Below are 576,716 nucleotides of genomic sequence, written 5' to 3' on the forward strand. Positions count from 1 at the left end.
GGCTCAACAACATTAACCCAATGGGCAGTGAGGGAAACATATCGCCCCTGTCCATGCTGACTGGTCCACGCATCGGTGGTGAGGTGGACCTTGCTACTGACGGCGTTCAGTAGCGCATGTTTTATGTTTGCCTCAACATGCCTGTGCAGGGCAGGGACAGCCTGCCTGCTGAAGTAAAAGCGGCTGGGCACCTTGTACTGTGGGACTGCCAATGCCATCAAGTCACGGAAGCTGTCAGTCTCCACCAGCCTGAACGAGAGCATTTCCAGGGACAACAGTTTGGCAATGCCTGCATTCAGAGCCTGTGCTCGGGGGTGGTTGGACGAGAATGCCCGCCTTTTCTCCCATGCCTGGACTACCGATGGCTGTAGAGTAGACTGGGAGTGTGAGGATGACTGGGAAGGTGGTGCTGTGGGTGGAATTACACTAGGTCTCTGGACAACAGTGGAGGAAGAGGCAACACGAGATGAAGAGGTGGTAGCTGCCGCTGTTGGTTGGCCTACGTCTTCACTGTGTTTCTGTAACTCCACCGCGTGCCTGTTCCGCACATGTTTCCACATATTTGTGGTATTGAGGTTGCTGACACTTTTACCTCTTTTTACTTTCTGATGACACAGCTTGCATTTGACAAAACAAATGTCATCTGCAACTGTGTCAAAAAAGGACCAGGCACTGCAAGTCTTGGGAGCGCCCTTTTTGGCTTTGGAAAGAGACAGGCTCCTAACGGGTGCCAAAGTGGAGGCGACAGGCTCCGCAGTCTTCCCCCTCCCTCTCCCTCTTTGGCCCGTAAGGGGAAGCTCTTCCTCAGAGCTGCTCCCACCACCTTCCTGTTCCTCACGCCACGATGGGTCAAGGACCTCATCATCTCCACTACCCTCTGCCACCAACTGCTCCTCCTGGGTAGTCTCGGCAGCACAGTACGCATCAGAAAGCGGCACCTGAGTTTCATCATCAGATGCGTACTGCGCTGTGGTCACCGGAGGCACTGGCCCACCTGCCTCTTCAGAGTCAGAGAAATAAAGCTTTTGGGCATCAAAGCACACTGCCTCTTCTTCCATTTCTCCAATGCTGCTTGGCTGGCCCCCTGTTTCCAAGCCAAGAGATTCAGAGAACAGAAGTAGAGACGGCTCCTGTCCTGGGCTCTCTGACTGCCTGGCCAATTTGGCAGGTGGTGAAGAGACAGATGGCTGCTCTCCAGTGCTCTGTGCCTGAGAGGATGTGGCACTAACTGAAGTCGATGCCGAGGCGTTAGCTGCCATCCACCCGACAACGGCTTCAATTTGGTCTTCACGTAGCAGCGGTGCACGGCGCTCTCCGACAAAGGTGCGCATGAAGGACTGTTCCCTGCTGAAACTGAGTGACGACGAGTCACCGGCGCCCGCAGCAGGCACAGAATCACCACGTCCTCTCCCTGCTCCTCTCCCTGCTCCGCGCCCACGCCCATGACCCTTACTCCCTGCCCTCTTCATCTTGGTTGACAGATAAAGATAAGCAGAAAAGTACTAAGGCCTTAGTGTGCTTATTCCGGAAATGCTCCTCCTAACAGGTGTAAGAAACACTAATGTTGTAAATTGTGGACTAAACTTTATTATTTTTCAAATGTGGCCTACACAAGTGTTAAGTTGTGTTTGGTGAACTTAACTTTTTTTTTGGTGCAGATCGGGCTACAGAGCTAGTTTAAATCACACGGAGACCGTGTAGACAGCCGTAAACGGCGCTGCAAGGCCAAAAAACCCTCCTCTCGGTTATCCTATATAGTGTTTTTCCACTATTTAGCTGGATACGAGTGGAAAGACACTAATAGGAATTTTTTTTTTCAAATTTTAAACTGGCTGCACTATTTGAAAAAAAGGAAATTGTTTTTCAAGGTATGAGGCAGTAACGCACCTTGAGCTGAATCCAACCGGCTATGGCTGCACACAGACTACAGGGCGAGCTGCGCTCACACAGAGACCGTGCAGACAGCCGTAAACGGCGCTGCAAGGCCAACAAACCCTCCTCTAGGTTATCCTATATAGTGTTTTTCCACTATTTAGCTGGATACGAGTGGAAAGACACTAATAGGAATTTTTTTTTTCAAATTTTAAACTGGCTGCACTATTTGAAAAAAAGGAAATTGTTTTTCAAGGTATGAGGCAGTAACGCACCCTGAGCTGAATCCAACCGGCTATGGCTGCACACAGACTACAGGGCGAGCTGCGCTCACACAGAGACCGTGCAGACAGCCGTAAACGGCGCTGCAAGGCCAAAAAACCCTCCTCTAGGTTATCCTATATAGTGTTTTTCCACTATTTAGCTGGATACGAGTGGAAAGACACTAATAGGAATTTTTGTTTTTCAAATTTTAAACAGGCTGCACTATTTGAAAAAAAGTAAAATTTTTCTCTAGGTATGAGCCAGTAACGAACCCTGAGCTGAATCCAACCGGCTATGGCTGCACACAGACTACAGGGCGAGCTGGGCTCACACGGAGACCGTGCAGACAGCCGTAAACGGCGCTGCAAGGCCAAAAAACCCTCCTCTAGGTTATCCTATATAGTGTTTTTCCACTATTTAGCTGGATACGAGTGGAAAGACACTAATAGGAATTTTTTTTTTCAAATTTTAAACAGGCTGCACTATTTGAAAAAAAGTAAAATTTTTCTCAAGGTATGAGCCAGTAACGAACCCTGAGCTGAATCCAACCGGCTATGGCTGCACACAGACTACAGGGTGAGATGGGCTCACACGGAGACCGTGCAGACAGCCGTAAACGGCGCTGCAAGGCCCAAAAAAACCCCTCTAGGTTATCCTATGTAGTGTTTTTCCACAATAGAGCTGGAGACTGGTGGAAAAACACTAATAGGAAATTTGAGAAAAAATGTGCAGCAGGCTGCACTAAGAGCAAAAAAGGACAACTGTGTGAGGCAGTGTGAACCCCCCCTGAGCTGAATACAACCGGGTATATGGCTGCACACAGACTACAGAGTGAGCTGCACACACACACACACACAGAGACCTTGCAGAACGCTGTTAAAACAGCGCTGCAAGGCAAGAGCAAGGTGAACAGTGAAGAACACACAGCGTTTTGCTAAATTAGCCTTTGGAAAGGAAAATAAAGCAATTAGCTAGCTCGACTGGCCCTCAGTTAGAACACAACTTCCTGTCCCTAACTGAAATCACAGCAGAGTGAGCGCAAAATGGCGGCAGCGTTTTTTATAGTGCAGAGTGACATCATTTCAGCAGCCAATCCAAGCCTTGCCAGTACTTACATGCCCACCATGCTAAACAGGATGTGCCCACACTTCCAATCATTCCTCATTGGCTGCTGCGTTCAGTTTGAATTCTGGGAACTTCCGATTCCGGTATCCGATACGCGGGAAGTATCGGAATTAGGTATCGGAATTCCGATACCGCAAATATCGGCCGATACCCGATACTTGCGGTATCGGAATGCTCAACACTAATCTTCACTAACTGTTTGTCTGAAATCACCAGTCTCCCTCTTTTGCAGTAATCCACCATCTCTTGGCACCCGCCTGTGTGATGACAGCCTGGAACTTTGAGACAATGTTATCCCTTCCGCATTCTCCTCTGTTTCCTCCTCTTACTTTGGGACCACCACCTCCTCTAGCAGGTTGAGGATGTGAGTCATGCAAGGCATAGGTGTGAGCTTTCCTCGCAGTGGAGCCGCCTCCAGGTTCACACCATTATTGGACACGGCCTGGAAGAAGGTTTCGTTGAGACAGCCATTGCTCAAACTTGGCCTGGAAAGATATCCACAACTCTTCAGCTGTACAACTGCGATCTCCAAGGCATATCAATTTTAACACTTCCTGATAGCGATGAGCCCTGGCTGCGCAATACTGATGTGGTGGGAATTCGCTCTGGACTGTTAGAACACGTGTCTCATTAAGGCAGAGGTTAAGGGTGCAGGTGGAGGCTGTAGGGGAGATAGGGAAGGAGGCAGAAGCAGTGGAATAAGTGTTAAATATAGAGGTTTGGCCTGCAAGCCTTGGGGATTCCAAGACTTGTGGAGCAGTGCCTGCCCCCACAGCCATCAGTCACCCAGTGGCCAGTCAGCGAGATGTAATGCTCTTGGCTAGGGTTGAGCGACCTTGACCTTTTTAGAGTCGAGTCGGGTTTCGCGAAACCCGACTATCTCAAAAGTCGAGTCGAGTGGAATCGGCCGATTATCGCGAAAAGTCGGGTATCGACCGAAACACGAAACCCAATGCAAGTCAATGGGGGAGTATAGTCGGCAGTGAGTGGAGGCCAGGAAAACACCTACACTGCCCATTTTAATGGCAAAAACATCCATTCTTGTTACAGAAGCTTGTCAATCATAATTTAGCTTATAATAATTGGAAGGCATTTGAAATTGGGGGTCATTTGGCTAAAGTTGTGGGGGGTAGGGCTGGTTCAAGTAATTAGTGGGCCCAGTAAATCTGGACCACGTCACGGCAGTGGAGCAGGGAGAGGTAAGTATTTCAACTTTGCAAGTGCTGTGATCCTGAGCAAGCAGAGGGGGCCCACTCGTTGGCATTGCCACTGGCACAGGGCCCCTCAAAGTACAGCGGTGTGTTTGCATGGCGGGGGCGCCTCGCACCGGCAGCAACACTTTTGCGTACTAGGAGAGGCCCTGTGCCAGTGACGTCGCCAACTAGTATTCCTCCCCCTCCACCTGATGAAGGAACCTGCACTTTCATCTGCACCATCCTCTTTGTCCCCGTGTAAGGTAGTATGGTATGTGGGAAGAGGAACCTGACTTTCAGCAGGGTCACAATCTTGCTGTGTAGCGTGCACGGGGAATGTTGCATTATGTGTTGTGGATTCTGTTTTTGGGCTCCCTCTGGTGGTTACAGATGGTACTGGGTGACTTGTGTTCTCTGCGGTCTCTGGTGTCCACCTGTTCTATCAGGATATGGGAGTTTCCTATTTAACCTGGCTTTCTTGTCATTTCCTCGCCGGCGATCAATGTAATCAGTGTGTCTTGTTACCTCTGCTTCCCGCTTCTGTAATCTTCAGGACAAGCTAAGTTTTTGATTTTCCTGTTCCACGTTTTGCTTTATTTTTGTTTTAGTCCAGCTTGCAGTTATGTGATTCCTTGTTGCTGGTTGCTCTAGTGGTCTGATATTACTCCTCATGTTCCATGAGTTGGCACATGAGTTCAGGTAATTTCAGGATGGTTTTTTGTAGGGTTTTTCGCTGACCGCGCAGTTCACTTTTGTATCCTCTGCTATCTAGTTTTAGCGGGCCTCATTTTGCTGAATCTGTTTTCATTACTACGTATGTGCTTTCCTCTCATTTCACCGTCATTACATGTGGGGGGCTGCTATTTCTGTGGGGTGTTTCTCTGGAGGCAAGAGAGGTCTTTGTTTCTTCTAATAGGGGAAGCTAGTCCTTCGGCTGGCGCGAGACGTCTAGAATCATCGTAGGCACGTTCCCCGGCTACTGCTAGTGTTGTGAATTAGGTTCAGGATCGCGGTCAGCTCAGTTTCCATCACCCTAGAGCTTGTTCTGTTTTTTGTGTGCTTGTCCTTTTGTGATCCCCTGCCATTGGGATCATGACAGTATCGCCGGCCCAAAAGTGGTAATCGTATTGGCTGAAGTAGGAGGAAAAGTAGTCTGAGGAAGTTTTTTTTTTTTTTCCTTCCCTCAGAGTTTGCTGCCTAGCATTAATTGCAGCCTGGCTGCATCTTATCTCCTCTTAATCCTTGAATGGCTCTGACCTCAGCTGTTTATCATGGACGTCCAGAGTTTGGCTTCCAGCCTGAATAATCTTGCTGCTAAGGTTCAAAATATACAAGATTTTGTTGTACATGCTCCTATGTCTGAACCTAGAATTCCTATCCCAGAGTTTTTTTCTGGAGATAGATCTAGTTTTCTGAATTTTAGGAACAATTGCAAGTTGTTTCTTTCTTTGAAATCTCGCTCCTCTGGAGACCCTGCTCAGCAAGTCAAAATTGTAATATCTTTCCTGCGGGGTGACCCTCAGAATTGGGCATTTGCATTGGCACCAGGGGATCCTGCGTTGCTCAATGTGGATGCGTTTTTTCTGGCATTGGGTTTGCTCTATGAGGAACCTAACCTAGAGATTCAGGCTGAAAAAGCTTTATTGGCTCTCTCTCAGGGGCAAGATGAAGCAGAAATATATTGTCAGAAATTTCGGAAATGGTCGGTGCTTACTCAGTGGAATGAGTGCGCTCTGGCTGCAAAATTCAGAGATGGCCTTTCTGAGGCCATTAAAGATGTTATGGTGGGGTTCCCTGCGCCTACAGGTCTGAATGAGTCTATGACTATGGCTATTCAGATTGATCGGCGTTTACGGGAGCGCAAACCTGTGCACCATTTGGCGGTGTCTTCTGAACAGGCACCTGAGACAATGCAATGTGATAGAATTCAGTCCAGAAGTGAACGGCAAAACTATAGGCGGAAAAATGGGTTGTGTTTTTATTGTGGTGATTCAGCTCATGTTATATCAGCATGCTCTAAACGCACAAAAAAGGTTGATAAGTCTGTTGCCATTAGTACTTTACAGTCTAAGTTCATTCTGTCTGTGACTCTGATTTGTTCATTATCAGCCATTTCCGTCGATGCCTATGTGGATTCAGGCGCTGCCCTGAGTCTTATGGATTGGTCATTTGCCAACCGCTGTGGGTTTAGTCTGGAGCCTCTGGAAGTCCCTATTCCTTTGAAAGGAATTGACTCTACACCTTTGGCTATGAATAAACCTCAGTACTGGACACACGTGACCATGCGTATGACTCCCGTTCATCAGGAGGTGATTCGCTTCCTGGTACTGTATAATTTACATGATGTCTTAGTGCTTGATCTGCCATGGTTACAAACTCATAACCCAGTCTTGGACTGGAAGGCGATGTCTGTGTTAAGCTGGGGATGTCAGGGGGTTCATGATGATGCACCTCCGATTTCTATCGCTTCATCTACTCCTTCTGAGGTTCCTGTATTTTTGTCTGATTATCGGGATGTTTTTGAGGAGCCTAAGCTCAATTCGCTTCCTCCTCACAGGGATTGCGATTGTGCTATAGATTTGATTCCTGGCAGTAAATTTCCTAAAGGTCGTTTGTTCAATCTGTCAGTGCCAGAGCATACTGCTATGCGGGATTATGTTAAGGAGTCCTTGGAAAAGGGACATATCCGTCCATCTTCATCTCCTTTGGGAGCAGGTTTTTTTTTTCGTGGCCAAAAAAGATGGTTCCTTGAGGCCTTGTATAGATTACCGTCTTTTGAATAAGATTACGGTCAAATATCAGTATCCTTTGCCATTGTTGACTGATTTGTTCGCTCGCATTAAGGGGGCTAAATGGTTCACTAAGTTCGATCTTCGGGGTGCGTATAATCTTGTGCGGATTAAGCAGGGTGATGAGTGGAAAACCGCATTTAATACGCCTGAGGGCCATTTTGAGTATTTGGTGATGCCTTTTGGACTTTCTAATGCTCCTTCTGTCTTCCAGTCCTTTATGCACGATATTTTCCGTGAATATCTGGATAAATTTATGATTGTGTATTTGGATGATGTTTTGGTTTTTTCTGATGACTGGGAGTCCCATGTTCAGCAGGTCAGGAAGGTGTTTCAGGTCCTGCGGGCCAATTCTTTGTTTGTAAAAGGTTCAAAGTGTCTCTTTGGAGTCCAGAAGATTTCTTTTTTGGGGTATATTTAAGGTTCAAGCTATTTGTGACTGGACGCAGCCTACATCTCTTAAGAGTCTACAGAAGTTCTTGGGCTTTGCTAATTTTTATCGTCGTTTCATAACTGGTTTTTCTAGTGTTGTTAAGCCTTTGACGGATCTGACTAAGAAGGGTGCTGATGTTGCTGATTGGTCTCCTGTGGCTGTGGAGGCCTTTCGGGAACTTAAGCGCCGGTTTTCTTCTGCTCCTGTGTTTCGTCAGCCAGATGTTTCGCTTCCTTTTCAGGTTGAGGTTGATGCTTCTGAGATTGGAGCGGGGGCGGTTTTGTCACAGAGAAGCTCCGATTGCTCGGTGATGAAGCCATGTGCGTTCTTTTCTAGAAAGTTTTCGCCCACTGAGCGGAATTATGATGTTGGTAATCGGGAGCTTTTGGCCATGAAGTGGGCATTTGAGGAGTGGCGTCATTGGCTTGAGGGTGCTAGACATCGTGTGGTGGTCTTGACTGATCACAAAAATCTGATTTACCTTGAGTCTGCCAAGCGTCTGAATCCTAGACAGGCTCGTTGGTCACTGTTTTTCTCCCGTTTCGATTTTGTGGTTTCATACCTGCCAGGTTCAAAGAATGTGAAGGCGGATGCTCTTTCTAGGAGTTTTGTGCCTGATTCCCCTGGAAATTCTGAGCCCACTGGTATCCTTAGGGATGGGGTGATTTTGTCGGCTGTCTTCCCAGACTTGTGACGTGCTTTGCAGTAGTTTCAGGCGGATAAACCTGATCGTTGTCCGCCTGAAAGACTGTTTGTTCCGGATAATTGGACCAGTAGAGTCATCTCCGAGGTCCATTCTTCTGCGTTGGCAGGTCATCCTGGAATATTTGGTACTAGAGACTTGGTGGCCAGGTCTTTTTGGTGGCCTTCCTTGTCGAGGGATGTGCGTTCTTTTGTGCAGTCTTGTGAAGTTTGCGCTCGGGCTAAGCCTTGCTGTTCTCGGGCCAGTGGATTGTTGTCACCTTTGCCTATCCCGAAGAGGCCTTGGACGCACATTTCCATGGACTTTATTTTGGATCTCCCTGTCTCTCAAAAAATGTCCGTCATCTGGGTTGTGTGTGACCGCTTTTCTAAGATGGTTCATCTGGTCCCCTTGCCTAAGTTACCTTCCTCCTCTGAGTTGGTCCCTCTGTTTTTTCAGAACATGGTTCGTTTGCATGGGATTCCGGAGAACATTGTTTCTGACAGGGGATCCCAGTTTGTGTCTAGATTTTGGCGGACGTTCTGTGCTAAGATGGGCATTGATTTGTCCTTTTCGTCTGCATTCCATCCTCAGACGAATGGCCAGACGGAACGAACTAATCAGACCTTGGAAACTTATTTAAGGTGTTTTGTTTCTGCTGATCAAGATGACTGGGTTACCTTTTTGCCGCTTGCCGAATTTGCCCTTAATAATCGGGCTAGTTCTGCTACCTTGGTTTCTCCTTTCTTTTGTAATTCGGGGTTTCATCCTCGTTTTTCCTCTGGTCAGGTGGAGCCTTCTGATTGTCCTGGAGTGGACATGGTGGTGGATAGGTTGCATCAGATTTGGAGTCATGTGGTGGACAATTTGAAGTTGTCCCAGGAGAGGGCTCAGCAGTTTGCTAATCGCCGTCGCCGCGTGGGTCCTCGACTTTGTGTTGGGGACTTGGTGTGGTTGTCTTCTCGTTTTGTTCCTATGAAGGTCTCTTCTCCTAAGTTCAAGCCTCGGTTTATCGGTCCCTATAGGATCTTGGAAATTCTTAACCCTGTGTCGTTTCGTTTGGATCTCCCGGCATCGTTTGCTATTCATAATGTGTTCCATCGGTCGTTGTTGCGGAAGTATGAGGTACCTGTTGTTCCTTCGCTTGAGCCTCCTGCTCCGGTGCTGGTGGAGGGAGAATTGGAGTATGTTGTGGAGAAGATCTTGGATTCTCGTGTTTCCAGACGGAAACTTCAGTATTTGGTCAAGTGGAAGGGTTATGGTCAGCAGGATAATTCTTGGGTGGTTGCCTCTGATGTTCATGCTGCTGATTTGGTCCGTGCATTTCATAGGGCTCATCCTGGTCGCCCTGGTGGTTCTCGTGAGGGTTCGGTGACCCCTCCTCAAGGGGGGGTACTGTTGTGGATTCTGTTTTTAGGCTCCCTCTGGTGGTTACAGATGGTACTGGGTGACTTGTGTTCTCTGCGGTCTCTGGTGTCCACCTGTTCTATCAGGATATGGGAGTTTCCTATTTAACCTGGCTTTCTTGTCATTTCCTCGCCGGCGATCAATGTAATCAGTGTGTCTTGTTACCTCTGCTTCCCGCTTCTGTAATCTTCAGGACAAGCTAAGTTTTTGATTTTCCTGTTCCACGTTTTGCTTTATTTTTGTTTTAGTCCAGCTTGCAGTTATGTGATTCCTTGTTGCTGGTTGCTCTAGTGAGCTGATATTACTCTTCATGTTCCATGAGTTGGCACATGAGTTCAGGTAATTTCAGGATGGGTTTTTGTAGGGTTTTTCGCTGACCGCGCAGTTCACTTTTGTATCCTCTGCTATCTAGTTTTAGCGGGCCTCATTTTGCTGAATCTGTTTTCATTACTACGTATGTGCTTTCCTCTCATTTCACCGTCATTACATGTGGGGGGCTGCTATTTCTGTGGGGTGTTTCTCTGGAGGCAAGAGAGGTCTTTGTTTCTTCTAATAGGGGAAGCTAGTCCTTCGGCTGGCGCGAGACGTCTAGAATCATCGTAGGCACGTTCCCCGGCTACTGCTAGTGTTGTGAATTAGGTTCAGGATCGCGGTCAGCTCAGTTTCCATCACCCTAGAGCTTGTTCTGTTTTTTGTGTGCTTGTCCTTTTGTAATCCCCTGCCATTGGGATCATGACAGTTATGGGTCAATGTACCAGCAGACTCATCTATCACTGGCTGGGCAATGGGCAGGATGAGGAGGAAACACAGATATAGGCCCAAAGAATAAAGTGGGCTAAATGCAGTTCAAAATTGGTAACACAGGACTAACCAGGGGGCATTGCAGTGGATGACAACTGGAATGAGAGGCTGACACAGAGAGTAGGCCCAAATCAGTAAGTAGTCGAAATGCAGTTCAAAATTGGCAACAGTAGTAAACAGGCGGCACAGCTCAGTGGAGGAGAACAGCAAGGAGTGGCAGACACCGATAGTAGGCCCCAACCCAACTAGTAGGCCAAATGCAGTCTAACATTAACAACTACTTAACGAGAGCCTGAAAATGGAATTTCAGGACAGGAAACCAGGAGAACAGCAAGGAGCGGCAGACACTGTTAGTAGGCCCCAAACCAACTAGTACGCCAAATGCAGTTGTTCCATTTAACAACTATTTAACAAGAGCCTAAAGATAGAAGCTCAGGAAAGGCAACCTGGAGAACACCTTGGAGCGGAAGACACCGTCTCTACACCCCAGACGCAACTTGTAGGCCTAATGCAGTGTAGTTTGCAACAACTACTAAACGAGAGTAGGAAGATCGAAGCAATGTGGACGAAACCTGGGGAACACCTTGGAGTGGAACACACCGTCTCTCTACACCCCATACACAATTTGTTGGCCTAATGCAGTGTAGTTTGCAACAACTACTAAACGAGAGTCGGAAGACCAAAGCAATGGAGAGGAAACCTGGGGAACACCTTGGAGTGGAACACACCGTCTCTACACCCCATACCCAATTTGTAGGCCTAATGCAGTGTAGTTTGCAACAACTACTAAATGAGAGTCGGAAGACCAAAGCAATGGAGAGGAAACCTGGGGAACACCTTGGAGTGGAACACACCGTCTCTAGACCCCATACCCAATTTGTAGGCCTAATGCAGTGTAGTTTGCAACAACTACTAAACGAGAGTAGGAAGATCGAAGCAATGTGGACGAAACCTGGGGAACACCTTGGAGTGGAACACACCGTCTCTCTACACCCCATACCCAATTTGTAGGCCTAATGCAGTGTAGTTTGCAACAACTACTAAACGAGAGTCGGAAGACCAAAGCAATGGAGAGGAAACCTGGGGAACACCTTGGAGTGGAACACACCGTCTCTGCACCCCATACCCAATTTGTAGGCCTAATGCAGTGTAGTTTGCAACAACTACTAAACGAGAGTAGGAAGATCGAAGCAATGTGGACGAAACCTGGGGAACACCTTGGAGTGTAACACACCGTCTCTCTACACCCCATACCCAATTTGTAGGCCTAATGCAGTGTAGTTTGCAACAACTACTAAACGAGAGTAGGAAGATCGAAGCAATGTGGACGAAACCTGGGGAACACCTTGGAGTGTAACACACCGTCTCTCTACACCCCATACCCAATTTGTAGGCCTAATGCAGTGTAGTTTGCAACAACTACTAAACGAGAGTAGGAAGATCGAATCAATGTGGACGAAACCTGGGGAACACCTTGGAGTGGAACACACCGTCTCTCTACACCCCATACCCAATTTGTAGGCCTAATGCAGTGTAGTTTGCAACAACTACTAAACAAGAGTAGGAAGATCGAAGCAATGGAGAGGAAACCTGGGGAACACCTTGGAGAGGAACACACCGTCTCTACACCCCATACCCAATTTGTAGGCCTAATGCAGTGTAGTTTGCAACAACTACTAAACGAGAGTAGGAAGATCGAAGCAATGTGGACGAAACCTGGGGAACACCTTGGAGTGTAACACACCGTCTCTCTACACCCCATACCCAATTTGTAGGCCTAATGCAGTGTAGTTTGCAACAACTACTAAACGAGAGTAGGAAGATCGAAGCAATGGAGAGGAAACCTGGGGCACACCTTGGGGCGGCAGACACCGTTAGTAGGCCCTACCAAAGTAGGCAGCATTGCTCTGGGCAGTGGAGGACAATTTCAATAGTGGACCGCAGACAGACTTTGTACGCCTACTATTAAAAAAAGGATGCTCTATGCAATTAAAAATCGGTTCCAGGGGTCCACGGGCAGCATTGGTCTGGTCAGTGGAGGACTAGTGGAAGGAGTGACCGCAGACAGGCGTAGTAGGCCTAACATAACAAAATTAGGTTGTAGGCACTTTAAAATTGGTTCCAGGGGTACACGTGCAGCAGTGGTGTGGTCAGCGGAGGACAATTTGAATTAAGGACTGCAGACAGACTTTGTAGGCTGTCCCCTGTGGACCATGCATTCAACACATTAACCCAGTGCGCCGTAATGGACACGCAACTTTTTGTGGACATGCCTACTGGTCCATGCGTCTCTTGTCAGGTGCACCTTTCTACTGTTTGATTGCCTGATCGCTATGACAATGCAGACTTTTTCATGCCGGTGGAGGGCTGGGATGGCTTTTCTCGCAAAAGAAATGTTGAGTGTGTAGCTTGAATCGTGGTACATCGTAGTTCATCTGGGCTTTCTAAATATAAAACAAAGAAAAAAAGGAGGCTCCATGCACTTTCAGCTGGGTTCCAGGGGTACACGGCCAGCATTGGTCTGGTCAGTGGAGGCCTAGTGGAAGGAGGGACCGCAGACAGGCTTCGAAGGCCTAACATAATAAATTAGGGCTGTGGGCACTTTAACATTGGTTCCAGGGGTACACGGGCAGCAGTAGACTGGTCAGTGGAGGCCTAGTGGAAGGAGGGACCGCAGACAGGCTTCGAAGGCCAAACATAATAAATTAGGGCTGTGGGCACTTTAACATTGGTTCCAGGGGTACACGGGCAGCAGTAGACTGGTCAGTGGAGGCCTAGTGGAAGGAGGGACCGCAGACAGGCTTCGAAGGCCTAACATATTAAATTAGGGCTGTGGGCACTTTAACATTGGTTCCAGGGATACACGGGCAGCAGTAGACTGGTCAGTGGAGGCCTAGTGGAAGGAGGGACCGCAGACAGGCTTCGAAGTCCTAACATAATAAATTAGGGCTGTGGGCACTTTATCATTGGTTCCAGGGGTACACGGGCAGCAGTAGACTGGTCAGTGGAGGCCTAGTGGAAGGAGGGACCGCAGACAGGCTTCGAAGGTCTAACATAATAAATTGGGGCTGTAGGCACTTTAACATTGGTTCCAGGGGTACACGGGCAGAAGTAGACTGGTCAGTGGAGGCCTAGAGGAAGGAGGGACCGCAGACAGGCTTCGAAGGCCTAACATAATAAATTAGGGCTGTGGGCACTTTAACATTGGTTCCAGGGATACACAGGCAGCAGTAGACTAGTCAGTAGAGGCCTAGTGGAAGGAGGGACCGCAGACAGGCTTCGAAGGCCTAACATAAAAAAAATTGGGCTGTAGGCACTTTAGAATAGGTTCCAGGGGTACACGGGCAGCAGTTGTCTGGTCAGTGGAGGAGTAGTAGAAAGAAGGGACCGCAGACAGGCTTCGAAGGCCTAACATAAAAAAATTGGGCTGTAGGCACTTTTAAATAGGTTCCAGGGGTACACGGTCAGCAGTGGTCTGGTCAGTGGAGGAGTAGTAGAAAGACGGACCGCAGACAGGCTTCGAAGGCCTAACATAATAAAATTGGGCTGTAGGCACTTTATAATTGGTTCCAGGGGTACACGGGCAGCATTGGTCTGGTCAGTGGAGGAGTAGTAGAAAGAAGGGACCGCAGACAGGCTTCGAAGGCCTAACATAAAAAAAATTGGGCTGTAGGCACTTTAAAATAGGTTCCAGGGGTACACAGGCAGCAGTGGTCTGGTCAGTGGAGGAGTAGTAGAAAGAAGGGGCCGCAGACAGGCTTCGAAGGCCTAACATAATAAAATTGGGCAGTAGGCACTTTATAATTGGTTCCCGGGGTACACGGGCAGCAGTAGACAGGTCAGTGGAGGCCAAGTGGAAGGAGGGACCGCAGACAGGCTTCGAAGGCCTAACATAAAAAAAATTGGGCTGTAGGCACTTTAAAATAGGTTCCAGGGGTACACAGGCAGCAGTGGTCTGGTCAGTGGAGGAGTAGTAGAAAGAAGGGGCCGCAGACAGGCTTCGAAGGCCTAACATAATAAAATTGGGCAGTAGGCACTTTATAATTGGTTCCAGGGGTAGACGGGCAGCATTGGTCCGGTCAGTGGAGGAGTAGTAGAAAGAAGGGATCGCAGACAGGCTTCGAAGGCCTAACATAATAAAATTGGGCTGTAGGCACTTTATAATTGGTTCCAGGGGTACACGGGCAGCATTGGTCTGGTCAGTGGAGGAGTAGTAGAAAGAAGGGACCGCAGACAGGCTTCGAAGGCCTAACATAATAAAATTGGGCTGTAGGCACTTTATAATTGGTTCCAGGGGTACACGGGCAGCATTGGTCTGGTCAGTGGAGGAGTAGTAGAAAGAAGGGATCGCAGACAGGCTTCGAAGGCCTAACATAATAAAATTGGGCTGTAGGCACTTTATAATTGGTTCCAGGGGTACACGGGCAGCATTGGTCTGGTCAGTGGAGGAGTAGTAGAAAGAAGGGACCGCAGACAGGCTTCGAAGGCCTAACATAAAAAAATTGGGCTGTAGGCACTTTATAATTGGTTCCAGGGGTACACGGGCAGCATTGGTCTGATCAGTGGAGGAGCAGTAGAAAGAACGGACCGCAGACAGGCTTCGAAGGCCTAACATAAAAAAATTGGGCTGTAGGCACTTTTAAATAGGTTCCAGGGGTACACGGGCAGCAGTGGTCTGGTCGGTGGAGGAGTAGTAGAAAGAACGGACCGCAGACAGGCTTCGAAGGCCTAACAAAATAAAATTGGGCTGTAGGCACTTTGTAATTGGTTCCAGGGGTACACGGGCAGCATTGGTCTGGTCAATGGAGGAGTAGTAGAAAGAAGGGACCGCAGACAGGCTTCCAAGGCCTAACATAATAAAATTGGGCTGTAGGCACACTATAATTGGTTCCAGGGGTACACGGGCAGCAGTAGACAGGTCAGTGGAGGCCTAGTGGAAGGAGGGACCGCAGACAGGCTTCGAAGGCCTAACATAAAAAAATTGGGCTGTAGGCACTTTAAAATAGGTTTCAGGGGTACACGGGCAGCAGTGGTCTGGTCAGTGGAGGAGTAGTAGAAAGAAGGGACCGCAGACAGGCTTCGAAGGCCTAACATAAAAAAATTGGGCTGTAGGCACTTTTAAACAGGTTCCAGGGGTACACGGGCAGCAGTGGTCTGGTCAATGGAGGAGTAGTAGAAAGAACGGAACGCAGACAGGCTTCGAAGGCCTAACATATTAAAATTGGGCTGTAGGCACTTTATAATTGGTTCCAGGGGTACACGGGCAGCATTGGTCTGGTCAGTGGAGGAGTAGTAGAAAGAAGGGATCGCAGACAGGCTTCGAAGGCCTAACATAATAAAATTGGGCTGTAGGCACTTTATAATTGGTTCCAGGGGTACACGGGCAGCATTGGTCTGGTCAGTGGAGGAGTAGTAGAAAGAAGGGACCGCAGACAGGCTTCGAAGGCCTAACATAAAAAAATTGGGCTGTAGGCACTATATAATTGGTTCCAGGGGTACACGGGCAGCATTGGTCTGATCAGTGGAGGAGTAGTAGAAAGAACGGACCGCAGACAGGCTGCGAAGGCCTAACATTAAAAAATTGGGCTGTAGGCACTTTTAAATAGGTTCCAGGGGTACACGGGCAGCAGTGGTCTGGTCGGTGGAGGAGTAGTAGAAAGAACGGACCGCAGACAGGCTTCGAAGGCCTAACAAAATAAAATTGGGCTGTTGGCACTTTGTAATTGGTTCCAGGGGTACACGGGCAGCATTGGTCTGGTCAATGGAGGAGTAGTAGAAAGAAGGGACCGCAGACAGGCTTCCAAGGCCTAACATAATAAAATTGGGCTGTAGGCACACTATAATTGGTTCCAGGGGTACACGGGCAGCAGTAGACAGGTCAGTGGAGGCCTAGTGGAAGGAGGGACCGCAGACAGGCTTCGAAGGCCTAACATAAAAAAATTGGGCTGTAGGCACTTTAAAATAGGTTTCAGGGGTACACAGGCAGCAGTGGTCTGGTCAGTGGAGGAGTAGTAGAAAGAAGGGACCGCAGACAGGCTTCGAAGGCCTAACATAAAAAAATTGGGCTGTAGGCACTTTTTAATAGGTTCCAGGGGTACACGGGCAGCAGTGGTCTGGTCAATGGAGGAGTAGTAGAAAGAACGGAACGCAGACAGGCTTTGAAGGCCTAACATAATAAAATTGGGCTGTAGGCACTTTATAATTGGTTCCAGGGGTACACGGGCAGCATTGGTCTGGTCAGTGGAGGAGTAGTAGAAAGAAGGGATCGCAGACAGGCTTCGAAGGCCTAACATAATAAAATTGGGCTGTAGGCACTTTATAATTGGTTCCAGGGGTACACGGGCAGCATTGGTCTGGTCAGTGGAGGAGTAGTAGAAAGTAGGGACCGCAGACAGGCTTCGAAGGCCTAACATAAAAAAATTGGGCTGTAGGCACTATATAATTGGTTCCAGGGGTACACGGGCAGCATTGGTCTGATCAGTGGAGGAGTAGTAGAAAGAACGGACCGCAGACAGGCTTCGAAGGCCTAACATTAAAAAATTGGGCTGTAGGCACTTTTAAATAGGTTCCAGGGGTACACGGTCAGCAGTGGTCTGGTCAGTGGAGGAGTAGTAGAAAGACGGACCGCAGACAGGCTTCGAAGGCCTAACATAATAAAATTGGGCTGTAGGCACTTTATAATTGGTTCCAGGGGTACACGGGCAGCATTGGTCTGGTCAGTGGAGGAGTAGTAGAAAGAAGGGACCGCAGACAGGCTTCGAAGGCCTAACATAAAAAAAATTGGGCTGTAGGCACTTTAAAATAGGTTCCAGGGGTACACAGGCAGCAGTGGTCTGGTCAGTGGAGGAGTAGTAGAAAGAAGGGGCCGCAGACAGGCTTCGAAGGCCTAACATAATAAAATTGGGCAGTAGGCACTTTATAATTGGTTCCCGGGGTACACGGGCAGCAGTAGACAGGTCAGTGGAGGCCTAGTGGAAGGAGGGACCGCAGACAGGCTTCGAAGGCCTAACATAAAAAAAATTGGGCTGTAGGCACTTTAAAATAGGTTCCAGGGGTACACAGGCAGCAGTGGTCTGGTCAGTGGAGGAGTAGTAGAAAGAAGGGGCCGCAGACAGGCTTCGAAGGCCTAACATAATAAAATTGGGCAGTAGGCACTTTATAATTGGTTCCAGGGGTAGACGGGCAGCATTGGTCCGGTCAGTGGAGGAGTAGTAGAAAGAAGGGATCGCAGACAGGCTTCGAAGGCCTAACATAATAAAATTGGGCTGTAGGCACTTTATAATTGGTTCCAGGGGTACACGGGCAGCATTGGTCTGGTCAGTGGAGGAGTAGTAGAAAGAAGGGACCGCAGACAGGCTTCAAAGGCCTAACATAATAAAATTGGGCTGTAGGCACTTTATAATTGGTTCCAGGGGTACACGGGCAGCATTGGTCTGGTCAGTGGAGGAGTAGTAGAAAGAAGGGATCGCAGACAGGCTTCGAAGGCCTAACATAATAAAATTGGGCTGTAGGCACTTTATAATTGGTTCCAGGGGTACACGGGCAGCATTGGTCTGGTCAGTGGAGGAGTAGTAGAAAGAAGGGACCGCAGACAGGCTTCGAAGGCCTAACATAAAAAAATTGGGCTGTAGGCACTTTATAATTGGTTCCAGGGGTACACGGGCAGCATTGGTCTGATCAGTGGAGGAGTAGTAGAAAGAACGGACCGCAGACAGGCTTCGAAGGCCTAACATAAAAAAATTGGGCTGTAGGCACTTTTAAATAGGTTCCAGGGGTACACGGGCAGCAGTGGTCTGGTCGGTGGAGGAGTAGTAGAAAGAACGGACCGCAGACAGGCTTCGAAGGCCTAACAAAATAAAATTGGGCTGTAGGCACTTTGTAATTGGTTCCAGGGGTACACGGGCAGCATTGGTCTGGTCAATGGAGGAGTAGTAGAAAGAAGGGACCGCAGACAGGCTTCCAAGGCCTAACATAATAAAATTGGGCTGTAGGCACACTATAATTGGTTCCAGGGGTACACGGGCAGCAGTAGACAGGTCAGTGGAGGCCTAGTGGAAGGAGGGACCGCAGACAGGCTTCGAAGGCCTAACATAAAAAAATTGGGCTGTAGGCACTTTAAAATAGGTTTCAGGGGTACACGGGCAGCAGTGGTCTGGTCAGTGGAGGAGTAGTAGAAAGAAGGGACCGCAGACAGGCTTCGAAGGCCTAACATAAAAAAATTTGGCTGTAGGCACTTTTAAACAGGTTCCAGGGGTACACGGGCAGCAGTGGTCTGGTCAATGGAGGAGTAGTAGAAAGAACGGAACGCAGACAGGCTTCGAAGGCCTAACATATTAAAATTGGGCTGTAGGCACTTTATAATTGGTTCCAGGGGTACACGGGCAGCATTGGTCTGGTCAGTGGAGGAGTAGTAGAAAGAAGGGATCGCAGACAGGCTTCGAAGGCCTAACATAATAAAATTGGGCTGTAGGCACTTTATAATTGGTTCCAGGGGTACACGGGCAGCATTGGTCTGGTCAGTGGAGGAGTAGTAGAAAGAAGGGACCGCAGACAGGCTTCGAAGGCCTAACATAAAAAAATTGGGCTGTAGGCACTATATAATTGGTTCCAGGGGTACACGGGCAGCATTGGTCTGATCAGTGGAGGAGTAGTAGAAAGAACGGACCGCAGACAGGCTGCGAAGGCCTAACATTAAAAAATTGGGCTGTAGGCACTTTTAAATAGGTTCCAGGGGTACACGGGCAGCAGTGGTCTGGTCGGTGGAGGAGTAGTAGAAAGAACGGACCGCAGACAGGCTTCGAAGGCCTAACAAAATAAAATTGGGCTGTTGGCACTTTGTAATTGGTTCCAGGGGTACACGGGCAGCATTGGTCTGGTCAATGGAGGAGTAGTAGAAAGAAGGGACCGCAGACAGGCTTCCAAGGCCTAACATAATAAAATTGGGCTGTAGGCACACTATAATTGGTTCCAGGGGTACACGGGCAGCAGTAGACAGGTCAGTGGAGGCCTAGTGGAAGGAGGGACCGCAGACAGGCTTCGAAGGCCTAACATAAAAAAATTGGGCTGTAGGCACTTTAAAATAGGTTTCAGGGGTACACAGGCAGCAGTGGTCTGGTCAGTGGAGGAGTAGTAGAAAGAAGGGACCGCAGACAGGCTTCGAAGGCCTAACATAAAAAAATTGGGCTGTAGGCACTTTTAAATAGGTTCCAGGGGTACACGGGCAGCAGTGGTCTGGTCAATGGAGGAGTAGTAGAAAGAACGGAACGCAGACAGGCTTTGAAGGCCTAACATAATAAAATTGGGCTGTAGGCACTTTATAATTGGTTCCAGGGGTACACGGGCAGCATTGGTCTGGTCAGTGGAGGAGTAGTAGAAAGAAGGGATCGCAGACAGGCTTCGAAGGCCTAACATAATAAAATTGGGCTGTAGGCACTTTATAATTGGTTCCAGGGGTACACGGGCAGCATTGGTCTGGTCAGTGGAGGAGTAGTAGAAAGTAGGGACCGCAGACAGGCTTCGAAGGCCTAACATAAAAAAATTGGGCTGTAGGCACTATATAATTGGTTCCAGGGGTACACGGGCAGCATTGGTCTGATCAGTGGAGGAGTAGTAGAAAGAACGGACCGCAGACAGGCTTCGAAGGCCTAACATTAAAAAATTGGGCTGTAGGCACTTTTAAATAGGTTACAGGGGTACACGGTCAGCAGTGGTCTGGTCAGTGGAGGAGTAGTAGAAAGACGGACCGCAGACAGGCTTCGAAGGCCTAACATAATAAAATTGGGCTGTAGGCACTTTATAATTGGTTCCAGGGGTACACGGGCAGCATTGGTCTGGTCAGTGGAGGAGTAGTAGAAAGAAGGGACCGCAGACAGGCTTCGAAGGCCTAACATAAAAAAAATTGGGCTGTAGGCACTTTAAAATAGGTTCCAGGGGTACACAGGCAGCAGTGGTCTGGTCAGTGGAGGAGTAGTAGAAAGAAGGGGCCGCAGACAGGCTTCGAAGGCCTAACATAATAAAATTGGGCAGTAGGCACTTTATAATTGGTTCCCGGGGTACACGGGCAGCAGTAGACAGGTCAGTGGAGGCCTAGTGGAAGGAGGGACCGCAGACAGGCTTCGAAGGCCTAACATAAAAAAAATTGGGCTGTAGGCACTTTAAAATAGGTTCCAGGGGTACACAGGCAGCAGTGGTCTGGTCAGTGGAGGAGTAGTAGAAAGAAGGGGCCGCAGACAGGCTTCGAAGGCCTAACATAATAAAATTGGGCAGTAGGCACTTTATAATTGGTTCCAGGGGTAGACGGGCAGCATTGGTCCGGTCAGTGGAGGAGTAGTAGAAAGAAGGGATCGCAGACAGGCTTCGAAGGCCTAACATAATAAAATTGGGCTGTAGGCACTTTATAATTGGTTCCAGGGGTACACGGGCAGCATTGGTCTGGTCAGTGGAGGAGTAGTAGAAAGAAGGGACCGCAGACAGGCTTCGAAGGCCTAACATAATAAAATTGGGCTGTAGGCACTTTATAATTGGTTCCAGGGGTACACGGGCAGCATTGGTCTGGTCAGTGGAGGAGTAGTAGAAAGAAGGGATCGCAGACAGGCTTCGAAGGCCTAACATAATAAAATTGGGCTGTAGGCACTTTATAATTGGTTCCAGGGGTACACGGGCAGCATTGGTCTGGTCAGTGGAGGAGTAGTAGAAAGAAGGGACCGCAGACAGGCTTCGAAGGCCTAACATAAAAAAATTGGGCTGTAGGCACTTTATAATTGGTTCCAGGGGTACACGGGCAGCATTGGTCTGATCAGTGGAGGAGCAGTAGAAAGAACGGACCGCAGACAGGCTTCGAAGGCCTAAAATAAAAAAATTGGGCTGTAGGCACTTTTAAATAGGTTCCAGGGGTACACGGGCAGCAGTGGTCTGGTCGGTGGAGGAGTAGTAGAAAGAACGGACCGCAGACAGGCTTCGAAGGCCTAACAAAATAAAATTGGGCTGTAGGCACTTTGTAATTGGTTCCAGGGGTACACGGGCAGCATTGGTCTGGTCAATGGAGGAGTAGTAGAAAGAAGGGACCGCAGACAGGCTTCCAAGGCCTAACATAATAAAATTGGGCTGTAGGCACACTATAATTGGTTCCAGGGGTACACGGGCAGCAGTAGACAGGTCAGTGGAGGCCTAGTGGAAGGAGGGACCGCAGACAGGCTTCGAAGGCCTAACATAAAAAAATTGGGCTGTAGGCACTTTAAAATAGGTTTCAGGGGTACACGGGCAGCAGTGGTCTGGTCAGTGGAGGAGTAGTAGAAAGAAGGGACCGCAGACAGGCTTCGAAGGCCTAACATAAAAAAATTGGGCTGTAGGCACTTTTAAACAGGTTCCAGGGGTACACGGGCAGCAGTGGTCTGGTCAATGGAGGAGTAGTAGAAAGAACGGAACGCAGACAGGCTTCGAAGGCCTAACATATTAAAATTGGGCTGTAGGCACTTTATAATTGGTTCCAGGGGTACACGGGCAGCATTGGTCTGGTCAGTGGAGGAGTAGTAGAAAGAAGGGATCGCAGACAGGCTTCGAAGGCCTAACATAATAAAATTGGGCTGTAGGCACTTTATAATTGGTTCCAGGGGTACACGGGCAGCATTGGTCTGGTCAGTGGAGGAGTAGTAGAAAGAAGGGACCGCAGACAGGCTTCGAAGGCCTAACATAAAAAAATTGGGCTGTAGGCACTATATAATTGGTTCCAGGGGTACACGGGCAGCATTGGTCTGATCAGTGGAGGAGTAGTAGAAAGAACGGACCGCAGACAGGCTGCGAAGGCCTAACATTAAAAAATTGGGCTGTAGGCACTTTTAAATAGGTTCCAGGGGTACACGGGCAGCAGTGGTCTGGTCGGTGGAGGAGTAGTAGAAAGAACGGACCGCAGACAGGCTTCGAAGGCCTAACAAAATAAAATTGGGCTGTTGGCACTTTGTAATTGGTTCCAGGGGTACACGGGCAGCATTGGTCTGGTCAATGGAGGAGTAGTAGAAAGAAGGGACCGCAGACAGGCTTCCAAGGCCTAACATAATAAAATTGGGCTGTAGGCACACTATAATTGGTTCCAGGGGTACACGGGCAGCAGTAGACAGGTCAGTGGAGGCCTAGTGGAAGGAGGGACCGCAGACAGGCTTCGAAGGCCTAACATAAAAAAATTGGGCTGTAGGCACTTTAAAATAGGTTTCAGGGGTACACAGGCAGCAGTGGTCTGGTCAGTGGAGGAGTAGTAGAAAGAAGGGACCGCAGACAGGCTTCGAAGGCCTAACATAAAAAAATTGGGCTGTAGGCACTTTTAAATAGGTTCCAGGGGTACACGGGCAGCAGTGGTCTGGTCAATGGAGGAGTAGTAGAAAGAACGGAACGCAGACAGGCTTTGAAGGCCTAACATAATAAAATTGGGCTGTAGGCACTTTATAATTGGTTCCAGGGGTACACGGGCAGCATTGGTCTGGTCAGTGGAGGAGTAGTAGAAAGAAGGGATCGCAGACAGGCTTCGAAGGCCTAACATAATAAAATTGGGCTGTAGGCACTTTATAATTGGTTCCAGGGGTACACGGGCAGCATTGGTCTGGTCAGTGGAGGAGTAGTAGAAAGTAGGGACCGCAGACAGGCTTCGAAGGCCTAACATAAAAAAATTGGGCTGTAGGCACTATATAATTGGTTCCAGGGGTACACGGGCAGCATTGGTCTGATCAGTGGAGGAGTAGTAGAAAGAACGGACCGCAGACAGGCTTCGAAGGCCTAACATTAAAAAATTGGGCTGTAGGCACTTTTAAATAGGTTCCAGGGGTACACGGGCAGCAGTGGTCTGGTCGGTGGAGGAGTAGTAGAAAGAACGGACCGCAGACAGGCTTCGAAGGCCTAACAAAATAAAAATGGGCTGTATGCACTTTGTAATTGGTTCCAGGGGTACACGGGCAGCATTGGTCTGGTCAATGGAGGAGTAGTAGAAAGAAGGGACCGCAGACAGGCTTCCAAGGCCTAACATAATAAAATTGGGCTGTAGGCACATTATAATTGGTTCCAGGGGTACACGGGCAGCAGTAGACAGGTCAGTGGAGGCCTAGTGGAAGGAGGGACCGCAGACAGGCTTCGAAGGCCTAACATAAAAAAATTGGGCTGTAGGCACTTTAAAATAGGTTTCAGGGGTACACGGGCAGCAGTGGTCTGGTCAGTGGAGTAGTAGTAGAAAGAAGGGACCGCAGACAGGCTTCGAAGGCCTAACATAAAAAAATTGGGCTGTAGGCACTTTTAAATAGGTTCCAGGGGTACACGGGCAGCAGTGGTCTGGTCAATGGAGGAGTAGTAGAAAGAACGGAACGCAGACAGGCTTCGAAGGCCTAACATATTAAAATTGGGCTGTAGGCACTTTATAATTGGTTCCAGGGGTACACGGGCAGCATTGGTCTGGTCAGTGGAGGAGTAGTAGAAAGAAGGGACCGCAGACAGGCTTAGAAGGCCTAACATAAAAAAAAATTGGGCTGTAGGCACTTTATAATTGGTTCTAGGGGTACACGGGCAGCAGTAGACAGGTCAGTGGAGACCTAGTGGAAGGAGGGACCGCAGACAGGCTTCGAAGGCCTAACATAAAAAAATTGGGCTGTAGGCACTTTAAAATAGGTTCCAGGGGTGCACGGGCAGCATTGGTGTTGTCAGCGTTACCACGGCCCCGTGTGGGGAGTTTGGCCATTTAGGGAGGTGTAAACATGTCGTATGCTGGACAATCAGCTGCTGCAAATTACGAGATTGGTAAAGTCATTCAGAGTAGTCCACAGGCAATACCTTTTCATAGGATAGCTAGGTGTCGGCCGGGCAAGGTGGGGCAAAAGAATTCGAAATCCAGTTGTGGTTCATTTTAATGAAGGTTAGATCATCAACATTTTGGGTGGCCAGACGAGTCCTTTTTTCGGTTAATATTGAACCTGCAGCACTGAATACTCTTTCTGATAGGACACTAGCTGCCGGGCAAGCAAGCTCCTGCAATGCATATTCTGCCAATTCTGGCCAGGTGTCTAATTTGGATGCCCAGTAATCAAATGGGAATGACGGTTTAGGTAGAACATCGATAAGTGATGAAAAATAGTTAGTAACCATACTGGACAAATGTTGTCTCCTGTCACTTTGAATTGATGCAGCAGTACCTGTCCTGTCTGCAGTCATAGCAAAATCACTCCACAACCTGGTCAGAAAACCCCTCTGTCCAATGCCACTTCGGATTTCTGCACCTCTATAACACTTCTGTTCTGCTGCCCCCTGCTGCTCGTGTGAGAACGATTACGGGCGCTGTGTGCTGGGAATGCCTGAAGCAAACGGTCAACAAGAGTTGATTGTTTGGTTGCTAATATTAGTTCCAAGTTCTCATGTGGCATAATATTTTGCAATTTGCCTTTATAGCGAGGACCAAGGAGGCAGGCCAACCAGTAATCGTCATCGTTCATCATTTTAGTAATGCGTGTGTCCCTTTTGAGGATACGTAAGGCATAATCCGCCATGTGGGCCAAACTTCCAGTTGTCAAATCAGCGGTTGTGCTTGGTTGAGGGGTAGTTTCAGGCAAATCTACGTCACTTGTGTCCCTCAAAAAACCAGAACCCGGCCTTGCCACGCCACCAATTTCCAGTGGCCCCGGAAAAGCTTCCTCATTAAAAATATACTTATCCCCATCATCCTCCTCGTCCTCCTCCTCTTCGCCCGCTACCTCATCCTGTACACTGCCCTGACCAGACAATGGCTGACTGTCATCAAGGCTTTCCTCTTCCTCTGCTGCAGACGCCTGATTTTTTATGTGCGTCAAACTTTGCATCAGCAGACGCATTAGGGGGATGCTCATGCTTATTATGGCGTTGTCTGCACTAACCAGCCGTGTGCATTCCTCAAAACATTGAAGGACTTGACACATGTCTTGTATCTTCGACCACTGCACACCTGACAACTCCATGTCTGCCATCCTACTGCCTGCCCGTGTATGTGTATCCTCCCACAAAAACATTACAGCCCGCCTCTGTTCGCACAGTCTCTGAAGCATGTGCAGTGTTGAGTTCCACCTTGTTTCAACGTCTATGATTAGGTGATGCTGGGGAAGGTTCAAAGACCGCTGATAGGTCTGCATACGGCTGGAGTGTACGGGCGAACGGCGGATATGTGAGCAAAGTCCGCGCACTTTGAGGAGCAGGTCGGATAACCCCAGATAAGTTTTCAGGAAGCACCACCAGGTTTAAGGTGTGAGCCAGGCAAGGAATGTGTTTCAGATGGGAAAGGGAGATGGCAGCCATGAAATTCCTTCCGTTATCACTCACTACCTTGCCTGCCTCAAGATCTACTGTGCCCAGCCACGACTGCGTTTCTTTCTGCAAGAACTCAGACAGAATTTCCGCGGTGTGTCTGTTGTCGCCCAAACACTTCATAGCCAATACAGCCTGCTGACGCTTGCCAGTAGCTGCCCCATAATGGGACAACTGGTGTGCAACAGTGGCAGCTGCGGATGGAGTGATTGGGCGATTGCGATCTGTGGACAAGCTCTCGCTTCTGCAGGAGGACGAGGAGGAGGGGGTGCGAACGCCTACAGCCAACTGTTTCCTAGACCGTGGGCTAGGCAGAACTGTCCCGAAATTGCTGTCCCCTGTGGACCCTGCATCCACCACATTCACCCAGTGTGCCGTGATGGACACGTAACGTCCCTGGCCATGCCTACTGGTCCAGGCATCTGTTTTCAGGTGCACCTTTGTACTCACAGATTGCCTGAGTGCATGGACGATGCGCTCTTTAACATGCTGGTGGAGGGCTGGGATGGCTTTTCCCAAAAAGAAGTGTCGACTGGGTAGCTCTTAGCGTGGTACAGCGTAGTCCATCAGGGCTTTGAAAGCTTCACTTTCAACTAACCGGTAGGGCATCATCTCTAACAAGATTAACCAGGGATTCAAGCTTCAGGAGGCTAATTTGCATATTCCAGGTGCCTTCTGGGAGAAGCGAAGTCTCCCTAAGCTAGAAGATCGTTGGGTACAGCCGGGACCAGCTGCTTCGAAAGCATCACCAAACCAGGGATTCAAGCTTCAGGAGGCTAATTTGCATATTCCAGGTGCCTTCTGGGAGAAGCGAAGTCTCCCTAAGCTAGAAGATCGTTGGGTACAGCCGGGACCAGCTGCTTCGAAAGCATCACCAAACCAGGGATTCAAGCTTCAGGAGGCTAATTTGCATATTACAGGTGCCTTCTGGGAGAAGCGAAGTCTCCCTAAGCTAGAAGATCGTTGGGTACAGCCGGGACCAGCTGCTTCGAAAGCATCACCAAACCAGGGATTCAAGCTTCAGGAGGCTAATTTGCATATTCCAGGTGCCTTCTGGGAGAAGCGAAGTCTCCCTAAGCTAGAAGATCGTTGGGTACAGCCGGGACCAGCTGCTTCGAAAGCATCACCAAACCGCGCGCCTTACGGCGCGCAAATTTTTGCCTGTAGGACATTATTGCAAGAGAGCTTGGCTGAGTAGATTACACAAGAAGGAAAACACACAGCAAGTCAGCAGGATCTAGGAGCAACATGGCAGATGTAACAACCTACATGGTGAGCTGCAGCATGTGCTACATGTTCACAGATCGACCAGAAGAAGAATCCAATTTCACCTGTCAGAAGTGTAGACTAGTGGCCCTTTTAGAAGAAAAGGTGCGGGGTCTGGAAGAAAGAATAGCAACTTTGAAACTCATCAAAGAGAATGAAGACTTTCTAGACAGAACAGAAGCATCTCTACTGGTCACAGAAGGTGCAAAAAGTGTCAGAGAACCTCCAAAAGCAGATGAGTGGAAGCATGTGACCAAAAGAAGCAAGAAGACCATGGAGAAATCACCAACCACACAACTGAAGAACCGATATCAAATCTTTGTAGAGGATGAAGATGGCACACCTAAGAATGAAGCAATACCAGCAAGCAAAAAAGAAAAGGGCACACAGCAACAAGTGACAGCAAAAAGTACAGCCAAGAAGCAACGAAGAGTGGTGGTGGTGGGAGACTCACTACTGAGAGGCACAGAAGCAGCCATCTGCAGACCGGACATAACTGCAAGAGAAGTATGCTGCCTTCCAGGTGCGATGATCAAGGATGTGACCGATAGGATACCAAAGCTCTTCAGCTCCAAGGACGTCCACCCATTTCTTCTGATACATGTTGGCACCAATGACACGGCAAGGAAGGACCTACCGACAATCTGCAAGGACTTTGAAGAGTTGGGGAAGAAAGTAAAGGAACTGGATGCACATGTAGTTTTTTCTTCTATCCTTCCAGTAGACGGGCATGGCACCAGGAGATGGAACAGGATCCTTGATGCAAACAACTGGCTAAGATGATGGTGCAGACAACAAGGATTTGGATTCCTGGACCACGGTGTGAATTACTGGTATGATGGACTCCTCGCCAGAGACGGACTACACCTCAACAAACCTGGGAAACACACATTCGCCAGAAGACTCGCTACACTCATCAGGAGGGCGTTAAACTAGAAGAAGAGGGGACGGGAAGAAAAACATTAGACTCGAACAAAGACGACCCAGGAAAACATACTCAGAAGGGAGGTAAGAACATTTCTAAAACAATTCACAGTGAGGAGATTGGAACAAAACAAAATCCTCTAAACTGCATGCTCGCAAACGCCAGAAGCCTGACAAACAAGATGGAAGAACTAGAAGCAGAAATATCTACAGGTAACTTTGACATAGTGGGAATAACCGAGACATGGTTAGATGAAAGCTATGACTGGGCAGTTAACTTACAGGGTTACAGTCTGTTTAAAAAGGATCATAAAAATCGGAGAGGAGGAGGGGTTTGTCTCTATGTAAAGTCTTGTCTAAAGTCCACTTTAAGGGAGGATATTAGCGAAGGGAATGAGGATGTCGAGTCCATATGGGTTGAAATTCATGGAGGGAAAAATGGTAACAAAATTCTCATTGGGGTCTGTTACAAACCCCCAAATATAACAGAAACCATGGAAAGTCTACTTCTAAAGCAGATAGATGAAGCTGCAACCCATAATGAGGTCCTGGTTATGGGGGACTTTAACTACCCGGATATTAACTGGGAAACAGAAACCTGTGAAACCCATAAAGGCAACAGGTTTCTGCTAATAACCAAGAAAAATTATCTTTCACAATTGGTGCAGAATCCAACCAGAGGAGCAGCACTTTTAGACCTAATACTATCTAATAGACCTGACAGAATAACAAATCTGCAGGTGGTTGGGCATTTAGGAAATAGCGACCACAATATTGTGCAGTTTCACCTGTCTTTCACTAGGGGGACTTGTCAGGGAGTCACAAAAACATTGAACTTTAGGAAGGCAAAGTTTGAACAGCTTAGAGATGCCCTTAATCTGGTAGACTGGGACAATATCCTCAGAAATGAGAATACAGATAATAAATGGGAAATGTTTAAGAACATCCTAAATAGGCAGTGTAAGCGGTTTATACCTTGTGGGAATAAAAGGACTAGAAATAGGAAAAACCCAATGTGGCTAAACAAAGAAGTAAGACAGGCAATTAACAGTAAAAAGAAAGCATTTGCACTACTAAAGCAGGATGGCACCATTGAAGCTCTAAAAGACTATAGGGAGAAAAATACTTTATCTAAAAAACTAATTAAAGCTGCCAAAAAGGAAACAGAGAAGCACATTGCTAAGGAGAGTAAAACTAATCCCAAACTGTTCTTCAACTATATCAATAGTAAAAGAATAAAAACTGAAAATGTAGGCCCCTTAAAAAATAGTGAGGAAAGAATGGTTGTAGATGACGAGGAAAAAGCTAACATATTAAACACCTTCTTCTCCACGGTATTCACGGTGGAAAATGAAATGCTAGGTGAAATCCCAAGAAACAATGAAAACCCTATATTAAGGGTCACCAATCTAACCCAAGAAGAGGTGCGAAACCGGCTAAATAAGATTAAAATAGATAAATCTCCGGGTCCGGATGGCATACACCCACGAGTACTAAGAGAACTAAGTAATGTAATAGATAAACCATTATTTCTTATTTTTAGTGACTCTATAGCGACAGGGTCTGTTCCGCAGGACTGGCGCATAGCAAATGTGGTGCCAATATTCAAAAAGGGCTCTAAAAGTGAACCTGGAAATTATAGGCCAGTAAGTCTAACCTCTATTGTTGGTAAAATATTTGAAGGGTTTCTGAGGGATGTTATTCTGGATTATCTCAATGAGAATAACTGTTTAACTCCATATCAGCATGGGTTTATGAGAAATCGCTCCTGTCAAACCAATCTAATCAGTTTTTATGAAGAGGTAAGCTATAGACTGGACCACGGTGAGTCATTGGACGTGGTATATCTCGATTTTTCCAAAGCGTTTGATACCGTGCCGCACAAGAGGTTGGTACACAAAATGAGAATGCTTGGTCTGGGGGAAAATGTGTGTAAATGGGTTAGTAACTGGCTTAGTGATAGAAATCAGAGGGTGGTTATAAATGGTATAGTCTCTAACTGGGTCGCTGTGACCAGTGGGGTACCGCAGGGGTCAGTATTGGGACCTGTTCTCTTCAACATATTCATTAATGATCTGGTAGAAGGGTTTATGAGAAATCGCTCCTGTCAAACCAATCTAATCAGTTTTTATGAAGAGGTAAGCTATAGACTGGACCACGGTGAGTCATTGGACGTGGTATATCTCGATTTTTCCAAAGCGTTTGATACCGTGCCGCACAAGAGGTTGGTACACAAAACCAGGGATTCAAGCTTCAGGAGGCTAATTTGCATATTCCAGGTGCCTTCTGGGAGAAGCGAAGTCTCCCTAAGCTAGAAGATTGTTGGGTACAGCCGGGACCAGCTGCTTCGAAAGCATCACCAAACCAGGGATTCAAGCTTCAGGAGGCTAATTTGCATATTCCAGGTGCCTTCTGGGAGAAGCGAAGTCTCCCTAAGCTAGAAGATCGTTGGGTACAGCCGGGACCAGCTGCTTCGAAAGCATCACCAAACCAGGGATTCAAGCTTCAGGAGGCTAATTTGCATATTCCAGGTGCCTTCTGGGAGAAGCGAAGTCTCCCTAAGCTAGAAGATCGTTGGGTACAGCCGGGACCAGCTGCTTCGAAAGCATCACCAAACCAGGGATTCAAGCTTCAGGAGGCTAATTTGCATATTCCAGGTGCCTTCTGGGAGAAGCGAAGTCTCCCTAAGCTAGAAGATCGTTGGATACAGCCGGGACCAGCTGCTTCGAAAGCATCACCAAACCAGGGATTCAAGCTTCAGGAGGCTAATTTGCATATTCCAGGTGCCTTCTGGGAGAAGCGAAGTCTCCCTAAGCTAGAAGATTGTTGGGTACAGCCGGGACCAGCTGCTTCGAAAGCATCACCAAACCAGGGATTCAAGCTTCAGGAGGCTAATTTGCATATTCCAGGTGCCTTCTGGGAGAAGCGAAGTCTCCCTAAGCTAGAAGATCGTTGGGTACAGCCGGGACCAGCTGCTTCGAAAGCATCACCAAACCAGGGATTCAAGCTTCAGGAGGCTAATTTGCATATTCCAGGTGCCTTCTGGGAGAAGCGAAGTCTCCCTAAGCTAGAAGATCGTTGGGTACAGCCGGGACCAGCTGCTTCGAAAGCATCACCAAACCAGGGATTCAAGCTTCAGGAGGCTAATTTGCATATTCCAGGTGCCTTCTGGGAGAAGCGAAGTCTCCCTAAGCTAGAAGATCGTTGGATACAGCCGGGACCAGCTGCTTCGAAAGCATCACCAAACCAGGGATTCAAGCTTCAGGAGGCTAATTTGCATATTCCAGGTGCCTTCTGGGAGAAGCGAAGTCTCCCTAAGCTAGAAGATCGTTGGGTACAGCCGGGACCAGCTGCTTCGAAAGCATCACCAAACCGCGCGCCTTACGGCGCGCAAATTTTTGCCTGTAGGACATTATTGCAAGAGAGCTTGGCTGAGTAGATTACACAAGAAGGAAAACACACAGCAAGTCAGCAGGATCTAGGAGCAACATGGCAGATGTGACAACCTACATGGTGAGCTGCAGCATGTGCTACATGTTCACAGATCGACCAGAAGAAGAATCCAATTTCACCTGTCAGAAGTGTAGACTAGTGGCCCTTTTAGAAGAAAAGGTGCGGGGTCTGGAAGAAAGAATAGCAACTTTGAAACTCATCAAAGAGAATGAAGACTTTCTAGACAGAACAGAAGCATCTCTACTGGTCACAGAAGGTGCAAAAAGTGTCAGAGAACCTCCAAAAGCAGATGAGTGGAAGCATGTGACCAAAAGAAGCAAGAAGACCATGGAGAAATCACCAACCACACAACTGAAGAACCGATATCAAATCTTTGTAGAGGATGAAGATGGCACACCTAAGAATGAAGCAGTAAGTCTAACCTCTATTGTTGGTAAAATATTTGAAGGGTTTCTGAGGGATGTTATTCTGGATTATCTCAATGAGAATAACTGTTTAACTCCATATCAGCATGGGTTTATGAGAAATCGCTCCTGTCAAACCAATCTAATCAGTTTTTATGAAGAGGTAAGCTATAGACTGGACCACGGTGAGTCATTGGACGTGGTATATCTCGATTTTTCCAAAGCGTTTGATACCGTGCCGCACAAGAGGTTGGTACACAAAATGAGAATGCTTGGTCTGGGGGAAAATGTGTGTAAATGGGTTAGTAACTGGCTTAGTGATAGAAATCAGAGGGTGGTTATAAATGGTATAGTCTCTAACTGGGTCGCTGTGACCAGTGGGGTACCGCAGGGGTCAGTATTGGGACCTGTTCTCTTCAACATATTCATTAATGATCTGGTAGAAGGTTTACACAGTAAAATATCGATATTTGCAGATGATACAAAACTATGTAAAGCAGTTAATACAAGAGAAGATAGTATTCTGCTACAGATGGATCTGGATAAGTTGGAAACTTGGGCTGAAAGGTGGCAGATGAGGTTTAACAATGATAAATGTAAGGTTATACACATGGGAAGAGGGAATCAATATCACCATTACACACTGAACGGGAAACCACTGGGTAAATCTGACAGGGAGAAGGACTTGGGGATCCTAGTTAATGATAAACTTACCTGGAGCAGCCAGTGCCAGGCAGCAGCTGCCAAGGCAAACAGGATCATGGGGTGCATTAAAAGAGGTCTGGATACACATGATGAGAGCATTATACTGCCTCTGTACAAATCCCTAGTTAGACCGCACATGGAGTACTGTGTCCAGTTTTGGGCACCGGTGCTCAAGAAGGATATAATGGAACTAGAGAGAGTACAAAGGAGGGCAACAAAATTAATAAAGGGGATGGGAGAACTACAATACCCAGATAGATTAGCGAAATTAGGATTATTTAGTCTAGAAAAAAGACGACTGAGGGGCGATCTAATAACCATGTATAAGTATATAAGGGGACAATACAAATATCTCGCTGAGGATCTGTTTATACCAAGGAAGGTGACGGGCACAAGGGGGCATTCTTTGCGTCTGGAGGAGAGAAGGTTTTTCCACCAACATAGAAGAGGATTCTTTACTGTTAGGGCAGTGAGAATCTGGAATTGCTTGCCTGAGGAGGTGGTGATGGCGAACTCAGTCGAGGGGTTCAAGAGAGGCCTGGATGTCTTCCTGGAGCAGAACAATATTGTATCATACAATTATTAGGTTCTGTAGAAGGACGTAGATCTGGGTACTTATTATGATGGAATATAGGCTGAACTGGATGGACAAATGTCTTTTTTCGGCCTTACTAACTATGTTACTATGTTACTATGTTACACAAAATGAGAATGCTTGGTCTGGGGGAAAATGTGTGTAAATGGGTTAGTAACTGGCTTAGTGATAGAAAGCAGAGAGTGGTTATAAATGGTATAGTCTCTAACTGGGTCGCTGTGACCAGTGGGGTACCGCAGGGGTCAGTATTGGGACCTGTTCTCTTCAACATATTCATTAATGATCTGGTAGAAGGTTTACACAGTAAAATATCGATATTTGCAGATGATACAAAACTATGTAAAGCAGTTAATACAAGAGAAGATAGTATTCTGCTACAGATGGATCTGGATAAGTTGGAAACTTGGGCTGAAAGGTGGCAGATGAGGTTTAACAATGATAAATGTAAGGTTATACACATGGGAAGAGGGAATCAATATCACCATTACACACTGAACGGGAAACCACTGGGTAAATCTGACAGGGAGAAGGACTTGGGGATCCTAGTTAATGATAAACTTACCTGGAGCAGCCAGTGCCAGGCAGCAGCTGCCAAGGCAAACAGGATCATGGGGTGCATTAAAAGAGGTCTGGATACACATGATGAGAGCATTATACTGCCTCTGTACAAATCCCTAGTTAGACCGCACATGGAGTACTGTGTCCAGTCTTGGGCACCGGTGCTCAGGAAGGATATAATGGAACTAGAGAGAGTACAAAGGAGGGCAATAAAATTAATAAAGGGGATGGGAGAACTACAATACCCAGATAGATTAGCGAAATTAGGATTATTTAGTCTAGAAAAAAGACGACTGAGGGGCGATCTAATAACCATGTATAAGTATATAAGGGGACAATACAAATATCTCGCTGAGGATCTGTTTATACCAAGGAAGGTGGGGGGCATTCTTTGCGTCTGGAGGAGAGAAGGTTTTTCCACCAACATAGAAGAGGATTCTTTACTGTTAGGGCAGTGAGAATCTGGAATTGCTTGCCTGAGGAGGTGGTGATGGCGAACTCAGTCGAGGGGTTCAAGAGAGGCCTGGATGTCTTCCTGGAGCAGAACAATATTGTATCATACAATTATTAGGTTCTGTAGAAGGACGTAGATCTGGGTATTTATTATAATGGAATATAGGCTGAACTGGATGGACAAATGTCTTTTTTCGGCCTTACTAACTATGTTACTATGTTACTATGTTATTAGTCTAGCTATGTGGGCGTTCAAACCCTGTGTACGCGGATGCGAGGATAAGTACTTCCTTTTTCTAACCAGAGTCTCATGTAGGGTGAGCTGGACTGGAGAGCTGGAGATCGTGGAACTAGCGGGTGTGCCGGTGCACATGGCAGACTGAGAGATGGTTGGAGACGGTATTGTTTCCGCCTGTGCCCTAGATGCAGTGTTTCCTACTACAAAACTGGTGATTCCCTGACCCTGACTGCTTTCGCCTAGCAAAGAAACCTGCACAGATACTGCAGGTGGTGCAGAAAATGGTGGCCTTACAGTGACGGCAGGGATGTAGCGTTGGTGAGTAGCTTCATTGGCCGAGGGTGCTACAACCTTAAGGGACGTTTGGTAGTTAGTCCAGGCTTGCAAATGCATGGTGGTTAAATGTCTATGCATGCAACTTGTATTCAGACTTTTCAGATTCTGACCTCTGCTTAAGGTAGTTGAACATTTTTGACAGATGACTTTGTGCGGATCAATTGGATGTTGTTTAAAAAAATGCCAGACTGCACTCTTTCAAGCCTCGGATCCCTTTTCAGGCATTGCAGACTGAGCTTTAACCGGATGGACACGCTGTCCTCCAACAGTTTTTGGCTTTGCCACGCGTTTTGTCCCATCTACAGGCCCGGCAGATGGAACGTGTTGCGATGTTGATGCCTGCTGCGGCCCCTCCTCCTCCGCTTCAGAACTACTGCCGCCTGCACCCTGTTCCCCCAATGGCTGCCAATCGGGGTCAACAACTGGGTCATCTATAACCTCCTCTTCTAGCTCGTGCGCAACTTCGTCTGTGTCACCGTGTAAGTCGGTGGTAGAGCGTTCGTGACGGGGCAACATAGTCTCATCAGGGTCTGATTCTGGATCAGTACCCTGCGAGGGCAATGTTGTGGTCTGAGTCAAAGGACCAGCATAGTAGTCTGGCTGTGGCTGTGCATCAGTGCACTCCATGTCAGATTCAACTTGTAATGTGCATGGCCTGTTAACTGCTTCACTTTCTAAGCCAGGGACGGTATGTGTAAAGAGCTCCATGGAGTAACCCGTTGTGTCGCCTGCTGCATCCTTCTCTGTTGTTGTTTTTGCTGAAGAGGACAAGGAAGCGACCTGTCCCTGACCGTGAACATCCACTAACGACGCGCTGCTTTTACATTTACCAGTTTCAAAAGAGTAGGCAAAAGAGCTAGAGGCTGAGTCAGCAAGGTAAGCCAAAACTTGATCTTGCTGCTCCGGCTTTAAAAGCGGTTTTCCTACTCCCAGAAAAGGGAGCGTTCGAGGCCTTCTGTAGCCAGACGACGAACCTGGCTCCACAGCTCCAGACTTAGGTGCAATAGTTTTTTTTCCCCGACCACCTGGTGCTCCACTACCACTACCATCATTACCAGATGACAATGAACGCCCACGGCCACGACCTCTTCCACCACACTTCCTCATTGTTTTAAAAACGTAACCAAAGTAACGGTATTTGTTGCTGTCAAACAACTTACACGGTGAGCTATAACTTCAGTATGATTTAGATATCCCTTTACAGGTGGGTGAGACCACAAGGAAAATCAGGCACAATGTTACTCACTCTGTTTTCGGTGGCACCAAATGAGAGAGATGCCACACACGCAGGACTGTCACTCAAGCAGAAATGTCAATATTGATATCCCACTTTTTTTTTTGATTTGTTCAGGGAGAATTTAGAAACCAAATAAAAAAAAATAGGCTTTCTATGGCCCACTATTTGAGAGAGAGAGATGGCACACCCAGGAGTCAGGAGTGGCACACAAGCAGAAAGGGCAATATTAATCTCCCACTGATTTTTTTTTTTATTTTTTCAGGGAAAATTTAGAAACACAATTAAAAAAAAAATAGGCTTTCTATGGCCCAGTGCCCACTATTTGAGAGAGAGAGATGGCACACCCAGGAGTCAAGACTGGCACACAAGCAGAAAGGGCAATATTAATCTCCCACTGATTTTTTTTTTATTTTTTCAGGGAGAATTTAGAAACACAATTAAAAAAAAGGCTTTCTATGGCCCAGTGCCCACTATTTGAGAGAGAGAGATGGCAGACCCAGGAGTCAAGACTGGCACACAAGCAGAAAGGGCAATATTAATCTCCCACTGATTTTTTTTTATTTTTTCAGGGAGAATTTAGAAACACAATAAAAAAAAAAAATAGGCTTTCTATGGCCCAGTGCCCACTATTTGAAAGAGAGAGATGGCACACCCAGGAGTCAGGAGTGGCACACAAGCAGAAAGGGCAATATTAATCTCCCACTGATTTCTTTTTGATTTTTTCAGGGAGAATTTAGAAACACAATAAAAAAAAAATAGGCTTTCTATGGCCCACTAGTTGAGAGAGAGAGATGGCACACCCAGGAGTCAGGAGTGGCACACAAGCAGAAAGGGCAATATTAATCTCCCACTGATTTTTTTTAATTTTTATGGGAGTATTTAGAAACCCAATAAAAAAAATTAATAGGCTTTCTATGGCCCACTATTTGAGAGAGAGATGGCACACTCAGGACTGGCACAGAAGCCCAAAGGCCAATATTAATCTCCCACTGTTTTTTTTATCAGGGAGAATTTATAAACCCCACAAAAAAAACAGAAAAATGAAAAGGCTTTCTATGGCCCACTATGTGAGAGAGATGGCACACACAGGGATGGCACTCTAGCAGAAATGCCAATCTTAATCTCCCACAAAAAAAAAAAAAAAACAGGGACTGTCCTACAATTACTATCTCCCTGCAGTAATCTCAGCCAGGTATGGCAGGCAGCAATAAGGAGTGGACTGATGCACAAATGAAATAAAAAGTGTGGACAAACAAACAAGATAACATCCAAGAAAGCAAATATGAAGCAACATAGCCATAAAAATAGTCAAATTTTATTAGAACATATATCAAAATACAGAACAACAAGTTTATAAAAACTGGGGTAGAAAATATGCAAAAGAAATAACCACCGTAAGGAAAAATATAAGGCGAATGCCAAATATACAGAAATAATTAATGAAAAAATAATTCATGAAAAAAGTCACCAAATATGATAATCTGCGCGTACTAGACTACTATCAAACATGGCAAAGGCCTATGTCGCGCAAAAGTGAAAAAAGAAGAAGAAAAACCGGCATGCTAATTAGTCCTATCAGACAGTATTCACCTGGAGCATATGCAGTGCAATTTAGAAAAATGGAAATCCTCTATAGTAAACCAAAATTGGTTAAAAAATACGCTACAAGAAAGTATATCAAAGTATATGATAGGAAAAACACTCCTAGGAAGACTGGAGCCATCCTCAAAAGAAATCTCCAAAAAATGCTTTCTCCTGCATAGAAGTCAGTGCCCGCAGCAAAAAAAAAAAAAAAAAAAAAAAAAAAAAACATGGTATTGAACCTATGTCTATGATGTAACCAGATGGCTTAAAAAGTGCATGCAACTGAGCAAAAACCTCTAGGAATGATAGGATAGAGACCCATCTAAGCTCCAACTCATATATGCTAAATGTGCAATGATACAACAAATGGGGAATTAGCAGCCATAATAATTACCTAACGGTGGTAGCAGCAACCCGACGCGCGTTTCGCGTGTAGCTTCGTCCAGGGATGCATGCACTCATCCCTGGACGAAGCTACACGCGAAACGCGCGTCGGGTTGCTGCTACCACCGTTAGGTAATTATTATGGCTGCTAATTCCCCATTTGTTGTATCATTGCACATTTAGCATATATGAGTTGGAGCTTAGATGGGTCTCTATCCTATCATTCCTAGAGGTTTTTGCTCAGTTGCATGCACTTTTTAAGCCATCTGGTTACATCATAGACATAGGTTCAATACCATGTTTTTTTTTTTTTTGTTTTTTTTTGCTGCGGGCACTGACTTCTATGCAGGAGAAAGCATTTTTTGGAGATTTCTTTTGAGGATGGCTCCAGTCTTCCTAGGAGTGTTTTTCCTATCATATACTTTGATATACTTTCTTGTAGCGTATTTTTTAACCAATTTTGGTTTACTATAGAGGATTTCCATTTTTCTAAATTGCACTGCATATGCTCCAGGTGAATACTGTCTGATAGGACTAATTAGCATGCCGGTTTTTCTTCTTCTTTTTTCACTTTTGCGCGACATAGGCCTTTGCCATGTTTGATAGTAGTCTAGTACGCGCAGATTATCATATTTGGTGACTTTTTTCATGAATTATTTTTTCATTAATTATTTCTGTATATTTGGCATTCGCCTTATATTTTTCCTTACGGTGGTTATTTCTTTTGCATATTTTCTACCCCAGTTTTTATAAACTTGTTGTTCTGTATTTTGATATATGTTCTAATAAAATTTGACTATTTTTATGGCTATGTTGCTTCATATTTGCTTTCTTGGATGTTGACTATACTATTTTGGAGCATTGCCACTTAACTAGGCAGGCACTTTTCCCTGTTTGAAACAAACAAGATAGCTGTGCAGAAAGGAAGGAACAGGATTTGTGCTTTGAAAAAAGCAGTTGGTTTGCACAGCGGCGTACACACAGCAATGCAGCTATCAGGGAGCCTTCTAGGGCAGCCCAATGAGCTACAGCGCTGAGGAAAAAAAAATGTAGCTTCCACTGTCCCTGCAAACAAAAGGTGGTGTTGGACAGTGGAAATCGCTACAGCACAAGCGGTTTGGTGTTTAATGGACCCTGCCTAACGCTATCCCTGCTTCTGATGAAGCGGCAGCAACCTCTCCCTAGGCTCAGATCAGCAGCAGTAAGATGGCGGTCGGCGGGAACGCCCCTTTATAGCCCCTGTGACGCCGCAGACAGCAAGCCAATCACTGCAATGCCCTTTTCTAAGATGGTGGGGACCAGGACCTATGTCATCACGCTGCCCACACTCTGCGTCCACCTTCATTGGCTGAGAAATGGCGCTTTTCGCGTCATTGAAACGCGACTTTGGCGCGAAAGTCGCGTACCGCATGGCCGACCCCACACAAGGGTCGGATCGGGTTTCATGAAAGCCGACTTTGCCAAAAGTCTGCGACTTTTAAAAATGAACGATCCGTTTCGCTCAACCCTACTCTTGGCCATTCTTACTCATCCAAGTGTCTATGGTGAAATGAACCATAGCAGACTTAGATTGCGTCAAAGAATGGGTGATGGTCTCTGAGACATGCTGGTGTAGCGCAGACACAGCTTTCTTAAAAAGTAATGTCGACAGGGCAACTGGTACTTGGGGACTGCGACAGCCATCAGCTTTCGAAACCGTCTGTATTCACCAGGTAGAAAGGCAGCATTTCCGTGGCCAACAGATTGGAAATTGTGAATTCAAACATCTTAGCTTTGCCATGCATAGGAGGAAACAATATTTTGTGACTACAACTGTGCTACCTTAGGCTGTCTGCAGTGCCGAGAGAGGGCAAAGTATGGTGAACCGGACAAACTGCCGGACAGTGAGGGAGGTGCAGGTGGAAATGTTATGGTGGATTTAGAAAATTTTGGTGTGCTCTTTCTCTGAGATCAGTCAAAAACAGGAGGCATGTCTGCTTCCATTTCAGCCAATGGCCAGCTCTCAGTCAGCATGACTGGAGCAGGTAAGGAACCCGAGGTTCTGCTGTTGGATACCTGTGTCTTATTAGTTGACATGGTAGCAGAGGAGGAGGAAGAAGCAGCAGATGCGATTGAGGAGGTTGCTGATGGCTGTTGAGGTCCGCTGGTCTGCATTTCAGTGCAGTGCGATTCTCAGAGTAACGCATGTTGATTGCGAATGTGAAGGTTTAGACGTGTAGTAATCAAATTATTGCACTTTTAACCTCTTTACCTTTTTACCTTTTTAGTTTTTTTTGCAAAGTTGGCAGATTACGTGAGGTAGCTAATCCTTTTTGGTGTCAAAAAAGGCCCAGGCTATTCAACACTTGCCACCCCTGCGAGCTGCAGACCTGCGGACGATGCTGGTCACAGCCAAAGTTATGGCAGAGGATGCATTGCTCGTAGTGGCTGCATCACTACTTGTCTGCGACGTATGGCGCAACGTAGGCTCCTTGTCTTCCTCCTCAGATTACCTACTCAACTATGGGCCTCTATGTTCACGCCAACTGGTATCTACCACCTCATCATCATTATCCTGTTATCACATTCCTCGCCCTTGGTGTCGCCCTCCTCCTTTTTCTTCCCTGACAGCACAGTACAGTCCACATGAGCCTCAGATGTCTGAGTCTCATTACAAACACCTCCCGTCCTGGGGGTTAACGTCTTGTGACGAGGGACAGGATGCTGCTCATACCCTACTTGATCGTGCCCCGGATGCAAGCTTAAAATTTTTTTGGCATCAGTGCAGATTTCCTACTCTTGACTCTGTGAAGCTTTTGAGTACACTTCTCATGGCTATGGCATAGAATGTGGGAACTGTCTTCAGAATCATGCATCTGTAGTTTCGTATGGTCAGTTGTATGGTTGGAGAGTTGGGACACGGGGGGAAGCAAGAGTAATTTGGCTGCCACCTCTGTGGACAGTACTAAACATGATGCTGAGGTGGAGGAAGAGAAGGGAGGCCACTTGAAGCTGCGTTTGTCATCCACTCAAGCACATGCTCTTTCTGAGCCTCATTAACAAGGTGTACCACTGTGTGTCTGCCAAAGAAAGTTAGTGGAGTAACCCATCCAGTAAGAAATTGACAGTTGTCTTTGCATAGGACCTGATGTTATTAGTTCACTAGTGATCTCACAAACATTACCACCTACCCCAAATGCACCTTGAACACCAAGCCTAATCGCCCTTCCACTAGAGCCTTGCTTTTTCCCAGTCATGTTGCTCGGATAGTGTGGTACGAGCACAGTATTAGCAACAAGAAACTAGATGTTAAACTCTGAACCGGCTCTGCAAACAGCTGAGTTTCAGCAGCAGTAAATGACTGTCACGCTGTAATACTGTGAGTTCATCCAGAGTGGCATACATTCCACCAGATGGCAACAGAGAGGTGAGTGGGCTGAATGTCCGGCTAAGTGGCAGACCAGTAGCAACACAGTGAAACAACCACTAAGGGACAGAGGAGTAGACAGAGAGCCAGGTAGACACCAGAGGTCAACGAAGCACAAAGGGGACAAAGCAAAACACAAAGTCAGAAGTGAGCCAAGGTCAGTAACCGGTCAGTAACACATAACAGAACAGAAAGTCAAATACCGGGAAATCCCAACTCATGGCGATGAGAGGCAGGGGTGGGTAGGGAGAGGGTTAGCAGACATGGGAAGGGTCAAGTGAAGGCAGCAGGAGAGATCAAGAACTCACCAGAGCCAGCAACTCACGCCGAAGGCAAGAAATATAACTGGCACTGCACACGTGTAAACAACACCGAGATATAGCAGACCAGAAACAGGAGCGAGGCAGGAAAAGTTAACCCCTAACATGACCAGACCGGGAAAGGAGAAACAAGGAAATCCCAGCCTTAATCATGACCATACCCTCCTCTCAAGGGGGGCCGCAGTACCCCCAAGTTCTCAGGGAAATGTGTATGAAAGGCACAAACCAACCGATTAGCATGGACTGATCGTGCCGATACCCAAGACCGATCCTCCAGACCGTAACCCCTCCAATGTACCAAACATTGAAGTGAGCTATGATCTATTCAAGAGTCTATAATCCGTCCAACCTCATACTCTGTTTGACCATCCACAGAAACCTGAGTCGGAGGAAGAGGAGACTCAGCAGAGGAAGATACATACGATTTAAGAATTGACTTATGAAACACATAGGGGATGCGAAACGACGGAGGCAAACTTAAGCAACAAGCAACTGGGATGACAACCTCAATAATCTTGTAAGGACCAATAAACTTGGGACCCAACTTAACGGAAGGAATTTTCAAATGAATATTCTTGGTAGACAACCACACTTTATCTCCTACCAGAAACTTAGGTCTTACAGATCGTCGCTTATCAGCAAAATGTTTCTGTCTGCCCTGAGCTACCCCAATGTTCTTCCGTACCTCCCTCCAAACCTTTCCCAACCATTGAACTGCTGAGTCATCACCTAGACACCCCCAATCCAGCCTGGAAAATACACTAAAATGGGGGTGGAAACCATAATTACAAAAAAACAGGGAGGTGCCAGTGGACTGATTAACCCAATTATTGAATGCAAACTCAGCCACGGGCAACGAGGAACACCAATCATCCTGCCAAGATGTGGCAAGACACCGCAAAATCTGTTCTAAAGACTGATTCGTCCTCTCTGTCTGACCGTTGGTTTCGGGATGGTAGGCAGAGCAGAAAATCAAACTAATACCCAACCTCTTGCAAAACGCCCTCCAAAACTTTAACACGAATTGCACCCCTCTGTCAGACACCACATTCAAAGGCACGCCATGCAACCATACAACATTCTCAATAAACAATTTAGACAGTGTCTCAGCATTAGGTAGTCCCGCCAAGGGAACAAAATGCGCCTGTTGCTAAACCTGTCAACCACTACCCAAACCACTGTCTTGCCATTGGAAAGAGGGAGATCGGTGTTAAAATCCATGGACAAATGAGTCCAGTGTCTATTCGGAATTGGCAATGGCAACAATTTCCCAGCCGGCCAGTTATAATGTCCCACTGTAATACTGGGAGTTCATGCAGAGTGATATACAATCTACCTGATGGCAACAGAGAGGTGAGTGGGCTGAATGTCCGGCTAAGCGGCAGACCAGTAGTAACACAGTGAAGCAACCACTAGGCGACAGAGGAGTAGACAGAGACCTAGGTAGACACCAGAGGTCAACGAAGCACAAAGGGGACATAGCAGAACACAAAGTCAAAAGTGAGCCAAGGTCAGTAAATGGTCAGTAACAGAAATAACAGCAGGGAGGGGCTGAATGAAGTCAAGGATGAGAGAAAGTCAAATACCGGAAATCTCAACTCATGGCGATGAGAAGCAGGGACAGGTCAGGAGAGGGTTAGCAGACATGGGACGGGTCAGGTGAATGCAGCAGGACAGATCAAGAACTCATCACAGCCAGCTACTCATGCCGAAGGCAAGAATTAAAAGTGGCACTGCAAACGTGTAAACAAAACCGAGATATAGCAGACCGGAAACAGGAGCGAGGCAGGGAAAGTTAGCCCCTAACATGATCAGACAGGGAAAGGAGAAACAAGGAAATCCCAGCCTGAACCATGACAATGACAAGATGAAATATGGCTGAATCGCGTTAGTCACAGAGGAAAGAATTGTTTGAGTGTGGATGAGCCGTATGACAAATAACATATGTGTCAAACAATATTAGGCCTCTATAACAGAATAGATACTACAAACAATTTGAATGTGAGATGTCCTCTATTACTGTACTACGTTAGTAACAGAAGAATTTTTTGGTTCCTGTGGTTTAGGCCTCTATAGCAGAGTAGATACTGTCATGGTTCCAGCCCTCAGTGTGTCTGGGATACAGTTACTGACAGCTCGGCCGTCCAATCTGGTACAGCAGTGTGCTGAGCTTTCAGTGTGTTGATTGACAGCTTGACTATCCAATCTCAGACTGTGAGGCGTCGGCTGTCTCCAGGTGTTCATTTTTTAAGGTAACTGCGATGACTCTTAGCTGAGCGGTGTCTCCAAGAACTCTGCCAGACGTACATTCAGCTTGTGAAGTTTGTGCTTTCCTGTGCCTTGAGTTCTGGATGATTGATCTGTTGCCTGACCTTGGACTTTGTTCTGACCATCCGTCTGTTTAACCCCTTCAGCTCTGATCCATTATCGTCCCGATACTCTGACCTCGGAACGTTACCTGACTGCTGTTTTGTCTCTTCCTTCTGTTTATGACTTACACTCCTGGCTTCTGACCTTGGACTCCTTGAGCACTATGACTCATGGCTTGGCCGTGAGAAGTGACTAGCATCTTATCACGTCTGGCTGATATGTTTTTCTTTTTCACCAGTATGGATCCTGTACACACGCTTTGTGACCAGGTGGCAAATTTTACACAGATGGCTCAGGATCTGGCGAAGAATTGCCAGAGTCTAGAGTCATTGCAATATCAGTTGCATGGTCAGATAAATAACTTGATAAAGACCCCTCATAGCCCCCTACTGCTAGCAGTGGCTGTGATAGTACCCTCTGTTGTACAGTTGGTCTCTTCTGAATCTGTGATGTCCCTCCCTGATAAACTTTTGGGAGAGAAAGACCAGTTTAGGGTATTCAGGAAGAGCTGTAAGTTATTTTTACCCTATGCCCCAGTCATAAGGGGAGGAGTTCCAGCGGGTGAGGATAATCATGTCCCTACTGTGAGGGCGTCCTCAGACCTGGGCATTTTCTTTGTCCCCACAGGTTCCAGAACAGTTTACTGTTTATGGCTTTTTGACAGTTTAGGTCTGATATATGACGAACCCGACAGAATCCAGGTTGCTGAGGCTAAGATCATGAACCTGGCACAGAGGGTTCGAACAGCTGAGGACTACTGCACTGAGTTCTGGTAGTGGTCCATGGAAGTTCTATGGAATGATTCTGCTCTCAGGTGCCAGTTCCAAAGAGGCCTTTCTATGATACTCAAGGATGCTCTGGTCCCCTATGACGTCCCTTGTTCTCTGATGGAGGACATGACTCAAGAGATATGAATGGACCGCAGAATCCATGAGAGACATGGTGAACAGCAGGCCGCATGTTATGCTTCCCTAGAGCAGGTCCATTTACCCAAGCTTAGAGTTGCCAGTCTTCGTGTTGCGGAAAGAAGATGGAGACAAAATCTTGGACTCTGTGTATACTGTGGTCTCTCTGGACATTTTCTTATTTTCTTAAGAATTGCCCAGCTCATTTTCAAGCTACCAAACCATTGGGGGAATGTCTGAGTCTGGGTGATGGCCAAGGAGGTCACCCAGACTCCAAGGTACCTTTTTCTTAGTCTGATAAAGTACTGATAAATACAATGATTTTCTTCAAGAACCAGGTGTTATCAATATAAGCTGTCAGTACTTTGATTGACAACTTCAACATCCAATCTGGTACAGGGGTGTGCTGAGCTGTCAGTGTGTTGACTATACAATCTGAGACTGTGAGGCGTTGGCTCTCTTCAGGTGTTCATTATGAAAGGAGAAAAGCTGACAGCACTCTCTATATTGTATAGAGATGCATGTTCTCAGTCCAGGGAATCCTCTTGGTGAAGCACAGCAATCAAAAAAAAGATGGGAACAGCATCTAGTCCTGGTGAAAAAGATAAAACTGCTTTATTTCGCCATGATACAACGTTTCGATCAGAGGTCCTTATCAAGTTTATCAGGTCACCCAGACTCCCAGGTACCTTTTTCTTAGTCTGATAAAGTACTGATAAATTCAATGATTTCCTTCGTGAACCAGGTGTTATCAATATTGGTTTTCATTTACTGTGGGTCTGATGCTAACTTTATTAATTTGGGACTGGTGCTGAAGTTAGGGTTAGAGACAGTTAGTTTAGGAAGACCCATTCAAGTCATCGCCCTTGACAAGCCACTGTTAGCTCATAAATTAGTCAAGGGTTCAACTGTGGATTTCACTCTCCAAATGGGAGCACTCCACTCAGAATCCATCTCCTGTTTTGTGTTGGATAATTTACTTGCTAGGTTGGTATTGGGATTTCCATGATTGCAGATTCACAATCCAGTTATTGATTGGTGACAGAAGGAGATTGTGAAATGAAGCCTCAATTGTTACAAGAAATGTCTGAAAAATGTACAAATATGCTCCGCTAGTCTAGAGGGTCTTCTCTGGTACCTGAAGGATTTTGGAGATGTCCTTTCAGAAAAAGAGGCAGAGATACTACCTCCCCATTGTTCCTATGATTGTGCTATTGAGCTAATTCTTAGCGCCAAGTTGCTGAAAGCTCAACTATTCAATTTGTCGAGAAAAACAGCAGAAAAAAGGCAGCACCGCTTACCTGCCCAGGTCTCCGAACAAATGCACCACAATATGCAGCCAGCCCATATAGCAAGATGTTGGCAACACAGGTGCAAAATACTAAATAGATAGCCACTAACTGCATACCTATTCAGAGGGGGGTGGCTGCTTAGTATACATTTGCACAATTAAGACCTGTATAGGACTCTGTTCACATAAAAAAAAAATGCATAGTGTCTGGTTCTCAGCCTATTAGTCACACTGCTACTATTTGATTAGGCGAGCTGTCCAGCACACTCCCAGAGCATCTGAGTGTAAATACCCCTGTACACAAGATGTTGGTGTCTGTCCTTGCATTGATTTCTGAGAACTAAACAAGATCATGGTTAGGCTGGGGTCACACTTGCGAGTGTGATATGAGAAACTCGGGTGAATTTCTCGCATCAATACCTGGCACTGCCGCCAGCAATCGGACCGGAGCTTGCGGCTGCACGTATTTCTATGCCGGGCAGTGCCAGCCAGGTATTGGCGTGAGGTTCTCACATCACACTCACAAGTGTGGCCCTGGCCTTAAAAATACTTACCCGCTTTCACTCATCCCCGACCTACTGTATATAATCAGCTTGTTGGGGCCAGGCTGTTTTCTAAACATGATCTTAGAGGGGCTAACAATTTGATACGCATCCAGAAGGGTGATGAGTGGAAAACAGCGTTTTTAACATCTGAGGGTCTTTTTGAAAACCGTGTCATGCCTTTTGGATTATCTAATGCACCAGCTGTGTTTCAAAATTTTATGAATGATATATTCTCTGATTGCATTGGAAGATTTGTTGTGATTTACCTCAATGACAATCTAATTTTCTCACCAGACTTGGACACTTACCAGGAACATGTCCTTGTTATGATACAGAGATTGAGGGATAACTATGTTTGGTAAATTAGAGAAATGTGTTTTTTCTGCTCAGGACATCTTAAGGCTTTGTAGCATTTTCTGGGATTTGAAAACTATTATAGAAATTTTATCAAGGGGTTTTCACAGATAGCTAAACCCCTTACTGACCTTACACATAAGAGAGTGAATCTCATGGTTTGGTTTTCGGGTGCTATCAGGACTTTTAAAAGATTAAAAGAGTGTTTTATGTCCGCACCCATTCTGATCCAACCTGATCTCCAAGAACCATTCATTATGAAGGTGGATGCTTCAGAGATCGGAATGGGGCAGTCTTATCACAGGGGCCCAAAACGCTGACTAACCTGCATCCATGTGCTTTTCTTTCTAAAAAATTTTCACCAGCGGAGAGAAATTATGATGTTACATAGTTACATAGTTACATAGTTATTAAGGTTGAAGGAAGACTATAAGTCCATCTAGTTCAACCCATAGCCTAACCTAACATGCCCTAACATGTTGATCCAGAGGAAGGCAAAAAAACCCATGTGGCAAGAGTAAGCTCCACATTGTGGAAAAAAATTCCGTCCCGACTCCACATACGGCAATTAGACTAGTTCCCTGGATCAACGCCCTAACAAGGAATCTAGTGTATATACCCTGTAACATTATACTTTTCCAGAAAGGTATCCAGTTCCCTCTTAAATTTAAGTAATGAATCACTCATTACAACATCATACGGCAGAGAGTTCCATAGTCTCACTGCTCTTACAGTAAAGAATCCGCGTCTGTTATTATGCTTAAACCTTTTTTCCTCCAAACGCAGAGGATGCCCCCTTGTCCCGGTTTCAGGTCTATGATTAAAAAGATCATCAGAAAGGTCTTTGTACTGTCCCCTCATATATTTATACATTAACATAAGATCACCCCTTAGTCTTCGTTTTGCCAAACTAAATAGCCCCAAGTGTAATAACCTATCTTGGTATTGCAGACCCCCCCAGTCCTCTAATAACCTTGGTCGCTCTTCTCTGCACCCGCTGTAGTTCAGCTATGTCTTTCTTATACACCGGAGACCAGAACTGTGCACAGTATTCTAAGTGTGGTCGAACTAGTGACTTGTATAGAGATAAAATTATGCTTTCCTCATGAGCATCTATGCCTCTTATAATGCATCCCATTTTATTTTATGTTGGGAATTGGGAGTTACTTGCTGCCATATTGGCCTTTGAGGAATGCAAACATTTTTTGGAGGGGGCAGTTCATCCAGTTACGGTAGTCAAGTATGGTAAAGACCTCTGGTAGAAACGTTGCATCATGCCGAAATAAAGCAGTTTTATCTTATTTCACCTGGACTGGACTCTGTTCCATTTTTTTAAATCCAGGTGTTCATTATTCCAGGTAACTGCCATACTTCTTAGTTGAGCTGTGTCTCCCAGAACTCTGCCAGATGTACATTCAACTTGTGAGGTTTATGCTTTCCTATGCCTTAAGTTCTGTATGCTTGATCTGTTGCCTGACCTTCATTCTTTCCATTCTCCTGTTTAACTCCTGAAGCTCTGATCCGTTGTCGTTCCGGTTCACTGACCTTGGAACATTACCTCACTACGCTTTTGTCTCTTGCTTCTCTTTAAGAGGTCTCCTCCTGGCTTCTGGCCATGGACTCCTTGACCACTCTGACTCACAGTTTGGCCGTGAGAAGTGACTAGCGTCATAGATACTGCAAAGAATTTGAAAATGAGATGTCCCCTAGTGTACGACATTAGTAACCAAAGAATTTTTGGTGGGCCTGTGGATCAGACTTCTATAACAGACTAAATACTACAAACAATTTGAAAGGGAGATGTAATTTACTGTGTGATGTTAGTAACAGAAATTTTATTTTTTAGTGTGGGTGAAGCCTGCATAACCAAGAAGATATGCTCCAAACAATTTCAAATTTGGATTTAGCCTGCTGTATCACATTTGTAAGACCCCAAAAATGTTTTTCTATGTGCTACAGCTCTGCACAGACAACAATTTTACCGTTACAATTTTACAACATTGGATATGGCAGGCCATATCATGCTTAGCAATAGAAACATTTTTTTGTTATGTGCATAAGGTGTAATGCTGCCGCAGTGCAGTATTGTGCATCCTATCCCAGGGGATGCTGGAGAGGGATGATTGGTAGCACTTACGACGTAACACTTCACTGCACAGCGCAGGCACCGCTAGGAGGCGAGAGAGAGATGTCAGACAAGCTGGGTCAGGAACAGACAGGAAATTCAGTACCAGGGTAACAGTAATACATGTGGGCAGATACACGCCAAAGAAGTCAGAGCCAGTCGGGAACGGAGATGCCAGAGATGTAAAACAGAGAAAAAGAGGACAAGCCGGGTCAGATACCAATGTCACAGCTTGGGAAGCACACAACAAGACGAGCAGGGAAGCAGGAATGGGAAGGCAGGAGAACTGAGTAAATGGGCAGAGGACAAATCAGGGTGTAACGGGTCAGTCGCTCAAGCCGGGGGCAAGAACTATAGCTGACGCTGCCTGCAGGCAGCCATGGACTGAAATAGCAAAACAGATCCTAAAACAAGGCAAAGAAGGTTAACCCCTGCATGACCAGACCGTGGAGAGAATAGCAAGAAACAAACCCTGGCCTGGATCATGACAGTACCACTCTTTCAATGGCGGGCCTCTGGACCTCCAGATTTCCCTGGATACTGAGCGTGAAAGGTCAAGGACCAACCGATCCGCATGGCCTGAACTAGCTGGCACCCATGACCGGTCCTCAGGACCGTACCTCTTCCAATGGACCAAATACTGAAGTGAACAGCAGAGCATATGAGAATCAACAACCTGTTTCATCTCATGCTTGGTCTGGCCATCCACCACAACAGGTGGCGGGTGTGAGGAAGAGTCACCTGAGGAAGACACCAAATGCTTCAACAGAGCCTTATGGAACACATTGGAAATCCGCAGCAATGGAGGCAAGTGCAATCAAAAGACAACAGGATGTCATGTCAGACGCTATTCACAGTAGGGCGTCCGACAGACAGCGGTAATTCTGCATTCGTCCACTATGCGCTCAGTGGCGCCGGCTAAATATTATCTAGGTTGTTTCGGGGTTAATTTAGCTGGTACTCGCATTGGAGACTGGGTCACGCCCTCGGCCTTTAAATAGTTCTTCTAAACTTTGGGCGTTGGCGATTATAGCTTGTTTCTTGTACCTGGTGATCTCGGTTCGGAGTGGTGGTCTTGGAGTGGAAATATCATATCTGGTGGTGTATGATCCTTTGTCATATTTCTCCTTCCTATTTGTGTTTTGTTTTGCCCTATGCACATTATAGTGTTTTCCTGAGTGTGTTTGCGGCGTGGTGCGTTTTTGGTTTTCCCTGTCTGTGCTTTCTGTAGGGGTTGGTGTGAGGAATTATCACTGGGTAGTGGGAGGAGGTTTCAGATTAGTACTGAAACAGGAGTCAGGGGCAGGCCTGGCGGCCCAGACAAGCACACCATCAGTGTAATCTCTGGGAGAGGGACAGACAGGGTTTCCCTATTCTGAGGGATATCGCAGGGGCCCGGGTTATTAGCTTCAGCCTACCTAGGCTCCCCAGGACACAGGATTAACAACCTCCAAAATTTCATAAGGACCAATAAACTTGGGACCCCACTTAGCAGAAGGAATCCTCAACCTAGCCATTAGACTTGATATCTGATATTTTAACTATATGACAGGGCACTTAGGTGGCCTGTCAGCTAAATATTAACATTAAAGAGAAACATAACTTCGAAGATAAAGTTTAAGAAAGTGAAAGAAAAAAGAGATTGGAAATAGGGATAGAAGGGGGAGATGGGGAGGGGAGGTTGGGGGGCATCATAACATTGCACCCAATACTGTTTAATATAAACCAATATTTATCAGATGACCGCTAGATCGAAAGTGAATCCAAGGGCACCAGATCTCCTTGAAGGTTATTTGTGAATGATTAACTACAGCCACCAATTCAGCCATTCTGCATAGCTGATCTATTTTCAGTAATAGTTGAGAGTATGAGGGTATATTAATTGACTTCCAATATGTAGGTATTAGAAGTTTAGCAGCAGCTAAAATATTATGGGCTAGAGTTGTGGCACGCAAGTGATCAGGTTATATCAGAAAATTTAACAGCGCTGTCTCTGATGTCAGCTTCAGTTTCCTTCTGGTAATGTCCTGAATAACCACCTCCACCAATGACCAGAAATGCCTTAAAATCGGGCATGACCACCACAGGTGTATATAAACTCTGTCTCCATTTTCACATCTCCAACATGTAGTTTGAGAGTTTGCTTTCCAAGTCCTAATCTGTGTCTGTGAAAAATACCACCTAGATATTATTTTATAGGAGTTTTCCTGAGTTTTCACACAATTTGTTGGGCCATGAGAATGTTTGTATATATGTAACACTTGTGCTTTTGTAAATGTAAATGTATAACCCAGGTCTTTTTCCCATCTTGTTATAAAGGCTCTTTTTAAACAAAGGTCTTCCGATAGAAGTGCTTGATAGATTGTAGATAGTGCTTTCAAAGACCTAGCTGATTTAGCACATAAAGCTTGAAATTACGTGAGTTTTCGAGCTGAGTCTGCATTGTAGTGTAATTGTTTCAGTGACCCTTTGAGAGTAGAATATTGCATGAAATTGAAGTTCGAGTGGTCCGGAAGTTTACGAATATCTGACAGTGAAAGACGCACCCCATCAATTATTAGCTGGTATATAGATATGTTATTCACCTGTTGCCTGGTGCTTTCCTTTTTAGTAGTAGGCTTTATTGATTGGGTTAATATATTTGAAAGTGTTAATAGTGGGGATGAAGGTGGTAAGAGAATATTGCATGTTTTTGCCCAAATCTTGATAAGTGCTTGGGTGAGTGAATTAGGGTGTAATGGGGGTGGGTGCTTCCTAGTATAGGTCAATAGAAGTGGTTTGAGGGGTAGAGGCGAAAGTCCTTTCTCCACTGCCATCCACTGTTTGCCCTGTGAGCCTCGGATTAGATCTACTGTCCGTGACAGTACTGCGACATAATAATATTTCCTAATATCAGGAGCACCCATTCCACCATTTGATTTAGGACAATGTGCGAAATGCTATATGGGGTTTTGCATTTTTCCATATATATTTGAGGAATAGAGAATTAATTTTGGCTACAAAGGAATCCGGTATATGGATGGGCAGCATTTGGAACATATAGATGAATTTGGGTAATATCAGGCTTTTCAGTAGGTTTTTCCTCCCTGTCCATGATAAATATTGATCTCTCCAAGAGCGGATGGTAGTTGTTACTTTATCAAGTAGGGGGTAGTAATTGTGTGATAACAACTCTTTGTGGTTACTTCTTATTTTAATTCCTAGATAAGTAATAAAACATTTAGGCCATGTGTAGGGAAATAGTTTTTTTAATTTAGTAAGGCTATGCTGAGGGACATTTAGATTCAAAGCCTCCGATTTAGACATGTTCACTTTAAAATTTGAGAGGTTACTATATTCATCAAGAATTTTCATCAAAACAGGAAAACTTCTGAGCGGTCTTGTCATCAGGACAAGAAAGTCATTGGCAAAAACTGCCATTTTATAATGAATTTTACCTATTTCGATGCCTTCAATCTCCCGATTTTGCTGTATGGCACTCAACAAGGGTTTCATCGCCAATACAAAAAGGAGTGGTGACAGAGGGCAGCCCTGACGTGTGCCATTCTTAATTGTGAGCCCTTAATTCTAATGCGGGCCATGGGATCTTTGTGCATCTTCATTATGGTTAATACTAATTGTTGTGGGAAGCCAAAACTGTCTAATGTTTCCTCTAAGTAGCTCCAGTCCACCCTGTAAAAGGCCTTCTCCGCATCCGTCCCAAGTAAGGCCGGGATCACACACAGTGAGATACGGCCGAGTCTCGATGGTTAAAAGCAAGCTCTGGCACGGGCACTCCAGAGCAAAGCATGCGGCCGCATAGCAATACATGGAGCTGCACGCTCCGCTCCGGAGTGCCGGTACCAGAGCTTGCTTTTAACCAGCGAGACTCGGCCGTATCTCGCTGTAGTGTGACTCCGGCCTAAGACTAGAGGAAGTTTTCTTTCCCTCATATAGTGCATGAGATGCAGTATCTTATACGCATTATCCATCCTCTCTCTTCCCCCCACAAAGCCTGTCTGATTCAAAGATATTATTGTCGGCAAGTACTCTGCTACTCTACATGCTATCATGCTAGCAAATAGTTTCAGATCGACATTTAATAATGAAATCAGTTATAGCTACTACATAGCTCTTGATCTTTGCTTTCTTTATATATTAGTGAAATCTTGGCTTCTAGCGCCTGGGCGGGAAAATGGTCTCCATTCAGCACTGAGTTGCACATGCTCAGCAAGTGTGGAAGAAATATCAATGGGAAGGACTTATAGTATAGTGTTGGTAGTCCATCTGAGCCTGGCATTTCTCCTGATGGGCTCTTTGACAGGGTAGACCAAAGCTCATCCAGTTGGAATGGTTTGGTTAAGTGATGTTGCTGAGGTACTGTTAGTTGCAAAAGTTTCAATCGGGACAGGAAGGCTTTAATAGTTTGCTTTCTTTTTGATTTGTCAGGGCTTGCTTCTTTTGGGCGTAGATTATATAATTGCTTATAATAGTTCAGAAACTCTTTCTCTATTTCTGTATAGCTTTGGGTGCTTTGTCCATTTGAAGATTTAATGGAATGTATATAAGTTCGAGCTTGGCGTCATCTCAGTCTCGATAGCATGAGTTTTGCGGCTTCGTCTCTATGTGCAAACATTCTAGTTCGCCACGAAGCATACCATTTTACCGATTTTAAATTTAGGATTTCATTCAGACGTTGACTTTTCTTAGTTAATTCAATCAACAATTGTGGCCCTACTTTCTTTTTATGTTGGGTTTCCAAGTCATATATTTCATCATATAAAACTCTCACTTCTTGCTGTCTCTGTTAAAATATGATGAGATCGAAATTAGCTCTCCCCTAATTACTGATTTATGTGCTTCCCATAGAGTTGTGTCAGGAACCTCCGCAGTATCATTCTGGTCAAAATATTGATTGAGTGTCTTAGTAATACCTGCGCAAACTTCAGATGAATTCAGAATTGTCTCATTAAGCTGCCATGTTCTATTGACAGAAAAAGGTTTAACTAATGTCATCTGGAGAATTACTATGGAATGATCTGAGTGAATATTAGGAAATATAGTAGAATATTTTGCGTTGGGTAGTAGATGTCTAGGGATAAAAATATAGTCAAGTGGGTGGTATGACTTGTGATGGTGGGAATAATAGGTAAAGTCGCAATCAGACAGATGTAGATGCCTCCATGTGTCTAATACTTGCATAGATCCAAGTTGTACTTTTATCCTAATTAAATCTTTTGTGGAGACTATACTCTTTTTTTGTGGTATCTATAAAGGGATCTAATGCCACGTTTAGATCTCTGTCTATGATGAGGGTCCCTTCCCTGAAGTCTTCTATTTTTCTAAATGTCGATAATAGCCATTTCAGATGTTTTTTATTTGGGGCATATAAACGGCAAATAGTGACTAGTTTCCCATCTAAAAGAACTTTGATGAAGATATATCTGCCAATAGGATCTGTCAATAATTTATGAGGCTGAAATGGTATTCCTCAAGCTATTGCTATTGAAGTACCCCTCGAGCCCACTTGCGTTGTAGTATCATGAAACCATGTGTCATAGTATGCATGTTCAAAGTTGGGGAGTTTATCAGGTTTAAAATTAGTTTCTTGAATCAGCAGTACATCTGCTTTTTGTCTTTTGAGCAAATCTAGTGTGTGGCGTCTAGTGACCGCTGAGTTTAGGCTATTTGCATTGATAGAAGAGAAAGTAAATACCTTATCTTGGGTAGACATGTGTATGGTAAGCAGGAAATGTGGTCATTCGTTCAGTAATCGTCCTCTGACATTCCCAGTGCCTTATGATGCAAGGGTTAAAATGAGAGGGGAGGAGAAGCAGAAAGAAGAAAAGGGAGGTGGTGAAAAGAAAGAGATTAAGATAAAAAATGGTGAAATTCATAATCAACATAATAATTGAATGAGAAAAAAAAGAAAAGAATGTTAATAAACATGTTTAAACAACTAACATGGAATTCTTGCTGGTTTCCTTTGGGGGAGAGTAGCTTCAAATTCCTTAAGCCTAGAGGATATTTGCCCAATATAATGAAATAGGTTATGGGATAAGTTGGGGTAGAATTAAGGAAAGGTATGGGATGGGAATGGGATTGGTTAGGGAGGGTGGGGGTACTGATTATTTGGGAATGGAATAAATGGAAGGGAAAGGGGATTGGGGAAAGAGGTGGGGTAAAAGATGGGAACAAGTGGGGAAGAAAAGGGGATGCAGGGCTATTAAATGCAACAACAATGCACAGTTATGAATTAGACCTCAAAATGGTCTGGACAGTGAGGCATTATTATCAATAAGACCTGAATTCAGCAGGCAATTTCTCTTTGAAATGATTAGAGTGGACCTGAGATAAGGTTGTGGGAGATTACCTACACTACATGGGTGTCCCCAATTATGCAGGTACCAGCATACTGTAAATGTACAGATACCCCAGTTTTGGCACCTGTCTTAGTCATGTTTCTCTGGTCTTATATAGTGATTTACATTATGTAGTATCTCTAGTTTCACCCAGACCTTCAAGTGGCCAGCTTTCAAGGTTGTATGAAACTGAGATATCATGGAGTCATCAGACGAGGGGCCATAAACCCCTAGAAAATAAAAGCCACAAGGATTTAGATCCAACCACCACAGGCAGAGTTTCAGTAAACCGTTTCAGTAAACCTCAATGTTTTAAAATGACAAACAGCAAACATATAGAGGCTTAGAACTGTTTGTGAAGTGAGTAAACAAACATTTCTCAAGATTGTGTCACTATGAGTAGTGTCTGTCACATCTATAAATGTTTTACAAGAAATGCAGCTATGTGATTGTCTGAATGCATTCGGTATACAGTATTTTAATCTGGATTCCAAATCGCCATTTGTATATTTGCCATTTGTACATTTTAGGCAGCCAAAGTTATCGCTCTCAAGGAGAGAAACTAATATAGTCGACAAAGAAATATTTGTAATGAACTCCTTAGCCAAATTAACAACATTGCTTTATCAAATTTATATGAAGTCTATTGTGTCCAATGTGAGCAACCAGGCAACACAAAAAGGAGCTTTTCAAGTGAGCGCTTTAAGGTACACAAATGTTATGAAGTCTTTGCCAACAAGGATGTGGTTTCACCAATGGGGTTACCTTTTTTAAAAATATACTATTGCCATCACAGCCCCCCTTGCTCAAAATTCTGTTTCCTATAAAAGTACAGAACATGTTCACCTAGGTCATCTCGTCGGAGATAAGGAAGAGACATTGCAGGAAACAGAGTTAAGAAGTAGGCCCAATGTAGGGGTGTGGGTTTCTGAGACTTGTAATGGAGGGCATGAGCTGACAAACAGTTCCCCAATGTGGGGTCCTTTCTTTACTAAATAAAACAGTGCCATCACAGCCCCCTTGCCCAAAATTCAGCGTACAGAGCACATTCACCCTGGTGATCTAGTGTCAGTTCATGGGCACATTGCAGGAGACTGAGTTCAGAAGTATATATAATAAAACCTGGCACTCAACTTTGTGTCTGGAGATATATTTTATTATCAGCAACAAAACGTTTCAGTCCCAAAAACTGGACCTTCATCAGTCACGTGATATGTAGAGTTCTTAGAAGGGATGTGCCCATATGGGCAGACACTAGTTAGTTTCAATAAATATGCAGAGTGATGGTCCGTGTACGGCTTTAAGGGCAGCCCCCGTGCAGGGATGGCGTAGTACTACGCCATCCCTGCACGGGGGCTGCCCTTAAAGCCGTACACGGACCATCACTCTGCATATTTACTGAAACTAACTAGTGTCTGCCCATATGGGCACATCCCTTCTAAGAACTCTACATATCACGTGACTGATGAAGGTCCACCGCACAATGTAATGTAATGCCCAATTCCTTAATGGGGGGGTCATATTTTTACTAAATAAAATAGTGAGATTGCAGCCCCCTTGCCTAAAATTCACCATACAGATCAGGTTCACCCTGGTGATCTAGTGGCAGGTAAAGGACACATTGCAGGAGACAAAGTTAAGAAGCAGGCCCACTGTAATGTAATGCCCAATTCCCCAATGTGGGGTCCTTTCTTTACTAAATATAGTGCCATCACAGCCCCCTTGCCCAAAATTCACCGCACAGAGCACGTTCACCCTGGTGATCTAGTGGCAGGCAAAGGACAGACATTGCAGGAGACAGAGTTAAGAAGTAGGCCCAAGGTAATGTAATGCCCAATACCCCAATGGGGGGTCATTTTTTCACTAAATAGAATAGTGTCATTACAGCCACCTTGCCTAAAAATCACCGTGCAGACCACGTTCACCCTGGTGATCTAGTGGCAGGTAAAGGACACATTTCAGGAGACAGAGTTAAGAAGTAGGCCCTATGTAATGTAATGCCCAATTGTGCAATGTGGAGTCCTTTTTTAACTTAATAAAATAGTGCCATCACAGCCCCCTCACCCAAAATTGACCGTACAGAGCACGTTCATCTTGGTGATCTAGTGGCGGGTAAAGGACACATTGCAGGAGAGAGAGTTAAGATTTAGGCCCAATGTAATATAATGCCCAATTTCCCAATGTGGGGTCCTTTTTTACTAAATAAAATAGTGCCATCACAGCCTCCTTGTCCAAAATTCACCATACAGAGCACGTTCACCTTGGTGATCTAGTATCAGTTAAAGGACGCATTGAAGGAGACAGAGATAACAAGTAGGCTCAATGTACTGTAATGCCCAATTCCCCAATGTGGGGTCATTTTTTTACTAAATAAAATAGTGCCATCACAGTCTCCTTGCCCAAAATTCACCGTATAGAGCACGTTCACCCTGGTGATCTAGTGGCATGTAAAAGACACATAGCAGGAGACAGAGTTAAGAAGTAGGCCCTATGTAATGTAATGCCCAATTCCTCAATGTGGAGTCATTTTTTAACTTAATAAAATAGTGCCATCACAGCTAATAAGTAGGCTCAATGTAATGTAGGAGACAGAGCTAAGAAGTAAATAGATACAGAAATGACAGGCTAACGGAGCGCCAGGCTGGTGGTCAAGGGAAATGTTGATTGAGAAAGGTCCGATGCAGCTCCTGCCAGGTGCCTCAGGAGAGGAATAAACAGTGAGTTGCAAAATACTCCGGTCACATGGAAGCGCACAGGACACAGATGAAAGGATTAAAAGTTTCTTTGTTTATTGAAATCCACAACGCGTTTCAACGGAACAGCTCCGTCTTCATCACCTGACCGGAGTATTTTGCAACTTAGAGTTGAGAAGTAGGCCCAATGTAATGTAATGCCCAATTCCTCAACGTGGGGTCCATTTTTTTATTAAATAAAATAGTGCCATCACAGCCCCCTTGCCCAAAATTCACGGTGCAGAGCACGTTCACCCTGGTGATCTAGTGGCATGTAAAAGACACATTGCAGGAGACAGAGATAAGAAGTAGGCCCTATGTAATGTAATGCCCAATTCCGCAATGTGGAGTCCTTTTTTATCTTAATAAAATAGTGCCATCACAGCCCCCTCACCCAAAAAAAACTGTACATAGCATGCTCACCCTGGTGATCTAGTGGCAAGTAAAGGACACATTGCAGGAGGGAGAGTTAGGAAGTAGGCCCAATGCAATGTAATGCCTAATTCCCCAATGTGGGGTCCTCTTTTTAACTAAATAAAATAGTGCCATCACAGCCCGCTTGCCCAATGATCACCAGGGTGAACGTGCTCTGTACGGTGAATTAGTGGCAGGTAAAGGACAGATTGCAGGAGACAGAGTTAATATGTAGGCCCAATATAATATAATGCCCAATTTCCCAATGTGGGGTCCTTTTTTTACTAAATAAAATAGTGCCATCACAGCTACCTTGTCCAAAATTCACCGTACAGAGCACGTTCACCTTGGTGATCTAGTGTCAGTTAAAGGACACATTGCAGGAGACAGAGTTAATAAGTAGGCTCAATGTAATGTAATACCCAATTGCCCAATGTGGGGTCATTTTTTTACTAAATAAAATAGTGCCATCACAGTCCCCTTGCCAAGATTCATTGTACAAAGCACGTTTACCCTGGTGATCTTGTGGCAGTTAAAGAACACATTGCAGGAGACAGAGTTAAGAAGTAGGCCCCATGTAATGTAATGCCTAATTCCCCAATGTGGGGTCCTTTCTTTACTAAATAAAATAGTGCCATCACAGCCTCCTTGCCCAAAATTCACCGTACAGAGCACGTTCACCCTGGTGATCTAGTGTCAGCTAAAGGACACATTGCAGGAGACAGAGTAAAGAAGTAGGCCCAATGTAATGTAATGCCCAATTCCTCAACGTTGGGTCCATTTTTTTACTAAATAAAATAGTGCCATCACAGCCCCCTTGCCCAAAATTCACGGTACAGAGTGTTATGGGTCAAGTTCCCGCCTCTGCACAGGGGGAATCTCGGGCCATCTCCGCTGCAGTCTCCCATTCTTCTCCTGCCACAGTGGAGCCTGCTCAGCAGAGACATCAGTCCCAGCGTCTTGCTCAGTCCCACTCTGTACAAAGAATTACTGCTGCTTTTCCTACTTCTGCCATTGAAGTCAGTGCTGGGCAGCGGCGAGCAGACGCTTCTAGGACTGTCCTGCTTTTCTCGTTCTGAGCATGCCCAGAGTAAGATCTCTCAGTGGAGATCGAGGGTCACATGGTCAGATACTGCAGCTAAGTCCATTGGTCCTTTCAGGAGGGTCCTGTAAGTGCTCTGGCTTTGTGGCAGCCTCTCATTGGTCCTTCTAGGAAGGTCTTGTACTTCAGCTATATAAGGCTCGCATGGCCACACTGCCATGTACTAGTATCAATCCAAATATGTGCTTTGCGCTACTATGGTTATGCATGAATGTGTTCAGGGACCCGGCTAAAATAAGACCCTAGAATACCGGCACCTCCTGTGAGGAGATTGCGTGTGTGCATAACCACTGACTGCTATCAGTTCGGCAGTAAGCTTCTGCTCCTGTGAGGCTAACAGGGTGCAGTGCTTTCCTCTCACGGCTGCTCTGTGAGGTAACAGAGCCAGTCTATACCGCCAAACAGTGCCACCATTCACTAGCAGCAGGTTCCTCCTGCACGGTGGACCCCGGGTTGCAAACGCACCATCTATTTTTACTCGGTGCGTTCCACTAGCCCTAACATAATACTAGCGCCAGGGTCTGGCTAGTAAATGGCGGACATTCAGCAATCCTTGCGGTATATCTAGCAGCTGGAGGGTAGGTTGGTGGCTCTCGAGAGCTCAACCTCAGCTGTGGATGTTACTGCAGTTGCTGTACAGGCTGCAAGCGTGGCTGCAGCAACCTTGTTCACTGCCACCCCTGTTCCGACATTATCTCGGTTCCCACTGCCAGAAAAATTTTCTGGAGATAGCAAATCTTGTAGGGGATTTGTGAGTCAGTGCTCTATTCACCTCGAGCTCCTGGCTGCACGTTTTCCCACAGAGCGGGATAAGGTGGGATTTATTGTGTCTGTTGGAAAGGGCGTTGGATGTTATGATCTGGTGGCCTTAGAGCAGCATGAGACGTACTCTGGAGAAGGTGGTCCCTGTACTGACCGCAAACCCTGAACCTAGCAGCGCAACTAAAAGTAGCCGTGGGGGGTACCTAACACTCCCTAGACCCCTCGGCACAGCCTAAGATCTAACTACCCCTAAAGACAGAAACAGAAAACCTATCTTGCCTCAGAGAAAATCCCCAAAGGATAGATAGCCCCCCACAAATATTGACTGCGAGAGGAGAGGGAAATAACATACGCAGATATGAAATCAGATTTTAGCATACGAGGCCATACTGGCTAAAAAGGAAGGATAGAACAGAGTACTATGCGGTCAGTATAAAAACACTAGAAAATATCCACCACAGAAAATACGGATCACCGCATCTGATTAAAGACATGGGGGGTATATCTGCATCTCCAGAGAAATAGCTAGGCTGCAAAAAATCCTTCACAGACCAAGCTGGACAAGACAAAAACATGAAAATGCACAGAACTATAAGGTCCACTGCAGGTGGACAGCAAAAACAAAGCCAGGACTTATCTTTGTAGAAAAGCACAGCAAACTGGAGAGACCAGCAGGGAAGTGAATCCTTCAAGAACAATGGACAACTGGCACTGACTAAAGGATCCTGCAAAGCTATATACCCCAGTCAGTTTTGCAATTAGTAGATACACATGTCCACTCCTGCAATCCAGGCACAACAGCATTACCCTCTACAACCACCGGAGGGAGCCCAAAAGCTGAATTCCCAACAGTTGGAATGGGCTACGCCGCTGTGGGAGCGTGGCGATCATGTGGCGCAGAGTGCTCCACTGTTCCTGAGCACTCTGAAACAGGTCTTTTTAGGACCTCAAGTCACCCATGATACGGCACTCCAACTGCTGGCATTAACTCAGGGTGAGTCCTTGGTCAGCCATTTTGCCGTCCACTTCTGCACTTTAGCTTCTGAGCTGGAGTGGTTGGATAAAGCCCTTATCCCCACATTTTGGAGGGGGCTGGCTGATCACGTGAAGGACGCTCTGGCAACTAGGGAGATTCCTGCCACACTGGAGGAGTTAATAACTGTCTACTCGTATTGACCTCCATATTAACGAGTGGAGGTTAGAGCGAGCCCAATGTAGACAGAGGTTTCGGCCAGCTGCTACCTTCACCAAACCTCTGGAATCTCCGGTCCTGATTCCTGAGTCACATGAAGCCATAGAAGTGTCACGAGCGGGATCTAAGTGCCGCACCGCTTGTGCACTCAAGGTCTGTCATGTTTGCCAGCAGTCTGGACATCTTGCCACCAGATGTCCACAGTGGTCGAGGAAATGTCAGAGTCTAGTGGTAGTAGGTGGAGGTACACTAGACACGGCGACGTTTGCCTCCAAATTGTCCGTTAAGGGGACAATTATTATAGGCTCATCCTCCCACTCAGTAGAGCTCTGCGTGGATTCTGGGGCGGAGGGCAATTTTATGTCTTCTGCCTTCCCCCAACATCACGCAATTCCCCTGGTTATGCTAGCTCAACCAGTAACGGTACGAGTGGTGAATGGTTTGACACTGCCCCCACAGATAACACACCAGACCATCCCTTTTACTCTGTCCATGTTGCCATCCCATCAGGTGATTATATCTCTGCTCTTCATTCCTGAGGGAATTGATGAGGTCCTGTTGGGGATACCTTGGCTACGGTACCACTCTCCTCATATCGTGTGGTCCTCAGGCAGAATTCTGGGATGGGGTGAATCTTGTGGGGGTAGGTGTCAAAGGGAGTGCCTTCAGGTTGCTACTACAGAGGTACCCGCAGATCTATCCTCCCTCCCCAGGCAATTTTGGTCTTATGCAGATGTGTTCTCCAAAAAGGCAGCGGAGACCCTTCTGCCCCATCGCCCCTATGACTGTCCTATTGATCTCTTGCCTGGTGCTGAGCCTCTCCGGGGTCGAGTCTATCCGTTATCTCTCCCGGAGACGGAGGCAATGTCTCAGTATATTCAAGAGAATCTGGCAAGAGGGTTCATCAGGAAGTCACTGTCACCTGCTGGGGCTGGGTTCTTCTTCGTGCAGAAGAAGAATGGAGAACTGCGTCCATGCATAGACTACAGAGGTCTTAACGCCATCACCGTTAAGAATAAGTATCCTTTGCCCTTGATATCTGAGCTCTTTGATAGGCTTCGGGGAGCAAGGGTATTTACTAAATTAGATCTGCGGGGTGCTTACAACCTGATTCGGATCCGTGAGGGGGACGAATGGAAGATGGCTTTTAACACCAGGGATGGGCACTATGAATATCTGGTGATGCCCTTCGGGCTCTGTAATGCTCCAGCCATTTTCCAAGACTTTGTGAACGACATCTTCCGGGATATGCTCTCCACCTCGGTCGTAGTCTATCTGGATGATATTCTCAACTACTCTTAAGTAGTGTTGAGCATTCCGATACCGCAAGTATCAGGTATCGGCCGATACTTGCGGTATCGGAATTCCGATACCGAGATCCGATACTTTTGTGATATCGGGTATCGGTATCGGATCAATAGGGATGTGTAAAATAAAGAATTAAAATAAAAAATATTGATATGCTCACCTCTCCGGCGGCCCCTGGACATCATGCTGCTAACCGGGAGGCTTCTTTGTTTAAAATGCGCGCCTTTAGGACCTGGGAATGACATCCCGGGTTCTGATTGGTCGCGTGCCGCCCATGTGACCGGCACGCGACCAATCAGAAGCCGTGACGTCATTCGCACGTCCTCAATTCCTAGAATTAGGAGTTTTTGTGAATGAGAATGACGTCGCGGCTTCTAATTGGTCGCGTGCCGGTCACATGGGCGGCACGCGACCAATCAGAACCCGGGACGTCATTCCCAGGTCCTAAAGGCGCGCATTTTAAACAAAGAAGCCTCCCGATTAGCAGCATGATGTCCAGGGGCCGCCGGAGAGGTGAGCATATCAATATTTTCTATTTTAATTCTTTATTTTACACATCCCTATGGATCCCAGGGCCTGAAGGAGAGTTTCCTCTCCTTCAGACCCTGGGAACCATGAGAATACCTTCCGATACTTGATGTCCCATTGACTTGTATTGGTATCGGATATCGGTATCGGCGATATCCGATATTTTTCGGGTATCGGCCGATACTATCCGATACCGATACTTTCAAGTATCGGACGGTATCGCTCAACACTACTCTTAAGATATTGACTCCCACCGGAGAGATGTTTGCTAAGTCTTTGACCTCCTACGGGCAAACTTCCTCTATGCCAAGTTGGAGAAGTGTATGTTTGAGCATTAGTCCTTACCTTTCCTGGGCTATATCATCTCCGCCCAGGGATTGGCTATGGATCCTGCCAAACTACAGGCTGTGATGGACTGGTAGGAACCCCATTCTTTAAAAGTGGTGCAGCGCTTTATGGGGTTCATTAATTATTATTGCCAGTTCATTCCGCACTTCTCAACTTTGGTAGCTCCCTTGGTTGCCCTCACCAAGAAGGGGGCAAATCCCAAATTGTGGTTTGAGGAGGTCTCCAAGGCCTTTAACTCCATAAAGTCTCACTTCGCTAGCGCTCCCATCCTATATTGCCCCGATGTAGATAAGCCATTTATCATGGAGGTGGATGCCTTATCCGTTGGTGCTGGAGCAGTCCTCTTCCAAAAGGATGCTCAAGGTCGGAAGCATCCTTGCTTCTCCTTCTCTAAGACCTTGTCACCAGCAGAGAGGAGATATTCCATCGGGGACAGGGAGTTGCTAGCCATGAAGCTGACTTTCTCGGAGTGGAGACATCTCTTAGGGGGAGCTCGTTTTCCCTTCCAAGTCTTCACAGATCATAAAAATTTGGTGTACCTGCAGACAGCCCAGCGGCTAAATTCTCGCCAGGCCAGATGGTCCTTGTTCTTCTCCCGGTTTCATTTCACCCTCCATTTTCTTTCTGGGGAGAAGAACATTCATGCCGACGCTCTCTCTCGCTCCGTTGTGTCATCTGTGGAGGAGGAAGAGGAGCCTCGGTTTATTGTCCCCACCGAGAGCCTGAGAACTGTGGCCGTGGTTTTGCTAGAGTCTGTGCCTCCGGGCAAGACTTTTGTACCATCCAGTTTGCGACCAGAGGTTCTCTCTTGGGCACTCTCGTCCAGGGTGAGTGGACATTTTGTTTCCAAAAGGACATCTGAGTTACTGGCGAGGACATACTAGTGGCTGCATATGGCTCGTGATGTTGCAAACTATGTTCGGGCATGTGTCTCTTGCGCCAAGAACAAGTCCCCTCGACAACGGCCAGCTGGGTTGCTTTTCCCTCTGCCGGTGGCAGACAGGCCCTGGGAGATGGTTGGGATGGACTTTGTGGTGTGCTTACCCAAGTCTCGTAGCTGCACCATTATCTGGGTGATCACCGACCATTTTTCCAAAATGGTTCATTTGGTGCCTCTTCCACGGCTACCTTCTGCACATGCTCTGGGAGCCTTGTTCATCAAGCATATCTTTCGCTTACACGGTATGCCGGACAAGATTGTCAGTGACCGGGGTCCCCAGTTTGCATCTCGATTCTGGAGGGAGCTTTGTCGTCTACTCAGTATTGAGTTAAATCTCTCCTCGGCTTATTATCCCAAGATGAATGGGTTGGTTGAGAGAGCCAATCTGACTCTGGTCACTTATTTACAACATTTTGTTTCTGCCAGGCAGGATGACTGGGCATCCTTGTTACCGTGGGCAGAGTTTCCCCTTAACAACACTGTAGCTGACTCCACCGATCAGACTCCTTTCCTCCTTAATTACGGCCAGCATCCGCGGGTTCCTGTGCCTATGCCCGTGTCCTCTGCTGACTCCTGGGTGGCAGACTGGGCAGTGGAGGCACGAGACATTTGGGACCACACTCAGGATGCCATCCGGGCCTCCAAGGAGAGGATGAGGTCCTCCGCCGATGCACATCAGCGCCCTGCCCCGACCTTTGCTCCTGGCGATTTAGTGTGGCTCTCCGCCCATAACATCAGGCTGCGTGTAAAGTCCACTAAGTTTGCACCTCGCTACTTGGGTCCCTTCAAGGTCCTCGAACAGGTTAATCCTGTGGTCTACCATTTAGACCTTCCTCCACGCCTTGGTATCACTGACACCTTTCATGTGTCCCTCTTCAAACCTGTATACATGTCCCGGTTTTCTGAGTCATCTGCCAGGACATCGGGTTAGTCTACGGACGATTTCGAGGTGAATGCTATTTTGGGGTGCAAGGTGGTATGTGGCAAAAAAATTATTTGGTGGACTGGAAGGGTTACGGTCCTGTAGATAGGTCCTGGGAGTCTCTTGAGCACATTCGGGCTCTGCAGCTCATTGCCACCTTCGAGCGTAGCGAGGCCCAAGGTGGGGGGGCCCTAGGGGGATAATGTTAGGGGTCGAGTTCCCGCATCTGAACGGGGGGAATCTCGGGCCATCTCCGCTGCGGTCTCCCATTCTTCTCCTGCCGCAGTGGAGCCTGCTCAGTGGAGGCGTCAGACCCAGCGTCTTGCTCAGTCCCACTCTGTACAAAGAGTTACTGCTGCTTTGTCTGCTTCTGCCATTGAAGCCAGTGCTGGGCAGCGGCGAGCAGACGCTTCTAGGACTAAGTCCTGCTTTTCTCGTTCTGAGCATGCCCAGAGTAAGATCTCTCAGTGGAGATCGAGGGTCACATGGTCCTTTCAGGAAGGTCCTGTAGGTGCTCTGGCTTTGTGACAGCCTCTCATTGGTCCTTCTAGGAAGGTCTTGTACTTGCTGCAGCTATATAAGGCTCGCATGGCCGCACGGCCATGCGCTAGTATCAATCCAAATATGTGCTTTGCACCAGTTTGGTTATGCATGAATGTGTTCAGGGACCCGGCTAAAATAAGCCCCTAGAATACCGGCACATCCGGTGAGGAGATTGTGTGTGTGCATAACCACTGACTGCTATCAGTTCGGCAGTAAGCTTGTGTTCCTGTGAGGTGCAGTGCTTTCCTCTCACGGCTGCTCTGTGAGGTGACAGAGCCAGTCTATACCGCCAAACAGTGCCAACATTCACTAGCAGCAGATTCCTCCTGCACGGTGGACCCCAGGCTGTGAGCGCACCATTTATAATAAACATCTATTTTTACTCGGTGTGTTCCGCTAACCCTAACACAGAGCACATTCTCCCTGGTGATCTAGTGGCATGTAAAAGACACATTGCAGGAGAGTTAAGAAGTAGGCCCTATGTAATGTAATGCCCAATTCCGCAATGTGGAGTCCTTTTTTAACTTAATAAAATAGTGCCATCACAGCCCCCTTGCCCAAAATTAACCGTACAGAGCACGTTCACCCTGATGATCTAGTGTCAGTTAAAGCACACATTGCAGGAGACAAAGTTAAGAAGTAGGGCCAATGTAATGTAATGCCTTCTTCTCCATTGTGGGGTCCTGTTTTTACTAAATAAAATAGTGTGATCATAGCAGCCTTGCCCAAAATTCACCGTACAAAGCATGTTCACCCTGGTGATCTAGTGGCAGGTAAAGGACACAATGCAGGAGACAGAGTTAAGAAGTAGGCCCAATGTAATGTAATGCCCAATTCCCCAATGTTAGGTCCTTTTTTTCTAACTAAAATAGTGCCATCACAGCCCCCTTCCCCAAAATGCACCGGCCTATAACAGTACAGAGCACTTTCACCCTGGTCATCTAGTGGTTCTGTGATGAGGAAGAGGATATGGAGGAGGCTAACAACAAACAGACCAATGTGTGGTTGTGAGGAGGTGCATGAGAAAACACCTCCCTAAAAGAGAGAATGTATTTGAGGTTATGTTCCTCTGTTTTCACTTGGTGGTGTACAGAAGTCTTTCCCAATCTAGCCCTTGTTCATTTTTATGAGAGTCAGCCTGTCAGCATTTTCAGTTGACAGGCCGATGCGCTTATCTATTATAATTCCACCAGCGACACAAAAAACCCGCTCTGACAGAACGCTAGCAGCAGGGCAGGCCATGGCCTCCAAGGCGTAGAGAGCCATTTCATGCCACGTGTCCAGCTTGGATACCCAATAATTAAAAGGCACAGAGGAATCACGGGGACGTTTGTATGATCTGCAAGGTACTCCCTCACCATCTTCCCAAACATTGCACTTCTTGTGACAGCACTCCTTGCCTCTGTGCTGTCACGATGGGAGGGTCTGAGAAAACTGTCCCAGAATGTTGCCATTGTTCCCCTGCCTGAGCTGGATTCTACTTCTGTCTCTCTCGCTTGGACTCTTTGGTTGTACAACAAGCTCTGACGTCTGCTGCCAGCGTTCTCACATGGGAATTTTATAAGTAATTCCGCTGCAAGGGCCCTCTGGTACTGCAATACTTTAGTACACCTCTCTGCCTCTGGTAGAAGAGATTGAAAGTTTACTTGTATCTTGGGTCTACATGTGTCATCAACCAGTAACGAGTGTCACCCAAAATTTTGATAACCCGAGGGTCACGTGAAATGTAGCGCAACATAAAGTCATCCATGTGTGCCAGACTGCTGACAGGAAATACTTCCGTATCCTCACCAACAGGACGACTGACCATGTTGTCCTCCTCTTCCTCATCCTCATCCTCCTCTTCCCTGTCCTCAGGTCATCCCCAATGAACAGACAGTATGACAGCTGTGTTTGCAGTACCGTATATAGCGCATGAAAGTAGCTCCTGTTCTTCCTCCTCCTCCTTCTCCTCATTGACTACCAATCCACATTGAGAAGACATGAGGCTGGGCTTAGTGTAATCCCCCTGTATGGTTCTTGGCTCCATGTCCACGTGCTCTGCCTGCAATGCATCCTCTTTAATTGTGAGAGGTTTTCAGAATGCTGAGAAGCGGGATGGTGACGCCAATTATGGCATCATCGCCGCTCACCATCTTGGTGCAGTCCTCAAAGTTTTGGAGGATGGTACATATGTCAGACATCCATGTCCACTCCTGAGGTCTTATGTATGGAGTCTGAACTGAATATTGACGGCCTTGTTGATGTTGGTAGTCAACAACTGCCCTCTTCTTCTCACAAATCCTTTCCAACATATGTAGCTTAGATGTCACACCGTAACCGGCGTTAAAGGGGCATGATGGCGTACTGGGACCCGCACCTGTCACTACCACTTTAATAAGGCTTTGGCTTTCCCTTATCTCTGGGGTACCTATGATGGTTAGGAGGCCCGAGCCGCCAGCGTATCCCTGTCTCCTGTGCAGGCCCAATAAGTGGCCCCCTCTCCCCCCAGGGAGGAGGACTGCACCAGTGTATAAACACAACAATAAACATGATATACAGACAAGGTAATTAAAAGTCTCAAACTCACCAAATGCTCACACAATCACAGAGGGTACACATAGAAGGGAAGAGAAGGAGAAAACTAGGAAGGAAAACAGGTTTAACAAGCAATGAAAACAGCAGACACCAATCTCTGTAATAAACCTCCAAGCTCCAAATATCACTCTCCTTCAACCTCCAAGCCAGGCAGCAGAATTGATCACTGACACTAGCTGTAGTCAAGGCTGGGTCTATATAGAGGAGCAGATTACAAAAATCCACTTCAGCTGAGAGACCCAGCTCACAGCATCTTAGCAAATAAGGTTAACTCCTGCACTGCTGGCACAAAGCAGCCAGGTCAAAATACAGGAGAAGAGCTTCAGTTCACTGTGTGTGAACGAGGCCCAGAGCGCTGCGGTTCTCTGGAACCTCTCTGTCGCGTTAGCCTCATGACATTAGAGTTCCAGTGCGTGGGGACATCACACACCAGCCGTTGAGCTGGGAGTTGCAAATGCTGCTGAAGCATGGCAAGGGCAGCTGAAGCTGTAGCTGACTTTCTAAAATGGGCAGACAGATGGCACATTTTCACTAGCAGATCCGGCAGCTCCGGGTAGCTTTTCAGAAAACTAGAACCACGAGGTTAAGCACATGGGCCAAGCAAGGTACGTGTGTGAGCTCACCTTGCCTCATAACCACCACCAGGTGACTGGCTGTAGGTTCAGTGGTGTCATCCAAACATCTGACTGCTCTTTCAGCATTGTCCACAACTCTTCTGCATTGTGCCGTTTGTCACCTATGCAGATTAGCATCAGCACAGCCTGTTGCCGCTTGGCTTAGGCAGTGCTGCAGTGCCTTCAGCTTCTTACTGATGTGTTGATTTCAGAGATGGAGGATGAAGAGGAGAAGGAGGTGCAGGAGCTGTAGACTGTGGTGGCAACCCTGATTGACTTAGGACCAGCAATCCTTGGCATGGAGGGGATGTGTTCCATCCCAATGTCCGACTGGGTCCCGGCTTCCACTCTGTTTACCCAGTGTGCCATCAGTGAGATGTACCATTTCTGCCTACAAGCACTTGTCCATGTGTCCGTGGTTAGGTGAACTTTTCCTGTAACAGCATTCTTGAGGGCACGGGTAATGTTGTGGGACACATGCTGGTGTAATGCCTGTATGGCACACCAAGAGAAATAGTGGCGACTGGGGACCGAGTACCCTGGGACGGTTGCCGCCAACAGGTTGCGGAAAGCTTCCTTCTCAATGAGCCTAAAAGGCAGCATTTCTAGTGCAAGCAGAAGAGAAACATTAGAATTTAGGACTGTGACCTGTGGGGCATTGGCTGGGTATTTCCGCTTGCATTCCAAAGACTGGGTTATAGACAACTGAAGGCTGTGCTTGGACAAGGACGTGGACGGGCTGTATATAATTAGATTAACAGACAGCAAAAACAGTGCAAAATGGCCTAAAATGCCCAAACTTGGAGCACGCAGATACATGAGGCCTTTTTTGGTGAATTTAAAACACCAAAAAAATTGTAGAACAAGGCTAGCACACACAACTATGCTACGTATGCCTGAAAAACTATGATTTTTAAACAGACCTCTTTCTGACAGAACAGACTGTATATTTTTTGGGGGGGGTTAATTTTTTGGAAAAAAAATAGGTATATAGTAAAAAAGCTGCTGCAGCAGACAGCTATGGAGCTTCGGGAGAGATGCAGTGGAAGCTATGTCCGCACATACAGTTCCTGCAGGCCTTGCACTGATGTGGATATGCCGTGCCCTGCCTACCTAGCGCTGCAATATCGGGACCCACGAATTAGCCCTAAAAAGGCTTGTTGGTTTCTCAGGAGTAGGGGATTTTAGAGTTGCAGACCTACCCTAACTATAAAAACCATAATTCTGACCCTATCTTGGCACCAGCTCTCCCTACTCTCGCTGAATCAGGAACAGAATGCGGCAAGCAGGGGGGCACCAGGTCTCTTATATTTGGGATAATGCTGTGCTACCAAGCCAATCACAGCACGACCACAACAATGATGGCTGCGGCGTTTCATGGCCTGGCAGACAATCTCTGCAGCGTGACTTGGTCTCTAAAGTCTGCCAAAAATGCTGGGTGGACACACCAGTTACCGCCGAAAATTCCCAGAAATGTTCGGTGCTCGCCGAGTACACCAAGCATAGTGATACTCGGGCGAGTAATGAGTAGTGGCGAGCACGTTCGCTCATCACTTACTGTGACCTCTGCCACCAGTGTTGTCAGATGGGAATATTTTTAATAATTCTTCAACTAAAGCCTTTTGGTACTGCAACGCTTTACTAGACCTTTACGCCATGGGAAGGAGAGATGGAAAGTGGACCTTGTACCATGGATCTAGAAGGGAGAGCGGCCTGTAATTAGTTTTGGCCAAAATACGTACGATTTTTGGGTGATGGGAAAGGCTGCGGAGCATAAACGTAGCCTTGTGCACCAAACTGCCAACAGCCAAGACTTATCTGTCCCCACCAACAAAACAAATGCCAAACTTCTACTCCTCATCCTCATTCTCCTCCTTGTCCTCGCTCCCCTCCTCATCTACTAGCCATTCACGCTGAAATGTAGGTGGAGTTGGTAGTACCAACTGTAATGCAGGCAACAAGCTCATTTCCCTCCTCTTCCTCATTATCACCCTATCCGTGTTGAGAAGATGAGATAAGGCTAGGCTGTGTAGCACCAACCAGTATAGTTTCTTGCTCCATCTCAACTTGGTTGGCCAGCAAAGCTTTCTCTTTAATTGTGAGCAACGAGGGTTTCAGTATGCTGAGAAGCAGGATGGCTAAGCTGATTATGGCGCCATCTTTGCTCGCCATTTTGGTCGACTCCTGAAAGTTTTGGAGAACTGCACAGACATCAGACAATTTTGATAATTTATCAGCTGTTATGTGCAGAGACTGACCAGAATACCGATGGACATGTTGCAGCTGGTATTCAGCTACTGCCCTCTTCTGCTTACAAAGCCTTGCCATCACCTGAAACATTGAGTTCCAATATATGGTGACATCGCACGCCAGTCGGTGAGCAGGAAGTTGCAATCAATGCTGCAGGACTGCCAGGGAAGCAGCAGCTGTTGGTGACTTACGGAAATGAACACACATACTCTGTACTTTCACAAGTAACTCAATCAGATCTGGGTAGGTTTTGAGAAATTGCTGAACCATGAACTTGAGCACGTGGGCCAGGCATGGTACTTTAGCAAGGTTGCCAAGCTTCAGAGCTGCCACCAGGTTACAGCCAGCACACACCAAGTATCCTCCAGCCTGTATCCTCCAGCCTCCAGCTGTATCCTCCAGCCTGTTCTCTTCATACGCTGGTTTGTATAGGTTTGCAGCGTTTGTTAACCCTTGCATGGTTCCTCATGTTGGTGTCCATGTATTTTTAGATACCCCATGAGCCATTAGGCAGGGTGTTCCTGACTTTATATGATATACATATTATTGTATTTTTTGTCTCAGGCTGTATAATGGATATTTTGTAGGGGTTTATACAATGTTTTCAGGATGATTGCAAGCAGTATAGTGTTTTTAATTGTGTTTTAACATATGTGCCAATAAAATTTGTATTTTGTTATATTATGTTGGGTGGTGTGCATTTTATAGTAGAGTCTTGTCTTTTTTGTGTTCTATTAGTTTATTCTACTATTTTGCACCCCCTATATATATACTTACTCTATGGCGGTGCACTGGTTGTTTCTGTTTAGCCTGGCTTTCAGCCCAACTAGTCAGTGCTTACCTGTCATGTGCCTGAGCATGCTAGTGGTGGTTAGGATGGAAGATTTGCTGCTGATGCAGTCTTGGCAGATGTTGCAAAAGTGCAAGAATCAGGAACAACTAACCCTTGGCCTGGCAGCTTCTGCCATGTTAGTTCACTGGGGAACAGTTGCCTGACTTGTGTCTCTGCCCCTCCCCCCCTGCATCATCCTGTCTCTTGTAGTGCTGTGGATCCCTCACCCTATGTGCTGATGTTCTCGCTCTGCATGTCACCTGCTCAAGTAAAGGTACCGTCACACTAAGCGACGCTGCAGCGATACCGACAACGATCTGGATCGCTGCAGCGTCGCTGTTTGGTCGCTGGAGAGCTGTCACACAGACAGCTCTCCAGCGACCAACGATGCCGGTAACCAGGGTAAACATCGGGTTACTAAGCGCGGGGCCGCGCTTAGTAACTCGATGTTTACCCTGGTTACCATCGTTAAAGTAAAAAAAACAACCACTACATACTTACCTTCCGTGTCTGTCCCCGGTGCTGGGCTTCTCTGCTCTGGCTGTGAGCACAGCGGCCGGAAAGCAGAGCGGTGACATCACCGCTGTGCTTTCCAGCTGCCCGGCGCTCACAGCCAGAGCAGAGAAGCAGAGCGCCGGGGACAGACAGCGGTAGGTAAGTATGTAGTGGTTGTTTTTTTTACTTTAACGATGGTAACCAGGGTAAACATCGGGTTACTAAGCGCGGCCCTGCGCTTAGTAACCCGATGTTTACCCTGGTTACCAGCGAAGACATCGCTGAATCGGTGTCACACACGCCGATTCAGCGATGCCAGCGGGAGAGCCAGCGACGAAACAAAGTTCTGGCCTTTCTTCCCCGACCAGCGATATCACAGCAGGGGCCTGATCGCTCCTGCGTGTCACACTGGACGATATCGCTAGCCAGGACGCTGCAACGTCACGGATCGCTAGCGATATCGTCTAGTGTGACGGTACCTTTAGGTCAGTTACTTCATCTTTCACCACCTCATCTTCTACTTCTGCGCCCTGGTTCTCCTCCTGACTTTCTGACTTAACATATCTTTTTGCCAATTGTTTCTCTTCATCGTCCACCTCTTGTGACACTAATTGCATTTTCCCACCGTCGCTTTCTTGTGAGCGTGGCTGCTCAAATATTTGGGCATCGCTACATGCAATCTCCTCATGTCCTTCATGAAACAGGCAGAGCAAGAGGCCAGAATCTATAAATATATACATGAACAGCTCTTCAGAGTGCCCAAATGTGGGATCACTTGTCTCCAGGCCATCAGCATGGTGGGAGGAAAGGTGATCAGGGTGAGGATTATATGGTCCAGAATCACGGCTTCTGAGAATGGACTGTGTGGACGATAGGGTGGTTCTAGCAAAGTGACTGGAAGCATTATCTGCTGTCCATTCAACCACCTTTTCACACTAGTCTAGCTTCAAAAGTGGTGTTCCGTTTTCCCCTACAAAGTGGGACAGGAAGTTAGGTCAACATGATTTGTGTGTTCGCTTTGCTCACTCAGCAGGCACAGTTTCATCTCACCCATGGCCTCGACTTCTGCGCTCACCATTAGCATCACGTCCACTTCCCCGTCCCTTACCATTATACATCCCTTATACTTTGCAGGAGTAGTATCGCAGGAAAATTTGCCCCCTCAGATAGGCTCATTACAGTACAGGAGAAATATAGCGATGCTATTGCTAACCAACAAAGTCTGGCTGTATACTTTTGACACACAACTGGAAACTCATCGCACATGACTATGTGGGGATAAATTTATGGAAGACAAAGCCAAAGGTAGATAGTAGACAAAATAAATAATGAATAAAATACAAGTCAGAAGAGCGATTTGAGGATTAGCAGTGGTGGGTTAGGTAATTTCTGGTTAAGAAGTGAGTATAAGATTTTTTATCCCTTTCTTAATCCTCTACTTCTAGCTAGCTGTTATATTGTTCAATGTGCCCAAAGTGAATGGCCAAAAATATTGGATTTTGGTGAGTCCAAACATTTTGTAAACTTTGACTGACATTTGATTTGCCTTCTCTACTCTTTATATGTAGCACTGGTTCAAATATGATTTAACATGTGGCACCTGTCCAATCCACTTTTTAGAAGTATAAATCAGAAATATATGTGTTGCTGTTTAAACTGCAAGATAAAAAGATTAGCAGAAATTCAGACTATTTCAATATTCATATTTTATCAGGGAATTGCCATTTAAAAATGTCATAATAGATGTGAGTTGTACATTTTGTATTAATAGAGACGTAAAGTTTAAATTTGATTCAGTGCTTCTGGCATAAAAAAATACTTTACATTTATAAAAGTAAATGTTTACTTCAAAAAATAATGTTTCACCATAATAAGTAGTGAATTGCAGTAAGAAGAAATATCTGGAAACATGTCGAATGGGCAAACAGATATGGAGAGTACATGCCATGTCCGGATTCAATTAGTCATCATAGTTAAGCACTGCCAGCTGTAGAAGTTACTCATATCTCTTTTTCAAGACAGTCTTACATTACAAGCACATGCCTCGTTTCCCCATTTAGATATGCTATATAGACTTTCCACTGGCAGGGAAAAAATAATTAGGATTGTCTTTGTCCACCTAGAATGTTTGTGCATGCATGTCTGTAATGTCATATGCTACAAATAAAAAGCTGGAAACAGAAATAAAGTAGAACATGGACATAAGATTTTTATATAAGCATTGGAAAATGCCACTTATCTTTCCCTCTTTCTATGCACACGGTATTGCTGCATTCACAGACCTTTTATAGCAGCACCTGACTTTTTAAGCACAGTATTCAACCCATAAAAGCACACATTCGTAAAATGAGATGCTATGGGGAATGTTATGATTCCAGTAGTATTCATAATAAAAAACCCTCCTTATGGAACTTTGTAATTTCTTAGGCACTTTGAGATAAAATAAAGGCTCAGGGTTGGTCATTAGTAGAGAGAAGTGAACCATTCAAGGTTCAGTTTGGATTCGGTGAATGGACCAATGTTCGCCGAACAGTTTGCTAAAAGCTTAATCGAACGTATCCAAACCTCATTAAATTCAATGGGAGGCAAAACCAAAGGCATAGACAACACCTTCAGGTGGGCAAATAGATTCCAAAAAAGCTCAAATGAGGGGCAGATACCGTGAAATATGGCATCAATTAACACACAGTTATAATGGCGCAGCAGTCAGGCATGGGCCATGCATGAGTATTAACCAGAATTTACAGCTTGGCATTGAAATTTCAATGAGGACCTGCTGGTTAAGAAAGTGGTGCAAGCCTTCTTAGCTGAAAGACCTGATACATCAGGAAACACCTACAATTTTATTTTTTGATTCCAGCCAAACTCAGATGGCACGAAAATTAGTTTCACACAGTACTATTGGTACAAAAATGTAAGGAAAGTAGCACAGGTAGTTGACTAATCAATGAACCCCCCCATTTACCTTTTATAATGGCACAGAACCAGTCAGCCATAGGCCATGCATGATGTATCAGGGTCTGTCCTAGAATTTAAAGCGTTTAATTGAAGTTTCAATGATGTCCTGGTTATTAAGGGAGCAGTGTAAGCCTTCTTAACTGGGAGACCTGATACCTCATGCAACAACTCCAATTTTTTGTATTCCAGCCAGACTCAGATGGCACAGAAACCAGTTTAATACTTTCCTTACATTTCTACTAATATTTGTCAGGATTTGAACCCAGCAGCTACTGTGCACCAGACGGCAGCTCTTCCCTCTGAGTTAATCAGTTTGCTGGACAGTTCCATGCTAACTCAAATACTTGTACCTACAGTACAGACCAAAAGTTTGGACACACCTACTCATTTAAAGATTGTTATGTATTTTCATGACTATGAAAATTGTACATTAACACTGAAGGCATCAAAACTATAAATTAACACATGTGGAATTATATACTTAACAAAAAAGTGTGAAACAACTGAAAATATGTCTTATATTCTAGGTCCTTCAAAGTAGCCACCTTTTGCTTTGATGACTGCTTTGCACACTCTTGGCATTCTCTTGATGAGCTTTAAGAGGTAGTCACCCGCATTGCAGCTGGAGAAGAATGGCAGACCGCAGCGGAGGTGGTTCAAGATTCCACCTGTGCAAAGGTGGGAACTCGACACCTAGCAACATATTTGCCAGCGTATTATTTCCGTGACAGCCATCAGATATCTGCGTCCTCCAAGTTTGGTCATTGTAGGCCGTTTTGACACCGTTTTTGCTTTCTGTTACTTTAATTATACTGTATATAGCACTATTTGGCATCATTTTTTTTAAAAAGGCCACATATTTGCCAGTGTGGTATTTCCGTGACAGCCCTCATATATCTGCGTGGTCCAAGTTTGGTCATTGCAGGCCAGTGTACCCCTTTTTTTTCTCTCTGATACTCTAATTATATACAGCACTATTTAGCATAAAAAAATATAAAAAGGCCACATATTTGACAGTGTGTTATCGCTGTCAGATGTCTGATGTATTTGTTGCCTGCAAAATGTGGAAATCAGGCCTACATTCAGCTTTATTTACTGTCTGTTACCCTAGTTCGCTACACTATTTTAGTTTAAAAAATTAACAAATGCAGTCCGCATATTGAACAGTGTGGTATCTCGTTAAAATACTTCTCTTTCAAGTAGTTAAGGCTAGGGTTGAGCGAATTTTACTTTTTTAGGGTCGAGTCGGGTTTTGCGAAACCCGACTATCTCAAAAGTCGAGTCGAGTGAAATCGGCAGATTACCGCGAAAAGTCGGGGATCGACCGAAACACGAAACCCAATGCAAGTCAATGGGGGAGCATAGTCGGCAGTGAGTGGAGGCCAGGAAAACACCTACAGTGCCCATTTTTATGGCAAAAACATCCATTCTTGGTACTGAAGCTTGTCAATCTTAATTTACCTTATAATAATAGTTAGGCATTGGACATTGGGGGTCATTTGGCTAAAGTTGTGGGGGGTATGGCTGGTTCAAGTATTTAGAGGGCCCAGGAAACGTGGACCATGTCACGGCAGTGGAGCAGAGAGAGGTAAGTATTTCAACTTTGCAAGTGCTGTGATCCTGAGCACGCAGGGGTGGCCCACTCGTTCGCATTGGCACTGGCAAAGGGCCCCTCAAAGTACGGCGGTGTGTTTGCACGGCAGGGGCGCCTCCCACCGGCAGCGACACTTTTGCGTACTATGAGGGGTCCTGTGCCAGTGACGTCGCCAACGAGTATCCCCACCCCCACCTAATGAAGGAACCTGCACTTTCATCTGCACCTTCCTCTTTGTCCCCGTGTAAGGTGGTATAGTATGCGGGAAGGGGAACCTCACTTTTAGCAGGGTCAGAATCTGGCTGTGTAGCGTGCAAGGGGAAATCTAGCGGTCTGGGTCAATGTACCAGCAGAGTCATCTAGCACTGGCTGGGCAATGGGCAGAATGAGGAGGAAACACAGATATAGTCCCAAATACAAAAGTAGGCTAAAAGCAGTTCAAAATTGGTAACAGGACTAAACAGGCGGCATTGCTTTGTTCAGTGGAGGACAACTGTAATGAGAGGCTGACACAGTGAGTAGGCCCAAATCAGTAAGTAGTCTAAATGCAGTTCAATTGGTAGCAGTAGTAAACAGGCGGCACTGCTTTGTTCAGTGGAGGAGAACAGCAAGGAGCGGCAGACACCGTTAGTAGGCCCCAACCAAACTAGTAGGCCAAATGCAGTGTTATATTAACAACTACTTAATGAGAGCATGAAGATCGAAGTTCAGGACAGGAAACCAGGAGAACAGCAAAGAGCGGCAGACACCGTTAGTAGGCCCCAACCAAACAAGTAGCCCCACTGCATTTGTTCCATTTAACAACTATTTAACAAGAGCCTGAAGATAGAAGCTCAGGAAAGGCAACTAGGACAACACCTTGGAGCGGCAGACACTGTTAGTAGGCCCCAACCAAACTAGTAGCCCCACTGCAGTTTTAAAATTCCGATAGGCTGAAAACCTGACAATTGCAGATCATTTTTTTAAGAGGACAGCTGTATTGAGTGGCTCAGACAGACACTGCTAGTAGGCCTTACACCACAAAGTTGGCTCAATGCAGGTTTCAAAAAGGTTCCAGGGGCACACAGGCAGCATTGTTGTGGTCAGCGGAGGACTATTGGAATGAGGGACCGCAGACAGACTTAGTAGGCCTAACATAAAAAAGGAGGCTCTATGCACTTTTAATTAGGTTTTAGGGGTACACAGGCAGCATTGGTGTGGTCAGTGTAGGACCATTGGAAGGAGGGACCGCAGACAGAATTAGTAGGCCTAAAATTAAAAAAAGTAGGCTCTCTGCACTTTTAAATATGTTCCAGGGGTACACAGGCAGCATTGGTGTGGTCAGCGGAGGACTATTGGAAGGAGGGACCGCAGACAGACTTAGTAGGCCTAACATAAAAAAAAGTAGGCTCAATGCAGTTTCAATTATCTTGCGGTGGTACACAGGCAGCATTGGTGTGGTCAGTGGAGGACTATTGGATGGAGGGACCGCAGACAGACTTAGTAGGCATAAAATAAAAAAAGTAGGCTCTGTGCACTTTTAATTAGGTTCCAGGGGTACACAGGCAGCATTGTTGTGGTCAGTGGAGGACTATTGGAAGGAGGGACCGCAGACAGACTTAGTAGGAATAACATAAAAAAAGGTGGCTCTATGCACTTTTAAATACTTTCCAGGGGTACACAGGCAGCATTGGTGTGGTCAGCAGAGGACTATTCGAAGGAGGGACCGCAGACAGACTTAGTAGGCCTAACATAAAAAAAGTAGGCTCAATGCAGTTTCAATTATCTTGCAGGGGTACACAGGCAGCATTGGTGTGGTCAGCGGAGGACTATTGGAAGGAGGGACCACAGACAGACTTAGTAGGCCTAACATTAAAAAGTAGGCTCAATGCAGTTTCAATTATCTTGCAGGGGTACACAGGCAGCATTGGTGTCGTCAGCGGAGGACAATTGGAAGGAGTGTCTGACACAGTTAGTACTCCAAAATAATACATAGATGTTAATGTCTCGCAAAAAAAGAAAACAAATTAAAAAAAGGGTGGCATACTTAGATACAGGGGTGGGCTCCTCTGATGACTTTCAGACATTGTTATTTGGCGCAAAGAATTTACTGGTGTAAATGTAGGACAGGGCCACTGAATATTTTAAGTAGCATCATACATGTCAACAAATTGGTATTGTCAGTGCCAGGCATTGAAGGATTTCACCGCATAGACTAAACAGCAGTGGAGCAGTGGCAGATAATTTTGCAAGTGGTAGAGCACAGTTTGAGCTGGGGGGGGCACTATCTCATGCCCGGCGGTACTGGCCCAAGGTCCCTCATGTTACAACGGTGTGTCTGACGTTGGGTGCGCGCCACCACCGCCAGAGACACTTCATTGTACTATGAGGGACCCGGTGCCAGTGCCGTCGACCAAAAGTGGGCACACCCACCTCTTCAGAAAAAAAAGGCACTCTCACGGGGGCTTCTGCCAAGTGGCGAGACCACGGCCACATGGGGGGAGTCAGCCCATTTAGGGAGGTGTAAACATGTCGTATGCTGGACATACAGCAGCTGCAAATGGAGAAATTGGAACACTCAGTAAGACCAGTCCAAAAGAAAGACCTTTTTAATGGAAAGCTAGGTGTCAGCCGGGAAAGGTGGGGCAAAATAATTAGAAATCCATGAGTGGTTCATTTTAATGAAGGTTAGATCATCAATATTTTGGGTAGCCAGACGAGTCCTTTTTTCGGTCAGTATTGAACCAGCAGCACTGAATACTCTTTCTGATAGCACACTAGTTGCTGGGCAAGCGAGCTCCTGCAATGCATATTCGGACAATTCAGGCCAGGTGTCTATTTTGGATGCCCAGTAATCAAATGGGAATGAAGGGGGAGGGAGAACATCGATAGGGGAGGAAAAATAGTTAGTAACCATACTGGACAAATTTTGTCTCCTGTCACTTTCATTGCGAAATCACTCCACAACCTGGTCAGAAAACCCCTCTGTCCAACGCCACTTTTGATTTGTACACCTCTAATACCACTGCCCTGTTGCCCCATGCAGCTCATGTGAGAACCATCACCGGCGCTGTGTGCTGGGAATGCTTGAATCAAACGGTGAACAAGAGTTACTTGTTTGGTTGCCAATATTTGTTCAAGGTTCTCATGTAGCATTTATGTTTTGCAGTTTCCCCTTATAGTGTGGATTCAGGAGGCAGGCCAACCAGTAATCATCATCGGTCATCATTTTTATAATGCGGGGGTCCCTTTTTAGGATACACAAGGCATAATCCGCCATGTGGGCCAATGTCCCAGTTGTCAATTCACTGCTTGGGCTGGGTTGAGGAGCACTTTCGGGCAAATCAACGTCACTTGCCTCTCTCAAAAACCCTGAACCTGGCCTTGCAATGCCACCAGTTTCTATTGCCCCCTGAGAAGCTTCCTCATCCAAAAAATACTCATCCCCATCATCCTCCTCATCCTCCTCCTCTTCGCCCACCACCTTGTCCAGTAGACTTCCCTGACCAGACAATGGCTGACTGTCATCATGTCTTCCCTCGTCCTCGGCTGCAGACGCCTTCTCCTTTATGTGCGTCAAACTTTGCATCAGCAGACGCATTAGGGGGATGCTCATGCTTATTATGGCGTTGTCTGCACTAACCAGCCGTGTGCATTCCTCAAAACACTGAAGGACTTGACAGAGGTCTTGTAGCTTCGACCACTGCACACCTGACAACTCCATGTCTGCCATCCAACTGCCTGCCCATGTATGTGTATCCTCCCACAAATACATAACAGCACGCCTCTGTTCGCACAGTCTCTGAAGCATGTGCAGTGTGGAGTTCCACCTTGTTGCAACATCGATGATTAGGCGATGCTGGGGAAGGTTCAAAGATCGCTGATGGTTCTGCATACGGCTGGAGTGTACGGGCGAACGGCGGATGTGCGAACAAAGTCTGCGCACCTTCAGGAGCAGGTCGGGTAACCCCGGATAACTTTTCAGCAAGCACTGCACCACCGGGTTTAAGGTGTGAGCCAGGCAAGGAATGTGTTTCAGTTGTGAAAGGGCTATGGCAGCCATAAAATTCCCTCCGTTATCACTCACTACCTTGCCTGCCTCAAGATGTACACTGCCCAGCCATGACTGAGTTTCATGCTGCAAGAACTCGTACAGAACTTCCGCGGTGTGTCTGTTGTCGCCCAAACACTTCATTGCCAATACAGCCTGCTGACGCTTGCCACTAGCTGTTCCATAATGGGACACCTGGTGTGCAACAGTGGCAGCTGCGGATGGAGTGCTCGTGGGACTGCAGTCTGTGGACGAGCTGTCGCTTCTCCTGGAGGATGAGGAGGAGGGGTGGTGAACACCTACAACCAACTGTTTCCTAGATCGTGGGCTAGGCAGAACTGTCCCAATATTGCTGTCCCCTGTGGACCCTGCATCCACCACATTAACCCACTGTGCCGTGATGGACACGTAACGCCCCTGGCCATGCCTACTGGTCCATGCATCTGTTGTCAGGTGCACCTTTCTATTCACAGATTGCCTGAGTGCATGGAAAATGCAGTCTTTTACATGCTGGTGGAGGGCTGGGATGGCTTTTCTCGAAAAGAAGTGTCGACTGGGTAGCTCGTAGCATGGTACAGCGTAGTCCATCAGGGCTTTGAAAGCTTTAACCGGTAGGGCATCATCTCTAACGAGATTAGTCTAGCAATGTGGGCGTTCAAACCCTGTGTACACGGACAAGAGGATGAGTACTTCCTTTTCCTAATGAGAGTCTCTTGTAGGGTGAACTGGACTGGAGAGCTGCATATGGTGGTACTAGCGGGGGTGCCGGTGGACATGGCAGACTGAGAGAGGGTTGGTGATGGTATTCTTGCTGTTGGCCTACAGACAGTGTTTCCTACCAAGAACCTGGTGATTCCCTGACTGCTTTGGCCTTGCGACAAAACCTCCACATTTGCTGCAGGTGGTGTGGTAAACGTTGGGCTTACAGTGAGGGAAGGGATGTAGCGTTGCTGACCAGCTTCGTTGTGAGAGGGTGCAACAACGTTAAGGGACGTTTGGTAGTTAGTCCAGGCTTGCAAGTGCATGGTGTTTAAATGTCTACGCATGCAACTTGTATTTAGATTTTTAACATTCTGACCTCTGCTGAAGGTCCTTGAGCATTTCTTACAGATGAACTTGCACTGATCATTTGGATGTTGGTTAAAAAAAGGCCAGACTCTGTTAGGGTTGGCGGAACGCACCAAATATATAGTTTATTAGATGGAATTGGTGCGTTCGCAACCCGGGATCCACCGTGCAGGAAAGTACCTGCTGCTAAGTAAGACGGACTATATGGCGGTATTATAAGTATACATACAAGGGTTAACTTCACCCTGCGTGAAGGAAGCGATCCTGTTGCGTCACAGGACCGCGGTACCGCACATAGAGCGCGAGCAATAAGTCAGCGAACACAACCCCAACTAGGATTGAAGTCCGATTAGACCACTGCTGGCACAACACCGCAACTGGGTGTGTAAGGAAACTATCGAAATAGTAAATAAAGGCACGAGAGTGCGTGCGGTGCCGCACAAACGGACGCCGCTAACCACCCAGGCTTGGGTAAGTTAAGCGCACGGCGCCGTACAGGCAGTCACAGCAACTAGACGCTGTTATGTGTGTTTTGTGCTGATGGCTAGTCGGGCGCTAGATAGCTACCATCATCCGCAAACAGTCAACAACACTAGGGAGGGATATTTAGGAGCTTTCATCCTTCGACATACATCCATCTACACACACACATATCTTCAAGACAATACTAGCGCATGGCCGTGCGGTCATGCGCAGTTTATATAGTTGCAGCACAGGAAGCTGCTACTGAAGTTTTTGCCCTTTCAGGACCTTCCAGAAGGACCAATGGAAAGTGCTGCAGTACCTGAGCATGTTTTGCCCTTTCAGGACCTTCCAGGAGGACCAATGGAATGTACTGCAGCACCTGAGCATGTGAGCGAACATGTGTCCCTCGACCTCCAATGGGAGACCCTGCCCTGGGCATGCTCAGTGTGAGTAAACAAGCACTTAGTCCCAGAGAGGCTCGCTCGCCGCAGATCAGTGCAGGGTACCATAGGAAAGCCAGAAAAGGCAGTAGTGACCCTATGCACCGAATCAGCCTCAGCGAGACGCTGGGAGCGACGTCTCCGCTGAGCAGAGCCCACTGCGGCCGATACCGAATGGAGACCGCAGCAGACACGGATCGAGATTCCCCCTGTGCAGCAGAGGAAACTCGACTCCTAACACACTCTTCCTACTATTGGATACCTTTTCAGGCATTGCACACTGAGCTACTTTAACCAGATGGCCACGCTGTCCTACAACTGGTTTTGGTTTTGCCACACATTTTTGGCCAGATACGGGCCTACCAGATGGAACCTGTTGTGATGTTGAGGCCTGCTACGGCTCCTCCTCCTCCCCTTCAGAGCTACTGCTGGCTGCACCCTGTTCCCCTAATGGCTGCCAATCGGGGTCAACAACTGGGTCATCTATGACCTCCTCTTCTATGTCCTGTGCACCTTCCTCTGTGTCACCTTGTAAGCCGGTGCTATAGCGTTCGTGACGGGGCTCCATAGTCTCATCTGGGTCAGATTCTGGATCAGTACACTGCGAGGGCAATGTTGTGATCTGAGTCAAAGGAACAGCATAATAATCTGGCTGTGGCTGTGCATCTGTGCACTCCATGTCCGATTCATCTTGTAATGGGCATGGCCTGTTAACAATTTCCCTTTCTAACCCAGGAACCGTATGTGTATAGAGCTCCATGGAGTAACCCGTTGTGTCGCCTGACACATCCTTCTCTTTTGTTCTGGGTGAAGAATGCAAGGAAGCGACTTGTCCCTGACCAGGAACATCCACTGACGACGCGCTGCTTTTACATTTTGTACTTTCCGAAGAGGAGGCGAAAGAGCTAGAGGCAGAGTCAGCAAGGAAAGCCAAAACATGGAAAATATTTAAGAACATCCTAAATAGGCACTGTAAGCGGTTTATACCTTGTGGGAATAAAAGGACTAGAAATAGGAAAAACCCAATGTGGCTAAACAAAGAAGTAAGACAGGCAATTAACAGTAAAAAGAAAGCATTTGCACTACTAAAGCAGGATGGCACCATTGAAGCTCTAAAAAACTATAGGGAGAAAAATACTTTATCTAAAAAACTAATTAAAGCTGCCAAAAAGGAAACAGAGAAGCACATTGCTAAGGAGAGTAAAACTAATCCCAAACTGTTCTTCAACTATATCAATAGTAAAAGAATAAAAACTGAAAATGTAGGCCCCTTAAAAAATAGTGAGGAAAGAATGGTTGTAGATGACGAGGAAAAAGCTAACATATTAAACACCTTCTTCTCCACGGTATTCACGGTGGAAAATGAAATGCTAGGTGAAATCCCAAGAAACAATGAAAACCCTATATTAAGGGTCACCAATCTAACCCAAGAAGAGGTGCGAAACCGGCTAAATAAGATTAAAATAGATAAATCTCCGGGTCCGGATGGCATACACCCACGAGTACTAAGAGAACTAAGTAATGTAATAGATAAACCATTATTTCTTATTTTTAGTGACTCTATAGCGACAGGGTCTGTTCCGCAGGACTGGCGCATAGCAAATGTGGTGCCAATATTCAAAAAGGGCTCTAAAAGTGAACCTGGAAATTATAGGCCAGTAAGTCTAACCTCTATTGTTGGTAAAATATTTGAAGGGTTTCTGAGGGATGTTATTCTGGATTATCTCAATGAGAATAACTGTTTAACTCCATATCAGCATGGGTTTATGAGAAATCGCTCCTGTCAAACCAATCTAATCAGTTTTTATGAAGAGGTAAGCTATAGGCTGGACCACGGTGAGTCATTGGACATGGTATATCTCGATTTTTCCAAAGTGTTTGATACCGTGCCACACAAGAGGTTGGTACACAAAATGAGAATGCTTGGTCTGGGGGAAAATGTGTGTAAATGGGTTAGTAACTGGCTTAGTGATAGAAAGCAGAGGGTGGTTATAAATAATATAGTCTCTAACTGGGTCGCTGTGACCAGTGGGGTACCGCAGGGGTCGGTATTGGGACCTGTTTTCTTCAACATATTCATTAATGATCTGGTAGAAGGTTTACACAGTAAAATATCGATATTTGCAGATGATACAAAACTATGTAAAGCAGTTAATACAAGAGAAGATAGTATTCTGCTACAGATGGATCTGGATAAGTTGGAAACTTGGGCTGAAAGGTGGCAGATGAGGTTTAACAATGATAAATGTAAGGTTATACACATGGGAAGAAGGAATCAATATCACCATTACACACTGAATGGGAAACCACTGGGTAAATCTGACAGGGAGAAGGACTTGGGGATCCTAGTTAATGATAAACTTACCTGGAGATTACCTGAATCTGATTATACCAAGGAAGTTGACGGGCACAAGGGGGCATTCTTTGCGTCTGGAGGAGAGAAGGTTTTTCCACCAACATAGAAGAGGATTCTTTACTGTTAGGGCAGTGAGAATCTGGAATTGCTTGCCTGAGGAGGTGGTGATGGCGAACTCAGTCGAGGGGTTCAAGAGAGGCCTGGATGTCTTCCTGGAGCAGAACAATATTGTATCATACAATTATTAGGTCTGTAGAAGGACGTAGATCTGGGGATTTATTATGATGGAATATAGGCTGAACTGGATGGACAAATGTCTTTTTTCGGCCTTACTAACTATGTTACTATGTTACTATGTTCCTGGTGCTCTGGCTTTAAAAGCGGTTTTCCTACTCCCAGAAAAGGGAGTGTTCGAGGCCTTGTGTAGCCAGACAATGACGGTGGCTGAACAACTCGAGACTTAGGAGCTATATTGCTTTTCCCACGACAACCTGATGCTCCACCACCACTATCATCATTACCAGCTGGCAATGACCGCCCACGGCCACGACCTCTTCCACCAGACTTCCTCATTCTTGGAAATATGTAACCAAACTAACAAACGGTATTTTGTACTGTAAAACCAGTTACAAGGTGGATGCAAAATTGTTGTGAATTTAAATCTTCCTTTATAGATGTGTGAGAGTGCAGGGAAAATCAGGCCCACTGTATTACAGTGCACAGTTTCAGTGGCAGACAGTGGCTGACAGATATGCCACTAACAGGACTGATGCAGATGCACACACTGGAAATAAAAATCTCCCCTTCTTTTTTTTATATGGAAGACTAGTGAATAAATCTGGCCCACTGTTTTACAGTATTTTTTCTGTGGCAGAAAATGACAGACAGATACCACAGACTGGACTGGCACAGATGCACAGATTTGCCAATATTAATCTCCCCTTCTTTTTTTTTTGATGGGAGACTAGTGAATAAATCTGGCCCACAGTTTTACAGTAGTGTTTCAGTGGCACAAAATGACAGACCGATACCACATACTGGACTGGCACAGATGCACAGATTTGCCAATATTAATCTCCCCTTCTTTTTTTTTTTTTGATGGGAGACTAGTGAATAAATCTCGCCCACTGTTTTACATTATTGTTTCTGTGGCACAAAATGACTGACAGATACAACAGACTGGACTTGCGCAGATGCACTGATTGGCAATATAAATGTCCCTTTTTAGGTGTAGGACAGTGCAGAAAAATATAGGCCCACTGTTTCACACTACACAGTTTCAGGGGCGGAAAGTGGCTTGAAGATATATATATATATATATATATATATATATAAAGGGACTCTACTACAACTACTATCTCCCTACAGTAATCTCAAAAAAGTATGGCAGGCAGCAATAAAAAGGACTGCTGCACACAAAAGTGTGGACAAACAAACAAGGTAGCTGTGCAGAAAGGAAGGAACAACAGGATTTGTGCTTTGAAAAAAGCAGTTGGTTTGCACAGCGGTGTACAAACAGCAATGCAGCTATCAGGGGGCCTTATAAGGCAGCCTAATAAGCTACAGAGCTGATGCACTGAAATCTAGCCTTCACTGTCCCTGCAAGGAAAAGGTGGTGTTGGACAGTGGAAATCGCTACAGCACAAGCGGTTTGGGGGTTTATATTCCCTGCCTAACGCTATTCCTGCTTCTGACAAAGAGGCAGCAACCTCTCCCTATGCTCAGATCAGCAGCAGTAAGATGGCGGTCGGCGTGCACGCCCCTTTATAGCCCCTGTGACGCCACAGAAAGCAAGCCAATCACTGTAATGCCCTTCTCTAAGATGGTGGGGACAGAGAACTATGTCATCACGCTGCCCACACTCTGCGTCCTCCTTCATTGGTTGAGAAATGGCGCTGAACACGTCATATGAAACGTGACTTTGACGCAAAGGTCACGTACCGCATGGCCGACCCCACGCAGGGATCGGGTCAGGTTTCATGAAACCCGACTTTACCAAAAGTCGGCGACTTATGAAAATGACCGATCCGTTTTGCTCAACCCTAGTTAAGGCTGCTTCATGACTGTGTTAAATGCTCCAACTACTACTACCAATATCATCATCATCTACTGTCTAGAGGCAGTCACTGCGCACATAGAAAGTCTGAGGAGCAGAGTGTGAAAGCTTGGGCGGTGCTGTACTCTGTCTCTGTGTTACGAAGGGGCATGCTACGCCAATAAAAGCGTTACTGCCAGAAAGCGAGGAGCCATGTTAATAATAATAATAATAATCTTTATTTTTATATAGCGTTAACATATTCCACAGTGCTTTACAGTTTTTGCACACATTATCATCACTGTCCCCGATGGCGCTCACAATATAAATTTAATGTTCACAGTGACCGCCAGAGAGCGAGGAACCATGTGCTCAATGACTGAGTACAGCGCATGTTCGCAGTAAAGAGAGAGACAGTTCATGCTCCGTCTTCAGCTTTGCAAAACAATAATTAAAGGGCACAGATGAATGACAGAGGACGTTGATACGGTCAGCAAGGTACTCCCTCAGCATTTTCCCAAACAAAGCACTCCTTGTGAGAGTCCCCCACGACTCAGGGCCAGGGCGATAGGAGGGTCTGAGAAAACTCTCCCCGAACGTTGTCAGTGTTCACTGCCTCTGCTGGATTGGAGTTGTGACTCTCTCACCTGTAATCTTTGTTTGGTTAACGAACTGCAACCTCTTCTGCCAGCGTTTTCAGATGGGAATTTTTTGTAATAATTCAGTAAGAAGGGCCCTCTGGTCCTCCTACATTGTAGCTCACCTGTCTGCCTCTGGAAAAAAAGAAATAAAGTTCTCCTTGTAGCATGGGTCTAGAAGTATCACTAATCAGTATTCCCTGTCTGTCACCCAAAATTTTGAGAATGTGAGGGTGTCGGGAAAGGCAGCAGAACATAAACTCAGCCATAGGGGCAAGAATGCCAACCATCGATACTTCCGTGTCATCACCAAGAGGACAACTGAACATGCTCTCTTCCTCCTCCTTGTCCTCAGGCCTCGACAACTTTCAACAAACCTCAGTAATATCATTATAAATACATCCTTGTAAATACATTTCCCTGTAGTTTTTATCTCCCCCACCTCATTGTAGATTGTAAGTTGTCACGAGCAGGATGGTTTTTCTTGGGTTTAATTATTGTTATCGTTGTTACTAAGTGAAGATTGTAAGCTGTTACGAGCAGGGTTGTTTTATTTCTGTTTAATTATTGTATTATTATTATCGTTGTTACTTAGGACTCTTGTGTTTGAAACTAAATTTGTTGACGCTAGATAAATAACTGTAAACATTAATATTAGAACACAGAGAAGCTGGATGAAGATGTTAATTATGGCGTCATTGCCAATCACCATCTTGGTGAATTCCTCAAAGTTTTGGAGGATGGTACATATGTCTGACATCCATGTCCACTCCTGAGATCTTATGTGTGAAGTCCGAACTGAATACCAACGGCCTTGTTGATGCTGGTAGTCAACAGCTGCCCTCTTCTGCTCAAAAAACCTTTCCAAAATATGCAGTGTAGAGTTCCAATGCATGGGGAGGACATCACACACCAGTCAGTGAGCCAGAAGCTGCAAGCGCTGCAGAAGCATGGCAAGGGCGGATGAAGCTCTAGCTGACTTTCTAAAATAGGTAGCAGAGCCTCGTACTTTTCCAAGCAGATCTAGCACATCCGGGACACTTTTCAGAAAACATTGAACAATGAGGTTAAGCACATGGGCCATGCATGGCACGTGTGTGAGCTCGCCTCGACACAGAGCAGCCACCAGGTTCCAGCCATTGTCACACACCACCATGCCTAGCTGTAGGTTCAGTGGTGTCAGCCACACATCTGCCTGCTCTTTCAGAGCTGTCCACAACTCTTCATCATTGTGTGTTTTTTCACCTAAGCATATTAGCTTCAGCAAAGCCTGTTGCCGCTTGCCTGAGGCAGTGCTGCAGTGCTTCCAGCTTGTGACTAATGTGTTACTTTCAGAGATGGAGGCCGAAGAGGATGCGAAGGAGGAGGAGGTGCAGGAGCTGTAGACTGTGGTGGCAACCCAGATTGACGTAGGGCCTGCAATACTAAGGGTTGGGAGGACGTGCACCATCCAAAAGTCAGACTGGGTCCCGGCTTCCACTATGTTAATGCAATGTGCCGTTATTGAGATGTACCATCTCTGACCACAAGCACTTGTCCACGTGTCTGTGGTTAGGTGGACTTTCCCAATAACAGCATTGTGGAGGGCACGGGTAATGTTGTGGGACACGTGCATGTGTAATGCCAAGACGGCACACCGGTACAAATAGTCCCGCATGTTCAGGGCCTTGAGGTGATCCTCGACTCTGCCCTCTCTTTCAAGATACATATCCAAGCCCTTGCCTCCTCCTGCCCATGGCAACTCAAAAACATTTCCAAGATCAGTACATTCCAAGAAACTGTACAAATGTTTGCGCATGCCCTCATGATCTCCTGCTTCCATTATTGCAACCTTCTACTCTCTGGCCTCCCCTCTAGCACTCTCGCACCACTCCAATCTATGCTAAAGTCTGATGCCCGAGTAATCCAACTGTCCCTCTGTTATTCTCCAGCCTCTCATCTCTGGCAGGCCTTTCAGTCCTTCCAATTGCTCAGAGGCTTGCAGTTCAAAACCCTAACTATGACAGACAAAGCCTTCCACAATCTGTCTCCTTACATCGGCAACATGATCTCCCAATGTCCGACAATGCTTCCTCTACGCTAACCCAGTGTGCAGTCAGTGAGATGTACCATCCCTGTTTACATGCACTTGTCCAAGTGTCCATGTTTAGGTACACTTTCCCTATAGCAGTATTGTAGAGGGCCTGGGAAATGTTGTGGGACACGTGCTTGCTTGTGTAATGTCGTGACGGCAGACAGGGAAAATTGTTGCAGCTTGGTAATGAGTACCTTGTGATGGTCACCGGCATGAGGTTGCAGAAAGCTTATGTCTCCCATGGGCCTAAAATGCAACATTTCGAGCGAAAGCAAACGAGATATGTGGGAATATAGTGCTGTGGCATTGGCTGCTTATTTCTGCTTGCGTTCCACCCACGCTGAATGGGCCTGTAAATTATGGTGGTCACTGCTACAGTGGGTACAAGGAAGCCAAGCAACCACTAAGGAGGACGCCCTCCAGCTCTTCTTGTTAGAACGATGCGTTAATGGACTTACCCACGAGACATAGGAATGGCTTTGGGACATGCGGCCAACGACTCTTGAGGAAGCCGCTCATCTGGCCAATGAACATCATGATGCCAGGAGGCCGCAGTTGTCCAGATCAAAGATGGTCATTAGGGGCCCGCCCATGGACCTGGAGGGCCCCAAACCACCAAAGATTTTAGTGGGACCAACTAGAAACCCGGCCTACCACAGTTTCCCTGGGGCGCGATGCCACGCCTGCCATCAGCTGGGCCACCTGCAGTCAATGTCCCAACCGGACTCAGCATACCCAGTGGCCAAAGGCGGGAACAGCTACCTTCAGCCGGGCTGCTGTACACTGCTACCAAGGCAAAGCTGACCCGGCATTGGGGGCTACGACTAACCAAGGGGTGGAAGAGATGGAGGAAGTGCTGCATGAAGTAGACCCAGTGCAGGCAGCCCGGGCAGATAATCGACAACAGCATCGACAGGTCGTGTGGGTTAATGGGAAACGTATGCAGGGACTAAGAGATTCTGGGGCAACTTTGACCCTTATGGAGCCTCATCTCGTCCGGAGCCAAGAGAAGACGGACCAGACAGTGGCAGTATGTATAGCAGGGGGAGCTATACATCGACTTCCCACTGCCAGGATTCACCTGAACTGGGGAGTCGGGGATGGCCTTGTTGAGGTCAGCTTGATGGAGGATTTGCCTGTAGAAGTCTTGCTGGGAAATTACTTGGGACCCATGTTGTCTGCATTCTCGGTTGCCCCTCTGGCTGAGACATATCCTGTGACCACCCGGAGACAAGGTCAAGCTGCGGAGGTGGAATCACACTCAGAGGAGGCCCAGGTAAGACATCCCAGCCCTACACGTATTCCCATAGCCAGACACATTTCTTGGGCCACCCCAAATGAATTTAAGAGGGAGTTACTTGAGGATCCTTCATTGGAGGAATATCGTGGGAAGGCACAGGAGGGGAGAGGGGTACTGGAAGGGGAACAATTTGTATGGAAGCAGGGACTCCTCTACCGGATCACAGAGCCGCACCACACAGGGACGAGCCCCACTATAAAACGACAGCTGGTAGTTCCCAAGAACTATAGGCAGGAGTTACTGCGAATTTCCCATGACATACCCTTGGCCGGGCACTTCAGGGTCAGTAGCACCAGGCTTCGTCTGACACAAAACTTCTTTTGTCCGGGGGTAACCTATGATGTTCGTCAGTATTGCCAGACCTGTGACAGTTGCCAGCGCATTGGCAAGAGGGGGGAATCGATGCAAGGCCAAATTACGTCCCCTCCCCATTGTGGAGGAACCATTTAGCCAAGTAGCGGTCGATCTGATAGGGCCGTTAGCCAAACCCAGTCCATCAGGGAAAAGGTATATATTGACAGTGGTAGATTATGCCACACGGTATCCAGAGGCAGTTGCGTTACCTAACATACTGGCAGAGATGGTGGCGGCCTCCCTGCTCCAGGTTTTCTCACGGGTTGGATTTCCCCGGGAGATTATCTCGGACCAGGGTACCCAGTTTACAGCAGAGGTGACCAACCAACTGTGGAAGCTGTGCGGTGTAAAGTCCATTAGAAGCGCCCCGTACCACCCGCAAACCAATGGGTTGTGTGAACACTTTAACGGGACATTAAAACAGCTCATTGGGACTTTTACCAGGACCTACAGGAACTGGGAGAAATTCTTGCCACACCTCCTGTTTGACTATCGGGAGGTGCCCCATGAATCCATGGGGTTCTCCCCGTTCAAGCTGGTATACGGGAAACGGGTAAGGGGACCCCTAGACTTGTACCCTATGTGTTGGAATTCAAGGACCGCCTACAGGATCTGACCCAGGCTGTATGTGAGAGCGCACCTTGGAAATAGGACAGAAGGTCCTGGTGTTAGAGCCCACTAAGCAGAACAAGTTCCAAGCTGCAGCAGGGGCTCTACCAGGTAGTGGGGAAAATAGCCGACACAACCTATAATGTCGCCGATTGTGACGACCCCAGGGTTATCCGCATGTTTCACGTGAATATGCTGAAGCGCTACCGGGAGTGCCCTGAAGAGGTAGTGGCCATCTGTGCACCTGAAGCAGAGGATTTAGCCGGACTTCCCTTGCCAGATGTCTTAGGGGAAAGGACTCGATCTAAAACATGGGACCAGGTACACTTGGGTGAAGACCTAGGCCCCGGGAGAGACAGCAGGCAGAGGAGTTGTTCAGGCAGTGACAGAGGATGTTTTCAGGGAGACCAGGGTACAATCGCCTGGCACAACACAAGGTTGAGACCCAGGATCAGTCCCTCTGTGACAAAACCCCTTCCGCGTCCCTGAGTCTGTATGAAAGGGGATGCGACAAGAGTTACAAGAGATGTTGCGTTTAGGGGTCAATGAAGAGTCAGATAGTCCCTGGGCATCCCCCGTAGTGTAAAGGTACAGTCACATTTAGCGACGCTGCAGCGATCTAGACAATGATCCCGATCGCTGCAGTGTCGCTGTGTGGTCACTGGAGAGCTGTCACACAGACAGCTCTCCAGCGATCAACTATGCAAAGTCCCCTGGTAACCAAGGTAAACATCGGGTTACTAAGCGCAGGGCCGTGCTTAGTAACCCGATGTTTACCCTGGTTACCAGCGTAAACGTAAAAAAAAAAAACAGTACATACTTACATTCCGGTGTCTGTCCCCCGGTGCTGTGCTTCTCTGCACTGACTGTGAGCTCCAGCCGGAAAGCACAGCGGTGATGTCACCACTGTGCTCTGCTTTCCGGCCGGCGCTTACACAGTGCAGAGAAGCAGAGCACCGGAGGACAGACACCGGAATGTAAGTATGTAGTGTTTTTGTTTTTTTTACATTTACGCTGGTAAACAGGGTAAACATCGGGTTACTAAGCGCGGCCCTGCGCTTAGTAACCCGATGTTTACCCTGGTTACCAGTGAAGACATCGCTGAATCGGCGTCACACACGCCAATTCAGCGATGTCTGCGGGAGTCCAGCGATGAAATAAAGTTCTGGACTTTCTGCTCCGACCAACGATGGCACAGCAGGATCCTGATCGCTGCTGCCTGTCAAACTCAACGATATCGCTAGCCAGGACGCTGCAGCGTCACGGATCGCTAGCGATATCGTTCAGTGTGACGGTACCTTTAGTGCCCAAGAACAATGGAATTACATGGTTTTGTGTAGACTATCGTAAGATCAATGAGAAAACAGTGATGGATGCATATCCCATGCTGCGTGTGGATGAGTTGTTAGACCAGCTGACAGGGGCAAAGTATTTGACCACCGTCAATCTATGCAAAGGCTACTGGCAGATTCCCCTTAGTCCTAACGTTATTCCCATGTCGGCATTTTTTACCCCGTTCGGCTTATTTCAGTTTCGAGTTATGCCATTCGGGATGAAGAATGCCCCGGCGACCTTCCAAAGGCTGGCTGACCGGCTTCTGTATGGTCTCCAGGACTATGCTTGTGCCTACCTGGACGACATCGCCATCTACAGTGCGACATGGTAAGAGCATCTAAATCACCTAGAGACAGTATTGGACAGCATCCACCAGGCCAGAGTCACCCTGAACCCAAACAAGTGCCACGTGGGCAAAGCAGAGGTTCAGTATTTAGGGCATTGGGTTGGAAGTGGGAAACAGCGACCAGAACCAGCCAAGATTGAGGCCATAGCCAAATGGCCCACCCCACGCACTAAAACCCAGGTCATGGCGTTTCTAGGGACAGCGGGGTAATACAGGAAATTTGTTCCCAATTACATCAGCGTAGCCAAGCCCCTCACTGATCTCACACATAAGAACCAACCCTGTCAGGTAACCTTGACCCCAGAGTGTGAAGAAGTCTTCCGCCAACTAAAGGACGCCCTCACCAATACCCCTGTATTGGCCGCACCCGATCCAACTAAACGTTTCCTTGTTCACACAGACGCTTCTATGTTTGGATTGGGCCGGACAGCCAAGAACACCCGGTAGCCTACCTGAGTAGCAAACTACTGCCTCATGAAGTAAGCTATGCGGCCATCGAGAAGGAGTGCCTGTCGGAGGTATAGGCACTCAAAAAGTTGCAACCATATTTGTATGGACGACAGTTTTCCCTCCTAAAGGACCATAATCCCCTAGTCTGGCTTAATCGGGTCTCCGGAAACAACGCCAGATTGCTGTGGTGGAGTTTAGCCCTACAACCTCTGGACTTCACTATTCACTACAGACCCGGCAAACAAAATGGTAATGCCGATGGACTAAGTCGACAAACGGAACTTGTACCAACCCCATAAACTTCGGTCATCCCCAAACCGATCCGATAAGGATCAGACTGTGTATGCCAATCGCGTCGCTGAAAAGGGGAGCCGTGTTACGGAACCACTCAGCACCCAGAATATGTTGTGCAGTTATATGTATGTATAATAGGTTCCATGTGAGATGCATATCCCTAATGCATCAGCCCACAGGCTGCACCCCTGGGCAGAGGGGACACAATATTTCCCTTTTGTCCCCCCCCCCACCTTTGTAATTCCCACAGTAAATATCGGCAGGCTCCGGCCACCTGTGGCTATTGTAATGTATGTCTGGCCTGCCGCTTTTCTATTGGCCTGCCTTCTATTTCTGTGTTATATATTCTGTGTCCTGTGAGTAAAGTGTTGTCAGACTGGAAATACGTGGAGAAGCAGTGATCTTTTATATGCGCCCATGTAACCAAGGAATTCCTGCCAGCGTCATTCATTCAGACTCCAGCCAAAGCAGAGTGGACCTCCGGAAACACGGGGTGGTACTGAAAGAGGTACCCCAGATTGGTAGACCCCGTTACAGCAACATATTGCATCATTTATATTGCATCATTTATATGTTTCCATTCTTCGAGAAGAACCTCTTTTTTAGAGCCTGGATGAAGAGTGATATTTCATCTTGGCTCTTCAGAATTCCCAATAGGTCTTTGATTAGGATTAGATCAGGAGACACTTGGCCACAGAAACACTCTTTCTGCCTAAATGCAACTGTGGCCTTAAATGTGTGTATTAGATAATTTTCATGTAGGTAAAGTGCACATTTACAAAGGACATGAAGTGATGGCAACATCTCTTTCAATACAGAGGAGAACATTTGTGAATTTATGATACCATCAATAAAATGTAGCTCCCCACACAAGCAGAACTCATGCTGCCCCACATAAGGACACTGCCACTATAATGTTTCATTGTAGACACCATTCATTTTTCTTTGTACATTTCACCTTTTCTTATCCCTTCAAGCATCCTATAAAAGGGCATTAAGGATAGGGAAGGAGCCCCTGATCTTAGGACACCCATTAACAGAGTCTTTAAATTTTGGCAGTAAGTGGTTAAATATATTTGAAATGTATCCGTGGATTGCTGTAATGAGCATTGTAAACTGCTCAGTTATAGTATGGACGGTTCCGTGAAACACTGGTAAAATATTTTAATTACTACTAAGCTTCGTTTTTATTTTAAAAATTGAATTGTCAGTACAGGTTTTTAATAATTTAAGCTCATTGATTAGCAGTGACAGTTCATCAACAATACATTGTGGCTTAAAAAATGAAGTTAGTGTTTAGTTCAGACAATTACAATACAGTCTGTTAAATACATTAATCAGTTTATTGAACAGAATAAAACGTGTGTCTTGTCTGAGTGAAATTGCTTTAAAAATAACTTGTCATGAGAAAAGCCAATGTTATTCCCCATTTTTTGGGAATACACATTTTCATTCAAACACAAAGCAGAACTGCACTGCATGATTTCTAGCGTGTGCTATAAAATATTTGTGAAACTGCAACTTTTTGATGCAGATTTGTGTATAAAAAATCCTATGCCTGTTATAATAATAGAATTATAAATTAGTTTTCAAGAAATTTTGAGAACGCCTTTAGTGTGCATTGACCTGCCCTAAGAATTTCATGTTGGTTTAAGTTGTCAATGTGTATTTCATGCTTTGCAATGCAAAGCATGAAATGTGTGGAAATTCTACACTTTTTTTCAGGAGATACTCTATTAATGTGAAAACTAAATAAAAATTCACACATATATTATCTCATCATTTCTTTAAGAAACATTCTACGTTTTTAAGAGGGTTGGGAGTAAGTCAGCCACCCTTTTAAAATTGCCATCTTGTGTGACAAGTGCATTGCAGAAGAGCATTGTGTGGCCTATAAGTCTCCTTACACTGGCATATCATGCATATTACTCTCCACAAGAGGAGATGCTACTCTTTGGAACCCAGTTATAGCACCTTGCATACAGCCAAATTAGATCTCATGCTTTGTAATGAGGAGGGAGAGCACCCCTAAACACATTTGCAAATTGAGATTCTGATTTGGATTTTATTCTAAGTCATATGGAAAGGCTTGTTAAAGGGTTGATATTGACTTTTATGATTGCTTCTTCCAATCGGTGGCACTAGAGTTTAAGTCTGCTTTCTCTTTGATTAAGCTATTTGCATATTTAAGTTCCTTGAGGAACACTGCATGATGTATAAAAGGCCTCTGAAATGTACTTTAAAAGAGAACATTTCTCTGTGTGGAGAGTGCAAAGCCAGAGAAAGAAGTCTTATAGGATATGCTCTTCCCCGCTAGCAATTTAGAAATGCAAATATCCCCTTAAGAAAACAAGAAGAATAAAACTCACTCGAGTGCCAACAAATGGTGGTAACAATCCTAAAAATCAATATTAATCTGTAACACGCCTTGCCATATGACTTAGTAGAAAAAGCCTAACCAGATACTCTATTTGCAGACATGTGTTTTGGGATGTTTGATAGAGATAAGCAGAAATTTGAAAATTGGATTTGCCAGTCTTGCTGAATTTTACTCAAAAATAAATTTGCAAGAATGCCAATACTAGATACACAAATCGCAATGGCGCTATACACACTGTGCTAGAAGCCAAAGCAGCAGGCAATCTGGCATATGTGGTGTGTAAAACTGCCTTGAAAACAATAAATGAATGAACGGTGAAAGAAAGATTGCCGCGCTAAGAGGCACTTACAGGTACATGTGTTATCCTGTGGGGGATGGTCAGGCTTGTGTAGTGGTTTGCTGCACAATGTCCAAATGTGTCAGATGAGGGAGCGTCCTCCCAGAGCTGCAGCACCCCGTGGAGACGCTGATGGTTACAGCGGTTGACCTCGGCCGATGGCGCCGCTGTAGGAGTAGCGTTGTGAATCGGGGGCGTGGCTAAACGGTGACATCACTTGTCCGTGAATGACGGACGTGTATGAGGGCCATCCCGATGCGTTTTAAGGGAACCATCCCTCATTCTCAAGTTATGGCTCCTACAATGCTGTTGTTCATTTACATGTGTGCACGCCCCTCCTGCTGCTCAATCTAACTACAACTAACACATTGTGCTGGACAGCTCTGAGCAAGCTTGATGTGGTTTTGCCATTCTTGCATTCCTATAATGTTCCATAGAGATGCTGGAACTGATAGATCTTATATGGACAAGCTTTTTTATTATTAAATATGTAAGTGTCTATCTATATGAATTTATGTATCATTATTGCTTCGCAATGTGCCTATCCCTTGTTATATAAACCTAATATAACTGCCAACTTAAAAAATCTAATCGTTATTGAAAATTGTGCATGAAAATATCCCCATAAAACCTACTTACTGAATTATAAAAGTTTTAAAAATTACAAAAATTACTTTATGTAAAACCAACAAAGAAACAAGGAACGCCGCACAGCTGTGAAACCTGGAGTCGGCCGTATCCCATGTGTGTTGTAGTGGACACCTGACAGCATAACCGGGGTGCTCGCATGGAAATCAAGATGAGACCAGCACTAGAACAAAGAAAAAAATGCGGCAGCACTTACCAGTCATAGAGTGGTCTAAAGGTACCTTCACACATAACGATTTCGTTAACGATATCGTTGCAACGTCACGCTTTTTGTGACGTAGCAACGATCCCGCTAATGATCTCGTTATGAGTGACAGCGACCAACGATCAGGCCCCTGCTGGGAGATCGTTGGTCGCTGGGGAATGATCAGGACCTTTTTTTGGTCGCTGATCACCCGCTGTCATCGGCGGGTGTGACGCCGATCCAGCGATGTGTTCACTTGTAACCAGGGTAAATATCGGGTTACTAAGCGCAGAGCCGCGCTTAGTAACCCGATATTTACCCTGGTTACCATTGTAAAAGTAAAAAAAAAAAAACAGTACATACTTACATTCCGATGTCTGTCACGTCCCCCGCCGTCAGCTTCCCTGCACTGACTGCCAGCGCGCCGGCCGTAAAGCAGAGCACAGCGGTGACGTCACCGCTGTGCTCTGCTTTATGGCCAGCGGCGGGAAGCTGACGGCGGGGGACGTGACAGACATCGGAATGTAAGTATGTACTGTTTTTTTTTAACTTTTACAATGGTAACCAGGGTAAATATCGGGTTATTAAGCGTGGCCCTGCGCTTAATAACTCGATGTTTACCCTGGTTACCCGGGTGCTGCAGGGGGACTTTGGCATCATTCAAGACAGTTTCAATGATGCCGAAGTCTTTCCCCTGATCGTTGGTCGCTGGAGAGAGCTGTCTGTGTGACAGCTCCCCAGCAACCACACAACGACTTACCAACGATCACGGCCAGGTCGTATCGCTGGTCATGATCGTTGGTAAGTCATTTAATGTAACGGTACCTTAAGTCCTTTATTGGAACATACAAAACATCTTCACGGCTCGTGGGGGTGTAGACGAAGAGGAGGTGTGCAGGGGTAGATGTCTAGGACTGGTGAGCGCTGCCGCATTTTTTTCTTTGTTCTAGTTACTTTATGGAAAATACAGTATATCTGATAAAAACAAACTGCATTTCAAGTTTTCCTAATTGGACTGCATTAGTAGAAATCTAATAAATATCCAACAAAAAAAACAAATAAAAACATTTTCCTCAATTACCCATCTGTTGCAAACTCATGACCGCGTATGGCCAATAAAGGATACTTTCCGTAAGGCATCCCCCAACCCCCAACTACCCTGCTCCCTCTTAAACCCTTCCATTTACTACCCAAGAAAACACACCACCACGTTAATTTCTTTTTGGATAATTTGGCCACAGCGGCCATTTTTATTAACAAACAAATACATATATAACAACATGTAAACATTGTGAATGTAAAAACCTCGAGGGGGGGGCTCTTGGAGCTAAAAAATCTGGCTCATAATAGGCAGAGAGCCTACCCAAAAATTTAACCAAAAACACGTATTTACCCTCAGCCGTAACCACCAGCTCGAGGGCACCATGTAACCCATTTCGGGCAAACCAACCACAAAGCTCCCGAGGTAAACACCCCGTCCAGAGCCTGTAACAAAAGCCAGATCAACCCTATAAGCATCATCACCAACTCCAAGAACCCCACCCCCCGCCAACGCCACACTGTAACGATTATACAAAAATGCTTTACCTTCAATGAGTCGAACAGAAAAGAATTTTTTTTTTTTACACAAAATAAGAATTAAACCATTCGCAGACCTCAACTAAGAATACATTGCCTCATAATGCCACCAAAACAGGGAGGGTGGGAGGGACTCACTTCGCCCGTCTAAGAGTAACTGATCCCCTTTTCCCGCATTTTCCCAAGCCCCCACCTCCCCTTTGCATAAAATCCCCATGCCCCAATCCTATTCTACCAATCCCGGGACCCCTTTCTTTTATTTCAAAAACATACTGTACTGCTCCCCATGGCAACGCAGTCATGTGGGGGCTTCCTTTCAGCTGCACCCCATACAGCCCCCCCTCTTGACCGCGTATGGCCAATAAAGGATATTTTCCGTAAGGCATCCCCCAACCCCCAACTACCCTGCTCCCTCTTAAACCCTTCCGTTTAATACCCAAGAAAACACACCACCACGTTAATTTCTTTTTGGATAATTTGGCCACAGCGGCCATTTTTATTAACAAACAAATACATAAATAACAACAAGTAAACATTGTAAATGTAAAAACCTCGAGAGGGGGCTCTTGGAGCTAAAAAATCTGGCTCATAATAGGCAGAGAGCCTACCCAAAAATTTAACCAAAAACACGTATTTACCCTCAGCCGTAACCACCAGCTCGAGGGCACCATGTAACCCATTTCGGGCAAACCAACCACAAGCTCCCGAGATAAACACCCCGTCCAGAGCCCGTAACAAAAGCCAGATCAACCCTATAAGCATCATCACCAACTCCAAGAACCCCACCCCCCGCCACACACGAACAGCCCTGGCCACCTCAGGCTCGTGAGTGCCCCACCATCGCCAAAGCTCTTTCTACTCCTTCCTGTAGACCAAGCGCCCATAAGTCCATACCGATCTCGTTAAGATGCACTCTATCATCCCTCCAGAAATTACCGACCCCGGCCTCTAGCTCAAAATGTCTCACGGCAATACCCCCGTTCCGGGACACAAAACTCGCCACCATCCTATTCAATTTCACCCTGGCTCTGTTAATCCCTTTATGGGAACGGGCCTCCCGCCACGTCCTCCGTGGCACAATGTCCGACCACACCGTCAGTATACCGGGAAAAGATACCCACAATCTCAACAAGTCGAAACGGATATCCCGAATCAGTTCCCTCACTGGTTTTGCCCCCAAATCGTTACCTCCCAGGTGAACCACCAAGATGTCCGGGGGGCAATCCAAACAGGCGGCGCGGGAGAATTCCGGCAAGAAGCTACGCCACAACATACCACGAAGACCCATCCAACGAATGATCACTGCCTCCCGACCGAAACCCAGTTGCCTACCATTCGCCCTAGCATCAGCCCAGAGGGCACCCCAGTAAACAAAAGAGTGTCCAACAATCCACGCCAAGGAGGGTGTACGACCTGGAAAACATAACCACAGTTAACAATACGCAAAAAAAAACACCTCCCCCCAGCCTCGCTGACTTAATGCCGCACATAAGACAGGTAACGATTAGAACTCCATCTGCCTATTTTCTTCATCACGTCTGGCCCCAGGCCCAAACCATCGGCCTCGGACGCGGCCCCAATCCTAAAAGAGTGCGAACCCAAATTTTCCGGGTTAACACCCAGTAAACCCAAGCCTTTCTTCAAAATGGCTACAAACTGGAAACGTGACAGGAAATCGCCTTCTTGGTGTTGCAACAAAGGGCCTGACCTGACTGAGGACAAATTCCAATATGCTTCCAAACAGTGTTGCGGACAAATCCCGCTACCAGCCACCCTTCCTAACACTACCTTCTTTCCCCTGCCTAGCTGATCCCTCTTTGAACGCCTTATCCAAAAAGCAATTCCCCCATCCCAAAAAACCACATCTTCCGCCAAAAGACCACCCGACCTGTCCTTGCTCGGGGAAACCAATTCTCCCAGATGCAAAGCACCAAAAAATGCTAAAGAAAAGGCCAACCGAAACAGTACAACCTCGAACTGAGATGAACAAATGACACCCAAGGCCTCACCTAACCGCTGCAACATCCCAAAAGAAATGGGCCTACGCTTATCAAAAGTCGAATTACCCTTGCGAAAACCCTTCAACGCCTGCCGTATCACAAAGTCCTTTGTAACGTCCCTCAATCCTTGCAGCTGAAAACTGAAAGCCAAACCTGCTATAAACTTGTTTAACCTAGACACTGACCAACCCCACTCCACCACCTTACCTATCAGTGCCAATAACGCCATTGTCCTATCGCTATCGGACTCAGCTGAGCCAGATTGGGCCAACCAACTTTCCCACATGGCCCATGACGCCACATAATCTGACCATGTCCTGTTTGACACTGAAGCTTGGATCAATCGGCCTCCCCTTCCGTAACCACCTGCCACAGATGCAAAGGACATGCTGCTCCTGCCGCCTCCGAATCTGGAGCCAATTCCCGGAATCGGTCCCACTGCAAACGAGACAAAGCGTCAGCTATATTGTTTTGAACTCCAGTCACGTGCACCGCCGAAATGCATGCATTCAACTCCAAGCATCTCAACACCAATTCCCTGACCAGCCTGATTACTGGGGGGGGAGGAAGAAGATAGGCTGTTAATCACGGACACCACGCTTGAGTTATCGCAATGAAAACGTACTCGCCGCTTGCCGGTCCCGAAAATTGTCGCCCCAAATAAACACCGACACCACAATTGGGAACAGCTCTAACAATGCCAAATTCTTGGTAAGCCCCTTCTTTCGCCAATCCTCAGGCCACACCCCCACACTCCATTTTCCTCCACAATAGGCCCCATAACCAACTCCACCCGCTGCGTCTGTGTAGATCTCGCAGTCAAAAGCATTCAGATCCTCCCGCTGAATAAGCGACTTGCCGTTATAGCCTTCCAAAAAACGTTGCCAAACAAGAAGGTCGTCCTTATGCTCTCTACCCAAACGGATAAAATGATGAGCCGACCGGACTCCAGCCGTCGCCCTGGACAATCTGCGGTAAAATATCCTGCCCATTGGCATAATACGGCAAGCAAAATTCAGGCGGCCCAGCAACAACTGCAACTCCTTCAAAGATGCCTTCCGTAATTTTCCGATCCTGCTCACCTCTTGCTTAAGCAACATCAACTTATCATCCGGCAACCTACACTCCATTTTTTCAGAATCAATGAGAATCCCTAAAAAACTCAAGACCTTGCAGGGGCCCTCCGTTTTATCCTGTGCCAAAGGAACACCAAACTGTCCGGCTACCCATTCCATGGTAGCAAGTAGATGACCACACACCGCAGAATCCGGTGGACCAACAAACAAAAAGTCCTCCAAGTAGTGAATAACCGAAGGAACAGCCGAAACGTCTCTAACTACCCATTCCAAAAAGGTGCTGAAAGTCTCAAACAATGCACAAGAAATCAAACATCCCATAGGCAAACACCTATCCAAGTAAAAACCACCCTCCCACCAACAACCTAACAAAGGAATGCTCTGCGGGTGCACCGCAAAAGCCTAAAAGCCGACTCGATGTCCGTTTTTGCCAACAAGGCCCCAGGCCAATACTTTCGCACCCACTGGACAGCCGCATCGAAAGAGGTGTAAACAACGGAGCACAACTCCTCCGCAATCCCATCATTAACTGAGGATCCTTTGGGATATGACAGGTGCTGAATTAGCCGGAACTTGTTCGGCTCTTTCTTGGGCAACACCCCAAGCGGGGAAACAATTACGTCAGCCATGGGAAACGAACTAAAAGGCCCCGCCATTCTTCCCAATTCAACCTCTTTTGCCAACTTAGCCGAAACAACCTCCGAATGCAACCTAGCCGATCTCAAGTTTTTTGTAGAAAAGGGGACAACATGTGTCGGGTGAGGGATCTTAAACCCTTCAAGAAAACCATCCCTAATAACCTCCGCCTTTTGACCATCCGGGTATCTATTTAGATAGGGGGCCATCTTTTGAAGCCTCACCGGAGTCACCCCCTTGACCGCCACCCACTGATGGCTTCCCCCGTGATTTCTTGAAACACTTAGCGGCCCCGTGATAGGCCCCGCTACAGTGGGAGCACACGTGTTTAAATTTACAGGTGGCACCATACTTACACTGGCCCTCGTTAAACTGCCAGCATGTCCCCATTTTTTCCTTTGCCCCTTGTGACCCATGTCCTCCACCTTGTCCTGACTGCTGACTGCTACCCCCCCCGCCCCCTTGAAAGGACTGCCCATATCGCAACGGAACCATCACCTTCAACCACAATCCAATGTCCTTTTGATCCCACCTTATCTCGGGCCTCACCGCTTTCCGCTGCCTGAACTGTTCATCGTATCGCAGCCAGGCCTGGCCCCCGTAGGTACGATGTGCTTCTCCAATAGCATCCACATAACAAAACAGGCCTGAGCAATTCTCGGGGAATTTCTCCCCTATAACACTCACTAGAATGGCAAAGGCCTGCTGCCAGTTAATGAACGTCTGAGGAATAAGGCGCCAACGCCTCTTTTCTTCCTCCTCCTTTTTGCTGTCGTCTTTCTTTCCTTTATCCAAATTAAATTTTTCTAAAGGAAGGAGAGAGAAAATCTCTACGTATTAGTCTTTCCAAATCTTTTCCTTCACCTCCTTCTTCAAATGGGCCCCCAGTGGGCCCTCAAAACACACATAGACCTCGCCTTTTTCCCTATCATCTAACTTAACGGTATCACCTTTCCCTGTTTCTGTTTGCACTGACACCCCAGCCGCAGAAGAAGGCGGCCCGCTACCAGAGCTCACAATCTCGCTCGAACCCCCTACTCCACCACCGGCAACTGACACCCAAGCCCCAGCGGGCGACGATCCCACACTATCAGCAACCGCATTACATGCGCCACCATCCAATCTACGCAAAATATGCGACATACCCGCCAAAAGCTCTCTAACACCCGGAACCTCACTACTACCCCCACCCCGCTCAACTAACCCCGAAACACCCGGCACTGGAAAAAGACTGGACATATACTCACGTGGCTGCGCAGGTGCTGTGTCCCCACCAGCCGTGCTTCCTGAATCCTGCCAGTCCCTTTCGTCGCGATGTTCGTTCCCGGAATCGTCGCTGCCACTCATCTGCCCCAGGCCCGCGCCCCTGGCCTCCATGTCACCAGGGGGGACCGAGACTGGCGAAGGCGACCGGTCCCTCGACCTCCTGCTGGATCTGGATCTAGCAGCCTCCGTGGGTCCTCTGTTTCCTGCAGCCGGACTGTCTCCTCTGTACACCGCTCCCACGGCGCGACCGCGACCCGCTCCCTGCCGCGATGCCGCCACTAGCCTGCCCGACATCCTGCTGTGCCGTCCGGTCCCCGAGCCAGTTGCACTGGACGGATGGGATCCAGGTGCACCCGCCGCAGTACTCCCCGGCTCCTGCCTCATGTATGATGCCACCGCTGCTGGGCTCCTCCCTCGCCCCGTCGCTTGTGCTGCCGCCACCGCAGGAGATGCTCCCCGGCGGGTAGAAGCTGCAGGTCCCGGTGCTGCGGCACCCCCGCGCCCTCTGCTGGGCTGCGCCGGAAGTGCGGCCCTGACATCCTGTGCAGCGCCGGTATCCTGCCGCGCCTGCACCGCTCTCCCAGCACCGCACCGCCTCGCGCCGGCAGAGCCACCTGGTGGATTCCTGTCGGAGGGGGGGCGGGCAAAGTGGATGCGCCGCGTCCCCCAGTCCCCGCAGGGTCCCGGGAGGGGCTCTGCGGCCTGCGCCTGCCGCGCGGTGTTATGTCGGGGGACAGCCTCTCGGGCGGCCTCGTCCGCCTTGTCCTGCTGCCCCGACTCCCGCTGTCCTGGCTCCCACCGTCGCCGAGCAGCCAGGTGAGCTGCTCCTCCAGCCATCCGGCCCTCCTCGATCTAGCCTCCCTGCGAAGCTGAGCGACCAAGCTGTCCATGGTAGCCATGGTGAGTAGCTGTGGCAGCAGGTCCACTCACTTCGCCCATCTAAGAGTAACTGATCCCCTTTTCCCGCATTTTCCTAAGCCCCCACCTCCCCTTTGCATCAAATCCCCGCCCCCCAATCCTATTTTACCAATCCCGGGACCCCTTTCTTTTATTTCAAAAACATACTGCACTGCTCCCCATGGCAACGCAGTCATGTGGGGGCTTTCTTTCAGCTGCGCCCCATACAGCCCCCCTCTTAAGTCCTTATAGGGCAGTTTTACACACCACATCTGCCAGATTGCCTGCTGCTTTGGCTTCAGGCACAGTGTGTATAGTGCCCTTGTGATTTGTTTATCTATTATTTGCATTTTGTTCTCTTGGTTTGTGTTTATCACAGCAGGCAGCTTCACACATGGCCACATCCTGCTTATGGAAGGATAGGGACCTTCCTTTGAAAATAATTAAAGAGTACACTGTCCAAACACAGGCTCCCAACACAGACCTCTAGAAAGGGAAGTGTCTCTTGAGATCTCTTGAGAAACTTTTATATAATGAGATGACAGACCCAAGGGCCTCAAGATTCACAGACCCCTAGCAGGGGATTTTGGGAACCCATCCATACAGCAAGAATGGGAGGACATGTTATTTAATTTTTCTAAAAGAGCGGTTCAATTCATCATTGACAAGCGTAAAATGAATCTGCAAAGTGTTGGTAATTAGATAACAAAACAACTGGAATTATTAAAGACTAGATGGTGGCCCGATTCTAACGCATCGGGTATTCTAGAATATGCATGTCCACGTAGTATATTGCACAGCCCACATAGTATATTGCCCAGCTACGTAATATATTGCCCAGCCATGTAGTATATTGCCCAGTCACGTAGTATATTGCCCAGTCATGTAGTTTATTGCCCAGTCATGTAGTATATTGCCCAGTCACATAGTATATTGCCCAGTCAAGTAGCATATTGCCCAGCGACATAGTATACAGCACAGAGCCACATAGTATACAGCACAGAGCCTCGTAGTATTTTGCCCGGCCACATAGTATATTGCCCAGCGATGTAGTATACAGCACAGAGCCACGTAGTATATTGGCCAGTCACGTAGTATATTACCCAGTCACGTAGTATATTGCCCAGCGACATAGTATATTGCCCAGTCACGTAGTATATTGCCCAGTCACGTAGTATATTGCCCAGTCACGTAGTATATTGCCCAGCGATGTAGTATACAGCACAGAGCCACGTAGTATACAGCACAGAGCCACGTAGTATATTGCCCAGCCATGTAGTATACAGCACAGAGCCATGTAGTATACAGCACAGAGCCACGTAGTATATTGCCCAGTTACGTAGTATATTGTCCAGTCACGTAGTATATAACACTGCCCACACAGTATATAACAGTGGCCACGAAATATCTAGCACAGCCCACGGAGTATATCACACAGCCCACATAGTATATAACACTGCCTATGTAGTATACAGCACAGAGCCACGCGGCATTTAACACAGCCCACGTAGTATACAGCAGTGTGGGCACCATATCCCTGTTAAAAATATAATTTAAATAATAAATAGTTATATACTCACCCGCCGGGATCGAATCCAGCGAGGCTCTGGTGCAGGCGATGAGTGCGCGGCCGCCGCCATCTTCCGTTACCAGGATGCATTGTGAAATTACCCAGATGACTTAGCGTTCTCACGAGACCGCTAAGTCTTCTGGGTAATTTCGCAATGCCTCGCTGGGAACGGAAGATGGCGGCAGGCGCGAGTGGCTCGGCGGACAACGGAGGGTGAGTATAGCAGGTTTTTTGTTTTTTTATTATTTTTAACATTACATTTTTTTACTATTGATGCCGCATAGGCAGTATCAATAGTAAAAAGTTGGGGACCCACAGGGTTAATAGCGGCGGTAACGGAGTGCGTTACCCGCGGCATAACGTGGTCCGTTACCACCAGCATTAACCCTGTGTGAGCGGTGACCGGAGGGGATTATGCGGGCACTGGGCACTGACTGCGGGGAGTAAGGAGCGGCCATTTTCTTCCAGGCTGTGCCGTCGCTGATTGGTCGTGGCTGTTTTGCCGCAACCAATCAGCGACTTGGATTTCCATGACAGACAGAGGCCGCGACCAATGAATATCCGTGACAGACAGACAGAAGGACAGAAAGATGGAAGTGACCCTTAGACAATTATATAGTAGATTTATGACCACATAGTGGAAATACAGGATTTGGCAACTAACATTATCAAGAGATTACAAGAAAAAGAAAGGGAGATAAGATCTAAGAAAATAAAAAAAAATTTAAGGGATGCACTGGCTAACTGGCGTTAATTTCGCCGTGCAACGCTGTCCGTTAGCGCTTTCCCATTAACGCAATGGGAACCAAGCCTAAGGGATGAAGTAACATTCCAGGGGCATACGGATTCCATGCAGACTCGGAATTCCTGTATTAGCACACCCATGAATCAACCATCAAGGGAAACACAATTTGTAGTAATAGATGAGTATACGGGGAAATCACCTGCAACCCCACTTAACACATCAGTAGTATTTTCAACCTATGGAAATCGGCATTCCAACAAGAAATAGGTACTCAGAATTAGCATTAGCCAGTGAGGGTCCAGGAACCTCTTATGTAAGGGATTCACCTGAATTATTCAACAGAGGACAGGCACAGAGAATGGGGAATAGCAGGTATTTCCTAAGAAATAACACATAAAGAAGCAGGAGGAAAAAATGTAACAAGTAATGTGGTGGCAAAGAATTTAAACCCAAGAAAGACCCAGCCCAATGGGGTTCCCCCTAAAAAAGGAGGGACCTCAAAAGTTCATTATAAAATGCACCAAAATTTTTTTCAGGTTAGAGGCACAAAACCAAACGTGGGAAGAGAGGAGGGAGGAAACTCACCAAAAAGAAAAACATAAAAGAGGGCATACAGACACAAAATATTTACAACCTAAGTTCCCATGTCATGACCAAAAGTGAAGAGTCCCTCCTCCAGAAAGGTTTGAAATTTGCCCCAACCACAGGGTCAAGCCCTTTCAATCTCTATATTTATATGAAAAAATTCCTTCGCAACTTAGCCCTCAAGAAATATTTTTTGAAAAAAGAATAAGCAGGATCCAATTCAAATCAACAGAATCCAAGTGAGTATTCACATACAACATTAGCTAATCCATCCACTTTCAACCCCATCAGTGAATACTCCAATGCTTTCCACACATTTGAAACTTTAGTTACCTCTGACATAAGAAAAATGAAAAAAGGAAACTCCAGATATAGCCCACATAATCTCACTAGAGAAGAAAAGAGGGCTCTAATTGAGCTTCAAGATAATGATGTCCGTAATGCTGATAAAGATGGAAGTATTGTTAACATGGACCGTAGTAAATATCATGAGGAGTCCTTGAGACTTCTGGATGATAGCATTACATACAGGAAATTAGTAGGGTTGAGCGAAACGGGTCGGCCAGATTCAGAAGTCGCCGACTTTTGGCAAAGTCGGGTTTCATGAAACCCGACCCGACCCCTGTGTGGGGTCGGCCATGAGGTCGGTGATCTTCTGATCTGGTATCGGAATTCCGATACCGAGTTCCGATATGTTTGCGATATCGGGAATCGGTATCGGAATCCATATTTAAGTGTAAAGTAAAGAATAAAAATAAAAAATATTGATATACTCACCCTCGGACGCGCCCTGGTTCTAACCGGCAGCCTGCGTTCCTAAAAATGAGCGCCTGAAGGGCCTTCGATGATGTCGCGGCTTGTGATTGGTCGCGTGAGCAGTCACATGGGGGGTCACGCGACTAATCACAAGCCGCGACGTCATCTAAGGTCCTTCAGGCGCTAATTCTTAGGAAGGAAGCGTCCGAGGGCGCGTCCGAGGGTGAGTATATTCCTAATAGGTATATACTCACCCTCGGACGCGCCCTGGTTCTAACCCGCAGCCTTCCTTCCTAAGAATCAGCGCCTAAAGGACCTTAGATGACGTCGCGGCTTGTGATTGGTCGTGTGACGCCCATGTGACCGCTCACGCGACCAATCACAAGCTGCAACGTCATCGAAGGTCCTTCAGGTGCTCATTCTTAGGAAGGAAGGCTGCCGGTGAGAACCAGGGCGCGTCCGAGGGTAAGTATATCAATATTTTTTATTTTGATTCTTTATTTTACACTTAAATATGGATCCCAGGGCCTGAAGGAGAGTTTCCTCTCCTTCAGACCCTGGGAACCATTAGAAACCCAATGCACTGCATTGGGTTTCGTGTTTCGGCCGACCCCGACCCCGACTTTTCTATAGGATCGGCCGATCGTGAAACCCGATCCTATAAAAAGAAAAGTCGCTCAACCCTAGAAATTAGGTGACAACACCCCCCGTTTTGTAAAAAAAACTCAACCTTCTAGCTGCCAAAGGGAAAGCATTGGGTATCCTAAATAAGAAAGTTTAAATTCATCCATAATAAAGCACCAAGTTTAGCTATATTTTATCACATCCCAAAAATATATAAGGACCCCAATTGTCCACTGGGGAAACCGATCGTATTGGGAATTAATTGACTTAAGGCTAGTGTTGAGTGATACCTTCCGATATTCGGATATATTGGTATCAGATTGGATCGGCCGATATCCAAAAAATATCGGATATCGCCGATACCGATACCCGGTACCAATGCAAGTCAATGGGACAAAAATATCGGAATTAAAATAAACCCATTCTTTCCTTGTAGGTTAATTCTATATGAAGGAAAACAACTAAGAATAAAGGTGGATGTATTAAGGAGGAAGAGGAGACATTAAAAGCATAGATGTTTAGTCCAATCAAATGGAATAGCAGGAATTAATTTTTTTTTTAAGATGTTTGGAGTTACGAAGATATTGACTATGTTAAGATTTTTTATATTTTGTCAGCTATTTATGTTTCACTACTTCCATGCTCTTCACCTTCTTGTTTACTTCTCCCACACTTTCTTCTTCATCATCCTGAGCAGCAGCATCTTTTTCATCAACTTCTCCTTCACCTTATTCAGCTTCTTCTTCTTCACCTTCTTTCTATTATTCTTTTTTATTACATTCTTCATATTCTTTTTATTCAACTATATTATTCTTCATATTCTATTTCTTTATCTTCTCCATATTCTTCATCATATTCTTATTTGTGACAGGCATTCCTGTAGTTGTTATCTATAAAAGTTTGAAGATTACACCTTCTGTTCTGCCTGTCACAAAAGATTTACAAAAGGATTTGTCCGCATTCAGTTTGGCCTGCAGCAGCAGGTTTTTTCCAGGGGGAACCACGAGGAGGAACAGACTCACCCCCATACACTGCTTAGTCTTCTTCTGCTTATAAATTAGATAATATCTTTTGCTCTGATTTTTAGTCTTATGCTTAATGTTCTTCTGCTTTTTGTTCAGCAGCTTCTTGTTCTTCTACTTCTTGGTCTTCAGGGTCGTCGTCTCCAGGGTCGCGTCTCCAGGGTCGTATTCTTCTTCGGGGTGGTGTTCAGGGTCATCGTCTATAGGGTCGTCATCAGGGAGATCCAGAGTGATTAGCAAAAACCATTTCCAAAAGCTTAAACTTGGAAATGTAGCAGAAGGTACAAGAAAGCTGAGGAACTGCCGAGAACCAGTTGGCGGTACTGGAACTCGGATGGCTACCCGAAGGTACAAGAGCCAATGGAACTACCGAGGACCAGCTGACGGTACTGGAACCCGGTTACTAAGCAGGAGGTACCCGTGACAGAAAGCACTACCAAGGACCACCAGATGTTGGTGGAACTCGGATACCCAGAAGGAGGCACCTAAGCCAAAGGCTCTGCCTGGAACCAGCTGACGGTACTGGAACCAGGGGGACCTATTCAAGATTGTCTTCCAAAGAACCAGCTAATGGTGCTGGAACTGATAGGCAGCAGAAGGTCCACAGAAAAAAAATTGCTAGACCACAAGCCGGCCGTAGTTACCGAAAACCCACAGTCCTACAGGGGGAGCTTGTCCTATTGGCACTACGGAACCAGCCTTGATTGCCAGATCCCGCAGCCCACATAGGAAGCACCTAAACTGCAGGCACCATAGAATTGGCTATTCCGACCGCAACCCGACAGGACAATGTATGGAAGGCAAAGTGACCTTGACACTAACCGGAAACAGCTGGCGTGCTGGAACTAGGCTGGGCAGGAGGGAGTAACCGTGCCAAAGACACTTCTGAGCAGCAACTGGCGGTGTTGAAGTCCAGGGATTACATGAGAAATAGAGTGTAGGCTGAGGCCTAATTGGAGCTAGTTTAAAATCTGTAGTGGTGTCAATGTGGAGAGAGCAGGAGAAATTGCTGCACACACAGCTGGGGATCAGCTGACGTTACTGAACCCCAAAATACTGGAGCATGTGTTGACTGTGCAGACAGCACTTCCTAGCAGCAACTGGCGGTGTTGGAGCCCAGGGATTACAGGAGAAACAGAGTGAAGGCTGAGGCCTAATTGGAGCAAGTTGAAAGGGAATCTGTAACCCCCCAGGCGTTTGTAACTAAAAAAGCCACCTTGTGCAGCACTAATGCTGCACAAGGAAAAGGTGGCTCTTTTACTTATGCTCCTTGCACACACTGAAGTTAACACATATAAAATGTGCCCTCTCACACCGTGAAATCATCCCAGAGGTGGGACTTTCCTTCTTAATGAGACGCAGAACAGCCATCATTCTTACCCCCTTGGCGCTGGGCGCCACCTCCTGGGAATTGATTGAATCTGTCCCGGAGACTGTGTGGCGTCAGCTGATCCCTAATTGCCGTGGCATGCGCTTAGGGATCAGCTGACGCTGCATAGTCTGAAGAAGGCGGAAGGAGATGAGTGAGAGGCGAAGATATGCACTGGGCATGCCCATGCAGTGTGAATAAATCAGAAGACACTGCAGTGCGGGATCTCGGGCAGCGTGGCCGCACAGGCGCAGTCAGCCTGACAACAAATGATGTCAGAAGAAGGGCAGTGCTAACTGTGCATGGCCAAGGGATAACATAATAGCGCAGGCTCCGGGACAGATTCAAACAACGCTGAGGAGGCAGCGCCTGGTGCCAAGGGGGTAAGAATGACGTCTGTGCTGCGTCTGATTAGGAAGGAAAGTCCCACCTCCGGGATGGTTTCACGGTATAAGGGGGCACATGTTATAAGTGTTTAGTTCAGCGTGTGCAAGAACATAACTAAAAGACCACCATGTCCAAATGCAGCATTAGTGCTGCACAAGGTTGCTTTTTTATTTACAAACGCCTGGGATGGACAGGTTCCCTTTAATATCTGTAGTAGTGTTAGTGTGGAAGGAGCAGGAGAAATTGCCAGATACACAGCAGGGGATCAACTGACTTTACTGAAACCCAATAACACTGGGTCATTTGTTGACTGTGCAGACGGCACTTCTGAGCAGCAACTGGCGGTGTTGGAGCCCAGGGATTACAGTTCAGGTGGTAGAAACATGAACACAACAGGAGACCTGGATACTGTTGCCAACCAATTATTTAATCAGGAAGAGGAGTGGCAAATGCCTGCGAGATCCAGGCCTTGTTCATTTTCAGAAAAGTAAGACTGTCAATGCTGTCGGAGGATAGTCGTATGCGACGGTTTGTTAGTACACCACCTGCGGCACTAGAGAGGCATTCCGATAATACACTAATAGCAGGGCAAGCCAACACCTCCAATGCATACTGGCTAAGCTCTGGCCATGTATCCAGCTTAGAGGCCCAAAACTTTAAGGGTGAAGAGCCGTGTGGGAGTACACTGAGAGGGCAAGACATGTAGTTTGTCACTATCTGACGGAAACGTTGCCTCCTGCTGACTGGAGCCGTCTGTGATGGTGTAGACATTTGTGGCGGGCACACAAAAGTTTGCCACATTTGGCCAAACTGGTCTTGCCTTGATCTGTGGCACTGCTTCTGCTCCCTCTTTTTGCAGAGCTTCCTCCACTGCCTCGATGCACTGAGCTGCTTTGTAAAGCACTAGCAGCACTGCTCTCGGTTGGACTGGAGAAGATGATGGTATGCACCATTCTGTCTTGGTACTCCCGCATTTTATGCTCCCGGTTCAACGGTGTTATGAGGCTTTGTAAGTTGTCCCAGTAGCGAGGATCTAGGAGGGTGTACACCCAATAATCAGCCGTGTTGAGAATGTGGGCGATGCGGCGGTCGTTTCTCAGGCACTGCAGCATGAAATCAACCATGTGCTGCAGACTGCCAACTGGCCAAGAAACGCTGTCCCCTGCTTGAGGCGTGATCTCTGCCTGCTCTGCATCACCCCACCCTCGATCTACACACTGACTACTTGAGAATTGTGTAACTCCCTCCTCCGGACAGATGTCTTCCTTCTCCATTGACTCCTCATCCTCCTCACAATGTGTCCACTGCCTAGGCCTTTGTGAGGAACCACGTTGCGCAGACTGTCCAGAAGCAGAAGGCATTTGTGTCTTCTCATCCTCCACCTCCTCACTTAGTGCTTGCAGTGTTCTTTCAAGCAGGCAGATAAGGGGGATAGTCATCCGCGTGGAATCATCGAAGGCATGCAAAACCTGGCAGATGTCCTGCATAGTGGCCCACTCAGTGGTTGTGAAGTCTAAACGGCGCGCAGTGCGACTTTTTGCATCAGCAGCTGATAGTCCATTACTGCTGACTGCTGCTCACACAACCGCTCTAACATATGTAACGTTGAATTCAACCTGGTGGGTAGGTCAAATATGATGTGATGCTCCGGAAGGCCGAATTGGCGCTGCAGAGCTGCAATACGCGATCTTGCCATGCTGGAACGCCACAAGTGCGCACACTCTAGGTGGACCTTATGCAGCAGTGCATCAAGATCCGGATAGTCCCTCAAAAAACTCTGCACAACCAAGTTGAGCACATGTGCCAAACATGGGATGTGAGTGAGGTTGCCTAGGCCAAGAGCTGCCACCAGATTTCGGCCATTGTCACACACTACCATGCCTGGCTGGAGATTCGCTGGCACAAACCACACGTTGCTCTCGTGCTTGATGGCATTCCCAAGTTCCTGCGCTGTGTGGCTTTGATTCCCCAAAGAAATTAATTTCAATACAGCCTGTTGACGCTTGACCATGACTGTGCTCATATCGGTCATAACAGGTAAGCATTCACAGGTCCATGTGGAGGTGGACTGTGACGGCTCCTGCAGCGCTGATTCAGAGGAACTGGAGTATTAGGAGGAGTCAATGTGTACAGACTGGATTCCTGCAATCCTTGGAGTTGGCAGAACACGTACAGCGCCACTCGCAAGATCTGTACCCGGCTCCACAACATTGACCCAATGGGCAGTGAGGGAAAGGTATCGTCCCTGTCCATGGTGACTGGTCCAAGCATCGGTGGTGAGCTGGACCTTGCTACTGACGGCGTTTAGTAGCACATGTTTAATGTTTCCCTCCACATGCTTTTGCAGGGCAGGGACGGCTTGCCTGCTGAAATAAAAGTGGCTAGGTATGTTGTATTGTGGGACTGCCAATGCCATGAAGTTACAGAAGGTGTCTGTCTCCACCAGCCTGAATGACAGCATTTCAAGGGACAGTAGTTTTGCAATGCCAGCATTCAGAGCCTGTGCTCGGGGGTGGTTTGCTGAGAATGGCCGCCTTTTCTCCCATGCCTGTGCTACCAATGGCTGTAGACTGGGCAGGGAGTGTGAGGATGACAGGGAACGTGGTGCTATGGGTGGAATTACACTGGATCTCTGGACAACAGTGCCAGAGGTTCTTCCATGGCGTTCCTGTGAGGAAGCCAAACCAGCTGTGTGTGATCTGGAGGAAGATGCTACAACACGAGCTGAAGAGGTGGTAGGTGCCGCTGTAGGTTGGCCTAAGTCTTCAGTGTGTTTTTGTAACTCCAACACATGCTTGGTCTTCACATGTTTCCACATATTTGTGGTATTAAGGTTGCTGACACTTTTCCCCCTTTTGACTTTCTGATGACACAGCTTGCATTTGACAAAGCAAATGTCATCTGCAACTGTGTCAAAAAAGGACCAGGCACTGCAAGTCTTTGGAGCTCCCGTTTTGGGTTTTGGAAGAGGCATGCTCCTCTAATGGGTGCCGAAGTGGAGGCTACAGGCAAGGCAGTCTTCCCCCTCCCTCTCCCTCCTTTTTTGGCTGTTCGGGGAATCTCTTCCTCAGAGCTGCTCCCACCGCCTTCCTGTACCTCACGCCATGATGGGTCAAGGACTTCATCATCTACACTACCCTTCCAACAACTGCTTCTCCTGGGTAGTCTTGGCAGCACAGTACGCACCAGAAAGTGGCACCTGAGTCTCATCATCAGATGCGTACTGAGGTGTGCTGACCGGAGGCACTGGCCCACCCACCTCTTCAGATTCAGAGAGACATAGCTGTTGCGCATCACTGCATACTACCTCTTCAGATTCTAGAATACTGCTTGGCTGGCCCCATCTTTCCAAGCCAAGAGATTCAGAGAACAGAAGTAGAGATGGCTCCTGTCCTGGGCTCTCTGACTGCATGGGCAATTTGGCAAGTGGTGAAGAGACAGATTGGTGCTCTTCAGTGCTCTGTGCCTGAGAGGATGTGGCACTAATTGAAGTCAATGCATTAGCTGCCATCCATCCGACAATGGCTTCAATTTGTTCGTCCCGCAGCAGTGGGGTACGGCGAGCTCCTACAAAGCTGCACATGAAGGACTGCTCCCTGCTAAAACTGGGGGATGATGAGTCCACGGTGCCCTCAGCAGGCACAGAATCCCCACGTCCTCTCCCTGCTCCACCGCCACGCCCACGACCACTTGCCTTACTCCCTGCCTTCTTCATCTTGGTAGACTGATAAAGATAGGCAGAAAAGTAGTAAGGGCTTAGTGTGCTTATTCCTTAACAGCTGCTAACAGGTGTAAGAAACACTAATTTTACAAAGTGTGGACTAGACTTTAATATGAGCTAATGTGGCCTACACAGCTGTAAAGTGAAGTGTTTGGTGAACTTTGTTAACTTTTTTTTTTCGCAGAACAGACTACAGCGTGAGATGAAGTCACACAGAGACCTTGCAGACAGCCGTGAAAGGCGCTGCAAGGCCAAAAAAAGCTCCTCTATGTACTCCTATATAGTGTTTTTCCACAATCTAGCAGGATACGGATGGAAACCTACTAATAGGATAAATCAGGACAAAATGTGCAGCAGGCAGCACTAATTGAAAAAAGGACAATAGAACAGTATGAGGCAGTGACGCATGCTGAGCTGACTACAACCGGCTGTGACTGCAGAACAGACTACAGAGTGAGCTGCACTCACACAGAGACCTTGCAGACAGCCGTAAACGGTGCTGCAAGGCAAAAACAAGTCTCTCACACAGCGGTTGCTAAATTAGCCTGGGTAAAGCACAATTAAGCAAATCACTATCTCAAACTGGCCCTCAGTCAGAACACCGCGTCCTGTCCCTAACTGAATTCACAGCAAAGTAAACCCAAAATGGTGGCGGCTACTTTTTTAGTGCATCATGACATCATTTCAGCAGCCAATCACAGCCATGCCAGTAGTTACATGCCTAACATGCAGAACAGGATGTGCCCAAACTTCTAATGATTCCTCATTGGCTGAATTAAATCAAACTGGCTGATTGCACTATGGGAACTTCCGATTCCGGTATCTGATATTGCAAAAGTATCAGAACTCAGTATCGGAATTCCAATACCGTGAATAGTGTCCGATACCCGATACTTGCAGTATAGGAATGCTCAACACTGCTTACGGCAAATCTATCAGAATATGTTGACACACATTTACAGAAATGTGTTACACCACTTTCAGCTTACCTTATGGACACCCGGGATACTATCAGGGCCTTGGAAATTATCAGTTGGACTGATAAATACATATTAGGGACTTTGGATATCAAGTCCCTCTATACAGTTATTAATCAGGATAAAGGGTGTGAATCTGTTGATTATTTTTTAAATAAATCACATATTTACAACTCCACTCAAACGGCATTCATTATAGAAAGCATGAAGTTCATTCTTCAACACAATTATTTTGTGTATTTTAAACAATTTTATTTGTAAACATGTGGAACAGCTATGGGGACGAAGTTTGCCCCAAGCTATGCAAATTTGTATGTTGGAAAGTGGGAGGAGCTGTATATCCGGATGGTCAATTACGCAAGGGTTTGGTCAGGTGGCGTTGGTATATCGACGACATTCTCTTCATTTGGGAGGGGTCCCAAGAGCTTTTGAAAGAGTTCTTGGGGGGTTTAAATAACAATGCATATGGTTTAGAATTTACTGTAACCACAGAAAAATGGATGTAAATTTCTTGGACCTAAACATTTTTGTTGAAAAAAACATCATTCACACCAAGTGCCATCATACGGAGGCAGACTGCAATAGTTACATCCACATAGATAGTTGTCATCTTCCCGCATGGCTCCTTAACATTCCAAAGAGCCAGTTTATACGCATCAGATGAAACTGCACGAGGGATGTGGATTTTGACATAGAATCCCAGGTTTTGCAAAAACAATTTGCCGAAAGAGGGTATGATCCCCCATCCCTGAAACAAGCAAGTCAGGAAGCCAAGGCCATACCAAGGACCAATTTGATCCATGGAACAAAATCAATATGCAATTCAGCCTCTTTGATACAGGAAATTGGCAAAATTCCATTAATCACCCAATATCATGAAAATCATAAGAGATTTTAAAAAATGATTAAAGAATATTGGCCTATTTTACAAAGAGATAAGGTGGTGGGAGAATTATTGCCTGGAAGACCGAGATTTGTCTACAAAAGAGCTATAAATATTGGGAATATTCTAGCACCCACTATAAAAATGGGGTTAGGTACCAATATTCCTAAAGGTAAAAACAGTAAGAATTCTATGGGGGGGAGCTTTACCTATTGTGGCAACTGTCCATGCTGTATACATATTAAATGTCCAAAACAGTTGCAAAAATCATTTTGGAACATGAACAAAACTAGAGAGTTTTATATTAAAGAAAGTATCTCTTGTCACTCTATGAGAGTCATATATTTGATCAGGTGTCCATGTGATAAACTGTATGTGGGCCATACAAAAAGACAACTCAAAGAAAGAATTAAAGAACATCTGGACAACATTTCGAAAGGATTCGCAGAACATCCCCTTTCGCGACACTTTGCTGACAAACATGGGCGGTCAATTGTAGGAATTTAATTTTGCGGAATCCAAATTGTCCCAAAAAACCAGAGAGGGGTGACTGTATTAAGAGCATGTCACGCACTGAATCTAAATGGATTTTTAAAATTGGACAGTTTAGCCCCTAAGAGGTTAAATCAAGAAATAGAACTGTATGCCCTATAAATACTTATGCGTTTGCAACAGATGGGTAATTGAGGAAAATGTTTTTTTTTTGGTTTTTTTTTTTGGATATTTATTAGATTTTTACTAATGCAGTCCAATTAGGAAAACTAGAAATGCAGTTTGTTTTTATCAGATATATTTTACATAAAGTAATTTTTGCAATTTTTAAAACTTTTATAATTCAATAAGTAGGTTTTATGGGGATATTATTTTGTGCACAATTTTCAATAAAGATTAGATTTTTTAAGTTGGCAGTTATATTAGGTTTATATAACAAGGGATAGGCACGTTGAGAAGCAATAATGATACATAAATTCATATAGATACACATTTACATATTTAATAACAAAAAAGCTTGTCCAGATAAGATCTATCAGTTCTAGCATCTCTATGGAACATTATAGGAATGCAAGAGTGGCAAAACCACAACAAGCTTTCTCAGAGCTGTCCAGCACAATGTGTCAGTTGTAGTTAGATTGAGCAGCAGGAGAGGCGTGCACATATGTAAATGAACAACAGCATTGTAGGACCATAACTTGAGAAAGAGGGACGGTTCCGTCGAAACGCGTCGGGATTGGTCCCCATACACGTCCGTCATCCAAGGACAGGTGATGTCACCATTTAGCCACGCCCCCTGTTCACCACGCTACTCCTACAGCGGCGCCATCGGCCGAGGCCAACCGCTGTAACCATCAGCGTCTCCACGGGGTGCTGCAGCTCTGGGAGGACGCTCACTCATCTGACACACTCGGACACTGTGCAGCAAACCACTACACAAGCCTGACCATCCCCCACAGGATAACACATGTACGTGTAAGTGCCTCTTAGCGCAGCAATCTTTCTTTCACCATTCAAATTTGCAAGAATAGCACACTTAAAAAGCCTGTAATTGCCTTGAAAATATGTTTCCATAAATTACTTCAACCTATCCCAGCAAAGTGGTAACCAACAGCATATTTAACCACACATTGCAGATTTTTTGGGCTATTTACATTGTATAAATGGTTTAAAACATCACTTTTTGGGTGTTTTATGCATGCATTGCTCTTTTTATTTATGGAGAAGGTGCAACTGTAAGAAGCAAAGACTAGGGTTGAGCGAAACGGGTCGGCCATTTTCAGAAGTCGCCGACTTTTTACCTAATAGGAATATACTCACCCTCGGACGCGCCCTGCTTCTTTCCGGCAGCCTTCCTTCCTAAGAATCAGCGCTTGAAGGACCTTCGGTGACGTCGCGGCTTGTGATTGGTCGCTCGAGCGGTCACATGGGCGGTCGCGCGACCAATCACAAGCCGCGACATCATCTAAGGCCCTTCACGCGCTGATTCTAAGGAAGGAAGGCTGCCGGTTAGTACCAGGGCGCGTCAGAGGGTGAGTATAGCAATATTTTTTATTTTAATTCTTTATTTTACACTTAAATATGGATCCCAGGGCCTGAAGGAGAGTTTCCTTCCAATCCTACAAGTCAGCTGGTATGTTACTCTCCACAAGGAGAAACCTTACCCCTTAGACCCCAGTCCAGAGCCTTTCACCTAGCCAAATCAGTTCTCATGCTTCGCACTGACGAGGGCCAACAGCCCGAAACACTGTGTCTGTGAATTGAGATACTGATTTGACTATTTATCCTATGTTAAATTGCAAGACTCGTTAAAGGGTTGATTGTGACGTGTAGGATCGCTACTTCCAACAGGTGGCGCTATAGAGTTCAAGTCCTCTTTTTCTCTGAAGAGGCAATTTTCATATTAAGTTTCCCAGAGGAGCATTGCATGGCGAATAAGTCTCCTTACCTTGACAAGCCAGAGCTGGTATGTCTCTCTCCACAAGGAGAAACCTTACCCCTTAGACATTAATCATAAAATAGTGAGGGAATTACAAAAGCTCTTCATCAAGTCTTTCAAAATGTATAAAAAAATTCTGATGACGAAATCGGAGTAGTGTTTTAAATGTGATAAACTTATGTCTCCTTATTACCAAGCTTTTTAAAACATCATCATTACTTTGAGAGCTGTTTCTTCAGAGTATAAAAACATGAGATTATGTTTCCCAGAGTTGATAGTACTGTATAGCAATGTAAAATGCAGAGGTCAGCTAGAAGATCTGTGACTGCCATGGCAGGGTAGTGGATGTGCTAAGAGTAGCATGACAGAGAGTTAAGAACAGGCAGGCAAGGATATGCTTGTCAGTTTTGGTCCAGCAATGGCAGCCCTGACAATAGTGCAGTCTAGCACTGTAAAACACAGTGGGCTGCCAGGAGGTGTGTGGATGGCTTGATTGTGATGTGGCAGCAGCAGAAAAAGCACAGTAGAGATTTAAGATCAGGCTGGCAAAGAGTTGCTTGGCAGTTTAGGGTCAGCAATTGCAACCCTAGAAGCAGCAGTACTATAGTATACACAGGGTGGGCCATTTATATGGATTCACCTAATTAAAATGGGAATGGTTGGTGATATAAACTTCCTGTTTGTGGCACATTAGTATATGGGAGAAGGAAAACTTTTCCAGATGGGTGGTGACCATGTCGGCCATTTTGAAGTCATCCATTTTGGATCCAACTTTATTTATTCCAATGGGAAGATATTAAAATACACTGCTCAGTCATCCATATAATATAATACTCACCTCATAGTGCTCCATATAGTATTACTAGGTGTTTCCAGCCAGCTAACGCTCGGCACGCTCATTGCTATCTAATTAACTCTGCTGGTGATTAAACTAAAGTAAATAATGACAACATTCAATAGCGCTTACGCAGGTGGTAAATTAACCTGTGGTAATGTGTGGGGATGGAGCCTCGTGTGGTAATGTGTGGGGACGGAGCCTTGTGTGGTAATGTGTGGGGACGGAGCCTCGTGTGGTAATGTGTGGGGACGGAGCCTCGTGTGGTAATGTGGGGGAACGGAGCCTCATGTGGTAATGTGTGGGGACAGAGCCTCGTGTGGTAATGTGTGATGACGGAGCTTCGTGTGGTAATGTGTGGGGACAGAGCCTCGTGTGGTAATATGTGGGGACGGAGCCTCATGTGGTAATGTGTGGGGACGGAGCCTCGTGTGGTAATGTGTGGAGACGGAGCCTCGTGTGGTAATGTGTGGGGACGGAGCCTCGTATGGTAATGTGTGGGGACGGAGCCTCGTGTGGTAATGTGGGGAGGTGGGATTATGTGGGATAATGTGGTGGGGGGCTGGATTATGTGTGGTGATGTGGTGGGGAGGTGGGATTATGTGTGGTGATGTGTTGGGGGGGTGGGATTATGTGTGGTGATGTGTTGGGGTGGGATTATGTGTGGTGATGTGTTGGGGGGCGGGATTATGTTTGGTGATGTGGTGGGTGGGCGGGATTATGTGTGGTGATGTGGTGGGTGGGCAGGATTATGTGTGGAAATGGGGTGGGGGTGAGATTATGTGTGGTGATGTGTTGGGGGGCGGGATTATGTGTGGAGATGTGTTGGGGGGCAGGATTATGTGTGGTGATGTGGTGGGGGGTGGGATTATATGTGGTAATGTGGTGGGGGGTGGTATTATGTGTGGTGATGTGGTGGGGGGCGGGATTGTGTGTGGTGATGTGGTGGGGGGCGGGATTATGTGTGGTAATGTGGTGGGGGTGGGATTATGTGTGGTAATGTGATGGGGGCGGGATTATGTGTGGTAATGTGGTGGGGGTGGGATTATGTGTGGTAATGTGGTGGGGGGTGGGATTATGTGTGGTAATGTGGTGGGGGGTGGGATTTTGTGTGGTAATGTGGTGGGGGCGGGATTTTGTGTGGTAATGTGGTGGGGGCGGGATTATGTGTGGTAATGTGGTGGTGGGCGGGATTATGTGTGGTAATGTGGTGGTGGGCGGGATTATCTGTGGTAATGTGGTGGGGGGTGGGATTATCTGTGGTGATGTGGTGGGGGTGGGATTATGTGTGGTGATGTGGTGGGGGGCAGGATTATGTGTGGTAATGTGGTGGGGGGCGGGATCATGTGTGTTAATGTGGAGGGTGGGATTATGTGTAATGATGTGGTGGGGGGTGAGATTATGTGTGGTGATGTGGTGGGGGCGGGATTATGTGTGGTGATGTGGTGGGGAGGCGGGATTATGTGTGGTAATGTGTTGAGGGTGGAATTATGTGTGGTGATGTGTTGGGGGGCGGGATTATGTGTGGTGATGTGTTGGGGGTGGGATTATGTGTGGTGATGTGTTGGGGGGCGGGATTATGTGTGGTGATGTGGTGGGTGGGCGGGATTATGTGTGGTGATGTGGTGGGTGGGCAGGATTGTGTGGTGATGTGGTGGGTGGGCAGGGTTATGTGTGGTAATGGGGTGGGGGTGAGATTATGTGTGGTGATATGTTGGGGGGTGGGATTATGTGTGGTGATGTGGTGGGGGGGCAGAATTATGTGTGGTGATGTGTTGGGGGTGGGATTATGTGTGGTGATGTGTTGGGGGGCAGGATTATGTGTGGTGATGTGGTGGGCGGGTGGGATTATGTGTGGTGATGTGGTGGGGGGCGGTATTATGTGTGGTGATGTGGTGGGCAGGCGGGATTATGTGTGGTGATGTGTTGGAGGGGCGGGATTATGTGTGGTGATGTGTTGGGGGTGGGATTATGTGTGGTGATGTGTTGGGGGGCGGGATTATGTGTGGTGATGTGGTGGGTGGGCGGGATTATGTGTGGTGATGTGGTGGGTGGGCGGGATTATGTGTGGTGATGTGGTGGGTGGGCAGGATTATGTGTGGTAATGGGGTGGGGGTGAGATTATGTGTGGTGATATGTTGGGGGGCGGGATTATGTGTGGTGATGTGGTGGGGGGCAGAATTATGTGTGGTGATGTGTTGGGGGTGGGATTATGTGTGGTGATGTGTTGGGGGGCAGGATTATGTGTGGTGATGTGGTGGACGGGTGGGATTATGTGTGGTAATGTGGTGGGTGGCGGGATTATGTGTGGTGATGTGGTGGGCAGGCGGGATTATGTGTGGTGATGTGTTGGGGGGGCGGGATTATGTGTGGTGATGTGGTGGGCGGGCGGGATTATGTGTGGTGATGTGGTGGGGGGCGGGATTGTGTATGGTGATGTGGTGGGGGGTGGGATTGTGTGGTAAAGTGGTGGGGGGGCAGGCTTATGTGTGGTGATGTTGTGGGTGGGATAGTGTGTGGTGATGTGGTGCGGATTGTTTGTGGTAATGTGGTGGGGCGGGATTGTGTGTGGTGATGTGGTGGGGGGCGGGATTGTGTGTGGTAATGTGGTGGGGGGCGGGATTATGTGTGGTGATGTGGTGGGAGTGGAGCTACTGTGCAGGGGGCGGGATTAGCGAGTAATCATGATGCTTCATATATATATACACTCCCCATAGTCCTCCATATAGTATAATACACTCCTCAGTACTAGTACTCTATATAGTATAATACACTCCTCCTTCCTCCATATAGTATAATACACTCCTCCGTTCTCCATATAGTATAATACACTCCTCCGTCCTCCATATAGTAGAATACACTCCTCAGTCCTGCATGTAGTATAATACACTCCTCAGGGTGCTCCATATAGTATAATGTACCGCCATAGTCATCCATGTAGTACAATTCACTTCCCATAGTATAATGCACCCCATAGTTCTTCATATGGTATAATGTATTCCCCATAGTCCTCGATACAGTATAATGCAGCCCACATATAATATAATGCAGCCACCCCACAGAATGTAATGTAGCCCCCTGAGTATAATGCAGCCCCACCATATAGGCTGAACTGGATGGCCAAATGTCTTTTTTCGGCCTTACTAACTATGTTACTATGTTACATACAATTTAATGTAACCCCATAGAATATAATGCAGCCCAATCATATAGTATAATGCAGCCCCTCCATAGAATTTATAGGAGCCCTCTTCATACAGTATAGTATAATGCAGCCCCCATAGAATATAAAGTAGCCCCCTCATAGAGTATAATGAAGCCCCCCCATGCAATATAATTTAGTCCCCCACAGAATATAATACAGCTTCCCATAGAATATAATGTAGCCCCCTCAGAGAGTATGATGCAATCACCCTTCATAGAATATAATAAATTTACTACATAGAATACATTTACTACATAGAATATAATGTAGCCCCCATAGAATATAATACAGCCCACCTCCTCATAGAATATAATGTAGCCCCATCAAATAGTTTGATGCAATCCTCCCCCATAGAATATAATACAGCCCCCATAGAATATAATACAGCCCCATAGAATATAATACAGCCACCCGATAGAATATAATGTAGGCCCTCATAGAATCTAATACAGCTCCCCATAGAATATCATGTAGGCCCTCATAGAATCTGATACAGCCCCCCATAGAACATAATGTAGGCCCCATAGAATCTAATACAATTCAGCCCCCCAAAGAATCTAATACAGCACCCATAGAATTAATGTAGACCCCCATAGAATCTAATACAGCCTCTCATAGAATCTAATACAACGCTCCCCATAGAATATAATGTAGCTGGCCCCACAGTCAAGTAATCACGCATTCATATATTTAAAAAACACACATTGTTCATCTCTCCTCTTGCCCTGCGCTGCTCCCTGCTCGGCTTCGGTTTCAGCAGCTGCAGTCTGCCCGGCACACAGCAGGTACACGATGATGTGATGTCATCGCGTACCTGCAGTGTCAGAGGCAGAGGGGAATGATGCGAGAGAGAATGTCAGCTGACGCTCTCTCCTTCATCATTGAATTGAACTTTACCGCTGTATATGACAGGAGGGCAGTCGGCGCTGGTGAGTGGGAGTCGGCGCTGCCTGCAGGCGACTGGCTGGGGCCCCTGGGGGATCGAGGGCCCTAGCCAGCTGCCTGGCCCTGTGTCCATCTCATACCCTGCCTGCACCAAGGATATGTCCTCCGCCATTTCCACCTAATGCTGTACTTACTCCTCTTCATTCTCCTCCTCTTCTTACTCCTAATTCTACAGCATGTGGTATGGACCATGAGGGTCCCCAACAGACACAGGGCAGTGCTGATAAGAAGAAAATTGCTGTTTTTACTCTGTCTCCTTTTACTTGCTGCTGAGTGTTTTTTTCCAGTCTAAACATTAGTGGGATTACAAGACTGATGCCTCACATTTCCCTACTAACAAATTTTGTCTTGTCTTCAAAAGGCTTCAGTAAGTGACACATCCCTCATTAGCTGATAATGTCAGATCTCAAAATTACCCACACTCCAGTTAGACAGCTACATGAACTACTCTGTCACTGTTAACAATGTTCTTGCACTATTACATTCAGTACATGGGCCATGCATGAAGCTTGAGTTACTTTGCTCGACTGTAAGGCAAATCAGAATATTCTGTGCTTTGTCCCTCCTGTAAGTTGCCTCTTGATGCAGCAACTTTACCACCATTTAGCTTTTCTTCTCCAAGCTTTTAAGCTGTAAAATTGCATGACAATGCTTTGCTTGGCATGAGTGAAAAACATTAGAACACTGTATGGAATCAGCAATGTGCTCTGTGCTTGTTGGGAATGAGGTCAAGTCAGTTGAGAAAGGTACGGTGGATGTGTAGGAAGAGAATGATAACTGCCACTTGGTGGTGGAAACAGATATAGTTCACACTCGTGGAAACCTTATCACCTTTCCTGAAGGCAGTGGTTCATTACTGCCACTGAAAACATTCACCCAGTGAGCAGTGAAACTCATGTAGTTCCCTGACTATAGTTGCTGCTCCAGGTATTTATAGTGCAGTGCACTTTGGAGCTCAAGAGCATATCCAGTTCTCCGGAATATGAAAAAACTAATTTCTGTGAGAAATAATGGCAGATTGGTATCTTCCATCAAAGCAGCAGAATCCACAAGTCAGTGACTGCACCAGCAGCAACTTGACAAGATGCAAGTTTAGTTGGCAAATCAGTGGATTTCAAACTGGTGTTATAAATATTCTAATTTACTGAGATAATGACTTTTGGGCTTTCATTGGCTGTAAGCCATAATCATCAACATTAACAGAAATAAACACTTGAAATACATCACTCTATTTGTAATGACTAGTGTTGAGCATTCCGATACCGCAAGTATCGGGTATCAGCTGATACTTGCGGTATCGGAATTCCGATACCGAGATAAGATACTTTTGTGGTATCGGGTATCAGTATCGGATACATAGAGATGTGTAAAATAAAGAATTAAAATAAAAAATATTGATATATTTACCTCTCCGGCGGCCCCTGGACTCAGCGCGGGTAACCGGCAGGCTTCGTTGTTCAAAATCAGCGCTTTTAGGACCTGAGAATCACGTCCCGGCTTCTGATTGGTCGCGGGCCGCCCATGTGACCGCCACGCGACCAATCACAAGCCGCGACGTCACCGCAAGCTATTAACGCGCTCATTTTTAAAAATGAGCGCGTTAATGGCTTTCAAAGACGTAGCGGCTTGTGATTGGCCGCTACGTCTTTGAAAGTCATTAACACGCTCATTTTTAAAAATGAGCGCGTTAATAGCTTGCGGTGACGTCGCGGCTTGTGATTGGTCGCGTGGCCGCGACCAATCACAAGCCGCTACGTCTTTGAAAGTCATTAACGCGCTCATTTTTAAAAATGAGCGCGTTAATAGCTTGCGGTGACGTCGCGGCTTGTGATTGGTCGCGTGGCGGTCACATGGGCGGCCCGCGACCAATCAGAAGCCAGGACGTGATTCTCAGGTCCTAAAAGCGCTGATTTTGAACAACGAAGCCTGCCGGTTACCCGCGCTGAGTTCAGGGGCCGCCGGAGAGGTAAATATATCAATATTTTTTATTTTAATTCTTTATTTTACACATCCCTATGGATCCCAGGGCCTGAAGGAGAGTTTCCTCTCCTTCAGACCCTGGGAACCATGAGAATACCTTCCGATACTTGATGTCCCATTGACTTGTATTGGTATCGGATATCGGTATCGGCGATATCCGATATTTTTCGGGTATCGGCCGATACTATCCGATACCGATACTTTCAAGTATCGGACGGTATCGCTCAACACTAGTAATGACTAATATATGAGTTTCACTTTTTGTATTGAAGAACTGAAATAAATTAACTTTTTGATGATATTCTAGTTTTGTGAGATTCACCTGTATATAGTGCTTGCCATCACTATCAGAGCGAACTTGGATTTTTCCGACCACAAGACCTTAGACCCATCTGTCTCTTTTGATTTGCTGTGTTCTTTGACAAACTCTAGTTGGACGTTCTGGTTCTTGCAGGGATGAAAGGTTTCTTGACTGGAACTCATGCATTCAACCCTACCGCTCTTAGCCATCACCCCACAGTTTGACAACTCACTTTGACCCCATATTCTTAATTAATTTCGTACTATAATTTTACAGCACTTTTATGGACATCGGATACTGACTTTCTTAATAATGTGATTAATTTTGGAGCAAGTTTTCTGTGGTCATCCACTTCTAGGTTTGTCAGCTGTTCCATAACCTTCTTTTTCTTTCTTTATTTTACATGACACGTGACTCTGAGAGCAGATGAATTCCACAGTTACCTCTTTTTGGCTTTTGCCTGACTTCACTCTCAGAATAATAAGCTTCCTGACATCTGGTGATAAATTTGGCTTTGGCTTTGCCATGTTTTAACCAAAAAACACACAAACAAAAAGAATAATTTTAGACAAAATTTAACTACCCATGACAAAATATGCAAAAGATTTTGCCCAGCAAATGTTAGAAACTAACACATAAAGGGATAAAACAGTATTAATCACAATTTTCATCCTTATTGCTGACAACCATTTGCTTCCTTCTGGTTTACTAAAATCACCAGGCAAAAGTCATCACAGCAACCAGACAGAAGTAATCATACTTTTTAAAAACTTACTCTCCCCTTGATTCTCAGTCACACACTTTGTGGTGATCATGAAAGTGCTAGAGCAGTTCCCTATATATCACTGGAATCTTGGATTTCTATTTACCGACTGAGATTATCATTCCCATTTTCAATGTGGCATATTAGCACTAAAGTAGTTCACTACAATCATATTAGGCCATTTTCTATACCTATGCTTTGTGCTCTGAGCATTCCTATCACTACAGAGTAAAAGCAAAAAATGGCATTCCTTGGCCGTTCTCTATGACACACCGCGATGCCACACCTGATGCCATTGGTATGCAGCTTGAGTGAAATGGTGCCAGGTATTGCTGATCCTTGCAGCTTATTAATTGAAAAAATTGAACTCAAATTCGATTCTCTGCATAAATATTTGCTAATCTCTATTGTTTGCCTCTCATCAGTGCAAAGCAGATGGTCTGATTTGGCTAGGTGAAAGATATCTTACATGGCCTCTCACCTAGCAGTGTCAGTGTATTCTATTTAATGTATACAGTAGTCTCTGTCTCCCATGTGATGTATACAACAGACCTCCCACGGCTTGAGTTTTATAGACATTATGTGAGCTGTAATGAATTTCCCACTTTGAGGAAGTCATTTAAATGTGTAACAACTCTGCTGGCATCACGGCATGGCCTCGCATCTCTCACACTATCTTACCCACTGCTCCAGGTCATGATGTGGTTTCTGTTTCATGCCAGCTCCATGTTCTGTGTCTCTGCTCTCTGCATGCTTCATGGCTGTGTGTATAGGGGGGCGACGCCTGAACTCTCTGGTTCTTATAGGAATCAGGTGCATCTGTCTAATCTGTTCCTGACCAATTACCAAGAGGCCTCCAGTATATAGTGCAGCTCCACCCTGTGGTCTTGGCCTGTGCAATGTGTTAGCTCAGTTTGTGTTTAGCTTCTGAGTTTGCCAGGCCTTGCACTGTGTTACTCCCTCTCTGGAGGCTTTTCGCCTTGCCTTGATCTTGTTGTCTGCCCTCCAGGAGGCAGAATATCCTGGTCCCTGTGTCTTTGTCCTTGTGTCTTGTTCCATTGCCTTGTCTGTACTTAGTCTTATCTCGGTCACCTTATCTGTGGCTTCCTTCCCTGCTGTGTCTTTCCTTGTGTTCTCAGTCTGCTTTTGCTCCGCACTCTGCCTGCTCTGTAGCTTTGTGGCTTTACCTCTGCTCCGCACTCCTGCGGTTCTGCTCCGTTCTGCTCTGCTGCTGCAGTAATCTCTTGCTGCGGCTCCTCTCCGCATTCCTTGTGGCTCTGCTCTGCCTAGCTCCTGCGGCTGCAGTAATCTCTTGCTGCAGCTCCTCTCCACATTCCTTGTGGCTCTGCTCTGCTTAGCTTCTGCAGCTGCAGTAATCCCTTGCTGCAGCTCCTCTCCGCATTCCTTGCGGTTCTGCTCTGATTTGCCGCTGCAGAAATCTCTTGCTGCAGCTCCTCTCCATATTCCTTGTGGTTCTGCTCTGCTTAGCTTTTATTGCTGCACTATCTCTTGCTGCTATGCCACTCCTGTCCGCAGCCTTGCAGTTCTCTTCCTATGTGAACAGGTCCCAACCTGTTCCTTCATTCTCCTTTCCTTCTGGCTTGTTTCCTTTCCTGCACCTCCTGTGTGTACAGGTCCCTACCTGTTCCTTCATACACCACACCTTCATACACCGTTCCTGCCAGTCCTGTGTTCTCTGCCGTGTTCCTGCCAGCCCTGTGTTCTCTGCCGTGTTCTTGCCAGCCCTGTGTTCTCTGCCGTGTTCCTGCCAGCCCTGTGTTCTCAGCCGTGCCAGCCTACTCGTCTAAATCTCATCCATGCTCATCTGCTAGTCCTGCCTGATGCCCGCACCAATCCTAGTGTTCCTGTCTCCCAAGTGGGATCAGCAGCCACAGCCAGACACCACCCTGGAGTAGCCCCTGGCAGCTGCCTGCTGCACAAGCCTGACCTCACCATCAGAGGCTCCAGTGAAAACCCAGGCAGCTGTCATAGTCACGCCCCTTCCAGGGTAGTCTGGCTTGTGGCACAGTGGGGCCACAAACCCCCCGAGATCACGCCCACCAGTCAGGGCGTGAGCGTGACAAAATGTTTGGCCAAATACATCAGCCTTTTTGAAGTTCATAACTATTGTATGGCCTGTGAATGATGGTATACTGTAAATATCCAAATGTCCCTTGGCAGAAAAGATTCCCAACTGTTGTCTTATATTATAGATTTTAACTGTATTACTTCAGCCATCACTGTTGTTTTTTGTTGAGAGTGATATTCCAGCTCTGGCTTGTCAAGGTAAGGAGACTGATTTGCCATGCAATGCTCCTCTGGGAAATTTAATGAATTTCCCAGAGGAGCATTGCATGGCAAATAAGCCTCCTTACCTTGACAAGCCAGAGCTGGAATATCACTCTCAACAAGGAGGAGCCTTACCCCTTAGACCTCAGTCCAGAGCCTCTCACCTAGCCAAATCAGTTCTTATGCTTCGCACTGATGAGGGCAAACAGCCCTTAACACCGTGTCTGCGAATTGAGATACTGATTTGGCTTTTATCCCAAGTCATATTGCAAGTTAAAGGGTTTTTTTGTGACTTGTAGGATCGCTACTTCCAACAAGTGGCGCTATAGAGTTCAAGTCCTCTTTTTCTTTGAAGAGGCAATTTGCATGTTGTTTTTTGAAAATTCAAAGTATAAATATGACTATGCATCTACATGGCTAATTTAATTACACACCAACCATAATATATCTACAAGTAAATTAAGTCATTACAGTGTAAATGTGGATTTATAATTCCTCTTGCAGCAGAACTTTTTGGCTTACCGTAATTAAGAGGTTTTAAGTTAATAATAATAATAATAATAATAATCTTTATTTTTATATAGCGCTAACATATTCCGCAGCGCTTTACATTTAGCACACATTATCATCACTGTCCCAGATGGGGCTCACAATCTAAATTCCCTATCAGTATGTCTTTGGAATGTGGGAGGAAACCGGAGTGCCCGGAGGAAACCCACGCAAACACGGAGAGAACATACAAACTCTTTGCAGATGTTGTCCTTGGTGGGGTTTGAACCCAGGACTCCAGCGCTGCAAGGCTGCTGTGCTAACCACTACGCCACCGTGCCGCCCACTTAGTTCCCACTTAAAATTGCTTTAAGGAGTTTTAATCAATTATTAACAACCCCATTATTAAATGAAGCAATGTGCCATATAAAAGAAAACAGCATTAACGCCCATCTTGGATTGGCGCCATTCTAGCAGTGTCAGCATTTTATTTTATTGCTCTCCCATGAAATTGTTATGTCACATGGGCGCTGGAACCTACTAGCTTTCAGTAATGGGTTGTAACACATTTTTCTAGAGCAAAATCATTTTGAGCAGGAGAAATGAGACCTCTGCAGCAGTTGATTGGCTGCAGCGTTCATATGACATAACAATGTTACTCGGTCACTATAAGACACAGCATTGGAATGGTGGTGGTGCGGGAAGTGAGTATAAGCGGTGCTGATTTTACATTGTTTCAATTATTTATTCAAGAAGTTATTTTCAATATAATGCGTGACAGCATTAGTTGTATAGTTTCATTTCCCAAGTTTTCTACAACTAAAAAGGAATAAAAAAAATAGCTTACTAGAAGAATAATGAATTTAAATGATTTACGAGTTCATAATACATGTTATCCCATTAAAATGCGAAGTACTTGTTGGTCGGAAAATATTTCACATTTTTATTTACTGCTAGACTTTACATTGCTATACACAAGAGAAAAACTGTAAAGACTCATTGCAAGTTTTTGAAGCTGAGAACTCAAAGGATTACAGCTGTGCTGCCTCACAGACAAACAACATTAAACCATCCATATACTTTTATGTCCAGCTGACTAGCTTCAAAAGTATCCACAGTAACCCAAGTAACAAGGATTTAGCATGCACCAAAAATAGGCAAGAAGTTAAGAATGGGAGAATAATGCAAAACTTAGCAGATATCCTGGGAAATATCAGCATTCCCATATGGTTCGTCAAAATACCTCTGTCACTTGCATCTGAAAGAACTGTCAGTGATAATTAGATTTGTGAAAAATTATGTGACAAAATGTGTGAGCCCAATGAAATATGAGGTCAGCTGCAGTCAGGCAGACACAATATAGACTTGATATTGTGTCAACTGATTTGGAAATTATGGCTTTCACATACACTTTATGCTGTAACATTATCAGTGTTATGTTGACTGTTAATACTCCAAATCAAAGACTAATTATTCATTATTCAGATATAACTGTTTATAACTAGAGATGAGCCTATAGTGAAATATTCGGATTCGGGGAAAATCGGCACAAATAATTTCTAATATCCGTGTATTCGTACCGAATAACGAATCCAATGCAAGCCAATGGGAAAACCGAATATTTTTCTGCTGAAAACAAACAGGACTGGGGGCCTGAGAAGAAAGCTGAAATTTATGGAAAAGAGCTAATACTAAATGAGAACAGCATGGAGAAGATACCTGCATTCCTTTCTGATTCACATATGGGAATAATGTCAGACTATTGCGCCAGTTTTATGGATTTATAAAAAGACCTACCAAACCTAATTTTTTTTTTAAAGGGAAAAATGCTAAGAAACATTTTTTCCTTCATAATTACATATATACAACACAAAATAAAAAAATAAAAAAATAATTATACCTCCCCTTTAGCAGATATTCACATGGAGCAATTTGGCTTTAGTTTTCCCTTTTACATTTGTGAGGACTCATGCCTACATTTGGGAGGTCCCTCCCTCATTCCAAATAGTTAGCAAGATAGTGGAAAACGTATTCCACATCTCTTTACATTGAGATTTCAAACATGCCCATTTAAATTTTGGGCATCGCCCGCCACCACCACCATGTCCCCCGCCATGTCATTATGCAGCCCTCGCTTCAAATTTTCAGAGGGCCAGCAGGTGCCCTGAACCCTGAGTTTTGTGAGCTCAACACTTCATTTTGGTCACTGGATCCCAATGGAGCCACTGTCTTAGCAGGTGAAGCTACTGTAAGTTGAATATAATACAGGAAATGGGGGAGCTGAATGCTTAATGTCAGTAATTTGGATTCTACCTGACACCAAAGCATTAGATTTAAATTCTGAATACAGTGAATGCAAACGAGGGCCTGTATTGTGGTCGGTCTGTCAGGCCTTAAATTTTCTGAAAGGAAACCATGTCAAGAACAAGCCTCATTTTACTTTGAAGTTACCTCCTCTAAGGAAAGACACAGGAATGCCATTGACCAATCTGCACAAGCCTACTCAGTTCTTTTGGAAACTATCCAACAAGGCAGAATGTATCTTTTGCACGGTTTTGAGCACCAATGAAGTAACTACAGGATATGTCCCAGAGTGTTGAGGTTTGTGGAGTGTATTACTCAGGTGACAGGCAGTGCTGCAGATCTCAGGAAAAGGTCTTAGCATGGCAATGACCATGTTCCAATATGTGTAAGGCTGAGGCCTGAATAGGTCTATAGAGCATACTAACCCAGTATTTTAGACGTGCTTAAAATGTACAGAAACTGGCCAATACCCTACCACCATTTTTTTGTATGGACCCAAAATTTAAAAATGTAAGGGAAGTGACAGTTTAATAAAGAGCCATGGTCTTTGTCCAGCACCAGGCAATGTAAAGTGCTAACGAATATGCATGCCCTATCTAACTAACGATTTGTGAACAGACATAGATGCTGACGAGGGACAACTGAACGCTGCTCTGGGACAATAAACTGGACATGGTTCCTGACTGTTGTGTCTATGCAACTGAAGGTTGTGGACAGGAAACCTCAGTGCCTACTTCCTGGACAGCAAAATGGGAAGGATGTAACACAGGGGAAGGGCCGGAGGTTTCACAGACACAGATTTTGTACCCAGGCATTCCACCTACTGAGGTGCTGCATATATTAGCAGAATATGGCACATGCTAACAGAGATTTTATGTGGAATTTCCTTTTATAAAAGGATGTGTGGGTAAGATTTTTGAACTAGCAGCATCTATATAGAGACTGTTTCATTACTCATATTATTATGTGTAAGGCTAAAACCTGAAGAATTGTATGGAGTATATTAATGCATTCATGTTCCAAAACGTCCAAGTGCAGAACAAAAAATAAACATCAGGCTATCAGATACACGCTTAAAGAGACCATGAGAAGGGCAACACAATAAAAAATTATAATAATAGAATATATAGAGCTTGAGAGGAGATTTGACCATTGCACAATGTACAAAGGTTTCCAAAAATTACCCCAAGGGGTCTGTATCATACACGCTGAAAAAGGGTGTGATGGGGACTTCACAATACATTTAGCAGTTATTGCAAGAGGTAGAGATAGGAGTGCAAGTTTCACCATTGTACAATGTGCAAGTCTATATCAGACTAGCTGAAAAATGCTGTGATAGTGACATCACAATACAACTGCAAAGTTTAAAAAAAGTAAAAAACATTACCCACGTGAAGTATACATACATGACCACTAAGTACTTCTTGCATAAGCAGGAGGAGGAGGAGGTGGTGATTTCCTAAGCAAAATGGGTTTGGAATGTAAAGGATGGACATTAAGACAAGTTCCAAAAAAGAAACATTTGGGCTGCATTTACATTACGTTGCTGTCATCCGTAGGGTTTACAAATTCGGAGGAGATCCAGCCTTTATTCAATTTTTGAAGTCAGCCGTGTCTGCATTTTCCTTTGACATCTGTCTGTGCCTATCCGTTATGATTGCACCAGCAAACCTAAAAACCCTCTTAGACAACACACTTGATGCAGGGCATGGCAGCACCTCCAAGGCGTACAAGGAGAGGCTGGGCCAAGTGTGCAGCTTGCACAACAAATAGTTAAAGGGAACAGAAGAATCTGGAAGGACGATGGTATGGACACTTAAGTAGTCCTTCACCATCTTGGTCAACTTCTCCCTCTGTCATGATTGCACCCACAGAGAGCCCTTGCTGATGGGATGGTTTCAAGAAAATGGCCCAGTTGGTGGACATTCCTCCCCCATGAGTTGCATGTGGTATGGGTGGCCCTCCCCTGTAATCCTTGAGGGTGAAAACAGCCGGTACCTCTGCCAGCAGCGTTGTCTGATGGTAATCTTTTTAGCAAGTCTTCCACTACAGCCCTCTGGCATGCAGGCACTGAAAATGGCGCGTCTGCCTCCGACATGAGAGAAGCAAATTTCTCCTTGTACTGTGAGTCAAGATGCACAGTCAGTATTTCATGTTGGACAAAATGTGTTTCACGCAAGAGTCTTGGGAAAGGCATCTGGACATGAACTCTGCCATGTGTGGCAGACTACAAAGAGTCAAATGGTAAGTATCCTCACCAGGAAGAACACTAACCATCCTCTCCTCCTCATGACACATAGCCGCCTCCTCCTCTTCAGGTTATCCATGCTGGAAAGGCAAGAAGCTGGCATTGGGAGTCTTCTGTAGGGCAGACCAAAAACTCCTGTTTCTCCTCCTCCTCCTCCTCTTTCTGTTCCTCATCATTACCCAATATGACCTGAGAATATTGTGTGAAGCTAGGTTGTGTGGTATCAGCCACTGTAATATCTTGCTCCGTAGCCTCCTGCTCAGCATTCAAAGCTTCCTCTTTGAGATTCTCCAGTGAACATTTTAATGAACAGAGCAGTGGGATGGTTATGCTGATAATAGCGTCATCAGCGCCCACCATCTTGGTGGAGTACTCAAAGTTTTGAAGAACCTTGCATACAGTACAGACCAAAAGTTTGGACACACCTTCTCATTTAAAGATTTTTCTGTATTTTGATGACTATGAAAAATGTACATTCACACTGAAGGCATCAAAACTATGAATTAACACATGTGGAATTATATACTTAACAAAAAAGTGTGAAACAACTGAAATTATGTCTTATATTCTAGGTTCTTCAAAGTAGCCACCTTTTGCTTTGATGACTGCTTTGCACACTCTTGGCATTCTCTTGATGAGCTTCAAGATGTAGTCACTGGGAATGGTCTTCCAACAATCTTGAAGGAGTTCCCAGAGATGCTTAGCACTTGTTGGCCCTTTTGCCTTCACTCTGCAGTCCAGCTCACCCCAAACCATCTCGATTGGGTTCAGGTCGGGAGACTTGGAGGCCAGGTCATCTGGTGTAGCACTCCATCACTCTCCTTCATGGTCAAATAGCCCTTACACAGCCTGGAGGTGTGTTTGAGGTCATGGTCCTGTTGAAAAATAAATGATGGTCCAACTAAATGCAAACCGGATGGAATAGCATGCCGCTGCAAGATGCTGTGGTAGCCATGCTGGTTCAATATGCCTTCAATTTTGAATAAATCCCCAACAGTGTCACCAGCAAAGCACCCCCACACCATCACACCTACTCCTCCATGCTTCACGGTGGGAACAGGCATGTAGAGTCCATCCGTTCACCTTTTCTGTGTCGCACAAAGACACGGTGGTTGGAACCAAAGATCTCAAATTTGGACTTATAAGACCAAAGCACAGATTTCCACTGGTCTAATGTCCATTCCTTGTGTTCTTTAGCCCAAACAAGTCTCTTCTGTCTGTCCTTAGCAGTGGTTTCCTAGCAGCTATTTCACCATGAAGGCCTGCTGCACAAAGGCTCCTCTTAACAGTTGTTGTAGAGATGTGTCTGCTACTAGAACTCTGTGTGGCATTGACCTGGTCTCTAATCTGAGCTGCTGTTAACCTGCGATTTCTGAGGCTGGTGACTCTGATAAACTTATCCAAAGAAGCAGAGGTGACTCTTGGTCTTCCTTTCCTGGGGCGGTCCTCATGTGAGAAAGTTTCTTTGTAGCGCTTGATGGTTTTTGCCAATGCACTTGGGGACACTTTCAAAGTTTTCCCAATTTTTCGGGCTGACTGACCTTCATTTCTTAAAGTAATTATGGTGGCCACTCGTTTTTCTTTACTTAGCTGCTTTTCTCTTGCCATAATACAAATTCTAACAGTCTATTCAGTAGGACTATCAGCTGTGTATCCACCAGACTTCTGCACAACACAACTGAAGGTCCCAACCCCATTTATAAGGCAAGAAATCCCACTTATTAAACCTGACGGGGCACACCTGTGAAGTGAAAACCATTCCCGCTGACTACCTCTTGAAGCTCATCAAGAGAATGCCAAGAGTGTGAAAAGCAGTCATCAAAGCAAAAGGTGGCTAATTTGAAGAACCTAGAATATAAGACATAATTTCAGTTGTCTCACACTTTTTTGTTAACTATATAATTCCACATGTGTTAATTCATAGTATTGATGCCTTCAGTGTGAATGTACAATTTTCATAGCCATGAAAATACAGAAACATCTTTAAATGAGAAGGTGTGTCCAAACTTTTGGTCTGTACTGTATGTCAGTGATGCACACCAACTCAGCAGTTGCTATGTGAGTGTTTCTCTGACGAGCATTGAGAAGCAGGAATTCAGACACTGCCCTCTGCTGCTCACTAAGTCTTGCCAACATATGATAGGTAGAATTCCAGTGTATGGGCAGATAACAAATCAGTTGGTGACAAGGCAGATTAAAGTGCTGCTGCAGCAAAACTAGATTGACCAAAGCCTGAGATGACTTTCAGAAATGTGCGCTGACACATACCTTGCCAAGTATGTCTGACATGTCAGAATATGTTTTTAAATAGTGCTGTACAACCAAGTTCAGCATGTGGGCCATGCATGGAATGTGTACCAGCTTGCTAAACTTTAAAGCCGCCACCAAGTCACACCCATTATCACACACAACCAGATCTGGTGCTACATTAAGCGAGGAGAACCACCTCTCTGTCTGTTCTTTTAATCCCTTTGAACAGCTTGAGTGCATTGTGAGCTTTATTACCTAAACAGATGAGCTTCAGCAGAGTGTGCTGCCGCTTCACAAAGGAAGTGCTGCAGACTTCCCAACTGTGGAGTGATGGGGAGGCTAGTTCCACTAAGGAGGAGAAGGAGCAGGAGAGACAGGAACTGGAATACGAGGAGACTGAAACCCTGATGGAAGTTGAGCCCTCTATTCTTGGTGTGGGTACATGTGTGATATCCTAGCCTCTGACTGTGTCCTAGGCTCCACCAGGTTAACCCAGTGTGCCATCATTGAAATGTAGCATACCTGTCGACAAGAATTTGTCCATGTGTCTGTGGTTAGTGGACCTTCCCTGTGACTGCATTAACCAGAGTACAGCTGACATTGTGTAACATGTGCTCATGTAATGCAAGGACGGCACACCAGGAAAACTGATGGCGGCTTGGAATCGAGTACCGTGGGGCTGCCACCATCAAGAGGTCATGGAAAGACTCTATTCCCACAAGTCAAAATGGCAACATTTTCAGGGCTAGCAATCTGGTAATGTGGGTGTTTAGCGTTTGAGGCTGTGGGTTGGTGGGTGGATATTTCTGCTTTCTGATAAACATCTGGGGCAGGGACAACTGAACACTGTGCTGGGACAATGAACAGGGTGTGGTTGCTAGCTATTGTGTCTGTGCAACTGAAGGTTGTGGGCAGGAAGCATCAGAAGCAGCTTCATAGACAGCAGATTGGGAAGGACGTAATCATTAGTTGTTTTGTCTGAAGGAATTTCAGACAAAACTACCATACAGGGGAACAATCCTCACTTGGCCTATTATCTAGCCGAGTGGGGGGTGGGCTCTGTGAAACATTTGACTGAGTTTCTCCCTGTGGTCAAACCACTGTGTCTTCTTGCTACAAATCCATCCCTCTCTGAACTGCTATGCTCGCTTGGCATGCCAGGTTGGATGAGTAGCCCCATCATCAACCACGTCACCTTTCAATTAATCAACCTGATCCTCCATCTGAGTTGCGATTTTAGGCTGACATGAAGGTGTCACCTTGCCATAGGGGCTCACATGTTTGGGCATTACTGTACTCCACCTCCTCATGGCCGTCTTTAATGGTGCACATTGAGAGGCCTAACAAATTACAAGGGAAAATAAACAGTTCCTCAGAGTGGCCATCATTGTTGTTATATGTCTCCTGAGACTCTTGATGGTGGGAGGAAGGCGGTACAGTTTGAGGATTCAGAGGCCCAGCCTGTTAGCTACTGAGACTGGGCCGTGTGGAAGAGTTCGTGGTGCTGCTTGTCAACACACTGGAGCTTTTGTCTGCCATCCAACCCACAACATCCTCACACTTGTCTGGGTTCGTTAGTGGTGTAGTGCACTGACCAAATCTTGATGGGAAGCTAGAACGAGAGCCAGTCAACTTCCTATCTGTCACAAAGCATGGGCGGGCATCACCACATCCATGTCCTTTAACGTCACTGTTTCTCATATGGATTGCATTATGCTTATTATTATTATTATTAATAATTTATATAGCACCATTAATTCCATGGTGCTGTACATGAGAAAGGGGTTACATACAGGGTTATAGATATCGATTACAGTAAGCAGGTTTACACTGACAGACTGGTACAGAGGGGAGAGGACCCTGTCCTTGCGGACTTACATACTTATGAAAAATAAAATCCTGGCTTTGTCCAACTGCGGGCAAAGCCGAAAAGCATTAGTCTGCATGCACCGGCGCACTATGTCCCGGAAGTATTTCGCTGTGTTCCGGGACATAGTACACCGGCGCATGCGCACTAATGCTTTTCGACTTTGCCCACAGTTGGGTAAAGCATACTGAGTGTGCGCAAGGCAAGATTGCTTTGCGCACGTGTGAACTACGGAGGAAACAGACTCATATTCAAGATAATATTGCGGCCAGCGGGAAAGTAAGGGGTGCATGAAAGGAGAGAAAGGAGAGAAAACAGAGAGAATTAGTGCTGTTGTGGAAGGTTCCTAGAAACCAAATTACCGGTAAGTCTAATTCTATTTTCTCTAGTCACCTTCCAGGACAGCATAGGAGGAGTACCAACCAATTCTACACTAGGGGGACAATAGTCTGGGGAACTTTCCTGTCAAAGACTAGATCCCTATTGAACAATGAGTCCAATCTGTAGTGTTTGGTAAAGATATGAGATGAAGACCATGTTGCGGCCCTGCAAATCTGCTCGATGGAAGTGCCCGCTTTTTCTGCCCATGAAACCGAGGTGGATCTTGTATAGTGGGCTTTGACCCCGATTGGGGGAGTCAATTTCTGGGCTAGATAGGTTTCGCGTATGGCCCTCTTGATCCAGTTGGCGATGGTACTTTTTGCCACCTTTCTCCCCTTATTCTGACCTGACAGATGGATCAATACATTTTGATCCACTGTGAAGGAGCTAGTCTGTTCAAGGTAATGTAGAATAGTTTGTTTAACATCAAGAGTATGGAACTCTCCTTCTTTTGGGTTTGCCGGATTTTGGCAGAAGGAAGGAAGAAGGATAAGGAAGGAAGGAAGAATAATATTCTGAGATCGGTGAAATTCAGATACCACGTTCGGGAGGAAGGATAGATCAAGACAGAATTATAGAGTCGTCTGTAATCAATATATAGGGTTCTCTTACTGATAAAGCTTGCAGCTCCCTCACCCATCTTGCTCTGGTTATTGCTACAAGAAAAAGAGCTTTGTATGACAGGAATTGAGGAGTACATGATGACAGGGGCTCGAACGTTGCTTGTGTGAGTCCTTTGAGAACTAAATTTAAGTCCCATAAAAGGTACAATGGGTGGCTTTATGGGCCGTTATCTGAGAGCTGATACCTTGAATCCTCTGATCCAATGGTGATTTGCCAAATCCTGGTCAAAAGCAGCACTGAGGGCGGAGACCTGAAACTTCAGAGTGCTGGGTCTGAGGCCTAATTCCAGCCCACACTGAAGGAAATCTAATATTTGCGAGATATTTGGATGAAAAGGATCTGGGCTATTAGGAGGACAGAAAGATGAAATTTTTTTCCACACCTTGCTATGAATTGCGTTAGTAACAGGCTTCCTGGATCTTTGCAAGGTAGAGATTACCGCATCTGATAGCCCTCTAGCACTCAGGACCTGGGCCTCAGTAACCAGGCTGCTAGGTTCAATTTTGGGGGGGTTTTGATGCTGAAGGGGCCCTAAAGGAGAAGATCGGCATCTATCGGCAGTAGAACTGGTCCATCTGTCTGTAGCTTGACGATGAGATTGAACCAGCTTCTTTTTGGCCATACTGGAGCCACTAGTATAGTTGGAACCTGATCCTCCCAGATTTTCCAAAGGGTCTTCACCAGTATTGGAATTGGCGGGAAATCATAGGCAAATTGGAAATTCCATGGCTGGGCAAGGGCATCCACTATTCTGCAAATGTCCCTGGGGTTCAAGGAAAAAAAGGTTTGGCCCTGTGCATTTTGGTTTGAGGCAATCAAATCGATCTCTGGTAGACCCCATCTGTCTACCAGCATGTTGAAGACTCTATTGTTCAAGCTCCACTCTCCTGGTTGAATGTCCTGGTGACTCAGGAAATCCGCATGTAGGTTGAAAGACCACTTTAAATGGACGGCTGTCAGAGAGTGAAGGTGTTTTTTGGCCCAATAGAAAATTTGGTTCGAGATGCTCCTTAGGCTGTTGAATTTTGAGCTCCCCTGATGTCTGAGGTGAGCAGCCGTAGTCGTGTTGTCCGAATAGACTTTGACGTGACTTCCTGATACTAGGCTGCTTGCGGCCAGAAGGGCTTCTTCCACTGCCTTCTGCTCCCTGAAGTTGCATGACTTGGCGCTTGTTGCCTGATTCCAGTGTCCCTGGAAAGGAGTATGGGATATCACAGCTCCCCCAGCCTCGTTTGCAGACATCGGTAGTAATCGTCACCAGGGGAGATTGTGACCAGCTCACACCCTTGCGTATATTTTTGGGGTTTAACCACCACGCTAGGGATGCTTTCACATGCCCCGGTGTGTGCACTCTTTTGTTCAAAGAGCCCGGATGCCCGTCCCAGTTTGTGAGGATGTGGGCTTGAAGGATTCTGGAATGTGCCTGTGCCCAGGACACTGACTGAATACATGCCGTCATGGAGCCTAGGACCGACACGCCCTCTTCTCTGAAGTCTGCAATTTTTCTGATTACAGCCTGGCAATGATCCTCCGGGAGAATGGATTTTTTGTTTTACAGAGTCTAACAGGACTCCCAGAAACTTCCTTGATTTGGAAGGTTGAAGCTGGGATTTTTTTAGATTTGGGAGCCACACAAGGGTTTTGAGAATGTTGAGAGTCTTTGAAACATGATCGCTGAGAGTCTAGTCCTAGGGAGCTCTGATAAGCAGAACGTCCAGGTAAGGAACAATGCAGGCTCCCTGTCTCTGGATATATAATACCGCCTCTGCCATTATCCTGGAGAATACTCATGGTACTGAAGAAATCCCGAAAGGAAGCATATTTAATTGGAAGTGTCTCACTTGCTGGTTGTACTGTTTTTTGCGCATCTGAGATACTTCCTGTGCCGGGTGTGAATCGGCACGTGAAAACACGCATCTTTTAGGTCGATGGTTGCCATAAAATAATGCGGACCTATCAGGAGAATAGCCGATTTCACTGATTCCATTTTGAATCTTTGGTATTAAATATGAAATTTGAGGCCTTTCAGATTTATTATAACTCGTGCATCCCCCGATGGTTTTTTTTACCAGGAAGATACGAGAGTAATGACCGAACCCCATTCTTCGGTGGGTATCGGGGAGATTGCAATTGATTTTAAAAGAACTCCAATGCCTGTAATCATCAAAGTATGCGCTCCCCGTGACATTGGGGAGGTTATCTTCAGACTCCGAGGGGGGAAGATATGAATTCCATCAGGAGGCCCTCCTGAATGACATTGAGGACCCACTGACAACTGGTGATGGCCTGCCATTGAAGAATTATATTTGCAGCTGCTACTGGGAAATAAGGATATTTTTCCTCTTGCCCTTAGCATAGCTCCATCTCCTGGTTTTCCCCTTAACTCTTGTTTGGGAGGTATTAGATTGAGGGGCATGAAAAAATGTTTTCTGATAGGAAAAAGGCCCTTCCAGAGCAGAAACCTATCTGTGGCCTTTTCCAGAATTTCGTCTAATGCAGGACCAAAAAGATTATCGCCCTTAAAGGAAATTGAGCATAACTTAATTTTTGAAGTCACGTCACCGCTCCACATCTTGAGCCAGAGGGCTCTTTGGGCAGAATTAGACTGGACTAAGGCTCTGGCTGCTATTCTAATCGACTCCATAGAAGTGTCAGCCACTTAAGCAGAAGCCTTTTGGAGCACGGGAAGAGAGTCTAAAAGTTCCCCTCTCGACGTACCCTGGGAGATATGCTTTTCCAGCTCATCCATCCAACAGGAGAGAGCTCTGGCAACACAGGTGGCAGCCATATTAGATTTTAACCCTGAAGTGTATGTTTCCCATGACTTTTTCATTAGACTCTCCATTTTTCTGTCCAACGGATCTCTCAGCTGAGAGGAGTCCTCAAAGGGGAGCAAAGTTTTTTTCGCTACTCTTGCCACCTGTATATCTACCTTAGGTATATCCCATGAATGAGAACCTGAATCTAAGGGAAAACGGTGCCTCATTTCAGAGGGAGTGGTTAGGCGTTTCTCTGGGAGCTCCCACTCCTGACATATTAAATCTAGAATGTTCCTATGCACTGGGAACCCCAAATATCTCTTCGATTTCAATCCTCCAAACATTTTATCCTGAACGGATTGAGGGACAGATTCCTCCTGTAACCCCATTGTGTTACGTACAGCCATTACTAACTCCTCAATATAATCAGAGGAGAAGAGATATTTTCTTGCCTCCGCAAATTTGGATGCAGAAGATTCACCCAATTTCTCCAAAGAAGAGGAATATCAGTGATCAGACTCAGAGCAAGAATCTTCAATTTGCATCTTCCTTTTTTTGGACGGAGATGGACCTGACAGTGGTGGTGGAGGAGGATTGAAGGCGGCTAGAGAGGATTGCACTTCATGCCTAACCATGGCACGGATTTCGTCAAGGAGGGAAGGCTGTTCTGCTCTGACCACTTTATCCGTGCACCCCTGACAGAGTTTTTTCTCCCATAGAGAGGGAAGCTTCAGATTGCAGATTGCGCATTTTGAAGACTTTTTGGCGTAGATTTTCTGGGCAGATTTTTCTCCCTGCAATAAGAGGGAGAACGGTGTAAAAAGGGGGCCCCTTATTACCTCTGGCCTTGGAGCCACCCCGCAACAGACTTACTGGAGCTGGGGCAGCGCTGGGCTCCGCAGATGTAGGGCAGGAAGCACCATCCATACTGACAGGGATCAGTCTTACCTGGAGGTGTCTTCAGGCAGGTTTATATAGGAAAAAAACCCTGCCCCCATTGCGGAATAAACGATTTCCCTCCTCCTCCCCGGGTCTGAGAGCAGGCCTCCACTTGGAATGGCTTGCGCTCAGCAGTGTCCAAAGGTCCGGGGCCGCAGGAGGCTGAGAATCCAGAAGTGGATGCGTTCCATGCAGTGTAACGCAGGACCGGAAGTGACGCGCGCGCAGCGATAACGTCACTTCCGGGACGCCGAACATCGCTGTGGACGCAGGAGGAAAGCTGGTGAACTCAAGGAGGCCACCGCTGGGGATCACTGGCATGCTTTACCTCCCCTGGAGGCATGGTTGGGCCAGGAAAGGTCCCATATCACAGGGAGACAGAAGCAGCATGACGTGGAGGAAGGCAGAGCCCACAACCACCACTGCCCAGCAGGAAAAACCAGGTACACTGTAGCCACACAGCAAACGAAAAACCTCTCCATGCCCCATGGGGGACAGGAAAGACACTGGCGAATAGGAGGGGCCTTTTAACCTCTTGTGCTTCCTGTCCCCATTAGGGATTGGAGACATCCTCCTATTCTGTCGTGGAAGGTGACTAGAGAAATAATAATTTTTTATAGGTTACTATACAGGAATATTATGTAGCTCCAAAAAATGGTTTTGTATATGCTGGCACAACCTAATATTATTTGCATTTAAAAAGAACTGATTTGTTTATTATGGTAGTGAAGGAAACCCTCCCTATTTCCTCCTAATCCCACAGTCTGTTTCTAATAGTAAACTATACAAAACAATGGAAAATATCATAATTGCAAGTACATGCTGCAGATCTCTGCTAACACCTAGGTGCTTGCCTTTTACTGTCCCTCCTATTAAATCTCTCCCTACACTATCTCCACCTAACTAAGAACTAATCTCCACAATCTTCTGCTCTTAAAAGAGCTTTTTAGAATGAATAAATCTCCCTATACTCTCCAATCACTCTCCCTACAGGCACACTACGCTCTACTTTGTTTCTGGTAGCAAATGTGCATGAGGCAGCTGCAGCTGATTTTTTCATGTGTTCATAGAAGTTGTACCTGCACACAACCTGCTCAGGTGAGCAGCTTCCTTTTAATTTCTTTGTACCAAAAAGGGTATCATTCAATGGGCTTGTGCACTTTTGTTCCCCTACAGTTTTTCTACCATAAAACAGATAAAGTAGCACTCACAGACCTGTGGGCAGTTGAAATAAACAAGTACCATAGTTAGTATAATGGAAAAATAAGAAAAACAATATATTTGCAAAATCAAGATTTAAATGAGATACATGTATTTATACAGACATAGTCTTAGATGTTTTCTTGGAACTTAGACCCTTGTAGGAGTAATTACATTACCGATTGCCCAAAAGAACAAAAAGATTCCCCATACTAACCAAACTATAAAACATAACTTTTAAGAGATAATACAAGACAATTGAATGCGCATGTCATTTACCAACAATGCACATTAAAAAATATTCTTAGCCCTAAGTTAACATAATGAACATATTGTTTCCAGCTGACAAGAATCTAAACTTCCAATTGGAGTTGAGCTGATCTGACAGAATTTGAATTAGCCAATTCATGCAGATTTCATCTGGAAAATCGCAAAGATGGTAGTCATGTATTGAATGTTTCTTAATAGGATCTGAGCTCTCTCCTGACCCAGGAGCATAATAGAGTTAACATTAGTGTTGAGCGATACCTTCCGATATCCAGAAGTATCGGTATCGGATTGGATCGACCGATATTCAAAAAATATCGGATATTACCGATACCCGATACCAATGCAAGTCAATGGGACAAAAAGACGTTCGGAGTTACAAAGGTATTGACTATGTTAAGATTTTTTATATTTTGTCAGATATTTATGTTTCACTACTTCCATGCTCTTCACCTTCTTTTTTACTTCTCCCCACTTTCTTCTTCATCATCCTCAGAAGCAGTATCTTTTTCATCAACTTCTCCATCACCTTATTCATCTTTTTCTTCTTCACCTTCTTCCTATTAATTTTTTTTTACATTCTTCATATTTTTTTTATTCAACTATTATTCTTCTTCATAATTAACTTCTTCATCTTCTTCATATTCTTCTTCATCATATTCTTATTTATGACAGGCCTTCCTGTAGTTGTTATCTATAATAGTTTGAAGATTACACCTTCCGTTCTGCCTGTCACAAAAGATTTACAACAGGATTTGTCCGCATTCAGTTTGGCCTGCAGCAGCAGGTTTTTTCCAGAGGCACCACGAGGAGGAACGGACTTACCCCCATACACTGCTTAGTCTTCTTCTGCTTAAAATTTAGATAATATCTTTTGCTCTGATTTTTAGTTTTATGCTTAATGTTCTTCTGCTTTTTGTTCTGCAGCTTCTTGTTCTTCTGCTTCTTGGTCTTCAGGGTCGTCGTCTCAAGGGTCGTCGTCTCCAGGGTCGTCGTCTTCTTCGGGGTGGTCTTCAGGGTCATTATTCCAGGGGTTGTCGTCTCCGGGGTCATCGTCATCTTCCGGGTGGTCTTCAGGGTCATCGTCTTTAGCGTCTTGAACTTGGAAATGTAGCAGAAGGTACAAGAAGGCTGAGGAACTGCCGAGAACCAGCTGACGATACTGTAACCCGGTTACTAAGCAGGAGGTACCCTGTTGTGAATTCTGTTGTCGAACTCCCTCCTGTGGTCGTGAATGGTACTTCGGTGAGTTCTGTCCATGGACTCCCTCTGGTGGCTGTGAGTGGAGCTGCTGCTTCTGAGGTTCCTTACACAGGTGACGTGGTTTATCCTTTGGCTGGCTGCTCTATTTAACTCCACTTAGATCGTTACTCCATGCCAGCTGTCAATGTTTCTGCATTGGTTCTGTTCGCTCTTGGATCTTTCTGGTGACCTGTCTACTCCAGCAGAAGCTAAGTTCCTGATAGTATCTAATTTGTTCATTGTTTTCTTGTCCATCTGGATATCATGATTTTGTCTTGCTAGCTGGAAGCTCTGGGATGCAGAGTGGCATCTCCGCACCGTTAGTCGGTGCGGAGGTCTTTTTTGCACACTCTGCGTGGTCTTTGTAGGTTTTTGTGCTGATCGCAAAGCTACCTTTCCTATCCTCTGTCTATTTAGTAAGTCTGGCCCCCCTTTGCTGAAACCTGTTTCATTTCTGCATTTGTGACTTTCATCTTTACTCACAGTCAATATATGTGGGTGGCTTCCATTACCTTTGGGGAATTTCTCTGAGGCAAGGTAGGCTTTATTTTCTATCTCTAGGGCTAGCTAGCTCTTAGGCTGTGACGAGGCGCCTAGGTAGAGTCAGGAGCGCTCCACGGCTATTTCTAGTGTGTGTGATATGATTAGGGATTGCGGTCAGCAGAGCTCCCACATCCCAGAGCTTGTCCTCTGTGAGTTTTACCTATCAGGTCATTCCGGGTGCTCCTAACCACCAGGTCATAACAGTACAGCTGGCCCAAAGTATTAATGCATCTCAATAGAGGGATAAGAGAAGTTCTGAGACCATTTTTTTTTCTTTGCACTGTGTTTTGTCTTTCTTTTCCCCTAAACCTTTGGGTGGTTCAGGACACAGGTGTAGATATGGACATCCTCTTGTATGGATCATCTCACTGCAAGGGTACAAAACATTCAAGATTTTGTGGTTCAGAATCCGATGTTAGAGCCTAGAATTCCTATTCCTGATTTATTTTCTGGGAATAGATCTAAGTTTCTGAATTTCAAAAATAATTGTAAACTGTTTCTAGCTTTGAAAACCCGCTCCTCTAGTGACCCTGCTCAACATGTAAAAATCATTATTTCTTTGTTGCGTGGTGACCCTCAAGACTGGGCATTTTCCCTTGCGCCAGGAGATCCTGCATTGTGTGATGTTGATGCGTTTTTTCTGGCACTTGGATTGCTTTATGATGAACCAAATTCAGTGGATCAGGCAGAGAAAATCTTGCTGGCTTTGTGTAAGGGTCTTTCTGAAGCCCTTAAGGATGTCATGGTGGGATTTCCCACGCCTGCTGGTTTGAATGAGTCTATGTCCTTGGCCATTCAGATCGATCGGCGCTTGTGTGAGTGCAAAGCTGTGCACCATTTGGCGGTGTTCTCTGAGAATAGGCCTGAGCCTATGCAGTGTGATAGGACTTTGACCAGAGCTGAACGGCAAGAACACAGACGTCGGAATGGACTGTGTTTTTACTGTGGTGAATCCACTCATGCTATCTCCAATTGTCCTAAGTGCACTAAGCGGTTCGCTAGGTCTGCCACCATTGGTACGGTACAGTCTAAATTTCTTTTGTCCGTTACTCTGATTTGCTCTCTGTCGTCCTATTCTGTTATGGCATTTGTGGATTCAGGCGCTGCCCTGAATTTGATGGACTTGGAGTTTGCCAGGCGCTGTGGTTTTTCCTTGGAGCCCTTGCAGTATCCTATTCCATTGAGGGGAATTGATGATACGCCTTTGGCCAAGAATAAACCTCAGTACTGGATGCAATTGACCATGTGCATGGCTCCTGCACATCAGGAGGATATTCGCTTTTTGGTGTTGCATAATCTGCATGATGTGGTCGTTTTGGGGTTGCCATGGCTACAGGTCCATAATCCAGTGTTGCATTGGAAATCTATGTCTGTGTCCGGCTGGAGTTGTCAATGGGTGCATGGTGATGTTCCATTGTTGTCAATTTCGCCTTCCACTCCTTCTGAAGTCTCTGAGTTTTTGTCAGATTATCGGGATGTATTTGAGGAGCCCAAATCCGGTGCCCTACCTCCTCATAGGGATTGCGATTGTGCTATTGATTTGATTCCCAGTAGTAAGTTTCCTAAGGGCCGACTGTTTAATTTATCTGTGCCAGAGCATGCTGCTATGCGGAGTTATATAAAGGAATCCTTGGAGAAGGGTCATATTCGCCCGTCGTCGTCACCATTGGGAGCAGGGTTCTTTTTTGGGGCCAAGAAGGATGGCTCTTTATGACCTTGTATTGATTACCGCCTTCTTAATAAGATCACAGTTAAATTTCAGTATCCTTTGCCGCTGCTGTCTGATTTGTTTGCTCGGATTAAGGGGGCTAGTTGGTTCACCAAGATAGATCTTCGAGGGGCGTATAATCTTGGGCGAATGAAACAGGGCGATGAATGGAAAACAGCATTTAATACGCCCGAGGGCCATTTTGAGTACCTGGTTATGCCATTCGGGCTTTCTAATGCTCCATCTGTGTTTCAGTCGTTTATGCATGACATCTTCCGAGAGTACCTGGATAGATTCATGATTGTATATTTGGATGACATTTTGGTCTTTTCGGATGATTGGGAGTCTCATGTGAAGCAGGTCAGAATGGTGTTCCAGGTCTTCGTGCGAATTCCTTGTTTGTGATGGGGTCAAAGTGTCTCTTTGGAGTTCAGAAGGTTTCATTTTTGGGTTTTATTTTTTCCCCTTCTACTATCAAGATGGACCCTGTTAAAGTGCAGGCCATTTATGATTGGACTCAGCCGACATCTGTGAAGAGTCTACAGAAGTTCCTCGGCTTTGCTAATTTTTACCGTCGCTTCATCGCTAATTTTTCTAGTGTTGCTAAACCGTTGACTGATTTGACCAAGAAAGATGCTGATGTGGTCAATTGGTCCTCTGCGGCTGTAGAGGCTTTTCAGGAGTTGAAGCGTCGTTTTTCTTCTGCCCCTGTGCTGTGCCAGCCAGATGTTTCGCTCCCGTTTCAGGTCGAGGTTGATGCTTCTGAGATTGGAGCAGGGGCTGTTTTGTCGCAAAGAAGTTCTGATGGCTCGGTGATGAAACCATGTGCCTTCTTTTCTAGAAAATTCTCGCCTGCTGAGCGCAATTATGATGTTGGCAATCGAGAGTTGTTGGCCATGAAGTGGGCATTCGAGGAGTGGCGACATTGGCTTGAAGGAGCTAAACATCGCGTGGTGGTCTTGACGGATCACAAGAATTTGACTTATCTCGAGTCCACCAAATGGTTGAATCCTAGACAGGCTCGATGGTCGCTCTTTTTCTCCCGTTTTGATTTTGTGGTTTCTTACCTTCCGGGATCTAAGAATGTGAAGACTGATGCCCTGTCAAGGAGTTTTGTGCCTGACTCTCCGGGTGTTCCAGAGCCGGCGGGTATTCTTAAAGAGGGGGTAATTTTGTCTGCCATCTCCCCTGATTTGCGGCGCGTGCTGCAGAAGTTTCAGGCTGATAGACCTGACCGTTGTCCAACGGAGAAACTATTTGTCCCTGATAGATGGACTAGTAGAGTTATCTCTGAGGTTCATTGTTCGGTGTTGGCTGGTCATCCTGGAATCTTTGGTACCAGAGATTTGGTGGCTAGATCCTTTTGGTGGCCTTCTTTGTCACGGGATGTGCGTTCTTTTGTGCAGTCCTGTGGGACTTGTGCTCGGGCTAAGCCCTGCTGTTCTCGTGCCAGTGGGTTGCCTTTGCCCTTGCCGGTCCCAAAGAGGCCCTGGATGCATATTTCCATGGATTTTATTTCTGATCTCCCTGTTTCTCAAAGGATGTCGGTCATTTGGGTGGTTTGTGATCGCTTCTCTAAGATGGTCCATTTGGTACCCTTGTCTAAATTGCCTTCCTCCTCTGATTTGGTGCCATTGTTTTTCCAGCATGTTGTTCGTTTGCATGGTATTCCGGAGAACATCGTCTCGGACAGAGGTTCCCAGTTTGTTTCAAGGTTTTGGCGGTCCTTTTGTGCTAAGATGGGCATTGATTTGTCTTTTTCTTCAGCTTTCCATCCTCAGACTAATGGCCAAACTGAACGAACTAATCAGACTTTGGAAACATATCTGAGATGCTTTGTTTCTGCTGATCAGGATGATTGGGTGTCCTTCTTGCCTTTGGCTGAGTTCGCCCTTAATAATCGGGCCAGCTCGGCTACTTTGGTTTCTCCTTTTTTCTGCAATTCTGGTTTCCATCCTCGTTTCTCTTCAGGGCAGGTTGAGCCTTCGGACTGTCCTGGTGTGGATACTGTGGTTGACAGGTTGCAGCAGATTTGGACTCATGTGGTGGACAATTTGACATTGTCCCAGGAGAAGGCTCAACGTTTCGCTAACCGCCGGCGCTGTGTTGGTCCCCGACTTCGGGTTGGGGATTTGGTTTGGTTGTCATCTCGTCATGTTCCTATGAATGTTTCCTCTCCTAAGTTTTAGCCTCGTTTCATTGGGCCATATAAGATTTCTGAAGTTCTTAATCCTGTGTCATTTCGTTTGGACCTTCCAGCTTCTTTTGCCATCCATAATGTGTTCCATATGTTGTTGTTGTGGAGATACGTGGCGCCTATGGTTCCCTCCGTTGATCCTCCTGCCCCGGTGTTGGTCGAGAGGGAGTTGGAGTATGTGGTGGAGAAGATTTTGGATTCTCGTGTTTCAAGACGGAAACTCCAGTACCTGGTCAAGTGGAAGGGTTATGGTCAGGAAGATAATTCCTGGGTTTTTGCCTCTGATGTTCATGCTGCCGATCTAGTTCGTGCCTTTCATTTGGCTCATCCTGATCGGCCTGGGGGCTCTGGTGAGGGTTCGGTGACCCCTCCTCAAGGCAAGGGGGGTACTGTTGTGAATTCTGTTGTCGAACTCCCTCCTGTGGTCGTGAATTGTACTTCGGTGAGTTCTGTCCATGGACTCCCTCTGGTGGCTGTGAGTGGAGCTGCTGCTTCTGAGGTTCCTTACACAGGTGACGTGGTTTATCCTTTGGCTGGCTGCTCTATTTAACTCCACTTAGATCGTTACTCCATGCCAGCTGTCAATGTTTCTGCATTGGTTCTGTTCGCTCTTGGATCTTTCTGGTGACCTGTCTACTCCAGCAGAAGCTAAGTTCCTGATAGTATCTAATTTGTTCATTGTTTTCTTGTCCAGCTGGATATCATGATTTTGTCTTGCTAGCTGGAAGCTCTGGGATGCAGAGTGGCATCTCCGCACCGTTAGTCGGTGCGGAGGTCTTTTTTGCACACTCTGCGTGGTCTTTGTAGGTTTTTGTGCTGATCGCAAAGCTACCTTTCCTATCCTCTGTCTATTTAGTAAGTCTGGCCTCCCTTTGCTGAAACCTGTTTCATTTCTGCGTTTGTGACTTTCATCTTTACTCACAGTCAATATATGTGGGGGGCTTCCTTTACCTTTGGGGAATTTCTCTGAGGCAAGGTAGGCTTTATTGTCTATCTCTAGGGCTAGCTAGCTCTTAGGCTGTGACGAGGCGCCTAGGTAGAGTCAGGAGCGCTCCACGGCTATTTCTAGTGTGTGTGATAGGATTAGGGATTGCGGTCAGCAGAGCTCCCACATCCCAGAGCTTATCCTGTGTGAGTTTTACCTATCAGGTCATTCCGGGTACTCCTAACCACCAGGTCATAACAGTACCCGTGCCAGAAAGCACTACCAAGACCACCAGACGTTGGTGGAATTCGGATACCCAGAAGGAGGCACCTAAGCCAAAGGCTCTGCCTGGAACCAGCTGAAGGTACTGGAACCAGGATGGGGAGCAGAAGGTACAAGAGCAAAAGACACTGCCGAGAACAGGTTCTTTATATAAAACAGTGATGGTACAAGCAGGGGAGTAAAGGAAATGAACTTGTGGATGGAGGGAAAGCCAAATGCACAACATAATAACAGGTTAACTTATTATTCTCTGTGCGCTGGGGAAGGTGTCTGGAAGATCCCTCGGTGGTGCTGCAGGCAGCTCGATATGTCTCCGATCCGGTCCCGCAGAAGGACGATGCAATGTCTCCTCGCAGTGATGAATCCTTCTGGTCCTTTGACACATGATCTCCTGATCATGGCACATGGTGAGGTAGAGATGAAGGTCGGTGGCACAGTAAAAGATGCACAAAGTTCAGTAGACAAGGCCGCTGTAGAAGCACACAGTCTAGCGGACACAGGCATGCTCCGATCCTCAGCAGGCACCACAAGAATGGGACTAAGCGGTGCCTCCATGGTGGTAAACGGAGCCAAGGTATGCACTCTATCTTGGTCGCTACCCAGTGCGGATATCTCTCTGGGCTGAGGATAGTACGTGTCAGCAGTCTTGCTAGCCAGGGATACAGGCATAGCCAGCTGGCGTGAGTCTGTCGAGTGGGAGTCAACCGTCTCACTGCTCACAAGCTCATTCCCCGCCAAATATTCCATCTTCCTGCTCACACCACTATTTAAGTCAGCCCCGCCCCCATCAGTCAGGTGTTCAGTACTGTGGCAGTCAGGAACCTCTACCCCCTGGAATATTGGTGATGGTCCCGACAGTTCCGGCCCAGACACGCAAGAGAGACCGTTGACTCGGTACACCTCTCTACACTCCCCCACTCTTTTTGCTCGCCATTCCACAGGCGAGACTCTTCAAGGAGAGCATGACTGTTTCTTTTTCTCTCATGTGGTTTGTTTCCAGACAAAATTCTCCTGGTCATAACGATTGGGGGGGTTCTTCTGGCCTTTGTTCATTGGGAACTTCTCAGATTAGGAGAAGTAGTGGAGTTCTCCTGTGGAGCGGAATCCGGCTGTTGAGAGACGGCCATGGGTGAGCCTGTACCCTCCAATTCCAATCTTTCAGAACGTAATCTTTCATCCCCTTCTACCATTGGCGTATGGTTCACCACAGGGGCCTTGGGCTCTTCATCTGTTCGAATCGGGTTTTTAGATCAGCAAAGTTGGAGCATATTCCGGTGAAGAGTTTGAGTGGGAGCATCCTCTTTTCCCTCAATCTGGACTTCATACACCAGCCCCTCAGGACTAATTCTTTTCTTCTCTTCACTTGATGCGGGTCTTTCTCTCAACAATTGTCCAGTTTATCCCGAGGACGCTTCTCCCGTACTAAGACACGGTCTTCAATTTGAAACTCCTTTGCCCTGGGAGGGGTCTTTTCTGCATGTTCCAATTCCTTTAATCTTGTCTGGACCAACGGATGCATGTAAAGATTGCAGATGAAGCCGATACTCCTGACCTCAGGAGTACACCCCTGTCCGTGGGTAGTCCTTTTCTGTGTCCAATGCCAACTCGGTGATCCCTTTTCCTTTTCAGCAAAACAGGAGAGAGTAAGGTGCATATCCTGTGGTTCGATGTATTCGATTATTATATACCCACACCAGTTCAGAAACCTAGTTTGGCCATGAGGCCTTCCGATCACTCTCTAGAGTCCTTAGCATCCGAATCAGTGTATGGTTAAGTCATTCACAGGCACCATTACCTTGAGGATGGTACAGTGTGGGGCAGGACTTGTCAATCCAGTACAGGCGATGCAATTCGTCCATTACTCTTCCCAAGAAACAAGCTACCTGATTGGAGTGAATTCTTTTTGGACACCCTTAGGGTTGAATGAAGTTCTTACAAATTGCATACGCAGCACACTCTGCAATCTGATCTTGAGTAGGAGTCACCACGGGAAATTTTGTGAAGTGATCCACCATTACCAGGCAATGTTCATAGCCCTACACAACCTATAAATTTTCTTCCAAAATTAGTGTATGCTCCCGGAACAACAAAAAAGCATTTAAACCTATAAGAATACAGTCCAAATCCTCAAGATACTCAAAATGATATTTCTGAGGACTATATACCATAAAGGAAGCAAAACGCCAAGATTTACAAATATAACACATTTTATTTAAATATCATAGTAAACGGTAACCTCATATTAATAATAAATCTGTGAGAGAAACCAGTAACAAACAAAAAAACAGAAGACAGAAAGTTGTGCCAGGCAGCAAAACGCAGGGTAAAAACCACACCACAATTGATACCTGTATATAAAAGGCCCCTATCTGGGATACCATGTGTTTAAACAGCCATGGCTAATTAAGTCATAATGGACCTAAAGGGAAGGGTTCAAACATAATGTGAAGGAACTAGGGTTTGCCAAGGCAAACAGGATCATGGGGTGCATTAAAAGAGGTCTGGATACACATGATGAGAGCATTATACTGCCTCTGTACAAATCCCTAGTTAGACCGCACATGGAGTACTGTGTCCAGTTTTGGGCACCGGTGCTCAGGAAGGATATAATGGAACTAGAGAGAGTACAAAGGAGGGCAACAAAATTAATAAAGGGGATGGGAGAACTACAATACCCAGATAGATTAGCGAAATTAGGATTATTTAGTCTAGAAAAAAGACGACTGAGGGGCGATCTAATAACCATGTATAAGTATATAAGGGGACAATACAAATATCTCGCTGAGGATCTGTTTATACCAAGGAAGGTGACTGGCACAAGGGGGCATTCTTTGCGTCTGGAGGAGAGAAGGTTTTTCCACCAACATAGAAGAGGATTCTTTACTGTTAGGGCAGTGAGAATCTGGAATTGCTTGCCTGAGGAGGTGGTGATGGCGAACTCAGTCGAGGGGTTCAAGAGAGGCCTGGATGTCTTCCTGGAGCAGAACAATATTGTATCATACAATTATTAGGTTCTGTAGAAGGACGTAGATCTGGGGATTTATTATGATGGAATATAGGCTGAACTGGATGGACAAATGTCTTTTTTCGGCCTTACTAACTATGTTACTATGTATGTTACTATGTAATATAGTCTATCGTGTTCACCAGGGTAGCTGACTGATTTGAACCACTAGCACAACAGGTGAAAGAAAAATAAACAATAGTATGTTAACCTGCTATACCTGTAGCCATGGCTGGTCTATAGAGGGTGGGTAGATCCTGCTGCCATGCTGCCAAGCGCCTCGACGCGCGTTTCGCCCGATGAGCTTCATCAGGAGGCGTGGCTAGTGCGGCAGAAGAAGTTCCCTATATAGTGCGTGCAATCAGATTTTAATGGACGGCCGGTGTGTGGCATATGGCAGGTATTATGGGGCAAGTGATGTCATAAGAGCGGCCATGTATTCTGAGTAGTTAGCCCATAAGGACCGCAAGAGTAAACTAGCTACCGAGATGTACAGAAGGACCTTCCAAATGTTGCACCAATAGCATTACTCCCAAACAGTCACATGATGTAGTCATGTGATTGGTAAGAGTGTCCATAGTGCACAGAAGGACCTTACAAATTCTGGGCCAATGGAAATGCTCAATTGCGGTCATATGTGGCCCATTTGTAAAATACATGGTAGCAGCATGTTCATTGCCCTGATGGGCCAAGAGTTCCAGAGGAGCAGAGGTTACGATGGACTGAACAGAAGCTTTCTGCTCTGGCGGCTTAGCCAGTTCACATGTCTGGAACATTCTACAGGCCTTGTCCACTTTCATCTTCAACTGGGGGTGGAAGATGAACCGTTGTAGCCATTGGAAGGATTTCTCTGAACCAAAGAGGGCTCCTTGCTCGTGTGCAGCAACAGCAATCTCAGACAACGACATTGTTGGTACGAGGACTTGCCAGGTCACAAGCCGTTCTTCCTCTGTAGTTGTTCCCATTGTCGTAAGATCCGCAACACATCCGGGGACAAAGTACCTCTTTCTGTCGAGTTGGGGAGTCTCTGAGAAGCCACACACTATCTCAACAAAGCCAGTTCGCTATCTTCTTGATGAAGGTGAACCCACTAATTTCGAGTTCGTCCCAGTATGCCATCTTGGACTGAGGAATGTATCTGTCCCTGCGTTGCCACTACCGTCCTGGTGGACCTCCGAAATCTAGGGACCTCATTATCTTCTAGATCTTTGTCTCTGTCCCGCTCGGGTATGGTACTCTTCCTCCTTGACAGGACATTGGCGTGGGTATTTTCTGCCCCCTTTTGTAGGTAATCTTATAGCGGAATTTCGCCATTCTGGCTACCCATCGCAGTTTCAATGCCCCCAGTCTCGCATTCTCCAGGTACGCAAGCGGGTTGTTATCAGTATGCACCAACACTTCAAAGCCAGACAAATATTCCGTGAATCTTTCCATCATAGCCCACACCAACACCAGCAGCTCCATCTTGAAAGAACTGTAATTGTCCAGATTGCATTTGGAATCGTGAAGGGACTGACTTGCATAATCGATCATCCTTTCTCTTCCGTCCTGTATCTGTGACAATACAGCCCCAAGTCCCAGCAGACTCCTATCAGTGTGGAGAATGAACGGTTGCGAGAAATCCATGTAAAACAGGATAGGAGTTTCGGTGTGTGCATTTTTGAGATCTAGAAAGGCCTCTTCTTGGGACTCCTTCCAGCAGATTTTCCAGTTCTCGGCACCCGAGTGTACCTTTTTACAGAGCTCCTGTAACGGCTTTGCCCGTCAAGTGAAGTTCTTCACAAACTGCCTGTAATATCCGGTCAGTCCCAGGAAAACCTGCACATCCTTCACGGTCTCTGAAGTGGGCCCATCTTGAATCACTGCGACCTTCTCTGTTGTGAATTCTGTTTCCGGGCTCCCTCCTGTGGTCATGAATAGTACTTCGGCTGGTTTTGTCCATGGACTTTCTCTGATGCCTGTGGGTGTTTCTGAGTTTCCTTCTACAGGTGACGAGGCTAATTCGTTAGTGGGCTGCTCTATTTAACTCCACTTGGATCCTTGTCCGATGCCAGCTGTCAATGTTGTAGCATTGGTCTAGTTCGCTCCTTGATCTTCCTGGTTACCTGTTTTCTCCAGCAGAAGCTAAGTTTCGCTTTGCTTTTTTCTTGTTTGTTATTTTTTCTGTCCAGCATGCTTATGTGAATTTTGCCTTGCTTGCTGGAAGCTCTGGGACGCAGAGGGGCGCCTCCGCTCCGTTAGTCGGTGCAGAAGGTATTTTTCCCTGCACTCTCTGTGTGGCTTTTTTAGGGTTTTGTGCTGACTGCAAAGTGACCTTTCCTATCTTCTGTCTGTTTAGTAAGTCGGGCCTCTCTTTGCTAAATCTATTTCATCTCTGTGTTTGTGATTTCATCTTACTCACAGTCAATATATGTGGGGGGCTGCCCCCCACAAATTTGGGGAATTTTCTCTGAGGCAAGATAGGCTTATTTTTGGCCAAAGGCATAGCATCAATTCCTCTCAATGGAATAGGATGCTGCAAGGGCTCCAAGAAAAAACCACAGCGCCTAGCATACTCCAGGTCCATCAAATTCAGGGCAGCGCCTGAATCCACAAATGCCATAACAGAGTAGGAAGACAAAGAACAAATCAGAGTAACGGACAATAGAAATTTTGACTGTACCATACCAATGGTGGCAGACCTAGCGAACCGCTTAGTGCGCTTAGGACAATCGGAGATAGCATGAGTGGAATCACCAAAAAATAAGCCTATCTTGCCTCAGAGAAAATTCCCCAAAGGAAAAGGCAGCCCCCCACATATATTGACTGTGAGTAAGATGAAATCACAAACACAGAGATGAAATAGATTTAGCAAAGAGAGGCCCGACTTACTAAACAGACAGAAGATAGGAAAGGTCACTTTGCAGTCAGCACAAAACCCTAAAAAAGCCACAAGTGCAGGGAAAATTACCTTCTGCACCGACTAACGGAGCGGAGGCGCCCCTCTGCGTCCCAGAGCTTCCAGCAAGCAAGGCAAAATTCACATAAGCATGCTGGACAGAAAAAATAACAAACAAGAAAAAAGCAAAGCGAAACTTAGCTTCTGCTGGAGAAAACAGGTAACCAGGAAGATCCAGGAGCGAACTAGACCAATGCTACAACATTGACAGCTGGCATCGGACAAGGATCCAAGTGGAGTTAAATAGAGCAGCCCACTAACGAATTAGCCTCGTCACCTGTAGAAGGAAACTCAGAAACACCCACAGGCATCAGAGAAAGTCCATGGACAGAACCAGCCGAAGTACCATTAATGACCACAGGAGGGAGCCCGAAAACAGAATTCACAACACTTCTCTCTGGTAGTTCCTACCCCTTCAACAGAAACAACATGACCCAAGTATTCACTTTGTGTACGGAACAAATGGCACTTCTGGGGCTTCACTTTTAGTCCGTGTCTCTGAAGGCGGGCCAACACTTGTTCTAGGCGTTGCAGATGTTCCTCGAATGAAGCAGCAAAGAATATAATGTCGTCCAGGTAGATGACATTGGATTCAAAGTTCAGTCCCCTAGGCACCTCTCCATGAAACGTTGAAAACTTCCGGGAGCATTGGCTAAGCCAAAAGCCATATGATTGAACTGGTACAGGACCATGGGAAGAATGAAGGCTCAATCTTGTTCAGACATGGAGAATTGCCAGTAGCCGCTGGCGAGGTCCAGTGTAGAGAAGAACCTAGCTTTCCCCATATCAAACAGGGACTCTTCAATCCGGGGTAACTGGTATGAGTCCCTCACAGTACAGGCGTTGAGTTTACGGTAATCCACACAAAAACACAAGATGCCGTCTTTCTTCCGTACTAACACAATTGGAGCAGCCCACGGACTCTGGCTCTCCCTAATCATGACTGTCTGCAACATCTGATTCAACATGCTGTTCACTTCCTTGTATAACTAAGGGGTAATTTGCCGATAAAGCTCTCTTATGGGCACGGCGCTCCCAGTTGGTGTTTCATGTGCAATGGCCATGGTGCAGCCAAAATCATCTTTGCGGAGAGTAAAAACTTCTTTATACCTTCCCAGCAGAGCCTCTACCTGTTGCACTTGAGTGAATTTGAGTTCAGCCAGCTCAGCCCATATTTGTTCTAATATGGGTCATCCCTCTTTGATGTAATGAGGTTCTGACACTGAAATGGAGTTTACTGACATAGTCTAGGAGTCTCCAGGTTGTACCTCCAGTTTTACTGTTTGGGTGGCAATATTTCTTCAGGTAGGTTCATTATTCGGGCCACCACACTTCTGGGAACAACAGTAATGTCCTGATCTCCTAAGTTAATGCCCTGCACTGGAACAGTCCCCTCCCGTACAATGGCTATTGTAGGTGCCACTAGGAGTCCCGTGGGTAGTTGTTCAGAAAAGGATGGTTCGATTTGGACCTCACCCCACTCCAAGGGGACACAAGCACGATTGGGCAGGCAGAGTACTGTTTATCCTGGTGGAAGAATGATTTTGGTGGAGGCAAGGACAATTACTTTTCCCAACACTCTTCTCTCACAGTTAGATTCCTGTACTCGTGCCACTCATGCTAATTGTTGAAAAACTCTTCTCTGTGGTGTACGTGGGCCACACTATTTTAGACTCTCATTAGAGGGGTCTATGATGAGAAGGCTTCCAAACTCTTTCAGCACATTCATTCCCAGGTGACAGCGGGTCCATAGTTCACTTCTCCCTGTGTCAGTACCATGCCTTTCTGTCTCAGGTCTTTTCCACAGACAGACACTTGCATCCATACCAACCCTGCGACCAGGATGGGTAGTTGGTTGGCAGCTATCAACTTTATCTCAGAGCCCCATTTAGGACAGTTTGCTTAGGGAAAATGTTGCCAGTAGTAAGCCTCTGTCATCATTGTAAGCCAGTGTCCACCAGGCATTGCACTGCACCTCCATCCATTTCTACCCATATCAGGGGGCTTGTTGACACTAAACTTGGGGGACTTCCACTACTCTTCCTCACCTGTTCTGGCTCCGGGTGGCATCCCCCAGCTCGGAGCCCTCTAGTTTAACGGGCGGCGAGACGTCACTCTTCCTCGGCAATTGCACTCCCGTGCAATGTGTCTGCTCTCTACGCAGTTGAAACAGGTGATGAGCCTCGGCTGGAAAAACATTCTGGAGCCACGGCGGGGCTTCAGGCCTTCCCTGCTCTCTGGAGAATTACCGGTAGCCTCCATTTTTTTCTTTATGTCAGCCAGTTTGACTTTCACACTCAGAAGTTCTCTGCTAAGTTCTTCCACACATTTGGGTTCAGCAATGGCATTTACAGACAGCCCCACACTCTAGACCTTCCCCACTGGGACTGTCACCCCCAGCTCCTATTCACGCATGCGTGCCTCACTCCCTACTTCAGGGAAAGTCATTTGGAGGTTCACCTGCACATGTTCTTGCAAGGTTTTGTTTTGTCAGCATGTCTCACAAACCAGTCACTTGGAGGTCTCGTAAAATTATGTCTGTGGGTCCTACTCCCCTGCCGTCTTTTCTAATAATCACAGTGTGTAGCTCTTGCAATGCATTCATATATTGGATTACGGTCTCCCCCTCCCTCTGCATTCTACTAAAAATACATGTTCTCTGTTCCCCTATGTCTATGGGGTCTCCGTGAGTCTCCTCCAAGATCTACAACACCTTTTTAAAGGTATCCTGGTCGGGGGGGGTCCATAATATCACTGAGTCCCTGGCTTCTCCATCCAGTGCCATAATGGCCACCTCAGCCTCCAGCGCAGGTGTCATGGGGCGCATTCTCATCATGCCTCTAAGGCATTCAGTCCAGATCCAAAGCATACTGTTGCTTCCTGTCAATTTGGGCAAATTGCTCTGCATGGCCCCCAGGGAAAGTCTAGTCCTGTGGCCACCCCCAACTGCTTGGTCTGCCGCCTGCATGCTATTGAACTGCATCCTGCCCAGTGTAGGATGCTAGAAGGTGCATAGGATGCAGTTACACACAGGAGGCAGAGCAAGAGTTAACAGGTTGTTTATATAAAAACAGTGATGGTACAAGCAGTGGGTAAAGGAAATGAACTTGTGGATGGGGTGAAAGCCAAATGCAGAAGATAATAACAGGTTAACTTATCAGTCTCTGTGTGCTGGAGCAAGGTGGCTGGAAGATCCCTCTGTGGCGCTGCAAGAGGCGCGAGATGTCTCCGATCCGGTCCCGCAGAAGGGCGATGCACTGTCTCCTCGTGGTGATGAATCCTCCGGGTCCATCGGCACGTGATCTCCTAATCCGGGCTCACATTGGGGTATAGATGAAGGTCAGTGGCACAGTGAAAAAAGCAGAAAGTTCAGTAGACAAGGCCGCAGTAGAAGCACACAGTCCAGCGGACAAAGTTGTGGTCTGGTCCTCAGCAGGCACCGCAAGAAGGGCACTAAGTGGTGCCTTCGTGGTGGTAAGCAGAGCTAAGGTATGCACTCTATCCAGGTTACTACCCAATGTGGATGTCTCTCTGGGCTAAGGATAGCACTTGTCAGCAGTATTCCTAACTGGGGATACAGGCACAGCTAGCTGGTGTGGGTCCATCGAGAGGGAGTCAACTGTTTCACTGCTCACAAGCTCATTCCCCCCAAATGTACCATCTTCCTGCTCACACCACTATTTATGTCGGACCCGCCCCCACCAGTCAGGTGTTCAGAACTGTGGCAGTCAGGAACCTCTTCCCCCTGGAATAATGGTGACAGTTCCAGCCCAGACACGCAAGAGAGACTGTTGACTCAGTACACCTCCCTGCACTAGGATAGGGTGAGCTCTTTGACCCCAAAGGAAGAGAGAATGTGTAGTAGGAGGCAGTGGTCAACTGTGTCGAAGACAGAGGACAGGTCAAGAAGGAGGAGTATAGAGAATTGTCTGCTAGCTTTGGCTGTAAGTAAGTCGTTAATAAGTTCGGTCAGGTCATTCTCAGTGGAATGGTGGGGATGGAAGCCAGATTGTAGGTTGTCGAAGAGCGAGTTAGATGCAAAGTGAGAGGAAAGTTCAGTGTGGACATGCTGCTAAAAGAGTTGGGAAGCAAATGGGAGCAAATATATGTGGCGATAGATGGACCTAGCGACATCGGGTCAAGGGATGTCTTTTTAAAAGTGTTGAACAACTGTTTGGGGTTGCAGGATAAGGAAGATACAAGGGATGTTAAATACGCCGATTTAGCAGAGGTGAGAGCTGATTTGAATGTGAGTGTTGCTTGTTAAATGTGGTGAAGTCTTCTTGCGAATACGTTTTCTTCCAATATCGCTCTGCAACTCTGGATACTTGCTGAAGCTTTTTAGTGATGTTATTGTGCCATGGCTGTCTATTGATTTGTTGCACTCTGCTATGCATGAGAGGAGCGACCAAGACGATGGCTGATGCAAGAGTGGCATTGTAGAAACTAGTAGCAGTCTCTGTGTAGTGGAGTGAAGATATGGAGGACAGTGGTAGAATAGAGTCAGAGAGTGTACGAGTGTCTAGATGTGCGGGGGTGAGCAAGAAACAGTGATGAGAACGTGAGTAGATGGGGGTCAGATAAAGTGTGAGGGAGTGTTTTGAAGTTAGATAGGGAGTAGAGATGGGTGAAGACTAAGTCTAATGTATGTCTGTGTGGGTGGCTGAGGAGGACCACTGAGTAAGTCCAAAAGATGAAGTGAGCAACAGGAGTTTGGAGGCTGCCGGCTGGTGAGTGTCAATGGGGATGTTGAAGTCATGATGATGGATGGAATGTCAGCAGAGAGAAAGTGATGGAGCCAGGTGGAGAACTGGTCAATAAAGGCAGTGGTCGGGCCTGGAGGTCAGTATACGACAGCCACTTGGAGGTTGCAGGGAGAGTACAGTAGATGCGGACAGAGTAGACTCCAAAAGAGGGAAGGATAAGGGAGGGAAGAGGTGGGATTGGGTTAAATGTACAGGTGGAGGAAAGGAGAAGGCCCACTCCCCCACCATGTTTGTTGCCAGGGCGAGGAGTGTGGGTGAAATGGAGGCTGCTGTAACAAAATGCCTCAGGGGAGGCTGTGTCAGAGGGTGTCAGCCATGGTTCGGTGAGGCCCAGGAAGGAAAAATTACGAGATGTAAAGAGGTCATGAATCACAGGGAGTTTATTGCAGACAGAGCGGGCATTCCAGAGTGATCCAGAGAGAGGGACTAATTAAAGTATCTTATTACCGTTTGATTTATAGCACAGGTACCCGATTATGCAAATAAAGACTAAGTGTCCTGTGGGTTCCTAGATGGTTATTGTGATTTTGTACCACCATTTTTTTTGTTTGTCTTTGCATGTGCACCTAAATATTTTTGAATTTTAATGATCCTTAAATCAAGTACATTATTATTCTGTATCCCGATACACTAGACCTCACCTATTCAGATTAGAAGTACCATCCTTTAATAATTAATTTTGCTTAGGAAGAGCTGTAGGTTATTTTTTTCCATGAAACCCGTCTTCAGGGGATCAGTCTTAGCAGGTGGGAATAAACATGTCACTACTGCGAGGAGGCCCTCGGTCTTGGGCATTCTCTTTGTACCCTCAAGCCTCAGAATGGTCTTTGGTTAACAGTTTATTTGATGTGTTAGGGTTAATCTATGACAAACCTGACAGAATCCAGATCATGGAGGCAAAGATTATGACTATGACATAGGGGGGCTGCACCACTGAGTTCTGGCAGTGATACACAAAAGTGCTTTGGAATGATTGAGCTCTCAGGTGCCAATTCAGCAGAGGTCTCTCAGATACTCTCAAGAATGCTCTTCCTCTCCATTTGCCACTTTATAATTTGGAGGAGGCCAAGATCCACGCTATTTGGTTGAATCGCAGAATTCATAAAAGGTATGATGAGCAACAGAAGTTGTTCGGTCATTCTCACTGAACCTGTCCACTTACCTGAGGGAGAACCAATGAAAGTGGAAGTTGGAGCTGCCAGCTCTCGGGTCGTTGAGAGGAGAGTTGTTTGCAATATCATACTCTGCTTTTACATTGGTCATGCTGGACTTCACGACATTCCCTCAAATAAGCAAGCCAGCGAGAAATGTTTAAGTCTAGGTGATTGTCGATTAGATCACCAAGACTTACAGATATCTTTTTACTTCTCTGATAAAGTTCTGTTAAATGTGGAACTATGTTTCCAGAACCTGTGGTTATCTGCTTTTGATTTCATTGACTGTGGGTCAGAAGCCAAATTCATTGATTCAGGACTGGTTCTTAAATTAGGTTTAAGAACAGTTAGATTACAGTGACCCAATCAAATTTTTGATATTGACACGATGTAAGGACTGGCGGAACGCACTGAGTTAATATAGATGTCATAATTAGGGTTGAGCGAAACGGATCGGCCAATTTCATGAGTCGCCGACTTTCGTCAAAGTCGGGTTTCATGAAACCTGACCAGATCCCAGTGTGGGATCGGCCATGCGGTACGCGATCTTTGCGCCAAAGTCGCGTTTCATATGACGTGTTCAGCGCCATTTCTCAGCCAATGATGGTGGACGCAGAGTGTGGGCAGCGTGATGACATAGGTCTCAGTCCCCACCATCTTAGAGAAGGGCATTATAGTGATTGGCTTGCTTTCTGCGGTGTCACAGGGGCTATAAAGGGGCGTGCACGCCGACCGCCTTCTTACTTCTGCCGATCTGAGCATAGAGAGAGGTTGCTGTAGCTTCGTCTGTAGCAGGGATATTGTTAGGAAGGGAAGATTTACCCCCAAACTGCTTGTGCTGTAGCGATTTCCACTGTCCAACACCACCTTTTCTTTGCAGGGACAGTGGAGGCTTGATTTCTGTGCATCAGCTCTGTAGCATATAAGGCTCCCTGATAGCTGCATCGCTGTTTGTACGCCGCTGTCCAAACCAACTGCTTTTTTTCAAAGCAAAAATCCTGTTGCTCCTTCTTTTCTGCACAGTTCTCTTGTTTCTTTGTCCACACTCTTCAGTGCAGCAGTCCTTTTTATTGCTGCCATACTTGTCCATTGATCATTGTAGGGAGATTGAAATTCTACTACAGCCCTTGTATTTTTTTGATATATCTGTCAAACACTTTCTGCCACTCAAACTGTGTAGTGTAATACAGTGGGCCTGATTTTTTCCTGCATTCTCCCACACATAAAAAAGGGAGATTTATATTGCCACTGAGTGCATCTGCGTCAGTCCTGTTTGTGGCATATCTGTCATCCACTTTCTGCCACTCAAACTGTGTAGTGTAATTCAGTGGGCCTGATTTTTTCCTGCATTCTCCCACACCTAAAAAAGGGAGATTTATATTTCCACTGAGTGCATTTGTGTCAGTCCTGTTTGTGGCATATCTGTCATCCACTTTCTGCCACTCAAACTGTGTAGTGTAATACAGTGGGCCTGATTTTTTCCTGCATTCTCCCACACCTAAAAAAGGGAGATTTATATTGCCACTGAGTGCATCTGCATCAGTCCTGTTTGTGGCATCTGTCATCCACTTTCTGCCACTCAAACTGTGCATTGTAATACAGTGGGACTAATGTTTTCCTGAATTCTCCCACACATAAAAAAGGGAGATTTATATTGCCACTGAGTGCATCTGCGTCAATCCTGTTTGTGGCATATCTGTCAGCCACTGTCTGCCACTGAATCTGTGTACTGTAATACAGTGGGCCTGATTTTCCCTGCACACTCACACACCTATAAAGAGAGATTTAAATTCACAACAAGTTTACGTACACCTTCTAACTGGTTTTACAGTACCATATAACGTTTGTTAGTTTGGTTACATTTTTCCAAGAATGAGGAAGTCTGGTGGAAGAGGTCGTGGCCGTGGGCGGTCATTGCCAGCTGGTAATGATGGTAGTAGTGGTGGAGCATCAGGTGGTTGTGGGAAAAGCAATATAGCACCTAAGTCTCGAGTTGTTGAGACAGCGTCATCGTCTGGCTACACAAGGCCTCGAACGCTCCCCTTTCTGGGAGTAGGAAAACCGCTTTTAAAGCCGGAGCAGCAGGAACAAGTTTTGGCTTTCCTTGCTGACTCTGCCTCTAGCTCTTTCACCTCCTCTTCGGAAAGTGCAAAATTTCAAAGCAGCGCATCGTCAGTGGATGCTCCCGGTCAGGAACAAGTCGCTTCCTTGTGTCCTTCACCCAGAACAACAGAGAAGGATGCTTCAGGCGACACAACAGGTTACTCCATGGAGCTCTTTACACATACCGTGCCTGGGTTAGAAAGGGAAATTGGTAACAGGCCATGCCCATTACAAGATGAATCGGACATGGAGTGCACAGATGCACAGCTACAGCTAGATTATTATGCTGTTCCATTGACTCAGATCACAACATTGCCCTCGCAGTGTACTAAGCCAGAATCTGACCCTGATGAGACTATGTTGCCCCATCCCGAAAGCTATAGCACCGGCTTACACGGTGACACAGAGGAAGGTGCACAGGACATAGAAGAGGAGGTGATAGATGACCCAGTTGTTGACTCCAATTGGCAGCCATTGGGAGAACAGGGTGCCACCGGCAGTAGCTCTGAAGCGGAGAAGGAGGAACCGCAGCAGGCATCAACATCGCAACAGCTTTCATCTGGCAGGCCCATATCTGGCCAAAAACGTGTGTCAAAACCAAAAACAGTTGTAGGACAGCGTGGCCATCCGGTTAAAGTAGCTCAGTGTTCAATGCCTGTAAAAGTATTCGATAGTAGGAAGAGTGCAGTCTGGCAATTTTTTAACCAAGATCCGAATGATCAGTGCAAAGTCATCTGTAAGAAATGCTCAAGGACCTTTAGCAGAGGTCAGAATGTGAAAAATCTAAATACAACTTGCATGCGTAGACATTTAACCACAATGCACTTGCAAGCCTGGACTAATTCCCAAACGTCCCGTAATGTTGTTGCTCCCGCTCACAATGAAGCTAGTCAGTAATGCTACATTCTTTCTCTTACTGTAAGCACACCATTTACCACACCACCGTATGTGGAGTCGGGAAGGAATTTTTTCCCCAATGTGGAGCTTACTCTTTGCCACATGGGTTTTTTTGCCTTCCCCTGGATCAACATGTTAGGGCATGTTAAGTTAGGCTATGGGTTAAACTAGATGGGCTTATAGTCTTCCTTCAACCTTAATAACTATGTAACAATGTAACTATGTAACCTGCAGCAAATGTCGACGCAAGGCCAAAGTAGTCAAGGAATCACCAGGTTCTTGGTAGGAAACATTGTATGTAGGCCAACAGCAAGAATACCATCACCAACCCTCTCTGTCTGCCATGTCCACCACTACCCCCGCTAGTTCCACCATATGCAGCTCTCCAGTCCAGCTCACCCTACAAGAGACTCTCGTTAGGAAAAAGAAGTACTCATCCTGTCATCCGCGTACACAGGGTTTGAACGTCCACATTGCTAGACTAATCTCGTTAGAGATGATGCCCTACCGGTTAGTTGAAAGCGAAGCTTTCAAAGCCCTGATGGACTACGCCGTACCACGCTACGACCTACCCAGTTGACACTTCTTTGCGAGAAAAGCCATCCTAGCCCTCCACCAGCATGTAAAAGACCGCATTGTCCATGCACTTCGGCAATCTGTCAGTAGAAAGGTGCACCTCACAACAGACCAGTAGGCATGGCCAGGGATGTTACGTGTCCATCACGGCACACTGGGTTAATGTGGTGGATGCAGGGTTCACAGGGGACAGCCAGATTGGGACAGTTCTACCAAGCCCACGGTCTAGGAAACAGCTGGCTGTAGGCGTTCGCCACCCCTCCTCCTCCTCGTCCTCCAGCAGAAGCGATAGCTTGTCAACAGACCGCAGTCGCACGACCACTCCATCCGCAGCTCCCACTGTTGCACACGAGGTGTCCCATTATAGAACAGCTAGTGGTAAGCGTCAGCAGGCTGTGATGGAAATGAAGTGTTTTGGCGACAACAGACACACCGCGGAAGTTCTGTCCGAGTTCTTGCAGCAAGAAACTCAGTCATGGCTGGGCAGTGTACATCTTGAGGCAGGCAAGGTAGTCAGTGATAACGGAAGGAATTTTATGGCTGCCATAGCCCTTTCAGGACTGAAACACATTCCTTGCCTGGCTCACACTTTGAACCTCGTGCAGTGCTTCCTGAAAAGTTATCTGGGGTTACCCGACCTGCTTCTGAAGGTGCGCAGACTTTGCTCGCACATCTGCCATTCGCCCGTACACTCCAGCCGTATGCAGAACCATCAGCGATCGTTGAAGCTTCCCCAGCACCGCCTAATAATCGACGTTGCACAAGGTGGAACTCCACACTGTACGTGCTTCAGAGGCTGTGCGAACAGAGGCGTGCTGTTATGTATTTGTGGGAGGATACACATACACGGGCAGGCAGTTGGATGGCAGACATGGAGTTGTCAGGTGTGCAGTGGTCGAAGCTACAAGACCTGTGTCAAGTCCTTCAGTATTTTGAGGAATGCACATGCCTGGTTAGTGCAGACGACGCCATCATAAGCATGAGCATCCTCCTAATGCGTCTGCTGATGCAAAGTTTGACGCACATAAAGGAGCAGGCGTCTGCAGCCGGGAACAAGGGAAGCCTTGATGACAGTCAGCCATTGTCTGCTCAGGGAAGTCTCCTGGACGAGGTGGCAGACCAAGAGGAGGAGAATGAGGAGGATGATGGGGATGAATATTTTTTGGAGGAGGCAGCTTCTCAGGTGGCAATAGAAACTGGTGGCATTGCAAGGTCAGGTACAGGGTTTTTGAGGGAGACAAGTGATGTTGATTTCCCAAAAAGTGCTCCTCAACCCAGCACAAGCAGTGAATTGACACCTGGAACATTGGTCCACATGTCAGATTATGCCTTACGTATCCTAAAAAGGGACCCCCGCATTATCAAAATGATGACCGATGACGATTACTGGTTGGCCTACCTCCTGGATCCACGCTATAAAGGGAAATTGCAAAATATCATGCCACATGAGAACCTTGAGCAAATATGGACAACCGAACAAGCAACTCTTGTAGACCGTTTGATTCAGGCATTCCCAGCACACAGCGGCGCTGATGGTTCCCACACAAGCTGCAGGGGGTACATGGCAGAGGTGTTAGAGGTGCACAAATCAGAAGTGGCGTTGAACAGAGGGGTTTTATGACCAGGTTGTGGAGTGATTTCGCTATGACCGCTGACAGGACAGGTACTGCTGCATCAATTCAAAGTGACAGGAGACAACATTTGTCCAGTATGGTTAGTAACTATTTTTCCTCCCTTATCGATGTTCTCCCCATTTCTCCCCAGATGTCATTCCCATTTGATTACTGGGCATCCAAAATAGACACCTGGCCTGAATTGGCAGAATATGCATTGCAGGAGCAAGCTTGCCCAGCAGCTAATGTGCTATCAGAAAGAGTATTCAGTGCTGCTGGTTCAATACTGACCGAAAAAAGGAGTCGTCTGGCTACCCAAAATGTTGATGATCTAACCTTCATTAAAATGAACCAATCATGGATTTCTAGTTATTTTGCCCCACCTATCACCCGGCTAACACCTAGCTTTCCAGTAAAAAGGTCTTGCTTTTGGACTGGTCTTACTGACTGTTCCAATTTCTCCATTTGCAGCTGCTGGTATGTCCAGCATATGCCATTTTTACACCTCCCTAAATGGACTGACTCCCCTCACGGGGTCGTGGTCACCACTTGGCGCAAACACCCGTGCGAGTGCCGTTTGGCTGAAGAGGTGGGTGTGCCCACTGTTGGGCGACGGCACTGGCACAGGGTCCCTCATAGTACAATGAAGTGTCTCTGGCGGTGGTGGTGCGCACCCAATGTCAGACACACCGTTGTAACATGAGGGGCCCTGTGCCAGTACCACCGGCCACAAGAGAGAGTGTCCCCCCCAGCTCAAACAGTCCTCTACCACTTGCAAAATTATATCTCACTGCTCCACCACTGTTTAGTCTATGCTGTTAAATCCTTCAATGGCACTGCCAATACTAATTTGCTGAAATGTATGATGCTACTAAAAATATTCTGGGGCCCTGTCCTACATTTACACCAGTAAATACTTTGCTCCAAATACCACTGTCTGCAAGTCAGCAGAGGAGCCCACCCCTGTACCTAGGTATGCCACCTGTTTATTTGTTAACTTTTTTTTTGGCCAGACATTAACATCAATTTATTATTTTGGACTACTAACTGTGTCAGACACACCATCCAATTGTCCTCCGCTGACCACAACAATGCTGCCTGTGTACCCCTGGAACCTATTTAAAACTGCATAGAGCCTCCTTTTTTATTTTAGGCCTAGTAAGTCTGTCTGCGGTCCCTACTTCAAATTGTCCTCCACTGACTACACCAATGCTGCCTGTGTACCCCTGGAACCTATTTAAACCTGCTTCGAGCCAACTTTTTATTTTAGGCTAGTAAGTCTGTCTGCGGTCCCTCCTTCCAATTGTCCTCCACTGACCACACCAATGCTGCCTGTGTACCCCTGGACCCTATTTAAAACTGCATAGAGCATCCTTTTTTTAGTTTAGGCCTAGTAAGTCTGTCTGCGGTCTGTTATGAAAGGTAATTCAGTACCACAATGGACATAGAGGTCAGCGCACATACAGTGACCTGGCAATAACCCAAAAAACAAGAACGAGCTCTGAGACGTGGGAACTCTGTTGACCGCAATCCCTAATCCTCTCCAACCACACTAAAGGCAGCCGTGGATTGCGCCTAACGCTCCCTATGCAACTCGGCACGGCCTGAGAAACTAGCTAGCCTGAAGATAGAAAATAAGCCTACCTTGCCTCAGAGAAATACCCCAAAGGAAAAGGCAGCCCCCACATATAATGACTGTGAGTTAAGATGAAAAGACAAACGTAGAGATTAAATAGATTTAGCAAAGTGAGGCCCAACTTTCTGAACAGAGCGAGGATAGGAAAGGTAACTTTGCGGTCAACACAAAACCCTACATAAACCACGCAAAGGGGGCAAAAAGACCCTCCGTACCGAACTAACGGCACGGAGGTACACCCTCTGCGTCCCAGAGCTTCCAGCAAGCAGTAAAAAACAAATTGACAAGCTGGACAGAAAAAAACAGCAAACAAATAGCAAAGAGAAACTTAGCTATGCAGAGCAGCAGGCCACAGGAACGATCCAGGAGGAAACAGGACCAATACTAGAACATTGACTGGAGGCCAGGATCAAAGCACTAGGTGGAGTTAAATAGAGCAGCACCTAACGACTTCACCACAACACCTGAGGAAGGAAACTCAGAAGCCACAGTACCACTTTCCTCCACCAACGGAAGCTCACAGAGAGAACCAGCCGAAGTACCACTTGTGACCACAGGAGGGAGCTCTACCACAGAATTCACAACAGTACCCCCCCTTGAGGAGGGGTCACCGAACCCTCACCAGAGCTCCCAGGACGACCAGGATGAGCCATATGAAAGGCACGAACAAGATCGGGAGCATGGACATCAGAGGCAAAGACCCAGGAATTATCTTCCTGAGCATAACCCTTCCACTTAACCAGATACTGGAGTTTCCGCCTTGAAACACGAGAATCCAAAATCTTCTCCACAATATACTCCAACTCCCCCTCCACCAAAACGGGGGCAGGAGGATCAACAGATGGAACCATAGGTGCCACGTATCTCCGCAACAATGACCTATGGAATACGTTATGTATGGAAAAAGAATCTGGAAGGGTCAGACAAAAAGACACAGGATTAAGAACCTCAGAAATCCTATACGGACCAATAAAACGAGGTTTAAACTTAGGAGAGGAAACCTTCATAGGAATATGACGAGAAGATAACCAAACCAAGTCCCCAACCCGAAGTCGGGGACCCACACAGCGTCTGCGATTAGCGAAACGTTGAGCCTTCTCCTGGGACAAAGTCAAATTGTCCACTACATGAGTCCAAATCTGCTGCAACCTGTCCACCACAGTATCAACACCAGGACAGTCCGAAGACTCAACCTGCCCTGAAGAGAAACGAGGATGGAACCCAGAGTTGCAGAAAAACGGTGAAACCAAGGTAGCCGAGCTGGCCCGATTATTAAGGGCGAACTCAGCCAAAGGCAAAAAGGACACCCAGTCATCCTGATCAGCAGAAACAAAGCATCTCAGATAGGTTTCCAAGGTCTGATTGGTTCGTTCGGTATGGCCATTAGTCTGAGGATGGAAAGCCGAGGAAAAAGACAAGTCAATGCCCATCCTACCACAAAAGGCTCGCCAAAACCTCGAAACAAACTGGGAACCTCTGTCAGAAACGATATTCTCTGGAATGCCATGTAAACGAACCACATGCTGGAAAAACAATGGCACCAAATCAGAGGAGGAATGCAATTTAGTCAAGGGTACCAAATGGACCATCTTAGAGAAGCGATCACAGACCACCCAAATGACTGACATCTTTTGAGAGACGGGAAGATCTGAAATAAAATCCATAGAGATATGTGTCCAAGGCCTCTTCGGGACCGGCAAGGGCAAAAGCAACCCACTGGCACGAGAACAGCAGGGCTTAGCCCGAGCACAAATCCCACAGGACTGCACAAAAGTACGCACATCCCGCAACAGAGATGGCCACCAAAAGGATCTAGCCACTAACTCTCTGGTACCAAAGATTCCAGGATGACCAGCCAACACCGAACAATGAACCTCAGAGATAACTTTATTCGTCCACCTATCAGGGACAAACAGTTTCTCCGCTGGGCAACGATCAGGTTTATTAGCCTGAAATTTTTGCAGCACCCGCCGCAAATCAGGGGAGATGGAAGACACAATTGCTCCCTCTTTGAGGATACCCGCCGGCTCAGATACACCCGGAGAGTCGGGCACAAAACTCCTAGACAGAGCATCCGCCTTCACATTTTTAGAGCCCGGAAGGTATGAAATCACAAAGTCAAAACGGGCAAAAAACAACGACCAACGAGCTTGTCTAGGATTCAACCGCTTGGCGGACTCGAGATAAGTCAAGTTCTTATGATCAGTCAAGACCACCACGCGATGCTTAGCTCCTTCAAGCCAATGACGCCACTCCTCGAATGCCCACTTCATGGCCAGCAACTCTCGATTGCCCACATCATAATTTCGCTCAGCAGGCGAAAACTTCCTGGAAAAGAAAGCGCATGGTTTCATCGCCGAGCAATCAGAACTTCTCTGCGACAAAACAGCCCCTGCTCCAATCTCAGAAGCATCAACCTCGACCTGGAACGGAAGCGAAACATCTGGTTGACACAACACAGGGGCAGAAGAAAAACGACGCTTCAACTCTTGAAAAGCTTCCACCGCAGCAGAAGACCAATTGACCACATCAGCACCTTTCTTGGTCAAATCGGTCAATGGTTTAGCAATACTAGAAAAATTGCAGATGAAGCGACGATAAAAATTAGCAAAGCCCAGGAACTTTTGCAGACTTTTCAGAGATGTCGGCTGAGTCCAATTATGGATGGCTTGGACCTTAACAGGGTCCATCTCGATAGTAGAAGGGGAAAAGATGAACCCCAAAAATGAAACCTTCTGAACACCAAAGAGACACTTTGATCCCTTCACAAACAAAGAATTAGCACGCAGGACCTGAAACACCGTTCTGACCTGCTTCACATGAGACTCCCAATTATCCGAGAAGATCAAAATGTCATCTAAGTACACAGTCAGGAATTTATCCAGGTACTCTCGGAAGATGTCATGCATAAAGGACTGAAACACTGATGGAGCATTGGCAAGTCCGAACGGCATTACTAGATACTCAAAATGGCCCTCGGGCGTATTAAATGCAGTTTTCCACTCATCGCCTCGCTTAATGCGCACAAGATTATACGCACCACGAAGATCTATCTTGGTGAACCAACTAGCCCCCTTAATCCGAGCAAACAAATCAGATAACAATGGCAAGGGGTACTGAAATTTAACCGTGATCTTATTTAGAAGGCGATAATCTATACAAGGTCTCAGTGAACCATCCTTCTTGGCTACAAAAAAGAACCCTGCTCCTAATGGTGACGATGACGGGCGAATATGCCCCTTCTCTAAAGACTCCTTCACATAACTCCGCATAGCGACGTGCTCAGGCACAGATAAATTAAACAGTTGACCTTTTGGGAATTTACTACCAGGAATCAAATTGATAGCACAATCACAATCCCTATGCGGAGGTAGGGTATCGGACTTGGGCTCATCAAATAAATCCCGGTAATCAGACAAGAACTCAGGAACCTCAGAAGGGGTGGATGACGAAATAGTCAGAAATGGGACATCACCATGTACCCCCTGACAACCCCAGCTGGACACAGACATGGATTTCCAATCTAATACTGGATTATGGACTTGTAGCCATGGCAACCCCAACACGACCACATCATGCAGATTATGCAACACCAGAAAGCGAATAACCTCCTGATGTGCAGGAGCCATGCACATGGTCAGCTGGGTCCAGTACTGAGGCTTATTCTTGGCCAAAGGCGTAGCATCAATTCCTCTCAATGGAATAGGACACTGCAAGGGCTCCAAGAAAAACCCACAACGCCTAGCATACTCCAAGTCCATCAAATTCAGAGCAGCGCCTGAGTCCACAAATGCCATGACAGAATACGATGACAAAGAGCAGATCAAGGTAACAGACAGAAGAAATTTTGACTGTACCGTACCAATGGTGGCAGACCTAGCGAACCGCTTAGTGCGCTTAGGACAATCAGAGATAACATGAGTGGAATCACCACAGTAGAAACACAGCCCATTCAGACGTCTGTGTTCTTGCCGTTCAACTCTGGTCAAAGTCCTGTCGCACTGCATAGGCTCAGGTTTAAGCTCAGGTAATACCGCCAAATGGTGCACAGATTTACGCTCGCGCAATCGTCGACCGATCTGAATGGCCAAAGACATCGACTCATTCAGACCAGCAGGCATAGGAAATCCCACCATGACATCCTTAAGGGCTTCAGAGAGACCTTTTCTGAAAATAGCTGCGAGCGCACCTTAATTCCACTGAGTGAGTACGGACCACTTTCTAAATTTCTGACAATATACCTCTATTTCATCCTGACCCTGACACAGAGCCAGCAAATTCTTCTCTGCCTGATCCACAGAATTAGGCTCATCGTACAGCAATCCGAGCGCCAGGAAAAATGCATCGATATTACTTAATGCAGGATCTCCTGACGCAAGAGAAAATGCCCAGTCCTGAGGGTCGCCACGCAAAAAAGAAATAACGATCCTAACTTGTTGAACTGGGTCACCAGAGGAGCGAGGTTTCAAAGCCAGAAATAGTTTACAATTATTTTTGAAACTAAGAAATTTAGTTCTATCTCCAAAAAACAAATCAGGAATAGGAATTCTCGTTTCTAACAGAATTCTGAACCACAAAGTCTTGAATACTTTGTACTCTTGCCGCGAGCTGATCCACACATGAAGACAGACCTTTAATGTCCATTGCTACACCTGTGTCCTGAACCACCCAAATGTCTAGGGGAAAAAAAAGGCAAAACACAGTGCAAAGAAAAAAAAATGGTCTCAGAACTTCTTTTTTCCCTCTATTGAGAATCATTAGTACTTTTGGTTTCCAGTACTGTTATGAAAGGTAATTCAGTACAACAATGGACATAGAGGTCAGCGCACATACAGTGACCTGGCAATAACCCAAAAAACAAGAACGAGCTCTGAGACGTGGGAACTCTGTTGACCGCAATCCCTAATCCTTTCCAACCACACTAAAGGCAGCCATGGATTGCGCCTAACGCTCCCTATGCAACTCGGCACGGCCTGAGAAACTAGCTAGCCTGAAGATAGAAAATAAGCCTACCTTGCCTCAGAGAAATACCCCAAAGGAAAAGGCAGCCCCCACATATAATGACTGTGAGTTAAGATGAAAAGACAAACGTAGAGATGAAATAGATTTAGCAAAGTGAGGCCCAACTTTCTGAACAGAGCGAGGATAGGAAAGGTAACTTTGCGGTCAACACAAAACCCTACATAAACCACGCAAAGGGGGCAAAAAGACCCTCCGTACTGAACTAACGGCACGGAGGTACACCCTCTGCGTCCCAGTGCTTCCAGCAAGCAGCAAAAAACAAATTGACAAGCTGGACAGAAAAAAACAGCAAACAAATAGCAAGGAGAAACTTAGCTATGCAGAGCAGCAGGCCACAGGAACGATCCAGGAGGAAACAGGACCAATACTAGAACATTGACTGGAGGCCAGGATCAAAGCACTAGGTGGAGTTAAATAGAGCAGCACCTAACGACTTCACCACAACACCTGAGGAAGGAAACTCAGAAGCCGCAGTACCACTTTCCTCCACCAACGGAAGCTCACAGAGAGAACCAGCCGAAGTACCACTTGTGACCACAGGAGGGAGCTCTGCCACAGAATTCACAACAGCGGTCCTTCCTTGCAATCGTGCTCCGCTGACCACACCAATGCTGCCCGTGTACCCCTGTAACCTTTTTTAAACTTCATTGAGCCAACTTTTGTGTTTAAAGCCTACTACCAGTGTCTGTCTGTGCCACTCAATACAGCTGTCCTCCTCTTTAAAAGGCTGAGCTTCCATTGTCAGGTTTTCAGCCTATCGGAATTTGAAAACTGCATTGGGGCTACAAGTTTGGTTGGGGCCTACAAACGGTGTCTGCCGCTCCTAGGTGTTCTCCTGGTTTACTTGCCTTAGCTTCAATCTTCGGGCTTTCATTGAAGTAGTTTTAATACTAAGCTGCATTTGGCCTACTAGTTTGGTTGGGGCCTACTAACGGTGTCTTCCGCTCCTAGGTGTTCTCCTGGTTTACTTGCCTTAGCTTCAATCTTCAGGCTTTCATTAAGTAGTTTTAATATTAAACTGCATTTGGCCTACTAGTTTGGTTGGGCCTTCTAACGGTGTCTGCCGCTCCTAGGTGTTCTCCTGGTTTCCTTTCCTGAGCTTCAATCTTCAGGCTTTCATTAAGTAGTTTTAATATTAAACTGCATTTGGCCTACTAGTTTGGTTGGGGCCTACTAACGGTGTCTGCCGCTCCTAGGTGTTCTCCTGGTTTCCTTTCCTGAGCTTCTATCTTCCGGCTTTCATTAAGTAGTTTTAATATTAAACTGCATTTGGCCTACTAGTTTGGTTGGGGCCTACTAACGGTGTCTGCCGCTCCTAGATTTTCTCCTGGTTTATTTGCCTTAGCTTCAATCTTCAGGCTTTCATTAAATATTTTTAATATTAAACTGCATTTGGCCTACTAGTTTGGTTGGGCCTACTAATGGTGTCTGCCGCTCCTTGCTGTTCTCCTCCACTAAACAAAGCAGTGCCGCCTGTTTACTACTGTTACCAATTTTGAACTGCATTTAGCCTACTTACTGATTTGGGCCTACTCACTGTGTCAGCCTCTCATTACAGTTACATAGTTACATAGTTATTAAGGTTGAAGGAAGACTATATGTCCATCTAGTTCAACCCATAGCCTAACCTAACATGCCCTAACATGTTGATCCAGAGGAAGGCAAAAAAAAACCATGAGGCAAAGAGTAAGCTCCACATTGGGGAAAAAAATTCCTTCCCGACTCCACATACGGCAATCAGACTAGTTCCCTGGATCAACGCCCTATCAAGGAATCTAGTGTATATACCCTGTAACATTATACTTTTCCAGAAAGGTATCCAGTCCCCTCTTAAATTTAAGTAATGAATCACTCATTACAACATCATACGGCAGAGAGTTCCATAGTCTCACTGCTCTTACAGTAAAGAATCCGCGTCTGTTATTATGCTTAAACCTTTTTTCCTCCAAACGCAGAGGATGCCCCCTTGTCCCTGTTTCAGGTCTATGATTAAAAAGATCATCAGAAAGGTCTTTGTACTGTCCCCTCATATATTTATACATTAAAATAAGATCACCCCTTAGTCTTCGTTTTTCCAAACTAAATAGCCCCAAATGTAATAACCTATCTTGGTATTGCAGACCCCCCAGTCCTCTAATAACCTTGGTCGCTCTTCTCTGCACCCGCTCCAGTTCAGCTATGTCTTTCTTAAACACCGGAGACCAGAACTGTGCACAGTATTCTAAGTGTGGTCGAACTAGTGACTTGTATAGAGGTAAAATTATATTCTCCTCATGAGCATCTATGCCTCTTTTAATGCATCCCATTATTTTATTTGCCTTTGTAGCAGCTGCCTGACACTGGCCCCTGAATATGAGTTTGTCATCCACCCATACACCCAGGTCTTTTTCATTGACGGTTTTGCCCAGAGTTTTAGAATTAAGCACATAATTATACATCTTATTACTTCTACCCAAGTGCATGACCTTACATTTATCCCCATTAAAGCTCATTTGCCATTTAACAGCCCAAGCTTCTAGTTTACATAAATCATCCTGTAATATAAAATTGTCCTCCTCTGTATTGATTACCCTGCAGAGTTAAGTGTCATCTGCAAATATTGAAATTCTACTCTGAATGCCCCCTGCAAGGTCATTAATAAATATGTTAAAAAGAAGAGGGCCCAATAATGACCCCTGTGGTACCCCACTGCTAACCGCTACCCAGTCCGAGTGTGCTCCATTAATAACCACCCTTTGTTTCCTATCCCTGAGCCAGCTCTCAACCCACTTGCACATATTTTCCCCTATCCCCATTATTCTCATTTTATGTATCAACCTTTTGTGTGGCACCGTATCAAAAGCTTTTGAAAAGTCCATATACACTACATCCACTGGGTTCCCTTGGTCCAATCCGGAACTTACCTCTTCATAGAAACTGATCAAATTAGTCTGACATGAACGGTCCCTAGTAAACCCGTGCTGATACTGGGTCATGAGGTTATTCCTCTTCAGATACTCCAGTATAGCGTCCCTTAGAATGCCCTCCAGGATTTTACCCACAGTAGAGGTTAAGCTTACTGGCCTATAATTTCCGAGTTCAGTTTTTGTTCCCTTTTTGAATATTGGCACCACATTTGCTATACGCCAGTCCTGTGGCACAGACCCTGTTATTATGGAGTCTTTAAAGATTAAAAATAATGGTCTATCAATGACTGTACTTAATTCCTGCAGTACTCGAGGGTGTATCCCATCCGGGCCCGGAGATTTGTCAATTTTAGTGATTTTTAGACGCCGCCGCACTTCCTGCTGGGTTAAGCAGGTGACATTTAATTGGGAATTTTTATCACTAGACATTTTGTCTGCCATGGGATTTTCTTGTGTAAATACTGATGAAAAAAAGTCATTTAGCATATTGGCTTTTTCCTCATCCTCATCCACCATTTCACCCAGACTATTTTTAAGGGGGCCAACACTATCATTTTTTAGTTTCTTACTATTTATGTAGTTAAAGAATATTTTAGGATTATTTTTACTCTCTCTGGCAATGAGTCTCTCTGTCTCAATCTTTGCTGCCTTGATTTGCTTTTTACAGAATTTATTTAATTTTTTGTATTTATTTAATGCCTCCTCACTACCCACTTCCTTTAATTCTCTAAATGCTTTCTTTTTGTCCCTTATTGCGCCCCTTACAGCTCTATTTAGCCATATTGGTTTCCTCCTATTTCTAGTATGTTTATTCCCATATGGTATATACTGTGCACAGGTCCTATCCAGGATGCTAATAAACGTCTCCCATTTTCTTTGTGTATTTTTGTGTCTCAGGATATCGTCCCAGTTAATTGCACCAAGATCCTCTCTCATCCGTTGGAAATTTGCCCTCCTGAAGTTTAGTGTCCTTGTAACCCCTCTACTACACATCTTTTTAAAGGATACATGAAAACTTATTATTATTATAGTTGTCCTCCACTGAACAAAGCAATGCCGCCTGGTTAGTCCTGTTACCAATTTTGAACTGCATTTAGCCCACTTTATTCTTTGGGCCCATATCTGTTTCCCCCTCATCCTGCCCATTGCCCAGCCAGTGATAGATGAGTCTGCTGATACATTGACCCATAACGCAACATTCTCCATGCACGCTACACTGCAAGATTGTGACCCTGCTGAAAGTCAGGTTCCCCTTCCCGCATACTATACCACCTTACACGGGGACAAAGAGGAAGGTGCAGATGAAAGTGCAGGTTCCTTCATCAGGTGGGGGGCATACTCGTTGGCGACGTCACTGGCACAGGGCCCCTCATAGTACGCAAAAGTGTCGCTGCCTGTGGGAGGCGCCCCCGCCGTGCAAACACACCGCCGCACTTTGAGGGGCCCTGTGCCAGTGCCAATGCGAATGAGTGGGCCCCCCCTGCTTGCTCAGGATCACAGCACTTGCAAATATGAAATACTTACCACTCCCTGCTCCACTGCCGTGACGTAGTACACGTTTCCTGGGCCCACTAAAAACTTGAACCAGCCATACCCCTCAGAACTTTAGCCAAATGACCCCAATTGCCAATGCTTAACTATTATTATAAGGTAAATTAAGATTGACAAGCTCCAGTAACAAGAATGGATGTTTTTGCCATTAAAATGGGCACTGTAGGTGTTTTCCTGGCCTCCACCCACTGCCGACTATGCTTCCCCATTGACTTGCATTGGGTTTCGTTTTTCGGTCGATCCCCGACTTTTCGCGATAATCGGCCGATTTCACTCGACTCGACTTTTGAGATAGTCGGGTTTCGCGAAACCCTACTCGATCCAAAAAAAGTAAAAGTCGCTCAACCCTAGTTATAATTGGTGCGTTCACAGCCCGGGGTCCACTGTGCAGGAGAGAACCTGCTGCTAGAAGATGACGGCACTATATGGCGGTATAAGTGAACTCAGTTACTTCACTGAGTTGCACTGAAAAGAACACGCTGTGCCCTGTTAGTGTCACAGAGGAACACAGCTAACTGCTCAGCTGATGGCAGTCAGTGGTAACGCACACAGAAAAGCACACAAACACTCCTCTCCGGTGGGACCGCAATTCTAGTGGCTATTAGCCAGCCCTGAATACATATATACAAACTCCTCACCGGAGGTGCTGGTATTCTAGGGGCTTATTTCAGCCAAACTCTATCCACATACAGGCGCGACCACAAATAGCAAGCTTATAACATGAAGTGATACTAGCGCATGGCCGTGCGGCCATGCAAAATTTTTATAGCTGCAGCAGCTTCAGGACCTTCCTAGAGGACCAATGGAAGCTGCTACAATACCAGAGCAACTTCAGGACCTTCCCAGAGGACCAATGGGAGCTGCAGCAGTACCTGAGCATGTGACCCCTGACCTCCAATGAGAGGTCTTACCTAGGGCATGCTCAGAAGGGAAAAAGCAGGACTTAGTCCCAGAGACGTCTGCTTGCCGCTGACCAGTACTGGCTACAATGGCTGAGCCTGAGAAAGCAGCAGAAACCATCCGCACAGTATCAGGCTGAGCCAGACGCTGGGACCGACGTCTCCACTGAGCAGGCTCCACTGTGGCTGGGGAATAATGTAAGATCGCAGTGGAGATGGCTCGAGACTCCCCCTGTGTAGAGGCGGGAACTCGACCCCTAACTTTACTCCAGAACTTTTACTATATGGTAATGGTGGAATTCACAATTAGAGTTCCTCGCCTGACCTTTTTTTTAATCATGGTTTTCATCATCATTTTGGTGAATCCCCTATTATCAGTTTTGGGTGTCCTGGAGTAGAAGTTGCCATACATAAATTTGGGATGTCTGGAATGAGGTTCAGAAAAATATTAGGGTGGCTCAGCTTTACCAGAAACAATAGGAAACATTCGGGAATGTCCCATATTCAAATTAGATGATAAGGTTTAGTTATTTAAAAAAAAAATAATAACTTGAAAGTGCCATCAGCAAAGTTAGATCCTAAGTATATTGACCCATTTGAGATTTTAGAGGTAGTTAATCCAGTGGCTTTTAGATTGAAGCTCCCTCAGTCTTTTTGCATCCTGGATGTATTGCATAGATCATTGCTAAAGGAGTTTGTCCCTTTGGTGTATCTCCCTCATTCACACTTCCTCTGGTTTCTGTCTATGACGATTTAGAATATGAGGTACAAAAGATTGTTGATTGTCGGAAAGTCCATAATTCCCTCCAGTGTCTTATTCATTAGAATGGATATGGAACAAAGGAGAGATTCTGGGTACCACCTCAAGCCGCGAAGGTTAATCGTCTGGTAAGATCCTTCCATCATAGGTTTCCTGGGAAGTCTGGGGGTCTGGTGGCTCCCCGACCAAGAATAGGTAGTACTGTAACTATTTCACCACTCATGGTGTTCTAGGAACGCTGTGAATGACAGCTCTGCCATCCCATAGAAGAATCTAGGGTTAGTTAAGCTGTCAGGATTGTGAGTGAGAGATTCATCGCCCAATCTGAGGTAGAGGCATTAATATTGTGATTGTGATGACTCTGAATTTGTATTCTGTTGTATTACCTACCTTCCTGATTCTCTGACCTTGAACTATTACCTTTTGTCTCTTTTTTCCTTTGTCTAATAGGAGCCATCTTGGTACTGACCCTTGGACCTCTTTACTTTACTGTTAGTAGTGACGTCACATTGAGTAGTGACTAGCATCACACATATCAAGGCCTTTGTAGGCCATCACTTCATGGTCTTAAAGCTCTGTGGCATCTATTAATGTTTTAGAAGGTTGTTCATTAGCAGCTTGCTGCATCAGCAGGTTTTTGGAAGCAGTTATTAAATATGCCACAAGCATACATATTAATTCTACTGGAGTAGGACCTTCGGGCATCCCTTTCACCTGAATGTTTCTATTGCTCTAATGTAGAGACTCTGTCAGAGTCTCGGTTAAAAAGTTTGAAAGACATTGAAGATTGGACTCATATAAATCTTCACATGTTTGTATAAATCTCTCTATATTAGTTTTAGTGGGCATATACTTTACATGTGAGTGCATTTCCTTAATTTCCACCGTCTTCAGTTGCGGAACATGTAGAAGTAGGTCTTTTATCGACCCTGCATGGGAACAGTACAGAAAGGGGCAAACACTCTTGGAAGTTAGGCATAAGGGTATGACGATCCTTCCATAACCTGCATATGAGCATCTCCATCCTAACAACCACCATTAGTGATTTCCCTTGCTAGAACTTATGACTGTCAGATATATCCATCATGGGAGGTAGGGCTCTGTTTCTGGTGGCAGTAGTGAATGTTAATAAAATTGAATATTTTTGGACTGAGAGGAAGTCCTAAATAGAAGGTTTCCAGATTCTTGAACCGCTATTTAGCAGCTAGTGCAGTCATCAGTGTAAAAATAATAGTGTTCAAAAGTTTAAGACAGTGATGGAGCTTCGTTGATACATGCCCACTCAGCACCATCACAATATTTTTATTAAGTTTAGTTACATGCTAAATTATATCCAAAGCCATACATTTTCTATTTAATGAAGGTTATTTTGGCAATCAGACTTCCAAATGGCTTCTTCCACATACTTTATTAAGATTTTTTGGTGAGATTTATTACATATGTACAATATATGTTTATTTTTTGTGATTTTTGCTTACATTATTGTATTTATCACATAAGGGACTGTATATAAATCCTGTATTGTGGCATATAAACATGCAACTTAAAACAGAAACTGTCAGTAAGATCAACCTTTTTAAGCCGTCTATATTATTTTTTATTCCTTGTTAACACAATTTTTTCTTAATATATAAATGAGCTGTTAGAGCTAACCTGTCACTAAGTTGTCCTCATGCAAAGTAGGTCCAGCACCTGTAAGCCTTCATGTACAGCATTCTAGAATGCTATATATTTGTCCTGAATTTACCCTGCAAGGCAAAAATATAGCTTTTATTATACTCACCTACAGCACAGTGAGGTCCAATTGGCGTTTCTGGTCTTGATCCTGTGCCTCCTCTTTTCTTGCAATCTCTGTCCTTTTTGATGCTTCGTATGGATGAGGAGTCCTATGTCATCCACACAGTTTCTTTCATTGTGCTCCTACTCACTTTTCTCTGCCCTGCTGAGGACAGAGCAAAGTACTGTAATGCACATGCGCAAGGATAGTCCAGAGACTGCCAGCGCATTTGCACTACAATACTTTGCTCTACACTTGGCAGATCATAGTAAAGGGGCCTGCACAAGAGCTCAATGGTGGACATTCGGTGGATGATGCATCATCTACATAAGGCAGATAAGGAGGATGGTGATCACAAGAAGAGAGGAAGTGCCGGATTAAGACCAGAGACGCTCATCAAATTGGATCACGCTGTAGGTGGGTATAATAAAAGCAAAGATATATATCTTGTTACCATGTTAGCTAGTAGATAGAAAAATATTTAGAATTGAGAGTCCTCAGTGGTTGATACCTTTTAATGGCTAACTGAAAAGATGGTAACAAATTGCAAGCTTTCGAGACTACTCAGGTCTCTTCATCAGGCAAAGACTAAAATAAATTCTGAATAATCACATATTTATGCACAACATATCACAGAACAAGAAAAAAAAAAAGATGGATGGTGACATGAAGCAGAATGGTAATTTTGCTTCATGTAACCTGTCTTATCCATGTTTTTTTTTTGTTCTGTGATATGTTGTGCATAAATATGTGATTATTCAGAATTTATTTTAGTTTGCCTGATGAAGAGACCTGAGTAGTCTCGAAAGCTTGCAATTTGTTACCATCTTTTCAGTTAGCCATTAAAAGGTATCAACCACTGAGGACTCTCAATTCTAAATATTTTTCTATAATAAAAGCTAGATTTTTTGGCTCTCCGAACGGATTAGGAACAAATATACAGCATGTTAGAATGCTGTATATGTCAGATAAAAGGCGCTGTCTGTATTATATAGAGTGGAAATCTGGTGAAAGGTTCCCTTTAAGATCTATGGTCAGACACAGATATTTTAAATGAAAGGAGGTGTTACCAGTGTGAGACATGTAATGACTGACAGTCTGCTCTCTTGATCTATAGTGGTATGTTTTTGAAAGGAAAGATTTAAACACAGAAAGACAATTAGATATATACATTATCACACAAAGTATAATATGTATTTCAAACAGCAAAGAATATACAAGCAGCATAATTTTTCTACAAACATAATGAAAAATATTTTTCATCTTAAGACTATATGCATTAATCTGCTGCTGAATTTTCCAGTAACCAAGTATTGCAATATAGAGGTAGCAATAATTGCAGTTAGCAGACCATCATTATTGTTTCAATCTAAATGAGATGTTGTTTTGAGACAATTTGTATTAATTATCATTTGATGCTCGAAACATATTACTCATCCCGCCCAGCATTTTCCACGACGATCTTGTTGCTGGAATCTTCTTAGTTTATGAGCCCAAACATCACGCCATGGAAGAGTAAGGCTATTTTTATCTAAGATTAACTTTGCAGGATCTGGAGACTCCTCATCATTTCCAATAATCAGGTAAGACTTTCCCACTTGCACCCGTAGGCAGTCACATGCCAAATCTTGATCTGGAACCCAAAGAGGTTGATCACCGCGACGAATTGGCACCCTTCTCTGCCTGTATACAGTAAGGACCGAAGCTGTGAACTGCCACCATTCCCCAGATTTTTCCATGGACAAAAACTGCGCTCGTAGAACTGTAAAAAGCAAGATGAAAAATTAATATATATGGAAAACCACCTGCTTTAAAAACAAGATTTTAAACTTAGATTTATCAATTAACAAAATGCATGGCGTTAAGGCGGCAATTTGCATTATACTAATATTAGCCAAACAAGATGTTTGGAATTCTTTAGCCAGCTGGATATTAGAGATAAGCATATTATTAGAATTTTAAATGTGACTTTGTTGAATTAAAAAAAAAAACGATTTTCAACCTGCGAAATTGAGGAAATTCGCCACAGAGTCGATCCTCGGGGATTTGATCCACTTAGATATCCTATGTTCTCAAGGCAGATCGGCTTATACCAGAGTTGTCTGGCAGTGGGAAATTTCCTTCTCCTGATTGGGAGCAAATGCTCATTCAGAAAAATGAACCTACACAAGTATAGTGATGTTGGAAGAAGCAGCTGTCATTTAAGTGAGCATTTGGTAAAAAGTTATTAAATGTGAATACTAACCTTGACGACAAAACATTTTTATGTGGAGACCATAGATATACTTGAATGCATATTAGCAATCTACATTTTTTTCCCTTTTGAAGATCCGCTAACCTCCTGTTTTCTACTTACACAAATCAAGTAACCTCCTATTTATCCATCTATTGCCCAGATTTTAGTGTTTATGTACCAGATTGCCTCTCCTGTTCTCTTTTGTCACTGCTATTACATGCGCTTTACTACTTTGTCTGTATTTTAACTTAGTAAAGTAAAAACCATGCAAAAATAAAGGAAACAGACATCTAAATGAAAGAGCTGACATTTATATGTTCAAAAATAATCAAACTTTTGGGGTCCAAGGCCAAAGGTTGTATAGTTCAATTTATCTAAACACTCGGTCATGTTGATCTAGCAGGAAATTTGATTATACTGCTCACCTCCAATTGTTTAACTTTCCTTGAGTCAACACAGGTTGAAGTAGAAAGGTTAAATACTTAAAGCCTTAAAGCTTTATGGTCTAGTCATTTTTATTAAATAGCTTTGAAAAAAAAGTATTGAACTATGTTTTTTAATGAATGCATATTTTTTTTAAGTGTGCTGTTTTGTAAACCTGATGAATCACGTAAGTACTGCTCCACAATGTCCCATTTAGCTTTAGATATTTATTACTTATTTCCACATGACTGGAAAAATAATAATAGCTGAAAATAATGTTTTGAAGTAAATGAAAATCTTTAGACTTATTAACTCATTTTTATGGTCATTTTATTAAAGAGGAAATAAACTATAATTGCTATTTTTTTTTTTTTAATAAAACACGTATTGGTTATAACACTGCAGGGGGTTTCTAAAGCACAATCATGTAGGTTAATTTCCTTGGTTTGTTCAGTAACTGGGAATTTAACCCCTTTCTGACATTAGACGTACTGTCCCGCCGAGGTGGGGTGGGCCCCTATGACCACCGACGGGATAGTACGTCATATAAGATCGGCAGCGCTCACGGGGGGAGCGCGGCCGATCGCGGCCGGTGTCAGCTGCCTGTCGCAGCTGACATACGGCACTATGTGCCAGGAGCGGTCACGGACCGCCCCTGGCACATTAACCCCCAGCACACCATGATCAAACATGATAGCGGTGTGCCAGCGGTATAGGGAAGCATCACGCAGGGAGGGGGCTCCCTGCGTGCTTCCCTGAGCCCCCCGCAGCAACGCGATGTGATCGCGTTGCTGCAAGCGTCTCCCTACCTCCCTCCCTGTAGCAGGCCTGGATCCAAAATGGCCACGGCATTCAGGTCCTGCAGGGAGGGAGGTGGCTTACCAAGTGCCTGCTTAGAGCAGGCACTGTGAAGCCTGCAGCACTGTAAGTCAGATCGGTGATCTGACAGAGTGCTATGCAAACTGTCAGATCATCGATCTGTGATGTCACCCCCGGGACAAAGTAAAAAAGTTAAAAACAATGTTTCCAAATGTATAAAAAAAAAAGGAAAAAAAATTCCTAAATAATGAAAAAAAAAAATATTATTCCCATAAATACATTTCTTTATTTAAATTTAAAAAAAACAATAAAAGTACACATATTTAGTATCGCCGCGTCCGTAACGACCCGACCTATAAAACTGGCCCACTAGTTAACCCCTTCAGTAAACACCGTAAGGAAAAAAAAAACGAGGTAAAAAAACAATGCTTTATTGTCATACCGCCGAACAAAAAGTGGAATAACACGCGATCAAAAAGATGGATATAAATAACCATGGTACCGCTGATAACATCATCTTGTCCCGCAAAAAACGAGCCGCAATACAGCATCATCAGCAAAAAAATAAAAAAGTTATAGTCCTGAGAATGAAGGGATGCAAAAATAATTATTTTTTCTATAAAATAGTTTTTATCTTGTAAATGCGCCAAAACATAAAAAATGATATAATTGAGGTATCGCTGGAATCGTACTGACCTAAAGAAAAAAACTGCTTTATCAATTTTACTAAACGTGGAACGGTATAAACGCCTCCCCCAAAAGAAATTCATGAATAGCTGGTTTTTGGTCATTCTGCCTCACAAAAATCGGAGTAAAAAGCGATCAAAAAATGACACATGCCCGAAAATGTTACCAATAAAAACGACAAATCGTCCCGCAAAAAACAAGACCTCACATGACTCTGTGGACCAAAAAATGGAAAAATTATAGCTCTCAATATGTGGTAACGCAAAAAATATTTTTTGCAATAAAAAGCGTCTTTCAGTGTGTGACGGCTGCCAATCATAAAAATCCGCTAAAAAACCCGCTATAAAAGTAAATCAAACCCCCCCTTCATCACCCCCTTAGTTAGGGAAAAATTAAAAAAATGTATTTATTTCCATTTTCCCATTAGGGTTAGGGTTAAGGTTAGGGCTAGGGTTAGGGCTAGGCTTAGGGTTAGGGTTAGGTCTAGGGTTAGGGTTACTGTTGGGATTAGGTTTAGGGGTGTGTTTGAATTAGGGTTTCAGTTATAATTTGGGGGGTTTCCACTGTTTAGGCACATCAGGGGCTCTCCAAACGCGACATGGCGTCCGATCTCAATTCCAGCCAATTCTGCGTTGAAAAAGTAAAACAGTGCTCCTTCCCTTCAGAGCTCTCCCGTGTGCCCAAACAGGGGTTTACCCCAGCATATGGGGTATCAGCGTACTCAGGACAATTAGGACAACAACTTTTGGGGTCCAATTTCTCCTGTTACCCTTGGGAAAATACAAAACTGGGGGCTAAAAAATAATTTTTGTGGGAAAAAAAATGATTTTTTATTTTCACGGCTCTGCGTTATAAACTGTAAACACTTGGGGGATCAAAGTTCTCACAACACATCTAGATAAGTTCCTTGGGGGGTCTAGTTTCCAATATTGGGTCACTTGTGGGGGGTTTCTACTGTTAAGGTACATTAGGGGCTCTGCAAATGCAATGTGACGCCTTCAGACCATTCCATGTAAGTCTGCATTCCAAATGGCGCTCCTTCCCTTCCGAGCCTTCCCATGCGCCCAAACGGTGGTTCCCCCCCACATATGGGGTATCAACGTACTAAAGACAAATTGGACAACAACTTTTGGGGTCGAATTTCTCCTGTTATCCTCGGGAAAATACTAAACTGGGGGCTAAAAAATAATTTATATGGGAAAAATTTTTGTTTTATTTTTACGACTCTGCATTATAAATTTCTGTGAAGCCCTTGGTGGGTCAAAGCGCTCACCACACATCTAGATAAGTTCCTTAGGGGGTCTACTTTCCCAAATGGTGTCACTTGTGGGGGGTTTCAATGTTTAGGCACATCAGTGGCTCTCCAAACGCAACATGGCGTCCCATCTCAATTCCTGTCAATTTTGCATTGAAAAAGTAAAACAGTGCTCCTTCCCTTCCGAGCTCTCCCGTGCTCCCAAACAGGGATTTACCCCAATATATCGGGTATCAGCGTACTCAGGACAAATTGGACAACAACTTTTGGTGTCCATTTTCTCCTGTTACCCTTGGGAAAATACAAAACTGGGGGCTAAAAAATAATTTTTGTGGGAAAAAAAAGATTTTTTATTTTCACGGCTCTGCGTTATAAACTGTAGTGAAACACTTGGGGGCTCAAAGTTCTCACAACACATCTAGATGAGTTCCTTGGGGGGAACAGTTTTTCAATATGGGGTCACTTGTGGGGGGTTTCTACTGTTTAGGTACATTAGGGGCTCTGCAAACGCAATGTGACGCCTGCAGACCATTCCATGTAAGTCTGCATTCCAAATGGTGCTCCTTCCTTTCCGAGCCCTCCCATGCGCCCAAACAGTGGTTCCCCCCCACATATGGGGTATCAGCGCACTCAGGACAAATTGGACAACAAATTTTGGGGTCCAATTTCTCCTGTTACCCTCGGAAAAATACAAAACTGAGGGCTAAAAATAATTTTTGTGGAAAAAAAATTTTGTTTTATTTTTACGGCTCTGCATTATAAACTTCTGTGAAGCTCTTGGTGGGTCAAAGCACTCACCACACATCTAGATAAGTTCCTTAGGGGGTATACTTTCCAAAATGGTGTCACTTGTGGGGGGTTTCAATGTTTAGGCACATCAGTGGCTCTCCAAACGCAACATGGCGTCCCATCTCAATTCCTGTCAATTTTGCATTGAAAAGTCAAACGGCGCTCCTTCCTGTTGTGAATTCCGCTCTTGGGCTCCCTCCGGTGGTTGTAAGTGGCACTTTTGTGAGTTCTGCTCTTGGGCTCCCTCTTGTGGTTTCAAGTGGTATGGCTGCTCCTTGGAGTTAGCTGTCATTAGCTGCCTCCACTTATCTTCTCTTCTGCTCGGTTATTTAGGTCTGGCTGTTCCTTCATCTAGTGCCACTTGTAAATGGTTTCTGGTTGGATTCACATCTCTTTGGATTTCCCTGTTTTCCTGACCAGTACAGCAAAGCTAAGTTCTTACTTGCTCTGTTCTGTTCACAGATTGTGGACTTATCCGTTCAGTGCTTTCTATGTTTGTCCAGCTTATCAGTATGAATTAATTCTGTCTTGCTGGAAGCTCTGGGGAGCAGATTTACCCTCCACACCTTTAGTCAGGTGTGGAGATTTTTAGTAAACTCTGCGTGGATTTTTGTAGTGTTTTATACTGACCGCACAGTATTTCATTCTGTCCTATCTATCCAGCTAGACTGGCCTCCTGTGCTCATCCTGGTTTCATTCTGTGTATGTCTTTTCCCTCTCCACTCACAGTCATTATTTGTGGGGGGGCTAATCTATCCTTTGGGGATTTTTCTCTGAGGCAAGATAGTTTTCCTGCTTCTTCCTTTAGGGGTAGTTAGCTCTTAGGCTGTGACGAGATGCATAGGCAGTGTTAGGAGCATTCCACGGCTGCTTCTAGTGTTGTGTTGAGCTTAGGGACTGCGGTCAGTACAGTTTCCACGTCCTTCAGAGCTCGTTCCATGTTGCTCCTAGACCACCGCATCATAACAGTACAAGTGGCCCAAAAATGAATTAAATGCAGCTCAAAAGAAGGAAAAGAAAGTTCTGAACCATTTTTTTTCTGTGCTCTAGTTTGTCTCTTTTTTTTCCTCTTGATATCTGGGTGGTTCAGGATATATGCTCTGGCATGGATGTTCAGGGTTTGTTTTCTCGTGTGGATCAACTTGCTGCAAGAGTACAGAATATCCAAGATTATGTTGTTCAGACTCCGGCTTTAGAGCCTAGAATTCCTTCTCCTGATTTGTTTTTTGGGGACAGATCCAAGTTTTTGAATTTTAAAATAACTGCAAAATATTTTTTGCTTTGAAACCCCGTTCTTCTGGTGATCCCATTCAGCAAGTAAAAATCATCATATCCTTGCTGCGTGTTGATCCTCAAGACTGGGCTTTTTCTCTTGAAACAGGGGATCTGGCATTATTGAATGTAGACGCATTTTTTCAAGCGCTCGGATTATGATATGACGAACCTAATTCCGTGGATCATGCAGAAAAAACCCTGTTGACCTTGTGTCAAGGTCAGGAAGCGGCAGAATTATACTGCCAGAAATTTAGAAAATGGTCTGTGCTCACTAAATGGAATGAAGAGGCTCTGGCTGCTATTTTCAGAAAAGGTCTTTCTGAAGCCCTTAAAGATGTTATGGTGGGCTTTCCTACGCCTGCCGGTTTGAGCGAATCTATGTCTCTAGCCATTCAGATTGATCGGCGTCTGCGCGAGCACAAAGCTGTGCACCATATGGCAGTGTCCTCTGAGCAAAGTCCTGAACCTATGCAATGTGATAGGATTTTGACTAGAACAGAACGGCAGGAATTCAGATGTCAGAATAGGCTGTGTTTTTACTGTGGTGATTCGGCTCATGTTATCTCTGATTGCCCTAAGCGTACTAAGAGAGTCGCTAGGTCTGTTACCATTAGTACTATACAGCCTAAATTTCTCTTATCTGTGACCCTGATTTGCTCATTGTTGTCCTTTTCTGTCATGGCATTTGTGGATTCAGGCGCTGCCCTGAAGTTAATGGACTTAGAATTTGCCAGGCGCTGTGGTTTTTCCTTGCAGCCTTTGCAGAGCCCTATTCCTTTGAGGGGTATTGATGCTACACCCTTGGCCAAGGATAAACCTCAGTACTGGACGCAGATGACTATGTACATGGCTCCAGCACATCAGGAAGATTGCCGTTTTCTGGTGTTGCATAACCTGCATGATGTTGTTGTACTGGGTTTTCCATGGTTACAGGAACATAATCCGGTGCTGGATTGGAAAACTATGTCTGTGACTAGTTGGGGTTGTCAAGGGGTACATAGTGACGTTCCTTTGATGTCAATTTCCTCTTCCCCCTCTTCTGAGGTCCCTGAGTTTTTGTTGGATTTCCAGGATGTATTTGATGAGCCCAAGTCCAGTTCCCTTCCACCGCACCGGGACTGTGATTGTGCTATTAACTTGATAACTTGATTCCTGGTTGCAAGTTCCCTAAGGGCCGACTTTTCAATCTGTCTGTACCAGAGCATGCCGCCATGCGGAGTTATGTTAAGGAGTCTTTGGAGAAGGGGCATATTCGGCCCTCTTCGTCACCATTGGGAGCGGGTTTCTTTTTTGTTGCTAAGAAGGATGGCTCCTTGAGACCCTGTATTGATTATCGTGTTCTTAATAAGATCACGGTCAAATTCCAATACCCCTTGCCTTTGCTTACTGATTTGTTTGCTCAGATTAAGGGGGCTAGTTGGTTTACTAAGATTAACCTCCGAGGGGCATATAATCTTGTTCGTATAAAACAGGGTGACGAATGGAAAACTGCATTTAATACGCCCGAAGGCCATTTTGAATACCTTGTGATGCCATTTGGGCTCTCTAATGCTCCATCTGTGTTCCAGTCTTTCATGCATGATATTTTCCGCAATTATCTTGATAAATTCATGGTCGTAAATTTGGATGATATTTTGATTTTTTCCAATGATTGGGAGTCTCATGTGAAGCAGGTCAGGATGGTGTTCCAGATCCTTTGTGATAATGCTTTGTTTGTGAAGGGGTCTAAGTGCCTATTCGGAGTTTAGAAGGTCTCTTTTTTGGGTTTTATTTTTTCTCCCTCGTCTATAGAAATGGATCCTGTTAAGGTCCAAGCTATTCATGACTGGATTCAACCCACATCTGTGAAGGGCCTTCAAAAATTTTTGGGCTTTGCTAATTTCTATCGCCGTTTCATTACCGGCATTTCCAGTGTGGTTAAGCCCCTTACTGATTTGACGATGAAAGGCGCGGATGTGACGAATTGGTCCTCTGCAGCTGTTGAGGCCTTTCAGGAGCTTAAACGCCGATTTACTTCTGCCCCTGTGTTGCGTCAGCCGGATGTTTCTCTTCCTTTTCAGGTTGAGGTCGACGCTTCTGAGATTGGGGCAGGGGCCGTTTTGTCTCAGAGGGAGTCTGATGGTTCTTTGATGAAACCGTGTGCTTTTTTTTCCAGAAAGTTTTCGCCTGCGGAACGCAATTATGATGTCGGCAATCGGGAGTTGTTGGTTATGAAGTGGGCGTTTGAGGAATGGCGACATTGGCTTGAGGGAGCTAAGCACCGCGTTGTGGTCCTGACTGATCATAAGAATCTGATTTACCTCGAGTCGGCCACGCGGCTTAATCCTAGACAGGCTCGATGGTCCCTGTTTTTCTCCCGTTTTGATTTTGTGGTCTCGTATCTTCCGGGATCTAAGAATGTTAAGGCTGATGCCCTCTCTAGGAGTTTTTCGCCTAATTCTCCTGGAGTCCTTGAGCCGGTTGGCGTTCTTAAGCAAGGGGTGATTCTTTCTGCCATCTCTCCTGATTTGCAGCGGGTGCTTCAGGAATTTCAGGCTGATAGGCCTGACCGCTGTCCTGTGGGGAAGCTGTTTGTTCCTGATAGATGGACAAGTAAGGTAATTTCTGAGGTTCATTGTTCAGTGTTGGCTGGTCATCCTGGGATTTTTGGTACCAGAGATTTGGTTGCTAGGTCCTTTTGGTGGCCGTCCTTGTCGCGCGATGTCCGTGCTTTTGTGCAATCCTGTGGGACTTGCGCCCGAGCCAAGCCTTGCTGTTCCCGCGCTAGTGGGTTGCTTTTGCCTTTGCCGGTCCCTGAGAGGCCCTGGACGCATATTTCCATGGATTTTATTTCGGATCTTCCTGTTTCCCAGAAGATGTCTGTTATCTGGGTTGTTTGTGACCAGTTCTCTAAAATGGTCCATCTGGTACCTTTGCCTAAGTTGCCTTCCTCCTCAGATCTGGTTCCATTGTTTTTTCAGCATGTGGTTCGTTTGCATGGCATTCCGGAGAATATTGTGTCTGACAGAGGTTCTCAGTTTGTCTCTAGATTTTGGCGGTCCTTTTGTGCCAGGATGGGCATTGATTTGTCTTTTTCTTCGGCGTTTCATCCTCAGACTAATGGCCAAACTGCGTGAACTAATCAGACCTTGGAGACCTATTTGAGATGCTTTGTGTCTGCTGATCAGGATGATTGGGTGTCTTTCTTGCCTTTGGCCGAGTTTGCCCTTAATAATCGGGCTAGTTCGGCTACTTTGGTTTCTCCTTTCTTTTGTAATTTTGGTTTTCATCCTTGCTTTTCTTCTGGGCAGGTTGAGCTTTCTGATTGTCCTGGTGTTGATTCTGTGGTCGACAGGCTGCAGCAGATTTGGACTCATGTGGTGGACAGTTTGACGTTGAAAGGGCTCAATGTTTTGCTAACCGCCGTCGGTGTGTTGGTCCCCGGCTTCGTGTGGGGGATTTGGTTTGGTTGTCTTCTCGTCATGTTCCTATGAAGGTTTCGTCCCCTAAGTTTAAGCCTCGGTTTATTGGTCCTTATAAAATTTCTGAAATTATTAATCCGGTGTCGTTTCGTTTGGCTCTTCCAGCCTCTTTTGCCATTCATAATGTTTTCCATAGATCTTTGTTGCGGAGATATGTGGTGCCCGTTGTTCCCTCGGTTGACCCTCCTGCCCCGGTGTTGGTTGAGGGAGAGTTGGAATATGAGGTTGAGAAGATTTTGGATTCTCGTTTTTCGAGGCGGAGGCTTCAGTATCTTGTCAAGTGGAGGGGTTATTGCCAGGAGGATAATTCTTGGGTTGTTGCCTCCGATGTCCATGCCGCCGATTTGGTTCGTGCTTTTCATTTGGCTCATCCTGATCAGCCTGGGGGCTCTGGTGAGGGTTCGGTGACCCCTCCTCAAGGGGGGGTACTGTTGTGAATTCCGCTCTCGGGCTCCCTCTGGTGGTTGTAAGTGGCACTTTTGTGAGTTCTGCTCTTGGGCTCCCTCTTGTGGTTTCAAGTGGTATGGCTGCTCCTTGGAGTTAGCTGTCATCAGCTGCCTCCACTTATCTTCTCTTCTGCTCGGCTATTTAGGTCTGGCTGTTCCTTCATCTAGTGCCACTTGTAAATGGTTTCTGGTTGGATTCACATCTCTTTGGATTTCCCTGTTTTCCTGACCAGTTCAGCAAAGCTAAGTTCTTTCTTGCTCTGTTCTGTTCTGTTCACAGATTGTGGACTTATCCGTTCAGTGCTTTCTATGTTTGTCCAGCTTATCAGTATGAATTAATTCTGTCTTGCTGGAAGCTCTGGGGAGCAGATTTACCCTCCACACCTTTAGTCAGGTGTGGAGATTTTTAGTAAACTCTGCGTGGATTTTTGTAGTGTTTTATACTAACCGCACAGTATTCCATCCTGTCCTATCTATCAAGCTAGACTGGCCTCCTGTGCTCATCCTGGTTTCATTCTGTGTATGTCTTTTCCCTCTCCACTCACAGTCATTATTTGTGGGGGGCTAATCTATCCTTTGGGGATTTTTCTCTGAGGCAAGATAGTTTTCCTGCTTCTTCCTTTAGGGGTAGTTAGCTCTTAGGCTGTGACGAGATGCATAGGGAGTGTTAGGAGCATTCCACGGCTGCTTCTAGTGTTGTGTTGAGCTTAGGGACTGCGGTTAGTACAGTTTCCACGTCCTTCAGAGCTCGCTCCATGTTGCTCCTAGACCACCGCATCATAACACCTTCCCTTCCGAGCTTTCCCATGTGCCCAAACAGTGGTTTACCCCCACATATGGGATATCAACGTACTCAAGACAAATTGTACAACAACTTTTTGTGGTCCAATTTCTTCTCTTACCCTTGGGAAAATAAAAAATTGGGGGCGAAAAGATAATTTTTGTGAAAAAATATGATTTTTTATTTTTACGGTTCTGCATTATAAACTTCTGTGAAGCACTTGGTGGATCAAAGTGCTCAACACACCTCTAGATAAGTTCCTTAGGCGGTCTACTTTTCAAAATGGTGTCACTTGTGGGGGGTTTCAATGTTTAGGCACATCAGTGGCTCTCCAAATGCAACATGGCGTCCCATCTCAATTCCTGTCAATTTTGCATTGAAAAGTTAAACGGCGCTCCTTCCCTTCCGAGCTCTGCCATGCACCCAAACAGTGGTTTACCCCCACATATGGGGTATCAGCATACTCAGGACAAATTGTGCAACAACTTTTGGAGTCCAATTTCTTCTCTTACTCTTGGGAAAATAAAAAATTGGGGGCGAAAAGATAATTTTTTTGAAAAAATATGATTTTTTCTTTCTACGGTTCTGCATTATAAACTTCTGTAAAGCACTTGGTGGGTCAAAGTGCTCACCACACCTCTAGATAAGTTCCTTAGGGGGTCTACTTTCCAAAATGATGTCACTTGTGGGGGTTTCAATGTTTAGGCACATCAGGGGCTCTCCAAACGCAACATGGTGTCCCATCTCAATTCCAGTCAATTTTGCATTGAAAAGTCAAATGGTGCTCCTTTGCTTCCGAGCTCTGTCATGCGCCCAAACAGTGGTTAACCCCCACATATGGGGTATCGGTGTACTCACGACAAATTGTACAACAACTTTTGGGGTCCATTTTCTCCTGTTACCCTTGGTAAAATAAAACAAATTGGAGCTGAAGTAAAATTTTTGTGAAAAAAAGTTAAATGTTCATTTTTATTTAAACATTCCAAAAATTCCTGTGAAGCACAAGAAGGGTTAATAAACTTCTTGAATATGGTTTTGAGCACCTTGAGGGGGGCAGTTTTTAGAATAGTGTCACACTTGGGTATTTTCTATCATATAGATTCCTCAAAATGACTTCAAATGAGATGTGGTCCCTAAAAAAAAATGGTGTTGTAAAAATGAGAAATTGCTGGTAAACTGTTAACCCTTATAACTCCCTAACTAAAAAAAATTTTGGTTCCAAAATTGTGCTGATATAAAGTAGACATGTGTGAAATGTTACTTACTAAGTATTTTGTGTGACATATCTCTTTGATTTAATTGCATAAAAATTAAAGAAACGCAGGTAATATCAAAGATATTTTACCACTATCATGAAGTACAATATGTCATCATGAGAAAACAATGTCAGAATCACTGGGATCCGTTGAAGCGTTCCAGAATTATAACCTCATAAAGGGACAGTGGTCAGAATTGTAAAAATTGTAAAAATTGGCCCGGTCATTAACGTGCAAACCACCCTTGGGGGTAAAGGGGTTAAGCATTTTTGTTTATACTAGTCTACTATATAATTGTCTATGGGTCACTTCCGTCTGTCTGTCTGTCCTTCTGTCTGTCACGGATATTCATTGGTCGCGGCCTCTGTCTGTCATGGAAATTCAAGTCGCAGATTGGTCGCGGCAAAACAGCCATGACAAATCAGCGACGGGCACAGTCCGGAAGAAAATGGCAGCTCCTTCCTCCCCGCAGTCAGTGCCCGGCGCCCGCATACTCCCCTCCGGTCAGCACTCACACAGGGTTAATGGCAGCGTTGACCGCGGTGTAACGCACTCGGTTAGCGCTGCTATTAACCCTGTGTGACCAGCTTTTTACTATTCATGCTGCCTTTTTATTTTTTTTTATTATTTTTAACATTAGATATTGTTACCCTCTCCAGGCTATTAATATCTGCCCTCAGTCACTGGCTTTACCATTCTGGCGGAGAAAATTGTGCGGGAGCCCACGCCAATTTTTTTTCCGCGAATTAACCCTTTAATTTAATAGCTAGAGCGCCCAAATTTTGCACATACACACTACTAACATTAGTAGTGTGGAATATGCAAAGAAAAAGGGATATGAGATGGTTTACTGTATGTAAACCATGTCTCATATCATGTCGGGTTTGAGAAGGAGATAGGAAAAGACGGCAATTGAATTACCGGCTTTTAAGCTATCTAGCGCTGTATGAAATATTAATATATATATATATATATATATGTGTGTCTCACTGACATATATATATATATATACACCATGTTCCAAATTATTATGCAAATTACATTTTTCTCAGATTTTCTTAAATGGTCGATGCAAATGACAGTCAATCTAATAAAAGTCATCACCTGTTAGAGTATACAATGAATTTTATTGAAGAAGCCTCCCAATGATAACAGTATAATCTCAAAAATTAGTAAAAGCTCAAAATGTACTGTTCAAAATTATTAGGCACAGTAGAATTTCTAAACATTTGATATGTTTTAAATAACTGAAAATGCTCATTTGTGGAATTTGCAGCATTAGGAGGTCACATTCACTGAAGAAAAAAGCTATTTAACTCCAAAACATCCTAACAGGCAAAGTTACATGTTAACATACAGTAGGAACCCTTCTTTGATATCACCTTCACAATTCTTGCATCCATTGATCTTGTGAGTTTTTGGAGAGTTTCTGCTTGTATTTCTTTGCATGACGTCAGAATAGCCTCCCAGAGCTGCTGCTTTGATTTGAGCTGCCTTCCACCCTCATATATCTTTTGCTTGATGATAATCCAAAAGTTCTCTATAGGGTTGAAGTCGGGGAATGATGGTGGCAACACCATAAGTTTATCTCCTATTATGCCCATAGCAGCCAATGACTCAGAGGTATCCTGTGCAACATGAGATGGTGCATTGTCATGCATGAAGATGATTTTGCTCCTGAAGGCACGTTTCTGCTTTTTATACCATGGAAGAAAGTTGTTAGTCAAAAACTATATATACTTTGCAGAGGTCATTTTCACACCATCGGGAACCTTAAAGGCCCTACCAGCTGTTCGCCCATGATTCCGGCCCAAAACATGACTCCTCCACCTCCTTGCTGACGTTGCAGCCTTGTTGGGACTTGATGGCCATCCACTAACCATCCACTGCTTCATCCATTTGGACCATCCAGGGTTTCTCGACACTCATCATTAAACAAAACTGTTTACTGTGGTGGGAGACTCACTACTGAGAGGCACAGAAGCAGCCATCTGCAGACCGGACATAACCGCAAGAGAAGTATGCTGCCTTCCAGGTGCGATGATCAAGGATGTGACCGATAGGATACCAAAGCTCTTCAGCTCCAAGGACGTCCACCCATTTCTTCTGATACATGTTGGCACCAATGACACGGCAAGGAAGGACGTACCGACAATCTGCAAGGACTTTGAAGAGTTGGGAAAGAAAGTAAAGGAACTGGATGCACAGGTAGTTTTTTCTTCTATCCTTCAAGTAGACGGGCATGGCACCAGGAGGTGGAACAGGATCCTTGATGCGAACAACCGGCTAAGACGATGGTGCAGACAACAAGGATTTGGATTCCTGGACCACGGTGTGAATTACTTGTACGATGGACTCCTCGCCAGAGACGGACTACACTTCAACAAACCTGGGAAAAACACATTCGCCAGAAGACTCGCTACACTCATCAGGAGGGCGTTCAACTAGAAAAAGAGGGGACGGGAAGAAAAACATTAGACTCGAACAAAGAAGACCCAGGAAAGCATACTCAGAAGGGAGGTAAGAACATTTCTAAAACAATCCACAGCAAGGAGATTGGAACAAAACAAAATCCTCTAAACTGCATGCTCGCAAACGCCAGAAGCCTGACAAACAAGATGGAAAAACTAGAAGCAGAAATATCTACAGGTAACTTTGACATAGTGGGAATAACCGAGACATGGTTAGATGAAAGCTATGACTGGGCAGTTAGCTTACAGGGTTACAGTCTGTTTAGAAACGATCGTAAAAATCGGAGAGGAGGAGCGGTTTGTCTCTATGTAAAGTCTTGTCTAAAGTCCACTTTAAGGGAGGATATTAGCGAAGGGAATGAGGATGTCGAGTCCATATGGGTCGAAATTCATGGAGGGAAAAATGGTAACAAAATTCTCATTGGGATCTGTTACAAACCCCCAAATATAACAGAAATCATGGAAAGTCTACTTCTAAAGCAGATAGATGAAGCTGCAACCCATAATGAGGTCCTGGTTATGGGGGACTTTAACTACCCGGATATTAACTGGGAAACAGAAACCTGTGAAACCCATAAAGGCAACAGGTTTCTGCTAATAACCAAGAAAAATTATCTTTCACAATTGGTGCAGAATCCAACCAGAGGAGCAGCACTTTTAGACCTAATACTATCTAATAGACCTGACAGAATAACAAATCTGCAGGTGGTCGGGCATCTAGGAAATAGCGACCACAATATTGTACAGTTTCACATGTCTTTCACTAGGGGGACTTGTCAGGGAGTCACAAAAACACTGAACTTTAGGAAGGCAAAGTTTGACCAGCTTAGAGATGCCCTTAATCTGGTAGACTGGGACAATATCCTCAGAAATAAGAATACAGATAATAAATGGAAAATGTTTAAGAACATCCTAAAAAGGCACTGTAAGCAGTTTATACCTTGTGGGAATAAAAGGACTAGAAATAGGAAAAACCCAATGTGGCTAAACAAAGAAGTAAGACAGGCAATTAACAGTAAAAAGAAAGCATTTGCACTACTAAAGCAGGATTGGCACCATTGAAGCTCTAAAAAACTATAGGGAGAAAAATACTTTATCTAAAAAACTAATTAAAGCTGCCAAAAAGGAAACAGAGAAGCACATTGCTAAGGAGAGTAAAACTAATCCCAAACTGTTCTTCAACTATATCAATAGTAAAAGAATAAAAACTGAAAATGTAGGCCCCGTAAAAAATAGTGAGGAAAGAATGGATGTAGATGACGAGGAAAAAGCTAACATATTAAACACCTTCTTCTCCACGGTATTCACGGTGGAAAATTAAATGCTAGGTGAAATCCCAAGAAACAATGAAAACCCTATATTAAGGGTCACCAATCTAACCCAAGAAGAGGTGCGAAACCGGCTAAATAAGATTAAAATAGATAAATCTCCGGGTCCGGATGGCATACACCCACGAGTACTAAGAGAACTAAGTAATGTAATAGATAAACCATTATTTCTTATTTTTAGGGACTCTATAGTGATGGGGTCTGTTCCGCAGGACTGACGCATAGCAAATGTGGTGCCAATATTCAAAAAGGGCTCTAAAAGTGAACCTGGAAATTATAAGCCAGTAAGTCTAACCTCTATTGTTGGTAAAATATTTGAAGGGTTTCTGAGGGATGTTATTCTGGATTATCTCAATGAGAATAACTGTTTAACTCCATATCAGCATGGGTTTATGAGAAATCGCTCCTGTCAAACCAATCTAATCAGTTTTTATGAAGAGGTAAGCTATAGGCTGGACCACGGTGAGTCATTGGACGTGGTATATCTCGATTTTTCCAAAGCGTTTGATACCGTGCCGCACAAGAGGTTGGTACACAAAATGAGAATGCTTGGTTTGGGGGAAAATGTGTGTAAATGGGTTAGTAACAGGCTTAGTGATAGAAAGCAGAGGGTGGTTATAAATGGTATAGTCTCTAACTGGGTCGCTGTGACCAGTGGGGTACCGCAGGGGTCAGTATTGGGACCTGTTCTCTTCAACATATTCATTAATGATCTGGTAGAAGGTTTACACAGTAAAATATCGATATTTGCAGATGATACAAAACTATGTAAAGCAGTTAATACAAGAGAAGATAGTATTCTGCTACAGATGGATCTGGATAAGTTGGAAACTTGGGCTGAAAGGTGGCAGATGAGGTTTAACAATGATAAATGTAAGGTTATACACATGGGAAGAAGGAATCAATATCACCATTACACACTGAACGGGAAACCACTGGGTAAATCTGACAGGGAGAAGGACTTGGGGATCCTAGTTAATGATAAACTTACCTGGAGCAGCCAGTGCCAGGCAGCAGCTGCCAAGGCAAACAGGATCATGGGGTGCATTAAAAGAGGTCTGGATACACATGATGAGAACATTATACTGCCTCTGTACAAATCCCTAGTTAGACCGCACATGGAGTACTGTGTCCAGTTTTGGGCACCGGTGCTCAGGAAGGATATAATGGAACTAGAGAGAGTACAAAGGAGGGCAACAAAATTAATAAAGGGGATGGGAGAACTACAATACCCAGATAGATTAGCGAAATTAGGATTATTTAGTCTAGAAAAAAGACGACTGAGGGGCGATCTAATAACCATGTATAAGTATATAAGGGGACAATACAAATATCTCGCTGAGAATCTGTTTATACCAAGGAAGGTGACGGGCACAAGGGGGCATTCTTTGCATCTGGAGGAGAGAAGGTTTTTCCACCAACATAGAAGAGGATTCTTTACTGTTAGGGCAGTGAGAATCTGGAATTGCTTGCCTGAGGAGGTGGTGATGGCGAACTCAGTCGAGGGGTTCAAGAGAGGCCTGGATGTCTTCCTGGAGCAGAACAATATTGTATCATACAATTATTAGGTTCTGTAGAAGGACGTAGATCTGGGGATTTATTATGATGGAATATAGGCTGAATTGGATGGACAAATGTCTTTTTTCGGCCTTACTAACTATGTTACTATGTTACTATGTTACTATGTTTGAAAATTAGTCTTCAAGTATGTCTGGACCCACTGCAACCGTTTCTGCTTGTGAACACTGTTTAGGGTTGGCCGAATAGTAGGTTTATGAACCACAGTGAGCCTTTGAAGGATCCTACACCTTGAGGTTCGAGGGACTCCAGAGGCAGCAGCAGCTTCAAATATCTGTTTGCTGGTTGGTAATGGCTTTTTAGCAGCTTCTCTCTTAATCCAATAAACATGCCTGGCAGAAACCTTCCTCATTCTGCCTTTATCAGCACGTCTATGCTCAGAATCAGCCACAAATCTCTTAACAGTACGATGATCATGCTTAAGTTTTCGGGAAATATCTAATCCCTTGACCAAGGCATTGCACTATTTGATGCTTTCCGGCAACAGAGAGATCCTTTTTCTTTCCCATGTTACTTAAAAAATGTGGCCTGCTTAATAATGTGGCACATCATTTTTAAGTAGTTTTCCTTTAACTAGAATCACCTGAAAAGCTAATTATCACATGTGTTTAACCCCTTTACCCCCAAGGGTGGTTTGCACGTTAATGACTGGGCCAATTTTAACAATTCTGACCACTGTCCCTTTATGAGGTTATAACTCTGGAACGCTTCAATGGATCCCGGTGATTCTGACAATGTTTTCTCATGACATATTGTACTTCATGATAGTGGTAAAATTTATTTGATATTACCTGCGTTTATTTGTAAATAAATGGAAATTTGGGGAAAATTTTGAAAATTTTGCAATTTTCCAAATTTAAATTTTTATGCAATTAAATCACAGAGAAATGTCACACAAAATACCTAATTAGTAACATTTCCCACATGTCTACTTTACATCAGCACAATTTTGGAACCACATTATTTTTTGTTAGGGAGTTATAAGGGTTAAAAGTTGACCAGCAATTTCTCATTTTTACAACACCATTTTTTTAGGGACCACATCTCATTTGAAGTCATTTTGAGGAGTCTAAATGATAGAAAATAACCAAGTGTGACACCATTCTAAAAACTGCACCCTTAGAGGTGCTCAAAACCACATTCAAGAAGTTTATCAACCCTTCAGGTGTTTCACAGGAATTTTTAAAATGTTTAAATAAAAATGAACATTTAACTTTTTTTCACAAAAAATTTACTTCAGCTCCAATTTGTGTTATTTTACCAAGGGTAACAGGAGAAAATGGACCCCAAAAGATGTTGTACAATTTGTCCTGAGTACGATGATACCCCATATGTGGGTTAAACCACTGTTTGGGTGCAAGGGAGAGCTCGGAAGGGAAATAGCGCCGTTTGACTTTTCAATGCAAAATTGACAGGAATTGAGATGGGACACCATGTTGCATTTTGAGAGCCACTGATGTGCCTAAACATTGAAACCCCCCACAAGTGACACTATTTTGGACAGTAGACCCCCTAAGGAACTTATCTAGATGTGTGGTGAGCACTTTGACCCATTAAGTGCTTCACAGAAGTTTATAATGCAGAACCGTAAAAATAAAAAATCAAATTTTTTTCACAAAAATTATTTTTCGCCCCCAATTTTTTATTTTCCCAAGGGCAAGAGAAGAAATTGGCTACTGATGTGCCTAAACATTGAAACCCCCCACAAGTGACACCATTTTGGAAAGTAGACCCCCTAAGGAACTCATCTAGATGTGTTGTGAGAGCTTTGAACCCCCAAGTGTTTCACTACATTTTATAACGCAGAGCCGTGAAAATAAAAAACTCTTTTTATGAATTTTTTCCCACAAAAATTAATTTTTTAGCCCCCGATTTTGCATTTTCCCAAGGGTAACAGGAGAAATTGAACCCCAAAACTTGTTGTCCAATTTGTCCTAAGTATGCTGATACCCCATATGTGGGGGGAACCACCGTTTGGGCGCATGGGAGAGCTCGGAAGGGAAGGAGCGCCATTTGGAATGCAGACTTAGATGGAATGGTCTGGAGGCATCACATTGCGTTTGCAGAGCCCCTAATGTACCTAAAAAGTAGAAACCCCCCACAAGTGACCCCATATTAGAAACTAGACCCCCAAGGAACTTATCTAGATGTGTTGTGAGAACTTTGAACCCCCAAGTGTTTCACTACAGTTTATAACACAGAGCCATGAAAATAAAAAATCTTTTATTTTTTCACAAAAATTATTTTTTAGCCCCCAGTTTTGTATTTTCCCAAGGGTAAGAGAAGAAATTGGACTGCAAAAATTGTTGTCCAATTTGTCCTGAGTACGCCAATACCCAATATGTGGAAGGGGGGACCACCGTTTAGGCGCAAGGCAGAGCTCGGAAGGGAAGGAGCGCCTTTTGGAATGCAGACTTAGATGGATTGGTCTGCAGGCATCACGTTATATTTGCAGAGCCCCTGATGTAACTAAACAGTAGAAACCCCCCCCACAAGTGACCCCATATTGGAAACTAGACCCCCCAAGGAAATTATCTAGATGTCTTGTGAGACATTTGAACCCTCAAGTGTTTCACTACAGTTTATAATGCAGAGCTGTGAAAATAAAAAATCTTTTTTTTCCTCAAAAATGAATTTTTAGCCCTCAGTTTTGTATTTTTCCAAGGGTAACAGGAGAAATTGGACCCCCAAAGTTGTTGTCCAATGTGTCCTGAGTACGCTGATACCCCATACGTTGGGGCGCACAGGAGAGCTCAGAAGGGAAGGAGCACTGTTTTACTTTTTCAATGCAGAATTGGCTGGGATCAGATGCTGTCAGGTTTGGAGAGCCCCTGATGTGCCTAAACAGTGGAAACCCCCCAATTATAACTGAAACCCTAATCCAAACACATCCCTAACCCTAATCTCAACGGTAACCCTAACCACACCACTAACCCTGACACACCCCTAACCCTAATCCCAACCCTATTCCCAATTGTAAATGTAATTCAAACCCTAACCCTAACTTTAACCCCAACCCTAATTTTAGCCCCAACCCTAACTGTAGCCCTAACCCTAACCCCAGCCCTAACCCTAGCCCTAACCCTAGCCCTAACCCTAAACCTAACCCTAACCCTAGCCCTAACCCTAACCCTAGCACTAGCCCTAAACCTAGCCCTAACCCTAGCCCTAACACTAGCCCTAACCCTAATGGGAAAATGGAAATAAATACATTTTTAAATTTTTTTAATTTTTCCCTAACTAAGGGGATGATGAAGGGGGGTTTGATTTACTTTTATAGTGGGTTTTTTATCAGATTTTTATGACTGGCAGCCATCACACACTAAAAGACTCTTTTTATTGCAAAAAATATTTTTTGCGTTACCACATTTTGAGAGCTATAATTTTTTCCATATTTTGGTCCACAGAGTCATGTGAGGTCATGTTTTTTGCGGGACGAGTTGACATTTTTATTGATAACTTTTTCGGGCACGTGACGTTTTTTGATCGTTTTTTATTCCGATTTTTGTGAGGCAAAATGACCAAAAAACAGCTACTCATGAATTTCTTTTGGGGAGGGCGTTTATACCGTTCCACGTTTGGTAAAATGAATCAAGCAGTTTTATTCTTTGGGTCAGTACGATTACAGCGATACTACCTCATTTATATCATTTTTTATGTTTTGGCGCTTTTATACGATAAAAACTATTTTATAGAAAAAATAATTATTTTTGCATCGCTTTATTCTGAGGACTATAACTTTTTTACTCTTTTGCTGATGATGCTGTATGGCGGCTCGTTTTATGAGGGACAAGATGGTGTTTTCAGCAGTACCATGATTATTTACATCCGTCTTTTTTATCACGTGTTATTCCACTTTTTGTTCGGCTGTATTATAATAAAGCGTTGTTTTTTTGTTTGTTTTTTACGGTGTTCACTGAAGGGGTTAACTAGTGGGACAGTTTTATAGGACGGGACGTTACGGACGCAGCGATACTAAATATGTGTACTTTTATTGTTTGTTTTTATATTTAGATAAAGGAATGTATTTAATGGAACAATATTTTTTTTTATTATTATTTATTTAGGAATTTAATTTTTTTTTCCCACATGTAAACATTTTTTTTTTACTTTGATGTGCACTGTGTTAGATCAGCGATCACACAGGCACAGCAGGGATGCTTACCAGCGCTTGCTCTGAGCAGGCGCTGGTAAGCCACCTCCCTGCAGGATCCGGATGCAGCCCCGTGGCCATTATGGATCCGGGCCTGCAGGGAGGAGGAGGTAAGAGACCCTCGCAGCAACGCGATCAAATCACGTTGCTTTGAGGATCTCAGGGAAGCATGCTGGGAGCCCCCTCCCTGCGCAATGTTTCCCTATACTGCCGGAACCCGGCGATCATGTTTGATCTCAGTGTGCCGGGGTTAACGTGCCGGGGGCGGTCCGTGACCGCTCCTGGCACATAGTGCCGGATGTCAGCTGCGATAGACGCTTTTTTGGCCATTGCTACATTGCAATACTGGGCAATCAAAACATTGTAACTACCACAAAATAGTGTCACTAAAAACATCAACTTGATGCAAAAAAAATTAGCCATCACCCAATCCCAAATCCTGAAAAATGGAGACTGCACTGGTTTCAGAAAATTATGGTATGTCATAAGCATTTTTTTTTCTTACAAATTTGAGGATTTTTTTTTACCACTTAAATAAAAAAGAACCTATATATGTTTGGTATCTTTGTACTCGAACAGACCTGAGGAATCATAATGGCAGGTCAGATTTAACATTTAGTGAACATGGTAAACAAAAAATCCAAGAAACTATTTTGGAATTGCATTTTCTTTGCAATTTCACTGAACTTGAATTTTTTTTCCCGTTTTCCAGAAAGCTATATGGTAAAATCAATGCTGTTATTCAAAATAACAACTCGTTCCCCAAAAAACAAGCCCTCACATGGCGATAGTGACGGAAAAATAAAAATAAAAATTATGGCTCTAGGAAGAAAGGGAGCAAAAAGCAAAAATGCAAAAATGGAAAATCTAAAAGTCATGAAAGGGTTAAAAGTTGTGTTTCTGGAGGAGTAAATCATGCTTGCATCAATGTACTGCTCTCACTTTGTTTGGAGATCGACCATTTGTTTTTGTGCAAATGTGAGAATTGGCCATTTCGCAATTTAAAGGTTTACTTTGCTGTTCTCCTTAATATTACATTGCTAACGAATAGCAGTTTATTTTTTGTTTTACACCATTGGCTGCTGTTTGTTTTTACATTTTTCATAAAAACAGGATCAATGTTTTAATATGGAGCTGCATCTACATCTTCATTTTGGTAAGGTTGACACACTTGAACAGATACATCATTTTCATACGTGTTTTCTTTGGGATTATTATGTTTTATTGTTTTTCACTTTTTATACAGGCATGAGTCAATTACTTTTTTGTTTTAGGCAGAATTCCATTTGATAGTATATGGTAGTATAATAGGCAGTATTAAGCTACATTGGTTATACGCTCTATCTTTTTTTTTTTCGTTTAAAAGAAGCAGCATGTTTGCAGGGTTTGTAACATTGCTCTTATATACACACAGACACCTTGGGTGGTTGCACACGCTTAACCTTCAACCTCACGCCTTTAATTCAAGAACTTACTCTGAGACTCATCATTTGTTTGAAGATTGTTTACTTTTATTGGTCATGACATAAAGAAGATTAATCAAGGAAAACTCTTTTATTCTCCTGTCTTTTCTCACCTCTGTCAGGGCCTTGAGGGCCCCTTACCATCCTGATTAAAAGAGGCTTTCCCTGAAGCATACTGAGCATTAATGCTTAACAGGCCACCCAACAGTTTGTATAACCTTTCTTTGTGAAAAGAGGTATAGAAAATACAATTATTCAAAAGGTTTTTTGATTGAAGAATAAAACTTTTTTTACAAATAATTTTTGCTTTTTGAGGAATATTTTATCCATGTTTATACCTAGGTAAAATGATGGTCTTTTCTATCTTAGTTCTGTTTTTATTTGTTTCATTTTTTTGCCTTTGCCCTCATTTTTTTTTACAAGAATGAAGGAAATCGGCTTATCTTGATAATTCCCTTTGTGTTAGTGAAAACATTCTTTCTACACAGCAGGGCTTGGTCTTGACCGTTCTCCATTCCCTCTCTTACACGTTCTGCATTTTAGTGCACACTTTCGTCTATATCCTAGCATCTCTATTTTCTCAAAAGCAATGGCTTTAACTAATCCTAAGAAATAATGATCCTTTGGTCATTTTATCCTGGCGGTGCCTGTGGGATCAAGAGAGGACCTACTGAGAGGACACTAACCCAAACCAAGCAAAGAGCACCATGAAAGCATAGCAATGCAGCTGTTCTTTGCCACTAATTAATCTATTTGCACATAAAAAGTCATAGAAACTGAAGACATAACACATCCCATTAGTGATTGTAGTTATAAAAGCTTTAATAATGTTGACCTGTTTACATTCTGTAAAAAATGTCAAATTTAACATAGAATTGTATTGGCAGTCTTTTCCTGCATGCTACAGTCACTTACTAATAAAGTGAATTTACATTGCACTTTTTCTTATAACTTTTCTTTGAGAGTAATAGTAATTGCTTATTACTAGAACATATATTGTAAGTAGATTTCTTTTACAATAGCACTAAGATTTCAAAGCTATAAGGTAATTAATAGTCGACTATTTTAAGTTGGAAAATATATACAGTGCATTATTTGCTTCCCAATTTCATTTGTAGGTAGCAAGTTTAACGTCTACACAAGCGTAAAAGTTTACATACCATAATCTTTTTTGCAGTACTTGCGAAGGTTCATGTGCACACGACTGTGGGATGGTTTACAATATGATTGACATTCAGTACCTTGGGAAAAAGGATATGAAAAGTAAAATGATTACTTGATAAGTAAGTTTCACAAGGAGTTGGTCTTTTAACCCCTTACCGGCATCGGACGTACTATACCGTCCGATGCCGGCTCCCCTGCTTTGATGCAGGGCTCCGCGGTGAGCCCGCACCAAAGCCGGGACATGTCAGCTGTTTTGAACAGCTGACATGTGCCCGTAATAGGCGCGGGCAGAATCGCGATCTGCCCGCACCTATTAACTAGTTAAATGCCGCTGTCAAACGCAGACAGCGGCATTTAACTACCGCTTCCGGCCGGGCGGCCGGAAATGACGTCATCGCCGACCCCCGTCACATGTCCGGGGGTCGGCGATGCGTCTCCATTGTAGCCATAGAGGTCCTTGAGACCTCTATGGTTGCTGATTGCCCGTCGCTGTGAGCGCCACCCTGTGGTCGGCGCTCACAGCACACGTGCAATTCTGCTACATAGCAGCGATCAGCAGATCGCTGCTATGTAGCAGAGCCGATCGGCTTGTGCCTGCTTCTAGCCTCTCATGGAGGCTATTGAAGCATGGCAAAAGTTAAAAAAAAAAGTTTAAAAAAATGTGAAAAAAATAAAAAAAACATAAAAGTTTAAATCACCCCCCTTTCGCCCCAATCAAAATAAATCAATAAAAAAAATATCAAATCTACGCATATTTGGTATCGCCGCGCTCAGAATTGCCCGATCTATCAAATAAAAAAAAGTATTAACCTGATCGCTAAACAGCGTAGCGGGAAAAAAACTCGAAACGCCAGAATTACGTTTTTTTGGTCGCCGCGACATTGCATTAAAATGCAATAACGGGCGATCAAAAGAACGTATCTGCACCGAAATGCTATCATTAAAAACGTCATCTCGGCACGCAAAAAATAAGCCCTCAACCGACCCCAGATCACGAAAAATGGAGACGCTACGAGTATCGGAAAATGGCGCAATTTTTTTTTTTTTTTTTTTTTAGCAAAGTTTGGAATTTTTTTTCACCACTTAGATAAAAAATAACCTAGTCATGTTTGGTGTCTATGAACTCGTAATGACCTGGAGAATCATAATGGCAGGTCATTTTTAGCATTTAGTGAACCTAGCAAAAAAGCCAAACAAAAAACCAATGTGGGATTGCACTTTTTTTGCAATTTCACCGCACTTGGAATTTTTTTCCCGTTTTCTAGTACACGACATGCTAAAACCAATGATGTCGTTCAAAAGTACAACTCGTCCCGCAAAAAATAAGCCCTCACATGGCCAAATTGACGGAAAAATAAAAAAGTTATGGCTCTGGGAAGGAGGGGAGCGAAAAACAAACACGGAAAAACGAAAAATCCCCTGGTCATGAAGGGGTTAATCTACAATATATTTGCAGCTGCTTGAATGTTTGCTTGAATTGTTGAGTTCATCAGTATTTTTCACTATATAGTTAATGTGCTAAGTACAAGTATAGACTGTGAGCCCTCGCGAGCAGGGTCCTCACTCCTCCTGTGCCAGTCGTGACTTGTATTGATTTAGATTATTGTACCTGTTTTTTATTATGTATAGCCCTCCTCACTAGTGTTGAGCATTCCGATACCGCAAGTATCGGGTATCGGCCGATACTTGCGGTATCGGAATTCCGATACCGAGATCCGATACTTTTGTGATATCGGGTATCGGTATCGGATCAATAGGGATGTGTAAAATAAAGAATTAAAATAAAAAATATTGATATGCTCACCTCTCCGGCGGCCCCTGGACATCACGCTGCTAACCGGGAGGCTTCTGTGTTTAAAATGCGCGCCTTTAGGACCTGCGAATGACGTCGCGGCTTCTGATTGGTCGCGTGCCGCCCATGTGACCGCCACGTGACCAATCAGAAGCCGCGACGTCATTCTCATTCACAAAAACTCCTAATTCTAGGAATTGAGGACCTGCGAATGACGTCACAGCTTCTGATTGGTCACGTGCCGGTCACATGGGCGGCACGCGACCAATCAGAAGCCGGGACGTCATTCGCAGGTCCTAAAGGCGCGCATTTTAAACACAGAAGCCTCCCGGTTAGCAGCGTGATGTCCAGGGGCCGCCGGAGAGGTGAGCATATCAATATTTTTTATTTTAATTCTTTATTTTACACATCCCTATGGATCCCAGGGCCTGAAGGAGAGTTTCCTCTCCTTCAGACCCTGGGAACCATGAGAATACCTTCCGATACTTCGTGTCCCATTGACTTGTATTGGTATCGGATATCGGTATCGGCGATATCCGATATTTTTCGGGTATCGGCCGATACTATCCGATACCGATACTTTCAAGTATCGGACGGTATCGCTCAACACTACTCCTCACATGTAAAGCACCATGGAATATATGGCGCTATAATAATAAATAATAAAAATAATCTACACTTTAATGCTGAGTTATTCAATATTTTTTAAATACCTGCTTTCCATTCTAAAGGATAAGCTGCTGTTGTTGTCATCTCTTCCTGAATCTCCCCTAAAAAAATTAAACAAAATGATAGTATAGATTAGGCAATTATTTTAAACTAGATGGTGGCCCGATACTAATGCATCGGGTATTCTAGAATATGTATGTATATAGCAGCCATATAGTATATAGCACAGGCCATGTAGTATATAGGAGCCATGTAGTATATAGCATACAAATAGTACATGGCCTGTGCTATATATTATGTGGCTGCTATATACATACATACATATTATAGAATACCCGATGTGTTGTATATAACGCAGCCCACGCAGTATCTAACACAGGCCATGTAGTATACAGCAGCCATGTAGTATATAACACTGCCCACGTAGTATATAGCAGCCATGTAGTATATAACACTGCCCATGTAGTATATAGCAGCTATGTAGTATATAACACTGCCCACATAGTATATAGCAGCCATGTAGTATATAACACTGCCCACGTAGTATATAGCAGCCATGTAGTATATAGTACTGTCCATGTAGTATATAGCAGCCATGTAGTATATAGTACTGTCCACGTAGTATATAGCAGCCATGTAGTAAATAGTACTGCCCATGTAGTATATAGCAGCCATGTAGTATATAGTACTGCCCACGTAGTATATACAAGCCATGTAGTATATAGTACTACTCACGTAACTATATAGCAGCCATGTAGTATATAGTACTGCCCACGTAGTATATAGCAGCCATGTAGTATATAGTACTGCCCACGTAGTATATAGCAGCCATGTAGCCCACGCAGTATTTAGCAGTGTGGGCACAAATCCCTGTTAAAAAAAAGAATTAAAATAAAAAATAGTTACATACTCACCCCCTGGGATCCAGCGGCGCTGTGGCGATGGGCGCGCGAGACCACTAAGTCTTCTGGGTAATTTCGCAATGCATCGCTGGGAATGGAAGACGGCGGCAGGCGCGAGCGGCTCGGCGGACTACGGAGGGTGAGTATAGCAGGTTTTTTGTTTTTTTATTATTTTTAACATTATATTTTTTTACTATTGATGCCGCATAGGCAGCATCAATAGTAAAAAGTTGGGGACACACGGGGTTAATAGCGGCGGTAACTGAGTGCGTTACCCGCGGCATAATGCGGTCTGTTACCACTGGCATTAACCCTGTGTGAGCGGTGACCGGAGGGGAGTATGCGGGCACTGGGCACTGACTTCAGGGAGTAAGAAGCGGCCATTTTCTTCCGGACTGTGCCTGTCGCTGATTGGTCGTGGCTGTTTTGCCGCGACCAATCAGCGACTTGGATTCTATGACAGACAGAGGCCGCGAGCAATGAATATCCGTAACAGACAGAAAGACAGACAGACAGAAGGACAGAAAGACGGAAGTGACCCTTAGACAATTATATAGTAGATGTATACATTATTTGAAAAAAAAACAAATATTTCTAAATGTATTCAAGTCAGAAAGTATAATATAATGGCAAATAAAGTATAGGTATTATCAGTGATTTTTGGACCAGCCATGGGACTTCTTAGCTGAACTGAACAGCCTCACATGCATATTTAGAGATCCACTGTATATTGAGTGTGACAAAGTCACTGGTAAAGTACTGGAGGGGAGATATGTGTCACTACGTTTAATGGCGTTAGTCATATAAAGCCAGAGTATTTTCCTCCAGCACACTAAAGTGTTGTGAGGCTTAAACTAAAGTTGCATGAATAAGCTGGATTTATGTGGACATTCATAGAGTGGGTGGGAGAATGTCCAACTTATCTCCACCTGCAGAGCCAGCAACCGTGTCTTGACAGGACCTCTGTGAGGTCACAATCATGTGAACAGTCACATAATGGAGCAGTCACATGGTCTGGGGCTTAAGTACTTGGCTTCCAAAGGCCGCAGTGTTCAGTTTGTTCCTGGATAGGAAGCACTCCAGGAAAGAGTATTCTAAAACCTCAGCCGTGTGTGTTCTGCTTGCAGTGAGTGGGAGGAAGCCCGCTCTCAGAATGACTGTTTTCTGACACCTTTTTTTTTCTTCCTGTTTGTGCCCAGAGGGCTGCATTTGCATTACTATGCCATGGTTTATGCTGCATATAATAAACCAAATAAAGTTCTTATAGCCGCAGTGTACCCGTGTCTACCTCCATGTGCAGTGAACCGATCTACGACAATAAACATTAAGATCCTTACTTAGATTTTGCTTAATGGACATCTGAGTATGAGGTAAGACAAGCACTAATATATAGGGAAGTTATAAGGGTTAAAAGTTGACTAGCGATTTCTCATCTTTACAACACCATTTTTTTAGGGACCATATCACATTTGAAGTCACTTTGAAGGGTGTACATGACAGAAAATACCGCAAAGTGACACATTCTAAAAACTGCACCCCTCAAGGTGCTCAAAACCACATTCAGCAAGTTAATTAACCCTTTGTTATGAGTCGAGTTCCCACCGCTGCACAAGGGGAATCGCGAACCACGTCTGCTGCGGTCTCCCATTCTGCATCAGCTGCAGTGGAGCCTGCTCAGCGGAGACGTCGATCCTAGCGTCTCACTCAGTCTGATACTGTGCAAAGGGTTACTGCTGCTTTTCCAGGCTCTGCTATTGTACCCTGCACTGTCTGCGGCAAGCAGGCTTTTCTGGGACTGAGCATGCCCACGGGAGGACCTCTCATTGGAGGTCAGGGGTCACATGCTCAGGCCCTGTAGCAGCTCCCATTGGTCCTCCAGGAAGGTCCTGTTGAACTGCAACTATAAAACGTTCGCTAGTGTCAATTTATGTATGAGCTCAGCCGTCAGTGTGGTCATGTTTGTATGCAGTCAGGGTTTGGCTGAAATAAGCCCCTAGAATGCTGGCACCTCCGGCGAGGAGTTTTGTGTGTGGATTCAGGGCTGGCGTATAGCCGTTAGAATTTTGGCTCCACGGGAGAGGAGCTACGTGTTTGCTATTGACTGCATGAACACTATCGGCTCTACTAAGCAGCTGGGTTCCTCTGTGAGCTTAACAGGGCACAGCGTTCTCTTTGCTAACGGACTATGTGAAGTAACAGAGTTCGTTTATACCACCATATTGTACCGAGTTTTCTAGCAGCAGGTTCTTTCCTGCACGGTGGACCCTGGGTTGCGAACGCACCTACTACTTCTGATATATATATTTGGTGCCTTCCGCCAACCCTAACATCCTTTACGTGCTTCACAGGAACTGAAGCAACGTGGAAGGAAAAAATTAACAATCAACTTTTTTTCATAAACATTTTATTTCAGAACCAGTTTTTTTTATTTTCACAAATGCAAAAAGAAAAAATGAATACGCCGATACCCCATATGTGGGGGTAAACCACTGTTTGGGCGCACGGCAGAGCTCGGAAGGGCATGAGATCTAATGCCAGGTCACGTTTGGAGACCTCCTGATGTACATACGCACTGGAAACCCCCCACAAGTAACAGAGTAACATAGTAACATAGTTTGTAAGGCCGAAAAAAGACATTTGTCCATCCAGTTCAGCCTATATTCCATCATAATAAATCCCCAGATTTACGTCCTTCTACAAAACCTAATAATTGTATGATACAATATTGTTCTGCTCCAGGAAGACATCCAGACCTCTCTTGAACCCGTCGACTGAGTTCGCCATCACCACCTCCTCAGGCAAGCAATTCCAGATTCTCACTGCCCTAACAGTAAAGAATCCTCTTCTATGTTGGTGGAAAAACCTTCTCTTCTCCAGACGCAAAGAATGCCCCCTTGTGCCCGTCACCTTCCTTGGTATAAACAGATCCTCAGCGAGATATTTGTATTGTCCCCTTATATACTTATACATGGTTATTAGATCGCCCCTCAGTCGTCTTTTTTCTAGACTAAACAATCCTAATTTTGCTAATCTGTCTAGGTATTGTAGTTCTCCCATCCCCTTTATTAATTTTGTTGCCCTCCTTTGTACTCTCTCTAGTTCCATTATATCCTTCCTGAGCACCGGTGCCCAAAACTGGACACAGTACTCCATGTGCGGTCTAACTAGGGATTTGTACAGAGGCAGTATAATGCTCTCATCATGTGTATCCAGACCTCTTTTAATGCACCCCATGATCCTGTTTGCTTTGGCAGCTGCTGCCTGGCACTGGCTGCTCCAGGTAAGTTTATCATTAACTAGGATCCCCAAGTCCTTCTCCCTGTCAGATTTACCCAGTGGTTTCCCGTTCAGTGTGTAATGGTGATATTGATTCCTTCTTCCCATGTGTATAACCTTACATTTATCATTGTTAAACCTCATCTGCCACCTTTCAGCCCAAGTTTCCAACCTATCCAGATCCATCTGTAGCAGAATACTATCTTCTCTTGTATTAACTGCCTTACATACATACATAGTAACATAGTAACATAGTTAGTAAGGCCGAAAAAAGACATTTGTCCATCCAGTTCAGCCTATATTCCATCATAATAAATCCCCAGATCTACGTCCTTCTACAGAACCTAATAATTGTATGATACAATATTGTTCTGCTCCAGGAAGACATGCAGGCCTCTCTTGAACCCCTCGACTGAGTTCGCCATCACCACCTCCTCAGGCAAGCAATTCCAGATTCTCACTGCCCTAACAGTAAAGAATCCTCTTCTATGTTGGTGGAAAAACCTTCTCTCCTCCAGACGCAAAGAATGCCCCCTTGTGCCAGTCACCTTCCTTGGTATAAACAGATCCTCAGCGAGACATTTGTATTGTCCCCTTATATACTTATACATGGTTATTAGATCGCCCCTCAGTCGTCTTTTTTCTAGACTAAATAATCCTAATTTCGCTAATCTATCTGGGTATTGTAGTTCTCCCATCCCCTTTATTAATTTTGTTGCCCTCCTTTGTACTCTCTCTAGTTCCATTATATCCTTCCTGAGCACCGGTGCCCAAAACTGGACACAGTACTCCATGTGCGGTCTAACTAGGGATTTGTACAGAGGCAGTATAATGCTCTCATCATGTGTATCCAGACCTCTTTTAATGCACCCCATGATCCTGTTTGCCTTGGCAGCTGCTGCCTGGCACTGGCTGCTCCAGGTAAGTTTATCATTAACTAGGATCCCCAAGTCCTTCTCCCTGTCAGATTTACCCAGTGGTTTCCCATTCAGTGTGTAATGGTGATATTGATTCCTTCTTCCCATGTGTATAACCTTACATTTATCATTGTTAAACCTCATCTGCCACCTTTCAGCCCAAGTTTCCAACTTATCCAGATCCATCTGTAGCAGAATACTATCTTCTCTTGTATTAACTGCTTTACATAGTTTTGTATCATCTGCAAATATCAATATTTTACTATGTAAACCTTCTACCAGATCATTAATGAATATGTTGAAGAGAACAGGTCCCAATTCCGACCCCTGCGGTACCCCACTGGTCACAGCGACCCAGTTAGAGACTATACCATTTATCACCACCCTCTGCTTTCTATCACTAAGCCAGTTACTAACCCATTTACACACATTTTCCCCCAGACCAAGCATTCTCATTTTGTGTACCAACCTCTTGTGCGGCACGGTATCAAACGCTTTGGAAAAATCGAGATATACCACGTCCAATGACTCACCGTGGTCCAGCCTATAGCTTACCTCTTCATAAAAACTGATTAGATTGGTTTGACAGGAGCAATTTCTCATAAACCCATGCTGATATGGAGTTAAACAGTTATTCTCATTGAGATAATCCAGAATAACATCCCTCAGAAACCCTTCAAATATTTTACCAACAATAGAGGTTAGACTTACTGGCCTATAATTTCCAGGTTCACTTTTAGAGCCCTTTTTGAATATTGGCACCACATTTGCTATGCCAAATGCGGAACAGACCCCGTCGCTATAGAGTCCCTAAAAATAAGAAATAATGGTTTATCTATTACATTACTTAGTTCTCTTAGTACTCGTGGGTGTATGCTATCCGGAGCCGGAGATTTATCTATTTTGATCTTATTTAGCCGGTTTCGCACCTCTTCTTGGGTTAGATTGGTGACCCTTAATATAGGGTTTTCATTGTTTCTTGGGATTTCACCTAGCATTTCATTTTCCGCCGTGAATACCGTGGAGAAGAAGGTGTTTAATATGTTAGCTTTTTCCTCGTCATCTACAACCATTCTTTCCTCACTATTTTTTAAGGGGCCTACATTTTCAGTTTTTATTCTTTTACTATTGATATAGTTGAAGAACAGTTTGGGATTAGTTTTACTCGCCTTAGCAATGTGCTTCTCTGTTTCCTTTTTGGCAGCTTTAATTAGTTTTTTAGATAAAGTATTTTTCTCCCTATAGTTTTTTAGAGCTTCAATGGTGCCATCCTGCTTTAGTAGTGCAAATGCTTTCTTTTTACTGTTAATTGCCTGTTTTACTTCTTTGTTTAGCCACATTGGGTTTTTCCTATTTCTAGTCCTTTTATTCCCACAAGGTATAAACCACTTACAGTGCCTATTTAGGATGTTCTTAAACATTTTCCATTTAATATCTGTATTCTTATTTCTGAGGATATTGTCCCAGTCTACCAGATTAAGGGCATCTCTAAGCTGGTCAAACTTTGCCTTCTTAAAGTTCAGTGTTTTTGTGACTCCCTGACAAGTCCCCCTAGTGAAAGACAGGTGAAACTGTACAATATTGTGGTCGCTATTTCCTAGATGCCCGACCACCTGCAGATTTGTTATTCTGTCAGGTCTATTAGATAGTATTAGGTCTAAAAGTGCTGCTCCTCTGGTTGGATTCTGCACCAATTGTGAAAGATAATTTTTCTTGGTTATTAGCAGAAACCTGTTGCCTTTATGGGTTTCACAGGTTTCTGTTTCCCAGTTAATATCCGGGTAGTTAAAGTCCCCCATAACCAGGACCTCATTATGGGTTGCAGCTTCATCTATCTGCTTTAGAAGTAGACTTTCCATGATTTCTGTTATATTTGGGGGTTTGTAACAGACCCCAATGAGAATTTTGTTACCATTTTTCCCTCCATGAATTTCGACCCATATGGACTCGACATCCTCTTTCCCTTCGCTAATATCCTCCCTTAAAGTGGACTTTAGACAAGACTTTACATAGAGACAAACCAATCCTCCTCTCCGATTTTTACGATCCTTTCTAAACAGACTGTAACCCTGTAAGTTAACTGCCCAGTCATAGCTTTCATCTAACCATGTCTCGGTTATTCCCACTATGTCAAAGTTACCTGTAGATATTTCTGCTTCTAGTTCTTCCATCTTGTTTGTCAGGCTTCTGGCGTTTGCGAGCATGCAGTTTAGAGGATTTTGTTTTGTTCCAATCTCCTTGCTGTGGATTGTTTCAGAAATGTTCTTACCTCCCTTCTGAGTATGTTTTCCTGGGTCTTCATTGTTCGAGTCTAATGTTTTTCTTCCCGTCCCCTCTTCTTCTAGTTTAACGCCCTACTGATGAGTGTAGCAAGTCTTCTGGCGAATGTGTGTTTCCCAGGTTTATTGAGGTGTAGTCCGTCTCTGGCGAGGAGTCCATCGTACAAGTAATTCACACCGTGGTCCAGGAATCCAAATCCTTTTTGTCTGCACCATCGTCTTAGCCAGTTGTTCGCATCAAGGATCCTGTTCCATCTCATGGTGCCATGCCCGTCTACTGGAAGTATAGAAGAAAAAACTACCTGTGCATCCAGTTCCTTTACTTTCTTTCCCAACTCTTCAAAGTCCTTGCAGATTGTCGGTAGGTCCTTCCTTGCCGTGTCATTGGTGCCAACATGTATCAGAAGAAATGGGTGGACATCCTTGGAGCTGAAGAGCTTTGGTATCCTATCGGTCACATCCTTGATCATCGCACCTGGAAGGCAGCATACTTCTCTTGCGGTTATGTCCGGTCTGCAGATGGCTGCTTCTGTGCCTCTCAGTAGTGAGTCTCCCACCACCACCACTCTTCGTTGCTTCTTGGCTGTACTTTTTGCTGTCACTTGTTGCTGTGTGCCCTTTTCTTTTTTGCTTGCTGGTATTGCTTCATCCTTAGGTGTGCCATCTTCATCCTCTACAAAGTTTTGATATCGGTTCTTCAGTTGTGTGGTTGGTGATTTCTCCATGGTCTTCTTGCTTCTTTTGGTCACATGCTTCCACTCATCTGCTTTTGGAGGTTCTCTGACACTTTTTTTCACCTTCTGTGACCAGTAGAGATTCTTCTGTTCTGTCTAGGAAGTCTTCATTTTCTTTGATGAGTTTCAAAGTTGCTATTCTTTCTTCCAGACCCCGCACCTTTTCTTCTAAAAGGGCCACTAGTCTACACTTCTGACAGGTGAAATTGGATTCTTCTTCTGGTCGATCTGTGAACATGTAGCACATGCTGCAGCTCACCATGTAGGTTGTCACATCTGCCATGTTGCTCCTAGTTCCTGCTGACTTGCTGTGTGTTTTCCTTCTTGTGTAATCTACTCAGCCAAGCTTTCTTGCAATAATGTCCTACAGGCAAAAATTTGCGCGCCGTAAGGCTTAGGGAGACTCTTCGCTTTTCCCAGAAGGCACCTGGAATATGCAAATTATCCTCCTCAAGCTTGAATCCTTGGTTTGGTGATGCTTTCCAAGCAGCTGGTCCCGGCTGTACCCAACTATCTTCTTGCTTAGGGAGACTCTTCGCTTTTCCCAGAAGGCACCTGGAATATGCAAATTATCCTCCTCAAGCTTGAATCCCTGGTTTGGTGATGCTTTCCAAGCAGCTGGTCCCGGCTGTACCCAACTATCTTCTTGCTTAGGGAGACTCTTCGCTTTTCCCAGAAGGCACCTGGAATATGCAAATTATCCTCCTCAAGCTTGAATCCCTGGTTTGGTGATGCTTTCCAAGCAGCTGGTCCCGGCTGTACCCAACTATCTTCTTGCTTAGGGAGACTCTTCGCTTTTCCCAGAAGGCACCTGGAATATGCAAATTATCCTCCTCAAGCTTGAATCCCTGGTTTGTGATATCATTTTGGAAACTATAACCCCCAAGGAACTTATCTAGATGGGTGGTGAGCACTTTGAACCCCCAAGTGCTTCACAGAAGTTTATAAGGTAGAGCCATAAAAATAAAAAATCATTTTTTCCACAAAAATGATGTTTTTGCCGGCAAATTTTTATTTTCCTGAGGTTAACAGGAGAATTTAGATACCAAAGTTGTTGTACAATTTGTCTTGAATACCCTGATATCTTATATGTAAACCACTTTATGGGTGCATGGCAGCGCTCGAAAGTAGGGTTGAGTGAAATGGATCGGACAAATTCAAAAATCGCCGACTTTCGACAAAGTCGGGTTTCATGAAACCCGACCCGATCCTATTGTGGGATCAGCCATGAGGTCGGCGATCTTCGCGCCAAAGTTGCGTTTCATATGACGTTTTCAGCGCCATTTTTCAGCCAATGAAGGAGGACGCAGAGTGTGGGCAGCGTGATGACATAGGTCTCAGTCCCCACCATCTTAGAGAAGGGCATGACAGTGATTGGCTTGCTTTCTGCGGCGTCACAGGGGCTATAAAGGGGCGTGCACGCCGACCGCCATCTTACTTCTGCCGATTGTAGCATAGGGAGAGGTTGCCGCAGCTTCATCAGAAGAAGGGATATAGTTAGGGAGGGAAGATTAACCCTCGAAACTGCTTGTGCTGTAGCGATTTCCACTGTCCAACACCACCATTTGTTTGCAGGGACAGTGGAGGCTATATTTTTGTGCATCAGCTCTGTAGCTTATTAGGCTCCCTTATAAGGCTCCCTGATAGCTGCATTGCTGTTTGCACGCTGCTGTGCAAACCAACTGCTTTTTTAAAAGCAAAAATCCTGTTGCTCCTTTCTGCACAGTTATCTTGTTTATTTGTCCACACTTTTGTGTGCAGCAGTCCTTTTTATTGCTGCCATACTTTTCCTGAGATCATTGTAGGAAGATTGAAATTGTACTACAGTCCTTGTATTTTTTCATATATCTTCCAGCCACTTTCTGCCACTTACATTGTGTTGTTTTATACACTAGGCCTGAGTTTTTGGGTCAGTCTCCCCCCAAAAAAGGGGAGATTCAAATTCTCACAAAGTGGATCTACTGCAGTCCTGTTAGTTTGGGGTATGTCAGCCAGCCACTTTCTGCCACTTACATTGCATTGTTTTATACCCTGGGCCTGAGTTTTGGGTCAGTCTCCCCAAAAAGAGGGAGTTTCAAATTCTCACAAAGTGGATATACTTCTGTCCTGTTAGTTTGTCGTATATCAGCCAGCCACTCTCTGCCACTTACACTGCATTGTTTTACGCGCAGGGCCTGAGTTTTGGTTCAGTCTCCCAAAAAAAAGGGAGATTCAAATTCTCAACAAGTTTATATACACCTTCTACCTTGTTTTACAGTACCATATGACGGTTGTTATTTTGGTTACATTTTCCAAAAAATGAGGAAGTATCGTGGAAGAGGCCGTGGGCGGTGGTTGCCAGCTGGTACTGATGGTGGTGGTGGTGGTGCATCTGGTGGTAGTGGCAAAAGCACAATAGCACCTAAGCCTGGAGGTGTTGAGCCAGCGTCATCGTCTGGCTACACAAGGCCTTGAAGGCTCCCTTTTCTGGGAGTAGGAAAACGGCTTTTAAAGCCAGAGCAGCAGGAAAAAGTTTTGGCTTTCATTGCTGACTCAGCCTCTAGCTCTTTCGCCTCCTCTTCAGAAAGTTCCAAATATAAAACAGCGAGTCGTCAGTAAATGCTCTCGGTCAGGAACAAGACGTTTCCTTGTGTCCTTCACCCAAACCAAATGTTACTCAATGGAGCTCTTTACACATACCGTGCCTGGGTTAGAAAGGGAAATTGTTAACTGCCCATTACAAGATGAATCGGACATGGAGTGCACTGATGCACAGCCACAGCTAGATTATAATGCTGTTCCATTGACTCAAATCACTACATTGCCCTCGCAGTGTACTGAGCCAGAATCTGACCCTGATGAGACTATGGTGCCCAGTCCCGAACGCTATAGCACCTTACATGGTGACACAGAGGAAGGTGCACAACATTGAAGAGGAGGTGATAGATGACCCAGTTGTTGACCCAGTTTGGCAGCCATTGGGAGGATGATCCGCAGCAGCCATCTACATCGCAACAGCTGTCATCTGGCAGGCCCGTATCAGGCCAAAAACGTTTGTCAAAAACAGTTTTAGGACAGTGTGGCCATCCGGGGAAAGTAGCACAGCGTGCAATGCCTGAAAAGGAATTCCATAGTAGGAAGAGTGCAGTGTGGCAATTTTTCAACCAAGATCCGAATGATCAGTCAAAAGTTACCTGTAAGAAATGCTCAAAGACCTTTAGCAGAGGGAAGAATGTCCAAAATTTAAATACAATGTGCATATGTAGACATTTAACCAGCATGCACTTGCAAGCCTGTATTAACTACCAATGTCCCATACCGTTAGTGCACCTGCTCAGAATGAAGGTAGTCAGCAACGCTACATTGTTTCCCTCACTGTAAGCCCACCGGTTAGGACACCACCAGCAGCAAATGTGGAGGTATCGTCGCAAGGCCAAAGCAGTCAGGCAATCAAAATATTATTGGTAGGAAACACTGTATGTAGGCCAACATCGAGAATACCATCACCAACCCTCTCTCAATCCACCATGTCCACCACCAGGTCGAGGTCACCCAACAAGAGACTCTGGTTAGGAAAAGAAAATACTCATCCTCTCATCCGCATACACAGGGTTTGAACGCCCACATTGCTAGACTAATCATATTACATATGCTGCCCTACAGGTTGGTTGAAAGCGAAGCTTTCAAAGCCCTGATGGCCTACGCAGTACCACGCTATGACCTACCCAGTCAACACGTCTTTGCGAGAAAAGCCATCCCAGCCCTCCACCAGCATGTCAAAGACCGCATTGTCCATGCACTGAGTCAATCAGTCAATAGAAAGGTGCACCTCACAACAGATGCATGGACCAGTAGGCATGACCAGGGACGTTGCGTGTCCATCACGGCACACTGGGTTAATGTGGTGGATGCAGGGTCCACAGGGGACAGCCATAGTGGGACAGTTCTGCCTAGCCCATGGTCTAGGAAATAGTTGGCTGTAGGCATTTGCAACCCCTCCTCCTCCTCCAGAAGCGAAAGCTCGTCTACAGTGTGCAGTCGCACGACCACTCCATCCGCAGCTTCCAGTGTTGCACACGAGGTGTCCCATTATCGAACAGCTAGTGGTAAGCGTCAGCAGGCTGTGTTGGAAATGAAGTGTTTGGCCGACAGCAGACATACCGCGGAAGTACTGGCTGAATACTTGCAGCAACAAACTCAGTCATGGCTGGGCAGTGTACATCTTGAGGCAGGCAAGGTAGTCAGTGATAATGGAAGGAATTTTATGGCTGCCATAGCCCTTTCAGAACCTAAACACACACCTTGCCTGGCTCACACCTTGAACCTGGTGGTGCAGTGCTTCCTCAAAAATTATCCGGAGTTATCAGCCCTGCTCCTGAAGGTGCGAAGACTTTGCTCGCACATCCGCCGGTCGCCCGTACACTCCAGCCGTATGCTGAACCATCAGCGATCGCTGAATCTTCCCCAGCACGGCCTAATAATCGACGTTGCAACAAGGTGGAACTCCACACTGCACATGGTTCAGAGGCTGTGCGATCAGAGGCGTGCTGTGATTAATTTGTGGGAGGATACACATACACGGGCAGGCAGTTGGATGGCAGACATGGAGCTGTCTGGTGTGCAGTGGTCGAAGCTCCAAGACCTCTGTCAAGTCCTTCAGTGTTTTGAGGAATGCACACAGCTGGTAAGGGCAGACAATGCCCTCATTAGCATGAGCATCCCATTAATGTGTCTGCTGATGCAAAGTTTGACGCACATTAAGGAGCTGGCGTCTGCAGCCGAGGAGGAGGGAAGCCTTGATGACAGTCAGCCATTGTAATTTCCCCCTTCTCCCTCCTTTGTTTCTTCTTTCCCTCCTTCGTTCCCAACCTCTATCCTAGCACCCCAGGGCACCTGCATCGTCGGATGACGAATATCCTACAAATACCCGACCCACCCGGAATTCATGGGCGTGGCAACTCAGGATTAGGTATTTACCTTTGCTTCCCTCAATGCAAATAGCTTACACACACCGAACACCAGGCGACACACACTAAACCAACTTAAAAAGCAAAAAGCAGATGTCTTACTAATCCAAGAAACGCACTTTAAACCTGACAAACTTCCCAACTTTGAACACTCTCAGTATGATACATGGTTCCATGCTACTACGACACAAACCGGTTCAAGAGGTACATCGATAGCGCTAGTAAAAGGATTACCTTTTCAACCCCGTAATTTTATAAAAGATCCCAATGGCAGATATGCTGGGAACTTAGTCACTATCTGTAGCTTATACGCTCCCAATAAAAAAAAACCTAAAATGGTTAAAGTCACTGCTAAGGAAGATTGAGGATTTCTGAGAAGGATCTCTTGTCATAGGCGGAGACCTGAATATAGCATTAGAATCTCTAATAGATACAACAACAAAAAAGAGCACTCTTTCCACAAAAGATTTAATTAGAATAAAAGCAAAACTTGGGTCAATGCAGATAATAGACGTCTGGAGGTATTTGCACCCATCAGACCTTGATTTTACTTACTATTCTCACCCCCACAAATCATACCATTGGCTTGATTATATCTTCACACCCAGACAGCTGCTACCCAAGCTTTAAAAGCCAACATAATCCCTAATATTCATTCAGACCACTCCATAGTGCTGTTTCAAACAACATTAACCAAACCCTTTTCTATCAATAGATCATGGCAACTCAAAGAATTCATTTTGAACTCTCCGGAAATCAAAATCTGCATTAAAAAAAAACTTAATCAATACTTTGAACAAAATGATACTGGAGAGATCTCTGCTCCGATACTATGGGAAGCCCATGAATCTGCAATTAGAGGAGAGCTAATCTCAATTTCCTCGCATCTCAATAAACAGAGACAACAAGAACTAAACACCCTACATGAAGAGATATATGATCTAGAAACCCAACATAAAAAGCAGGTAGACCAACAACTATTAGATGAATTAACCAAAAAAAGGCAACGCCTAAAAGAAATGTTAAACTTAAAATCGAGGAAATGGTTCACTGCGTGGCAGACCAAAATGTTCGTGCACGGTGACAAAGCAACAAAATTCATGCTATCAAAGATCAGACAGTGGCAAGCACGTACCTGTGTACATTCCATCAAGTCCTCAAGTGGCCATAGTACTCAAAATTATAAGCAAATAGAGACAGAATTCCTAAACTATTATAAACAACTCTATAATCTACGCCCAAAAGAGTCTAGTCCCGATAAATCCAAATGGAAATGCACTATTAAGACCTTCCTAACGCGGCTGAATTTACCTCAACTGTCAGCCCCTCAAAAAGACCTATTAATTAAACCATTCCAGATGGAGGAACTCCAGTCCACCCTGTTGGTGACCCCTTCAGGGAAAGCCCCTGGTCCTGATGGACTACCAACAATATATTATAAGTCTTTTTCTCTTGTGCTCCTCCCACGCCTCTTTAGCATTTGCAATTCAGTATTAAATGGGAATCATTTCCCTATTCAAACACTAGAAGCTAAAATATCATTAATATACAAAGAGGGCAAAGATCAAGAGCAGTGCAGCAGCTACAGACCAATCTCGTTGTTGAATGTAGATTTGAAACTATTTGCTAGTATGATAGCACGAAGAGTAGCAGTGTTCTTGCCAGAACTGATTACGACGAATCAGATGGGCTTTGTTGCCGGCAGAGAGGGAAAGGACAATGCTTATAAAATGCTACATCTGATGCACCATGCAAAAGAAAGAAAATTGCCCCTAGTTTTACTTGGACTGATGCGGAGAAAGTCTTCGACAGGGTGGACTGGACCTATTTAGAGGAGACGCTTGTCGGTTTTGGTTTTCCACAGCAACTAATTACATTAATAATGGGTATGTATAGAAGTCCCAGGGCCCGAATCAGAAATAATGGTTCGTTGACCGACGCATATACAATTAAAAATGGCACACATCGGAGCTGCCCCCTGTCGCCGATTCTTTTTGTTCTTTCGATGGAACCTCTGCTAAGAGCTATACAGCAGAACACAGAAATTGAAGGTATCAAAATAGGCAAAACCCAATACAAAACAGTGGCCTTTGCCGATGACCTTCTTATACTGATGACAAGACCGCTCAAAAGCCTCCCTGCCCTGACGAAGGTCTTAGAGGAATATAGTTCCCTTACTAATTCAAAGTAAACCTATCAAAATCGGAGGCACTAGACCTCAATATCCCCCCACATACTCTTACTAAACTAAAGAAACTTTACCCCTATTCATGGCCTAAACAATCCATTACGTACCTCGGAATTAAAATATGCAGGAACCATAAAAAATTATTTACTCTTAACTTTTATCCTCTACTTGATAAGGTGAAATCTACTATTAAATCCTGGAGGGACTAATACCTATCCTGGACGGGAAGGAAAAACCTCCTTAAAAGTTTAATACTACCAAAATTTATTTATTTATTTCAAATGCTCCCTATACACATCCCAGACTCCTATCTCGCTAAAATAAACTCCCTGTTTCTTCAATATATGTGGAAAAATATTAAACCGAAATGGTTACCGCACGCTAACACTATCTAGACCCAGTGGTGGCATGGGTGCTCCTGACATAAAGAAATATTGTTATGCCGCAGTATTGTCGCGAGCAGTTGAATTAATCCGAGGCACTGATAGTGTGATGCAGCAGCAAAAAAAGGCAAATGCAATTCTGGGATGTATTAACAGAAACATACAGTCTAGATCACGCAAAGTCATTGTTGCCCTCTACTCCTCTTTGGTCAGACCTCATCTGGAATACCTTGTCCAGTCTTGGGCACCACATTTAAAAAAAGACATCAACAAACTGGAGCAAGTTCAGAGAAGAGCGACCAGAATGGTGATTGGTCTGCAAACCATGTCCTATGAGGAACGGTTACAGGATTTGGGAATAGGAAAGCTTGCAAAAAACAAGACTGAGAGGAGACTTAATAGCTGTCTACAAATATCTCAAGGGCTGTCACTTTGTAGAAGGATCATCTTTTTTTCTCATTTGCACAAGGAAAGACTAGAAGCAATTGATTGAAACTGAATGGGAGGAGACACAAATTAGATATTAGAAAAAACTTTTTGACAGTTAGGCCGGCGTCACACTAGCGAGTTTTATGGACGTATGAGAGGTGCAGAAAATACGGATTGCATACGGTACAATGATTCTCTATGGCCCAGCACCTATCTGCCGCTTTTTGCTGATCCGTATTATACGGTCTTCTATGACCGTAGAAAATTGCAGCATGCTGCGTTTGTCACCATATTGCGCAAAAAAATCGCTAATGAAAGTCTATGGGGGCGAGAAAATTACGGATTACACATGGATCAGCAGTGTAACTTGCGAGAAATACTCATCGGTGTTCTATAGAAAAGCCGGCAATTCAGTGTGGTGTACAGTAAAATCACACTGACAGGTTAGAATAGAATAGCCAAGATAAATGTCTACACATAGTATAGGGGTATATATATATATATATATATATATATATATATATGTATATATATATATATATATATATATATATATAGTCATGGCCAAAAGTATTGACACCCCTGCAATTCCGTTAGATAATACTCAGTTTCTTCCTGAAAATGATTGCAATCACAAATTCTTTGGTATTATTATCTTCATTTAATTTGTCTTAATTGAAAAAACACAAAAGAGAATAAAGCAAGAAGCAAAACATTGATCATTTCACACAAAACTCCAAAAATGGGCCAGACAAAAGTATTGGCAGCCTCAACCTAATTCTTGGTTGTACAACCTTTAGCCAAAATAACTGTGACCAACCACTTCCAGTAACCATCAATGAGTTTCTTACAATGCTCTGCTGGAATTTTAAACCATTCTTGTTTGGCAAACTGCTCCAGGTCCCTGATATTTGAAGGGTGCCTTCTCCAAACTTCAATTTTTAGATCTCTCCACAGGTGTTCTATGGGATTCAGGTCTGGACTCATTGCTTTCTCTCAAACCATTTTCTAGTGCTTTTTGAAGTGTGTTTTGGGTCATTGTCCTGCTGGAAGACCCATGACCTCTGAGGGAGCCCCAGCTTTCTCACACTGGGCCCTACATTATGCTGCAAAATTTGTTGGTAGTCTTCAGACTTCATAATGCCATGCACACGGTCAAGCAGTCCAGTGCCAGAGGCAGCAAAGCAACCCCAAAACATCAGGGAACCTCCGACATGTTTGATTGTAGGGACCATGTTCTTTTCTTTGAATGTCTCTTTTCTTCTCCTGTAAACTCTATGTTGATGCCTTTGCCCAAAAAGCTCTTATTTTGTCTCATCTGACCAGAGAACATTCTTCCAAAACGTTTTAGGCTTTATCAGGTAAGTTTTGGCAAACTCCAGTCTGGCTTTTTTATGTCTCGGGGTAAGAAGTGGGGTCTTCCTGGGTCTCCTACCATACAGTCCCTTTTCATTCAGATACCGACGGATAGTACAGGTTGACACTTTTGTACCCTCGGACTGCAGGGCAGCTTGAACTTGTTTGGATGTTAGTCTAGGTTCTTTATCCAACATCCGCACAATGTTGCGTTGAAATCTCTTGTCAATTTTTCTTTTCCATCCACATCTAGGGAGGTTAGCCACAGTGCCATGGGCTTTAAACTTCTTGATGACACTGTGCACGGTAGACACAGGAACATTCAGGTCTTTGGAGATGGACTTGTAGCCTTGAGATTGCTCATGCTTCCTCACAATTTGGTTTCTCAAGCCCTCAGACAGTTCTTTGGTCTTCTTTCTTTTCTCCATGCTCAATGTGGTACACACAAGGACACAGGACAGAGGTTGAGTCAACTTTAATCCATGTCAACTGGCTGCAAGTGTGATTTAGTTATTGCCAGCACCTGTTAGGTGCCACAGGTAAGATACAGGTACTGTTAATTACACAAATTAGAGAAGCATTACATGATTTTTCGAAAGGTGCAAATATTTTTGTCCACCCATTTTTTATGTTTGGTGTGGAATTATATCCAATTTGGCTTTAGGACAATTCTTTTTGTGTATTTTTATTTAAGACAAATTTAATGAAGATAATAATACCAAAGAATTTGTGATTGCAATCATTTTCAGGAAGAAACTGAGTATTATCTGACAGAATTGCAGGGGTGTTAATACTTTTGGCCATGACTGTATATATATATGTCAGTGAGACACATATATGTATATATATTAATATTGAACTCGAGCCTGGGAAAATATTCTGAAAAGTTCCCAGGCTAGAATTCATATGAGGACATCCAGCAGAGGGCGCATCACCGCAACTCGAGGTAACTACAGGTCATTCACCTACATTCCATTCATTCGCTGGGTTTTTACAGGCAGTGGCGGCTGCATTAGCAGGCTTCTGCTTCTAAAATTAGTTAACCCCTTCAGATGGATTTACATCGTGGGACATAGCAGAACGACGGAAGGTATGGGATATTGTTGATTTTTTATTTTTCCTTTTTTACAGAACGAGGGTTTTCAGGTGGATTACCAGTATAATAAAATATTACAACAACCTGTGTATTTATTTCATTAAAATACTTGGTAATAATGTGTGTGTTTTTTAACCATTTCATATTATTGGATTAATAATGGATAGGTGTCATAATTGACGCCTCTCCATTATTAATCTAGCTTAATGTCACTTTACAATAGCAAGGTGACATTAACCCTTCATTACCCCATATCCCACCGCTACACGGGAATGGGAAGAGAGTGGCCAAGTGCCAGAATAGGCGCATCTTCCAGATGTGCCTTTTCTGGGGTGGCTGGGGGCAGATGTTTTTAGCCAGGGGGGGCAATAACCATGGACCCTCTCCAGGCTATTAATATCTGCCCTCAGTCACTGGCTTTACCACTCTGGCGGAGAAAATTGTGCGGTTGCCCACGCCAATTTTTTCCACGATCTAAACCTTTAATTTAATAGCTAGTGCGCCCAAATTTTGCACACACACTACTAAAATTAGTAGTGTGGAATATGCAAAAAAAAGGGATATGAGATGGTTTACTGTATGTAAACCATGTGTCATATCATGTCGGGTTTGAGAAGGAGATGGGAAAGCCGGCAATAGAATTACCGGTTTTTAAGCTATCTAGCTCTGTATGATATATTAATATATATATATATATATATATATATATATATATGTGTGTCTCACTGACATATATATATATCTATATATATAAGAGGCATCGTGATTACTCACCAATCCCGCCCCCTGCACAGTAGCTCCCCCTCCACCACATCACCACACATAATCCTGCCCCCCACCACATCACCACAAATAATCCCGCCCCCCCACATCACCACACATAATCCTGCCCCCACCACATTACCACACATAATCCCGACCCCCACCACATTATGACACATAATCCCGCCCCCCCACATTACCACACAAGGCTCCGTCCCCACACATCACCACACGAGGCTCCGTCCCTACACATTACCACACGAGGCTCCGTCCCTACACATTACCACATGAGGCTCCGTCCCCCAACATTACCACACGAGGCTCCATTCCCCCACATTACCACATGAGGCTCCGTCCCCCCACATTACCACACGAGGCTCCATACCCCCACATTACCACATGAGGCTCTGTCCCCACACATTACCACATGAGGCTCCACTCCCCCACATTACCACACTCAGCACTTCCTTTCTATGTAACCACTTCAGCCAAGGTAAACGTACATTTAATTGCATCCGCATTCACCCCAAAAAATGAGCCAAGAAGAGTCGCCAGGTCCATCTCACAGGTCGCAGGAAAATCCGGACAACGATGCAGTAGCTGATCGACAACAATAATATCAACAAAATCGTAGGATTGGTTATCAACAATGAACACCTGAGCAGATTGATAAGGACAGAGAGTGATATCACAAGGTTTATATCAACCGAGTGACAGAAAGAAGGGAAGCAGATATATATAACCAGCGTCAACGAAGAAGGAATTTGACACCTGCGGAAGTTGAAAACAACAATGCCCGTCGACGTAAACTGCCACCACCTTCGAGGTATGCAGCAAGAAATCCAGAGAATATACCCAGTGAACACCACATGGGAAAGCAAAATGTTATGTGTAGTGATTGCGGTGCATCTCACTATTGGAAAGAAAAATTACACAGTGCAAAGTTTGCGTCGTGCTGCGGAGGTGGTACTATACACTTATGTGAAGTAAATGAATATTCTCAGCAGTTTTAAGCATGGTTAACTGAAGATACGAACAAGGTAAAAAATTTTATTTTAAGTTAATTTACCACCTGCGTAAGCGCTATTGAATGTTGTCATTATTTACTTTAGTTTAATCACCAGCAGCGTAAATTAGATAGCAATGAGCGTGCCGAGCGTTAGCTGGCTGGAAACAGCTAGTATATATATATATATATATAGACAGAATATATGTTTTTACGATTATTTGAGCCCATGCATCCATTGTATGGATGTATTGCAAGCCTGCGAGAAAATCTCGCAGTACGGATGCCATACGGAGGATGTCATGGGCAAAATACGCTGACACACGCTGCCTACGGATGACATACGGATCACTATTTTGGTGACTTTTCTGCGTATTACGGACATAAAAAACGGACCGTATTTTCATACGCTGAGTGTGACGCTGGCCTTAGGCTGCCATCACACTAGCAGTATTTGGTCAGTATTTTTCATCAGTATTTGTAAGCCAAAACCAGGAGTGGGTGATAAATGCAGAAGTGGTGCAAATGTTTCTGTTATACTTTTCCTCTATGTGTTCCACTCCTGGTTTTGGCTTACAAATACTGATGTAAAATACTGACTAAATACTGCTAGTGTGACGGCAGCCTTAGGGTGATCAATGAGTGGAACAGGCTGCCATGAGAGGTGGTGAGTTCTCTTTCCATGGAAGTCTTCAAACAGAGGCTGGAAAGACATCTGTCTGGGATTATTTAGTGAATCCTGCTTTGTACAGGGTGTTGGACCAGATGACCCAGAAGATCCCTTCCAACTCTACCATTCTATGATTCTAAAAAAAATGGTGCTGTAAAAATGAGAAATCGCTGTTTACGTTTTTACCCTTATAACTTCCTAACAAAAGAAAATTTAGGTTCCATTATTGTGCTGATGTAAAGTAGACATGTGGTAAATGTTACTTATTAAGTATTTTGTGTGACATATCTCTGTGATTTAAGGGCATACAAATTCAAAGTTGGAAAATTGTGAAATTTTCAAAATTTTCGCCAAATTTCCATTTTTTTCACATATAATCGCAAGTAATATCAAAGAAATTTTACCACTATCATGAAGAACAATATGTCACAAAAAATATTGTCAGAATCACTGGGATACTTTAAAGCATTCCAGAGTTATTAGCTCATAAATGGACAGTGGTCAGAATTGTAAAAATTGGCTTGGTTATTAACATGCAAACCACCCTCTGGGGTAAAGGGGTTAAAACCTAAAAATTTGTAATTTTCATCCTGCGTTCTATTCCTATACATGTTACTCGGATGGCACACAGATGATACACAAGTACACACGGATGTGCAAGAGAAAACATGACGAATAGTAAAAACTGATTGTCTCAAGCATAAGTTTTTGTAAGTGGACATTTGAAGGAGGCCTCAGTGAAGCTTTGAAGGAATGAGTGTTGCAGATGGGTTGAGAAACAGGTAAAAGTAAGCAAAACTGTTTCAACTATTGCTTGTAAGGAAAGTAAAAGCAAAGTTAGAAGCTGTAGAGTGCCTTTGCAAGACTTGGATAGATCTGGACTGGGAAAAAAAGTCCTTAAAATTCTGCATAATTGAGTTTTGCTTGTAGAGTGTTCTGACTTGGCTCTCCCTAAATTTTCCTGTCAATTGTTCTTTGCATCTGGATTTAATAATCATTATAAAGATAAGCTCTAGCAGCTGTACTGTTGAAGTTCTAACACCTATTAGCCGAAAGGGTATTTCTGTACCTTTAAATATTATTTTCAGGTGGCTTAAATGGTAAAGTAAAAGTAAGTAAAGTATCTGTGATATGCTTGCTTTCTAAAATTCAGTGTTTAGCATCATAGTAGTCAACTAGTTTCCCACTAATTCCTATACTTATTACAGTCTGACACCTTGCACTGTCTGGGTCACACAGATACACTAGAGAACTGGAGCTATCATGTTTAATCTGCTTGGAGTCCTTTGAATTTCTCTGATCAACCCAAAGAGTAGAACATGTTGGGATTGATTCATGCATTCTTTTAGCTCCAAGGGCTGCATTGTTAGAACTGCTAAAGGAAATATTTTATCTATCTATATAATCGTCTAAGGTCCACTTCCGTCTGTTTGTCTGTCTGTCATGGAAATCCTGCTTCACTGATTGGTCACGGATGGCAGGCCACGACCAATCAGCAAGAGGCTTAGTCCTGCCGCAAATTGGCCCCTCCCTACTCTCCTCCAATCAGTGCCCCCTCCCTACTCCATTCCAGTCAGCACCAGTATGTCGCCCCATCCCGGACCAACTTTTTACTATTGATGCTGCCTATGCAGCATCAATAGTAAAAAGATATAATGTTAAAACATTTTTAAAAAAATTAAAAAATCATGCTATTCTCACCTTCCGTCGCCTCCGCAGCTTTCCTTCTCCTTGCAATGCTCTCAGCAGCTTCTGTTCCCATTGATGCATTGCAAAATTACCCAGATGACTTAGCGGTCTCGCGAGACCGCTACGTCATCACGGGTTATGGCGCGGGATTTAAACACCGCTCCGCTGATTGGTCATGCCCAGCCGGCCACGAACAATCAGCGCCCATCCCGGACCAACTTTTTACTATTGATGCTGCCTAAGCAGCATCAATAGTAAAAAGATATAATATTAAAAATAATAAAAAATAAAAAATTCTGATATTCTCACATTCCGGCATCTGCTTTTCCTGCTCCGGTCCCACCGTTTCGCCGATTGGTCGCGGCCGGCCGACCAATCAGCGACATGGGTGGGGGATTTAAATTCCGCTTAGCTGAGGCGCTGTCCGGCCGCGAATTAGCACGGGAGCTAAACCACGCTTCGCTGATTGGTTGCACCCGGCCGGCCGCGACCAATCAGCGACATTAGAGTGGCCGGCTGTGACCAATCAGCGAAGCGTGATTGAAATCCTGTGCCAATGTCACTGATTGGTCGCGGCCGCCAGCCACGACCAATCAGTGAAATGGTGGGACCAGAGCATCGCAAGGAGCAGGAAAAGTTGCCGCGGACACCGGAAGGTGAGAATATCATGATTTTTTTTTATTTTTTATTATTTTTAACATTATGCAGTATCTTTTTACTATTGATGCTGCATAGGCAGCCCTACCAACTGCTGTGACAGGGCTCTCTTATAAATGCATGCAGTAATATACCTGTCATTCAATTAGAGCTGGTGGAGAGAAGCCACAGGGACCCATGTATCCATCTAGTTTTCTGGACAACTCAGTCCCTGGCTGCTTTTAAAGCTTGTTTTTCTCTGAAGCATCACAGAGTTAAACATATGCAACTCAAATAATACAGTCTGTATCTGATACATGCAGCTTGAGGACAGGGCAGCTGTTCTCATCTGAACGATTTCCTTTAACATGTTACATTTGCTGCCTTTCATTTACCTTCCTCTGAAATACTACAGCATCTCAGAATCAAACATACCTGGCTTAAATTATACAGCGAACATTTGACACATGCTGTTTGTAGATCAGGCAACATCTATTAGTTGTCAAGTTCCCTTTAAAAATAAAGTAATGATTTTTGTTTAAATGTTTTAAGCCACTTTTTTAGGGATCAGAAACAGCTTTATAGTATAAGTTTTGATACTCTGCAATCTAAAACAGATTCTTCTCAGTCTCATTGGAAGCAGATAATTAATATTGATGGATGAGCACTAAAATTATCGCCTGCTCACTACTCGAATAGAGCGAATTATGATGCTCGAGTAACAAGTATAATGAAAGTCAATGGAAAACTCGAGCATTTTTCCGGTAGACCCTACAGGGCGGAAAATCACTGAAATGGATGAAATCACCAATGAAATGGAATGAGAACAGCATGAGGAAGTCAACTGGATACATCTCTGACTCCCAAATAACTGCTGAGGACAATGTTGTCAGTTTTATTTCACTTTTACTGAAAAAAATATATATATGGGGTCTTCCTTATTTTTAATAACAAGATAAGGAAAAGCGGATAGCTGGAATTATTAGGTAGAGAAGGGTCATAGCTATTGGGCCCTTCCCAGCCTAAAAATACCAGCCTGTAGCCACCCCAGAACTGCCACATCACATATGCCAATTCTGTTGTCCAGTCTCAGCTCTCCCTGATTTTTCTGGGGCAGGATCAACCATGGTAATGGGATTTTGGGTTGATGACAGCTGTGATTTGTGAAAGATCACAGCTGACATAAACGCTTAGAGTAGTAATGTACGGGGGTCTGTCAGACACTTCCACTAACCCAGTAAGAAAAAGAAAAAAACACACCCAAAAATCCTTTATTCACAAAAACACTGCCCAACAAATGCCCCCATTCTTCCATTTATTAAAAAACAAATTCCATGCAATTTTGAAGTAGACCAAAGGTCCAACAAGCTTTCACAGCCAACACTGCTGGGCATGCAGCACAGTGAGACCACCTGGCTATGAGCTGATGTAACCTCAGTGTTGACAGCGAGGTTATATATGTTTACAACTACCTGGGTCTTATGGAGCACTGTGGCCAGAAGTCTGGCAATCTGAGTGACTTAGGCTGCTTTCCCATTTGCGTCTCTGTGTGCAGCATATCATCCACACAGATCCGCATGTATCATGTGTACCTGTTTTTAACATGGCATACGCAGGAACATGCATTTGCATCAGTTTGCATGCGTCTGCGTCATTTCTCGATGTGCGGCAGGGTCCGGCGAACACAACATGTTGCATTTTTGGAAGTGTCAAAAATCCGTCAAATATGCGCAGGCATGCGCATGTCGATGAGTGCGTTAAAAAACACATTACTGTCTATGGGAACGCATGTGTATGCATGTCCTTGCGTACGCATGCGTTCGATGCACTTGCATACTTCAGACTGCGCATGACACGCCCACCTGAAAATATTGAACGCATGTGCATAAAAAATGCAAACACAGGCAAAAAATAAATACAAACGCATGCACACACAGTGTTTTTTTGCCATTGTGCGTAAGCTGATGCAGATAAAAAATGCTGCGTAAGCATGCGTTTGCACCCATTTTTGCATGTGTTTGTGTATGCAGACGATACGCTGAGGACACATACTCAAATATGAACCAAGCCTTAGTGGAATTGCTGGAGTATGTCGGACTGTGCTGCCGCAGTGTCACTCAGAGAGCAGTCTGGCAGTCCTATGTACTGCAGAAAATATTATTATAATTTTTTATTAATATAGCGCCGTTTTTTCCATGGCTATTTACATGTGAAAAGGGGTATACATAATAAAAAAGAGTAAAGTAATCTTAAACAACACAAGTCATGACTGGTACAGGAGGAGAGAGGATCCTGCCCACAAGGGCTCACAATCTACAAGGGATGGATGAGGGTACAGTAGGCGAGGGTAGAGCTGATCATGCAGTGGCTTGGTCGATCAATGGTTACTGCAGGTTGAAGGCTTGTCGGAAGAGGTAGGTCTTCAGGTTCTTTTTGAAGGGTTCAATGGTAGGCGAGAGACTGGTATGTTTTGGTAGAGAGTCTAAGAGTAGGGGTGATGCGTGGGAGAAATCTTGTATTCAATTGTGGGAAGAGGAGATAGGAGGGGAGTAGAGAAGGAGATCTTGTGAGGATCAGAAGTTGCATGTAAGTAAGTACCAGGAGACAAGGTCACAGATGTATGGAGGACACAGGTTGGCTTTGTATGCCATGGTTAGGGTTTTGAACTGGAGTCGCTGGTTAATGGGGAGCCAGTGCAGGAATTGGCAGAGGGGAGAGGCCAGGGAATAGGGGGTACATGTGGATTAGTTGAGCAGCAGAGTTTAGAATAGATTGGAGGGGTGTGACAGTGTTAGAGGGGAGGCCACAGAGCAGGAGTTTGCAGTAGTCAAGGGGCGAGATGATGAGGGCATGGACTAGGGTTTTTGCAGATTCTTGGTTGAGGAATGTACGGATCCGTGAAATGTTTTTGAGTTGAAGTCAGCAGGAAGTGGAAAGGGCTTGGATATGTTGTTTGAAAGTGAGAGCAGTGGCAAGGATTACCCCAAGGCAGCAAGCTTGTGGGACTGGGGAGAGTGGGCAGCCATTTACTTTAATAGATAGATCCATAAGGGGGGGTCGAGTGAGATGGGGGAAATATGATGAGTTCTGTTTTGTCCACATGGATGAAATAGTAGACAGACATTGTGGGATTCTGGTTAGTAGGGAGGTGATATCTGGTCCATAGATGTAGATCTATGTGTCATCAGCATAGAGGTGATACTGAACGTCATGAGATTCTATGAGCTGTCCAAGGCCGAAGGTGTAGATGGAGAAGAGCAGGGGGCTTAGGACTGAACCTTGCAGGACTCCGACCGATAGGGGGCGAGGAGAGGAGATGGTTTGCGAGTGGGAGATGCTGAATGTCCGGTCTGTTAGGTATGATGAGTTCCAAGATAGGGCCAAGTCTGTTATGCCAAGAGATGAGAGGGTCTGTAGTAATAGGGAATGGTCCATGATGCCAAAGGCAGAGGACAGGTCCTGAAGGACTAGGACAGAGTAGTGTCACTGTGGCCTTGGTGGTTAATAGGTCATAGGTGACCTTAGTTAGGGCAGTTTCAGTGGAGTAGTGTGGCCAGAAGCCAGATTGTAAGCGGTCGAAGAGGGAGCAAGAAGAGAGGTGGGCGGACAGTTCAAGATGGACGTGTTGTTCCAGTAGTTTTGAGACATAGGGGAGAAGCGATATGGGGTGATAGCTTGATACAGATGATGGATCAAAAGAGGGCCTTTTGAGGATAGATGTGATTGAGGCATGTTTAAAGCTTGAGGGGAAAACACCAGCTGTTAGTGATAGGTTGAAGAGATGGGTAGGGTTGGGATGAAGACTGTGGAGAGGTTTGGGATGAAGTGGGATGGGATTGGGTCAAGTGCACAGATGGTGAGATGTGATTTTGGAATAGAGTGGAGAGTCGATCTTCTGTGTTGGTGGATAAGTTGGTTTTGGAGGAGGAGGGCTGGGCAGTTAGGAGGAAGGACTCTGGGGGTTGTCGACCAAAACTTTCTCTGATGTTATCAATCTTCTGCTTAAAAAATAAGGCAAAGTCTTCAGCTTAGATGAGTGGAGAGGGAGGAGGTGCTGGGGGACAGAGGAGAGAATTGAAGGTGTTGAATAGCTGTTTAGGATTGTGAGAAAGGGAGGATATGAGAGATGAGAAGTAGGTTTGTTTTGCTGCAGGAAGTGTGGCTTTTGAAAGTTGTGAGGGACTGTTTGAATGCGATGCACTGCTCGTTGGAGTGGGATCTTTTTCATTTCCGCTCAGAAATGCTGGAAGCCCATCTCAGTTCTTTGGTCAGGCTGGTGTGAGAGAGCTGTCTGTTGATTATGCGAGCTTTGGTATGTGTGAGAGGGGCAACCGATTCCATAGCTGCAGCTATTGCGGTGTTATATAGAGCAGCAGCGGCGTCTGCTTTATGTAGGGAACTTATGTCCGTAAGAGGGAGAAGGGATTCAGACAGTGAGTTTAGATTGAGGTGTTTAAGATTTCTGCGAGGGTGTTTGTGGGGTGGGGATTGTGGACTTGGAGAGGAGAGGGAGGAGAATGTAAGTAGGTTGTGGCCAGTAAGAGGAAGACATGAGTAAGGTTGAATAGGGAACAGAGGCGGGTGAAAATGAGTTCCAGTGTGTGGCTATCTTTGTGAGTGGCTGCAGAAGGCCATTGATTGAAGCTGAAGGAGGAAGTGAGAGATAGAAGTTTAGTGGCAGCTGAGAGAGAAGTGTCATTGGGATGTTGAAGTCGCCCAAGATGATTGTGGGGATGTCAGTGGAAAGGAAATGAGGTAGCCAGGAAGTGGAGTGGTCAAAGATAGTGGTGACTGGCCCTGGAGGGTGGTACATGACAGCCAGTTGAAGGTTGGAGGGGGAATAGATGCGCACATAGTGCACCTCAAAGGAAGGGAGGGTAACGGAGGGTGGCAGGGGGATTGGGGTGAAGGAGCAGTTATCTGACAGGAGGAAACCAACTTCTCCATTATGCTTGCTGCTGTGGCGGGCGGTGAGGGAAAGTTGAAATCCACCATATTAGAGTGCAGCAGGAGAGCCTGAGTCAGAGGGGGTGAACCAGGTTTTGGTGATGGTGATGAAGGAAAATTTGTTAGTAATGAAGAGATCATGGATGTAAGAAAGTTTGTTGCAGATAGATCAAGCGTTCCATAGAGCTCCTGTTAGTGGGAAGTGGGGGCTGGCCAAATGGGTTTAAGGTGATTGGGAGATAGAAATGACTGTGGAAATATGGTGAGGAGGACGAGGTTTTGGAGCAATATCACCGACAGTGAGGAGGGGCAGAGAAAGTGTTAGCAGGTGGGAGCAGGAAAGAGCATGAGGGTGCTGTCTGTGTTTGGAGACAGAGAATTGTAAGTTGAGGAACAGTTCTGAGGAGGAGGCGAGATGGATGGGGAGGATTGAAGAAGAGATGAACAGTTCCTTACTAGGTGTAGGGATTACGAGGGTTAGCAGAAACTGAAAGATTATAGGGGTGAGAGTGAAAACTAACAGAAACATTGTTTACAGTGACTGTATCCAGTAACCTTCAGCTCCCTTCTGGTTCAATTCTGGATTAGTTCTGAAGCTCCACACTTGTATCATACACAATGCAGACTGATGTCTTGCAGACATATGGTTTGCAATACATTTGCTAGAAATTGCATTCAGGCGTGAAGCAGAGAGGAGAAGTCTGTGCTCATCTTGGTCAGATAATTAAGAATGAGCCAGATGTATATGATCAATGCAGTGTAAACAAGGTCATAAATAACATTGGGGTAGCAGCAGAGGTAAGATAAGTCTTTGTGGAAAGTTGGGTTACGTACCAAGTGAATGCTAGCAGCAGAGATGAGAAAAGTCTACATAGATAGATAGAGATTCTGCAGGGTCACACAGACTGCTAGTCTGCTGGACTGCACTCTGCATGGCCCAATGACTGTGAGGCCTGGTAACCTTAAGTGAACCTTTAAGGAAGACTTTCAAGTTACTGGAGTTCACAGCTGGTGGCACACCTGTAGGCAGTGGACTAAGATTACCAGAGTTCACAGGCTCCAGGTGTTCCAGCAGCTGAGAACTCCAGTAAACTTATATACACGCTGCAGACTGATGTCTTGCAGACATATGGTTTGCAATATATTTGCTAGGAAGTGCATTCAGGTGTGAAGTAGAGAGGAGTGGTCTGTGCTCATCTTGGTCAGATAATTAAAAATGTGCCAGATGTATCAAGGCAGTGTAAAAAAAGGTCATAAATAACATTGGGGTAGCAGCAGAGGTAAGAAAAGTCTTTGTGGAAAGTTGGATTACGCACCAAGTGAATGCTAGCAGCAGAGGTAAGAAAAGTCTAAATAGATAGATAGAGATTCTGCAGGGTCACGCGGACTGCTAGTCTGCTGGACTGCACTCTGCATGGCCCAGTGACTGTGAGGCCTGGAAACCTTAAGTGAACCTTTAAGGAAGGCTTTCAAGTTACTGGAGTTCACAGTTGGTGGCACACCTGTAGGCATTGGGCTAAGGTTACCAGAGTTCAAAGCCTCCAGGTGTTCCAGCAGCTGAGAACTCCAGTAACCTTAAAGTCTCCCTTAAAGGCTCCCTTAAGTTTTCCGGGCCTCACAGCTGCCAGGAGACTCTTAAAGGTTACCAAAGCTCATATCCACTAGGTCTCCCAGCAGCTGTGAGGCCCAGAAACTTTAAAGGCACCTTTAAGAGAGAATTTACATCCCTATCTTCTGGAACATCTGGAGGCTGCAAAAGCAGGTAACCTTTGTTTCCAGCCTCCAGGTGACCCAGCAGCTGGGAACTCCAGTAACCTTAAAGTTTTCCTTAAAGGCTCCTTTAAATTTTAAGGGCCTGGCTCCCTTAAAGTTCATCAGATTTCTCAGCAACCGGGTCTCCCGGCAGCTTTGACGTTGAGAAACTTAAGGGAACCTTTAAGGCAGACTTTGGGGTTACTGAAGTTCCCAGATGCTGGAACACCTGGAGCCTGTGAACTCTGGTAATCTTCATTCACAGCCTCCAGGTGTTCCAGTAGCTGGAAACTCAAGTAATCTTAATGTCTCCTGGTTGTGTGCATATTTTGCATTTTTGTCATGGTTTTGATTGAGTTTTTTACCTGTGTTTTTATACAGTAATGAATGCTGTTTAAACAGCTTTAAAGCTTGTAGAAAAATAAGGAAAAGAGGCTTAGCTAAAGGGACAAAGCTAGAGAGATAGTTTAGATAGATAGATAGATAGATAGATAGATAGATAGATAGATAGATAGATAGATAGATAGATAGTATGGTGTAGTGACTAGGGTTGAGCGACTTTTACTTTTTTAGGGTCGAGTCGGGTTTGGCGAAAAGTCGGGGATCGACCGAAACACGAAACCCAATGCAAAGTCAATGGGAAATCTATCTTTTTTTTCTCTCTCTCTCTCTCTCCTCCGTCCCTGAACAGAAAAGCTGGTAATACACATCATTACAAATCGCTACAGCGCACAAGCGACAAGATGGCGATAGGCGTCCACGCCCCTAAGACCTATGTCATCACTCTGCCCACGCTCCTTCATTGGCTGAAAAAATGGCACCAAACGCGTCATACGAAACGCGACTTTGGCGCGAAGATCGCCGACCGCATGGCCGATCCCACACTAGGATCGGGTCAGGTTTCATGAAACCCAACTTTGCCAAAAGTCGGTGACTTTTGAATTTGTCCGATCCGTTTCGCTCAAGCCTAGTAGTGACCAATGGTACAGCCGGGGGGTGCTGTGTGTGTGCTACAAGATGCACTTGGAGGCATAATTCTGATGAGACAAAGTCCGGCAGTGTTGTAAATGGCCGATATGTGTCGCAGAGGGAGTCTGCGTGGTAAGTCTGATGCAATATTGTTGTTAATGGGACCTGTAGTCCCTCAAGAGTGTGTATATGTATGGTGTAGTTGTAAGGGAGACTTACTAGGCTAGTTGTGTGAGATGGGCGGGACAAACTAGCCACACATCCACACTCCCACCTGTGGGAGTGGTTAGTACTATATAATGTGACTGAGGTCTGGTCACATGTTCTTGGAGTGTGGACCTGAATGGTCTATGCCGGAAGGTCCTGGAAGCCTGTGTTGGAAGTCCTGTAGAATAGGATTCCTGAAGAGCATATGGCAGGGCTCTGGACCTAGCACATGCCAGTGTGTGGAACGGATGGAGATCTGTGTTGTACTGACCGGGGTCAGATTGAGAAACATCTGAAGGATACCTTTGTGGAGGAGAGGTATCTGAGAAACCTGTGCGGCACCAACAGGTAACGGAAAGGGATCCATGTTATGCTAACCGGGATTAGAAGAGAGAGACATTGTGTTTGTGGCACCTCTGAGGCCAAGAGGTGTCCAGGAACCTGTGAAGGTCGCCAGCTGGTAAAGGACGAGGTCCGTGTCTTATGCTGACCGGGGTCAGAGACGAACTGTGGTGAAGTTGAATATGTATAGATGGTGTTCAAGCTGTTACCAAGTCCTGAGGATGTGCTTTATGTCATATGAAATAAACCTAAAAGACTCTGTTTTATAAGAAATCCGTGCCTGAGTGTGTTAATCCCGTGCCAAGCGAGTGTCCCCCAAGACACGTAGTAGGCGCTATGCTACAATAGATAGATAAATATAGAGATAGAGAGATACAGAGATAGGGAAATAGCCTGAAGATACTCGGCAGCTTCTAGGAATTAATAAATAAATAAATCATATTTAAAAATAGCGTGGGGTCCCCTCTATTTTTAATAACCAGGTAAGGGAAAGCAGACAGCTTCAGGCTTATAATATCAGGCTGGAGAGGACGTTGGTTATTGGACCCTCCTCAGCCTAAAAATACAAGCTCCAGAAGTGGAGCATCATATTGGTATTGTCAATCCAGCACACACTGCCATATCTAGCAGTGCTCCAGTGATAACCAGCAATGCCTGTGATTGACCGTAACCTTCCTGACATCATCTCTCATTACAGAAGTCAGCTTTTGCTCTACCTTCAGCGTGAGAAATAACAATGTCTGCTACAGCATATCAAGTTTCATTCTATGACCAAAACTTCATATGCTTCTGATGTTGGAGCGGTGGTAGTGGTGCCGTGGACTACATCAGAACTGCGTGGGACCTTTACTTTCTAACAAATGGGTAAATGAAGGCAATTGTCAGGAGGTGGTTTTTTTAAATAAATGACTTTTGTGTGCATTCATTTGTATTTAAATAACTCATCTGCCAATTAAGCAGAAATTATTATGTATGTAAATGCATAATGAATATTCACTGCTTCCCGTCCATTTCTCAGCACTGAGAGATAAGTGGGGGAAGTAGTACATATTAATTTTATCTTCTGATTTCAAAGGTCTGTGGGCCGAGCATTGGATCCCGGGGTCTTAGATAGACTCGATGATGCAATGCCGCCTGCCAATCACAGTAATGCCACTAGCCAACATGACTACTGCACTACTGTTAATGGCAGGTAATCCCCTCATATTGACTGACCATGTAACAGTCGAACAGAGCCTTGAGCATTGCGCTCAAGCACTCCGATACTCTCCATGGTAATGAGCTTGCCCGAGCACTCTAATGTTCGATTAAGTAAAGACAGTGCCCAACACGTACGCTCATCACTAGTGATGAGCGAGTATACTCGTTGCTCGGGTTTTCCCGATCACGCTTGGGTGGTCTCCGAGTATTTGTAACTGCTCAGAGATTTAGTTTTCCATGCTGCAGCTGCATGATTTGGAGCTACCAGCTTGATTACATGTGGCGATTTCCTAGCAACCAGGCAACCCCCACATGTACTCAGGCTGGCTAGTAGCTGTAAATCATGCAGCTGTGTCAACAAAAACTAAATCTCCGAGCAGTCACAAATACTCGGAGACCACCCGAGCATGCTCGGGAAATCCCGAGCAACGAGTATACCCGCTCATCACTACTCATCACTTATAATTAACCACCAGTTGTCTATAGCCAAGAAAATGGTGAGATGGGAGTTTGTTTACTTTCAAACCATCATGTTTTAATGTGACTGAAATGTAATATAACATACTTATACACTTCTGTCATCCTGTTACCAAAGCTCTATTGTATCCTGGTTTCAGTGTTGGTCTCAAGTCACTGTTGCTTTATTTCCGACTTGTGCTTGATACAGGAGAGAGTTTGCAGTGTCAACATGTCATAAATGCTGTGTGAAGGCGTTTGGCTAACTGGCTCATTTAAATGCCTATTGCTAGCCCAAAAAACCATTGAAAAATATTTTTCATTGCAAGTGAAAACCTCAATAACTCTGACAGTTTGCTTGACCATTTTATGGGTGTGGAGACACGGGAATCAGTGAGTGCTCTCATCTACTGGCCCAGCTATTTTTAGAAAGATTGCATGGACCAGGACTCATCCCACCGAATGCCTGCTCTCTTTTCTCATGGGCAGAATACCACTCATACTACAAAGGGTGAGAGTAAAACAGTGCGGCAATAATTTATTGAACCGCCAACAAACAATAACATATAGAACAGTCCCAGAAAATACACAAGATGACGCAAATTACAGAGTCTCACCTTTCCATTGGTTCACCAGGATTAGAGCAGCTACAACTTCTGGGCTTCCAGAGCCTACTACCCCTTCCAGTGGCACCCTGATTTTGGCAGGCACCCACAGAGAGGAGGTAACAAAAAGCTTAGGATGCTGACAGTCCATTGAAGCACGTGGCTAGGTGACCTGAGGGTCCAATCTGGCTTCTCCAAAAGTTTCCATGCAGCCAGGTGACTGGAGGTTTCCAACCTAGCTTTTCTGAATGTCTCCATGGGGCCAGGTGACCAGAGGATCGTAACCTGGCTTCCCCAAACATTTCCATTAGTTCAATGATGTTCAATGGAGCTGGACCATGGTCCCATAAGATCGCATCCTGTAGAATGTCAAATTTGTGTTCCCTTTGATGAGGCCATGATGCCTTGGCTGTTGTGTTATAGAGACTCTTCTGCATAATGATATAGGTCCCCTTTAATACCAATATCTGTGGTTCAGGCCATCATACTCAGGTCAGGATGGAAGGTGGGATGAGATTAAACTCATAGTTTGAGTATATAATCATTCTGCATAGTTCATCCTTCACTGTTTTGCAGGTCAACAAGCTACATGGCATGGTACAATGGGTAATTGAACAATCAATGTTTGTCAATATATTAATGACCCTACGTCCCTGTCTTCCAAAGATAGCAATACAATAAACTGTAGGTGCTGATATAAGAGGTTAACAATAGCCATTCATCAATAAAAGTCAACCTTAAAACTCAAATGACAACAGTTTATGGTTCTTGACCCACTAAAGAAAAACACATAAAATCAATAGTCAGCATTCAGGCAATAGCTTAGGTTTCCTGGGCTACTAAAAATAGATGTCATAATTAAGATTAAATGCTGTGTTGTTATAATAGGCATATTATAAATGGTTCAAAGTTTCTCTGAATCATGACAATTACTCTTTAAGACAAAACTTTCTGCAGAAAAATGACATCCACTATCTACTGGATAGGATTCATTTCTTACATTTTAAGAGACATTATCATATTTGGCTAGCAAAATGTATTGTTTGATTTAAATAATTATGTCCACTTGTGAAAGAACACAAAGCCTTCTATGTTTTGGATTACTTACGGACACAAGGCATGTGAGCAGATCGACTTTGCTGGTATCCTTGGGCACAACGATTGCAAGTCAAACCAGTAACTCCAGTTTTGCATTGACATTGTCCTGTTGTTTGGTTGCACATGGCATTGATTGCTCCAATTGGGTGACATTGGCAGGCTGAAAATGAAATTGTTATTAGTAGTTCTTTTATATTTAGGACATTATACAGTACTTTCACCACATCTTCACAATACCAGAAAAATCATGTCTTCACTAGTGTTGAGCATTCCGATACCGCAAGTATCGGGTATCGGCCGATATTTGCGGTATCGGAATTCCGATACTGAATTCCGATACTTCCCGCGTATCGGATACCGGAATCGGAAGTTCCCAGAATTCAAATTGAACGCAGCAGCCAATGAGGAATGAATGAAAGTGTGGGCACATCCTGTTTAGCATGGTGGGCATGTAAGTACTGGCAAGGCTTGGATTGGCTGCTGAAATGATGTCACTCTGCACTATAAAAAAGCGCTGCCGCCATTTTGCGCTCACTCTGCTGTGATTTCAGTTAGGGACAGGACGCTGTGTTCTAACTGAGGGCCAGTTGAGCTAGCTAATTGCTTTATTTTCCTTTCCAAAGGCTAATTTAGCAAAACGCTGTGTGTTCTTCACTGTTCACCTTGCTCTTGCCTTGCAGCGCTGTTTTAACAGCGTTCTGCAAGGTCTCTGTGTGTGTGTGTGTGTGTGTGCAGCTCACTCTGTAGTCTGTGTGCAGCCATATACCCGGTTGTATTCAGCTCAGGGGGGGTTCACACTGCCTCACACAGTTGTTCTTTTTTGCTCTTAGTGCAGCCTGCTGCACATTTTTTCTCAAATTTCCTATTAGTGTTTTTCCACCAGTCTCCAGCTCTATTGTGGAAAAACACTACATAGGATAACCTAGAGGGGGGTTTTTGGGCCTTGCAGCGCCGTTTACGGCTGTCTGCACGGTCTCCGTGTGAGCCCAGCTCGCCCTGTAGTCTGTGTGCAGCCATAGCCGGTTGGATTCAGCTCAGGGTTCGTTACTGGCTCATACCTTGAGAAAAATTTTCCTTTTTTTCAAATAGTGCAGCCTGTTTAAAATTTGAAAAAAAAAATTCCTATTAGTGTCTTTCCACTCGTATCCAGCTAAATAGTGGAAAAACACTATATAGGATAACCTAGAGGAGGGTTTTTTGGCCTTGCAGCGCCGTTTACGGCTGTCTGCACGGTCTCCGTGTGAGCCCAGCTCGCCCTGTAGTCTGTGTGCAGCCATAGCCGGTTGGATTCAGCTCAGGGTTCGTTACTGGCTCATACCTTGAGAAAAATTTTCCTTTTTTTCAAATAGTGCAGCCTGTTTAAAATTTGAAAAAAAAAAAAATTCCTATTAGTGTCTTTCCACCAGTCTCCAGCTCAATTGTGGAAAAACACTACATAGGATAACCTAGAGGTTTTTTTGGGGGCCTTGCAGCGCCGTTTACGGCTGTCTGCACGGTCTCTGTGTGAGCGCAGCTCGCCCTGTAGTCTGTGTGCAGCCATAGCCGGTTGGATTCAGCTCAGGGTGCGTTACTGCCTCATACCTTGAAAAACAATTTCCTTTTTTTCAAATAGTGCAGCCAGTTTAAAATTTGAAAAAAAAAAATTCCTATTAGTGTCTTTCCACTTGTATCCAGCTAAATAGTGGAAAAACACTATATAGGATAACCTAGAGGAGGGTTTCTTGGCCTTGCAGCGCCGTTTACGGCTGTCTGCACGGTCTCCGTGTGATTTAAACTAGCTCTGTAGCCCGATCTGCACCAAAAAAAAGGTTAAGTTCACCAAACACAACTTACACTTGTGTAGGCCACATTTGAAAAATAATAAAGTTTAGTCCACAATTTACAACATTAGTGTTTCTTACACCTGTTAGGAGGAGCATTACAGGAATAAGCACACTAAGGCCTTAGTACTTTTCTGCTTATCTTTATCTGTCAACCAAGATGAAGAGGGCAGGGAGTAAGGCACGTGGGCGTGGGCGCGGAGCAGGGAGAGGAGCAGGGAGAGGACGTGGTGATTCTGTGCCTGCTGCGGGCGCCGGTGACTCGTCGTCACTCAGTTTCAGCAGGGAACAGTCCTTCATGCGCAGCTTTGTCGGAGAGCGCCGTGCACCGCTGCTGCGTGAAGACCAAATTGAAGCCGTTGTCGGGTGGATGGCAGCTAACGCCTCGGCATCGACTTCAGTTAGTGCCACATCCTCTCAGGCACAGAGCACTGGAGAGCAGCCATCTGTCTCTTCACCACCTGCCAAATTGGCCAGGCAGTCAGAGAGCCCAGGACAGGAGCCGTCTCTACTTCTGTTCTCTGAATCTCTTGGCTTGGAAACAGGGGGCCAGCCAAGCAGCATTGGAGAAATGGAAGAAGAGGCAGTGTGCAGTGATGCCCAACACCTTTTTCTCTCTGACTCTGAAGAGGCAGGTGGGCCAGTGCCTCCGGTGACCACAGCGCAGTACGCATCTGATGATGAAACTCAGGTGCCGCTTTCTCGTGCGTACTGTGCTGCTGAGACTACCCAGGAGGAGCAGTTGGTGGCAGAGGGTAGTGGAGATGATGAGGTCCTTGACCCATCGTGGCGTGAGGAACAGGAAGGTGGTGGGAGCAGCTCAGAGGAAGAGCTTCCTCTTACGGGCCAAAGAGGGAGAGGGAGGGGGAAGACTGCGGAGCCTGTAGCCTCCACTTTGGCACCCGTTAGGAGCCTGTCTCTTTCCAAAGCCAAAAAGGGCGCTCCCAAGACTTGCAGTGCCTGGTCCTTTTTTGACACAGTTGCAGATGACATTTGTTTTGTCAAATGCAAGCTGTGTCATCATAAAGTAAAAAGAGGGAAAAATGTCAGCAACCTCAATACCACAAATATGTGGAAACATGTGCGGACCAGGCACGCGGTGGAGTTACAGAAACACACTGAAGATGTAGGCCAACCAACAGCGGCAGCTACCACCTCTTCAGCTCGTGTTGCCTCTTCCTCCAGCTCACGCACAGCTGGTTTGGCTTCCTCCCAGAGACCTTGTGTAATTCCACCCACAGCACCACCTTCCCAGTCATCCTCACACTCCCAGTCTACTCTACAGCCATCGGTAGTACAGGCATGGGAGAAAAGGCGGGCATTCTCGGCCAACCACCCCCGAGCACAGGCTCTGAATGCAGGCATTGCCAAACTGTTGTCCCTGGAAATGCTCTCGTTCAGGCTGGTGGAGACTGACAGCTTCCGTGACTTGATGGCATTGGCAGTCCCACAGTACAAGGTGCCCAGCCGCTTTTACTTCAGCAGGCAGGCTGTCCCTGCCCTGCACAGGCATGTTGAGGCAAACATAAAACATGCGCTACTGAACGCCGTCAGTAGCAAGGTCCACCTCACCACCGATGCGTGGACCAGTCAGCATGGACAGGGGCGATATGTTTCCCTCACTGCCCATTGGGTTAATGTTGTTGAGCCAGGTACAGATCGTGCGAGTGGCGCAGGACGTGTCCTGCCCACTCCAAGGATTGCAGGAATCCAGTCTGTACGCATCGACTCCTCCTCTTACACCAGTTCCTCTGATTCCTCTCTGCAGGATCCGTCACAGTCCACCCCCACATGGACCCGTGAACGTTTACCTATGACCGACATGAGCACAGCCGTGGCCAAACGTCAGCAGGCCGTCTTGAAACTAGTTTCATTGGGGCATCGAAGCCACACAGCGCAGGAGCTCTGGAATGCCATAAAGCAGGAGAGCGATGTGTGGTTACTGCCAGCGAATCTCCAGCCAGGCATGGTAGTGTGTGACAATGGCCGAAATCTGGTGGCAGCTTTGGCCCTTGGCAACCTCACTCACATCCCATGTCTGGCACATGTGCTCAATTTGGTTGTGCAGAGTTTTCTGAGGGACTATCCGGATCTTGATGCCCTGCTGCACAAGGTCCGCCTAGAGTGTGCTCACTTGCGGCGTTCCAGCTTGGCCAGATCCCGCATTGCTGCTCTGCAGCGCCGATTCCGCCTTCCGGAACACCGCATCATATGTGACCTACCTACCCGGTGGAATTCCACGTTACATATGTTGGAGCGGTTGTGTGAGCAGCAGCAAGCAGTTATGGAGTACCAGCTGCATCAGGCACAAAGAAGTCGCAGTCAGCGCCGATCAGGCTTCACAACCACAGAGTGGGCCACTATGAAGGACGTCTGCCAGGTTTTGCGTCCTTTTGATTATTCCACGCGGATGGCAAGTGCAGATGATGCACTAGTCAGCATGACTGTCCCCCTTATCTGCCTGCTTCAGCAAACTTTGCAAGGGTTAAGGGATGATGTGGTGGAAGAGGTGGAGGATGAGGAGTCACCTTTTCCATCAGCTTCTGGAGAGTCAGCGCCACGTGGTTCCTCACAAAGGGGTACGCAGGGGCCAATTTGTGAGGAGGATGAGGAGGAGTCAATGGAGGAGGAAGAGCTCCGTCCAGAGGAGGGAGCGACACAATTGTCCAGTGGTCAGTGTGTACAGCGAGGGTGGGGTGATGACGAGCGGGCAGAGATCATGTCTCAAGCAGGGGACAGCGTTTCTGGGCCGGTTGGCACTCTGCAGCACATGGTGGATTTCATGCTGCAGTGCCTGAGAAACGACCGCCGCATCGACCACATTCTCAACATGCCTGATTATTGGGTGTTCACCCTCCTCGATCCTCGCTACCGGGACAACGTCCAAAACCTCATCCCTGCGTTGACCCGGGAGCGTAAATTGCGGGAGTACCACGACACACTGGTGAATTCCATCATCTTCTCCTGTCCAACTGAGAGGAGTGCTGCTAGTGCTTTACAAAGCAGCTCAGTGCGTCGAGGCAGTGGGGGAGGCTCTGCCCAAAGAGGGAGCAGAAGCAGTGCCTCTGCCCAAGGCAAGCCCAGTATGGCACAACTCTGGCACACTTTTGTGTGCCCGCCCCAAATGTCTACACCATCACCGGCGGCTCCAGTCAGCAGGAGGCAACGGTTCCGTCAGATGGTGACAGACTACATGGCTTGCCCTCTTACTGTACTCCCAGACGGCTCTTCCCCGTTCAAGTTTTGGGTCTCTAAGCTGGATACATGGCCAGAGCTAAGCCAGTATGCATTGGAGGTGCTGGCTTGCCCTGCGGCTAGTGTCTTATCGGAACGTGTCTTTAGTGCCGCAGGTGGTGTACTAACAGACCGTCGCATGCGACTATCCTCCGATAACGTTGACCGGCTTACTTTCCTGAAAATGAACCAGGCCTGGATCTCGCAGGAATTTGCCACTCCTCTGCCTGATTAAGTAATTGGGTGTCATCCAGGTCTCCTGCTGTGTTCATCTTTCTACCACCTGAACTGCTATTCCTGGGCTCCAACACCGCCAGTTGCGGCTCAGAAGTGCAGGCTGCACAGTAAAAACATACGACCCAGTGTTATTGGGTTTCAGTAACGTCAGCTGATCCCCAGCTGTGTAGCCGGCAATGTGTCCTGCGACCGCCACGCTGGCACAACAACCTAAATGTAAGGGAACCTCTCCCCCCCCCCCCGTCGTTTGTTACTGAAAGAGCCATCTTGTGCAGCAGTAATGTTGCGCAAGGAAAAGGTAGCTCTTTTTTTTTAGCTCTTTGCACACGCAGAACTTAACACTTATAAAATGTGTTCACTGATACCGTTATACCGTCCCGGAGCTGGGACTTTCCTTCGTAATGTGACGCAGCACAGCCGTCATTCCTACCCCCTTGGTGCCATGCGCTGCCTCCTCAGCGTTGTTTTAAGCTGTCACGGAGCCTGCGCTGTTCTGTTATCCCTTGGGCATGCCCTATTTGCGCTGCCTGTCTTCTGACATAATTTGGTGTCAGGCTGGCTGCGCCTGTGCGGCCGCGGTGCCCGAGATCCCGCCTCGCAGTGTCTTCTGATTGAGTCACACTGCGGGCCTGGGATCCATGGGCATGCGCAGTGCATATCTTCCCCTCGGGCTCTCGCTCATTTCCCTCCGCCTTCTTTAGACTGTGCGCCGTCAGCTGATCCCTAGCATGCCACGGCCGTGACACCGCACAGTCTGAAGAAGAGGGAAGGAGGGGAGTGAGAGTCGAGGTTATGCACTGTGCATGCCCATGGTTCCAAGGCCCGCAGTGGGATTACGTTAGATGAGACTGCGAGGTGGGATCTGGAGCAGCGTGGACGCACAGGCACTGACAGCCTGACACCAAATTATGTCAGAAGACAGGCAGCGCTAATTGGGCATGGCCAAGGGCTAACAGAACAGCGCAGGCTCCGTGGCAGCTTAAAACAACGCTGAGGAGGCAGCGCACGGCATCAAGGGGATAGGAATGACAGCTGTGCTGTGTCCCATTACGAAGGAAATTCGCACCTCCGGAACGGTTTAACGGTATAAAGGGACACATTTTTAGTGTTTACTTCGGTGTTTGCAAGGAGCATAATTAAAAGAGCAACCTTTTCCTTTTGCATCCTTAGTGCTGCACAACATGGCTCTTTCAGCTACAAACGTCTTGGGGGGGGGGGTTAAAGGTTTCCTTTCAACTTGCTCCAATCAGGCTTCGGCCTACACTCTGTTCCTCTGCTCCTCCTGCTGTCCCTGGGCTCTAACACCGCCAGTTGGTGCCTGGAAGTGCTGTGTGCACAGTCAACAGTCGCTCCTCTGTTATTGGGGTTCAGTAACGTCAGCTGATCCCCAGCTGTGTGTGCGGCAATACCTCCAATCTGCTCCTCCTGCTGTCCCTGGGCTCTAACACCGCCAGTTGGTGCCTGGAAGTGCTGTGTGCACAGTCAACAGTCGCTCCTCTGTTATTGGGGTTCAGTAACGTCAGCTGATCCCCAGCTGTGTGTGCGGCAATACCTCCAATCTGCTCCTCCTGCTGTCCCTGGGCTCTAACACCGCCAGTTGGTGCCTGGAAGTGCTGTGTGCACAGTCAACAGTCGCTCCTCTGTTATTGGGGTTCAGTAACGTCAGCTGATCCCCAGCTGTGTATCCGGCAACGTGTCATGCGACCGCCACGCTGGCACAACTAAAATGTAAGGGGACCTGTCCCCCCCCCCCCCTAGGCGTTTGTTACTGAAAGAGCCACCATGTGCAGCACTAATACTGCACAAGGGAAAGGTCGCTCTTGAAATTATGCTCCTTGCAAACGCTGAACTACACACTCATGTAATGTGTCCCCTCACACCGTCCAACCGTCCCGGAGGTGGGACTTTCCTTTGTAATGTGACGCAGCACAGCCGTCATTGCTACCCCCTTGGCACCGTGCGCTGCCTCCTTAGCGTTGTTTGATTCCGTCATGGACCCTGCGCTGTTATGTTATCCCTTGGCCATGCACAGTTTGCGCTGCCCGTCCTCTGACATCATTTGTTGTCGTCCTGGCTGCGCCTGTGCGTCCACGCTGCCCGAAATCACACCTCGCAGTGTCGTCTAATGTGATCCCACAGTGGGCCTGGTATCCATGGCCATGCGCAGTGCATATACTAGCCTCTCACTCCCCTTCTTCACGCTTCTTCAGACTAGGCGGCGTCAGCTGATCCCTAATAGCATGCCACGGCCGTGACGCCGCACAGTCTGAAGAAGCAGGAAGGAGGTGAGTGAGAGGCGATGATATGCACTGCGCATGCCCATGGATCCCTGGCCCGCAGTGGGACTACATTAGATGACACTGCAAGGTTGGATCTCGGGCAGCTTGGACGCACAGGCACTGCCAGCCTGACACCTACATGATGTCAGAAGACGGGCACCGCTAACTGTGCATGGCCAAGGGATAACATTACAGTGCGGGCTCCGTGACAGAACCAAACAACGTTGAGGAGGTGGTGCCCGGCACCAAGGGGGTTGGAATGACGGCTGTGCTGTGTCACATTACAAAGGAAAGTCCCACTTCCGGGATGGTTTGACGGTGTGAGGGGACACATTATATGAGTGTGTACTTCAGCGTTTGCAAGGAGCATAATTTTCGGAGCCACCATTTTCCATGTGCAGTATTACTGCTGTACAAGATGGCTCTTTCAGCAACAAATGCCTGGGGGGGGGTTAAAGGTTCCCTTTCAACTTGCTCCACTGCAGGCTTCGGCCTACACTCTGCTCCTCTTTGATTCCCTGGGTTTCAACACTGTCAGTTGCCACCTGGAAGTGTTGTCTACACAGAAAAAAACACTAGGTGATGTGTCAGTGGGGTTCAGCACCGCCAGCTGTTCCCCTGCTGTGTAGTCGGCAACGTGTCCAGCACAAGCCACGCTGGCACAACAGAACAAAAGCTGCCACCAGTGCAGGCTTCGGCCTACACTCTGCTCCTCTCCTCCTCCTGCTGACCCTGGGCTCAAACACCGCTAGTTTTTGCCCGGAAGTGCTAGCTGCACAGAGAAAAACACCAGCCAATGTGTTAGTGGGGTTCAGCAACGCCAGCTGTTCCCCTGCTGTGTAGCCGGCAACGTGACCTGCAAACGCCATGCAGGCACAGGAACTGAAATTAAAAGGGAACCTGGCCCCACCCCCCCAGGTGTTTCTATGTATAACAGCCACCTAGTACAGCAGTACTGCTGCATTTGTACAAGGTGGCTGACTTTTTCTCCTTGCCCACGTGGAACTCAACACGTACAAAATGTGTCTCATTGAGACCATTCCACTGTCCCTGAGGTGTGACTTTCCTTTGTAATGATACGCAGCACCCCCCTTGGTAGCGTTTCCCGTCTTTTGTCATCATGGTTAGCTGGCTGCGCCTGTGCATCCGCCCTGCTAGAAACAACGCCCCTCGTTGTCATATTTATTTTGTCAGCGAGGGTGTGGTTTATGGGCACGAGCAGTGCATATGTTCGCCTGTCTTAACTCATCTCCTTCCGCCTTCTTCAGACTGTGCGGCCTCCTGGCCGTGGTAGGCGATAAGGGATCAGCTGAGGCCGCCCAGTCTGGAGCAGGTGTAAGGACATGTGTAAGCGGCAAACCTATTTACTGCACAAGGCCACGAATCCCAGCCACGCAGTGTGATTTTTTGAAAACACACTGTGGGTCTGGGATTCATGTCCATCGCTAACCGCAACGGCCGACATGAAATGAGGTCAGAAGACAGGAAGCGCTCACAGCGCATGGCCAAGGGATCACAATAGCGCAGACTCCTGTACAGCAAATAACAACGCTCAGGAATCTGCGCCCAGTACCTAGGTGCAAATTTTGACACCTGTGCTGCGTCTCGTTAAAAAGACAAGTCACGCCTCCACAACTGTTTGACAGTATAATGGGCTAAATAGTGTACGTGTTTTAGTCAGCGTGTGCAAGGAGCAAAACAAATAGAGCAACCTTTTACTTGTGCAGCATTAATGCTGCACAAGGTGTGGCTCTTGTACCTTGCAACACCTGAGGGGGGGGTTAAAGGTAACCTTTGAAATTGGTTCAACTAGGCTTCGGCCTACACTCTGCTCCTCTACTCCTCCTGCTGACCCTGGGCTCAAACACCGCTAGTTTTTGCCCGGAAATGCTAGCTGCACAGAGAAAAACACCAGCCAATGTGTTAGTGGGGTTCAGCACCGCCAGCTGTTCCCCTGCTGTGTAGTCGGCAACGTGTCCAGCACAAGCCACGCTGGCACAACAGAACAAAAGCTGCCACCAGTGCAGGCTTCGGCCTACACTTTGCTCCTCTCCTCCTCCTGCTGACCCTGGGCTCAAACAACGCCAGTTTCTGCCCGGACATGCTAGCTGCACAGAGAAAAACACCAGCCAATGTGTTAGTGGGGTTCAGCACCGCCTGCTGTTCCCCCGCTGTGTAGCCGGCATCGTGTCCAGCACAAGCCACGCTGGCACAACCGACCAAAAGCTGCCACCAGTGCAGGCTTCGGCCTACACTTTGCTCCTCTCCTCCTCCTCCTGCTGACCCTGGGCTCTAACACCGCTAGTTTTTGCCCGGACATGCAATCTGCACAGAGAAAAACACCAGTCAATGTGTCAGTGGGGTTCAGCAACGCCAGCTGTTCCCCTGCTGTGTAGCTTGCAACGTGACCTGCAAACGCCACGCAGGCACATGAACTGAAATTGAAGGGAGCCTGCCCCCCACCCACAGGTGTTTCTATGTATATCAGCCACCTTGTACAGCAGTACTGCTGCATTTGTACAAGGTGGCTGACTTTTTCTCCTTGCCCACGTGGAACTCAACACGTACAAAATGTGTCTCATTAGAGACCATTACAATGTCCCTGAGGTGTGACTTTCCTTTGTAATGACACGCAGCACCACCCTTGTTAGCGCTGCCCGTCTTTTGACATCATTGGTTAGCTGGCTGCGCCTGTGCATCTCCCCTGCTCGAAACAACGGCCCTCGGTGTCTTATTTTTTTGGACAGCGAGGGTGTGATTGATGGGCATGTGCAGTGCATATGTTTGCCTGTGTTCACTCATCTCCTTCCGCCTTCTTCAGACTGGGTGTCCTCATGGCCGCGGCAGGCGATAAGGGATCAGATGAGGCCGCCCAGTCTGAAGCAGGTGTAAGGACATGTGTGAGCGGCAAACATATTTAGTGCACCAGGGCACGAATCCCAGCACCGCAGTGTGATTTTTTAAAAACACACTGTGGGTCTGGGATTCATGTCCATCGCTAACCGCAACGGCCGACATGAAATGAGGTCAGAAGACAGGAAGCGCTCACAGCGCATGGCCAAGGGATCACAATAGCGCAGACTCCTGTACAGCAAATAACAACGCTCAGGAATCTGCGCCCAGTACCTAGGTGCAAATTTTGACACCTGTGCTGCGTCTCGTTAAAAAGACAAGTCACGCCTCCACAACTGTTTGACAGTATAATGGGCTAAATAGTGTACGTGTTTTAGTCAGCGTGTGCAAGGAGCAAAACAAATAGAGCAACCTTTTACTTGTGCAGCATTAATGATGCACAAGGTGTGGCTCTTGTACCTTGCAACACCTGAGGGGGGGGTTAAAGGTAACCTTTGAAATTGGTTCAACTAGGCTTCGGCCTACACTCTGCTCCTCTACTCCTCCTGCTGACCCTGGGCTCAAACACCGCTAGTTTTTGCCCGGAAATGCTAGCTGCACAGAGAAAAACACCAGCCAATGTGTTAGTGGGGTTCAGCACCGCCAGCTGTTCCCCCGCTGTGTAGCCGGCATCGTGTCCAGCACAAGCCACGCTGGCACAACCGACCAAAAGCTGCCACCAGTGCAGGCTTCGTCCTACACTTTGCTCCTCTCCTCCTCCTCCTGCTGACCCTGGGCTCTAACACCGCTAGTTTTTGCCCGGACATGCAATCTGCACAGAGAAAAACACCAGTCAATGTGTCAGTGGGGTTCAGCAACGCCAGCTGTTCCCCTGCTGTGTAGCTTGCAACGTGACCTGCAAACGCCACGCAGGCACATGAACTGAAATTGAAGGGAGCCTGCCCCCCACCCCCCCAGGTGTTTCTATGTATAACAGCCACCTTGTACAGCAGTACTGCTGCATTTGTACAAGGTGGCTGACTTTTTCTCCTTGCACACGTGGAACTCAACAAGTACAAAATGTGTCTCATTACAGACCATTACAATGTCCCTGAGGTGTGACTTTCCTTTTTAATGACACGCAGCACCCCCATTGTTAGCGCTGCCCGTCTCCTGACATCATTGGTTGGCTGGCTGTGCCTGTGCGTCCCCCCTGCCCGACACAACGCCCCCCGTTGTCTCATATATTTTGACTGCGAGGGTGTGATTGATGGGCACGAGCAGTGCATATGTTCCCCTGTTTTCACTCCCCTCCTTCCGCCTTCTTCTGACTGTGCGGCCTCATGGCCGCGGCATGCGATAAGGGATCAGCTGAGGCCGCCCAGTCTGAAGCAGGTGTAAGGACATGTGTGAGCGGCGAACATATTTACTGCACAAGGCCACGAATCCCAGCACCGCAGTGTGACTTTAGGAAAAGCCACTGTGGGTCTGGGATTTATGGCCATCGTTAACCGCACCGGCCAACATGAAATGAGGTCATGAGACGGCCTGCACTAACAGGGTATTGCCAAGGGATAACACAAGAGCGCAGTTTCCTGTACTGCAAATAACAACGGTAAGGAATCTGCGCACAGCACCTAGGTGTAAATTTGTACACCTGTGCTGCGTCTCCTTAAAAAGACTAGTAGTCACGCCTCCACTACTGTTTGACAGTATAATGGGCTAAATAGTGTACGTGTTTAATTCAGCGTGTGCAAGGAGCAAAATTAAATAGAGCAACCTTTGACTTGTGCATCATTAATGCTGTTCAAGGTGTGGCTCTTGTACCTTGCAACACCTGAGGGGGGGGTTAAAGGTAACCTTTGAAATTGGTTCAACTAGGCTTCGGCCTACACTCTGCTCCTCTACTCCTCCTGCTGACCCTGGGCTCAAACACCGCTAGTTTTTGCCCGGAAATGCTAGCTGCACAGAGAAAAACACCAGCCAATGTGTTAGTGGGGTTCAGCACCGCCAGCTGTTCCCCTGCTGTGTAGTCGGCAACGTGTCCAGCACAAGCCACGCTGGCACAACAGAACAAAAGCTGCCACCAGTGCAGGCTTCGGCCTACACTTTGCTCCTCTCCTCCTCCTGCTGACCCTGGGCTCAAACAACGCCAGTTTCTGCCCGGACATGCTAGCTGCACAGAGAAAAACACCAGCCAATGTGTTAGTGGGGTTCAGCACCGCCAGCTGTTCCCCCGCTGTGTAGCCGGCATCGTGTCCAGCACAAGCCACGCTGGCACAACCGACCAAAAGCTGCCACCAGTGCAGGCTTCGTCCTACACTTTGCTCCTCTCCTCCTCCTCCTGCTGACCCTGGGCTCTAACACCGCTAGTTTTTGCCCGGACATGCAATCTGCACAGAGAAAAACACCAGTCAATGTGTCAGTGGGGTTCAGCAACGCCAGCTGTTCCCCTGCTGTGTAGCTTGCAACGTGACCTGCAAACGCCACGCAGGCACATGAACTGAAATTGAAGGGAGCCTGCCCCCCACCCCCCCAGGTGTTTCTATGTATAACAGCCACCTTGTACAGCAGTACTGCTGCATTTGTACAAGGTGGCTGACTTTTTCTCCTTGCACACGTGGAACTCAACAAGTACAAAATGTGTCTCATTACAGACCATTACAATGTCCCTGAGGTGTGACTTTCCTTTTTAATGACACGCAGCACCCCCATTGTTAGCGCTGCCCGTCTCCTGACATCATTGGTTGGCTGGCTGTGCCTGTGCGTCCCCACTGCCCGACACAACGCCCCCCGTTGTCTCATATATTTTGACTGCGAGGGTGTGATTGATGGGCACGAGCAGTGCATATGTTCCCCTGTTTTCACTCCCCTCCTTCCGCCTTCTTCTGACTGTGCGGCCTCATGGCCGCGGCATGCGATAAGGGATCAGCTGAGGCCGCCCAGTCTGAAGCAGGTGTAAGGACATGTGTGAGCGGCGAACATATTTACTGCACAAGGCCACGAATCCCAGCACCGCAGTGTGACTTTAGGAAAAGCCACTGTGGGTCTGGGATTTATGGCCATCGTTAACCGCACCGGCCAACATGAAATGAGGTCATGAGACGGCCTGCACTAACAGGGTATTGCCAAGGGATAACACAAGAGCGCAGTTTCCTGTACTGCAAATAACAACGGTAAGGAATCTGCGCACAGCACCTAGGTGTAAATTTGTACACCTGTGCTGCGTCTCCTTAAAAAGACTAGTAGTCACGCCTCCACTACTGTTTGACAGTATAATGGGCTAAATAGTGTACGTGTTTAATTCAGCGTGTGCAAGGAGCAAAATTAAATAGAGCAACCTTTGACTTGTGCATCAATAATGCTGTTCAAGGTGTGGCTCTTGTACCTTGCAACACCTGAGGGGGGGGTTAAAGGTAACCTTTGAAATTGGTTCAACTAGGCTTTGGCCAACACTCTGCTCCTCTACTCCTCCTGCTGACCCTGGGCTCAAACACCGCTAGTTTTTGCCCGGAAATGCTAGCTGCACAGAGAAAAACACCAGCCAATGTGTTAGTGGGGTTCAGCACCGCCAGCTGTTCCCCTGCTGTGTAGTCGGCAACGTGTCCAGCACAAGCCACGCTGGCACAACAGAACAAAAGCTGCCACCAGTGCAGGCTTCGGCCTACACTTTGCTCCTCTCCTCCTCCTGCTGACCCTGGGCTCAAACAACGCCAGTTTCTGCCCGGACATGCTAGCTGCACAGAGAAAAACACCAGCCAATGTGTTAGTGGGGTTCAGCACCGCCAGCTGTTCCCCTGCTGTGCAGCTTGCAACGTGACCTGCAAACGCCACGCAGGCACATGAACTGAAATTGAAGGGAGCCTGGCCCCCACCCCCAGGTGTTTCTATGTATAACAGCCACCTTGTACAGCAGTACTGCTGCATTTGTACAAGGTGGCTGATGTTTTCTCCTTGCCCACGTGGAACTCAACACGTACAAAATGTGTCTCTTTGAGACCATTCCACTGTCCCTGAGGTGTGACTTTCCTTTCTAATGATACGCAGCACCCCCCTTGGTAGCGCTTCCCGTCTTCTGACATCATTGGTTGGCTACTTGCGCCTGTTCGTCCGCCCTGCCTGAATAAAATGCTCCTCGTTGTCTTAATTATTTTGACTGCGAGGGTGTGATTGATGGGCACGAGCAGTGCATATCTTCGCCTGTCTTAACTCATCTCCTTCCGCCTTCTTCAGACTGTGCAGCCTCATGGCCGCGGCATGCGAGAAGGGATCAGCAGAGGCCGCCCAGTCTGAAGCAGGTGTAAGGACGTGTGTGAGCGGCCAAAATATTTACTGCTCAAGGCCACGAATCCCAGCACCGCAGTGTGGCTTTATGAAAAGACACTGTGGGTCTGGGATTTATGGCCATCGTTAACCGCACCGGCCAACATGAAATGAGGTCATAAGATGGGCAGCGCTAACAGGGCATTGCCAAGGGATAACACAAGAGCGCAGACTCCTGTACAGCAAATAACAACGCTCAGGAAGCTGCGCCAAGCACCAAGGCGTTATTTTGGACACCTGTGCTGCGTCTCATCAAAAAACCAAGTCACGCATCCACTACAGTTTGACTGTAGAATGGGGTAAATTGTGTATGTCTTTCATTCAGCGTGTGCAAGTAGACAAATTAATAGAGCAACCTTTCACTTGTGCAGCATTAATACTGCACAAGGTGTGTCTCTTGTACTTTGTAACACCTGAGGGGGGGGTTAAAGGTTTCCTTTGAAATTGGTTCAACTAGGCTTCGGCCTACACTCTGCTCCTCTCCTCCTCCTCCTGCTTCAACACGGGCTCTAACATCGCTAGTTTTTGCCCGCAAGTGCTAGCTGCACAGATAAAAACACACGCCATTGTGTTAGTGGGGTTCAGCAACGCCAGCTGTTCCCCCAGTGTGTAGCCGGCAAAGTGTCCTGCAAACGCAACGCAGACACAAAGCTGCCTCCAGTGCAGGCTTCGGCCTACACTCATCTCCCCCTGCTTACCCTTTGCTCCAACACCGCTAGTTGGGGCTCTAGGAAGACAATCTTTAATAGGCAAGGCAACGCATCCGGGTTCCAGCACCGCCAGCTGGTTCTCGGCAGTGTTCTTGTCACAGGTACTCCCTCGTGCCAAGCCTGGTTTCAGCACCGTCAGCTGTTTCCGGGTTGTGTCAACTTCACTGAGACGCCTATGCTTGCCCCGTCGTGGGGCGGTCGAGTTAGCCAACTCCAGGGTGCCTCCAGTTTAGGAGCTTCCTATGTGGGCTGCGTGAACTGGTAGTCAAGGCTGGTTCTGTAGTGCCAGTAGGCCCAGCTCCCCCTGTAGGACTGTTGGGGTTCGGTAACTGCGGCTGCCTCGCGGCCTAGCTGTTCTCTCCTCTCCTGTGGGCCTTGGGGTCCACCACCTGGTTCCAGCACCGTCAGCTGGTTCCGGGCCGAGCCTTTGGCTTAGGTGCCTCCTCCTGGGTATCCGAGTTCCGCCAACGCCAGGCGGTCCTTGGTAGTGCTTTTAAGCGCGGGCACCTACAGCTTAGCAACCGGGTTCCAGCACCGTCAGCTGGTCCTCGGTCGTGCCATTGGCTCTTGCACACTGGGGCAACGCATCCGGGTTCCAGCACCGCCAGCTGGTTCTCGGCAGTGTTCTTGTCACAGGTACTCCCTCGTACCAAGCCTGGTTTCAGCACCGTCAGCTGTTTCCGGGTTGTGTCAACTTCACTGAGACGCCTATGCTTGCCCCGTCGTGGGGCGGTCGAGTTAGCCAACTCCAGGGTGCCTCCAGTTTAGGAGCTTCCTATGTGGGCTGCGTGAACTGGTAGTCAAGGCTGGTTCTGTAGTGCCAGTAGGCCCAGCTCCCCCTGTAGGACTGTTGGGGTTCGGTAACTGCGGCTGCCTCGCGGCCTAGCTGTTCTCTCCTCTCCTGTGGGCCTTGGGGTCCACCACCTGGTTCCAGCACCGTCAGCTGGTTCCGGGCCGAGCCTTTGGCTTAGGTGCCTCCTCCTGGGTATCCGAGTTCCGCCAACGCCAGGCGGTCCTTGGTAGTGCTTTTAAGCGCGGGCACCTACAGCTTAGTAACCGGGTTCCAGCACCGTCAGCTGGTCCTCGGTCGTGCCATTGGCTCTTGCACACTGGGGCAACGCATCCGGGTTCCAGCACCGCCAGCTGGTTCTCGGCAGTGTTCTTGTCACAGGTACTCCCTCGTGCCAAGCCTGGTTTCAGCACCGTCAGCTGTTTCCGGGTTGTGTCAACTTCACTGAGACGCCTATGCTTGCCCCGTCGTGGGGCGGTCGAGTTAGCCAACTCCAGGGTGCCTCCAGTTTAGGAGCTTCCTATGTGGGCTGCGTGAACTGGTAGTCAAGGCTGGTTCTGTAGTGCCAGTAGGCCCAGCTCCCCCTGTAGGACTGTTGGGGTTCGGTAACTGCGGCTGCCTCGCGGCCTAGCTGTTCTCTCCTCTCCTGTGGGCCTTGGGGTCCACCACCTGGTTCCAGCACCGTCAGCTGGTTCCGGGCCGAGCCTTTGGCTTAGGTGCCTCCTCCTGGGTATCCGAGTTCCGCCAACGCCAGGCGGTCCTTGGTAGTGCTTTTAAGCGCGGGCACCTACAGCTTAGTAACCGGGTTCCAGCACCGTCAGCTGGTCCTCGGTCGTGCCATTGGCTCTTGCACACTGGGGCAACGCATCCGGGTTCCAGCACCGCCAGCTGGTTCTCGGCAGTGTTCTTGTCACAGGTACTCCCTCGTGCCAAGCCTGGTTTCAGCACCGTCAGCTGTTTCCGGGTTGTGTCAACTTCACTGAGACGCCTATGCTTGCCCCGTCGTGGGGCGGTCGAGTTAGCCAACTCCAGGGTGCCTCCAGTTTAGGAGCTTCCTATGTGGGCTGCGTGAACTGGTAGTCAAGGCTGGTTCTGTAGTGCCAGTAGGCCCAGCTCCCCCTGTAGGACTGTTGGGGTTCGGTAACTGCGGCTGCCTCGCGGCCTAGCTGTTCTCTCCTCTCCTGTGGGCCTTGGGGTCCACCACCTGGTTCCAGCACCGTCAGCTGGTTCCGGGCCGAGCCTTTGGCTTAGGTGCCTCCTCCTGGGTATCCGAGTTCCGCCAACGCCAGGCGGTCCTTGGTAGTGCTTTTAAGCGCGGGCACCTACAGCTTAGTAACCGGGTTCCAGCACCGTCAGCTGGTCCTCGGTCGTGCCATTGGCTCTTGCACACTGGGGCAACGCATCCGGGTTCCAGCACCGCCAGCTGGTTCTCGGCAGTGTTCTTGTCACAGGTACTCCCTCGTGCCAAGCCTGGTTTCAGCACCGTCAGCTGTTTCCGGGTTGTGTCAACTTCACTGAGACGCCTATGCTTGCCCCGTCGTGGGGCGGTCGAGTTAGCCAACTCCAGGGTGCCTCCAGTTTAGGAGCTTCCTATGTGGGCTGCGTGAACTGGTAGTCAAGGCTGGTTCTGTAGTGCCAGTAGGCCCAGCTCCCCCTGTAGGACTGTTGGGGTTCGGTAACTGCGGCTGCCTCGCGGCCTAGCTGTTCTCTCCTCTCCTGTGGGCCTTGGGGTCCACCACCTGGTTCCAGCACCGTCAGCTGGTTCCGGGCCGAGCCTTTGGCTTAGGTGCCTCCTCCTGGGTATCCGAGTTCCGCCAACGCCAGGCGGTCCTTGGTAGTGCTTTTAAGCGCGGGCACCTACAGCTTAGTAACCGGGTTCCAGCACCGTCAGCTGGTCCTCGGTCGTGCCATTGGCTCTTGCACACTGGGGCAACGCATCCGGGTTCCAGCACCGCCAGCTGGTTCTCGGCAGTGTTCTTGTCACAGGTACTCCCTCGTGCCAAGCCTGGTTTCAGCACCGTCAGCTGTTTCCGGGTTGTGTCAACTTCACTGAGACGCCTATGCTTGCCCCGTCGTGGGGCGGTCGAGTTAGCCAACTCCAGGGTGCCTCCAGTTTAGGAGCTTCCTATGTGGGCTGCGTGAACTGGTAGTCAAGGCTGGTTCTGTAGTGCCAGTAGGCCCAGCTCCCCCTGTAGGACTGTTGGGGTTCGGTAACTGCGGCTGCCTCGCGGCCTAGCTGTTCTCTCCTCTCCTGTGGGCCTTCGGGTCCACCACCTGGTTCCAGCACCGTCAGCTGGTTCCGGGCCGAGCCTTTGGCTTAGGTGCCTCCTCCTGGGTATCCGAGTTCCGCCAACGCCAGGCGGTCCTTGGTAGTGCTTTTAAGCGCGGGCACCTACAGCTTAGTAACCGGGTTCCAGCACCGTCAGCTGGTCCTCGGTCGTGCCATTGGCTCTTGCACACTGGGGCAACGCATCCGGGTTCCAGCACCGCCAGCTGGTTCTCGGCAGTGTTCTTGTCACAGGTACTCCCTCGTGCCAAGCCTGGTTTCAGCACCGTCAGCTGTTTCCGGGTTGTGTCAACTTCACTGAGACGCCTATGCTTGCCCCGTCGTGGGGCGGTCGAGTTAGCCAACTCCAGGGTGCCTCCAGTTTAGGAGCTTCCTATGTGGGCTGCGTGAACTGGTAGTCAAGGCTGGTTCTGTAGTGCCAGTAGGCCCAGCTCCCCCTGTAGGACTGTTGGGGTTCGGTAACTGCAGCTGCCTCGCGGCCTAGCTGTTCTCTCCTCTCCTGTGGGCCTTCGGGTCCACCACCTGGTTCCAGCACCGTCAGCTGGTTCTCGGCAGTGTCTTTTGCTCTTGTACCTTCTGCTCCCCATCCTGGTTCCAGTACCGTCAGCTGGTTCCGGGCAGAGCCTTTGGCTTAGGTGCCTCCTTCTGGGTATCCAAGTTCCACCAATGTCAGGTGGTCCTTGGTAGTGCTTTCAGGCACGGGTACCTCCTGCTTAGTAACCGGGTTCCAGTAACGTCAGCTGGTCCTTGGTAGTTCCATTGGCTCTTGGACATTCGGCTACCCATCCGGGTTCCAGTACCGTCAGCTGGTTCTCGGCAGTGTCTTTTGCTCTTGTACCTTCTGCTCCCCATCCTGGTTCCAGTAACGTCATCTGGTTCCGGGCAGAGCCTTTGGCTTAGGTGCCTCCTTCTGGGTATCCGAGTTCCGCCAACGTCAGGCGGTCCTTGGTAGTGCTTTTTAGCACGGGTACCTCCTGCTTAGTAACCGGGTTCCAGTAACGTCAGCTGGTCCTCGGTAGTTCCATAGGCTCTTGAACCTTCGGGTAGCCATCCGAGTTCCAGTTCCATCAGCTGGTTCTTGGCATTTTCTCAGCCTTCTTGTACCTTCTGCTACATTTCCAAGTTGAAGACCCTAACGTCGACAACCCGGAAGACCACCCCGATGACGACGACCCGGAAGACCACCCCGATGACGACGACGACGACGACGGCGGAGACGACGACGGCTGAGACGACGACGGCGGAGATGACGACACTGGAGACGAAGACCCTGGAGACGACAACATGGAAGACCGAGAAGCAGAAGAACAAGAGGCTGCAGAACAAAGAGCAGAAGAACATTAAGCATAAGACTTAATATCAGAGCAAAAGATATTATCTAAATTATATGCAGAAGAAGACTAAGCAGTGTATGGGGGTGAGTCCGTTCCTCCTCGTGGTGCCCCTGGATAAAGCCTGATGCTGCAGGCCAAACTGAACGCGGACAAATGTAACTTTTGTGACTGGCAGAACGGAAGGTGTAATCTTCCAACTTTTATAGATAACAACTACGGGAATGCCTGTCACAAATGAGAATATGATGAAGAAGTAGAATAGGAAGAATAATAACAGTGGAATAAAAAGAATATGTAGAATAGGAAGAATAATAATAGTTGAAGAAAATGAATATGAAGAATGTAATAAAAAAAAAAAATAGGTAGAAGATGAAGAAGAAGATGAATAAGGTGAAGAAGTTGATGTCAAGGATGCTGATGATGATGAAGATGAAAGTGTGGGAAAAGAAAAAAAAAAAAAGAAAAAAAAGAAGGGGAAGGGCGTGGAATAGTGAAACATCAATATCTGACACAATAAAAAAAAATTTACATACTCAATATCTTTTTCAATCCGAACGTCTTTAAAAAAAAAAAAAAAACATGCTATTCTATTTGATTGGACTAATCCTCATTGCCTTTAATGTCTCCGCCACCTCCCCCATACATCCTACATTATTCTTAGTTGTTTTCCTTCAGGTAGAATGAACCTACAAGGAAAGAAAGGGTTTATTTTAATTCCGATATTTTGGTCCCATTGACTTGCATTGGGATCGGGTATCGGTATCGGCGATATCCGATATTTTTTGAATATCGGCCGATCCAAACCGATACCGATACTTTCCGATATCGGAAGGTATCGCTCAACACTAGTCTTCACCCATTATATTTTAAATAGTAAACTAGATTGGCCAAGGATATGTATACTGAAACATTTTTTTTCTCTTGTTTTCGGTATCTTTTGAAGTATTTGCTTGGTTGATCCCTATTAATTTGATATTACCCTTATTTCTATTTACTTACCCTTTGTGCAGCAATAAATGCATCTACTGTAAAAGTTTCCAATATTTGAAATTTTACTGGACTATGAACTGACCGCACAACATTTCTATAGGACTAAGGTGACGACTTTGACTATTGAATGCATCAGTTAGCAAATGGGTCCATGTTAGGCAAGAACTCCATTAGTCAAAATGGAAGAAATGGGATTTCCAAACAGACACGTAAACAAACCCTCTTTGTTGCCAAAAGCGACCAATTAGAGCATAGCTTTCATTTTACCAAAGCAATTTAAAAAATAAATGAGATTCATAATATCCTTCCCTGACAGTATAGTGGTACTATTTTTCAGGGGCTGTCTGGCACATTTAAGCCTGATGGGCAAGCACCCAACACTGCTGCATTTGTAGAGGCCCATCCAGAACCTTTTAACCTGCATAAGTTTTATAAAGGCAACAGAGGTAACAGGGTTTGAAATCCATATATCATTAATTGATGAGGTTAGGTGTAGTCACGTTGGGATTGCACACGCATATGTAATCCCAGATACGTGCTCAAGCTATTACTAAAGCTGAAGTCCAGTGTTTGAGCTAAACAATTCATATATGGACAAGACCGCAATATTGAGACTAACTAGAGATGAACAAATCTGGCCTCTATTTTGCTGGTTTGTTGAGAGGGTCAGAAAGAGGCTTAAAAAACCCATTATACTCCCCTGTCCTTTGCCATCATCTGACTCCTTATGCTGAATCCCACTGCAGTTTATGAGTACTCTTCAGTTCTTATGACCCTGTGGACACTGGTTGGCTAAAATACTACAGTAGAAAACCCATGTAGAAGACCAAGAGCTGCAGTGGAGTGGCTGCTATTCCTTCCCCTCCATCTAGACAGGACATTGTGCTGCTGAGAAAAATGATTTTTAAGCTCATTTAAATATTATTTCACCTGACTAAAGAGCATTTTTATCATTTGTTGGGTGATAGCAATCTGTTTAAACTCTCATTCTGGATTATATCAGCCAGTGCAAATGTTCCCTTAGAAACTTTAATTCTAGCTCAACTCTGACTAGTAATTAAAAAACAGTTTCTACCTATGTTGTTAGACAAAATACTAGTCAGAAAGACCGCAGACATGTCTCCAATGTTTGTTCAACCTCCTTCCCCGATGACCGTAGTCAGTATACAAAGCATAGCAAGAGACACCAACATGATCTTCTGCAAAACAGTAAGATATAACTGCAGTCTGCTCCGCATGTTATAAAATATTGATGCTGCTCAACTACAGTCAGCTTCCAAAGACAGTTCTATATTTCTGAAGAGGTTTGTTCACTACTTGGAAAAACTCCTTCTAACATGCCCTAGCCTCCCATGTAAAATGTAAAAAAAACTTATACTAACCTCCTACACTGGAAGTAATTTTGATATGTTGGGTCTCTGAAAGCCAGCACGACCTTGTTCTGCCATTTGTAGGCTAACAGCAACCAATGATAGGCTGCATTGCTCACATGTCTTTCGGACATCTGAGTTTCATCTAAAGGAGGTATGAATGCTGCCGAAAATTGGTAGCCACTAATAGTTGCAGGTCAGTGAAATCACTGGAATGACACCAGTGCAGGAGGTGAGTACAAGATTTATTTTATTTCACATAAGGGACAATGTAAGAAATAGTTGTCCAAGTAGTGGCAATCTGTCCGCAGTACAGATGACAAGATTCGGCAATATTCAAATTTGCCTGTTTGCACATTTTTTTCCTGGGAAATTTGATTCACAAAGAAATTATTCTCTGTAAATTGACTGTCCCACATCATGTTCTGAGATCTATACTGACTCCAGGGCCTAACAAACATAATATTTAGAATAAAAATCATTATATGGCTTACTATCTCGTTCTAGTTGCATCTTATAATCCCTGTCACTCATGCTAAAATCCACAAACCTGTCACACTGAACGAAGATTGAGAGGTCTGGAATAGTTCTGTGCAAGCTTGCAATATGTTTATAATGTCATCACATGCACAGTGACTTTGCATGCGCACAATTGGCAATTTTAGTGCGAGATCAATAGATGCAACAAGAACTGGACAGGATATGGTGAGAAGCTGACCGGCCAGAGAGGTGAGGAGTAAGGTGAGCATAGTTTTTTTTATTTTTTAACCTTTTTCATGGCCCTTTACTGCTCAGAAAAATGGTGTCCAGCAGCCGCCATTTTAATTTATCTGTGCAAAAGCTATTTACAAAAAATACATACCGTATCCAGTTGGATGTGAATTTTTATCAAATTAAAGTTCCCAAAAAATCCCACTCAATTTTATTTGCTCATCTCTAGTTAGCAAAATTTCACCTCCCAAACTATTTACAGTATATGTTGATGTTGCTCTTTCAAAGACAAGTCCAGCAATTACTTTAAATGTTACCGTTCTTTCCCCTGTTACTGAGAAATCATTGTTAATGAATTGTATTGGTAGAGGCCTAAGTATCACAGGTTCATTTAAAGAAACACATACTATAATACTTTTTTTTGGTAAATTTCCATATATTTCTACTCAATCAATAAGCAGTATTCATTGTTTGATGAGGAAACAACTTCTGATCTGATGAGCTTGTTGCAAAAAAAGAAATAGATACTGATGTGTTCAGACACCATCTTTGTTACATATTTCTAGTGCAGTAATGCTGTTCAAATTTCGTGTTTCAAGTTTGCATGTCTCAGCGCTGCAGTGTGCTGCCTTATTTACTTAAAAGGAACCTGTCACCTGAATTTGGCAGGACTGGTTTTGGGTCATATGGGCGGAGTTTTCGGGTGTTTGATTCACCCTTTCCTTACCTGCTGGTTGCATGCTGGCCGAAATATTGGATTGAAGTTCATTCTCTGTCCTCCGTAGTACACGCCTGCGCAAAGTAATCTTACCTTGCGCAGGTGTGTACTATGGAGGACAGAGAATGAACTTCAATCCAATATTTCGGCCAGCATGCAGCCAGCAGGTAAGGAAAGGGTGAATCAAACACCCGAAAACTCCGCCCATATGACCCAAAACCAGTCCCGCCAAATTCAGGTGACAGGTTCCCTTTAACCATCTTTGTTACAGACATCAAGTAGAAGATAAGAAGCCCAAAGAAATTGATGCAACAACTATACTGGCAGGCACACGTTCGCAGAACAACATAGTGACGTACTAAAATTGCTGCACTTGGGGCCATACTGGGTGTCAGTTGGCCAAGAGTTAAAAAAAGACATAAATAGAAGCCTATGGTGTATTGAAATTATCTACTGGATATGAATGTAGAAAGGCCATTGAACTTCCAGCATCTCCGGCAACAGGTAAAGAAATAACTGTAATTCTTGCACAATCAATTATCCTGTCCTACCCACACTAGACAAATATGGTTCTGCTTTTCACTTTATGCAGCTTTACCTGAAGTACAAATTTAGCCATCTATGGCATAATGTTGAAGCAATGAGGGCAATTTATTTAGGTAGAGTCAGTATTTTGCAGTCTCTGTTGTACCTCTCTCAGGACCTTGATTGGCAATTCTGCATAGCTTTGCTATAATACAAAACAATTGTCACTGTATAAAGGGGCAAATTTTTCATTACAGCTTCACAGTGATTCTTTCACCGTTTTTTAGACTCCTGCATAGTAAATCTAGATAGTTAATCTAAAATATAAAAACTGGAGGTGTAGCGATGCAAAACTAGGCAGTTCTAAAATTCTGCAGTCTGGAAAATCTGGGAAACAACATCTAAAAGTCTGTAATAGATGAGACACTGTTTAAATAATATGAAAAGGCAGCAAACTACCATAGTATCAGAGAAGCTTATTTTGTGGCTACCATTGCAGGTCTTCAGTATCATCATCGAGCTTTTCCAAGAGACTCACAGTCTGTGTGAGGGGACTTATTGGGGACTTATCGGTACACAACTAGGCCAATTTGATATTCATTTATACATATTAGTCCAAAAGGAAGAAATCCAGAACACATTCACTATACCAATACATCAAAAGCCCAGCAGATATATAAACCAGGCCACAGAATGTTTGCGTTCAAAAAACTTGAAAATGTATTAACATTAAATAGAATAAAATGTATTTGTACACATAATAATACAACAAGATGCCTCCGATCCAAAAGACCGGTACTGAGAGTGTTTACAGGTATATAGCCAATAAAGATATTAAACAGAATATATAAAGAACATTTCTATTGCAGTCATGTGACTTATATTCTGAGGCTAAAAAGTATATTTATGGTCGGATAGGTTGCTAGGGCAAGGACTACTGTACTCCGGTGCCAATAAGGCTATATGCAAAAGCTAAAGGAAGGCCTGTCATTTATATCTAAATAATGTTAGATGGATGGACATCACTCTTATTTGTGGCCGCTGTACCTTGTATGTATAGGCTCCTGGAACCTGTGCACCCTGCTAGCAGAGTTTAAGCTAAGTAGTTAATAATGAATAAACATCAATCAAATTGATAGCCAGGGAACCATGTGTACCGTGGCACCCAAATTATATGCCCTCTGCAAACAGAGTAGTAACACACATAGAGCCCCAGCAGTAGCCTAATCAAGATCCATAATTACCTCTGCACACTCACAAAGCCGGTAAGATACCCCTACGCGCGTTTCGATAAGCTTCTTCTTCCAGGGGCTCTACACACGCAAACATTCTGTGGCCTGGTTTACATATCTGCTGGGCTTTTGATGTATCAGTTTGATATTCAGCAGACAGAGACAAAACATTTTCTCCACTCATGGTTAGTTGTTGGGTGAAGCTATTTATTGTCAAACTACTGTGTTTTCTCTTTTTTAAATCATAAAAACAACCCAAAACATCCAAATGACCCTGATTAAAAGTTTACATACCCTATTTTTTTATACAGTGTATTGCCCCCTCTAACATCAATGACAGCTTGAAGTCTTTTGTGGTAGTTGTGGATGAGGTTATTTATTTTCTCAGATGGTAAAGCTACCCACTCTTATTGGCAAAAAGCCTCCAGTTCCTGTTTATTCCTGGGCTTTTAGCATCAACTGTGCGCCTGAGATCTCCCCAGAGAGATATTGAGATCAGGAGACTGAGATGGCAACTCCAGAACTTTCACTTTGCTCTGCTGTAGCCAATGACAGGTCGACTTGGCCTTGTTTTGGATCGTTGAAATGTTGGATCGTCCAGTTACGTCCCATGGCAGTTTCAGGGATGATGATTGCAAATTTGCCTACAGAATTTGCTGATAACATGCTGCATTCATCTTTCCTTCAACTTTGACCAAGTTTCCTATACCTTTGTAGCTCACACATCCCCAAAACATCAGCGATCCACCTCCGTGCTTTACAGTAGGAATGGTGTTCCTTTCAGCATAGGCTTTGTTGACCTCTCTCCAAATGTAACTTAAATGGTTGTGGCCAAAAAGTTAAATTTTGGTCTCATCACTCCACATTACCTTGTTCCAGAAGTTTTGAGGCTTGTCTCTGTGCTGTTTTGCATATTGTAGGCGAGATAATTTGTGGCATTTGCACAGTAATGCCTTTCTTCTGGCAACTCCACCATGCAACCCATTTTTATTCCTTGTTGTGCATCTTGAAACAGCCACACCACTAGTTTTCAGAAAGTCCAGTATTTCAGCTTATCTGTGGGTTTTTCTTTGCATCCCGAACAATTTTCCTGGCAATTGTGGATGACATTTTTGTTGGTCTACCTGACCATGGTTTTGTTTTTACAGAGTTACTGTTTTTCCATTTGTGAATCAGAGTTTGAACGCTGCTGACTGGCAATATCAATTCCTTGGATATCTTTTTCTATCGCTTTCCTGTTTTAAACATTTCAACTACCTATTCCCGTAGATCCATTGACAATTCTTTTGCTTTCCCCATCACTCGCAATCCAGAAATGTCAGTGATTGGATGAAAGATGCAAGAGTCTGGATCCAAGAAACTCACTCAGCTTTTATGCACACACACACTGATTAAAAGCAAACAGGTCACAGGTAGTGTTGAGCGATACCGTCCGATACTTGAAAGTATCGGTATCGGATAGTATCGGCCGATACCCGAAAAGTATCGGATATCGCCGATACCGATATCCGATACCAATACAAGTCAATGGGACACCAAGTATCGGAAGGTATCCTGATGGTTCCCAGGGTCTGAAGGAGAGGAAACTCTCCTTCAGGCCCTGGGATCCATATTAATGTGTAAAATAAAGAATTAAAATAAAAAATATTGATATATTCACCTCTCTGGCGGCCCCTGGACATCACGCTGGTAACCGGCAGGCTTCTTTGTTTAAAATGAGCGCCTTTAGGACCTGCGAATGACGTTGCGGCTTCTGATTGGTCGCGTGCCGCTCATGTGACCGCCACGCGATCAATCAGAAGCCGCGACATCATTCGCAGGTCCTTAATTCCTAGAATTAGGAGTTTAGTGAATGAGAATGACGTCGCGGCTTCTGATTGGTCGCGTGGCGGTCACATGAGCGGCACGCGACCAATCAGAAGCCGCGACGTCATTCGCAGGTCCTAAAGGCGCTCATTTTAAACAAAGAAGCCTGCCGGTTACCAGCGTGATGTCCAGGGGCCGCCGGAGAGGTGAATATATCAATATTTTTTATTTTAATTCTTTATTTTGCACATCCCTATGGATCCGATACCGATACCTGATACCACAAAAGTATCGGATCTCGGTATCGGAACTCCGATACCGCAAGTATCGTCCGATACCCGATACTTGCAGTATCGGAATGCTCAACACTAGTCACAGGTAATGATGCTACCTTTAGTAGCCAGTCAAACCCATTTGTGTCAACTTCTGTGCATGTTATCAGTCCAAAATCACCAGGGTATGTAAACTTTTGATCAGGGACATTTGGATGTTTGGGGCTGTCATTTTGATTTAAAAAGAGAAAACACGGTAGGTTGACAAAAAATGGCTTCACCATAACCATAAGTGGAGAAAAAGTTTTGGTGTTATCATTCATATTCTCTGAAAAAAGGCCAAGAAACAAAAATTCTGCCATGGTATGTAAACTTTTGAGCACAACTGTATATATACATTGACACATTGAAAGTTTGTGAACCTTTCAGAATTTTAAATATTTCTGCACAAATTTGACCTAAAACTAATTCAGATTTTCACACAAGTCTAGAAGTAGATAAAAAAATATCAAGTCAGACAAATAAGTCAAAAATATTATGCTTGATCATTTTTCATTGAGAAAAATTAATCTGTGAGTGTCAAAAGAATGTGAAGCTTTAGGCTAAGGCTACATGGTGACTTTAGCTAATATCAAAATTTGCTTGGTTCAGCGGTAACATTAAGACACTATAGCAATGAAAAGGGTCACGCTGCCACACCTACAGTATGGTGACTGCAACAAGTTGCCATTGATTTGACTTTGTTAATTTTTGATGACTTGTTTATGATGGTTGCAGTATAGCTATTAAAATGTGACCTTATTCACTTCTATTGTGGAGCAATGTAGTAACAGCACCGAGAAAACATTGGCTGTGACCAAAAGTCATGACACTTTAAAGAAAAGATATCTATCAAAGTCTGTTCTTCACAACACATGTATGGAATTCTGTCACAGCATGAACAAAGTAGATTTCTGGGGATCTCGGAATAAGAGTTGTTGATGTTCATCAGGCTTAAAAATGTTATATAACCATCTCCAAAAAGTTTAGACCACACCATTCCATATTCAGACAGATTTAGTACAAAAGAAATATATTCAAGACCATTATTACCCACCCCAGGAGCGGTCAACCAACTAAGATTGATCCAAGAGCAAAGCATATAATAGTCTGCAAAGTCATAATTGAAACCCAAGAAAATCTCAAAGCAATTAGGGACCTCTCCCACATTAACTAATGTATTTGAAGAGGTTGTTCCGCCATAGGGTACAAATGTGCAAGTCTTTAATGTTCTAGAGTTCACCATCAGAAGAACACTTTGCAACAATGTTGTGCATGCAAGAAAAAAGCCGATCTCCCCAAAAAGAACATTTCTGCTTGTCTACAGTTCCCATGTCTCCTGGAACAATGTTTTATGGATGGATGTGACTAAAATAAACAACTTTGCAATATATTTTAATCAGAGAAATGTTCTCCTGCTCTTTCACTCAATTCAGTGGTGAAATCTGTGAAATTTGGGCTCAAGGAAGACAAATGTTCCTATTATTGATATAGGAGATGACATTTGCTGCTTTTAAAATTCTGTAGAATGATATGAGGTAGGTGGAGAGAGGAACAAGAGGCAGGCACAGACATTCTGATGCAGGTTCACCTAAAACAACATAGAACTTTACAAGTGCCAACTGTTACCTTGCATCTCAGTAATGAGAAAAATCTGTGTTAATTGAATACTGATTTTACCTGTGAATTGAGATTATTGAGAATGAAAGATCAGTTCAGGAGGAGACATAAATCGATTTCTCTAATAAGATATTTTATAAAGTTTATTATTTCCAAATGAACTATTGATTTATAGAAAAAAAAATAAAATGACAGTTAAAACGTTCTTTAAAGTTTGTAATCACCAAGTCAAAGTCTCGATTCTACAGAAATGTGGAAGCACCTGAAGTGAGCAGTTCATGGATGAAAACTCACCATCCTTACAGAGCTGAAGCAGTTTTTTTTAGGAGGAATAGCATAAAATTCTTCCCTATTGAGGTTTGCAGGATTGATCAATAATTACCAGTACATTTAGATTGAGTTATTGCTGCACTGGGGGGTCACACTCCTTGCTGAAAGCAAAGGTTTGCATGCTTTAGTCACTTACACACATATGAAATTGAGTCATTTTCCTGATTTATATATGACAAAGTCTAACATTTTTTTTCCTTGTTTCCATGATTTGGTTCTCATTAGCTGTGTGTCAATCTGATGTACCATAATTTCAGGTCAAATTTATGCAGATGTATATTGAGAATTCTAATGGGTTCACAAACTTTCAAGAACAATTGCATACTTTTGGGGCCACAGTGAATACTGTATATCACATAATTAGTCTTCCACAATTTCTTTACATCTATGGGTATCCAGCTTTCCCTCCTAAAATGAACAGGGGTCTTGAATTAAATTAAACATTATGATATACTGGACTTTTACAGACATGACAATGCCAAAAGTGTTTATTTTTTACATTTTATTAACATGGAAAAGCAATGTGATTTAAATGTTTTTATTTATTATTTTCTTTATTTTTTTCTAACATTTTACAATTTTTAGTTTATTTTTTGTCTCCCTTAGGTGTCTTGAACCTGCAATCATTTGATTGCTCATACTGTATACTGAAATGATGGTCTCTTATGAAGCACAGCTCAAGGCTACACTTCACGGAGAGTACAATGGCCGTCAGCACGCCCCCAACTGATATGGGGCTCTTTTAAGCAGCATTTATATGATTAAATGGCAGTTATTAGAGGTCAGTCTGGTCATAGGCAGATGCTGGCTGCGTAACACAGTGTACAGCAGACTTGAATCTTGAGACCTCTCTATATATCCCCTCATAGATGAAAAAAATTATCAGGGGTTATTTAGGAGTTAAACACAGAAAACTGATTGTGCATAGAACGTTGAAACTTCAGAACTCTGTTAAAGAGAATCTGTCACTGTTTTGAGGTTTTGAGTTAATAATATGGGCATATGGGTTGTATACAAGTGAAATTAGTCATACCTGTGTGGCTCCTGGATGTGGACTTATTAAATAAAAATCATGTTTTATACCTTCACTCTTCCAGGCTATGGAGCGTGCTTTGCCCGGAAGATAAGACTGCCTCCAATCTTCATTATGCAGGTTTTCTCCTCTCCTACTCTTCAGACGTTCCTTTCATGCTATGTACCTGGATGGAAATCCTGCCCCTGCGCATTCTGCCTGCCATCGTTCCTCTGCTATGTTCCTCTCTTCTGTGGTCACTGTCTTCAATTTTTACATGCGCAGGCCCCGGAGGGTCACTATAACTTCTGGTCCCGGTGATCTTTGGTTCATAGTAGGTGAATTACCCACAGTGCAATGGCGCGATGGCAGGCAGAATGCACTTGTGCGGGATTTCCTGCATCGCACATGACATGAAAGGGATGTATGAAGAGAAGGGGAGGAGAAAAACTGTATAATAAAGGCTGGAGGCAGTCTTATCTTCTGGGCATTGTATGAACCATAGCCTGGAAGAGCAAAGGTATAAAAGATGATTGTTACTTAACAAGGCCAAATCCAGGAGGCATACAGGTATGACTAATTTCACCTGTATACAACCTGTATGCCCATATTATTGACTCCAAAACCTCAAAAGGGTGATAGACTCCCTTTAAGTTTGGCAATATACCAACTCCAAGATACTCATGGACAGCCCACTCAGCAGAGAGTACATGTATTTTAAGTAGGAAAGTGAGTATATGACACTGCCAAACATCTTAATTGTGGTTTACATCCCTAACAATAAAGATTTTTTCATCTTAGCTGTCCTGGCCATAGAGCATTCCTAGGAAACTGTATACTTAAAGACAATGAAGTCACAAAGCTACAAGACTTCAGCAGTCCATGTGACTGCAGTATAGAATATATTTGAAGACGATTAACAGAATTAAGGCAAACAGGTGCCCACATAAAGAAGTAAAAAAAAAAGATATTTACAATCAGAAAATAAAAAAAAATTTCATTTTCTAATTTTAATTTGCAAAAACACTTACAATACATGTATCACAATGTGGAAAATATATTTGTTATCATTACCCGTTGATACTTACTCTTGCAAGCTTTTCGGCTTGATATAGTTTTGCTCAAATCACGCTTATAACCCTGTTTGCAGTAGTGACAGTGACGACCAGCCGTGTTGTGGCGACAGTTTAAACATACACCTCCGCTTTTTCTCCCTGATAACTTGTAGAGTTCCATGTTAAATCGACATCGATTAGAATGCTGATTGCACTCACAAGCTATAAGAAGAGAGACACTATAAGCTTACATAGTATTATTTGTCCTCAATAAAATGTAATTCACATAGTATTTTTAGAGTTGAATGAATAATGACATCTAAGTGGTGGCAATGTTCTTTGACTGGATTTGTGACTGTGCATAGCAGACTGCAGAATAGGTTAACAGTACATTAGTCAGTGAGCTCTTTCTGACCGTAAGGTTTGTAACATTAATCTGTAATCCTTTCAATTAAGTGAATTTCTGACAGCATTAAAGTTCAGATATAACATAATGTTGACTAACTTTAGTCAAATCCCTCAAAGATATACATATTATTTAAAATACTGATAAAAGAGGACCTAACGTGACTCCATTCTTTCATTACTTTGATAATTCCTCACAAAGAAGCATCTTCAAGTATTTTTTAGGCTTGACGTTAAAATGGATGTTATGAAAATACACAATGCCCTTAACCCCTGCATGACAAATGGCATATATTTATGTCATATGTCGTGTCCCTGACTTTGATGTGGGCTCTAATGCTGAGTCTGCATTTTTCCCCACAGATGGCAAATGATTTAATTAGCTGTCATGAGCCTTTAACAGCCATAGGTGGATGGGAGCTCCACCCATGACTTAACCAGTTAAATTCAATTGTCAATCTCTGGATTTATTACGTGCCAGCCAGAAATGAGTCATCTGGCACTTAGCATCACTCTTCCCACTTGCCCTGTTGTAGTGGCATGAGGGGTTATAGGGTTGGGCTTGATGCCACCTTTGTATTGTCATCTGACATTAAGCCCAGGGGTTAGTAATGGAGAGGTGTCTATAAGACGCCCCCATTACTAACCCCATAGTCATATTGTAAAACAGACACAGCAAGAACAATGTCCTTTATTTGAAATAAAACTCAATACCCTCTTTTACAAATGTATTTTTAAAAAAGTTATCCTCTCCTTTAGGGCAGCTCAGTGTCTCTGCAGGATGGCAGGCTGTACGGTCACATCATGCATCAATGCAGCCTGCCATCTAGATGTAGCAGAGCTAGACACATCTGGGGACAAATCGATTATTATCTCCTCTGAGGAAAGGTGAGTAATACGGTTCATTTTTGGATTATTTTTTATACTTAAAAAAACATGAAAATATAAAAAGACCGTCGTTAAGTTATTATGGAGAAAAATTTGCCAAATCCAGCATTCCAAATCTCTAAAGATCTGATCATCTCTAATATCTAGGTTTAGATGCTGTAATTAGATAGCTATTTATATCATTATCATTTTGTTTCATTTTAAAGGGAACCTGTCACCCCGTTTTTTGAGATTGAGCTATAAATACTGTTAAATAGGGCCTGCGCTGTGTGTTCCTATAGTGTATGTAGTGTACCCCGATTCCCCATGTATGCTGAGAAATAACTTACCAAAGTCGCCGTTTTCGCCTGTCAATCAGGCTGGTCAGGTCGGGAGGGCGTGGTGACATCGGTGGTTCTTCCTCAGCTTTACGTTGGTGGCGTAGTGGCGTAGTGGTGAAGACACAGCGCGCGATCTGCGCTGTAATCCCTTGCATCGGTGGGGGCAGCCATCTTCCTGGGGCCGCGCGTGCGCAGATCGAGTGCTCTGCTGCACGGGGCTTCAGGAAAATGGCCGCGGGATGCCGCGCGTGCGCATTAGAGATCGCGGCGGCCATTTTCCCAAAGCCGAGATGCAAACTCGGCTTTGGGAAAATGGCCGCCGCGATCTCTAATGCGCACGCGCGGCATCCCGCGGCCATTTTCCTGAAGCCCCGTGCAGCAGAGCACTCGATCTGCGCACGCGCGGCCCCAGGAAGATGGCCGCCCCCACCGATGCAAGGGATTACAGCGCAGATTGCGCGCTGTGTCTTCACCACTACGCCACTACGCCACCAACGTAAAGCTGAGGAAGAACCACCGATGTCACCACGCCCTCCCGACCTGACCAGCCTGATTGACAGGCGAAAACGGCGACTTTGGTAAGTTATTTCTCAGCATACATGGGGAATCGGGGTACACTACATACACTATAGGAACACACAGCGCAGGCCCTATTTAACAGTATTTATAGCTCAATCTCAAAAAACGGGGTGACAGGTTCCCTTTAATATTACAGGATTATAGAAATGTGACCTTCTAGTTAGAATGGCTAAATGCATCAAGTGGATTCATATCATAATTTATATCTACAGATTTTGGTGAATCAGGACTGATGCCTCATAAATATGTTTGGCCAAAATGCCTCCAATTTTAGTAACATAGTAACATAGTTAGTAAGGCCGAAAAAAGACATTTGTCCATCCAGTTCAGCCTATATTCCATCATAATAAATACCCAGATCTACGTCCTTCTACAGAACCTAATAATTGTATGATACAATATTGTTCTGCTCCAGGAAGACATCCAGGCCTCTCTTGAACCCCTCGACTGAGTTCGCCATCACCACCTCCTCAGGCAAGCAATTCCAGATTCTCACTGCCCTAACAGTAAAGAATCCTCTTCTATGTTGGTGGAAAAACCTTCTCTCCTCCAGACGCAAAGAATGCCCCCTTGTGCCCGTCACCTTCCTTGGTATAAACAGATCCTCAGCGAGATATTTGTATTGTCCCCTTATATACTTATACATGGTTATTAGATCGCCCCTCAGTCGTCTTTTTTCTAGACTAAATAATCCTAATTTCGCTAATCTATCTGGGTATTGTAGTTCTCCCATCCCCTTTATTAATTTTGTTGCCCTCCTTTGTACTCTCTCTAGTTCCATTATATCCTTCCTGAGCACCGGTGCCCAAAACTGGACACAGTACTCCATGTGCGGTCTAACTAGGGATTTGTACAGAGGCAGTATAATGCTCTCATCATGTGTATCCAGACCTCTTTTAATGCACCCCATGATCCTGTTTGCCTTGGCAGCTGCTGCCTGGCACTGGCTGCTCCAGGTAAGTTTATCATTAACTAGGATCCCCAAGTCCTTCTCCCTGTCAGATTTACCCAGTGGTTTCCCGTTCAGTGTGTAATGGTGATATTGATTCCCTCTTCCCATGTGTATAACCTTACATTTATCATTGTTAAACCTCATCTGCCACCTTTCAGCCCAAGTTTCCAACTTATCCAGATCCATCTGTAGCAGAATACTATCTTCTCTTGTATTAACTGCTTTACATAGTTTTGTATCATCTGCAAATATCGATATTTTACTGTGTAAACCTTCTACCAGATCATTAATGAATATGTTGAAGAGAACAGGTCCCAATACTGACCCCTGCGGTACCCCACTGGTCACAGCGACCCAGTTAGAGACTATACCATTTATAACCACCCTCTGCTTTCTATCACTAAGCCAGTTACTAACCCATTTACACACATTTTCCCCCAGACCAAGCATTCTCATTTTGTGTACCAACCTCTTGTGCGGCACGGTATCAAACGCTTTGGAAAAATCGAGATATACCACGTCCAATGACTCACCGTGGTCCAGTCTATAGCTTACCTCTTCATAAAAACTGATTAGATTGGTTTGACAGGAGCGATTTCCCATAAACCCATGCTGATATGGAGTTAAACAGTTATTCTCATTGAGATAATCCAGAATAACATCCCTCAGAAACCCTTCAAATATTTTACCAACAATAGAGGTTAGACTTACTGGCCTATAATTTCCAGGTTCACTTTTAGAGCCCTTTTTGAATATTGGCACCACATTTGCTATGCGCCAGTCCTGCGGAACAGACCCTGTCACTATAGAGTCACTAAAAATAAGAAATAATGGTTTATCTATTACATTACTTAGTTCTCTTAGTACTCGTGGTTGTATGCCATCCGGACCCGGAGATTTATCTATTTTAATCTTATTTAGCCGGTTTCGCACCTCTTCTTGGGTTAGATTGGTGACCCTTAATATAGGGGTTTCATTGTTTCTTGGGATTTCACCTAGCATTTCATTTTCCACCGTGAATACCGTGGAGAAGAAGGTGTTTAATATGTTAGCTTTTTCCTCGTCATCTACAACCATTCTTTCCTCACTATTTTTTAAGGGGCCTACATTTTCAGTTTTTATTCTTTTACTATTGATATAGTTGAAGAACAGTTTGGGATTAGTTTTACTCTCCTTAGCAATGTGCTTCTCTGTTTCCTTTTTGGCAGCTTTAATTAGTTTTTTAGATAAAGTATTTTTCTCCCTATAGTTTTTTAGAGCTTCAATGGTGCCATCCTGCTTTAGTAGTGCAAATGCTTTCTTTTTACTGTTAATTGCCTGTCTTACTTCTTTGTTTAGCCACATTGGGTTTTTCCTATTTCTAGTCCTTTTATTCCCACAAGGTATAAACCGCTTACACTGCCTATTTAGGATGTTCTTAAACATTTCCCATTTATTATCTGTATTCTCATTTCTGAGTATTTTAATATGTTTAGATATTAAAACTCAAATAGATTAAAAAATGCACTTCATTGTTTTTCTCTATGTGATTCTATATATTTCAGGGATATAGTTTTTTTTTAAAAAAGTCACAACAGTGTACATAGAAAAAAGGCGTCATGCAAAAATATTTAAAATATGCCTTCCAATATAGCATTATTATAGCTTGTTTTGTCACCCAAGTGAGTGGGACCCGGCATTTGTTCCTTTTCCCTCCTTTTCATGAAGTACATTGCACTGGAAAATTGAGTTATTTTAAAGGTTGTTTCCCTCCAGAGAAGAAGGAAATGTAACGTGATATATGTGTGTAAAAGGTGATTTTCATGCACATGATCAACATTAGTATTCTGTGTTGTGTTCATAAACTCAAAAACTTTAAAATTGTTGACAAGAGATGAGAGATGAGGAACTGTCAATTGAATTCAAAAAAATGAATTATGCATCACAAAATTCATTATAAAATGAACATTGCAACACCCGGTACCCATGGAGTTCTTTATTCTTTCATACACTGTGACAAGAACAATAAAAGATTAAGGACATGTAGTCTAAATCAATTATTCTACCCAGTCTGACTGAAGCTCCCCTGCTGTAGCATTTGTGCATTATGCTGTAGGTGGAAAAGTCTCATGCATTGTTACAGAGGGAAATCAATAGAATGTAACTTAAAGGCATATAATGTATCTTGTTACTCTGCCTCCAGCTCTTTTGATACATTAAAATAGCAGCCGTAAATTAAAAGGCAGTAAGTCTATCCTTACTGATTTCAGAAGCCTGAAGAGTGAATGTTTTATAAGAGGTGAAAGCTTCAGTTTGTACATCTATTGAGTTTTCACCATGATACCTACAGTATAACCATAATCTGCAAAACGTTTAATTGTCTACTTGGACATTCACAATGTGGTTTATAAATGTAAAATGAAGTTCTCATTCTCACCTTGAATTTTCTTTAATGCAAGTCAATCTTACTTTTAAATGTACAGTGGGGCAAAAAAGTATTTAGTCAGTCAGCAATAGTGCAAGTTCCACCACTTAAAAAGATGAGAGGCGTCTGTAATTTACATCATAGGTAGACCTCAACTATGGGAGACAAACTGAGAAAAAAAAATCCAAAAAATCACATTGTCTTTTTTTCATTTTATTTGCATATTATGGTGGAAAATAAGTATTTGGTCAGAAACAAAATTTCATCTCAATACTTTGTAATATATCCTTTGTTGGCAATGACAGAGGTCAAACGTTTTCTGTAAGTCTTCACAAGGTTGCCACACACTGTTGTTGGTATGTTGGCCCATTCCTCCATGCAGATCTCCTCTAGAGCAGTGATGTTTTTGGCTTTTCGCTTGGCAACACGGACTTTCAACCCCCTTCAAAGGTTTTCTATAGGGTTGAGATCTGGAGACTGGCTAGGCCACTCCAGGACCTTGAAATGCTTCTTACGAAGCCACTCCTTCGTTGTCCTGGCGGTGTGCTTTGGATAATTGTCATGTTGAAAGACCCAGCCACGTTTCATCTTCAATGCCCTTGCTGATGGAAGGAGGTTTGCACTCAAAATCTCACGATACATGGCCCCATTCATTCTTTCATGTACCCGGATCAGTCGTCCTGGCCCCTTTGCAGAGAAACAGCCCCAAAGCATGATGTTTCCACCACCATGCTTTACAGTAGGCATGGTGTTTGATGGATGCAACTCAGTATTCTTTTTCCTCCAAACACGACAAGTTGTGTTTCTACCAAACAGTTCCAGTTTGGTTTCATCAGACCATAGGACATTCTCCCAAAACTCCTCTGGATCATCCAAATGCTCTCTAGCAAACTTCAGACAGGCCCGGACATCTACTGGTTTAAGCAGTGGGACACGTCTGGCACTGCAGGATCTGAGTCCATGGTGGCGTAGTGTGTTACTTATGGTAGGCCTTGTTTCATTGGTCCCAGCTCTCTGCAGTTCATTCACTAGGTCCCCCCGCGTGGTTCTGGGATTTTTGCTCACCGTTCTTGTGATCATTCTGACCCCACGGGGTGGGATTTTGCGTGGAGCCCCAGATCGAGGGAGATTATCAGTGGTCTTGTATGTCTTCCATTTCTAATTATTGCTCCCACTGTTGATTTCTTCACTCCAAGCTGGTTGGCTATTGCAGATTCAGTCTTCCCAGCCTGGTGCAGGGCTACAATTTTGTTTCTGGTGTCCTTTGACAGCTCTTTGGTCTTCACCATAGTGGAGTTTGGAGTCAGACTGTTTGAGGGTGTGCACAGGGGTCTTTTTATACTGATAACAAGTTTAAACAGGTGCCATTACTACAGGTAATGAGTGGAGGAAAGAGGAGACTCTTAAAGAAGAAGTTACAGGTCTGTGAGAGCCAGAAATCTTGATTGTTTGTTTCTGACCAAATACTTATTTTCCACCATAATATGCAAAAAAAATGTTACAAACAACAGACAATGTGATTTTCTGGATTTTTTTTTCTCAGTTTGTCTCCCATAGTTGAGGTCTACCTATGATGTAAATTACAGACGCCTCTCATCTTTTTAAGTGGTGGAACTTGCACTATTGCTGACTGACTAAATGCTTTTTTGCCCCACTGTATGTGTGCATTGGCCAAGGACATTTTAGGTAAGCATTTAAAATGGTTAAAGTCAAAAGATGTCTTAAAACAATGACGCATTCAATTTTAGTATAAAGGGTGCCTTGGATGCCGGCATGTGGTCCCATTGGCCCCTTCAGCTCAGAACTCTGTGCTAATTTTTCCACAGTTTACTTGTTTAGTTGTTTAAGGACGTATAAAAGAATCTCACATTAGATACATTTTCATCAAGGAATATGGTTATTTTTCTTTATTTTGAAATATGTAAGGGTATATGCCCATGATTCGGAGTTGCTTCAGGTTTGACGCTGCGTATTTGTGCAGCATCAAACCCGTGCGTCCACCTGTTACAGCATAGTAGAAGACACAAAAGAGTACGGTAAAACCAAAAACACTGCGTTACAAAAAAATCACAGTAATCAGCAAGTGCTAGTAAAAAGATGTAAAAAACAAGGTATTTGGTCGATACGTTTTTTGCAAAAAATGTATACTAAGCTGCTCCACCAAATGTCAAGGTATACCCATGTCAGAGCAGTCCTAACTGATGTATGCAATCCCTATCTGATGTATTTAAAAACCTGATCATTTGTATATTACCTGTATGAGCAGGGTTCAGAGAGTAAATGTCCATGTGGACATGCTGAATGGAACAGCTTTTGCGCTGTGTCCACATGGACATTCCCTCTCTGAACCCTGCTCATGCAGGTAATATACAGATGATCAGGTTTTTAAATACATCACATAGGGATTGCATACATCAGTTAGGACTGCTCTGATATGGGTATACCTTGACATTTGGTGGAGCAGCTTAGTATACATTTTTTGCAAGAAACTTATCAACCAAATACCCTGTTTTATACATCTTTTTACTAGCACTTGCTGATTACTGTGATTTTTTTTGTTCCAGAGTATTTTTGCTTTTTCCGTGCTCTTTTGTGTCTTCAAGTTTCTTGGTGGTGTGTGAACATGTTCCTACAGACTTGTTCACTGTGCAAGTAGCCCATGTGTTTCTGTTACAGCATAGTGTAGAAAGAAATCCCACGTCACTATGCATCCATAGACGCCTGCGGATCATCTGTGGAGACTAACATGCGCCGATCTAGTATGTCAATTTCTTTTGCGGAGACAGTAGTCTCGGCAAGAGAGATTAGATCAATAGAGTGTATTGAAAGCAGTGAATCAACATGGTTCAGTGAACACATGCGGATTTACCTGTATTTAATAGAAGGCAGTGCTTTGTATGCAGCAAACAGGCACTGCGTCCAAAGCACTGCTAGTTCCAGATCAAGGGCATGCGGACTTAATGTACCACACATTCATAGAAAAAAGGACATAAATGCAAAAATAATTTCAGAAAACTGCAGCCATACCTACCAATATTAGGTCACAATACTAATGCACTATAGGATACAACAGAACCCAATCATAAAAAGTGGAGGTAGCACAGGTTGGAAATAATGATAAACCAACCCATCACACACCTACCGTTCATGCAGAGGGTTGTTGCCTATTAGAGATGAGTCAATATTCAAATTCTCCTGTTCGACTGAGTTATTCTCTGAAAATTTAAATTTATTATCTTTTATTATGCTCTGACGTGTCCCCAGTTCCCAAAGCATAATAAATTAAAATGTAAAAAATAACAAAAAAATCTTAGAATCACCTTACCATTCCCCACACATACAGTATGCATACATACACATGCAGTACAAAGACATGCACACACACAATACGGAGACATGCACACATACAGTACACAAGTGTGCACACATACAGTACGCAGACATGCACGCACACAATACACAGACATACATACACAGTACATGGACATGCACACATACAGTGCACAGACATGCACACATACAATATGCAGATGTGACAACACATTTTATCTTAAGTAACCAGATGTCTACTTTTAGTAAGTCAGGAGGAATAGACTGCCATCTGCAGGATGACTTTTGAATTTATGCGTTTCTTTTTGTTTTGTTCTGTTTCTAGTCAAGAAAACACATACTTTTATTCCTATAAGCCTGTAATATTGACTTGTAAGTTGACATTTGTTGTAAAATGTTGTGCTGTTTTTCAGGATGATGCAGATGCAGGATAATTAAACAATGATGTTTGCTGATATGCTAACTACACATTGTCCAGGCCAGCTAACTCATTGATGTGCAAGCAGAGGAGGAAAAACTATCGAAATAGTTAACAAAATCAAATAATGCATGTTCATCTCTTCACCATTCTTACCATTTACCTGTGAATGCTGGATTAAAGGACAGTTGTTTACTATAAAAAGAGGATATATGCATGTGAAACATCATACAGAGTTCCATCCAGACATCCAGACAGCCAAGAAATCCAGAAATCTATAGATCCAGAGACTCTTTATAAGACAGCAGTCAATACATCATCTCTTCATCACTAGGATCACATATTTGACATTCTACAGGATGCCAGCTTAGTTGACCATGGCCCTGGCTGAAAGAATACAGATCTGCTCCATTGGCCATCGCTGAACTATGGAAACATTTGGGGCGGTCAGGATTTGGACCCATTGGTCACCTGAGCCTCATGGATATGTTTGTGAAAACCCATGAATGAAACCCACCAGTCACATGGCTCCTTGGAGATGTTTGGAGAAGCCAGGTTGTGACCCTCCGGTCAGCTGGACTTGTACCTCAATGAACTGTCATCTTCCTTAGCTTGTTGTTATCTCCTCTCTGTTCATGCCTCTGGTAGGGTCATTGGCCCTGGAAGCTCTGAAGTAACAGCTGCTTTTATTCCGGCGAGTCAACGGAAGGGTGAGATTCTGAAATTTGCACCATCTTGGGTATTTTGCTGGGACTGTTCTTTGTGCTATTTGCCTATTTTGTGGCTCAATAAAGTATTGCCACACTGTTTGACCCTCACCCTGTGTTGACTGAGTAGAGTTGCGCCCAAGGTAAAATTAGAGCGGTGGGATGATCACTGGTCCATGCAGTTTCGGCTAGCAGACTAGGGCACCTGCTGCCCCCATGTTTCCACAGCAGACATGCACATATACAGTACACAGACATACAAACATACAGTATGCAGACATGCCCAAACAGTATGCAGACATGCATACACAGAATTGAGACATGCACACACACAATACACAGACATACACACATACAGTATATAGACATGCAAACATACAGTACGCAGACATGCGTAGACACAATATGCAGATATGCACCCATACAGTAACGAATTGAGACATGCACACATACAGTAAACAAACATGCAAACATACAGAATACAGACATAAATACAGTACACAGACATTCGCACACAATACACAGACAAACATATACAGTACATAGACATGCACATATACTGTACGCAGACATGCACACACATACAATAAGCAGATATGCACACATATAGTATGAAACATGCACACACACACAGTACGCAGACATGCACACACACGGTACTCAGACATGCACACACACAGACATGCAAACAGATACTTCCACACTTGTAGATATGCACACTTGCAATGCGCAGACACAGAGTCACACTGGCCAGCCGGGTCACCAGACACTCCTAAGGTGGGCCCCGGAACCTTGGTGGGCCCCTGTGCTGGATTTAATGGGTACCAGCAGGTAACCGTGGTCGTTCTAATGACTATTGGCCTATCAAAGGCCACACAAGTCAGTGCAAAGGGCATACTAGTAAAGTTAAGATAGTGGCAGGGAACATCACTGCTATACACCGCACGCTTACATCATCATGCAGCGCACAGCAGTGGCGCTTAAAGGCTGCTGGCCAATCAATGGCTGTGCACATCACTGTCATTGAACTGCACTGATATGTGCTGGATGCTGATGTCAGTGCACAGGGCATAGCAGTGATGTTAAATGGCCAATGGACGTGACTCCTCTTCTTGATGTTGGTGTCTCCTGTCCTTCACATTGCTGTATCTCTGGAGCCTATCACCACAGCTCTCACAATAGCAGCCAACTCGGCCATAACAGACTACTGATACACCTCCAGCTTCTAGTATGGGTGGCTGGTGGAATGCTGCCAGGTGTAAAAGTCCTTCAATAGCACAGGTTAGACATGAGTAGTGATGCAGTAGTAAAAGTAGTTTACATGATCTTCTGCTGATTATCTGCTGTAAAAGTGTCCCAAATTGGGCTGATTTGGAAAGTTATAGGGTCACGCTACCTCAAGAGACCCAGGACACTTGGCCAATGCTCAGACATTGACATCAATCCAACTTGCCACCATTATAATCATATCACTGTTTAATGCCCAGATGAACCACGTCTGACCCTTTATTTTGTGCTGATGTAAGTGAGCAACGCATAGCAGTGATGTTAAATAGCTGCCAGCCAGCAGCCTTTAAATGTTACTGCAATGCGCCACACACCGACGTCAGCACACGGCCTCTGATGGGTTGGCGGCCATTATAATGATCACTCCCGATAAGAAGCCACAGAAGCAGGAGTAGCACAGGAAGGTAAGAATTTTTTTTTCTATTGTGAATAGGCCTGTTGTGAACATAGTGGCCTAGGATGGTTGAGCATAGGGGCCTAGGATGGGGTGGATGCATAGGTGCCCACGATGGGGCTACATAGGGGCCTAGGATGGGAAACATTTTTAAATAAAAAGTTAGATTATGAGTGGCAATTACTGCATGGGGGCCAGATGGAGGAACGTATATTGTTAGTTTTTGGTGGCAAGTGGGAAACATAATTACTGTAGGTGCCTATTAGGGGACATTATTGCTGTAATATAATTTACTTTTGAGGACACTTTCTTCCATGGGGTGCAAAGGGAGGTTCTGTTACTATGCAGGGTGGCACTATGTCGCTTTTTTTCTTCATCTGACGTAGTGCAGAAATCGGGAAAAAATGAGGAATGTGCTCTAGAAGCAATCAGCTATTGATAACTGTATGTTGTTTTCTGCAGGTAAGAGTCCTGGCTAGAAGAAAACTAAACACTGTATACTATATACAGAACTCATGCGTATAGTGTCAATGTGATCCCTCTACAATGACATTATAAACAGAGCTCCTGTGCATAATTTCACTGGTGTTCACTGTATTACCTGGACAGTATATACTATATACAGATCTCCTGTGTATGATGTCACCAGTGTTAATATTCATCATATTATTAGCATTGTAGTTTTTATTCATGATCATTAATGTAGTATTAGGCTTGGTTCACACTTGCGTTGTGCAGTCCGTTCCACAAATCCATTAAACTAATGGATTAAACTTGCACTAATGCAAGTGCCGACTTTGGCACTGCGCTATCACAGATGGAGCATCTGCTAGCTCCAACTGCGCTAGCAGTGCGCTAGCAGTGATGGACCCGGAAACGCTGCAGCCCGCGTCTCGGGTCCGTCACTCAATGATGGCACATTGCTAGCACACGCCCATTTTGGGCGTGCACTAGCAATGCGTTCGCCATTGCAAGTAATGGCGGTGTTAACGGACTATGTTACACCGCGTTATGCCACGGTGTAACGTAGTCCGTTAAACAGGTTCACACAACACAGTGTGAACCCAGCCTTAGTATTTGGTCTCTATGTGGTGGTAATATGTGGTCTGGTCATGGTGTGGCGGTATTTTTCTCTTGTATGTAGTATTATTGGTCTTATTGTAGGAAATTGTATTATGCATGGAGTTAATCTGTTCTCTCTGATATCAGTAAGGAGAAGAGTATTTATTTCCAATAGAGATTATATGAGAGTAATAGACTAGCCTAATGCCACGCTCACAAGTTCAGTATTTGGTCAGTATTTTACTTCAGTTTTTGCAAGAAAATCAAGGAGTGGTTAAATAATGCAGGATTGGTGACATGTTTCTATCATAGTTTTCTTCTGATGGATCCACTCCTGATTTTGGCTTACAAATAAGTGATGTAAACTACTGAACTTGCGAATGTGGCCTAATGGATAAGTGATACGTTATTGATAAGTTATTGATTCGTGGGTGATCTGACTGTCGTGACCCAGCCAATCACAGATTGTTGAACTTTTATCCTCATAAGAACTGAGCGGCATATATGACTGGACCACTGATACATTAATTCCTTAAGTGGCAGCATTCTGCACTTGGCTTTTTCTGGAAGCTCCATGGAGAATGAATATAGCTGTGGTCATACATTCAACCTGCAGCTGCATTTTAACAACCTCACAGCATGTGTCATACATGTACTGCTCTGTGAGAGCTGCGTGACCTCAAACAGCAGTACAGGTATGGCGCACCAATCGCAGGGCCTCACGCTGAGTGCCGCAGCGATCAGGTGCCAGTGTCAGCTTGGTGTGAGAGCTGACGCTCTGCAGCAACACCTATGATCAGTGCTAGCACCGATTGCGGGCATTTATCCTATCTGATGCCGCTGTGAGTAGTGACAGCAGCATAGATGAGCATTGCATTTGGAATGAGTTCCCTGCGCACTTCCATCAGGAAAATGTGATGTGATAGCATTGTCCTGAAGCACTCCATGGAGACACCTGGTGTCAAGATGGTCCTATAGCGTCCTTCTCTGTCTCTCAGATGCTAATGTGATAGCTGATATGATACTCTGCACTGCAGACTATCTGACACTATACAGTGATGTCCCAAGATGGGACAATGTAAAAAAATAAAAAATAAATAAAAAGTGTAAATATTTTTTTTTAAATCCCCAAATAAAAAGATCAAATATTTTTACAATAAATACATTTATTTATATAAAAAACAACAAAAGTACACATATTTGATATTGTCCCGTCCTTAGCGACCCACTCTATAAAACTGTTCCAGAAGTTAACCGCTTCAGTGAACACGGTAAAAAATAAATAGAAACAAGACAAAAAACAATGTTCATCATACCGCCGAAAAAAGTGCAATAAAACTCGATCAAAGAGGCAAATGTAAATAAAAAGGATACTGCTGTAAACATCATCTTGTCCTGCAAAAAATAAGCTGTCACACAGCTCCATCAGCGGAAAAAAAAGTGATTGTTCTCTGGATAAAGGGATGCAAAAATAATTATTTTTCTGTAAAATAGTTTTTATTGTGTAAAAGTGCTAAAGTATAAAAAGGATATAAATAAGGGAACGCACTGACCCAACTAATAAAGTCACCGAAATAGTTTTACTGCACGAGGAATGGCATAAAAAATAAATAAAAACAATTGTTCACATGCTGTTGATTTTTTCATTCGACCTCCCAAAGTTTGCAGTAAAGCTCAGCGCACATGTATCATGCACTCTGCACTGAGCACTTACACCATCGATGTTTCCAAGTAAAACTCTGAAATACATGATTCAAATGGAACCTCTGGTGGAAGCTTCCCTATAATGAGGCAGGTGGGATGCTGTCTGACCTGTGATCCAGCAGTGTCCGTCTTTAGGATTGCATAAAAGTGCCGTTCGCCACAGTTTTGTGCACTTCTGAAAACAAGGACACTGCTGAACAAAGGCTAGTTGGAGTCCAGAGTAACTCTGCTGCCTCATTATAGTGAATAGATCCATCAGGAGTTTCACCTGTCATGTCACATGGAGATTTAGATGGATACCCGATGTAAGTGCTCAGTTTAGAGTACAGGATAACTGTGAGCATAAAGGTTATGTAAAATGTTCCCAATAAAAGCTTCAACTCAATCCACAAAAAAGCAAGCCCTCACTCAGGTCCGTCATCTGTTAACAGAAATATAGGGGCTTCCACGTTACTAATAGCACAAAGGCTCTGCAAAAGCAAAATGGTTACTCGACCACCAAAAGAAATTCAGCCACTTCTCCACTCCCAAATCCAAATGTCCCCCCTCCCTTCTAAGCCCCAGTTTGCCTAAACCACATTTAGTGCCCCCACATGCTTGGCATTTCTGTCTGATGAGAGCCTGCCTAATTTACTGGGGTGTGTCTCCAGTAGCATGGGCTAGGCATAACTGGTCACTACAACGGCAGTTTGCAATTTTAACTCAGCAGCATCCACTGCTACTTGTTTCTGGTAAACACCCATGTAGTCAAAATTTGCCCAACACCCGTAGATAAATTCCAAAAGGGGTAGAATTTCTACAATGTGGTCATGTGAGGGGGGATTCTGCTTTTATAGCACTTAGGGGCTTGGTGTATGGAATCTGCAAACTATTCTAGGAAAATATGAGCTCCAGAAGGCAAATAGCGCTCCGTCCCTCCCGAGTCTCTTCATATGGCTAAGCAGTACTGTACAGACACATATGGGGTATTTCTGCATTCAGCATAAATTGTAAGACAAAATTAGATGCCATTTTTACTTTTTCCCAGTATGAAAATGTACAATTTGGGGCTAACACAATTTTGGTGGCAAAAAAATGTAAATTATTTTTTCTTCACTGCCCAATGGTATAAAATTCTGTGACACACCTATGGTGTCAATATAATCACTGCACTCCTAGATGATTTCATTGAGAGGTTTAGTTTGTAAAATGGGTCACATATGTCTGCTGACATGGCACCCTCAAACCAGTGCAGCAAAATCTGCACTGTAAAATGGCGCTACTTCCCTCCTGAGCTTTGCACTGTGACTCAAAAGTAGTTTTCAACCACATATGGGGTATCCTTGAACTCAGGAGAAATTGCAAAACAATTTTTGGAGACCCTTGTAAAAATGCAACATTTTGAGCTAAAACAGAGTTTTGCGAGAAAAATGAGATTTTTTTATTTTTATGGCTTAACATTATAAACCTCTGTGAAGCCCCTGGGGATTCAATTTGTTCAATACACATCTAGATAAGTTCCAAAAGGGGCTTAGTTTCCAAAATGGTGTCACTTGTCAGACGTTTCCACTGTTTAGGCACATCAGGGGCTCACCAAATGCGACATGGCATTCGCTAATTATTCCATTAAATTCTACATTCAAAAAGTCAAATGGTGCTACTTCCCTACTAAGCCCTGCCGTGTGCCCAAACAGTTGTTTTCCTCAACATATTGGGTATCGGCACACTCAGGATAAATTGCTCAACAAATTGTATGGAACAATTTCTCCAGTTACCCTCATGGAAATGCAAAACTTGGAGCTAAAAAAAGATTTATCTGAACAAAATGTGATTTTTTTTTTATTTTCACGGCTTTACATTATAAACTTCTGTGATGTTTAGGACTGGCAATATGTAAGGACCCTTGACGTGGGTTGCCAGCTTAAGTATTGTGGCCATAATATCAACCAATACCTGGCATACATTGTTATGTTTTTGTGCACTTTATATATTTTTTCAGAGTGCAGCTGGGCCCTAGATGGTGCAGTAAACTGTGGCCTCTGTTCACACAGGATGCATTATGGTTAGCCTGCTATATAGCGTCATTAATAGGCTTTGAACCACATGCTCTGCATTTCTGTTTGAACACACCACATACAGAATATTTATTTGCACAGGTGTACCAAGTGGCCAATTCCTGATTGTAGGCTGGCTGCCTTATCGGTATTATTGAACCTGTGTATCTGCCATCTTAATTTGCGTCCGCTGCACCTTGGTTAGTGCAATTGTTTGGAGGCCCTGGACTGGTAAGCATCTCTGCCTGTGTTTTTTTTGCTCTCCATACGTGACATGGCATCCGCTAATTATTCCAGTAAATTTTATTTTCAAAAAGTGAAATGGCATTCCTTCCCTTTCGAGCCCTGCAGTGTGCCCAAACAGTAGATTTCCAAAACATATGGGGTATCGGCATGCTCAGGAGAAATATCACAACAAATTTTATGGTCCATTTTCTCCTGTTACCATTGCAAAAGTAAAATAATAACCTTAGGGGAACATTTTTGTGACATTCCATAAATCACCTGAAGGGATAATAAACTTCTTGAATGTGGTTTTGAGCACCTTGAGGAGTGCAGTTTTAATAATGTTGTCATTTTTGGGTATTTTCTATCACATAGACCCCTCAGAATCACTTCAAATGTGATGTGGTACCTAAAAAATGGTTTTGAAAATTTTGTTGTAAAAATTAGAAACTGCTGGTCAACTTTTAACCCTAATAACTTCCTACCCAAAAAAATATGTTTCAAAAATTGTGCTGATGTAGACACGTGGGAAATATTTCTTAACTATTTTGTGCGATATGACTTTCTGACTTAAGGGCATAAAAATCAAAAGTTTGAAAATTGCAAAATTTTCGCCAAATTTCCTTTTTTTCACAAAGTCATATCAAAGAAATTTTTCCCACTATTAACAAGTACAATATGTCGTATGAAAACATTCTCAGAATTAGTGAGATCCATATAAGTGTTCCAGAGTTATGACCTAATAAATGACAGTGGTCAGAATTGTAAAAATGGGCCTGGGCAGGAAGGTGAAAACAGGCTTCGGAGTGAAGGGGTTAAAATGGGGAAAAAATTGCACTGTCAGGTATAAAATTTCCCCTTTTTTTTGATCACTGTGGTTTCCAATGGTTTGGTTCTACAGATCAATAAGTTGTCACCTACCTAACGTGAATCAGTGATAATTGTTTTTCACCAAAGAGCAACTTTAATGTAAACTACCTTAATTGTACATCCCAGCGATGGCGTGCGCACAGTAGATGTACAGTTGCCTCCTGTGTTTTACAGTCTATGCTCCACTCTAATGGGGATAGCGGCTAACAGGTATTTACAATAGCTATAGGGCGGGTCCCTAGAGTCAGTTCCTCAACAGGCATAAGTGCATATACATATTTGAAGATATAGTCTTAAAAAAATATATAAACAAACAAATACATACACAGCTATTCACATTGACATACAAAGATATCCACATTATACATGCACACAAAGGCATTAGAAAAATTTATAACTTAGGGAAACTGGCAACAGCCTCGCTAATCTTCCCCAGCTTGTCTGCTTGTCTCCCATCCAGATCTTCTGCCATGTGGCTGTGCAGAACACACTGATTGACGACCATCACTTTGACATGATCGCAGCATGCACGTTGCAGTATGTGGCTGTGTCTGCTAGTAGTGACGTGGCCGGGCCAGCAATGCGCCTTTAATTGTGCTTGTGTGTCAGCCCGGCTGCGTCACTGCAAGTAGACCCAGCCGCACAGTTCACTGTGTATGGCCTTGTCAATTAAAGTAACAGCCGTAAAACAGCACCAAAAAAAGATGGCCCTACACAGCTGCTAGGGGACTAGCCAAGGCCCCAACAGTGAGTGAGTCCCCTTTTGTCCGCCACCAGAACTAGCTCAGGTGTGTTGGGTGGTGGTACCAGCCCTGCTGTACATACACATGCACAGGACTAACTAGTGCCTCATTAGAGACAGAAATCCCAGCTTAGTCTGAGAAGATGATTCAGCGCTCGCCTGTCGAGATAAGAATTTTCGACAATGGCCTACAGGGGCTAGTGACCAGTGCAGACTCTGTAGAGGTGAGCAGTAAGTTGAGCACAGTTTTTTCATTTTTAAACCTCTTGATGGTCTTTTAGAACCATCTGCCACCATTTTGCATAATCTGCATCTGCACAAAAAAATCTGCATTTTGGTCAATGCCCATTTTTGTCAAATTTGAGTAGAACTCAGTTTCACTGAATATATTCATTTATCTTTTTTGCCCAATATTCTAAGCGCACATGGACAGGACTTGTATGGGTGCCAGTTATACAGATGCTTTTAGTACACCATTTTTATATCCTATTTTTCTCACCCGTATTTCTAGTTCAGCTGCCAAGCACTCTATAAAACAACCATACATGAACAGATACCCAATTCATTCTACTAACACAACAGGGCCTGGCCGCATCCTGCTGGAGATGAAAAAAATATATGAGACATTATTTGATATTTTGTCCAAAATACTAAAGTGTTCAATCCAACCCATGTCAAAGGTCCTCATTATCTTGCAAAGTTCTTTAACTGAAATTAAAAGATTTTATATTTCAACCAGGCACATATTCATTTAGCTGAATCTACAAAGTGTAAGTCTCACAAACAGAATAAAGCAAGACAAAATATAAGAACAGATCATTATGCAATTTTTTCAAATACTGTTAGTGAGTTTGACAATAACAGTTCCAATAACTTATAAACTTACCAACACACTCATGTGCATTGCTTGGCGTTGCTCTTTGCCAAGGCCTGTCATAAAAAAAGGGCTTGCAGGCATCACATTCTGGGCCAATGGTATTATGTTGGCAGTCACATATCAATCCTTCTTTACTTGCTGTGCACCGTGATGCATGACCATTACATTTACATCTTCCTCCAACCTGGAATTCAGAAACACCATAGAAAGCAGTCTTTTTTCGAATTCCAAATTTCTTTCCATGATGAAATCGATTGAATACCACACGTATATCTGTAGCTGTCACCCAATCTTGTAGGACAGGACTGTATTCAAATCTACGGGCAGAAGGACGACCTGCTAATGGCATAAAAGCTACAAGTCCTTTAGTTAGGGGTTTAACTCCTGTTTGAAAATCAGTACAGGTGGCTTCATGCTGCATGGGTTTTGTAATAGAGCTGATGGTTGCCTGGTCGTAAACACGACGGCAATGACTAGAGTAAAATTGAAATGGGATCCAAGTCTTTCCATGGTCCATAGATTTATAGATTGCCATAGAGTCAGGACGAGGAGAACAAAAACGTAAGCTAACATAAACTAGCTCAAATCTCCGTCCAAGACGTAAAGTCAATGAAACATTCTGTGGATACTTGATACCGCTTTCTGATCTCCAACATGTTTGGGCATCTGTGTCTGTCATGTATGATGGTGGATAGGAAGTTTCAGTCTTCTTCTGATCACATAATTGACATCGTCGTGACGTCACATTAGTAGCATCCAAAAAAAAGCAGAGTTTTTGTGGTGTTCGTCCACAAGTGTTGGATGTAATTACCTCTTTTCCAAGAGCAACATTGATAAAGTCCGGGATACAGTACTTTGGCCTTTGTTTGGCATCATAGCATGGGCCATCCTGAGACCCACGGTGTGTTGTAGCTTTATTTGAATTATTCTCCTGACCCTTCGGCAATGGGCACAGCAAGGAGATGATATAAAAAGGAATTAAACCCCACAAAATTCGAGGCATGACAGAGCAATCAAGATCTTGGAAACATTACCTTAGAGAAAAAAAAATACAGTATAAATATTGAAAAGTATACACTAGCATTTTGAAATTATATACAATATATAATCTTAACTATCTTATTGAAAATCCTTAAAACCATGGGCAACTATGACAAGGTAGCCACTTCGTACTCAAAGATAAGCTTGTTGAACATTTCCTTCAATTTATAAAATCTGACTTAAGATCACAAGGGAAGGATACACCCTTGAAATGAACATTAAAAAGAATCTTCACAGGGAAACCACAAGAGAAACTATTTTTAACTGCCATAAGGGGGCAATTACTGAGGCGTGATAATTTCTGTTCTAATCATCTCTAAACTGCCTGCTACTGATGTATATGCACAGTACTATTGTTTTTGATCTGCCACTAATTTCAACTAATTAAAAAGCTGATGACATATTGGGCTCTGCCATATCAGCACCACAACTTCCATTAATAACGGAAGTCTTTATTGTGTGACAGATCTATCCTAATCTAGAGTCAAAAAATCAATTGTTATAATAGGCTCTATTAAGGATTGTTCATTCTATTGAAAGAATAGCACTGCATAAAGCCACAAACACCAGAAACCTTTGCTGTGAACAAGTTCTTGAAAAGGTTCCAACAAGCAGTGGATAGAGAAAAAGAAAGAATAGCTTAAAGATAGCCAAAATGTGTTGCTTTTAGCATCTTTTTGAACATTTTTACATTCTTTAGCAATATCATCAAGGCCTTTTTCTTCATAAAAAACTTTTATTCTACATATACTTTTAAAGCCTTGATATTATACGTATTCTTTAAAATTGTATCACGGTTTTAAATATCTGGTATAACAATGTGATGCACACTCTTTACAATGTATTTGGTTCTACAAAAGAATTACATTTTTAATAACTTTAAGATAAAGCTGAAGATTAAACTCAGACTATTAGATGTAAATCTGGAGTTACATCAAAGTCCCAAAATCTGTCAAAAGAATTTTGCAAACATTGATATAATCATCTGATTTCGATTTGGTTATGTGTCTTCATTTTACAAACCTTTTTAGATGTAACAACTCATTTTCACTCTTTTCATTATGATAAATGTATACATTTCCAATTTCATTAGTATGTATGCCATGTAATTACCTATTTTCTAAAGGCGTTGTGAAAATACCAGGAACATTGTTTGTCTGTCTTTTCCACTTTACTCCTAATTATGTGCCATTGTCTGTGCAGCTAATTTTCTTTGCACCATTTTGTTTTGTTTTTTTCTCACATCCCTCGCAAGCACAAATAACATGTATCTTCACATTTTGGTGTGAAATTTACTGGCCCAAAATTAAAGGACTGTAAGTGTGAGAATTCTTATGGAGTAGTGTTCCAAACTCTGCAAACACAATAATGTTATGTGACACCCATGTCAGGAGGAGATCCTGTCTTGTAACAGATCTGCAAGATGCTTTCGCTCATGAAGGGCAGACCTCCTGTCAACCTAATTCAATGTGACAGCACTTGAAAGGAATACTTTAATTATAACATGATAATAATACAGATAATTACAGAAAATGTGCTGTATTGGGCTTAGTACCAGGAACTGTAGTTATCATAGCTCACACTTTTTTGCCAAAATGTATACCGTAAATTAGAATATTTTCTTACACTATTTGTTGTCAATATATAATCCCTAAAAATATAATTACCAATTTGCTGAATAAATATGAATATTTTACAACAAAAATAATTTACTTGTATCAGATTTGCTTCACTGGTTAGCTGAAAAGTATTCTAACACCTAAAATGGCCGCAATTACCGTATTTTCCGCCGTATAAGATGACTGGGCGTATAAGACGACCCCCAACTTTTCCAGTTAAAATATAAAATCTTCTCAAAAGTCGGGGGTTGTCTTATATGCCGGATGTCGTCTTATAGGGTGGGTGCGAAGCAATCTGTGGTCGACGTATATAGTGGGGGGGAGTGGTCCCGATGACGAGGTGAAGGAGCGCCTCACCAGGAAGGTGTAAGTGAAACAAACTGTCAGCGTCTGGGATGCCAGGGGTATGCAAAAAAGAGAGAGAGCGATGCTGTGCCTAGAAAAACACTCCTCTTTCACTCATCTGGCTCGCCCTTGTATCCTATTATCTCCTCTGCCACTGCTTCACTTACACCTTCCCGGTGAGGCGCCCCCTCTCCTTGTCATTGGGACCGCTCCCCCCACAATATGCGGCGACAGCAAATTACTCCGCACCTGCCCTATAAGACGACACCTGGCGTATAAGACGACACCCGACTTTTGAGAAGATTTTCAGGGGTTAAAAGGTAGCCAGAAAATACAGTACTATAGAATAGAATGTAAGTCCGCAAGGACAGGGTCCTCTCCCCTCTGTACCAGTCTGTCACTGTAAACCTGTTTACTGTAAACGATATCTATAACCCTGTAACCCCCTTTCTCATGTACAGCACCATGGAATTATTGGTGCTATATAAATAAATAAATAATAATACAAATAATTACTAGAACACCAAATTCCACAAAGCTGCTGCTCCCCTATTTAAAATACGTTCCCACATTATATCCATTATTAATTTAATATAAATACTGATATATAGATAGATCCACATTCTAAACACTTTTCATGAGTATAAATTAGCTATTAAATTCTTTGTACAATAGATTGTTTTTGCTTCATTCTGATGCTAGAAAGATATAACTTCTGCTCAGTTTCTGTCATGCACTCCATCCAACGTAGCAGACCTGGAACCAATTTTAAAGGCAATCTCTCAGCTTGGCTATCCTGCCGCGTCTGAGAGACGCATAAACAGTGGTGCAACAATTGCGGTCACGGAGGTCACAACACAATTCATACTTGGAGTGGAGGGAGCCTGCCCAAAAAGGTGCCCCAAAAGACCTTGATTTCAAAACTATCTACATTCTGGTATTGCAGATAAAGTTGAAAACAGTTGCAGAGCAAGGAGCTGTCTGCTCCCTTCTCCACCACATAATCTGACAAGCCACAAACTGCTTAAGGTCTGTAGCCTGCCAAATATTAGACAGCACGATAATAACACATCATTGACTTGCCTGCCCAGAACTGTCTGCAGGAAGAAAGAACAGAGATGCATCTCTTATCATGGGATTGACATAAGTTGAGTTTCATTGTATTAGATTTTTTAAAGGTACAAAAAGGTTATAAAAGTTCTGCTATATAAAACTTTAACATGTTTTAAGTCATACTCTGCTAGCCACTGCCCATTAGCCACAGGTTTTTGCATATACCTTCAGAAAGTCCTGAATGTAGAAATACTATCAGGAGCTGGGGAACCAGAAATTACTATATGTATACTTTATGTGATTATTAAAGACTAGATTGTGGCCCGATTCTAACGCATCGGGTATTCTAGAATATGCATGTCCCCGTAGTATATGGACAATGATGATTCCAGAATTTGCGGCAGACTGTGCCCGTCGCTGATTGGTCGAGGCAACCTTTATGACATCATCGTCGCCATGGCAACCATTATGACATCTACGTCGATACTGTGCCCATGGGATTTCTACGTCCTTTATGACATCATCATCGCTGTGCCCGTTGCTGATTGGTCGAGGCCTGGGGGCCTAGACCAATCAGAGACGCGGGATTTCCAGGACAGACAGACAGACAGACAGACGGAAAAACCCTTAGACAATTATATATATAGATCACTATATGTGTGCTGTATGTAATTATTAAAGACTTATAACTGTAATATCTATTTTTCTGATTAGTTGTTATTTTTTTCTATCGTGGGTATGCCTAGTTTATGACCTGTTTTCCTTTTCCTTGTTTTTAGTAACATAGAATGTACCCCTCATTCCTGGCATACTTTTAGGAGAAAATCATGGTGTATTGTAGTTAGTAAATCTGACCCTATAAGTTTTGAACTCCTTGAAATAAAAAAAAAAGCAATGTTCACTGCACCCTAAAATAAAAGCAGTTCCGTTAAATTAACTCTAAGGGTATGAGCACATGACGTCTTTTTCATGCATATCCACTTTGAAATCCTTCTGAAAAAGCACTTAAGATGCAAAAAATATACACTTCAATGTTAAAATGACTTGTGCATATCTTCAGCATTTTTGAGCACTTATTACCCCTTCAAGCTTTGAAAGCCACAAATGAGGGTTTAAGACAGTATGCTATATAAAAATGTGTTTTTACTTTTTTACTAGAACTATCATGCAGTATTCTGTTATCGGCAATGATAAATATATTAATATACTGTGTATACGTATATTGTGTATATATATTTTTATATTTGTATATATTAATTTTATAACAATTACATTTTAGATGTATTCATTTAACAGCAGTGTCCCTTTAAAAGCTGTTTCGCATAAAGACTTAGGCAAGTAAAAACTTTTAGACACAAGTGTATTGCCTTTGAGTCTAAAGTGCTGAAAGAACATCTTGAAGCAACAGCTAGACATTTAATCATGTAATTTGGATTATCCTGCCACATCCTGGGAAAGTTTACCAACAAACAATACAGGAGCATTTCAGTGACAGCTCTTTCCTCTGTCCCCAGCTCTGCAATTAATTTGTTAGGAATTTGGCAATGTACTTTCTTTGTGCAGCACATAGATAGGGGTATAATGACCATGTGATGACAGACATAAAGCCTCTCTTCATGGAGCAGGCACGGACAGAATTAGCCCAGTTGTAAAGGCGTAAGGGCAATAATAACTATCCTTTTAACTTTTTCTTTCAAGGGCCATGATGGGAGTGTATGAGGCTGTCTAAGGCTACTTTCACACTAGCGTTAACTGCAATACGTTAAAATGCGTCGTTTTGCAGAAAAAACGTATGCAGCAAAATATTTTGCTGCATACGTTTTTTCCCCATAGACTTGTATTGGCGACGTATTGCGACGGATTTGCATTCGTCGGTATACGTCTTTCGACGGATGCGTCGAAAAGAGGCGACACGTCGTCTGGAAAAAAGAAGATTGTAACGTTTTTTGTCTCCGCCAATAAAACGTGTCTCGGCGCATTCGTCGGCATGCGTCTTTTGCTAGAATGAAAGTCTATGAGCGACGGATGCGTCGAGACACGTCGTACGACGCAATGCAGCGCTGCAATACGTTTTTTTCTACTGAGCATGCTCAGAAACAGGTGTTTTTATCTAAATGGCCAGACATCCCCAAATCTATATAAACCTGGTCTGGGCCTTCAACCCCCACATATGCCAGCAAGACTCAGAGAGAAGAAGAAGCCTCCAGCCAGCCGGACACCAAGAGCCCAGCCTGGACACCAAGAGCCCAGCCGGACCCCAAGAGCCCAGCCTGGACCCCAAGAGCCCTGCCGGACACCAAGAGCCCTGCCGGACACCAAGAGCACAGCCTGGACACCAAGAGCCCAGCCGGACCCCAAGAGCCCAGCCTGGACCCCAAGAGCCCTGCCGGACACCAAGAGCCCAGCCGGACCCCAAGAGCCCAGCCTGGACCCCAAGAGCCCTGCCGGACACCAAGAGCCCAGCCGGACACCAAGAGCCCTGCCGGACACCAAGAGCCCAGCCTGGACCCCAAGAGCCCTGCCGGACACCAAGAGCCCAGCCTGGACCCCAAGAGCCCTGCCGGACACCAAGAGCCCAGCCGGACACCAAGAGCCCAGCCTGGCAGCAAGGACCAGACACACTACAACAGTGTGAGTATATTGCCATTTGTGTGTGTGTGTGTGTGTGTGTGCGCATTTGTGTATGACGTACTGACTATAGCAAGAGCTTATAAAACCTGAATCCAACCTGAGGCCTGCCGTCATCCTGCAACAGCCATTGCCATGCTACAGTCCAGATCCACCGTGAGGCCTGCCACTGTGAAGATATCAAGCTCCAGCCGGAGGACTGATGGCCGTGTGTGTGTGTGTGTGTGGGTGTGTGTGTTTATTTTTGTACTGCTGTGTGCTTTTGTATGTATGTGTTCACGTGCCTGCACCTTATTATGCCTTCGTCAATATTGCGACTGTTCATGTGTTATGCTTGCGTTATGACTCGGCTTGCAGGTATGTTTGTGTGCGTCTTGTTGGTTGCATGTGCATTTGTCAATGCCATATTGGTTAATATTGATTTTTGATGTATTTACTAATTAAGGTACCGTCACACTGAGTGACGCTGCAGCAATACCGACAATAATCCGGATCACTGCAGCGTCGCTGTTTGGTCGCTGGAGAGCTGTTACACAGACAGCTCTCCAGCAACCAACGATGCCAGTAACCAGGGTAAACATGGGGTTACTAAGTGCATAGCCGCGCTTAGTAACCCGATGTTTACCATGGTTACCAGTGTAAAAGTAAAAAAAAAAAAAGGTAAAAAAAAAAATATCCGCTGTCTGTCCCCATGCTGTGCTTCTCTGCATTGTGAGCGCCAGCCAGCCGTAAAGCAGAGCAGAGCGGTGACGTCACCACTCTGCTTTCCGGCCGCTGTGCTTATACAGGGCAGAGAAGCAGAACGCCGAGGGACAGACAGCGGAACATAAGTATGAAGTGTTTGTGTTTTTTCTTACTTTTACACTGTTAACCAGGGTAAACATCGGGTTAATAAGTGCAGAGCCGCGCTTAGTAACCTGATGTTTACCCTAGTTACCAGTGAACAAATCGCTTAATTGGCGTCACACACGGCGATTCAGCGATGTCTACATAAAGTCCAGCAACGAAATAAAGTTCTGGACTTTCTGCAGCGACCAATGACATCACAGCAGGATTCTGATCGCCGCTGTGTGTCAAACTGAACGATATCGCTAACCAGGACGCTGCAACGTCACGGTTTGCTAGCGATATCGTTCATTGTGACGGTACCTTTAAGGTACCGTCACACTTAGCGACGCTGCAGCGATACCGACAACGATCCGGATCGCTGCAGCGTCGCTGTTTGGTCGCTGGAGAGCTGTCACAAAGACCGCTCTCCAGCGACCAACGATCCAGAGGTCCCCGGTAAACCAGGGTAAACATCGGGTAACTAAGCGCAGGGCCGCGCTTAGTAACCCGATGTTTACCCTGGTTACCAGCGTAAAAAAACAAACAGTACATACTTACATTCAGCTGTCTGTCCCCTGCCGTCTGGTTACTGCACTGAATGCTGGCCGTAAAGTGAAAGCAGAGCACAGCCACAGCGGTGAGTCATCGCTGTGTGACTCACCGCTGTGCTGTGCTTTCACTTTCACTTTCCGGCCAGCAGTCAGTGCAGGAACCAGACGGCAGGGGACAGACAGCTGAATGTAAGTATGTACTGTTTGTTTTTTTACGCTGGTAACCAGGGTAAACATCGGGTTACTAAGCGCCGCCCTGCGCTTAGTTACCCGATGTTTACCCTGGTTACCAGCAAAGACATCGCTGAATCGGTGTCACACACGCCGATTCAGCGATGTCTGCGGGGAGTCCAGCGACCAAATAAAGTTCTGGACTTTATTCCCCGACCAGCGATATCACAGCAGGGGCCTGATCGCTGCTGCGTGTCACACTGGACGATATCGCTAGTGAGGACGCTGCAACGTCACAGATCGCTAGCGATATCGTCTAGTGTGACAGTACCTTTAGTATAGTGTTTTGTGCACCTTTTTTTTTTTTTTGTTTATTAAAATGGATGTATTATTGCAAAGTCTAATGGTCTGCAGCTTGAGGTTATATTTTTTTTTTTTAAATTTACTTAACCATTCCCATTCGATGTACTTGTATTTTAAAATAAAGAGCATTTCTGCTCCATTGTGATTTAAAAAAAAAAAAAAAGAAAAAAATTATATATTAATAAAATGTTTCTTAAAAAATTGTCCGTAGTATAATTTCTTAAAGGTAAATTTAAATCAGGTGTATGTACCAATGGTTACACATGCAATACAGAGTTGTTTGAGTGGTCATTTTTTAATAAAGGTTATCCTTTGAAATTTTATTTCGGGGAGGTAATTGTTTTTTTTTTAAAACATAAAAATATTTTTAAAGGTGTCTCACAGTTTACCTTTTTTTGTTTTTGGGACATGGAAAAGAATGGTATAACGTGCACCAGTTTTTGGGTTTGGGTGTTCACATATTTTTCTCATTTTAACATGGTGTTTAGTGGTAAACATTACCTATTTCTGCTTTGGTCTAACTTTCAATCCATTATACTTATTATATTGCAGATAGAGTAGGGACCACACTGACCGGCATAAGCCACCTGGACCACAGCCACCTGGCCCACATCCAGAAAATCTGAAAAGTAAGTTTTGAAGACCCCAAATCTGCTACTTCAATGTGTAGAGCAGATTGCAAGTGTCTTTTAACTTACAGACCTACCAGGACCACAGCCACCTGGACCACAGCCACCTGGACCACAGCCACCTTGACCACAGCCACCTTGACCACAGCCACCTTGACCACAGCCACCTGGACCACAGCCACCTGGACCACAGCCACCTTGACCACAGCCACCTGGACCACAGCCACCTGGACCACAGCCACCTTGACCACAGCCACCTTGACCACAGCCACCTGGCCCACATCCAGAAAATCTGAAAAGTAAGTTTTGAAGACCCCAAATCTACTACTTCAATGTGTAGAGCAGATTGCAAGTGTCTTTTAACTTACAGACCTACCAGGACCACAGCCACCTGGACCACAGCCACCTGGACCACAGCCACCTGGACCACAGCCACCTTGACCACAGCCACCTTGACCACAGCCACCTGGACCACAGCCACCTGGACCACAGCCACCTTGACCACAGCCACCTGGACCACAGCCACCTGGACCACAGCCACCTTGACCACAGCCACCTTGACCACAGCCACCTGGCCCACATCCAGAAAATCTGAAAAGTAAGTTTTGAAGACCCCAAATCTGCTACTTCAATGTGTAGAGCAGATTGCAAGTGTCTTTTAACTTACAGACCTACCAGGACCACAGCCACCTGGACCACAGCCACCTGGACCACAGCCACCTTGACCACAGCCACCTTGACCACAGCCACCTGGACCACAGCCACCTGGACCACAGCCACCTTGACCACAGCCACCTTGACCACAGCCACCTGGCCCACATCCAGAAAATCTGAAAAGTAAGTTTTGAAGACCCCAAATCTGCTACTTCAATGTGTAGAGCAGATTGCAAGTGTCTTTTAACTTACAGACCTACCAGGACCACAGCCACCTGGACCACAGCCACCTGGACCACAGCCACCTGGACCACAGCCACCTGGACCACAGCCACCTGGACCACAGCCACCTGGCCCACATCCAGAAAACCTGAAAAGTAAGTTTTGAAGACTCCAAATCTGCTACTTCAATGTGTAGAGCAGATTGCAAGTGTCTTTTAACTTACAGACCTACCAGGACCACAGCCACCTGGACCACAGCCACACAATGTCCTCTTCCGGCAGCCCTCCTCCACAGCAACAGCAGGTATCGGTAAGTAAAAAAAATTTTTTTGTTTTTTTTTAAAAATTTACATCATTTTGAGTCACTACATGCATTTATTATGTTTAAACAGGAATCAGAATCCGATGAGGAGCTGTCGGAAGGGACCGAGACGGGTGGAGACATCGAAGTGGAGGAGGAACCAAGTGTAAGTAGTGGTGAAACACTTGCTTCACACATCACACTGCACCGTACACAAAACAGAATTTCATATATAACGTAACACAGAAAACATATACATACATTAAAGCTAATTTTTTTATCCTTTATTTCAGTCTCCTGCTGCTGCTGCTGCTGCTGCTGCTGCTGGTGCTGCTGAACGTCCAGCACAGCATGAAGGTTCTCCCAGGCGCTCCCAGAGTCGGCGGACTCGACGCCGCGGTCGGCCATCAGTGAGTCGGTTTTTTGTGGGGCTTCAATTGTTAATTTTTTGCTTTCAGTCTACTAATTTTTAATTCTTTCTTTTTTTTTTGTTCTAACAGGCTTCACAGTGTGCTCCCGAATACGATTCAGATATCGATATTGAAGCCCTCATCGAGGAGGTTCGTGAACGGGAGCCACTGTGGAACATGGCTGACCGCAGGCATGCTGATACCAGTGTCACCCGTCGGCTCTGGTTGGAAGTATGCCGGAACATCTTTGCGAGGTGGGAGGACCTTCTTCCACAGCAGCAGAGCAAACTATGTAAGTATTCACTTTTCAGTGATGTTTTGAGCTGAATGTAATGTCTTGCATTTACGAATATTTTTTTTTTTTTCTTCATTCCTGTCTTCACAGGTACCAAGGTTAGGAAGCGGTGGCGGTCATTGAGGGATCGCTTTAAGAGGGAGTTTAACGAGGAGATGCAGGCCCCGAGTGGCTCAGCAGCAAGGAAGAAGAGGAGGTACAGATATGGCCCGAACCTCTCCTTCCTGAGGGAAACCATGCTGAGTAGAGTGTAAGTATTCAACATCACAGTAAGAACCTGTCTAATCACAAAACTTTTGTTTCAGTCCGGCCTTTTTCATATCAATATATTAACTTATTTTTTTTTTCTTTCACAGCACCTACTCCAGCCACCGTGCGCCTGCATCTACCTCTGCACCCTCTGAAGCGATCCCTCCTGAGTCCGCCACCGGGGACCACGTCGGTAGGCCCCACACCTCTCACCCCTCTGTCCCCTCCACTTCATCCGCCTCTACCAGTGGAGTGCAGCCTTCCTTACTCGCATCTGATGGTCAACAGATAGCGTTCCCTTTACCCCACCCCTCTGACCCTGCCACCTCTACACCACCGGTAGGTTCATGGCGGCAGCGTCAGAGGGGTCAGGAAAGGAGCTATGCTCCTGAGTTCTTGCATCTAAATGCAGGCTTCCAAAATTCATTTAAAATTTTGGGAGAACAAGTGACTGCTGGTTTCAGCATGATGCAATCACGCATGAGTGAAAACCACCATGAAATCAGCAGTCGCTTGGATAGACTGCATTTAGATGTAAGTCAAGCTCCAGCCAATCTTTTTTTTCAGTCCATGCTCAGGAGCATGGAAAAGCTTTCTTTTGATCAGCAGATGCGGGTAATGAATAGCTGCCATAACGCTCTGCTGAAGGTAATTAACGAACCCCAATCTACCCCCACACCTCCCCACACATCCCAGTCCCAATTTCAACACCATGCCCCACAATATCACCGCCAGTCCCAATATCCACATCACTCTCAATATCAACATCACTACCAATACCCAACCCGGCCCACAACCCAAATGTATTCACCCGTGTTTTCTTCATCTTTGCCCAGCTTTCCTTCCCCAGTAAGTTTTCCACCTACCCCAACACAACACCCCTCTGGTCAGCCTCCTGTTTCCCCCCCCCCCTTCCACTACAGACGCAACAGGTAGGGTTTCCCCAATCCCACCTACCGACGTGGTCCAACCTTCCAGCCCCTCCTCCCATAGTTACTCCACCCAACAATACCAGGACCTGTGAACCTGGAATGTACTTGTACATAGTTTTTTTTTGCCAAAAAAAGAAAGGTTCTTTAAATTACCAAAAAAAAAATTGTGTGGGAAAATTACCCACAAAAAATATATTTTTTGAAATAAACATAATTCTGGTTTACAATCTACTGTGTGTGTGTGTTCATTAATTAAGGTAAATATGAAAGGTTAAGTGAAAAGAAACACCAGACGTTTTCAAGGTTTAACAAAATGGTTTTATATTATATTAGCAAGCAAACCACACACACTGTTTTTTTTTGTTTTTTTTTTGTGGCAGTTGCTACCAAAAAATTTTGGAAAAAAAAAAGAAAAAAAATTAAAAAAAAGTCACACAATTATGTCTTGCCATGGAATCCGCCCAACAGGTGACAAAAAATATTCAGCAAACTGTTCCCTCATCCTAGTAACAGAACCGGTGGAGCGAACAGAGGCACTTCGGTAATCCCACAAGGATGTCTCCAATTGTTCGTCATCCAAGGTAACGGGCTCCTTTGAAATAACAAAATTATGGAGCACCACACATGCCTTGACAACATCGTCTACAGTTTTTGTATCCAGTTTTATTGCCGTCAGCAGAACTCTCCACTTTGCTGTCAAAATACCGAAAGAGCACTCTACCACTCTTCTTGCTCTGGTAAGACGGTAATTAAATACCCGCTTGGTACGGTGTAATTCACGGCTGCTGTATGGTTTCAGTAGGTGCGGCGACAGTTGAAAGGCTTCATCACCTACACACACATAGGGCAAGGCTGGTTCACTGGTTCCTGGGAGCGGTCTTGCTGGCGGGAAATTGTATGTATCTCCATACAGGCAGCGACCCATCGGAGAGTTTTTAAACACTTGGGAGTCGTTGGACCGGCCATACGCTCCTATATCCACAGCAAGGAATCGGCAGTTGGCGTCAGCAATAGCCATGAGTACAATTGAGAAGTATTTTTTATAGTTATAGTACTCTGATCCTGTTCCTGCCGGTTTTGCAATCCTAATGTGTTTGCCGTCCACAGCACCAACACAATTTGGAAAATTACACATTCGCTCAAATTGTTCGGAACTTCTCATCCAGATTTCCATTGTTGGTTGTGGGATATACTCCAGCTGTAAAGTGTCCCAAATCGCACGACATGTGTCCTTCACAATTCCGCCAATAGTGGAAATCCCCAGCCGGAATTGGAAATGGAGTGAAGTCAAAGACTCACCCGTAGCTAGGAAGCTGCAGGGAAAAATAAAAAAAAATGTAAAAAAAAATTGCACAGACCATCAACCAAGAAAAACAATTGGAATGGCCTCAAATAAACCAACAAATTACATGCTACAGTAAATGCGGCGCAATGTGTCAGCGCAGTATTCTCTGCAGCATGTAATAACATTCAATATGACCAATGACACAAGAAAAAAAAACAAGTGAAATGGCCTCACATAAACCAACAAATGACATGCTACAGTAAATGCGGCGCAATGTGTCAGCGCAGTATTCTCTGCAGCATGTACTCACATTCAATATGAGCAATGACATAAAGAAAAAATGCTTACCGCAGTGTCACCATGAGCCGCTCCGCCGGTGTGATGGCAAGCCTCATCCTTGTGTCCTGCCTTTGGATGACATCCTCTATTTTTCCAACCAAATAATCGAAATGTTCCATCCTCATCCGTACATAACTAAAGAATTTTTGGGGGTTGCACCGCAACTCCAGATAGAGAGTGGACTGGACACCCCTGGTCATCCGCAGCTCATTGATTGGATGTATCCAGAATCGTCGCCTTCTCCGTTGCATCATCCGTCTTTCTGCTGCCGCCTCCTTCTCCCGCACTATGATATCCAGGCGATTCGTCTCAAATATAACTTCAGTAACCAAACTCGAAATCCTCCCAATTACACCATCCATCATTGCCACTAAACTAAAACCCTCAAAGATGTGCTGTAAATACAGTCAGTATATAGATTTCCCTAGTTTCCAGTAGCCAATCAAATTTTGGTGCCTCCCATTTTAAAAACGGATCCGTCGTAAAAACGTATGCAACGGATGGAAAAAACGTATGCAACGTATGCAACGCATCCAGCATTTCAACGGAACCGTTTATCGGATTTGCGACGGTTTTGCGACGGATCCGTCGAAATGCTGTATTCGTTGCATACGTTTTGCAGTTTTTTGACGCATCCGTTTTTTCGGGAAAAAGACGTTTTTGGGACGGATTGCAGTTAACGCTAGTGTGAAAGTAGCCTAACTCTTCGATGCACTATTTTTTCTAGGAAAGATTGTTTTATTTCTGCTTATTGATTACATTAATGTGATTAACATGATTAAACAAAACACATGAATTATAAATAAAATTAATAGTAGACCAATTTCATCCTGTTTTATCAGCCCATGTTCCAAATACAGTATATACAGTATATATGGGTTTTCTGGCATTGCTAACATTATTCTGGCTACTTTATTTAACCCCTTCCCAACATGCGCCATATATGCACTGCTCTGCGTTCTCACAAAGAGAAGTTTATGTACGGTGCCACAATCACACGAGCTCGCTCGGAGCGATGCCATGATCGGTTGTGAGTGTCAGCTCTATGTTAGTGCTGACATCCTGCAAAAACACCCATGGACGTTTAACTCAATGATGACAGTGACATAGAATAGCATTGCACAGGGAGTGAGCTCCCTGTCTGCTTCCATTGGAACAATGTGATGTGATCACTTTGTGTCCATGATCTCCATGGTGTCCCCCGGCCACAAGATGGCCACAAGGTCCTTCAGAGTCCTGCAGGGAAGGTGGCATGTGAGCGCCTGCTAAGAGCAGGAGCTGACATGCCTCCTTCCTTCCTGTCAGAAGCTGCTCTAATGCCCTGCAGTGCAGGAGCATTGCAGAGTATCACATCGATAGGGCAGAGTATCATCATTACGGCATGTTAGGTTAGGCTATGGTTTGAACTACATACCTCTCAACCATCCCGGATCCAGCGGGACTGTCCCGATTTTGACAGTCAGCCCCGCGATCCTGGGTGGGACATTAGTTGTCCCGCAGTGGTTGGGAGGTGTGCTGCAATATCAGGTGGTCAGCCTCATTCCTGCAACCGCAAAGCAGGCTGAGCACAGCACACCACATATTGGCTGCTCCATGCGCACAGGGCCTGTGATGAGGTCACAGGGGGAGGAGTCAGGGGTCACATGATCGGGACCTCTGTGGATTGCAGGACTCGGCTGTGCTGGTTGCCAACTTGCCATGGTGCTGCTGGATGAGGTAAGTAGCTGCCTCATGTGTGGGGTCAGGAGGTGTTTACAGTGTGAATGTAGCAGGGACATGTGTGTACAAGGCCGTGTGTGTATGAGATGTATGGAGCAGAGCCGTGTGTGTACGAGGTGTATGGATCGGAGCCGTGTGTGTATGAGGTGTATGGAGCAGAGCCGTGTGTGTATGAATTGTATGGAGTGGAGCTGAATGTGTACGAGTTGTATGGAGCGGAGGTGAATGTGTATGAGGTGTATGGAGCGGAGCTGAATGTGTACGAGGTGTATGGAGCGGAGCTGAGTGTGTACGAGGAGTACGATTGGAGCCGCATGTGTACGAGGTGTATGGAGTGGAGCTGTGTGTGTATGAGGTGTATGGAATGGAGCTGAATGTGTATGAGGTGTATGGAGCGGAGCTGAATGTGTACGAGGTGTACGGAGCGGAGCCGTGTGTGCATGAGGTGTACGGAGCGGAGCCGTGTGTGCATGAGGTGTACGGAGTGGAGCCGTGTGTGTATGAGGTGTATGGAGCGGAGCCGTGTGTGTATGAATTGTATGGAGCAGAGCTGAATGTGTATGAGGTGTATGGAACGGAGCTGAATGTGTATGAGGTGTATGGAGCGGAGCTGAATGTGTACGAGGTGTACGGAGTGGAGCCGTGTGTGCATGAGGTGAACGGAGTGGAACCGTGTGTGTACGAGGTGTATGGAGCGGAGCTGTGTGTGTATGAGGTGTATGGAATGGAGCTGAATGTGTATGAGGTGTACAGAGCGGAGCTGTGTGTGCATGAGTTGTACGGAGCGGAGCCGTGTGTGTATGAGGTGTATGGAGCGGAGCCGTGTGTGTATGAATTGTATGGAGCGGAGCTGAATGTGTACGAGTTGTATGGAGTGGAGCTGAATGTGTATGAGGTGTATGGAGCGGAGGTGAATGTGTATGTGGTGTATGGAGCGGAGCTGAATGTGTACGAGGTGTACGGATCGGAGCCGTGTGTGCAAAGTGTACGGAGCGCAGCCGCGTGTGTAGGAGTAGCTATGTGTGGCCATTATACGGTACGCAGTATCATGTGCGGCCAAATACAGTATGGAGCATCATGTGTGGTCATTGTACAGTATGGAGCATCATGTGCGTCCATTATACAGTATGAAGCATCATGTGTGGCCATTATACAGTATGGAACATCATGTGCGGTCATTATACAGTATGGAGCATCATGTGCAGTCACTATACCGTATGGAGCATCATGTGTGGCCATTATACAGTATGGAGCATCATGTGCGGTCATTATACCGTATGGAGCATCATGTGCAGTCATTATACATTATGGAGCATTATGTGTGGCCATTATACAGTATGGAGCATCATGTGCAGTCATTATGCAGTATGGAGCATCATGTGTGGCCATTATACAGTATGGAACAGTGTGTGGCCATTATACAGTATGGAGCACTGTGTGGCCATATTTTTTTGTTTATAATTATTCTTTATGAAACAGTGTGATCAGCAATACTAAATGGGTGTGGTTGGGATGTGGATATGGGTGTGACTAGTATGAATGTGTGTGGTCAAAGGCGCGGCCCAAAATTTGCCGCGGCGCGCCACGCGCGTCGCAAACTTTGTCCCTCTTTCCCATCTTCAAAAGTTGGGAGGTATGTGAACTAGATGGACTTAAAGTCTCCCTTCAACCTTAATAACTAAGTTACTATGTTACTATGTTACTTCAGCGATCTGTCGCTATACAGGGACAATGTAAAAAAGTTTAAAAAAAGTTATAACAAAGTGTAAAAATTATTTTAACAAATACCCAAATGAAGAATAAGAAAATAAAAATATTCCAATAAATACAGTACATTGATTTCTGTTAAAAAATAAAAAATGCACATATTTGGTATCGCCGCATCCAGAACAACCTGACCTATAAAACTGTCCAACCAGTTAACCCCTTCAGTGAACACAGTAAAAAAAAATAAATGAAAACTGGAAAAAAAACTATGCTTTATCATCATACCGCCCAACAAAAAGTGCAATAAAATAAGACCAAAAAGGCAAACATAAATAAAAATGGTACAGGCGAAAATGATATCTAGTCCCGCAAAAAATAAGCCCGCCATTAAGCTTCGTATAAAGTGGTGCAAAAAAAAAAATCTATAAAATAGCAGTTTTTGCAATAAAAATCATCTTTTAGTGTGTGATAGCAGCCAATAATAAAAACCTAACATAAATCTGTTATCACTGTAATCGAACCGACCCAAAGAATAAAGTCACCTAATCACTTATACCGTTAGGCTTCTCCCTTTGCACAGGAAGAATCCCAAGCCATGTCTTTTCCTGCGGTTTCCCATGCAGTCTCAGGCACAGCAGATCCTGCTCAGCAGAGACATCAGTCTCAGCGTATTGCTCAGACCCGTGCTGTGCGATTGATTGCTGCTGCCTCTCCAGGTTCAGCTATAGCAATCAACAGTAAATAGCAGCGAGCAGTTATTTCTGAGACTAAGTCCGTGTTTTGTTCTAGTGAGCATGCTCGTGAGGTGGCAACCTATCATTGGTGATCGGTGGTCAGCTGCTCAGGTCCTCAAGTGAGCCCGGATTGGTCTGCTAGCAAGGTCCTGGGATGTATACAGACTGGGATGTATAAAAGGATCTCATAGCCACACGGCTGTGCGCTAGTATAGACCATGAAATGAGATTTGTATGCATGTCTCTGATGAAAGCTCCTCATATATCCCTTCCCTTTGGTTGTGCTTGTGTTCAGGAGAGATTGGAGATAGAGCCAGCGCCAAATATCGTCATCGCTTGGAGAACACCGTGCGCATTGTGGGTCTGGTGAGACTCTTAGGGTACCGTCACACTATACGATTTACCTACGATCATGACCAGCGATATGACCTGGCCGTGATCGTAGGTAAATCGTAGTGTGGTCGCTGGGGAGCTGTCACACAGACAGCTCTCCAGCGACCAACGATGCCGAGGTACCCGGGTAACCAGTGTAAACATCGGGTAACTAAGCGCAGGACCGCGCTTAGTTACCCGATGTTTACCCTGGTTACAAGCGTTAAACTAAAAAAAAAACAAACAGCACATACTTACATCTGGTGTCCGTCACGTCCCTTGCAGTCTGCTTCCCGCACTCAGTGACTGCCGGCCGTAAAGTGAAAGTGAAAGCACAGCCGCTGTGCTCTGCTTTCACTTTACGGCCGGCAGTCACAGTGCGGGAAGCAGACGGCAAGGGACCTGACGGACACCAGAATGTAAGTATGTGCTGTTTGTTTTTTTTTTAGTTTAACGCTTGTAACCAGGGTAAACATCGGGTAACTAAGCGCGGTCCTGCGCTTAGTTACCCAATGTTTACCCTGGTTACAAGCGAACGCATCGCTGGATCGCATCGCTAGATCACTAGATCGGTGTCACACACACCGATCTAGCGATGACAGCGGGAGATCCAGCGATGAAAGAAAGTTCTAAACGATCTGCTACGACGTACGATTCTCAGCAGGATCCCTGATCGCTGCTGCGTGTCAGACACAGCGATATCGTAACGATATCGCTGGAACGTCACGAATCGTACCGTCGTAGCGATCGAAATGTTATAGTGTGACGGTACCCTTACCCCAGCGTTCCAGGGGATGAACTTGGGGACCTCAGTAGCGCCATTGCTGCTGTGCCCTGTGACGCTTTACAGGGAACAGCATTCTATTTCAGTGTTTTCTGCAGCTCTGTGGTGCAACAGAGTTTGTGCTGTTCACACCCGGTGACATTTAATCTGTGTGTCTTCGGTGCTCTACCACCATCTTGTGTCTGCCATTGCCTAGCAGCAGGTTCCATTTCTGCACGGTGGACCTCGGGTTGCGAGCGCACCTACCTATTATATTTTATTTGGTGCATTCCTCCAACCCTAACATATACCGCACAAGAAACGGCATAAAAAATAAATAAAGCCAAATCTTCTCCCACTGTTGGTTTGTTAAAGATCGCAGTAAGGCTCAGCACAGATTTACACTGCGCTGAGCACTTACACTGGTGTTTCCACGTAAATTGCTGAAATACAAGATTCAGATGGAACACTTGTTGGAAGATTCCCTGCAATGAGGCAAATGGAGGCACTGTGGATGCCGTCTGACATGTGATCCAGCAGTGTCCATTTTTTAAGGAGAGCATAAAAGATAATAATAAAACACAGGCCACCCAATATATAACACAGCCCACGTAGTGTATAGCAGCCACATAGTATATAACACAGCCCACGTAATATATAGCACAACCCACGTAATATATAGCACAGCCCACGCAGTATATAACACAGGCCATGTAGTACTTTATATAACACAGCCCATGCAGTATATAACACAGCCCAAGTCATCGGGGTATTATCGCAATGCATCACTGGGAACGGAAGCATCGCGCGCATTGGTGGATGGCAGAAGGTGAGAATAGCACATTTTTTTTATTATTATTTTTAACATTATATCTTTTTACTATTGATGCTGCATAGGCAGCATCAATAGTAAAAAGTTGGTTCGGGATGGGGTGACACACTGGCGCTGACTGGAGGGGAGTAGGGAGGGGGCACTGACTGGAGGAGAGTAGGGAGGGGCCAATTCACGGCCGGACCAATCAGTGACGTGGGATTTCCGTTATGGAAGTTGCAGACAAACAGGCAAACAGATGGAAGTACCCCTTAGACAATCTAAATATACAGTATAATCGTCTAAGGGTCACTTCCGTCTGTTTGTCTGTCTGTCATGGAAATCCCGCGTTGCTGATTGGTCACGGCCGCCAGGCCGCAACCAATCGGCGATGGGCACAGTACGGCCGCAAATTTGCCCCTTTCTACTCTGTCAGTGCCCCTCCATACTCTCCTCCAGTCAGCGCTCACACAGGGTTAATGGCTGCATTACACCACATTATGCCGCAGTGTAACGCAGTCCGTTAATGTTGCTATTAACCCTGTGTGACCAACTTTTTACTATTGATGCTGCCTATGCCTATGTGTTATATACTGCATGGGCAATTTTATTTACTATGTGGACAATGTTAAATACTACGTGGGCTGTGTTAGATACTGCGTGGGCAGTGTTATATACTACGTGGGCTGTGTTATATACTATATGGACAGCTATATATACTACGTGGGCTGTGTTATATACTGCATGGATGCTATATATTATGTGGGCTGTGCTTTATACTATGTGGCAGTGTTATATACTACGTGGGCAGTGTTATATACTACGTGGGCTGTGTTCTATACTACGTGGGCAGCATTATATACTACGTGGGCTGTGTTCTATACTACGTGGGCAGCGTTATATACTATGTGGGCTGTGTTATATACTGTATGGATACTATATATTACGTGGGCTGTGTTATGTACTACGTGGCAGTGTAATATACTATGTGGGCAGTTTATATACTACGTGGGCTGTGTTATATACTACGTGGGCAGTGGTAAATACTACGGGGGCTGTGCTATATACTACGTGGGCAGTGTTATATACTACGTGGGCAGTGTTATATACTATGTGGGCAGTGTTATATACTACGTGGGCAGTGTTATATACTGTGTGGATGCTATATATTACGTGGGCTGTGTTATATACTACGTGGCAGTGTTATATACTACATGGGCAGTGTTATATACTACTGGGCTGTTTTATATACTGCATAGGCAGTGTTATATACTGCTTGGGTAGTGTTATATACTGCGTGGGCAGTGTTATATACTGCATGGGCAGTGTTATATACTGCATGGGCATTGTTATATACTACGTGGGCAGTGTTATATACTACTTGGGCACTGTTATACACTACGTAGGTTGTGTTATATACTGCGTGGATGTGATATATTATGTGGGCTCTCTTATATACTATGTGCAGTGTTATGCCGTATACTACATGGGCAGTGTTATATACTACAAGGGCTGTGTTATATACTGCGTGGCAGTGTTATTTATTACATAGGCAGTGTTATATACTACATGGCAGTGTTATATACTACGTGGGCAGTGTTATATACTACATGGGCTGTGTAATATACTACATGGCAGTGTTATATACTACGTGGGCAGTGTTATATACTACGTGGGCAGTGTCATATACTACGTGGGCAGTTTTATACAGTGTATACAGGTAGCTAGGTGATGGTGCTTGGTTTACTGATTAATATGAGTCTGGGCATTTTTGTTGGTATACAGGTAGCTAGGTGATGGCGCTTGGCTTACTGATTAATATGAGTCTGGGCATTTTTGTAGTGTTATATACTACGTGGTTCCTATATGGCTGTGCTATATACTACATGGCTGTCTGTGTTACGTGGCCTCTGCTATATGCTATGTGGCTGCTATATATATACATACAGTACAGACCAAAAGTTTGGACACCACCTCATTTCAAGATTTTTCTGTATTTTCATGACTATGAAAATTGTACATTCACACTGAAGGCATCAAAACTATGAATTAACACATGTGGTATTATATACTTAACAAAAAAGTGTGAAACAACTGAAATTATGTCTTTTATTCTAGGTTCTTCAAAGTAGCCACCTTTTGCTTTGATGACTGCTTTGCACACTCTTGGCATTCTGTTGATGAGCTTCAAGAGGTAGTCACCGGGAATAGTTTTCACTTCACAGGTGTGCCCTGTCAGGTTTAATAAGTGGGATTTCTTGCCTTATAAATGGGGTTGGGGCCATAAGTTGTGTTGTGCAGAAGTCTGGTAGATACACAGCTGATAGTCCTACTGAATAGATTGTTAGAATTTGTATTATGGCAAGAAGAAAGCAGCTAAGTAAAGAAAAATGAGTGGCCATCATTACTTTAAGAAATGAAGTTCAGTCAGTCCAAAAAATTGGGAAAACTTTGAAAGTGTCCCCAAGTGCAGTGGCAAAAACCATCAAGTGCAACAAAGAAACTGGCTCACATGAGGACCGCCCCAGGGAAGGAAGACCATGAGTCACTTCTGCTTCTGAGGATAAGTTTATCTGAATCACCAGCCTGAATCACCAGGTTAACAGCAGCTCAGATTAGAGACCAGGTCAATGCCACACAGAGTTCTAGCAGCAGACACATCTCTACAACAACTGTTAAGAGGAGACTTTGTGAAGCAGGTCTTCATGTAAAATAGCTGCCTGAAACCACTGCAAAGGACAAGCAACAAGCAGAAGAGACTTGTTTGGGCTAAATAACACAAGGAATGGACATTAGACCAGTGGAAATCTGTGCTTTGGTCTGATGAGTCTAAATTTGAGAGCTTTGGTTCCAACCACCGTGTCGTTGTGCTACACAGAAAAGGTGAAAGGATGGACTCTACATGCCTGGTTCCCACTGTGAAGCATGGAGGAGGAGTTGTGATGGTGTGGGGGTGCTTTGCTGGTTACACTGTTGGGGATTTATTCAAAATTGAAGGCATACTGAATCAGCCTGGCTACCACAGCATCTTGCAGCGGCATGCTATTCCATCAGGTTTGCATTTAGTTGGACCATCATTTATTTTTCAACAGGACAATGACTCCAAACATACCTCCAGGCTGTGTAAGGGCTATTTGACCAAGAAGGAGAGTGATGGGGTGCTATGCCAGATGACCTGGCCTCCACAGTCACCAGACCTGAACCAAATAGAGATGGTTTAGGGTGAGCTCGACTGCAGAGTGAAGGCAAAAGGGCCAACAAGTGCTAAGCATCTCTGGGAACTCCTTCAAGATTGTTGGAAGACCATTCCCGGTGACTACCTCTTGAAGCTCGTTAAGAGAATGCCAAGAGTGTGCAAAGCAGTCATCAAAGCAAAAGGTGGCTACTTTGAAGAACCTAGAATATAAGACATAATTTCAGTTGTTTCACACCTTTTTGGTAAGCATATAATTCCACATGTGTTAATTCATAGTTTTGATGCCTTCAGTGTGAATGTACAATTTTCATTGTCATGAAAATACAGAAAAATCTTTAAATGAGAAGGTGTGTCCAAACTTTGGTCTGTACTGTACATACATACTTATTCTGTGCTGTGCAATACACATGGCTGGGCAATATACTACGTGGCTGTGCTATATACTGCATGAGCTGTGCTGTATACTACATGGCTGTGTTATATACTATGTGGGCTGTGCTATATACTACGTAGCTGTGCAATATACATAGCTGGGCAATATTCTACGTGGCTGTGCTCTATGCTATATGGCTGTGTTATATACTGCGTGGGCTGTGTTATATACTATGTGGGCTGTGTTACATACTACGTGAGCTGTACTATATACTGCGTTGGCTATGTTATACACTGTGTGGGCTGTGCTATATACTACGTGGGCTGTTATACACTGCGTGGGCTGTGTTATATACTACGTGGGCTGTGCTATATACTGTGTGGCTGTGCTATATGCTACATGGGCTGAGCTATGTACTACGTGGCTGTGCTATATACTGCGTGGGCTGTGTTATATACTATGTGAGCTGTGCTATATACTACGCGGGCTGTGTTATACACTGCTTGGGCTATGCTATATACTATATGGGCTGTGTTATACACTCCTTGGGCTGTACTATATACTGTGTGGCCTGTGCTATATACTACGTGGCCTGTGCTATATACTACGTGGCCTGTGCTATATGCTACGTGGCTGTGCTATATGCTTCGTGGGCTGTGTTATATGCTATGTGGGCTGTGTTATATGTTACTTGGCTGTGGTATATTTCTCTGCTGCATGTGTGCATCATGAATCGTGGTATGTGTTAAAGAGGGGGGCCCACTGAGACTCTTTCGCCCGGGGCACTCAAAAACCTTGAGCCGGCCCTGGCTTCACTGATTTGTCACGCCCGGCCGGTCGTGAACAATCAGCGACAGGCAAAGTCCGGCTGCTAATTGTCGCAGAATTTGAACCACGCTTCGCTTATTGGTCGCGCCAGGCCAGCCAAATCCTGTGTATAAATTGCATTACTCCGAAAACTTCATAAATAAACTACATACATATTCTAGAATACCCGATGCGCTAGAATCAAGCCACCATCTAGTTACATATAGATGGATCCCTTCAGGGTTTCCTCTGTCATGTCACTCAGAGATTTAGATGGAAACCCCAAAGTAAGTGCTCAGCATAGAGCGCAGGATAAATGTGATCCTAAATGTTATGTAAAATGTTCCCAATAAAAGCTTTCACTCAATTCACAAAAAACAAGTTCCCACTCAGGTTCGTCATCTCTTATCTCAGTGGAAATATAGGGGGATTCCACATTACTGGTAGTACAAAGGATTTGAAAAAGCAAAATGACTCCTTGCCCCTCCAAGGAAATGCAGTAAATTTTGAGCTAAAAAATATATAAAATGCCCCCTCCCTTTTGAGCCCCAGTGTGTCATAACCATATTGACATTTCTGTAGTGATGAGAGCCCACCTAATTTATGGGTGTGTGTCTTCAGAAGCATGAACTTGGAAATGCTGGTAACGTTAACGTACTGGTCATTATGACAATTTGCAATTTTCACTCAGCAACATCTACTACTGCTTGTTTCTGAAAAACACCCATGGAGTCAAAATCATCAGTACAACTGTAGATACAATTCCAAAGGGGTATAATTTCCAAAATTATTATTATTTTTTATTGAAAAGGGGTTACATATAAGTTACAGATGTCACTTACAGTAAACAAACTAACAATGACAGATTGATACAGAGGGGCGAGGAACCTGCTTTTGCGGGCTTACATTCTACAGGATTATGGGGAAGGAGACAGTAGGTTGAGGGTTGCAGGAGTTCCGGTGTTAGTGAGGCGGTAGCTTTGGTAGTGATGAGGAGGCATCGGAGTCAGTGCAGGCTGCAGGCTTTCCTGAAGAGATAGGTTTTCAGGTTCCGTCTAAAGGATCCGAATGTGGTTGATAGTCGAACGTGTTGGGGCAAAGAATTCCAGAGGATGGGGGATATTCGGGAGAAGTCTTGGAGGCGGTTGGATGAGGAACGAATTAGTGTGGAGGAGAGAAGGAGGTCTTGGGAGGACCGGAGATCATGTGAGGGAAGATATCGGGAGATTAGTTCAGAGATATATGAAGGAAACAGGTTGTGGATTGCTTTATAGGTCAGTATTAGTAATTTGAACTGGATACGCTGAGGGAATGGGAGACAGTGAAGAGATTTGCAGAGGGGGAAGCAGAGGAGTAGCGAAGAGAGAGATGAATTAGTCGGGCAGCAGAGTTAAGGATGGACTGGAGAGGTGCAAGGGTGTTAGCAGGGAGGCCGCAGAAAAGGATGTTGCAGTAGTCAAGGCGGGAGATGGTGAGGGCATGCACAAGCATTTTTGTAGATTGACGGTTGAGGAAAGGACGGATTCTGGAGATATTTTTGAGCTGGAGGTGACAGGAGGTGGAAAGAGCTTGGATGTGTGGTTTGAAGGACAGGGCAGAGTCGAAGGTTACTTCGAGGCAGCGGACTTCCGTTACGGGTGAAAGCATGATGTCATTGATTGCGATAGATAGGTCAGGTAAGGAAGATCTATGGGATGGAGGAAAGATGATGAGTTCAGATTTGTCTACATTGAGTTTGAGGAAGCGAGAGGAGAAGAAGGAGGATATGGCTGATAGGCACTCTGGGATTCTGGACAGCAGAGCAGTTACGTCTGGACCAGAAAGGTAGATATGAGTGTCATCAGCATAGAGGTGGTACTGGAATCCATGGGACTTTATGATTTGTCCCAAGCCAAGTATATAGATTGAGTAGAGTAGGGGTCCTACAACAGAGCCTTGGGGGACTCCAACAGAGAGAGGGTGGAATGAGGAGGTAGTGTGGGAGTGGGAGACACTGAATGTGCGGTTGGAAAGGTACAAGGAGATCCAGGATAGAGCGAGATCTTTGATGCCAAAGGAGGAGAGGATCTGTAGTAAGAGGCAGTGGTCATCTGTGTCGAAAGCAGAGGACAGGTCTAGAAGGAGGTGTACAGAATATTGTCCATTAGCTTTGGCGGTAAGTAGGTCATTAGTGATTTTGGTCAGGGCTGTCTCAGTTGAGTGATGGGGGCGGAAACCAGATTGTAGATTGTCAAAGAGCAAGTTAGATGAGAGGTGGGAGGAAAGTTCAGAGTGGACGTGCTGCTCCAGGAGTTTGGAAGCGAATGGGAGCAATGATATTGGGCAATAGCTGGACATAGCAGTTGGATCGAGGGTTGGCTTTTTAAGGATAGGCGTGATTGTGGCATATTTGAAAGCAGAAGGGAAGGTGCCTGAAGATAGTGATAGGTTGAAGAGGTGGGTTAGTGATGGGATAAGTGTGGTGGTGAGGTTGGGGAGGTGGGATGGAATGGGGTCGACAATTAAGCCCCTCTTCAGTGATGTTGGATAGGGAAGTTATGGGGTTTGGGCATTGGTCTGGTATATAAAGGGGTTGTGGTGGTTGAACAATGAAGACTTGCCTTGTTTGGTCGATCTTATTTTTAAAGTGTGTGGCAAAGTCCTCAGCAGAGATGAGGGAGGTTGGAGGGGGCAGTGGGGGATGGAGGAGGGAGTTAAAGGTTTTGAATAACTGTTTGGGATTGTAGGATAGGGAAGATATGAGGGTTGTGAAGTAGACCTGTTTAGCAGAGGTGAGAGCAGATTTAAAAGTGGTCCCTGCCGAGGATAGATGAGCTGTTAGAGCAGCTAGCTAAAGCATCGTACCTCACCATCATGGGACAAAGTAGAGGTCTGTACCTAAGTAGGAAACTCCTGCCCAGAAAAGTGGCTTATGCCACCATTGAAAAAGAATGTTTGGCAATTGTGTGGGCTCTGCAGAAGCTGCAACCATACCTCTATGGGCGCAACTTCACCGTGATCACAGATCATAACCCATTGAGTGGGCTCAACAGAGTAGTTGGGGACAATGGGAAATTGCTTAGATGGAGTTTGATACTTCAGCAATATGATTTCACAATTCAGCACAAGAAGGCAGTTGATCATGGCAGAGTGGCGAGGACCCTGCCCTTGCGGGCTTACATTCTACAGGATTATGGGGAAGGAGACAGTAGGTTGGGGGTTGCAGGTGCTCCGGTGTTGGTGAGGCGGTAGCTCCAGTAGTGATGAGGAGGCAGCGGGGTCAGTGCAGGCTGTAGGCTTTCCTGAAGAGATGAGTTTTCAGGTTCAGTCTGAAGGATCCGACTGTGGTTGATAGTCGGACGTGTTGGGGCAGAGAGTTCCAGAGGATGGGGGATATTCGGGAGAAGTCTTGGAGGCGATTGGATGAGGAGCGAATAAGTGTGGAGGATAGAAGGAGGTCTTGGGAGGACCGGAGATTCCATGAGGGAAGATATCGGGAGATTAGTTCAGAGATATATGGAGGAGACAGGTTGTGGATGGCTTTGTAGGTCAGTATTAGTAATTTGAACTGGATACGCTGAGGGAATGGGAGCCAGTGAAGAGATTTGCAGAGGGGGGAAGCGGAGGAGTAGCGAGGAGAGAGATGGATTAGTCGGGCAGTAGAGTTAATGATGGACTGGAGAGGTGCAAGGGTGTTAGCAGGGAGGCCACAGAAAAGGATGTTGCAGTAGTCAAGGCGGAAGATGGTGAGGGCATGCACAAGCATTTTAGTAGATTGGGGGTTGAGGAAAGGACGGATCCTGGAGATATTTTTGAGCTGGAGGCGTCAGGAGGTGGAAAGAGCTTGGATGTGCGGTGTGAAGGACAGGGCAGAGTCGAAGGTTACTCCGAGGCAGCGAACTTCGGGTACAGGGGAAAGCATGATGTCATTGACTGCGATAGATAGGTCAGGTAAGGAAGATTTGTGGGATGGAGGAAAGATGATGAGTTCAGATTTGTCCACATTGAGTTTGAGGAAGCGAGAGGAGAAGAAGGAGGATATGGCTGATAGGCACTCTGGGATTCTGGACAGCAGAGCGGTGACATCTGGGCCAGAGAGGTAGATCTGAGTGTGAGAGGTAGATCTATATGTGTGTAGTGACATATTTCTAGGGTTATATGTGTGAATAGTGATAATGTAACATCTGTCGTGAAGGCAAGTCGCACCTAGATGTTAATTGGTACTTCCTTGGGACTAGTAGAAATTGTGTCTCCATATCTCACCAGGAGATCTAACTAGGGCCAAGAAGAAATGTAACACTTGACACCTCATAGGTCTTGGAAAAGAGATGCTAATTGCAGCCTGAGGTTATCTATTCCTGAGAACCTTTTCACAAGTGTCTCAAGAGGAAAATAATATATTCATTAGTAGCGCGGCCGTGGCCAATCAGAAAGCCAGCAATTATGACATTAGCCTGAGGGGCCGGTCTAGAAACCTGACCTCCAGACCAAAGTTATAAATTTAGGCTGCAGACAGAGAATTGTGATCACATGATGGGGGCAGCCTGACAAGCTGGTGTGATCCAATCTACATTCGTCCTACCCTCAGGGAGCAGAAGCAACTACCAGTTAGAAAATTCCTGTAAGTTTCTCCTCTTTATTTTATACTGTTTTGCATAAGTTGTATGTCTTTTTATTATCATATTTTTATACCTTTTTCTTATTGTAAGCATTGAACCTTTTGTTATTAAAGTATAAAACTTTAACAAGTTGAACCTTGAATGTTCTAAAAGAATCCATAGCCTAAGGTGTGTGACCCTTTTGAGTGATAGACATTATTGGTAATATTAGTTCTGTGACTCATTGCTCGTGTATTCGATGAGTGGTGGCAGCGTGTATCAGCGGGTGTGTCACGGATCCCTTCCCCGTGGTGTCACTTATTCGTCACGTGCCTGCTCTCACACGTGACTTGGGGTTTTGCCTGCAAGGGTTAATCTATCTCCCCACTCAGTCCAGCATTCAACCTCTGTCCTATGCTGTAATGAGAGCATAAATCACACACCTACCCAGGCCACACACCTGTTCATACACGCTGCCATCACTCACCGAATACACGGGCGATGAGTCCCAGAACTAATAATACTAATAAAGTCTATCACTCATAAGGCTCACACACCTTAGGCTATGGATTCTTTTAAAACATTCAAGGTTCAACTTGTTAAAGTTTTATACTTTAATAACAAAAGGTTCAATGCTTACAATAAGAAAAAGGTATAAAATATGATAATAAAAAGACATACAACTTATGCAAAACAGTATAAAATAAAGAGGAGAAACACAGAAATTATCTAACTGGTAGTTGCTTTCTGCTCCCTGAGGGTAGGACGATGTAGATTGGTTCACACGAGCTTCTCAGGTTGCCCCCATCATGTGAACACAATTCACTGTCTGCAGCCTAAATTTATAACTTTGGTCTGGAGGTCAGGTTTCTAGACCGGCCCCTCAGGTTAATATCTTAATTGCTGACTTTCTGATTGGCCATGGCCGCGCTAATAATGAATATATTATTTTCCTCTTGAGACACTTGTGAAAAGGTTCTCAGGAATAGATACCCTCAGGCCGCAATTAACATCTCCCCTCCAAGATCTAGGAGGTGCCAAATGTTACCTTTCTTCTTGGCTCTAGCTAGACCTCCTGGTGAGATATGGAGACACAATTTCGACAAGTCCCAAGGAAGTACCTATTAACACCTACAGTCATGGCCAAAAGTATTGACACCCCTGCAATTCTGTCAGATAATACTAATTTTCTTCCTGAAAATGATTGCAAGCACAAATTGTTTGGTATTATTATCTTCATTTAATTTGTCTTATATGAAAAAACACAAAAGAGAATGAAGCAAAAAGCAAAACATTGATCATTTCACACAAAACTCCAAAAATGGGCCAGACAAAAGAATTGTCCTAAAGCCAAATTGGATATAATTTCACACCAAACATAAAAAAGGGGGTGGACAAAAGTATTGGCACTGTTCGAAAAATCATGTGATGCTTCTCTAATTTGTGTAATTAACAGCACCTGTAACTTACCTGTGGCACCTAACAGGTGTTGGCAATAACTAAATCACACTTGCAGCCAGTTGACATGGATTAAAGATGACTCAACCTATGTCCTGTGTCCTTGTGTGTACCACATTGAGCATGGAGAAAAGAAAGAAGACCAAAGAACTGTCTGAGGACTTGAGAAACCAAATTGTGAGGAAGCATGAGCAATCTCAAGGCTACAAGTCCATCTCCTAAGACCTGAATGTTCCTGTGTCTACTGTGCGCAGTGTCATCAAGAAGTTTAAAGCCCATGGTAGTGTGTCTAACCTCCCTAAATGTGGACGGAAAAGAAAAATTGACAAGAGATTTCAACGCAAGATTGTGCGGATGTTGGATAAAGAACCTCGACTAACATCCAAACAAGTTCAAGCTGCTCTGCAGTCCGAGGGTACAATAGTGTCAATCCGTACTATCCGTCGGCATCTGAATGAAAAGGGACTGTATGGTTGGAGACCCAGGAAGACCCCACTTCTTACCCCGAGACATAAAAAAGCCAGGCTGGAGTTTTTCAAAAACTCAACTTACCTGAAAAAGCCTAAAATGTTTTGGAAGAATGTTCTCTGGACAGATGAGACAAAAGTAGAGCTTTTTGGGCAAAGGCATCAACATAGAGTTTACAGGAGAAAAAAAGGCATTCAAAGAAAAGAACATGGTCCCTACAGTCAAACATGACAGAGGTTCCCTGATGTTTTGGGGTTGCTTTGCTGCCTCTGGCACTGGACTGCTTGACCGTGTGCATGGCAACAAATTGTGCAGCATAATGTAGGGCCCAGTGTGAGAAAGCTGGGTCTCCCTCAGAGGTCATGGGTCTTCCAGCAGGACAATGACCCAAAAAACACTTCAAAAAGCACTAGAAAATGGTTTGAGAGAAAGCACTGGAGACTTCTAAGGTGGCCAGCAATGAGTCCAGACCTGAATCCCATAGAACACCTGTGGAGAGATCTAAAAATGGCAGTTTGGAGAAGGCACCCTTCAAATATCAGGGACCTGGAGCAGTTTGCCAAACAAGAATGGTCTAAAATTCCAGCAGAGCATTGTAAGAAACTCATTGATGACTACCGGAAGTGGTTTGTCACAGTTATTTTGGCTAAAGGTTGTGCAACCAAGTATTAGGCTGAGGGTGCCAATACTTTTGTCTGGCCCATTTTTGGAGTTTTGTGTGAAATGATCAATGTTTTGCTTTTTGCTTCATTCTCTTTTGTGTTTCTTCATCTAAGACAAATTAAATGAAGATAATAATACCAAATAATTTGTGTGTGCAATCATTTTCAGGAAGAAAATGAGTATTATCTGACAGAATTGCAGGGGTGTCAATACTTTTGGCCATGACTGTAGGTGCAACTTGCCTTCAGGACAGATGTTACATTATCACTAGTCACACATATAACCCTAGACATATGTCACTACACACATATATATATATATATATATGCACGTTCATAAGGAGGGAGGTGTGGTGAACGTGCATGGGGGTTGACTTACAGGTTAGCTTCCGAGCACGTATCTGGTTCTGCCCCATCTTGGCAAGAAAGGCCATTAGCATTGCCATGATCAACTCCCTTCTTGTGCTGAATTGTGAAATCATATTGCTGAAGTATCAAACTCCATCTAAGCAATTTCCCGTTGTCCCCAACTACTCTGTTGAGCCAACTCAGTGGGTTATGATCTGTGATCACGGTGAAGTTGCTCCCATGGAGGTATGGTTGCAGCTTCTGCAGAGCCAACACAATTGCCAAACATTCTTTTTCAATGGTGGCATAAGCCACTTCTCTGGGCAGGAGTTTCCTGCTTAGGAACAGAATTGGGTGTTCCTCTCCTTGTTGGTTCACCTGGCTGAGAACTGCACCTAGCCCATAGGTGCTGGCATCTGTCTGCACTTCAAACCGGCGAGAAAAATCTGGGGCCTGCAGGACAGATGAACTAACCAATGCTGACTTTAGGGCAGAAAATGATTCCTCACACTGAGGACTCCGGGAGACAATTATTGGAAGTCTCTTCCTGGTCAGATCGGTTAACGGTTTGGCCAGAGAACTGTAGTTTGGTACAAACCTCCTATAGTAGCCAGCCGTACTCAGGAAGGAGAGTACCTGCTTCTTGGTTCGTGGGGTGGCCCAGGCTGTAATGGCTTCTACCTTCCCTGGCTCAGGTTTTAGCAGTCCTCCCCCCACCAGGTGTCCCAGGTATTGTACTTCCTGACACTTGAGGTCACTTGAGGGGGAATTCTGCTTTTCTAGCTCTTAGGGACTGGGTATATGCACTCTGCAAACTATTCTAGGGAAATCTGCACTCCAGGAGGCAAATAGCGCCCTATTCCTCCTTAGTCTCGAAGCATGAATATGCAGAACTGTACAGCAATTGAAATTGTGAGACAAATTGTGGTGCAATTTTTATCCATTTCCCAGTATGAAAATGTGAAATTTGGGGCTAACTCACAATCTTGGTGGTAAAAATGTAAATTATTTTTTCTTGGCTGGCCAATGGTATACAATTCTGTTACACACCTACGGTGTGACTATGATCACTGCAGCACTAGATGAATTCTTTGAGAGGTATAATATGTGAAATGGGGTTACTTATGAGTGTTCTACAGTTATGGCACCTCAGGGACTCTCCCAATGTGACATGGCACCCTGAAACCAGTGCAGCAAAATCTGCACTGTAATATGGCGCTCCTTCCCTTTTGAGCTTTGCACTGTGCCTAAAAAGAAGTTTTCAACCACATATGGGGTGTCGGCGAACTCAAGAGAAATTGCACAATACATTTTTGGGTCAATTTGCTCCTGTTACCCTTACGAAAATGCAAAATTTTGAACTAAAAACATTTTAGCAGAAAAAATATTTCTTTATTTTCACCGCTGAGTATTATAAACTTCTGTGATGCATCTGGGGGTTCAAGGTGATCAATATTCATTTATATAAGTTGCCTGAGCGGTATAGTTTACAAAATGGTGACACTTGTGGGAGATTTCCACTGTTTAGGCAGATCGGGGGCTCTTAAAACACGACATGGCATCTGTTAATTGTGCCAGCAAATTTTACATTCAAAAAGTGAAATGGCACTCCTTCCCTTCCAAGCCCTGCCGTGCACCCATCAATGGTTTTGTTGTATGGTCCATTTTCTCTTGTGAAAGTAAAAAAAAATGGTTCTAAAATAAAAAATAATTGTGAAAAAAGTTAAACGTTCATTTTTTCCTTCCACATTGCTTTAGTTCCTGTGAAGCACCTGAAGGGTTAATAAGCTTTTTGAATGTAGTGTTGGACACCTTGAGTGGTGCACATTTTAGAATGCTGTCACCTTTGCTTATTTTCTGTCATAAAGGCCCCTCAAAATCACTTCAAATGTGATGTGGTCCCTAAAAAAAAATGATTTTGTAGATTGAGTTACACAAATGAGAAATCGCTGGTGAAATTTTAACCCTTAAAACTTCCTAACAAAAAAAATTATGTTTCAAAAATTGTGGTGATGTAAAGTGGACATGTGAGAAATGTTATTTATTAACTATTTTTGTGTGACATGACTCTGATTTAAGGGCATAAAAATTAAAAATGTGAAAATGTGAAAATTTTCAAACTTTTCATTTTTATGCCCTTAAATCAGAGAGTCATGTCACACAAAATAGTTAATAAATGTTTTCCAAATTTCTGATTTTTTCAGAAATAAAGGTAAGTCGTATCAAATAAATTTTACCACTATAATGGAGTACAATATGTCACGAAAAAACAATCACAGAATCAGTAGGATCCATTGAAGCGTTCTAGTGCTATGGCCTCATAAAATGACAGTGCTCAGAATTGAAAAAACTGTCCGGGTCAGGAAGGTGAAAACAAACTTCAAGGTGAAAGGGTTAAAGGCTAGAACAACCATTTTTATTATTTTCCTCAAAAATGTAAAATGAAATATGTATCAATTATTTAATAACATTAAATAATTAAATAATAAATATCTAATTTTAAAATAAATATCCAATTAAGTAATTAAATTATGTTTATTATTAACAAAAGGTGTTCCTTATCCTTAGGTTTCCTACAGCTTCAATGTAAACTATGGCTCAGTGAATCAGTGCAGTATAATCCTTTAGTCTTGAAGTGTCATTTATTTCTTACTTTGTACTAATATACATATAGTAAGTTAGTGAGATGTAGAGGAGAGATAGAAGGAAATGTGAATGCACGATCAAAATACACACAGTGAATGTTATGGTAAAGATGCACAGTCTGCAAGGTATCTGAAGAAACAAAACAGGAGGAAATCTTTAATGCAAAACTATTGAACGTTGTGACAATTGTTATATATGTGTTAAGAGACAAAAAAATGTTTTTGAAGGAAGACCTGTCATAAGTAGTGTTGAGTGATACCTTCCGATATCCAGAACTCTCTGTATCGTATTGAATCGGCCGATATCCAAAAAATATCAGATATCACGGATACCGATACCCGATACCAATGCAAGTCAATGGGACACAAATATCAGAATGTAAATAAGCCCTTTCTGTCCTTCTACATCCTGTTCCGGAGGGGGGAAGAGTGTGGGCGGTGCGTGGGCGAACACTGAGCGTGTCTGTGCATGCGGGTGGGGTCTGTGCGGGCCTGCTGGGGATCTGTGTGGGCCTCTCGGGGGTCTGTGTGGGCTGCCGGGGGTCTGTGTGGGCTGCCGGGGGTCTGTGCATGCCTGCTGGGGGTCTGTGTGGGCCTGCTGGGGCTCTTTGCAGGCTGCCGGGGGTCTGTGCGGGCGACCAAGGGTCTGTGCGGGGTGCCAGGGATCTGTGCGGGCCTGCCGGGGGTCTGTACGGGCCTGCTGGGGCTCTATGCGGGCTGCCGGGGGTCTGTGCGTGTGTGCAGGCATCGTCCGATGGGACTACAAGTCCCATCGAATGATGCCTGCTACAGTGACAGTGATTGACACATTAGCCAATGATGGGACAGTAGTAGTCCCATCATCCAGATAATGTGTTAAATTAAAAAAAATGCATACTATATACATACTAAATACATACATACTACATACATACTACATACAGTACATTCATACATTACATACAATACATACATATAGACATACAGTACATTAAACAGAGTTCATACTCACCATTACTTGTCATTTTGATCCCTGAAGCCAGTGTCACCTGTAAAAAATATTAAAATAATGAACAACCAATACACTCCCTGTCCACAGAAATTCACGAGTGTCCCATGATGATCTCACGTGGAGAAAAGCCGCATCAGCTGATGCGACCGCTCTCCAGGGGCTCCAGGAACACAATGACAGGAGGATGGTATCCTTCTGCACTGTATTCCTCCGCCGCTGTAAAAAAATAGTCCCTAGTCTCACTTTTGGCATTGCTGTGTGAGAAATATTCCCACGCAGCAATTGCCATAAAGTGAGACTTTGAACTATAGTAACAACCTCAGTGATGCACTGCAAGCGCCATTGTTTCCTGTCAGTGTGTCACTGAGGGTCCTATAGAGCAGTGACAACATCCGATGTCACTGTTCCATAGGGGAGATCGTCATGGGACACTCGTTAATTGGACTACCGGGAACAGGTAGTATACGGTTTATTATTTACATTTTTTGCAGGCGCTCAAGTATGGTAAGTATGGTTAAATGAAGTATATTAAAACACTTTTTTCCTAATGTGTGTGTGTTTTATTAACCCTTTATTTGGGTTATTGACGCCTCTCCGGTATTAACCCGGCTTAATGTCACCTTAAAATAGCAAGGTGACCTTAACCCCTTATTACCCCATACCCACCGCTACACGGGAGTGGAAAGAGAGGGGCTAAGTGCCAGAATTGGTGCATCTTACAGATGCGCCATTTCTGGGGCAGCTGCGGACTGGTATTTGTAGCCGGGGGGGGGTCAATATCCATGGCCCCTCACTAGGCTATGAATATCAGCCCGCAGCTGTCTGCGTAGCCTTTATGGCTATAAAATATAGGGGGACCTCATGTAATTTTTTGGGGGGTCCCCCTATTTTAATAGCCAGTAAAGGCTACGCAGACAGCTGAGGGCTGATATTCATAGCAGGCTATAAATATTGGCCCCTGGCAGTCGGCTTTCCCCCTCTGGCGCAGAAAATTGCACGGGAGCCCATGCCATTTTTTTCCATTTTTTTTTAAATTGAACGCTCATTAAGGCCTCTTTCACACTTGCGTCGGTACGGGTCCGTCGCTATGCATCGGGCCGACGTAGCGACGCACGTTGTGAAATTTGTGCACCACGTGGGCAGCGGATTCAGTTTTTCAATGCATCCGCTGCCCATTCTGAAGTCCGGGGAGGAGGGGGCGGATTTTCAGCAACGCATGTGTGGTAGAAAATGGCGGATGCGACGGACAAAAAACATTCACTTGAATGTTTTTTCGTGCCGACGGTCAGCCAAATCATGACGGATCCGTTGCACGATGGACGCGACGTGTGGCTATCCATCGCGATCCGTCGCTACTACAAGTCTATGGGTAAAAAACGCATCCTGCGAGCACATTTGAAGGATCCGTTTTTTCCCAAAACGACGGATTGCGACATATTGCTAAAAACGCAAGGTGAAAGTAGCCTTAGAAACATCGGCCTTTCTATTATATATCTATGGATATATCTATCTATAGATATATTTATAGATAGATATATCTATAGATACATAGATGTATCTATCCATATAACTGGCTGCTTACATACATCAAGTTTTTGCCGTCAGGCACAATCCGGCGAGTTTTTAAAAAAACAGATCCGGTGGAAAAAACGAATCTGGCAGAAAAAACAGATCCAGAGGAAAAATACGGATCCGGTGGAAAAATATGGATCCGGTGGAAAAAAACGGATCCGGCGGAAAAAAACAGATCAGTTTTTTTTTCAAAACTCATCGGATTGTGCCTGACGGCAAAAACCTGATCTTTTTTTTGTCCATTGCATCCGCCATTTTCTACCGCACATGCGCGGCTGAAACTCCGCCCCCTCCTCCCCAGACTTCAGAATGGGCAGCGGATGCGTTGAAAAACTGCATCCACTGCCCACGTCATGCACAAATTTCACAACGTGTGTCGGTACGGCGCATAGCGACGGACCTGTACCGACACAAGTGTGAATGAGGCCTTAATGAGCGTTGAATTTAAAAAAAAGGAAAAAAACGGCGTGGGTTCCTGTGCAATTTTCTGCGCCAGAGGGGGAATGCCAACTGCCGGGGGCCAATATTTGTAGCCTTGCAGCCCGCAGCTGTCTGCGTAGCCTGTACTGGCTATTAAAATAGGGGGACCCAAAAAAAATGACGTGGGGTCCCCCTATATTTTATAGCCAGAAAGGCTATGCAGACAGCAGTGGGCTGATATTCATAGCCTAGAGAAGGGCCATGGATATTGCCTCCCCCCCCCCCGGCTACAAATACCAGTCCGCAGCTGCCGGAATTGGCGCAACTTACAGATGCATCATTCCTGGGGCGATTAGCCCTTATCTTCCCACTCCCGTGTATTGGTGGGATATGAGGTAATAAGGGGTTAATGTCACCTTGCTGTTGTAAGGTGAAATTAAGCCGGGTTAATAACGGAGAGGCATCAATAAGACGCCTATCCATTATTAATCCAATAGTAATAAAGGGTTAATAAAACATGCACACATTAGGAAAAAAGTATTTTAATATTCTTCATTTAACCATACTTAACATACTTCTGCACCTACAAAAAACGTAAAATAATAAGCCGTATACTACCTGTCCGCTGTAGTCCAATTAATAACGAGTGTCCCACGACGATCTCCCTTATAGAACAGTGACATCGGGTGATGTTACTGCTCTATAGGACCCTCAGTGACACACTGACAATGGCTCCTGCAGTGCATCACTGAGTTTACTATAGTTCAAAGTCTCATTTTATGGCAATTGCTGCGTGGGAAAATTTCTCACACTGCAATGCCAAAAATGAAACTAGGGACTATTTTTTTACAGCGGCGGAGGAATACAGTGCGGAAGGATTCCTTTCCCCCCATCATTGGATTCCTGGAGCCCATGGAGAGCGGTCGCATGAGCTGATGTTGCCGTTCTCCATGGGAGATCGTCGTAGGACACTCATGGATTTCTGCAGATTAGGGATTATATTGGTTGTTTTTTATTTTAATATTTTTTAGAGATGACACTGGCTTCGGGGAACAAAGTGACAAGTGATGGTGAGTATGTACTCTATGTTATATGTACTGTATGTCTATATGTATGTATTGTATGTAATGTATGAATGTATTAAATGTAGCATACATGTAGTATGTATGTATGTATGTAATATGTATGTAGTATGTATGTATGTAGTATACATGTAGTATGTATGTAGTATGTGGTATGTATGTAGTATGTATGTAGTTTGTATGTACTGTATGTAGTATGTATGTCGTATGTATGCAGTATGTATGTAGTATGTAGTATGTATGTAGTATGTATGTAGTATGTATGTAGTATGTAGTATGCATGTAGTACGTATGTAGTATGTTTGTAGTATGTTTGTAGTATGTATGTAGTATGTATGCAGTATGTATGTAGTATGTTGTATGTATGTATGTAGTATGTATGTAGTATTTTTTTTTTTACATTCAACACATTAGCCGGATGATGGGACTACTACTGTCCCATCATTTCCTAATGTGTCAATCACTGTCACTGTAGCAGGCATCAAGTCCCATCAGACGATGTCTGCACACACGCACAGACCCCCGGCAGCCCGCACCAAGCCCTGGCAGCCCGCACAAAGCCCCGGCATGCTGCACAGACCCCCATCAGGCCCACACAGACCTCCCACGTTTACCCACAGACCCCGCCTGCACACACACACACAGTCTCTGCCCACCCACCGCCCACACTCCATTAAAGTGCATCATTACACTATGGAAACTTCCGATTCCGGTATCCGATATCGCAAAAGTATCATAACTCTTTATCGGAATACCGCTACAGCGAATATCGGCCGATACCCGATATTTGCAGTATCGGAATGCTCAGCACTAGTCATAAGGAAATCTGCTGTATTTTTACATTGCATTCCTATTTTGGTACAATATCTTTTTTTTTATTTGGATCCTAAATAAAAGTTTACTTGTATCATTTTCTTCATCTTAGTTTCAAATTATAGTTTTTGGTTAAATCGTGTTGTCACTAGTGTTGAGCGATACTGTCCGATAGGGTTGAGCGACCTTGACCTTTTTAGAGTCGAGCCGTGTTTCGCGAAACCCGACTATCTTAGAAGTCGAGTCAAGTGGAATCGGCCGATTATCACGAAAAGTCGGGTATCGCCCGAAACACGAAACCCAATGCAAGTCAATGGGGGAGCATAGTCGGCAGTGAGTGGAGGCCAGGAAAACACCTACACTGCCCATTTTAATTGCAAAAACATCCATTCTTGTTAAAGAAGCTTGTCAATCGTAATTTACCTTATAATAATTGGAAGGCATTTGAAATTGGGGGTCATTTGGCTAAAGTTGTGGGGGGTAGGGCTGGTTCAAGTAATTAATGGGCCCAGTAAATCTGGACCACGTCACGGCAGTGGAGCAGGGAGAGGTAAGTATTTCAACTTTGCAAGTGCTGTGATCCTGAGCAAGCAGGGGGGGCCCACTCGTTGGCATTGGCACTGGCACAGGGCCCCTCAAAGTACAGCGGTGTGTTTGCACGGCGGGGGCGCCTCCCACCGGCAGCAACACTTTTGCGTACTATGAGAGGCCCTGTGCCAGTGACGTCGCCAACTAGTATTCCTCCCCCCACCTGATGAAGGAACCTGCACTTTCATCTGCACCTTCCTCTTTGTCCCCGTGTAAGGTGGTATGGTATGCGGGAAGAGGAACCTGACTTTCAGCAGGGTCACAATCTTGATGTGTAGCGTGCACGGGGAATTTTGCGTTATGGGTCAATGTACCAGCAGACTCATCTATCACTGGCTGGGCAATGGGCAGGATGAGGAGGAAACACAGATATAGGCCCAAAGAATAAAGTGGGCTAAATGCAGTTCAAAATTGGTAACACAGGAATAACCAGGGGGCATTGCAGTGGAGGACAACTGGAATGAGAGGCTGACACAGAGAGTAGGCCCAAATCAGTAAGTAGTCGACATGCAGTTCAAAATTGGCAACCGTAGTAAACAGGCGGCCCAGCTTTGTTCAGTTGAGGAGAACAGCAAGGAGTGGCAGACACCGATAGTAGGCCCCAAACCAACTAGTACGCCAAATGCAGTTGTTCCATTTAACCACAATTTAATGAGAGCCTGAAGATAGAAGTTCAGGAAAGGCAACCTGGAGAACACCTTGGAGTGTAACACACCATCTCTCTACACCCCATACCCAATTTGTAGGCCTACTGCAGCGTAGTTTCCAACAACTACTAAACGAGAGCCGGAAGATCGAAGCTCAGGAAAGGCAACCTGGAGAACACCTTGGAGTGGAACACACCATCTCTCTACACCCCATACCCAATTTGTAGGCCTAATGCAGTGTAGTTTCCAAGAACTACTAAACGAGAGCCGGAAGATCGAAGCTCAGGAAAGGCAACCTGGAGAACACCTTGGAGTGGAACACACCATCTCTCTACACCCCATACCCAATTTGTAGGCCTAATGCAGCGTAGTTTCCAACAATTACTAAACGAGAGCCGGAAGATCGAAGCTCAGGAAAGGCAACCTGGAGAACACCTTGGAGTGGAACACACCATCTCTCTACACCCCATACCCAATTTGTAGGCCTAATGCAGTGTAGTTTCCAACAACTACTAAACGAGAGCATGAAGATCGAAGCATTGGCGAGGAAACCTGGGGAACACCTTGGAGTGGAACACACCATCTCTCTACACCCCATACCCAATTTGTAGGCCTAATGCAGCGTAGTTTCCAACAACTACTAAACGAGAGCCGGAAGATCGAAGCTCAGGAAAGGCAACCTGGAGAACACCTTGGAGTGGAACACACCATCTCTCTACAACCCATACCCAATTTGTAGGCCTAATGCAGTGTAGTTTCCAAGAACTACTAAACGAGAGCCGGAAGATCGAAGCTCAGGAAAGGCAACCTGGAGAACACCTTGGAGTGGAACACACCATCTCTCTACACCCCATACCCAATTTGTAGGCCTAATGCAGTGTAGTTTCCAACAACTACTAAACGAGAGCATTAAGATCGAAGCAATGGCGAGGAAACCTGGGGCACACCTTGGAGTGGAACACACCATCTCTCTACACCCCATACCCAATTTGTAGGCCTAATGCAGTGTAGTTTCCAACAACTACTAAACGAGAGCATTAAGATCGAAGCAATGGCGAGGAAACCTGGGGCACACCTTGGGGAGGCAGACACCGTTAGTAGGCCCTACCAAAGTTGTACCCCCAATGCAGTTTTAAAATTCCTAGAGGCTGAAAACAAGACTATTGACGCTCAGCTTTTTTCAAAGGAACACAGCTGAATTGAGTGGCGCAGACAGACACAGGTAGTAGGACTTAACCCAAAAATGTGGCTCACTGCAGCTTAAAAAAGTTACAGGGGTACACAAGCAGCAGTGCTCTGGGCAGTGGAGGACAATTTCAATAGTGGACAGCAGACAGACTTTGTACGCCTACTATTAAAAAAAGGATGCTCTATGCAATTAAAAATAGGTTCCAGGGGTCCACGGGCAGCAGTGGTGTGGTCAGTGGAGGCCTAGTGGAAGGAGTGACCGCAGACAGGCATCGAAGGCCTAAAATAATAACACATGGCTGTAGGCAATTTTAAATTGGTTCCAGAGGTACACGGGCAGCAGTGGTGTGGTCAGTGGAGGCCTAGTGGAAGGATTGACCGCAGACAGGCATCGAAGGCCTAAAATAAAAAAATTGGGCAGGCTGTAGGCAATTTTAAATTGGTTCCAGGGGTACACGGGCAGCAGTGGTGTGGTCAGTGGAGGCCTAGTGAAAGGAGTGACCGCAGACAGGCATCGAAGGCCTAAAATAATAACACATGGCTGTAGGCAATTTTAAATTGGTTCCAGGGGTACACGGGCAGCAGTGGTGTGGTCAGTGGAGGCCTAGTGGAAGGAGTGACCGCAGACAGGCATCGAAGGCCTAAAATAAAAAAATTGGGCAGGCTGTAGGCAATTTTAAATTGGTTCCAGGGGTACACGGGCAGCAGTGGTGTGGTCAGTGGAGGCCTAGTGGAAGGAGTGACCGCAGACAGGCTTCGAAGGCCTAACATAACAAAAATGTCAATACAATGGTATTGTCAGTGGCAGGCATTGAAGGATGTCAGCGCATAGACTAAACATTGGTGGAGCTGTGAGATAATTTTGCAAGTGGTAGAGCACTGTTTGAGCTGGGGGGGGGGGAACTGTCTTGTGGCCGGCGGTACAGGCCCAGGGCCCCTCATATTACAACGGTGTGTCTGACGTTGGGTGCGCACCACCACCGCCAGAGACACTTTATTGTACTAGGAGGGACCCAGTGGCAGTGCCATCGACCAAAAGCGGGCACACCCACCTCTTCAGACAAACAGCACTCTCACGGGTGCTGTCGCCAAGTGTCGATACCACGGCCCCGTGTGGGGAGTTTGGCCATTTAGTGAGGTGTAAACATGTCGTATGCTGGACAATCAGGTGCAGAAAATTACGAGATTGGAAAAGGCATTCAGAATAGTCCACAGGCAACACCTTTTCATGGGAAAGCTAGGTGTCGGCCGGGCAAGGTGGGGCAAAAGATTTCGAAATCCAGTTGTGGTTCATTTTTAATGAAGGTTAGATCATCTACATTTTGGGTAGCCAGATGAGTCCTTTTTTCTGTTAGTATTGAACCTGCAGCACTGAATACTCTTTCTGATAGGACACTAGCTGCCGGGCAAGCAAGCTCCTGCAATGCATATTCTGCCAATTCTGGCCAGGTGTCTAATTTTGATGCCCAGTAATCAAATGGTAATGACGGTTGAGGGAGAACATCGATAAGGGATGAAAAATAGTTTGTAACCATACTGGACAAATGTTGTCTCCTGTCACTTTGAATTGATGCTGCAGTGCCTGTCCTGTCTGCGTTCATAGCAAAATCACTCCACAACCTGGTCAGAAAACCCCTCTGGCCAACGCCACTTCTGATTTCTGCCCCTCTAACTCCTCTGGTCTGCTGGCCCCTGCAGCTCGTGTGAGAACGATCACGGGCGCTGTGTGCAGGGAATGCCAGAAGCAAACGGTCAACAAGAGTTGATTGTTTGGTTGCTAATATTAGTTCCAAGTTCTCATGTGGCATTATATTTTGCAATTTGCCTTTATAGCGAGGATCAAGGAGGCAGGCCAACCAGTAATCGTCATCGTTCATCATTTTAGTTATGCGTGTGTCCCTTTTGAGGATACATAAGGCATAATCCGCCATATGGGCCAAAGTTCCAGTTCTCAAATCTGCGGTTGTGCTTGGTTGAGGGGCAGTTTCAGGCAAATCCACGTCACTTGTGTCCCTCCAAAAACCAGAACCCGGCCTTGCCGCGCCACCAATTTCCAGTGGCCCCGGAAAAGCTTCCTCATTAAAAATATAATCATCCCCATCATCCTCCTCGTCCTCCTCCTCCTCTTCACCCGCTAACTCGTCCTGTACACTGCCCTGGCCAGACAATGGCTGACTGTCATCAAGGCTTTCCTCTTCCTCAGCTGCAGACGCCTGATCCTTTATGTGCGTCAAACTTTGCATCAGCAGACGCATTAGGGGGATGCTCATGCTTATTATGGCGTTGTCTGCACTAACCAGCCGTGTGCATTCCTCAAAACACTGAAGGACTTGACACATGTCTTGAATCTTCGACCACTGCACACCTGACAACTCCATGTCTGCCATCCTACTGCCTGCCCGTGTATGTGTATCCTCCCACAAAAACATAACAGCCCGCCTCTGTTCGCACAGTCTCTGAAGCATGTGCAGTGTTGAGTTCCACCTTGTTGCAACGTCTATGATTAGGCGATGCTGGGGAAGGTTCAAAGAACGCTGATAGGTCTGCATACGGCTGGAGTGTACGGGCGAACGGCGGATATGTGAGCAAAGTCCACGCACTTTGAGGAGCAGGTCGGATAACCCCGGATAACTTTTCAGGAAGCACTGCACCACCAGGTTTAAGGTGTGAGCCAGGCAAGGAATGTGTTTCAGTTGGGAAAGGGAGATGGCAGCCATAAAATTCCTTCCGTTATCACTCACTACCTTGCCTGCCTCAAGATCTACAGTGCCCAGCCACGACTGCGTTTCTTTCTGCAAGAACTCGGACAGAACTTCCGCGGTGTTTCTGTTGTTGCCCAAACACTTCATAGCCAATACAGCCTGCTGACGTTTGCCAGTAGCTGCCCCATAATGGGAGACCTGGTGTGCAACAGTGGCAGCTGCGGATGGAGTGGTTGTGCGACTGCGGTCTGTGGACGAGCTCTCGCTTCTGCAGGAGGACAAAGAGGAGGAGGAGGGGGTGCGAACGGCTACAGCCAACTGTTGCCTAGACCGTGGGCTAGGCAGAACTGTCCCAAACTTGCTGTCCCCTGTGGACCCTGCATCCACAACATTCACCCAGTGTGCCGTGATGGACACGTAACGTCCCTGGCCATGCCTACTGGTCCATGCATCTGTTGTCAGGTGCACCTTTGTGCTCACAGATTCCCTGAGTGCATGGACGATGCGCTCTTTAACATGCTGGTGGAGGGCTGGGATGGCTTTTCTGGAAAAAAAGTGTCGACTGGGTAGCTCGTAGCGTGGTACAGCGTAGTCCATCAGGGCTTTGAAAGCTTCGCTTTCAACTAACCGGTAGGGCATCATCTCTAACGAGATTAGTCTAGCTATGTGGGTGTTCAAACCCTGTGTACGCGGATGCGAGGCTAAGTACTTCCATTTTCTAACCATAGTCTCATGTAGGGTGAGCTGGACTGGAGAGCTGGAGATCGTGGAACTAGCGGGGGTGCCGGTGGACATGGCAGACTGAGAGACGGTGGGAGATGGTATTGTTGCCGCCGGTGCCCTAGATGCAGTGTTTCCTACTACGAAACTGGTGATTCCCTGACCCTGACTGCTTTGGCCTGGCAAAGAAACCTGCACAGATACTGCAGGTGGTGCGGAAAATGGTGGCCCTACACTGCCGGAAGGAATGTTGCGTTGCTGACTAGCTTCATTGGCCGAGGGTGCTACAACCTTAAGGGACGTTTGGTAGTTAGTCCAGGCTTGCAAATGCATGGAGGTTAAATGTCTATGCATGCAACTTGTATTGAGACTTTTCAGATTCTGTCCTCTGCTTAAGGTAGTTGAACATTTTTGACAGATGACTTTGCGCTGATCAATTGGATGTTGTTTAAAAAAATGCCAGACTGCACTCTTTCTAGCATCGGATACCTTTTCAGGCATTGCAGACTGAGCTTTAACCGGATGGCCACGCTGTCCTCCAACAGGTTTTGGCTTTGCCACGCGTTTTGGGCAAGATACAGGCCCGGCAGATGGAACCTGTTGCGATGTTGATGCCTGCTGCGGCCCCTCCTCCTCCGCTTCAGAACTGCTGCCGCCTGCACCCTGTTCCCCCAATGGCTGCCAATCGGGGTCAAGAACTGGGTCATCTATTACCTCTTCTTGTAGCTCGTGTGCAACTTCGTCTGTGTCACCGTGTCGGTCGGTGGTATAGCGTTCGTGATGGGGCAACATAGTCTCATCAGGGTCTGATTCTTGATCATTACCCTGCGAGGGCAATGTTGTGGTCTGAGTCAAAGGACCAGCATAGTAGTCTGTCTGTGGCTGTGCATCAGTGCACTCCATGTCAGATTCAACTTGTAATGGGCATGGACTGTTAACTGCTTCACTTTCTAAGCCAGGGACGGTATGTGTAAAGAGCTCCATGGAGTAACCTGTTGTGTCGCCTGCTGCATTCTTCTCTGTTGTTGTTTTTGCTGAAGAGGACAAGGAAGCGACTTGTCCCTGACCGTGAACATCCACTAACGACGCGCTGCTTTGACATTTACCAGTTTCACGAGAGGAGGCAAAAGAGCTAGAGGCTGAGTCAGCAAGATAAGCCAAAACTTGCTCTTGCTGCTCCAGCTTTAAAAGCGGTTTTCCTACTCCCAGAAAAGGGAGCGTTCGAGGCCTTGTGTAGCCAGTAGTGTTGAGCATTCCGATACCGCAAGTATCGGGTATCGGCCGATACTTGCGGTATCGGAATTCCGATACCGAGATCCGATACTTTTGTGGTATCGGGTATCGGTATCGGATACATAGAGATGTGTAAAATAAAGAATTAAAATAAAAAATATTGATATATTTACCCCTTCGGCGGCCCCTGGACTCAGCGCGGGTAACTGGCAGGCTTCGTTGTTCAAAATCAGCGCTTTTAGGACCTGAGAATCACGTCCCGGCTTCTGATTGGTCGCGGGCCGCCCATGTGACCGCCACGCGACCAATCACAAGCCGCGACGTCACCGCAAGCTATTAACGCGCTCATTTTTAAAAATGAGCGCGTTAATGGCTTTCAAAGACGTAGCGGCTTGTGATTGGTCGCGTGGCCGCGACCAATCACAAGCCACGACATCACCGCAAGCTATTGACGCGCTCATTTTTAAAAATGAGCGCGTTAATTACTTTCAAAGACGTAGCGGCTTGTGATTGGTCGCGGCCACGCGACCAATCACAAGCCGCTACGTCTTTGAAAGTCATTAACGCGCTCATTTTTAAAAATGAGCGCGTTAATAGCTTGCGGTGACGTCGCGGCTTGTGATTGGTCGCGTGGCGGTCACATGGGCGGCCCGCGACCAATCAGAAGCCGGGACGTGATTCTCAGGTCCTAAAAGCGCTGATTTTGAACAAAGAAGCCTGCCGGTTACCCGCGCTGAGTTCAGGTATCAATATTTTTTATTTTAATTCTTTATTTTACACATCCCTATGGATCCCAGGGCCTGAAGGAGAGTTTCCTCTCCTTCAGACCCTGGGAACCATGAGAATACCTTCCGATACTTGATGTCCCATTGACTTGTATTGGTATCGGATATCGGTATCGGCGATATCCGATATTTTTCGGGTATCGGCCGATACTATCCGATACCGATACTTTCAAGTATCGGACGGTATCGCTCAACACTAGTAGCCAGACGACGAACCTGGCTCCACAGCTCCAGACTTAGGTGCAATATTTTTTTTCCCACGACCAGCTGATGCTCCACCACTACCACTACCCTCATTACCAGCTGACAATGAACGCCCCCGGCCACGACCTCTTCCACCAGACTTCCTCATTGTTTTAAAAACGTAAACAAACTAACGGTATTTGTTGCTGTCACACAACTTACACGGTGAGCTATAACTTCAGTATGATTTAGCTACCCCTTTACAGGTGAGTGAGACCACAACGAAAATCAGGCACAATGTTACACACTCTGTTGTTGGTGGCAACAAATGAGAGAGATGCCACACACGCAGGACTGTCACTGAAGCACAAATGTAAATATTAATCTCCCACTGATTTGTTGTTTTTTTTTTTTTCAGGGAGACTTTAGGAAAAAAAAATAATAGAATAAAATGATTTTTTCAGGAAGAATTTAGAAACCAAATAAAATAAAATGATATTTTCAGGGAGAATTTAGAAAACAAATAAAACAAAAAAAGGCTTTCTATGGCCCACTGAGTGAGAGATGACGCACACAGGAGTCAGGAGTGGCACACAAGCCCAGAGGCCAATATTTATCTCCCACTGATTGATGTAGTGATTTTTTCAGGTAGATTTTGGAACCCAAATCAAGCTAAAAAAATAATAGGCTTTCTATGGCCCACAATTGGAGAGAGAGAGAGAGATGGCACACCCAGGAGTCAAGACTGGCACACTAGCAGAAAGGGCAATATTAATCTCCCACTGATTTGTTGTTTTTTTTTTTCAGGGAGACTTTAGGAAAAAAAAATAATAGAATAAACTGATTTTTTCAGGAAGAATTTAGAAACCAAATAAAATAAAATGATTTTTTCAGGGAGAATTTAGAAAACAAATAAAACAAAAAAAGGCTTTCTATGGCCCACTGAGTGAGAGATGACGCACACAGGAGTCAGGAGTGGCACACAAGCCCAGAGGCCAATATTTATCTCCCACTGATTGATGTAGTGATTTTTTCAGGTAGATTTTGGAACCCAAATCAAGCTAAAAAAAATAATAGGCTTTCTATGGCCCACAATTGGAGAGAGAGAGAGATGGCACACCCAGGAGTCAAGACTGGCACACAAGCAGAAAGGGCAATATTAATCTCCCACTGATTTGTTTTTGTTTTTTTTTCAGGGAGACTTTAGGAAAAAAAAATAATAGAATAAAATGATTTTTTCAGGAAGAATTTAGAAACCAAATAAAATAAAATGATTTTTTCAGGGAGAATTTAGAAAACAAATAAAACAAAAAAAGGCTTTCTATGGCCCACTGAGTGAGAGATGACGCACACAGGAGTCAGGAGTGGCACACAAGCCCAGAGGCCAATATTTATCTCCCACTGATTGATGTAGTGATTTTTTCAGGTAGATTTTGGAACCCAAATCAAGCTAAAAAAATAATAGGCTTTCTATGGCCCACAATTGGAGAGAGAGAGAGAGATGGCACACCCAGGAGTCAAGACTGGCACACAAGCAGAAAGGGCAATATTAATCTCCCACTGATTTGTTTTTTTTTTTTTTCAGGGAGACTTTAGGAAAAAAAAAATAGAATAAAATGATTTTTTTCAGGAAGAATTTAGAAACCAAATAAAATAAAATGATTTTTTCAGGGAGAATTTAGAAAACAAATAAAAAAAAAGGCTTTCTATGGCCCACTGAGTGAGAGATGACGCACACAGGAGTCAGGAGTGGCACACAAGCCCAGAGGCCAATATTTATCTCCCACTGATTGATTTATTGATTTTTTCAGGTAGAATTTAGAACCCAAATCAACCAAAAACATAAATAGGCTTTCTATGGCCCACTATTTGTGAGAGCGATGGCACGCTCAGGACTGGCACACAAGCCCAGAGGCCAATATTAATCTCCCACTTTTTATTTTTTTTTCAGGGAAAATTTATAAACCCAATAAAAAAAAAAATAAATAGGCTTTCTATGGCCCACTATCTGAGAGAGAGAGAGATGGCACGCTTAGGACTGGCACACAAGCCCAAAGGCCAATATTAATCTCCCTTTTTTTTCAGGGAGAATTTATAAAACCAAAAAAAATAAAATAAATAGGCTTTCTATGGCCCACTATTTGTGAGAGAGATGGCACGCTCAGGACTGGCACACAAGCCCAGAGGCCAATATTAATCTCCCACTTTTTTTTTTTGTTCCAGGGAAAATTTATAAACCCAATAAAAAAAATAATAAATAGGCTTTCTATGGCCCACTATCTGAGAGAGAGAGATGGCACGCTTAGGACTGGCACACAAGCCCAAAGGCCAATATTAATCTCCCTTTTTTTTTCAGGGAGAATTTATAAAACCAAAAAAAAAAAAAATAAATAGGCTTTCTATGGCCCACTATTTGTGAGAGAGATGGCACGCTCAGGACTGGCACACAAGCCCAGAGGCCAATATTAATCTCCCACTTTTTTTTTTTTTGTTCCAGGGAAAATTTATAAACCCAATAAAAAAAATAATAAATAGGCTTTCTATGGCCCACTATCTGAGAGAGAGGGATGGCACGCTTAGGACTGGCACACAAGCCCAAAGGCCAATATTAATCTCCCACTGATTGATTTATTGATTTTTTCAGGTAGAATTTAGAACCCAAATAAAGCAAAAAAAAAAAAATGGGCTTTCTATGGCCCACTGAGTGAGTGATGATGCACACAGGAGTCAGGAGTGGCACACAAGCCCTGAGGCCAATATTTTTCTCCCACTGATTGATGTAGTGATTTTTTCAGGTAGATTTTAGAACCCAAATCAAGCAAAAAAATAAATAGGCTTTCTATGGCCCACTATTTGTGAGAGAGATGGCACGCTCAGGACTGGCACACAAGCCCAGAGGCCAATATTAATCTCCCACTTTTTTTTTTTTGTTCCAGGGAAAATTTAAAAACCCAATAAAAAAAATAATAAATAGGCTTTCTATGGCCCACTATCTGAGAGAGAGAGATGGCACGCTTAGGACTGGCACACAAGCCCAAAGGCCAATATTAATCTCCCACTGATTGATTTATTGATTTTTTCAGGTAGAATTTAGAACCCAAATAAAGCAAAAAAAAAAAAAAAGGGCTTTCTATGGCCCACTGAGTGAGTGATGATGCACACAGGAGTCAGGACTGGCACACAAGCCCAAAGGCCAATATTAATCTCCCACTGATTGATTTATTGATTTTTTCAGGTAGATTTTGGAACCCAAATCAAGCAAAAAAATAAATAGGCTTTCTATGGCCCACTGACTGAGAGATGGCACACACAGGAGTCAAGAGTGGCACACAAGCCCTGAGGCCAATATTTTTCTCCCACTGATTGATGTAGTGATTTTTTCAGGTAGATTTTATAACCCAAATCAAGCAAAAAAATAAATAGGCTTTCTATGGCCCACTGAGTGAGAGATGGCACACACAGGGATGGCACTCTAGCAGAAATGTCAATCTTAATCTCCCACAAAAAAAAAAAAAAAAAAACATGGAGTGTCCAACAATTACTATCTCCCTGCAGTAATCTCAGCCAGGTATGGCAGGCAGCAATAAGGAGTGGACTGATGCACAAATTAAATAAAAAGTGTGGACAAACAAAAAAGATAGCTGTGCAGAAAGGAAGGAACAAGAGGATTTGTGCTTTGAAAAAAGCAGTTGGTTTGCACAGCGGCGTACACACAGCAATGCAGCTATCAGGGAGCCTTCTAGGGCAGCCCAATGAGCTACAGCACTGAGGGGAAAAAAAAAAATGTAGCTTCCACTGTCCCTGCACACCGAAGGTCGTGTTGGGCAGTGGAAATCGCTACAGCACAAGCGGTTTGGTGGTTAATGGACCCTGCCTAACGCTATCCCTGTTTCTGACGAAGCGGCAGCAACCTCTCCCTAAGCTCAGATCAGCAGCAGTAACATGGCGGTCGGCGGGAACGCCCCTTTATAGCCCCTGTGACGCCGCAGACAGCAAGCCAATCACTGCAATGCCCTTCTCTAAGATGGTGGGGACCAGGACCTATGTCATCACGCTGCCCACACTCTGCGTTTACCTTCATTGGCTGAGAAATGGCGCTTTTCGCGTCATTGAAACGCGACTTTGGCGCGAAAGTCGCGTACCGCATGGCCGACCCCGCACAGGGGTCGGATCGGGTTTCATGAAACCCGACTTTGCCAAAAGTCGGCGACTTTTGAAAATGAACGACCCGTTTCGCTCAACCCTACTGTCCGATACTTGAAAGTATCGGTATCGGATAGTATCGGCCGATACCCGAAAAATATCGGATATCGCCGATACCGATATCCGATACCAATACAAGTCAATGGGACATCAAGTATCGGAAGGTATTCTCATGGTTCCCAGGGTCTGAAGGAGAGGAAACTCTCCTTCAGGCCCTGAGATCCATAGGGATATGTAAAATAAAGAATTACAATAAAAAATATTGATATGCTCACCTCTCCGGCAGCCCCTGGACATCACGCTGCTAACCGGGAGGCTTCTTTGTTTATAATGCGCGCCTTTAGGACCTGCGAATGACGTCCCGGCTTCTGATTGGTCGCGTGCCGCCCATGTGACCGGCACGCGACCAGTCAGAAGCCGCGACGTCATTCGCAGGTCCTTAATTCCTAGAATTAGGAGTTTTTGTGAATGAGAATGACGTCGCGGCTTCTGATTGGTCGCGTGCCGGTCACATGGGCGGAACGCGACCAATCAGAAGCCGCGACGTCATTCTCATTCACTAAACTCCTAATTCTAGGAATTGAGGACCTGCGAATGACATCACGGCTTCTGATTGGTCGCGTGCCGGTCACATGGGCGGCACGCGACCAATCAGAAGCCGGGACGTCATTCGCAGGTCCTAAAGGCGCACATTTTAAACAAAGAAGCCTCCCGGTTAGCAGCGTGATGTCCAGGGGCCGCCGGAGAGGTGAGCATATCAATATTTTTTATTTTAATTCTTTATTTTACACATCCCTATTGATCCGATACCGATACCCGATATCACAAAAGTATCGGATCTCGGTATCGGAATTCCGATACCGCAAGTATCGGCCGATACCCGACACTTGCGGTATCGGAATGCTCAACACCAGTTGTCACAAAACACTATCAGCAAAGGTGTGGTGTGGTTGAGATCCTATTAAAGTGTACATTTAGCTTATTATGGCATATTTTAGTATTCTACAGCACTACTAAACTATTAAACCAGCCACGTCAAGAAGGGTAATCAAATTGAAATATTAAAATAGAGGCAGTGGGTCAGGAATAATTCAGGCATGTTCATATTTCAGTAATGTTTTTTGTACTGTTGCCCCTAGATAGCATCTAGCTTGCTCATCCTTTTTCACCATTTATTTTGTTTTAATTTCTAATATTTATTTTGGATAAGTCACACTGCACATTAGTAGTGGTAAGAGATTTTTATGGAATTCTGGTCCAGAATATCTGCATAATACTCAGTGGCGTATCTAGGGGGCAGCAGCCGGGGCATGTGCCCTGGGCGCAGCCGGCAGGGGGGCGCAGTCGGGCCGCATAATGTGGCGGTCCTCAGTGTCTCCCCCGGTGGATGCATTCTGCCGCCCCCGATCTGGAAGTCAGCTGTTCTCTGTGCTGACTGTCAAGCTGACAGCCGGCACAGAGAAGCTGCAGAGCGACGAATCCCAACAGGTGCGGAAGTGGAGGGGGCCCCTGCAGGGTGGCTGTGGCAGACAGGGAGAAATCCCTGCAGCTCCGCTGCCTACAAGAGAAAATAGCAGCGGAGCTGCAGCGATCTGTCTTCCTGCTTCCTGCCCACGCTTCCTCTCACACAGATGCGCCGCTGGATGACGTCATCATTCAACGGTCGGCTGTGTCAGAGGAAGGCGATGGAGATGCTGCAGCAGAGCGTGAGGAGAGGTGAGAAAGGGTGTGTGTGTGTGCGCGCACGTGCATGCATGTGTGTGTGTTGCGCGCTGTGTTGTGAGTTCTGTTTTTGGGCTCCCTCTGGTGGTTACTGATGGTACTGGGTGATTTGTGTTCTGCTGTCTCTGGTGTCCACCTGTTCTATTAGGATTTGGGAGTTTCCTATTTAACCGGGCTTTCTTGTCATTTCCCCGCCGGCTATCAAGGTTATCAGAGTGTTTTGTTACCTCAGCTTCTGGCTTCAGTAATCTTCAGGACAAGCTAAGTTTTTGATTTTCTTGTTCCACGTTTTGCTTTATTTTTGTCTTGTCCAGCTTGCATATAATTGTTTCTTTGCTGCTGGTTGCTCTAGTGGGCTGTAATTGCTCCTCATGTTCCATGAGTTGGAACATGAGTTCAAGTAATTGCAGGATGGTTTTTTGAAGGGTTTTTTGCTGACCGCGCAGTTTACTTTTGTATCCTCTGCTATCTAGTTTTAGCGGGCCTCATTTTGCTGAATCTGTTTTCATACTGTGTATGTGCCTTCCTCTCATTTCACCGTCAGTATATGTGGGGGGCTGCTATTTCTGTGGGGTATTTCTCTGGAGGCAAGAGAGGTCTGTGTTTCTTCTAATAGGGGAAGTTAGATCTTCGGCTGGTGCGAGACGTCTAGGATCAACGTAGGCACGTTCCCCGGCTATTGTTATTTGTGTGTTCAGGTTTAGGGTCGCGGTCAGCTCAGGTTCCATCACCCTAGAGCTCTTTGGTGCTTGTCCTTTTGTGATTCCCTGCCATTGGAATCATGACAGTATAGCCGGCCAAAATGTTTGGGCTGAAGTAGGAGGAAAAGTAGTCTGAGGAAGTTTTTTTTTTTTTCTCTCCTCTGAGGTTGCTGCCTAGCCTTAATTGCAGCCAGGCTGATTTTTTTTTTTTTTCCTCCTCTTAATCCTTGAATGGCTCTGACCTTAGCTGTTTATCATGGACGTCCAGAGTTTAGCTTCCAGCTTGAATAATCTTGCTGCTAAGGTTCAAAATATACAAGATTTTGTTGTACATGCTCCTATGTCTGAACCTAGAATTCCTATTCCAGAGTTCTTTGCTGGAGATAGATCTAGTTTTCTGAATTTTAGGAACAATTGCAAGCTGTTCCTTTCTTTGAAATCTCGCTCTTCTGGAGACCCTGCTCAGCAGGTTAAGATTATTATATCTTTCCTGCGGGGTGACCCTCAAAATTGGGCATTTGCATTGGCACCAGGGGATCCTGCGTTGCTTAATGTGGATGCGTTTTTTCTGGCATTGGGTTTGCTCTATGAGGAACCTAACCAGGAGATTCAGGCTGAAAAAGCTTTATTAGCTCTCTCTCAGGGGCAAGATGAAGCAGAAATATATTGTCAAAAATTTCGGAAATGGTCAGTGCTTACTCAGTGGAATGAGTGCGCCCTGGCTGCAAAGTTCAGAGATGGCCTTTCTGAGGCCATTAAAGATGTTATGGTGGGGTTCCCTGCGCCTACGGGTCTGAATGAGTCTATGACTATGGCTATTCAGATTGATCGGCGTTTACGGGAGCGCAAACCTGTGCACCATTTGGCGGTGTCTTCTGAACAGGCACTTGAGACAATGCAATGTGATAGAGTTCAGTCTAGAAGTGAACGGCAAAACTATAGGCGGAAAAATGGGTTGTGCTTTTATTGTGGTGATTCAGCTCATGTTATATCAGCATGCTCTAAACGCACAAAAAAGGTTGATAAGTCTGTTGCCATTAGTACGTTACAGTCTAAGTTCATTCTGTCTGTGACTCTGATTTGCTCATTATCATCCATTTCCGTCGATGCCTATGTAGATTCAGGCGCTGCCCTGAGTCTTATGGATTGGTCATTTGCCAAGCGATGTGGGTTTAGTCTTGAGCCTCTGGAAGTCCCTATTCCTTTGAAGGGAATTGACTCTACACCTTTAGCTATGAATAAACCTCAGTACTGGACACAAGTGACCATGCGTATGACTCCCGTTCATCAGGAGGTGATTCGCTTCCTGGTATTGTATAATTTACATGATGTTCTAGTACTTGGTCTGCCATGGTTACAAACTCATAATCCAGTCCTTGACTGGAAAACAATGTCTGTGTTAAGCTGGGGATGTCAGGGGGTTCATGATGATGCACCTCCGATTTCTATCGCTTCATCTACTCCTTCTGAGGTTCCTGTATTTTTGTCTGATTATCGGGATGTTTTTGAGGAGCCTAAGCTCAGTTCGCTTCCTCCTCACAGGGATTGCGATTGTGCTATAGATTTAATTCCTGGTAGTAAATTTCCTAAAGGTCGTTTGTTCAATCTGTCAGTGCCAGTGCATACTGCTATGCGGGATTATGTTAAGGAGTCCTTGGAAAAGGGACATATCCGTCCATCTTCGTCCCCTTTGGGAGCAGGTTTTTTTTTCGTGGCCAAAAAAGATGGGTCCTTGAGGCCTTGTATAGATTATCGTCTTTTGAATAAGATTACCGTAAAATATCAGTATCCTTTGCCTTTGTTGACTGATTTGTTTGCTCGCATTAAGGGGGCTAAATGGTTCACTAAGATTGATCTTCGGGGTGCGTATAATCTTATACGAATAAAGCAAGGTGATGAGTGGAAAACCGCATTTAATACGCCTGAGGGCCATTTTGAGTATTTGGTAATGCCTTTCGGACTTTCTAATGCTCCTTCAGTCTTCCAGTCCTTTATGCACGATATTTTCCGTGAATATCTGGATAAATTTATGATTGTGTATTTGGATGATATTTTGTTTTTTTCTGATGACTGGGAGTCTCATGTTCAGCAGGTCAGGAAGGTGTTTCAGGTCCTGCGGGCCAATTCCTTGTTTGTAAAGGGCTCAAAGTGTCTCTTTGGAGTCCAGAAGATTTCTTTTTTGGGGTATATTTTTTCCCCTTCTACTATTGAGATGGATCCCGTCAAGGTTCGGGCTATTTATGACTGGACGCAGCCTGCATCTCTTAAGAGTCTGCAGAAGTTCTTGGGCTTTGCTAATTTCTATCGTCGTTTTATAACTAATTTTTCTAGTGTTGTTAAGCCTTTGACGGATTTGACTAAGAAGGGTGCTGATGTTGCTGATTGGTCTCCTGCGGCTGTGGAGGCCTTTCAGGAACTTAAACGCCGGTTTTCTTCTGCTCCTGTGTTGCGTCAGCTTGATGTTTCGCTTCCTTTCCAAGTTGAGGTTGATGCTTCCGAGATTGGAGCGGGGGCGGTTTTGTCACAGAGAAGCTCCGATTGCTCGGTGATGAAGCCATGTGCGTTCTTTTCTAGAAAATTTTCGCCCGCTGAGCGGAATTATGATGTGGGTAATCGGGAACTTTTGGCCATGAAGTGGGCATTTGAGGAGTGGCGTCATTGGCTGGAGGGTGCTAGACATCGTGTGGTGGTCTTGACTGATCACAAAAATCTGATTTACCTTGAGTCTGCCAGGTGTCTGAATCCTAGACAGGCTTGTTGGTCACTGTTTTTCTCTCATTTCAATTTTGTGGTTTCATACCTGCCAGGTTCAAAGAATGTGAAGGCGGATGCTCTTTCTAGGAGTTTTGTGCCTGACTCCCCTGGAAATTCTGAGCCCACTGGTATCCTTAGGGATGGGGTGATTTTGTCGGCCGTCTTCCCAGACTTGCGACGTGCTTTGCAGGAGTTTCAGGCGGGTAAACCTGATCGTTGTCCGCCTGAGAGACTGTTTGTTCCGGATAGTTGGACCAGTAGAGTCATCTCCGAGGTCCATTCTTCTGCGTTGGCAGGTCATCCTGGAATATTTGGTACTAGAGACTTGGTGGCCAGGTCTTTTTGGTGGCCTTCCTTGTCGAGGGATGTGCGTTCTTTTGTGCAGTCTTGTGAGGTTTGTGCTCGGGCTAAGCCTTGCTGTTCTCGAGCCAGTGGATTGTTGTCACCTTTGCCTATCCCGAAGAGGCCTTGGACGCACATTTCCATGGACTTTATTTCGGATCTCCCTGTCTCTCAAAAAATGTCTGTCATCTGGGTTGTGTGTGACCGCTTTTCTAAAATGGTTCATCTTGTACCCTTGCCTAAGTTGCCTTCCTCCTCTGAGTTGGTCCCTCTGTTTTTCCAGAACGTGGTTCGTTTGCATGGGATTCCGGAGAATATCGTTTCTGACAGGGGATCCCAGTTTGTGTCTAGATTTTGGCGGACGTTCTGTGCTAAGATGGGCATTGATTTGTCCTTTTCGTCTGCATTCCATCCTCAGACGAATGGCCAGACGGAGCGAACTAATCAGACCTTGGAAACTTATTTGAGGTGTTTTGTTTCTGCTGATCAGGATGACTGGGTTACCTTTTTGCCGCTGGCCGAGTTTGCCCTTAATAATCGGGCTAGTTCTGCTACCTTGGTTTCTCCTTTCTTTTGTAATTCGGGGTTTCATCCTCGTTTTTCCTCTGGTCAGGTGGAGCCTTCTGATTGTCCTGGAGTGGACATGGTGGTGGATGGGTTGCATCGGATTTGGAGTCATGTGGTGGACAATTTGAAGTTGTCCCAGGAGAAGGCTCAACAGTTTGCTAATTGCCGTCGCCGCGTGGGTCCTCGACTTCGTGTTGGGGACTTGGTGTGGTTGTCTTCTCGTTTTGTTCCTATGAAGGTCTCTTCTCCTAAGTTCAAGCCTCGGTTCATCGGTCCTTATAGGATCTTGGAAATTCTTAACCCTGTGTCGTTTCGTTTGGATCTCCCGGCATCGTTTGCTATTCATAATGTGTTCCATCGGTCGTTGTTGTGGAGGTATGAGGTACCTGTTGTTCCTTCGCTTGAGCCTCCTGCTCCGGTGCTGGTGGAGGGAGAATTGGAGTATGTTGTAGAGAAGATCTTGGATTCTCGTGTTTCCAGACGGAAACTCCAATATTTGGTCAAGTGGAAGGGTTATGGTCAGGAGGATAATTCTTGGGTGGTTGCCTCTGATGTTCATGCTGATGATTTGGTCCGCGCTTTTCATAGGGCTCATCCTGGTCGCCCTGGTGGTTCTCGTGAGGGTTCGGTGACCCCTCCTCAAGGGGGGGGACTGTTGTGAGTTCTGTTTTTGGGCTCCCTCTGGTGGTTACTGATGGTACTGGGTGATTTGTGTTCTGCTGTCTCTGGTGTCCACCTGTTCTATTAGGATTTGGGAGTTTCCTATTTAACCGGGCTTTCTTGTCATTTCCCCGCCGGCTATCAAGGTTATCAGAGTGTTTTGTTACCTCAGCTTCTGGCTTCAGTAATCTTCAGGACAAGCTAAGTTTTTGATTTTCTTGTTCCACGTTTTGCTTTATTTTTGTCTTGTCCAGCTTGCATATAATTGTTTCTTTGCTGCTGGTTGCTCTAGTGGGCTGTAATTGCTCCTCATGTTCCATGAGTTGGAACATGAGTTCAAGTAATTGCAGGATGGTTTTTTGAAGGGTTTTTTGCTGACCGCGCAGTTTACTTTTGTATCCTCTGCTATCTAGTTTTAGCGGGCCTCATTTTGCTGAATCTGTTTTCATACTGTGTATGTGCCTTCCTCTCATTTCACCGTCAGTATATGTGGGGGGCTGCTATTTCTGTGGGGTATTTCTCTGGAGGCAAGAGAGGTCTGTGTTTCTTCTAATAGGGGAAGTTAGATCTTCGGCTGGTGCGAGACGTCTAGGATCAATGTAGGCACGTTCCCCGGCTATTGTTATTTGTGTGTTCAGGTTTAGGGTCGCGGTCAGCTCAGGTTCCATCACCCTAGAGCTCTTTGGTGCTTGTCCTTTTGTGATTCCCTGCCATTGGAATCATGACAGTATAGCCGGCCAAAATGTTTGGGCTGAAGTAGGAGGAAAAGTAGTCTGAGGAAGTTTTTTTTTTTTTCTCTCCTCTGAGGTTGCTGCCTAGCCTTAATTGCAGCCAGGCTGATTTTTTTTTTTTCCTCCTCTTAATCCTTGAATGGCTCTGACCTTAGCTGTTTATCATGGACGTCCAGAGTTTAGCTTCCAGCTTGAATAATCTTGCTGCTAAGGTTCAAAATATACAAGATTTTGTTGTACATGCTCCTATGTCTGAACCTAGAATTCCTATTCCAGAGTTCTTTGCTGGAGATAGATCTAGTTTTCTGAATTTTAGGAACAATTGCAAGCTGTTCCTTTCTTTGAAATCTCGCTCTTCTGGAGACCCTGCTCAGCAGGTTAAGATTATTATATCTTTCCTGCGGGGTGACCCTCAAAATTGGGCATTTGCATTGGCACCAGGGGATCCTGCGTTGCTTAATGTGGATGCGTTTTTTCTGGCATTGGGTTTGCTCTATGAGGAACCTAACCAGGAGATTCAGGCTGAAAAAGCTTTATTAGCTCTCTCTCAGGGGCAAGATGAAGCAGAAATATATTGTCAAAAATTTCGGAAATGGTCAGTGCTTACTCAGTGGAATGAGTGCGCCCTGGCTGCAAAGTTCAGAGATGGCCTTTCTGAGGCCATTAAAGATGTTATGGTGGGGTTCCCTGCGCCTACGGGTCTGAATGAGTCTATGACTATGGCTATTCAGATTGATCGGCGTTTACGGGAGCGCAAACCTGTGCACCATTTGGCGGTGTCTTCTGAACAGGCACTTGAGACAATGCAATGTGATAGAGTTCAGTCTAGAAGTGAACGGCAAAACTATAGGCGGAAAAATGGGTTGTGCTTTTATTGTGGTGATTCAGCTCATGTTATATCAGCATGCTCTAAACGCACAAAAAAGGTTGATAAGTCTGTTGCCATTAGTACGTTACAGTCTAAGTTCATTCTGTCTGTGACTCTGATTTGCTCATTATCATCCATTTCCGTCGATGCCTATGTAGATTCAGGCGCTGCCCTGAGTCTTATGGATTGGTCATTTGCCAAGCGATGTGGGTTTAGTCTTGAGCCTCTGGAAGTCCCTATTCCTTTGAAGGGAATTGACTCTACACCTTTAGCTATGAATAAACCTCAGTACTGGACACAAGTGACCATGCGTATGACTCCCGTTCATCAGGAGGTGATTCGCTTCCTGGTATTGTATAATTTACATGATGTTCTAGTACTTGGTCTGCCATGGTTACAAACTCATAATCCAGTCCTTGACTGGAAAACAATGTCTGTGTTAAGCTGGGGATGTCAGGGGGTTCATGATAATGCACCTCCGATTTCTATCGCTTCATCTACTCCTTCTGAGGTTCCTGTATTTTTGTCTGATTATCGGGATGTTTTTGAGGAGCCTAAGCTCAGTTCGCTTCCTCCTCACAGGGATTGCGATTGTGCTATAGATTTAATTCCTGGTAGTAAATTTCCTAAAGGTCGTTTGTTCAATCTGTCAGTGCCAGAGCATACTGCTATGCGGGATTATGTTAAGGAGTCCTTGGAAAAGGGACATATCCGTCCATCTTCGTCCCCTTTGGGAGCAGGTTTTTTTTTCGTGGCCAAAAAAGATGGGTCCTTGAGACCTTGTATAGATTATCATCTTTTGAATAAGATTACCGTAAAATATCAGTATCCTTTGCCTTTGTTGACTGATTTGTTTGCTCGCATTAAGGGGGCTAAATGGTTCACTAAGATTGATCTTCGGGGTGCGTATAATCTTATACGAATAAAGCAAGGTGATGAGTGGAAAACCGCATTTAATACGCCTGAGGGCCATTTTGAGTATTTGGTAATGCCTTTCGGACTTTCTAATGCTCCTTCAGTCTTCCAGTCCTTTATGCACGATATTTTCCGTGAATATCTGGATAAATTTATGATTGTGTATTTGGATGATATTTTGGTTTTTTCTGATGACTGGGAGTCTCATGTTCAGCAGGTCAGGAAGGTGTTTCAGGTCCTGCGGGCCAATTCCTTGTTTGTAAAGGGCTCAAAGTGTCTCTTTGGAGTCCAGAAGATTTCTTTTTTGGGGTATATTTTTTCCCCTTCTACTATTGAGATGGATCCCGTCAAGGTTCGGGCTATTTGTGACTGGACGCAGCCTGCATCTCTTAAGAGTCTGCAGAAGTTCTTGGGCTTTGCTAATTTCTATCGTCGTTTTATAACTAATTTTTCTAGTGTTGTTAAGCCTTTGACGGATTTGACTAAGAAGGGTGCTGATGTTGCTGATTGGTCTCCTGCGGCTGTGGAGGCCTTTCAGGAACTTAAACGCCGGTTTTCTTCTGCTCCTGTGTTGCGTCAGCTTGATGTTTCGCTTCCTTTCCAAGTTGAGGTTGATGCTTCCGAGATTGGAGCGGGGGCGGTTTTGTCACAGAGAAGCTCCGATTGCTCGGTGATGAAGCCATGTGCGTTCTTTTCTAGAAAATTTTCGCCCGCTGAGCGGAATTATGATGTGGGTAATCGGGAACTTTTGGCCATGAAGTGGGCATTTGAGGAGTGGCGTCATTGGCTGGAGGGTGCTAGACATCGTGTGGTGGTCTTGACTGATCACAAAAATCTGATTTACCTTGAGTCTGCCAGGTGTCTGAATCCTAGACAGGCTTGTTGGTCACTGTTTTTCTCTCGTTTCAATTTTGTGGTTTCATACCTGCCAGGTTCAAAGAATGTGAAGGCGGATGCTCTTTCTAGGAGTTTTGTGCCTGACTCCCCTGGAAATTCTGAGCCCACTGGTATCCTTAGGGATGGGGTGATTTTGTCGGCCGTCTTCCCAGACTTGCGACGTGCTTTGCAGGAGTTTCAGGCGGGTAAACCTGATCGTTGTCCGCCTGAGAGACTGTTTGTTCCGGATAGTTGGACCAGTAGAGTCATCTCCGAGGTCCATTCTTCTGCGTTGGCAGGTCATCCTGGAATATTTGGTACTAGAGACTTGGTGGCCAGGTCTTTTTGGTGGCCTTCCTTGTCGAGGGATGTGCGTTCTTTTGTGCAGTCTTGTGAGGTTTGTGCTCGGGCTAAGCCTTGCTGTTCTCGAGCCAGTGGATTGTTGTCACCTTTGCCTATCCCGAAGAGGCCTTGGACGCACATTTCCATGGACTTTATTTCGGATCTCCCTGTCTCTCAAAAAATGTCTGTCATCTGGGTTGTGTGTGACCGCTTTTCTAAAATGGTTCATCTTGTACCCTTGCCTAAGTTGCCTTCCTCCTCTGAGTTGGTCCCTCTGTTTTTCCAGAACGTGGTTCGTTTGCATGGGATTCCGGAGAATATCGTTTCTGACAGGGGATCCCAGTTTGTGTCTAGATTTTGGCGGACGTTCTGTGCTAAGATGGGCATTGATTTGTCCTTTTCGTCTGCATTCCATCCTCAGACGAATGGCCAGACGGAGTGAACTAATCAGACCTTGGAAACTTATTTGAGGTGTTTTGTTTCTGCTGATCAGGATGACTGGGTTACCTTTTTGCCGCTGGCCGAGTTTGCCCTTAATAATCGGGCTAGTTCTGCTACCTTGGTTTCTCCTTTCTTTTGTAATTCGGGGTTTCATCCTCGTTTTTCCTCTGGTCAGGTGGAGCCTTCTGATTGTCCTGGAGTGGACATGGTGGTGGATGGGTTGCATCGGATTTGGAGTCATGTGGTGGACAATTTGAAGTTGTCCCAGGAGAAGGCTCAACAGTTTGCTAATTGCCGTCGCCGCGTGGGTCCTCGACTTCGTGTTGGGGACTTGGTGTGGTTGTCTTCTCGTTTTGTTCCTATGAAGGTCTCTTCTCCTAAGTTCAAGCCTCGGTTCATCGGTCCTTATAGGATCTTGGAAATTCTTAACCCTGTGTCGTTTCGTTTGGATCTCCCGGCATCGTTTGCTATTCATAATGTGTTCCATCGGTCGTTGTTGTGGAGGTATGAGGTACCTGTTGTTCCTTCGCTTGAGCCTCCTGCTCCGGTGCTGGTGGAGGGAGAATTGGAGTATGTTGTAGAGAAGATCTTGGATTCTCGTGTTTCCAGACGGAAACTCCAATATTTGGTCAAGTGGAAGGGTTATGGTCAGGAGGATAATTCTTGGGTGGTTGCCTCTGATGTTCATGCTGATGATTTGGTCCGCGCTTTTCATAGGGCTCATCCTGGTCGCCCTGGTGGTTCTCGTGAGGGTTCGGTGACCCCTCCTCAAGGGGGGGGACTGTTGTGAGTTCTGTTTTTGGGCTCCCTCTGGTGGTTACTGATGGTACTGGGTGATTTGTGTTCTGCTGTCTCTGGTGTCCACCTGTTCTATTAGGATTTGGGAGTTTCCTATTTAACCGGGCTTTCTTGTCATTTCCCCGCCGGCTATCAAGGTTATCAGAGTGTTTTGTTACCTCAGCTTCTGGCTTCAGTAATCTTCAGGACAAGCTAAGTTTTTGATTTTCTTGTTCCACGTTTTGCTTTATTTTTGTCTTGTCCAGCTTGCATATAATTGTTTCTTTGCTGCTGGTTGCTCTAGTGGGCTGTAATTGCTCCTCATGTTCCATGAGTTGGAACATGAGTTCAAGTAATTGCAGGATGGTTTTTGAAGGGTTTTTTGCTGATCGCGCAGTTTACTTTTGTATCCTCTGCTATCTAGTTTTAGCGGGCCTCATTTTGCTGAATCTGTTTTCATACTGTGTATGTGCCTTCCTCTCATTTCACCGTCAGTATATGTGGGGGGCTGCTATTTCTGTGGGGTATTTCTCTGGAGGCAAGAGAGGTCTGTGTTTCTGCTAATAGGGGAAGTTAGATCTTCGGCTGGTGCGAGACGTCTAGGATCAACGTAGGCACGTTCACCGGCTATTGTTATTTGTGTGTTCAGGTTTAGGGTCGCGGTCAGCTCAGGTTCCATCACCCTAGAGCTCTTTGGTGCTTGTCCTTTTGTGATTCCCTGCCATTGGAATCATGACAGCGCTGCAGGGGAATGTGCAGATAAGTAAATGGTGTGTGTGTGTGTAGAGGGAGGAGAGGACAATGATGGGGATGATGGTGGAGGAGAAAATGATGGAAGTGGTGAAATGGGCAAGGATGGGGATGGTGATGGAATGGGCAACGATGGGGATGGTGGTGGAGAAGGAAATGATGAAAGTGGTGGAATGGGCAAGGATGGGGATGGTGGGGGAGGAGGAAATGATGGAAGTGGTGGAATAGGCAAGGAAGGGGATGGTGGTGGAGGAGGAAATGATGGAAGTGGTGGAATGGGCAAGGATGGGGATGGTGGTGGAAGAGGAAATTATGGAAGTGGTGGAATGGGCAAGGATGGGGATGGTCGTGGAGGAGGAAATGATGGAAGTGGTGGAATGGGCAAGGATGGGGATGGTGGTGGAGGAGAAAATGATGGAAGTGGTGGAATGGGCAAGAATGGGGATGGTGGGGGAGGATGAAATGATGGAAGTGGTGGAATAGGCAAGGATGGGGATGGTGGAGGAGGAGGAAATGATGGATGTGGTGTAAGGGGCAATGATGGGGTTGCTGGGGAGGAAATGCTGCAGGTGGTGAAATGGGCAATGATGGGCATGACGGAGAAGGCAATGATGAAGGTGGTGAAGAGAGCAATGATGGGGTGGGGTAGAGGACAATAATATATGTGTGGACAATTTGAGTGGGGATAGGGGGATTTATTATGTGTGGGGAGAATTTGTGGATGGGGGAATTTATTATGTGTATGGTGAGATTTGTAGTGGGGATGGGGGATTTAATGTGTGTGGAAGACTTGAGGACACAAAATGAAGAGCAATGGGGGCATATATGAGGAAACAGTATGGGGGAATGAGGGCATGTATGAGGAAACAGTAAGGGGGAATGGGGGGCATGTATGAGGAAACAGTACGGGGGAATTGGGGGCATGTTTGATGAAACAGTATGGGGGAATTGGGGCATGTATGAGGAAACAGTATGAGGGAATGGGGGGCATGTATTAGGAAACAATATGGGAGAATGAGGGCACAGTATGAAGAGCGATGTGAAAAATGTATGTGGACAGAGTACGGGAAGTGAGGGTGATGGGATGTGTGCAGACACAGTATGGGGAGTTAGGTGAGCAGGCAGTATAGAAAGTGAGGGGGTAAATATATGAGGAGACAGTATGGTGAACAGGAGGGATGTGAGAGGAGACAGTATAAGGAGGGAGGGAAATCGTGTGAGGAGACAGTATGGGGGGACAAAAGTGAGTGGGCACAGAATAGAAACTGAATAGTGTGGGTGTAGCATGGAGGGACAGTGTGAGGGCACAGCCAGGAGGGGACAGTGAACCAGGAAGGGGGAGTTTGATGATAGAGTACAGTATAAATACTGGGCCCTATAGGGGGAACACAGTATGAGAGGACAATGTGAAGAGGGGAACGGTATGGAAAGGAGAGGTCAGTGTGAAGAGCATGAACCATAAGAGTGACAGTGTGGTGGTCAAATTTTGTGCAGACAATATAGTGAGGGGCAATTTTTTATTCAGGAGCATTTTAATGACACTTTTATCTTTAAGGGCGTCATGTGGAGATTTTCTGCAAAAGAACGGAGAAGATGGAAATATGCAGAGACGGCTGTGGATGAGAAAACTCATCATGGGGTCTGGACAAGATGAAGAAAAGAAGGAGATCGGCTCCAGAGACGACGTCATCTATAAGGTACCTGGATGTAAATGTTATGTGTGATGTTAACTAATTCTCATGTTTTTATTTATGTTAGGAGCTTTAAACGGAAAGTCCAGGTTTGTAAAGAGTCTGCAGTTATTCTTTGTGACTGCAGATTTCTGAATTCTCACAGTGCGCCCTGCACACTGTCAGGATTCTCTCATGCTGGTGATTTAGATACATGCAGTCGCATGGTGACTAGACATGTGTGGCCTCACTCAATGAACTGAGCGAGGCCGGGCACGTCTAGTCGTAATGTGTTCAGAAGTATACAAATCGTATGCTTGTGCTGACATGACTGTCCACAGGTAAGGGAGAATCCTAAAAGTGTGCAGTGCATTTGTTGTGAGAATTCAGAAGCCTGCGATGTCAGGATTCAGCTCTGCAGGTTCCACTAGTCATCACATGGACACGTCACTCATATGCGACTTTCATATGTGGTCCTGTGACAACGAGCTTCTCTTCTGCTTCTCTCAGTTTTTCACTGATCATTGAGAGCATTGGGGAGATGAGCTCGTCGGTAGATGACTAAGTGTGAATATTGCATATGTCCTGGGGGAGCGCCAAAATGAATTCTTGCCCCGGGTGCCAGAAACCCTAGATACGCCTCTGATAATACTCTTAATTGGGAAAATAATTCAGTGGAAAAAACATCAAGTTCCAATACAACAGTAGCAAAATTAGTAAATGAATTTGTGCCAGAGGTTTTATGAAAATGTAGAAAACTCATGATATTGGCATTTCCATGTTACTGTAAAATGCACAATACCTTTACTTAAACTTATCTGGCAATAGGGAACACATTAGCTGTGCATAAGGTCAGGAACCACTGGTGGTGTTCATACAAATATTTCTACTAGGAAGATATTAGGAAATAGGGTTGTACTTAGTCCTTGGGGTGCTTTCACATTGCGTTCTTTCCCAAGTTTAGTGATCCCAACTATGCATCTGAATCTCCCGCAAAATGAGATTTAGGCGTATGCACCGATGGGGCCACAGATTATATTGCTAATGACAGAGTCAACATGTACTCTGTCATGCTTCAATTTAGGGCGTACATGTCTGTGTGTCCACCTCCAGTAGGTGTATGTACCTGAAAATGATGCATGTCAGAGAAATGTTGACTCTGTCGACACCATTATACCGACTGGGCTATGACCCTGTCAGCTAATATTGTATGCATGAGTCCCATTTTGCAGGGGGGTTCCTGACTCCCGTTGTTAATTTTAGCAGGAGTTGCACTAATTAAAATGCGTCTTTTAAGGTACCTTCACACATAACGATTTCGTTAACGATATCGTTGCAACGTCACGCTTTTTGTGACGTAGCAACGATCCCGCTAACGATCTTGTTATGTGTGACAGTGACCAACGATCAGGCCCCTGCTGGGAGATCGTTGGGGAATGATCAGGACCTTTTTTTGGTCGCTGATCACCCGCTGTCATCGCTGGATCGGCATGTGTGACGCCGATCCAGCGATGTGTTCACTTGTAACCAGGGTAAATATCGGGTTACTAAGCACAGGTCCGCGCTTAGTAACCCGATATTTACCCTGGTTACCATTGTAAAAGTTAAAAAAAAAACAGTACATACTCACATTCTGATGTCTGTCACGTCCCCCGCCGTCAGCTTCCCTGCACTGCCTGTCAGTGCCGGCTGTAAAGCAGAGCACAGCGGTGACGTCACCGCTGTGCTCTGCTTTACGGCCGGCGCTGACACAGTCAGTGCGGGAAGCTGACGGCGGGGGATGTGACAGACATCGGAATGTGAGTATGTAGTGTTTTTTTTTTTTACTTTTACAATGGTAACCAGGGTAAATATCAGGTTACTAAGCGCGGCCCTTCACTTAGTAACTCGATGTTTACCCTGGTTACCCGGGGACTTCAGCATCGTTAAAGACAGTTTCAACAATGCCGAAGTCTTTCCCCTGATCGTTGGTCGCTGGAGAGAGCTGTCTGTGTGACAGCTCCCCAGCGACCACACAACGACTTACCAACGATCACGGCCAGGTCGTATCGCTGGTCGTGATCATTGGTAAGTCGTTTAGTGTAACGGTACCTTTACCCTTGCTACTGTAGTTTGTTTCTAGCTTGCTTGTGTGGATGTCTCAGAATCAATGAGGGGGTAGGGCTATTATGGAGAGGTAGACAACCAAGGATACGACTTGCTGTACTCCTGATATTAAGGAGGGTTAGCTATAGCAGATATAACAAGCTATTACTGTATATAGATTGAGAGACATGCCAGCAAAATTATTGAGTTCCATCTTTGCTACAGTCTATAAGGAAAGAGTTGTCACTAGGGTTGAGCGAAACGGATCGCTCATTTTCATAAATCGCCGACTTTTGGCAAAGTCGGGTTTCATGAAACCCGACCGGATCCCTGTGTGGGGTCGGCCATGCGGTACGCGACCTTCGCGCCAAAGTCGCGTTTCATGTGACGCGTTCAGCACCATTTCTCAGCCAATGAAGGAGGACGCAGAGTGTGGGCAGCGTGATGACATGGTTCTCGGTCCCCACCATCTTAGAGAAGGGCACGGCAGTGATTGGCTTGCTTTCTGCGGCGTCACAGGGGCTATAAAGGGGCGTGCACGCCAACCGCCATCTTACTGCTGCTGATCTGAGCATAGGGAGAGGTTGCTGCCGCTTCGTCAGAAGCAGGGATAGCGTTAGGCAGGGAATATAAACTCCCAAACCACTTGTGCTGTGGCGATTTCCACTGTTCAACACCACCTTTTCCTTGCAGGGACAGTGGAGGCTAGATTTCAGTGCATCAGCTCTGTAGCTTATTAGGCTGCCTTATAAGGCTCCCTGATAGCTGCATTGCTGTTTGTACGCCGCTGTGCAAACCAACTGCTTTTTTCAAAGCACAAATCCTGTTGCTCCTTCCTTTCTGCACAGCTATCTTGTTTGTTTGTCCACACTTTTGTGTGCAGCAGTCCTTTTTATTGCTGCCTGCCATACTTTTCTGAGATTACTTTAGGGAGATAGTCATTGTAGTACAGTCCCTTTTTTTTTTTATATATATCTTCAAGCGACTTTCTGCCCCTGAAACTGTGTAGTGTGAAACAGTGGTCCTGTATTTTTCTGCACTGTCCCACACCTAAAAAGGGAGATTTATATTGCCAATCAGTGCATCTGTGCCAGTCCAGTCTGTTGCATCTGTCAGTCATTTTCTGCCACAGAAACAATACTGTAAAACAGTGGGCGAGATTTATTCACAAATCTTCCATATAAAAACAAAAAGGGGAGATTAATATTGGTAAATCTGTGCATCTGTGCCAGTCCAGTCTGTGGTATCGGTCTGTCATTTTGTGCCACTGAAACACAACTGTAAAACTGTGGGCAGATTGATTCACTAGTCTCCCATCCCCCCCACAAAAGAAAGGGAGATTAATATTGGCAAATCTGTGCATCTGCGTCAGTCCTTTTAGTGGCATATCTGTCAGCCACTGTCTGCCACTGAAACTGTGTACTGTAATACAGTGGGCCTGATTTTCCCTGCACTCTCACACACCTATAAAGGGAGATTTAAATTCACAGCAATTTTGCATCCACCTTGTAACTGGTTTTACAATACCAAATAACGTTTGTAAGTTTGGTTACATATTTCCAAGAATGAGGAAGTCTGGTGGAAGAGGTCGTGGCCGTGGGCGGTCATTGCCAGCTGGTAATGATGGTAGTGGTGGTGGAGCATCAGGTGGTCATGGGAAAAGCAATATAGCACCTAAGTCTCGAGTTGTTCAGCCACCGTCATCGTCTGGCAACACAATGCCTCGAATGCTCCCTTTTCTGGGAGTAGGAAAACCGCTTTTTAAGCCGGAGCAGCAGGAACAAGTTTTGGCTTTCCTTGCTGACTCTGCTCTTTTGCCTCCTCTACAGAAACTGCAAAATGTAAAAGCAGCGTGTCGTCAGTGGATGTTCCTGGTCAGGGACAAGTCGCTTCCTTGCGCTCTTCACCCAGAACAACAGAGAAGGATGCACAACGACGACACAACGGGTTACTCCATGGAGCTCTTTACACATACCGTTCCTGGGTTAGAAAGGGAAATTGTTAACAGGTCATGCCCATTACAAGATGAATCGGACATGGAGTGCACAGATGCACAGCCACAGCCAGATTCTTATGCTGTTCCTTTGACTCAGATCACAACATTGCCCTCGCAGTGTACTGATCCAGAATCTGACCCAGATGAGACTATGGAGCCCCGTCACGAACGCTATAGCACCGGCTTACACGGTAACACAGACGAAGGTGCACAGGACATAGAAGAGGAGGTCATAGATGACCCAGTTCTTGACCCCGATTGGCAGCCATTGGGGGAACAGGGTGCAGCCGGCAGTAGCTCTGAAGCGGAGGAGGAGGAGCCACAGCAGGCATCAACATCGCAACAGGTTCCATCTGGCAGGCCCGTATCTGGCTAAAAACGTGTGGCTAAACCAAAATCAGTTGTAGGACAGCGTGGCCATCCGGTTAAAGTAGCTCAGTGTGCAATGCCTGAAAAGGTATCCAATAGTAGGAAGAGTGCAGTCTGGCATTTTTTAACCAACATCCAAATGATCAGTGCAAATTCATCTGTAAGAAATGCTCAAGGACCTTCAGCAGAGGTCAGAATGTTAAAAGTCTAAATACAAGTTGCATGCGTAGACATTTAAACACCTTGCACTTGCAATCCTGGACTAACTACCAAATGTCCCTTAACGTTGTTGCACCCTCTCACAATGAAGCTAGTCAGCAACGCTACATCCCTTCCCTCACTGTAAGCCCAACGTTTACCACACCACCTGCAGCAAATGTGGAGGTTTTGTCGCAAGGCCAAAGCAGTCAGGGAATCACCAGGTTCTTGGTAGGAAACACTGTATGTAGGCCAACAGCAAGAATACCATCACCAACCCTCTCTCAGTCTGCCATGTCCACCGGCACCCCCGCTAGTACCACCATATGCAGCTCTCCAGTCCAGCTCACCCTACAAGAGACTCTCGTTAGGAAAAGGAAGTACTCATCCTCTCATCCATGTACACAGGGTTTGAACGCCTACATTGCTAGACTAATCTCGTTAGAGATGATGCCCTACCGGTTAGTTGAAAGCAAAGCTTTCAAAGCCCTGATGGACTATGCTGTACCACGCTACGAGCTACCCAGTCAACACTTATTTTTGAGAAAAGCCATCCCAGCCCTCCACCAGCACATAAACGACCGCATTGTCCATTCACTCAGGCAATCTGTGAGTAGAAAGGTGCACTTGACAACAGATGCATGGACCAGTAGGCAGGCCAGGGGCATTATGTGTCCATCACTGCACACTGGGTTAATGTGGTGGATGCTGGGTCCACAGGGGACAGCAATATTGGGACAGTTCTGCCTAGCCCACGTCTAGGTCTAGGAAACAGTTGGCTGTAGGCGTTGGCCCCCCTCCTCCTCCTCCAGCAGAAGCAACAGCTCGTCCACAGACCGCAGTCGCACGACCACTCCATCCGCAGCTGCCATTGTTGCACATGAGGTGTCCCATTATGGAACAGCTAGTGGCACGCGTCAGCAGGCTGTATTGGCAATGAAGTGTTTGGGCGACAACAGACACACTGCAGAAGTTCTGTCTGAGTTCTTGCAGCAAGAAACTCAGTCATGGCTGGGCAGTGTACATCTTGAGGCAGGCAAGGTAGTGAGTGATAACTGAAGGAATTTTTTGGCTGCCATAGCCCTTTCACAACTGAAACACATTCCTTGCCTGGCTCACACCTTAAACCTGGTGGTGCAGTGCTTCCTGAAAAGTTATCCAGGGTTACCCGACCTGCTCCTGAAGGTGCGCAGACTTTGCTCGCACATCCGCCATTCGCCCGTACACTCCAGCCATATGCAGAACTATCAGCGATCTTTGAACCTTCCCAAGCATCGCCTAATCATCGATGTTGCAACAAGGTGGAACTCCACACTGCACATGCTTCAGAGTCTGTGCAAACAGAGGTGTGCTGTTATGTATTTGTGGAAGGATACACATACACGGCAGGCAGTTGGATGGCAGACATGGAGTTGTCAGGTGTGCAGTGGTCAAAGCTACAAGACCTGTGTCAAGTCATTCAGTGTTTTGAGGAATGCACACGGCTGGTTAGTGCAGACAACGCCATAATAAGCATGAGCATCCCCCTAATGCGTCTGCTGATGCAAAGTTTGACGCACATTAAGGAGCAGGCATCTGCAGCCGAGGACGAGGGAAGCCATGATGACAGTCAGCCATTGTCTGGTCAGGGAAGTCTACTGGACGAGGTGGCGGGCGAAGAGGAGGAGGACAAGGAGGATGATGGGGATGAGTATTTTTTGGATGAGAAAGCTTCTCAGGGGGCAATAGAAACTGGTGGCGTTGCAAGGCCAGGTTCAGGGTTTTTGAGGGAGGCAAGTGACGTTGATTTGCCCGAAAGTGCTCCTCAATCCAGCACAAGCAGTGAATTGACAACTGGAACATTGGCCCACATGGCGGATTATGCCTTGCGTATCCTCAAAAGGGACCCCCGCATTATAAAAATGATGACCGATGACGATTACTGGTTGGCCTGTCCCCCTGGATCCACGCTATAAAGGGAAACTGCAAAACGTCCTGCCACATGGGAACCTTGAACAAATATTGGCAACCAAACAAGCAACTCTTGTTGACCGTTTGATTCAGGCATTCCCAGCGCACAGCGCCGCTGATGGTTCTCACACAAGCTGCAGGGGGCAACAGGGCAGAGGTGTTAGAGGTGCACAAATCAGAAGTGGCGTTGGACAGAGGGGTTTTCTGACCAGGTTGTGGAGTGATTTCGCAATGACCGCAGACAGGGCAGTTACTGCAGCATCAATTCAAAGTGACAGGAGACAACATTTGTCCAGTATGGTTACTAAATATTTTTCCTCCCCTATCGATGTTCTCCCTCACCCGTCATTCCCATTTGATTACTGGGCATCCAAAATAGACACCTGGCCTAAATTGTCTGAATATGCATTGCAGGAGCTCGCTTGCCCAGCAGCTAGTGTGCTATCAGAAAGAGTATTCAGTGCTGCTGGTTCAATACTGACCGAAAAAAGGACTCGTCTAGCTACCCAAAATGTTGATGATCTAACCTTCATTAAAATGAACCACTCATGGATTTCTATTTATTTTGCCCCACCTTTCCCGGCTTACACCTAGCTTTCCTTTAAAAAGGTCTTGCTTTTGGTCTGGTGTTACTGAGTGTTCCAATTTCTCCATTTGTAGCTGCTGTATGTCCAGCATACGACACGTTTACACCTCCCTAATTGGGCTGACTCCCCCCACGGGGCCGTGGTCTCGCCACTTGGCGAAAGCACCCGTGAGAGTGCCTTTTTTTTCTGAAGAGGTGGGTGTGCCCACTTTTGGTCAACGGCACTGGCACCGGGTCCCTCATAGTACAATGAAGTGTCTCTGGCGGTGGTGGCGTGCACCCAACGTCAGACAAACTGTTGTAACATGAGGGGCCTTTGGCCAGTACTGCCGGGCATGAGAGAGTGCCCCCCACCCCCCAGCTCAAACTGTGCTCTACCACTAGAAAAATTATCTGTCACTGCTCCACCGCTGTTTAGTCTATGCGGTGAAATCCTTCAATGCCTGGCCCTGACAATACCAATTTCTTGACATGTATGATGCTACTTAAAATATTCAGTGGCCCTGCCCTACATTTACACCAGTAAATACTTTGCGCCAAATAACAATGTCTATAAGTCAGCAGAGGAGGCCACCCCTGTACCTAAGTATGCCACCCTTTTTTGGGGGGTTTTGTTTTTGTGCGAGACATTAACATCTATGTATTCTTTTGGAGTACTAACTGTGCCAGACACTTCTTCCAATAGTCCTCCGCTGACCACACCAATGCTGCCTGTGTACCCCTGGATGCTATTTAAAAGTGCATAGAGCCTCCTTTTTTTATTTTAGGCCTACTAAGTCTGTCTGCGGTTTCTCCTTCCAATAGTCTTCCACTGACCACACCAATGCTGACCGTGTACCCCTGGATCCTATTTAAAAGTGCATAGAGCCACCTTTTTTTTATTTTAGGCCTACTAAGTCTGTCTGTGGTCCCTCCTTCCAATAGTCCTCCACTGACCACACCAATGCTGCCTGTGTACACCTGGATGCTATTTAAAAGTGCATAGAGCCACCTTTTTTTATTTTAAGCCTACTAAGTCTGTCTGCGGTCCCTCCTTCCAATAGTCCTCCACTGACCACACCAATGCTGACCGTGTACCCATGTAACCTTTTTTAAACCTGCATCAAGCCAATTTTGTGGTGTAAGGCCTACTAGCAGTGTATAGGTTCCACCACTCAATACAGCTGTCCGCTTTAGAAAATAGGACCTACAATTATTAGGTTTTCAGCCTATCGGAATCGGAAAAAAAGTGCAGTCCCACACTTGTTTTTTATTTGGCTTTAATGCTAGGTTTGCTAAATGCTAAAACTGACCTGACATTATGATTCTCCAGGTCATTACGAGTTCATAGACACCTAACATGACTAGGTTATTTTTTACCTAAGTGGTGAGAAAAAATTCCAAACTTTGCTAAAACAAAAAAAAAAATTGCGCCATTTTCCGATACTCGTAGCGTCTCCATTTTTCATGATCTGGGGTCGGTTGAGGGCTTATTTTTTGCATGCCGAGATGACGCTTTTAATCATAGCATTTTGGTGCAGATACTTTCTTTTGATCGCCCGTTATTGCATTTTAATGCAATGTCACGGCGACCAAAAAAACGTAATTCTGGCGTTTCAAATTTTTTTCTCGCTACGCCGTTTAGCGATCAGGTTAATGCTTTTTTTACTTGATAGATCAGGCGATTCTGAACGCGGCGATACCAAATGTGTAGATTTGATTTTTTTATTGATTTATTTTGATTGGGGCGAAAGGGGGGTGATTTAAACTTTTATATTTTTTTCATTTTTTTCACATTTTTTTAAACTTTTTTTTTTACTTTTGCCATGCTTCAGTAGCCTCCATGGGAGGCTAGAAGCAGGCACAGCACGATCGGCTCTGCTACATAGCAGCGATCTGCTGTTCGCTGCTATGTAGCAGAAAATCAGGTGTGCTGTGGGCGCCGTCCACAGGGTGGCACTCACAGCTACCGGCGATCAGTAACCATGGAGGTCTCAAGGACCTCTATGGTTACAATGTACAAGCATCGCCGACCTCCGATCATGTGACGGGGGTCGGCGATGCCGTCATTTCCGGCCGCCCGGCCGGATGCGGTGGTTAAGTGCCGCTGTCTGTGTTTGACAGCGGCATTTAACTAGTTAATAGGCACGGGCAGATCGCGATTCTGCCCACGCCTATGACGGGCACATGTCAGCTGTTCAAAACAGCTGACATGTCCCCGCTTTGATGCGGGCTCACCGCCGGAGCCCGCATCAAAGCGAGGCTTCTGACCTCGGACGTACTATCCCGTCCGAGGTCAGAAAGAGGTTAGTAGAAATTGATATTAAAAGCACACTAATCAACCAGCCAAGGCAATCCCTAATTGACCCTAGGACTCCATCTGGCCCTTAATATACCGATATAATTTTCATCCTGACAGGGGCAGTATTTCTATGTCCCTCAACTTTAAGTATCCCTACCATTATCAGGGCAGATTCCCTTGGATAGGCAAAATCTCTCTATAATAAAAGGGCTCAAACATTCAAGCTGTCTCCACGTGTTGGCCCATAACTAGTGTTGAGCATTCCGATACCGCAAGTATCGGGTATCGGCCGATACTTGTGGTATCGGAATTCCGATACCGAGTTCCGATACTTTTGTGGTATCGGGAATCGGTATCGGATCCATAGTGATGTGTAAAATAAAGAATTAAAATAAAAAATATTGATATATTCACCTCTCCGGCGGCCCCTGGACATCACCGCGGGTAACCGGCAGGCTTCTTTGTTTAAAATGAGCGCGTTTAGGACCTGAGAATGACGTCGCGGCTTCTGATTGGTCGCGTGCCGCTCATGTGACCGCCACGCAACCAATCACAAGCCGCGACGTCATTCTCAGGCACTAAACTCCTCATTCTAGGAATTTAGGACCTGCGAATGACATCGCGGCTTCTGATTGGTCGCGTGGCGGTCACATGAGCGGCACGCGACCAATCAGAAGCCGCGACGACATTCCTCAGGTCCTAATCACGCTCATTTTAAACAAAGAAGGCTGCCGGTTACCCGCGGTGATGTCCAGGGGCCGCCGGAGAGGTGAATATATCAATATTTTTTATTTTAATTCTTTATTTTACACATTAATATGGATCCCAGGGCCTGAAGGAGAGTTTCCTCTCCTTCAGACCCTGGGAACCATCAGGATACCTTCCGATACTTGGTGTCCCATTGACTTGTATTGGTATCGGATATCGGTATCGGCGATATCCGATACTTTTCGGGTATCGGCCGATACTATCTGATACCGATACTTTCAAGTATCGGACGGTATCGCTCAACACTACCCATAACTCAAACGTTTCTGCAGCAATATTGCAGTCGCAGCTTCTGCAGAGAACAAAACTTCTGATTTACCACTACCTCAGATAAGGGTTAAAGACCTAATGAGGATGTATAAATTAGAGCCAAGTGTTTGTTTCCACTACTCTGAACTTACCCATGCATAATGAAATGAACAGTGAAAAATTAGTCAGACAGAGAATTATTGAAATGGTCACTAATCTAATACTTGGCAATGGGATAACAGCGACACTTTATGTATTAATTGTGTTACAAAAAAGAGTAAACTAGAATACTATCCAATGTTTTGAAAAGTGGAAAAGGAAAATATTCCCAGTTGTAAAATGAACTTGTGCAGTAATCCTTAGAGAAATTAAGAAAATATCATTCAGTCCAGCTCAAAGGATCCACATTATATCCTCCAAAGGTCACATTATACTCCACTATAACTGAGTAGATTTTAACCAGTAAGAGAATCCTTTTGCTCAATATGTGAAATAAAAGAACGTGATGATGACGTAGAGTCTTTTTGGGAATGTGAAAAATTGAGGCAACTTTGGGAGAAAGCAAAATATATTATTAATAGGGTCTATAATGTGAACATTTAGTGGGAATAATTAACATTTAGTAGGGAAAAGTGCATAAGTGTATACTAATGATATGAATCAATGAAGATAGTTGGAGTTATAGAAAAAATGATGCTACTCAGGAAACCATGAGAAACTTATGCAGAAACTGGTTTATAGGAAAAAAAATTACTAGAGGGCTTTGAGAGACTATTGAAACCATGGACCAAAAAAATGTATGCCCTTAATGGCATACATTTACCTGAGGAACTTTAAGAGGTGAGAGAGAAGAAGTTAAGGGGTTTTTGATTTCATATAGGGTATTTTTTCCCTAACTCCTGTAAATCAAGGGTGTGATGACAAGGGGGGGGGGGGGGGCAACATATTTAAAAAAAATAGTTTTTGCACATTTCTCTATGCGTTAATCTCTTCAGATATAAAAGTGAATTTATTAAAAAAGGGCACAGGACAACATCCTGTGGGTACCCTTCTACCACCATACTTGCTCACTATTTCTGCTCATGCTTAATGTAATCAATGACATTTAATGACTGCTGTTACATACAATCTTCATGTTACCTGCTGCAGCCATGTAGCATTCCTGGTAGTGTAGAGTTATCAAGTGGTTAATGGTTATATTTCTTGTCAACTATGGTAGGGTAAAGGCTGATAGCAACAATTCTGATGGTGTTGGTCAGTGCAGGGGTTAATAGTAAGGTGGCCTATAGACTTAGAAAAGTGAAGGATTTAAAGGTAACATCCCTGGTGGGCTACAGCTGTGAAGGAGAGAACAATAACATCCATGGTGGGCTATGGTAGTAAAGCAGTTAATGATTACATTCCAGTGATTGATGGCAATCATAACAGTCCCATAGTGCTCTGTACATTGTTTATTACCATAGGTATATGCAGGATCATCAGCTGTTATCTCATTACAAAGCAGTTATGACATTTATCAAGTCTATATGATAGACTGATTTAGGTGATGTCGCATTTGTGAAATTTCTGAAAGGCCATTGCATGGGGAAAGCAAAATAATGCTTTTTAACCCCCCTTGTTCACAGTCAACTGCATTCCCCACATGGGCCCCTGTGTAAATGAATGTTCTGGGGTAAATACCTTCATGAAATGGCCCCTATATGTTCATTCTTGCACTAAAGAATCCTATAGACTTCTAGCACTAGTTTAATAATTCCAAAGACATACGGATAGGGAATTTAGATTGTGAGCCCCAACGGGGACAGCAAAGAAAATGTGTGCAACCTGTAAAGCGCTGCGTAATATGTTAGCGCTATATAAAAATAAAGATTATTATTATTATTATTATTAATAAGGCCATGATGAGGCCATGAACATTCAAGCATAATCCTGGAGCAATATAAAGGAAACAGAGGTTTGTTCCAGTTTCTTAGATAAAATTCCAAACTTTGTTCAATCAGGAGCGGGATCGAAACGCGTCTCTTTTTCCTCTTGTGGTCTCTCTATTCGAGTGCTATGGAATTTTAACGATGCTTAATTAAAGTTTTGTAGTTTATCCGAGTAACTGGAATAAAACATTTTCCATTATCATGCTGCACATGCTTGATTAGGACAGAGGTCTGTGCCCCTGGAGAATTTGGACATTTTTGGTGAGCTGGCTTTATCACTATTAAAATACAGGTGCACTTTTGTTTCTCTTCCTTGTTTTGAGATAAAATTCTATTGCCGAGTATCCATTTCCAAAGAAATATGAAAAGTACAGATGTAGTATTTCAGTGTTTATGTTATCTATTATATGTGTAAAATCATTGATAATAAAGGCAAAGTAATAAACCTAACCACTGCATTGTCTTAAAAACAATTTGATGAATCTGAATGTACATTGTGCTAAATGTGTGTGGCATGTAGTAAAAAAGAATTAGACGCGTTAAAACCTATTTATATGCTTTATCCTGCTCTTTTGCTATATGTTTATTTCAAATGAAAACATATGGTAAAGCTTTCTGGACTAATGTAGTCGGTGTATACATCTAAGAAAGGGATATTTGTAAGATAATAAATCCTTCAAGACAAATTCCAGCTTCGCAAAAGAAAAAAGATTAGAAAGTGAAAATATTAGACACATTTTAGTTTATATAAGTTGCTTAAAAGTCAATAGTGGAACTATTCTGTGTTTATAGTGTGAGCTACTTAATAATCCGCCGGCTTCTGAAAGTACATTTTAGTATACTAACCACATTTTTCTATATATTAAGGGCGTTTTTTTAATATAAAGAAATTGAAAATAGCACACTGTAAAGAACATGGATCTCACACTTTGAATATATTTAAAACAGTGTAGTTAATGCGATAATATATTAACAATGAATTTCAAGTATTAAAATAAAGTAAATGGAAGAATATACAAAATACATAAGTTAGAAGAAGAAGAAGATACAAAATACATAAGTTTTCTAAAAGAGTACAGTATTGGAATTATTTATCGAATATTAAAAAAAGCCACATAATATTGACAATTTGGTGAACAGATGGAGTTTACAAAATATCTGAGAATATGTTTGAGATGCTTTCAGGGGAAGTGGCACATGATTTGACCATTCACCAGATGGCTTTATAAAGATGAAGTTCATGCATGGAATTCTCACACAAATTCTTTAGACTGAAGCTCATGATGCATAAAAGATTCCTTCAACCCTCATGTTTTCAAGGATCATTGATGATGGGAAAAGCAAAATGACTATTATTTTAGCCCATAGAAGTCATGTTTCACGGAGGAAATGGTTGACATTTAGTTTACATTTTTAGCAATAATAATACATTACATTTTATTCTAGCTTTGATCAGTGCAACTGAGAAGAAACATTTAGCATAGTTTATGTAAAACAAGAGTGTTTATTTAAAAAAATAAAAAGTTATTTCAAAACTGATCATATAGGTTTATATTCACTAAGAATATACTAGTACAAATTAATCAATTAATGTATTAAATATTTATAATTGTATGATGTGTAGCATCAATTCAGTATAAAATCAGCCGTTATTTCTGCGGACAAAAAGTAGAGACTAAAATGTGTATTACAGAGGGTTACATGAAAACCCTGCTGTAGATTATTATCATGCTCTTTATTCACATAGTTCAGACATTAGGAATTACATAAATCAACAAGTGTTTTTGGTTATGTACAATATTTGGGGTGGTATTTTGCCATATGCTTTCTCTTTTTTTTAAAGTCCTACCCAATGCCTAATTTGTTTCAGATAACTACTTTTTTTCGCTTTCAAAGAGAACACCAACATGTGTGTTGAGCCTTGCATCCTAGTTTAGAATACACTGTGCATCCTCTGAATGGTTCAGTGAGCACGAGAAATTTATTTAAAGCTGCAAAAGACATTAATAGCTAAACCCCACACCTGTTTCTCCCTTGGATATTAATGTCGTATTTTATTTTGGAATGTGAAAGATGTAAAGAAAAAAGCCCCAAAACCAATAACTCAAACAAAATGTAGAACCAGAATATTTAAAATAGGATTGTGCCTGTTAGACAGGAAATATATATATATTTTCTGGTTATTTATTAGCCATTTATTTTGATTGGAAAACAATATAGCAAAGTAAGTGTAAATAAGCTATATTATTCATTTAATTTTTTTTCTATTTCTGACTAATTCTGTCTAATTTACATAGTAACATAGTAACATAGTAACATAGTTAGTAAGGCCGAAAAAAGACATTTGTCCATTCAGTTCAGCCTATATTCCATCATAATAAATCCCCAGATCTACGTCCTTCTACAGAACCTAATTGTATGATACAATATTGTTCTGCTCCAGGAAGACATCCAGGCCTCTCTTGAACCCCTCGACTGAGTTCGCCATCACCACCTCCTCAGGCAAGCAATTCCAGATTCTCACTGCCCTAACAGTAAAGAATCCTCTTCTATGTTGGTGGAAAAACCTTCTCTCCTCCAGACGCAAAGAATGCCCCCTTGTGCCCGTCACCTTCCTTGGTATAAACAGATCCTCAGCGAGATATTTGTATTGTCCCCTTATATACTTATACATGGTTATTAGATCGCCCCTCAGTCGTCTTTTTTCTAGACTAAATAATCCTAATTTCGCTAATCTATCTGGGTATTGTAGTTCTCCCATCCCCTTTATTAATTTTGTTGCCCACCTTTGTACTCTCTAGTTCCATTTTATCCTTCCTGAGCACAGGTGCCCAAAACTGGACACAGTACTCCATGTGCGGTCTAACTAGGGATTTGTACAGAGGCAGTATAATGCTCTCATCATGTGTATCCAGACCTCTTTTAATGCACCCCATGATCCTGTTTGCCTTGGCAGCTGCTGCCTGGCACTGGCTGCTCCAGGTAAGTTTATCATTAACTAGGATCCCCAAGTCCTTCTCCCTGTCAGACTAAACTAAATTCATCTTTTTACTTTTTATCCTTGATTTTTGTTGTTTAAGCCCTTCACTACCTTTGACTTACCCATATGTCATTGGTCAGATGGGGGTTCCCAACCTTTGACATATGTATATGAAATGATGATCATGCCAAGCCCAAGACCTGTTCCCGTGCGATCACCACCAAGAGCTCAGCTTAAGTTAAAGCCAAGACCCAGCTGTCACTGCCCTATTCGATATTAACCGCAGCACCGAAAGGGCCTGATAATTGCCATGGCAATCCGAGGTTGTCATTATGACCTCCGGATCAGATACGGCAAGCCTTTTAAGCCATGCTCAGAGTAATGACCTGAAGAATAAAGTCATCTTATTACTTTCACCAAAGGTTGAAAGGCATAATGAAAATCCCTAAAAACAATTCCTGCATTGCTGAATTTTGTTCATTCTGCCTCCCAAAATCAGAATAGAAATAGGCAAAAAAATATTATGTGCATGAAAATTGTACCATGGGCCAATGAGAAAAAGAACTGGACTGTTGCTCAGTTGTCCAAGGTGTTGTTTTCAGTTGAAAATAAATTTTGCATTTCATTTGGAAATCAAGGTCCCAGAGTCTGGAGGAAAAATGGAGAGGCACAAAATCCAAGCTGCTTGAGGTCTAGTGTGAAGTTTCCACAATCAGTGATAAAACACCACTGTGTTTTATCAAGACCAAAATCAGCGCAGCTGTCTACCAGGAAATTGTAGAGCACTTCATGCTTCCCTCTGCTGTTAAGCTTTTTGGAGATGAAAATATAATTCTCCAGTAGGACTTGGCACCTGACTACACTGCCAAAAGTACCAATACCTGGTTTAAAAACAGCTTGATTGGCCAGCAAACTTACCTGACCTTAACCCCATAAAAATATATTATGGGGTATTGTCAAGAGGAAGATGAGAGACACCAGGTACAACAATGCAGATGAGCTGAAAGGCCACTATCAAACAACCTGAGCTTACATAAGACCTCAGCAGTGCCGCAGGCTGATCGCCTCCATGCCACGCGACATTGATGCAGTAATTGATGCAAATGGAGCCCCGACTAAGTATTGAGTGCATTTATGAATATTTGTATATTCTCAATGAGAATAACTGTTTAACTCCATATCAGCATGGGTTTATGAGAAATCGCTCCTGTCAAACCAATCTAATCAGTTTTTATGAAGAGGTAAGCTATAGGCTGGACCACGGTGAGTCATTGGACGTGGTATATCTCGATTTTTCCAAAGCTTTGATACCGTGCCGCACAAGAGGTTGGTACACAAAATGAGAATGCTTGGTCTGGGGGAAAATGTGTGTAAATGGGTTAGTAACTGGCTTAGTGATAGAAAGCAGAGGGTGGTTATAAATGGTATAGTCTCTAACTGGGTCGCTGTGACCAGTGGGGTACCGCAGGGGTCGGTATTGGGACCTGTTCTCTTCAACATATTCATTAATGATCTGGTAGAAGGTTTACACAGTAAAATATCGATATTTGCAGATGATACAAAACTATGTAAAGCAGTTAATACAAGAGAAGATAGTATTCTGCTACAGATGGATCTGGATACGTTGGAAACTTGGGCTGAAAGGTGGCAGATGAGGTTTAACAATGATAAATGTAAGGTTATACACATGGGTAGAAGGAATCAATATCACCATTACACACTGAGCGGGAAACCACTGGGTAAATCTGACAGGGAGAAGGACTTGGGGATCCTAGTTAATGATAAACTTACCTGGAGCAGCCAGTGCCAGGCAGCAGCTGCCAAGGCAAACAGGATCATGGGGTGCATTAAAAGAGGTCTGGATACACATGATGAGAGCATTATACTGCCTCTGTACAAATCCCTAGTTAGACCGCACATGGGGTACTGTGTCCAGTTTTGGGCACCGGTGCTCAGGAAGGATATAATGGAACTAGAGAGAGTACAAAGGAGGGCAACAAAATTAATAATGGGGATGGGAGAACTACAATACCCAGATAGATTAGTGAAATTAGGATTATTTAGTCTAGAAAAAAGACGACTGAGGGGCGATCTAATAACCATGTATAAGTATATAAGGGGACAATACAAATATCTCGCTGAGGATCTGTTTATACCAAGGAAGGTGACGGGCACAAGGGGGCATTCTTTGCGTCTGGAGGAGAGAAGGTTTTTCCACCAACATAGAAGAGGATTCTTTACTGTTAGGGCAGTGAGAATCTGGAATTGCTTGCCTGAGGAGGTGGTGATGGCGAACTCAGTCGAGGGGTTCAAGAGAGGCCTGGATGTCTTCCTGGAGCAGAACAATATTGTATCATACAGTTATTTAATTAGGTTCTGTAGAAGGACGTAGATCTGGGGATTTATTATGATGGAATATAGGCTGAACTGGATGGACAAATGTCTTTTTTCGCCTTACTAACTATGTTACTATGTTACTATGTAGGCCAACATTTCAGACTTTAAAATAGTTTTTCAAGACGTATTCTAATTAACTAAATCAACATAGTAACATAGTAACATAGTAACATAGTTATTAAGGTTGAAGGAAGACTTTAAGTCCATCTAGTTCAACCCATGGTATAACCTAACATGCCATAACATGTTGATCCAGAAGAAGGCAAAAAAAACCCATGTGGCAAATAGTAAGCTCCACTTTGGGGAAAAAAATTCCTTCCCAACTCGACATATGGCAATCAGACTAGTTCCCTGGATCAACGCCCTATCAAGGAATCTAGTATATACACCCTGCAAAATTATACTTTTCAAGAAAGGTATCCAATCCCCTCTTAAATTTAAGTAACGAATCACTCATTACAACATCATACGGCAGAGAGTTCCATAGTCTCACTGCTCTTACAGTAAAGAACCCGCGTCTGTTATTATGCTTAAACCTTCTTTCCTCCAGATGTAGAGGATTTCCCCTTTTCCCTGTCTCAGGTCTGTGATTAAAAAAAACATCAGAAAGGTCTTTGTACTGTCCCCTCATATATTTATAAATTAAAATAAGATCACCCCTTAGTCTTTGAATTTTCCAAACTAAATAGCTCCAAGTGTAATAACCTATCTTGGTATTGCAGACCCCCCAGTCCTCTAATAACCTTGGTCGCTCATCTCTGCACCAGCTCTAGTTCAGCTATGTATTTCTTATACACCAGAGACCAGAACTGTGCACAGTATTCTAAGTGTGGTCGAACTAGTGACTTGTATAGAGGTAAAATTATGTTCTCCTCATGTGCATCTATGCCTCTTTTAATGCATCCAAATATTTTATTTGCCTTTGTAGCAGCTGCCCGACACTGGCCACTGAACATGAGTTTGTCATCCACCCATACACCCAGTTCTTTTACATTGACGGTTTTGCCCAGAGTTTTAGAATTAAGCGCATAGTTATATATCTTATTACTTCTACCCAAGTGCATGACCTTACATTTATCCCCATTAAAGCTCATTTGCCATTTATCAGCCCAAGCTTCTAGTTTACATAAATCATCCTGTAATATAAAATTGTCATCCTCTGTATTGATTACCCTGCAGAGTTTAGTGTCATCTGCAAATATTGAAATTCTGCTCTGAATGCCGCCTACAAGATCATTAATAAATATGTTAAAAAGAAGAGGGCCCAATACTGACCCCTGTGGTACCCCACTGCTAACCGCGACCCAGTCCGAGTGTGCTCCATTAATAACCACCCTTTGTTTCCTATCCCTGAGCCAGCTCTTAACCCACTTACACATAATTTTCCCTATCCCCATTATTCTCATTTTATGTATCAACCTTTTGTGTGGCACCGTATCAAATGCTTTTGAAATGTCCATATACACTACATCCACTGAGTTCCCTTGGTCCAGTCCGGAACTTACCTCTTCATAGAAGCTGATCAGATTAGTCTGACATGAACGGCCCCTAGTAAACCCGTGCTGATACTGGGTCATGAGGTTATTCCTCTTCAGATACTCCAGTATAGCATCCCTTAGAATGCCCTCCAGGATTTTACCCACAGTAGAGGTTAATCTTACTGGCCTATAATTACCGAGTTCAGTTTTTGTCCCCTTTTTGAATATTGGCACCACATTTGCTATACGCCAGTCCTGTGGTACAGACCCTGTTATTATGGAGTCTTTAAAGATTAAAAATAATGGTCTATCAATGACTGTACTTAATTCCTGCAGTACTCGAGGGTGTATCCCATCCGGGCCCGGAGATTTGTCAATTTTAGTGATTTTTAGACGCTGACGTACTTCCTGCTGGGCTAAGCAGGTGACATTTAATGGGGAATTTTTATCACTAGTTATTTTGTCTGCCATGGGATTTTCTTGTGTAAATGCTGATGAAAAAAAGTAATTTAGCATATTGGCTTTTTCCTCATCCTCATCCATCATTTCACCCAGACTATTTTTAAGGGGGCCAACACTATCATTGTTTAGTTTCTTACTATTTACGTAGTTAAAGAATATTTTGGGATTATTTTTACTCTCTCTGGCAATGAGTCTCTCTGTCTCAATCTTTGCTGCTTTGATTTGCTTTTTACAGAATTTATTTAATTTTCTGTATTTATTTAATGCCTCATCACTACCTACTTCCTTTAATTCTCTAAGTGCTTTCTTTTTGTCACTTATTGCGCCCCTTACAGCTCTATTTAGCCATATTGGTTTCCTCCTATTTCTAGTATGTTTATTCCCATACAGTACATACTGTGCACAGGTCCTATCCAGGATGCTAATAAATGTCTCCCATTTTCTTTGTGTATTTTTATGTCTCAGGATATCGTCCAAGTTAATTGCACCAAGATCCTCTCTCATCCATTGGAAATTTGCCCTCCTGAAGTTTAGTGTCCTTGTAACCCCTCTATAACATCTTATTAAAGGATACATGAAAACTTATTCTTTTGTGATCCCTATTCCCCAAGTGACCCCCAACCCTTATATTTGCTATGCGGTCTGGCCTGTTGGTTAATATTAGGTCTAGCAGTGCCCCCCTTCTTGTTGGGTCCTGAACCAATTGTGAAAGGTAATTGTCTCTCATATTAGTCAAAAACCGATTACCTTTGCTGGAACTGCAGATTTCCGTTCCCCAATCTATTTCAGGGTAGTTGAAGTCCCCCATAATAATGACTTCCCCTTGAGTCGCAGCTTCATCTATTTCCTTTACAAGGATATTCTCCATTGCCATTCTCCATTATTTTTGGAGATTTGTAACAAACCCCTATCAGTAATTTATTATTTTTCCCCCTCCCCTTATCTCCACCCACTGGGACTCTACATTTTCATTAAATTCACCTATATTATCATGCTGGATAGGTTTAAAGGACTATTTTACATATAGACACACCCCTCCCCCTTGCCTATCCATACGGACATTTCTGAACAGACTATAGCCCTGCAAGTTAACAGCCTAGTCATGGCTCTCATCCAGCCACGTTTTAGATATCCCCACCATGTCATAATTATGCTCCAACAACATTAATTCTAATTTGTCCATTTTGTTGGCAAGGCTTCTGGCATTAGTATACATGCACTTGATGTTCCTCTCTCTATCTCTATTCTTTCTTAAACTATTAACTGTTCTAACCCCACCCCCCATGCCACTGCCACCCCCATATTCCTTATTTGTGTCCAGGTCTCTATCTGTACTATCTTCCCCTACTATAAGATGAATACCCTCCTCCCAATCCCTAGTTTAAACACTCCTCCAACTTTCTATCCATTTTCTCCCCCAACACAGCTGCACCCTCCCCATTGAGGTGCAGCCCATCCCTGGCGTAGAGCCTGTAGCCAACTGAGAAGTCGGACCAGTTCTACAGGAACCCAAACCCCTCCATCCTAAACCAATTCTTGAGCCACTTATTAACCTCCCTAATCTCCCGTTGCCTTTCTGGAGTGGCACGTGGTACAGGCAGTATTTCAGAAAATACTACGCTGAAGGTTTTTGCTTTCAGCTTGCAGCTTAATTCCCTGAAATCATCTTTAAGGACCTTCCACCTACCTCTAACTTTGTGATTTGTGCCAATGTGCACCATGACCGCTGGGTCCTCACCAGCCCCTCCCAGTAATCTGTCCACCCGATCAGTGATGTGTCAGACTCGAGCGCCAGGTAGGCAGCACACCGTTCGACGATCCCTGTCTTTGTGACAGATTGCCTTATCTGTTCCCCTAATAATTGAGTCGCCCACTACCAGCACCTGTCTGGCCTGCCCTGCTCTCCTATTTCCCTCCTTAGTGGAGCAGTCACTCCCCCGGCTTTCAGAAGACATGCCTTGCTGCATCAGTGCTACCCCTGTACTGGCACCCCCCTCATCTGCCAACTTAGCAAACTTATTGGGGTGTGCCAGATCAGGACTAGCCTCCCTGGAACTCTTCCCTCTACCCGGCCTTCTAACCGTCACCCAGCTTGCTACTTCAGCGTCCTGCAGCTCCATCCTACCATCCCCCACCTCATCTATCCCATTGAGCGTCTGCTCAGTGAGCAGAAGACTCCTTTCCATGTTGTCAATGGATCTTAGTGTTGCCAGCTGCGCATTTAGATCTAGAATCTGGGCTTCAAAATACGGGCTGATCAAGGACTGCATACATGTGGCAAGATGTGCACTAGACGGCATTAACAATAGTGGAACACATTTACTAATGGGGATTGCACCAGACAGAACCATTAATTAAAAAAACAAAAACAAAAACAAATGCAAAGTATTAATAAAATACAGACAGCAATTCAGTAATTCCTCCCTTGGAAACTCTCTGAATCCAAAGTCACTGAATCACAAGTCACACTTACCGCCGTTCACACTTACGTTCAGGTCACACTCAGCTCGCTCACACTCGCTAAGCTGAAGATTTAAAGATTTTTTTTTCTTTTTCCCCTCAGCTGCAATCCACCTTGCTGTTCAATGCACTTCCAACCTTCCTCAGTTACTACAAAATGCAAATGGTGCAAATAAACGCAAGAACCAAAACAACAAAAGTATATACAAAAAAGGAGAAGAAATCGGTCGAATACAATGTAATCACACATAATATATAGTAGAGATAAATCTGACAGAGAATACAAGCCAAAATCTGCGCAACAATCAAATATGGGTATAGGGAAGGGGGGAAAAGTGCAGGACCAGTAGTGGGTATGTGGCAGCGTGACGGAGGTATAAAGGGAACATACCGTATATGGAATACATATGCTGAATGTGCCCGGAAGTCAGCGGGCCAGAATAAATCTATGAAGGGGACTGTAGAAAGCAATGGGGTTACCAGAGGATAAGGCAAAAAACCATGGGGAATCATATAGGTGGGTATGTTACTTACGATGCAGTCATGATATGCGGAGAGAAGTACTAAAAAAGTATGCAGATAATGGTAGTAAGCGGGTGAAGCAGAGATTGGTTCACGAACCGTGCAAGAAGGAGTTAATTTACCTGTAGGAGCATCGGGTAAGGGCATGTACAGCGCCCCAGAGACCTGGTCGTTGCAGTATAGCGCTCTGCCACTAAGGGGAGCAGCGGTACGTCTGATGGCACTAAGGAGTTCTCCTGACCAGGTACCACCAGAACACATTACACTTCACACTCCGGCCACTAGGGGGAGAAAAAGGCTTTATTTATTGGGCCACTCCTCACACTGGTAAAACTAGGGGCTGGGGAGGAAGTTAGTCAGAAGCTGACTGGGTTGGAACCAGGCAACATCCCGTGGCAGGGGGTGTTGCAGGGAGAAGGCACAGGGGGGTCCCTGTCAGGCGTGGGAACCTGGCAGGTGCCTAGCAAACAGAACAGAATGTAACGGAACCGTGCCTGCACTATCTTGCGGCGGTATCCTAAGAAAGAGACACGAAGGGAAGGATATTGTGGAAACGTGGAAACGAGATCAGCACAAAGGAGAGCCAGTAAGAGTCGTGCCGAGAGAGGAAGGCAACATCTTACTGAGGCGCGTAGTCGGTGGCCAGATCACCGTAGGAGTAACTGACTTCAGGCCTTACTTCAAATTCTGCTGGACAGTTGATTATAGATTGGCTGTCTACCTTTTACACCTACGAAGACATAGGGGGCAACATTGGGAGAGGGGCGTCTCTAGGGTCCCGGAAGACCTCCAAGCCTTCCCGTCAAACGGGTGGCATCCTAGCCATAACATATCTGGGGGACATTAGAAACTAGCAACATCTGGAACAAAAGAACGAGAGAGAGAGAGAGAGCTGTAGAGAACGAACGAACGAGAACAGCAGTTGTGAGGACTATTCCGAATGCTCAGCAGGGTAGGACTACAACATACAGGCGCTATTGGTAGGCAACGATTTCCATCTGCGAGGGAAACTCTGGATGTGCCCATCTGACCGGCCGGTCTCTGATAGCCTGGTTGAACGTACTCTGGATTGAGGATCCTGAAGCCTTCAGTAAAGAGGTGAAGAGACTGCAACCTTGTGTCCTCGTTATTGACTGCGCCTTACACCATCACCATCCACCCTACTGGGAAGCCCTGGGGACATACTTCACCTGTGGGAAGTTATACCATCCGCACAATGTATAACGTCTATCGGCAGCATTAGCCAGTGCAGCAACATGCGCAACCAGTGCGCTTACCTGTCCCTAGTTAGGGTGGTTAGTGGTGTCCGCCAGAGGAGCGTTGCATACACCCAGTGTGCTACATCTATTTTGTATTTATTTTCCCCAGCACTGCAGTTCCGGTGTCGAACGCAAGAGCTCTAGAGGGACTCTAACCCCGCGTCTTAGGGCAGAGTTCTGTGACTCTGTACTTGTGTTTCCTCTGCGGTATTGCGGCCCTGTGATGCAACAGGGTTCGCTTCCTTCATAACGGGTGTAGCTAACCCATGTGTGTTTTCATTATACCGCCATTTACTGTCCGCCATTACCTAGCAGCAGGTATCATCTCTGCATGGTGGACCCTGGGCTGCGAACGCACCTTATGCCATCTTTCTAATTATTTGGTGCGTTCCTCCAGCCCTAACAATGAGTTTCACTTTTTGTATTTAATAACTGAAATAAATTAACTTTTTGATGATATTTTCATTTTTTGAGAAGCACCTGTATGTGCTCAGCATAGAGCGCCAGATCATTGTGATCCTGAACGTCATGTAAAATGTTCCCAAAAAAACTTCAACTCAATCCAGAAAAGAAGCAAGTCCCCACTCAAGTCCATTATCTGTCAATATAAATAAAAGGGGATTTCATGTTACTTGTAGCACAAAGGCTCGGGAAAAACGCTATTGCTCCTTGACCCACAAAAAAACCCCAAATCACTATTTTGGAGGGAGAAAGTAAAATTTCCTATTTGTTTCTTCCACATTGCTTTAATTCTAGTGAAGCCTAATAAAGGTTAATAAATGTATTGAATGTGGTTTTAAGCACTTTGAGGGGTGTAGTTTTTAAAATGGAATTACTTTTGAGTATTTTGTCACATAGGGTGCACAGTCACTTCAAAACATGAACATAGAAAAATGAGAAATTTCCAATACACTTTAAACCTTTTAACTTACCGTATATACTCGAGTATAAGCTGAGATTTTCAGTCCAAAATTTTGGGCTGAAAGTGCCCCTCTTGGCTTATACTCAAGTCACGGTGGGTGGCAGGGTCGGCGGGTGAGGGGAGAGGGCGCTGAGGCATACTCACCTAGTCCCGGCGGTCCTGATGCTCCCTCTGCCCGTCCCACGGTCTTCGGTGCTGCAGCTCTTCCCCTGTTCAGCGGTCACGTGGGACCGCTGATTAGAGAAATGAATATGCGGCTCCACCTTCCATAGGGGTGGAGCCGCATATTCATTTCTCTAATCAGCGGTGCCGGTGACCGCTGATAGAGGAAGAGGCTGCGGCACCGAAGACCGTGTGACAGGCAGAGGGAGCGGGACGCCGGGAGCAGGTAAGTATGTAATATTCACCTGATTACTTTTCTAGATTTAAAATGCAAGAAAAAGTGAATAATGCAGAACTTTTTTCCATTCTAAATCCTGAACGAGATGGGCCCGTAATAACAATTGGGTCTCTCTGCTTCAGTTTTCATCAGTTATTATCACTAGAAAAGGGTTACATGCAAAATACAAATTTAATGTTACTGATCTATTGTGGGCATAAATTGCACTTCAAAACAGAACAGAAAAACTGAATGTCAAAATACAAATGTGAACATAGTCTTACTCCATAACTGTATGTTAAGATTACAGAAGTAACAAAAATCTCAGTGTTGTGATGATTCATTTGAGCCTAATATTGGACCTCTGGTTCAAATAAGCCACTTACAGATAGACACCTTATCAAATATTTTTTAGTTAATTTTGAAAAGTTGTACATTTAGCACATCCATCAATTAGCTATAGCAGAAAGCTATTTTTTGGGTGAATCAAGCTTGTCTGTTTATTACATGGCAGCCCATTGAAACCTTTCAATCACTACCATGCATACCTTCATTTTTCCTGTTGTGGTACTGAAGGGAAATTAGCCAATTGCTTGTTATTCCTCTATAGATTACAAGTCATCCGCGGTTCCAGTAGTTGAACAAATGTGATCAGCTAGTTATGAAAGATTATGCAAATCAAAATGGAAAAAAATACAGTACAGGGAAACATTATTAGAAAAAAATCCATGTATGTTAAATATGATATTTGAAAATTAGTCCTACATTAAAGCAGTGTCAACTTTTCTTACTTTTTACTTCAAGATATGATCACACTAATATGTTGTTTTCAGAAAATCCATCATCAAAAGTAACAGAGATAAAATGTTGGTTGTATATGCATTAAAACAAATTGTAAGAAGAATCATTTTCCAAAGGTTAAAATATTATAATTACTAAGGATGAGCAGACCCGTGGAAGATCGTGTTCCGTTACCTGTCCCGAACTTTAGTCCAAAGTTCGGTTTGTGTACCATAACTTAACCCGAACTTGATCCAAAACCTGAAACCCATTGAAAACAATTGAGACCCAGACTTTGGATCAGGAAAAAAATTCTCTCTCTCTGCAACAGACTTTCCCTGGAGCTTCGAACTTTGCAACTGACTTCTGCGAAAAGCTGTGTACGGCATTTAACACGGGACATTAACTGTCTAGTACGAACTGCAAACTTTTAAATTTGGGTTCCCTCATCTCTATTTATTTACCCTTTGCAACCTGATTGACAAAAGAAAGAACCTACCTATGGAAGTTTTGTCTGACAGAATTCTATCCAAAATGTGTCATCTTCTGTAAACTCTCTTCACATTTTATGTACACACCTTTTAAAATCTTTCAACTGTGAAAAAAATAAGAACTGTGTATGAGTTTCACATCTACAATTTATGTTACAGTACTTCTTCAATGAAACCAACATTTTTTTTTTTTTACTATTTATTAAGATCCCAGCATTTTTTTTTTAAATTTACCCAGTGGCTCATGAGTCATGAGTAGTGATGAGTGAAATTGTTCGGAAAACGATCGCTAAACATAAAATCGGTAACATTCAGTAAAAAGTGCAGGAAAATATTTGAGCTGCCACAAAAGTATTTTAAGCACTTTTGCAACAATAATGGTGGTGTATCATGACTCGCGTTTGGCATGTGTTTGATGAGGGGTGTTTGCAGAGCTCAGAGGTGCTTGGTTCTTGTAAACTATTCTTTTTTTTTCTCCTAACTTTATATGTGCACATTGCAGTTAGCCAATCAGGGCGCAGGAAACACCCACAATGTCGTGACACAAAGGCTTGTGTCATTGACTGCTGAAATCACATGTCCCTCTCACTAGAAAGAGCAGATATCTTGTTTTAGAGCCATTTTGACACTGTAACAGTGCAGATAGGCTATTTCTGATGCTGGCACTGTTAGCAGCAAGGTTTTAGCTAGTTAGCTAGGCAGTTGTATATCATAATAAATACAGACCAAAGCAGAAAACATGTATAATAATATCTCACACATCCTCATCAGCAGGTGGGAGAGCTAAAACAGCCGAGAGACCAAACCAAAGAAATGAGGACACTCCAAAAGTTGAATCCTTACACCCAATGTGTAATTAAAAATATATAAGTTTATGACATATTTTGTTACACATGAATAATAAATAAAATTTATTATCAAAAAATCATTACATGTTCAGCAAGAAGAAACAAAGTAGACCAAAACAGTGTGGCGAATCCAGAAATACCACAATTATATAAGACTAGATTGTGGCCCGATTCTAACGCATCGGGTATTCTAGAATATGCATGTCCCCGTAGTATATGGACAATGATGATTCCAGAATTCGCGGCAGACTGTGCCCGTCGCTGATTGGTCGAGGCAACCTTTATGACATCATCATCGCCATGGCAACCATTATGACATCTACGTCGATACTGTGCCCGTCGCTGATTGGTCGAGGCGAATTCGCGGCAGACTGTGCCCGTCGCTGATTGGTCGAGGCAACCTTTATGACATCATCGTCGCCATGCTGTGCCCGTCGCTGATTGGTCGAGGCCTGGCGGTCGAGGCCTGGTGGTCGCTGATTGGTCAAGGCAACCATTATGACATCTATGTCGATACTGTGCCCGTCGCTGAATCAGAAACGTGGGATTTCTACATCCTTTATGACATCATCGTCGCTGTGCCCGTGGCTGATTGGTCGCGGCCTCGCGGCCTCGACCAATCAGAGACGCGGGATTTCTAAGTCGATACTGTGCCCGTCGCTGATTGGTCGAGGCCTGGCGGCCTCGACCAATCAGAGACGTGGGATTTCCAGGACAGACAGACAGACAGAAAGACAGACAGACGGAAAAACCCTTAGGCAATTATATAAAGTGCTTAATGCTTTGTAATCAATGGGAGAAAATACCAGGATAGGGTAGTAACTGCGGTTAATAAAGAAGTCTTATTAGCCTGCATTCAGGTTACCCATAAATATAGAGGCCCCCAAACCCTGCGTTCCTTACCCATTTTTGTGGTATAATAGGATCCACACCGTGCAGCCCCATCACGCATTTCGCGTTGGCTTTGTCAAGGAGCAGTGCTGCAGTGTGTCTATCCCATGTTCTTATATATCACTCTGTTATCCAGAATGAGTCACGGATTACAGCACATGTGTCCCGTCAGCCACGCTGCTAGTTGCATCGCTTCCACGAGCCACCATGATGCTCTGGTTAACAGTCTCGTCGTGATGAGGTCACTGGACTGCACCTGTCACTTCCTGACGTCGTCAACAATGCATCGGAATGCAGACCACAGAACACTTGCACACATGTGACCCAATAGAAGGTAAACATATGACGTCAGAAATCCTTAGAGAACCATGTTAACTATTTCTCTCCTTACAAGGAGTCAGCATTAAAACTCAGATCAGCCCCTATGGTAACATACCAATATCCGTAAAGTGCAGACAATGTAACTGTGGACTAATGTATAACAAAAATGATTTACTATAAAGTGAACCACCATCCATGTGATATAGATAAGAAGAGTGAATTACAAAATTACATACAGTAAGCCATTAATCTCATACAAAAAAAGGCACAAGAGTAAATAGGTCACCAAGAAAAATATACGATACTTAATACATACTTATATAAAAATCTAATAATAATACTAGGATGATGTGTATCATATATAAGACATTTTATAACATTATTTTATATTACTTAAAAAATAAAAAAGAGAACAGAGTCCAGGAACCACTATAGATGTAGAAAACAAGGGGCCTCCTGTTCCATGGTTAATCACATCAGAAGTTTTCCATCAAGAATAATATAGGGGAGATCCTTCACCAAAATACAAGATCAATTGGATCCTTTCCAAACAAGTAAATGTGTCATCACATGTATGATAACAACAGGCTAAAAAATAACCAAATACCAAAAAGAAACAAAAAAAACATATTAATACACACAAAACAACGCATGAAAAATTAAAATCAAAGACAACTTATAAAAAGGACCTAAAGCTCAGCTGCTCATCCAGGCCTGCCGGGGCCATGGTATTCAATTTAATAATCCACCGGCATTTTCTCTGATGCCAGCACAAATTTTATCAATATCAATCGTATATCCATAAATCTTTACGATTACACTTGTGGTGTAATTGGAAATGTTTTGGAATAGGTTTTAAGCTTTCCACATCCTCCACGTCACGGGCCGCCACAATATCTCTTATGTATTCGCGTGTACGGACTCGTAATTCCCGAGATGTTAAGCCAATATAAATTAAATTGCAAGAGCAAACTGCATAGTAGACCACATAGGTTGTATTACAGGTAATGTATTCCTGATTTGAAATTCATTCTTACCATCCGACGACATGAAGGATGCGGCCCTGACTAAGTTCTTACATGCCAGGCACTCGCAACATGGGAAGAATCCATTTTTTTGTCTTCTCGCTTTAAAGGGATCTGGAGTTTTGGCAATGTAGTGACTGTGCACTAGAATATCTTAGAATATCTTTAATGTTACTACTTCTTCGCGCTGTCATCAGAGGCTGGTCTGGAAGGCGGTTGTATATCAGTCAGAAAGTGTAGCTAGCTAGTGTCCAGTGTGGCTGTTAAATTTACCTTCCTGCATTATTTTTGTAATTACTGAGGTCCACAGACAAAGCCAGCAGGGCACATTTCCTACAAGTGTCTTGTGCGCTGCTTCTACTATGCTCTATGCATGAGCATAGCAATCTAAATAATATTTTTTCAATAGCTAAATGTAAAAAACCTGCTGTATCCCACCTTGTCATTTAGTGCTGTGGTGATCTGAAGCTGTCTGCAGACCTAAGGTACATTAAAAAAATATATATAATTCTTAGTTGCAAAAAGTAAGACAGCCCACCGTATCACACTTTGTCGTTTTGTTGGGTTGAAATTAGGCTGTCTGCAGATCTCACGCACATAACCAAAAAATGTTTTTGTTGCTAAACGTCAAACAGTAAGGGACCTGACTTTAACATAGTTTGTAGCATCTAATGTGAGGCCTGATCCAGAGGCAACCAAAAAATTCTTGTGTTCCTAACGTCATGCAGTAAGGGACCTGACTCTAACCCCTTAATGACCACCAATAAGTCTCAGTACCTGAGATATGAGAGAATAGCATCCCCACATAGGTGACAATCTAGCCGTTATCAGCTGTACACTATAGCTGACAACTTGCTGCATCAGCGACGATCAGTGTTGGTACCGACCATACCTGTTTAACCCCTTCGATGCTGCTGTCAATAGTGACTACATCAAATTAATGGTTAACAGATTGTGGGGGCTTCCTATTTAACCCTGCTGTTCTGTTGGTCAAAAATGACCGACTTTGAACTTCAATATTCTTTAAAATATTCAAGATGCGGCTCTGAAACCCGTGGCCGACCGACCCATCCTCATTTAAGTCAATCAACCACAAGTTTCAGAACCGCATCTTGAACACCCCAAAAAATACCAAAGTTCAAAATAGGTCTCCCCAGACCGAACAGAACAGCAGGGTTAACTACATCGGCACCTTGAGATCATGATTGTGTGGTCCTGATGTTTGCCACTTCAATTCACTGCCTAATAATGGCCTTAAAAGTCTGCAGGCTATAATGACCTGTAAATAAGTTAGCGACACTTAGGTGGTAAAATACACTGTTTCAATCCTGTCATGTCATGTTGCATTAATTCCTGAAAATCACCTGAAGGGTGATACTACCTGACAGCAGTTTTCAATATGTCAGGTGGTGCTGTTTTTAAAATGGTATCACTCTTGGGGAGTTTCCAATATATAGGATCCCCAAAGTCACTTCAAACCTGGATAGGTCCCTAAAAAAATAATTTAGTAAATTTCCTTGGAAAAATGAAAAATTGTTTCTACATTTTTAAACCTCCTAAAATGCTAACAAAATAAAATAACATTTTAAAAATAGTGCTGATATAAAACAGGCATGAGGGAAATGTTATTTATTAATGTTTTTGTGTGGTATGACTATCTGGATTAGGCTGGGGACACACACAACGTATAAAAAACGGTCCGTTTTTCACGGACGAGAATCGCACAAATGTTAACAAAACAGTGATCCGTGTGCAGTGCGAGGATGCGATTTTCTCGCATCAAATGATCCGTTTGACATCCGCGTGACATCCGTATGGCATCCGTATGGCGAGATTTTCTCGCAGGCTTGCAAAATGGACATATAAGGGTTTTTTCACCTGAAAAAAAATTAAATCATCATCAAGAACATTATTTAATGGCCCTAAAACAGGTGGCAGCCACCAATCTATGCAGTAGAGTCCCTGCTTGTGTTGGTGGATTTCTTCTTGCTGAGCAACATGTCTGATCTACTGACTTTTAACACCACAGAGCGTGTGCTTTACAACTGGGTACTTTCCCAACATTTTGGAGAGCCATACCCAATTATTGTAGATCCGAGGAGGCGGAGACGGATGTGGGTACATCCACCTTTGAAGCAACAGATCAATAAAGGCCATTTCACCCATCTGGATGCTGCTCTGAGGACAAATCCAGACAAGTTCTTCAACTATTGTCGGATGAGGATACAAACGTTTGATATTTTGTTGGAGATTTTGCGACCAGGGATCACCAAGAAGGACACCAGGATGTGCAAATCTATTTCTGCCGAGGAGCGCCTTATCATTACGTTACGGTATGTATAAATCCTCTTTCTACAAATAATGCTTTTACTTTCATGGTCTTACCCCTTTTTATAATTAGATCATTAAATTGCTATGTAACTTTAACATCATTTGTGCTTTTATAATATTTTAATTTATAGAACATCAAAGCCATCGCATGTCCTTAATGTTTGATTAAACATGGCTTCTTAGTTATCTAATCCTAGTTTTTGACCATATAACACTGTAATGGGTTCATTTTGTGTTTTTTTTTAAACATACTCTGTTTTCTTTTAGATTCCTTGCCACTGGCCTTTCATATGCGGCACTGCATTTAGAGTTTTTACTGGGCAAATCCACAATTTCTGGAATTGTGCGGGATACATGCTCGGAAATCCGGAGAAGACTCCATCAAAAGGTGATGCCTGAGCCTAAAATGGCAGACTGGCTACGTATTGCACAAGGATTTCAGGACACTGTATTGGGGCTCTGGACGGAAAGCACATCCGTGTGCGTAAGCCGCCGGGATCAGGGACCCAATTCTATAATTATAAACAGTTTTTCTCTGTAGTGCTGGTGGCCCTAGTCGACAGCAACTACAGGTTTATAATTGTAGATATTGGGGCCTATGGGAGAACTGGAGACTCTAGAGTCTTCAGTTCTTCTATTATGGGTCGGCAGCTGCGCAACAATGATTTGGATCTCCAACCCCCAAGTCACATACCAGGGGTTAATTTGGATGTGGTGCCTTACATGATGGTAGCAGATGAGGCGTTTCAATTATCAAGGAACATCATGAGGCCCTATCCACGGAGAGGCCTGGACTACTGGCAGCAAATTTTTAATTTGCGTCTTTCCCGTGCCCGCCGTCTGGTAGAGTGTTCGTTTGGCATTCTCACTGCAAAATGGCAGGTACTTCAGTCCGCAATTCAACTGAGTGAAGGCAATGTCAATGGCGTGATCAAAGCATGTGTTGTTCTTCACAACTTTACAAGATACCATGATTGCCCATCATCTGCTGATGATGAAGTTGATTATGCAAATACTGTCTTGTCTACTACATGTGTTCTTCCTTCACATCGTCAGCCCTCAGGCCTAAAAGTTCGTGATGTGTTAACAAATTATTTTGTGTCACCAGAGTGATCGACTATCTGGCAAGACAATGCTGTTTTGCTTTAATCTTTAGTTATATTTTAACTTAATAAATAGCATAATGTTCCTGTTAGAATTGTGTATTATGTTTGTCCTTACAAAATACTTATTTTGTTAAGTTGTCACATCATGTATGTAGTCATAACAATACATAACACTCATATTTGTAAAAACATTTTTACTGCTCAAAGCATATATTTAATAGCCAAAAACATATTCACATCATATGTAATTGTAGGCATATTAACCTGAGCAAGCAAGAAAGCATAACATGCCATGGGTGCAAATAACTTAACACCAAAAACAGAGTAAATGACAGACCAAAAACTGGTTTTGAGAAATTACAGGTTCTGGTAGGTTGGTGGTGGTGATGGTGATGGCGGGTGTCCAGCATGTGCGGAACTTGGCCTCGGTGGATGACCAACCTGACTGTCAACCTGTGGTATTCCAGATATATATGGAGGGTGGTGTTGCAAGGATCTATCCTGTGTCTGAGTTAAAAATTGATGTTGAGGGTAGAAGTGCATTAAGTCCTGTGTACTGGATTGTCCCATTTGGTCATAGCCCCCAATAGGCCATATCGAGCAGACACATGTTGGGACCAGCCTCCAAACGTGTGTCTGTTCAAGTGGTCCAATTGGGCAGTTGCTGGATAATCATAAATTGGCCTAAGTTGTGTTTGTTGGTTGCTTTGGGCAGGCTGTTGTTGTGGAGCTATACGTGGTGGGGGTGGTGCTGCAACTGGTTGTGTTTGTTCTGGTGGAAGGTCTTGCACCACCAGAAGGTTTGTAGATGACATTTGCTAACTTTTGAGGTAGTTAAACACAGGAGTATGGTTGTTTGGGTTGTTGCCGCATCTATCACTATTTGTAGACAACCTCTGGTCCGCAGCCTGAGCGAGTGCGGAATGGGATGTAAGTAGCGGGCAAGACTGTGAAAGTACGCTTCCTCCCCATCGTCATGGGCAGCCCTGGCCAAATAGTCCAACACCCCTGTATCCACTTGCCTCCTGGTGGCAGTGGTAGAAGCCACCCTTCTGCGCCGACCATGGTTTGGTCTTGTAGTAGGCTGTGGTAATGTATCCAGAGACAAGGTTGGACTGCTGCTCTGGGCGCCGTCCTCCACCTCTGGATTGGCCTCCTGTGTGGCAGAAGATGCTGCTGCTGGTTGTGTGGTGGTGGTTGGTTGCTGCTTGTTGGTTGGCCAGATGGTCCAGCCATTTCGGCACCTTCACCAACGGGTTCAATCACCACCTCGGAGTCAGATGCAGTCTCCCTTTCTATCAGATTTGACTCTGTTCTGGATTTAAAAAAATATAAAAAAAAAATTAAAAACATATTCACGTTATAACATGTGTTAAAAATTTTGTGACATGCATGCACTTACGGTCTGAGCTCCATCACCGGTGCAAGAAAATTAAGACGATCATAATAAAGATATTTTCTTTTTTTGAGTGCTGCATCACCACTCCGCCCAGAAAGTTGACGTTCACGCCTGTATTGGTCCCGGCAACTCCGTCAGCGTCTATTGACATAATTCATTGCAAAGAAACACACAAATTGTTTTAACTATCAAACACATAACTCCAACAGGTACAGGGTTTGCAATCACACACGGGCCCTGGAGCCTGGGGGTCATAAAAGTCCCTTTGTCCTATATTAAAGGACTATTGCTGGTACATTTCAACCATATTTGTGTGTCATGTTGATGATTTTGCATCCGCAACCAAGAGCTTTTAACATTTACATCACTAATAAACACACCACATACAGTTAGGGCCAGAAATATTTGGACAGTGACACAATTTTCGCGAGTTGGGCTTTGCATGCCACCACATTGGATTTGAAATGAAACCTCTACAACAGAATTCAAGTGCAGATTGTAACGTTTAATTTGAAGGGTTGAACAAAAATATCTGATAGAAAATGTAGGAATTGTACACATTTCTTTACAAACACTCCACATTTTAGGAGGTCAAAAGTAATTGGACAAATAAACATAACCCAAACAAAATATTTTTATTTTCAATATTTTGTTGCAAATCCTTTGGAGGCAATCACTGCCTTAAGTCTGGAACCCATGGACATCACCAAACGCTGGGTTTCCTCCTTCTTAATGCTTTGCCAGGCCTTTACAGCCGCAGCCTTCAGGTCTTGCTTGTTTGTGGGTCTTTCCGTCTTAAGTCTGGATTTGAGCAAGTGAAATGCACGCTCAATTGGGTTTAGATCTGGAGATTGACTTGGCCATTGCAGAATGTTCCACTTTTTGGCACTCATGAACTCCTGGGTAGCTTTGGCTGTATGCTTGGGGTCATTGTCCATCTGTACTATGAAGCGCCGTCCAATCAACTTTGCAGCATTTGGCTGAATCTGGGCTGAAAGTATATCCCGGTACACTTCAGAATTAATCCGGCTACTCTTGTCTGCTCTTATGTCATCAATAAACACAAGTGACCCAGTGCCATTGAAAGCCATGCATGCCCATGCCATCACGTTGCCTCCACCATGTTTTACAGAGGATGTGGTGTGCCTTGGATCATGTGCCGTTCCCTTTCTTCTCCAAACTTTTTTCTTCCCATCATTCTGGTACAGGTTGATCTTTGTCTCATCTGTCCATAGAATACTTTTCCAGAACTTAGCTGGCTTCTTGAGGTGTTTTTCTGCAAATTTAACTCTGGCCTGTCTATTTTTGGTATTGATGAATGGTTTGCATCTAGATGTGAACCCTTTGTATTTACTGTCATGGAGTCTTCTCTTTACTGTTGACTTAGAGACAGATACACCTACTTCACTGAGAGTGTTCTGGACTTCAGTTGATGTTGTGAACGGGTTCTTCTTCACCAAATTAAGTATGCGGCGATCATCCACCACTGTTGTCATCCGTGGACGCCCAGGCCTTTTTGAGTTCCCAAGCTCACCAGTCAATTCCTTTTTTCTCAGAATGTACCCAACTGTTGATTTTGCTACTCCAAGCATGTCTGCTATCTCTCTGATTGATTTTTTCTTTTTTTTCAGCCTCAGGATGTTCTGCTTCACCTCAATTGAGAGTTCCTTTGACCGCATGTTGTCTGCTCACAGCAACAGCTTCCAAATGCAAAACCACACACCTGGAATCCACCCCTGACCTTTTAACTACTTCATTGATTACAGGTTAACGAGGGAGACGCCTTCAGAGTTAATTGCAGCCCTTAGAGTCCATTGTCCAATTACTTTTGGTCCCTTGAAAAAGAGGACGCTATGCATTACAGAGCTATGATTCCTAAACCCTTTCTCCGATTTGGATGTGGAAACTATCATATTGCAGCTGGGAGTGTGCACTTTCAGCCCATATTACATATATAATTTTATTTCTGAACATGTTTTTGTAAACAGCTAAAATAACAAAACTTGTGTCACTGTCCAAATATTTCTGGCCCTAACTGTATGATGTGTTCATGGTTAGTTTTATCAGGAATCCAATTTTAAACACAATATTGGTAAAGGATGGTACTTACAAATTTCTTGCTGAACCTCATGAGGTCGCTCATCAAAATCGGGGAACATGTGGCGACAGATTGCCCCCCATGCTGCGTCTTTACGTGCACGGTCCGCATAATGTGCGTCGTGTTGGTCCCATAATTCTGGTCTATCATGGACCAGAGCAATAGCATCTCAACATTTATATGCCTGGCCATGCTGCTACACAGTACCTCCGTGGAGGCGTGCTTCCTGATTTTCAATCCAGCGTGGCTCAGAAATTTAGCATGCCAAAGCTTCCTGATAATGGATGATTCAATTTCCTGTCACCTGGAGAAGTCTTCCGTATTTCTCGCAATGCACACGCATGGTCCGTGTGTAATCCAATTTTTTATCGCACCCATAGACTTGCATTGGCAATTCTCGGCCGAGATACGCTGACAATCGCAGCATGCTGCGATTTCACTCAGATCCTGAATACGGCCGAGAAAATATCGGATGATGGGAGCTGCCCCATAGATTAACATTGCACTCGTCCGTATTACGGTCTAGTGTGACCCCGGCCTTAAAGGTATAATCATTCAAAGTTTAAATGTATTTTTTTTGTTACATTTTTGTCAAATTTCTGAAATTTTTTATAAATAAAATAAAACATATAGACCAAAATTTACCATTTTCATAAAGTCTAATGTGTTACGGGAAAATAATCTCCAAATCAATGGTATATGTTGAAGTAGTCCAGAGTGACATCACACAACAGTAGATGAGCTGGAAGCTGAAACCGCTGCTGAAGCACAGCAAGGGCTGCTCAAGCTGTAGCTGACTTTCTAAATGGGCAGACAGACGGCGTACTTTCGCGAGCAGATCTGGCAGCTCCGGGTAGCTTTTCAGAAAACATTGAACCACGAGGTTAAGCACATGGGCCAAGTAAGGTATGTGTGTGAGCTCACCTTGCCTCAGAGCCACCACCAAGTAACGGCCATTGTCACACACGACCATGCCTGGCTGTAGGATCAGCGGTGTCATCCAAACACAGTACCTCCGTGGAGGCGTGCTTCCTACTTTTCAATCCAGTGTGGCCCAGAAATAAGCATGCCGAAGCTTCCTGATAATGGATGATTCAATTTTCTGTCACCTGGAGAAGTCTTCCGTATTTCTCGCAATGCACACGCATGGTCCATGTGTAATCCAATTTTTTATCGCACCCATAGACTTGCATTGGCGATTCTCGGCCGAGATACGCTGACAGTCGCAGCATGCTGCGATTTCACTCGGATCCTGAATATGGCCGAGAAAATATCGGATGATGGGAGCTGCCCCATAGATTAACATTGCACTCGTCCGTATTACGGTCTAGTGTGACCCCGGCCTTAAAGGAATAATCATTCAAAGTTTAAATGTATTTTTTTTTTGTTACATTTTTGTCAAATTTCTGAAATTTTTTATAAATAAAATAAAACATATAGACCAAAATTTACCATTTTCATAAAGTCTAATGTGTTACGGGAAAATAATCTCCAAATGAATGGTATATGTTGAAGTATTCAAGAGTGACATCACACAACAGTAGATGAGCTGGAAGCTGAAACCGCTGCTGAAGCACAGCAAGGGCTGCTGAAGTTGTAGCTGACTTTCTAAATGGGCAGACAGACAGCGTACTTTCACGAGCAGATCCGGCAGCTCCGGGTAGCTTTTCAGAAAACATTGAACCACGAGGTTAAGCACATGGGCTGAGTAAGGTATGTGTGTGAGCTCACCTTGCCTCAGAGCCACCACCAGGTTACAGCCATTGTCACACATGACCATGCCTGGCTGTAGGTTCAGCGGTGTCATCTAAACATCTGACTGCTCTTTCAGTGCTGTTCACAACTCTTCTGCATTGTGCGGTTTGTCACCTATGCAGATTAGCTTCAGCACAGCCTTTTGCCGCTTGGCTGAGGCAGTGTGGCAGTGCTACCAGCTTCTGACTGTTGTGTTGATTTCAGACATGGAGGATGAAGAGGAGGAGGAGGTGCAGGAGCTGTAGACTGTGGGGCAACCTTGATTGACCTAGGGCCAGCAATCCTCGGCTTGGGGAGGATGTGTTCCATCCCAAGGTCCGACTGGGTCCCGGCTTCCACTATGTTAACCCAATGTGCCATCATTGAGATGTACCATCCCTGCCCACAAGCACTTGTCCACGTGTCCGTGGTTAGGTGGACTTTCCCGGTAACAGCATTGTTGAGGGCATCGGTAATGTTGTGGGACACATACTGGTGCAATGCAGGTATGGCACACCGGGAGAAATAGTGGCGACTGGGGACAGAGTACCTTGGGACAGCCGCCGCCATTAGGTTGCGGAAAAATTCCATCTCAACAAGCCTAAAAGGCAGAATTTCTAACGCAAGCAGAAGAGAAATATTAGAATTGAGGACTGTGGCCTGTAGGGCGTTGGCTGGGTATTTCTGCTTGCTTTTCAAAGACTGGGTTATAGATAACTGAACGCTGTGCTGGGACAAGTATGTGGACACACTTGCTGATGGTGCTGCTTGACTGTGGGCTACAACAGGTGCAGTGCTAGAGGCATCTTCACATGCACGGTGTACTGGGGATTGGCTTCTATGCAAAAGAGTGGCAGAAGCAGTGTTGTGACCCGCAGGCAGTGGTCCTGGAGCCTGGGGTTCGGCCCACAAAGTCGGGTGCTTAGCTTGCATGTGCCTGATCATGCTGATGGTGGACAGGCTGGTTGTTTTGCTACCCCTGCTGATGCGGGCATGGGAGGTGCTGCAAATGGCCTGTTTGGGGTTACCGGAAGAGTCCTTAAAAATTAGCCAGGCTCAGGAAGATCTCACAGGTGTTATGGCAACTTCACTCATGTTGGTGTTACGGGGAATGGATGCACACCTTCTGTCTGTGGCCACCACTCTGCTTCTTCCTGCCTGTTGGGGGATATGCCTCCTTACCCATTTGTGCTGCTGTCCTTGCTTTGCACGTCCTCCTGCCAGGTTGGGTTAGTCACAATGTCATCCACCACGTCGTCTACCACATCCGCACCCTGCTCGTCCTCCTGACTTTCTGGCAATTGTGTCTCATCATCGTCCACCTCTTGTGACACTTTCCCACCATCGCCTTCCTGTGACAGGGGCTGGTCAAAGCTTTGGGCAGCTCTACATGCGATCTCATCTTTCTCCACTTCAAGTTGACTGGCAGAGATTTCTGAATCTTGAAATGGAAAACTGAACAGTTCTTCAGAGTGTATAAGTGTGGGATCAGTTGTCTCAGGGCACTCGACATGGTGGGAGGAAGGAGGATCAGGGTGAGGAATATCCTGGTCACACTCATGGCTGCTCAGACTTGACTGTGTGGAAGACAAGGTGGTGGTGGTGACTAAGTGACTGGAAGCATTATCCGCTATCCAACCAACAACCATTTCACACTGCTCTGGCTTCAATAGTGGTATGCCGCATTCCCCTAGAAACTGGGACAGGAAGGTCGAGCGAGAAGATGTGGGTCTTTGTTATTGCCCACTTTCACCTTGCCCACGGCCTCGTCCTCTGGATGCACCATCAGCATCACGTCCACTTCCCCATCCCTTGCTCCTTGCCTTGCCCATTTAATGGACTACTGCACTATTTAAAAGGCTCAAAACAAATGTCTTTATTAGTAGTGAAATAATATGTGATCAGTATGCATGCAAATCTACAATTTTTCAAACCCAAACACCAGGCAGGCCTCAGGCTAACCTAACAGACTGTATTCATTTTTTTTTAAAGTTAATTTATGTGAAATAGTGCTGTATAGGATTTGAGTATCTCAACTGGACTTGGGTTTAAGGGGTAACATTTGTCCTTGTGGACAGTGTCAAGCCAAACCTGGTATGTTAGAGTGAGGAGACTTATAAGCCATGCATGCTCCTCAGGGAAATTGGAAATTCAAATTGTCTTTTCAGAGAGGAAGAGGTCTAGCACTCTAGTGCAACTCACTGGAAGCAGCAATACAGATATATAATTTTTTTTATCCAATCAGATCAATATCGATTTACAGTAAGCTAATTTGTGTGTGTTGGTCAACTGATTTGATTGAAATCTGTTTGGTCAAAATTAAACATTTTAACTGAAAGCAACCTTTAGTATAGGGAAAAGAAAAGTTTTTGTTTAGAGGAACTTGTGCTCCACAATCCAAAGGAAGCATAAAATAGGGATGGAGAAGCTGCACTGTGTAACTTACAGTGCTCCTTGCTGCAGTTTCGATGATATCACTGTAGTATATGCTTGCCTTCTCAATGATGAGCTTTGTCTAACCCTGGTTGTACCATTCATTTACAGCCTTCTACCTACATGATGCACAGTCGAAAAGGTACCAATCAGGTGGTAAGGGTAGGGATGTCCAGAGCTCACTGATAGGATTAGCAGAGCTGCAAATAACAAAGAATTATCAAAACTACAGCAAGAAACCAGCAAGTGTAACACTTCTAAAATAAGGGTTTCTGTCCTTACTTTATGCTACTCTCAGATGTAGCAGCAAAAACCTGGTGACCACTTTTAAAGAAAATTTTTTCAAGGAACATCATAATAGATCATAATAGATGAGGAGTTGGTACTAGCTAAATAAATATGGGCTTTGGTTATAGCTAAATAAAACATACAAGCGTAAAATGCCGACTCAGATCAGTTATCTCCTGATAAAATGATGAAAGATTGGTTTCATTTTTACGTAATCTATGTTTTTTCATTTTTAAAATATTATTAGCTTTAAATTAAAGGGACAGTTGATAACAATAGTAGTCTACTGCATGTGTGTGATTTTATAAATAGAGGAAGACTAAGATTAGAAACATTATGGAGCCATTGACCCCATTGGATAATTCTCATTAGAATACACTATTTACTTCAATTGGTAGGTTTAGTTTATAAAAGCAAATTAATTTAATTGGAATTAAACTCTACTCAAATTTTACAAAAATCTGCATTTCGGAGAGTTTTGGTAAATCACTCCTTGTAAATTAAACAAAATGAAAGACAGCTGTGGCTACCATATTGCTGAACAGTAGAGGGCCAGCAAACGGTTAAAAAGAAAAAAAAAACATACCTTTACAATCATCTTTCTGGCTGCCTCTGCTGCTCCCTTCCCATTGTCTGGTATCCGGAACGCAGTCATATCTCACACCTGGTGTTCACTCTAGGCCTCGGCCTCTAGCAAAGAGTAAGCTCTACTGTTCACAGCTCATTTTGGGGGGCCTAATCAAGGCCGGAAATAACGGCTCAGAGTGAACATCAGGCTGGAACTTCCAGCTTCAGGGCTGAAGGTTACTACTCACATGTACCGTAGTTAACTCCCTGGCCTTCTTAAGTCCAAAAGTCCTGGCCCAGAATGAAAACTGAGCCAGAGATGTGATGCAACAAAGATGAAAAGGGCTGGACAGTAGGTAGGAAGCAGCAGGAGAGTCCTGGTAAGTTAACGGAGGGTGAGTGTATTTTTTTAACTTTTTATGTTTATTATCCTTTTGGATCTTGAATGCCCGCGCATGCTCATCGCGATTTGGTTACAATGTGTGGATGATGCAGGATGAAGAAGAAGGTATGACAGTCGGTGAGTATAGGAAGAGAGGAGGTGCTGGATCGAGACCAGAGATGCCCATCGGACTGGACCATGCCATCTGTGAATATAATGAAAGGCCGTTTTTTGAGCCTTGCAGAGCAGATTTGCATACAGCATTCTAGATTGCTGTAAAAGATGGCTTAATGGTGGTGGCACTACTTTATATTTGGAAAATCTGGTGACAGGTTCCCTTTAATGTTCTCCATTATGAAGCATCTGTTGCAGAATATTGCAATTTTTTTTTTTTTGCAGAGTCTGTATAAAAAAAAGCTGTTATCCATTGTATTTTGATATGCTGGTATGTACGGTCTCTTGTGTGCGGGAGACTTTACAATAACAGATCTCAGTGTGCTCGGGATGGTTGGATATTCGTGTAATGTGTGATGGCCACATAAACCATTTGCTAGTTAGGATTTGAAAATTAACTGTAAAACACCAGACCCATTCTTTTTCATTTGGTACATTTCCATCAAAATACTTAAACTGTTTTGAAAATTACAGTACTTATTGCATTCATCATTAATCACATCATGTCTTATTCTCATGAAAACTGGCCTGCCTCTCATATGCGGTTCAAGACATTTCTACACATAAGTATTTTTAAAACAATTTACCATTTTTTTCCTGCATCTGCAGGGACGCATTTGGTTGTCAATTTACAACAGATGTGCCAAGTTGCATACGGATTACATTTTCATTTTGAATTTATGACTTGGAAAATAAACACAAAATAACATTTACTATGGCTGAATTTAGTGGGTGATTGTGCAGGTGTTCTTACAGGAAATTTAAAGCTGTCCAAACTTGTACCGCATGTGTCTGTACATGCAAAAATTTACAATGCTCCAATGCCATATGTTACACAGCTTCAGCTGTTTACCTCTGTTAGCGGGGTAGGTGGTAGGGATTAGATTGTGCCCGCTATGATGGAATAGCTCAGGATGAGTAAAGAGAGCAGAAATAAAACAAGAAGCAACATTAGAGCACAAGGGCACAGCATAACTGGGGAGGTGATGGATGTGTGGGGAGTACAAGAGCTTCTGTTTAAGAAGTGTTGAAAGAAAAATTAGATTTTAGGAGGGTGAACTGGTATGCTAAAATCAGATGACCCCCAGAGTCTTTGTGACCTTTACTTAAAGACCGGATTAAGCATTTGTAAAAATGCTTCCATATAAACTAGCCGAACATTATACAACTTTTCCCAGCTTTCCAATCATGCATGGTATCTTTTCAGTCATTATCAGTTAACACAGACATATCTTTGATTCAGCTATAATTTTACTCTAAGCAATACTTAGAATAGAATAATTTCAATAATAATTTCAATAATTGGACGTAAGGAATATAATATGAAACTATTTTTAAACGTGCTTGATCCTTTTTAATTAAGTCTTGTATTAAAAAATGCACATATGGAATTATGAAAATGTAAGTACGGTATATATTGTATGTACAAAAACAAAATTATATGTCTTCTGTAAAAATAACCGTTAAACTAGATGAAATGTGGATTAAATCCGCGCTGCTGCGACAAATAATGGATCCAGATATAATTGTAAGGTGTTCGGGTAGTTTATTCAACGCGTTTCGAAGCTCATGGCTTCTTCTTCAGGAAGTTTCCACACAGTTTTTTTTTCTGTGTGGAAACTTCCTGAAGAAGAAGCCATGAGCTTCAAAACGCATTGAATAAACCACCCGAACACCTTATAATTATATCTGGATCCATTATTTGTCGCAGCAGTGCGGATTTAATCCACATTTCATCTAGTTTAACGGTTCTGAGAGGTTGCAACGCCGACCTGTGGATCTGCAGCAGCTGACAAACTACACGCCTGTACTGTGTACCACCAGGTGAGCAGTTCTCTCACAATTGATTAGAAGCAATCCTGGGGATAAAACCCTATTTGTGCTTTTTTGTCTCCTATTTTTCTATACTTCTGTAAAAATAAAACATACAACGAATACATGTCTTTCAGCTAAGTACATAAATGAAACACTAAAAAATGTACACAGTTAAATCTATCTATCTAGATAAATCAAAGAAGCAGCACACCATCATTTTAGTGCAAAAAAGCTATTTTAATAGCCCATTTGTGCGCGACGTTTCGACATTTTATATACCACATATGTTTAGTAATAAAATTCTGATAGATAAAAATAAATCTTTTATGTTTTGCGAAGCTCACACAATCACTATTAATTAATATACTTTTAAATAGTTTATATAATACTTTTTAAATCATAGTAATACTAATAGTAGCTGTCTTTTATAGACAACATATATCATTATAGACTTTCACCACATATGTATGAGTAGTATACTTTTCTTTATAGGATAATATATGTCTTACATAAAGAATAGCCTGAAAACAGAGCAAATTTCCATTAAAAAATATCAAATGGGTGTTGTAAGTCCTTATTTATTACTTTCTTTTCAAGAGAGTTGCAGAATCATATACTACATACTGTATATACTCGTGTATAAGCCAAGTTTTTCAGCACTTTTTTTGTGCTGAAAATGCCCCCCTCGGCTTATACATGAGTCAATTGTTGCAGAGGGTAGGGAGAGCGGTGGAGCAGCAGGTCACAGAGGCAGGACTGCATCTGCGGTTGTAACTGTGCCCACTGCTAAAGAGAAATGAATATTCAGCCGCCGGCTTCCAGAAGACATCCTACTCACCTTCCTGCGCACGCTCACTACATCCCATTGGTTCTGGCACCAGTGATCACGTGGCCCCGTGGAGGGAATATTCATTACCTTAATGAGCAGGGTCATGTGATCTCTAAGCAGGAAGAGCTGCTGGCACCGGAATGAGATGCATCAGGGCACACGGGAAGGTGAGTAGCATGTTTTTTTTTTAATAGGACCAGGGAGCCATGCATACAAGGTTAGGGATCAGGGAGCCATGCATACCAGGACAGCGATGGAGGAGCCATGCATACAAGGACAGGGATGGGGAAACCATGCATACAAAGTTAGGGATGGGGGAGCCATGTATACCAGGACAGCAGTGAGGGGGCCATGCATGCAAGGACACATACAAAAATGAACACATTTCCGATTTTGATCAGTTTTATGGACACCATTCGTGTCAAGTGGTACAAGGAGAAAATGAACAGCACATGGATGCCATCCATTCTCAGTCCTTGTGTTTTCTATTGTTCCCTGCCTGTGAAGAGAAATTTGTAAACCTTCATCCTCTTTTTCCTATCAGAAAAATGGATGTCACACTAAAGGTAGTAACAGACACATACTAAAAAAATTGATGAACATTGGATTCAGCAGACTTAAAGGGACACTGTCACCTGAATTTGGAGGGAACAATCTTCAGCCATGGAGGCGGGGTTTTTATGTTTTTGATTCACCCTTTCCTTACCCGCTGGCTGCATGCTGGCTGCAATTTTGGATTGGAGTTCATTCTCTGTCCTCCGTAGTACATGCCTGCACAAGGCAATCTTGCCTTGTGCAGGCGTGTACTATGGAGGACAGAAAATGAACTTCAATCCAATATTGCAGCCAGCATGCAGTCAGCGGGTAAGGAAAGGGTGAATCAAACACCCCAAAACCCCGCCTCCATGGCTGAAGATTGTTCCCTCCAAATTCAGGTGACAGAGTCCCTTTGAAACAAATTGACTTCTGAATGAGGCCTCAATTAGTAAGCTTCTCAAGTAGTATTATTAGGCAAGCAGAAACTTATTACTAAAGCTTTCTCTTCTCTGACATTTATGTCATATCCAAGAGATCCCACCTCTTGGATTTGGATCTATTTTGATATTAAGGCCAATCACGTGTTGATGTAAGGTATTTACCACATTTATCTCTCTTCACTGCCATGAAAGTTTTGAAAATAGCTTAAAACCCTTGCTATATTGGACAAATATCAAACCCAAAACAGAACTTCATTCAAAATGAAATGTCAATTAATAAATTTCATTATTAATTTTGAAGCTACAGGTGCTTCTCACAAAATTAGAATATCATCAAAAAGTTAATTTATTTCTGTTCTTCAATACAAAAAGTGAAACTCATATATTAACATAGTAACATAGTTAGTAAGGCCGAAAAAAGACATTTGTCCATCCAGTTCAGCCTATATTCCATCATAATAAGTACCCAGATCTACGTCCTTCTACAGAACCTAATAATTGTATGATACAATATTGTTCTGCTCCAGGAAGACATCCAGGCCTCTCTTGAACCCCTCGACTGAGTTCGCCATCACCACCTCCTCAGGCAAGCAATTCCAGATTCTCACTGCCCTAACAGTAAAGAATCCTCTTCTATGTTGGTGGAAAAACCTTCTCTCCTCCAGACGCAAAGAATGCCCCCTTGTGCCCGTCACCTTCCTTGGTATAAACAGATCCTCAGCGAGATATTTGTATTGTCCCCTTATATACTTATACATGGTTATTAGATCGCCCCTCAGTCGTCTTTTTTCTAGACTAAATAATCCTAATTTCGCTAATCTATCTGGGTATTGTAGTTCTCCCATCCCCTTTATTAATTTTGTTGCCCTCCTTTGTACTCTCTCTAGTTCCATTATATCCTTCCTGAGCACCGGTGCCCAAAACTGGACACAGTACTCCATGTGCGGTCTAACTAGGGATTTGTACAGAGGCAGTATAATGCTCTCATCATGTGTATCCAGACCTCTTTTAATGCACCCCATGATCCTGTTTGCCTTGGCAGCTGCTGCCTGGCACTGGCTGCTCCAGGTAAGTTTATCATTAACTAGGATCCCCAAGTCCTTCTCCCTGTCAGATTTACCCAGTGGTTTCCCGTTCAGTGTGTAATGGTGATATTGATTCCCTCTTCCCATGTGTATAACCTTACATTTATCATTGTTAAACCTCATCTGCCACCTTTCAGCCCAAGTTTCCAACTTATCCAGATCCATCTGTAGCAGAATACTATCTTCTCTTGTATTAACTGCTTTACATAGTTTTGTATCATCTGCAAATATCGATATTTTACTGTGTAAACCTTCTACCAGATCATTAATGAATATGTTGAAGAGAACAGGTCCCAATACTGACCCCTGCGGTACCCCACTGGTCACAGCGACCCAGTTAGAGACTATACCATTTATAACCACCCTCTGCTTTCTATCACTAAGCCAGTTACTAACCCATTTACACACATTTTCCCCCAGACCAAGCATTCTCATTTTGTGTACCAACCTCTTGTGCGGCACGGTATCAAACGCTTTGGAAAAATCGAGATATACCACGTCCAATGACTCACCGTGGTCCAGTCTATAGCTTACCTCTTCATAAAAACTGATTAGATTGGTTTGACAGGAGCGATTTCTCATAAACCCATGCTGATCCCTTTGGGATTGTTAGGGCTAGCGGAACGCACCAAATAATAAGATAGAGCAGAGTTTCAAAGATGGAACCTGCTGCAAAGTAATGACGGACTATATGGTGGTACAATGTGAATACACACACGGGTTAACTTCACCCTGTGTGAAGGAAGCGAACCCTGTTGCTTCACAGGGCCGCGGTACCGTACCAAGAGCGCAAGCAAGGAGTCTCAGAACTCAATCCCAAGACACAGGATTTGAGTTCAAATAGACCTCTTGCGCTCGACACTGCAACTGGGGTGTCAGAGAGACAGAAATAAAAATAATAAAGATGCACGAGAGTGTGTGCGGTGCCGCACAGGCAGACGCCACTAACCACCCAGGCTTGGGTCAGGAAAGCGCTGTGAAAGCACACGGCGCCACATTGGCGGTCACAGCAATTAGACGCTGTATAGTGTGTTATGTGCTGATGGCTAAGTCGAGCGCTAGATAGCAATCATCCACCTTACGCAAGCAGTCATACAATAGGGAGGGGATTTTAAAGAACAACTTTCACTCACAACACACACACGTATACAAAATGTTCACTAGCGCATGGCCCTGTGGTCATGCGAACCTTATATAGCTGCAGCATGTACAGGACCTTCCCAGAAGGACCAATGGGAGGCTGCCACAGAAGTTGAGCACCTTCAGGACCTTCCTGGAGGACCAATGGGATCTGCTGCAGTATTTGAGCATGTGACCCTCAATCTCCAACGGGAGATCTTGCCCTGGGCATGCTCAGAAGGAGAAAAGCAGGACGTAGTCCCAAAAGCGTCTGCTCGCCGCTGCCCAGCACTGGTTTCAATGGCAGAAGCTGGAAAAGCAGCAGTAACCCTATGCACAGAGTGAGACTGAGCAAGACGCTGGAACCGACGTCTCCGCTGAGCAGACTCCACTACGGCTGGAGAAGAATGGGAGACTGCAGCAGAGATGGTTCGAGATTCCCCCTGTGCAGAGGTGGGAACTTGACACCTAACATATATTATATATAGTCATTACAAACAGAGAGATCTATTTCAAGTGTTTATTTCTGTTAACGTTACACATAAATAGTAAGAAACTAAAAAATGATAGTGTTGGCCCCCTTAAAAATAGTCTGAGTGAAAAGGTGGATGAGGATGAGGAAAAAGCCAAAATGCTTAATGACTTTTTTTCATCAGTATTTACAAAAGAAAATCCCATGGCAGACAAAATGACTAGTGATAAAAATTCCCCATTAAATGTCACCTGCTTAACCCAGCAGGAAGTGTGGCGGCATCTAAAAATCACTAAAATTGACAAATCTCCGGGCCTGGATGGGATACACCCCCGAGTACTGCAGGAATTATGTACAGTCATTGATAGACCATTATTTTTAATATTTAAAGACTCCATAATAACAGGGTTTGTACCACAGGACTGGCGTATAGCAAATGTGCTGCCAATATTCAAAAAGGGGACAAAAACTGAACTCGGTAATTATAGGCCAGTAAGCTTAACCTCTACTGTGGGTAAAATCCTGGAGGGCATTCTAAGGGATGATATACTGGAGTATCTGAAGAGGAATAACCTCATGACCGAGTATCAGCACGGGTTTACTAGGGACCGTTCATGTCAAACTAATTTGATCAGTTTCTATGAAGAGGTAAGTTCCGGACTGGACCAAGGGAACCCAGTGGATGTAGTGTATATGGACTTTTCAAAAGCTTTTGATACGGTGCCACACAAAAGGTTGATAGATAAAATGAGAAAAATGGGGATAGGGGAAAATATGTGTAAGTGGGTTGAGACCTGGCTCAAGGATAGGAAACAAAGGGTGGTTATTAATGGAGCACACTCAACTGGGTAGCGGTTAGCAGTGGGGTACCACAGGGGTCAGTATTGGGCCCTCTTCTTTTTAACATATTTATTAATGACCTTGTAGGGGGCATTCAGAGTAGAATTTCAATATTTGCAGATAACACTAAACTCTGCAGGGTAATTAATACATAGGAGGACAATTTTATATTACAGGATGATTTATGTAAACTAGAAGCTTGGGCTGATAAATGGCAAATGAGCTTTAATGGGGATAAATGTAAGGTCATGCACTTGGGTAGAAGTAATAAGTTGTATAACTATGTGCTTAATTCTAAAACTCTGGGCAAAATTGTCAATGAAAAAGACCTGGGTGTATGGGTGGATGACAAACTCATATTCAGTGGCCAGTGTCAGGCAGCTGCTACAAAGGCAAATAAAATAATGGGATGCATTAAAAGAGGCATAGATGCTCATGAGGAGAATATAATTTTACCTCTATACAAGTCACTAGTTCGACCACGCTTAGAATACTGTGCACAGTTCTGGTCTCCGGTGTATAAGAAAGACATAGCTGAACTGGAGCGGGTGCAGAGAAGAGCGACCAAGGTTATTAGAGGACTGGGGGGTCTGCAATACCAAGATAGGTTATTACACTTGGGGCTATTTAGTTTGGAAAAACGAAGACTAAGGGGTGATCTTATTTAAATGTATAAATATATGAGGGGACAGTACAAAGACCTTTCTGATGATCTTTTTAATCATAGACCTTAAACAGGGACAAGGGGGCATCCTCTACGTCTGGAGGAAAAAAGGTTTAAGCATAATAACAGACGCGGATTCTTTACTGTAAGAGCAGTGAGACTATGGAACTTTCTGCCGTATGACGCTGTAATGACTGAGTGATTCATTACTTAAATTTAAGAGGGGACTGGATACCTTTCTGGAAAAGTATAATGTTACAGGATATATACACTAGATTCCTTGATAGGGCGTTTATCCAGGGAACTAGTCTGATTGCAGTATGTGGAGTCAGGAAGGAATTTTTTTCCCCAATGTGGAGCTTACTCTTTGCCACATGGGTTTTTTTTTCCTTCCTCTGGATCAACATGTTAGGGCATGTTAGGTTAGGCTATGGGTTGAACTAGTTGGACTTATAGTCTTCCTTCAACCTTAATAACTATGTAACTATGTAATGTTGATGATTATCGCTTACAGCCAATGAAAACCCAAAAGTTATCATCTCAGTAAATTAGAATAATTAACAAGAAACACCTGGAAAGGCTTCCAAAGCATTTAAAAAGTTTTCTTAGTCTGTTTCAGTAGGCTGCACAATAATGGAGAAGACTGCTGACTTGATAAATGTACAGAAGTAGGTCATTGACACACTCCAGAAGGAGGGTAAGCAACAAAAGGTCATTGTTAAAAAAGCTGGCTGTTCACAGAGTGATGTATCCAAGCATATTAATGGAAAGTTGAGTAGAAGGAAAAGGTGTGGTAGAAAAAGTTGCACCAAGCAACTGGGATAACTGCAGCCGTGAAAGGATTGTTAAGCAAAGGCTATTCAAAAATTTGGGGGACTTTCACAAGGAGTAGACTGCTGCTGGAGTCATTGCTTCAAGAGTCACCATATGCAAAGGTATCCAGGACATGTGCTACAATTGTCGCATTCCTTGTGTCAAGCCACTCATGACCAATAGACAACACCAGGAGCGTCTTACCTGGTCCAAGGAAAAAAAAGAACTGGACTGTTGCTCGGTGGTCCAAGGTGTTGTTTTCAGATGAAAGTAAGTGTTGCATTTAATTTTGAAATCAAGGTCCCAGAGTCTGGAGGAAGAGTGAAGAGGCACAAAATCCAAGCTGCTTTAGGCCTAGTGTGAATTTTCCACAATCAGTCTTGGTCTAGGGAGCAATGTCATCTGCTGGTGTAGGTTCATCTGCTGGTGTAGGGCCAAAGTCAGCGTAGCCATCTGCCAGGAAATTTTAAAGCAATACATGCTTCTCTCTGCCGACAAACTTTTTGGAGATGGACATTTCATTCTACAGCAGGACTTGGCACCTGTAGGCACTGTCAAAAGTACCAATGCCTGGTTTAAAAACAACAGGATTACTGTGCTTGATAACCCAGCAAACTCACCTGACATTAACCCCATAAAAATCTATGGGGTATTGGCAAGAGCAAGATGAGAGACACCAGACCCAACAATGCAGACGAGCTGAAGGCTTCTATCAGAGCTTCCATAACACCTCAGCAGTGCCACAGGTTGATCGCCTCTATGCCATGCCGCATTGATGCAGTAATTGATGCAAAAGGAGCCCCGACCAAGTATTGAGCGCATTTACTGAACATACATTTCAGTAAACCAATATTTTGGATTTTAAAATCATCTTTCAAGCTGGTGACATAAAGTATTCTAATTTACTGAGATGATTTTGGGGTTTTCATTGGCTGTAAGCCATAATCATCAACATTAACAGAAATAAACACTTGAAATAGATCACTCTGTTTGTAATTACTCTACATATAAAATATTTATTTCACTTTTTATTTGAAGAACTGAAATAAATGTACTTTGTGATGATAGTCTAATATTGTGAGAAGCACCTTTGCATAAAATATGTAGCCGTGTTCAGGTAAATACTTCATGTATAACTTACATAGTATTATTATTATTATTATTATTATTATTATTAGCAGCTTTTCTATAACAAGGTGACACACTTCTAAATGCTGATATAACCATGCATTTAATTATAATAGATATAACAATACAGCATCTCCAATCTGTTTTTTCTTTTCTGATAAAATAATCTCTTGCTTTTTCATCTATCTTTTTTATTATACAGTCAGAGTATTGCAGTCTCTCTAATACAGTATATAGAAGTGTATGCCAAGCATGACAGATGTAGTAATTGTATAATAATAAACTTGACACTCAGTATTTGAACAAAAAAGAGCTTCCTTTTATTTGTGCATCCAGACAAAAATGGTTATGAACGTTTTCCATCCATCACAGGACATTCATCAAAACATTCTTTAACATAACATGAACTGGATGTGAAGGGGTGCTCTGTAAGCGGTCATGAGCATCCTAATTATAGGGACCTGCTGCAGTGGGCATGTACTGTAGACCAGCTGGGCATCATAAGCTAAGGACAACGCAAAAGGAACGCCTGCAGTCGTTCCTCCCTGCTGCAAGGCGCACTCGCACACTGGGATACAGCGCTGTTCTTTTTGCAATAGTTTTGCCTTTGCCTTTTGCACTGTCCTTGGCTTATGATGCCCAGATGGTCTAGAACACATACCCGCTGCAGCAGGTCCCTATAATTAGGACGCTCATGACTACTTATAGAGCACCCCTTTACATCCAGTTCATGTTATGTTAAAGAATGTTTTGATGAATGTCCTGTGATGGACCGAAAATGTTCATAACCATTTTTGTCTGGATGCACAAATAAAAGAAAGCTCTTTTTTGTTCAAATACTGAGTGCCAAGTATATTATTATATTTTGATGGGTTGGATACCTGACTTGAGCACCAACAACACTTTTACTATATAGGGCCATGTTAGTCTATACTATTAGATGTAGCAATTGTGTTAGCAACATATTAAGAAAAAAAAAAAAATATATATATATATATATATTAACAAAGTTGGAACAAATAAGGACCACAAGATTCTCTTAGTAGGAAAGGTTCTGGAAAAACAACTGTGCATAGCAATAGTTTATATTGAATAATCGGATAAACACTATGCAATACACAATGTACACAGATAAAGCATATGTGTATATCTATATATATAATTGTCTAAGGGTTTTTCCGTCTGTCTGTCTGTCTGTCTGTCTGTCCTGGAAATCCCGGCTCTCTGATTGGTCGAGGCCGCCAGGCCTCGACCAATCAGCGATGGGCACAGCGACGATGATGTCATAAAGGACGTAGAAATCCCGCGTCTGATTGGTCGAGGCCGCCAGGCCTCGACCAATCAGCAACGGCCACAGCGACGATGATGTCATAAAGGACGTAGACATCTCACGTTTCTGATTCAGCGACGGGCACAGTATCGACGTAGATGTCATAATGGTTGCCATGACGACGATGATGTCATAAAGGTTGCCTCGACCAATCAGCGACGGGCACAATCTGCCGCGAATTCTGGAATCATCATTGTCCATATACTACGGGGACATGCATATTCTAGAATACCCGATGCGTTAGAATCGGGCCACAATCTAGTATATATATATATATATATATATATATATATGTATATATATATATTTATATACATATAAGTGACAGTCACATTTTTTGATGCAAATTTTTATGTCTCATCCCTGGGAATAAATCGATTTGGAGTGATTTTAACATACATGAAATTATGTAAATTGTCACATTGTTTACTATTGGTTCAATCATATATATAGTTATATGTAATAAAAGTATTGCAGCAAAGTAAATGTACAATTTTAAAGTAGTTTCATGGTTTCACTTTTTTTAGCCAAACCCGCTTTATTTGGTTCAGGATAGTCATGGTGATGCTTCTCCATACACTGGAAAACAAACTGTTTCTGATCTTCTTGGAGCGTACAGCAGCATCGTTCATGATTTTCAATCTGGCGACTTTTGAGGATGCATCAATGTAGCTTACATTAGTGTGCCACAGACAAGTTACTTGATGAAGAAAATCTTGGTTTACTTCCAGTGCAATTAACAGTTTTTTGTGTTGGATGACATGAAGTGATGAAGCTTCTTTTGTGACACAAGGTCTTCAAAAAGTTGCACTCTAGTTGAGAAGACATCATTGCCTTCCTACTGCAGAGCCAGTGCCATTTGAACCTTTTCTGTGGTTGGAACCTCACTGTCAGAAAAACCAAGACCCATCATAATCTCATCAGCAACTGGTGCATTGATTCCTTTGTGTGCTACAAGTTCTTGCAGTAATGTCAAGTAATTGTGCAGTGATGTGGCTGACAGAGGTACCAAGCCTTCAAATATAAGTGGACAGTAAAAGTGCAAACTTGATGGAGCTTTTGTAACTCTGCCAAAGGTAAACGAAATTGGTGATGAAATGTGAAGATCTTCAGGAGATAGAAGTCACTGTTCCACCCCTCAGTGTGTCTGTAATGCAGTTACTGACAGCTCAGCAGTTCAATCTGGTAAAGGGCCATGTCTTGGGACTAAATAATTGTAGAATGGTCCCATGCTTCTTTGACTTTTTTCTTTTTGAGCAAGCAAAAGGTCACGATCTTCCTGAAGTTTTATAAGTTTTACAACATCAGCTAAGCGACTTAAACAAATCATCAAGTTTCTAAACTAATTCCTTCTCCTTGGATCCTTGTGTTATGTTCACCACTTAGCATTCTTCTTGAGACTCTTCCACAGACCAGACTCTTCACCTTACTGATCACATGATATTGTTGCCTTGTCGGGATTCTCAATTTTTCCAGAACTGAAGTACTTAGTTGGCTGTGACAATAGCACTTTTAAATGTTCATTGTGATTCTGAACAGTGCAGGTAATAAAAGCTTGTCAACACCTGCTGATTTGATGGCAGCTTATAACTGGTAATACTGCCTGCTGTCCCACCAATTAACCACATTCCTCTGACACTATAATTTGAAGACAATATATTCTTCTGACAACAGTTACTAAACCTGTGGTAGGTCAAGAATGAGCCCAGAACTACATAGGAGTACATGGTCAATGACCTAAGGAGACCTGGGACCACAGTCTCAAACATTACCATTATTAAAATACTACAGAGTCATGCATTAAAATCCTGCAGGGCACACAAGGTCCTCCTGCTTATGCCAGCACATGTCCAAACCCATTTGAAATTCACCATTGACCATCTGGATGATGCAGAGGAGGCAAGGGAGGAGGTCGTGTGGTCATATGAGACCAAATTATAACTTTTTGGTATCAACTCTGCTCGATGTGTTTAGAGGAAGAAGAAGTCTGAGAGATCACCATTCCAACTTGAAGCATGGTAGGGGATGACATCATAGTTTGGGGGTGGTTCTCCGCACAGGGGACAGCACGACTGCACCGTGTTGAAGGGTGGATGGTTAGGGACATGTATTGTGAGATTTTGTCCAACGCCCACCTACCCTCAGTAAGAGCATTAAAGATGGGTTGTGGCTGGGTCCTTCAACAGCCAAAGCAACTAAGAAGAGACTCCATAAGAAGCATTTCAAGGTCCTGGAGTGGCCTAGCCAGTCTCCAGACCTGCATTCAAAACAAAATCTTTGGAGAAAGCTGAAACTCAATGTTGCCCAACAACAGCCCTGAAGCCTGAAAGATTTGGAGAATATGTGTATGGATCCCTGCTGCAGTGTGTGCAAACTTGGTCAAGAACTATAGGAAACATTTGACATCTGTAATTGCAAACAAAGATTTTTGTATCAAATATTAAGTTCTCTTTTTCTATTCCATCAAATACGTATTTCAAGCAATAAAATGCAATTTAGCTATTTAAAAATAACACAGTGTGATTTTTTTTCTTTTTTGGTTTTAGATTCTGTCTCTCACAGTAAAAGTGTATTTAAAATAAAAATTGTATGCCTTTCCTTTTTTTGTAGGTGGGAAAACTTCCAAAATCGGCAGTGTATAAAATACTTATTTTCTCCTCTATATATTGTATATATATATATATATATATATATATATATATATATATATATATATATATATATATGAAAAGTGTATGTGTATTTCAAAATTAATAATAATCTAATTGTATGTTTGATAAAGTTCTTGTGTTCAGGGAGGGATAATTCCCCTCAAAAACAGTTCTTTTAAAAGTGAGTTCCATAAGTGATAATATAGTTCAACACATAGCAAAATATATTAAATATTAAAACAGTCAAATAAATTCTTTCCTTTGCAGTCCGCAGACATGTCAGCCATACATATTCTGTGTCTTTGCCCGGCAGGATTTCTATTCTGTTTTGAAAAGCAAAATAAGCCACACAGTTGGATCCTGTATTGCACTGGAGTTCTCATCCTTTGGGACTTCAATACCACCCCCTCAAAACAATTCTTACGTTTCTCTGTTTCACCATCTGGTCTCTATCCCATTTTCATGTCTGCCTTCCCACTTAAATGTTTTCTTTCTTTTTCCAAGAATGTACTTTTCTACACGTAAAGTAAACCCTCTGAACAAGAGCAATGTTATTCCACACAATACTGAATTAAATCCGTGCAAATTATTAAATTACCGTAAAGCTCTACCATTCATTATATTCTAAATTGCATACTAAATAAGTGATTTACAAAACAATAAATAGGACATTTATAGCTTATCTGAAGCTGCATCACATACATTTTGATGATAATATATTTAGTTTTAATATTTGGCATGTACAAGATTCTCCTGAAGACTTTTATGTAAAAAAATAGTTGCATTCACATACATTTTGGCACATACAGTTGTGCTCAAAAGTTTACATACCCCAGCAGAATTTTTAGTTTCTTGGCCTTTTTTCAGAGAATATGAATGATAACACCAAACATTTTTCTCCACTCATGGTTATTGGTTGTGTGAAGCCATTTATTGTCAAACTAAAGTACAGGCCCCATCACCAACCTCAACGGTGAGGATCTGGCCACTTATTTCTTAGAAAAAATCAACCACATCCATCAGAATATCTCAGCGCAATCTCCTCAGTGCCTGGATCCCCTTCCCTGCTGCGCCTCAAGCTCACTAGACATCTTTAAGCCTGTTTTAGAAGAAGTTTCCAAGCTCCTCGCTTCTGCTCGGCCTACAACCTGCAACCGTGACCCTATTCCTTCACATATCCTGCAGTCTCTCTCACCAGTGGTCACCACTCACCTGACTAAAATATTTAACCTCTCCCTTTCTTCAGGTATCTTTTCCTCCTCATTTAAACATGCCATCATAACCCCTTTACTTAGAAAGCCATCCCTGGACCAGAACTGCACTGCTAACTACAGACCTGTCTCTAACCTTTCCTTCATCTCTAAACTCCTGGAATGCTTGGTCCACTCCCGTCAAATCCGCTATCTCTCAGATAACTCTCTTCTTGACCCCTTACAATCTGGTTTCTGCTCTTTACACTCCACTGAAACTGCCCTCACTAAAGTCTCTAATGATCTAATAATAGCTAAATCCAAAGGTCATTGCTCTCTGCTTATTCTCCTGAATCTCTCTGCCACATTTGACACTGTGGATCACCAGCTCCTCCTCACTATGCTCAACCCTATATGCCTCAAGGACACAGCCCACTTTTGGCTCTCCTCCTACATCTCTGACCGCTCCTTCACTGTTTCTTTTGCCGGCTTCTCTTCCTCTCCTCGTCCCTTTACTATTGGGGTTCCACAAGGCTCAGTCCTAGTTCACCTCCTCTTCTCTCTGTACACGGCCCCTATTGGACAAACAATCAGCAGATTTGGGTTCCAGTATCATCTCTATGCTGATGACACCCATTTATACACTTCTTTTCCCGACATCACCCTTACCCTAATTCAAAATACCAAGGATTGTCTGTCTGCTGTCTCTAACATCATGTCCTCCCTCTACCTGAAACTAAATCTCTCCAAAACGGAACTTCTTGTGTTTCTCACTTCTACTAACCTCACTCTACCCAACATTAAAATTACCCTGGAAGGTTCAACCATAACTCCCAAGCAGCATGCCCGCTGTCTTGGGGTAATATTCGACACCGAACTTTCCTTTACTCCCTATATCCGATCACTCACTCGCTATTGTCACCTGCATCTTAAAAACATCTCCAGAATCCGACCTTTTCTCACCGTAGAAACTGCTAAGACTCTTACTGTTGCTCTTATTCATTCCCATCTGGACTACTGCAACTCTCTTTTGATCAGTCTCCCTCTTACCAAACTTTCTCCTCCCCAATCCATCTTGAATGCTGCAGCCAGAGTCATATTTCTGTCCAGTCGCTTCACCGATGCCTCCATCTTGTGCCAGTCATAACACTGGCTACCCATTCGCTACAGGGTCCAGTATAAACTCATCTCTATCACCCACAAAGCTCTCCACAGTTCTGCACCACCTTATATCTCCTCTCTCATCTCTGTCTATCGCCCTACACGTGCCCTCCGTTCTACAAATGACCTAAGACTAACATCCCCTGAAATCCGAACCTCACACCTCTGTCTCCAAGACTTCTCTCGTGCTGCGCCAGCTCTCTGGAATGCACTTCCTTAGACAATCAGACTGATACCTAGCCCTGACCTATTCAAGTGCGCTTTGAAAACCCATCTCTTCAAACAAGCCAACCACATCAACTACTCAGTAAACTAACTTTGCCCTGTTCCCTCCTTCCAAATATTACTCTGAATCTGCACCCTACTATTCATCTGTCGCCACACCCTCCATACACATGATAACTGCACTTGATACTTGACTATTGCACTTAAACACACGGGCTGATGACCGGATCATGCAGCTTTGTATGAATATCCCTATTTATTATAATTGCCAGACCTGAAATAACAATCACCTTTCACCTATTTCCTTGTAGATTGTAAGCTTACGAGCAGGGACCTCACTCCTAATGTCACTGTTTAAAGTGTCTTAACTCTACCGAATTTATTGTTTGTACATGTCCCCGCTTAATTGTAAAGTGCTGCGGAATATGTTTTTTGTGATAGTTGTGGATGAGGTTCTTTATTTTCTCAGATGGTAAAGCTGCCCATTCTTCTAGGCAAAAAGCCTTCATTTCCTGTAAATTCCTGGGCTGTCTAGCATGAACATGGAGCTTAATATCTCCCCAGAGTGGCTCAATGATATTGAGGACAGGAGACTGAAATAGCCACTCCAGAACCTTCACTTTGTCCTGCAGTAGCCAATGACAGGTCTACTTAGCTTTGTGTTTTTGATGTTTGCCATGTTGGAACATCCAATCTTCCGGGCTGATGAGTGCAAATCTGCCTTCAGTTTTTGCTGATAACGTGCTGTATTCATCTTTCCTTCAACTTTGACCAAGTTCCTGTGCCTTTGTAGCTCACACGTCCCCAAAACATCAGCGAACCCCACCTCCGTGCTTTACAGTAGGAATGGTGCTCCTTTCTTCATAGGCTTTGTTGACCCCCTCTCATAATGTAACATTTATGGTTGTGGCAAAAAAGTTCAATTTTGGTCTCATCACTCCAAATTACCTGGTTCCAGAAGTTTTGAGGCTTATCTATGTGCTGTTTTGCGTATTGTAGGCCATGCAGCCCATTTTTCTTCAAATGCCTCCTTATTGTGCATGTTGAAACAACCACACTGCTAGTTTTCAGAGAGTCCTGTATTTTTCATTTAAGGGTTTTTAGTTGCATCCCAGACAATTTTCCTGGCAGCTGTTGATAACATTTTTGTTGGTCTAGCTGACCTTGTTCTGTTTTTACAGAGCCCCTGATTTTCCATTTGTTAGTAACAGTTTGAATGCTGCTGACTGGCATTATCAATTCCTTGGATTTCTTTTTGTATCCTTTTCCTGTTTAATACAGTTCAACTACCTTGTCCCGTAGATCCGTTGACAATTCTTTTGCTTTCCCCATGACTCACAATTCAGAAATACCAGTGGCTGGATGAAAGATGCAATAGTCTGTCTGGATCCCAGAAACTAACTGAGCTTTTAAGCACACACACTGATTACAAGCAAACAGGTCACAGGTGAGGATATTACCTTTAGTAGCCATTCAAACCCATTTGTGTCAACTTCTGTGCATTTTATCAGGCAAAAATCACCAGGGTTTTGATCAGGGTCATTTGAATGTTCTGGGTTGTTATTGTGACATTCCAGGAAGCCGGTTGTCACAGGGCTATTGCCTTCCCCAAGGGGAGGGTGATGCCATGCCTGAAAGCAATAGGAATCCCTTTAGCAGGTAACACGTACAAAGAACACTTTTCAGACTTCAGGCCAGAAGGGGGAGCTCTAGACCTGGTTTGAGGGTAGCTTCTCTATATATTCTGGCTGGAGGAGGAGTTAGCAGTCAGTCTGTATGAGACAGTGAAAGGAGAAGAAGTACAGGAGGAGAGAGAAACTGGAGTGGAGCTGCGAGTGGGCTCCCTCCAGGTTAAAGCGCAAGAAACCGGAGGCCTGAAATCTGAGGTTGTGCAGGAACTGTATGCCCCACAGCAGAAACCAGTGGGCATAAGATTCCTGGACTTCTGGACAAAATTGCACCCGAAGGCACAGCAGCAGATAGTGCCCGGAGTCACCATGAGAGAGGAACACCTGTAAAAAGGTTTGAATTGCCTGTCATGTGGGTAGTGTCCACCTAAAAGGACAGATTTTGAGGGGACCTTGTGTGCAGAGCTTCAGGCAGCAAGGGGCTGAGAATACAGTGCACAAAAGAAGGCTTCCAACCCCACCTGTCTAGGGGGATTCCAAATCGCTTCCAGGCTGCCCGAATTCCAAAGACCACCTGTAATCTGTGTACCTGAATGTCATCATTAAAAGGTAAAGATACTGCAACCTTGTATCCTCCAATTCTTTCCTGAACTTCAACACCTATTATCCTTAACAACTGCACCGAGAGCCCTGGGGACTAAGCTGTGCCATCATCCCCAGAGGACCCCTTTAAGCAGCATCCGCCATCCCTGGCCGAGTAGCACAATTGCCAACACAAACATTACTCTTTAGACTTTATATCCCACTACACTTTATCCCCTTTTATTGGACACCCAAGGGCCACAGACCGGGTCACTGCCACTGTGAGACATCTTTTTAAGAACCGGCGGGTTCCGGGTACCCCAAGGTCCTAGCGGGCGCTCCGTTTTGGCATCACGAACAGGATGGACTGACCCAGCAAACTGGGTCTTGTGCGCCTAAAAGACTGTGATTAATTGAGAGATCATTAAACTGTTAATTTGCTGCCATTACCGCAGCATGTGGCGCGCAGGAGGAGAAGGGCGTGTTGTCGTGGGTGGAGCTTGGAAGAACAGCACGAAAGTCATGACTACCCTCACGAATACTACTTTGTGAGAGAAGTATGTTCATCAACTAGATTGATCCGCCTCCTGGTCTGGGATGGCGGGAGGAAGAAAAAGAGGAACCGCCTATGAAGACAAGTGTGGTACAGTGAAACCTCGGGAAACCAGACAGACGAGGAAGAACCGGAAAGCAACATAGAGGGAAGTGGAAGACAGGCACAGATGCAGAGGGTGGAGCATGAGGGCTCCCCCAGCTGACCCTCGGATTATCCTTCCCAGTTACCTGTGTTGATCCGGACCTCCTCAGTGTGGAAGTGGAGGCACTTACCCGGCAGCTTGTGAGAATTCAACTGAAGGAGGTGACTGATGGAAAGAGGCCTTTCTGGGTAATCTTAACGGGCGACCGCCAACATCCTTGTCCGGCCTAGAGCAAGGAAGAAGGTTCTGAACACTGCAGGAGAAGGTAAGGTGTGCGACAATGACCCCGGCGGCAGAAGACCCAGTGGCTAGGCCCGTACCACCCCCACCACTATACACTCCCGACCAGGGTTTAGGGTCCCTCGGTGCATTGTCACAGTACATCGAGAGTACTCCGGCATCAAGTCCCGCTGCAAACCCTGCACCAGACGACCCTGGTAGGTCCCTTACTGATCCCACCGACTCCAAGATCCAGAGGAGTAATCTATCAACCTCACTGGAAACAAGGGGATGGCAGTCTTGACCATATGCCGGCCCTTTAGTTCCGACTAGTAGGTCCCGGATTAAATACATCGAACCTGTAGTGTTTGCAAGGGAACCCGCAGGGGCAGATATGATAGAGCTCCAGGGGGAAATCCCCATGATGACCTGGCGGGAGCACTGCAGATGGCGGAAAGAGCATCAGAGACAACAATCCCTGGCCCGGCAGGCAGCATATAAGGAGAGAAACCTACAAGCAAAGGCCCAAACCCATAAAATCACTCAGGCAGACAGGGGACCACTACGGCAGAGAGAAGTTGTAGTCTTTAATCAAAAGAGAGGCTGGGGCTTTATTAAACAGATGGGAATGACAAATTAAATTTTTGTCAACCGGAGAGACATAGAGTCCCACCTAATGGAAGATCACCCTGATCGAGACCTTTACCCCGGTGATAAGATAACTAACACTCACCATGTTGACAACAAAGGGTGGTATGCTCTTGACTGCAAAAAGTTTGTTCCAGTGCAAAAGCGTCCAAAGTATACAGACCTGACTGCAGCACCAGTTCCTGCAGGAGACGCAGCAGGCCAGGCCAGGCAAGTTGCTAAGTGTCACAAGTCCACCCAGACAACAGTGGTGAAACCATTAAGTCTGACATGGTATAACGTACCCATTGAAAGGTATGATCCTGAATTTTCCCGATCTGGAAATAGCAGCCACCAGGAGCTGCCCTGGAAGAGAAAATATACAACTTCTGATCATTACCCTAATTACTTGAGTTAAAAGTTGAAAGACTGAGGAATATGCAGATGTATGTAAAGAAGCTGCGGAGACACCATCACGTGTTTCTCAACGCAAGCAGTGAATAGCCAGGCCTTTCCCCGGGAAGGAACAACCACGGGAAGGGCAGCATCCTATGAAGGAAAGCCACCTATGCCAAGCATGGTATCCATCCACAGACAGCTGTTTCGGGGTTTTTGCCCCTCATCAGTGTGGAGTAGGAATCTGGCTATTAGGAGCAGTGCCTAGTAAAAAGGCTATAAAGGCACAGATGATTGGCCTCGGGGAGACCAAAACATCCAACACCGCGGAGACACCATCACGTGTTTCTCAACGCAGTGATTCCAGATCACTGCCCCCATCCCTTATGGGAAATATGCAGATGCCCCATAAGGGATGGGGGCAGTGTTCTGGAATCACTGCGTTGAGAAACACGTGATGGTGTCTCCGCGGTGTTGGATGTTTTGGTCTCCCTGAGGCCAATCATCTGTGCCTTTATAGCCTTTTTGCTAGGCACTGCTCCTAATAGCCAGATTCCTACTCCACACTGATGAGGGGCAAAAACCCCGAAACAGCTGTCTGTGGATGGATACCATGCTTGGCATAGGTGGCTTTCCTTCATAGGATGCTGCCCTTCCCGTGGTTGTTCCTTCCCGGGGAAAGGCCTGGCTATTCACTGCTTGCGTCGAGAAACACGTGATGTGTCTCCGCAGTGTCTTTACATGCATCTGCATATTTCCCATAAGGGATGGGGGCAGTGTTCTGGAATCACTGCGTTGAGAAACACGTGATGGTGTCTCCGCGGTGTTGGATGTTTTGGTCTCCCCGAGGCCAATCATCTGTGCCTTTATAGCCTTTTTACTAGGCACTGCTCCTAATAGCCAGATTCCTACTCCACACTGATGAAGGGAAAAAACCCCGAAACAGCTGTCTGTGGATGGATACCATGCTTGGCATAGGTGGCTTTCCTTCATAGGATGCTGCCCTTCCCGTGGTTGTTCCTTCCTGGGGAAAGGCCTGGCTATTCACTGCTTGCGTCGAGAAACACGTGATGGTGTCTCCGCAGCTTCTTTACATGCATCTGAAAGACTGAGGAATCATGAGCAATGCATGATCAAAACTTTTTGTGTATATAGTTAGCACTTCTTAAGGTGCTTCTTACTGGTTTTACATGTAACCAATGAAGACACCATTGTTAATTGCACTAAAAGTTATTGCCTTAAAATGACTGAGAAGTAAAACTTTCTGACATGGCCGAAGCAGAGGTCTAACAGGGAGACCAAACCACGCCTTGTAGCCACGTCCAAGACCAATGTTGTGGGTTTGAGACGGGTCCCCCCCCATCTTGCATTCAAGAGAAGCACTATCTCAGTTTCAGAATATGTTGACTTTGCTGCACTTTGCTAGGGAAAAGTGTTAATATTTCGTGTAGCCAGAGAAACTTTACCTGAAAGGGTATCGTATTTTATATTTCAGACAGTTTAATACATTAACAAGTAATATTTTGCGTTGCAAAAAGTTCTATTTTTGGTAAAGCCATTTTTCACCTTATATTATAGTTATTTGCAACATTCAAGAAAGTAACCTCCCATAAAGGGAAGATGAGCTTATGTCATTTGTTATCAGTTGAAATGCATTTCAAAAATTTCGCATGTCTTAAACCCGTTTATTGTTTAGGTTTTCCCAGTCAGGGAGTACTGGATTTAACGGGGGATGAATGTGACACCCCAGGAACACTTTTGTCACAGTGGTATTGCCTTCCTCACAGGGAGGGTGAGGCCATGCCTGGAAGCGACAGGGATCCCTTTAACAGGTAATACGTACATACAACACAATGCTGACTCCAGGCCAGAAGGGGGAGCTCTAGTCCCAGTTTGAGGGTTGCTTCCCTATATATTCTGGCTGGAGGAGGAATCAGCAGTCAGTCTGTAGGATACAGTGAGGGGTGAAGGAGCACAGGAGGAGAGAGAAACTGGAGTGGAGCTGCGAGTGGGCTCCCTCCAGATTCAAGTGCAAAAAACGGAGGCCCGAAGTCTGAGGTTGTGCAGGAACTATATGCCCCACAGCAGAAACCGGTATGCAGGAGATTCCAAGTCTCCTGGCCACAATTACACCTGAATGTACAGCAACAGATAAAGATTCACCACGAGAGCGGAACACCTGTTAAAAGGCTCGAGTTGCCTGCCATTCAGGCAGTGTCCACCTAAAAGGACAGATTGAGAGCGGACCTTGTGTGCAGAGCTTCAGGCAGCAAGGGACTGAGATTACAGCACAGAAAGGAAGGCTTCCAACCCCACCTGCCTAGGGGGATTTCGAAACGCTTCCAGGCTGCCTGGATTCCAAAGACCACCTGTAATCTGTGTACCTGAACGTCATCAGTAAAAGGTAAAGAGACAGCAACCTTGTGTCCTCCAATTCTTTCCTGAACTTCACCATCTATTATCATTAACAACTGCACTGGGAGCCCTGGGGATTAAGCTCTACCTGTGGGGAGCTATACCACCTCTGCTGCAATACCATCATTCCCAGTGGACCCCTTTAATCAGCATCGGCCATCCCTGGCCAAGTACCACAGGTCGCGTCACGAACATTACTCTTTATACTTTATTTCCCACTACACTTTATCCCCTTTTATTGGACGCCCAGGGCCACGGACAGGGTCACTGCTGCCGTGACACATCACTTTAAGAACCGGTCAGGTTCCGAGTACCCCACGTCCTGGCGGGCGTAAATATAAAAGTTATATTTTAACTTAATAGTCCCACCCTGCTTTTCATACTTTCTATTGGATTGGTGGTCATAGCTTTTTTGACTTTTTGTCCTTTGTAGAATCTGTTTGCACAGCCTCCATGCACTTAATACACTTGGACAGATACTGACTCATGCAGCATTATGTGAATTCCCTATTTATTAACCCCTTCCCGACCTGTGACACAGCGTATGCGTCATGAAAGTCGGTGCCAATCCGACCTGTGACGCATATGCTGTGTCACAGAAAGATCGCGTCCCTGCAGATCGGGTGAAAGGGTTAACTCCCATTTCACCCGATCTGCAGGGACAGGGGGAGTGGTAGTTTAGCCCAGGGGGGGTGGCTTCACCCCCTCGTGGCTACGATCGCTCTGATTGGCTGTTGAAAGTGAAACTGCCAATCAGAGCGATTTGTAATATTTCACCTAAAAAAATGGTGAAATATTACAATCCAGCCATGGCCGATGCTGAAATATCATCGGCCATGGCTGGAAATACTAATGTGCCCCCACCCCACTCCTCCGATCGCCCCCCCAGCCCCCCGATCTGTGGCCCGCTCCCCTCCGTCCTGTGCTCCGCTCCCCCGTCCTCCTGTCCGCTCCCCCCGTGCTCCAATCACACCCCCCCGTGCTCCAATCAAACCCCCCCGCACTCCGATCCCCCCGTGCTCCGATCCACCCCCCTGCACACCGATCCACCCCCCCTGCACACCGATCCACCCGCCCGCACACCGATCACTCTCCCCCATGCTCCGATCCCTCCCCCCCCGTGCTCCGATGCCCCCCCGTGCCCTGATCTCCCCCCCCTGTGCCCTGATCTCCCCCCCTTATACTTACCGATCCTGGCGGGGTCCGTCCGTCTTCTTCCCCGGGCGCCGCCATGTTCCAATGTGAATTTTGATCACTGTGATATAATCTATCACAGTGGTCAAAATAAAAAAACAGTAAATGACCCCCCCCCATTTGTCCCCCATAGATAGGGACAATAATAAAATAAAGAATTTTTTTTTTTTTCACTAAGGTTGGAGTTAGAACTAGGGTTAGGGTTAGGGGTAGGGTTAGGGGTAGGGTTAGGGGTAGGGGTAGGGTTAGGGGTAGGGTTAGGGTTAGGGGTAGGGGTAGGGTTAGGGGTAGGGGTAGGGGTAGGGTTAGGGTTAGGGGTAGGGTTAGGGGTAGGGGTAGGGTTAGGGTTAGGGTTAGGGTTTCGGTATGTGCACACGTATTCTGGTCCTCTGCGGATTTTTCCGCAGCGGATTTGATAAATCCGCAGTGCTAAACCGCTGCGGATTTATGGCAGATTTACCGCGGTTTTTCTGCGCATTTCACTGCGGTTTTACAACTGCGATTTTCTATTGGAGCAGTTGTAAAACCTCTGTGGAATCCGCAGAAAGAAGTGACATGCTGCGGAATGTAAACCGCTGCGTTTCCGTGCAGTTTTTCCGCAGCATGTGTACAGCGATTTTTGTTTCCCATAGGTTTACATTGAAATGTAAACTCATGGGAAACTGCTGCGGATCCGCAGCGTTTTCCGAAGCGTGTGCACATACCTTTAGAATTAGGCTATGTGCACACGGTGCGGATTTGGCTGCGGATCCGCAGCGGATTGGCCGCTGCGGATCCGCAGCAGTGTTCCATCAGGTTTACAGTACCATGTAAACCTATGGAAAACCAAATCCGCTGTGCCCATGGTGCGGAAAATACCGCACGGAAACGCTGCGTTGTATTTTCCGCAGCATGTCAATTCTTTGTGCGGATTCCGCAGCGTTTTACACCTATTCCTCAATAGGAATCCGCAGGTGAAATCCGCAGTAAATCCGCAGGTAAAACGCAGTGCCTTTTACCCGCGGATTTTTCAAAAATGGTGCGGAAAAATCTCACACGAATCCGCAACGTGGGTACATAGCCTTAGGGTTAGGGTTGGGTTGGAATTAGGGTTGTGGTTAGGGTTAGGGGTGTGTTGGGGTTAGGGTTGTGGTTAGGGTTACGGCTACAGTTGGGATAAGGGTTAGGGGTGTGTTGGCGTTAGAATTGAGGGGTTTCCACTGTTTAGGCACATCAGGGGGTCTTCAAACGCAACATGGCGCCACCATTGATTCCAGCCAATCTTTTATTCAAAAAGTCAAATGGTGCTCCTTCCCTTCCGAGCCCCGACGTGTGCCCAAACAGTGGTTTACCCCCACATATGGGGTATCAGTGTACTCAGGACAAACTGGGCAACAATTACTGGGGTCAAATTTCTCCTGTTACCCTTGAGAAAATAAAAAATTGCTTGCTAAAACATCATTTTTGAGGAAAGAAAAATGATTTTTTATTTTCACGGCTCTGCGTTGTAAACGTCTGTGAAGCACTTGGGGGTTCAAAGTGCTCACCACATATCTAGATAAGTTCCTTGGGGGGTCTAGTTTCCAAAATGGGGTCACTTGTGGGGGGTTTCTACTGTTTAGGCACACCAGGGGCTCTGCAAACGCAACGTGACGCCCGCAGACCATTCCATCAAAGTCTGCATTTCAAAACGTCACTACTTGACTTCCGAGCCCCGACATGTGCCCAAACAGTGGTTTACCCCCACATATGGGGTATCAGCGTACTCAGGACAAACTGGGCAACAATTACTGGGGTCCAATTTCTCCTGTTACCCTTGAGAAAATAAAAAATTGCTTGCTAAAACATCATTTTTGAGGAAAGAAAAATGATTTTTTATTTTCACGGCTCTGCGTTGTAAACGTCTGTGAAGCACTTGGGGGTTCAAAGTGCTCACCACATATCTAGATAAGTTCCTTGGGGGGTCTAGTTTCCAAAATGGGGTCACTTGTGGGGGGTTTCTACTGTTTAGGCACACCAGGGGCTCTGCAAACGCAACGTGACGCCCGCAGACCATTCCATCAAAGTCTGCATTTCAAAACGTCACTACTTGACTTCCGAGCCCCGATGTGTGCCCAAACAGTGGTTTACCCCCACATATGGGGTATCAGCGTACTCAGGAGAAACTGGACAACAACTTTTGGGGTCCAATTTCTCCTGTAACCCTTGGGAAAATAAAAAATTCTGGGCTAAAAAATTATTTTTGAGGAAAGAAAACGTATTTATTATTTTCACTGCTCTGTGTTATAAACTTCTGTGAAGCACTTGGGGGTTCAAAGTGCTCACCACACATCTAGATAAGTTCCTTTCGGGGTCTAGTTTCTAAAATGGGGTCACTTGTGGGGGGTTTCTACTGTTTAGCCACATCAGGGGCTCTGCAAACGCAACGTAACGCCCGCAGAGCATTCCATCAAAGTCTGCATTTCAAAATGTCACTACTTGACTTCCGAGCCCCGACATGTGCCCAAACTGTGGTTTACCCCCACATATGGGGTATCAGCGTACTCAGGAGAAACTGTACAACAACTTTTGGGGTCAAATTTCTCCTGTTACCCTTGGGAAAATAATAAATTGCAGGCTAAAAAATCATTTTAGAGAAAATAAAATTTTTATTTTATTTTCATGGCTCTGGGTTATAAACTTCTGTGAAGCACTTGGAAGTTCAAAGTCCTCACCACACATCTAGATTAGTTCCTTTGGGGGTCTAGTTTCCAAAATGGGGTCATATGTGGGGGATCTCCAATGTTTAGGCACACAGGGGCTCTCCAAACGTGACATGGTGTCCGCTAATGATTGGAGCTAATTTTCCATTTAAAAAGCCAATTGGCGTGCCTTCCCTTCCGAGCCCTGCCGTGCGCCCAAACAGTGGTTTACCCCCACATATGGGGTATCAGCGTACTCAGGACAAACTGGACAACAACATTTGTGGTCCAATTTCTCCTATTACCCTTGGCAAAATAGGAAATTCCAGGCTAAAAATCATTTTTGAGGAAAGAAAAATTATTTTTTATTTTCATGGCTCTGCGTTATAAACTTCTGTGAAGCACCTGGGGGTTTAAAGTGCTCAATATGCATCTAGATAAGTTCCTTGGGGGGTCTAGTTTCCAAAATGGGGTCACTTGTGGGGGAGCTCCAATGCATAGGCACACAGGGGCTCTCTAAACGCGACATGGTGTCCGCTAACAATTGGAGCTAATTTTCCATTCAAAAAGTCAAATGGCGCGCCTTCCCTTCCGAGCCCTGCCGTGTGCCCAAACAGTGGTTTACCCCCACATATGAGGTATCGGCGTACTCGGGAGAAATTGCCCAACAAATTTTAGGATTCATTTTATCCTATTGCCCATGTGAAAATGAAAAACTGAGGCGAAAAGAATTTTTTTGTGAAAAAAAAAGTACTTTTTCATTTTTACAGATCAATTTGTGAAGCACCTGAGGGTTTAAAGTGCTCAATATGCATCTAGATAAGTTCCTTGGGGGGTCTAGTTTCCAAAATGGGGTCATTTGTGGGGGAGCTCCAATGTTTAGGCACACGGGGGCTCTCCAAACACGACATGGTGTCCGCTAACGATGGAGATAATTTTTCATTCAAAAAGTCAAATGGCGCTCCTTCCCTTCCGAACCTTACCATGTGCCCAAACAGTGGTTTACCCCCACATGTGAGGTATCGGTGTACTCATGAGAAATTGCCCAACAAATTTTAGGATCCATTTTATCCTGTTGCCCATGTGAAAATGAAAAAAATTGAGGCTAAAAGAATTTTTTTGTGAAAAAAAAGTACTTTTTCATTTTTACGGATCAATTTGTGAAGCCCCCGGGGGTTCAAAGTTCTCACTATGCATCTAGATAAGTTCCTTCGGGCGTCTAGTTTCCAAAATGGGGTCACGTGTGGGGGAGCTCCAATTTTTAGGCACACGGGGGCTCTCCAAACGTGACATGGTGTCCGCTAAAGAGTGGAGCCAATTTTTCATTCAAAAAGTCAAATGGCGCTCCTTCCCTTCCAAGCCCTGCCGTGCGCCCAAACAGTGGTTTACCCCCACATATGAGGTATCAGCGTACTCAGGACAAATTGGACAACAACTTTCGTGGTTCAGTTTCTCCTTGTACCATTGGGAAAATAAAAAAAATGTTGCTAAAAGATAATTTTTGTGACTAAAAAGTTAAATGTTCATTTTTTCCTTCCATGTTGCTTCTGCTGCTGTGAAGCACCTGAAGGGTTAAAAAAACTTCTTGAATGTGGTTTTGAGCACCTTGAGGGGTGCATTTTTTAGAATGGTGTCACTTTTGGGTATTTTCAGCCATATAGACCCCTCAAACTGACTTCAAATGTGAGGTGGTCCCTAAAAAAAATGGTTTTGTAAATTTCGTTGTAAAAATGAGAAATCGCTGGTCAAATTTTAACTCTTATAACTTCCTAGCAAAAAAAAATTTTGTTTCCAAAATTGTGCTGGTGTAAAGTAGACATGTGGGAAATGTTATTTATTAACTATTTTGTGTCACATAACTCTCTGGTTTAACAGAATAAAAATTCAAAATGTGAAAATTGCGAAATTTTCAAAATTTTCGCCAAATTTCCGTTTTTATCACAAATAAACGCAGAATTTATTGACCTAAATTTACCACTAACATGAAGCCCAATATGTCACGAAAAAACAATCTCAGAACCGCTAGGATCCGTTGAAGCGTTCCTGAGTTATTACCTCATAAAGGGACACTGGTCAGAATTGCAAAAAACGGCCAGGTCATTAAGGTCAAAATAGGCTGGGTCATGAAGGGGTTAAATTGATGTCTCCCCTATTTCCTCATAGATTGCAAGATTGCGAGAAGTGTGATCTCTCCTCTTGGTATTTGTTGAACTATATGTTACATTGTAATGTCTGATATTGTCTGTACAAGTTCTCTCTGTAATGTAAAGTGCTGCAGTATATGTTGGCACTATAGAAATACAAATTAATTATTGTTATTATTATTATCCTTCTATATTATTTCAAAACACTCTTTTTTAGTGCTTACATTGTATCTCTGTTCATACCTCACCCACACACACAACTGATACACCATTTGAAAAGGTACCGTAAACTTTCCCCCTTCAGCAAGAAAATAGCCAAACAAACCACCCACCAACAATGTGATCACAAAATACACTTTAAACATTAATTTTCATAAACCTGTACACTGTGTGCAAAATTTTTAGGGAAGTTATATTTTAGAGGATTATTTTTATTATTGATCAACAACTATGTTCTCAATCAACTCAAAAGACTCATAAATATCAAAGCTTAATATTTTTGGAAGTTGGAGTGTTTTTTTTTTAGATTTGGCTATCTTAGGAGGATATCTGTTTGTGCAGGTAACTATTACTGTGCAGAATTATTAGGCAACTTAATAAAAACAAAATATATTCCCATCTCACTTGTTTATTTTCACCAGGTAAAACCAATATAATTGCACAAAATTTAGAAATAAACATTTCTGACATGGAAAAACAGAACCCCCAAAAATTAGTGACCAATATTGCCACCTTTCTTTATGATGACACTAACAGCCTTCCATCCATAGATTCTGTCAGTTGCTTGATCTGTTTACGATCAACATTGCGTGCAGCATCCACCACAGCCTCCAGGCACCGGTCCGAGAGGTGTACTGTTTTCCCTCCCTGTAGATCTCACATTTTATGAGAGACCACAGGTTCTCTATGAGGTTCAGATCAGGTGAACAAGGGGGCCATGTCATTATTTTTTCTTCTTTGAGACCTTTACTGGCCAGCCACGCTGTGGAGTAGTTGGAGGCATGTGATGGAGCATTGTCCTGCATGAAAATCATGTTGAATGATACCGACTTCTTCCTGTACCAATGCTTGAAGAAGTTGTCTTCCAGAAACTGGCAGTAGGTCTGGGAGCTAAGCTTCACTCCATCCTCAACCCAAAAAGATCCCACAAGTTCATCTTTGATGATACCAACCCATACCAGTACCCCACCTCCACCTTTCTGGCACCTGAGTCAGAGTGGACTTCTCTGCCTTAAACTGATCCAGCCTGTGGCCCATTCATTTGGCCCATCAAGAGTCACTCTGTTTTCATCAGTCCATATTTCTTGGCCCAGTCTTGACATTTATTGATCACGTCCCTGAGTATCGCACACCTTGTGCTTTTTGTTACTCCAGTAACGTTGCATCTCTGAAACATGGCAAAAATGGTGGCAAACGGCATCTTGGCAGCTTCATGCTTGATTTTCCTCAATTCATGGGCAGTTATTTTGCACCTTTTTTGCCCAACATGCTTCTTGCAACCCTGTTGGCTATTTGCCATGAAACACTTGATTGTTCGGTGATCACGCTTCAAAAGTTTGGCAATTTCAAGACTTCTGCATCCCTCTGCAAGACATCTCACAATTTTTGACTTTTCAGAGCCCATCAAATCTCTCTTCTGACCCATTTTGCCAAAGGAAAGGAAGTTGTCTAATAATTAAGCACACCTTATATAGGGTTTTGATGTCATTAGACAACACCCCTCCTCATTACAGAGATGCACATCACCTGATTTACTTAATTGGTAGTTGGCTCTCAAGCCTGAACAGCTTGGAGTAGGACAACCTGTATAAAAAGTATCATTTGATCAAAATATAACTTTCCTAATAATTCTGCACACAGTGTGTAAGGAAAAATGACCCGCAGGTGGCACCACACTACCCCAAAGCTTACTAATACAAAGCTGAAACAAATCCTAACATTTGCCGAACTTCTTGCACAGCTGATTTCAGGCAGGTACATATAAAATATTTGCTACATATGTGGATGTAGAATAAAAGTAAAACTTTATCTGTTTAAGACTTCAGCTTTAAAACTGAAGATATAAATGAATGCAGCCTAAAAGGGACCGGACAGGTTCTGAACCATCAGATTTTCCGTATTATTGGACAGTCATTGAAAAGTCTATTTTCCTTCTAAGGTTGCAGCTTATTGGTGATCTGGAGTCACCTCTGGTTCCAAGTAAAAAACTGCAGTGTTGACATAACTCAAACTGTACATTGTTTGCCGATGGGAGAAATAGCTGGAAACAACCTGCAAAACCCAGCAAAAATTAAAAAAAAAAGTCCAACCGCAGGGAAAAAAAGGTGAAATAATCTGCAGATATTACTTTTTTAAATGGATATTCCCAATTATTGTACAATGGTGTAAATATGCTCAGTTATGGGGTCAATTCTCCATCATTTTTACTGTCAAAGTGGCACTGCTGTACAGGGAGCCACTCCGTTCACATAAATAGGGCTATGTTGCACCTCCCTACTCTGCAGATAGATGGCAGTGCTGCTCTGGAGGGGAAAAAATGCTGCTGCCCCTGCTCTTTTGCAAGGTCCTGACAATCAGACCCCTTCTCATCAGTAAATAAAATACCATTATGATTAATGTTGGGGGATCTCCTTTAAGCTGGAGCCACACACAACATATAAAAAAAATCAGTCCGTTTTACACGGACGAGAATCGCAGAAATGTTTCATGAACAGTGATCCATATGTCATCCGTGTGCAGTGCGATGATGCGATTTTCTCGCATGTAAGCATCTGTGTGACATCCGTGTGACATCCGTATGGCGAGATTTTCTCGCCAGCTTGCAAAATGGACATATTATGGATCCATGGGCTCAAATATTCGTGAAAACATATATATATATATATATATATATATATATATATATATATATATACTAGATGGTGGCCTGATTCTAACACATCGGATATTCTAGAATATGCATGTCCTCGTAGTATATTGCCCAGTCACATACTATATTGCCCAGCCACATACTATATTGCCCAGCCACGTACTATATTGCCCAGCCACGTACTATATTGCCCAGTCACGTAGTATATTGGCCAGCCACGTAGTATATTGGCCAGCCACATAGAATATTGCCCAGCCACATACTATATTGCCCAGTCACGTAGTATATTGCCCAGCCACGTAGTATATTGCCCTGCCACGTAGTATATTGCCCAGTCACGTAGTATATTGCCCAGCCACGTAGAATATTGCCCAGCCACGTAGTATATTGCCCAGCCATGTAGAATATTGCCCAGCCACGTAGAATATTACCCAGCCACGTAGTATATTGCCCAGCCATGTAGAATATTGCCCAGCCACGTAGTATATTGCCCAGCCACGTAGTATATCGCCCAGTCACGTAGTATATTGCACAGCCACGTAGTATATTGCCCAGCCACGTAGTATATTGCACAGCCATGTAGTATATTGCCCAGCCACGTAGTATATTGCCCAGTCACGTAGTATATTGCCCAGTCACGTAGTATATTGCACAGCCACATAATATACAGCACAGAGCCACGTAGTATATTGCCCAGCCACGTAGTATATTGCACAGCGACATAGTATATTGCACAGCGACATAGTGCACAGCACAGAGCCACGTAGTATATTGCCCAGTCACGTAGTATGCAGCACAGACACGTAGTATATTGCCCAGCCAGGTAGTATATTGTCCAGTCACGTATGTAACAGGTTAAAAAATAAAAAAGAAACATACTCACCATCCGAAGAGCCCGTTGTAGCTTGTGTGCGGTGTCCGGTCCCAGGATTGGTATGAGCGCAGGACCTTCCATGATGTCGCGGTCACATGACCGTGATGTTGCGGACACATGACTGTGACATCATGAAAGGTCCTTCTCCCATAGCATCTTTGGAAGCGGAACCTGCCGCTTGCAGTGCCGAGGAGAGGACGCGACGGCAGGAGGTGAGAATAAGGTTTTTTTTTATTATTATTATTTTTAACATTAGATCGTTTAACTATTGATGCTGCATACGCAGCATCAATAGTAAAAAGTTGGGGACACACAGTGTTAATAGCGGCGGTAACGGAGTGCAGTACCCGCGACATAACGCGGTCCGTTACCGCCGGCATTAACCCTGTGTTAGCGGTGACCGGAGGGGAGTATGCGGGCGACAGACACTGACTGCGGGGAGTAAGGAGCGGCCATTTTCTTCCGGACTGTGCCCGTCGCTGATTGGTCGCTGCAGCCATGACAGGCAGCTGCCGAGACCAATCAGCGAATGAATAACTGTGACAGACCGAAGGACAGACAGACAGACGGAAGTGACCCTTAGACAATTATATAGTAGACTAGATTGTGGCCCGATTCTAACGCATCGGGTATTCTAGAATATGCATGTCCCTGTAATATATGGACACTGATGATTTCAGAATTCGCGGCAGGAAATTTGTGGTTTTGCAGTCACTTGTTTTGGATGGTTATATCAGGACAAAACATAACTATAATTCCATCTATAAGGATCATCTTTTTGACTCTTCCCTCGATAAGTCATCTTATTTGATGTTGGCATGACTTTATATTGTAATTTCTTCTTAATGTCAATCCAAAGAAAATGGTAGTCTAAGAATTTGCTAGAGAGGAGAAATGGGTCACAGAAGCAAGCTAAGTTTTAAGTGCATGTAACAATAGGTTTATTTCAATCTGTAGGAGAACTACAGAATGAGTATTCAGCTCACATTTCAAATTTTTATTAACGAGCAGTGCTTCATTATTCAAATAGCTAAAACACTAAAACAATAAAACTTTGATCATCTATGCATATTAAGTACCAGCTTTGTCTATTAAGGATCATTTGCTTTTTTTCTGGAGAGAAACGTTTCATATTACAGTTTTCCTTTAATCGAATTAGCCTGTGGAGGAAAAGGACATGCTGCCAATTGCTTTGTTACTTTTAGAGCCTAATTGTGTTGTTAATTGCTTTCTATGTTATGAATTGTCCTTTTTGCTTTACGTCCCTACTGTGCAAGCAACTTTTTCTTTGATCCACTCTTTGCAAAAAGTGCCCATCAAGTTCAAAGTCATTTTAGTTCAAAGCTTTGGATTATTTATGCTTTCAAACTGCTTTGAAAACCCTAAAGAGATATCACATTATTATGCATCACCCTATAATAAAAGTATAAGAACTAACTAGAACCTGAGCTTGAGAATATAAAATACATAAAGAAGAGAATCTCACACAAACAACAGTGCATTTTGTTTTGTCAGATTGACACAATATTTTTTACATGAGAAATATTCCTTAAATGTCTACTTTTTTAACTATACCATTTTTTCTCACATATTTGTATGTATGTTCTGTTTATTTACTATATTCAATTCGGCAATTATCTATAATTAGATTAACCTCTTCAATGACCAGGTTATCTGTTTCACTTTTATTCCCTATTTCTAATTCCCATAATTTTTCTAAGTACACATAGTAGAATATAAAGGCCTGTAATTGTGAAGATTTATAGTTTTCAATTAAACAAATTTAATTTTACCATACATTGTGCAAAAAAGTGCAAAAAAAAAAATCCACAAGGGATAAAATAGTGAAAAAATGGAAAATCCATCACTGCTTTTCGGGTTTCAATGTTACAATATTCATTATGCTGTAAACATGATCTGGCAATTATGATAATTCAGGTCAACTTGTTTGCGTCAATTTTTTAAAATCTAAATTTGGGCAGCATGCTGGCTTAGTTGAGAGCACTGTAGCCTTAGGCTGCTTTCACACATCAGGTTTTTGGATTCAGGCCCAATCCGGCAGTTTCAGGCACAATCTGGATCAGTTTTTTTCTGATGCCTGATCCGTTTTTTCCCATAGAGTTGTATTACTGCCGGATTGTGCCTGAAGGACATGCTTTTCATCCGTTTTGTGCCGGATCCGTCCCTTCAGGCTTTTTTGCAGGAAACAAAAAAGTCTCCTGCAACGTTTTTTGTGTCCGGCAAAAAAGCCTGAAGGGACGTTTCCGGCAATAAACGCATGGAACTGATGTGTGAAAGAACATTTCCGGTGACCGAATCCATTTTTAACACACTGAGCATGCCCAAAAGCTTTGTTTTTGATTCTGGCATGGAGAAATCTCTCTCTCTCTCTCTCTCTCTCTCTCTCTCTCTCCTCTTTCCTCTTTCTCCCTCTCTCTCTCCTCTTTCTTTCTCTCTCTCCTCTCTCTCTCTCTCCTCTTTCTCTCTCTCTCCTCTTTCTCTCTCTCTCTCCTCTTTCTCTCTATCTCCTCTTTCTCTCTCTCTCCCCTCAAAAACTATGCCCAGGAACTCAAAAACCATAGAGCCGGATCCAGCTAAAAAAAAGGATCCGGTGCATCCGTTTGCATCCGTTTTTTCACTATTTACACCGGATCCGTTTTTTAGCATATTTGCCGGATTGTGCCTGAAACCAAAAACCTGATGTGTGAAAGCAGCCTTACAGTGATGAGGTTCTCAGTTCAACTCCTACGGAGGACAATATCTACAAGTAGTTTCTATGCTCTCCTTGTATTTGCATGGGTTTCCCTACATCTATTATTTAGTTCAATGCCACAGTGGCTGTATGTTACAAGATAGGCCCTTCACTGCTAAGACAGCCCATTGGCACTCTACGATCAAGTCTCAGGGAGCTTATGGATGCCCAAGAAGGTGCACCATTTGATCATGCATTTTAAACCCTTTCTGACATCGGACGTAATAGTACTCTGATGTCAGGCATCCTCCCTTTGATGTGGGCACCGGAGGTCAAAGGTTTAATCATAGCTAGCTCCTGTCACAGCTGTTAAAAGCATATGCTGGCTATATAACAAAGCCAGCACCAGCTACAGAGCTCACATTATACACCTCCATCAGATGTATAATGTACACGTCGATCAGCTTTACAAAAAAGAAAATAAAAAAATTGATCTAACAAAACGCTCAATAATTTAACCCCTTCCTGACTGGAGGTATTTTCATTTTTACGTTTTCGTTTTCACTCCCTTTCTTCCCAGAGCCAAAACTTTTATATTTTTTTTCGATCAATATAGCCATATGAGGGCTTGCTTTTTGCAAGACGAATTGTACTTTTGAACGAGATGATTGGTTTACCATGTTGTGTACTAGAAAATGGGAAAAAAATTCAAAGTGCGGTGAAATTGAAAAAAAGTGCAATCCCACAGTTGTTTTTTGTTTTCCTTTTTTTACTAGGTTCAATAAATGCTAAAACTGACCTGCCATTATGATTCTCCAGGTCATTGCAAGTTCATAGACACAAAACAAGTCTATGTTTTCTTTTATCTAAGTGGTGAAATAAAATTCCAAACTTTGCTAAAAAAAAAAGAAATTGCATCATTTTCCGATACCAATGCTTATTGTTTGCATTAATGCATTTTAATGCAATGTTGTGTCAACCAAAAATATTTAATTCTGGCGTTTTGACTTTCCTTGCTATGCCGTTAGCAATCAGGTTAATCCTTTTTTACTGAAAGATCAGGCGATTCTGAATGCGGCGATTTTTTTATTGTTTTATTTTGAATGGGGCAAAAGGGGGGTGATTTTATTTTTTTTTATATTTAAAAAAAACAAAACTTTTTTTTACTTTTGGCATGCTTCAATAGTCTCTAATGGAGACTAGAAGCTGCCATAACCCGATCGTCTCTGCTACATACAGGCGATGATCAGATCGCCTGTATGTATCAGAATTACTCACTTGCTATGAGCGCCGACCACCGGGCAGTGCTCATAGCAATCCTGCAGTGACAACGATAGAGGTCTGAAGGAGACCTCTGGTTGTCATGCCAACCAATCGGTGACCCACAATCACATGATGTTGGTCACCGATGTCAGAGGTTGACAGGGGCATTTAATGGGTTAAATAAAACAAATTGCATCTGAAATAAATGCTTTGTGAAAAAAAGTTAAATGTTCATTTTTTTAAACATTCCTTTTTTAAACAAAAATTCCTGTGAAACACCTTAAGGGTTAATAAACTTCTTAAATGTGGTTTTGAGCACCTTGAGGGGTGCAGTTTTTAGAATGGTGTAACACTTTGGTATTTTCTATCATGTAGACCCCTCAAAGTGACTTCAAGTATGATGTGTGTCAAACAGAAATCAGCTGGAGCTGCGGTGGTGCTCAACAACTCCCTTTCATCTCCCCTTCCCTGGGTCAATTCCTCTGCGCTCCCCTCTGACTGCTTTCACTTATCTTGCTTCAAATATTATGTGGTTTCTATAAAAATAGTGTTGCTGAAATGTAAAATTGCTGCTCAAATTTTAACTCTTATAACTCCATATATAAAAAAAAAATTTGGTTCCAAAATTGTGCTGAAGTAAAGTAGACATGTGGGAAATGTTACTATGGGCATGAAAATTCAAAGTTGGAAAATTGCCAAATTTTCACAATTTTTGCCAAATTTCCATTTTTCACAAATAAACTCAAGTAATGTCAAGGAAAGTTTTACCACTAATACGAAGTACAATTTAATCACAAGAAAAGAGTGGCAGAATCACCGGAATACATTTAAGCGTCCCAGAGTTATAACCTCATAAAGGGACAGTGGTCAGAATTGTAAAAATTGGCCCGGTCATTAATGTGCAAACCACCCTTGGGGGTATGGGTGTTAAACACGCACACCATTCATTGAAGGACAATGACACATACTTCTGGTGCTGATGTTATAACTAACATCATCCTGCTGTCACTGACACGAGTGATGCACTGTATATTAGGTAACTCCCTCTTTTTCCTACTACTAATACATTTCCATGAGTCAAGGAAAGCCAATTGTGTCCTATGGTTGAAGCACCCGTTCAAGTGCTGCTAGAGACTACCAAATTCTTTGCCATGGTAAAAAAAATTTTTTACACCACCTTGTCCAATGTCATTGTAACTTCTTTTTTTTTACCATATATTTTGTACAAAAGTATAACTTTTGACAATCTTTTCTACTTTTTCAACCCTTGCCAAAAAGTAAGTAATAAGAAAAGCCAGGTAGGTAGGTTGGTAATTGTACAGAAAGCAGTAGGCAGTGTGGTAGTAGGTGGCAGTGTAATTATAGCAAAGATGTCAAATTGGTAAAATAAAACAGATGTGCAAAAACAGACATGTACAGTTAAATGTCTACATCTATTTCATCTATTTTTTTTATTTTCACAACAAAATTCAGCTTCCTTCCCCTAAATGACAAAATATCAAATGCTACGTACATATACAAAAAGTCAGCACTTAAAAAAGTACACTGTAAAAGTGAAGCATGAATGATTGTGACATTTTACTAGTAAGAGGCGGACAAAAAACAAAAACGTATGCAACAAGCATGTCTGGATTGTTTGACATTTTTAGAAATGTTATTTTGTTTTCCATTTTTTTTTAAAAAAACAATTACCGTACCTTTCACAAAATAAACGCACAAGAAATTCAAAAGCTCAGTACTGTTGAATGGAGAAAACACATCTTTTGACATGGAATTTTTTTCTGCAAAAACTATTGCTCAATCTTGATTCTGCTATTTAGTGTACTACGTTTCGCTGAAGGCACATGTTTGGTGCGGACATGGGCTCATTTTTCTTAAGTGCAGGTGTCGTAATTGAACACAAATACTTGTTTCGCCTCCACAATTTTTTAACCAGCTTTTTGCTTCTGCATGATTAAACTCCCATCCATATTCTTTATATTATGGTGGTAGGATTGCAAAAGTTACTGAAATAGACCTGGAAGAACAAGCCAAGCAGTAGGCATAAAAACATAAAGTCTTGTTTTGGTAAAAAAAAAATAAGTACACAGGCCAAAAGATTACTGTCATCTTGTATTTGTGGAACTATCATTCCCATCATGCCCTGAGAGCTGTAGAAATAAATCACCTGCCTGCAATTGTAGTATTTTCACCTACCAGGAGAGTGGAAATCCATTGATCCCTGTTACTTGCCCATAATGTCTGCCTGTTTCATAGGCTTAATCAGAGACATTGCCCCATGCAATCCACTTTCCACTGAAGTCCATAGAAGATACAGAGGACATAAATTGGAAAATTGGTCTGAGGACTCCCATTCTGCTAATACAATAGAATTCAATAGGTTAGAGCTGAAAAAATGTCTACTAAGGAGAAAGCATTTGCTGTCTTGGCCGCCCTAAACCTACGCCATATCTTTACTGCACCCTATTTCTACATTGTACCTTCTGATAACTTAATGGTTGCTGTATAAATATATAATCAAACAATTTTTTTTAAATATGTTTTCCAACATGTAAAATGTACAGAACAAAAATGCTAACCAAACAATAAAAAATAATGTTTTCTGGCATGAAATACATATAAATATGCACAGGATTATTAAAACTAGGTGATAATATTGTGTGGGAGTTTTAGCCGTACGTCTCAATTTGTAAAGGAAAGTTACAGATTTATTAGAATTTAGAATGACAGACAATTATCAATCACTTCTTTATGATTTGTGCCATAGGGAGACACACTTTTAACCTCCTGTGAATTCCTTTTTATCATCACAGATTTCATGCTCTGGTAAGCAAACCTCTCGCTTGTCTTGTTTGAAGTGTTAATTTTTCACTATAAATTGTCAATTTTTGTTTATACATGTACACTCTAAATTATATTGTAGACTATGTTGACATTTTATAAAAAAAATAGATTTTTTTTTGCAGTCGAAACTAAGCTAAAAAATGACCAGATAAAACTAATAGAAATTAGCAAATATTCAAATGATTAAGTTTATATTTTTTAACCGTTTCCAAATGGGAGATTTAATAAGCTAAATAATCCAGTATCATGCAATTTGTGCCACAAAACTGACTTTTGTCACTAGCACAATAATTTTTATATCTGTTATACAATGTCTGTGTCTTCTCCATTAAGAGGGCGTTGCTTTGCTTTAGCAGAAAGGAGGCTCAATATAGCAAAAATATAACACTTCACTAGAGATGAGCATACTGATCTGCAGAGGATGGACTGAGAGTAGAATTTTCCGATGCTTATAACCCCTCACAAATTCAAACTCTCTGCAAATTGATTCCCAAAGATTGCCAAAAAAAGCCCGACATCATTTCACACATAACTGAAGACTGCTTAAGCAGCTATCACATTAAATGGTTTATCATAATTAATCAGCGGGGAGGGGCAATAACAGCCAGTTTACAAGAGGGGGCTGGCCAATGAGCACCAATTTATGCTTGTATATTTAAACTATATGCGGTCAGAGCACACAGTTTATCCCATGAAGAGATAGAATAAGACCTAACCTGATTGTGCTGAAGCAAATTGAGTGCTAGTCTCCTTCTGTGAATACTATTCCAAAGATGTATGTGCTATTTAGGAGCCTGCTGTAACTGTATAGCCACTCTGTGTGACTGTGAAATGATTGATTTGAGATATTCTACAGTAACAGCATCTTAAGGAGTATTTTTTGCATTATTCGCAAACATGTAGGGTATCAATAAAAACCTCAAAGTGTTAAACACATTGCATTAGATGGTTTTAGTATTGCAATTTTTTGGAGAGTTCCGCAAAGCCGACACATTTAAATTTCAAATGATTGGCTCAACTGTTCTGTGCTTTAAAAAATGCACCAAACTTTGGAAAAAACTTTTTGCTACAGAGTAAGACAACTAAAAAGTGCAGTAAAGTTAGTTTAGGCCGGTGTTTCTCAAACACTGCCCTCACGGTCCCAAACACATCATATTTACTGGATTTCCTTAGTATTGTACATGAGAGAGAACTTGCGGCAGTTTCTAAAGAATTAATAAAAATGTCATCACCTGTGCAATATTAAGGAAATATTGTGAGGACTATGGCTGATCTAGACATACTAAAAGATGCACCAAATTTGTCAAATAGCTATCATTTTCATAAATTTGTCATCTTTTATGACTGTTTACTCCAAAATGTGATTTTACCAAGAGAGGAATTTTTTAAGCCAGTTCTGCTTGTGGCTGTTTTGCCGTTACTTGCTCCAAATTTAACAGTGTTGCAAGATGTTAGCAAATTTGGTGCATCATAACATTTAAGTTAACACTTCTAACTACAGCTGTTTATCTCTTCTTATCTTATACTGTGATCAATCCATTGAGGATCGAGTCCAAATCGAATTTCCTCATAATCACAGTTACAGACAAATTTAATAATTTTCAGATTCGAATTTGCAGTTCACAAAAAACAAAAAGGGGGTGTCCTTCTCACTTTCTCTCTTGTAAAGTATAAGTTCTTCTACTCAGTGGGGTTCTCTCTCTCTCTATCTCTGTCTCCTGTAGAGTATAAACTTTTATGATCAGCCAATCCTCTCTCTTGTAAAATGTAAGCTTTTTTAGTCAGCGGGTCCCCTCTCCCTTGCCTCTGAAGTATAAGTTCTTATGGTCTCCTCTATCCTCCTGTAATTTAAAAATGATTACAAGCTGTTCAGTACTGAGATCCAAATTTATTTGCCCCAAATGAATTTTTTTTTAAAAATGCAGTGAAATTCAAATTTGCAAAGATGTGCTCATGTCTGCTAATAATGACTACTTCCCTAAGTATAAAATAGGAAAAAATTGCAAATTATTTCTTGCAAAAAATTATTTACTTGGACTTTTTTGACAGGAGAAAACTAGCAAAACGGGCCTTGATGAATTCCCTCCTAGATTTGCACTGTCTAAAAGTTAAACAATATTAATAAATATGCCAGATTGTACTTTCAAGAACAGTTTCAGACATATTACAATAGAGAACATGTACTGCCATACATATAGCTAAAGATGACCAGACTCTGATGTGTTAAAACTTTTTCAAGAATGTCTTTACTACATAATCATCAAATGTGTATGAATTTAGCATTTAGTAGTTTGTATTGTAGAGTTGGCAATGTTGGTATAGCAATCCTTTTTTGAGGGAAGGTTGCAGGTTTTAACTTCTATTATGTGAAATCCAGTTATAAGAAATAATTATTTCTTTTAGCACTTTAAGTGTATTACTGTGACATAGTGGACATTAGAAAAATTCAAAGCAGTTAAAAAGCAAAGCTTTCACAAATCTTTACGTAAACGTCAACTGTTTGAGTCAGTTAAACAGACCAGATATGCATATCTTCCACTTTAATACATTTGGATTAGTACAAATGGGTGACTTGATTATGCCCATATAGAAATACCTTAAAATGGTTGTCCACTGCTAAGAAAACCCCTTCTCAGTCTGAGTGTCTTGGCCCATTAAAATAAAAACACTTATCCGTGCAGCCGCCTTTCCAGCAGTGTTGGCACTCACTCTGCCAGTGCTGATGTGATAATGATACATCACGCAAGCCCTGTGCACAATCAGATTCTGCATCACTGTCCTTACCTTCAGATGAGTCAAGCATCAACAGGAAGTCAGGGTTACTGCTGCTCTCTGACTTCCTCTTGATGTTCGATTTCTTTGAATGCTGTGACCATGAAGCTGGTGCTGATTTGTTACAGGGCTCGCATGAAGCAAAAGCATCATGAAAACACTGGGAGAGCGAGTGACAAACTACTGGAACAGCGGTGGCACAGTAGGGTAGTATAAGGCCATATTCACACGTTCGTAATTTGGCCAGTGTTTTACATCAGTATTTCTAAGACAAAAATGTGAGTGAAAAATGCAGAAAAGGTGCACATGGTTCTAATATAGTTTTACCCTTATTGGTTCCACTCCTAATTTTTTGTCTACAAATACTGAAGTAAAATACTAACCAAATACTGAATGTGTGAACGTGGCCTAAATGTTTTTATTTTAATTGGGCAAGCACTCACATTGAGAAGCGGTTGTCCTAGTAGTAGACAATCCTTTTAATGCAATGCTCTATTATAAACAGATATTGCACATAGCTTAGAAGTCTGAAGACATACATAACATAGTAACATAGTAACATAGTTATTAAGGTTGAAGGAAGACTTTAAGTCCATCTAGTTCAACCCATAGCCTAACCTAACATGCCCTAACATGTTGATCCAGAGGAAGGCAAAAAAAAACCATGTGGCAAAGAGTAAGCTCCACATTGGGGAAAAAAATTCCTTCCCGACTCCACATACGGCAATCAGACTAGTTCCTTGGATCAACGCCCTATCAAGGAATCTAGTGTATATACCCTGTAACATTATACTTTTCAAGAAAGGTATCCAATCCCCTCTTAAATTTAAGTAATGAATCACTCATTACAACATCATACGGCAGAGAGTTCCATGGTCTCACTACTCTTACAGTAAAGAATCCACGTCTGTTATTATGCTTAAACCTTCTTTCCTCCAGACGTAGAGGATGCCCCCTTGTCCCTATCTCAGGTCTATGATTAAAAAGATCATCAGAAAGGTCTTTGTATTGTCCCCTCATATATTTATACATTAACATAAGATCACCCCTTAGCCTTCGTTTTTCCAAACTAAATAGTCCCAAGTGTAATAACCTATCTGGTATTGCAGACCCCTCAGTCCTCTGGAGTCTGAAGGAGGGTTGGAGTAGAGGGAATTGCTAAAGAAATCATTAAAGTATTTTTTCAAGAGTACAATATATTTATTTAAGAATATGTTTGTTAATGATATTTTTTAATCAGTTTGTTATTAAATAAAAACATGTATAGACATTAGGGAACATTCACCATCAGATGTAGGGCAATTTTGATAACATATAAAAATGACAAATTTTGGCTTGAGGCATATTCACACAAAAATTTATGACATGTTGCAACTTTGTGCTCCCCTCCCTGCTTTAAAAAAGTGCCAAGTGAGCAGGGTTTAGGGGAAAAAAGGTGGGCTTTCCACATGGAAGCTGATTTACCATGTATCAGAAATTAGGCTTAACCTGTTCATTGTTTGTGTAGATTTCCTTTTGTGGAGCACAAACAAATAAATGATGCACCAACTTTATTAAGAAGTGTGCTCATCTAAATTAATTTGGCGTATTGTACTAGACTCCATACGTAAAGAATGCAGTATAAGACACCAGTCATAGTACATTTCCAAATTGTGTTCTCTTGTGAAACGTTTATCCATTCACTTTTTAGCTACCACAAACGACATTCTTCTATATTAAATAGTTTTCTCTGATTATTATTCTTGGATGATATTACGCTGTGAGACTGCCAAGATCTTTTCTCCTGCACTTCACTTCTGTGCCAATTAAATACAAATTATTTGATGTCAGTGACAAAAGAATGCAGATTTTTCAATACCTATTTTTCATGTCAGATGGAAAGTAACGCACAGCATGTCATGCGAGTCACGATATACTGAACAAGTATAGACATTTAGTAAATCAATCTCATACCTATTATTGGTTTTAGGATTTTTTTAGGATATTATGAAAAATGTTTTTCCTCTTTATTCTAAGACTTTGTGCATTTGCCCATAAATCCTTGTCAGACGAAGAAAGAAGAGTATGTTTTCCCTGTGGTTTGTGGTTTACTCCTGATGATTTAAAGGTCCAAAATATTCTCTGTATGCCGAACCACAAATGTTGTTCCAGTACCCGTGCAGAAAAGCTCATCTGCTTTAATAATTAGATTTTTCTATGCTTTTATAACTTAACATCTACAATTCGATTATGGATCATTAAGAAACTAAGAAGCTTAACAATGTGTAGGTATACGCAGCGTTCATTTTTTAGTCCTGAATATGGACACCATATGCCTGTCCCTATATTGATGAAATTAATTGCCGTCTGTGGCTGTTTCAAGGAATTTGCTTTTTGACAAGCACAGAAAATCCCTCTTGTTCCCCTCGTGATAAAGCTGCCTGTGTTTATTTTAAAAAGCCTCATGCATGTAAAAAGTTATCAGTTGAAGGAATCCAATCCTATTCTTTTTCTTCAAACTTTCCGCATTGCTGTGAACCTTTCTGGTACGGAGCAGATGTTGTAATTTGTTAGGACGTGAGTGACTTATATACATGCCATGAAATTGGAAATTCATTTAATGTATGATAAGATATTTTAGCGCCACGAGGAATAGAAGCAGTAGTTCTTTGGTACAAATTCTATGAACATTACTTCAAATCTTCAAGTATCAAAATGGACAATTAATTCATTCCTTTAATCATACTGTAACATAAAATCTTCTTTATGTAATCCATGGGTGTTTTTATTTTTTTTTCGCATCAAGTTCCTATTTTTTATGTTCACACATGCACAACACTTAAATGGTAATGTTCACATTATATTTGCAAAGTAATGCAGTTTTAACATTTTTTTAAACATTGGAAGAAAGTGTTTTTGTAAACAGTTTATTTTAGCGGTAAATTGGTGCAGGATGTGATATCTCTTGTAATCTAAATGATGACCAAATGATGTTTAGTTAACAGGATAACAGACATAGTAAAATGCTGTAAGAACATGTCTTGGACCATAACTAACATCTCTTCTAGCCCCTATACACATACCATATTGATTTCAGAGTGACTCGTTTTTTCAGCTTTTGACTTTTTTTCCACTCTATGTTTGAAGCTTAAAACATAATGCAGATATTGGAAGACTATAAAATGCAAAATGTTTGCAGTGAATTATTACTAAACATTACTGAAATATAAAATTCAGCATTAACTGTCCTAATTTTATATGTGATGTAAATAATGTTTAGTTCCAATATAAAAAAGGATTAATTCAATGTTCGAAAAAATACCAGCAGTAATAAATGTTTTGTGAACATTCAAAAATATTATCATTTAGATCACAGTATAAATATAAAATATATCCTTACTAATTAATACAGAACACAATATTTACGCACATTTTATTTTAACATACAGCAGGCACAATGCGTATAGCAATAATATAGTTTTTGGCTTTTATAACAAATTGGAATGTTTAAGTGCCTGGATTATAGCATTTCATAAAATACAGATTGTAATTATGGTTAAATGAGAACTGAATCATAAAAGATAAACACGCAGCATAAGACAGCTTTTTACTAGCACAGTATGTGTACAGAGTTTGCTGGCATGAATGAATTCTTGTAAAAATCTACAGTAAAGTCCTTGAACAGATTGAATATTGCTTTAAAATACTTTTTATTCCAACCACATGATAGACCACATGAGGCGAGAATTTAATAGCATTAGAAAAGAAGTGATATTTTCCTAATATTACAATATTATAAATCACAGTGCAGTTGCAACTAATTTGTAAATCATGATTCATGTATTTTATGATCATATAAATAAATTCCTTTTCTAAAAAGGAAATGTAATCTGGTCATAAATATTGCATAAATGTTATCAGCATCCAAAATCTTAGTAAATATCTGCTGAAAAAAATGACTTGATCAAAATGTAATCTGCACATTCTTCTCAGAGCCGATGCAGAACCCTCACTGGCAATGTGACACCCAGAACTAGACGGCCAAAAATTCCAACTTAAGCAATGAGGGGTCAGAAGATGCGACAAGAAGCGGATGTGTGTTCAGTGAGTAGCGGAAGGGCTGGAGTTGTGAGCAGGGAGGTAAGAATATGCAACTTGTTTGATTTTTTTTTAACCTTTAATGGTCCATTATGGCTGCTGAAGATATGAAGCAAATAACAGAATTATTTACTTCTTCACAAAAATTATTCCATGAGAAAAGTACAAAATTGGTACAGTCGTCTGACACCAATTTTAAATTTGTATTTCTCTAAAAAATATTGTACTATCTTGCTCCTGCTTTTCAATGTATTATGAATTAAGACAAAAAATGAGTAATTGTAATTCAAATGCAGTAGGACAAATGCTAACTACACCAAATCACTGATTAATCACACTGAATCATAGACCTGAGACCCCAGGGACAAGGGGGCATCCTCTACGTCTGGAGGAAAGAAGGTTTAAGCATAATAACAGATGCGGATTCTTTACTGTAAGAGCAGTGAGACTATGGAACTCTCTGCCGTATGATGTTGTAATGAGTGATTCATTACTTAAATTTAAGAGGGGACTGGATGCCTTTCTGGAAAAGTATAATGTTACAGGGTATATACACTAGATTCCTTGATAGGGCGTTGATCCAGAGAATTACTCTGATTGCCGTATGTGGAGTCGGGAAGGAATTTTTTCCCCAATGTGGAGCTTACTCTTTGCCACATGGTTTTTTTTTTGCCTTCCTCTGGATCAACATGTTAGGGCATGTTAGGTTAGGCTATGGGTTGAACTAGATGGACTTAAAGTCTTCCTTCAACCTTAATAACTATGTAACTATGTAACTATGAGTCTGGCACTGCTACTGGCACCTCCCTTATCTCTTTCTCACCTTGAATCTATGCATTATTTCAAGGCTATAACTTTTTTCTTTATTGCTGCAGTTAACACATTACTCTCTGGTGTAATTATGTTATCCAATCTTATAAGGCTTTCTTTTCTCTGTTGCTGACCTGTGAGTTTTGATTTGCTCTCAGTATCCGAAAATTACCCTAAAATAACTGCTGCATTCACTGCCTAGGATTTTATACAGGCTATGATAGTTCCTCATTAGCTGTGCTATGCCATGTGATGTGATTGCTGTAAGGCATTGTTGGGAAGCCAGTGCAGTTGCAAGTGAGTTCACAACAGCCTTTTGTGACAGATTAAAACTTCTGCAATATATAAAAAGGTAGCAGGCATTGTTTGGTCAATTTGTGAAAATCAAGTTGCATATTGATCTAATTCTCTGTGTTCTGCCAAATTCATAAACGTGGACTCAAATTTGACAAGCAGTAAATTGATTTAATCATCTCTTTTATCTATATTTTTTTTTAAATTGCATTTTTCCCAGTCCCTTACATTAGACTCCTACTTACTGTTTCAATAGACTGTCTCAGACCTTACTGAATTGTATTAAAGTTTATAATGAGTATGCTTTCATCAATACAAAAGTCATTGTGAAGGTAAATGTAGGATCGGAAATGTAGCACTAACTATTTTCAATGGTGGATCCCGTGAAAGGCGTTACTTTTCATTGTAATTCTTGCTGTTAAAAATTGTACTCAGGAATGTCTCAGGAAGTGTAAGCCTACTACTAATACTAGTGATCAGTGTAAAAATTCCATGTTTATGATATTTTTGAATAGATAGTGATATTGAACATTCAAAAAAAATTAAAACATGTATGTAATATAAAATCCTGATTTAACCAATTGTTTATTTTTGGATGATATACACACGTGGTCAAATTTGTTGGTACCCCTCTAATGACAGAAAAACCCACAATGGTCACAGAAATAACTTGAATTTGACAAAAGTAATAATAAATAACAAAATCTATGAAAATGAGCAAATAAAAGGCAGACATTGCTTTTCAACCATGCTTCCACAGAATTTAAAAAAATAAAACTCATGAAATAGGCCTGGACAGAAATGATGGTACCCTTAACTTAATATTTTGTTGCATAGCCTTTTGAGACAATCACTGCAATCAAACGATTCCTGTAACTATCAATGAGACTTCTGTACCTTTTGACAGGTTTTTTTTCCCATTCCTCAAGAGAAAACTGCTCCAGTTGTCTCGTGTTTGAAGGTTGCCTTTTCCAGACGACATGTTTCAGCTCTTTCCAAAGATACTCAATATGATTTAGGTCAGGGCTCATAGAAGGCCACTTCAGAATAGTCCAATGTTTTCCTCTTAGCCATTCTTGGGTGTTTTTAGTTGTGTGTTTTGGGTCATTATCCTTTTCCAATAGAGTAAATGTTCAGCACAGCCAAGGGTGGAGGTGCGTGAAAGTAGGTGCCCAGACCTTTAGCGTAATATAGGATATACTCAGCACACTCCAAAATATCTGATGCAAAAAGGAGGGTGTTTAATACATACAGTATTCACATTCACAAACGTTTCGGTCTACAAAGACCTTCATCAGTGTGCTCTATTGTTTAAGGACAAAGGGCGTATATTGTACACCCGTACTTTTAGAAAATTTTGCATCAGGTTGTGGATAGTGTTGAGCGATACCGTCCGATACTTGAAAGTATCGGATAGTATCGGCCGATACCTGAAAAGTATCGGATATCGCCGATACCGATATCCGATACCAATACAAGTCAATGGGACACCAAGTATCGGAAGGTATCCTGATGGTTCCTAGGGTCTGAAGTAGAGGAAACTCTCCTTCAGGCCCTGGGATCCATATTAATGTATAAAATAAAGAATTAAAATAAAAAATATTGATATATTCACCTCTTCGGCGGCCCCTGGACATCACCGCGGGTAACCGGCAGGCTTCTTTGTTTAAAATGAGCGCGCTTAGGACCTGAGAATGACGTCGCGGCTTCTGATTGGTCGCGTGCCGCTCATGTGACTGCCACGCGACCAATCAGAAGCCGCGACGTCATTCGCAGGTCCTAAATTCCTAGAATGAGGAGTTTAGTGCCTGAGAATGACGTCGCGGCTTGTGATTGGTCGCGTGGCGGTCACATGAGCGGCACGTGACCAATCAGAAGCCGCGACGTCATTCAGGGGCCGCCGGAGAGGTGAATATATCAATATTTTTTATTTTAATTCTTTATTTTACACATCACTATGGATCCGATACCGATTCCCGATACCACAAAAGTATCGGAACTCGGTATCGGAATTCCGATACCGCAAGTATCGGCCGATACCCGATACTTGCAGTATCGGAATGCTCAACACTAGTTGTGGAGTAGAACAGGATAAGATGCTTACAGATTACTAGAGGGCTAAACTAGCTGATCATGTCCACTTGCAGTTGACACCGCGTCCTGTACTCCTGGATCTCTTATTGTCATGATCGGCTAGTTTAGCCCTCTAGTAATGAGTTCTTCCTGAGTCATCCCCTGTGCTCGACCGGCTAGTGTCAGCCCTTTATCTGTAAGCATCTTATCCTGCTCTACTCCACAACCTGATGCAAAATTTTCTAAAAATACGGGTGTACAATATACGCCCTTTGACCTTAAACAATAGAGCACACTGATGAAGGTCTTTGTAGACCGAAACATTTGTGAATGTGAATACTGTATGTATTAAACACCCCCCTTTTTGCATCAGACATTTTGGAGTGTACTGAGTATATCCTATATTATCCTTTTGCAAGACCCATGACCTGCAACTGAGACCAAGCTTTCTGACACTGGGCATCACATTTCTTTCTGAAATCCCTTGATATTTCATTGTACCCTGCACAGATTCTAGACACCCAGTGTCAGATGCAGCAAAACAGCCCCAGAACATAACAGAGCCTCCTCCATGTTTCACAGTAGGGACAGTGTTATTTTCTTGATATGCTTCATTTTTCCGTCTGCGAACATAAAGCTGATGTGCCTTGCCAAAAAATACATTTTTGTCTCATATGTCCATAGGACATACTCCCAGAAGCTTTGTGGCTTGTCAACATGTAGTTTGGCAAATTCCAGTCTGGCATTTTATGATTTTTTTTTTCAACAATTGTGTCCTCCTTGGTCGTCTCCCATGAGGTTCACTTTGGCTCATACAATAGTGCGATCTAATACAAATGTTCCTTGAGCTTGAAGTTCACCTTTAATCTGTTTAGAAGTTTTTCTGAACTCTTTTGTTACCATTTGTATTATCCATCTCTTTGATTTGTCATCAATTTTCCTCCTGTGGCCACCTCCAGGGAGGTGGGCTACAGTCCCATGGATCTTAAATTTATGAATAATATGGGCAACTGTAGTCACAGGAACATCAAGCTGCTTGGAGATGGTCTTATAACTTTTTCCTTTAACATTTTTGTCTATAATTTCCTTTCTAATCTCCTGAGACAACTCTTTCCTTTGCTTCCTCTGGTCCATGTTGAGTGTGATACAGACCATGTCACCTAACAGTACAGTGAGTATCTGTAGCCCTATGTACAGGCCCACTCACTAATTCCAAGATTGTAGACACCTGTGATGCTAATTAGTGGACACACCTTGATTTAATATGTCCCTTTTGTCACATTATTTTAAGGGGTATCATCATTTCTGTCCAGGCCTATTTCATTAGTTTTATTTTATTTTTTTAAATTCTGTGGAAGCATGGTTGAAAAGTAATGTCTGACTTTCAATTGATCGTTTTCATAGATCTTTTATTTATTATTACTTTTGTCAGATTCAAATTATTTCTATGACCATTGTGTGTTTTTCTGTCATTAAACGAAGGGTACCAACAATTTTGACCACGTATGTATTCCCTTTAAACAAATTAATACTATTTTGTATTTTAATTTTTTTGTAGTTAAGAGAAAAAAATTCAGTGATGAGCGTCACACCAGCATTATGGCTTTCAAACTGGGATGGACACTGACAGAATATAGTTGTTAAAGGGAACCTGTCAGCAGGATTGTGCACAGTAACCTACACACAGTGTCAAGTCGGCGCCAATATACTGATTACAATGATACCTTGATTGATGAAATCCGTCTGTGGTTTTTGTTTAATCCCTATTTTCAGTGTTGAATTAATGATATGCTCATGCTTCGGGGCAGCCTGTGGGGAGTCTTTATGTGGTGCTCTGCTCAGGTATTCATCACTATAGCTTCTGACAGGTCACTGATCCCTCACTGACCTGCCTCCTAGTTTAAATAATGAATATTATATGTACAAACAGAAAAAAACTCTTCAGCAATCACTCACCAGGTACATATTGGAGGGGTAATTTTTTTTCTCTAGCAAGATGCGCCACCGGCGTCTGCACAATATCAGCTATCGGATCACCTCTATATACGCCGATAGCTGCTACTGCGCAGACGCAGCAGGCACCATTTTCAAATGGATTTTTATCTTAATATTAGGATAACCTCAACCAGATTAATTAAAAACACAGTACACATGTGATTATGCTGCAGTGCAGGTGTCACAGCTGGCGCCTGCCTGCAGAAGGTTTTTTTTTCAATATGTACAGTACAGACCAAAAGTTTGAACACACCTTCTCATTTAAAGATTTTTCTGTATTTTCATGACTATGAAAATTGTACATTCACAGTTAAGGCATCAAAACTATGAATTAACACATCTTGAATTATATACTTAACAAAAAAGTGTGAAACAACTGAAATTATGTCTTATATTCTAGGTTCTTCAAAGTAGCCACCTTTTGCTTTGATGACTGCTTTGCACACTCTTGGCATTCTCTTGATGAGCTTCAAGAGGTAGTCACTGGGAATGGTTTTCACTTCACAGATGTGCCCTGTCAGGTTTAATAAGTGGGATTTCTTGCCTTATAAATGGGGTTGGGGCCATCAGTTGTGTTGTGCAGAAGTCTCGTGGATACACAGCTCATAGTCCTACTGAATAGACTGCTTGAATTTATATTATGGCAAGAAAAAAGCAGCTAAGTAAAGAAAAACGAGTGGCCATCATTACTTTAAGAAATGAAGGTCAGTCAGTCTGAAAAATTGGGAAAACTTTGAAAGTGTCCCCAAGTGCAGTGGCAAAAACCATCAAGCGCTACAAAGAAACTGGCTCACATGAGGACCGCCCCAGGAAAGGAAAAACACAAATGTCACCTCTGCTTCTGAGGATAAGTTTATCCGAGTCACCAGCCTCAGAAATCGCAGGTTAACAGCAGCTCAGATTAGAGACCAGGTCAATGCCACACAGAGTTCTAGCAGCAGACACATCTCTACAACAACTTTTAATAGGAGACTTTGTGCAGCAGGCCTTCATGGTAAAATAGCTGCCAGGAAACCACTGCTAAGGACAGGCAACAAGCAGAAGAGACTTGTTTGGGCTAAAGAATACAAGGAATTGACATTAGACCAAAAGAAATCTGTGCTTTGGTCTGATGAGTCCAAATTTGAGATAATAATAATAATAATCTTTATTTTTATATAGCGCTAACATATTCCGCAGCGCTTTACAATTTTGCACACATTATCATCACTGTCCCCGATGGGGCTCACAATCTAAATTCCCTATCAGTATGTCTTTGGAATGTGGGAGGAAACCGGAGTACCCGGAGGAAACCCACGCAAACACGGAGAGAACATACAAACTCTTTGCAGATGTTGTCCTGGGTGGGATTAGAACCCAGGACCCCAGCGCTGCAAGGCTGCAGTGCTAACCACTGCGCCACCTTGCTACCCCTTTGGTTCCAACCACCGTGTCTTTGTGCGACGTAGAAAAGGTGAATGGATGGACTCTACATGCCTTTTTCCCACCATGAAGCATGGAGGAGGAGGTGTGATGGTGTGGGGGTGCTTTGCTGGTGACACTGTTGGGTATTTATTCAAAATTGAAGGCATACTGAACCAGCATGGCTACCACAGCATCTTGCAGCTGCATGCTTTTCCATCCGGTTTGCATTTATTTGAACCATCATTTATTTTTCAACAGGACATTGACCCCAAACACACCTCCAGGCTGTGTAAGGGCTATTGACCAAGAAGGAGAGTGATGGGGTGCTACGCCAGATGACCTGGCCTCCACAGTCACAAGATCTGGACCCAATCGAGATGGTTTGGGGGTGAGCTGGACTGCAGAGTGAAGGCAAAAAGGTCAATAAGTGCTAAGCATCTCTGGGAACTCCTTCAACATTGTTGGAAGACCATTCCCGGTGACTACCTCTTGAAGATCATCAAGAGAATGTCAAGACTGTGCAAAGCAGTCATCAAAGCAAAAGGTGGCTACTTTGAAAAATATAAGACATAGTTTCAATTGTTTCACACTTTTTTGTTAAGTATATAATTCCACATGTGTTAATTCATAGTTTTGATGCCTTCAGTGTGAATGTACAATTTTCATAGTCATTAAAATACAGAAAAATCTTTAAATGAGAAGGTGTGTCCAAACTTTTGGTCTGTGCCGTATATATAATATTCATTATGTTAACTAGGGGGCAGGTCAGTGAGGGATCTGTGACCTGTCAGCAGTCTTCATTATGAATAGCTAAGCAGACTACCACATCAAGACCCCGCACAGACCGCTCAGAAGCACGGGCATATAATTTACTCATAACTGAATATGAAGATTAAACAACCACAAGATGGATTTCGTCATCATTGTATCATTTTAATCAGCATAATGGTGCTGACCTGACACTGTGTGTAGGTTACTGTGCACAATCCTGCTGACAGGCTCCCTTTAATATCATTAAAATATGGTTTGGCATCATAGGAATATTTGTTAAATACTTTGCTTAATGTAAATGTTAAAGTTGTTCATGTTTTAATTTATTTTTTTACTAATTTTTGTGTAAAGCATTCTTATCACCAGCCATGTATGTATATATTGCTATTCTTAATAATAAATAATCTTTATTTTTATATAGCGCTAACATATTCCGCAGCGCTTTACAGTTTTGCACACATTATCATCACTGTCCCCGATTGGGCTCACAATCTAGAATTCCTATCAGTATGTCTTTGGAATGTGGGAGGAAACCGGAGTGCCCGGAGGAAACCCACGCAGACACGGAGAGAACATACAAACTCTTTGCAGATGTTGTCCTGGGTGGGATTAGAACCCAGGACCCCAGCGCTGCAAGGCTGTAGTGCTAACCACTGCGCCACCGTGCTGCCCCTAAAAGTTTTCTCTTCTTTGCATGCATGCTGAATAAAAAGAAAGGAAACAGACGGTAATATTGATTGTCTGCCAGCTACCTACTGTGGCGCACGTTTCTTCCGAAACACTATACATAGTACAAGTCAGCTTTCCACCAAACAAGCTTACTTTTTATGATAGCAGTTTTAAAATGACACATTGTATAATGTACATTGATCTAAAGCAGGATTGTAGAAATATAGTGGAGTAATGAGTATACTCTAACGTGTGTGTGGATTGCCTTGTATTGCCATCCTCCTATTCTCTGTGTAAAATTACACAGCTAGGGGCTTTATTGAGGGAATCATAAAAACAACACTCAAGGCTTTGTATTCGGATCATCAATGTGTGTGGCTCAGCAGCACTAAGGCACTAAAGAATTTTGAAGTCCACCATATGGACTATATTTATGAATTGCATGATTTCAATGCTTTCACAAACATGAAGAGGTTAACCTTTGAACATTCACAGTCTTTTAGCCTGCACAATTTTTCTTCCTTTCTTGGTGGTTGTCGACTCTCTGGAATTCACTTGTTGGAATCAATTGTCTGGTTTCCTGGATATTTTGATCTCCCTGTATAGTGCAATCCTCCCCTCCCCCGTTTTAACTTTCTGCCTCATCATATTTGGTCTTTTCAACAAAAGAAAGGTACTTTTGAATTCATGGTTGACTGTCACATTATGTTTTATATATTCCGTAAAAGAAAGTAAAAAATATTAAGCAATACATTGCACTGATGAGAGCTGTAGCTAGTGATCAATGATTATTTTACTTGCAATAATACTTTTAAATTCATGACTTTTTTATTATTTTTTATAGAAGTTAAAACGTGTGCATCAAATGGTAACTATATAATCTTGTTTGTGTTTTCAATTCATTTACAAAAGTGATTGATCTTAGAAAATAATCCAAATGCCAATGAGAGTGGTTAGGAAGTAACTGTTCTTCCACATAGGAAAGGATTGATATTCTCATAAGGGTTATTTGTTTTTCCTTCTATTTAGTAACAGAATGATAAAATACAATACAATAAATGTGAGTGACCTCTGTTTTCCTATAATAAAAAATAGTAAATGAGTAATATCTGGAGAAATAGTAATGAACAAAACTAAAACTTTGCTTAGCTGGAATTCTGCCAATAGGTACATTGGAATTATATTTCCCCCAAATAACCTCAATATTTACTGAAATAATTTAAATACTGACTGCGTCTTCAGCTATTGTCATTTCCAAGTGAAAGATGCTTTAGTAATTAAAGTAATTTTGGTTATCACAAGTCAGTTGTGATTAAAAAAGTAACATCTCACATAAAAAAAATACGTTTTTCTTATATCCCAGAAGTCAATTTACCCCCCCCCCATAAAAAGACAGCGGACTAAGTGTCCCCTAAACATCTATAATCCTGCTCACATTCAACTATATCAATACTCCTGCTTCAACTATATCAATAATAAAAGAATAAAAACTGAAAATGTAGGCCCCTTAAAAAATAGTGAGGAAAGAATGGTTGTAGATGACGAGGAAAAAGCTAACATATTAAACACCTTCTTCTCCACGGTATTCACGGTGGAAAATGAAATGCTAGGTGAAATCACAAGAAACAATGAAAACCCTATATCAAGGGTCACCAATCTAACCCAAGAAGAGGTGCGAAACCGGCTAAATAAGATTAAAATAGATAAATCTCCAGGTCCGGATGGCATACACCCACGAGTACTAAGGGAAATAAGTAATGTAATAGATAAACCATTATTTCTTATTTTTGGGGACTCTATAGCGACGGGGTCTGTTCTGCAGGACTGGCGCATAGCAAATGTGGTGCCAATATTCAAAAAGGGCTCTAAAAGTGAACCTGGAAATTATAGGCCAGTAAGTCTAACCTCTATTGTTGGTAAAATATTTGAAGGGTTTCTGAGGGATGTTATTCTGGATTATCTCAATGAGAATAACTGTTTAACTCCATATCAGCATGGGTTTATGAGAAATCGCTCCTGTCAAACCAATCTAATCAGTTTTTATGAAGAGGTAAGCTATAGGCTGGACCACGGTGAGTCATTGGACGTGGTATATCTCGATTTTTCCAAAGCGTTTGATACCGTGCCGCACAAGAGGTTGGTACACAAAATGAGAATGCTTGGTCTGGGGGAAAATGTGTGTAAATGGGTTAGTAACTGGCTTAGTGATAGAAAGCAGAGGGTGGTGATAAATGGTATAGTCTCTAACTGGGTCGCTGTGACCAGTGGGGTACCGCAGGGGTCAGTATTGGGACCTGTTCTCTTCAACATATTCATTAATGATCTGGTAGAAGGTTTACACAGTAAAATATCGATATTTGCAGATGATACAAAACTATGTAAAGCAGTTAATACAAGAGAAGATAGTATTCTGCTACAGATGGATCTGGATAAGTTGGAAACTTGGGCTGAAAGGTGGCAGATGAGGTTTAACAATGATAAATGTAAGGTTATACACATGGGAAGAGGGAATCAATATCACCATTACACACTGAACGGGAAACCACTGGGTAAATCTGACAGGGAGAAGGACTTGGGGATCCTAGTTAATGATACACTTACCTGGAGCAGCCAGTGCCAGGCAGCAGCTGCCAAGGCAAACAGGATCATGGGGTGCATTAAAAGAGGTCTGGATACACATGATGAGAGCATTATACTGCCTCTGTACAAATCCCTAGTTAGACCGCACATGGGGTACTGTGTCCAGTTTTGGGCACCGGTGCTCAGGAAGGATATAATGGAACTAGAGAGATTACAAAGGAGGGCAACAAAATTAATAAAGGGGATGGGAGAACTACAATACCCAGATAGATTAGCGAAATTAGGATTATTTAGTCTAGAAAAAAGACGACTGAGGGGCGATCTAATAACCATGTATAAGTATATAAGGGGACAATACAAATATCTCGCTAAGGATCTGTTTATACCAAGGAAGGTGACGGGCACAAGGGGGCATTCTTTGCGTCTGGAGGAGAGAAGGTTTTTCCACCAACATAGAAGAGGATTCTTTACTGTTAGGGCAGTGAGAATCTGGAATTGCTTGCCTGAGGAGGTGGTGATGGCGAACTCAGTCGAGGGGTTCAAGAGAGGCCTGGATGTCTTCCTGGAGCAGAACAATATTGTATCATACAATTATTAGGTTCTGTAGAAGGACGTAGATCTGGGGATTTATTATGATGGAATATAGGCTGAACTGGATGGACAAATGTCTTTTTTCGGCCTTACTAACTATGCTACTATATTACATTCTAAAAGTCTTCAAGTACCATTTTCTCAGATTAAATAAAGCCAAGAGAACTTTTGTTTCAGCCATAGCAAATTTACCTGGTGTTCTTCTCCACCATACTATACATACAAATCACTATTTGCATACAAGGACTGGACTTGGAAGCATAGATGTTGGGTTGGAACCTAACTCTTTTCAACTATGCATCGATTGTCTGTTACCAAAACAGTTTAAATCTCAGTTAGTAAAATTACTCATGCTGCTGATATCAGTGGTGGATCCCTTCACCCAAGACTGGAGAATATTATGCAGTTAATACATCTATGAGGTTTTTTGACATATAGTTCTTTAACTGATATTCTCTGGTATGATCCTTTTAGAATAAAAATTATTATTACCGTATATACTCGAGTATAAGCCGACCCGAGTATAAGCCGACCCCCCTAATTTTGCCACAAAAAACTGGGAAAACTTATTGACTCGAGTATAAGCCTAGGGTGGAAATGCAGCATTTACCGGTGAATTTCAAAAATAAAAATAGATCATTATTTCCCCATAGCTGTGCCATATAGTGCTCTGCACCGTTCATATTTCCCCATAGGTGTGAACCATATAGTGCTCTGCACCGTTCATTATGCCCCCTAGCTGTGCCATATACGGTGCTCTGCACCGTTCATTGTGCCCCATAGATGTGCCATATACGGTGCTCTGCACCGTTCACTGTGCCCCATAGCTGTGCCATATACGGTGCTCTGCACCGTTCACTGTGCCCTATAGCTGTGCTGTGCCATATACGGTGCTCTGCACCGTTCACTGTGCCCCATACATAGCTGTGCTGTGCCATATACGGTGCTCTGCACCGTTCACTGTGCCCTATAGCTGTGCTGTGCCATATACGGTGCTCTGCACCGTTCACTGTGCCCCATAGCTGTGCTGTGCCATATACGGTGCTCTGCACCGTTCACTGTGCCCCATAGCTGTGCTGTGCCATATACGGTGCTCTGCACCGTTCACTGTGCCCTATAGCTGTGCTGTGCCATATACGGTGCTCTGCACCGTTCACTGTGCCCCATAGCTGTGCTGTGCCATATACGGTGCTCTGCACCGTTCACTGTGCCCCATAGCTGTGCTGTGCCATATACGGTGCTCTGCACCGTTCACTGTGCCCCATAGATGTTCCACATAAATTTGTGCCGCCGCTGCCGCAATAAAGAAAAAAAAACACATACTCACCTCCCTTGATTGCAGCTCCCGGCGTCTCGTTCCGGCGCCTCCATCTTCCCGGCGTCTCTGCTCTGACTGATCAGGCAGAGGGCGCCGCGCACACTGTATGCGTCATCGCGCCCTCTGACCTGATCAGTCAGAGCGCAGAGGCGCCGGGAAGATGGATCGGCGCCCGGCGGCTGGAACGAGGACAGGTGAATATAACATACTCACCTAGTCCTGGCGATCCTCGCGCTGTCCCCTCCTGTCTTCGGTGCCGCAGCTTCTTTCTCTATCAGCGGTCACCGGCACCGCTGATTAGAGAAATGAATAGGCGGCTCCGCCCCTATGGGAGGTGGAGCCGCTTATTCATTTCTGTAATGAGCGGTCCCACGTGAAGAAGCTGCAGCGCCGAAGCCCGTGGGACGGCAGGGACAGCGCGAGGATCGCTGGGACTAGGTAAGTATGCCTCAGCGCCCTCACCCCCTCACCCGCCGACCCCACCGCTACCGTGACTCGAGTATAAGCCGAGGGGGGCACTTTCAGCCCAAAAATTTGGGCTGAAAATCTCGGCTTATACTCGAGTATATACGGTATATTTAGTGGCGGTAATAGTGTTAGCATTATCAATTTGGAAAATTAAGGTTTTTAAATTCTTAAAACACAAATACTTTTTTACTATATAGACCAAAGCTATAGTTAGACTTTCTTTTAACCAGGACAAAGGTTAAGTTTACTGCCCTAAAACTGTATGTAATTAGTATGGCTAGGGAGAGAGGCTTATTTTCTCCTCATATGGCAATTAGCAGTTGACGCAAATGCCTTGGTAGCGCCCCCCTTTCTCTTCCCTGCTCTGCTCCTGAGACAGAAAAACAACCGAAAAATAGGGACAAATATATTATGGTGTTAATGTCCCATATATAATATTGAGATAGCGCATGTATGACATTTCATTTATAGGATGTCGTTTCCCTACATATTTTATTATGGTTTTTTAACACTTCTCAGAATATAAAAATGTGGAAGAAATTATTCACAGTGCATATGTTAATCCAAATGATTTGCAAATTTAATAAGAAACTACAACTTATTCTGTACTGTATGCATGTCTTCTACTAAACAAAATTATTAATATTGTCTAGGCATTAGTGCCATTATGTTACATTACACAGATCATTCCATAAGGTTTCTTTTTTATCGATTTTATTTTATACTAGCTGAAGAGACGGGCATTGCCTGGGCATAGTAAATATCTGTGGTTAGCTATAGCACTTCACTTTTCTAATTTTCCCATCACGCCTCTTATTTTCCCCTCACACCTCTCATTTCCCCCCTCAGTCCTTTTATTTTCCCCCTCACTCCTCTCATTCCCCATCACTCCTCTCATTCCCCCTAACACTTGTCATTTCGACCTCCTATCTGTCATTTTCCATTCACTCCACTATTTTTCCTCACTCCTCTCATTTTGCACTCACACCTTTTCATTTTCACTTCACACCTATCATTTCCACCTCACACCTCTCATTTTCCCCTCAGAATATACATGTTTGTCATCTACCTTATATATAGTATACACATGTATGTCATCCCCCCTGTATATAGTATATACCTGTATGTCATCTCCCCTGTAAATAGTATATACCTGCTGTATGTAATCTCCTCCTGTATATTATATATACCTATATGTCATCTCCTCCTGTATATAGTATATACCTGTATGTCCTCTCTTCTGTATATAGTATATACCTGTATGTCATCTCCTATAGATAGTATATACCTGTATGTAATCTCCTGAATATAGTATATACCTGTATGTCATCTCCCCTGTATATAGTATATACCTGCTGTATGTCATCTCCTCCTCTATATACCTATGTGTCATCTCCTCTTTTTTATAGTATATACCTGTATGTCATCTCCTCCTGTATATAGTATATACGTGTGTCATCTCCTCCTGTCTATAGTATATACAGTACAGACCAAAAGTTTGGACACACCTTCTCATTTAAAGATTTTTCTGTATTTTCATGACTATGAAAATTGTACATTCACACTGAAGGCATCAAAACTATGAATTAACACATGTGGAATTATATACTTAACAAAAAAGTGTGAAACAGCTGAAATTATGTCTTATATTCTAGGTTCTTCAAAGTAGCCACCTTTTGCTTTGATGACTGCTTTGCACACTCTTGGCATTCTCTTGATGAGGTTCAAGAGGTAGTCACCGGGAATGGTTTTCACTTCACAGGTGTGCCCTGTCAGGTATAATAAGTGGGATTTCTTGCCTTATAAATGGTGTTGGGACTATCAGTTGTGTTGAGCAGAAGTCTGGTGGATACACAGCTGATAGTCCTACTGAGTAACATAGTAACATAGTAACATAGTTAGTAAGGCCGAAAAAAGACATTTGTCCATCCAGTTCAGCCTATATTCCATTATAATAAATCCCCAGATCTACGTCCTTCTACAGAACCTAATAATTGTATGATACAATATTGTTCTGCTCCAGGAAGACATCCAGGCCTCTCTTGAACCCCTCGACTGAGTTCATAGTAACATAGTTACTGTGTAGACTGTTAGACTGAGTAGACTGTTAGAATTTGTATTATGGCAAGAAAAAGCAGCTAAGTAAAGAAAAACAAGTGGAAATCATTACTTTAAGAAATGAAGGTCAGTCAGTCTAAAAAAATTGGGAAAACTTTGAAAGTGTCCCCAAGTGCAGTTGCAAAAACCATCAAGCGCTACAAAGAAACTGGCTCACATGAGGACCGCCCCAGGAAAGGAAGATCTCTGCTTCTGAGGATAAGTTTATCCGAGTCACCAGCCTCAGAATTCGCAGGTTAACAGCAGCTCAGATTAGAGACCAGGTCAATGCCACACGGAGTTCTAGCAGCAGACTCATCTCTATAACAACTGTTAAGAGGAGACTTTGTGCAGCAGGCCTTCATGGTAAAATAGCTGCTAGTAAACCACTGCTAAGGACAGGCAACAAGCAGAAGAGACTTGTCTGGGCTAAAGAACACAAGGAATGGACATTAGACCAGTGGAAATCTGTGCTTTGGTCTGATGAGTCAAAATTTGAGATCTTTGGTTCCAACCACCGTGTCTTTGTGTGACGCAGAAAAGGTGAACGGATGGACTCTACATGCCTGGTTCCCACCATGCAGCATGGAGGAGGTGTGATGGTGTGGGGGTGCTTTGCTGTTTACACTGATGGGGATTTATTCAAAATTGAAGGCATACTGAACCAGCATGGCTACCACAACATCTTGCAGTGGCATGCTATTCCATCTGGTTTGCGTTTATTTGGACCATCATTTATTTTTCAACAGGACAAAAACCCCAAACACACCTCCAGGCTGTGTAAGGGCTATCTGACCAAGAAGGAGAGTGATGGGGTGCTAAATCAGACCTGAACCCAATCGATATGGTTTGGGGTGAGCTGGACCGCAGAGTGAAGGCAAAAAGAGCCAACAAGGGCTAAGCATCTCTGAGAACTCCTTCAAAATTTTTGGTGACTACCTCTTGAAGCTCATCAAGAGAATGCCATGGGTGTGCAAAGCAGTCATCATAGCAAAAGGTGGCTACTTTGAAGAACCTAGAATAAAATACATATTTTCAGTTGTTTCACACTTTTTTGTTAAGTATATAATTCCACATGTGTTAATTCATAGTTTTGATGCCTTCAGTGTGAAAGTACAATTTTCATAGTCATGAAAATACAGAAAAATCTTTAAATGAGAAGGTGTGTCCAAACTTTTGGTCTGTACTGTACCTGTGTGTCATCTCCCCTGTATATAGAATGTACCTGTATTTCATCTCCTCCTGTATTAGACCTCGTTCACACGTTATTTGGTCAGTATTTTTACCTCAGTATTTGTAAGCTAACAACCTGAAAAATCCCCAGCCAACAGGAAGCCCTCCCCCCTGGCAGTATATATTAGCTCACACATACACATAATAGACAGGTCATGTGACTGACAGCTGCCGTATTTCCTATATGGTACATTTGTTGCTCCTATTTTTTGTCTGCTTATTAATCAGATTTTTATTTTTGAAGGATAATACCAGACTTGTGTGTGTTTTAGGGCGAGTTTCATGTGTCAAGTTGTGTGTGTTGAGTTGCGTATGGCGATATGCATGTAGCGACTTTTGTGAGATGAGTTTTATGTGGCCACATGTGTGTAGCAACTTTTTGTGTGTCGAGTTGCATGTGACAGGTTATGTTCAAGTTGTGTGCAGCAAGTTTTGCGCATGACGAGTTTTGCGCGTGGCGAGTTTTATGTGTGGTGCGTTTTGAGTATGTGCAAGTTTTGTGTGAGGCAACTTTTGCATGTGTTGCAACTTTTGTGCATGTGGCAATTTTTCCACGTGTGCAAGTTTTGCATGTGGCGAGTTTTCCATGAGGTGAGTTTTGTACGTGTGGCTAGTTTTGAGTGAGCCTAGGTTTGCATGTGTCGAGTTTTGCATGTGGAAAATTTTGCGCGTGGCGAGTTTTGAGTGGTGGCTTTTGTGTTTCGACTTTTATGTGGCAAGGTTGGTGTATGTGTGGTGAAATATGTGCTGTGGGTGGTATATTTGTTCAAGCACGTGGTAGTGTGTGGCGCATTGTGTGTGTGTGTTCATATCCCTGTGTGTGGTGAGTATCCCATGTCGGGGCCCTACCTTAGCAACTGTATGGTATATACTCGTTGGCACCATTGCTCTCATTCTTTAAGTCCCCCTTGTTCACATCTGGCAGCTGTCAATTTGCCTCCAACTCTTTTCCTTTCACTTTTTCCCCAAAAAGGGGCAAAATTGTTTGGAGAACTGGAAAGCGCGGGGTTAAAATTTCACCTCACAGCATAGCCTATGACGCTCTTGGGGTCCAGACGTGTGACTGTGCAAAATTTTGTGGCTGTAGCTGCGACGGTGCAGATGCCAATCCCAGACATACACACATACATATACACACACATTCAGCTTTATATATTAGATTTTTGTAGGGTCTAAGGATCTTCGAATGAACACTAAAATGTCCATATCCTTGATTTATTCATTGTTTTCTATTAATTTTTAGAATATAATACATTATTTTAATGTAATATAATAAATTATATAAATCAATACATACATACAGTGGGGCAAAAAAGTATTTAGTCAGTCAGCAATAGTGCAAGTTCCACCACTTAAAAAGATGAGAGGCGTCTGTAATTTACATCATAGGTAGACCTCAACTATGGGAGACAAACTGAGAAAAAAAAATCCAGAAAATCACATTGTCTGTTTTTTTAACAATTTATTTGCATATTATGCTGGAAAATAAGTATTTGGTCAGAAACAAACAATCAAGATTTCTGGCTCTCACAGACCTGTAACTTCTTCTTTAAGAGTCTCCTCTTTCCTCCACTCATTACCTGTAGTAATGGCACCTGTTTAAACTTGTTATCAGCATAAAAAGACACCTGTGCACACCCTGAAACAGTCTGACTCCAAACTCCACTATGGTGAAGACCAAAGAGCTGTCAAATGACACCAGAAACAAAATTGTAGCCCTGCACCAGGCTGGGAAGACTGAATCTGCAATAGCCAACCAGCTTGGAGTGAAGAAATCAACAGTGGGAGCAATAATTAGAAAATGGAAGACATACAAGACCACTGATAATCTCCCTCGATCTGGGGCTCCACGCAAAATCCCACCCCGTGGGGTCAGAATGATCACAAGAACGGTGAGCAAAAATCACAGAACCACGCGGGGGGACCTAGTGAATGAACTGCAGAGAGCTGGGACCAATGTAACAAGGCCTACCATAAGTAACACACTATGCCACCATGGACTCAGATCCTGCAGTGCCAGACGTGTCCCACTGCTTAAGCCAGTACATGTCCGGGCCCGTCTGAAGTTTGCTAGAGAGCATTTGGATGATCCAGAGGAGCTTTGGGAGAATGTCCTATGGTCTGATGAAACCAAACTGGAACTGTTTGGTAGAAACACAACTTGTCGTGTTTGGAGGAAAAAGAATACTGAGTTGCATCCATCAAACACCATACCTACTGTAAAGCATGGTGGTGGAAACATCATGCTTTGGGGCTGTTTCTCTGCAAAGGGGCCAGGACGACTGATCCGGGTACATGAAAGAATGAATGGGGCCATGTATCGTGAGATTTTGAGTGCAAACCTCCTTCCATCAGCAAGGGCATTGAAGATGAAACGTGGCTGGGTCTTTCAACATGACAATGATCCAAAGCACACAGCCAGGGCAACGAAGGAGTGGCTTCGTAAGAAGCATTTCAAGGTCCTAGAGTGGCCTAGCCAGTCTCCAGATCTCAACCCTATAGAAAACCTTTGGAGGGAGTTGAAAGTCCGTGTTGCCAAGCGAAAAGCCAAAAACATCACTGCTCTAGAGGAGATCTGCATGGAGAAATGGGCCAACATACCAACAACAGTGTGTGGCAACCTTGTGAAGACTTACAGAAAACGTTTGGCCTCTGTCATTGCCAACAAAGGATATATTACAAAGTATTGAGATGAAATTTTGTTTCTGACCAAATACTTATTTTCCACCATAATATGCAAATAAATTGTTAAAAAAACAGACAATGTAATTTTCTGGATTTTTTTTTCTCAGTTTGTCTCCCATAGTTGAGGTCTACCTATGATGTAAATTACAGACGCCTCTCATCTTTTTAAGTGGTGGAACTTGCACTATTGCTGACTGACTAAATACTTTTTTGCCTCACTGTATATAATAAAGTCTACAATTGTATTATATAATACAATCTAAAATAAGTAATATAATTATAAACTAAGTATATATAAATATATATAGATACTGTATATAGATAGATATAAATATCTGTCTATCTATATATGATATATATATATATATATATATATAGAGAGAGAGAGAGAGAGAGAGAGATACAGGGGCATAACTACAACAGGAGCAGGGGTTGCAATTGCACCCGTGCCCTGGAGCCTAAGGGGCCCTAAAAGTCCTTTTGGCCTGTAGAAAAAGACTGTTGCTGTTAAAGATTTTAAATATTTAGAGGCCCCGTTGGAGCTTTCACATCGGGCCCATGAGTTTTAAGCTACGCCACTGTATATATATATATGTATATATCTTTATATATATAGATATATATATCGATAGATAGATAGATATGTTACAAAAGTGTGTTACAATGTTTCAATACATGTTGCCTAACGGGTGACATACCAGCCCTGGCATGACAATGTAAGATGGCTTACTTGCCCTGCAATGCTCCTCTGGGAAATGTAATATTCTCATTGCATCTTCATAGAGAAAGAGGACTAGAACCTTATAGTGCTGTGTAAACATTGTGTCTGCATATTGAGATTCTGATTTGGCTTTTATCCTAAGTCATATTGGAAGACATGTTAAAGAGTCGATAATGACTTGTTAATTGCTGCTGCTTCCAAAAAGTGGAGCTACAGGAATCAAGGGGGTTAAATACATGTTGATACTTCCAATGATACTCAGTTTGAAGCCATATGCATACACAGTTATGGTATCTATTTATCTCTCTATCTATCTATCTATTAGCTATTTATCTATTATCTAACTATTATATATCTATCTATCTATTATCTGTCTATTAGCAATCTATTATCTATCTATTATCTATCATCTATCTATTATCTACACTGTGTGCGGAATTGCTAGGCAAGTTGTATTTTGATCACATGATACTTTTTATACATGTTGTCCTACTCCAAGCTGTTCAGGCTTGAGAGCCAACCACCAATTAAGTAAACCAGGTGATGTGCATCTCTGTAATGAGGAGGGGCGTTGTCTAATGACATCAAAACCCTATATAAGGTGTGTTTAATTATTAGGCAACTTCCTGTCCTTTGGCAAAATGGGTCAGAAGAGAGATTTGATGGGCTCTGAAAAGTCCAAAATTGTGAGATGTCTTGCAGAGGGATGCAGCAGTCTTGAAATTGCCAAACTTTTGAAGCATGATCACCAAACAATCAAGCGTTTCATGGCAAATAGCCAACAGGGTCGCAAGAAGTGTGTTGGGCAAAAAAGGCGCAAAATAACTGCCCATGAATTGAGGAAAATCAAGCGTGAAGCTGCCAAGATGCCATTTGCCACCAGTTTTGCCATATTTCAGAGCTGCAACGTTACTGGAGTAACAAAAACCACAAGGTGTGCGATACTCAGGGACATGGTCAAGGTAAGGAAGGCTGAAAAACGACCACCTTTGAACAAGAAACATATGATAAAACTTCAAAACTGGGCCAAGAAATATCTTAAAACTGACTTTTCAAAGGTTTTATGGACTGATGAAATGAGAGTGACTCTTGATGGGCCAGATGAATGGGCCAGAGGTTGGATCAGTAAAAGGCAGAGAGCTCCACTCAGACGCCAGAAAGGTGGAGGTGGGGTACTGGTATGGTCTGGTATCATCAAAGATGAACTTGTGGGACCTTTTCAAGTTGAGGATGGAGTAAAGCTCAACTCCCAGACCTGCTGCCAGTTTCTGGAAGACAACTTCTTCAAGCAGTGGTACAGGAAGAAGTCGGTATCGGTATGAAAACATGATTTTCATGCAGGACAATGCTCCATCACATGCCTCCAACTACTCCACAGCATGGCTGGCCAGTAAAGGTCTCAAAGAAGAGAAAATAATGACATGGCCCCCTTGTTCACCTGATCTGAACCCCATAGAGAACCTGTGGTCCCTCATAAAATGTGAGATCTACAGGGATTGAGAACAGTCCACCTCTCGGACCGGTGTCTGGAGGCTGTGGTGGATGCTGCACGCAATGTTGATTGTAAACAGAACAACTGACAGAATCTGTGGATGGAAGGCTGTTGAGTGTCATCATAAATAAAGATGGCTCTATTGGTCACTAATTTTTTGGGGGTTTGTTTTTGCATGTCAGAAATGTTTATTTCAGTTATATTGGTTTACCTGGTGAAAGTAAACAAGTGAGATGGGAATATTTTTGGTTTTTATTAAGTTGCCTAATAATTCTGCACAGTAATAGTTACCTGCACAAACAGATATCCTCCTAAGATAGCCAAATCTAAAAAAAAAAACACTCCAACTTCCAAAAATATTAAGCTTTGATATTTATGAGTCTTTTGGGTTGATTGAGAACATACTGTAGTTGTTGATCAATAATAAAAATAATCCTCTAAAATACAACTTGCCTAATAATTCTGCACACAGTGTATTATCTATCTATTATCTATCATCTATTATCTATTATTTATTATATATCTATCTATTATCTATATATTATCTATTATCTATCTATCTATTATCTATCCATTATCTATCATCTATATATTATCTATATATCTAACTTTTATCCATCTATCATCTGTTATCTATCTATCTATAGATCTAACTATTATCTATTTATCTATTATCTATCTATAGATCTATCTATTATCTATCATCTCTCTATCTATCTATCTATCTATCTATCTATCCCATATCTATCTATCTATCTATCATCTATCCAAGGGTGGACACAGACAGAAAAGGCCCAAGAACAGTATATAGGCCCTTTGCATGTCCGATAGTTCATCATAATACACTCATTAATGTGTCTGTCACAAAAGCTGCTTGTGGCTTTGGAACTGAAAGTGGGCTCCCTTATCTATTATTTCTCTGTCTGTCTATCTATTATCTATGTATCATTTATCATCTATCTATATTCTATCCCATATCTATCTATTATCTATCTATTATCTATCTCTACTTCTCTCTAGCTATCTACCTATCTCTCTGAGTGCTGAAAAATTGCAAAAGTTATAAATGAAACATTCTTTTTATAAGATTTGTAAAGCACTGACATCAATGAAGTTGTGCTTTCATCAACATTTTTATTTGTATGTTCTTTAAAAACTAAATTAAGAGGAAAAGCACATTTAAGGTTCACCAGTTAGTAAACGGTGTATCAACAGGAATCTTGAATTGAAGACATGTTTATCCATTGCATATGCTTATACAAAGCTGCTATGTATGTGGGTTATGGACTTTTTCAAATCTAAAGAGGGTACATGTCATGGAAAAAAAGTTAATACACCATAAGAATTGTACTAAACAATCACTCTGTTTATTTATTCCTACCACCGAGAAGTGTAAATGACAGAAAAATTACACGAGAACAATATGTGATTTGAAAATACAACAGAATGTAATAAAAATGTAAATCAACAATAAAACCACCCTTTTATTCCATTTATATGCTTTGTTCTTGCTTTATAATTAATATTTAATTTGATGCTAGTCTTTATCATCTTAATATAAACCAATCACTAATTCTCTGGTGTTTATGGAACATTATTTGTTTATGTTTACCAATGCACATAATACACAGTTATATATGTATCTACTGTATATTCGAAAACTGCAAGTATTGGCATTCCATTGATGCCTATGGCTTGATAGGTCCAACTCTTTAGATTCTTTACAAAGTAGTTGTACTTTAAACGAAGCAGTGATTTGTTGTTGCATTTACAGCTTGTCTGATATGCAATTAGTGTTTATTGCTCAAACACCTCTTTAAGAATGACTGTCATATCTATAAAAAATCAAACCAATATAAGTCTGCAAGTGCGTTTACAGGGAAAAATTACTCTTCAGCTTTTTAAATCAGATGAGAAATTGACACTTCATGGAAAAAAAAACTAATTACTGTGTGATGATGTGAATCCTTGAATTTAATCCAATATGTTTGAACAGCTCCTGCTGACTTTTCCCATTAAACAGATTTTCCGTGAGATAGGGAAACATGACCAATATTCTGTTCTGAATAGATTTCCCGACATCACACAACCAAACCAAAATGAGATGCTTGGCGTAACTGATTAATCCAGCTCATGATACTGATCTTAGCATTTTAGACTGTAATTGAGGGGAAATAATCTGTAAACATTCCTGAACTGTGTAAAATCATTCTTCATGATTGACACAACTAAATGTAAAGATAACTGCTTTGATTTGCTAACAATTTAAACTCCACTGTAATAAAATGTGCTTCATTTTCAAGATTTACAGTATACCGTGTATTCCATAATTAATAATAATAATAATAATTTCATTTATATAGTGCCAACATATTCCGCAGCGCTTTACAAATTATTTAGCGTGATTATGAAAATAGCTTGAATATTTTAGCAGTGAGGCTAAAAACCTACCAATCACCCTCAGCTATATTATTAGAGGTTTATCAAGGCAGATATATTTATCTTCTATGTAGTCAAATCTGTAAGTTCTCATGGATGCGTGCCACCACCCCTATAATGAATGTAAAGCTACCAGTTCTGCTCAATGCCGTAGAACAGTGTTCCCAACTCCAGCCCTCAAGAGCCAACAACAGATCATGTTTTCAGGATTTCCTTAGTATTCCACAGGAATTACCACCTGGACAATACTAAGGAAATCTTCAAAACAAGATCTGTTGGTTGCTCTTGAGGACTGGAGTTGGGTAACACTGCTGTAGAGCATGGTACAAATCTGTACTGAATCTGTTCTGATAGCATAGCCTACTAATATGACTATGTCTGCAAACAAATTTATGACTCAACTAAGCAATGAAATGAATTTTTAATGTTTTGGGGTCACTGTTGACTATGAGATGTTTCAATTCATTGCAATCAATTCATGCTTGCCATATATTAATATAGGCTGATGTCTTCTTGTCGCTAAAAAAAACCACTTCAAGAGGTATTCCCTTACTTAGACATGATTGATAAGAGTTTGGCCATGGTTCATTAAAATAAAGTTTTAATAAAGATGAAAGATGACGTTAGATTTTTTTCCTGTACATTGCCTTTTTTTAAACCAGCAATATCCATATACTGTAATTCTGCAGTATTATTATTATTTATATAGCACCATTAATTCCATGACGTTGTACATGAGAAGGGGTTACATGCAAAGTTATAGATATTGTTTAAAGTAAACCAATTTACGATGACAGACTGGTACAGAGGGCCGAGGACCCTGTCCTTGCGGACTTACATTCTATGGGATGACATCTATATGTGCATAAACCTCTTTAATGGTTGCAAGCATGATATTTGTAGTGTTTTTCTATAGCAATTTTATTAAACCTACCTGTACTTTAAATCAACTTCAGATTGTGAGCTCTGGCCTAAATCCTTCACATACTATGGCATAGCACAAGGTGGCACACAAGTGTACGACTAAATGATATACAGTACAAAACGGCCAGTAGAACTCTAAAGGTCATACAGTGAAGACTTTCTGCAAAAACATTAACTTGTGAGGTAAATGTTAATTAAGTAGTTTATAGAATTCGCTTTTTCCTGATATTTTTAGTAGGGGAGATGCCAGGTCTTTGTAAGGTTTTGTGTCACAGGTATTTGCAGCTATTTTTTTAAAAAGACGGAATGGCTAAGTAGCTTTTCCGTTTTTTCTTTTCTACAAATGACAGGTGAATGGAGTGTGTCTGTTTAGCATTACATCTACTGTATTTTTTGCTATGAATGTTTGATGAATGATCATAATCTCTTTGCAAGGAAAGTCTCTTGACCTATAGTGTTACTTGTTGGAGATTGATGGTATTGTGTCTTACATTTGTGCTGTAACCTGTCATGGAAGATTATTATTTAGAGATTTCTAAGCTAGATAAATGAAAAATCTTCATTGTCGGTTTTATGGAAGACTATAAGAATAAATATGAAGAAATGTTTAAAAAGGAATAAACCGCTCAAATTGAATATTTACTAATTGATTCTGTAATGATATTTGTGTCTCAATTGTCTCATCGATGGTCGCTGAAAAAGGCAACAAATGGCCATTAACACGTCAATATATTATCACATGCAGATCAACAGGACTTGTCTGCCTGGTAAACTTTTCCATCATGAAGATTCTTTGTCCAGCCACCCCTAAAACGCATTAAATCATTCAATTGATTATGAAATGTCCTAGTCTTTTCTCGTTTATCTATGAATCTCACTCTGTCTGTTCCTATCAGAGTTGCCAGCTTGATTTCATTCTTCTAGACAACTTATACAAAATTCACAGACAGAATTTTTTAGCAACACACTGGATTCACTAGAATAAATCAGTAAAATATGTGATGATAAAATGTGTCTGGTTGCACGTACGATTTCAAATGTCATCTGCAAAGCTGATATAATCAATGCATTAGCGATCAATATTTTAAGCTCAATTTAGGTTGCATTTTTGCCACAATCATGGTGGAAATGCACAATTTTGATTCAATTTTTGAAAACTGTGCGAAAACGCTAAAGTTTTACCATGATCGCAACAATAAAACCAGCCGCACTGTGTGAACGCAGGCTTCACTACTTAATAACACAAGCAGATTTGATGATTTATTGCTTAATTACACAAAATGCAGGAAATTATGTCATCAGATTATTTAGATTCGCAGTAGTTTTCAGCAGAACTAAAGGCTTATTAGAATCATATCCAGCAATAATTATTGAGTGTAAGTAATTATTGAAAAAGTTGTCAATTAAGAGCAATTGCTGCCACTGTAGATGAAACTAATTTATTACGTGAAATGTTTGTGACATCAATCTAGCCAAATTTTGTTCTCCCTTAAAACAATATACAAGGCTTTTTCAATGTTCAACCTCGGAGTGAACATCTTTCTAATGTCAGTTTTAATACCAAATTAATATTAGTATAGAATCTGTGCACATTAACATCACGATAATAAAATCAGATTTTCACAGAATGGTAATGGGTATAGCCGACCCTTGTTTCTATGGAGCAGCCTAGTATCTGAAGCTGTCAGTATGTTCCGTTATAAAAAGAGTTAATGCCTGACTTACAAAAATCACTTGCTACATTTGGACAGATTGCCAACCCAGGAGAACAAAAAAAAAAACCTTGATTTCAGATGAGTTTTCCCTATTTGTAGCACTGTACACTTTCTCAGACGGAAAATGAATGTGTAGACATGCATGAGACATTTGTATGCAGAAAAACAGAACCATTTCTGAGAACCCTTTTAGGGTTACTAAGTTACGGAACATTGTTCTGAGTGAAAAACTGTGAAATCACAGTGTAACTGGGCGGGTTTCACACAACCACAATGTAAAATCAGAGCACATCTAGAAAAGTATTCTCTGCAATAATTTATTCTGTTTTGCATCACTGCTTTACAATTGTATTTCCGCCATTAGAATAAAAATGAAAATAACTTCACGTGAATCGGACGAATGGCTCGTTACCATGAAATAACCGATTAAGAAATGCATAATGCTAAGGTGTAAGATGTTCAGAATTTATGGAAAATAGCTTGGACTCATAATTTACATTACAATGCACCAATATACAAGCCTAGTGTTTATTAAACACCCATTATTTACAATAATACATAAAACTTACATGTACAACAGATAGAAAGACAGACAGATACATAGATATGAGACAGATAATAGATAGAAAGATAATAGATAGATAGATAATAGATCTAGATAGATAATAGATAGACAGATAATAAACAGATAGATAATAGATCTATAGATAGATAGATAGATAGATAGATACATAGATATGTGATAGATAGATAGATGATATATAGATAATATATAGATAGATATGAGATAGATAGATAGACTGATAGATAGATAATATATAGATAGATATGAGATAGATAGATAGATAGATAGATAGATAGATAGATAGATAGATAATATATAGATAGATATGAGATAGATAGATAGATAGATAGTATATGGATAGATAATACATAGATAATAGATACAGTAGATAGATAGATAGATAGATAGATAGATAGATAGATAGATAGATAGATGATAGATAATAGATAGCTAAATAATATATAGATAGATAGATAATAAACAGATAGATAATAGATCTATAGATAGATAGATAGATAATAGATAGATAGATAATAAACAGATAGATAATAGATCTATAGATAGATAGATAGATAGATAGATAGATGATAGATATAGATAGATAATACGTAGAATAGATACAGTAGATAGATAGATAGATGATAGATAATAGCTAAATAATATATAGATAGATAGATTAATAGATAGATAGATAATAGATCTATAGATAGATAATAGATGATATATAGATAGATAATAGATAAATAGATATAGAATAGATAGATAATAGATTTATAGATAGATAGATAGATAGAGATAGATAGATAATAGATAGATGATAGATAATAGATAGCTAAATAATATATAGATAGATAGATTAATAGATAGATAGATAATAGATGATATATAGATAGATAATAGATAGATAGATAGATATATAATAGATAGATATATAATAGATAGATAATAGATTTATAGATAGATAGATAATAGATGATAGATAGATAGATAGATAGATAGATAGATAGATAGATAGATAGATAGATAGATAGATAGATAGATATGAGATAGATAATAGATAGATGTAATTTATGGTGACCAAAAATTCAAAGTATACAAAACATACTGAAGATGGAGTTTCTATCCTTTAAGCATAATCTTACTGACACATCTTCTCCATAGCATCTCTGTTTGATTAGGCAGCAGTTCAGCCTTTGCAAACACCACTCTAGTGACCATTTAGCATGATTCTTCCTTTGAAGCTTAGATTTTGCCCTTCTATTGCAGTTAATATGTAAACTTGCTGCCTAAAACCTTTATCCTTAAAGGAGAGGATTAAGCAAAGTTTCATTGCATTTCAAAATGTAGCCCATGCCATGCTTGTAAAAGTGTCTTAATAAATTGTAACAATAGAAATTTTGACATTTCTAAACTGAATAAATCTGTGCACTAAATCCGTAGGGATATTCGGAAGCTGTTTGTGAAATAAGGCACCTGCTCATTATTAAATGTCTCGTACAGGTAGATCTGCTGCGGAAACAAACCTTGCAGTGAAAAGCTCTATTAGCTCTAGAAAGTAAAACTTACAGTTCAGTATGACTATCTAGAAAGCCTTTGGATGGTTTCTTTGTCGAATATTTGTCAAGGTGAAGGAAAATGACACATCTCTTGTAAAAGTTAGACTATGTGCCTCATAAATAGGCGGTGTATTGTCATATAGTGCAATTGTTATATCATGTAGGATACAAGATCACGTATGACAAATCCATCAGCCGTGCAAAACTAGTTGCTCAATGTGAATATTTTTTCACTTTCTTAAGTATATCAGTGCATTTGATAATACCCAATAAATAGTCAAATATTAGGTGTTTTAGCGGTATATTCAGTATTAATAATTGAATGGGAGCATTCTTAGAAATTATTGCACACAGTGTGTTTGTGACCCAGATGTCACGTATAGTGATAATTTAAGTTGTATGTCAGTCACTACAGTTGCACTATAGATGGATGTTATTCACAGATTATTTCTAGAAATACTTGTTGCTATGTTAATAGTAATGATGAACCTCACCTTCAGTTTATGAGTGCTAAGAATAATTAAGTATAATAGAGATTATAATAAATATAAAAAGGTTTATTAATGCTGGGATCCAAATTGCAAAGTGTTAGCCGATTGCCTTATTTAGTAAGGGTAGGTCGGTAAAACAAATAAGTCATGTCTATTCTTCCTTTACGACTCGTTGGCTTGCCTACACTTCTGCTTGTTTGTTAATAATTATTTCTCAACTTTTCACACAATGATTTCTTTCAAACACCAGTGAGTGTCGGCTGGTTGTGGAAGAGACATGCTATGTAGTCTGAGTTTAGATATAAAAGAGTTAAATGCAACAGGCAGGAAAATGTCTAACAAATAAACACAGTTAAAAAGTCTAGGTCTGGAAGATAACATCACAAAGCTGCATCTGTCACTTACCATGTTGTTGACATCTGCTTTCCTTGAAGAATCCAATTTTCGTGGTTTTAATTTGCTCTCATTTGGTTTAAATCACCCATAGCTCTGCTATAACTTAGGACAGAAAGTTTTCCATTTCTAGGAGTGTGTCACACAGAGACTACGGATGGCGTGGAAAGCATATATACTTCAAGTGTGGATTCCTTTTCTAGGCAGAAATGTTTGGAGAGCACAACCTATTGAGGAGGGGATGTTTTATTTGATACTAGGGTTGGATGGTAGCACCATTCAGAAAGACAAACTAATCACATCACAGGAGGGAATGGGTGGAGTTCTACCACTGTGTGTCCACTGGAGGGGGGATAGTGAAAGACGAAGACAGATGGAGAAAACCAGCATAGGTGATGGTTTAGTAAATATACTGCTGGGAAATGATCTCATGGCAGTTTCATAATCCCCAGTTGACTGAACCATATGCTGAAACACTGCTAATTTATTTAGCATTTTTTATAACAACAGATTAAAGGTTATTTCAGATAACTTTCCTGATATTTCAATTTTGGTTACACGGTGACTTGCATTAGTGGTAACATAAGAATGCAATGCTGCATTTCTAAAATTACAATTTGCGGAGAACAAAGTTGGATTTCTGCTGATTGTCACATAACAATTTTTATTATTTGCTTAGAGAGGATCGCTTCACGTAACCTCCATCCAAGGTCCATGTCAGCAATCTCTGGTTGTGGACAGGAGATGCAGAAATGTCCTTACATTTGAGTGAAACGGATCGTTCATTTTCAAAAGTCGCCGACTTTTGGCACAGTCGGGTTTCATGAAACCCGACCCGATCCCTGTGTGGGGTCGGCCATGCGGTACGCGACTTTCGCGCCAAAGTCGCGTTTCAATGATGCGAAAAGCGCCATTTCTCAGCCAATGAAGGTGGACGCAGAGTGTGGGCAGCGTGATGACATAGGTCCTGGTCCCCACCATCTTACAGAAGGGCATTGCAGTGATTGGCTTGCTGTCTGCGGCGTCACAGGGGCTATAAAGAGGCATTCCCGCCGACCGCCATCTTACTGCTGCTGATCTGAGCATAGGGAGAGGTTGCTGCGGCTTTGTCAGAAGCAGGGATAGCGTTAGGCAGGGTCCATTAACCTCCAAACCGCCTGTGCTGTAGCGATTTCCACTGTCCAACACCACCTTTTGTTTGCAGGGACAGTGGAAGCTACATTTTTTTCCTCAGCGCTGTAGCTCATTGGGCTGCACTAGAAGGCTCCCTGATAGCTGCATTGCTGTGTGTACACCGCTGTGCAAACCAACTGCTTTTTTTAAAGCACAAATCCTGTTGTTCCTTCCTTTCTGCACAGCTATCTTTTTTGTTTGGCCACACTTTTGATTTAATTTGTGCAGCAGTCCACTCCTTGTTATTACTGCCTGCCATACCTGGCTGAGATTACTGCAGGGAGATAGTAATTGTAGGACAATTCTCCCTAAAAAAAAAGTAGTGGGAGATTAAGATTGGCATTTCTGCTAGAGTGCCAGTCCTGTGTGTGCCATCTCTCTCCAATTTTGGGGCACAGAAAGCCTAGTGTGTAATACTGGCCCTGATTTCTTGGCAATTCTCCCTAACCAAAAAAAGTAGTGGGAGATTAAGATTGGCATTTCTGCTAGAGTGCCAGTCCTGTGTGTGCCATCTCTCTCCAATTTTGGGGCACAGAAAGCCTAGTGTGTAATACTGGCCCTGATTTCTTGGCAATTCTCCCTAACCAAAAAAAGTAGTGGGAGATTAAGATTGGCATTTCTGCTAGAGTGCCAGTCCTGTGTGTGCCATCTCTCTCCAATTTTGGGGCACAGAAAACCTAGTTTTTTTATTTTTTTTATTTTGGTTTTTAAATTCTCCCTGAAAAAAAAATAAATAGTGGGAGATTAATATTGGCCTTTGAGCTTCTGTGCCAGTCCTGTGTGTGCCATCTCTCTCAAATTGTGGGCCACAGAAAGCCTAGTGTCTTTTTTTTGGGGGGGGGTTTAAATTCTCCCTGAAAAAAAATAAAATAAACAGTGGGAGATTAATATTGGCTTTTGTGCTTCTGTGCCAGTCCTGTGTGTGCCATCTCTCTCAAATTGTGGGCCACAGAAAGCCTAGTGTCTGTTCTTTTTTATTTTGGTTTTTAAATTCTCCCTGAAAAAAAATAAATTGTGGTAGATTAATATTGGCCTTTGTGCTTCTGTGCCAGTCCTGTGTGTGCCATCTCTCTCAAATTGTGGGCCACAGAAAGCCTAGTGTCTGTTTTTTTTATTTTGGTTTTTAAATTCTCCCTGAAAAAAATAAATAGTGGGAGATTAATATTGGCCTTTGTGCTTCTGTGCCAGTCCTGTGTGTGCCATCTCTCTCAAATTGTGGGCCACAGAAAGCCTAGTGTCTGTTTTTTTTTATTTTGTTTTTTAAATTCTCCCTAAAAAAAAAAAAATAGTGGGAGATTAACCCCTTCATGACCCAGCCTATTTTGACCTTAAAGACCTTGCCGTTTTTTGCAATTCTGACCAGTGTCCCTTCATGAGGTAATAACTCAGGAACGCTTCAATGGATCCTAGCGGTTCTGAGATTGTTTTTTCGTGACATATTGGGCTTCATGTTAATGGTAAATTTAGGTCAATAAATTCTGTGTTTATTTGTGATAAAAACGGAAATTTGGCGAAAATTTTGAAAATTTCGCAATTTTCACATTTTGAATTTTTATTCTGTTAAACCAGAGAGTTATGTGACACAAAATAGTTAATAAATAACATTTCCCACACGTCTACTTTACATCAGCACAATTTTGGAAACAAAATTTTTTTTTGCTAGGAAGTTATAAGGGTTAAAATTTGACCAGCGATTTCTCATTTTTACAACGAAATTTACAAAACCATTTTTTTTAGGGACCACCTCACATTTGAAGTCAGTTTGAGGGGTCTATATGGCTGAAAATACCCAAAAGTGACACCATTCTAAAAACTGCACCCCTCAAGGTGCACAAAACCACATTCAAGAAGTTTATTAACCCTTCAGGTGCTTCACAGCAGCAGAAGCAACATGGAAGGAAAAAATGAACATTTAACTTTTTAGTCACAAAAATGATTTTTCAGCAACAATTTTTTTATTTTCCCAATGGTAAAAGGAGAAACTGAACCAAGTACGTTGTTGTCCAATTTGTCCTGAGTACGCTGATACCTCATATGTGGGGGTAAACCACTGTTTGGGCGCACGGCAGGGCTTGGAAGGGAAGGAGCGCCATTTGACTTTTTGAATGAAAAATTGGCTGCACTCTTTAGCGGACACCATGTCACATTTGGAGAGCCCCCGTGTGCCTAAAAATTGGAGCTCCCCCACAAGTGACCCCATTTTGGAAACTAGACGCCCCAAGGAACTTATCTAGATGCATAGTGAGCCCTTTAAACCCCCAGGTGCTTCACAAATTGATCCGTAAAAATGAAAAAGTACTTTTTTTTCACAAAAAAATTCTTTTAGCCTCAATTTTTTCATTTTCACATGGACAACAGGATAAAATGGATCCTAAAATTTGTTTGGCAATTTCTCCTGAGTACACCGATACTTCACATGTGGGGGTAAACCACTGTTTGGGCACATGGTAAGGCTCGGAAGGGAAGGAGCGCCATTTGACTTTTTGAATGAAAAATTATCTCCATCGATAGCGGACACCATGTCGCGTTTGGAGAGACCCTGTGTGCTTAAACATTGGAGCTCCCCCACAAGTGACCCCATTTTGGAAACTGGACCCCCCAAGGAACTTATCTAGATGCCTAGTGAGCACTTTAAACCCTCAGGTGCTTCACAAATTGATCCGTAAAAATGAAAAAGTACTTTTTTTTCACAAAAAATTTATTTTCGCCTCAATTTTTTCATTTTCACATGGGGAATAGGACAAAATGGATCCTAAAATTTGTTGAGCAATTTCTCCCGAGTACGCCGATACCTCATATGTGGGGGTAAACCACTGTTTGGGCACACGGCAGGGCTCGGAAGGGAAGGCGCGCCTTTTAACTTTTTGAATGGAAAATTAGCTCCAATTGTTAGCGGACACCATGTCGCATTTGGAGAGCCCCTGTGTGCCTATGCAATGGAGCTCCCCCACAAGTGACCCCATTTTGGAAACTAGACCCCCCAAGGAACTTATCTAGATGCATACTGAGCACTTTAAACCCCCAGGTGCTTCACAGAAGTTTATAATGCAGAGCCATGAAAATAAAAAATAATTTTTCTTTTCTCAAAAATGATTTTTTAGCCTGGAATTTCCTATTTTGCCAATGGTAATAGGAGAAATTGGACCACAAATGTTGTTGTCCAGTTTGTCCTGAGTATGCAGATACCCCATATGTGGGGGTAAACCACTGTTTGGGCGCACGGCAGGGCTCAGAAGGGAAGGCACGCCATTTGGCTTTTTAAATGGAAAATTATCTCCAATCATTAGCGGACACCATGTCGCGTTTGGAGAGCCCCTGTGTGCCTAAACATTGGAGCTCCCCCACAAGTGACCCCATTTTGGAAACTAGACCCCCCAAGGAACTTATCTAGATGCATACTGAGCACTTTAAACCCCCAGGTGCTTCACAGAAGTTTATAATGCAGAGCCATGAAAATAAAAAATCATTTTTCTTTCCTCAAAAATGATGTTTTAGCAAGCAATTTTTTATTTTCTCAAGGGTAACAGGAGAAATTGGACCCCAGTAATTGTTGCGCAGTTTGTCCTGAGTATGCTGGTACCCCATATGTGGGGGTAAACCACTGTTTGGGCACACGTCGGGGTTCGGAAGTGAGGGAGCACCATTTGAATTTTTGAATACAAGATTGGCTGGAATCAATGGTGGCGCCATGTTGCGTTTGGAGACCCCCTGAAGTGCCTAAACAGTGGAAACCCCTCAATTCTACCTCCAACACACCCCTAACCCTTATCCCAACTGTAGCCGTAACCCTAATCACAACCCTAACCCCAACACACCCCTAACCACACCCCTAACCCCAACACACCCCTAACCCTAACCACAACCCTAATTCCAACCCAACTCTAAGGCTATGTGCCAACGTTGCGGATTCGTATGAGATTTTTCAGCATCATTTTTGAAAAATCTGCAGGTAAAAGGCACTGTGTTTTACCTGTGGATTTACCGTGGATTTCCAGTGTTTTTTGTGCGGATTTCACCTGTGGATTCCTATTGAGGAACAGGTGTAAAACGCTGCGGAATCCGCACAAAGAATTGGCATGCTGCGGAAAATACAACGCAGCGTTCCCGCGCGGTATTTTCTGCACCATGGGCACAGCGGATTTGGTTTTCCATATGTTTACATGGTACTGTAAACCCGATGGAACACTGCTGCGGATCCGCAGCGGCCAATCCGCACCGTGTGCACATAGCCTAATTCTAAAGGTATGTGCACACGCTGCGGAAAACGCTGCGGATCCGCAACAGTTTCCCATGAGTTTACAGTTCAATGTGAACCTATGGGAACCAAAAATCGCTGTACACATGCTGCGGAAAAACTGCACGGAAACGCAGCGGTTTACATTCCGCAGCATGTCACTTCTTTCTGCGGATTCCGCAGCGGTTTTAGAACTGCTCCAATAGAAAATCGCAGTTGTAAAACCGCAGTGAAATGCGCAGAAAAACCGCGGTAAATCCACGATAAATCGGCAGCGGTTTAGCACTGTGGATTTTTCAAATCCGCTGCGGAAAAATCCGCATAGGACCAGAATACGTGTGCACATACCGAAACCCTAACCCTAGCCCTAACCCTACCCCTACCCCTACCCCTAACCCTAGCCCTAACCCTACCCCTAACCCTACCCCTACCCCTAACCCTAGCCCTAACCCTACCCCTAACCCTACCCCTAACCCTAACCCTACCCCTAACCCTACCCCTAACCCTAACCCTAGTTCTTACCCCAACCTTAGTGAAAAAAAAAAAAATTCTTTATTTTTTTTATTGTCCCTATCTATGGGGGTGACAAAGGGGGGGGGTCATTTACTATTTTTTTTATTTTGATCACTGAGATAGGATATATCTCAGTGATCAAAATTCACTCTGGAACGAATCTGCCGGCCGGCAGATTCGGCGGGCGCACTGCACATGCGCCCGCCATTTTGGAAGATGGCGGCGCCCAGGAAAGAAGACGGACGGACCTCGGGCGGCCAGGTAAGTATAAGGGGGGGGAGATCAGGGCACGGGGGGGGGGGCGTCGGAGCACGGGGGGATGGATCGGATCATGGGGGGGTGGATCGGAACACGGGAGGGAGGATTGGAGCACGGGGAAGGATTGGAGCACGGGGTGAGGGATCGCTGTGCGGGGGGGGGTGGATCGGAGCACGGGGGGGGGGGTCGCTGTGTGCGGGGGGGGGGGATCGGAGTGCGGGGGGGTTTGATTGCAGCACAGGGGGTGTGATTGGTGCACGGGGAAGCGGACAGGAGGACGGGGGAGCGGAGCACAGGACGGAGGGGAGCGGACCACAGATCGGGGGGCTGGGGGGGCGATCGGAGGGGTGGGGTGGGTGCACATAAGTGTTTCCAGCCATGGCCGATGATATTGCATCATCGGCCATGGCTGGATTGTAATATTTCACCAGTTTTTTAGGTGAAATATTACAAATCGCTCTGATTGGCAGTTTCACTTTCAACAGCCAATCAGAGCGATCCCCCCTGGGCTAAACTACCACTCCCCCTGTCCCTGCAGATCGGGTGAAATGGGAGTTAACCCTTTCACCCGGCCTGCAGGGACGCGATCTTTCCATGACGCATATGCTGCGTCATGGGTCGGAATGGCACCGACTTTCATGACGCAGCGTATGCGTCAAAGGTCGGGAAGGGGTTAATATTGGCCTTTGTGCTTCTGTGCCAGTCCTGTGAGTGCCATCTCTCTCAAATTGTGGGCCACAGAAAGCCTAGTGTCTGCTTTTTTTTGTTTTTGTTTTTAAATTCTCCCTGAAAAAAAAAAATATTGGGAGATTAATATTGGCATTTGTGCTTGAGTGACAGTTCTGCGTGTGTGGCATCTCTCTCATTTTGTGCCCCAGAAAACCGAGTGTGTAACATTTTGCCTGATTTTCCTTGCAGTCTCACCCACCTATAAAGGGATATCTAAATCCTACAGAAGTTTGAGTTCACCTTGTAAGTTGTTTTACAGTAACAAATACCGTTACTTTGGTTACGTTTTTAAAACAATGAGGAAGTCTGGTGGAAGAGGTCGTGGCGGTGGGCGCTCATTGCCAGCTGGTAATGATGGTAGTGGTGGTGGAGCACCACTACCTCCACTGACCAGACCAATGCTGTCCGTGTACCCCTGGAACCTATTTTAAATTGCATAGAGCATCCTTTTTTCAATAGTAGGCGTACTAAGTCTGTCTGCGGTCCATAATTGAAATTGTCCTCCACTGAACAGACCAATGCTGCCTGTGTACCCCTGTAAACTTTTTTAAACTGCATTGAGCCAAATTTTGTGTTTAAGGCCTACTACCTGTGTCTGTCTGCGCCACTCAATACAGCTGTCCTCCTCAGAAAAAAGCTGAGCGTCAATAGTCTGGTTTTCAGCCTATAGGAATTTGAAAACTGCATTGGGGCTACTACTTCGGTAGGGCCTACTAACGGTGTCTGCCGCTCCAAGATGTTCTCCAGGTTGCCTCTCCATTGCTTCGATCTTCTAGCTCTCGTTCAGTAGTTGTTGAAACAACACTGCATTAGGCCTACAAGTTGGGTCTGGGTTGTAGAGATGGTGTCTGCCGCTCCAAGGTGTTCTCCAGGTTGCCTCTCCATTGCTTCAATCTTCATGCTCGTCTTAAGTAGTTGTTGAAACAACACTGCATTAGGCCTAAAAGTTGGGTCTGGGTTGTAGAGACGGTGTCTGCCGCTCCAAGGTGTTCTCCAGGTTGCCTCTCCATTGCTTCAATCTTCATGCTCGTCTTAAGTAGTTGTTGAAACAACACTGCATTAGGCCTACAAGTTGGGTCTGGGTTGTAGAGACTGTGTCTGCCGCTCCAAGGTGTTCTCCAGGTTGCCTCTCCATTGCTTCAATGTTCATGCTCGTCTTAAGTAGTTGTTGAAACAACACTGCATTAGGCCTAAAAGTTGGGTCTGGGTTGTAGAGACGGTGTCTGCCGCTCCAAGGTGTTCTCCAGGTTGCCTCTCCATTGCTTCAATCTTCATACTCGTCTTAAGTAGTTGTTGAAACAACACTGCATTAGGCCTACAAGTTGGGTCTGGGTTGTAGAGACGGTGTCTGCCGCTCCAAGGTGTTCTCCAGGTTGCCTCTCCATTGCTTCAATCTTCATGCTCGTCTTAAGTAGTTGTTGAAACAACACTGCATTAGGCCTACAAGTTGGGTCTGGGTTGTAGAGACGGTGTCTGCCGCTCCAAGGTGTTCTCCAGGTTGCCTCTCCATTGCTTCAATCTTCATGCTCGTCTTAAGTAGTTGTTGAAACAACACTGCATTAGGCCTACAAGTTGGGTCTGGGTTGTAGAGACGGTGTCTGCCGCTCCAAGGTGTTCTCCAGGTTGCCTCTCCATTGCTTCAATCTTCATGCTCGTCTTAAGTAGTTGTTGAAACAACACTGCATTAGGCTTACAAGTTGGGTCTGGGTTGTAGAGACGGTGTCTGCCGCTCCAAGGTGTTCTCCAGGTTGCCTCTCCATTGCTTCAATCTTCATGCTCATCTTAAGTATATACATATACCAGAACTGATAATATGTATAGACCATATTAGGGGAAAACTCTAAAGAGCAATGCAGTAACCATAAGAAAAAAAGAGTTACAATTCCCAACTGCAAATCAAATAAATGATAACAAATATCAAAAGGATAAACTGATTTAGAAAAAAGTACAAAACTTTATTACCACATAATACACAAATATAGAAACACACAATAAAATCCAAAATGACTGGACAGGTAATCTAAGCAATGATGCATATAGGCAGTGACAGGCTATCCAAAGTACAGGGGTACTCTACCCGTAACATCATCTGATAACAGTGTCTAATAATACATATATAAGTAACCCCAACTGTAAGAGTACATAAATGGGTGAGAGGAATATATAACCACCAGCTTGCTCTCAGGACAATCTAAGTAAATAGGTATAGTAACCGCACATTATGTCCCCATTATCCATACAGATCAAAAGTAAGTCAGGAGCAGATGCTGGATAAGGAATTTCTCACCCATAGGACAGCACTGAACACCGCACACACCCCAACACGTGTTTCGCTTCCGCTTCTTCAGGGAGCAGTGTACCCCTGGAACCTATTCTAAAGTGCCTACAGCCTACTTTTGTTATGTTAGGCCTACTAAGCCTGTGTGCGCTCCCTCCTTCCACTAGTCCTCCACTGACCAGACCACTGCTGCCCTTGTACCCCGGGAACCTTTTTTAAAGTGCCTACAGCCTACTTTTGTTATGTTAGGCCTACTAAGCCTGTCTGCGGTCCCTCCTTCCACTAGTCCTCCACTGACCAGACCAATGCTGTCCGTGTACCCCTGGAACCTATTTTAAATTGCATAGAGCATCCTTTTTTAATAGTAGGCGTACTAAGTCTGTCTGCGGTCCATAATTGAAATTGTCCTCCACTGAACAGACCAATGCTGCCTGTGTACCCCTGTAACCTTTTTTAAACTGCATTGAGCCAAATTTTGTGTTTAAGGTCTACTACCTGTGTCTGTCTGCACCACTCAATACAGCTGTCCTCCTCAGAAAAAAGCTGAGCTTCAATAGTCTGGTTTTCAGCCTATAGGAATTTGAAAACTGCATTGGGGCTACTACTTCGGTAGGGCCTACTAACGGTGTCTGCCGCTCCAAGGTGTTCTCCAGGTTGCCTCTCCATTGCTTCGATCTTCTAGCTCTCGTTCAGTAGTTGTTGAAACAACACTGCATTAGGCCTACAAGTTGGGTCTGGGTTGTAGAGACGGTGTCTGCCGCTCCAAGGTGTTCTCTAGGTTGCCTCTCCATTGCTTCAATCTTCATGCTCGTCTTAAGTAGTTGTTGAAACAACACTGCATTAGGCCTACAAGTTGCGTCTGGGTTGTAGAGACGGTGTCTGCCGCTCCAAGGTGTTCTCCAGCTTGCCTCTCCATTGCTTCGATCTTCTAGCTCTCATTCAGTAGTTGTTGAAACAACACTGCATTAGGCCTACAAGTTGGGTCTGGGTTGTAGAGACGGTGTCTGCCGCTCCAAGGTGTTCTCCAGGTTGCCTCTCCATTGCTTCAATCTTCATGCTCGTCTTAAGTAGTTGTTGAAACAACACTACATTAGGCCTACAAGTTGGGTCTGGGTCGTAGAGACGGTGTCTGCTGCTCCAAGGTGTTCTCCAGGTTGCCACATAATCGAAGCTGCATACTGCCTATTTTGTTATTTTACGCCTACTAAGTCTTTCTGCGGTCCCTCCTTCCAATTGTCCTCCACAGAGCACACCAATGCAGACCGTGTATCCATGTAACCTTTTTTAAACCTGCATCGAGCCAACTTTGTGGTGTAAGGCCTACTTGTAGTGTCTGGCTGCGCCACTCAATACAGCTGTCCTCTTTACAAAATATGACCTACAATTATCTGGTTTTCAGCCTATCGGAATTTTAAAACTGCAGTGGGCCGACTAGTTGGGTTGGGGCCTTCTATCGGTGTCTGCCACTCCTTGCTGTTCTCCTCCAGTAAAGAAAGCTATGCCGCCTGTTTACTACTGTTGCCAATTTTGAACTGCATTTAGACTACTTACTGATTTGGGCCTACTCTCTGTGTCAGCCTCTCATTCCAGTTGTCCTCCACTGAGCAAAGCAATGCCCCGTGGTTAGTCCTGTTACCAATTTTGAACTGCATTTAGCCCACTTTATTCTTTGGGCCCATATCTGTTTCCCCCTCATCCTGCCCATTGCCCAGCCAGTGATAGATGAGTCTGCTGGTACATTGACCCATAACGCAACATTCCCCATGCACGCTACACTGCAAGATTGTGACCCTGCTGAACGTTAGGTTCCCCTTCCCGCATACCATACCACCTTACACGGGGACAAAGAGGAAGGTGCAGATGAAGGTGCAGGTTCCTTCATCAGGTGGGGGGAGGAATACTCGTTGGCGACGTCACTGGCACAGGGCCCCTCATAGTACGCAAAAGTGTCGCTGCCGGTGGGAGGCGCCCCCGCCGTGCAAACACACCGCCGTACTTTGAGGGGCCCTGTGCCAGTGCCAATGCCAACGAGTGGGCCCCCCCTGCTTGCACAGGATCACAGCACTTGCAAAGTTGAAATACTTACCTCTCCCTGCTCCACTGCCGTGACGTGATCCAGATTTCCTGGGCCCACTAAATACTTGAACCAGCCCTACCCCCCACAACTTTAGCCAAATGACCCCCAATTTCCAATGCCTTACTATTATTATAAGGTAAATTTAGATTGACAAGCTTCTGTAACAAGAATGTATGTTTTTTGCCATTAAAATGGGCACTGTAGCTGTTTTCCTGGCCTCCACTCACTGCCGACTATGCTCCCCCATTGACTTGCATTGGGTTTCGTGTTTCAGTCGATCCCCGACTTTTCGCGATAATCGGCCGATTCCACTCGACTCGACTTTTGAGATAGTCGGGTTTCGCGAAACCCGACTCGACTCTAAAAAAGTCAAGGTCGCTCAACCCTAGTCCTTACTCTTTGAGATCCCAAACTTTGCTTATGATTAGTCAGGCTGGTTGAGATGTCATGTGTGTGTCACAAGCTGCCCAGATGATGTCACATCAGGCTGGCAACTTAAGTGCCATGTCGGTGAATCCATAGGTGCAGGACATTCATGCAGCTCTTTCCACTGCCTGAGGGCAAAGCAATCCGCTCATCTCTAGTTGTAACATTGCTATCTTATGTTGCGCACCCACAGGTCAACTTGTAGCAAAAGCCTATGTTTGACATTCACCATTTTCTACAAACATAATATACCTTTCACGTTTCCTGTTTAAAAAAATTCTATTTAAATAATTTACATTAGCATCTACAGTAATATCATTAGCAAATAGTTTGTCATGACTGGTCTGTCTTTATGTTCAGTTAGCACTCACCAGCCATGATTCCTTTAAAATGCAACTTTAAAGAGTTATCGTAATTTGTATTTTTATTTAAAAAATCAACAGTAAACATGAAAATAAGAAACTTTGTAATCTATCTTATCAGATAAATCTGCTTACGTCTCCTCCCGAACTGATCTGTCATGTGAAAAAAGTTGTAAAATCTGTATTCAATGAAGACAGATTTTACATGACTGAGATAGGAAATTGCAGCTGCCACTGAAAAGATTCTTTGTGCAGGGGAGTAGGGAGGAGCTCTGCCTCTCGTTCCTACTTTATCTTCCTTCATTCGTTTTCCATAAAATTTTTAAAGTTTTTAAAGCATCAATTGTCATCTCCGGTCACTATAATGAAGGTCTATATTCACTGACAGATTTTACCCATGAACTCAGAATTTTGAGAATTGTGCAGGAAGAGACAGAAGTGGATTTCTCTGATAAGATATATTCCAAAGTTTAGTATTTTCATATGTTCTATTTTTATATGAAACAAAAAATTAAAATGATCCATGTGACCTGGGTCTATAAGATCAGGGACAGGTGGTGTGCGGACGATCGCTGCCGGGCATCAGCTGATTCTGGTAGCTGACACCCTGCAGACTGCTCCTATTACTTTAACCCCAGAAATGCTGCAATCGAGCACGATCACAGCATTCCGGATGCTGGCAGAGGGCTGACAGACCCTCTGCCTTTTGATCTGAGACCCCATCCGAGTCACCAAAGTTAGGTAACATGCTGATCATTCGCAGTACATGATCCGCAAGTCTCTCTATCAGTGCAGAGCTGACAGTTTCCACAGCATGGGGATGCTGCTGTATCTCCATGCTGTAGAAGCGATCAGCCTCGGACAAAGTAAAAAAAAACATTTCTAAATAATTGTAAAAATATTTAAAAAAAATAAAAAAATAATTAAAAAATCAAAAGATATTGTATCTACAAATAAATATTTGAATTAAAAATATATATAAACAATAAAAGTACATATACTGTACTTGGCATTCCCGCATCCGCTATGACCCAAGCAAATGTCCTATTAGTTAACCTCTTTAGTGAGCACCATAAAAATAAATAAAACTAAGGCAATAAACAATGCTTTATCATCATACAACTGAATAAAAAGTGGAATAAAATTCGAACAAAAAGGATATAAATAATCATGGTACTGCTGAAAATGTCATCTTGTCCTGCAAAAACAAGCCGTTATACAGCTGCAAAGAAGTAAAAAGGTTAAATCTCTCAGAATAAAGTGATGAAAAAATAAAATTATTTTGTCTATAAAATAGATTTTATTGTGTAAAAGCACCAAAACAGAAACAAAATATAAATGAGGTATCGCAGTAATCGCACTGACCATAAGGATAAAACTGTCTTAAAAATTTTACCACACATGGAACGGCATAACCCAACCACCAAAAAAAAAAACTTAATCACTGGTTGTTGTTTATCTTGCCTCACAAAAATCAGAATAGAGAGCGATAAAAAAAATTATGTGCCCGAAATGTTACCAATAAAAATGGCAACTCGTTCTGCAAAAAAAACAAGTCCTCACATGACTGTGGGCCAAAATAAGGAAAAATTAAAGCTCTCAAAATATGGTGATGCAAAAACTATTTTTTGCAAAAAAAAGCGTCTTTTAGTGTGTGACAGCAGCCAAGCATAAAACCCGATATAAATCTGGTATTGCTGCAATCGCACCAATCCAAAGAATAAAGCCGCCTAATCACTTATACCGAGAGAGAGAATGGAGTAAAAATAAAATAAAACCATTTCTTCACCTGCTGTAGATTTTTTCAATCTGCCTCCCAAAGATCGCAGTAAGGCTTGGCACACATTTATCTTGTGCTCTGCGCTGAGCACTTGCATCGAGGTTTCCATGTACATATCTGAAAAACATGTTTCAGATGGAACCTCTGGTTGTAGATTCACTATAAAGAGGCAAATAGACGCACTGTGGATGCCGTCTGACCTGTGATCCGGCGGTGTGTCATTTTAGGATTGCATGAAAGTGCCATTGGCCCCAGTTTTGTGCACTTCTGAAAAGAAGGACAACGCTGAACAGAGTCCAGAGTAAATCTACTTCCTCATCATAGGGAATGGATCCCTCGGGGGTTTCATCTGAATCATGTCACTCAGACATTTACATGGAAACCCCAAATTAAGTGTTCAACGTAGAGTGCTAGATAGCTGTGATCCAAAACATTATGCAAAAATTTCCCAATAAAAGCTTCAACTCAATCCACAAAAAAAGCAAGCCCTCACTCAAGTCTGTCATCTGTTAACAGAAATATAGGAGGCTTCCATGTTACTGGTAATAAAAAGGCTCTGGAAAATTGAAATGGCTCCATAACCTGCCAAAACAAATTCTGCAAATTCTCTGCTCTCAAATCCAAATGCACTCCCTCCCTTATGAGCCGCACAGGGTACTTAAAGAAGATATTGCATCCACATTTGACATTTCTGAAGCAATGAGAGCCTGCCTAATTACAGGTGCATGCCTTTAGAAGCACAGATTGGGCACAACGTACTGGTGACTACAACATACTGATCACTCCTACGTACTGGTCACTGCAAAGCCAGTTTGGAATTTTCACTCTGCAACATTCATTGCTGATTGTTTCTGGAAGACCCCCATGGAGTCAAAATCGTCACTACACCTGTAGATAAATTACCCAAGGGGTATAGTTTTCAAAATGGGATCACTTGAGGGAGAGTCTTCTCTTCAAGCAATTAGGGGCTCTGTATATGGAGTTCACAAACTGTTTTAGGAAAATCTGCACTCCAGGAGGCAAATAGCGCTCCATTCCTCCCGAGTCTCTATGTATGGCTAAGTAGTAGAGTTGAGCGACCTTGACCTTTTTAGAGTCGAGCCGGGTTTTGCGAAACCCGACTATGTCCAAAGTCGGGTCGAGTGAAATCGGCCGATTATGACGTAAAGTCGGGATCGACCGAAACACGAAACCCAATGCAAGTCAATGGGGCAGCATAGTCGGCAGTGAGTGGGGGCCAGGAAAACACCTAGAGTACCCATTTTAATGTCAAAACCATCCATTCTTCTTAATGAAGCTTGTCAAGCGTAATTTACCTTATAATAATTGGAAGGCATTTGAAATTGGGGGTCATTTGGCTAAAGTTGTGGGGGGTAGGGCTGGTTCAAGTAATTAGTGGGCCCAGGAAATCTGGACCACGTCACGGCAGTGGAGCAGGGAGAGGTAAGTATTTCAACTTTGCAAGTGCTGTGAACCTGAGCAAGCAGGGGGGGCCCACTCGTTGGCATTGGCACTGGCACAGGGCCCCTCAAAGTACAGCGGTGTGTTTGCACGGCGGGGGCGCCTCCCACCGGCAGCAATACTTTTGCGTACTATGAGAGGCCCTGTGCCAGTGACGTCGCCAACTAGTATTCCTCCCCCCACCTGATGAAGGAACCTGCACTTTCATCTGCACCTTCCTCTTTGTCCCCGTGTAAGGTGGTATGGTATGCGGGAAGAGCAACCTGACTTTCAGCAGGGTCACAATGTTGTTGTGTAGCGTGCACGGGGAATGTTGCGTTATGGGTCAATGTACCAGCAGACTCATCTATCACTGGCTGGGCAATGGGCACGATGAAGTGGAAACACAGATATAGGCCCAAAGAAGAAAGTGGGCTAAATGCAGTTCAAAATTGGTAACACAGGAATAACCAGGGGGCATTGCAGTGGAGGACAACTGGAATGAGAGGCTGACACAGAGAGTAGGGCCAAATCAGTAAGTAGTCGAAATGCAGTTCAAAATTGGCAACCGTAGTAAACAGGCAGCACAGCTTTGTTCAGTGGAGGAGAACAGCAAGGAGTGGCAGACACCGATAGTAGGCCCCAACCCAACTAGTAGGCCAAATGCAGTCTAACATTAACAACTACTTAACGAGAGGCTGAAAATGGAATTTCAGGACAGGAAACCAGGAGAACAGCAAGGAGTGGCAGACACCGATAGTAGGCCCCAAACCAACTAGTACGCCAAATGCAGTTGTTCCATTTAACCACAATTTAATGAGAGCCTGAAGATAGAAGCTCAGGAAAGGCAACCTGGGGAACACCTTGGAGTGTAACACACCATCTCTCTCCACCCCATACCCATTTTGTAGGCCTAATGCTGTGTACTTTTCTACAACTACTAAACGAGAGTCGGAAGACCGAAGCAATGGCAAGGAAACCTGGGGAACACCTTGGAGTGTAACACACCATCTCTCTCCACCCCATACCCAATTTGTAGGCCTAATGCAGCCTACTTTCCGACACCTACTAAACGAGAGCATGAAGATCGAAGTTCAGGAAAGGCAACCTGGGGAACACCTTGGAGTGTAACACACCATCTCTCTCCACCCCATACCCATTTTTTAGGCCTAATGCAGTGTACTTTTCTACAACTACTAAACGAGAGTCGGAAGACCGAAGCAATGGCAAGGAAACCTGGGGAACACCTTGGAGTGTAACACACCATCTCTCTCCACCCCATTCCCCATTTTTTAGGCCTAATGCAGCCTACTTTCCGACACCTACTAAACGAGAGCATGAAGATCGAAGCTCAGGAAAGGCAACCTGGGGAACACCTTGGAGTGTAACACACCATCTCTCTCCACCCCATACCCATTTTGTAGGCCTAATGCTGTGTACTTTTCTACAACTACTAAACGAGAGTCGGAAGACCGAAGCAATGGCAAGGAAACCTGGGGAACACCTTGGAGTGTAACACACCATCTCTCTCCACCCCATACCCAATTTGTAGGCCTAATGCAGCCTACTTTCCAACACCTACTAAACGAGAGCATGAAGATCGAAGCTCAGGAAAGGCAACCTGGGGAACACCTTGGAGTGTAACACACCATCTCTCTCCACCCCATACCCAATTTGTAGGCCTAATGCAGCCTACTTTCCGACACCTACTAAACGAGAGCATGAAGATCGAAGCTCAGGAAAGGCAACCTGGGGAACACCTTGGAGTGTAACACACCATCTCTCTCCACCCCATACCCATTTTTTAGGCCTAATGCAGTGTACTTTTCTACAACTACTAAACGAGAGTCGGAAGACCGAAGCAATGGCAAGGAAACCTGGGGAACACCTTGGAGTGTAACACACCATCTCTCTCCACCCCATTCCCCATTTTTTAGGCCTAATGCAGCCTACTTTCCGACACCTACTAAACGAGAGCATGAAGATCGAAGCTCAGGAAAGGCAACCTGGGGAACACCTTGGAGTGTAACACACCATCTCTCTCCACCCCATACCCATTTTGTAGGCCTAATGCAGCGTACTTTTCTACAACTACTAAACGAGAGCATGAAGATCGAAGCTCAGGAAAGGCAACCTGGTGAAAACCTTGGAGTGTAACACAACCTGTCTCTACACCCCATACTAAATTTGTAGGCCTAATGCAGCGTAGTTTCCACCAACTACTAAACGAGAGCCGGAAGATCGAAGCTCATGAAAGGCAACCCGGGGAACACCTTGGAGTGTAACACAACCTCTCTCTACATTTGAGATCTCAACACGATCTTATTTTTTATAATCAAATTAATTTTTTAAATATTTTATTAGGTTGGTTCAAGGGGTACACGGGCCGCAGTAGACAGGTCAGTGGAGGCCTAGTGGAAGGAGGGACCGCAGATGCGCCACTGTTTCACCCATACACAATTAGTAGGCCTAATGCAGCGTAGTTTCCAACAGCTACTAAACGAGAGCCGGAAGATCGAAGCTCAGGAAAGGCAACCTGGGGAACACCTTGGAGTGTAACACAACCTCTCTCTACACCACGGAAGGGCTGATTCTTAGGAAGGAAGGCTGTTTTAAATAAGCATTGCGCGTCCGAGGGTGATTATATTCTTATTCGGTATCTACTCACCCTCGGACGCGCCATGCTTCTTGATTTGTAATTAATGTTTATTTGCAATGTGCTTTTGACTTACTCAATTATTTTTTTAATTATTGATTTTATTAAATTAATAGTTTAACATCTTATTGGAAATAATTTAAAGGAGACGCGACAGGACAACACTCGGTGGATGCCATATCTGTGTTAACAACTCCAAAAAACTTTCAGTTAACTTCTTGCAGGAGAAAGAAATTGTAGCTGTTGGACCTTTGTAGTACAGTTCCAGATATTTGTTGTGTGTTTGTTTTGATTGTTAAAATGTCTGCATTTGAGATCTCAACACGATCTTATTTTTTATAATCAAATTAATTTTTTTTATATTTAATGATGTTGGTTCAAGGGGTACACGGGCAGCAATAGACAGGTCAGTGGAGGCCTAGTGGAAGGAGTGACGGCAGACAGGCATCAAAGGCCTAACATTGGGCTGGCTGTAGGCAAGTTAAAATTGGTTCCAGGGGAACACGGCCATCAGTGGCCTGGTCAGTGTAGTTGTAGTTGAAAGAACGGGACGCAGACAGGCTTCGAAGGCCTAACATAATAACATAGGGCTGGCTGTAGGCAAGTTAAAATTGGTTCCAGGGGAACACGGCCATCAGTGGCCTGGTCAGTGTAGTTGTAGTTGAAAGAACGGGACGCAGACAGGCTTCGAAGGCCTAACATAACAAACTTGGGCTGGCTGTAGGCACTTTTAAATTGGTTCCAGGGGTACACGGGCAGCAGTGGTCTGGTCAGTGGAAGTCTAGTGGAAGGAGTGACGGCAGACAGTCTTCGAAGGCCTAACATAACAAAATTGGGCTGACTGTAGGCACTTTTAAATTGGTTCCAGGGTAACACGGCCAGCAGTGGCCTGGTCAGTGTAGTAGTTGTAGAAAGAAGGGACCGCAGACAGGCTTCGAAGGCCTAACATAACAAAAATGTCAAAACAATGGTATTGTCAGTGCCAGGCATTGAAGGATGTCAGCGCCTAGACTACTTCTCGGTGGTATTTCCTGATGAAGGGGGCATGAGACCCCTGAAACGCGTTGAATAAAACCACTGTGAATCAACTTTACTCTCCTGAAATTCATCTTAGCGGCAGCGCAGAATTTTAACTACAAATCTCCTTTTGAAGACATTATTTTCTCTGGTCGGTGAAGACCTGTGGATCTGCAGCAGCCGCTATCTATATGCTCTAATCTCATCCTAACCAGGTGAGCATATTTTGGTATATATTCTCCTCTGTGTAACGTGGATAAGACCCTATTGCGCTCTTTGTCTCCCCATTCTTTTACAATAGCGCCTAGACTACACATTGGTGAAGCTGTGAGAAATAATTTTGCTAGTGGTAGAGCACTGTTTGAGCTGGGGGGGGGGAACTGTCTTGTGGCCGGCGGTACAGGCACAGGGCCCCTCATATTACAACGGTGTGTCTGACGTTGGGTGCGCACCACCACCGCCAGAGACACTTTATTGTACTATGAGGGACCCAGTGGCAGTGCCGTCGACCAAAAGCGGCCACACCCACCTCTTCAGACAAACAGCACTCTCAAGGGTCCAAGCGCAAAGTGGCGATAGCACGGCCCCGTGTGGGGAGTTTGGCCATTTCGTGAAGTGGAAACATGTCGTATGCTGGACAATCAGGTGAAGAAAATTACGAGATTGGAAAAGTCATTCAGAATAGTCCACAGGCAAGACCTTTTCATAGGAAAGCTAGGTGTCAGCCGGGCAGGGTGGGGCAAAAGATTTTGAAATCCAGTTGTGGTTCATTTTAATGAAGGTTAGATCATCTACATTTTGGGTAGCCAGACGAGTCCTTTTTTCTGTTAGTATTGAACCTGCAGCACTGAATACTCTTTCTGATAGGACACTAGCTGCCGGGCAAGCAAGCTCCTGCAATGCATATTCTGCCAATTCTGGCCAGGTGTCTAATTTGGATGCCCAGTAATCAAATGGGAATGACGGTTGAGGGAGAACGTCGATAAGGGATGAAAAATAGTTTGTAACCATACTGGACAAATGTTGTCTCCTGTCACTTTGAATTGATGCTGCAGTACCTGTCCTGTCTGCGGTCATAGAAAAATCACTCCACAACCTGGTCAGAAAACCCCTCTGGCCAACGCCACTTCTGATTTCTGCCCCTCTAACACCTCTGGTCTGCTGGCCCCTGGAGCTCGTGTGAGAACGATCACGGGCGCTGTGTGCAGGGAATGCCAGAAGCAAACGGTCAACAAGAGTTGATTGTTTTGTTGCTAATATTAGTTCCAAGTTCTCATGTGGCATAATATTTTGCAATTTGCCTTTATAGCGAGGATCAAGGAGGCAGGCCAACCAGTAATCGTCATCGTTCATCATTTTTGTAATGCGTGTGTCCCTTTTGAGGATACGCAAGGCATAATCCGCCATGTGGGCCAAAGTTCCCGTTGTCAAATCTGCGGTTGTGCTTGGTTGAGGGGCAGTTGCAGGCAAATCTACGTCACTTGTGTCCCTCAAAAAACCAGAACCCGGCCTTGCCACGCCACCAATTTCCCGTGCCCCCGGGAAAGCTTCCTCATTAAAAATATACTCATCCCCATCATCCTCCTCATCCTCCACCTCCTCTTCGCCCGGTACCTCGTCATGTACACTGCCCTGACCAGACAATCGCTGACTGTCATCAAGGCTTTCCTCTTCCTCTGGTGCAGACGCCTGATCCTTTATGTGCGTCAAACTTTGCATCAGCAGACGCATTAGGGGGATGCTCATGCTTATTATGGCGTTGTCTGCACTAACCAGCTGTGTGCATTCCTCAAAACACTGAAGGACTTGACACATGTCTTGAATCTTCGACCACTGCACACCTGACAACTCCATGTCTGCCATCCTACTGCCTGCCCGTGTATGTGTATCCTCCCACAAAAACATAACAGCCCGCCTCTGTTCGCACAGTCTCTGAAGCATGTGCAGTGTTGAGTTCCACCTTGTTGCAACGTCTATGATTAGGCGATGCTGGGGAAGGTTCAAAGAACGCTGATAGGTCTGCATACGGCTGGAGTGTACAGGCGAACGGCGGATATGTGCGCAAAGTCCACGCACTTTGAGGAGCAGGTCGGATAACCCCGGATAACTTTTCAGGAAGCACTGCACCACCAGGTTTAAGGTGTGAGCCAGGCAAGGAATGTGTTTCAGTTGGGAAAGGGAGATGGCAGCCATGAAATTCCTTCCGTTATCACTCACTACCTTGCCTGCCTCAAGATCTACAGTGCCCAGCCACGACTGCGTTTCTTGCTGCAAGAACTCGGACAGAACTTCCGCGGTGTGTCTATTGTCGCCCAAACACTTCATAGCCAATACAGCCTGCTGACGTATGCCAGTAGCTGCCCCATAATGGGAGACCTGGTGTGCAACAGTGGCAGGTGCGGATGGAGTGTTTGTGCGACTGCGGTCTGTGGACGAGCTCTTGCTTCTGCAGGAGGACGAGGAGGAGGAGGAGGAGGAGGGGGTGCGAACGGCTACAGACAACTGTTTACTAGACCGTGGGCTAGGCAGAACTGTCCCAAACTTGCTGTCCCCTGTGGACCCTGAATCCACCACATTTACCCAGTGTGCCGTGATGGACACGTAACGTCCCTGGCCATGCCTACTGGTCCATGCATCTGTTGTCAGGTGCACCTTTGTGCTCACAGATTGCCTGAGTGCATGGACGATGCGCTCTTTAACATGCTGGTGGAGGGCTGGGATGGCTTTTCTGGAAAAAAAGTGTCGACTGGGTAGCTCGTAGCGTGGTACAGCGTAGTCCATCAGGTCTTTGAAAGCTTCGCTTTCAACTAACCGGTAGGGCATCATCTCTAACGAGATTAGTCTAGCTATGTGGGCGTTCAAACCCTGTGTACGCGGATGCGAGGCTAAGTATTTCCTTTTTCTAACCATAGTCTCATGTAGGGTGAGCTGGACTGGAGAGCTGGAGATCGTGGAACTAGCGGGGGTGCCGGTGGACATGGCAGACTGAGAGACGGTGGGAGATGGTATTGTTGCCGCCGCTGCCCTAGATGCAGTGTTTCCTACTACGAAACTGGTGATTCCCTGACCCTGACTGCTTTGGCCTGGCAAAGATACCTGCACAGATACAGCAGGTGGTGCGCTAAATGGTGGTCCTACACTGCCGGAAGGGATGTTGCGTTGATGACTAGCTTCATTGGCCGAGGGTGCAACAACCTTAAGGGACGTTTGGTAGTTAGTCCAAGCTTTCAAATGCATGGTGGTTAAATGTCTATGCATGCAACTAGTATTGAGACTTTTCAGATTCTGACCTCTGCTCAAGGAAGTAGAACATTTTTGACAGATGACTTTGCGCTGATCAATTGGATGTTGTTTAAAAAAATGCCAGACTGCACTCTTTCTAGCATCGGATACCTTTTCAGGCATTGCAGACTGAGCTTTAACCGGATGGCCACGCTGTCCTCCACCAGGTTTTGGCTTTGCCACGCGTTTTGGGCAAGATACGGGCCCGGCAGATGGAACCTGTGGCGATGTTGATGCCTGCTGCGGCCCCTCCTCCTCCTCTGCTTCAGAACTGCTGCCGCCTGCACCCTGTTCCCCCAATGGCTGCCAATTGGGGTCAAGAACTGGGTCATCTAATAACTCTTCTTGTACCTCCTGCGCAACTTCGTCTGTGTCACCGTGTCGTTCGGTGGTATAGCGTTCGTGATGGGGCAACATAGTCTCATCAGGGTCTGATTCTTGATCAGCACCCTGCGAGGGCAATGTTGTGGTCTGAGTCAAAGGACCAGCATAGTAGTCTGGCTGTGGCTGTGCGTCAGTGCACTCCATGTCAGATTCAATTTGTAATGGGCATGGACTGTTAACTGCTTCACTTTCTAAGCCAGGGACGGTATGTGTAAAGAGCTCCATGGAGTAACCCGTTGTGTCGCCTGCTGCATTCTTCTCTGTTGTTGTTTTTGCTGAAGAGGACAAGGAAGTGACTTGTCCCTGACCGTGAACATCCACTAACGACGCGCTGCTTTTACTTTTACCAGTTTCACGAGAGGAGGCAAAAGAGCTAGAGGCTGAGTCATCAAGATAAGCCAAAACTTGCTCTTGCTGCTCCGGCTTTAAAAGCGGTTTTCCTAATCCCAGAAAAGGGAGCGTTCGAGGCCTTGTGTAGCCGGACGACGAACCTGGCTCCACAGCTCCAGACTTAGGTGCAATATTTTTTTCCCCACGACCACCTGATGCTCCACCACTACCACTACCCTCATTACCAGCTGACAATGAACGCCCCCGGCCACGACCTCTTCCACTAGACTTCCTCATTGTTTTAAAAACGTAACCAAACTAACGTTATTTGTTGCAGTCACACAACTTACACGGTGAGCTATAACTTCAGTATGATTTAGCTACCCCTTTACAGGTTGGTGAGACCACAGCGAAAATCAGGCCCAATGTTACACACTCTTTTTTTGGTGGCTGCAAATTAGAGAGATGCCCCACACGCAGGACTGTCACTGAAGCACAAATGTTAATATTAATGTCACACTATTATTTTTTTTTTATTTTTATTTTTTTCAGGAACACTTTAGAAACCCCCCCAAAAAAAAAAAATAGATTTTTGCAGGGAGAATTTAGAAAACAAATGTAACAAACTATATGCTTTCTATGGGCCACTGAGTGAGAGATGACGCACACAGGAATCAGGAGTGGCACACAAGCCCAGAGGCCAATATTTTTCTACCAATGATTGATGGAGTTATTTTCTCTGGTAGATTTTGGAACCCAAATCAAGGAAAAAAAATATAGGCTTTCTATGGACCACAATTGGAGAGAGAGAGAGAGAGAGAGAGAGAGAGAGAGAGATGGCACACCCAGGAGTCAAGACTGGCACACAAGCAGAAAGGCCAATATTAATCTCCCATTTTTTTTTTGGGTTTGTTTTTTTTTTTTTTTTTTCAGGGAGACTTTAGAAAAAAAAATAATAAAAAAAATATGATTTTATCAGGAAGAATTTAGAAACCAAATAAAATAAAATTATTTTTTCAGGGAGAATTTATAAAACAAATAAAAACAAAAATAGGCGTTCTATGGCCCACTGACTGAGAGATGACGCACACAGGAGTCAGGAGTGGCACACAAGCCCAGAGGCCAATATTTTTCTACCAATGATTGATGTAGTTATTTTCTCTGGTAGATTTTGGAACCCAAATCAAGGAAAAAAAATATAGGCTTTCTATGGACCACAATTGGAGAGAGAGAGAGAGAGAGAGAGAGAGATGGCACACCCAGGAGTCAAGACTGGCACACAAGCAGAAAGGCCAATATTAATCTCCCACTGTTTTTTTTGGTTGTTGTTTTTTTTTTTTTTTCAGGGAGACTTTAGAAAAAAAAATAATAAAAAAAATATGATTTTATCAGGAAGAATTTAGAAACCAAATAAAATAAAATGATTTTTTCAGGGAGAATTTATAAAACAAATAAAAACAAAAATAGGCGTTCTATGGCCCACTGACTGAGAGATGACGCACACAGGAGTCAGGAGTGGCACACAAGCCCAGAGGCCAATATTTTTCTACCAATGATTGATGTAGTTATTTTCTCTGGTAGATTTTGGAACCCAAATCAAGGAAAAAAAATATAGGCTTTCTATGGACCACAATTGGAGAGAGAGAGAGAGAGAGAGAGAGAGAGAGAGATGGCACACCCAGGAGTCAAGACTGGCACACAAGCAGAAAGGCCAATATTAATCTCCCACTGTTTTTTTTGTTTGTTTTTTTTTTTTTTTTTCAGGGAGACTTTAGAAAAAAAAATAATAAAAAAAATATGATTTTATCAGGAAGAATTTAGAAACCAAATAAAATAAAATGATTTTTTCAGGGAGAATTTATAAAACAAATAAAAACAAAAATAGGCGTTCTATGGCCCACTGACTGAGAGATGACGCACACAGGAGTCAGGAGTGGCACACAAGCCCAGAGGCCAATATTTTTCTACCAATGATTGATGTAGTTATTTTCTCTGGTAGATTTTGGAACCCAAATCAAGGAAAAAAAATATAGGCTTTCTATGGACCACAATTGGAGAGAGAGAGAGAGAGAGAGAGAGAGATGGCACACCCAGGAGTCAAGACTGGCACACAAGCAGAAAGGCCAATATTAATCTCCCACTGTTTTTTTTGGTTGTTTTTTTTTTTTTTTTTTCAGGGAGACTTTAGAAAAAAAAATAATAAAAAAAATATGATTTTATCAGGAAGAATTTAGAAACCAAATAAAATAAAATGATTTTTTCAGGGAGAATTTATAAAACAAATAAAACCAAAAATAGGCGTTCTATGGCCCACTGACTGAGAGATGACGCACCCAGGAGTCAAGACTGGCACACAAGCAGAAAGGCCAATATTAATCTCCCACTGTTTTTTTTTTTTTTTTTTTTTTTTTCAGGGAGACTTTAGAAAAAAAAATAATAAAAAAAATATGATTTTATCAGGAAGAATTTAGAAACCAAATAAAATAAAATGATTTTTTCAGGGAGAATTTAGAAAACAAATAAAACCAAAAATAGGCGTTCTATGGCCCACTGACTGAGAGAGAGAGAGAGATGGAACGCTTAGTACTGGCACACAAGCCCAAAGGGCAATATTAATCTCCCTTTTTTTTTCAGGGAGAATTTCTAAAACCCCAAAAAAAAAAAAAATAGGCTTTCTATGGCCCACTATTTGTGAGAGAGATGGGACGCTCAGGACTGGCACAGATGGCACGCTCAGGACTGGCACAGAAGCCCAGAGGCCAATATTAATCTCCCTTTTTTTCTGGGAGAATTTATAAAACCAAAAAAATATTTAAATAGGCTTTCTATGGCCCACTATTTGTGAGAGAGATGGCACGCTCAGGACTGGCACAGATGGCACGCTCACAACTGGCACACAAGCCCAGAGGCCAATATTAATCTCCCTTTTTTCAGGGAAAATTTATAAAACCAAAAAAAAAATTAAATAGGCTTTCTATGGCCCACTATTTGTGAGAGAGATGGCACGCTCAGGACTGGCACAGATGGCACGCTCACAACTGGCACACAAGCCCAGAGGCCAATATTAATCTCCCTTTTTTCAGGGAAAATTTATAAAACCAAAAAAAAAATTAAATAGGCTTTCTATGGCCCACTATTTGTGAGAGAGATGGCACGCTCAGGACTGGCACAGATGGCACGCTCACAACTGGCACACAAGCCCAGAGGCCAATATTAATCTCCCTTTTTTTCAGGGAGAATTTATAAAACCAAAAAAAAAATTAAATAGGCTTTCTATGGCCCACTATTTGTGAGAGAGATGGGACGCTCAGGGCTGGCACAGATGGCACGCTCAGGACTGGCACACAAGCCCAGAGGCCAATATTAATCTCCCTTTTTTTCAGGGAGAATTTATAAAACCCCCAAAAAAATAAAATAGGCTTTCTATGGCCCACTATTTGTGAGAGAGATGGCACACTCAGGACTGGCACACAAGCCCAAAGGCCAATATTAATCTCCCACTGTATTTTTATCAGGGAGAATTTATACACCCCACAAAAAAAAATACAGAAAAATGAAAAGGCTTTCTATGGCCCACTATGTGAGAGAGATGGCACACACAGGGATGGCACTCTAGCAGAAATGCCAAATTGCCAATCTTAATCTCCCACCAAAAAAAAAAAAAAAAAAAAACAGGGAATGTCCTACAATTACTATCTCCCTGCCTGCAGTAATCTCAGCCAGGTATGGCAGGCAGCTACTATCTCCCTGCCTGCAGTAATCTCAGCCAGGTATGGCAGGCAGCAATAAGGAGTGGACTGATGCACAAATGAAATAAAAAGTGTGGACAAACAAAAAAGATAGCTGTGCAGAAAGGAAGGAACAAGAGGATTTGTGCTTTGAAAAAAGCAGTTGGTTTGCACAGCGGCGTACACACAGCAATGCAGCTATCAGGGAGCCTTCTAGGGCAGCCCAATGAGCTACAGCGCTGAGGGGAAAAAAAAAAAAAAAACTTCCACTGTCCCTGCACACCGAGGGTGGTGTTGGACAGTGCAAATCGCTGCAGCACAAGCGGTTTTGTGGTTAATGGACCCTGCCTAACGCTATCCCTGCTTCTGACAAAGCGGCAGCAACCTCTCCCTAAGCTCAGATCAGCAGCAGTAAGATGGCGGTCGGCGGGAACGCCTCTTTATAGCCCCTGTGACGTCGCAGACAGCAAGCCAATCACTGCAATGCCCTTCTCTAAGATGGTGGGGACCAGGACCTATGTCATCACGCTGCCCACACTCTGCGTTTACCTTCATTGGCTGAGAAATGGCGCTTTTCGCGTCATTGAAACGCGACTTTGGCGCGAAAGTCGCGTACCGCATGGCCGACCCCGCACAGGGGTCGGATCGGGTTTCATGAAACCCCGACTTAGCCAAAAGTCGGCGACTTTTGAAAATGTTCGACCCGTTTCGCTCAACCCTACTAAGTAGTACTATACAGCCACATATGGGGTATTGCCACATTCAGTAGAAATTATGGGACAAATTTTGGTGCCATTTTACTCACTTTATGTGTGAAAATGTAAAATCTGAAGCTAAAACAAAATTTCGGTGGTAAAAATGTAGTTATTTTTTCTTCACTGCCCAGTGGTATAAAATTCAGTGACTGACCCGTGGTGTCAATATGATCACTGAACTCCTAGACAAATTCATTGAGAGGCTTGGCTTGTGAAATGGGATCAATTATGGGGAGTTCTGCTGTTCTGGCACCTCAAGTCCTCTCCCAGGGGTCATGGCACCTGCAAACCATAACAATAAAATCTGGTGCTCCTTGCCGACTTCAGAGCTTTGCAGTGTGTCTGAAAAATATTTCCCAATTATATGTAGTGTATGGACGCACTCAGGAAAAAATAAACTTTAGTTTGTTGTAAAAATAAATCTTATTAGCAATTAGAAAAATTAAAAACTTGGGGTTAAAACAACAATTTAGTTGTAAAAATGTAATTTATTCTTTCTTCACCTCTGAGTGGTATAAAATTCTGTGATGCACATGTGGTGTCAATATGATCACTGCACCACTATACAAATCAATTGTGTGTGTAGTTGGTAAAATGAATTAACATATAGGGGGTTTCTGTTGTTCTGGCACCTCAAGGGCTTTGCCGATGTGACATGGTATCCTCAAACCATTCCAGCAAAATATGAACTCAGATATGGTGCCTCTTCCCTTCTGAGCTTTGCACTGTGCCTCACAAGTAGTATTCCCCCACATATGGGGTATTGGCATATTCAGGAGAACTTGCACTACAAATGATATGTTACTCTTATGAAATTGCAAAATTTGGGGCCAAAATAAGATTTTTGTGAGGAAAATGTGATTTTTTTTTTTTTACGGCTCAATGTTATAAACTTCTGTGAAGCACCTGGGAGTTCAAAGTGCTCACCACGCATCTAAGAACATTCCTTGAGGGGTCTAGTTTTCAAAATGAGGTCACTTGTTGGGGGTTTCCACTGTTTAGGCCCATCAGGGGCTCTCCAAATGGGAGATGACATCCGCTAATGATTACAGGAAATTTTACATTCAAAAAGTCAAATGACGCTCATTCCCTTCGGAGCCCTGCCATTGTCCCAAACAGTAGTCTTCTCCCTCATATGAAGTATCAGCATACTCAAGAGAAATTGCATAAAAAATTATATGGGGCAATTCCTCCTGTTACCTTTAATAAAATGTAATATTTTGTGCTAAACACGTTTGTGGGGAAAATTTGATATTTTTTTATTTTTACAGCTCAATGTTAGGCCGGTTTCACACGTCAGTGGCTCCGGTACGTGAGGTGACAGTTTCCTCACGTACCGGAGACACTGACTCACGTAGACACATTAAAATCAATGTGTCTCTGCACATGTCAGCATGTTTTCACGGACCGTGTGTTAGTTTTGAAAACACAGAGACATGTCAGTGTTCGTGGGAGCGCACGGATCACACGGACCCATTAAAGTCAATGGATCCGTGTAAAACACACACCGCACACGGATGCTGTCCATGTGCAGTCAGTGTGCCATGCAGGAGACAGCGCTACTGTAAGCGCTGTCGCCCCAGCTTGTGGTGCTGAAGCCCCATTCATTTCTTCTCGCCAGCAGCGTTCGCTGGAAAGAAGGAATGAATAATCTTTTTTTTTTTTCTTTTTTTTTTTCTTTTTAAAATAAAGTTGCCGGTAATCTTCCCCCTCCCACCCCCTGTGCGCCCGCCCGCTGGCATTAAAATACTTACCCAGCTCCCTTGGCGCTTCCATCCTCTCAGCGTCGCTGCTTGTCCTCTATGAGCGGTCACGTGGTGCCGCACATTACAGTGATGAATATGCGGCTCCGCCTCCCATAGGGCTGGAGCCGCATATTCATTACTGTAATGATTCCGGTACCAGAATTATCTGGACATGTGGGACAGGCCTTATAAATTTCTGTGAGGGTTCAATGTGCCCTCACACATATAGATCAGTTCCCTGAGGGGTCTAGTTTCTAAAATACGGTCTCTTGTGGGGGATTTTCATTGTTTAGGCACATCAGGGGCTCTACAAAAGCTTCATGGCATCTGCTCTCGATTCCAGCTATTTCTGCATTCAATAAGTCAAATGATGCTCCTTCCCTTGAGATCTCTGCCGTGTGCCCAAATAGTGGTTTTCTCCCTCATATGGGGTATCAGCATGCTTAGGGGAAATTACACAACAAATTTTGGGGTCCATTTTTTCCTGTTGCCCTTATCCAAAGAAAAATGGATCTGAAATCATTTTATGTGACAAAAAGTAAATGTTATTTTTTTTTACAAATTCCTGTGAAGCACATAAAGAGTTAAAGCACTTTTTCAATGTGGTTTTGAGTAGAGATGAGTGAATATTTCAATGTTTGGTTCGGATTACGATCGCCAAATTTGAAATATTCGTTGATTAATTCGTCGAATATTCAACATAACCGAACACTAGGGATGAGCGAAACGGATCGGACAAATTCAAAAATCGCCGACTTACGGCAAAGTCGGGTTTCATGAAACCCGACCCGATCCTAGTGTGGGATTGGCCATGAGCTCACCGATCTGTGCGCAAAAGTCGCGTTTTGTATGACGCTTTCAGTGCCATTTTTCAGCCAATGATGGAGGACGCAGAGTGTGGGCAGCGTGATGACATAGGTCTCGGTCCCCACTATCTTAGAGAAGGGCATGGCAGTGATTGGCTTGCTTTCAGCGGCGTCACAGGGGCTATAAAGGGGTGTGCACGCCGACCGCCATCTTACTTCTGCCGGTCTTAGCATAGGGAGAGGTTGCTGCAGCTTCATCAGAAGAAGGGATATAGTTAGGGAGGGAAGCTTAACCCCCAAACTGCTTGTGCTGTAGCGATTTCCACTGTCTAACACCACCATTTGTTTGCAGGGACAGTGGAGGTTATATTTTTGTGCATCAGCTCTGTAGCTTATTAGGCTGCCTTATTAGGCTCCCTGATAGCTGCATTGCTGTTTGCACGCTGCTGTGCAAACCAACTGCTTTTTTAAAAGCAATAATCCTGTTGCTCCTTTCTGCACAGTTATCTTGTTTATTTGTCCACACTTTTGTGTGCAGCAGCCCTATTTATTGCTGCCATACTTTTCCTGAGATCATTGTAGGGAGATTGAAATTGTACTACAGTCCTTGTATTTTTTCATATATCTTCTAGCCACTTTCTGCCACTTACATTGTGTTGTTTTATGCACAGGACCTGAGTTTTGGTTCAGTCTCCTCAAAAAAAAGTGAGATTCAAATTCTCACAAAGTGGATATACTTCAGTCCTTTTAGTTTGTCGTATGTCAGCCAGCCACTTTCTGCCACTTAGATTGCATTGTTATATACACTGGGCCTGAGTTTTGGTTCAGTCTACCAAAAAAAAGGGAGATTCAAATTCTCACAAAGTGGATATACCCGCCATCAAACACACCGCCGTACTATGAGGGGCCCTGTGCCAGTGCCAACTAGTGGGCCCCCTGCTTGCTCAGGATCACAGCAATTGCAAAGTTGAAATGCTTACCTCTCCCTGCTCCACCGCCGCCGTGACGTATTCCGCGTTTCCTGGGCCCACGAAAATCTTGAGCCAGCCCTACCCCCCCACAAAATTAGCCAAATGACCCCCAGTTTTCAATGCCTAACTATTATTATAAAGTAGGTTAAGATTGACAAGCTTAAGTAATAAGAATTGATGTTTTTGGCATTAAAATGGGCACTGTAGGTGTTTTCCTGTCCTCCACTCACTGCCGACTTTGATTCCCCATTGACTTGCATTGGGTTTCGTGTTTCAGTCGGCCCCGACTAGGGTTGAGCGAAACGGGTCGGCCATTTTCAGAAGTCGCCGACTTTTGGCAAAGTCGGGTTTCATGAAACCCAACCCCTGTATAGGGTCGGCCATGAGGTCGGCGATCTTCTGAATCTGGTATCGGAATTCCGATACCGAGTTCCGATATGTTTGCAATATCGGAAATCGGTATCGGAATCCATATTTAAGTGTAAAATAAAGAATTAAAATAAAAAATATTGCTATACTCACCCTCTGACGCGCCCTGGTACTAACCGGCAGCCTTCCTTCCTTAGAATCAGCGCGTGAAAGACCTTAAATGACGTTGCGGCTTGTGATTGGTCGCACGACCGCCCATGTGACCGCTCACGCGACCACCTTCTTAGGAAGGAAGGCTGCCGGAAAGAAGCAGGGCGCGTCCAAGGGTGCGTATATTCCTATTAGGTATATTCCTATTAGGTATTTTTTATTTTAATTCTTTATTTTACACTTAAATATGGATCCCAGGGCCTGAAGGAGAGTTTCCTCTCCTTCAGACCCTGGGAACCATTAGAAACCCAATGCACTGCATTGGGTTTCGAGTTTCGGCCGACCCCGACTTTTCTATAGGATCGGCCGATTTCACTCGACCCGACTTTTGAGAAAGTCGGGTTTCGTGAAACCCGACCCGATCCTATAAAAGTAAAAGTCGCTCAACCCTAGCCCCAACTTTTCGCAATAATCGGCCGATTTCACCCGACCCGACTTTTGACAAAGTCTGGTTTCCCGAAACCCGATGTCACGGGGCTACCGCGACAGAGAGGTTCCAGAGAACCGCAGCGCTCTGGGCCTCGTTCACACACTGTGAACAGAAGCTCTTCACCTATATTCTGACCTGACTGCTTTGTGCCAGCAGTGCAGGAGTTAACATCATTGCTGAGAGCTGGGTCTCTCTCAGCTGAACTGGATTTTGTAATCTGATCATCTATAAAGACCCAGTCCTGACTTCAGCTATTGTCAGTGTTCAGTTCAACTGCCTGACTGGAGGTTGATGGAGAGAGGTGTTGGTGTTGGAGGTTCATTTATAGAGATTGGTGTCTGCAGTTTTGTTTGCGTGTTAAACCTGTTTTCCTAAGTTTATTCCTTCTCTTCCCTTCTCTGTTTCCTCTGTGGTTGTGTGAGCATTTGGTGAGTTTGAATCTTTTAGTTACCTTGTCTGTTTACCCTGTTATTTGTTGTACTATTACACGGGTGCACTCCACCTCCTTTGGGGGGAGAGGGAGCCACTCATAGGACCTGCACAGGAGACAGGGATACGCTGGCGGCTTGGGCCTCCTAAACTTCATAGGTACCCCCGAGATAAGGGAAAGCCAGGGCCCCATTAAAGTGGTAGGGTCAGGTGCAGGTCCCAGTACGCCATCCTGCCCCTTTAACGGCGATTACGGCGTGACACCCAACTTGATCCGAAAAAAGTAAAAGTCACTCAACTACCGAACACCATTCACATCAATGGGAAGCAAAAACAAACGCATGCACACCACCTTATGACGGCCCCAAATACTGCCAAAACACATCCAATTAGGGGCAGACACCAGAAAAGTGGCCTCAATTCACCCATAGTACTAATTCTAGCATGGAACTGCAGCAATCAGCCAGGCATGAGGTATCATGGTATGGGACAGCATTTAGAGCTTTCAATTGAACGTCACAATAAGACGAGGTGAGGGATCGGTATAGGCCTCCTGTGCTTGGAGCCCTGATACCACATGCAACACCTCTACCTGCTTTCATGCTGAGCAACACTCAGGTGGCACAAATATCAGTCTTGTAGACTAACTGTCATGACTCTAGATGGGCTAGTTCTGGCTCCGTCCTGGTCAGGTCTGGGTAAAATTAGTCCACCTCTGTTTGGTTCTGGGGTGGCTATTTAATGCTGGTGGTTCCTGACTTTTGAGTCAGTTATACTTCCTTCTATTCAGTTTGAGACAGCTGACCCAGGTTATTCGTCTGTAATCGATGTGCCTCTGTGCGTGTGTGCCTTGCTGTGTATGACCCGGTTTGTTCCCTGACTATTGTCCCTGTTTTCTGCTTGGTATTTCTCTTTCCATCCTGTCTTTCTGACCCTTTGGCTTGTCTCTGACAAATCTGCTGGTTTGCCCCATGGTATCTCGCTCCAGTCTGGCTCACGACCCTCGGCTTGTCCTTTGCCTACATCTCTGTCTTAGTACTTTGTGTCCTGGTTTTTTGCAGACCCTCCGTTCTCGTGAGGTAGCTCCACCCCCATCATCCCTGTAGTGATCACTAGTAGGGTTGAGCGAAACGGATCGGACAAATTCAAAGTCGCCGACTTTCGGCAATGTCGGGTTTTGTGAACCTGACCCGATCCTAGTATGGGATCGGCCATGAGGTCGGCGATCTTCGCACCAAAGTCGCGTTTCGTATGACGCTTTCAGTGCCATTTACATAACAAAGTAACATAGTTAGTAAGGCCGAAAAAAGACATTTGTCCATCCAGTTCAGCCTATATTCCATCATAATAAATCCCCAGATCTACGTCCTTCTACAGAACCTAATAATTGTATGATACAATATTGTTCTGCTCCAGGAAGACATCCAGGCCTCTCTTGAACCCCTCGACTGAGTTCGCCATCACCACCTCCTCAGGCAAGCAATTCCAGATTCTCACTGCCCTAACAGTAAAGAATCCTCTTCTATGTTGGTGGAAAAACCTTCTCTCCTCCAGACGCAAAGAATGCCCCCTTGTGCCCGTCACCTTCCTTGGTATAAACAGATCCTCAGCGAGATATTTGTATTGTCCCCTTATATACTTATACATGGTTATTAGATCGCCCCTCAGTCGTCTTTTTTCTAGATTAAATAATCCTAATTTCGCTAATCTATCTGGGTATTGTAGTTCTCTCATCCCCTTTATTAATTTTGTTGCCCTCCTTTGTACTCTCTCTAGTTCCATTATATCCTTCCTGAGCACCGGTGCCCAAAACTGGACACAGTACTCCATGTGCGGTCTAACTAGGGATTTGTACAGAGGCAGTATAATGCTCTCATCATGTGTATCCAGACCTCTTTTAATGCACCCCATGATCCTGTTTGCCTTGGCAGCTGCTGCCTGGCACTGGCTGCTCCAGGTAAGTTTATCATTAACTAGGATCCCCAAGTCCTTCTCCCTGTCAGATTTACCCAGTGGTTTCCCATTCAGTGTGCAATGGTGATATTGATTCCTTCTTCCCATGTGTATAACCTTACATTTATCATTGTTAAACCTCATCTGCCACCTTTCAGCCCAAGTTTCCAACTTATCCAGATCCATCTGTAGCAGAATACTATCTTCTCTTGTATTAACTGCTTTACATAGTTTTGTATCATCTGCAAATATCGATATTTTACTGTGTAAACCTTCTACCAGATCATTAATGAATATGTTGAAGAGAACAGGTCCCAATACTGACCCCTGCAGTACCCCACTGGTCACAGCAACCCAGTTAGAGACTATACCATTTATAACCACCCTCTGCTTTCTATCACTAAGCCAGTTACTAACCCATTTACACACATTTTCCCCCAGACCAAGCATTCTCATTTTGTGTACCAACCTCTTGTGCGGCACGGTATCAAACGCTTTGGAAAAATCGAGATATACCACGTCCAATGACTCACCGTGGTCCAGCCTATAGCTTACCTCTTCATAAAAACTGATTAGATTGGTTTGACAGGAGCGATTTCTCATAAACCCATGCTGATATGGAGTTAAACAGTTATTCTCATTGAGATAATCCAGAATAACATCCCTCAGAAACCCTTCAAATATTTTACCAACAATAGAGGTTAGACTTACTGGCCTATAATTTCCAGGTTCACTTTTAGAGCCCTTTTTGAATATTGGCACCACATTTGCTATGCGCCAGTCCTGCGGAACAGACCCTGTCGCTATAGAGTCCCTAAAAATAAGAAATAATGGTTTATCTATTACATTACTTAGTTCTCTTAGTACTCGTGGGTGTATGCCATCCGGACCCGGAGATTTATCTATTTTAATCTTATTTAGCCGGTTTCGCACCTCTTCTTGGGTTAGATTGGTGACCCTTAATATAGGGTTTTCATTGTTTCTTGGGATTACACCTTGCATTTCATTTTCCACCGTGAATACCGTGGAGAAGAAGGTGTTTAATATGTTAGCTTTTTCCTCGTCATCTACAACCATTCTTTCCTCACTATTTTTTAAGGGGCCTACATTTTCAGTTTTTATTCTTTTACTATTGATATAGTTGAAGAACAGTTTGGGATTAGTTTTACTCTCCTTAGCAATGTGCTTCTCTGTTTCCTTTTTGGCAGCTTTAATTAGTTTTTTAGATAAAGTATTTTTCTCCCTATAGTTTTTTAGAGCTTCAATGGTGCCATCCTGCTTTAGTAGTGCAAATGCTTTCTTTTTACTGTTAATTGCCTGTCTTACTTCTTTGTTTAGCCACATTGGGTTTTTCCTATTTCTAGTCCTTTTATTTCCACAAGGTATAAACCGCTTACACTGCCTATTTAGGATGTTCTTAAACATTTCCCATTTATTATCTGTATTCTTATTTCTGAGGATATTGTCCCAGTCTACCAGATTAAGGGCATCTCTAAGCTGGTCAAACTTTGCCTTCCTAAAGTTCAGTGTTTTTGTGACTCCCTGACAAGTCCCCCTAGTGAAAGACAGGTGAAACTGCACAATATTGTGGTCGCTATTTCCTAGATGCCCAACCACCTGCAGATTTGTTATTCTGTCAGGTCTATTAGATAGTATTAGGTCTAAAAGTGCTGCTCCTCTGGTTGGATTCTGCACCAATTGTGAAAGATAATTTTTCTTGGTTATTAGCAGAAACCTGTTGCCTTTATGGGTTTCACAGGTTTCTGTTTCCCAGTTAATATCCGGGTAGTTAAAGTCCCCCATAACCAGGACCTCATTATGGGTTGCAGCTTCATCTATCTGCTTTAGAAGTAGACTTTCCATGGTTTCTGTTATATTTGGGGGTTTGTAACAGACCCCAATGAGAATTTTGTTACCATTTTTCCCTCCATGAATTTCTCATCCAATGAAGGAGGACGCAGAGTGTGGGCAGCGTGATGACATAGGTCTCGGTCCCCACCATCTTAGAGAAGGGCATTACAGTGATTGGCTTGCTTTCTGCGGCGTCACAGGGGCTATAAAGGGACAAGCACGTCGACCGCCATCTGAGCCTGGGCCTGAGTTTTGTTGCAGTCTCCCCCCCAAAAAAGGGAGATTTAAATTGGCACTAAGTGGATCTACATCACAGTTGTGTTAGTTTGTCGTACATCTTCCAGCCAAGTTCTGCCACTTACATTGTGTAGTGTAATACAGTTGGCCTGAGTTTTGTTGCAGTGTCCCCCAAAATAAAAGGGAGATTTAAATTGGCACTAAGTGGATCTACGTCACAGTTCTGTTAGTTTGTCGAACATCTTCCAGCCACGTTCTGCCACTTACATTGTGTAGTGTAGTACACTGGGCCTGAGTTTTGTTGCAGTCTCCCCCAAATAAAAGGGAGATTTAAATTGGCACTTAGTGGATCTACGTCACAGTTCTGTTAGTTTGTCGAATATCTTCCAGCCACGTTCTGCCGCTTACATTGTGTAGTGTAATACACTGAGCCTGAGTTTTGTTGCAGTCTCCCCCCGAAAAAAGGGAGATTTAAATTGCCGGTAAGTGGATCTACGTCACAGTTGTTAGTTTCTCGTACATCTTCCAGCCACGTTCTGCCACTTACATTGTGTAGTGTAATACACTACACCTGAGTCTTGTTGCAGTCTCCCCCCCCCCAAAAAAAAAAAGGGAGATTTAAATCCTCCACAAGTTTATATACACCTTCTGCCTTGTTTCACAGTATCATATAACGGTTGTTATTTTGGCTAGATTTTTCCAAAAATGAGGAAGTCTGGTGGAAGAGGCCGTGGGCGGTCGTTGCCAGCTGGTACTGATGGTGGTGGTGGAGCATCTGGTGGTAGAGGGAAAAGCAAAATAGCACCAAAGGCTCGAAGTGTTGAGCCAGCGTCATCGTCTGGCTACACAAGGCCTCGAAGGCTCTGTAATGGGGTCTACCAATCTGGGGTACCTCTTTCAGTAACAACCCCGTGTTTTCGGAGGTCCACTCTGCTTTGGCTGGAGTCTGAATGAAGGACGATGGCTGGAATTCCATGATTACATGGGCGCATATAAAAGATGAGAGATTCGCAGTAACTCCTGCCTATACTTCTTCGGAACTACCAGCTGTCGTTTTATAGTGGGGCTCGTCCCTGTGTGGTGCTGCTCTGTGATCCGGTAGAGGAGTCCCTGCTTCCATACAAACTGTTCCCCTTCCAGTACCCCTCTCCCCTCCTGTGCCTTCCTACGATATCCCTCCAATGAAGGATCCTCAAGTAACTTCCTCTTAAGTTCATCTGAGGTGGCCCAAGAAATGTGTGAGGCTATGGGAATATGTGTAGGGCTGGGATGTCTTACCTGGGCCTCCTCTGAGTGTGATTCCGCCTCCACAGCTCGAGCTTGTCTCCGGGTGGTCACAGGATATATCTCAGCCAGAGGGGCAACCGAGAATGCAGACAACATGGGCCCTAAGTCATTTCCCAGCAAGACATCTGCAAGCAAATCCTCCATCTCTTCCACCCCTTGGTTAGTCGTAGCCATCAATTCTGGGTCAGCTTCGTCTTGGTAGCAGTGTACAGCAGCCCGGCTGAAGGTAGCTGTTCCCGCCTTTTGCCACTGGGTTTGCTGAGTCCGATTGGGACATTGTCTTTGCAGGTGGCCCAGCTGACGGCAGGTGTGGCATCGCGCCCCAGGGGGACTGTGGTAGGCCGGGTTTCCAGCTGGTCCCCCTACAATCTTCGGTGGTTTGGGGTCCTCCAGGTCCATGGGCGGGCCCCTAGTGACCATCTTTGATCCGGACAACTGCAGCCTCCTGGCATCATGATGTTCATCGGCCAGACGAGCGGCTTCCTCAAGAGTCGTTGGCCGCCTGTCCTGTCCATTCCTGTGTCTCGGGAGTTAGTCCATTAAAGAATCGTTCTAACAAGAAGAGATGGAGGACGTTCTCCTTAGTGGTTGCTTGGCTCCCTTGTACCCACTGTAGCAGTGACCGCCGTAATTTACAGGCCCATTCAGCGTGGGTATCGGTTACGCGTTTTATAAGTCCGTGGAACTTTTGCCGGTATGCCTCTGGTGTCAGCACATACCGGGCCAAGATCACTTCTTTGATCCGCTCATAGCCTATACAGTCCTCATCAGGTACCGTGCGATAGGCGTTCGCTGCCCGCCCTGTCAGCTTGCTGGCCAGAATCTGAACCCGTACCTCTGGCTTCACTTGATGAAGGGCAAACTGCAGCTCAAAGTCCTGCAGAAAGCCATCAATGTCTTCCTCCGCCTCCCCCAACTGTCGGAAGGCATTATACTGGATCTTTTTGTGGCTTACTGTTGAAGGTACCTGGTCAAAGGCTAGAGCTCCCCCTGCTCGCTGACCCTCTTCTCTCTGCTCTGCCATCTCCATCTTGGCTAGCTCTATCCTGCTCCGCTTGGCCATCTTTTCCTTCAGATCAGTACGCACATCAGCCATCACCTCTCGTATGATCTCTACTGCAGGATTTGGGCCATAGAACGACAGTCTGTTCTCTACCTTCCTCAGGAATTCAGTCTCCTCCACATTAACATTGGGGGGGTGCGCTGTACTGTAGTGCTCCATGATGGCTGCTATCAAATCCGCTTTTGTTTTGTTGCTGGCAATCAACCCTCGGGCTTCCACCAGATTTTTAATGTAGTCCTCTTTAACTTCTGGTAGTTATTTTCCATTCAATCCTTTCCTCCTGTAGGTGTATCATTTCCCGCTGTCTGCCACCAGTGTAAAGGGGTCTACCAATCTGGGGTACCTCTTTCAGTACCACCCCGTGTTTTCGGAGGTCCACTCTGCTTTGGCTGGAGTCTGAATGAAGGACGCTGGCTGGAATTCCTTGATTACATGGGCACATATAAAAGATCACTGCTTCTCCACGTATTTCCAGTCTGACAAAACTTTACTCACAGGACACAGAATATATAAGATACAGAGGGCAGGCCAATAGAAAAGTGGCAGGCCAGACATACATTACAATAGCCGCAGGTCGCCGGAGCCTGCTGATATTTACTGTGGGAATTACAAAGGGGGGGGGGGGGGCAGACAAAAGGGAAAAATCTTGTCCTCTCTGCCCAGGGGCACAGCCTGTGGGCTGATGCATTAGGGTCATGCATCTCACATGGAACCTATTATACATACATACATATAACTGCACAACATATTCTGGGTGCTGAGTGGTTCCGTAACACGGCTCCCCTTTTGAGTGACGCGATCTGCATACACAGTCTGATCCTTAACGGATCGGTTTGGGGATGACCGAAGTTTATGGGGTTGGCACAAGTTCCGTTTGTCGACTTAGTCCATCGGCGTTACCGTTTTGTTTGCCGGGTCTGTAGTGGATGGTGAAGTCCAGAGGTTGTAGGGCTAAACTCCACCGCAGCAATCTGGTGTTGTCTCCGGAGACCCGATTAAGCCAGATTAGGGGGATTATGGTCCGTTAGGAGGGAAAACTGTCATCCATACAAATAGGGTTGCAATTTTTTGAGTGCCCATACTAGGCACTCCTTCTCGATGACAGCATAGCTTACTTCACGGGGCAGTGGTTTCCGACTCAGGTAAGCTACCGGGTAGTGTTGAGCGATACCTTCCGATATTTGAAAGTATCGGTATCGGATGGTATCGGCCGATACCGGCAAAATATCGGATCGCGCCGATACCGATTTCCGACACCAATACAAGTCAATGGGACACAAATATCGGAAGGTATTACTCGATGGTTCCCAGGGTCTGAAGGAGAGGAAACTCTCCTTCAGGTCCTGGGATCCATATTAATGTAAAAAATAAAGAATAAAAATAAAAAATATGGCTATACTCACCCCTCCGAGGAACCCGGCTGTCACCGCTGCAAGCGTCCGGCTCCGTCACTGAGAATGCTGTGAGTGAAGGACCTTCGATGACCTTGCAGTCAGGTGACCACTCACCTGACCACTCACGTGACCGCTCACCTGACGGCGATGTCATTGAAGGTCCTTCACTCTCTGCATTCTCAGTGATGGAGGTGGATGCTTGCAGCAGTGACAGCCAAGGTTCTTCGGAGGGGTGAGTATAGCCATATTTTTTTTTTTAATCTTTATTTTTTTACATTAATATGGATCCCAGGGCCTGAAGGAGAGTTTCCTCTCCTCCAGACCCTTGGAACCATACGCATCACACACTCCGATACCGATTTCCGATATCACAAAAATATCGGATCTCGGTATCGGTATTCCGATATAGCAAGTATTGGCCGATACCCGATACTTGCAGTATCGGAATGCTCAACACTACTACCGGGTGTTCTTGGCCGTCCGGCCCCACTTGGCTCAGTACTGCCCCAATCCAAACATAGAAGCGTCTGTGTGAACCAGGAAATGTTTAGTTGGATCGGGTGCGGCCAATACAGGGGTATTGGTGAGGGCGTCCTTTAGTTGGCGGAAGGCTTCCTCACACTCTGGAGTCTACATTACCTGGCGGGGTTGGTTCTTACGGGTCAGATCAGTGAGGGGCTTGGCTATGCTGCTGTAATTGGGAACGAATTTCCTGTAATACCCCACTGTCCCTAGAAACGCCATGACCTGGGTTTTGTGCGTGGTGTGAACCATTTGGCTATGGCCTCAATCTTGGCTGGTTCTGGTCGCTGTTTCCCACTTCCCACCCAATGCCCTAAATACTGAACCTCTGCTTTGTCCACTTGACACTTGTTTGGGTTCAGGGTGATTCCTGCCTGGTGGATCCTGTCCAATACGGTCTCTAGGTGATTTAGATGCTCTTCCCATGTTGCACTGTAGATGGCAATGTCGTCCAGGTAGGCACAAGCATAGTCCTGGAGACCATCCAGAAGCCAGTCAGCCAGCCTCTGGAAGGTCACCGGGGCATTCTTCATCCCAAATGGCATAACTCGAAACTGGAATAAGCCGGACGGGGTGACAAATGCAGACTTGGGAATAGCGTCAGGACTAAGGGGAATCTGCCAGTAGCCTTTGCATAGATCGATGGTGGTCAAATACTTTGCCCCCGCCAGCCGGTCTAACAACTCATCCACATGCGGCATGGGATATGCATCCATCACTGTTTTCTCATTGAGCTTACGATAGACTACACAAAACCGTGTAGTCCCATCCTTCTTGGGCACTAACACTATGGGGGATGCTCAGGGACTATCTGACTCCTCAATGACCCCTAAACGCAATATCTCTTGTATCTCTTGCTGCATCCCCTCTCGTACAGACTCAGGGACGTGGAAGGGGTTTTGTTGCAGGGGGGTCTGATCCTGGGTCTCAACCTTGTGTTGTGCCCGGCGAGTGAACCCTGGTCTCTCCAAAAACATCCTCTGTCGCTGCCTCTACAACTCCTCCGCCTGCTGTCTCTCCCAGGGGCCTAGGTCTTCACCTAAGTGTACCTGGTCCCATGTTTTAGATGGAGTCCTTTCCCCTAAGACATCCGGCAAGGGAAGTTTGGCTAAATCCTCTGCTTCAGGTGCACAGATGGCCACTACCTCTTCAGGACGCTCCAGGTAGGGCTTCAGCATATTCACGTGGAACATGCGGATAACCCTGGGGTCGTCACAATCGGCGACATTATAGGTTGTGTCGGGTATTTTCCCCACTACCTGGTAGGGCCCCTGCCATGCAGCTTGGAACTTGTTCTGCTTAGTGGGCTCTAACACCAGGACCTTCTTTCCTATTTCCAAGGTGCGCTCTCTGGCCCTCCGATCGTACCATACGCGCTGGCGCTGCTGGGTCGCCTGCATGATCTCACGTACAGCCTGGGTCAGCTCCTATAGGCGGTCCCGGAATTCCAGCACATGGGTTATAATAGGTACCCCTTCTATGAGGTCCTCCCCTCCCCAGTGTTCTAGCACTAAGTCTTGGGTCCCCTTACCCGTCTCCCATATACCAGCTCAAACGGGGAGAACCCCATGGATTCTTGGGGCACCTCCCAATAGGCAAACAGGAGGTGTGGCAAGAATGTCTCCCAGTCCATGTAGGTCCTGGTAAAAGTCCCAATGAGCTGTTTTAATGTCCCGTTAAAGCGTTCACACAACCCATTGGTTTGCAGGTGTTACGGGGCGCTTCTAATGGACTTTAAGCTGCACAGCTTCCACAGTTGGTTGGTCACCTCTGCTGTAAACTGGGTACCCTGGTCCGAGATAATCTCCTGGGAAAATCCAACCATGAGAAAACCTGGAGCAGGGCAGCCCCCACCATCTCTGCCAGTATGTTAAGTAACGCAACCGCCTCTGGATACCGTGTGGCATAATCTACCACTGTCAATATATACCATTTCCCTGACAGACTGGGTTTTGCTAACGGCCCTATCAGATCGACCGCTACTTGGCTAAATGGTTCCTCCACAATGGGGAGGGGGCGTAATTTGGCCTTGCTTCGATCCCTCCTCTTGCCAATTCGCTGGCAACTGTCACAGGTCTGACAGTACTGACGAACATCATAGGTTACCCCCGGCCAAAAGAAATTTTGTGTCAGACGATGCCTGGTGCGACTGACGCCGAAGTGCCCGGCCAAGGGTATGTCATGAGAGATTCGCAGTAACTTCTGCCTATACTTCTTCGGAACTACCAGCTGTCGTTTTATAGTGGGGCTCGTCCCTGTGTGGTGCTGCTCTGTGATCCGGTAGAGGAGTCCCTGCTTCCACACAAACTGTTCCCCTTCCAGTACCCCTCTCCCCTCCTGTGCCTTCCTACAATATCCCTCCAATGAAGGATCCTCAAGTAACTTCCTCTTAAGTTCATCTGGGGTGGCCCAAGAAATGTGTGAGGCTATGGGAATATGTGTAGGGCTGGGATGTCTTACCTGGGCCTCCTCTGAGTGTGATTCCGCCTCCACAGCTCGAGCTTGTCTCCGGGTGGTCACAGGATATATCTCAGCCAGAGGGGCAACCGAGAATGCAGACAACATGGGCCCCAAGTCATTTCCCAGCAAGACATCTGCAAGCAAATCCTCCATCTCTTCCATCCCTTGGTTAGTCGTAGCCATCAATGCTGGGTCAGCTTCGCCTTGGTAGCAGTGTACAGCAGCCCGGCTGAAGGTAGCTGTTCCCGCCTTTTGCCACTGGGTATGCTGAGTCCGATTGGGACATTGTCTTTGCAGGTGGCCCAGCTGACGGCAGGTGTGGCATCGCGCCCCAGGGGGACTGTGGTAGGCCGGGTTTCCAGCTGGTCCCCCTACAATCTTCGGTGGTTTGGGGTCCTCCAGGTCCATGGGCGGGCCCCTAGTGACCATCTTTGATCCGGACAACTGCAGCCTCCTGGCATCATGATGTTCATCGGCCAGACGAGCGGCTTCCTCAAGAGTCGTTGGCCGCCTGTCTCGAAGCCATTCCTGTGTCTCGGGAGTTAGTCCATTAAAGAATCGTTCTAACAAGAAGAGCTGGAGGACGTTCTCCTTAGTGGTTGCTTGGCTCCCTTGTACCCACTGTAGCAGTGACCGCCGTAATTTACAGGCCCATTCAGCGTGGGTATCGGTTACGCGTTTTATAAGTCCGTGGAACTTTTGCCGGTATGCCTCTGGTGTCAGCACATACCGGGCCAAGATCACTTCTTTGATCCACTCATAGTCTATACAGTCCTCATCAGGTACCGTGCGATAGGCGTTCGCTGCCTGCCCTGTCAGCTTGCTGGCCAGAATCTGAACCCGTACCTCTGGCTTCACTTGATGAAGGGCAAACTGCAGCTCAAAGTCCTGCAGAAAGCCATCAATGTCTTCCTCTGCCTCCCCCAACTGTCGGAAGGCATTATACTGGATCTTTTTGTGGCTTACTGTTGAAGGTACCTGGTCAAAGGCTAGTGCTCCCCCTGCTCGCTAACCCTCTTCTCTCTGCTCTGCCATCTCCATCTTGGCTAGCTCTATCCTGCTCCGCTTGGCCATCTTTTCCTTCAGATCAGTACGCACATCAGCCATCACCTCTCGTATGATCTCTACTGCAGGATTTGGGCCATAGAACGACAGTCTGTTCTTTACCTCCCTCAGGAATTCAGTCTCCTCCACATTCACATTGGGGGGGGGGGGTGCTGTACTGTAGTGTTCCATGATGGCTGCTATCAAATCCGCTTTTGTTTTGTTGCTGGCAATCAACCCTCGGGCTTCCACCAGATTTTTAATGTAGTCCTCTTTAACTTCTGGTAGTTATTTTCCATTCAATCCTTTCCTCCTGTAGGTGTATCATTTCCCGCTGTCTGCCACCAGTGTAAAGGGGTCTACCAATCTGGGGTACCTCTTTCAGTACCACCCCGTGTTTTCGGAGGTCCACTCTGCTTTGGCTGGAGTCTGAATGAAGGACGCTGGCTGGAATTCCTTGATTACATGGGCACATATAAAAGATCACTGCTTCTCCACGTATTTCCAGTCTGACAAAACTTTACTCACAGGACACAGAATATATAACACAGATACAGAGGGCAGGCCAATAGAAAAGCGGCAGGCCAGACATACATTACAATAGCCGCAGGTGGCCGGAGCCTGCCGATATTTACTGTGGGAATTACAAATGGGGGGGTGGACAAAAGGGAAATATCCTGTCCTCTCTGCCCAGGGGTGCAGCCTGTGGGCTGATGCATTAGGGACATGCGTCTCACATGGAACCTATTATACATACATATAACTGCACAACATATTCTGGGTGCTGAGTGGTTCCATAAGACGTAGCAGGCTCCCTTGACTAGGAGTAGGAAAACAGGTTTTAAAGCCGGAGCAGCAGGAAAAAGTTTTGGCTTTCTTTGCTGACTCAGCCTCTTGCTCTTTCGCCTCCTCTTCAGAAGGTTCGAAATCTAAAAGCAGCGAGTCGTCAGTGGATGCTTCCGGTCAGGAACAAGTCACTTCCTTGTGTCCTTCACCCAAACCAAAAGTGCAGGCGAAACTACAGTTTACTCCATGGAGCTCTTTACACATACCGTGCCTGGGTTAGAGAGGGAAATTGTTAAAAGCCCATTACAAGATGAATCGGACATGGAGTGCACAGATGCACAGCCACAGCTAGATTATTATGCTGTTCCATTGACTCAGATCACTACAATGCCCTCGCAGTGTACTAAGCCAGAATCTGACCCTGATGAGACTATGGTGCCCTGTCCTGAACGCTATAGCACCTTACACGGTGACACAGAGGAAGGTACACATGACATTGAAGAGGAGGTGATAGATGACCCAGTTGTTGACCCAGATTGGCAGGCATTGGGGGAAGGGGGTGCCGCTGCCAGTAGCTCAGAAGCGGAGGAGGGTGATCCCCAGCAGTCATCTACATCGCAACAGCTTTCATCTGGCAGGCCCGTATATGGCCAAAAATGTTTGTCAAAACCAAAAACAGTTTTAGGACAGCGTGGCCATCCGGTGAAAGTAGCACAGCATGCAATGCCTGAAAAGGTTATCCATAGTAGGAAGAGTGCAGTGTGGGAATATTTTAACCAGGATCCGAATGATCTTTGCAAAGTTATCTGTAAGAAGTGCTCAAAGACCTTTAGCAGAGGGAAAAATCTCCTAAATTTAAATACAACATGCATGCGTAGACATTTAACCAGCATGCACTTGCAAGCCTGGACTAACTACCAAATGTCCCGTACCATTGGTGCACCTGCTCAGAATGAAGGTAGTCAGCAACACTACATTGCTTCCCTCACAGTAAGCCCACCGGTTAGGACACCACCAGCAGCAAATGTGGAGGTATCGTCGCAAGGCCAAAGCAGTCAGGGAATCACAAGGTTCTTGGTAGGAAACACTGTAGGTAGGCAAACATCAAGAATACCATCACCAACCCTCTCTCTATCTGCCATGTCCACCACCACCCCCGCTAGTTCCACCATATGCACCTCTCCAGTCCAGCTCACCCTACAAGAGACCCTCGTTAGATAAAGAAAGTGCTCATTCTGTCATCCGCGTACACAGGGTTTGAACGCCCACATTGCTAGACTAATCTTGTTAGAGATGATGCACTACCGGTTGGTTGAAAGCGAAGCTTTTAAAGCTCTGATGGCCTATGCAGTACCACGCAATGACATACCCAGTTGACACTTCTTTGCGAGAAAAGCCATCCCAGCCCTCCACCAGCATGTCAAAGACCGCATTGTCCATGCACTGAGGCAATCAGTCAGTAGAAAGATGCACCTCACAACAGATGCATGGACCAGTAGGCATGGCCAGGGACGTCACGTGTCCATCACGGCGCACTGGGTTAATGTGGTGTATGCAGGGTCCACATGGGACAGCAATAGTGGGACAGTTCTGCCTAGCCCACGGTCTAGGAAACAGTTTGCTGTAGGCGTTTGCCACACCTTCTCCTTCAGAAGTGAAAACTCGTCCAGAGAGCGCCGTCGCACAACCACTCCATCTGCAGCTGCCAGTGTTGCACACGAGGTGTCCCATTATGGAACAGCTAGTGGTAAGTGTCAGCAGGTTGTGCTACAAATGAAGTACACACCGCGGAAGTACTGGCCGAGTACTTGCAGCAAGAAAGTCAGTCATGGCTGGGCAGTGTACATCTTGAGACAGGCAAGGTAGTCAGTGAAGGAATTTTATGGCTGCCATAGCCCTTTCAGAACTTAAACACATTCCTTGCCTGGCTCACACCTTGAACCTGGTGGTGCAGTGCTTCCTCAAAAATTATCCGGAGTTACCAGCCCTGCTCCTGAAGGTGCGAAGACTTTGCTCGCACATCCGCCGGTCTCCCGGACACTCCAGCTGTATGCAGAACCATCAGCGATCGCTGAATCTTCCCCAGCACCGCCTAATAATCGACGTTGCAACAAGGTGGAACTCCACACTGCACATGCTTCAGAGGCTGTGCGAACAGAGGTGTGCTGTCATTTATTTGTGGGAGGATACACATACATGGGCAGGCAGTTAGATGGCAGACATGGAGTTGTCTGGTGTGCAGTGGTCGAAGCTCCAAGACCTCTGTCAAGTCTTTCAGTGTTTTGAGGAATGCACTGCACACGGCTGGTAAGTGCAGATGACGCCATCATAAGCATGAGCATCCCACTAATGCGTCTGCTGCTGAAAAGTTTGACACACATCAAGGAGCAGGCGTCTGCAGCCGAGGAGGAGGAAAGCCTTGATGACAGTCAGCCATTGTCTGGTCAGGGAACTCTCCTGGACGAGGTGGCAGATGAAGAGGATGAAGAGGAAGAGGATGATTGTGATGAATATTTATGGGAGGAGGATGCTTCTCAGGGGGTAATAGAAACTGGTGGCGTTGCAAGGTCAGGTACAGGGTTTTTGCGGGCCACAAGTGATGTTGATTTGCAAGAAAGTGCTCCTCAACCCAGCACAAGCAGTGAATTGACACCTGGAACAATGGCCCACATGGCAGAGCATGCCTTGCGTATCCTAAAAAGGGACCCCCGCATTATCAAAATGATGAACGATGACGATTGCTGGTTGGCCTGCCTCCTGGATCCACGACACAAAGGAAAATTGCAAAATATCATGCCACATGAGAACCTTGAGCAAATATTGGCTACCAAACAAGCCACTCTTGTAGACCGTTTGGTTCAGGCATTCCCGGCACACAGAGGCGGTGATAATTCTCACTTGAGCTGTAGGGGGCAACATGGCAGAGGTGTTAGAGGTACACAAATCCGAAGTGGCGTTGGACAGAGAGGTTTTCTGACCAGGTTGTGGAGTGATTTCGCAATCACCGCAGACACGACAGGTACTGCTGCATCGATTCAAAGTGACAGGAGACAGCATTTGTCCAGTATGGTTACCAACTATTTTTCCTCCCTTATCGATGTTCTCCCTCACAGGTCATTCCCCTTTGGTTACTGGGCATCTAAAATAGACACCTGGCCTCAATTGGCAGAATATGCATTACAGGAGGTCGCTTGCCCAGCTGCTATTGTGCTATTAGAAAGAGTCTTCAGTGCTGCTGGTTCAATACTGACCAAAAAAAGGACACGTCTGGCTACCAGAAATGTTGATGATCTAACCTTCATTAAAATGAACCAATCATGGATTTCAAATTATTTTGCCCCACCTTCCCCTGCTGACACGTAGCTTGCCTTAAAAATGTCTTGCTTTTGGCCTCCTCTTACTGACTGCTCCAATTCCTCCATTTGCAGCTGCTGAATGTCCACCATAGGCCATTTTTATACCTCCCTAAATGGGCTGACTCCCCCCACAGGGCCGTGGTCACCACTTGGCGCCAGCACCCGTGCGAGTGCCGTTTGCCTGGACAGGTGGGTGTGCCCACTCTTGGGCAACGGTACTGGCACAGGGTCCCTCATAGTACAATGAAGTGTCTCTGATTGTGGTGGTGCACAACCAACGTCAGACACACCATCGTAATATGAGGGGCCCTCTGCCAGTACCGCCGCCCACAAGAGTGTTCCCCCCCAGCTCGAACAGTGCTCTACCACTTGCAAAATTTACCTCTCCACTAGAGTTGAGCGACCTTGACCTTTTTAGAGTCGAGCCGGGTTTCGCGAAACCCGACTATCTCAAAAGTCGAGTCGAGTGGAATCGGCCGATTATCGCGAAAAGTCGGGGATCGACCGAAACACGAAACCCAATGCAAGTCAATGGGGGAGCATAGTCGGCAGTGAGTAGAGGCCAGGAAAACATGTACAGAGCCCATTGTATTGGCAAAAACATCCATTCTTGCTACTGAAGCTTGTCAATCATAATTTAGCTTATAATAATTGTAAGGCATTTGAAATTGGTGGTCATTTGGCTAAAGTTGTGGGGGGTACGGCTGGTTCAAGCAATTAGTGGGCCAAGGACATCTGGACCACGTCACGGCAGTGGAGCAGGGAGAGGTAAGTATTTCAACTTTGCAAGTGCTGTGATCCTGAGCAAGCGTGGGGGGCCCACTCGTTGGCATTGGCACTGGCACAGGGCCCCTCAAAGTACAGCGGTGTGTTTGCACAGCGGGGGCGCCTCCCACCGGCAGCAACACTTTTGCGTACTATGAGAGGCTCTGTGCCAGTGACGTCGCCAACGAGTATTCCTCCCCCCACCTGATGAAGGAACCTGCACCTTCATCTGCACCTTCCTCTTTGTCCCCGTGTAAGGTGGTATGGTATGCGGGAAAGGGGACCTGACTTTCAGCAGGGTCACAATCTTGCAGTGTAGCGTGCACGGGGAATGTTGCGTTATGGGTCAATGTACCAGCAGACTCATCTATCACTGGCTGGGCAATGGGCAGGATGAGGGGGAAACAGATATGGGCCCAAAGAATAAAGTGGGCTAAATGCAGTTCAAAGTTGGTAACAGGACTAACCAGGGGGCATTGCTTTGTTCAGTGGAGGACAACTGGAATGAGAGGCTGACACAGAGAGTAGGCCCAAATCAGTCAGTATTCTAAATGCAGTTCAAAATTGGCAACAGTAGTAAACCGCCGGCACAGCTTTGTTCACTGTAGGAGAACAGCAAGGAGCGGCAGACACAGATAGAAGGCCCCAACCCAACTAGTAGGCCTAATGCAGTGTTGTTTTCAACAACTACTTAAGAAGAGCCAGAAGATTGAAGCAATGGAGACGAAACCTGGGGAACACCTTGGAGTGGAACACACCGTCTCTACACCCCATACCCAATTAGTAGGCCTAATGCAGTGATGTTTTCAACAACTACTAAAGTAGAGCCAGAAGATCGAAGAAATGGAGACTGGAGAGGAAACCTGGGGAACACCTTGGGGTGGAACACACCGTCTCTACACCCCATACCCAATTTGTAGGCCTAATGCAGTGCAGTTTTCAACAACTACTAAACGAGAGTCAGAAGATCGAAGCAATGTAGACGAAACCTGGGAAACACCTTGGAGTGGAACACACCATCTCTACACCACATACCCAATTTGTAGGCCTAATGCAGTGTAGTTTTCAACAACTACTAAACGAGAGTCAGAAGATCGAAGCAATGTAGACGAAACCTGGGGAACACCTTGGAGTGGAACACACCGTCTCTACACCCCATACCCAATTTGTAGGCCTAATGCAGTGTAGTTTTCAACAACTACTAAACGAGAGTCAGAAGATCGAAGCAATGGAGAGGAAACCTGGGGAACACCTTGGAGTGGAACACACCATCTCTACACCCCATACCCAATTTGTAGGCCTAATACAGTGTAGTTTTCAACAACTACTAAACGAGAGTCAGAAGATCGAAGCAATGGAGAGGAAACCTGGGGAACACCTTGGAGTGGAACACACCGTCTCTACACCCCATACCCAATTTGTAGGCCTAATGCAGTGTAGTTTTCAATAACTACTAAACAAGAGTCGGAAGACCGAAGCAATGTAGACAAAACCTGGGGAACACCTTGGAGTGGAACACACCGTCTCTACACCCCATACCCAATTTGTAGGCCTAATGCAGTGTTGTTTTCAACAACTACTAAACAAGAGTCGGAAGACCGAAGCAATGGAGAGGAAACCTGGGGAACACCTTGGAGTGGAACACACCGTCTCTACACCCCATACCCAATTTGTAGGCCTAATGCAGTGTAGTTTTCAACAACTACTAAACGAGAGTCGGAAGACCGATGCAATGGTGAGGAAACCTGGGGAACCCCTTGGAGTGGAACACACCGTCTCTACACCCCATACCCAATTTGTAGGCCTAATGCAGTGTAGTTTTCAACAACTACTAAACGAGAGTCGGAAGACCGAAGCAATGTAGACGAAACCTGGGGAACACCTTGGAGTGGAACACACCGTCTCTACACCCCATACCCAATTTGTAGGCCTAATGCAGTGTAGTTTTCAACAACTACAAAACGAGAGTCGGAAGACCGAAGCAATGTAGACGAAACCTGGGGAACACCTTGGAGTGGAACACACCGTCTCTACACCCCATACCCAATTTGTAGGCCTAATGCAGTGTTGTTTTCAACAACTACTAAACAAGAGTCGGAAGACCGAAGCAATGGAGAGGAAACCTGGGGAACACCTTGGAGTGGAACACACCGTCTCTACACCCCATACCCAATTTGTAGGCCTAATGCAGTGTAGTTTTCAACAACTACTAAACGAGAGTCGGAAGACCGAAGCAATGTAGACGAAACCTGGGGAACACCTTGGAGTGGAACACACCGTCTCTACACCCCATACCCAATTTGTAGGCCTAATGCAGTGTAGTTTTCAACAACTACAAAACGAGAGTCGGAAGACCGAAGCAATGTAGACGAAACCTGGGGAACACCTTGGAGTGGAACACACCGTGTCTACACCCCATACCCAATTTGTAGGCCTAATGCAGTGTTGTTTTCAACAACTACTAAACAAGAGTCGGAAGACCGAAGCAATGGAGAGGAAACCTGTGGAACACCTTGGAGTGGAACACACCGTCTCTACACCCCATACCCAATTTGTAGGCCTAATGCAGTGTTGTTTTCAACAACTACTAAACAAGAGTCGGAAGACCGAAGCAATGGAGAGGAAACCTGGGGAACACCTTGGAGTGGAACACACCGTCTCTACACCCCATACCCAATTTGTAGGCCTAATGCAGTGTAGTTTTCAACAACTACTAAACGAGAGTCGGAAGACCGAAGCAATGGTGAGGAAACCTGGGGAACACCTTGGAGTGGAACACACCGTCTCTGCACCCCATACCCAATTTGTATGCCTAATGCAGTGTATTTTTCAACAACTACTAAACGAGAGTCGGAAGACCCAAGCAATGGTGAGGAAACCTGGGGAACACCTTGGAGTGGAACACACCGTCTCTACACCCCATATCCAATTAGTAAGCCTAATGCAGTGTAGTTTTCAACAACTACTAAACGAGAGTCGGAAGAGCCAAGCAATGGAGAGGAAACCTGGGGAACACCTTGGAGCGCCAGACACCGTTAGTAGGCCCTACCGAAGTAGTAGCCCCAATGCAGTTTTCAAATTCCTAGAGGCTGAAAACAAGACTATTGACGCTCAGCTTTTTTCAAAGGAGGACAGCTGTATTGAGTGGTGCAGACAGACACAGGTAGTAGGCCTTAAACCAAAAATGTGGCTCAATGCAGTTTAAAAAAGGTTACAGGGGTACACAGGCAGCATTGGTCTGGTCAGTGGAGGACAATTTCAATTATGGACCGCAGACAGACTTTGTACGCCGACTATTAAAAAAAGGAAGCTCTATGCAATTAAAAATAGGTTCCAGGGGTCCACGGGCAGCAGTGGTGTGGTCAGTGGAGGAGTATTGGAAGGAGGGACCGCAGACAGGCGTATTAGGCCTAACATAACAAAATTAGGCTGTAGGCACTTTAAAATTGGTTCCAGGGGTACACGGGCACCAGTGGTGTGGTCAGCGGAGGACAATTTGAATTAGGGACTGCAGACAGACTTTGTAGGCTGTCCCCTGTGGACCATGCATCTAACACATTAACCCAGTGCGCCATAATGGACACGTAACTTTTTGTGGACATGCCTACTGGTCCATGCGTCTCTTGTCAGGTGCACCTTTCTACTGTTTGATTGCCTGAGTGCTATGACAATGCAGACTTTTTCATGCCGGTGGAGGGCTGGGATGGCTTTTCTCGCAAAAGAAATGTCGACTGGGTAGCTTGAACCGTGGTACAGCATAGTTCATCTGGGCTTTCTAAATATAAAACAAAGAAAAAAAGTTGGCTCCATGCACTTTCAGCTGGGTTCCAGGGGTACACGGCCAGCATTGGTCTGGTCAGTGGAGAACTATTGGAAGGAGGGACCACAGACAGGCTTCGAAGGCCTAACATAATAAAATTTGGCTGTAGGCACTTTATAATTGGTTCCAGGGGTACACGGGCAGCAGTAGACAAGTCACTGGAGGCCTAGTGGAAGGAGGGACCGCAGACAGGTGTGGTAGGCCTAACAATAAAATTGGGCTGTAGAGACTTGGAATTCTCTTGCAGGGGTACACAGGCAGCATTGGTGTTGTCAGCGGAGGCCGATTGTAATGAGTGTCTGCCAGTTAGTAGTCTCAAACAATAAATACATGTTAATGTCTAGCATTACAACAAAACGAAAACACAAAAGGGTGCAATCATTAGGTACAGGGGTGGGCTCCTCTGCGTAGTTTCAGACATAGTAATTTGGCGCAAAGTATTTACTTGGGTAAATATAGGACACTGCCCCTGACTATGTTAAGTACCATCATACATGTCAACACAATGGTATTGTCAGCGGCAGGAATTTAAGGATGTCAGCGCATAGACTAAACATTGGTGGAACTGTGAGAGATAATTGTGCAAGTGGTAGAGCAATGTTTGAGCTGGGGTTGGGGGAACTCTCTTGTGGCCGGCGGTACAGGCCCAGGGCCCCTCATGTTACAACAGTGTGTCTGACGTTGGGTGCGCACCACCACCGCCAGAGACACTTTATTGTACTATGAGGGACCCAGTGGCAGTGCCGTTGACCAAAAGCGGGCACACCCACCTCTTCAGACAAACAGCACTCTCACGGGTGCTTGCGCCAAGTGGCGATACCACGGCCCCGTGTGGGGAGTTTGGCCATTTAGGGAGGTGTAAACATGTTGTATGCTGGACAATCAGCTGCTGCAAATTACGAAGAAGAGGGGACGGGAAGAAAAACATTAGACTTGAACAAAGAAGATCCAGGAAAACATACTCAGAAGGGAGGTAAGAACATTTCTAAAACAATCCACAGTGAGGAGATTGGAACAAAACAAAATCCTCTAAACTGCATGCTTGCAAACGCCAGAAGCCTGACAAACAAGATGGAAGAACTAGAAGCAGAAATATCTACAGGTAACTTTGACATAGTGGGAATAACCGAGACATGGTTAGATGAAAGCTATGACTGGGCAGTTAACTTACAGGGTTACAGTCTGTTTAGAAAGGATCGTAAAAATCGGAGAGGAGGAGGGGTTTGTCTCTATGTAAAGTCTTGTCTAAAGTCCACTTTAAGGGAGGATATTAGCGAAGGAAATGAGGATGTCGAGTCCATATGGGTCGAAATTCATGGAGGGAAAAATGGTAACAAAATTCTCATTGGAGTCTGTTACAAACCCCCAAATATAACAGAAACCATGGAAAGTCTACTTCTAAAGCAGATAGATGAAGCTGCAACCCATAATGAGGTCCTGGTTATGGGGGACTTTAACTACCCGGATATTAACTGGGAAACAGAAACCTGTGAAACCCATAAAGGCAACAGGTTTCTGCTAATAACCAAGAAAAATTATCTTTCACAATTGGTGCAGAATCCAACCAGAGGAGCAGCACTTTTAGACCTAATACTATCTAATAGACCTGACAGAATAACAAATCTGCAGGTGGTCGGGCATCTAGGAAATAGCGACCACAATATTGTACAGTTTCACCTGTCTTTCACTAGGGGGACTTGTCAGGGAGTCACAAAAACACTGAACTTTAGGAAGGCAAAGTTTGACCAGCTTAGAGATGCCCTTAATCTGGTAGACTGGGACAATATCCTCAGAACTAATAATACAGATAATAAATGGGAAATGTTTAAGAACATCCTAAATAGGCAGTGTAAGCGGTTTATACCTTGTGGGAATAAAAGGACTAGAAATAGGAAAAACCCAATGTGGCTAAACAAAGAAGTAAGACAGGCAATTAACAGTAAAAAGAAAGCATTTGCACTACTAAAGCAGGATGGCACCATTGAAGCTCTAAAAAACTATAGGGAGAAAAATACTTTATCTAAAAAACTAATTAAAGCTGCCAAAAAGGAAACAGAGAAGCACATTGCTAAGGAGAGTAAAACTAATCCCAAACTGTTCTTCAACTATATCAATAGTAAAAGAATAAAAACTGAAAATGTAGGCCCCTTAAAAAATAGTGAGGAAAGAATGGTTGTAGATGACGAGGAAAAAGCTAACATATTAAACACCTTCTTCTCCACGGTATTCACGGTGGAAAATGAAATGCTAGGTGAAATCCCAAGAAACAATGAAAACCCTATATTAAGGGTCACCAATCTAACCCAAGAAGAGGTGCGAAACCGGCTAAATAAGATTAAAATAGATAAATCTCCGGGTCCGGATGGCATACACCCACGAGTACTAAGAGAACTAAGTAATGTAATAGATAAACCATTATTTCTTATTTTTAGGGACTCTATAGCGACAGGGTCTGTTCCGCAGGATTGGCGCATAGCAAATGTGATGCCAATATTCAAAAAGGGCTCTAAAAGTGAACCTGGAAATTATAGGCCAGTAAGTCTAACCTCTATTGTTGGTAAAATATTTGAAGGGTTTCTGAGGGATGTTATTCTGGATTATCTCAATGAGAATAACTGTTTAACTCCATATCAGCATGGGTTTATGAGAAATCGCTCCTGTCAAACCAATCTAATCAGTTTTTATGAAGAGGTAAGCTATAGGCTGGACCACGGTGAGTCATTGGACGTGGTATATCTCGATTTTTCCAAAGCGTTTGATACCGTGCCGCACAAGAGGTTGGTACACAAAATGAGAATGCTTGGTCCGGGGGAAATTGTGTGTAAATGGGTTAGTAACTGGCTTAGTGATAGAAAGCAGAGGGTGGTTATAAATGGTATAGTCTCTAACTGGGTCGCTGTGACCAGTGGGGTACCACAGGGGTCAGTATTGGGACCTGTTCTCTTCAACATATTCATTAATGATCTGGTAGAAGGTTTACACAGTAAAATATCGATATTTGCAGATGATACAAAACTATGTAAAGCAGTTAATACAAGAGAAGATAGTATTCTGCTACAGATGGATCTGGATAAGTTGGAAACTTGGGCTGAAAGGTGGCAGATGAGGTTTAACAATGATAAATGTAAGGTTATACACATGGGAAGAAGGAATCAATGTCACCATTACACACTGAATGGGAAACCACTGGGTAAATCTGACAGGGAGAAGGACTTGGGGATCCTAGTTAATGATAAACTTACCTGGAGCAGCCAGTGCCAGGCAGCAGCTGCCAAGGCAAACAGGATCATGGGGTGCATTAAAAGAGGTCTGGATACACATGATGAGAGCATTATACTGCCTCTGTACAAATCCCTAGTTAGACCGCACATGGAGTACTGTGTCCAGTTTTGGGCACCGGTGCTCAGGAAGGATATAATGGAACTAGAGAGAGTACAAAGGAGGGCAACAAAATTAATAAAGGGGATGGGAGAACTACAATACCCAGATAGATTAGCGAAATTAGGATTATTTAGTCTAGAAAAAAGACGACTGAGGGGCGATCTAATAACCATGTATAAGTATATAAGGGGACAATACAAATATCTCGCGAGGATCTGTTTATACCAAGGAAGGTGATGGGCACAAGGGGGCATTCTTTGCGTCTGGAGGAGAGAAGGTTTTTCCACCAACATAGAAGAGGATTCTTTACTGTTAGGGCAGTGAGAATCTGGAATTGCTTGCCTGAGGAGGTGGTGATGGCGAACTCAGTCGAGGGGTTCAAGAGAGGCCTGGATGTCTTCCTGGAGCAGAACAATATTGTATCATACAATTAGGTTCTGTAGAAGGACGTAGATCTGGGGATTTATTATGATGGAATATAGGCTGAACTGGATGGACAAATGTCTTTTTTCGGCCTTACTAACTATGTTACTATGTTACTATGTTACGAGATTGGTAAAGTCATTCAGAGTAGTCCACAGGCAACACCTTTTCATAGGAAAGCTAGGTGTCGGCCGGGCAAGGTGGGGCAAAAGTATTCGAAATCCAGTTGTGGTTCATTTTAATGAAGGTTAGATCATCAACATTTTGGGTAGCCAGACGAGTCCTTTTTTCGGTTAATATTGAACCTGCAGCACTGAATACTCTTTCTGATAGGACACTAGCTGCTGGGCAAGCAAGCTCCTGCAATGCATATTCTGCCAATTCTGGCCATGTGTCTAATTTGGATGCCCAGTAATCAAATGGGAATGACGGTTGAGGTAGAACATCGATAAGGGATGAAAAATAGTCAGTAACCATACTGGACAAATGTTGTCTCCTGTCACTTTGAATTGATGCAGCAGTACCTGTCCTGTCTGCTGTCATAGCAAAATCACTCCACAACCTGGTCAGAAAACCCCTCTGTCCAACGCCACTTCTGATTTCTGCACCTCTAACACTTCTGGTCTGCTGCCCCCTGCAGCTCGTGTGAGAACGATCACGGGCGCTGTGTGCTGGGAATGCCTGAAGCAAACGGTCAACAAGAGTTGATTGATTGGTTGCTAATATTAGTTCCAAGTTCTCATGTGGCATAATATTTTGCAATTTGCCTTTATAGCGAGGATCAAGGAGGCAGGCCAACCAGTAATCGTCATCGTTCATCATTTTCGTAATGCGTGTGTCCCTTTTGAGGATACGTAAGGCATAATCCGCCATGTGTGCCAAAGTTCCAGTTGTCAAATCTGCGGTTGTGCTTGGTTAAGGGGCAGTTTCAGGCAAATCTACGTCACTTGTGTCCCTCAAAAAACAAGAACCCGGCCTTGCCACGCCACCAATTTCAAGTGGCCCCGGAGAAGCTTCCTCATTAAAAAATACTCATCCCCATCATCCTCCTCGTCCTCCTCCTCCTGTTCGCCCGCTACCTCGTCCTGTACACTGCCCTGACCAGACAATGGCTGACTGTCATCAAGGCTTTCCTCTTCCTCGGCTGCAGATGCCTGCTCCTTTATGTGCGTCCAACTTTGCATCAGCAGACGCATTAGGGGGATGCTCATGCTTATTATGGCGTTGTCTGCACTAACCAGCCGTGTGCATTCCTCAAAACACTGAAGGACTTGACACATGTCTTGTATCTTCGACCACTGCACACCTGACAACTCCATGTCTGCCATCCTACTGCCTGCCCGTGTATGTGTATCCTCCCACAAAAACATAACAGCCCGCCTCTGTTCGCACAGTCTCTGAAGCATGTGCAGTGTTGAGTTCCACCTTGTTGCAACGTCTATGATTAGGCGATGCTGGGGAAGGTTCAAAGACCGCTGATAAGTCTGCATACGGCTGGAGTGTACGGGCGAACGGCGGATATGTGAGCAAAGTCCGCGCACTTTGAGGAGCAGGTCGGATAACCCCGGATAACTTTTCAGGAAGCACTGCACCACCAGGTTTAAGGTGTGAGCCAGGCAAGGAATGTGTTTCAGTTGGGAAAGGGAGATTGCAGCCATGAAATTCCTTCCGTTATCACTCACTACCTTGCCTGCCTCAAGATCTACTGTGCCCAGCCACGACTGCGTCTCTCTGCAAGAACTCGGACAGAACTTCCGCGGTGTGTCTGTTGTCGCCCAAACACTTCATAGCCAATACAGCCTGCTGACGCTTGCCAGTAGCTGGCCCATAATGGGACAACTGGTGTGCAACTGTGGCAGCTGCGGATGGAGTGGTTGGGCGACTGCGGTCTGTGGACGAGCTCTCGCTTCTGCAGAAGGACGAGGAGGAGGGGGTGCGAACACCTACAGCCAACTGTTTCCTAGACCGTGGGCTAGGCAGAACTGTCCCGAAATTTATGTCCCCTGTGGACCCTGCATCCACCACATTCACCCAGTGTGCTGTGATGGACACGTAACGTCCCTGGCCATGCCTACTGGTCCATGCATCTGTTGTCAGGTGCACCTTTTTACTCACAGATTGCCTGAGTGCATGGACGATGCGCTCTTTAACATGCTGGTGGAGGGCTGGGATGGCTTTTCTCGAAAAGAAGTGTCGACTGGGTAGCTCGTAGTGTGGTTAAGCATAGTCCATCAGGGCTTTGAAAGCTTCGCTTTCAACTAACCGGTAGGGCATCATCTCTAACGAGATTAGTCTAGCTATGTGGCCGTTCCAGCCCTGTGTACGCAGATGCGAGGATAAGTACTTCCTTTTTCTAACCAGAGTCTCATGTAGGGTGAGCTGGACTGGAGAGCTGGAGATCGTGGAACTAGCGGGAGTGCTGGTGGACATGGCAGAATGAGAGACGGTTGGAGACGGTATTGTTTCCGCCGGTGCCCTAGATGCAGTGTTTCCTACTACGAAACTGGTGATTCCCTGACCCTGACTGCTTTGGCCTGGCAAAGAAACCTGCACAGATACTGTAGGTGGTGCGGAAAATGGTGGCCTTACAGTGACGGCAGGGATGTAGCGTTGCTGACTAGCTTCATTGGCTGAGGGTGCTACAACGTTAAGGGACGTTTGGTAGTTAGTCCAGGCTTGCAAATGCATGGTGGTTAAATGTCTATGCATGCAACTTGTATTGAGACTTTTCAGATTCTGACCTCTGCTTAAGGTAGTTGAACATTTTTGACAGATGATTTTGCGCTGATCAATTGAATGTTGTTTAAAAAAATGCCAGACTGCACTCTTTCGAGCCTCGGATCCCTTTTCAGGCATTGCAGACTGAGCTTTAACCGGATGGCCACGCTGTCCTCCAACAGGTTTTGGCTTTGCCACGCGTTTTGTCCCATCTACGGGCCCGGCAGATGGAACCTGTTGCGATGTTGATGCCTGCTGCGGCCCCTCCTCCTCCGCTTCAGAACTACTGCCGCCTGCACCCTGTTCCCCCAATGGCTGCCAATCGTGGTCAACAACTGGGTCATCTATATCCTCCTCTTCTAGCTCGTGCGCAACTTCGTCTGTGTCACCGTGTAAGTCGGTGGTAGAGCGTTCGTGACGGGGCAACATAGTCTCATCAGGGTCTGATTCTGGATCAGTAACCTGCGAGGGCAATGTTGTGGTCTGAGTCAAAGGACCAGCATAGTAGTCTGGCTGTGGCTGTGCATCAGTGCACTCCATGTCAGATTCAACTTGTAATGGGCATGGCATGTTAACTGTTTCACTTTCTAAGCCAGGGACGGTATGTGTAAAGAGCTCCATGGAGTAACCCGTTGTGTCGCCTGCTGCATCCTTCTCTGTTGTTGTTTTTGCTGAAGAGGACAAGGAAGCGACTTGTCCCTGACCGTGAACATCCACTAACGACGCGCTACTTTTACATTTACCAGTTTCAGAAGAGGAGGCAAAAGAGCTAGAGGCTGAGTCAGCAAGGTAAGCCAAAACTTGCTCTTGCTGCTCCGGCTTTAAAAGCGGTTTTCCTACTCCCAAAAAAGGGAGCGTTCGAGGCCTTCTGTAGCCAGACGACGAACCTGGCTCCACAGCTCCAGACTTAGGTGCAATATTTTTTTTCCCACGACCACCTGATGCTCCACTACCACTACCATCATTACCAGCTGAAAATGAACGCCCACGGCCACGACCTCTTCCACCAGACTTCCTCATTGTTTTAAAAACGTAACCAAAGTAACGGTATTTGTTGCTGTCAAACAACTTACACGGTGAGCTATAACTTCAGTATGATTTAGATATCCCTTTACAGGTGGGTGAGACCGCAAGGATAATCGGGCACAATGTTACACACTCTGTTTTCGGTGGCACCAAATGAGAGAGATGCCACACACGCAGGACTGTCACTCAAGCACAAATGTCAATATTGATCTCCTACTTTTTTTTTTTATTTTTTCAGGGAGAATTTAGAAACCAAATAAAAAAAATAGATTTTTTCAGGGAGAATTTAGAAACCAAATAAAAAAAAAAATAGGCTTTCTATGGCCCACTATTTGAGAGACAGAGATGGCACACCCAGGAGTCAGGAATGGCACACAAGCAGAAAGGCCAATATTAATCTCCCACTGATTTTTTTTTTTTTTTCAGGGAGAATTTAGAAACCAAATAAAAAAATAAAAAAAATAGGCTTTCTATGGCCCACTATTTCAGAGACAGAGATGGCACACCCAGGAGTCAGGACTGGCACACAAGCTGAAAGGCCAATATTAATCTCCCACTGATTTTTTTTTTTATTTTTTCAGGGAGAATTTAGAAACCAAATTTAAAAAAATGATTTTTTCAGGGAGAATTTAGAAACCAAATAAAAAAAAATGATTTTTTCAGGGAGAATTTAGAAACCAAATAAAAAAAAATAAATAGGCTTTCTATGGCCCACTATTTGAGAGACAGAGATGGCACACCCAGGAGTCAGGAATGGCACACATTCAGAAAGGCCAATATTAATCTCCCACTGATTTTTTTTTATTTTTTCAGGGAGACTTTAGAAACCAAATAAAAAAAAAAGATTTTTTTCAGGGAGAATTTAGAAACCAAATAAAAAAAATTGATTTTTTTCAGTGAGAATTTAGAAACCAAATTAAAAAAAATAGGCTTTCTATGGCCCACTATTTGAGAGAGAGAGCTGGCACACCCAGGAGTCAAGACTGGCACACAAGCAGAAAGGCCAATATTAATCTCCCACTGATTTTTTTTTATTTTTTCAGGGAGAATTTAGAAACCAAATAAAAAAAAAATAGGCTTTCTATGGCCCACTATTTGAGAGACAGAGATGGCACACCCAGGAGTCAGGTGTCATGATCCCAATGGCAGGGGATCACTAAAGGACAAGCACAGATACAAACAAGCTCTAGGGCGATGGAACCTGAGCTGACCACGACCCTGAACCTAACACACAAATAAAAGTAGCCGGGGAACGTGCCTACGATGATCCTAGACGTCTCGCTCCAGCCGAAGATCCAACTTCCCCTACTAGAAGAAACACAGACCTCTCTTGCCTCCAGAGAAATACCCCACAGAAATAGCAGCCCCCCACATATAATGACGGTGAAATGAGAGGAAAGCACATACGCAGTATGAAAACAGTTTCAGCAAAATGAGGCCCGCTAAAGCTAGATAGCAGAGGATACAAAAGTGAACTGCGCGGTCAGCGAAAAACCCTTCAAAAACCCATCCTGAAATTACTTGAACTCATGTGCCAACTCATGGTACATGAGGAGCAATTTCAGCCCACTAGAGCAACCAGCAGCAATAATCACATATCTGCAGGCTGGACTAAAAAAACAAATAAAGCAAATCACCAAAACAGGAAAATCCAAACTTAGCTTGACCAGAAGGTTCTAGGAGCAGGCAGCAGAGGTAACAAGACACACTGGATACATTGATAACCGGCGAGGAAATGCCAGCAAAGCCAGGTGAAATAGGAAACTCCCATATCCTGATGGAACAGGTGGAACCCAGAGACCCAGGAAAGACAAGTCACCCAGTACCATCAGTAACCACCAGAGGGAGCCCAAAAACAGAACTCACAACAGTACCCCCCCTTGAGGAGGGGTCACCGAACCCTCACGAGAACCACCAGGGCGACCAGGATGAGCCCTATGAAAAGCGCGAACCAAATCATCAGCATGAACATCCGAGGCAACCACCCAAGAATTATCCTCCTGACCATAACCCTTCCACTTGACCAAATACTGGAGTTTCCGTCTGGAAACACGAGAATCCAAGATCTTCTCCACAACATACTCCAATTCTCCCTCCACCAGCACTGGAGCAGGAGGCTCAAGCGAAGGAATAACAGGTACCTCATACTTCCGCAACAACGACCGATGGAACACATTATGAATAGCAAACGATGCCGGGAGATCCAAACGAAATGACACAGGGTTAAGAATTTCCAAGATCCTATAGGGACCGATGAACCGAGGCTTGAACTTAGGAGAAGAGACCTTCATAGGAACAAAACGAGAAGACAACCACACCAAGTCCCCAACAAGAAGTCGAGGACCCACGCGGCGACGGCGATTAGCAAACTGCTGAGCCTTCTCCTGGGACAACTTCAAATTGTCCACCACATGACTCCAAATCCGATGCAACCTATCCACCACCATGTCCACTCCAGGACAATCAGAAGGTTCCACCTGACCAGAGGAAAAACGAGGATGAAACCCCGAATTACAAAAGAAAGGAGAAACCAAGGTAGCAGAACTAGCCCGATTATTAAGGGCAAATTCGGCCAGCGGCAAAAAGGTAACCCAGTCATCCTGATCAGCAGAAACAAAACACCTTAAATAAGTTTCCAAGGTCTGATTAGTTCGTTCAGTCTGGCCATTCGTCTGAGGATGGAATGCAGACGAAAAGGACAAATCAATGCCCATCTTAGCACAGAACGTCCGCCAAAATCTAGACACAAACTGGGATCCCCTGTCAGAAACGATGTTCTCAGGAATCCCATGCAAACGAACCACATTCTGAAAAAACAGAGGGACCAACTCAGAGGAGGAAGGTAACTTAGGCAAGGGTACCAGATGAACCATCTTAGAAAAGCGATCACACACAACCCAGATGACGGACATTTTTTGAGAGACAGGGAGATCCGAAATAAAGTCCATGGAAATGTGCGTCCAAGGCCTCTTCGGGATAGGCAAAGGTGACAACAATCCACTGGCCCGAGAACAGCAAGGCTTAGCCCGAGCACAAACCTCACAAGACTGCACAAAAGAACGCACATCCCTCGACAAGGAAGGCCACCAAAAAGACCTGGCCACCAAGTCTCTAGTACCAAATATTCCAGGATGACCTGCCAACGCAGAAGAATGGACCTCGGAGATGACTCTACTGGTCCAATTATCCGGAACAAACAGTCTCTCAGGCGGACAACGATCAGGTTTACCCGCCTGAAACTCCTGCAAAGCACGTCGCAAGTCTGGGGAGACAGCAGACAAAATCACCCCATCCCTAAGGATACCAGAGGGCTCAGAATTTCCAAGGGAGTCAGGCACAAAACTCCTAGAAAGAGCATCCGCCTTCACATTCTTTGAACCTGGCAGGTATGAAACCACAAAATTGAAACGAGAGAAAAACAATGACCAACGCGCCTGTCTAGGATTCAGACGCCTGGCAGACTCAAGGTAAATCAAATTTTTGTGATCAGTCAAGACCACCACACGATGTCTAGCACCCTCTAGCCAATGACGCCACTCCTCAAATGCCCACTTCATGGCCAAAAGTTCCCGATTACCAACATCATAATTCCGCTCAGCCGGCGAAAACTTTCTAGAAAAAAACGCGCATGGATTCATCACTGAGCCATCGGAGCTTCTCTGTGACAAAACCGCCCCCACTCCAATCTCGGAAGCATCAACCTCAACCTGAAAAGGGAGCGAAACATCTGGCTGACGCAACACAGGAGCAGAAGAAAACCAGCGCTTAAGTTCCTGAAAGGCCTCCACAGCCGCAGGAGACCAATTAGCAACATCAGCACCCTTCTTAGTCAAATCCGTCAAAGGCTTAACAACACTAGAAAAATTAGTTATAAAACGACGATAGAAATTAGCAAAGCCCAAGAACTTCTGTAGACTCTTAAGAGATGTAGGCTGCGTCCAGTCACAAATAGCCTGAACCTTGACGGGATCCATCTCAATAGTAGAAGGGGAAAAAATATACCCCAAGAAAGAAATCTTCTGGACTCCAAAGAGACACTTTGAGCCTTTTACAAACAAGGAATTGGCCCGCAGGACCTGAAACACCTTCCTGACCTGCTGAACATGAGACTCCCAGTCATCAGAAAAAACCAAAATATCATCCAAATACACAATCATAAATTTATCCAGATATTCACGGAAAATATTGTGCATAAAGGACTGGAAGACTGAAGGAGCATTAGAAAGTCCGAAAGGCATTACCAAATACTCAAAATGGCCCTCAGGCGTATTAAATGCGGTTTTCCACTCATCACCTTGCTTTATTCGTATAAGATTATACGCACCCCGAAGATCAATCTTAGTGAACCATTTAGCCCCCTTAATGCGAGCAAACAAATCAGTCAACAATGGCAAAGGATACTGATATTTTACGGTAATCTTATTCAAAAGACGATAATCTATACAAGGCCTCAAGGAACCATCTTTTTTGGCCACGAAAAAAAAACCTGCTCCCAAAGGGGACAAAGATGGACGGATATGTCCCTTTTCCAAGGACTCCTTAACATAATCCCGCATAGCAGTATGCTCTGGCACTGACAGATTGAACAAACGACCTTTAGGAAATTTACTGCCTGGAATTAAATTTATAGCACAATCGCAATCCCTGTGAGGAGGAAGCGAACTGAGCTTAGGCTCCTCAAAAACATCCCGATAGTCAGACAAAAACACAGGAATCTCAGAAGGAGTAGATGAAGCGATAGAAATCGGAGGTGCATCATCATGAACCCCCTGACAACCCCAGCTTAACACAGACATCGATTTCCAGTCAAGGACTGGATTATGAGTTTGTAACCATGGCAGACCAAGCACTAGGACATCATGCAAATTATACAGTACCAGGAAGCGAATCACCTCCTGATGAACAGGAGTCATACGCATGGTCACTTGTGTCCAGTACTGAGGTTTATTCATAGCCAAAGGTGTAGAGTCAATTCCCTTCAAAGGAATAGGGACTTCCAGAGGCTCCAGACTAAACCCACAGCGATTGGCAAATGACCAATCCATAAGACTCAGGGCAGCGCCTGAATCCACATAGGCATCGACGGAAATGGATGATAATGAGCAAATCAGAGTCACAGACAGAATGAACTTAGACTGTAAAGTAGTAATGGCAACAGACTTATCAACCTTTTTTGTGCGTTTAGAGCATGCTGATATAACATGAGCTGAATCACCACAATAAAAGCACAACCTTTTTTTCCGCCTATAATTTTGCCGTTCACTTCTGGACTGAATTTTATCACATTGCATTATCTCAGGTGACGGTTCAGACGACACCGCCAAATGGTGCACAGGTTTGCGCTCCCGTAAACGCCGATCAATCTGAATAGCCATAGTCATAGACTCATTCAGACCAGTAGGCGCAGGGAACCCCACCATAACATCTTTAATGGCCTCAGAAAGGCCATCTCTGAACCTTGCAGCCAGGGCGCACTCATTCCACTGAGTAAGCACCGACCACTTCCGAAATTTTTGACAATAAATTTCTGCTTCATCTTGCCCCTGAGAGAGGGCCAACAAAGCTTTTTCAGCCTGAATCTCTTGGTTAGGTTCCTCATAGAGCAAACCCAATGCCAGAAAAAACGCATCCGTATTAAGCAACGCAGGGTCCCCTGGTGCCAATGCAAATGCCCAATCCTGAGGGTCACCCCGCAGGAAAGATATAATAATCTTGACTTGCTGAGCAGGGTCTCCAGAGGAGCGAGATTTCAAAGAAAGAAACAACTTGCAATTGTTCCTAAAATTCAGAAAACGAGATCTATCTCCAGAAAAAACTCTGGGACAGGAATTCTAGGTTCAGACATAGGAGCATGTACAACAAAATCCTGTATATTTTGAACCTTAGCGGCAAGATTATTCAGGCTGGAAGCCAAACTCTGGACGTCCATGATAAACAGCTGGGATCAGAGCCATTCAAAGATTAAGAGGAGGAGGAAGTAGCCAGGCTGCAATAAGGCTAGGCAGCAAACTCTGAGGGAAAGAGAAAGAGAAAAAAAAAAAAAAAACTTCCTCAGACTACTTATCCTCCTACTTCAGCCAATGCAATTAACACTTTGTGGGCCGGTTATACTGTCATGATCCCAATGGCAGGGGATCACTAAAGGACAAGCACAGATACAAACAAGCTCTAGGGCGATGGAACCTGAGCTGACCGCGACCCTGAACCTAACACACAAATAAAAGTAGCCGGGGAACGTGCCTACGATGATCCTAGACGTCTCGCTCCAGCCGAAGATCCAACTTCCCCTACTAGAAGAAACACAGACCTCTCTTGCCTCCAGAGAAATACCCCACAGAAATAGCAGCCCCCCACATATAATGACGGTGAAATGAGAGGAAAGCACATACGCAGTATGAAAACAGTTTCAGCAAAATGAGGCCCGCTAAAGCTAGATAGCAGAGGATACAAAAGTGAACTGCGCGGTCAGCGAAAAACCCTTCAAAAAACCATCCTGAAATTACTTGAACTCATGTGCCAACTCATGGTACATGAGGAGCAATTTCAGCCCACTAGAGCAACCAGCAGCAATAATCACATATCTGCAGGCTGGACTAAAAAACCAAATAAAGCAAAACACCAAAACAGGAAAATCCAAACTTAGCTTGACCAGAAGGTTCTAGGAGCAGGGAGCAGAGGTAACAAGACACACTGGATACATTGATAACCAGCGAGGAAATGCCAGCAAAGCCAGGTTAAATAGGAAACTCCCATATCCTGATGGAACAGGTGGAACCCAGAGACCCAGGAAAGACAAGTCACCCAGTACCATCAGTAACCACCAGAGGGAGCCCAAAAACAGAACTCACAACAGTCAGGAATGGCACACAAGCAGAAAGGCCAATATTAATCTCCCACTGATTTTTTTTTATTTTTTCAGGGAGAATTTAGAAACCAAATTAAAAAAATTGATTTTTTCAGGGAGAATTTAGAAACCAAATAAAAAAAAATAGGCTTTCTATGGCCCACTATTTGAGAGAGAGAGATGGCACACCCAGGAGTCAAGACTGGCACACAAGCAGAAAGGCCAATATTAATCTCCCACTGATTTTTTTTTATTTTTTCAGGGAGAATTTAGAAACCAAATAAAAAAATAGGCTTTCTATGGCCCACTATTTGAGAGAGAGATGGCACACTCAGGACTGGCACACAAGCCCAAAGGCCAATATTAATCTCCCACTGTTTTTTTTTTCAGGGAGAATTTATAAACCCCCCCCCCAAAAAAAAAAAACAGAAAAATAAAAAGGCTTTCTATGGCCCACTATGTGAGAGAGATGGCACACACAGGGATGGCACTCTAGCAGAAATGCCAATCTTAATCTCCCACAACTTATTTTTTTAGGGAGAATTAAAAAAAAAAACAGGGACTGTCCTACAATTACTATCTCCCTGCAGTAATCTCAGCCAGGTATGGCAGGCAGCAATAAGGAGTGGACTGATGCACAAATTAAATTAAAGTGTGGACAAACAAACAAGATAGCTGTGCAGAAAGGAAGGAACAACAGGATTTGTGCTTTGAAAAAAGCAGTTGGTTTGCATAGCGGCATACACACAGCAATGCAGCTATCAGGGAGCCTTCTAGGGCAGCCCAATGAGCTACAGCGCTGAGGAAAAAAAATGTAGCTTCCACTGTCCCTGCAAACAAAAGGTGGTGTTGGACAGTGGAAATCGCTACAGCACAAGCGGTTTGGTGGTTAATGGACCCAGCCTAACGCTATCCCTGCTTCTGACGAAGCGGCAGCAACCTCTCCCTAGGCTCAGATCAGCAGCAGTAAGATGGCGGTTGGCGGGAACGCCTCTTTATAGCCCCTGTGACGCCGCAGACAGCAAGCCAATCACTGCAATGCCCTTCTCTAAGATGGTGGGGACCAGGACCTATGTCATCACGCTGTCCACACTCTGCGTCCACCTTCATTGGCTGAGAAATGGCGCTTTTCGCGTCATTGAAATGCGACTTTGGCGCGAAAGTCGAGTACCGCATGGCCGACCCCACACAGGGGCCGGGTCGGGTTTCATGAAACCCGACTTTGCCAAAAGTCTGCGACTTTTGAAAATGAACGATCCTTTTCGCTCAACCCTACTCTCCACCACTGTGTAATCTGTGCTGTTAAATCCTTCAATGGCACTGCCAATACAAATTTGTTGAAATGATAGATGATAGTAACAATATACAGGGGCCCTGGCCTCCATTTAGACCAGTTAATACTTTGCGCCAACTACCACTGTCTACTGCTCAGCAGAGGAGCCCATGCCTGTACCTAGCTATGCCACCAGTTTATTTATGAAAATTTTTTGGGGTGACATTTAGCCCACTTATTATTTTGTTCTACTAACTGTGTCAGGCTGGTTTCACACTTGCGTTTATATCTGCAGCGTTTTAAACGCATATGCAAGTGGTTGAAAAAACGCATGTAAACACGTACAAACGCTGCGTTTTTTAGACGCATGCGTTGACGCATGCGGCTTGAAAAACGCAGAGTTTGTAGGAGTTTACATGCGTTCTTTCCTGCGTTTGCGTTTTTTGGTGCGAAAGAAGAGAAATTTCACAACAGAAAAATAAAGATTACCAGACACAGCCAATGGGACTCGAGAGGGCGTATATGATGGGATCTCTATATATAGACCCTAGGGCTACTGAAATTTTAACAGTTTGCTACTGTATCCTGTGTCATGATGGATTTTCGCATGGAGAGCTTTTATTTCAACCTGGATTTCAGCTTCAAGCTGTTTCTTGCCTGTGCTTTTGCTTGGGAGCAAGACAGAAATCGCGAAAGATGGAGAAGGAGACAACGTAGGCGTTTTTGGAGGCACCTCATTATTGAACTACGTGAGAGCCGTGGAGCCTATCCCACGCTCTATGCCGACCTTAATGCCAACCCGGAGAAATTCCAGGAGTACACGCGAATGTCGCAAGACTCGTTCTGGGATTTGCTGTCTCGTGTCCAAGGAGCCATACGGCGACAGGACACCCAGTTCTGTAGAGCGATTCCACCCGAGGAACGTGTGCTGGTTACATTAAGGTACGTTCAAAATCTAAACCAATGACAGTCCTAATTTAGGTTTTTCTGACATGTATTTTTTCTGTATTTTCCTTTTTTTTTATCGTAACCACACCATAAAAAGAATAGATTGTAATGTTTTTTTTTGTGTTTGTTTTTCTTCCAGATTTCTGGCCACAGGAGAGAGTTTATCATCCCTCCACTTCCAATACCGGCTTGGAATATCCACCCTGTCCGGAATAGTTGTGGACACCTGTCGGGCTTTGTGGAATGTACTCCGGGATGAGTTTATACCCATAACCACCGCGGACATGTGGCTTGAAATAGCAGACAAATTCTGGAATGTGTGTGATTTCCCCAACTGTTTAGGAGCGGTGGATGGAAAGCATATCCGCATTATCAAACCTGCCAGAACAGGATCAGAGTTTTTTAACTATAAGAAATATTTTTCTGTTGAGCTAATGGCAATAGCTTATGCGGACTGTCGCTTCATTGCCGTGGACATTGGAGCTTTTGGCCGTGGCAACGATTCCCAGACTTTCAAGAACTTGGATATGGGCGGGCGTGTGTATGGCAAAAATTTCAATTTTCCCCCGCCACAGCCTCTCCCCAACACTCAAGGTCCACCGATGCCATTTGTTATGGTTGGGGATGAGGCCTTCCAGATGTGTGAAAACCTACTGAAGCCCTATTCCAGTCGGGACTTGAACCACACTAGAAGGATCTTTAACTACAGACTGACCAGGGCCCGAAGAACAGTAGAGTGTACCTTTGGCATTCTGGTCGCTAAATGGCGCATTCTTGCATCAGCCATAAATCTAAAAGTGGAAACCGTCGACGAGGTGGTCAAAGCCTGTGTGGTTCTCCACAATTACATAATGACTAAGGAGCGACCCAACATTGAACTGGATGAACCAGTTGCACACCCACTGCCCGATTTCCAGCATCACCCGCTGCGGTCAACTGCAGCCGTTGGTCACATGCGGGACCAATTTGCTGACTTTTTTGATTCAGATATTGGACATGTGTCATGGCAGGACAATGTTGTGTAAATGTCCTGTTGTAATTATATCTGTACCAGTAATTTTCTTCAATGATAATAATATTTCTCATTAATAAACTTTAGTTTTGGTTGTGTTGACCATGTCGCCTATCTTTTTCCTCTCCAAACCAAGGTTGTCCTAAAACTGGCAGTATTTGATTTGTATTTAATATCAGTTTTTGTAATCCAAAACCAGGAGTGGGTGATAAAGGCAGAGGTGCTAGTTATTATGTTAATATCATAATTTACCTCTAATTGTTCCACTCCTTGTTTTGGTTTACAAATACTGATATAAAACACTGGCCACATACTGCTAGTAATGGCAGCCATGTTGCTTTATTGGTAAGCTTGTTGACGTCATTGCGTCATGATTGTCTTCTCATGTATCCATTGGACACAAACTGAAGAGACAATCACTGTCACTCTATCTATACTCATCAAGTCAGGTGTCAGAAATAATGAATTCATGATAAACATATACAGGCTCATGAATTCACTATTTCTGACACCTGTGCAGGTGAGCATAGATATGTAGCATGTGACCACCATTGTCCCCTCAATTTGTGTGTAATAGATTATGTATAAAGAAGAGAAAATGGTGGTTATTAGTGTTGAGCATTCCGATACCGCAAGTATCGGGTATCGGCCGATATTTGCGGTATCGGAATTCCGATACCGAATTCCGATACTTCCCGCGTATCGGATACCGGAATCGGAAGTTCCCAGAATTCAAACTGAATGCAGCAGCCAATGAGGAATGATTGGAAGTGTGGGCACATCCTGTTTAGCATGGTGGGCATGTAACTACTGGCAAGGCTGTGATTGGCTGCTGAAATGATGTCACTCTGCACTATAAAAAACGCTGCCGCCATTTTGCGCTCACTCTGCTGTGATTTCAGTTAGGGACAGGACGCTGTGTTCTAACTGAGGGCCAGTTGAGATAGCTAATTGCTTTATTTTCCTTTCCCAAGGCTAATTTAGCAAAACGCTGTGTGTTCTTCACTGTTCACCTTGCTCTTGCCTTGCAGCGCTGTTTTAACAGCGTTCTGCAAGGTCTCTGTGTGTGTGTGTGTGTGCAGCTCACTCTGTAGTCTGTGTGCAGCCATATACCCGGTTGTATTCAGCTCAGGGGGGGTTCACACTGCCTCACACAGTTGTCCTTTTTTGCTCATAGTGCAGCCTGCTGCACATTTTTTCTCAAATTTCCTATTAGTGTTTTTCCACCCGTCTCCAGCTAAATTGTGGAAAAACACTACATAGGATAACCTAGAGGGGGGTTTTTGGGCCTTGCAGCGCCGTTTACGGCTGTCTGCACGGTCTCCGTGTGAGCCCAGCTCGCCCTGTAGTCTGTGTGCAGCCATAGCCGGTTGGATTCAGCTCAGGGTTCGTTACTGCCTCATACCTTGAAAAAATTTTCCTTTTTTTTCAAATAGTGCAGCCTGTTTAAATTTAAAAAAAAAATTCCTATTAGTGTTTTTCCACCCATCTCCAGCTAAATTGTGGAAAAACACTACATAGGATAACCTAGAGGGGGTTTTTTGGGCCTTGCAGCGCCGTTTACGGCTGTCTGCACGGTCTCCGTGTGAGCGCAGCTCGCCCTGTAGTCTGTGTGCAGCCATAGCCGGTTGGATTCAGCTCAGGGTGCGTTACTGCCTCATACCTTGAAAAAAAATTTCCTTTTTTTCAAATAGTGCAGCCGGTTTCAAATTTAAAAAAAAAATTTCCTATTAGTGTTTTTCCACCCGTCTCCAGCTAAATTGTGGAAAAACACTACATAGGATAACCTAGAGGGTTTTTTTTGGGCCTTGCAGCGCCGTTTACGGCTGTCTGCACGGTCTCTGTGTGAGCGCAGCTCGCCCTGTAGTCTGTGTGCAGCCATAGCCGGTTGGATTCAGCTCAGGGTGCGTTACTGCCTCATACCTTGAAAAAAAATTTCCTTTTTTTCAAATAGTGCAGCCTGTTTAAAATTAAAAAAAAAAAATTCCTATTAGTGTCTTTCCACCCGTCTCCAGCTAAATAGTGGAAAAACACTACATAGGATAACCTAGAGGAGGGTTTTTGGGCCTTGCAGTGCCATTTACGGCTGTCTGCACGGTCCCCGTGTGAGTTAAACTTGCTCTGTAGTCCGATCTGCAGAAAAAAAAAAAGGAAAGTTCACCAAACACAACTTAACACTTGTGTAGGCCACATTTGAAAAATAATAAAGTTTAGTCCACACTTTACAACATTAGTGTTTCTTACACCTGTTAGGAGGAGCATTTCAGGAATAAGCACACTAAGGCCTTAGTACTTTTCTGCTTATCTTTATCTGTCAACCAAGATGAAGAGGGCAGGGAGTAAGGCACGTGGGCGTGGGCGCGGAGCAGGGAGAGGAGCAGGGAGAGGACGTGGTGATTCTGTGCCTGCTGCGGGCACCGGTGACTCGTCGTCACTCAGTTTCAGCAGGGAACAGTCCTTCATGCGCAGCTTTGTCGGAGAGCGCCGTGCACCGCTGCTGCGTGAAGACCAAATTGAAACCGTTGTCGGGTGGATGGCAGCTAACGCCTCGGCATCGACTTCAGTTAGTGCCACATCCTCTCAGGCACAGAGCACTGGAGAGCAGCCATCTGTCTCTTCACCACCTGCCAAATTGGCCAGGCAGTCAGAGAGCCCAGGACAGGAGCCGTCTCTACTTCTGTTCTCTGAATCTCTTGGCTTGGAAACAGGGGGCCAGCCAAGCAGCATTGGAGAAATGGAAGAAGAGGCAGTGTGCAGTGATGCCCAACAGCTTTGTCTCTCTGACTCTGAAGAGGCGGGTGGGCCAGTGCCTCCGGTGACCACAGCGCAGTACGCATCTGATGATGAAACTCAGGTGCCGCTTTCTGGTGCGTACTGTGCTGCCGAGACTACCCAGGAGGAGCAGTTGGTTGCAGAGGGTAGTGGAGATGATGAGGTCGTTGACCCATCGTGGCGTGAGGAACAGGAAGGTGGTGGGAGCAGCTCTGAGGAAGAGATTCCCCTTACGGGCCAAAGAGGGAGAGGGAGGGGGAAGACTGCGGAGCCTGTAGCCTCCACTTTGGCACCCGTTAGGAGCCTGTCTCTTTCCAAAGCCAAAAAGGGCGCTCCCAAGACTTGCAGTGCCTGGTCCTTATTTGACACAGTTGCAGATGACATTTGTTTTGTCAAATGCAAGCTGTGTCATCAGAAAGTCAAAAGAGGGAAAAATGTCAGCAACCTCAATACCACAAATATGTGGAAACATGTGCGGACCAGGCACGCGGTGGAGTTCCAAAAACACACTGAAGATGTAGGCCAACCAACAGCGGCAGCTACCACCTCTTCAGCTCGTGTTGCCTCTTCCTCCAGCTCACGCACAGCTGGTTTGGCTTCCTCCCAGGATCGCCATGGAAGAACCTCTGGCACTGTTGTCCAGAGACCTTGTGTAATTCCACCCACAGCACCACCTTCCCAGTCATGATCACACTCCCAGTCTACTCTACAGCCATCGGTAGTACAGGCATGGGAGAAAAGGCGGGCATTCTCGGCCAACCACCCCCGAGCACAGGCTCTGAATGCAGGCATTGCCAAACTGTTGTCCCTGGAAATGCTGTCATTCAGGCTGGTGGAGACTGACAGCTTCCGTGACTTGATGGCATTGGCAGTCCCACAGTACAAGGTGCCCAGCCGCTTTTACTTCAGCAGGCAAGCTGTCCCTGCCCTGCACAGGCATGTTGAGGGAAACATAAAACATGCGCTACTGAACGCCGTCAGTAGCAAGGTCCACCTCACCACCGATGCGTGGACCAGTCAGCATGGACAGGGGCGATACGTTTCCCTCACTGCCCATTGGGTTAATGTTGTTGAGCCAGGTACAGATCGTGCGAGTGGCGCAGGACGTGTCCTGCCCACTCCAAGGATTGCAGGAATCCAGTCTGTACGCATTGACTCCTCCTCTTACACAAGTTCCTCAGAATCATCTCTGCAGGAGCCGTCACAGTCCACCTCCCCATGGACCCGTGAACGTTTACCTATGACCGACATGAGCACAGCCGTGGCCAAACGTCAGCAGGCCGTCTTGAAACTAGTTTCATTGGGGAATCAAAGCCACACAGCGCAGGAGCTCTGGAATGCCATCAAGCAGGAGAGCGATGTGTGGTTACTGCCAGCGAATCTCCAGCCAGGCATGTTAGTGTGTGACAATGGCCGAAATCTGGTGGCAGCTTTGGCCCTTTGCAACCTCACTCACATCCCATGCCTGGCACATGTGCTCAATTTGGTTGTTCAGAGTTTTCTGAGGGACTATCCGGATCTTGATGCCCTGCTGCACAAGGTCCGCCTAGAGTGTGCTCACTTGCTGCGTTCCAGCTTGGCAAGATCCCGCATTGCTGCTCTGCAGCGCCGATTCCACCTTCCGGAACACCGCATCATATGTGACCTACCTACCCGGTGGAATTCCACGTTACATATGTTGGAGTGGTTGTGTGAGCAGCAGCAAGCAGTTATGGAGTTCCAGCTGCATCAGGCGCAAAGAAGTCGCAGTCAGCGCCGATCAGACTTCACAACCACAGAGTGGGCCACTATGAAGGACGTTTGCCAGGTTTTGCGTCCTTTTGATTATTCCACGCGGATGGCAAGTGCAGATGATGCACTAGTCAGCATGACTGTCCCCCTTATCTGCCTGCTTCAGCAAACTTTGCAAGGGTTAAGGGATGATGTTGTGGAAGAGGTGGAGGATGAGGAGTCACCTTTTCCATCAGCTTCTGGAGAGTCAGCGCCACATGGTTCCTCACAAAGGGGTACGCAGGGGCCACTTTGTGAGGAGGATGAGGAGGAGTCAATGGAGGAGGAAGAGCTCCGTCCAGAGGAGGGAGCGACACAATTGTCCAGTGGTCAGTGTGTACAGCGAGGGTGGGGTGATGACGAGCGGGCAGAGATCATGTCTCAAGCAGGGCACAGCGTTTCTGGGCCAGTTGGCAGTCTGCAACACATGGTGGATTTCATGCTGCAGTGCCTGAGAAACGACTGCCGCATCGACCACATTCTCAACATGCCTGATTATTGGGTGTTCACCCTCCTCGATCCTCGCTACCGGGACAACGTCCAAAACCTCATCCCAGCGTTGACCCGGGAGCGTAAATTGCGGGAGTACCACGACACACTGGTGAAATCCATCATCTTCTCCAGTCCAACTGAGAGGAGTGCTGCTAGTGCTTTACAAAGCAGCTCAGTGCGTCGAGGCAGTGGGGGAGGCTCTGCCCAAAGAGGGAGCAGAAGCAGTGCCTCTGCCCAAGGCAAGCCCAGTATGGCACAACTCTGGCACACTTTTGTGTGCCCGCCCCAAATGTCTACACCATCACCGGCGGCTCCAGTCAGCAGGAGGCAACGGTTCCGTCAGATGGGGACAGACTGCATGGCTTGCCCTCTTACTGTACTCCCAGACGGCTCTTCCCCGTTCAAGCTTTGGGTCTCTAAGCTGGATACATGGCCAGAGCTAAGCCAGTATGCATTGGAGGTGCTGGCTTGCCCTGCGGCTAGTGTCTTATCGGAACGTGTCTTTAGTGCCGCAGGTGGTGTACTAACAGACCGTTGCATGCGACTATCCTCCGATAACGTTGACCGGCTTACTTTCCTGAAAATGAACCAGGCCTGTATCTCGCAGGAATTTGCCTCTCCTCTGCCTGATTAAGTAATTGGGTGTCATCCAGGTCTCCTGCTGTGTTCATCTTTCTACCACCTGAACTGCTATTCCAGGGCTCCAACACCGCCAGTTGCGGCTCAGAAGTGCAGGCTGCACAGTAAAAACATACGACCCAGTGTTATTGGGTTTCAGTAACGTCAGCAGATCCCCAGCTGTGTAGCCGGCAATGTGTCCTGCGACCGCCACGCTGGCACAACAACCTAAATGAAAGGGAACCTGTCCCCCCCCCCCGTCGTTTGTTACTGAAAGAGCCATCTTGTGCAGCAGTAATGCTGCACAAGGAAAAGGTAGCTCTTTTAGTTTAGCTCCTTGCACACGCAGAACTTAACACTTATAAAAATCAGTGTTCACTGATACCGTTATACCGTCCCGGAGCTGGGACTTTCCTTCGTAATGTGACGCAGCACAGCCGTCATTCCTACCCCCTTGGTGCCATGCGCTGCCTCCTCAGCGTTGTTTTAAGCTGTCACGGAGCCTGCGCTGTTCTGTTATCCCTTGGCCATGCCCTATTTGCGCTGCCTGTCTTCTTACATAATTTGGTGTCAGGCTGGCTGCGCCTGTGCGGCCGAGCTGCCCGAGATCCCGCCTCGCAGTGTCTTCTGATTGAATCACACTGCGGGCCTGGGATCCATGGGCATGCGCAGTGCATATCTTCCCCTCGGGCTCTCGCTCATATCCCTCCGCCTTCTTTAGACTGTGCGCCGTCAGCTGATCCCTAATAGCATGCCACGGCCGTGACACCGCACAGTCTGAAGAAGAGGGAAGGAGGGGAGTGAGAGTCGAGCATATGCACTGTGCATGCCCATGGATCCAAGGCCCGCAGTGGGATTACGTTAGACGACACTGCGAGGTGGGATCTGGAGCAGCGTGGATGCACAGGCACTGACAGCCTGACACCAAATTATGTCAGAAGACAGGCAGCGCTAATTGGGCATGGCCAAGGGATAACAGAACAGCGCAGACTCCGTGACAGCTTAAAACAACGCTGAGGAGGCAGCGCACGGCACCAAGGGGATAGGAATGACAGCTGTGCTGTGTCCCATTACGAAGGAAATTCGCACCTCCGGGACGATTTAACGGTATAAGGGGACACATTTTTAGTGTTTACTTCTGTGTTTGCAAGGAGCATAATTAAAAGAGCAACCTTTTCCTTTTGCATCCTTAGTGCTGCACAAGATGGCTCTTTCAGCTACAAACGTCTTGGGGGGGGGGGGGTTAAAGGTTCCCTTTCAACTTGCTCCAATCAGGCTTCGGCCTACACTCTGTTCCTCTGCTCCTCCTGCTGTCCCTGGGCTCTAACACCGCCAGTTGGTGCCTGGAAGTGCTGTCTGCACAGTCAACAGTCGCTCCTCTGTTATTGGGGTTCAGTAACGTCAGCTGATCCCCAGCTGTGTGTGCGGCAATACCTCCAATCTGCTCCTCTTGCTGTCCCTGGGCTCTAACACCGCCAGTTGGTGCCTGGAAGTGCTGTCTGCACAGTCAACAGTCGCTCCTCTGTTATTGGGGTTCAGTAACGTCAGCTGATCCCCAGCTGTGTGTGCGGCAATACCTCCAATCTGCTCCTCCTGCTGTCCCTGGGCTCTAACACCGCCAGTTGGTGCCTGGAAGTGCTGTCTGCACAGTCAACAGTCGCTCCTCTGTTATTGGGGTTCAGTAACGTCAGCTGATCCCCAGCTGTGTATCCGGCAACGTGTCATGCGACCGCCACGCTGGCACAACTAAAATGTAAGGGGACCTTTCCCCCCCCCCAGGCGTTTGTTACTGAAAGAGCCACCTTGTGCAGCACTAATACTGCACAAGGAAAAGGTCGCTCTTGAAATTATGCTCCTTGCAAACGCTGAACTACACACTTATGTAATGTGTCCCCTCACACCGTCCAACCGTCCCGGAGGTGGGACTTTCCTTTGTAATGTGACGCAGCACAGCCGTCATTGCTACCCCCCTCGACACCGTGCGCTGCCTCTTCAGCGTTGTTTGATTCCGTCATGGACCCTGCGCTGTTATGTTATCCCTTGGCCATGCACAGTTTGCGCTGCCCGTCCTCTGACATCATTTGTTGTCGTCCTGGCTGCGCCTGTGCGTCCACGCTGCCTGAAATCCCACCTCACAGTGTCGTCTAATGTGATCCCACAGTGGGCCTGGTATCCATGGCCATGCGCAGTGCATATACTAGCCTCTCACTCCCCTTCTTCACGCTTCTTCAGACTAGGCGGCGTCAGCTGATCCCTAATAGCATGCCACGGCCGTGACGCCGCACAGTCTGAAGAAGCAGGAAGGAGGTGAGTGAGAGGCGATGATATGCACTGCGCATGCCCATGGATCCCTGGCCCGCAGTGGGATTACATTAGATGACACTGCGAGGTTGGATCTCGGGCAGCTTGGACGCACAGGCACTGCCAGCCTGACACCTAAATGATGTCAGAAGACGGGCACCGCTAACTGTGCATGGCCAAGGGATAACATTACAGCGCGGGCTCCGTGACAGAACCAAACAACGTTGAGGAGGTGGCGCACGGCACCAAGGGGGTTGGAATGACGGCTGTGCTGTGTCACATTACAAAGGAAAGTCCCACTTCCGGGACGGTTTGACGGTGTGAGGGGACACATTATATGAGTGTGTACTTCAGCGTTTGCAAGGAGCATAATTTTCGGAGCCACCATTTTCCATGTGCAGTATTACTGCTGTACAAGATGGCTCTTTCAGCAACAAATGCCTGGGGGGGGGGTTAAAGGTTCCCTTTCAACTTGCTCCACTGCAGGCTTCGCCCTACTCTCTGCTCCTCTTTGATTCCCTGGGTTTCAACACTGTCAGTTGCCACCTGGAAGTGTTGTCTACACAGAAAAAACACTAGCTGATGTGTCAGTGGGGTTCAGCACCACCAGCTGTTCCCCTGCTGTGTAGTCGGCAACGTGTCCAGCACAAGCACGCTGGCACAACAGAACAAAAGCTGCCACCAGTGCAGGCTTCGGCCTACACTCTGCTCCTCTCCTCCTGCTGCTGCCCCTGGGCTCAAACACCGCTAGTTTTGGCCCGGAAGTGCTAGCTGCACAGAGAAAAACACCAGCCAATGTGTTAGTGGGGTTCAGCAACGCCAGCTGTTCCCCTGCTGTGTAGCTGGCAACGTGACCTGCAAACGCCACGCAGGCACATGAACTGAAATTAAAGGGACCCTGCCACCCACCCCAAGGTGTTTCTATGTATAACAGCTACCTTGTACAGCAGTAATGCTGCATTTGTACAAGGTGGCTGACTTTTTCTCCTTGCCAACGTGGAACTCAACACGTACAAAATGTGTCTCATTGAGACCATTCCACTGTCCCTGAAGTGTGACTTTCCTTTCTAATGACACGCACCACCCCCCTTGGGAGCGCTGCCCGTCTTCTGACATCATTGGTTGGCTGCCTGTGCCTGGGCGTCCGCCCTGCCCGACACAACCCCCCTCGTTGTCTCATATATTTTGGCTGCGAGGGTGTGATTGATGGGCATGTGCAGTGCATATGTTCGCCTGTCTTAACTCATCTCCTTCCGCCTTCTTCAGACTGGGCGGCCTCATGGCCGTGGTAGGCGATAAGGGATCAGCTGAGGCCGCCCAGTCTGAAGCAGGTGTAAGGACATGTGTGAGCGGCAAACATATTTACTGCACAAGGCCACGAATCCCAGCCACGCAGTGTGATTTGTTGAAAACACACTACGGATCTGGGATTCATGGCCATTGGTAACCGCACCGGCCAGCATGAAATGAGGTGAGAAGACAGGCAGCGCTCACAGCGCATGGCCAAGGGATCACAATAGCGCAGACTCCTGTACAGCAAATAACAACGCTCAGGAGGCTGCGCCCAGCACCAAGGCGTTATTTATGTGCACCTGTGCTGCGTCTCCTTAAAAAGACAAGTCACGCCTCCAATACAGAACTGAACTACTGTTCAATGGGCTAAATTGTGTACGTCTTTCATTCTGCGTGTGTAATGAGCAAAACTTAAAGAGCAACCTTTAACTTGTGGAGCTTTACTGCTGCACAAGGTGTGGCTCTTCAACATTGTAACACCTGAGGGTGGGTTAAAGGTTACCTTTGAAATTGGTTCAAGTAGGCTTCCGCCTACACTCTGCTCCTCCTGCAGACCCTGGGCTCTAACTACGCCAGTTGGGGCCCGGAAGTGCTGGCTGCACAGAGAAAAACACCCACCATTGTGTCAGTGGGGTTCAGCACTGCCAGCTGTTCCCCTTCTGTGTAGCCGGCATCGTGTCCAGCACAAGCCACGCTGGCACTACAGACCAAAAGCTGCCACCAGTGCAGGCTTCGGCCTACACTCTGCTCCTCTCCTCCTCCTGCTGCCCCTGGGCTCAAACACCGATAGTTTTTGCCCGGAAGTGCTAGCTGCACAGAGAACAACACCAGCCAATGTGTTAGTGGGGTTCAGCAATGCCAGCTGTTCCCCTGCTGTGTAGCCGGCATCGTGTCCAGCACAAGCCACGCTGGCACAACAGACCAAAAGCTGCCACCAGTGCAGGCTTCGGCCTACACTTTGCTCCTCTCCTCCTCCTGCTGACCCTGGGCTATAACACCGCCAGTTGTAGCCTGGAAGTGCTAGCTGCACAGAGAAAACTACCCGCCAATGTGTTAGTGGGGTTCAGCAACGCCAGCTGTTCCCCTGCTGTGTAGCTGGCAACGTGTCCTGCAAACGCCATGCAGGCACCTGAACTGAAATTAAAGGGAACCTTGCCCCACCCCCCCAGGTCTTTCTATGTATAACAGCCACCTAGTACAGCAGTACTGCTGCATTTGTACAAGGTGGCTGATTTTTTCTCCTTGCCCATGTTTAATTAAACACGTGCTAAATGTGTCTCATTGAGACCATTCCACTGTCCCTGAGGTGTGACTTTCCTTTCTAATGATACGCAGCACCACCCTTGGTAGCGCTTCCCGTCTTTTGACATCATTGGTTAGCTGGCTGCGCCTGTGCGTCTGCCCTGCTCGAAACAACGCCCCTCGTTGTCTTATTTTTTTGGACAGCGAGGGTGTGATTGATGGGCATGTGCAGTGCATATGTTCGCCTGTCTTAACTCATCTCCTTCCGCCTTCTTCATACTGGGCGGCCTCATGGCCGTGGTAGGCGATAAGGGATCAGCTGAGGCCGCCCAGTCTGAAGCAGGTGTAAGGACATGTGTGAGCGGCAAACATATTTACTGCACAAGGCAACGAATACCAGCCACGCAGTGTGATTTGTTGAAAACCCACTGCGGGCCTGGGATTCATGGCCATTGCTAACCGCACCGGCCAACATGAAATGAGGTCAGAAGACAGGCAGCGCTCACAGCGCATGGCCAAGGGATCAAAATAGTGCAGTTTCCTGTACAGCAAATAACAACGCTCAGGAATCAGCGCCCAGCACCTAGGTGTAAATTTTGAGACCTGTGCTGCGTCTCCTTAAAAAGACAAGTCACGCCTCCACTACTGTTTGACAGTATAATGGGCTAAATAGTGTACGTGTTTTATTCAGCGTGTGCATTGAGAAAAATTAATAGAGCAACCTTTGACTTGTGCAGCATTAATGCTGCACAAGGTGTGGCTCTTGTACCTTGCAACACCTGAGGGGGGGTTAAAGGTAACTTTTGAAATTGGTTCAACTAGGTTTCGGCCTACACTCGGCTCCTCTCCTCCTCCTGCTGACCCTGGGCTATAACACCGCCAGTTGTAGCCTGAAAGTGCTAGCTGCACAGAGAACAACACCAGCCAATGTGTTAGTGGGGTTCAGCAACGCCAGCTGTTCCCCTGCTGTGTTGCCGGCAACGTGACCTGCAAACGCCACGCAGGCACATGAACTGAAATTGAAGGGAGCCTGCCCCCCACCCCCAGGTGTTTCTATGTATAATAGCCACCATGTACAGCAGTACTGCTGAATTTGTACAAGGTGGCTGACTTTTTCTCCTTGCCCACGTTTAATTAAACACGTACTAAATGTGTCTCATTAGAGACCATTCCACTGTCCCTGAGGTGTGACTTTCCTTTTTAATGACACGCATCACACCCCATTGTTAGCGCTGCCCGTCTTCTGACATCATTGGTTGGCTGGCTGTGCCTGTACGTCCGCCCTGCCCGACACAACGCGCCTCATTGTCTCATATATTATGACTGCGAGGGTGTGATTGATGGGCATGAGAGGTGCATATCTTCGCCTGTCTTCACTCCCCTCCTTCCGCCTTCTTCAGACTGTGCGGCCTCATGGCCGTGGCAGGTGATAAGGGATCAGCTGAGGCCGCCCAGTCTGAAGCAGGTGTAAGGACATGTGTGAGCGGCGAACATATTTACTGCACAAGGCCACGAATCCCAGCACCGCAGTGTGACTTTAGGAAAAGCCACTGTGGGTCTGGGATTTATGGCCATCGTTAACCGCACCGGCCAACATGAAATGAGGTCATAAGACGGCCTGCACTAACAGGGTATTGCCAAGGGATAACACAAGAGCGCAGTATCCTGTACTGCAAATAACAACGGTAAGGAATCTGCGCCCAGCACCTAGGTGTAAATTTTGACACCTGTGCAGCGTCTTCTTCAAAAGAAAAGTCACGCCTCCACTACTGTTTGACAGTATAATGGTCTAAATAGTGTACGTGTTTTATTCAGCGTGTGCAAGGAGCAAAATTAAGAGAGCAACCTTTGACTTGTGCAGCATTAATGCTGTTCAAGGTGTGGCTCTTGTACCTTGCAACACCTGAGGGGGGGTTAAAGGTTACCTTTGAAATTGGTTCAACTAGGCTTCGGCCTACACTCTGCTCCTCTCCTCCTCCTGCTGACCCTGGGCTCTAACACCGCTAGTTTTTGCCCTGAAGTGCTAGCTGCACAGAGAAAAACACCAGCCAATGTGTTAGTGGGGTTCAGCACCGCCAGCTGTTCCCCTGCTGTGTAGCCGGCATCGTGTCCAGCACAAGCCACGCTGGCACAACCGACCAAAAGCTGCCACCAGTGCAGGCTTCGGCCTACACTCTGCTCCTCTCCTCCTGCTGCTGCCCCTGGGCTCAAACACCGCTAGTTTTGGCCCGGAAGTGCTAGCTGCACAGAGAAAAACACCAGCCAATGTGTTAGTGGGGTTCAGCAACGCCAGCTGTTCCCCTGCTGTGTAGCCAGCAACGTGACCTGCAAACGCCACGCAGGCACATGTACTGAAATTGAAGGAAGCCTGCCCCCCACCCCCAGGTGTTTCTATGTATAACAGCCACCTTGTACAGCAGTACTGCTGCATTTGTACAAGGTGGCTGACTTTTTCTACTTGCCCACGTGGAACTCAACACGTACAAAATGTGTCTCATTGAGACCATTCCACTGTCCCTGAGGTGTGACTTTCCTTTCTAATGATACGCAGCACCACCCTTGGTAGCGCTTCCCGTCTTTTGACATCATTGGTTAGCTGGCTGCGCCGGTGCGTCCGCCCTGCTCCAAACAACGCCCCTCGGTTTCTTATTTATTTTGTCAGCGAGGGTGTGGTTTATGGGCACGAGCAGTGCATATGTTCACCTGTCGTCACTCATCTCCTTCCGCCTTCTTCAGACTGTGCAGCCTCATGGCCGCGGCATGCGAGAAGGGATCAGCAGAGGCCGCCCAGTCTGAAGCAGGTGTAAGGACGTGTGTGAGCGGCCAAAATATTTACTGCTCAAGGCCACGAATCCCAGCACCGCAGTGTGACTTTATGAAAAGGCACTGTGGGTCTGGGATTTATGGCCATCGTTAACCGCACCGGCCAACATGAAATGAGGTCATAAGACGGGCAGCGCTAACAGGGCATTGCCAAGGGATAACACAAGAGCGCAGACTCCTGTACAGCAAATAACAACGCTCAGGAAGCTGCGCCAAGCACCAAGGCGTTATTTGGGACACCTGTGCTGCGTCTCCTTAAAAAGCCAAGTCACGCATCCACTACAGTTTGACTGTAGAATGGTCTAAATTGTGTTCGTCTTTCATTCAGCGTGTGCAAGTAGACAAATTAATAGAGCAACCTTTCACTTGTGCAGCATTAATACTGCACAAGGTGTGTCTCTTGTACTTTGTAACACCTGAGGGGGGGTTAAAGGTTTCCTTTGAAATTGGTTCAACTAGGCTTCGGCCTACACTCTGCTCCTCTCCTCCTCCTGCTGACCCTGGGCTCTAACACCGCTAGTTTTTGCCCTGAAGTGCTAGCTGCACAGAGAAAAACACCCGCCATTGTGTTAGTGGGGTTCAGCAACGCCAGCTGTTCCCCCACTGTGTAGCCGGCAAAATGTCATGCAAACGCAACGCAGACACAAAGCTGCCTCCAGTGCAGGCTTCGGCCTACACTCTGCTCCCCCTGCTTACCCTTTGCTCCAGCACCACTAGTTGGGGCTCTAGGAAGACAATCTTTAATAGGCAACGCATCTGGGTTCCAGCACCGCCAGCTGGTTCCCGGCAGTGTTGCCCCGTCGTGTTGCGGTCGGGTTAGCCAACTCCAGGGTGCCTCCAGTTTAGGAGCTTCCTATGTGGGCTGCGTGAATTGGTAGTCAAGGCTGGTTCTGTAGTGCCAGTAGGCCCAGCTCCCCCTGTAGGACTGTTGGGGTTCGGTAACTGCGGCTGCCTCGCGGCCTAGCTGTTCTCTCCTCTCCTGTGGGCCTTCGGGTCCACCACCTGGTTCCAGCACCGTCAGCTGGTTCCGGGCCGAGCCTTTGGCTTAGGTGCCTCCTCCTGGGTATCCGAGTTCCGCCAACGCCAGGCGGTCCTTGGTAGTGCTTTTAAGCGCGGGCACCTACAGCTTAGTAACCGGGTTCCAGCACCGTCAGCTGGTCCTCGGTCGTGCCATTGGCTTTTGCACACTGGGGCAACGCATCCGGGTTCCAGCACCGCCAGCTGGTTCTCGGCAGTGTTTTTGTCACAGGTACTCCCTCGTGCCAAACCTGGTTTCAGCACCGTCAGCTGTTTCCGGGTTGTGTCAAGCTCGCTGAGACGCCTATGCTTGCCCCGTCGTGTTGCGGTCGGGTTAGCCAACTCCAGGGTGCCTCCAGTTTAGGAGCTTCCTATGTGGGCTGCATGAATTGGTAGTAAAGGCTGGTTCTGTAGTGCCAGTAGGCCCAGCTCCCCCTGTAGGACTGTTGGGGTTCGGTAACTGCGGCTGCCTCGCGGCCTAGCTGTTCTCTCCTCTCCTGTGGGCCTTCGGGTCCACCACCTGGTTCCAGCACCGTCAGCTGGTTCCGGGCCGAGCCTTTGGCTTAGGTGCCTCCTCCTGGGTATTCGAGTTCCGCCAACGCCAGGCGGTCCTTGGTAGTGCTTTTAAGCGCGGGCACCTACAGCTTAGTAACCGGGTTCCAGCACCGTCAGCTGGTTCCGGGCCGAGCCTTTGGCTTAGGTGCCTCCTCCTGGGTATCCGAGTTCCGCCAACGCCAGGCGGTCCTTGGTAGTGCTTTTAAGCGCGGGCACCTACAGCTTAGTAACCGGGTTCCAGCACCGTCAGCTGGTCCTCGGTCGTGCCATTGGCTCTTGCACACTGGGGCAACGCATCTGGGTTCCAGCACCGCCAGCTGGTTCCCGGCAGTGTTTTTGTCACGGGTACTCCCTCGTGCCCAGCCTGGTTCCAGCACCGTCAGCTGTTTCCGGGTACTGTCAAACTCACTAAGACACCTATGCGTTGCCCCGTCGTGTTGCGGTCGAGTTAGCCAACTCCAGGGTGCCTCCAGATTAGGAGCTTCCTATGTGGGCTGCATGAATTGGTAGTCAAGGCTGGTTCTGTAGTGCCAGTAGGCCCAGCTTCCCCTGTAGGACTGTTGGGGTTCGGTAACTGCGGCTGCCTCGCGGCCTAGCTGTTCTCTCCTCTCCTGTGGGCCTTCGGGTCCACCACCTGGTTCCAGCACCGTCAGCTGGTTCTCGGCAGTGTCTTTTGCTCTTGTACCTTCTGCTCCCCATCCTTGTTCCAGTACCGTCAGCTGGTTCCGGGCAGAGCCTTTGGCTTAGGTGCCTCCTTCTGGGTATCCAAGTTCCACCAACGTCAGGTGGTCCTTGGTAGTGCTTTCAGGCACGGGTACCTCCTGCTTAGTAACCGGGTTCCAGTAACGTCAGCTGGTCCTCGGTAGTTCCATTGGCTCTTGGACCTTCGGCTACCCATCCGGGTTCCAGTACCGTCAGCTGGTTCTCGGCAGTGTCTTTTGCTCTTGTACCTTCTGCTCCCCATCCTGGTTCCAGTACCGTCAGCTGGTTCCGGGCAGAGCCTTTGGCTTAGGTGCCTCCTTCTGGGTATCCGAGTTCCGCCAACATCAGGCGGTCCTTGGTAGTGCTTTTTAGCACGGGTACCTCCTGCTTAGTAACCGGGTTCCAGTAACGTCAGCTGGTCCTCGGTAGTTCCATAGGCTCTTGAACCTTCGGGTAGCCATCCGAGTTCCAGTTCCATCAGCTGGTTCTTGGCATTTTCTCAGCCTTCTTGTACCTTCTGCTACATTTCCAAGTTGAAGACCCTAACGTCGACGACCCGGAAGACCACCCCGATGACGACAACGACGACGGCGGAGACGACGACGGCGGAGACGACGACGGCGGAGACGACGACACTGGAGACGACGACCCTGGAGACGACGACATGGAAGACCGAGAAGCAGAAGAACAAGAGGCTGCAGAACAAAGAGCAGAAGAACATTAAGCATAACACTTAATATCAGAGCAAAAGATATTATCTAAATTATATGCAGAAGAAGACTAAGCAGTGTATGGGGGTGAGTCCGTTCCTCCTCGTGGTGCCCCTGGATAAAGCCTGATGCTGCAGGCCAAACTGAACGCGGACAAATGTAACTTTTGTGACTGGCAGAACGGAAGGTGTAATCTTCCAACTTTTATAGATAACAACTACGGGAATGCCTGTCACAAATGAGAATATGATGAAGAAGTAGAATAGGAAGAATAATAACAGTTGAATAAAATGAATATGTAGAATAGGAAGAATAATAATAGTTGAATAAAATGAATATGAAGAATGTATTAAAAAAAAAAAAAGGTAAAGAATGAAGAAGAAGATGAATAAGGTGAAGAAGAAGTTGATGTCAAAGATGCTGATAATGATGAAGATGAAAGTGTGGGAAAAGTAAAAAAAAAAGAAGGGAAAAGGCGTGGAATAGTGAAACATCAATATCTGACAAAATAAAAAAAAAAATTACATAGTCAATATCTTTGTCACTCCGAACGTCTTTAAAAAACAAAACAAAACATGCTATTCTATTTGATTGGGCTAAACCTCTATGACTTTAATGTCTCCGTCACCTCCCCAAATACATCCTGCATTATTCTTAGTTACATAGTAACATAGTAACATAGTTAGTAAGGCCGAAAAAAGACATTTGTCCATCCAGTTCAGCCTATATTCCATCATAATAAATACCCAGATCTACGTCCTTCTACAGAACCTAATAATTGTATGATACAATATTGTTCTGCTCCAGGAAGACATCCAGGCCTCTCTTGAACCCCTCGTTGTTTTCCTTCATGTAGAATGAACCTACAAGGAAAGAAAGGGTTTATTTTAATTCCGATATTTTGGTCCCATTGACTTGCATTGGGACCGGGTATCGGTATCGGCGATATCCGATATTTTTTGAATATCGGCTAATCCTATCCGATACCGATACTTTACGATATCGGAAGGTATCGCTCAACACTAGTGGTTATACAAGGCAGTTCTCTACTCAACAGGTCAGGTGTCATAACTAATGAGTTTTTTTACACCTGACCTGTTCAGTAGAGGACTGCACTGTATTTCCACCATTTTCTCTTCAGACTGCCACAGTAGGCATACATAAAAAGAGATTATGGAGATACATGTAATATTTTTTGGCCCACCTCATATCTGTATACTAAAGACACACAAAGCTGCAGTCTTTTATTTTAAACTACTGAAGATATGATGTGGCCCAAAAAGTAAGTGTGTGGTGACGTTTCTTGGCGCACGGTGTGTGTTGCCGGCGGCGATAGACACAATAAACCAAACATAATTGTGGCAAATCAAACTTTTTTTATTTTGTTAACAACTCAAAAAATTATTTTTTACTGCGTCGGCTTTGGGTAGAGTGATGTAAACGGGCGTGTGAAGAACTGAGGCATGGCTAACCGTGGACGACGCAGAGGTGGCAGGAGAAGGGGCAATGAAACTAGAAGGGTCTGGAAGTTCGGGGATGGGGCTTGACACATGAGAGGCTTGAGACGCACTGGAAGGGTGAGACAAAACTGACATTACAGACCCATTGGTAGGTGAAGGGGGAGGAATGCTAAGAGTTCTCTGGGTTTTTTTTCTGGTTTTTTTGGGGGGGTTTGCCTGGTTGGGGGTCGTCTTGGTGGGCTCATATGCCGTGGCGTGGTGGCGGGTGACCTGTCAGGGTCCGGCTGCACTGTGTCACAGTCCATAGCGCTTGTCGAGTGGACAGCCATGCCAGGGTCCTGCTGCATCGTGGTGGAGGCGGTACGTAAAGCCATGCCAGGGTCCTGCTGCATCATGGTGGGGGCGGTCCGGAAAGCCATGCCAGGGTCCTGCTGCATCGTGGTGGGGGCGGTACATAAAGCCATGCCAGGGTCCTGCTGCATCGTGGTGGGGGCGGTACATAAAGCCATGCCAGGGTCCTGCTGCATCGTGGTGTCAGTGGAGGAGGTCCAAGCAGGAGCAGCGATTGTCACGGTGGTGGCGGTGGGATGTCCAGCTGCGCTCATTATGGTGCTGGCGCTGTAGTGGAGTCCGCCTGTGGAAGGAATTGAGGTGGCCGTGCAGTGGTATGCAGCAGAGGTCGGCATTGAGGTTAATCGTTACAGTGAAGGCACAGTTGGATATGCCGCCACTGTCTGCTGCAAATACCGACTCTGCTGCATAGCCTGCACGTAAGCAGCATTGCAGGCCTGCATGACACTGAGCTGGAGATCAGGAGCAGGGCCGGACTGGGATCAAAAAGCAGCCCTGGCACAAAAAAATTAACCAGCCCACATACAATGAATTACATACACTTCATACATGATGTACACCGCACACATGCTGGACAACACAAGCTCATTACATACACATCAAATAGTCACACAGACACACACATCATACATGTACACAGCACACATGCTGGACAACACAGGCTCGTTACATACACCTGATATAGTCAAACAGACACACACACAAGTATTAGGCTGGGTTCACATTGCGTTAGTGGCAGTCCGCTAACGGAATTCGTTACATAGCGCCACTAACGCAATGTAACGGATCCGTTAGCGCACCCATTGACCGCAATGTATCTAACGCATTACTAGCGTATGCCATTTTTGGCATGTGTTAGCGATGTCCCGTTATTTTCTGACGGACCTCGAACGCTGCTTGCAGCGTTTTTGGGTCCGTCCTCGCTAGCGCAGATCGGGCAATCCCTTTTTCTACATTGCGTTAGCGCATTCCGTTAGCGTATGCGCTAAACGGATTGCACTAACGCAATGTGAACCTAGCCTTAACACACACACATGTATTACACACAAACACACAAGTATTACACACACGCAAACACTACAGATACCACACACATTACACACACACTACAGATACTGCACACACAAGTATTACACTACAGATACCGCACACACATTACACTCTCACACTACAGATAACTCACACACATTACACACACTACTGATACCGCACACGTATTAAACAAACACACTACAGATACCGCACACACAAGCATTACACTACAGATACCGCACACACATTACACACACACTACAGATACCGCACACACATTACACACTCACTACAGATACCGCACACACATTACACACACACTACAGATACCGCACACACATTACACACACACTACAGATACCGCACACACATTACACACACACTACAGATACCGCACACACATTACACACTCACTACAGATACCGCACACACATTACACACACACTACAGATACCGCACACACATTACACACACACTACAGATACCGCACACACATTACACACTCACTACAGATACCGTACACACATTACACACACACTACAGATACCGCACACACATTACACACACACTACAGATACCGCACACACATTACACACTCACTACAGATACCGCACACACATTACACACACACTACAGATACCGCACACACATTACACACACACTACAGATACCGCACACACATTACACACTCACTACAGATACCGCACACACATTACACACACACTACAGATACCGCACACACATTACACACACACTACAGATACCGCACACACATTACACACACACTACAGATACCGCACACACATTACACACTCACTACAGATACCGCACACACATTACACACACACTACAGATACCGCACACACATTACACACTCACTACAGATACCGCACACACATTACACACTCACTACAGATACTGCACACACAAGTATTACACTACAGATACCGGACACACATTACACACACACTACAGATACCGCACACACATTACACACTCACTACAGATACCGCACACACATTACACACTCACTACAGATACCGCACACACAAGTATTACACTACAGATACCGGACACACATTACACACAAACACTACCCCCCTTCCTGGTCTCTCCTTCTCTGATAGTTGCATAGTTACATAGTTATTAAGGTTGAAGGAAGACTATAAGTCCATCTAGTTCAACCCATAGCCTAACCTAACATGCCCTAACATGTTGATCCAGAGGAAGGCAAAAAAAAACCCATGTGGCAAAGAGTAAGCTCCACATTGGGGAAAAAAATTTCTTCCCGACTCCACATACGGCAATCAGACTAGTTCCCTGGATCAACGCCCTATCAAGGAATTTAGTGTATATACCCTGTAACATTATGCTTTTCCAGAAAGGTATCCAGTCCCCTCTTAAATTTAAGTAATGAATCACTCATTACAACATCATACGGCAGAGAGTTCCATAGTCTCACTGCTCTTACAGTAAAGAATCCGCATCTGTTATTATGCTTAAACATTTTTCCTCCAAACGCAGAGGATGCCCCCTTGTCATTGTTTAAGGTCTATGATTAAAAAGATCATCAGAAAGGTCTTTGTACTGTCCCCTCATATATTTATACATTAAAATAAGATCACCCCTTAGTCTTCGTTTTTCCAAACTAAATAGCCCCAAGTGTAATAACCTATCTTGGTTTTGCAGACCCCCCAGTCCTCTAATAACCTTGGTCTCTCTTCTCTGCACCCGCTCCAGTTCAGCTATGTCTTTCTTAAACACCGGAGACCAGAACTGTGCACAGTATTCTAAGTGTGGTCGAACTAGTGACTTGTATAGAGGTACAATTATGTTCTCCTCATGTGCATCTATGCCTCTTTTAATGCATCCCATTATTTTATTTGCCTTTGTAGCTGCTGCCTGACACTGGCCACTGAATATGAGTTTGTCATCCACCCATACACCCAGGTCTTTTTCATTGATGGTTTTGCCCAGAGTTTTAGAATTAAGCACATAATTATACATCTTATTACTTCTACCCAAGTGCATGACCTTACATTTATCCCCATTAAAGCTCATTTGCCATTTATCAGCCCAAGCTTTTAGTTTACATAAATCATCCTGTAATATAAAATTGTCCTCCTCTGTATTGATTACCCTGCAGAGTTTAGTGTCATCTGCAAATATTGAAATTCTACTCTGAATGCCCCCTACAAGGTCATTAATAAATATGTTAAAAAGAAGAGGGCCCAATACTGACCCCTGTGGTACCCCACTGCTAACCGCAACCCAGTCCGAGTGTGCTCCATTAATAACCACCCTTTGTTTCCTATCCCTGAGCCAGCTCTCAACCCACTTGCACATATTTTCCCCTATCCCCATTATTCTCATTTTATGTATGAACCTTTTGTGTGGCACCGTATCAAAAGCTTTTGAAAAGTCCATATACACTACATCCACTGGGTTCCCTTGGTCCAATCCGGAACTTACCTCTTCATAGAAACTGATCAAATTAGTCTGACATGAACGGTCCCTAGTAAAGCCATGCTGATACTGGGTCATGAGGTTATTCCTCTTCAGATACTCCAGTATAGCGTCCCTTAGAATGCCCTCCAGGATTTTACCCACAGTAGAGGTTAAGCTTACTGGCCTATAATTTCCGAGTTCAGTTTTTGTCCCCTTTTTGAATATTGGCACCACATTTGCTATACGGCAGTCCTGTGGCACAGACCCTGTTATTATGGAGTCTTTATAGATTAAAAATAATGGTCTATCAATGACTTTACTTAATTCCTGCAGTACTCGAGGGTGTATCCCATCCGGGCCCGGAGATTTGTCAATTTTAGTGATTTTTAGACGCCGCCGCACTTCCTGCTGGGTTAAGCAGGTGACATTTAATTGGGAATTTTTATCACTAGACATTTTGTCTGCCATGGGATTTTCTTGTGTAAATACTGATGAAAAAAAGTCATTTAGCATATTGGCTTTTTCCTCATCCTCATCCACCATCTCACCCAGACTATTTTTAAGGGGGCCAACACTATCATTTTTTAGTTTCTTACTATTTATGTAGTTAAAGAATATTTTAGGATTATTTTTACTCTCTCTGGCAATGAGTCTCTCTGTCTCAATCTTTGCTGCCTTGATTTGCTTTTTACAGAATTTATTTAATTTTTTGTATTTATATAATGCCTCCTCACTACCTACTTCCTTTAATTCTCTAAATGCTTTCTTTTTGTCACTTATTGCGCCCCTTACAGCTCTATTTAGCCATATTGGTTTCCTCCTATTTCTAGTATGTTTATTCCCATACGGTATATACTGTGCACAGGTCCTATCCAGGATGCTAATAAATGTCTCCCATTTTCTTTGTGTTTTTTTGTGTCTCAGGATATCGTCCCAGTTAATTGCACCAAGATCCTCTCTCATGCGTTGGAAATTTGCCCTCCTAAAGTTTAGTGTCCTTGTAACCCCTCTACTACACATCTTATTAAAGGATACATGAAAACTTATTATTTTGTGATCGCTTATATTTGATATGCGGTCTGGCCTGTTGGTTAATATTAGGTCTAGCAGTGCCCCCCTTCTTGTTGGGTCCTGAACCAGTTGTGAAAGGTAATTGTCTCTCATAGTTGTCAAAAACCGATTACCTTTGTGTTGTGAATTCTGTGGCAGAGCTCCCTCCTGTGGTCACAAGTGGTACTTCGGCTGATTCTCTCTGTGAGCTTCCGTTGGTGGAGGAAAGTGGTACTGCGGCTTCTGAGTTTCCTTCCTCAGGTGATTTGGTGAAGTCATTAGGTGCTGCTCTATTTAACTCCACCTAGTGCTTTGATCCTGGCTTCCAGTCAATGTTCTAGTATTGGACCTGTTTCCTCCTGGATCGTTCCTGTGGCCTGCTGATCTGCATAGCTAAGTTTTGCTTTGCTATTTTGTTTGCTGTTTTTTCTGTCCAGCTTGTCTATTTGTTTTTTTCCTGCTTGCTGGAAGCTCTGGGACGCAGAGGGTGTACCTCCGTGCCGTTAGTTCGGTACGGAGGGTCTTTTTGCCCCCTTTGCGTGGTTTTTGTAGGGTTTTGTGTTGACCGCAAAGTTACCTTTCCTATCCTCGCTCTGTTCAGAAAGTCGGGCCTCACTTTGCTAAATCTATTTCATCTCTACGTTTGTCTTTTCATCTCAACTCACAG

General features: G+C 44.5%; 3 protein-coding genes across 4 annotated transcripts; 1 reads left to right on the forward strand and 2 right to left on the reverse strand.

Annotated features, from left to right (window-relative positions):
* Positions 1-185,395: 185,395 nt before the first annotated feature.
* LOC138652289 (netrin-1-like) lies at positions 185,396-483,120 on the reverse strand. Of its 2 annotated transcripts, XM_069743072.1 has the most exons (8): positions 482,881-483,090; positions 391,743-391,838; positions 299,406-300,430; positions 280,233-280,421; positions 248,684-248,833; positions 213,873-213,929; positions 211,364-211,444; positions 185,396-187,544 (listed from the first exon to the last, which is right to left on the reverse strand). In XM_069743072.1, exons 3-8 carry the CDS (start codon positions 300,397-300,399, stop codon positions 187,216-187,218), a joined length of 1,800 nt encoding a protein of 599 aa, XP_069599173.1. In that variant the 5' UTR covers positions 300,400-300,430; positions 391,743-391,838; positions 482,881-483,090; the 3' UTR covers positions 185,396-187,215. The 2 variants fall into 2 exon arrangements, with proteins under 2 accessions (XP_069599173.1, XP_069599174.1); XM_069743073.1 differs by lacking the exon at positions 391,743-391,838 and having other exon boundaries at positions 482,881-483,120.
* Positions 309,708-311,812, forward strand: LOC138650842 (uncharacterized). The gene is made up of 6 exons (XM_069740686.1): positions 309,708-309,810; positions 309,893-309,967; positions 310,095-310,211; positions 310,302-310,503; positions 310,597-310,756; positions 310,863-311,812. Exons 1-6 carry the CDS (start codon positions 309,766-309,768, stop codon positions 311,689-311,691), a joined length of 1,428 nt encoding a protein of 475 aa, XP_069596787.1. The 5' UTR covers positions 309,708-309,765; the 3' UTR covers positions 311,692-311,812.
* LOC138650843 (uncharacterized) lies at positions 311,906-314,005 on the reverse strand. Its single transcript, XM_069740687.1, has 2 exons — positions 313,321-314,005; positions 311,906-313,000 (listed from the first exon to the last, which is right to left on the reverse strand). The coding sequence occupies exons 1-2, from the start codon at positions 313,674-313,676 to the stop codon at positions 312,118-312,120; spliced, it is 1,239 nt and encodes a 412-aa protein (XP_069596788.1). The 5' UTR covers positions 313,677-314,005; the 3' UTR covers positions 311,906-312,117.
* Positions 483,121-576,716: the final 93,596 nt, after the last annotated feature.

Source organism: Ranitomeya imitator, chromosome 10 (assembly GCF_032444005.1).
Source record: "Ranitomeya imitator isolate aRanImi1 chromosome 10, aRanImi1.pri, whole genome shotgun sequence".
Taxonomy (NCBI): Eukaryota; Metazoa; Chordata; class Amphibia; order Anura; family Dendrobatidae; genus Ranitomeya; species Ranitomeya imitator.

Bases quoted from the DNA above. Each gene is read 5' to 3' on its own strand.
- LOC138650843 (XM_069740687.1), bottom strand. From the start codon at position 313,676: ATGATGGATGGTGTAATTGGGAGGATTTCGAGTTTGGTTACTGAAGTT. The intron at 313,001-313,320 runs GTAAGCATTTTT...TTTTCCCTGCAG, and splicing joins CGGCTCATGGTGACACTGCG to CTTCCTAGCTACGGGTGAGT.
- LOC138652289 (XM_069743073.1), bottom strand. From the start codon at position 300,399: ATGCCTCGAATTTTGTGGGGTTTAATTCCTTTTTATATCATCTCCTTG. The intron at 248,834-280,232 runs GTAAGTATCAAC...TTTCATTTTCAG, and splicing joins AAGCCGAAAAGCTTGCAAGA to CCTGCCAATGTCACCCAATT. The intron at 213,930-248,683 runs GTAAGTAATCCA...TAATTTTTTTAG, and splicing joins TGCTCACATGCCTTGTGTCC to GGGAGATTCAGGAAGAGATG.
- LOC138650842 (XM_069740686.1), top strand. From the start codon at position 309,766: ATGTCCTCTTCCGGCAGCCCTCCTCCACAGCAACAGCAGGTATCG. The intron at 309,811-309,892 runs GTAAGTAAAAAA...ATGTTTAAACAG, and splicing joins CACAGCAACAGCAGGTATCG to GAATCAGAATCCGATGAGGA. The intron at 309,968-310,094 runs GTAAGTAGTGGT...CCTTTATTTCAG, and splicing joins AAGTGGAGGAGGAACCAAGT to TCTCCTGCTGCTGCTGCTGC.